We start from the raw sequence: 576,716 nt of genomic DNA on the forward strand, positions 1-576,716 counted from the left end.
GCAAAGTCCTTTGGCCTTTCCACCACGTTTCCTGCATGGTCTGCCTTTCGCCCCTTTCGTGGCCAGGGAAGGGGTGCCCCAACACATTCCTTTCAGAGCCACAGGCCAGTGAAAGCTGTTCAACCTCAGCGCTTCCGGGGACGTGGGAACCACTGACGTGTATCTGGGGGCCAGCAGGTGGGCCAGTCCACCACTGCCCCCTCTGCAGCAGCCTCCAAACCTTCCTGGTCTGACCTTTCAGGCCCATCAAACGCCAGTGGGCATCAGGATTTGCCATCACCTCCCCCACTGGCGCACCATCACGTCAGACAGGCGGGGTTTGCAGATGGTCTGAAGGGGCTACTCCCTCCCCTTCAAGCCTATTCCTCCAGCCATGCCACCCCAGTACCATCGCATGTCGGGGATCATCTGGTCCTTTTCCAACAGGAAGTTAGGGCTCTCTTGGCCAAGGGAGCCATCATATGCGTTCCTGCCCCAGAAGTAGGGCGTGGTTTCTATCCCCACTACTTTCTAGTGCCCAAGAAGAACAAGGGCCTGCGTCCTATTTTGGACCTCAGGGATGTCAACCGCTTCCTCCAGTAGGAGAAGTTCAAAATGTTGACCCTGGCTCAGGTCGTCTGCCCTCGACCCTGGATGGTAGCGTTGGACTTGCAGCACACTTATTTTCACATCCCCGTCCTGCCGGCTCACCGGCGTTATCTGCAGTTCACGGTAGGCCACGAGCAATTTCAGTTTACCGTGCTCCCCTTTGGCCTTACCAGCGCCCCTCTGGTGTTGGCAGTGGTCGCAGCTCATCTGCGCAGATCAGGGGTTCCAGTCTTCCCTTATCTCGACGACTGGCTGATGAAGGCAGGCTCGCCCCAGGCACTCGTCTCCCACCTCCAGACTACGGCCGATCTCCTGCATTCGCTGGGGTTCTCCATCAACGTGCCGAAGTCTCACCTGACCCCCTCTCAGAAGCTCCTCTTCATCGAAGCGGTTCTGGACACAACGCAGTTTCGGGTTTATCCTCCCAAACAGCGAGTCCAGGAAATTCAGGCTATGATTCCGATCTTTCAGCCTCTATCCCGGGTTTCGGTAAGGATGACTCGGAGGCTGCTGGGCCTCATGACCTCCTGTATCCTGCTGGTCGATCATGCCAGGTGGCATATGCGGGCTCTGCAGTGGGACCTGAAGTTCCAGTGGGCACAGCATCAGGGGAATCTGTCAGATTGAGTCCAGATCTCGGAGGGCACTGCACGACAATTGCAGTGGTGGCTCACGAGCCAGGATTGGGTCAACAGCAGATCCCTCTCCCTTCCCCAATTAGAACACACAGTGGTGACGGACTCATCTCTTCTGGGATGGGGCGGCCACATGGGAGAGGCGGAGATCAGAGGCCTCTGGTCTCCGGCGGAGTCCGAGCTCCACATCAACCTTCTGGAGCATCGGGCGATCCATCTTGCACTAAAAGCATTCCTTCCCTATGTCGGGGGAAGAGTAGTGCAGGTGTTCACGAACAACACCACCGCTATGTGGTACTGGAACAAACAAGGCAGGGTGGGGTCGTGGACCCTATGTCGAGAGGCCCTCCGTCTCCGGACATGGCTGGAACATCAGGGCATATCCCTGGTGGTTCAACACCTGGCAGGTTCACTGAACGCCAGGCTGTCTAACTCAGCCACAGGTTCATGATGCATCACGAATTGAGTCTTCACTTGGAGGTGGTGCAAGATCTCTTTCAAGAGTGGGGAGAGTTTTGGTTAGATCTATTCGCCACCGAATAGAACGCACAATGTCAGCAATTCTGCACGTTGGAATTTCCAAGGCAGCACTCGCTAGGCGACGCTTTTAGTCACGAGTGGAGTTGCGGTCTTCTATACGCCTTTCCACCTATACCACTTCTGCCCAGAGTGCTGAAAAAGATCAAGCGTGACCGGGCCCAAGTTATTTTTGTGGCTCCGTATTGGGCACGAAGAGTCTGGTATCCCGAGCTGCTCAACATGGCCATCGATCCCCTGACTCGACTGACTCTTCGGGAGGATCTTCTGTCACAGCTGCACAGGAGGGTCCTCCACCCGAATCTGTCCAGCCTCCACCTCCTTTGGTGGAGATTGAGCGACGGCAGTTGATGTCATTTGACGTGCCTTCCAAAGTCTGTGAAGTAATCTTGGCAGCCAGGCATCCCTCACCTAAGACGGTATACGCCTGCAGATGAACTAAATTTGTGGCATGGTGCACAGCAAAGGCTGTGGATCCCCTTTCTGCCCCTCTTTTTGAGGTTCTGTTGTTCCTCCTGTCTTTGGCCCAGCAGGGCTCTGCTCTGGGCACTCTTAAGGGCTACCTCACGGCCATTTCAGGCTTCCTGATCAGCCTTCTCTTTTCAAGTCCCCTGCTTTCTCAAAGGCATTACTCCTCTTTTTCCTCCTGTTCCCTTGTTATGCCCCAGTGGGACTTGAACTTGTTTCTTATTTTTCTGATGTGCGCTCCATTTGAGTTGCTACATAACGGTCCTCTCAGACTCCTCACTCTGAAAACTCCTTTTCTGGTGACAAGCTCTGTCTTCCAAGCCTCCTTTACTGGCTGTTCATCTGGACAACGTCATCCTCAGAACTCGACCTTCCTTTCTTCCAAAGGTAGTAACTTCTTTTCATATTGGCCAAACGATCACTTTGCCCATCTTCTTTCCTCCTCTGCATCCTTCCAAAGAGGAAGAGAGGCTCCACCGTCAGGAACCAAAACGTGCGCTCTCCTTTAATTTGGATCGCACCAAACAATTCCGGGTGGACGACCAGCTCTTTGTGGGTTACGCGGGCGCTAAGAAAAGTCTGTCCGTGCACAAATGGACCATCTCCAGGTGGGTCGTTCTATGCATCAAGGCCTACTATTTTTTGGCAAAGAAGGAGCCTCCAGTGGGGCTGCGCGCCCATCCCACCAGGGCGACGGCAGCTACTACTGCTTTGGGACGGGGAGTCCTCCTAAATGATCTGTCAGGCAGCTACGTGGGCATCAGTGCATACATTCAACAAGCACTGCTGCCTGGACAGCCAAGTCCGGAGAGACGGCTTCTTTGGGTATTCTGTTCTCCAGGACTTTCTGGTGAGAACTTAGTTTGCAGACCCACCTCCGGGGTTGGTATTGCTGGGGTATCTATTCTAAGGTAAGGAATCTATAACTAACTGTTTCTTTCAGATGAACAAGTTACTTACCGTCGGTAACGATATATCTGTAAGAAACATAGGTTACTTATAGATTCCTTATCCCCCCCACCCATCCTCCCCGTTCGGCGAACTGATTTCTAGGGTTGTCATCCTTTCAGGGCCCTAGTTTTGCGGGTCAGTGTCTTCCATGGTTCTGCGTTCCTGGCGCGAAAAGTCATGTACAGAACTGATGTCAGCACTCGAGGGCAGCGTCTAAGTAACTTCCACGACGTCATCCCGGCGACCACGACGACGGACGCGGAGTCGACCGACGCCACCTACCAATGCGCAGGGGTACTGCTGACTAAAAACTTTCCGGATCCAGTCTGATGCCTGGGGGTAATTCTATGGTAAGGAGTCTATAACTAACCTATGTTTCTTACAGATATATCGTTACCTAAGGAAAGTAACTTGTTCATTGTGAATCTCCTATCATCTTTGTGGTTCACTATCAATGTGCTGAAGTCACACCTGACTCCTTCTCGGATGCTCCCCTTTATTGAAGCCATTCTGGCCACGGTTCGGTTTCAAAAGGAGTCCAGGTCTTTCAGCCTCTGTCCTGGGTTTCGCTGAGGTTGCTGGGACTGATGGCCTCCTGCTGGTGACTCACACCGGTGGCTTTGCAGTGGAATCTGAGGTGTCAGTGGGCCCAACATCAAGGAGACCTCTTTGACTGCGCCCAGCTTTCAAAGGAGACTGCGAAAGTCCTGCAGTGGAGGCTTCCAGACCAAGATTTGTTAGCGGCAGATCCCTCTTCCTACCCCATCTGGAGTGGACAGTGGTGACTGATTTATTTCTTCTGGGAAAGTCGCCACCTGGGAGAGGTGGAGATCAGAGGTCTCTGGTCTCCAGCGGAGGACCAACTGAACCTTCTGAGCTTCAGGCTCTGTATTAACCTGGTATACACAACTTTTTTCCTAGACAAACTGGTTCTATGAATGGGAGCATCACTCTTACTGAAAGTTGTGACGCGATTCCACATCAGTCAAACCATCACCCTGCCAGTGTTCTGTGCTTCACCTCATACCTCATCAGAGACTCCATGGCTTGGACCCCTAAATGAGCATTGAGCCTTTACATCAATCGTACCAAAGAACACTGGGTGGAGTTCACCAGTATGAAAAAAGGCATGGCTGTGCAGAAAAGAACCGTCTCTCGCTGGATCTTCCGCTTCATTAACATCTGCTACCCATTGGCCTAGCAGCCCCCGGTAGAACTGCATGCTCATTCCACTAGGGCCAAAGCTGCTATCACTGCGTTGGCACGTAGAGTTCCTCTGCTAGACATTGGTCAGGTGGCTACATGAGCATCACTCAATACTCTCACAAAGCATTACTGCTTGGACAGCTAGGTTCGCCGAGGGAGGCATTTTGCCTGCTCGATCCTACAAGACTTTTTTGTTTGAGCCAATTTACAGACCCACCTCTTAATAGGTACTGCTTTGGTATCTATTCAGAAGGTGAGGAATTATTAAAGTCTCCATCAGAAGAACAAGTTACTTAACGTCTTGTTGTGATGTATATAGGAAATCCAGACGCCGAGGTGAGGTTATAGATGAAGGATTTATTGATCTTAGTTGTTAAGATGGTCTTCCGTTCTGTGTAATGCTCTTTCTGGTAGAGACTGTCTAACTGCAGGTTCCTCACCGACCCTCCCTTTCTCACTGTTCTGTGAATTGGGCTCTGTCCATTATTAAGATCCCAGGTCTAGGAATCTGCACACTGGTCAACGCCAATTTGCCTTAAAAGCAACTGACGTCAGCACATGGTGTTTATATAGGACCTGCACATCACGTCCGGAGGAGTACGACATTGGCGTGGAGCCACACGGCACCACCTACTGACATGTAGCAGGACTACTGGAAAACAAATCCAGATCCAGTCTGACGCCTGGGGAGTATTCAAAGGTGAAGAATCTGCAGTTAAGTAGAGTATCCGCCAGAAAGTACATTACCGAAGGGACGTAATATATTCACCAACACCCATGTTGTCACTTGGCAGATGTCAAAACTAGGTCCTTTCCATGCCAGTGCCATTGTAGCAGCATTGGCTTGGGTGGAATGATCCCCTCTGGGGATTGCATATTGGCCAGGGCATAGAACATTTTGATACATAGAACTATCCAGCTTGACAAGGTCCTCTTCTGCACCGCTTACCCTTCTTTGCCCTGGAAAACCCAATAAAGAACTTATTGCTCAACCAATGGTCCTTTGTGCGGTGCAAGTACAAACTAAACTCTGTCTTCAGGTCAAGATGATATGCCATCTCTTCCCTCGAAAGAAAGCCAGCAATGTGATCAATTGATCAACATGAAAGGGTGTCATGACTTTCAGAACAAACATTGCCCCGCTTCTTGGCACCAATTTATCTTTAAAACGTTGACATAAGGAAGATGGGCTGGTAGTGCCTACAATTCACTCATGTAGCACGGACATAAAATGGCGATGAGGAACACATTTTTGAGAATCACGGGTTTTAAAGAGCAAGTGTGTATAGGCTCAAATAGCGTGCACATCCAAAATGTAAATACCAGGTTGAGGTCCAACTGAGGCATCACAAATGGCTTGAGGGGGAAAGTTATGCATCAAACCTGTTATAAAAGGCATCCCTATTGATTTGAATAAAGACTGTAGGTCTGGCAAACACAGAAGAGCTGACAAGTACACTTTAACCATCACAACTGAACTGCTGGCAAACAAATGTGCAAACAAAAGGACTTCAGGAAGCCTAATCCGCAAGGGATCTGTATTCCGGACACCATTCCAGACAATTTTTTCCTAGCATAAATGAGCTTAATTGAAGGGTGTCTGACAGTGAGGATGACATCTTTCTCTTCAGCAGGCAGAGTGAACGCATTTAAGTGCGGCTGCTCAATCTGCACATGCAGGTGTAGGTGTAGATTCTTGAGGCTTGGATGAATGATCCTGCCCTGTTGGTGAAACAGGAGTTTCTCCCAAGGTGGAAGACAGATCAGAGGGCAGATGCTCAGAAGCTTCGGATACCACACTTTCATGGCCGACTCCTGGACAATCAAGATGACCTGGGCCCAATCTTTCCTTATTTTCAACACCCAAGGCAGTAGAGGGAGCAGTGGGAACTCGTACTGAAGACTTGTGCTTCTTTCCAGCCAGAATGCACCGCTTAACAAAAGTCTTGGGGGAAATTCCATTGTGTTGACCGCGCACGTTCTCAACGGTGGGAAATGGATCCAACAATGGCACTCCCATTGATGGAAGACAGCCTGCGCCACCTCAGGGTGGAGATGCCACTCGCGTCTGCCAGACAATGCCTACTCTGTATGGTCTGGGATTTAAGGACCCTACTACATAGTTGGCAGCCAGGTAGACGTTCAGTTGTTCCAGCCACTTCCAGAGACATATAGGGGCACATTTACAAGCCCCTATCGCCACGGGAACATCACTTTTGGGACGTTCCTGTGGCGATAGAGGCCTTGCCTTATTTACAAGGCAGCGTTAAGCCACTTAATGTTGCTTAACGCTGCCCTTTAAATAAGGCCCCCTTTCATGCAATGCTTAGCGTGAAAGGGGTGGGCGTTCCACCGCAACACCCATTGATTTTGTCGCTGCCCCCTATTTACAAGGGTGGCATAAATAGGAGGCAGCACCAAAATTAAGACCAGGGAAAACCAGTTGGCGAAACAAGGAGAAATGCTTTATTTCTCCTCGTTTTTGCATTTTCCATGTGTGCTGCACAAGGCAGCACACATGGAAAAACCAAAAAGCCTTGGGTTGTTTAACAATCTTTTGTTTTTAAAAATGCCATTTTGTGACTTCCATGTGTGCTGCATTAAGCAGCACACAGACGTGCCATAATGGCATTTAAAGATTGTTTATGTGCAGGAAGGGGGACCTACCTGTATATAAACAATCTTTCCCCTGCACGCAGACACCATTGCACTATGGTGCAAGGGTGCCTGTGGTGGCGCTACACTGCTATGTGTAGTGCCAGTGCAAGGGGAAATGCAATTCTGCACCATACTCTTGTTAATATGGTGCAGCCGTGCATTTCTGAAGTGGCGGAGTGAGGCGTTAAGGCATGACAGCTAACGCCTCCCTCCACCACTTCCTTGTACATATGCCCCATAGTCTCCTGGCATAAGGCCCATGACTACGCTCCACCCTGCATGTTGCAGTACCACATGGGGTGGTGTTGTCCATGAGGACCTGTATCAGCCTCACCTTGATTTATATTAGGATAGCTTTCAGTGATATGCGCATTTCCAGTAGCTCCAGGAAATTGATATGGAGCTGGCTTTCTGCAGGAGACCAGAAGCCTCCTACCCCAAAGTCTCCTAGGTAACGCCCTCAATCCATTAGGAATGCGTTTGTCGTGACCATGCGCTCTGTGTAGGGAGGGGATACTGGTCTGCCGCAGGTCAGGCGGCTGTCTGTTAGCTACTACTCTAGATAACTGAGCCGTCACCTTAAGACCAGTATGGTGTTGGAGAGTCAGCCCAGAGGCCAGGTCCACCGAGACCGTCCTGTATCATCTGGTGTATGTGAGAAGGAAATTTTACAAGGTCAGAGGCATCCTCACTGAGACCCATGACTGGTACTCAAACATCAGGATCATATCCTGAATATTGTGGACTCTCTGCAGTGAGGAGAAAGGCTTTGAATGCCACTGTATCCAGTACTGCCCCAATGAATAAGATACTCTGTGAGAGGACCAGGTGTGACTTCAGTTCGTTGCTGGAAAACCCCAGCGATGTCAAGAGGCTGACTATCATCTGGGGATGGCCTATGTCTTACTGCGACAATCCTGCCTTGAGCAGCCAGTTGGCAAGGTACTGGAATACTTGCACTCCCAAGATGGGCAGCAACCATCACCATCTCTCTCGTGAACGCCGAGGTAAGGTCGAAGGTTAACACTGTGAATTGAATGTGCTCTTGGACCATTTTGAGACCCAGGTAATGCCTGCAGGATTGAAATGGGAAACTATGCACCCAGCAGGTCCAAGGACACGTTTCAATCTACTAGATTCAGAGCAAACAAAATCTGAGCCAACATTGAGTATTTTGAATTATTCCTTCCACAAGAAGGCATTCAGCGACAAAGGTCCAAAATGGGCCCTTGCCCCTCATCCCTTCTTGGGACGAGGAAACTGCGGGAATAACCTCCCTTGCCAGTCTCAGAGTCTGGCTCTATGGCATCTTTCGGGAGTAAAAGCAGTACCTTCTGCATCAGAATTTGCAAGTGTTCCTCCAATGTTTGTTCTCATAAGGGAGATATATGGGGTTGGGAAGAAATGAACAGTAGAGTGTAGGGTTTAAATAATAATAATTTTAAGACCCATTTCATCAGAGAAATGGATCTGCTGGGAGTAAATTTCGGATCTTGCCCCCCACCGGCCTAGCATAGGCCATCGAGGATAAACTAAAGCGGTTTGGAAGCCGTTTCAGCAGGGGGACAGGAGTTTAAGAACCGATGTCCACGTTGCCCTGAAATGACTGAACTAGCTGCTACACTTCCAGTTTTGATGGCATCTGCTCTCTATTTCGCTGCAGCCAACAGTCCTAAGGAGTGTGTGGTGGCTCGACTGTCTTTGCACCTCTTTGGAGCAGAATCTGCCTTTTCCCCCAAAATGTTTGAGCCAGTCAAAGGGCATGTCCTTTAGGACACCTGTACATCACCAAAAATCCAGTAGACCTCACCCATGCCTGCCTCATCCAGACTACATTGGTACAAACAGCCCTGACAGTGTAATCTGTAGTATCCAGTCCAGCACAAATCACAAACATTGATGCATCCTATCCATCATGTATGTGTGCCAAATATGCTATGAGATCCTCTGGGACTGCTGGAAAGATATATCTGACCATGTCCCAGAGAGTATGTTAGTATCTGCCCATCAAGCATACAGCTCTTAAGGGCCAAACTTGCATATGAAAACATAAATGCGTTTATTCATTTGCATTCTATGTCCACAGGTCTGGTCTGCTAAATTGTGGGCAAGAACAGGGTTTTGACTATGTATCCGTTAAAGCAGTGTTTCCCAAACTGTGGTCCGTGGATCCCCAGGGGTCCATGACACATTCCCAGGGGGTCCTCGGGCAGCAGTTTTAAAAGCACTGCAAAGTTCCATGTATAATTAGCAGTTTGAGCAACAATAAAAGTGTCAATATAACTGTGGTGATTAATGTACCTGCTGGAGAGAAATGAGAGTTTTGTCCAATGGCAGCTTTGACATATCTAATATAGCACAGAGGGTTAATAGGCCTACTGCAAAGAACGTGTACCATGCATTTCAAAAACTAGTATTTTATATACATAGGTCAGTGCTCTTGTCACAGAGATTCTTTTGTTACTGTGCAGTTCAGAAGTGACAATCGTAATCTAGCACAGTGACCTATAAACTGTCAAAGAGTTGCTTGCAAACTGCATGGTACAAGTTAGTAACTTCTGTTGTTTCCCTAGTCTTTCATGATACTGATGCTGCTAAAAAGGTTTATTTGGGTTGAAATACATTTTTATTGTTAACCTCTTCTGTGCCCATGACGAGATAGTCTCGTCATGGAGCACGGTCGCGCTGTGAACCCCACCCACTAATAAAACGCCAGGCACAGGAGGGGGAAAGGGCGTGGCACAGAAGGGGTTAAAGTCAATGCTAACCACTGTGTTATGTTCTGAAACCGGAGTTTGTGCTTCACAAGACCAAGCACTCTTCCAATTCCTACCAGTATGAATGACATGTGAATCCTACACCTCATAGTCCCATTTGCCTTATGTAACATTTTCTATACACTGATTTACACGTATATTTCATTGTCTCTATATGTGTGTGTTGTAAAGTGCTCTGACATCCTACAATAGTATGAGAGATGCTATAAAACAAATGAAATACATGTGACGGATGGGCTATGGAGAGACACCGTTGGAGGGTGATAAGGGAATCATTGAAGAACCTCAACAAATATTGTTGTATCCTGGTGCATAGTAAGGTCATCATTTACTTTTTTTTAAAAAAGCTAATACAATTAAATATATGATGATAAATGTGTTGTAGAATGCACCATTATTTCCTCAATTTTCTTGGTGGGAGAGCCTCCCAAAGCCCCCTTTGTAGTGGTCAGACTCACTCACTGCACTTGGTATGCACCTTATGTGGCCTGGTCGGAAAACATTTGCAAGGGCTGCTTTGGGCTTCCAGTCTGGCCCTGGCTGGAGCAGGAGCCTCGTACTGCGAAATAAAACCAACCATTTGAAAGTTAGTCACAGAGATGCAGCACCTACCTTCCCATTAAAAGTTTTTGTTTTTTGCAAATTCTTTCAATATAAAATACTAATCTTTAGTAAATTGAATATTTGTTTTGTGTGCACAAGTGTTTTTTTTTCTTCAAATAACAGTTTAAGTGTTTGAAATTTAAATCATACAAATTGCTTGAGGGTCCCCGGCTTCCAGTGGTGACTCAATGGGGGTCCTTAGGAGTCAAATGTTTGGGAACCCGTTTGTAAGAGCCTCATTAAAAAGCAACAACGGCACATTCGTCCTGTCTGAAGACTTCATTTCTATGGAGCTTGCATTCCGGATCATTTGTGCAAATAATGTGGTGAATCAAACTTGGTTTTAGGGGATTTGTCCCACTCACTGTCCTTTTGTAGGTGTAATGCATCACCAGCATAACGAGGAGGGAGCAGAACATCTCCCTCCTGTTTATCATCCAGACCCTACCTGGATTTTACAGAGGGTCAGTCGCAGCCCAAAATAGACTATTGCCCCTGCTGGTAGCTGCAGTTCTGCAGGTGTCAGTTTAGAATCAGGCTGAATGGTAACCGATAGTGCTTTTATAACCTGGTAACTAGATGTCATTCGGGTTTGACATTTATGTCAGCACTGGGTCATCTATTGGTTAAGTGGGAACCAGCATGGATCTCAACTAGTACAGGTGACAGGACAGATCCCAAGGGAGCAGATGGGGTTGTGAGGCCCCACTGCCATTAATCCAACTGAAGTGCCCAAAAGGTGCTTCACGGGGGCACCAGTATCACACTGACATTTTTCAATATGGTCTCTTTGATGGCCAAAGTCTACTGCAGGGTTGGCAATGGCCTAGCAAACATGAAGTGCGCTGGGGGTCTACTGAGGAACTGCTTCCGAAGCTGGGGAGGCCAAATGCATGCAAAGTTTTTATTGACGCCTTCTAATTAGAACTAGAGTGGCAGGATGGGTTCAAGTCTTACTTTGTCTTTTTATGTTTGGACTTAGAATTGCTCATTTCAAGGAACTTCTAGCAGAAATTGGGACTGTTCATGGGAGCAACCTCATGACCAGAGTCAAAACTGGTTTTGCGACTGGGACATGTGCTTCGACCACAACCTCTTCTTGTGGTTGGCAAGGTAGAGGTTCGCCTTCCAGTCCTTGCTGTCTTTCATGTGCATAAAGGTGCCCTTTTCGCATAATTTCGAGTCGGGGATAGAGCACGGCATCAGAGACACACCTCGTGCAGGTTCGTTATTAACACCTGCTTCCTGCAGTCATGGCTTGATTTGAAGCCTCTAGTTTTTTGAAGGGGACATGGTTCCTTAGCACACTGTAGAAATGTATTGGGGTTGTTGGAAGACTGACAAAAGTTGGGAGCAGACTTTCAGGTCGGCACTTGAAAGCACAGAAAGAAAAAAACGGATGTTAGCACACAGGCGTGGCGCTTACATGCAGCTCAGCACTATCATTTCTGGGGTGATGCAGAGGCTAACAGTGTTGTGCGGGAACACTGCTGTGAAGTTTTCCAGAGCCAGTCTGGCTCCTGAGGTCTATTGTAAAGATGAGCAATCAGCACTTACAAGTATCAATCAGAAATAAACTTTTGTAAAGTAATAGTAAACAATGCCTAAATTCCTATTGACATTAGCTACTTTGAATCACCCACTGGCTTGCATCATCAAAAACGTTAACCCTGTGGCTGGCACTTACACCCACCCATCCACCCCAGCTGATAACTGCCCAGTCATATTAGGAGGGAAAAACACCCTCAAAATTAAAAAGAACCAGTTGCAACTCTTCTTAAAATACCTTTTCTGGATCTCTGTCAAGCTGCTACTACCCAATGTCCAAACTCATGTATGTAAGGAAAAAAATACTTGAATGAGTGATCCAAATGTTTGTTGAGTGCAACCAGAAGTCAAGCTCTCTTCTGGCTGAATTCTTCCCCATAGGATTCCTGACTGAATGACCGCAGATTGCCTGGGGCGAGGGTGAGGTCTCCACCATGCCTTTTTCTGCACCTCGTAGCAGCATTCAATACCATTGACCACAGCATCCAACTCCAAAGGCTTCATTAAGTAACCTTGAGTGAACTGTCCAACGATGGGTTTGATTCTCCACCCCTGACTAGGAATAGTCCTAGGTACCAAAAACTATGCTCTCACCTACAAAGCTCCCAATCCACATACAGCCCCCACCCACCCGACTCAAGCTGTACACCTGACATTGTGTCTCTAAAACTTTAGCCAGTGCCCCACCCTTAGCAAGCAAGTCAAGAACCTCAGATTCTTCTTAAATGACAATCTTTCTCAACTTGCTCAGCTCATGCTCTTAATCTGCATCAGGTAAACCATTTAGGACCACACCTATATCAACTGTCCTGCAACATATCCAAATTTCACACCTGACAACCTTTTAGTTTAGGAGACCAGGCGAGCACCTCAGACACAGTCACATTGTTTATGGACTGTATCACTAGTATTGAAGTAGATACCTAGAAGAAGTACTGAAACCTCTACTGAACATCATTGGCATGTACCTTCTTTAAGACACTGTCCCATAGACAGATCTTGCCTCTTCACGAAGCATCCGATCACAGATCCTGGTAACCTTCCAGAGTACCAACCAAATATTTTCTGAAAAAGATCATGGAGTTGAACACTGCAATTCATCTTCATGGCAAAATAAAAAACAAGGCTCTTCTACAGGACTACCAGTCTGGCTTAAGTCTATGCTGACATTTTCATGTTCTGTTTAAATGGCAGCAGCTCTAATGCCAGTTTTAGGTTGAAGTCTACCAGACATAGAAGCTTTCTGGTTGATAAAGATATATTGGGGACGTTTGGAAGGCTGACCTAGGAATGCATTTTTCCCATTGATTACCATTGGCGTGAAGGTTTGTTACTAACATTTGCTTGCTTTCTAATTGCTGGCTGTGTTATAGGTTGTCCAGCTTGAGTTTGTCCCTCCCATGGAGGATAGACTTTTTACTCTGTTCTTCCACAAACTCGCTTTCTGTAATTAGGCCACTAAATCTTATACTTATGTCACATTTGCTGTGCATTCAGATACAGAGGTCAAAAGGAGGGAGCTTGGTGTTTACTTTTCTTTCTCGGCCTTCAAAGAGAGAGAATTTATGTGGCAATCTTGCTGTGAAAGTAATAGCTTTACTTTTACCACACAAAAAAATTTAAATATGTGTAAATTAACTGTGCTGATAGTTCAGAATAAGGAAAGTACAAATGAAAGCACTTTTTTTTGTAATTCTGAAGTGTGCTAGAAACAAATATTTGGATACGATCAAAAAACATCAGTACACATGGTAATGACATTTCCACATATTATTGTTTGTGCGCAGTAAATCTGTGGCTGTGCAGATGAAATGGTCACGTCAATTGAAAATGTGTTGTCTGTAATGGAAGTGCACTACCACACCATGCATACTCCACACTACACCTCCGGGCACTGTGTGCCCGTGAAGATTGTTTGAAATCCTGTAAGGTATTCAGTAACCTGATTTATTAGCAGACTTCTCAGGGTTCTGAACTAATGTACAATTTGTGACCTGCATCATGTAGGCTTGACAAGTATCTATCTTGCTAGAAGAGAAATAAAATGTTTAGCAAAGAAATGTGTTTTTGTATTTTATGAGAGAAGTACTTTATTATTATTCCGCTGCGTCCCAAAAGAGGAAGAGAACTTTATGTAAGCATTTTTTTTTATAATCTTGTCAATATGATGCATTGAATATACCTATTGATGTAAAACTGGTAAAAGTTGTTTTAGTGCCCTGAAGCGAGGTATTTGACGTGTGTCAGACACATGTGAACACTGCATTAAGAAAATGGCCTTGTACATGTTTCATTTTCTTTCCAAGCAGAACCTGGTATACTCAGAGTTATGTTTATTAGATTTATCATCTTTCTGCATCTCTTCCAAATTAAGCATTGCAGCTCTCTGCCAATGTTCTGAGATAGAAAGGCTAAAAGAATATTACACCAATTGGCGTTAGAATGTTCTACATTAAAGATGTTAGAGCAGGTCGTGCGTACAAGCCGTACCTCACTCCTGACGTGGAACAAATACACTAGGAAAAAAACATTAGGCATTCTGCCTCCAAGTTGCACAATCTGGAAAATTGACCCTGTGAGGGTCTAACCCAGTATTCTGTAGAGTAGAGTGTTTTTTTCACCTTGGCAACCACCACGCCAGACCTACTAAAACCAGCTAACACACTGTGGCACAAATATGAAAAACAATTCTTCAAAAGACCCCCTAATCTTCTGTTGGTGGCGGACAAAGGCCACATCTTTTACATTTTATCATAACAAAAATGTATTTTCAAGAAAAAAGTACCCAGTAATGAAAGGGATCTGTCAATACAGTTACTGACACCATGCGCTTAAACTAATCTTATACAGAAAGATCAAAAGTCACACAAAGGTTATCTGGTTTCCTGTTTTTAGGCTTATTTTTGGGGTAACAATTAAAGTAATGAGTCTATCAAATGCTAATGGAAGAATATGGTGGCAGGATTGCCTTCGGGGAGGCTGTGAAGTGTTAGCTTGTGATTGGACTTTATCTTTGAATATGGCACTGGATCTCGGTGCATATTTGTTCTCCGAGCTCATTGGGGTCTGGTCTAAATAAGCTGGGATCAAGGAATGGATGTGTTTTACAAGGCTCTTTATAGAACCTTGTTTCTTCATAATCGCATCCTTGCATGGTATCTGGCTGAAATAGCTGCTCCGTAAACTTTGGAAATGTACCGGAGACCTCTGAATTCTGTGTCACTCAAAGATCTGATCAATAAATGTATTGACGCAAAGGCTGGTGCCATCTTCTACCTTTGACTTTGCCTCATCTAAAGTCCTTGTGAGAAGCTTGGAGTTGCATAAGCCCCAAATGTAGTGGGGCACTGCAGAATTTCAAGGGCACAAATGAGTGAATGGGTGCACCTTTAATTCTGCAAAGAACTGGATCCACTGGAGAGGAATCTTCAGCAGATAGAGGAGGTACCTAGCCGCATGCCTGCCAGGAGTAAATGAACCTTCTCGCACAGAGGAAGTTCTATTAAAACAAAAACTGGCCTATACACATCCTTCTGTTTCTGCGACAGGATATTTCAGAGGGATCTGTATAAAACTACAGCATCTGCTGGCACGTACGGACTATAACCGCTAACTTCCACTTCTGCCGAAAGCTGTTCAAACCGCAGTGTGTCTTAATGCGGGACACGATCTCCAGTCGCTGTGGCAGTAATTGCCTGTCACGGTTTGGCAGGACTTCACATGCAGCGACAGCCTAGAAGGACTGTGTGGACACCCTGATCCCATGGCTCGGCTAGTGAGGCAGGGAGTTCGAAGCATGCAGTAATGGCATAGGATGACAGGGGGGATATGAAGTGATGGGTGCAGCAGGTCAAGTGAGACATGCATTGTTGGTGTGACATGACTGGTGTGTGCAGTAACAATCAGCAAAACAGATGCCAATTGACTAGTGAGACGGGCAGTATCGTGAAATGAGGACTGGTGAGGCATGCACTGATGGAGCTGGTTGGTGAGTCCTGCTGTGATGTCATAATAGGGCAGGTGGGGTAGGCAACGATGGTGTGGCAGATCATGCAGGGCAGGAAGCTCGCACTCAGTGTGGCAGAAGTGTTGAGGCCACAGTGGGGGTGGGGAGTTAAGATCTGAAGGGATCGAGCAGGTAGAACCGTTGAGGCACGCAACGATACCTGGACAGATCAGTGAGACATGCAATGATGGCGTGACGTGGCTGGTGGGGCAGGCAATGATGATTTGACGTATCATGTGGGGCAGGTAATGATGGCCGGGCTAGTGAGGCATGCAGTGATGTGAGGCATGCAGTAATGGATTGGTTGAACCATGCAGTGATGTCACTGCAGAACGGATGCAGTGTGGTGTAAATATTAGTTTTGGTGTAGTGTACAGTAATATGGGCAAGGACACGGCTATAACCTCTGAAGGTAGGGGCGGAGTATTGCTACATTACCAACTATTACATCTGCGGACAGGTGCAATTTTATTGTGAAATTAAAAAATCTTCATCACATCATGATATTCTGTATTCCTACGGCCCAGCTCTCCTCCTTTAATCTTTAATATTACAGACAAAAATAAGCAAGGTTTAATCTATAATCAATACTCTTTATTGGAAAACTTAAAACTTTGCACGTCTATGACACTGAAATATGCTACCAACGAAAGTGCCTCCGAGTGTAAAAAAAAAAAAACAAGTGCCGTGAGAAATAGATGGATCTTAAAAAATTTAAGAGGATCCCCATGAGAAGGAAGAAGTGTCTGAGCGGCAAAGGAGCAACTTTGGAGAGGGACCAGGCTCAAGGAAGTGGTCCTCAGAATCGCAGTAGTAACGGGCTCCGGTGACGCTGCCAGGTTTCCAGGCTGACACTCCGTTTCAGTCACAAATGGCACAAGGGTATTGGGGGGAGGGTTGCAGACCCTGACATGATACCGGAAGAAGAGAAGATGCAGCTGGATAGGACGTTGCACTGCAGGGGTGGAAGGGGGCTTTGGGAGGGGAAGCGGGAGAGTAGGAGGCACTACAAGAAAAAGGACACTGGGAAAAGGAGTGACAGTGCAAGGGCAAAAAGGTGAGAGATGCAGCTGGAGGTGCCTTGAGGCAAAATGGAATGACTTGGAGGAGGTGAAGAAGCCTTGGAGAAGATTGCAGAGCCAAGTGGGGGAAGAAGAGAAACCAAGAGGTGGAGGCAATTGTGGGTGGGTGGTCTATGCTGTGATGTGCATCAGTACATCAACATGGCCAGTTTTATACTTAACGGTGCCCTTCGTTTTCTTGGTGGGAGCCTCGAGATGAGGAAGCATGCACCAGTGTCCCTCTATTAGTCAAGCCTTCCATGGCGGGCGTGTGGCACAGCAAAGCTGTACCACTGACCACAAACAGAGAAGGCAATTGATTTCTTTGGGTGGAGGGCAAGGCCATTAAAGTCTCCTCCATGCAGTAAATAGACAGGGGCACCTGAGAGTATGGCGCAAATTCAACCCCCCTCCTTTTGACAATAGACTAGGGCACAGCTGTAAGACAGAAGTTTCAGGCCGCCTCCAACGTGCAGGCCTTCTGGCATCAGAGACCACATAACACAACACATGGGCTCTTGGCATCGAGCCAGGCCCCTCCGTTTCACAACAAGGACTCTTGGCATCAGAGCAGGAATACTGTCATCAAGAGCCACCTACATGGTGCCCAGAGATTTTGGCATTATGGTATGCAGCTAGAATATTCTTTCATGAGGCACTCCAGTCTTCACGTCTCAGGCTCTTGTATCAAGAGAGGCTGCCTTGCAATACATTACTTCAAGAAATTCAGGCATCTCCCAATGGGCGGTCTTAGCTTTGAAGCAGGCCACCCTGTACATTAACGGGCCCACGCTATCTTTGAATTTAAATGGGCTCCAGGAATCGGGCCAGACTCTCCAGGTATCACCAAAAATGGGGCTCATGAAATTGCAGTGGAGGACACAGGTTGCTGACCTGAAAACAAAGCTTCCGGCATCAGAGCAGGGTCCACTGGCAGAAGAAAAAGGGCTGTTTGCATTAGGACAGTCTAGCATCATGACCATGGCCTAGTCACTGGCTCCCTGGTTTATAGGCGGGTTAGTGCATCTTCCGCAGTTGCTGCGTTGTATCATGCAGCCGCTTCTCTTCCAGAAAAGTGATCAGTGCATTTCGTTTGTCCACAACCTCCAGCATCATCTTCAGAATTTGGGCCTCCTCTGCTCGGTCCTTGGCAGTCTTAAACTTATCTGTAAACAAAGGAAAATTTGAATTAGGCTCATTGACAGGACTTCTTCACATACAGAAACCAATGTCTCACCCCAGAACATAAGGGAAGGTGATACAACCAGCTTGGAATCTATGCTAGAGTGAGGGCACGTCTGCTGCGAACCAGCTGAAAGTTTTTCCTCCTATCAGCCCAAACTTGGGAGTATATTCACAAGGAGCTAATGCTGCCGCAGCATACTGTTTTTTTGGCACAGTGGTGGTGCAATCAGTGCTCCACACTTCTCCACATGTACAATCTGATGCATTGGGCTCAATGCGTCAGATTGTAGAGGCCTGAGTCACATTATAACTATGCCAGGTATAATGTATGCAGGGTAGGCGTTCCCACGTTGAAAGTCACGTAGAACTGACGCAGTGAAATTTACAACTTTTCACTGTGCCACTACGACTTGACTATATCAAAAACCCTATGCCTTCGCTAAACAGGCGTAGAAATTGACGGAGGGCTTTTAAAATGGGACTCACCTCTGTGTTCTGATGCATTGCTGGAGTTGCATCAGTCTTACAACCAACACCAGTGGTGTATCACTTTAGCACCAAAAGATGCATCAGAATTTCTGACATCCATGAATCCTTGTGCCACGGAGCACTGTATTGTAAATACAGCACATCCATGGCGTTATTACAGCATTTGCATCAGGTCCAAGAAATCAGACGCATCGATGTGTCCGTTCTTGTAAATATGTCCCCTATTTTATTTCCTGTTTCTCACAATAACTTAACAGACAAGGCACACCTTTCATGTCACCATGATTTTGCCAGGAAGGACTAAAGCTCATTTCCTACCCATAAAAGTTCAGTTAGAATGAGGCCTCCTTGCAACAGTGCGATACCTTATTTTATGTAACGCACCCGCACCCCTGTGCATGCACCTCCAGTAGGCACTGAAGGGACGACAACATTATGGGCATATTCAACTCCATCATGCCTTTCGTGCCCAAAGCTGCAGGTGTGGTGACCTTCAAAGGACAGGTTTAGCTACTTAACCCCGAGTTTAGCTCATCGACCTATTGACCTCCTGTAGCATAACTCCCCCCTGTCTTTGATTACCCACTTTTTTTCCAAGGCTTATATTGTTTTTTTCTAGGCATGAAGGTATGAAATAAGGGAATGAGGTTAGTAATTTGACAGCCTCATGCTGATGAACAGAAAATGTCCCTTCCTGCACTAAAACAATCCTGGCTTTAACACAGGCACCCTTGCATCATGGCACAAGGGTGCCTGCAATTGCACTAGGCTGCCCTCTGTGTCAGTGCAGGGAGAGGGTAGGAATGCACCATCTCAGTAGATATGGCGCATTCCTTCTGTCTCCCAGTCAGGCAGCAAGTTGTCGAGCTGCGTTGAGTGACCTGTTAATAAATGAGCCCCTCAGTTTGAATGCTTTTGGTTGTCCCTGAGAGGGTTACATTAGACGACTACTTTTATTTCAATATGGGTAAAGTTCGCTATTTTTACACTTTTGGCAAGCTTAAATTATGTCAAAGTGCTTGCTCAAAATTCATGCACATAGCTACATATGGTGTGGTGACACTTTGAGGTATTTTTCAATAAATGAGAGCGCTAACCATGAAACCCATGGTGTCCAGATTTTTCAGGTCTGTATGACTTATCACCCCGAATATCCTATCTGGATGTTGGTACTACTTGCAGGCAGCCATTTTTACATCGCCCCAATACATGAAATGCTTTATTCTAGGGCTTTTGACAACCAAAGGCGTCTCTCCCGAAGTGTGGTTAGTCCCAAGCATTTTCGCTGTGTGCTAAATTCTTGTCTATGAGGAGGGAGGTGTTCGGGCCTCTTTTGCCCGACAGGCGAGCGAGCACCTCAGATCTTTGACCCAGGCAGGTATGAACAGTGCCCTAATTAAACTGGTCTATTTAACTGGGGGATCAGGCCTGTAGAACTGAGCCAGGTACTGCACAGATATTAAACTGTACTTGGACTGCCACCATGCCACACGCATGACTGCCTCATTTGGAGGACTAATGTTCCCTTAACTTCTGTGGGCGACTTCAAGCAACAGACTAATTAAGCCTCATTGCCAGCTTAGAGTACCCCTACAACCTGACCAGCTCTTCAGACTAAGAGTGGCCTGTTTAGTACATGCTTGCTTATTAGTGTTCTTTCATGACACATGCATGCATTGGAAGCTAGCCATGCTCCAGCTTCCCGTTAAGCTGTGATGGAAGACCAACACTTCCACAGAATACTTGCATGCTGTATGTTTCTTCTGCCTCAGGCTTATGTAATGGTTTTGGAAGTGCCAGGGGAAGGAGACAGAGAGAGGGCAGTGAGAGCCGACTTCATGGGCGTCCTCAGGCATTTTTTTATGGGGGGTCGGATAATGAAAAAAAATTCCAAATTGCACCGACGGTATAATACTGGCTGCACTATCTTTAAATTTGTAGGTCTCGCCTAGCGACGCAGCGCAAAGCGCTGTCGCTAGCGAGATCTATTGTTGTCGACTTGCCTCGGAAGGGGGACAGGACATGTGCACGCGCAGAAAGGACTGCAGTAATGCACGTGTACGGTGGCGTTAGCACAACTCCAAGGACAGGAGATGTGCACGCGGCAGCTTGCGCAGCGTTTACACACCTCCTGCTTCCTTGCTGAACAACGCCTCGTGTGCTGCTGCGGGGGCCCAGTGTCGGTGCAGTGACTCTCCTGTTCTGTGCAAGACGGGACAGAAAAATGCAGGTTAGTAAAGCGCCGCGGAGCATTACAACATGGGCCTTAGAAGTTTCCTGTCTCACCGAGCTCCTGGGAGGGGTTCACGATGCAGACAGCAGGAGGACTGCAGATGTGCACGCGCCAACTTGCGACGCGTTACTACACCTCGGGCTTTCTCACAGCATCTCATTGAGCTTGTTCGTTTTTGAGAGGGTGGAGGTCCCATTAGATTCTTGCAAGGTTGCTGCACGGAGTTATAGTATTCACCCACTTCACGCATCTCCTTACCTGGACAGATGCTTCAGGATCTGCTTTTTTCTTTTAAACATTTTTTATTTAAACAAAGACAGCAATGGGCAAATACATAATCAATGTAGCTACGTTAGTTCCTACCATTTTCACACTCCCTCAATGCACCTGCAATACACAGTAATTCTGGATACATAAATTTACCTGTCGCCAGCCACCCCCGCCAACAATCCCCTGCGTGTCCCTGAGTCAGAAGTCGCCGCGTCACCCGCGCCACCCCGGTCACTTCTTACCGCTACCAAATGCTTCTGCGCTCCTCCCACCTGTGCATTCTGTCTCTCCCTTCTCAGCTCTATCGTCGGTGAGACACATATGTCTCCTCTATATTTATTCCATTTTCCCCACTTACGGTCCCATTTATGTGGGCATCCCCTACCTTTGAATACCGATTTCTCCGCGAGCATGGCATGATCCATGTCCTTGGCCCAATCCCTTAGTTGCGGTATGTTGCCTATTCCCCACCTTTGGGCGATATTCCTCTTAGCCAGGCACCACCCCAATGTGACCCATTCATGCTCAATTTGCGTAAGGTCCGTATCTACCCAGACATTAAGAAGGCACCTCGCGGGTGTCGGGAGTATAGTTTTACCACATGCCCTAACCATTTGTCTAGTGACATTGGTCCAATAACTCTGTATGTGGGGGCACTCCCACAAAATATGCAGGAATGAACCTGTCTGAGTGCAGTGCCGAAGGCAGAGTGAGTCGGGTCGCCTATTAAGTTTAAACAGTAGTGTAGCATCATAGTATACTCGGTGTAGGATTCTTAACTGCACCAGGCAAAGACGCAATGGGATAGACACCTCCCTGGGCGATGATAATGCATCCTGCCAGTCCTCCTCGGCCAAGTCCTCTAGGTCCCCTTCCCAGGCCCTCCTAAGTTTCGGCATCGGGTCCACCCTATTGTTGATTAGTTTACGGTATGTGAGTGAAATGGCCCATCGGTTCATAGGGTCTAACAGGAGTCTGTCCTCTAAAGGGGAAGAGTCCGGGATGGGCGCATTTTTAGTCAGAGCCGATTCTATGGCATGGCTTATTTGCAGGTATCGAAACCCCTCCGAGGAAGCTAAGTTGTATCTGGCCTGAAGCTCCTGGAATGTTACCATTTTGCCTTTTGCCCATAGGTCGCTGACCCTGGAGATTCCTATCAGTTCCCATTTGTCGAATCCCGCCGATGTACTCAGTCTCCCCAAAATGTCTGGCTCCCAGAGAGGGGTGGCCCTCGTCAAGCGGCCCCTCCAACTCATCCGCTTCTGTACCTCATGCCACACCTCCACCGTGCGCGCCGTTGGGCCAGTAAGTCTCAGTTTCTTGTGATTGGTATAAAGAGCTCTATTATAGCCACCTGCCCCCATCAACCAGTGATCCGTGCGGAAACTCAGATCATCGTGCCTCCCAAACGCCCAGCAGTTAATGGCCGTCAATTGCGTGGCCTGGTAGTACAGGCGCAGGGCCGGCAACCCAATGCCCCCATCATACCACCCCATTGTTAACGTTGTCATTGCTATGCGGGGCGATTTATTGTCCCACAGTAAGTCTCTCAATACCATCTCAATCTGAGAAAAATAGGAATTTGGGATCGGGTTGGGCGTATTCTGTTGCGCATAAAGAAAGCGCAGCAGGGCCAGCATTTTGTATAAGGAGGCTCGACCCAACAATGTTAGTGGAAGAGATTTCCAATGTGCAACATCTGCTCGAAATAGCCTTAATACCCCCTGCAGATTCTTTTTGGTAAAGAGTGTGGTATTGGTAGTAATAAATATCCCCAGGTAAAGAAAACCTTGGGATGCTACCGGGATATCGTAGCCTCGGGGGCTACATGGGGGGTCTCCCCACAGAGAGTACATCTGGGATTTAGTCCAGTTGATTTGACACCCGGAATGCGCCCCAAAAATATGGAATATATGGAGAACGCGCCGCAATGAGCGGGCCGGAGAAGCTAGATATAGCAAGATATCGTCGGCATACAACAATATCCGGTCCTCATGGTTTTCTTTCCATCGCATACCCCTAATCTCTGGGTCACCCCTTATCCACCCCGCCAGTGGCTCGAGGACCATGGCGAACAACAGGGACGACAGAGGGCAGCCCTGCCTCGGCCGAGGGGGAAGGAGGCAGATCGATAATTATCAGGATCTGCTTTTTGATGATCCCTGCCATGGCGAGCCGACGAGGAGGATCGCGGCTCCGGGCCCCTCAAAGAGCGCTGCACCCAGCAACTCTGACTGTTCCTTCGCCACCACAAACCACACACCCGGAGATACAGGAAACGGAGCAAGCCACAGCAAAGACCTCCAGAATCCCGGCATGCCCAGTGGTGCCAGACAATCAGTGAGATGAATATCGACACAAAGTCAGAAATGTGAAGCAACGTGCTGTACTGTTATCTCTCTCAGACCCTGGCCTGAGCAGGTGGACGCAGGGTGCATTGGGTTATTGCAATACGAGAGTATTTCTACCAAGCAAATACATCTACGTGAATGCTACTTATTTTAGAACCACTCCTTACCCTTTTTATTTGCTACTGAGCATCCATCTTTGTAAGAGGCCAGTTCTGCCAGTGCAACGGAATGAGATGATGCTCACTGAACCGCCAGTGGGTGACATTTCCGGCTTGAAGTAGCTAACACTAAATTTCTTACTAAATTTACGCCACTGTTTATCAGGTTACGGGTGAACCTTTTGTAAGACTACACGACAAGCTTCCCCAACACTCACACACACAACACACCCCGGACCCCACAAACACACATGGGCCATTCAGGCGCAAGGACAAGAGACTGCAACACAGTCTATTGTGTGCGAAATAGATAAAGTACGTGCTTGCACTGAGCAACAGCAAGATATGACTGGCTACCTATGTTACCTTGTTTATTGAAGTTCCTTATTCATGAAAAACCTAATTAGAAAAATATAGATATATTATCAAACAACTTCATACTAAGATATGCTTACAGTTCTACACTTGGTTCTGATTACGTGTACACAGCACATATTTTTAATTGAGCATTAGGAGATAGATTGGAGGTAATTGTAGCCCAACCGGGGGAGCGGGTTGATCCCTTCTGCGTTTCGATCTTATATCACAACAGCAATTTTGTCAATTGTATAGCAATGATGAACATAAGTACCAATCATTTATTCCCTGGATATAGTACGAATATTCAATGGCACGATTATTTATTGGATCTATTAAATGGAATTGAGCAACCTGTGCTACTCCAAGATGGACTGCCTTTCCTAAGTATGGCTTTTGTATTGACAGGCATCGTTTATAATCATGATTTCACTGTTTATATGTACGACGTACTTCAATGCCGTCCAATGTGTGATCAGGGCTGAGTTTCAGCCAAAACGCATAGTTTTTAGGTCTCGGCTAGCATGGCTACTGGGGTGGGGGGGGGGGGGGGGGGGGGGGGCGGGCTGGGCTCTCATAGGCATGTGGCCAATACCATTAAGGGCATGGCTTAAAACAGGTAAGCTAAAAATCCGTGCTTAGGACAGTGTGCTGCCCAACTTGTATTTTGCCGTTTCTGTCATTGCATCCAGATATAACATCATACCTTCAACAAGTCAGGACTATTGGCTTTGTCAATGGTTGTTAGTTGCATAAGATAAATAAGCAGCAACTATGGCTTGTATATGATACTGACAAAGCTTACACTTAAAGCCCTGGTGACACCACGACAATGTTTCTGTTCCTGAGTTTCAAACAGAGAAGAGAAATTCAGAGAGAAAACTACTTTCTTTAAAGGGATTTCCTTCCCCTACAACGCTCACCTGGCATGGCATCATGCTGTAACTTCTCCACTAGTAAGAAGTGAGCAGTGTGAGCACGTGCACATCGAAGGGCCTGCTGTCACTGAAGTCGGGAAAAAAAACTGACCACCTGTGCCAGGGCACAAAACAGAGCCCGATAGAGACCAGTTTCGATGCCCCTTTAATAAACTACCGGTGCTCCGCACTGGTGAGACCCGGCCCACTTAAAGCCCTGCTTCATGATATATTTGTAATGCTGCGGTACTAACCTGCGCAAGACTTACAACGGGTGTGCATACAATATTTGTCAACGCAGCTCTGCCAGATTCCCTAGGCCCGTTCTCCATGTGCTGCCCCAGGCCAGGCTTATTCTTTGAATTCTGGGACTTGTAATGTTGTTTAGTCCGTTATAAAACCAGGACTGTAAGACCAAGACATCAAATAAAACAAGCTTTAAAAATTCAATAGCAAAGCAAATGGCTTTAACTTAATCAAAGGCGAGACCTATTGCATTTTCAATGCTTGTTTTAAAGGGCAAGTGAAAAATCTAGGGGGAGAAGGAGCGGGGGAAGCAGACACACTCCCCCCCCCCCCCCCCCCCCCCCCCCCCCCGTAGACGCTCATGGCTGACTTGATAAAGTGTGTCTCCAAAACCTCCTTTGACAAATCTGTGCCTCATCCTGACGCTGAATGATGGAGTAAAAGGAGCTCATTTGTGTGAGTGTTTATAAAGTGCAACTAAACTGCATGGCAGTGAAGAGTTGTGACCTAGGAAGACAACTGTTGCAATTGAACAGCTGTCTCAAAAGACAGGCTTTCAGTTGATTTCTAAAGGTGCTGAGAGAGGACAGAGGAAGAGAATCCCACAATTCAGCTGCAGTCACTGAAAAGGATCTCCCTCCAGCTGTGGGTCTGCTGTGCAGGCAACCTGAGGACTGTCCAGTGAGGCAGCATGCAGGAGTGGAGGGGAGGACAGAATATAGAGTGGATAAGGCGAGTGAACAGCTTTACGCAAAGCATGAGAGATGTAAACTAGGAGTGGACAGAATGTTTCATTCCTCTCACGGAATTGGTGTCATTTGGCGACTGAGTTACTCTTATAATGTGGAGTTACGGCTAAATTCCACCAATCCCCGAGTAGTGAAATTATTTCCTGTGAGGCTCCAGAAATGCCAACGCCAGCAAGATTTAGCGTCGCCTAGCTGCATTTATTTTATTTAAGCAATTTGTAGAGCGCGCAAATACCCTTGGGTGTCTCGGCGCTATGGACGGCTGGGTAGAGGACTGACTGGGAGCGGGTGATTTATTGGTTAAAAAGCCAGGTTTGTAATTGTTTACGGAAGGCAAACAGAGTGGAAATGATCTTGATGTGAAGGGGGAGTGTGTTCCATTGTCTGGCAGTGGCGACAGTGAATCTTCTGTCGCCCCAAGAAGCTTTCTTGGTTCTGGGGACAGTCAGCAAGTTTGCTGCTGATTAGCGTAAGGGTCTACTTGGCATGTAGAAACAGAGAGTTTTCTTAAGGAACTCAGGTCCTGTATTGTGGATTGCCTTGTAGGAAATGCTCAGGGCCTTGAACTTGGTTCTGCTTCTGATAGGTAGCCAGTGAAACTGTCGTACCACCTTGGATATTGGTTTGGACTTGGGGGTACCTGACAGAATCATTGCCAATGCGTTTTGTACCATTTGCAACTTGTTTAGGACTCTTTCCTGGGCATTGATGAGTAGATCATTGCAATAGTCTACCTTTGACATACCCAGCGTGCTGATGAGAGTCCTGCTGGTGCTAGTTTGTAGAAAAGGTAGAAGTTTTTTTATCATCCTGATGTTATAGAAGGATGAGGAGACAACTGCGTTTGCATGGTGTATGAATGAGAACTTGTCATCGAACACAACACCTAGGATTCTGACCTTTGTGACAGGAGACGGAGGTGAGCCTAGCTCTGCTGGCCACCAGGTGCATGTTCCAACGCAGGCGGTCCGGGTGAGAGGGCGGCTTCTCAAGTATATTTGCTGCAGCTCATGTCGATTTTCTACTTGAGTGGCGGCAAAATCAGCTCGAATGGCCGCACACACTTGCCCAGTGTGTGCTGATTTTTCAGCGCTACTTGCGCTACTGGCGCTAAAGTGAAGAGCAAGCAGCGCAAAATGTTTATTTGCGCTTGTTGGTGGAACTCTGGAATATCGTTTTTACGTAACTCCGCAAGTTCCCCATCCGTAATTTAAACATGATCCACTTTTCCACCAAGAGAGGAATTGCAAAATTGGGTAGATATGCTCCCAGATCCTGGTGTCTGTAAGGAGTCTAGCAGCAGTACTTTGTTACCAGCTTGTTTACATAACTTTGGCTGGAGCACCTAAACAAATGCTGTTCTCATAATCTAGACATGACTGAACTAGTGCCAGGACAACTAAAGTGTGGTAGGTGGAATGAAACAGGAGAACCCTACAGAGCAGTTAACACTGAAAGAAGCAGAAGGGTAAACTTCATTCAAGCGAGAAATGTTCATCTAAGATGATACCTTCTAAGAAGGAGTGGGCAATAACTCATCGAGGAAGAGTCACTGTGACAATGGAATTCATGGCTTTGGCTCTAATGTAAAGGTCATGTCCTTCTCAGGACCACAAGGGCCCCTGTTATCACTGACTGCACTCCTGATCTCCATGCAATATTGCTAACTATATGCCTTTGGTGTCGGCTTTTAACATACCTAGAGTTTTTTTTAAATGTTTGCCTTCCATGCTTATACACCTCTCTTAAACCCTCAATGCTCTTTTCAAACATCTCAAGCTACACTGAACTGGAGAGAGCTTCTACAGTTTGCTTACAATTTCTCTGATCCCAACATTGACTCTACATCTTCTTGAAACTGATAAGGCCCAAAACTATACCTCAAACTGGCAGAGAAAGAATCGTTCATGGTGACTAAGAAGCCGCTCTGCATGCCAAGCTTCCAAGCGGACCCCTGTCGATGCATGAAGCTTGTGTTCTGAATGCAGGTCTCACTGGAACCGTAGTAGCAAGCAGTAGGTTTTATCAGCTAGCTTCCACCCTTCTCAAGGTCTTACCATCCATATACTGATAGTGCTGCAGCTGCTGGACTAACAGGCTCTGCTGTTCCTCTAGATCCAGCTCTTGGGCTCTGCAAAGACAAAAAAGCGTAACTGAGTCAAGCATGTACTTTCACAGTGATCTCAAACTCCCAGGAGAAGATTCATGATGCCGCCGGGATCCACATCTTGGATCACATCCTCTCCACAGAAATCTGCAAAGCACAGGGCTTCCAGCAGCCAATTATTGTATATAGATCTGTCGGTTTATAAAACGTGTATGTAATACGATCTTTAACGTATAACAGAAATTTGCTTGGGGCTTGCTCACAAGTGACCAAGGCAAGTGGAACCCAGTTCTCAAGCATTCTCTGAACGCTTCGTAAACTGGACCAGCAGAGGCTCCTCCATGTAGACGTCCAGAGGCTACTCATTAAGTAGACACCTTGGCATGGAACAGCCCTGAACACCTTCATTTTACTACATGTAATCACACATGTTCCCTAGGACCCCTCAAACAATACCTGCAAACAGAACTCTTTATGCAGCAACTGAGAAAGGTACACCCAGCAGATCCACAGGGTTGGGACTATGCAACACCACATTCACATCCAGTAAAGACCCCCACACAGTGACATGCCCCTTTATGCATACAACCTCTTAGACCCCTGGGCACCCAAACATATACACATACATGTCAGGGGACGTACACTATCCACCTGCACGTCACGGCATGCGCCTCTTTTGGAATGTTTTTGAAAACACCTTTCTTTGCACATAGAAGCACACATTGCAACATGCATATTTAATTTAAACCCTTATTCAACGTGCAAGACACAATTACTCACGCTATCATGAGATCCGACTCCTCCGAAACGAGCACATTTTTGTCTTGGACCAGCAACAACCACTTGTAAATGAGCTCAGCCTGCTCATCTGACTCACAACCTATGAGCGGGGTAGGATGGTGGGTGCAAAAGAGAAACAAGGTCATTATACTCCTCCTGATGTGCAGCCAGTTCCCCTCCCCCTCCACTTCACTTGTCACCTGCCTATGCTGCCACTCCAGTAGTCCATCTTGAGATTACTGCCTCTTCACTCAACCCGTTCCATCTCACGGGCACGCTCACTCTCACCCGTCTCCACGACCTCTGTGACGCACCTTAGTGTACATCAAACTTCTCCATCTCACAACCTAAATGTCACTTCCTGACCTCCATTTCCCAAACCCCCCCTTACTGTCTTACTGCCTTGCACCCTTTTTCATGACCCCTTTAAATATCTTTTACTGACCTTAATCTTTAACGCCACTTCACGCTAGTATCATTTTGGCCTAACAACTGCTTCCCCCGGGTCCCAGCATACAATCCCAGTGGGCATCTGTTAGAAATGGGATTTCTGGTTGGCTAGGGCTTGCGCCAAAGCCAGGCAGAAACCACCACTCTAAGTCAGGGCTGGGGAGTTACACGCCAAAGATAACCCCTGCTCACCCCCTTGGTAGCTTGGCACGAGCAGTCAGGCTTATCCCGGAGGCAATGTGTAAAGCGTTTGCGCGCGCACACAGCAACAACACCCAAGGCCCACCACAAAAGAAACTCCACACAAGGTTATATATAAAAATAGCCTTTGTATTATACCAAAACACATTAGATAATATTCACACAATTTACACTGTGCCAACTGGCACTGGGCAGAATTTACAGGGGACTATTTACACAAGACAGGGCCACATGGACCACTGTCAGAATCATCACAAATCACCAATTGTAAATGTGGAAATGTAGAGCAAATAGGAAATGTAGCGCACAACCAGTAACTACTGGTCAAAGGTAAGTACACCATACGCAATCCTAAACACCTTAGGTATACATCACGCAGGGGACCATGAACTCACTAGCATAATTTCTACTAGCAAAACAATCTCCTATGCATAAACACAGTTAGGAACAGAAATAAGCATAAAGACACTGCGCAGGCGCAAAAGTACACATGTAAAAATCACCATGTACCCTAGGTGAGGGCACAACACCGGAACACTGTCCCCAGGCCAACTTGGCCTTTCAGGGGCTCAAACGCCCTTTCTCCAAATGTCAGGGCTGGACTGCGCAGGCAGCCAAGGTAGAAGGCACAAACGACCAGGCCTTCACGTTGCAGCTGCCCACTACTAGCTGTGCAGGCTGGCATGACAAAAGGGAGGCCTGGGCTCTCAATGGCCCTTTCAATAAATATGCCCGGCGTTGGAGCCACATGGCTCTGAAATAAATCTGCAGTACTGGAGCCACCTAGGCTCTGGAAGTAACTCTGCCTCCAAGAAGAAATTAGCGCGGGGAGAGCCCCACTCGGGGGACTCCTAAACACACTGCCCCAATGTTGGAGCCGTGTAGGCTCGGAGAACCAACTAGGGCCCCAAGTCAATTGAGCCCCGGCACCAAGGAGGGGGGCACCGCTCTGAGGCTCTTAAAATAAAATCAACCCCAGACGTTGGAGCCTCACAGGCTCTGTAAGAATACTGCCCCAAAGGTTGGAGTCCCACTCGGGGACTCTGACTGAAGAAATGCCCCCAGACGTTGGAGCGCCCCCCCCCCCCCTATCAGGCGGGGGCCGCTCAGGAAATAGACCGGTCTGGGACCGGCACCCACAACACCCGCACGGAGTCCCCCAGCCCTTTCTGACTCACCGGGCTGTTCTCTGGATCTTCTCCTCTGGGGCGGTGGAGCTTCCCTTCCGTTGGGGAGGCTCCGGCGGCAGGACGGCCTTCTCGGCGGCGGGGGCAGGCACCGACAATGTGCCTCGTGCCCCCTCCGTCTCAGCAGTCTCCTCTCTTCCGTAGAAGTGTGGGGTAGGCTCCCGTCGGCTTCCGGTTTCCTTCTTCCAGTACAGGAGCGCGGGGTAGGCTCCCGTCGCTTCCTGCTTGAAGTCCCGCCCACGTCCTCACACAGGTTGCCTGGCTTCCTGTTTCGGACCGGGCTGCGGCGGTAATCCTCTTCTCTCCTCACCAAAGCACGGGGTAGGCACCCGCAAGAGCACCGCAATGCGGGGTGGGCACCCGCTTTATGATAGGTAAATCTTCCAGGCGGCAATAGTGCGGGGTGGGCTCCCGCTCAAAAGGGCACAAATCGGGGGAATCCCTACGTCGGGATTACCTTGATTATTACCGCAGCTCAGCACTGCAAATTAATAACTGGAGCGCTTTCCACGTGCCAGGGCAGAATCCCCAGCCCTCTCTAGATTCAGGGAAAGCGCGCTTCAGGGCAAAGTTCCAAGCCCAGGAAAAAGTCTTTCAGAAGGCAGGGGGGCAAGAGCTGGGCCCAGGGGCCAGCTCACAGGGCCCTCCAGGCAGGGAGGCAGTCCCCAGTGGCGGTCCACCTGGCGCCCAGCAGCAGCAGCAGCAGGCCCCCCTCAAATTAGGATCAGCATCGAACATTTTACATGGGGTCACAGCCCCTTTTTATACACAGGTTTCCTTTGTCTCAAGGTGCAGGGAAGGGGCGAACCAGATGCAACTGGTTCCTGAGCACTTTGTTTTGCTCAGCCCCTCTCCCTATTCACAGAATAGGCCAGGGACATCAGTCGCACCACAGGGGGCGGAGCTAGCATTGTGTGGGGAAAGCCCAGCCCTATTCAGGTCCCAGGTGTACTCCTCCCACTCATCAACATGCAGAGCTCTCCACTCACCACTGGGGCAGACCCATCCTGACTCCTGTAGCCAGGCACACCAGCCAATCACACGCCAGACAGTCACTGCACCTTTATGCCAGCGTCTAGAAGTGGCACTTCTACACTAGCCACAGTACCGCCACACACATCATCGCGCAGCATTCACTCTCACGAGTTCGCACATATCAAACTCGTCCCTGCACTCCCCACGCATCAGGAACTACCAGGGACACACACATTCCCCATGCATTTCTATGGGAGGGCAGGCCGTTCTCACTAAACCATACACAGAGCGCACACGCTTTCCACTGGGACACAGTGTGAAAGCGCCTAGAGGCCTAAAACCACTAGTACTCCATAGGGAAAAGCTAATATACTCGCAAAAAGTTTAGGGGTGAACCTGCCAGAAGGGCCAAGTCCAACACAACCCCCTTCCAGCCAAAACGCAGGGTAGACCAATCACCAGGTCTTCCCTGCTTGGGGCGATAAAACACGGACGCAGGCCCGCAACGGCAGGGACACTCTCCAGTTTTACGCCACTCTGAACCCACGTGGTTCCCTCTGAAAAAACTCGGCGGACTAACTGGGCTACCCCACTGGTACTCCTCAGCTGTCCGCGGCCAGGACCAGGCCCTAGGCCATCCAGATACCACTGGTCCTTGCCTAACCACAGAGTGGGGGGTAGTAACCCCTGGCACATAGTAACCATTCTCCACTCTACCCCTCATCAGGGCAGTTCTAAGCTGCCACTGATCTTCCAGCCTAGGGTCTGTACCCTCAAGCTGGCCAACAGTCACGGGCGAGGCTCTCCTCCCCCTACCTCTTCTTCTAGGGTTCCGTCCTCTCTTCCTCTGAGAGGCGACCTCGTAACACAAATCACCCACCAGCTCAGGACCTCTTCCTGAGAACTGGTCTCCCAACCTAGGGTTTAACCCCTCAGGTTGCACCGGGGTCAGAGGCAAGGACTCCCTCCCTCTGCACCCCCTTCCAGAGTCTGGCACCCTCCCAACTGGAGTGGTGCCCCTAGCAGCTACATTGGTCAGGACACTGCTTACAGCCGTCCTTCCCTCCAGGTCAGGCTGATCCTGAACCTGGCCTCCCAACCATGGGTCTAAACCCTTTGGCAGAGTACTTGCCTGGCACTCCAGGACTTCTGGGGACATACACACCATCCCCCCCCCGAGGGTAACATATGCCTCATATGTTGCGTGACAGTCTGCCTGGCGCAAATCTCCCGTCCCCTGTCCACCTGACAGTGCGTGAAGATCCCCCAGGACAGACGTGTGGTCACCATGGTCACCTCTAGGAGACTCAGCCCTCCCGGCTGGTCCCTGACCCACTGGCTCCTCCACTGGGGAACACAGCCCCATGCCACCCCTCTCGCTGGACTTCTGTACCCTCCCTACTGGAGCGGCACTGCCAGACACCAGAACCACTGGAGCTCTACTTACAGATGCTCCTGATTCTCCATACACTAGGTGATCCTCCTCAAATGGACTAACCGGACAGCCTAGGCCCCAACCTGGTGTTCCCTGAAGAAACCATCCAGGCTCAGTCTGGGTTTCGGGCCTCCGGGGACTCGAAGTCACACACTCACTCCCACTCCACTGAGATAGGACGTGAGCCCCTACACCCCTCTCACTACTCTGGGACCTAGCTGGGCTACTCTGAGCCTCTTCCCCAATACTGGACGGGAAGATACCTGAGCCACTACTGTTGGAAGTACTCTCCCATACCTCATCAGAACCTTGGGCCCTTTCCCAGCAGTCTGCTTCCTCTGCCAGGGTCCAAGGACAAAGGGAGTCATACCTCAACAGGTGGTGGCGCAACCCGGGATACCAACTACTGAGCATCTGCTCTTTGATAACCAGATCATACAGGTCCGGAATAACCACGTTCCGGGTTAAGCATCACCCAATCGTTCAGTGCATCATCACATTCATCCACAAACTCCTCCCAAGACTGGTGAGACAACTTCCTACTGTCCCTGAACTTCAACCTGTACTCCTCCTCTGGGAACAAGGTACCATACTCGGGGAACTGGGAATGGGACGTCCTGCACTGGACTCTATATCGCTGCCACCACTGGACTCTACCCTCCCTGGGGAATCGAAAACCACAACTGCACTTAGGGGCTATTCTACCCTCTTGAGCTAATTTCTCCCTGGCGAAGGCCCTCTCAGCCTCCGCCATCCTCTCCTGCGCTAAGACCCTCTCGGTCTCAAACTTTTTCTCCTCCACATTCAGCTGCGCTATTTCCTTGGCATGCTCTAACCTGAGCTTCTCCAAAGCCAGCTGATGCTCCCTTTCTTCCCTCCTATCAACCCACTCCTCTGGGGACAGGAAAAGGGATGGGGCGCTGCTCCCGACACTGGACCCAGCAAGGGACTCCCTATCTATGGGGTCTTCACTATCTACTGGCGTCCCTGTCCTGTCACTTTCTTCCTCCTCTTCAGACTCCTCAGGGCTCCCCTCAGACCCACCACCCTCCTGGCGTGCGGCCCGGGCCCTCTCCTCCTCACTGAGCTCACGTTCCCATTCATCTTTCTGCCAATTGATCAGGTTCTCCCTAAGTTTTGACTGGGAATCTGACACACTCACTGCTATGTGTCTCTCCTCACAAAACTCAACCAACTCATACATACTGTATCTAAACAGACCACAGAAATTAAAAGCAGACTCCATTTTGGCAGGACGCTCAGGGACACGTGCAACACAAGGGACCTAAGTGTCTGAGCTGAAGCAAGAGTACACAATTAAAAAAATGACACTTTTAGGAGATAAATTAAAAAATAAACCTCAGAACAATAATCCCCTAACACGTGATTATCTAAAATGCAGTTTTGTAGTGCAGCCAGTCGTCGCTGTGGTACTGCGCAAACGCAAGTCCTAATCCCACCGCTGATCACCAAGGTTAGAAATGGGATTTCTGGTTGGCTAGGGCTTGCGCCAAAGCCAGGCAGAAACCACCACTCAGTCAGGGCTGGGGAGTTACACGCCAAAGATAACCCCTGCTCACCCCCTTGGTAGCTTGGCACGAGCAGTCAGGCTTATCCCGGAGGCAATGTGTAAAGCGTTTGCGCGCGCACACAGCAACAACACCCAAGGCCCACCACAAAAGAAACTCCACACAAGGTTATATATAAAAATAGCCTTTGTATTATACCAAAACACACTAGATAATATTCACACAATTTACACTGTGCCAACTGGCACTGGGCAGAATTTACAGGGGACTATAAACACAAGACAGGGCCACATGGACCACTGTCAGAATCCTCACAAATCACCAATTATAAATGTGGAAATGTAGAGCAAATAGGAAATGTAGCGCACAACCAGTAACTACTGGTCAAAGGTAAGTACACCATACGCAATCCTAAACACCTTAGGTATACATCACGCAGGGGACCATGAACTCACTAGCATAATTTCTACTAGCAAAACAATCTCCTATGCATAAACACAGTTAGGAATAGAAATAAGCATAAAGACACCGCGCAGGCGCAAAAGTACACATCTAAAAATCACCATGTACCCTAGGTGAGGGCACAACACCGGAACACTGTCCCCAGGCCAACTTGACCTTTCAGGGGCTCAAACGCCCTCTGTCCAAATGTCAGGGCTGGACTGCGCAGGCAGCCAAGGTAGAAGGCGCAAAGGACCAGGCCTACACGTTGCAGCTGCCCACTACTTGCTGGGCAGCTGTGCAGGCTGGCATGACAAAAGGGAGGCCTGGGCTCTCAATGGCCCTTTCAATAAATATGCCCGGCGTTGGAGCCACACGGTTCTGAAACAAATCTGCAGTACTGGAGCCAACTAGGCTCTGGAAGTAACTCTGCCTCCAAGAAGAAATTAGCGCGGGGAGAGCCCCACTCGGGGGACTCCTAAACACACTGCCCCAATGTTGGAGCCGTGTAGGCTCAGAGAACCAACTAGGGCCCCAAGTCAATTGAGCCCCGGCACCAAGGGGGGGGGGGGGGGGCACCGCTCTGAGGCTCTTAAAATAAAATCAACCCCAGACGTTGGAGCCTCACAGGCTCTGTAAGAATACTGCCCCACTCGGGGACTCTGACTGAAGAAATGCCCCCAGACGTTGGAGCGCCCCCCCCACCCCTATCAGGCGGGGGCCGCTCAGGAAATAGACCGGTCTGGGACCGGCACCCACAACACCCGCACGGAGTCCCCCAGCCCTTTCTGACTCACCGGGCTGTTCTCTGGATCTTCTCCTCTGGGGCGGTGGAGCTTCCCTTCTGTTGGGGAGGCTCCGGCGGCAGGACGGCCTTCTCGGCGGCAGGGGCAGGCACCGACAATGTGCCTCGGGCCCCCTCCGTCTCAGCAGTCTCCTCTCTGCCGTAGAAGTGTGGGGTAGGCTCCCGTCGGCTTCCGGTTTCCTTCTTCCAGTACAGGAGCGCGGGGTAGGCTCCCGTCGCTTCCTGCTTGAAGTCCCGCCCACGTCCTCACACAGGTTGCCTGGCTTCCTGTTTCGGACCGGGCTGCGGCGGTGATCCTCTTCTCTCCTCACCGAAGCACGGGGTAGGCACCCGCAAGAGCACCGCAATGCGGGGTGGGCACCCGCTTTATGATAGGTAAATCTTCCAGGGGCAATAGTGCGGGGTGGGCTCCCGCTCAAAAGGGCACAAATCGGGGGAATCCCTACGTCGGGATTACCTTGATTATTACCGCAGCTCAGCACTGCAAATTAATAACTGGAGCGCTTTCCACGTGCCAGGGCAGAATCCCCAGCCCTCTCTAGATTCAGGGAAAGCGCGCTTCAGGGCAAAGTTCCAAGCCCAGGAAAAAGTCTTTCAGAAGGCAGGGGGGCAAGGGCTGGGCCCAGGGGCCAGCTCACAGGGCCCTCCAGGCAGGGAGGCAGTCCCCAGTGGCGGTCCACCTGGCGCCCAGCAGCAGCAGCAGCAGGTCCCCCTCAAATTAGGATCAGCATCGAACATTTTACATGGGGTCACAGCCCCTTTTTATACACAGGTTTCCTTTGTCTCAAGGTGCAGGGAAGGGGCGAACCAGATGCAACTGGTTCCTGAGCACTTTGTTTTGCTCAGCCCCTCTCTCTATTCACAGAATAGGCCAGGGACATCAGTCGCACCACAGGGGGCGGAGCTAGCATTGTGTGGGGAAAGCCCAGCCCTATTCAGGTCCCAGGTGTACTCCTCCCACTCATCAACATGCAGAGCTCTCCACTCACCACTGGGGCAGACCCATCCTGACTCCTGGAGCCAGGCACACCAGCCAATCACACGCCAGACAGTCACTGCACCTTTATGCCAGCGTCTAGAAGTGGCACTTCTACACTAGCCACAGTACCGCCACACACATCATCGCACAGCATTCACTCTCACCAGTTCGCACATATCAAACTCGACCCTGCACTCCCCACGCATCAGGAACTACCAGGGACACACACATTCCCCATGCATTTCTATGGGAGGGCAGGCCGTTCTCACTAAACCATACACAGAGCGCACACGCTTTCCACTGGGACACAGTGTGAAAGCGCCTAGAGGCCTAAAACCACTAGTACTCCATAGGGAAAAAGCTAATATACTCGCAAAAAGTTTAGGGGTGAACCTGCCAGAAGGGCCAAGTCCAACAGCATCTTTGCAAACCCTGTGATTTAACTAGTCTGCTTTGCCAGTTTTAGGAGCAGGTCACTTGTGCCTAGTATCAAGCACTGTTACTAAATCTGCAACCTCAACATTTTATGAAACAGAGGTCAAAAGGTGCCCAATGGGCAGTCAAGGTTGGTACGAGGTGTCTTCCTGTATTGTCACTGCAGTGAAGGGGAGTCAAAGGGCGTGTAATGTTACCTCCTGTGAAGTCGCAATGCGCATGTGCCAGTTATGCAGACCTTGGGACTGTTTCCTGTGGCATTCAGTGGTTAAAGTACAATATCCTGACACCACCTGTGTCCTCACCTTGCAAAGGTGCTTCGTCCCTAAAAGTATAGGTTTGTGATGTTATTTCTGCTACTCTTATGATATTTAAGGTATTGTGCGAACCTTACAATTCCGGTGTCCATCTATACTGCCAACTCCATCTTTCTTCACTTTCTCTACAATTTTTCCCTCAACCCCATGGCTCGAGTTACTAACTAGTCCGTTCTCCTCCTCATTCATGTCCCGTCTCTGTTACAACCTTCCATGGATGCACCACCTTACGGCCATACCTCCTCCAGCGGTCATTCCGGTTTTCCACCCCTGCGCACTAAGCCTGCCAATGCCTTTCCCGCCCCTTCCAGTCCTTCCTGATTCTTCATGCCCACCTTACTGTGAATCCTCCTCCATGCCCTTCATTGGCCATCCGTCCTTTTTGCTGCTCGGCCCTCCATGCTCCCAGAGCCATTCCTCCTTCTGCACACCTCCAAGGCCTACTTGTCAATGTTGGCACATTTGTCTCCTCTTTTGCTTCCTTCACCTCCTGTCATTCCCCCATCCCATCCCACAACAACTTAACCATCACTCACATGTCCTCAGGGACTGCTCCAGCTCTATGCCCCTCTGCTCGAGAACTCTGAACTGCTCCTCGATCTCCTCCAGGCGCCTCTGTATGGACTGAAAGAAAAAGACAGGTCAGCAGTGCTTCTAGCACAGCCCTCCATCGCCTGCGCGGATACCCAACCTGTACCATTCTCTTCAGCTAACATGCTTACATGGATTCCTCTGTCCTCCCGATTACCATTAATCCAGGGACTAATAATTAGTCGCCTGGACTATGGCAATGCACTTTTTGCCTCTATTAATGAGAACCTCCTGAACAAATTACAGGTTCTTCAAAATACAGTAGCCAGAATGGCCCTTGATCTACCCGCCCGTACTTCCTCTGCCCCCTGTCTGAAGGCGCTTCACTGGCTCCCCATTAAAAAACGTATTAAGTTTAAAATGTGCTGCCTAGTCCATAAATCACTGAATGGCAAAGGTCCAGTCTACCTAGCAAACAAATTGACGAACTACCGCCCTGCTAGAACACTTAGATCTTCCAGTCTTCACCTCCTAGCGGTCCCCAAAGTACGAACCGTCAGAAATGGAGATAGATCCTTCTCCAAAATTGCCCCAGAAAGCTGGAATACTCTGCCTCTACACATAAGACTTGAACCCAGCCATCAGAGATTCCGCAAACTTCTAAATACATGGCTATTTTAATTCTGCATATCTCCTACCTCACCATCTGAACATCTGTCGGCGCTATGAGACCTTCGGGTGATATACGCGCCTTACAAAAACCAATACATAGACACATAGACATCAATCCGTATAACTCCCAACCAATACCCCCTACACCATCGCCTACAGCTCCCGCACAGAGGGCACTCATACTATAACCTACAGCCAGTGCTCCTGCCCCTTACCCTACAGCTCCACCAAAGCCGGCGCTCCTGCAGCTCTTCCTGCCGCCTTCCACTAAGGTTCTGTCACAGCCAGCGCTTACAGACCGTCAGCCACCTCTCTTACCAGTTTTCATTACAGCTCTTCTACAGATTGTGCATTCTATCGTTATGAGAGGCTTTGTGAAGGGATAACTATAAAAGCAGTTTTTTACATGAAATGAAGGGTTGAGTTACCTGTGCTGTGCAAAACCTCTTCATCTCTTCCTCCTTTGCTCTCCGTTGCAAGGTCCGCACTTTACTGCTTTCAATTCTGCTGATGGGTCTCACCTGATGAGATTGAAGTCACAGTCCCAAATGTTAATCTTCTTCCAAGCTAGTCTTCCCCACCAGATCACAGCTGCAGAACCCCTAGATCACAACCTTAGATACCCCTTTCCTAAGAGACCACAACTTTAGCCCTATCCCACTTCTGACCAGGCCCTCTATCGCCAGGACTCCGCAGACTGGAGCCCAGTGCTTCCAGACTGCAGACCGGCGCCCAGTGCTTCCAGGCTGCAGACTGGAGCTCCTCCAGTGCTTCCAGACCGCAGACCGGAGCACAGCGCTTCCAGGCCGCAGACTGGAGCTCCTCCAGTGCTTCTAGACTGGGGTCCAGCGCTAGCTCAGCAGCTTCCATACCCGCAGACTGAAGGCCAGCACTTCCAGACCGCAGACTGAAGCCCAGCGCTTCCAGACACGCAGACTGAAGCCCAGCGCTAGCTCAGCAGCTTCCATACCCGCAGACTGAAGGCCAGCACTTCCAGACCGCAGACTGAAGCCCAGCGCTTCCAGACACGCAGACTGAAGCCCAGCGCTTCCAGACACGCAGACTGAAGCCCAGCGCTTCCAGACACGCAGACTGAAGCCCAGCGCTTCCAGACACGCAGACTGAAGCCCAGCGCTTCCAGACACGCAGACTGAAGCCCAGCGCTTCCAGACGGCATACTGAAGCCCAGCGCTTCCAGACCGCAAACCAAAGCGCGGCGCTTCCAGACCGCAAACCGGGAGCCCAGCGCTTCCAGACCGCAAACCGGGAGCCCAGCGCTTCCAGGCCGCAAACCGGGAGCCCAGCGCTTCCAGGCCGCAAACCAGAGCCCAGTGCTTCCAGAACAGAGTTCCTCTAGTGCTTCCAGATCGCAGACTGTAGCCCAGTGCTTCCAGACCACAGACCAGAGCGCAGTGCTTCCAGACCAGAGCGCAGTGCTTCCAGACCAGAGCGCAGTGCTTCCAGACCAGAGCTCCTCTAGTACTTCCAGACCGCAGACCAGAGCCCAGTGCTTCCAGACCGCAGACCAGAGCCCAGTGCTTCCAGACCAGAGCTCCTCTAGTACTTCCAGCCCGGAGCCCATTGCTTCCAGAACACAGACCAGAGCCCATTGCTTCCAGAACACAGACCAGAGCCCATTGCTTCCAGAACACAGACCAGAGCGCAGTGCTTCCAGACCAGAGCTCCTCTAGTACTTCCAGACCGCAGACCGGAGGCCATTGCTTCCAGAACACAGACCAGAGCCCATTGCTTCCAGAACACAGACCAGAGCCCATTGCTTCCAGAACACAGACCAGAGCCCAGTGCTTCCAGAACAAAGACCAGAGCCCAGTGCTTCCAGAACAAAGACCAGAGCCCAGTGCTTCCAGAACAAAGACCAGAGCCCAGTGCTTCCAGAACGCAGACCAGAGCCCAGTGCTTCCAGACCGCAGACCAGAGCCCAGTGCTTCCAGACCAGAGCTCCTCTAGTACTTCTAGCCCGGAGCCCATTGCTTCCAGAACACAAACCATAGCCCATTGCTTCCAGAACACAGACCAGAGCCCATTGCTTCCAGAACACAGACCAGAGCCCATTGCTTCCAGAACACAGACCAGAGCCCAGTCCTTTCAGAACACAGACCAGAGCTTTCAGAACACAGACTAGAGCCCAGTGCTTTCAGAACACAGACCAGAGGCCAGTGCTTCCAGACCGGAGCTCCTCCAGTGCTTCCAGACCACAGACCGGAGCCCAGTGCTTCCAGGCCACAGAATGGAGCCCACTTCTTCCAGACCGCAGACTGATGCCCAGTGCTTCCAAGCCACAGACCGGGGAACAGTGCTTCCAGGCCGCAGACTGGAGCTCCTCCAGTGCTTCCAGGCCGCAGACTGGAGCCCAGTGCTCAGACTGCAGACCACAGATCAAAGCCCAGCGCTTCCAGACCGCATACCAGAGCCCAGCGCTTCCAGACCGCAGACCAGAGCCCAGCGCTTCCAGACCGCAGACCAGAGCCCAGCGCTTCCAGACCGCAGACCAGAGCCCAGCGCTTCCAGACCGCAGACCAGAGCCCAGCGCTTCCAGACCGCAGACCAGAGCCCAGCGCTTCCAGACCGCAGACCAGAGCCCAGCGCTTCCAGACCGCAGACCAGAGCCCAGCGCTTCCAGACCGCAGACCAGAGCCCAGCGCTTCCAGACCGCAGACCAGAGCCCAGCGCTTCCAGACCGCAGACCAGAGCCCAGCGCTTCCAGACCGCAGACCAGAGCCCAGCACTTCCAGACCGCAGACCAGAGCCCAGCGCTTCCAGACCGCAGACCAGAGCCCAGTGCTTCCAGACCGCAGACCGGAGCCCAGCGCTTCCAGACCGCAGACCAGAGCCCAGCGCTTCCAGACCGCAGACCAGAGCCCAGCGCTTCCAGACTGCAGACCGGAGCCCAGTGCTTCCACACTGGAGCCCATCGCTTCCAGACCGCAGCCCGGAGCCCAGTGCTTCCACACTGGAGCCCAGTGTTTCCAGACCGCAGACCAGAGCCCAGCGCTTCCACACTGGAGCCCAGCACTTCCAGACCGCAGCCTAGTGCTTCCAGACCGCAGCCTAGTGCTTCCAGACCGCAAACCATAGCCCAGCGCTTCCAGACCGCAAACCAGAGCCCAGTGCTTCCAGAACGGAGTTCCTCTAGTGCTTCCAGACCGCAGACTGGAGCCCAGTGCTTCCAGACCACAGCTCCTCTAGTGCTTCCAGACCAGAGCCCAGCCCTTCAAGGCCGCAGACCAGAGCCCAGCGCTTCCAGACCGCAGACCAGAGCCCAGTGCTTCCAGGCCGCAGACCAGCGCTTCCAGACCGCAGACCAGAGCCCAGTGCTTCCAGGCCGCAGACAGGAGCCCAGTGCTTCCAGACTGGGGCCAGTGCTTCTCACCCCTCACACTTCATCACAGTTGTGTGTCAATACACATCAGTGCCATATCTCATACTCACTTCCGGCACAAGTGTTATTGTTTTCTTTAACTCCTCTTCCTCATCAGTGGATTCCTCCTCTGAGTCACACGAGTCTGTGGTATTAATTCCTTATGGGAGAGAAACATAGTTATAAACTGTGAAGTATGTTGCAATCAGTCCTTTCTCACACCCAAACCTTTGAACCTCTTGTATAACCTGCTGAGATATCCTGCTCCACTGGATGGAAAGCTGTCCCAAGTCATTTGCTTGCTGCTTTGAACTCCTTTTGGGGCAGCTTGCGATGATAGATAGATAGATAGATAGATAGATAGATAGATAGATAGATAGATAGATAGATAGATAGATAGATAGATAGATAGATAGATAGATAGATAGATAGATAGATAGATAGATAGATAGATAGATAGATAGATAGATAGATAGATAGATAGATAGATAGATAGATAGATAGATAGATAGATAGATAGATAGATAGATAGATAGATAGATAGATAGATAGATAGATAGATAGATAGATAGATAGATAGATAGATAGATAGATAGATAGATAGATAGATAGATAGATAGATAGATAGATAGATAGATAGATAGATAGATAGATAGATAGATAGATAGATAGATAGATAGATAGATAGATAGATAGATAGATAGATAGATAGATAGATAGATAGATAGATAGATAGATAGATAGATAGATAGATAGATAGATAGATAGATAGATAGATAGATAGATAGATAGATAGATAGATAGATAGATAGATAGATAGATAGATAGATAGATAGATAGATAGATAGATAGATAGATAGATAGATAGATAGATAGATAGATAGATAGATAGATAGATAGATAGATAGATAGATAGATAGATAGATAGATAGATAGATAGATAGATAGATAGATAGATAGATAGATAGATAGATAGATAGATAGATAGATAGATAGATAGATAGATAGATAGATAGATAGATAGATAGATAGATAGATAGATAGATAGATATCAGTAGCAACAATTGCAGCTCCTTTCCTATATCTACATAAGTACTCCAGGTAAAAGAAAGGCTTAAAACAGGAAGGGATGGATAGAATCAGAACAATCCTTAGTAATATTATCTATCATCCTCATATAATAATTGAATGAGCTCTGCCTGCCAGGGCCCATCCGCTCACTAGGCCATCTGAAGCTTCCCTGTCCTGGCCCCTGCCCAGTTGAGAAGCGGTGCCTGGGGCCCTCTCTCTCTTTTCTTTTTGTCCTCTTGTACCCGTCCGCCTTTTGCATCTTCCGCTCTCCACTTTTAAGAACACTATGCAACACTGTGATTCACAGCAGTGAGTCTCCCTTACATCCAATGTCGTTCAAGGACTTATCGCAAACTCAATAAGATGATGGACGAAGAGCTGAAACATTTCAGATGCTCACCCCCAGTCTCAGATCTGTGTTGGATCCATCATCGTTCTTTGCTCACCACGCAACCCCAGTTTGGACCCAGCCATATGCAAATCAGTCTTGACCCTGTGCCACATGGGAACAATCCAGCTCGAACTGCCAGGCCACGTCCTCCCTGGACCAGAAATAGGCATCCTAGGACCGGTTTCTGGAGTTCACCTCTCATCAGCCCGGCTAGCTTGAATCCAGTGGTGTAGTGAGCACGGGACTCACATCTGGGCATACCCTGGCCACTTAGGGAGAACACAGCAAACTCAAATTATGTTGTTCAAGGACTTATGTCATCCATGGGTACGTGTACAACTACAAACGGAATTGAGTCTGTTTTTTTAGATGTGTCTTGAGTTGTCTTGCCTCATCCAAGCTACTCAGAGAGATCGCATGGTTTTCATGAGTGGACCTCTGCTGGAGGTGGGTAGTTGCAGCTATTGAGTCGATGGCTAACTATTGTTTACTTCCAAACGGAAATGTTTTGCGAATGCAGTAACTTCCAATAAGGAAATAAAAATACAATGGAGCTGCCAAGGTAAACGCAAAGTGTGTTTCTGAATGTTATTAAATTGGGTTAGATTTCAGTCACTCTAAAAGAGAAACATGATGGGGAAAGACGAAAGTGTTTAAGAAATAAATATAGGAATGAATATGGGAATGATGTTGGCTGTTGGCACGTATCCACATTGGGTCAAAATGAGAGATTCCATACTGACGTTAGTTGGGAGCAATGTCAGGAGTGGGTACGTGGTGACTAACCTAACTCGCTCCATGCCACCACGTCTACATCACAAAGCCCTATAGTAGAGGAAAGGACGGGAATCCTAGTAACGAATGATCAAACATACATTGTCCAGGCTTACAGAACAGGCTGCTGCTTTAACAAGCAGGAGTCGTTGGCATCATAGGGCACCAAGGTGATAAACTCATTGACCTGCTTGCAGCTCCCGCTAACAGCCAAAGAATTGTTGAGAAAAGATACAAGCTACTTTTTTGTGTACTCTTGAATTGGTATATTGGAAGATCTTCCACTCACTTTTATATAGTTTGTACCTGTAGGCCATGTCATTCCACTTCTCACATTTAAACAGCTCGTTCGTATCGTACCTAATATGGGCAAGAGTTAACGAGGGCGAGATCCTGTGTTGTGCCAATGTCACTGTATGCACTCTGAATATCTTCCTTTGGGAAGCATTATTTTGGAAACTTCACAAGAAAACCCTGCCGCACTTACTTCCCCTTTCATTCCAAGGTGGTGATAAATAGAAAGAAATACCCCCAAAAGACTCCTAACCAATCTCTTCAACAGCAACCTAACCAATCTCTTCAACAGCAAATGAAAAGCAGAGTCACAAGCACACTTTAGAAACTGAAAAACTATGTGGGGTTATCCCTTAGCTGGGGCATAAAATCAAAATATCAGAAATGTATGGAATCTTTCTTTTTAGACGACTAATGATTTTACACACGGCTGGAGAAGTGCCCTGGGATGATTGCGTTCAGGAAGCTCGCTTTTAAGATTCTTACCTTGATTCAGAACTCCGGACTCGAGCCATTTTAGATCTGGTTCATTTCCTGAGCCCAAACTCAATCTTGATAACTGTTCCTTTTCCAGTGTGGAGAGGTTAATACGTCTCTTTGATATTTTACGTTCTGCAGTTTGCTCATCCAGCTGAGGGCCACAGGCCTCTGGAGCTGCAGACTTGGCCAGCCGCATCAACTCTGAATGACGTGGCGGTGGGCTCTTTTCTACCACGATTTGGCCTCTGTTGCTCAAGGATTCGCTATTAGGGCAACTTCCATTTTGCGCCTCCCCATCGACTTCCTGGGCCTTGGCTTTGAAAGGGACACTCACGGTGGAGTCTGGCAGCTGGGGGTGCGCGGGAGGAAAAACGACATTTTGTGCCCCAGGTGGCACACTGGATGGCTGGAATACATCGTCTGAAACAAGAGAGGTCAATGGAGGAGGTTCTGTGGAGGCCGAAGGCTGCTGGGTTAGGCTAGGAGCTCTATGGTCCAGGTCTGTAGCTGAATAGTGCAAGTCTCTATGCTCGTCATCCTGCGTGGAGATGCCACTTTGAGTGGTCTCAAAACTCTCACCAGCATGGATCATGCAGTAGAAATATCCTGGAGAAATGAAACAGGATTGTAAATTATCACAAAAAGACCATTTGAAACAAGTTACAGAGCACAGGAAAGTTAATAAGGGAAAACTGTCAATGGGACATAAGTATGTTGCCCTTATGGCTAAACGAGTCTTGGGCATCTTGTTCAGGCAAACCAGTTTTTGAACACTAGGTTGGATTTTAATAAGAATTGTATGTATTGATCATGTTCCAAATTGGGGCCAAATCTAGATTTGTAGTGCATTAGCCTGAAACGAGCCAATATTGCACATGCTCTCATATTAAGAGAATGAAACAGTTTTAACAAAGCACAATATAACACCTAAACCCAGCAGACACAGAATGAGAACAAGACCAAACGTCTATGAATGAACCCAGTAGACCTATGCTGCAAAATGCAACTTTAATGTCCTAAGCAAGCTCTAACAGACAAGTTGTTTCGAATATGAATTTCAAGCTCATACATTTTGCTACCTCTAATTCTTTAGTAAATTCGGAAGCAACCAATCCAAGGGCTCCCATGGATTGCAATGGCAGCAGTGGTATGCATGTTTGAGTAAAATGTTTTTACCCATAACACTGCTAATCCCGGCTCTGAACAAGGAGACACAGGGCTTTAGCCAAACTGTCTGCAGATAGGACGACATATCAGGGATCTATTATCTCGCTTTTATCCACAGCATCTGTCCGGTCGCTCTTTTTCAGATACTGCGGTCCCTTCCTCCAGTTCACGAGAGAGATTTGATTATTTTTCCACAATCTGAATAAGCAAATGTATCTGAGCTTCCAAAAGGAGGTGCAGCAAGTTTGGTAGACTGTTCAGATGGGACTAAGCAGGTTTACAACCACGTGGACTTTAAAAGGATGCTTAGGGTAAAGATTATCCCTAGGCTGCAAACCTCTGGACTTGAATCCGTGCTACACCTGTACAGCAGGAACACAAGACTGCCAACAAACGGGAGCCAATATGACAGACGCTGTGAAGGAAAAGCCGGTTCCGCTGCATCCATCCTTGAGCCAGCACCAGACAGTGAGCTTCCTTAACTTTGGAATGCTTTAATATAGGGGTTTCCAACCTTTCCTACAGTGAGAGCTACTCGGATCAGTGAAATCCCTCGTGAGCTACTGCCTAATGAGGAATTCGATAAATGTACAGCGGCCAAATAACTTGAACGCTGCCCTAGATTACCCCAGTCCAGCTATAGGGATCATACAGCACCAACGGCTCAGGATCTGTATTGGAAAAGGTTTACATTTGGGTTCTCCATGGACCAGTTTTATCCCTTTGCCCTTGAGACCGCAAAAGGGAGACTGACTGGAGTTCCCGTCATGTGCAATCAGTGCACCATCCCTACTTCCTTGCAGCTTCTCTGGGGAAGTGCTGCAGTCCTTCTCAAGCACCCTTGCGGATGTGCTGCTCCCTCTATCCCTCAGCTTAAGGGACTCGCTTTAGCTGTGCATGCATTCACTGCGCGACTGCCTTTCTAAATTTGACGAGATGACTTTTCCCAACTGCCATGAGCACTAAGCTTCGTACAGGACTGTAATTGCCAACTCACGGAATTCCAGCTTGCCATCACTGCTACTCAACTCTATATCACAGAGTTCCCTTCCCGGCTCATTACTTCGGATCAGTACCTAAATAAAAGAAACTGAGGCATAATCCAAGTCCTGCTGATGATCCATATATTGGGTAATGGGATCGAAACATCGTCGACACACAGTCTCATGACTATTGCATATTATTGATTCCTAAATCCAATAGCGTCGGTACCAAAAAATTGTCACATGGTCTTTCGAACATTGTTAATTGTCACTCCTCTTTAATGTTTGAGTTTTTACTTTTATTTCTCTTGTACATTTTCCCTTGCATCGTCTCCTGTTTCCCACTCTGATTACGTTCCTTTCTATTTTGTGATTACATAAATGATTAGATACTATTTTTTTCAAGTTTTTGACATAGAACTTATTCATTTTCTATGTGCATTGTTTGATGCATTCTTAAACCTAGGGACCGACTGTTCCTTGATAAACAATCCTTACCCATGGTCCCATGTATACCTTTGGGTTCCCTTGCCATTGAAAATGTAGAAGAAAAGAGCAGACAAAGAAAAAAAAGCAAGAAAAACTGAACGATAAAAGGTTGGAAAATAAGGAAAAAGAAAGAAAGGCATAGAAAGAGCCAAAGAAAAAGAAAAACAGCAATGTGGAGGATGAAAGTAGGAAAAAAAGAAAACATGGAATAGGTAATTGTATTATGAGAAAGAAAAATAAAAGGACGAAGACGGAAAGAAAATAAGACTGAAACAAAGGAAGGAAAGAAGAGAAAAAAATGCAGAGAAAGAACCAAATACAGAAAGAAAGAAAGAAAGAAAGAAAGGAAGAAACAAACAAACAGGATAAAAGAAAGGAAGTAGAGAAGAAGAGATATCAAGAAAGTGGGGAGGAAAGAAAAAGAGAAAGAAGAGACAAAAGGGAGGTAAAAAGAAAGAATGAAAGAACAAAGTAAATAATTACTGAGTAAGAAAAGCGAAGAAGAAATCATTGGAGAGAAGAAAGAAGCTGAGAAATAAAGAGGTGAAAAAAAAGCCAATGAGAAAGGAGAAGAAACCAAAAAGTATGAATGAAACAAACTGGGGGGAAATAGAGGAAAAGAGAAACAGAGGTAGCAATGAGAAAAGAAGGTAAACATTGGGAAAATAGCCAGAGTAACATTAAGACAAAGAAAAAGAAAAACTGAAAAAAAAAATATTAAAGAAAGTGGGAAAGAAAAGTAATGTCAAAGGGTAAGAAGGCAAAAGGAGAAAGAAAGAGGGGAAAGAAGTGATATAAACGGATAGGTGAATGGAGATAAAGAGGGGACGCAAGAAAGAAGTAATAAAATAAATTTAGAAAGGAAAAGGACATGAGAACAAGGACAAAAGAACGATGAGTAAAAGCAAGAAAGAAATCGGAAAAATAAGCAAAAACACTTTTTCAGAAGAAGGTAGGCTGAATCATCCTGCACTGCCCATTTTTTTTTTTTACTCCCTCACAGAATCAGGCAGAGTGTTGTAAATAACTGCCTTATCAGGGGGGCAGCTGTATATCCTTAAGCCTGCTGACAGGCAATTATGTGTGACCTACTCATTAGCAGTCTGCAAGCGACTAGTAGCTGCGATCAACCTGTTGGAGACCTCTGTCTAGACATTATTTAAGCCCTCCAACATGGTGCCCAAAAGTAATAAATTGGTCAAATGTGCAGATCTCCAACTTGAGACCTTTAAAGATGGAAAAGGATCCATTCCACAGAACAGGGAGGGGTAAGAGCATAGAGGAATATGCGATTAGACTATTCACCTGAAAGAGCATTGCCGAAGGTAAGTAACTTGTTTTTCTGATGCATACCTTTAACCACAGGTTCCTCACTTTTAGATTAGGTACCAAAGTAGTACCTCCCTAAATGGTGGGACTGTAGAATATCGTAGTCCAAAAAGTCTTACAGGACCGAAAGGCCAAAATGCCATTCCCATTAGAGCTAGTGCTTGATTTGTAAATAAAAATAAAAGAAGCGCCAGGGCCCTCGTCAGTTAGCCACTGCAGCTTGCACCACCCGTTGCCCCTGCCAGGACCGCCAATAACAGAACCAACACAACTACTAACCATCACACCCTACCAGTGTGACGATTCAGACTATTCCAGTTCCCCAAAATTATAAGAATGACTTGAACGTCAAGTGCTAGTCATTTTTATGTAAATTGAATAAACAAATGTTGGTGTGTTCATCTCTAATTTAGAACAACAATGCCACCATATGGCAGATGGTCAGAAATGCCAGTGTCGGAAACCAACCGCTACAATTAAGCACTGCATCATACCTGGTTGTCAAGGCAGTAGGGCTTTGTGAACTTATGCACCGAAGCCCATGTTGTCGCCTAACAGATATTCAGAACAGGAACTCAGCGAACCAACGCATAGGTGGCAACCTTGGCCCTGGTAGATCGGGCACTCAACACATCTAGAGGCTGCTTTTTCGCCATTGTGAAGCAGGGCTTGATGCAGAGGACCTGTATAAGGTCCTCTTCTGTACTGCCTTGCCTTTCTTCACCTCAGAAAAACTCACAAAAAGCTGAGTTCTCTTTTGAGTTCCACTATATGGAGCCTCTCCTCCTCTTTCAAGGGGCAAGGAGGAGCAAAGAACATCAGAAGAATGATGGATTGTCTGACATGAAAAGGAGTTGCAACCTTCCGGTAAAAAGCCACTCTGGTCCTCGGCATCAGCTTGCCCAAAAAGAAGGCGGTATAAGGAGGCTGGACTGATGGGGCTTGAAGGTCCCCCTCATGTGACGTGCTGATGTAATCACAATGAGGAAAAACGTTTTCAGGGTCAGCAAATGTAGGGGACGGGTGTGTAAAGGCTCAAAGGAAGTACGTATTAGAAAGGTAAGGACAAAGCTAAGGCATTATAAAAGGTTTTGTGGGAACATGAAGAGCAAACCTTTGAGAAAGTGATTTAAACAAGAATAGTTGGTCTGATAAATGCAAAAAGGCTAAAAGGGATGACAAGTAACCTTTTTGAGTGCCCAATGCATGTCCTAGTGGTCAGTGTTACCGGTGCCACACAAAGCCACAAAGTTGTCACAGTGTGCGGTATAAATAGATTTTATAGAAAGACATCCACTACTTTGGTAGAGAGATAGAATTCAGTCAACTGCCTCTCAATCTCCATGCATGAAGGTGTAGATTGGGCAAGGCTGAGTGTACAACCTTGCCCTGTTGCTCGTACAGGATCTCAAAGCAGCATCCAGATCGGGAGGACCGATAAATGCCCAGATGCTCTGGGTACCACAATCTCCTGGCTCCATCTTGGGCCACTAGGACGACTTTGGCCCAGTTGCTCTTGATATTCAGAACTTGGGACATAACAAGTAAACCCAGGAATGCATGCAGGAATCCCGAACTCCCCTCTGAGTGGAATGCATCTCGAAGAGAGACCCTTCCTGGGAACTCCATTGTGCAAGTGTTGACACTGTGCATTCTGAGCGGTAGCCAAGAAATCGACCCAACGCTGTCCCTATTGTAGTAAGATGTTCTGTGTCACCTCCGGGAGCAGTTGCCATTTGTGATCTACTCGGTATTGTCAGCGGAGTTAACCCGCCCTAGCATTTAAAGATCCTGGCAGGTAGTGTGCAATCAGGGAGATGCCCCGACCTTTCAGCCACGTTTAGATGTGCAGGACCTCTTGGCTCAGACTCCAGAACACCACGCTGCCCTGATAGTTGCACATCGTGGTGTTGTCCGTGAGGCCTGAGCCAGCCACCGTTTGGTGGATGGCAGGAAGCCTTCTAACACCAAGGAAATTTCTCACAACTCCATCAGGTTGATGCCTTCCTCCACCTCTCCCAGATGGTTTCCCCAATCCACTAGTGATGCGTCTTCCACCACTGTCAACTCTGTGTGAGCTAGAGAGAGAGAGTTCTACCACTGGCCAAACTGTGGTCAAGCAGCCACAACTGCAGATCCTTTGCAGTCTCCTTTAATACCTGGATGGAATCTGATAAGTTCCCCTGGTGCTTGGCCCACAGAGACTTCAGATCCCACTGCAGGGGTCGCATGAGCCATCTGGCATGGTCTTTAAGCAGGCTGCAGATGGCTAGCAGGACAAGAAACCTCAGAGCCATCCTCACTGAGACCTAGGACAGAAGCTGCAACATCTGGATCATAGCCCGAATGTCTTGGACTCATTAGCCTGGAGAAAAGGCCAGACAGATCACCGTATCTAGAATGGCTCAGATAAGAGAACGCATTTGCGAAGAAGCCAGGTGTGTCTTCTCCACGTTGATTCAGAACCCCAGTGATGTGGGGAGGTTCACCATCATTAAGCTGGTTGTCAACTAGCTGTGGTGAACACACCTTTTACAGGCAGTTGTCGAGGTCAGGGAAAACCAATACCCCATACATTTGGAGATGGGAAGCGAAAACCATGATCACTTTTGTGAACACCCAAGTGGCATTTGTGACTTCGGGAGCACAGCAAACTGAAAGTGCCACTGGCCCACGCTAAACTGCAGGTAGCCCCTATGGACCTCCAGAAGACGGATGTGAAAAAAAGCGTCCTGCTGGTCCAACACCACCATCCATTCTCCGGTATCCAGGGAAGATAGAACCTATGCCAGCGTGAGCATCATGGACTTGTCCTTTCACAGGAAGGCATTGAGAGGGCAAAGATCCAACATAGAATGAAGCTTCCAACCTTTTTTGACATAAGGAAGTAGTGGGAATAACATTCAGTCCACACTTCAGACGATGGTACCTTCTTTATGCCACCTATGTCCAATAGAGGCTGCACCTCCTGGCACAAAACTAACAGACGGTCCTCCGAGAAATGCTCTAGTGTAGGTGGCAGTGGGTATAAAAGGAATGGCAGGGTGTAGCCCCATTGAGCAACTTGAAGAACCCACCTGTTGGATGTGATGCTCTGCCACCCCTGTAGGAAGTGGCAGACCATGCCTTCTACCAGATGGCTGTATGCCACTACGGATGTACTAAAGAGGTTTTGAAGTGGTTGTCGGAGCAGCGAGGGACTGGGATGTAGGCTGCCTCTGATGGCCTGTTATGCAGGTGGCGAGCCTGATGTAGTCAATAAGGCGAGTCCTTTGCATAGCCCCTACAAACATTTGCAATCAACCGGTCTCGCATTTACGAGAGCTTGAGCCAGTGGCATTGTAAATGACAATGCCTTTTATTAATGTGTGGTTTTTAAAACAGATAAATGAAAGGCATTGCCATTTACAATGCCAATAGCTTAAACTCTCGCAAATGTGAGACCTATTGCATTGCAAATGTTTTTTTTTTAAAGCGTTAGGAGAGAGTGTGTCCTACAGCTATTTGAGAAAATAGTGCTCGGAGGCTGTAATTAAAGCCTACCAAGTAACAACACTTGTAAAGGTGTCACCATGGGAGGTTACAAAATGAGACAAGGCAGTACGAAGGAAGGACTACTAAGCCTATTAATCAATGAACAGCCACAGTTTACTGTGGACAATGAAACAAGCCAATGAAAAATATGGGCGGAGAGTGGGCAGAGCTTCAAGTCCCTACCTGAATGCAGCATGCCTCACAGAGCAGCGCATGCGCTGCCCAGGCTCGACCTAAAAAGGGCAAGCCGTTGGTGGAAACTGCCAGACTGGTGCAGAAAGGCCAAAAGAGAGTGCTGCAGCTCGGCTCTCTTTAAAATATTTCTGGGCCGAGTCCCCCTTTGTGCCAAACAGGTGTGAACCATTGAAGGTCATATTCATTAGGAATGTCTGGACGTTCCCGGAGAAGTCTGTGGAGCTTGTTCATACATGGCTCCGGAGCACCAAACTTGTCCCAGTAGCCCTTCCTGGATAATCAACGGTGCTTGTAAGTAGCTTGTAAGTTTTCTGGGACTGCCAGTAAGATGTTACCAACCATGTTCCAAAGTGGGGGGCGCTGTTGAGCCCGGCAGCTATATGGCCACCACTTAGTGAGGCTCTGCTGGTGGGACAAAGGAATCCGGCATTTATCCGGTGTCTCTGGCTAACATCGTCGTCTGGATTGCAGGGGGAAGGCACCCAGACACTGCGGCGATCTGTTTGCTGCCACTGGAGCCCCGACCTGCACCATAACGCTGGAGGGGAGACTGGGATTGCTCTGGGAGGGGTGTGGAGGTGACGCAGCCTGACCGAGTATGGGGCCGCATCGACATGAATGAGATGGCCTGGTAGGGCAAAGGTGAGCGCTGCTTAAGAAGGGGGCTGCGGTACATCCCCTGTGCAAGACCTGAAGGGTGTTGCAGATGGAGGCAGCCGGGACGAGCTGACTGGCGAGTAGAGGAGGCTGTGGCAGGCCGAGCAGAGCTGCGGGCTTGGGCATGTAGAGTTCCCTGAGTCGCCGGGGGGACGCTGCGGACCTCAGCGAGAGGCAAGTGATAGCGTGGGAGCACTATAGGAAGCACGGTGCAACCCCTGGGCGGCTAGCACAGACCAAAAGCTACGATCGTTGCAGAGGAGGGGTGCCGTGAGGATACCCGAAGCTGGTACATGTGACTGGGAAGTGGGCTCGTGGTGCCTAGCGAGCTTGAGACCCTGCCGGACTGTGGATACCAATATGACATTCATCCCTTTGGTGCGGGCACCTGGACAGCCGGATTGGCACCGCCGTGCTCCGGCTGCAGCGGACTGTACAAAAGGTGCGAGATCTGCCGCAGTGGGCTGTGCGGATGCGGACACAGACACTTGGAAGCCTACACTGACATAGAGAGCTGCGCTGCCCTTATAGGAGGTGGGTAATGCAGAGTCAGGGACTGTGGGCCATATGACCGGGCCCCTGGCATTGTCAGTAGCAGTTGGGATTGATGAAAAGAGATAGCCGGAGTCCAGGCGAATTGTGACACTGCTAGACTGTGGCAGGGTTGTTGGCCCACTGCAGCTGAGAGGCATTGTGAGGAGATTGACCTGCCCCCTGTGAGGCACCATACAGGAATAGGGGCTCTGCAATACAATGTGAGTTGGGCAGGTGGCACCTGCCAGACGTACAGTGCATTCACTAAAGGCTGCCCTGATCTCCACGAGGGAACGCCGGAGAACTCCTCTACGTTTTGGATGGTGGTGGGCGGCCATCCTCCTCAGGGATATGAGAAAGCACTGCAGGGCACCAGTTACAAGACACCAAGCTGCTCCATACCCCGACAATTGAGAAGTCTCCTGGGCGGAAGAGGTGGGTTGTAAAGTCCCCTTGAGACTTTGGAATTGCTGGCCGCAAGCAGCCCGGCGGTGTACTGGCACATATTGGCAGTACGGGGAAGAGCGACGCCAGGCAAAACTGATGTCTGAACAACGCAAACCCCCTAGGGGTCCCACCTCTAAGGAAAATGATCAGCAGGACGAAGAGGCTGCAGGGACCGCCCCACCAGAGCAGGAGATCTGAGAAATGTTCAAGGAGCTGAAACAGCCTCTCACCGCCATCGAATACAAGATTGACTCCCTTGTTAACAGATTCGATCGCTTGAAAGAGAAGGTCACTAACCATTAGGAACGCATTGAGCAAGTTGAACATCGCAGATCCGCGCTGGAGCACGAGCGCAGAGATACCCAGGAGAAACTTCAGTATGGAGAAGGTGCTTGAGGTAATTAGAAAAAAGAATGAAGACCTGGAGGCGAGATCGCACCGCAACAACCTGTGGATCATGGGAATTCCAGAATCCACTGCAATGGCCAGAGTTGAAGACTATGTGGATGAATGCTCAGGGCTCTGTTTGGTTCCTCACTGTAGCCTGTATGCATCGTAGAGAGGACACACAGATCGCTCTGCCCTAGACCGCCTCCGGGCACCCCTCCTGAACATGAGAAATTATTTGACTCCATACAGTTGCTGGAGGGTAGACACAGGGCTTATCTGGATGAGCCATTCTCAGTGGAAGAGGTGGTGTGGATCATCCAGGCATTGCCAGGCAACACAACCCCAGGTCTGAACGGCTTGGAAGCTGCCTTTTATAAGGAATATGCAACGATCTTAGCCCCACACTTGATGAATATGTACAAGGAATCCCTGGAGTGAGGGGTGCTTCTCCCTCACTCAGCGAGGCCCTCATCATCACAATCCTGAAGCCGGACAAGGACCATCAGAGATGCGACTCATGCCGGCCACTCTCCATGATCAATCTTGACAATGAGATACTTGCAAAGCTTATGGGGTTTTAGCTCCTTCCTCTCCTGCCTCAAGTGCTAAGACCAGATCAATGCAGCTTTATTCCAGGTAGATCCACTGTGCACAATTTGCATACACTTTGCTACCATGCAAGAGGTGGGGCTAATGCTGCGAGTTTTTGTCAATGCCACCAAGGCATACGACCTGCTTGAATGGCCTTACATGTTTGCGCTTCTCGCCCGCATAGGACTAAACACTAATATCACCAAACTTATTACCTTGCTGTACTCACTCCCCTCGGATTTGGGTGCATGGTGTAATCTCCGCCCCGTTCCAAGTTTCGCAGGGAACACGCCAGGGGTGCCCACTGTCGTCCATAGTATTTGCCATAGGTATGGAGCCCCTGGGGGCGTGCCTGCGACAACATCATGCTCAACGAGGATTGGCATTCACTCCGCAAGTGATTTTGTCTCTCTGTACACGAATGATGTCACACTGTATATCAAACAGAACTTAGCCCACCTGCTCAGGAAGTTTCTCAGATTTGGTGAACTCTCTGGTATTTGTGAAAATTAGGCCAAGTCGCTGATCATTCCGCTAACGGGGGTGACTAAGCAATTCCAAGCTGAGTTCCCATTGCAGTGGGCAGATGGCCAGAGTGTTATTTGGGTATCTTGGTTAGCTGCAACATTGATGAACTGTGGAGATCCAAATACAGTAGATTAATGGATCGTGTCGATCAGGCACAGTTCAGTTTCCACAGGGTGTTCCAGACGCAGTTTATGCCACACGCAGCTCCCGAACAGGATCAGGCAATACAGGACCCGCTACACATGGTTCTCTACAGGGCACAATCCCAGCCAGAATCCGGAATGGACACTGTGGGATGCACGGTGTGGGCATGGCACGTGTTGCATCAGAGCTGGTCTGGACATACTGTATGCCCTGCTCAACCCCTCTGCCCAAACATCCTGCATTGCTCTCTCTCTCTCAGAGGCGGGCCCGTGCACATGACTACGGAGACTTTAACTCTCCACAACGGGCGACGCATTCCCTGATGGGACCTTTATAGAGCTCCTCCAGGGGCGGGAAGGCGAGAAACTGACGGTCCTAGAGAAAATTACTTATTTCCAATTGAGTGCAGCATTGCGCGAGTATACTACCTCTTTTCCTGCTGCGCCACTAACCTTCCATGTGCTTGACCGCTTTCTAAAAAATTCTTCTCCACGAAAACTGATCACACGACTGTACTCTGACATGCAGCACACAGCACCCATATGTACCCCTAGAGCCCACAGGGAGTGGGAAACCTCGCTTGGCAATCACGCCGGAGCAAAGTACCTTTTGCTGTACTCTGGCAAGAGCCCTGTCACCCAATTACCGGCTACTTCTCATCCACTTCAAATTCCTGCATAGATTGTATATAACACCTGAATGGCTCTGTAGAATTGGCCTGGCTGAAGATGCATGCTGTAGGTCCCCCGATGCCACCTTCCTTCACCTTGCCTGGAGCTGTTCAAACATCTACCGATATTGGAAAACTATTTTTGAGGCTTTTGGAGAGATGCTTAGTATTCACATATATTGCTCCGCCTTGATAGCTTTACAGGCTATGTGAAAGATCTGCCATCGGACTGCAGGAAATTGGCGGCCATGCTCCTGTTTGCAAAGCGGCGCGTTGCCATGGACTTGGGCAGAGGCCGAGCTCCACATAGGGAGGAGTGGCTCAAGGATTCTGCGTTCTGCCATAACAGCTGACAGCGTATTGGGAGCTCATGCCTACCCCTTCCTGCCTAGAAACATATTGGGACTACTGCGAACGTACCTGCATTCAAACACTGCTGAGTTAGACCCCCCACAATAGCATCCTTCAGGAGCAGCATCGTAAGACAGTGTCATAAGCCTGAATAGCGTGCATGAGGATGCTTGTCCTCCTTAGGTCACACACGTAGGCTGGTCTCCCCCCCCCCTTTCTCCTCTCCACCTTCCGCTTCCCGTGGCACTGGTCTCCCCTCCTACCGGTTGGTCTTTGTTGAATATGGTCGTTGAGGATACTGGAACCTTGCACGTTAACTCTGAAATGTATTGTGTGTTCCGTTGACTCTGGAAACTGCTAGTCACAAACTGTTATCCACAATGCTCGTCTTTCACCACAATTTCTAGCAGCCCTCATCTGGGGATTGGTGACATTTCCTGTGTGCATAATAAGCCTGCCTTACCAGATGTATTCCTGCAAATGTCAATAAAAAGAATTTAAAAAAAAACATGCCCCAAAGTGTATGGGTGTAACATCCTAGATGGCAGCTGCTGTTGACAGACCACAAGCTAAGTAGGCTAGTTGATGAAAACATTATTTTGCCAAAGGTTTTCATGCATTTGGACTCTGTCAGGAGAAGTATCTGGTGGGTGTCTGCACCACCAAACTTTGAAGAGTTGGATGCTAGGTTAAAAATTCAGGGTAACCTGGTGCTGGCCTATGGTGCTGTGTGACTTGCCAATCGATAAGGGATCCAGACCATGGCTTCACTCATGTGCCCAAAAATCATTCAGTTTGAGCCTCATTGAAGGGTAGGAGATGTTTGGTAGGTGCCTGGCTGAAACACCTTCATAAGAACATTTCGGTCGAGACTAGTTTTAATCTGAGTCAAATACCTCAATAGGTTGTGCTGGAGTTGAAGTCCAAGGAACAGGTGCAGATTTTGCCACCAGACCCCATGTCGACTTTGACAGATTGAAACCTGAAGCAGGTTCAAGGGCACAGATCGCGCAGAGGACTGATCCATCAGCGGTATTCCGACGGAAGGCCCCTGCTGATCCTTGGGGCCCAAAGGCATGCCAGAGGGAGCCAGAAGTGTGCCAAAGATGCACAGCATGTCCTCTCAAAAGGCTTTGACCTGCTGTGACGTCACCAACGGACTTGGAAACTGTGTGCACCAGGACTAAAGTTGGAATCGGCTCCTCGTTGGAACAGGAGCGAGAGCTGGAGGCTCGGTGACACCTATGTGCCCTCTTTGGAGAGCAAGAAAGAGTGACAGTAAGGGTCAGAGACCAGCTTCGTCTGGACTCGACCATGAAGATCTGCCATGATAATGACTTTGAGAGTAGGTCCACACTCTGTGTTTTGCCATGTAGAGTTCTCGGGTGGCTTTCAGATTAATCTGGGTGCAGTTGTTGCAGGCCTTGTAGTCGTGCGCCGAAACTACACACCAGAGGCAGATCTCAGGAGATCTGTTGGCAACATTCCCTACAAGGCTTATACCCTGCAGGGTGTGACATGTCCCTTGCAAGTAAGTAACTGTTGTCAGCGAGTATGAGTGGCACTTGCTTATTTGCGCCTCCCCTTCTCACTTGTAGAGAAGAATGGAGTTGACATGCAAAAAGCAGGGCCACAGTTACAGTTTGGTGCCTGAGGATATTTACGAGGTTAGGAATATGTGGTAAGAAGTATCCATCAGAATACAGGGCTCCCTCAGCAGGAAAATGAGATATACACAAATAAAAACACGCCTAACTCGATACTTAAAAGTAGGAACACGTTATGTTGGGCAACATAATCCACAACAACACTAAATAAATTTACCAGCCTTCATTTGACATGTTCTTAGATAAGTGTACATTTCCTGAATGTCTGCAGGTTTTGCATTTTTTTTTTCCAAAAAGTTGTTTGCCAGTTTCTACATTTAAAATTATGGCAGTGCAATTACAAAGACAAGCCATCCACAAATTATTTGTGAAAAGAACTTCCCAGGAGCGAACTAGGCTGCTCACATGAATGTTCAATGAGAGGCTGTTATATGACGATAGAATTCAATGGACTCTCACTGGCGATTTAAGTGGGAAACTATTACGGCTCACCACATATAACAGGATTACCCGTTACCCGATGGATTTGTGAATCTATTTCAGGCAAGTGAATGGATTTCATGGATGACGAGCCATTGGCAGGATTAACTTTCCGGTCTGCAGGTCACTGAAAGGCGCGGGAAGTGGTGGAGATTTCCGCATATACTGTTGTAAATACACTTGCTCCAAGCTGTGGAGTTAATCAAATCAACCTGGGTATTTTCCCTGCGGTGACTTTTCTCCTCCACTTGTTGCACTTTGGTGCTGCTCCGAACCCACTGGCCCTTCCGCATGGTATCCTGCTGAGCCCACTGTCGTCGTGACCGCCATGCCCTACCATTTCCAGAATGTGGGGAATATTTACAATGTCCCTGTGCCACCGGAAGTCACTTTTTTTTTTTTTTTTTTTTAACACTCCGCTGGCGCACTGTGCTGGCCCATATTTACAGGGCTACCTAAAGTCCCCCTGCGTAGCTTTTCATGGCCTTGTAAATTTGCCCCAACTTTCGTGAATTACTCTGTGTGAAAGGGGCATTCCATGGGTGTTTCTGTGGGCATTCCCACACAACACCCATGGATTCGGATGCATTCCCAGATTTACAAGGTTTTGTAAACATGGGAAGGACTCAGATTCTAATGCCTCCCCAGGGGAAGCGTTTAAGTGGCACAAACTGGAGAAACACCTATATTTCTCCTCATTTTTTGCTCTGAGCACAATGCCATCAATGATTGTTTCTGTGCAGGAAGGGACACCTTCCTGCACAAAACAATCATCCCTGCAGCGCAGGCCCCCTTGCACTATGGTGCAAGGGGGCCTGCGTTGGTTCTAGGTGTAGGAAGCTGGCTCTGTATATACTAGAACAAAGTATGGTACAGTGTGCACAGAGTCCAGTGAAACCCCAAAAGTAGGCAGAGGTAAAAGTAGATAATACCTTGCTCTCTATTTGTGGAGGAAATGAAGTTATCGGTTTACAGGTAAGTACTTGGTTGTGGTAGTTGGGTTTCTGGGGTTAGAAACAAGGTACCCCCAGGGTCAAGGATGCACTCACAAAGCACCTCAGCGGCACTAGGGCGGCCGGGGGGAAGAGTGCTGAGGCCCAGTGTTATCCAATGAGGGATAGGGGCCTCCGGTTGGGGGCTGCTCACAAGCAGGCCACAAGGTTGTGGGAGCAAAGCTCCTGGACTTAAGCTCAGGGCGAAGGGGGGATCCATTTAGCACACAAGGTGCAGCGGAATAGGGGCGGACGGGTGCAAGGTGCTGTTTTGGTGTCGGGTGCCCTGTCGCTTTCAATGGGAGTTGCCAGTTTGGGATTTTTGCTGCAGGCTCGGTCCAGGAAGACTTACGGGAGGAGCCAACAGCTGGGCAGGTAAGTTGAAGGGCTCGGGGACATAGGTGCACCTCAGGTTGTCTTCTCCAGGGCACAGGGTGGCTGGATGCAGGGATGTCTTTTGAGGTTGGATTTCACCTTACCGGGCCACTCGCGGTTGGGGGAGGGTCTCCGCAGGCGATGTCGGGAATCCTGGAGAGGTCACCCCACTGTGGACTCGGACTCTGGGGCGCTGGGGGACCTCGCTGGGACTGGCGGGCCACTTGGACTCGGACTATAGGCGCCGGGTGCAGTGGCGGTTCCAGGCATTGGGGGTTCTTTGTCCTCAGCAGGCTTGGAGTATTTCTTAGATGTTTATTTTGAACAGAGCTGCAGTTCACAGGAGATCCGGTCTTTGTGGAAGGCAGTCAGTCCTCCCTGGGGTTCTGGAGGTCGCTGGCTGCAGGACAAGGCGACTTTTGGCACAGGATCTCTGGAAACTGCAGACGGGTCAGTAGGGCTTGGGCCAGGTCAGTTGTTCTCTGCAGTCTCCTCTGCTGGGCGTCCTTCTTTGTAGGTTGCGTTACACGTTACACAGGCAGCAAGGCCTTTGAAGCTCCCCAGTCACAGATGGCTCTTCCTGGCCTGGGGGAGGTGTGACCCCCTCCACTCAGGAAAGGCTTTGTTTCTGGGCTCAGGGAGCGAAGGCTCTCACCCCAGGAGTCCAGAAACATGTGTCGTGGTGGGAGGCTGGTGTGTACCAGTCCGGGAACCAACCAGAGGCTGGTCGTTTGTGAGCGGACATCTCTAAGATGCCCTCCAAGTGCATTGCAGAATAAATCCCACACTGGCATCAGTGTGGATTTATTATGCTGAGAAGTTTGCTACCAAACTTACCAGAATGCAGTAAAGCCCTTGGTACCCATGGTACCTTTTACAAGGGACTTGCATGTGGGCAGAGAAATGCCAATTGTGGGTAAAAAGGTACAGTTTTAGAAAAGAACACAGGCCCTGGGAACCTGATTGGCAGGGACCCAGGGCACATCACGTCAAAGTGCATCATAAATCTGGCAAAAAGTGGGGGAGTTACTGCAACAGAAATCCAGCTTCCTACACTAGGCAGCCAATTATGCGCCAGCGCAGATGAACGTACAGGGATGTGTCATATTGCTGTAAATACAACACATTCCTGCACTTTCCTAATGACGAACCTCCACACAGCAAGATGGCATTTTATATTAAATACACCCCAGCATGCTTCTCGTCTCCGTGGCTTGAATTCTGTGAACTGCCCAACAGCCTTTTACATATCACTACTGCAACGGTGGCTCCTCCGCTACGGTGGAGTGTCACCCCCCCACCAGCACCCTCAAAAACGTGAAAAATAAAAATATATTAAACCGGGTTTTAAACCTATTTTATTATAGTTTTATTTTTCTTGTGCCGAGTCTTGGGGGCAGGGCCAGGGGGGTGACTGTACTGGAGGGGGAGTGGTGGGTACTGCTGTCAGTGTGCATGACAGTTTGGACGGCCACTTTAGGACGGCCAAACCGTCATGCGCACTGAAGCGCTCTCCAACTCCAGCTGCGTTGCTGGGTTGGAGAGAGCAAGTGCAGGTTCCCAGCTTCAGGATTGGCCTCAGTGCTGTGAATTTGCGCTCCCAGACAGACTGGGAACCTGCACTTGCTCTCTCCAACCCAGCAACGCAGCTGGAGTTGGAGAGAGCAAGTGCAGGTTCCCAGTCTGTCTGGGAGCGCAAATTCACAGCACTCAGGCCAATCCTGAAGCTGCTCTCATGCATGAGAGCAGCTTCACGATTGGCCAGAGAGCAGTCTGGGAGCATATGCCTGCCTGCAGTGGAGAAGAGCAGAAGAGCACGATGCTGGAGGGTGGCAGATAAGTTATTTTTTATTTGTCTCCGTCTTCTCCATCCACCCCCCGGTCTGCCTCTTTTACCCGATACAAGCCACTCCTGCACTACTGATGCTCTCTTGATAATTAGCAGGGCGGAACAGAAAGGCTGGAAGCCAGCTCATTTCAGGAGATGGTAACAGGTGGAACAGTGTGTTGGACCCACTGAAAGAGCAAGAAATGCTACCGAACAGCACAGAAAACAAGCACAAACCCCGAGTTTACGGTTTCTGTGGTAGTGAAATACCAGTCCTTTGTTATCCAGACTATGATCCCATGATGTACCTGTGCTCTTCTCTTCTTGAGCCCCTGTCGTCGTCCAGCACCCTCCAAAGCCCGGCAACCTTGGCCTGCAGGCAGGCTACTAGGCGATGATGGTTACAACGCCCCTCCCCTGTGCCACCCATTGCGATGCCCGGATGAAGGGTCTCTGTTTGTCTTGGAGACCTGTGCCTCAGCCCCTCCCTCCCACGTCAGACTTACTTTGCTGGGCAGAGCTCCCACCCGACACACAGCCATACAGATTGGGGATTTATCTAAAGTAAAGGCTCTGGGCCCAGAAACAAGTACTCCCTTTGGTTTAGGAAGCTTCTCCCCAGAACGAGGCCTAACACGCACACTTAGGTGCAGCTTTCTGATATAAAGCATCTAAGTTCCTACAGATATTGAACAACTGCTCTCCCCCATGACACCTAGTTAAAGGTGTATTTGTGATGATTTTCCTTAAGGTGCTTTCCACAGTGCTTTAAAAAAAAGAAATAATAATAATCAATACGGACGCTTTTAACTTTGGTCCTGCACTGAGTGTGTTTGTTCATCTTTTAATGATGAATTTTTCGCGGCCATTTTGATAGTGCCATGCGTTTTTCCTGCTCGGCGCACTAGTTGTTGCACGCCGCACTGACTCATCCTCTATTTAAATGAGCAGTAAGCGGACGCGCAGCGCCTGATAGGTTTTCTTTTGTGTTTCTCTGCCTAAATTGCCGAATTTGCACATTATTTGTACTGTACATGCTGTATGATCCCTGATTTGCTGCTGAAACCTCTGCTGTTTTTTTTTTTAGAGAATTGAATACTGACACTTTTAACTGCTTCTTTTAACTTTGGTCCTGCACTGAGTGTGTTTGTTCGTCTTTAATGATGAATTTTTCGCAGCGGCCATTTTGATAGTGCCACGCGTTTTTCCTGTTCGGTGCACTAGTTGTTGCACGCCGCACTGCCTCATCCTCTATTTCATGGGTACTCACAAACTTTTTCTCTGGGGCCAAAAGTACAGTCTGGTTAGTGGCTGAGGCCCGCATCGATGAGCCTGCGGATGGGGACAAGAGGGGCGTGGCGTGGGCGTGGCTACTAAAGTAAAAACAAATCTTCAGTGGACAGGGCAGGAATGCAAGGGCCCTGACTGTACGGTGCATGATGCGGGTATGGTCGCAGAGCTGTGGTGTATGGGGCAGGGATGTCAATGCCCTGTGCTGCAAGGTTCATGAGGCACCGATGGTCGCGGAGATGCAGTGTATGGGGCAGGGGTGCAGGAGCAGTGTGCTGTATGAGGCACTGATGCATCACAGAGCTGTAGTGTACAAGCAGGGGTGAGAGGGCACTATACCGGGCATGCGATACGGCACAGATAAGTCCAGGGGCTGCACATTTAACTAGTCATAGATCGAAAGCAGCCCTGCATGTGGCAGGGATATTAAAGCCCTGGATCTGCACCTTTGAGAAAAACAATGAAAACTAATTTTTTCAAGCAAGATTAGTCTAGGTCGGTTAATATTACATGTAAGAGTCCACTCTTTCTAGTTTGGGGATGCCCTTTGAGTTGCTGGTTGAGTTGTGTAAATATAGGTACATTCATTTCATTAATTAATTCATGGTTGCCCCCAATCTACAGCTGGGACGGCAATCAATTATTAAACTTCGCCCTCACTAGAGCACAAGTCACTGGGTCACACTGGGACGCATTCCTACTCATTGTGTAAAGCGGGAACTCAGTGACGCTACAGACACATTGCATATAATCACACTGAATGTCACTGAGCATCTGGGGTCCCTCCATGAACACCATGCTATGCACCCGCACCACATCTCTGAGAGACTTGTTTGAAGAACAAGGCAGAATCACAGCGTGCTTCATACAGTAACTAGGAATGTTTACAGAGGCCAGTCAGCTCGAAGGAGGGGAACCGGTTTGGTACCAGGGAGGCTCGTAGCTTAAACTTCAGGTGTCTTGTTCAGAAGGCATTATCTTTACATGGGCCCATTGGGAGGTGAAGGAGGGAGAACTCTTGGACAGGCATAGCGTGGTAACATGGATAAAAAGCACGCCTTTACCTTGGGAGTCTTCAAAACTTACACAGATTGATGCTGCTGAAAAGGCACTAATATGACTGACTGATGTTGCTGACAGACCGCCTTCGTTGGCTGTGACTACAGCTGTTTGGTTACTGAGGTTGAAGATCTGCACCACAGCAGTAGTACCCCCTCCCCCCCCAGTGGCTGGTGCTGATGTCCAAACTGGACTTTAAAGGACAGCCAGCAACCTGCATGCCAGACACGCAACGCCCGTATGGCTCAAAGGGCTCACTCCCCCCCCCCCCAACCCCTCTCCCCCCCTGTGTGTGTCAGCCCGGGCTGAGACAGCTTCCCGGGCAAACACACAGACAGTTTTTGAGCTGCCAGCCGCACCTGAGTACTTCACAGGTCGTCAAAAGACCATTCACTTTTTAACGAGTCTTTCATGTATTTTCACCCCATTCTTAGAGCCCCTGCGTCTCACGTCACTGAGCAAGAAGGGGAGGGGGCACATGTGAGGAGGTGAATCACTAATTTCTTGATCATGCGCCTTTGATTGCCTTTTTTTTTTCCTTTTTTTTTTTACTATGAATGCCATCACGAGGAATGAAGAAAAGGGAGGACAATGGCTGCTAACTGCGTCTGCTGCTGTTTTCCACACGGGGGCCACATCTAAAGGTCTGCCGGGCCGCAAGTGGCCCGCGAACCGTACTTGGGAGTACCTAGGCTCTATTTAAATGAGCAGTAAGCGGACGCGCAGCGCCTGACAGGTTTTCTTTTGTGTTTCTCTGCCTAAATTGCCGAATTTGCACATTATTTGTACTGTACATGCTGTATGATCCCTGATTTGCTGCTGAAACCTCTGCTGTTTTAAATAAAAAATTGAATACTGATGCTTTTAACTGCTTCTTTTAACTTTGGTCCTGCACTGAGTGTGTTTGTTCGTCTTTTAATGATGAATTTTTCATGGCGGCCATTTTGATAGTGCCACGCGTTTTTCCTGCTTGGTGCACTAGTTGTTGCACGCCGCACTGCCTCTATTTAAATGAGCAGTAAGCAGACGCGCGCAGCGGGCGCGCCGGTGGCGCGCCAAAGGCAAGCCCCTCTGCGCACTTATGGGATCAGGGGCCACGAACCCTGGCCAATAATCTGCCATTTTGACACATCAACAAAATACCCATCTGAACAACTAATGAAATATCGCCCCTACACAGACCCTGATTGTAAGGTCAATTTTGCATTTAATAACGTTTTTTGCTCTCCTTGTTGTAATTTTACGTTTTGCACAGTACTTCCTAAAGAGAAGACCAATTAAATTTTGATTAGTTCCTCCCCCCTCCTTTAAAAAATAACGTCTCGCTGCCGTCAATTGTCGTTCCCTTCCCAAACATAAAATGGATATATTTGATCTTTTGAACAGTGAGACGCTATCTTTCTAACTGAAACATGGCTACATACCAGTTCTGGTCCTGATGTAGCTTTAGCCTTACCACCTAATTACGCTATAGTTAGAAGGGACAGAGTCAGTGGAAAGGGTGGAGGAATTGCCATAATTTATGACAAATCCTACCAATGTAAATTGGAAGACTTATCTTTTCTAAACTGTGAAGCAGCTTTATTTAAAATCACAATGACCCCGCAAATTACTTTTTCAGGCATTCTTGTCTATCATCCCCCTGGACCTTAAAGTTCCTGGGCTTCTTCACTGCCAGATCTGGGCACGCCACATCTTCTTAAAGCGTCGAACTTCACTATATTGGGTGATTTTAACTTTCATCTTGATAATTCTGAATGTACAGTCAGTAGCACCCTGATCACTGATTTTGCAGCATTAAATCTTTTACTTTGTAATACTGGCCCTACACACATTGCTGGGCATTTGTTGGATCCCATTTTTTCCAATTTACCTCGTCTTCGGTGTGATCCTGCTCTTCCTTTTTGTTGGTCAGATCATTTTGCAGTTAAATTTCAGTTTATTCTGTGTTTCATCAGGTTGGAGCGGATGCCACCACCCTTGAGAGGAAGCCAGCCCATGATCTGAGCCCAGGAGATTGGGTAAGGATAAAAGTCCACAGACGAAGAAACTGTTTGGTTCCCAGGTGGGGAAAACCAAGACAAGTAATTCTGACTATGACAACAGCTGTGAAGTGTGCTGGACTAAAGCACTGGATCCATGCCAGCCATACTCTGAGAATAACGAATCCAGTCGACAGCAAAGGAAAAGAGTATTATGACGGATTAGAGTCAAATACTGAATCAGACAACGAAGAGCCAGAGACACAAGAAAATCCTGTAAGGGGGGATAAGGAACCAAACCAGATATTGGTCCCCAGAAGTATCTCTCTAAGGAAAAGATTGCAGATCTCTGATGATAGCTCAGATTTTGATAACGAGCAAGAAAAACGAAGTCCCCGAAGAGAAAGCAGGAGAAGGAAATAAAAGGAGCTCGAGGGAAAAGCCATAGAAGAGAATCAAGAACCATAAGTCTCAAATGAAAAACCAAGAGAAATTCAACCTGACGTAACAAATCAGAGTGAACAAGGGACAGGTACAGAGAGAGAGGGACAGATTGCGGAAGACCCCCGAGGAGGTGTAGGGAACTGCAACATCCAGTTAGGTGAAGGGACAACTAGTCAAGATTGCGTGTCGGAGAGCCGAGGAGGGACAGAAGTAGGGAAATCAAAACAAGTGGTGGACAAATAGACTGGTGAAGAGGAAAAGCAGGTTGAGACTGAATCAGAAGAAAGTGAAAACGAGATACCAGAAGGCCGAGTTCTGAGAAAGAGAGCTTGGAGAGATGAAAAGAATGACAAGAATGATAAAGGGAGTAAACTAAAGAGAACTACTAGAGACGAAGTCTGGCCAAATAAGATAAAGAGACTGAGATATCGATTGACTCCAGTAAAACCATTGAAGTCTGAGCAGGTGAATGAAGTCACAAGTCAAGACAAACCTAAAGAAGGAGAACCAGCTGTAACAAGAGGCTGGAAGAATAAGAAAACCTAACCAGAAGTATAAGTCACCAGAATGGACGTACGTGGCACTGCCTGAAGAGGAGCAAGAGGCAGATAGTCAAGGAAATCCAGAGGAGACTTTACTGAAAGTGGTTGAAGAAGAAGAAGAATCAGAAATCCTGAGAGTTATCTTGTCCGATACTGGAGAAGAAGAAACGGAAGTTCAGGAAATTCTGTATCCAGATTACGAGGACAAAGCAAAAGATGATGAAATGCCAAATTGAATAAACAAAGAAGTTGCTGATGTGGAGAATAACAACTTGAGTAAAAGTAGAAATTAATAGAACCTTGTAGGGGCTTAGAAGCCTTGGGTTAGAAACCGGTCATAAAGTAGAAGAGGCTAAGTCAAAAGACACGGTCCATTTAGTAAAGATGGCTAACATAGATGGTAGTAAAAGTAGATGTACCTTCATGAGAAGATGGTGCAAGACATGTTGTTGTTGTACAGGATTTTTTATGCTTTTGTGGAGCATACTTGCTCTAGTAATTTCTTTCAAAGTCACAATAGATACAGTAGAAGGACATGGTGAAAACAAAACTAACATAGGTAAATTTGCAAAGGTAGTACCGACTACAGAAGTCAACGTTCATGTACATAAAGACAGGTCTATTAACGATTTCTCTAATAATGTGTTTTCAAAATGATTGTATGAATATGTAAAAACAATGGATGTAAGGGACTGCTAGGTCTGTATGCAGTTACCTGCTTCTGTGGCAGAGGGAGTGACTTATCATCACCTTCCAGTTACTTATGGAATAACATGTAGTGTCTTAGTTAATTTGTTTTATCAGATCGGGAAATTAGAATATAATTTTTCAGACGTAGATAACATTCTTTGACAATTGCCTATGAATAACAAATTAAACCCAGCTAAAACTGCTAAAGTATTAGGTGAGATTTTTATAGAAACTAAGGAATTAACATTAGAATATATTTTTAGAAACAATTTAATTTGCAGTTTGAAGAAAGAAGAAAAGACATGGTTGAAGAAAGGAGATTAAAGATGCACAGAAAAGCAGAAGGAAGTAAAATGGATAAAATGGTTTGGGATATAGATAGAGAAAAGGAGTTGAAAAATGGAGCCAGTCCAACTATGGCTATAGATACACCACAGAAAGGCAAATTATGTATTACGAGGGAAAGATCCCAATATGATTATTATTTTATAGGGACTAGTGAGTGCCATGATACATATTGTATTGCAACCGGATGGGGATTTAGAGGTGGAGAAGATCCAGTCTTTCCTGAATTATATTTTATCTGTGGGAACAGGGCATATTATTGTTTGCCAGACCATTGGGATGGCACATGTTATGTTGGCCTGGTTTTTCCAAAGATCTTTCACATGGACAGAGAAGAAGGTGTAAATAGCTTAGATAATCATAAAATGCGTAGTAGGAGAGAAACTTGGGCAGAAATTGTGGGAGACATCTTTGGTGCATTGATACCAGCAGTGGGAATATCTCTGAATGCGAACAAAATTAGAAAATTGTCAACAGTGGTGGATCGCTTGTCAACAAGCACCGCTGGAGGATTCTTATTGGTTAATACTGAAATGGTTGCCATGCGTGCTATGGTGATACAAAATCGACTTGCCCTTGATATACTATTGGCAAAAGAGGGTGGAGTCTGTGGAATGCTGAAAGTTCAACATTGTTGCACTTACATTCCAGACGAAAGAAAATCTAAAAGGTTATATCAAAAATATTACTAAATTGCATGAGGAAATTGTACCACTGGAGGTTGAAAATGTATGGACAAGAATGGGAAAGAAAATAGCTGCTACTAAGAATTTCGTAGTTAACTTAGGTAGTACAATTGTAGGTAAAATATTATTTCCATTAACATGTGTGATCTTAGCATTATTAATTCTAAAATTAGGGTGTATGTGTTGTAGAAATAAGAAAACAAAGAATAAAACAAAAAGAGAAAAACTAAAAAGAAAAGAGTCAATATATAGAAATGGAAGAGATAACATTAGATGAGTGGAAAGAGAATATGTACAAAAGAGCAAAAAGAGAAGAAGCTGAAACTGAATTATGAATAAGAAGTCATTTCTAATCTCCCTAAAAAAGGGTACCAAATTTTGGGTGTTATGTGGTGATAAAATCACCAAAGGGGGGATTGCTGGAGTGGGTTTTCTTTAAAAAAAAAAAAAAAATTGTGTACCCCCTCCATTTTATGGTTTTATATTAAAATGATTAATAATAATTGTACTAATTGTTTGCAGTATTGAAGTAATCAACTATACTAATATAAAATACACGTGGGATTTGCTTTGGCATGGCCTAATTAATACGTAAACTAATTTCCGTACGCATACTAAGGATAGATATTTAGAAATTGCATGTTATATGTTGCTTTCGTAATGTAATTGTGAATTGTGCTTTAAATTGTGAGTATAAACCGCAATGAGTGTTGCTTACAGCTAGATAAATACATACACATAAAGGGTTTAGTGAGGGAATAACATTGTAATAGCCATTTCCATGTATTAATTACGTTTTTGTGTTTCTTTGCTTAAGTTGACCTTTCTGGAGTGGCCACAAAATGGCTGCTATCCCTATTGACCGACCAATGACGAATCAAAATATAACTGAGTGATGTGCGCATGCGGTTGCTGCCAGCAACAGTGGCCTCCATATGAACCCGACCAGATGGTGACACCCAAGGACGGTCTGGGCTGCCATCCAGCTGCCATCCAGATGTCTGAAAAGAAGAGTTAAAAAGATACAACGGCCCGGAGAAAATAAAGATACAACTAAAGAAACAATTTGTACATGTGAACTCGGACGGACAAGTCTAGCCAAGTTTCAAACAAAGAACTGACTGACATTATGAACTGTCATATTTGATGACATTATGGACACAAAAACCTTATGGGAACTAAGATGGACTAAACGGACGTGAAACTGTTTCAAATTATTAATAAATTTGAGTTGCATCAAAAAAGAAACATTTGCGTTCATGAACTATGTGAATAAGTCTAGCCAACCTTCAAACAATGGCCAATCCATGAACTAAATTGTAAGAATTGATGACATCACGGACACCAACTCGAGTGGGAACTAAAATGACCCAAATAGACATGCAAATTGTTGCTAGTTATTAATAAAAATGTATTACATTTAAGAGAAACATTTAGCGCTGAGAACCAAGCAGAATGATCCTAGTTGTCCAATCAGGAGAGTTTAAGACATATATTGTTTCTTTTGCTTCCGTTAATTTCATTATAAAAGATGTAGACTAGAGAGGGTAAAACAGTCTTCACAATTTCTTCTTTCCTGATTTCCTGACGCTACGCTGACAGAAAGGACGGTGACTCTACTGGACAATGGTCTGCCCGAGACTCTGATGGACTGATCAGATGCCCAATTCCTTTGCGAACTAGTTAAATGATTTACGGGCATAGAGACCAAAGATCTGACTTAACTTAGAGGACGACATTTAGCCAGAATAGGTAAATATGCTAACAAATTTACTGAATGTTTTATGACTTTCCATGCTTTATTCTAGATAAATATCTTATGTTATTACAAGAACTGTGTTGGGTTATTATTTGAGTAATGAATTGATTTATATTGTTTAGAGAGTTAAGTGTTGCTTCACCCAGCAACTCAGCTGATCCATGGCCTATCCATGGGAGGATTTACTAGGTTGATGTCTAGATTCCTGTGAGGTAGGGAAGCTTATGGCTCACTAGGGATTGGACGTATTTCCTCTCATTACAGCGTACGGAGTGATCATCACCTCTTGTGACTATAGATCTATGGTGAATGAATGTTGGTGTTATGGGCCCCACCAGTGAATGAGTGAATGAATGTAGTGAAGATCTATGGTTCTGTTGTTGTAAAGAGGGATTTAGCATTCCGCGCTGCATCACAAACACACATACCCCAATGCAGGACCCACAGACACTCATTATATACACATACATACACAAACAGACACACCCAGTCACCACTGCAGGCCACACACACACAAAGACACACATATACAGGGGCAGACACTGTTGCAGGAGCACACACTCATCACACACACAGGAGCCCACACCACTGCACAGGCCTCGGAAGGGCAGCAAGCGCCAAGAAGAGGGGGCCGTTACTGAGGCGCCAGCCCGGCAGCAGCGCTTCAGAAGATCATCCAGGAAGGAAGACGGTGCTCGTGCATCGAGGGTCATGCAGGGCGGCGCTTCCTCTGCTGCACAATGTCCGGTGAAGAGGCAGGAAGGACCGGGAGGCGGCGACCTCTGCCCTTTGACAGTATTTTTGTAGCGGAGGATGTTGACGGGGAGATGACTAAGGACTTATTTTCAAGACGTCCATGGAGGTTGGAGCACCCCCCGACCCATCTCTGCGGGAGCCTGCCTGTCCCATCCATGCACGATACATGAAGAACACAAGCAGAGAACAAAACGCTATTCCCTTCAAAGACAACAAGCGCGGTACCGCAAAGTCAGCCGTGCGTTTACTTTCACATGGCGCTTTCACTTTAAGTGAAAGCGCAATGCGAAAGTAAACACGCGGCTGACTTTGCCAAAGCAGAGGGAGTAAAAAAAAAGTGCGTGGGGACAAATAAAGGGGAGAGTGTCATGCTGCTGGTAAAAGATCAAATCCCGGTGGGCGTGGCCAAAAGGAGACAAGGCGGCAACAAGGAGGGACTAAGAAGCCTCCTTTACAATCACAAGCCAGCATTTTCCATTAAAGATGACGCTGGCCAATCAAAAAGATGGGCGGGGCTTCAACTCCATCTCCGAGAGCTTCGGAATCTGAATTGATTTCAAGAAGCTCTCGGATGCCAAGAGCAGCGCATGCGCGCTGCTTTTGACGGCTGAGACCTAAAAATGAACACTGAAATCAGGAAACCCTTACACAGCCTCAACGCAATGTCTGCAAGAGGATGATCCTAATACCGCTGGTTTAAGGGAGTTGACCCAGACCCCAACTCATTATGAACAGCACAGTCAGCTGAAATAGCTACAGTAACTCCTGCTACGACACACATCGCAATTATTAGTTTTGTGGCAAATAGTGGGCGGTCAAACATGAAGACATATTCGAGTAAATGCTTTTTATTTACAACAACATGAAGCTTTGCTGCAGTACCACCAACATCAGCATGTAATTCCCCCAAACCTAGTAATTGTATGATATTTATTGCACCTGGTAAATTCCGACTCAGCAGCGTCGGATTTGATCAGGTGTGATAAATATCACAACATTTACCGACCACTCATAATGAGGGCCTAAGTATATTGCAAACAGCAGGTCATATTACCTAAAAAGCACTGGGTCTTTCCATAGTGCTGATTTTCACAGTGGAACCATTGTTCTATGTGAAGTAGGCAGCTGGACTGAGGGGGGACCTATTCCATCAAAGAGAGTTTGTCCTACGCCACTTACACATGTTCTTATTGCTCACCCTTACCTCAGACTTTAGTTTAATCCTAAGGTATTCTGAGTGAACTCACCATTATCCTCAATGAAGACGTAGTTCCCGAGCCGCAGGGTAGCATCACAATCATGACAGCGGAAGCAGCTGCGGTGGAAGAACCACCCCTCAGCACTGACTCTTTCCAGTATATACACTCGCTGGCCACAGAAGTAACAAGCATCACTGCTCCCTGTTAGCGTCTGTCCTTTCAGAGTCTGTAAGGGAACCACACAAGGTTACTTACACATGCCCTAAAACATCAAAACGTCGAAGACACCAGAAGCAGACAACAAAACCCACTAAAAGACCGGAGGACTCCTTCCTAAGGAGGAGTGAATACCAGGCCTGGGGAGCATGACATTTATGTTCACCTCATTAAGGGAAAAGTGGTCACAAGCTCAACAGGTGACACAAGGAGGACACTTTCCTACGGTATGGGACGTCTCAAGGGAGCCAAAAGCCAGTGAGGGGAGAAAACAGCAAATCAACAATACACAATTGGTAGCTCTCTCTGTGGGCCCAACCAAAGATGGAGGTGTTCCAGCTGAACTAAAAGGCCAAGTAAGGTAGACAAATAAAAATGGATGACATGAGAAGGGCTTCTACCCATCATAAAAGAGGTGAAATTCTTACACGGCTCAGAAGCCAAGGATTGGAGAAGATGCAATACCCAGAGAACAGGATATACTCACTGTCCGCACCACCTGTATAGCGGTGGAATTCCAATATGAATTCTTGCACAGAAGATACTATAAAACTTGGGAATACTCAAATGTTTCTTGGAGTATAGGCAAAAAGGAATCCCCACAGAACAGGATAGGGCATGCACTACACTAAACCTGGGACTCAGAGGTAGGCACCATCGCCCCTTTTACTATCACTCCAGTGGACGATCAGGCCAAGGAGAAGACATTATACCCAAGATACTACTTCAAAGCCTAGTGCCTGTGGTAATTATATGGTCAGGCTGTCTCCTTTTACGTCTTCCTTGAAACACAATTTCAAAGCACTGATTGTACAGCTCTGCAAGTGCATTACTATTTGTTAGCCACGCAGAATGCCTGGTAGATCCAGGCTACTTCTGACATCAAGGGAAAGGTCTGCAATCAAGTACCTCATCTTATTTATCTACAGATATGGTCTTTTTTGGAGTTGTGGGGGTCGATTGAAAAACAATTCTGCAGGAGGCATACATGGGGTGTTTGTTATTTTCTAGAGTATCTTTAATCAAGAAGAGCATTTCATTTGGAAAACTGAGAACATAAAATGTAGTTTGCTCAAAATTGATAACCCAGGTAGAATGGTGATTTAGACGTAAAAATGAGAACAAACAAATGCATCTTCAGGAGTGGAGCTCGAGTACTACATATTCGGAGATTACATAAATACATACGGATGAGTTTAAATGGACTAGTTAAAATAACTAATTATGCTATCGTCAAGAGTTAGAGGTAGCCTCAATTTCCCATACCCATTTACAAATATTGGGGAGTTGTCATACCTCTGTCTTGCTACATATTTGCTCTGCAAGTTTAACCTGTTTTGCCACCTGGTGGGCATAGAAGAAATCTGTGTGTGTTTGGCTATTGAATGTCCATCAAGAAAGGTAGTGGGTTAAAGTGTTTGGCCTGTGTGTTGACTGAACTAGACATGACATTTGTGTATGTAAAGTTTCCTGAATGCCCAACTACAGAACTTAATGTACCGCTAATACCGCCAGTTTGGAGGATTAATTTTATGCACATCTAGTATAATCTGCTCTTGTCATCTGTGATCTTCACCATCAGAGTGGAGCTGAATGTAAAGGTCTTTGGATTCCTTATGTCAGAGAACATAAGAACTAAAGTCTTAGACCAGAAGGGCCTGTCTCTACTCAAGTGTAAGCCACTCCACCAAAAACTCAGCAGATGTACATTCTGGAGGAAAGCTGCAAAAAAGTACCTCACACTTTCATCAGATCTGAAGTTACAAATTTAAGGGCCTTATTAAAAGTTTGGCAGTCAGACCGCCTGAACGCCGCTTCCGCCAGTAAATCTGTTAGAAATGGGGGGTTCTAGTTGGCAGTGGTAGGTACCTTCATCCAAACAGGGGCCCTTGCTTCTAGTCAGGGTGAGGGGGTACACTCCTAAAATAACCCCTGCTCACCCCCTTGATAGCTTGGCACGAGCAGACAGGCTTATCTCAGAGGCAGTGTATAAAGCATTTATGAACGCATACAGTAATACAGTGAAAACACTACAAATGGACACCGCACCAGTTTAGAAAAATAAGAAATCTTTATCTAAACTTAAAACAAGACCAAACGACAAAAATCCACAGTACAGTATCAAAACTATCCTCAAAAATAGGTTGTGCACTTAAATCAAGCTTGGAGCAACAAATTACTATACTTATATGACATCATGACAGATGAAAATCCCAAAGTACGGCGCCGACTGCGAGGTGTGCAGCGTTGGGCCCACACAAAGAACAGTACCTTGAAATATGGTGAAAGCAAAGACAGTTTACGGCGTCAGGGAGGTGCGGCTTTGTTGGCGCTGTGCGGCGTTCGACTCCTTACGACCCCAGTGGAGGTGTAGACTCTGTTCCTTACTGCAGCGCAGGGGGAGGCAAGACGACTGTTACTTACTGCGTCGGGGAGATGTCACGATGGCGCCGAAACCACTGTTCCTTATGATGGCGCGATGTCAATGGATTCGGGGAGTCACCCACGTCAAGGATCGGCTCCACGATGATGAAGTTGGCGGCACAGCAGGTTACGGCGTCACTTGCTGGCGTCGATGTGGCACAGCGGCCGGCGTCGGGTCTACTTCGCAAGTCGGAGCAGCGCTCATGGCTTTGGTGCAGATTACGGCGTCACTCACCGGCGTCGGTGTTGCAATTTCCTTCTGTAGCAGCTAAAACAGCAGTTCTAGATGCAGGCAGACAGAAGGGGTGAAGTCTGTGTTCCTGAGACTTCAGAACAGGAGGCAAGCTCAGTTGTTTTAAGCCCTTGGAGATCTTTTCTTCAAGCAGGTGACAAAGCAAAACAGCAAAGTCCTTTTTCTCCTTTCCTTGGCAGCAAGCAGCCACTGCAGGCCAACCCCAGTCAGCAAACAGCACAGGGGCAGTATTCCTCCTCAGCTTCTCATGCTCTTCTTCTTGGCAAAGGTTTCCTCTTAATTTCCCAGAAGTGATCTAAAAGTCTAGGGTCTGGGCCCCTCTTTTTATACACCAAAATCCTTTGTTCTCTAAAGGCAGAGTGTGTCTGTACTCAGCCAAAACCAGTTCTGTCTTCACTGGTGCAGCTTCCTGGCAGGAGGTGGAGACAGCATTGTTGAACGCAGACCAGGCCCATTCAGGTGAAAAGGAAATCTCCCCCCTACTCTCCAAATGCAAACCATGTCGGACTCATCAGACTTCTGGAACCACAGCCCTCTCCAGCCCCCTGTCATCCAAAAGCCAGACATGCAATACACAAACCTAGCATAATAATAATAATACATTTTTTTATTCGGCTTTGCACATTGGAAAACCATAAAAGCAACAATTAATAATACATATTCACACAAAAAAATCAACTTATAAAATAGAGTTTCAAAACACACAAGAATTAATATTCTAAAATCATAGAATCAAATTATTTCATTCTAGAATCGGTATAATTTCTTTTACAGATTTTTCCTGTGCTTCATAATAGATTTAAAAAAATTAAGAACATAATAGCAAACCGATTCAGATTCCAACAGTTGAAGGCGTAACATTGCAGGGCGACATTGTCTGAGACCCCAACGCCTTAATAGTGGTAGTAGCCATATTTTTCGGTGTGGATGATGGAATTTACAAATCAATATTGTGTGTAAATTGGACTGTATTGATTCCTCATCACAAGGACAAACAGTGAGACTTAAGTCCCACCTATTTCTCTCGGGAAATGCTACTAATCTGAAAAAGAAGTCTAATCTGAATCTTGTTAGTAGCATTCTATCATATGTACTGATTTGAAGTGTTAAGTAAGGGTGAATGGAGGAGGTGGTCTGGATACTATTAGCATGGAGGACCGAGGGTTTTGTTGAATCAGAGATCGGCCTCAAGGACTCTAGATGACTCAGAGCCAGTCGTTTCAACTCTCTCTTTGGCAGATCGATAATGTCTTCAGGTACGAGATAATATTTCTCCATACCAAGATCTTTAAAAAAAATTCTGACATACCTGACCCAGGTTATCTTTTTTGATTGGTCAAGAGCCATTGAATCCGCCACGATTGCCTGTGTCAACGCATTCTTATCAGAGGTCCAAATGCGGCGCCAAAGCAACAGTGGTTGGATCATTATTAGGTCCTTTAAATATGGAATTCCCAATTCCAGGTGGGATGCGTAAATTGATGTGTGTCTTGGTGTTGCTAGAAGGAATCTGAGGAAAGTATTTTCTGCCACCTGAAGGGCGCTAACATCTACATGTCCCCAGACACCTGCCCCATATAGCGCTATAGCCTGACACTTTGCGCTGTAAATTTTTAAGAGCTCCATCAGTGCCCTCCTCCCCAGTCTCTGAGAAAAGCCCATCAGGGCCACTGTGGCTCTTTTGAAATGATGACACCTAGCTTCTACAGCTGGCCGCCAATTCAGCCTTTCATCGATCATGATACCCAAATACGGGTACTGGGCAGTTACCTCTAGTTTTTGGTTTTTGAGATAAATATCCTTTGCTCGTTTTTTCCCACTGCCTCCTACCATGACAAACGTTTTTTCACATTCACAAGTAGGTCCAGACCACCCATAAAATCCACATACTTATTCAGGGAGGTCTGTAATTCGCGTGGGGTGCGCGCCAAAATGACCGCGTCATCTGCATAAAGCAGAGCGGGAATCAGGCGCTGTTTTACCTGTGGGAGATCCAAAGCCCCCCTCAACATCGCTTCTTCCAAACCGTTGGTATACAAAGAAAAAAGAAAGGGGGCCAGGACACACCCTTGCCTGACTCCACGCTCCACTCCAAAAGACGCTGTCAACTCCCCCTTCACACCATAGTGCACCCTCGCTGAAGCTTTGGAATAAAGCTCTCTTAGAAAGTCTAAGACGGGGGGCTCCACGCCCATTTGTCTCAAGACCATCCAGAGTTTAGCATGTGACACGCAGTCAAAGGCAGCGGACAGGTCTACATACACCATGTAGACCGTGTCCTTCTTTGCTTGGATATATTTACCCATTATTAAACCAAGATTAAGGGCCTGCTCCACTGTTCCATAACCCTCCCGAAATCCAAATTGGAGATCAGAAATAATGCCTCCCTTTTCAGCCCACTGCAGTAGTCGCTCTAGCACAACCCTGCCAACGACTTTGCCCAGAGAATCCAGTAATGAAATGGGGCGATAGCATTTGGGGTCTTGACGGTCCCCCTTTTTAAAAATTGGGACCATAATAGACTTAGTCCAGGATTTTATCAGACCCACTTTTGCGGCTGCGGTACACACTCTGGTAAGAATGGGGGCCCAGAGATCCTGATTAAATTTAAAAAGATCCACTGGGAACCCATCTGGGCCTGGGGCTTTACCGTTTTTACTTAATTCCAGTGCCACTAATACCTCAGAGATATCAAAGTACAATGATATTGGATATTCAACTGTTGGATAAGTAATATCTGGTCCAACTGGATCTGCTGTGTTTTTTAAACTTTTAGCAAAATGGGAGACCCACATGTCTTCCTCTATGGCCACTTCTATCTTAGGACTGTTATTGTCTAATAGATAGGGGGATTTAACTGTTCGCCAGAAGGCCTCACTATTTTTAGAGACAGCACTAGTGTGCAGATCATCCCATAAATTCTGTTTTAATTCTTGTGTTCTTTTTTTACGTGCCTGTCCGTATTGTTGTCTAAGGAGATGGATCTGTTCCGAATCTCTGTCTGGTTTATTTAGTGCCACCTTTAATTTAGTTAGGGCCACTGTACAGCTATGATTGAACCACCCTCTGGTAGTCGAATTCGAATTCGTTGATTTTGCTGTTAGAAGTCCCTTAATTTTCTCTAATATTTGTGAGAAATTTTTTAGGACATCTTCATCCGTTACTGATAAATCCAGGCATTTAGTTATGTTTAAATATGCCTCCTTTACCAATTTGTCGGTAATTACAACAGGATTAATCTTCTCCCACTTTAAGGTATATCCATTTTGCTTGCCTAGCTCCAGTTTATTCTGGGCAAGAGTTTTAGCTACGACAGCTGTTAGGGGTTGAGAATTAATTAAATGAAGATCCATCCTCAAGGCGGAGTGATCGCTTAATGTGTTAGTCAGGACCTCAAAGGAGCTGGCTCTGCACAACAAACCAGGCGACGGGAGGATAAAGTAGACTGTAGTTTTGCAACCCCTTCCCACATAGGTTGGTTGCAAAAAATGTGAGCATACACTTGGCTCATTTGCTATTGAAAGTTCTAAAACTGATAGCACATTATTCATAGCATTCCCAACCTTAGTGTGGGCAAAAACATGAGGGGAGCATCAAATTCGTCGACTATCCCACAACAATTTTTTCCATTTTGTGGGCATGGATTCAGATTAAAATCTCCTCCCCATAAAAGATGAACCACCCCTTTTCTTGCCTTAGTTTGAAGATGATAGATTAATTTCGCCTGAATGTTAAGGAGAAAAGTCAAAAATTGGTCCTCCTCTAGGTTATTGTAGAGATTGAGCACAAGGATAGACTTTTTTTTTTTTAAAAGAGAGAGAAAGTAATTGAAAATTCGAATCATAATCAACGATAAAAGCTTTTAGATGGTTCAAGGTATTTGTGATATACGTAGTCAGCCCTCCCTTGGGTCTACCTACACCGCTGCCCACTGCAGGGACAAAATAAGTTTTATGACCCAAAAGATGGAGCTCCGTGGTAGACCACGTCTCCTGTAGACAGATGATATTACCCAGCTCCAAGAAGTTCAAAGCAGTCACGTCCTCGATTTTGTGGCGAGGGCCCGCAACGTTCCAAGATAGGATAGTTAAGGGCTGTAGTTCTGTATTAATCGCCAAAGAATCGTCTGCCGCGGCAATGATTTTTACTTTGGGCGCTAAATGGGGTGGCTTAGGATTAATAGGTTCAGTCGCCGTTGATGGTCGATCGACCATTTCAAGGCCGCTAAACCTGTTCATCGTCGGGATAGTGAACCAAGGATCCCTACGAGGCGGCTCTCTATAGGCCCTCCTCTGTGTGTTCTGACCCCATTCATCCCAACCTCCTCCCTGATGAGATGTCCCCACTGTATTCCAAGAACTGTCATGGTCGTGGTGACGAGGGCCCGCTATTTGTCTTGGGTTGCCATATTCACTATAACGAGAAGCTACTACTTCCCGGGGGCTATCATAGTCATTAAAAGGATTATTACGATGTTGAGAAGGATAAAAAAAGGAGAGTCGCTTAATTCCTATACCTCCTTTTGAGCTCGAGTACTCCCAAGAGCAGATATGATCTACCACTCGAGGGTCATCCAATGTAATCATAATACAATCTCCTGATATTAATTTTCTGCCATTTCCTACCCAGGGGATCCTACGTGCCATCAAGATCTTACATGACCGTGTTGGTGGAATAGGACGATTAATGTTTAGCCAGTGTCGTACTTTATTTATCAAAGACCACGTAGGTTCTACGTTATGATCCACCAGCTCGGGCATGCCTGTCATTACAACTACAAAAGGGCATGCTTCCGGTGGCATATCGACAATAAGTCTAGCTTCAGAAGGTCCCCCGGGGCCCCCCCCGTTAGATACTGGGGCCGAAGTTTTTGGAACAGGTGTTTTTGAAGCCCGAGTCTTGGGCACAGATTTTTTAGGTTCCAGGGTTGTGGGCACCGGTGTTGTTGCTAACGGAGGATTACCCTGGGATAAGGTTATGGCAACACTAGAGGAAAATTTTGCTGTCCTGTTAGTATTTAATGTTTCACTGGGTATTGATTTAGGTGTTACATCTAGGGGTGTAGGTGCATTCATTTGTAAAGCTGCGGGCTTAAAAAAAGTCTGTTTCTTACCCCCCGTTTTTTGGGCCCCCGACACTTGCTTCAATTTTGTGAGGTTTATACACTTAGTTAGCTGGATCTCTATCTGTAATAATCTAGCTTCTACTGGAGCGAGAGAAGTTTTCAGTAGATCTGCGATATTGTTTAACAATTGCGAGTTATTGCTATTGGTTATTTCCTTAGTAGGATGTGATTGAAAGGGAGATTCCAGGCAAATGGGGTCTGAGGTGTGATGTACAGAATGATTAATGAACGTAGAATCTACAGCCTGTTCATCTCCAGAAGGTGCATTCTCTTTCCTACTATGCGTGTCGCTACTCTCATTGGGGATGGAATTTTTCGCCTTTTTCTTTCTTTTCTTTATTGCGCCCTCCCTCCTCCCCATTGCTTGCCTTTTTTCATCCGGTGTGACTTGGGGAACCAGTTCTGGCGACCTTTCTAAGTCTGAACTTATCTGGAAGTCGGAAAGCTGGGAGGCCGACAGGTCCACGTTGTTTGGTAAACTACGCCTACCCTCACAAAGCGCCCTTCGCCCAAAATTATTTTCTTTTACGGGGGATCTTGCGTCTGCTAGTTTACCCATGGAGGATCTTTTAGCAAGTGCTAAATCCAGGGACACCCTACCGTCCATCAGACTAATGGTTTGGTCAATGAATGTGTTAGCCTTGGTAATAAAGTCGTCCATGGGACCTAGAAGCTTGCCCCCACCCCCCAATGCTTTAGTTTTAGAAATGTTTCCTCTAGTTAGCACCATACTTCCTATTAAATCAATACAGAAATTTAAGATCTTATCACGCAAATAATCAGTAGGGCTATGTATTTAAAATCACATAGGTCTAAAAACAATGAAGAAACAATACGTGGAAATTTACTATGAGTCCCGTAACAAATTGAAAATGGGGGGATGGCCCGGTCCGGTCTCTCCGGTCCTCAGACGGCCTCAAACGGCCCCCCCTTTGCCCGGGCTTAGCCCCGGGCACACCCGCGCGCTCCCGTGCTGCGGGGAACTATGTTCCTAAAATAGTGGGATTATTGGGCGGTGGGGGCGTGGCGATCAGGGAGAGCAGCCCAGGTGTAACTGGTTGGGCTCGCTGGGACTCCTGGGCAATGGAGTCCCCTGCTCACAGCCCTGAACAAAATACACTCGCCCCTGTTGACAAGCAGGCCCCTCTGACAACTGCTGCGGTGTTCTGTCGCGCTGCGGGTCCAGCGAGTTGCTGGGTTAGAGGACGGGAGAAGTGAGAAATGGCAATCCAGCGTCGATCCAGGTAAATCAAAATACAGTTAGTAACTGCACTGAATTATGTCCACAACACTAATAATAACTCAAAGTCTTGCACAACACAAATAGCAAGTTGATTCAGAGTCTTTTTGGCTTTTCCTGGTTCAATCCAGACTCAGAAACGTACAAAAATCACAGTGTCCTCCTGGATTACTTCTCCAGAATGAGCGTTTGAAACTGGTCTTCAAGAATCTGTTGTTTTGTAGTCATTTGTCAGTTTAAATAAATAAATAAATAAAGAACTCACCGATAGACCTAGCATAAGCACACTGGATGGTTTGGCAAGAAAATACCCACTTTTTAAAAGTGGTATTTTCAAACACAGAATATAAAAATCACCCTCACTAAAAGATGCATCTTAACATTCTGAGTTCAGGCATACTAAACCTTATTTTCCTATCTCGTTCCTGAGGTCAGTTATGTTTATAAGATGTTATAAACTAACTCCCCATTCTGGCCTATGGGAACAGAAAGTCTTGCAATAGTGAAAAACAAAAATGGCAGTATATCACTATTAGGACATGCCACACACATCAGGGCATGTCCTACCTTTCACATACAATGCACCCTGCCCACAGGGGTACCTTGGTCCTACCTTAGGGGTCAATCAGTGCTGCAAGCATTTGGTGGGCTTGCAGCACTGATTGTGCCGCCCACAGAAGCAGCTTGTAAAATGTGTCTCAGGCCTGCCATTACAGAGCCTGTGTGCAGTCTGGGACTGCCATGTCGACTTAGCAAGTGCACACTTGCCAGTCCCCAAACCTTCCTTTTTCTGCATGTTAGCCACCCCTAAGGTACACATGGTGCACTGTACTAGGGTCTGACAAGTAAATCAAATTACCAATCATGGAATCACTAATCCATCACATCAATTTACAAAGGGAGCACTTGCACTGTGGCACTGAACAGCAGTGGCAAAGTGCCCAAAGCATCTAGACCAGCAAAAACACAGGAGGCAACAGCAGAAAAAATGGAAGGGAGACCCACACCAATGGTGCCAGGTCTAACAAAACTACAGCGCTTGCAGTCTTTAGACCGCCTTATTATGAGTTTACCATAGTGCCAGCGGTGTGCCTGTGGAGATCCTGTGGCGGTGGTGAATATTTTTCCATATGTATCAAGGCATGTGTCATCATTTCGACTGCATATTTGTCAAACACATATACATGATGCAAGTGGAAAAATACCATCTACCCATTCCCAGACTCTGGCCCATACGTGGGCAGGGCAGGCAATGGGTATATAGCACAAAATGACTCACCTGTATATCGCCACAAACAGGGTAGTAATCCTCTGGATGAAGTGTTGCTGTGAAGGGGAGACCTGGAGAAAGGGATCCACGTCAAACACTGATGGGAAAAACAGGAAAGGTATGCACCCCAAATCCTTTGTTACTGTCAATTTGAAGCTGGTGGTCTCACCACCACCACAGTCGGTTTGTTGGAAATTCAACTTGTAATACAGACGGTGGTTAAACCCCTCTGTACCGCCCTATGGTAGCTGCTTTTCCCAGACCATGGCAGTCTGCAGTGTATTAGCAGTGAACGGCGGTTCAGCCGCAATCTTTGCAATAGCAATTCGCCTAACTCATAATACGGCGGTCGGACTACGGATACGGCAGTTCATGGACCGCCAAACTTCTAATAAGGCTCTAAGTCTTCAAATGTATAGCAACCCCTGGCAAGGTTTGTTTCTTCTGTATGGCTTTCCCCTTCTTGACCGTTTCAAGATACATTATACTGCCACATGGAAAGAAGGCCATCTTGGGCCTTGCTCTGCAATTTAATATGTAAAAACATCTGTTCCTAGTCCATGGAGGCTAGGAATCTCCTTTCTGAAGTTACCCTCTTGCCCACAGCCAAAAAACACCTGCTTTGGTTGCACAAGATAGACAATACACATTTTTTTCCACACTTAGGATACCACTTATAAGAAACACCAGCCAAAAGTTTGGTGTTGACCTTTGAGGGTTTCTGGATGCTCATGCATGAATAGATCTTGTTGAAAGCCTCTGTGTATTTATGTTTACCATTGCACGTCTTGTTGTAACTGCACAAGCACACTTAAGAGTACTTGAGAATGCCACAGCGTCTGAACTCAGATTGTTAAAAAGATCCGTATGCCCTTCATGCTGCAGATATCTCTAAATAAGCATAACATGGGGGTCTTCTGCTTGGGCAGAGTGTGATAGTCTGGTAATACCCCCCGTTCTGCCTACAGGTGCATCGTTCTGCCCTCAATTACCTGCTGTAAACCATAGAAAAGGAGACAGTGGTCGTTTGCCGCTATCAAGGCTAGATATTTGCATGGCGGATACCAAATCTAGGAAACAGACCATAAATGGTCATCCTTGGGATTTTCCAAAACCACAGATTGACTTGGGAGCTTCGGCCCAGCATTAAAAAAATAGCACCAAAATGTCTTGGCCCTCCGCCCACTTTCTTAATAAACCGTGAATCTGTGCCATGTTCTGACCGGATATCTGGGCTCCACAGAAGGAAGGATCTTTGGGCATTCAGTGCTGGAAGGGTGGCGGCTCTGCTCTCGGTCAGTGGCCATCTCAGGGTGTACAGTGAGTCTGACAGCATCCCCATTGGACCGCTCAGAGTTGATCCAGAGAGATGAGAGAAAGAACATCAAAGCTAAGATTGTGCAGAGGAATTTAAATAAAATTAGAGAAGCATCAAACCACATGCAAATGGAGTCCAATGTCCAGTAAATAGAGAATCCGCTGCATAGGAGACGAGAGATCCTGGTGCATGCACTGCATGCAAAAACACAGGAAATCTTCAGAGACAGAAAACCAAGTGCAGGGGCTGATCACAGCAAAGCTCGACTCTAGCTAGATCACTGGCCCCTATGAACATCAGTTACAGATCCACACTCCTCAGCCAGCAGCCAATCCCTGGGTGCTAAAGGATGTACCACAAAGGATAGATCAGAGATGCATATTCTGTGGGTCGGTGGAATCCAGCGTTTCAGTTACTCATTCAAAAGTGGATAAGGCAAAATGGCTTAACGTTTTAAACCTGTTCACTTTGTTGGAAGTCTTGCTAAAAGAGGTAGCTTTTATATCTTCCATGAAAAATGGTACAAAGTTTCTCACTTTGACTCCTTTAGTCCCCTTCTCTTCATCAAGAGTGACAGGATGCCATTTCAAACAGAGAGTACTTTTGCTCACAACAAAATAGATAAAAGATAGCAGAGTCCATGCACGGCTAAACTGCACCCTGGACACAACTTGGACACAGGTGGGTCGTCTGGCGGTTAGTGGACGTAGGACCACAAGTACATGTAACAGTCTGCTTGAGGCTTGTTGGGTTGCACATTCACCTGTTGTTCACTCTCTTGCCATCTAGTGCTAGCTTTGGAATATTCAAACTTATTTTTCTTCAAAGATTTTGTTCTTGTGTGGGCTTGCATTGAATGCCGTATTATCACGTTACCCTGGAAACCCCAATGCATAGGGGCCCAGATGCCACCTTAGATTATGCATGACTTTTCCTCCATTGCAAAAGGTGTCTGCGTACGTGAGCAAAAAGAATCTGTATATTTGCTTCCTGTATGCAAGCAGGGAGGTGCAAGTGTCACATGTGAATCTACAACACAACATGCTGCAGACCAGTGGCTACAGGTAAATTAAGTTTTCCATTTGCAGCATGTGTGATCTAGATAAATCTGCCCAAAAACTAACTAACCCACACACAATACCTACACTGTCACAAATCACCATTCAATGCTGGACCCAAAGGATCCATGTGACCAATCACAATCCCATAACATGCAAGTCAAGCCGCAGTGCCCACACTGCCACAATTCAAAGGCAGAATAGCAGTGCCCAGCATATTACAGCTCACCACTGATGCAGTGTGTGTACACTACCACAACTCAACGACTGGTCCACACGAACTGCACTATTTCAAGCTCATACTGATTACCGGGAGACACCGCTCCACCACAGCTGCAGCTCAGTGACTGACCCACCACGCGCAGTCCCTCACTGACAGACCCACAGTGACTGGACTGTTAAAACTCAGTGGCCGATCTAAAGTGCGCGCACTCCTTTAACTTACTGACCCACCAATAGTGTCGAACATATCTGAGCTCAGACTGATGAGTACAGGTTAAAATCCAACCTCTGGCAAAACTCACTGTCTAACCACCAGACCTCATAGGCTCATCATTACCTTATACACCTCACTGAGCACCAACACTCAGAGGGCTGACATTGTATCGGTACAATCACTGCCACCACTCACAGGGCTATCGCTCAGCTCAGCGATAACCAGCATTCACACACTACATCATCTGATCCATTGCGAGAACTCACAGTGCGGTTGCTGCCAGGGCTTCCTTGTGGATTGCCGCTGCTCCTTGCATCCTCCTGATCCAGACTCAATGGCCAATTCACATAACGTCCCTGGGGTGATGGGGTCTCCATGGGACTCTCAACGCTCCCACTCTTCTTCCTTTTAGTCTCGAAATCCAGATCCTCTGGTCCCTATAAACAATGGAAAGGTCTCATGCTGAGAGAGAATGGGAGGTGGACAGCAGAGAGAGAGTATCGACCAGCAGCACCCAAGCACAACCGATGTTCCTACACACAATACTGGCATTGGATTACCAGTGGGATAATATATCAATCGGCTTAGGCATGCTGTGATTGGACATTTTATCAACAGCTGGATGCAGAAGTTTCTCACACTGCATTGACTTTGGGATGGTGCAGTTGGTTCCACTACAATAGCTAAGGAATGTTCACATCACATGGGGTAGGCAGAGGAATGGTGCAGCGGTGTTAATTTGGTGAGGCAGAGGGATGGTGCAGCGATGTTACATTGGCTAGAGAGGGGGATGGTGCAGCTGTGTTACATTGGCTAGAGAGGGGGATGGTGCAGCTGTGTTACATTGGCTAGAGAGGGAGATGGTGCAGTGGTGTTACTTTGGTTAAGCAGAGGGATGCAAAATTCAAAAGAGAGAAAAACCACCTCCCAAAAATTACAAGGGCCTCAGAAATAGGTCCCTACATGCAACAAACACTCAACTGGAGCTGATCGAACAGAAAAATGTAAGCATCATACAGAAAAGATGAAAATAGGAATATATTTTTAGTCAATTTTTATTTTTCTATACATGAAATGTTTTCAAAATCTTTTAACCCCTACAGAGCCCATGACGAGATAGTCTCGTCATGGAGCGCGGTTGCGCTGTGCCCATGACGAGACTATCTCGTCATGAACCCCGCCCGCTAATGCAACGCCCGGCACAGGGCGGGGAAAGGGCGGGGCACTGAAGAGGTTAAGTTGATATTTATATATACAAAGATTCAGTGTTCAATAATGCACATTTATATATCTAAAACATATATTAAATGTCCCACACAGGACTCAACTCATATAGCACACATTCATTCAGCAAGCACACTGCAAACCAATTCCGGTCAGGGTAGAAAAAACGTCCAGATAGGATTGTATGGGTGATAAGCTCATGTGTCCTCGAGATGTAAAGAGGAGATAACGTTTATGAGCAAGAGGCCGAAAATTCAAGCTCCAACGCGTGTTTCGGTATTGGACCCAGTGGTGGGTCCCACCTTCATCAGGGCGAGGACCGATCAACAGTGAGGGACAGTAATAGTACCTAGAATTAATAAAACATACGTAAATAACCAACAAACGATTCAGCAAAGGAATTAACATGATGATATATGACATCTCATACATCAAATCTAGACCAAATGTTTTATAATCCATTCAATAAAGCTCCATTTGGTGTAGGAAACAAGGATATAAATGCTAGATAAACATATTTATATAAGGTCCAAATAGGTACCTAGAAGAGACTTTGTGACAGCAGGCCTCCAGTAACACACGAAGTTTCAACTTACAGACACTATTCATAGTGTGTAATATAGGTGAAGATAGAGGAAATTATATACCAGAGAATAGGCTACATGGGTGCTTAGGTATATAATTTCCTCTATCTTCACCTATATTACACACTATGACTAGTGTCTGTAAGTTGAAACTTCCTATTTGGACCTTATATAAATATGTTTATTCCTTTGCTGAATTGTTTGTTGGTTATTTACGTATGTTTTATTAATCGAATAGGCAGAGGGATGGTGCAGCGGTGCTACAATGGATAGGCAGAGGGATGGTGCAGCGGAGTCACACTGGATAGGCAGACGGATGGTGCAGCAGTGTTACAGTGAATTGGCAGTCGGGTAGTGCAGGTTTGGCTCAATGAGTTAGAAATGGTGTGGTGTAGTTTGGGACACAGTGTTGGTTGTGGGGTGGAGGAAATGTGCATTAGTCCTATAAGTCAACAAGGCATCCTCTTGGGGCAACTATTCATCCACCTACCTAAGGAAGGAGCCTGTGCTCTATATAGGTCTGTGCTGACTGCCTTTAAGTACTGGCTGTTCTCTTTTTGCCAAGTACAAGCTCACGGCAGAGGAGAACATGCAAAATGGCAACTCATGGTAGATGAGTGCCCTTCTGCCTGGCGCAGCAGGCCGTACAGAACAGGTTGTGCGGCAGCGGTGTTCCAGTCCACAGTTCAGCAGCTTTCCACATAGCTAGCTGTGTCTCCCTGTTCAGTATGTTTATCCACAGCATCATCAAAAGCCTGTTGGAGCCCCTCCGTGACCGCAGAGTGGCAGCAGGATTCCTGACACCTAGCGCTAGTTAGGTCGATCCTCCAGGCCTGTGCTAGGAGGGCAAGCCGACTGGGCCTGCATACACCCTATTCAGCGGTGGGCCTTCTCTACTTGGCGGGTAGCCTCATATCACCACCTGAGGTTTGCCAAAATGCTATCAGAAAACCCGGCTATCGAAGACGCTGTACAGGGGAGCACTGAGGTAGGGCGCCCGACTCCTGGACACCCTGGGCTTCGAGCGGGCGGTCTGGTGGCTGCGACAGTCCCCAGAAGAGACATACGGTCTAGCTGTTTGTGAGGGTCAGTGTAGAACTAAATGCAGGGAAGGGTCACGGGCTGTGCGCCTGAAGGTTTCTCCTGGCTGGGGGCCCGAGGCCTGACCCCACCACTGACTAACCCATGGGCACCGCCGAGTCGGTTACGACTTGCCAACATGGCTAGAAGATTGTCCTGGGCAATGCCTGACAACTATGGGAAAAGACAAGAGAGCGAAAATGTCCCATGTCCAATCTAACAAAATGTATCAAAACACGCTGCAAACACATGAGACTATTACCAGGTCATGATAAAGAACGGCCTGCTAACGGGCCAGGCCAGGGGCCCACCGCGGCAGAACTTCTAGCAGAAATACAGGGCTCTGGATTGGAAGATGCACACAATGGCCTTCGAGGTCAACCACTGGTGTCTAGACTTCTGCAAAGTCACAGTTTGAAACATGATGGTAAAGGACAATGTAGACGCCTTGAAGCAAGAGAATTAATTGCTGAAATGCAGCGCTACACATGCAGAAGACTGAATGAAAGCCACAGAGGGGCACTCCCGGCCCAATAACATAAGGGTGGGGGGCTTCCCGGAACGGACAGAGGGGCCCCTCAGTGGAGCTGTTCTTTGAAGACTGGATCACAAAAGCCCTGAAGCCCCCAAGACTGTCCAATTTCTTCACAATTGAGCGAGCACACAGGGTGTTGGCAGCAATGCCATGCCCAGGGGCACCCCCTTGGGCTATGATAGCCCACCTGTACAGTCAACATGAACGGGATGCTATCCTTCAGAATATCCACACCCATAGTGCCCCCAGATATGAGGACAAACAGATATTTATCCACCCCGATTAACTCGCAAAGTACAAAACCTACATAATATGGACGCTGAATGACCACACTTTGTGCACGAGGGACCCCTTGTGCAATCTGGACAGGTTGGAGGGTACTTGTTTTGCCCTCGCGATGTGGTGGTCTCAACTCTGGAGGTCCTGCTCTGGTGTGTGGGGCATGCAGTGACTGCTAATGCAGGCCAGCATTGAACTGCAAAAAGCCACATGACCCCGGAGTGACTGCAGTGACCTACCTGTAATAAGGTGCCACTGAATTAATGTATATATGTATATACTTTGCTCTATGGCGGGGATGGTGGGGGGCCAGACCACTTAAGGCCTGCTGAGCTCCTGCGTTGTAGTCGCGTGGTTCAGCGGTGACATGGTTTCACTGCCCGTTTTACACTTAGAATTTGTGTTCATTGACGGGGGCCGGGAGGAGGGAAGGTTTTGGGGCGGTGACCAATTCCGCTCTAGCCACTGGTTATGCTGGAAGGCATTCTGCACATTCTGCCTAGGGGTGGGATGTGTTCCAAAGCTATGGTTTTTACTGGTTTCTTACTTGTTCTATGGTTAAAGAGACATGCTAAGTATGCTTACATCTCACACACCTCACAGCCTGGTGGAAGGGCCTTGTCATGTCACAGATGCAGTCATGATGGGTCTCGGGCAGTCACATAAGTTCCTTAAGTGGAACGTTTGGGGCTTAAACAAACCTGAGAAATGTCACAGAGTGTGAACCTTCTATAAACAGTACTACGTCTTAATCGCATTCCTCTAGGAGACGCATCTCAGGGGAAACTGTATACCCGCCCTGTGACATAAGTGAAGCGGCCATATTTATGCCACCTCGTATTACGGTTTGGCATGTGGGGCTGGGTAGAGGGTTTGGCATGTGAGAGGGTAGATTTTATATCATAGGGTGCCCCAGGCCCATTCTGTCTACACCTGAAGTACGAGTCCCTTGTCCTTGCCCTGCCAGCCTAATTTGTAGGCCGTGTTAAATTGACCAGCGGGTCCTGTGTTACTATATGACAAATACCCTGAGACATCCTTACCACTCAGCCAGCATAAAACCCCTGTGTAGGCCCTTCTGTTCCATATGTAGGACTCTTTGTTAAATTGACCATAGTTCTGCCATTTTACTGTATAGCAGGCTGAAGGCAGGTCTGACCCAAATCATATCCAGCTCCTCTTTCTGCGAGGCCCATCCTACCTGTGTGCTAAGTTCCCTATCTCAAAGTTCAACATCACCCTGGTCTTTCGACATACAATGGGCTGCATCCTGGGCTGGTACATATTTTAAGGAAGTGGCCACCACAAATGTGTCAAGCTAAAGAACAGAGGAGATTTATACATGTATATATAGAATACGCATTTTTCTGCTTGCACATGCAATTTACGGCAGGCGCCTTGCCTGAGATATGAGCTTTCACCTAGCTCACGTACCAGTTACTGGAAAGGGCGTCACCATGTAAAATATTAGAACCATACTGTAAATGACGAGGTAGAAGTGGCGTGAGTTGACGTTCTCGTAGGCGCCTTTCATAGCCTAAAAACCATACAAAGGGGAGCTTACACAGTCCTCAGCGGACTACCTCGATGTCTGTATGGAGGTAACAGGCGGTGTAGGTTTTTCGCTAAGAGCTCTTGTCTTGTCTTGCTTAAAGTGTCTTGCTCTGCTTAAAGTACCTTGTTCTATTTTACTTATATGAAATGTCATGTTATGTTAACTATTGTTCTCTTCACTTTTGCATTTAAAATGTTTTGTATTGTAATTGCAGGATTGCTCACTCTTGGGTAAACGTGAGTGTTCCTAGGTATTTTACATTCTGAGAACATTATCCTTGATGTAACTTATGTTTCTCATAATGCCTTTATAAATGTGTTCCTTAGATCTCTCTCTCTGACAGTACAATAGTTTAGATACAGAGAATACCAACCAATCCATGTGACTATCTGGATTCTGTATTTTTATGCCTTAGTCTTGCAGTTTCTTTGAAGTTGTAACTTCTCATTAAACTGCCATTGTATTAAGTCTCAAATTCCATGGCTCACATGTCTGTTTCCTTCATTTTTAGAGCAAGCATTCCTAGGCACCCCGGCTCAAATGAAGGTGCCCCTTTTGTCCCTAACTCACTCCCTCCCTCGCTCACTCCGTGAAGGCTCCTGGGGCTCTGTGCACAGCCCCCTGCCCTCTTGACCCTTAATAAATCTTCCCTCCAACATGGGGCTCTCATATTGGTGGCCCCGGGGGCCCCATTTCAGAAACTACAAGTGCGCATTGAGGGGATTCAAATACAACGTGCCCCCTGCTGGGATCCCCCATGTCCCCTTTGCTCTTCGCCCTAGAGATGGAGTCAGTGGCACGCAGACTCCGGCAGATGCTGCAGGGATGGGGAATACAGGTTGGACGGACAACCCAAATAGTTTCACTTTATGCGTATGATGCTATGGTATAATAACACCGACCTGCTATCTCTGCTCCGATCCTATTAAATGTAATGAGAACATTTAGAGAGCTCTCTGGGTTGTACGTCAATTAATCTAAAAATGCGCTGTTCCTTCTGGGACTGTTGAAAGACGTGGATCCCACACGACTTTTCAATATGGGAATGCCATGCGCAAGTGACAATGTTCAATATCTAGGCATGTTCATAGCATATGACGCACAATGATGCCACACTCTTAATTTAGGTCGCAAACTCCCGAACCTCTGTTCGTATGTACAATTTTGGAACACTAACATTTTCTCTGAATGGAAATATTGCCCTAATCAAAATTGTGGTACTTCCTCACTGCCTATATGTACTACAAGGGATCATGCACGAAATCCCCCGCAGTGTCTTTCGAAACATAGACTCCTGATAGACCTCTTATGGGCTGGGAAGAGGCGCAGGGTGGGCTTCACCACAGTTAAGCTGGAACGGGATAAAGGAGGAATGGAAGTACTGAATCTTGAGCTTTATTATCTGGTGTCACACCTACAGCATGCCATCCATTGGTTTGACGAGGATCCAAATTGGGAGATGTCCCTATTGTCAGGCACACATGGTGATATGGACTTGGGGTCCCTACTATTACAGGGAATGGGAACAGCTGCAAATATGCCACATGTGTACGACACATGCAAACTCGGAGAGGGCAGTGAGCAGGGGAACTCCGTTGAGCGCTGTATGCACCAACTCCAGAATTCTGGAAGATTAAGCCATTCGCACACCTGATGGCCTTCAAGCGTTGATGCGCACAGGGGGCTGCACTGTTTTAGATGGTCCATATCCAGCGGGCCTCTTTATCTGTTGCAAGATGCAATTGAGACCTCCCAACTGGGTGAGGGCAATTTCTAAAATATGCTAAAATATCATCGACCTCACTGCAGATATGGCTGGAGGTATTCTACCTTTACTACGCGGTCATTACTTCGTATTACCATTACTACGCATATTTTAGTTCGCAGATGCCATTACATAGCATGCCATTACATAGCATGCATTTACTAGGCATGTTCCATTACTTCGCATGCACTTACTACACATAATGGAGTTACTGTGAAAATTAAAGTTTTGGGGTACAGGGGTATTTTTAGGGGTCAGGGTGGGTTAGGGTTTTGGGGTGTAGGGGGTATTTTTGGGGTTCAGGGTGCATTTAAGGTTTTGGGGTGCTGGGGTTTTTTTGGGGTTCAGGGTGTGTTTAGGTGTTGGGGTACTGGGGTAATTTTAGGGGTCAGGGTTGGTTAGGGTTTTGAGGTGTAGAGGTAATTTTAGGGTTCAGGGTGTTTAGGTACTGGGGTACTTTTAGGGATCAGGGTGGGTTAGGGTTTTAGGGTGCTGGGGTATTTTTGGGGTTCAGGGTGCATTTAGGTTTTGGGGTACAGTGGTATTTTTAGGGGTCACTGGGGCTAGGGTTTTGGGGTATAGGGGGTATTTTTAGGGTTCAGGGTGCATTTAAGGTTTTGGGGTATTTTTGGGGTTAGGGTTAGTTAAGGTTTTGGGGTGTAGGGGTAATTTTAGGGTGAATTTAGGTTTTGGGGCATTGGGTAATTTTAAGGTTTGGGGTGCGTGGTGTATTTTGAGGGTTCAGGGTGCATTTAGGTTTTGGGGTACAGGGGTATTTTTAGGGGTCATTGTGGGTTTAGGGTTTTGGGGTGTAGGGGGTATTTTTTGGGCTCAGGGTGCATTTAAGGTTTTGGGGTGGTGGGGTATTTTTGGGGTCAGGGTTGGTCAAGGTTTTGGGGTGTAGGGGTAATTTTAGGGTTCAGGGTGCATTTAGGTTTTCGGGTACTGGGATATTTTTAGGGGTCAGGGTGAGATAGGGTTTTGGGGTGTAGGGGGTGTTTTGGCGTGTAGGGGGTATTTCTAGGGCTCAGGATGCGTGCCAGGGGATAGGTTACTATAACAATTATTTTTTTGTTATAACCCCTTCTGTGCCCATGACGAGCTGGACTCGTCATGGAGCACAGTCGCGCTGTGCCCATGACGAGTCCAGCTCGTCATGAGGCATCCCCTGGGGAATCCCTCTGGTGCGGGCACCAGAGGGATTCCCTTTCACTAAAAATAGCCTCGGGAGCTGGGGAAGAGCTTCCCCAGCTCCCAAGGCCACCCCCCCATGCCTTCAGTGTAAAGACGATCGGCGCACACGTCGCGCCGACGTCATTACAGTGAAAGTGAAACTGAAATGAGCCAAGAGGCTCATTTCAGTTTCACTTTCAACGTGCTCAGGGGGCTAGCTCAGCCCCCTGAGCACGTGGAAAGGTATCGTTGGAAAGGGGAGAATCTCCCCTTTCCAATGATACCCGTCCCCCAGTGGATCTATGCTTGGGATTCGCCACAGGAGGGCAATCCCCAAGCAGGGATCCACCCACTAGACACCAGGGAGGGGGGAGCAGCCCTTTGGGCAAGGGACTTTGCTCCCCCCTGATTACTTTGGCACAATTTAGTCTTTTTTCCCCACCTGGGGGGCAGATGGGGTCAGTAGCCCCCAATCTGCCACCCCGGGGGGCAAAAGCCCACTAGACACCATGGGATTTCAAGAAAAATAAAAATAGGGGTGGGGGCTGACCAAAACGGGCAGGCCCATGCCCCCACCCCACCCCCCAATTATCACAGTCTTTCTGCCCCCCCAGGGGGCAGATTGGGCATTGGCCCCTTATCTGCCCCTTCGGGGGGGCAGAAAGCCCACTATACACCAGGGATTTGTTTTCAGTTTTTTTTAGGGTGGGGCTGCCCGAAATGGGCACGCCAATTCCCCCACCCACCTGCCACCATTACAGCCTTTCTGCCCCCCCTGGGGGGCAGATGGGGCATTGGCCCCCAATCTGCCCCCCCCGGGGGGGGCAAAAAGACCACTAGACACCAGGGAATTAAAAAAAAAAAATAGGGGTGGGGGCATGGGCCTGCCATCCAGCGTTCCCCCGGGTTTCCTGATAAAAACGGTGCCACACTCATGTGGGAGGCCCAAGTACCCGCGACAGGCAAGGGTCCAAAACTTAGTGCGCCTCAACAGGCAAGGGTCCTAAACGTAGTGCGCCTCACTACGTTTTGTGCCCTTGCCCGTGGCGGGTCCTTAGGCCTCCCACACGAGTGAGGCACCGTTCAGAAATGTGTGGGTTTGGTAGGTTCCCCTAGGTGGCCGCCGAGCCCCGGGCCAAAAACCCAAGTGACCCCCCTTGCAAAACCAGGTTGTTTTGAGGTAGGCAATTTTCATGTCGCCTCAATACGTTTTGGGCCCTTGCCTGTCGCGGGTACTTGGGCCTCCCACACGAGTGAGGCACCGTTTTTATCGGGAGACCCGGGGGAACGCTGGGTGGTAGGAAATTTGTGTCAGCCCGGTGATGCCACAACTTTCCCACACAAAAATGTGTGAAAAAGGTGATTTTTTCAGCTGAATTTGAGGTTTGCAGGGCATTCTGGGTAAGGAAACGTTGGGGGATCCACGCAGGCCATACCTCCCTGGAATCCCCAGGGTGTCTAGTTTTCAGTGAATTCAAGATTTATATTGCTCCAATACAACTTTGCACACATTACATACCTTTCGTCCAAACTCTTGCATGCTATTTACCGGACTAGGGATTACAGGTGTAAGCATTGCGGAAAGGCCCTGGCAGACTTTTTTCCACGTCACGTGGTTCTGCCCTCAGATCCACGTGACGTGCCCTACTGGGATGAGATATTGCTTCATTTGCATAGAGTCACGGACTGGACCATCCCCAGAGAACTCAAGCAATGGCTGTTGGGCCTAGCTCCCATCAAAAAGAAGAAAAAAAATGGTAGACTGTTCGTAATCTTCAGTCTAACGTTAACTAAACAACACATTACCATCCACTGGCTGGGTTCCAGACCTTCCTTGGCAACTGAATGGCTGAGTGAATTTGTACCTGTATTGTATTATGATTTTAATCGGGCACCACACAATGTATGACTCCCAGACGTATTATGCTTGGCCTGGGCCATCCTAACCGGTTTGGGGACTTTCTGTTCTACAAGGGGAAGGCAGCGACACCAATGGCTGAGGGATCCTCTAAGACCTTCTCGTCCTACAGGCCATGTCAGCTTTAATTGCATCCATTCCTATAAACCACTTTGAATTCTTGCACTAGTAGTTTATTTTCTGCAGATCTGGAAGTATCAGAATACAATGAAAGGTGAGCTACTAATGCCTGCCACGGGGCCACATAGGAGGATGGTGGTTCTGCACTGAGGAGGGGTGGCTGTTCTGCACTGAGGAGGGTTGGCAAGCAGAACACTGTGGGAATGCTGTGCAGTGAGGAGGGGGGAGGGTCAGGGCGCCAACAGGAATCCTGGAAGTGGGAGCGTCTTTGTTGAGGAGGGGAACTTAAAACATTGTTAAATTAGTCTTCTCTCATACGCAGGACCAAAAAAACAGATACGTTCACGTGCATAGGTTAAATGAACCCCATGTAAAGCCCTGGAAATAGAAATGTCAAGGTACAGGGAGGCTGGTGCGCTCACATCAACACTCAGTCCAGCAGGCCAAGGAGTGAGCGCCCGCTACAGGACTGCTGCTCTATCTCACTGCACCCCAGATGTCGTCCTCACTCTCTACTTTCAGACCAACATTTCCTAAGTGAACGTCTAAACCAGTTACTTCCTACAGAAGAATTAAGAGAAGTTAATTTTGATAATGGACTGGGCGGAGGATCAACAGATTATCACTGACACCCAGTATGGCTTTAGGCCGGGAAAGTCAACCACTGATCAATGTCTTAACCTTTATTTATTGGTAGTCCAGTACACCATTGCCAGCCAAGAAACTGTGTACTTGGCTTTCATGGACTTGACGGCGGCTTTTGACAGAGTCAACCGTAGGAAATTATGGGAGGTCTTGGTGTGGACCCTGGACTTATTAACATTCTAAAGGTATTGCACCAGAATACCACTGCCAGTGTCAGATACAATCAAGAGGGAAGTACCTTTCCCATGTTCAAGTGAGGTGAGACAGGGATGTATTATGGCCCCATTTCTGTTCACCCTGTACATAAATGGCTTGGATCAGGCACTTAGCACTTTAATGGTTGATACACCATGGATTGGCTCAAGAGGGATCCCCATCCTGCTTTACGCGGACGACGCGGTTCTCCTCGCGCGGGGGACATCCAAAGGGCTCCAGGGTTTGATAGACAGCTTTCTTTCCTTTATGGAGAACCTAGATCTGTCCCCTAATTTAACTAAGTCATACATCATGGAAGTGGGGAAAAAAACGAGCAAAAACTAGGTTTACTCGATTGGTTCCCATCACCTGGGAAAGGTGCACTCCTTTTCTTAATTGGGGATATTATTTGACAGTCGTCTTAGTTTCAAGGCCTTTGTAGAAGAGAAATGCCGCACACTAGTGAGCTGCTCTGGGTCGATCATGAACTTTGCACGAAGGTTGGGCCGTTAGTCTCCGGAGCAAATACTGAGATTATACAGCTCTAAATGTTGTGCCAAAATTCTTTATGGAAGCGAGGTATGGGGTTTTATTGACACGCATCATCTGCAGACCGAGGAAAACAAGTACCTCCGGCGCCTACTGAAAGTGCCTCAGAGCACACTGTCCCACATCATTCACGAAGAACTGGGTGTCAGTTATGTCAGAGATAGGCTGGAAGCCAAACCCCTAACCTGCTGGGCCAAAATATGGGCAAATACAGAGGCCTCATTTAGTAAGCAGATTATAACGGACTGCCTTGTCTGTGACCGGGGGCTGAACATCCCATGGCTTAAGTATGTAAAGGAGACTCTAGAAGCCATAGAATGCGCAGATCTTTTTAATAACCCCACAAAAATGTCAATGCATGACAAGGCTTTGGTGCAGGCCCGGTTCCAGAAGCATGTTATATCACTCAGGGAAGATGGGGAACTGGTTAAACAGTCAGTTAGAGAACACCTCCTGACTAAATCATGTTTGGGCATTGAGCCCTTTTTATCTTATTTCCATAATGCCCATGATAGATTTATAATGACACGGTTTAGGCTCAATCTATTGCACCACACACTAGCTGATCCGGCAGGATACACCCCGTCCATAGAGTTGAAGGGTCCGTGTGGCTGCGACCATCGGTCTCCTCAGGATACCCTTCACTTTGTTTTATTAGGCCCTTTTTATTCACTACCTAGGAGTTTGTTTTTAAAAAGCATTTTAAAGACTTCTAGATTTAAACATGCAAAGATGGCCCTGTTATATTTAAAATGGTCTACAGACACATTAACCCTGTTCTGCCCTGTAAACTTTTTAAGGGCAGCCACCAGACTCAGAAATACAAGAGGAACCATATGAACAAATGTGGCTCGTAATACCCGTTTTTAAACCCCCCCCCCCCCCAAAAAACAAAAATAATGAATTAATTTGAAGAGGGGAAGGTTCTTTTAATTGTGATGGGAGCGAATATGTATCAATTCTAAGCTGTCAAACTATTATGTTCCTCTCTTAGTTTTGATGTTTTTTATATGTACTTTTGTGGCCCGCGATGTTAGCCTCTCATTGGTCTTTAATATGAATTTCATGCGATAAGGGGTTTCCACTCATGGAAGGATCGAACATGTATCATTCTAATCCGTTGATTGTTTTGTTTTTATATTATGATGTATTTGATCTGCACTTTTATGGTTTTTTTTATACCGAATAAAGTATTATTACTATTAATAATTTTGATATCACTCCCTGCTCCTTGGTACTTGGAGAGAAGCGAGGGAGCTACCCAGTGAGGTATTTAAAAGGCGCCCCTGATCCGGTCTGCAGTCAGTCTGCAGGGTTCACCCCTCAATGCATACCCACACCTCATCAGCAGTGATACAGCATTAACCAGCAGACAGCACACAGGGACAAGGTGCCATTTCCGACTGTGAAAACTGGCGCTCAGAATGAAACACACGCTGACCTTGAAGACCGGTTTTAAAACCTAACTGGTGCACCTTTTAGTGCAAGAAACCAATGCAATTACAAAGGGCGATTTGCCAACAAGTGTTAAGGCATGGAGCTCTGTGAGTACATTCAAGATAAACTAGAAATTGGTTGTGAATACTATTTTGTGTAGTAACAGATAAAAGTAGCGACCTTACTTAACCTTACCCATCGGGGTCTGTGTGTATCAATTTCTAAGATTGTTAAAACGAAACAGTAGTTAAAAACAACGTCACAAAGCGTGTCGCATGAATTGCCTATACTCACAATATGGCACTTAGGAGGCCGTTTCCAAGCCGCCACATCATTTGGTCCACCGACACCCCATTAATGTAGAAGTCACCAAGTATACTGCTGGACTATCAGACCATTAATGTCTTGTTTGTTCAATTCTTACCTTACAGTTGCGCTTTAGTGACATCGTTTTCTGAAGTTTGTTGAGGAAGAGAAGGGCAGATTTTGCACCAGAAAGTGTGGCCCTGTTCTTGACTTCACCAGCACCATGCTCTAAGGAACAGGAAAGTAAGAAATCACAAAAGATCTGCAAACTCAATAGATAATTCCCCCCAAATACTAAACTTGCTAACAATATTAAACACCCTACTCATAAAATCAATATTTTACCCCAATTGCGGCAATAACCACCTACCATCAAAATACCAGACATACCGGAATCAAGAACAATAACCCAACAACACAATTGTGACCACCCATAGAACAGACAATAAGCAATCCACTTACATCCAGTGTCAATCTAGATGAAGAAATGCAGGTTCCAACTGTACACATATACTAAACAAACCGCCATAGACCACAAAAAGAAGCTGAACACCTGCTAACCAGGGCCCATCATAGGTAAGCGATTACCCACACCACAGGTCATGCTGGACAGCCACTCCACACCTGGAGCAAAAGGAGAAATCAGCGGCTCATCCTTGAAGGCCTCATATACCGGACTCAGGTAGGTGACCAGACTGAGTCGGTCGGTCTCTGGCAAGCACGCCATCTCCGTGCTTGTCAAGATGGGCAAGATGCCAAGCTCCTGCTCTGCCACATCAATGGCCATCTGGTTATTGTAGACTGCTGCGTTCTGATCCAGGGAGTCAAAATTACTGCAGAGAGCAGAACAAGAAAAAAAGACACAAGTCAGTTTAAAAGAGTAGGGGGCAGGCAGCAATTCTGAAAAAGAAGGGTTAGACATCAAAGAGAAATGAAGCTCGAAAACTGGAGAAGGCGAAAATGAAGGATAAAAATTTAAGGGGGCAAATCAAGGTGGGACAAGCGAAGGAAGGGACGAGGGAAGAAAATTAGAGTGAAACATGGAGGATCCTTAAAGAGAAGCATGCGAGGGGAAAATGAGTGGAATGCAGGGACAAATTTGTGGGAGATAGCAGGGAGAACACAAACAGTAAAACAGACAGAAAATCAAGTAAGACACGATGTGAAAAGTAAGAGGGCTCGAAACAAACCAAAGGGAAGATGGAGAGGGAGAAAATGAGCATCCATAAAATCCTTTACAACAGGTAGGCATGTCAATTCCCTTTTGTAGCAGAGCAGACAGCATATTTACAAATGTAATCAATGGTTTCATAGAGCCCTGCACATCTCCTTTGGTCACTTCAGAATCCTGTAGTAACAAGGTGACGAAGTGAGGGTCCAATCCGAGACGGGAGAGTACCTATCCAGTAATCTTCCGTCACTATCCATTTGCATGGACCAAGGGGGTGGAAGCCCAGTGTTACTAAAGTCTACGCGTGCCATCCTATGTGCTCTTCTCAGCTCCACCGTGGGTGTGGATAAGAAAAAGAATTTTGTTGATTGACGAGTTGCATGTTGATGCCAAATTAGGAACGGGTGACAACCGCCAACACTCCCACATTTTCCTTTCTCACGTTCTATTTGGGTCAAACAAGGTCTAAACGTCCACATTTTAATGCAGTGCACATCACAGGATTCTTTCGGATTCTAAGCCCTTAAATTTAGAACAGATGCAGGATCAACTTTGTCATTTCCCTTACAAAGCAAATGCATGAAAGCTCTGTCCCAGTCTAGGGCACCGCAAGTCAACATACCACAACTCACTGCTGAGTTCACTTGCACCCACAGAAATGAGGCGAAGGATGGTAAGAGTGGGTCGCATGGTGAAACAGCATTGGAAGTCAAGTTTCCATAATCAGCAGCTTGTCCCTTAACCTACACCTTCTCACCGAATAACGGGTACCAGGAGCTCTGGCTTGGGTTTAAAAAAAATCATACACTTGGAGTACAGGGCGTTCGTTCTCTGCATTCTCCTGAAGTTTTCTTTCTCGGGGTGGTGGGATTCACTTCATAAGTAAAGACTGGGATGAGGATAAAGGAAATTAATACATATGTGTAGTTTGATCAAGCTCAGTAATACATTCTGGTGAGGCCCGCTAGTGTAAGGTGGCTAGCTCCACCGCTTCAAAGTAGTTCCTTTTGTTTTCTATGGTAGCTCGCTTCAGACTGGACATCTAGCCAAGGAAGTAAACCCATAGAGTTTACCTTTGGAAAAAAAACAGTGAACAAAAAACTACAAGAGGTACTTACGAAGAAATTAACTTAGTCCTACTAGTGGGTGGCACAACATGATGGGCCCCTCCTACAGAATATGATGAGGGGCCCCTGTGTCTCCCACATCTCAAAGATATGCATTGACCTTGGACTCCCTTTGATATTAAAAAATTTCTTTAAAAAAAGGAAACGGTCCATTCCGCCCCATTCGCCAACACCTCAATGTGCATGAACACATTTCTCATGCTGTCCTTTAAGCACTGCAGAGGGATGGTAGACTGGATACAATATCTCCAAGCCGCACTGCTATTCCCAAAGCTTCATCTTGGATAGTTGGGCTGAGCAGCTTTCCACACCTTTCTTAATATCTTCTTTTTAAGCACGATAGAAGGCTTTCTTTTCTATCACTTCTGTATGCGGAGACCCTCAGCTTATTACTCAGCTTCACCTTTATCGAACTGAACATATTGTGTCTTTGTATTATTTGTTATCGCTAAACCCTAAATAAAACACTTTTAAATTAAAGAGATATCCATGCTGATTGGTTTAAAGCTCCCCCGGCAGTCCTCTTAGTTTGACTCACATGAGATGTGGTCTGAAGCGATGGATCAGTGCACAGAGGGCCAGGCCACTCCGCCAGGACTGCGCAAAGTCGGTCACGGCCACGCCTCGGTACCCGGCCGTCTGATTCTGGCACCACTTGAGGAGCTCGTCATAGGCACTGAGTGAATCTAAAAGGGAGGAAAGAAACAAGAGGGAATCACGGACACTGTCAGACACAGGTCGACAGAAATATTTCACCCTGTTGGGGCAGCGCAAGACCAACAAGTGAAGATAGCTAAACACATGCATGCGCACGCAAATAATGTAAAACATGGGTAGATTTGCTAATTCCCCAGTTGGATACCCAAACCAAAACACTAAGATACCTGTGCACACATATACAGACACAAACACCAGCATATACATCACAAATTGAAGAAACATTCTAAAGCCGCAACACTGAAATGCCTGTACACAGCTCGGTAATGACAGACACCTAATCGAGTGTACATATTTAAATTTCCCCATTTTTGGTAATTTATTGCATGTGATTGATTCTGTAAACACCATGGCTAAATCTATGTCAATTATGTATCCTTTTACTGATTCGGTACCAATTTTAATATGGGAAAAGTCTCCCTTTTACAACGCACAACAATAAAAATAAAGCAAGTCACAGCACCACGTTTTTAGAAAAATAGCAGCATGTATATTTTTAGGTCTCGCCTGATTCAGCGCTTGCGCTGCTCTGGCCGAGACATTTTGTAAACAGGCTTTTTGAAAGTGCTGCCGTGGCCTAAAGCTACAGTGCACGTGAACGTGCACGCGCGCCCTCCGTTGCACGCGATCGTAATCGCGATTGCGATCACTTTCACTTTCGCGATTGCGATCACTTTCACTTTCGCGGACGCGTCACTTTCGCGGCCGCGTTGCCAAAGCTTGTTTTAAACGTTGCTTTCTGTCCCGGACCCTTGCTATTTCCGCCTTCTGTCCACCCTCTGACAGAAGCACAGCATTTCCAATGTAAATGCTATGGTGCTGGACACCAGTTTGTTGTAATTTACCTGTCCGGCTTCTTTTCATTTGAATTTTTTTATTTACATTGTCTCCTTCCTTCCGCCCCTCGCAGTTTGTTTTCCTTGCACCGCCCCTTCTTACAGTGCCTTTAACCATTTTGGTACGGCAGTGATGGTGTTGCTCAGCCCCAACTAGCATGTTAATTCCAAGGACTATTAACTTGCTTACCCGTTTATTCTCTGGGTTTACATTTGAACTTTGGTGCATTCCCTCTCTGATGTCCCTTCATTGCTTTCACCGGGCATTCAACCCCAGTGTGCGAGTGCCTGCTGCCTGCATTTCTGTTATAAGTGATTTATTGCTTTCTCCAAGCTCTCAGCTCTGTTGTGTGCGTGCCTGCCTGTCCCTCCTTCTCACTGCTCTCCCCAGGCTCCCAGTCCCGTTGTGTGCGTGCTTGCTGCCTGCCTTTTGTTATAAATGATTCACTTCTTGTACCAGATTCTCCGCCCTGTTGTCTGTATGTGTGCTGCCTGCCTGACCCTCCTTCTCACACTCTCACTGCTTTCTCCAGTCTTACCGCTGCATTGTGTGTGCGCCTGCTGCCTCTTCTTCTTATGGCTTTCCTCGGGCTCTCAGCCCCGTTTCAGGAGTGCCTGCTGCCTCCCTGTCACTCCTTCTCACTGCTTTCCATGGCCTCTCATCCCCGTCGTGTGCATGCCTGCTTGTACCTCCTTCCCACTGCTTTCCCTGTCCTCTCTATCCCTTTGCGTGCGTGAATGCTGCCTGCCTTTCTGTTATGAATAAATCACTGCTTTCCCCAGGCACTCGGCCTCATCGTGTGCATGCCTGATGCCTGCCTTTCTGTTCAAATGATTCACTGCTTTCTCCGGTCTCTCAGCCCCTTTGTGTGTGTGCCTGTTGCTTACCTGTCCCTCCTTCTCACGGCTTTCCCCAGGCTCTAAGCCCCGTTGTGTGCGTGCATGCTGCCTACCTGTCTATCCTACCCTCTGCTTTACCCGGGCTCTCAGCCCTGTTGGGTGCTTGCCTGCTGCCTGCCTGTCCCTACTCACTGCTTTCCCCAGGTCTCAGCCCCATTGTGTACGTGCCTACTTGTACCTCCTTCTCACTGCTGTCCCTGTGCTCTCAATCCATTTGCGTGTGTGAATGCTGCCTGCCTTTGTGTTATGAAGGATTCACTGCTGTCCCCGGGTGCTAAGCCAAGTTGTGTGCGTGCCTGCTGAATGCCTGTCCCTCCTTCCCACTGCTTTCGCTGGGCTCTCAGCCCCATCGTATGCGTGCCTGCCTTTCTGTTATGAATGATTCACTGCTTTCCCCAGTCACTGAGCCCCGTTGTGTTTGTGTCTGATGCCTGCCTGTCCCACCTTCTCACTGCTCCCCCCGGGATCTCAGCCCCGTCATGTGTATGCATGCTGCCTGCTTGTCCCTCCTTCTTGCCACTTTCCCCAGGCTCAAAGCCCCGTCGTGTGTGCGTACCTGCTTCCGTACCTGCTTCCTGCCTGTCCCTCCTTCCTGCCTGTCCCTCCTTCTCTCTGCTTTCCCCGGGCACTAAGCCCCGTAGTGTGGGTGCCTGCTGCTTTCCTGTATTTCCTTTTCTTGCTTTCCCTGGGTTCTCAGCCCTGTGGTGTGTGGGTATGTCTGCTGCTTGCCTGAAGCAGAGTTCAACAAGCATTTGCAATGCAATAGGTCTTGCATTTACGCGAGTTTGAGCTATTGACATTGCAAATAACAATGCCTTTTATTTTTGTTTTCTAAACATAAAAGGCAGTGCCATTTACAATGCCAATAGCTTAAACTTGCGTAAATGCGAGACCTATTGCATTGCAAATGCTTGTTTATTTTGATAATGTTTCTCAGCATATTCAACAAGACGTATTTGTTAATTCCTGTCGCCCATTTTTTGGACTACAGCAATTTAAAAAAAAAACTTTCATCTTCTTTTTTTGATTCGTATCGCTACAGTCCTCTCACACAACCACTCCACCAATAATCACATGGAACTGCATTGAAGACAAAGACCATTAAAAACAATTGCAACATAAATAGCAACACGGTTTTAGCTATACTGTAAAACACAGGCGACCTTCAGGAAAATGTACTCTTATTAAAATGTTTGCAAAGTCATTATTGTGTTTCTGGGAAATCCGAATTCGAAGGTGCGCTCTCTTTTTTGAAACCCCACAAAAAGAGATCAAAGGTATCAACCGAACATGATGGCGGACCATTCTCTTACTATTGGTCACTTCGTGGTCACCCTTCTGCTTACTAATTTGAATACGGGTTGTTCCCAATTATAGGAGAGATAGTGGACTGAAAAATCATTATGGTCATCAGCCCACTTTTGTCGCTGTTCAAACTTTGGGTTTGATTGCTCTGTCCCGAGACAAATCCCCTTTGTAGGTCTCGCCTGACCCAGCGCATGCGCTGGTCTGGCGAGACTTATTGAGAGGGCTCCAAAAAGTGCTACCAGGCCAGCCTAGAGCTACAGTGCATGTGCGCAGGCGCGCGCGCTGCGTTTTACCGCGATTACTTTCACTTTCGCGTAGCCAATAGGTCTCGCTTTTGGGACCTTATAAGTATTTAGTTATGCAACTGTTGCATAGCTAAACACTTATAAGGTCCCAAAGGCGAGACCTATTGGCTATGCCAATGCTTGTTGAGTCTTTATCATGCCGCCAAACAAAGCAACACATACAAACGGACTCTATTTCTCGAAGTATTCCCACTGTTCTTTATTTATCGAGGACTCAGCTGTTTATTAATTGACCAGCTGTATTCTGCTTCATGCCATCATCTGCACTCATCCATGACTGCATTACAAGGAAGACTTCTACCAGCAAGATACTGAAATAAAAAATAAAAAACACCAGCACAAACGATCAATGGCCTGCATCAAACCACTCTCAACAGCACCAGTTAGCATTCACTAATAAACATACACGTAACCTGTAAAATACTCACCAGCAGAAACATCAATACATCTGTATCAGGAGTCATCGGCATAATCATAAATATGCCAATACAAACACCCATCAAAATGACCAAGCAGCAGAACACATCAAATCAGATGCACAAAGACTACCAGACACAAATTAAAACACCTGCCCACGACTCGCCAGCAGAAATTAACAAGCTACTTACTTTTGGTAATGCTCTTTTTGGTAGAGACAATCTAGCTATAGATACCCCATCTTTTGAATATTCTCCAGGCGTCACTTTTCAGCAGTACCTCTGTGTGCCGGAAGGCGGTGCCTTGTGGCTCCGCACCAACGCCGTTTAGCTCTGCAAATGATCTGCACCACTCCTGCGCGTGGGCATCAATTGCTTTAGAGAATGTCCATTCCTCCAGACTCAGAGCCCTAAATTGGTAGACTGTGTGCAGATTCTTAGACTGGGGATCTTATTAATTAATAGAATCCTATTACAGAAAGGGAAGGATGGGAGGGCCGGAGAGGAATCTGCGGCTATATAGAGTCTCCATCGGAAAGAGCATTACCAAAAGGTAAGTAATTTGTTCTTCTGATCGAGGCTGCTAGCTGCAGGTTCTAGATACTAGAACAATAACAATTCGGAGGAGGGTCTGTGAATGGACTCAAACCAGAAAGTCCTGCAGGGTCAAGCAGCAAAAAGGCCCTCCCGGCAAACCGGATTGTCCAGGCAATAATGCTTAGTGAACGTATGGAGGGATGCCCATACAGCCGCCTGTCAAATGTTTAGGACAGGAACTCCTTGTGCCAATGCAGTGGAAGTAGCTTTGGCCCTGCTACAACGAGGACACAGTCGCTCCAGAGGCTGGTTCTTGGCCAAAGCACAGCATATCTTAATGCACAGCACGATCCAACAGAAGACTGTTCTCTTCTGCACTGCCTGGCCCTTTTTCGTTCAAGAACCCCCCACAAATAGCTGATTGTTTACCTGGATTTCTATGTATGTTAAAGTTAAGCGCTTTGTTGGGGTCCAAGGGATGAAGGGTCTCCTCTTCCTTAGAGGGGTGAGGCAGAGCATAGACCGCCGACAGGGTGATGGTTTGACCGACATAGAACGACGTCACAACTCTAAGTAGGAAATATGCCCACATCCACAACACCAGTTTGCTGGGAAGAAGGAAGTGTATGGTGGGCTGACACACAGAGCATGAAGGTCACTCACACACTGTGCTGGCAATGAGGAGCACAGCCTTGATAGCAAGGAGACCTACAGGACAGCTGTGAAATGGCTTGAACTGAGTGCACATCCGTTAAGTAAGGACTAAATTAAGGTCCTAATGGGCAGTGGCGGCTGGTGATACTTGAAAGTGGTAAGGTGTACTACCGCCCAGGAGCTAACCTTATTATTTTCAAAATGTGCCTCACTTATACTCATATTCACTCCCACTCACTGTTACTCACACACAAACATACTCCCTCTCACTGGTTCTCACTTACTAACATACTTACACACACTCACTGAAGGCACTGGTGCACCTGCACATGCTGCACCATTGATAGCTACACCACTGGCTCACTTTCACTCCCTTTCACAACCTTCAAACAAACACTCGTTCTAACACACTCATTCACTCTCACACTCATACTCACTTTCACTTATTCATACACACTGAAATTCTGATTCTCACTTACTTTCACTCTCAAACACACTCATACAGACATTCATAGAGTAATAACATTTTTTATATACCTTGCTAACTTAGCTGGCAACTCAGAGGCTCCTTTGCAGCAGCACAGCAGGAATCTGGTGATTTGCAATGGAACCAACAATCCATAATTCCCAATAAGGAGCCAGAAGGAGCAGCAAGGGCAGGGTTGAAAAGGGAAACACCCACCTCAATTCCCTTCCCAGCTTCTTGATAGCATTGGAAGCAAGGGTCTAAAAGAAGCTGGAAGAGTGCTGGGGATCCTGCCCCTGCAGCTCTGTGTGGCCTTTCATTGACTTCAGGGATGCACTGATGTGTGTCTCGACAGACATTTTAGCAGATGTACTGTGCAGCCTGAGGCATGCACAGCCTGTCTGCTAAGTAAAATGGATGTGTTCCTGTGTGAGGGAACCTTAGTTGAACTGTGCACATCCTGACATCCAGCTACAGAGTGTTTTAATTTGAAACAACAATGCAGCTGGATCATGCTTCAACCCCCTCAGTCCCTTGCTCCTCCTGTCATCAGGAGCCTGGTGGAGACAGAGAAGGCTGACCTGCTCATCGGCAGTGCCCATGAGAACAAAACTTGTGCTTTCATGAACACTGCCAAATTGAAAAAATGCACAGGGGACAGGAGGGGGATGGCGCTGCACCCTAAAGCCAGTGATAAGGAGCCACTGCTGCCATTGGGGCAAAAGGAGAAGGGCAAGGGCAGCCCTTAATAAAAATCATATCACAACTGCTAACTTAAACAACTAGGACTGATCTGGAAACCATGAAAAGCCAAAGGGGTCGAAAGATAACTCTTAACTGTGTCCAAAGCAAAGCCATGCTGGGCTAGAGGCAGAGCAAATAACAGAACATCCATAACTTGGCCTGGAGAAGGTATATCTGGCGTGTGCCGCACCAAGCCACAAAGTTAGCTCAACAACAGGCATATACAGTTTTCATTGAGGAACGCCTGGCTGCTAAGATTACGTCAACTACCTCCAGAGGCAGATTGAAGGTGTAGAACTGTCACTACTCAATCTCCAAGCATGAAGGTCGAGCCTACGAAGGACGGTGTGCGGACCTCTGCCCGTTTGATGTTCCAGCAGGTCTCCCCAGAGGGGCAGCCTAGTCGGAGGACATATGCTAAAGCCCAAGAGTTCTGGATACCATACTCTCATTGCCCAATCTAGAGCCACATGGATGACTTAGACCTGGTCTGTCTTCTTCTGAATTCAGGGCAGGAGTAGTATTGGCAGAAAAGTCCACAGGAGTCCCAAGTTCCACTTGTGGCAGAACGAGTCTCTAAGCGAGAGAGGACTTGGAAATTCCACGTGCAGAAGAGTTGACATTGCACGTTCTTGACGGCATCAAAAAGATCAAGCCAATGTTCTCCACGTTCAAGGAAAAGACCTTACGCCACCTCTGGGTGTAGCTACCATTCGTGATCTTCTAGGCATCGAAAGATGAGTTTGCCCGCCCTGGTATCCGAAGATCCTGCTAGGAGGATCACCAGCAGGAAAATCTCTTGGGGGATCCAGCCATTTCTAAAGCAGAAAGGCTTCCTAGCCCAAGATCTGTGATCCCCACCCCGCCGTGTTTGTTGCAGTACCAGATGGTGCTGGTGTTGTCCATGAGCACCTTTCGCAGCCTCCCCTTGATGTACAGAAGAAAGACTTCAATTTCAAACGGATGGCCGTCAGCTCTAGAATTTTGATGTGGAGGAGGGACTCCACCGGAGACTAGAGGCCTCTGATCTCCACCTCTCCCAGGTGTCCACCTCAACCCAGAAGTGATGAATCAGTCACCACTGTCCGCTGTGGCTAGGGAAGGGAGAGCGGTTTGCCACAGACCCAATCGTGGTCCAGCAACCACCACTGCAGATCTCATGTAGTCTCGTCTGAAATCTGAATGTGGTCGGAGAGGTCCCTTTGATGTTAGGCCCACTAGGACATCAGAGCTCACGGCAGAGCTTGCATATGCCACCTGGTGTGCTCGACCAGCGGGATGCAGGACACCAACTGTCCCAGCAGCCTCAGATTCAACCTCACTGAAATCCAGGACCAAGGCTGAACGATTGGGATCATAGCCTGAATGTCCTGGACACTCTTTGCCAGGGGAAATGCGCAAAACCGAACCATGTTCTGAATGGCTCCGATGAAGGGGAGTGTCTGAGAAGGATTAAGGTGTGATTTCTGCACGGTTGATCGTGAACCCCAAAGATGACAGGAGGATCGCCATAGTCTGGAGGTGGTTGACGACTACACGGGGCAAGCCCACCTTTAACAGCCAGTGGTCGAGGTAGGGGAAGATTGGCACTCTTGACCTCCTAAGGTGTACTGCCACCCCTTTCATGAATACCAGAGGGGTGCAGGAGAGACCAAAGGGGAGCACAACGAAATGAAAATACTGCTCTCCCACCATGAACCGTAGGTAGGGACAATGGGCCGTCAGGATAAGAATATGGAAATATGCATCCTGCATGTCCAACACTACCATCCAGTCTCCAGTGTTGAGGGCAGACAAAACCTGGGTCAGAGTTAGTATTTCGAATTTCCCCTTCTGGAGAGTGCAGATCTAGAATAGGCCTAAGACCTATGTCCTTTTCGGCACAAGAAAATAGCGGGAATAACAACCATGTCCTACTTCTGGCACCAGCACCCTCTTGACAGCCCTTTGGGCAAAAGGGCTTACACTTCCTGGCACAAAACGGAGAGATGGTCTTCCATCAGTCCCTGAGCGCAGGGTGGAAGGTGCAGTGAAAAAGAGAAAAGGGTAAGGTGTATCCCTTGCAAACAATCTGTAGGACCCCCCTGTCCGACATTACTGCTTGTTAACCCACAAAGAATCAGTGGATTCTTTGGCCAGGTCCGTGCAAGAGCATGCTAAAGAGATTTGAGAGGTAAGGACGCAGGGGGTAGTAGAATGGGTCTCTAGTGGGAAACTGCTGGGTTCCCTGTGGGGGTTGGAGGTAAGGGACACCTCGGCCCAAGCCGTGAAAGGAACAGTGGGATTGTTGCAGCTGGCGGGGCAGAAAGACCGAGAAAGCTAGAGATAGCACTGCTCTTCTAAAAGTGCTTGGAGCGGAATCAACTTTTGTTTTCTTCATAACAGGCGAGTGCCATTAAAGGGCAAGTCCAGCAAGGAGGACTTGCCATCATCCAAGAACCCAGTCAATTGCAGTCAACACATGGCAGCAAATGGCAACGCTAGGGTCTATGAACCGTGTGATGGAATCAATGGACTCCAAGCAACAACAAATGAAAAATACATAGGACCAAAACCCCTGTCTGCCCAAACAGCAGAACCTGGGTATACTGAAATATCAAACAAATGGTTTAGTGGGACTCAATTTTGATATCCAATGAAGTTAAATTACATGTCAAACTTAGAGTTGCAAGTATAGAAGTGCACCCAAAATGGAAAAAATTGCAATGTAAATAGTTCAAAGATTCTTATATCTTCTTTATTTTTCTTCCACAATCCTTTTTTCCGATCAAATTAGAATTTACAGCTTCAGTCAACGTGTTTCGGTACAAACATCGGAATTGTTCAGGGTGTTTTATCACCAAGCAATATATTTTCTTCACATATTTAATAGAGGAAAAGTGCAAGTCTGATATGGTCACATTTCATAATGTCAACACAAGGAGGAAGGGGGGCACTGTTCCAGGGAGAGTAATGCTAAAGGTCAAGCACTCGCTGAAAGAGAAGGAAAAAAGGAGGGGAAGAAAGGAAGGAAACGAGGGACGTCCTAGGTCTGGGACTAAGTGGAGACACAACTCTTGTCTCTTGTTGCCCTCACACACCCCGAAGGATGTCATGCTTCATCATTGGGCAGTTGCTCCTCGTCGGGCAGGCGGTGCAATGCCCTATGGGTCCCCCCGAAGGGTCACTTTGGCGGAGATCTTTTTAGAGAACTGCCGTTGGGTGCATGTGGGTGTGAGGATAGAGTCCTAAGTGAAGGGTGATAACGTGCATGAAATGAGGTTAAAACTGCCTAAGTGTTACCACAAGAAATTTTAATGAAGAGGTACCCTTGGCAGAATAAAAGACCCATAGGTTGGGGGTTACCGGTGAAAGTGTAATGTGCCCAGGTAACTACATGTTTCACGCCTCTTTGGTTAAAACGATCCCTGGCGTTTCATCAGGACCGGAAAAGACTTAGAAAGTGGAGCACGTAAATATAAAAGTAGAGGGGTAACACTAGCCCTCAACAACGATCCGAGGGGGCCATGCCCTAAAGTGCTATAGGTGGCCGCTGCAGCTGAAAGGTCCACATGTTCCCTCTTGATCGTGACCTAGAGTGGATGTAAGGGAGAGACAACCACAAACGAAAAGAGAAAGAACACGCAAGTCTCAATATTTTATATCAAGCTTCCATGGATGTCTTCAGACAATGTGTGCCCTGTGGACATGCTCTGCGTGTGAAAGTGCTGTGCGAGACATGACTAATTCGGTGGAGCGCCCTGATTCCATGTCAAGCACTGGGTGAAGGCCTCAAAAGAGAGGGAGGGGGAGAGCCATAGGCCAAAGGCATGGAGCACGCAATTGGACCAAGTGGCTCCCTGTCGCAGCCCCCCTCAATAGAAGCCACCCAGGTGCCTTCCTGGAACGGGTTGGCTCTACGTGATTAAAAACAGGATTAAAAACAGGTATACTCAGAGGAGCTCGCTCGCACACTCATACTTGACCCCACTCTTGCCACTGTATCATTGTACGGTAGGTGGTCTAGTTGAAGTGCCAACCAATGCTCCTCACATATGCCCCGTGTAGTAATTGTCAATTTCGGTAAACATTTGGTGCGCGCCTAAAGTGCTCAACGTTGTGCTTACCCAAAAGGGATCTAGCAGTGCTCCATGGGCTGGAGGCGTAGGGTGCCCACACCTTAGTTGGCTGTGGAGACAGGTAATTGAAAGGCATGGGAAGACGCCAGTAAGACTCGTGGCACATGCGGACGATAGGTTACAGTCACTTACTTCAAAGGGAATGTCTCCATCACCATCGTGGTTGTACTCACGTCTATGCTCGGGTTTCATAATCACATTCCAATCAGTTCAATCTTCTTATCCTAACCCAGTCCCAAGTTATTCTGGCAATTCACCATTCCAATCTGTGTATTCCAGATTGTACCCTATGATGACACCAGGATCCCTGTTCCCTGTTGTGACAAGCACTCAACGTTCCAAATAGCAAAACGACAACAGTTGCTGGGGAGATTTAGCACAGCGTGGCACACTTTACTATGGGAGTGCAATTTGATCATTTTAAGGATTGGGTACCTTGGACACACAGCAGAGGCTGGCCCAACGGGAGATAAGATTTAGCATAGTGTTGTTACCACTACTAAGAGAGGGAAGTGTGATTGAGTTGGCGATTGAGTACCTCGGTTTCTTGATTGAATCGGACCAGTGGCATGTGTGCCCCCTAATATCTGTTGTTGGGGGGGATATATGTATTTCACCCAATTTTGATGCAATCATTATGTACATATTATGCACTTAAGGCATGTGGATTGGGATTTCCCAATACTATGTGTGCATAGCTTGCCATATGGATTTTATTGATAAGTCAGCAGTCTTATCCACTTGTAAGAAGTATTGGATCTGAGTAACACTAATTGAGATATACATGTTCAATTAAAAAGGGCCATACGATGAGCTGACGTAGAGAGCTCTACAGACACAGGATATACGCAGCTGAGAGGTACATGTTTAACTTTGTAAATGGGGAATTTTGATACTGCAATATACCCATGAGGTCAACAGACATTTGTATGATTCATTCTCGTAGATGCTTTTTCAACTGACTTTTTGTCCTGAGGAGACCCACACAAACTATCCTGTGGGTCGAAACCATGACCTTAGAATGGGGATTTTCTAATATTGAACAATTAACTATTCTTGAATCAGTAAGAATACTGGACTTCATACTGAAGTCGTGGACACCCATTTTGTATATATGCATCCTATTTGAATGATTTCATCATTACACTCAAGAGCACTGCGCCATCTGCACTCTTTGACCTATTTAGCACTTTTTTGAATGAATAATACATTATTAATAATGTAAATGATCACGTTTAACATCTATTTAACTTCCTGAGTTATCAAAAGTGAGATCCAAGGAACCATTTGTTTTATATTTAAGCCACACCTAATGGCAACATTACAAGCATTGTTGATTGCCTGAGAGAGTACATGGCGAAGGTCTTCAGGCACACAAGACAGGACTTGTGCCACCGAATTCCAAAGGGCTTGTGAGTAGCGTCCCAACAAAAAACTGGTGTTAACAGATCAGAGAATCAAGCTGATAGAAGAAAAGAGACGTTTGTGAATGTTTCCACTTGCTTAGATTCTCGATCAAGGGGAGTGGTGGGAAATATTGAGGGATTAGAGTGACTGTTGGAAGCCTGCACCACTAGGCATTCTGGCAAGGGGTGCTACGAAAGCAAGGCCGTGTCACCAACAGCAGGGTGATGGTGCCTGGTAATTTGTTTACTGACTGGGTGGCTAGAGAAAGTTTTGGGCCAAGCCCCCAATATAGTCAGTACCTCGTTAAAGGCAAGAAGAGGTTCAGAAGATGTTTGCCCCACTTGGAGGACTTCTTTCAAGACAGTTTTAACCTCCAAGGTGGGGAGTTGAAGGTAAAGTACTTTGGCTGCCCTACACATGACCTTACTGTAGGAAGTGGATTCCTCTGTGGCCAGTTCAGGGGGAGAAAAAAGGCCTGTCTCCTTGGAGGTATGGAGGTCACTAGCCTTTTTTAAGTCCTTGCACCTATTGTCATCTTGGTAGGACTGAGCAAACTCATCACCCAGGTCACAGTCATTATCCAAATCAGTCCAAAAAGAGAAGAGTGTTCTTGTGGCCACGGCAACGAGAGTCGGAGGCAAGGTAAGTGCATATGGCCAGCTGTGGCCGAGGGCAAATTCACTGGAAGTATCCCAGGTAGAAGACCTCTTGGCTCCTTGGGGCCCGAAGGCTCACCAGAGTGAGTTGGCAGGGATCCAAAGAGCTGGTGCATGGCTCCGCAGAACTCTTCGATCTTAAGTGGCTTGATAGAAAAACTCGGGTTGAGCCAGCTGCGGGATTGGCTCTGAAGTCAGCGGCCTACAGAAGAGAGATCGAGCCCTGCACTTGCTCAGGCAAATGACAGTGGAGCGAAGGCGGTGAATCCTGCTTTGATGACTTACGTTTCTTACACTTACCCGAGGACTTGGAGTGTGACAAAGACCTCCCTCTGGTGTGGCTGCGTCGAGTCCGGGAATGGGACTGAAAGTGGACCTTGCGTATAGAGCAGAACTTGGAACCGTCCCGTCGGGGAGTTTGCTTATCCGTGGTGATGTAAAGTTTCACCTCTTGTTGTCTGATGGCCTTCAGGTTCATTGACTCACTCACCACAAGTCTTTGAGTTGTGGCTTGACTCCATGAACCACAGGCACACCCGATAGGGATCAGACACCGACATTTGTTTGCAACAGTCCCTACAAGGCTGCAAACCTGTCATTTGGGGGGGTAGTGGGGGGGGGGGGGGGGGGGGGACACTTCCTGGCTAACACTATTAGAAATTTTGTGAAAATATTGAGGTAGATATCTGAGAGGGACTAGAGGGAGCTCCAAGTCTGCGTCTAATGGCATGGAAAGAAAGGAATGGACGTTAGTGCAAGGTAGAGGCACCTGTATAGGCCCTGCCTGTCATTTCCAGAACAGAACAGTGTCAGGGCAGAGCCGCAAGGCACCACCTTTTGGCCCGAAGAGATACTGCTGAAAAGAGTCCTGATCCAGTGATATTCAAAAGGTGAGTAATTTGTGGCTACAAGTCTCTATCAGAATTTTTTTTTAAAACCACACAACACGTGTGCATTCTATTACACATTTTGGGGCAGCTGCACAAACACACGTTAGCACAGGTATCAAACCTGCACAAAACACATTCCTGTGAACTGTTAATTTGTAATGCATTAATTTTAGTTTTGTGTAACAAATGCACAAGAATAACATGGGCATATAACCATGCATAGCATGTCAAGTTCTCTAGTGGAGTACTCACAGTCACAAATCACAGCTTTACAGGCAAACACATTGTAGGCATGAATGCTCCCCCAGTCTGTGGGATATTTACCCTACCTTGGGCCTCCCAGTACACCCATCCATACCCCTCCACTCACCACCCCACAGTGGGAGGGGACATCATGAGCCAAGAACCTCAAAGGCTTCAATGACAGCATTGAGTGGAATCCCTGCTAGTTGGTGATCAAGGCTGGCGAGGCATCCGTGACAGACCGGTTATGCGTCCGTGCAGTTCACTGAGCCAACTGTGTCCAAGGGGCTGCCATTTCCTGTAACATTCCAGGCCAGTCAAGAACGTTCTTCTCATGCTAAACATCTATCCTGATCCCTCGCATACGCCATTCTTCTGCAAGAACCCAATCCTCCATGTCATTAGTTCACTTCTGATATGTGGGGCCTGTGGGAGATAGATACCCTCCTCTTCTCCAGTACGAGAAGTGTGAACCAGTATTGCATCTTACCATTAGTTGGGCATAGGAATGTGTGTAGGAGGCAGTGTCTAACAGTCACTTCTATTTTATTGCCAGTCACCTCCCCGATATGATACGATCTGTGTACAGCTCCAGTGTGTGTGCAAAAAAACAGCTCCACCCCATCTCCGCATCTAGGACAGTCGCTCCACCTGTTCGGGTAGATGTTACTCAGTCTCGCTGATAACAGATAAGTGAGGAGCAGTACATAAAAATTAGCACGTTTTAAGCGAGCGTTGCTAGACATGCCCTGAACTAGGATACAAGTTCTATTACATTCCCAACCCTCCAATGGCATGGAGCGGTCAGCATCCCACTGTGCTCTCGTAGGTAACTCTACCTTGAGTCCGTCTTGCTTGCTTTAGGGTCACACACAGGCAGGACACTGTCTGGAGGATCCCATATCTAGTAGTGCCTCTAGTGTTTGTGTGTAAGATTCCTGTGGCATCTGGGAAACCCGTCCAAAGTTTGCTTGCTATCTTAGTCAGCTTGGCGAAAAACTGACCTGGATCTACCGCAAAACTGTTTTGAGACTGTGGAAACATCATGTAGTGTTCTGGGGGAAAAAGTCTGAGTGTGTTGCACCCATCCTCCAGGTAGTCACAGACATGTACTTTCCAGTATTTAGGAAAGACTGCAACCACCACAATGGCAATTGTCTGGAAAAGGGGGGGTTGCGCACGGCAGTCATTGCCATAATCTCCCATACCCACCCCACATGTTGAAGCACGTATAGGCAATGTTTGTCCTGACAAAGATCTGCCATCAGGCACTTGGATAAGTCGGTCACGCCCAAGATTCCCGCTAGATGTCCTTTCTCCCAGTTGGTACCCTCAGCGCACCACCTGGCTGCATGCTGGAGTTCTTCCGCTAGATAGTATGATTCCCAGTCAGGGAGACCGAGTCCCCCTTCCACCGCATCAAGTTTTAGGATGCTAAGACCAACACTGCTTCATTTTTCAGTCCATATTAGGGATAGCGATAGGCTGTCCAACTTTTTTAATGTACTTCTAGCAATCAGGTGCTGTGGGTTTTGTAAAATATGCACGCATTGGTGTAGGAACACAATCTTTGCGATTGCAACCCTGCCTGCAACCAACAAAGGCAGTTTGTTCCAAAAAGTGACTGATGCATGCAATCCTGTCAGCACCCTGTCCATGTTGTATTCGTACTGTTTGTCAGCCATGCGCGCGACCCGTATTCCTAGATATCGGAACTTGTCTAATTCCCACCTCAGTCCTACATTGGGGAGGAGCTCCATTGGCCCTCGTCAATCTAGTCAAGGGAAAATCCAACAATTCCCCTAAGTTGACCTTTAAGAGCGAGAGTCTACCAAACTTCTGCAATTCAGTCAACAGTCGCAGTACGGCAGTCACCGACTGCTGCAAAAACACCAGTGCATTATCCGCGTGCAAAGAGATTATATGTTCTAAATCACCAACCCTGACATGGCCCATACTCGCCAGCAACACAGTGTGCAGAAAAACACCCAGGGGCTCCAACAGCCTGGGCAAACAAAAGAAGTGAGCGGGCACAGCCCTGTCGGCTACCACTCTGAAGGTCTTAGTGAGCTAACATAATAACAAACAGAAGCACAAGTATAAAGCTGAATACATAAACACAGCAGAAAAATCAACCCATTCACACAATAGGATTTGAACATTTTACCAAATACACATCAGTACACCTAAAGAAGCACATTTAAGCATGGGCAGGAACACATATCAAGAAACAAAAAACACACACATTAAAATTAATGCACAAGTGGCTAGACGCCAATAGAAGCCACATGTACTGTAGGATACCAGCAGCTGCATACATCCCCCACAATCGGGCCTACAAACACACATGGATTGCTCACCATTTCGAGAGAACTTAGTCCTCCTGGCTTTAGCCTCGGCATTGCGAGGTTCGCTCTCTGTGTAATCTGTATCGTACAGGAGGCGCACCTGGAAGAGGGAAGAGAAGTGTGCAAGAGAAGCGGTCAATGCAGACCTTTATTTTCCCAACCAACCCTCTACCCACCGGCTGCGTCGCGCCCACTGTACTCATCTTCTGCTCAATGTCTCATAGTACGCTTTCAAACACTGCACAACGATCGCCCATCCACACACTGCCTTGCGCACTCCCATCACCTCATCAGTACTCAAAGCAGAGAAAGTTCTGGAAAGAGATTTTGCTTCGATAGTGCAAGATCCAAACATTCGCCCCATGTACATTATCTGCACAGGACACAGAATTAATCAATATTCATGTGGCACAATGGATGATGAAGCTAACAAAGATGGGAGACTGGAGAATCTTGTACGTCCGCCCCACTCCGAGTGTCAGAGATTCTCCAAAAGTGGAGGTGGCTTGTACCTAGAGATGCCATGTAGCTTGGGAGGAAGAGATCTACAGGGGAGGAAGTGCTAGCTAGCAAGCTTTTGTAAGGCCCGGTTTCATGAACTGCTGGAAGGCACCACTTCTTAAAAACTTCCGGTGGAGATACTGATCTGCGAACCATATACTCCAGTTCACAAAAGCAATTTATATTAGGGGTACAAAAGGAGGTGGTGATGGACGGAACATCAGAACCAATCAAACATTCACACCCAGTCAACAGATCTGGGCTTGATCCATCACCGTTCTTTAGCCCACTCTGCCACCCCAGTTCAGACATGGCCATATGCAAATCAGTCTGACCCTGTGCCTCATGGGAACAGTCCAGCCCGAACTGCCAGCCAGGGTATGCTCAGACGTGAGTCCCTTGCTCACTTTGCCACTGGAGTCAAGCAAGCCTGGCTGAAGACGGCTGAAATGCCAGAAACCGGTCCTAGGAAGCTTGTTTCCTGTCCAGGGAAGGCATGGCTTGGCATTTCGGGCTGGACTGTTCCCATGAGGCACAGGGTCAGACTGATTTGCATATGGCCATGTCTGAACTGGGGTGGCAGAGTGGGCTAAAGAACGGTGATGGATCAAACCCAGATCTCTTGACTGGGTGTGAGTGTTTGATTGGTTCTGATGCTCCGTCCATCACCACCCCCTTTCGTACCGATTTATAGTAGGGGAGCAGCAACTATCACAATAAAGGATGTGAGGACAGTAGGCCATAACAGCAAACCATGGAACAGATGAAGCTTCCACAGCCATAAAAGACTGAGCAATGAGACTCAAGGGACCATACCTTAACCATTTCATAACTCAACAGAACAAGTGCGGATATATAGTTTCCATACCTGAATATGTGCTACTACACAGCAGTATGTGGACTTTGCACGCAAATCATGCATCCCCACCTCTGCCTTAGGTAGGAAGGAAGAGCGAGATCAGAGCGGCATCAAAACATGACCACATTACCTGGCTGGGCTTTATGGCTTTGAGGTTGATGTTGGGGTAGCGCGAAGCCGGATCAATATTATATTGAGAGATATTCTTGTTGGTGTTGTCAGGTGTTGTCTGAGAAAGATGCTGATAGATACTCTCCCTGCAAAGCCAGAATAAACGCACGTAGTTAACAGATTTATTGAAATTGAATTGATTCAATTGTTTCACTTTATTCGATCTAAAAACATTAGACCATAAAAGTACATAGAAAATATTACACGTGGTTGTGAGCACTCAAAAAAATTACATCCTTTTACAGTGAAAACCAGTTAAAAATAAAGTGTGTAAGAATTACAAAATTTAAGAACACATCGAGAAGTGTGCCAGATGTTCATACTTTGGATGAGAAAGGAGATACAAATTAAAAGTCAAGTTTCAATGTGTGGTAGAATATTGTTGGCGGAAGCTGAATTTGAAGCAAATAAAGGGGAGCTAGAGGACAAAAACCTCAAAATAGTGTCCGCCATGCACTCCCAATATCACCCATTGATACATTGATAAGCAGTATTTTTTGCCAGATTTATATAAAAAAAACCACTATTCATAGCAATTCTAACAAACTAGCTAAGCATAGTGTGTCTCGCTCTAAGTGCTGCTTTAAAAAAAGCACAGATGATCATTTCGGGAGAGCACAGAGATTGTAAATGGAGGAGGGCCGGTCCACAGCAGCAGAGGCTAAGCCTCCTTACTAAGGGTCTCAAAAAGGGCCTTCATGCTACGCGGTGCAAATTACAAAAAAAAAAACAAAGTGTATTAATGATTATGCTGAATGACATCACACGGTCAGGAGGAAACTAAGTTTCCCTCGGAATCAGAAAACTTTTGAAAGACAAGAGACCAATAAATCGTCCCTGCTCTAAAGCAGAAAAGAAGAGACCGCTCCCATATTGACAATTTCATCGACAAGTACAGTGGGGAAGCGTCTGTGTATAATAAGCTATAAAAGTGCAACAACGAGGGTTTAGATAATTTGTGTTTCAGCCTATTGTTTGCACTGTGGTCCTCAAACAATTTTCTCACCTCTGTCCTAGCGTGTTTGGGGATACGACTGGGTAAACCACCAACCTATACAGAGGGCGCCAAAAATATACCGTCTGTAGCTCAACTAGGGTATAGAGTGGGCCCTATCCAGCGTCATACAGTCAAATGTGATATCCCTGCAGAGTTTAGCGGCGGGGTTCAACCATACGCTGACCCAAAATAAAAGAGGAGCCAGTTGGATCTTGTCCTCGATAAAACCCCGTTTTAATTCAAGATGAGTAATAAGACTGGGAGTGGACGGCAGGGTATCTAATAGCCGTCGTAAGAAATGATTTTCCTCTGTAGGGGGGTTACAACAAACAAATGATGGACGGAATGCTGACAATGCAGACATTCTCCCCCAGTCAAGAGATCTGGGTTAAATCCATCGTTCTTTTGCCCACTACGCCACCCCAGTTCAGACATGGCCATATGCAAATCAGTCTTGACCCTGTGCCTCATGGGAACAGTCCAGCCCGAACTGCCAAGCCATGTCTTCCATGGACCGGAATCAAGCATCCTAGGACCGGTTTCAGGCTATCAGCCGTCATCAGCCAGGATAGCTTGACTCCAGTGGCGTAGTGTTTGTTGTAACGCTTTCCTCTGTAGGGAGCAGCAATTCAATCCTTTTGCTGCTATATGATTAAGATCACACATGCTAAAAGAGCATCATTTCCTCTGTCATTCAATTAATGAAAGAGGAAAGCAACCCTGATAGAGCAAATAATTAATGGACAGAGATGAAACTAATGGAACTTTACGTTATTTCTCAAATATCATTGTAATGAGATATTCTGTGATATTGTTTGGGTGCTTTAGTGCACAAAAAGCAGTGGTTTGCAAACCCATAAAAAGCAGTGGTTCGCAAACCCATATTTTATAGACAGAGGATGTTGTGTCGTGGTTGCCTCATTCCTGTGAAGTATGGGTTTAATTAAACGGGAGGCCTTCATTTAGACTGATTTCCTTCCCTCTTGCTAATTAGTCTCTAAGCAGAACTGATTTCGATATTAACAGCCCTAAAACACTTTAATCGGAAATTCTTCATGACAGTTAATAACAGTGGCGGCTGGTGACATTTGAAAGTGGTGAGGAGTAAAACAATTGTCGTACCGTGCTATAGCGAGGGAGCGTAGTGAGCGAGCCCGAACCACATATGGGGGGAATGGGCAAATGGTGCATTTGTCAAGCAAATTTGAGAAAGCAGGAAGGTTAATAAAGCAATAGTGAATCTGTTCTAACAAAGACAGTGATTTCCTACATGTGACTCAGTCTGCCACAGCCATTACAGACCTGCGGGTGGCAGGTTCATGCGGATAAATTGGAGAGTTCTACCTGAGGGCAGGGTTTGCCCCTGGTCGACCTTCTTAATATCTGATGATTTAAATAGGACTGGCTATCTCGGTTTGCTTTCGGACGGCTTGGCAGACGAGGGACCCGGTGCTTGAGCAGAGTCTGTTTGCCTAGCAGCAGCTGCCCGGAGCCTTGTCTCTCAGTGCCTGGCACGGACAGACACAGTGCCCTCCTCTAATCTCTTCATCATCCAAGAAGGAATGTGGAGGGTGAAACAATCGCAATGTTATCTGGATGACTTCAAGCAGTCAATCTGTACTGCAACATGTTTTATTCCCGTCTAAATATAGCCAGCCTCTTAATCAACCTCAGGCATCCATACTGGTGGAAGGAGCACGTGTAACATGCTGATTCATGGCAGAAATGCCCACGAAACCTGTTGGGCATTATAAATGGCACTTGAGGTCGCTGTTAGGTTCTTGGCTTTGGACATCCCTCGACGCAGCCACATCTCCGGCCACCTGAGGAACCTGCACTGCCTCCCCGTCAACAAGAGGATCACGTTCAGGCTCCTCACCCACGCACACAAGTCTCTCCACAACCTGGGCCCCAAGTACCTCAACGACCGCCTGACCTTCCACACGCCCACCCGCCAGCTACGATCCGCTAGCCTCGCCCTCGCCGCCGTACCACGCATCCGAAGAGTCACCGCCGGAGGCAGATCCTTCTCCTACCTGGCGGCCAAGACATGGAACTCCCTCCCCATCCACCTTCGGCTGACCCAGGACCACCTCGCCTTCAGGAGACAACTCAAGACCTGGCTGTTCGAGCAGTAGCGGCCCCCTCCCCCCAAGCGCCTTGAGACACTTCCGGGTGAGTAGCGCGCTATTCAAGTGGTATGATTGATTGATTGTATTTTTTTTTATTTTTATGAAACGATGGATCGGACTAAGGTGTACGAATATGCGGTAATTCCTCGCAGGACATACTATAACAGCTGCTGTTCCTATGCTGCAACAAATGGCTTCCACACAGCAGTCGAGCAATATAGGTAGAGCTGGACACTTCCAAAAACTCTAAAGCATTTTAGTGAAATTTAACCTAAGAAAAAGACTGAATTGCAAAAATGCGACCAACTTTACGATTTTGGCTGAAGGTCTTTTAGCCCGAGAAATACACTTAAAATTTTGTTGGAAATAATTTAGCTGGGTGACTAGTATTTCTTTGACATTTTTACTTGGCAGAATCTTTAGTGGTGATTCACAGTTTGTTTCCTATAACTTATTACATTTATTAATGTTTTTCCTAAGTCTAAAATTAAATTGTTTGTCCTGAAAAGGAGAACAGAGCGGCAGTGGCGCTGAAAGATGTAAAGGAAGAGAACTATCTTGTTTCAAGAAGTACTTTTATTCCAATTGAATAAATGATGTGTGTGTTCTTAAACCCCAACCATTAAGATATGTGTACCTAAGATTTTGCCTCCACTCTCGGGCTAAGGAAAACTCCCCCTCTGGTGTCTAATAACTTTGGCCGCCAATAACCAGTTCACACCAGCGTTTCTGAAAAATAAAAGTGTAGCAGAATGTATATTTCATCAGATGCTGTTCAAATTGAACATAAATCAGTCATAGGTAGTGAAAAAAGGTAGCGGCTAAGCAGCGAGCTCAGTTCAGAGTAGATTAAACATTTAGCTTACACGTGGGAGCCAGAATTGGTATTCAACAGAAGGCAATACATCAGTGCTGTATCCCAGATTAGTTCAACCGCCTTTAGAGTTCTAGTACATTCCTGAGGATGTTCTGCATTTTACATTTTCCGTGAAACCTTTACAGTGCAAAAAATCTGAAGTGTAGCCCATGTTCTAATTCCTTGTCTAGATTGTGTATCACAGACCAACCCTTCACTTTTAACTCGCTGGCTTGTCATGTAGCACAAAGTATGTCACGTTTTGTATGCGGTTTACTTCTTTAGTGTGGTGGTGGGTGTATTTTGAAGATAAGCAAAGCAAATAAGTAGCAGAGGGATAAGAAGAGGGCAGAGGCATCTTTGGTGTAGTGTGCCACACCCTAGAAAAAGCTTACCGAGTTGGTCTACCATCCAAGTCCTCCTCCACTCGTGTGCGATGTATCATTGCTTATCTCTTGCAATATTTAGATTGAATAGCAGTACTTTCTGCTTCTAAACAATGTAAAAAAATGATGTGGCTATGACAGAGGATTTTAATCACCTAGGACATAGCTTGTTCAACAGCTCTCAGAAGTAAAGAATTTCCTAATCTACACGCTGCCATAAAATCCATGAATGTCTGATATGGCTTATTCATCCTTGTTTTTTAAACTATTAGGAGAGATCTCATACTTTTGAAAACCCGTAAGACTTGAAAAAATTCATTAATCTTCATAAAGGACAGGCAATGGACCTTGGCAAAACTTGAACTATTTTATAATTTGTTTCAATGAATCTGTATACCTTTTTTGGGTGTTACCTAGTTTTCTTGATCTAGTTCTTCTCTTCTCCTTTTTTTCACAGATCTGATGCATTCCTCAGAGTTTGGATTGACATGTCCTGTAACCCCTTGTCTTGTCAACACCATGTGTCTAATCAAGATTGTGTATGTATTCAATGGTTGCTTTGGTGGTGGGGACCCCTCAGCATGTCCCTTGGTTTATTGTTTGCTTTTATGTCTTTTCGTCTCCATGTCCTCTACACTCCATCTCTCTCTGTTACTCTTTATATTATAAAAAAATGTTTGTCCCACCATTCAATTCTTCCTATCTTTATCATTAATTTTCTATTTCAGGAGGCCGGGCACCTGGTTGGTCTCAGTCACTGTGCTCGGTCACTTTCCCAGTTCTCGGTTTTCTACTTTAATATATGGTTAAAGTACTTGTACATTTTACCATCCACTATTTACTTAAAGAGCAAGATTCTTACCTATGGTAACACCTTATCCGGTAGAGACTATCTAGCCATAGTTTCCTTAACTTTAAATTCCCCCCTGGTGTCAGACCGGAACCAGAAATGTTTTGTGAGCAGTACCCCTGCACACCAGTAGGAGGTGTCGTCCGACTCTGCATGGTATCATTGGAATTGTCCACACCAGAAATGGACTTTACTTGACTTTCCACACCAGAAGTGTGTAATCACTTAGTACTCTGACCACTGGTGTGGAAAACTGGGCCCCGAAAGGGGAAAATCCTGTCCCAAGAAATCAGTTCGCAGAGCGGGAGGATGGGTGGGTTGATATGAATCTGCAGCTAGACAGCGTCTCTACCAGATAAGGCTTTACCGAAGGTAAGTAACTTGTTCATCTGATAAGGACTTCTAGCTGCAGATCATTTACCTTAGAATAGATTCCCAAGCAATACTTCCCCCGGAGGTGGGTCTGCAGACCAATTTCACACGAGGAAGTCCTGCATGACCAAGCAGGCAACATGCCCATACCTACAGATCGGACTGTCCAGGCAGTAGTGTTTGGTAAACATGTGCAAGGAAGCCCACGTTTGCTGCCTGGCAGAAGTCCAGGTCCAGAATTCTGCGTGCTAAAGCAGTGGTGGCAGCTTTAGCTCTGGTGGAATGAGCACATAAACCCTCTGAGGCTTGCTGTTTAGCCAATGCGTAACAGATCTATATACAGAGCACGATCCATCGGGAGAGTGTGCACTTCTGCACTGCCCTTCCTTTCTTCGCTCGGACATACTCATACCCCGCTGGTCGTCCCGGAAATTGTGTGCTGTCAAGGTAAAACAAAGTTCTTTTTGTGTTCAGATGGTGAAATAGCTCCTCTTCCTTGGAGGGATGAGGTGGAGGCTTTGATGACATGGCCTGAAGCTCACTGACCCTCCAGCAGATGTTATGGCCACTAGGACAGTGGTCTTGATCGTAAGGCGCCTGAGATGACAGTTATGTAAGGGCTCAAATGGAGCGTACATCAAGATTGAGGTCCCACTGAGGCATAATGAAGGAAGAAGGAGGAAACATATGTTGCAAACCTTTCTAAAACCTATGTACAAAAGGGGGTTGTAAAACAGAAGGATGGTCAGGCAGAAGTAGAAAAGCAGATATTGCAGAACGATATCCCTTAACAGTGCCTAGAGCAGAGCCCTGCTGGGCAAGAACAAACAGAAGAACCTGAGATCGGGGAGCAGAAAGAGGGTCAACTGGTTTCTCTGTACACCATGCCACAAATTTGCCCCAACGGCAGGCATACACCGTCTTGGTGGAGGGACGCCTGGGTGCAAAAATAACATTGCAGACTTTGGGCTGAAGGTCAAATGCTGTCAGCTGTTGTTATTCAATGTTCGCACAGGAAGGTAGAGGGTTGACAGGTTTGGGTGGAGAACCCTCCCTTGCTGCTGCAACAAAAGATCTTCCCAAAGGACCACCCTGATCGGAGGACCGATGGCCATGCTCAACAGCTTGGTATACCAGACTCTCTGTGATCAATCCAGAGCCATAAGAATGACTTGGGCCCAGTTGTTCCAGATCTTCGAGAACTTTGGGCAAGAGTGGTATGGGTGGAAAGACATACAGGAGGTCTGAGCTCCACTCAAGATGTAGAGCATCTCCAAGCGAGAGCCGCCTTAGAAACTCCAGAATGCAGAATTTCTGACATTGCGCATTCTTGCCAGTGGCAAAAAGATCTAACCAAGGCCATCTCTACTGCTGAAAGTGACCTCGCACCACCACCAGATGGAGACACCATTCGTAATCCGCAAGGCGTCTGCAACTGAGTTTGTCCATTCTGGAGTTTAGAGAACCCTCAGATTTTGAACCAGCAAGGAAATACCCTGCTGTACTAGCCATGTCCTGAGACACAGGGCCTCTTGACAAAAGGTCCACAACCACACACCGCCCTGCTTGTTGCAGTACAACATGGCAGTGGTGGTGTCCATGAACACCTGTACTAGCCTTACCTGTATGGAGGCTAGAAAGGTTTTTAATGCTAAACGGATCCCTCCAAGCACCAACAGGTTAATGTGGAGTCCAAATTCGTCCAGAGACCAGAGTTCCCTGATCTCCACCTCTCCTAGATGGCTGCCCCATCCCAGGAGTGATGCATCTGTCAGTGAGATCTGGTTGGGGAAGGGAGAGAGGTCTGCTACAGACCCAGATCTTTCGCAGTTCCCTCCTAGATCTGGACAATGTAGAAAATGTTCCCTTGATTCAGCGCCCACTGGAACTTCTTGTCCCACTGCAGAGTCTGCATATGTCAGCAGGCACATGTCACAAGCAGGATGCAGGAGGCCATGAGGATAAGCAGCCTCAGAGTCAGTCGTAACAAAATCAAAGACAGAGGCTGAAACATCGATATCCTAGCCTGAATATCCTGAACTTGCCATTCGAAAGGATAGGTCCAAAACTGCACCATGTCCAGAACAGCTCAGATGAAAGGGAGAGTCTGAGAGGGAGTCAGGTGTGACTTTAGCACATTGATAGTGAACCCCAGCGACTGCAGGCGGTCCACTGTAGCCTGTAGGTGGGAGATGACATCCTGGGGCGAGCCCACCTTCAACAGCCAGTCATCGAGAAAAGGGGAAGATCGGCATACCTGATCTCTGCAGATGAGCTGCATCCACCGCCATCACTTTGGTGAACACCCGAGGGGCACATGTAAGGCCAATAGGGAGCACGTCGAACTGAAAGTGCTCATGGTTCACTATGAACTGCAGGCAATGGCTGTGGGCATGCAGGGTGGGAATGTGAAAGCATGCATCCTGCAAGTCCAACACTACCATCCAGTCTCCTGGGTCTAGGGCAGACAGGACTTGAGCGAGCGTAAACATTTTGAATTTCTTCTTTTTCAGGAAGAAATTGAGAGGGCGCAGGTCTACAATAGGACAATGGTCTACATCCCTTTTGGCACCAGAAAATAACGGGAATAACAACCAAAACCTACTTCTGGCGTCGGCACCTCTCTATGGCTCCCTTGGCCAAGAGAGCAGCTACTTCCTGGATGATCAAGGAGAGATGTTCCTTCGTCAGTCTGTCGCAAAAAGGTGGCCTCTGGTGGAGGAGATGTCACAAAGGGGAGGAAGTAGCCACTTTGAACACTGAAGAACCCAACAGTCTGATGATATTGACCTCCAGTGAGGCAGGTCATGGTGCATCATGCCTCCCATTGGGTGCCCATGATGGTAGGGGAGCAAACTAAAATGGGGGGGTGGACTGGCCCGATCTCTGGCTGCCCTATCCACTGGTCTGTGGGTACCGCATCCTTGGCCATGCAGAGGCTGAGAAGCTTTGGCCCCCTGGTGGGTGGGTGGTTAACGTCGCAGCTGGAAGCCCCTTCCAAGGTCACAAAAGAAATGAAGGGCAGACTGGGGTTGGTGAGAAGCCAGGGAAAGGCCCAAGGACCTGCCGTAGCTCTGCCTTCCTTGAAGCTCTCCAGTGCAGAGTCCGCGTCTCTAAAGAGATGGGAGTCATCGAAGGGCATCACCATAAGTAATACTTGGTCATCCAGAGAAAAGGCACTTCTGGTGCCGCAAGGCCACTGACAAAGAAACCGCTCTGCCTAGAGAGTCGGTCGTGCCCAACCCTTATCGGATCATGAACTTGGCTGCATCTCTCCAGTCTGTCATAGTTTGGATGGGTATGGTCTGGGCCTCCTCCAGGACCATGGACAGCACCTGCGCATCTGAATCCTACAGTGCATGGGAATAACAGCCCAAAAGGCTCGCAGTGTTAAAGTACCGCAGTGCTAGGCCGGTTAAAAAAAATCTTTTCCTAAGGTTTCCAGCCTCTTGGATTCCGTATCTGGTCGAGTGGTAGGGAATGCACCAGGATTTACATAGGAGGTGGAAGCTTGGACCAACAAGCTCTCTGGCGTAGGGTGCTGCATGAGGAAATTGGGGTCTCCTGGAGCGGGGCTTGGCAGCAGGCAATCATCCTGTCCAGAAGAGCCCCTGTGCACGGCTTGGACCAGGTCCTAAGCAGGACATCCGAGAGGGGCTTCATTAAATGGGAGAAGCAGTTCTGAGGGGAAGTTACTTGTTGACTGCCACTGAGGGTAGGTTAAGGTCCAGGACCTCCGCTGCCCTTCTCACCACCATAGCAAAAGCGTCTCCCTCCTCCATAGCCACGGTAGGAGGAGAGACATGCCAGTATCTGGAGAGGAGTCCAGTCCGCTGGCGTCCACCAATTTTCAAACCAGTCCATGTTAGGGTCTAGGGTAGGGTGACCAGGCGTCCCAGATTTGCCCGGACAGTCCCAGTTTTCAGCTAGCTGTCCAGGCAGATTTCAGGGTATTAAGCTTATGTCCCAGTTTTTAGAGATGGTAGGCTAAAAACGGTGGGAGGTATATTTTTATATTTTGCAAAGCAGGGATAGTTAGCAGCCGTTATAAGAATACAATTCAATTAACAGGCATACTACTGGTTTTAAAAATGGCATTTTGTGTATGTTCTTACTGCCTCTTATGTAATTCTCTGCTAAGAAGCGCGGTCATTCTGTGTGCTAGGTTGAACGGAAATGGTAGTCCTATTTTTGGGAAATGTCCCGGTTTTTGGCTTTAAAATTCTGGTCACCCTAGTCTAGGGGTATTCTTCAGGGTCAAGCGACACCACCCATCCTCCCCGAGTCCCTGGCCATAGGAATAGGGCTCAGGCTCTAGTCTGGAAGGAATGGCTCTAGTCAGCACCAGAGCCGATGTGGGACGATGCCCCTCCAGCTCCGTGTCAGAGTCGGGATCGGAACGGCCATGGTGCCGCCACCGCCGCAGAGAGCATTGACAGGCACTGGGGAAAGTCAATGTGGTACGAATGGCACTGGTCTGAATCCAGTCATGGATTCAAGGGACCAGACTGGAGCCGGGGACGGAACCGCCGGCGAACCAGTGGGGGCCCCTACCGAAGCCGCAGGGCCTGAAGGTGAACCAGCGGGAATGGGCCACCCAAATATGAAGTGCTTAGCCTAATAGAACTCATAAAGTTGGATGGGGGTTGCTCTGGCTCCTGGAAAATCAGGGAAGAGCGGAAACGGCCCAGGCGCAGGCTCAACCGTGGAGCTAGACCTCGAATGACGACGCTCACTCATCCCGCTGGATGACTTTAATTGATGAAGTTGACTACCTCTTTGACTTCTTAGTTTTCTTTCACTTGTGGGACTTACCTGAAGAAGACTTTGAATGCGACAAGTATCTTGAGCTCCACGACTGATCCCAGGACCTGCCACTCACCCGAGATCGAGACTGTTGCGGCATTGCACATTGAGGCGCAAGGAACTTGAGGGAGTGCTCCCTCAAGGCCTTGGGGTGCATGGCATGGCAGTCAACACAGGTCTTCGCATCGTGGTCACGCTCGAGTCACCGAAGGCAAACAGGGTGTGGGCCCATCACTGACATTTGTCGGTTATACGCGCCGCAGGGCTTGAAGCTAACCTTCCAAGTTGACATGCTGCCACACCAGAAGATCTCAAAAAACAGACTTCAGCAACAAGGCAGAAGAGGTCAGTCAAAAAATGACTGTGGGGTAGCTTTCTCCAGATCTGCGATGACTAGTGTGAAACGAAAAGAACTGATGTCAGAACGCTGGGGTGGCGTCTATATAGGCAACGCGAGTGTTACTTTCAGCTCGGACAACACAGACAATGCCAAGCAGAGCCTAACAATGAAACCTACCGGTGTACAGGAGTAATACTCATGAAAAATTTCTGGATCTATTCTGACACCTGGGGATAATGAGAAGGTAAGGAATCTGCAGCTAGAAGTCTCTATCAGATAATTGTTTAATCAGATGCCTCCTCATAACAGCCCTGTAAACCCAAATCTCTGCACCAAAATTAACTTGTAATAGAAAGGGTTCTCATTGCATTTACAAACTACTCAGCGTTTGCGGTTATGTCACATGATCTGCTCAATAGTAATATTTGGAAATATCGCACTCTTACCCAATATGTATTTTTGTACACACCCATTATCACTCTACGTTTGATAGCTACAGTATTTCTCAGCCTTTAATATTCTAGAATTCCAGTTATGGGGCAATGGGATGTCCCGTTCCCTCCTCCAGAGGGCTGGCTGCTCTCAGGAGGCGCACTGACAGTGCTGCACCGGTGGCCCACTAGCAGTGCGCCTCCTGAGAGTGGCTTTGCCTCTGCTCCCGTATCTGTAATACGGCGCGGGCGCAGAGGTAAAGCGATTCCCTCATTTGCATGGGGCACACCACCATGCAAAAGAGGGAACGCCCTCTGATGGTATTGCTGGCACTTTAAGCACGCCACCACTATCAGTATTACTGAAGGGGCCACACAAGCGTTTGCGGACCCTTCTGTAATACCAGAGTGCCCTGTGGATGAGCAACGCGGGCGGAAACACACGTTGCGCCCCCCGGGGCACTTTAATAATACAGTCCTAGGTCGTTATGTATTCATACTGCTTAACTGTCCTCTATCTTTTATTTTCATGCCACGGAACTCAATCACTCTTCACTGCCAGTCAATAGTCCAGAATATGCCAGGAACATACTGCTAGGCCTCGCAAATTGTTGCTTGCGTCCTTCTGGACCACCCACAGAGGGTACTGGTTTCAAGGCTCTTGCATGCCTAACTTTGGCTCCAGGTTTTTCACAATTTGACTCACTGCCCTAGTATTTACACAAACCGAAAGCCTTTGCTATCAATTTACTAGACGTAATTTGTTAATTTGGTGCATAACCCATCATTTAGAAGGGTCTAAAACCTAGAGAGAAGGAGCCATCCTACACTTACTGAAAATACTTTCTTAGAGATTGAACAGTGGGGGCTCGTTACGAGTTCCTCTGCAATTCTGATGTGGTTGGTAAGGAAAATCACTGGCCCCATTAGAAGTACGACCTCCATGGGACACACCCCCAGATACATTCAGTTTCATCTACCAATTTCAGGTGCGTTAGTCTTCGGGTGAAATCCAGAGGAAAACAAGAATTACCAGGGGAACCATTCCCAGAATTACTGATTCTCCTCTGCCATTCCTCGTTATTAGGGAGACATCGGGTCTCACTTGCAATCCTCTGTAACTCCGCCCTACTCTGGCCCCATAGAATGACTGACGTTTTTGGTACAGAAGTTACCAAGCAGAACAACCGGGACCTCCTAACGACGCCCTAAAAGCTAAGGTCTCCCCAGACAGTTTTATATATACATGCGGTGGGCTAACATCCTGAACTCTCCTTAGGCATGCAGGTGGCTTCACTTTCCATGAGTGACCTTCATGTCTTTACGTGAAACAGCGATAAAACAAAAATATGTTGGGTGTAAGGTCAAGCCACAAGGAGAGTTGTAAGACCCCGATCAGTCACTTCCGGTGGGCTGGGATAGGCGGGATAGGCAGGATCTCGGGATTCAGCTGAACTTTTATTTGAACTTTTCTTCTCTTACCCACTTCTGGCTCGGGAGATCTTCCTGGTGGGGAACAGATTGTTTCCGACCTTTCAAGAACCTCCTTGAGAACGACTGTATTGAGAGGACCTTTCCACCAAGCCCTCTGAAGGGGCCGCAAAGGAAAATGAATTGCAAAGAATAAAACCTCTTAAATAAATAGATCAAGAACATTTTGGGACATTTTGTGTACAGAACTACAAAGCACTTAATGTAAATGTATATAAATAAAAAAAGTTGAATGTATACAAAATACACTTCCAAGAATAAACTGTAAATCACTCCTGGTATGAAACAGTCACATGGAAACACATACCCTGTACCCTCCTGCAAACCACCAGGAACAAGACGACGAACAGATGAATAGTCGTCCAGTGTAAATCTTCTAATGCTTCTGCTACTGGACCCACAAGCAAGATAAAACAAGCATTGCCAAAGCCAATAGGTCTAACCTATGCAAGAGCTATTGGCTTTGCCAATATGTTCTAGCAATGTTGTACACCAGCGTGGCGGCTGTTCAGCATGGCTAAAAGTTAGTAGTGGGGTGAAGGAGAGTGGCGTGGAGTGTCATAATGTGAAGTGTTCTAGAGTGTCTTAGTGAAGAGTGGAGGGAAGTGGGGTCTCATGGAGTGACGTGGAGGGAGTAGAATGTCGCAGATTGGAGTTGAGGGGCGTAGAGTGAAGTACAGTGTCAGAGTGTTGTGGAGTGGCATACAGTGCTGTGAAGTGGTGTAGAGCACAGTGGAGTGGCGTAGAGAGTATTGTAGAGGCCTAGAGCAGAGTAAATTGTCATACAGTGGAGTGGCATAGGGTGGTGTAGTGTAGGACAGTGGAATAGCATACAGTGGAGTAGAGTGTAGTAGGGACGAGTGGTATGGAGTGACAGAGTGGAATGGCAGAGTGTCAGAGTGGAGTGGCATAGAGTGGAATAATGTGTTTTAGAATTGAGAGCAATAAAGAAAGTGGCATGGAGTGGCATAGAGGGATCTGAGTAGTATGTCGTAAAGGGGAGTAGTGTTGTGGTCTGGCATAGAGTGGAGTAGAGTTTAATGATGTAGAGTTTCAGAGTGGAGTACCATAGATTGGAGTGTCAGGGTAGCGTAGCCTAGAGTGAAGTGGCGTAAAGAACAGTGGTGCAGAGTAGATTGGAGTAGAGCGCATCGGTTTTGAGTAAAGTGGAGTAGAGTGCATTGGTGTAGATTGCAGTGATGTAGAGTGGTGTAAGGAGAATGCTGTGGAGTGCAGTGAAGAGCAGTGGCGTAGAGTAGATTGTTTCCGAGCAGAGTGAAGTGGAGTGGTGCAGGGTAGAGTGGAGTGGTGCAGGGTAGAGTGGAGTGGTGCAGTGTGGAATGGTGTGGAGTAGAGTAGAGTGGCGTAGAGTGCAATGGCGTGAAGTGCAGTGGTGCAGATTAGTGGTGTGGACTGACAGTGTAGTGGCGTAGAGTGCAGAAGAGTAGAGTGGCACAGAGTAGAGAGGTGCAGAGTGGCATAGCATGGAGTGGCGTAGCGTGCACTGATGAGTGCAGTGACACAGAGTAGAGTGGCGCAGAGGCTACGGACATGGAATGCAGTGGCTTAGAGTGGTGCAGAGTAGAATGGTGTAGATAGTAGTGGTGTAGAGTACACTGGTGCCGAGTAGAATAGAGTGGTATGGAGTACAGTGGTGTAGAGTGCAGTGGCGCAGAGTAGTGTGAAATGGAGCAGAGTGGTGCTGAATGCAGTGGCATAGAGTAGATTGTTTCAGACTACCGTGGAGTGGTACACGAAGAAGTACACTGGCGTAGAGAGCAGAGTAGATTAGTGTGCCAAGTGGACTGGTCTAGAGTGCACTTTGGTAAAGTGGAGGGATGCAGAGTAGTGTGGAGTGGTGCAGCAGTGCATAGTAGAGTATTTTGGAGTCGAGTTCATAGTTTAGAGCAGTGTAGAGTAGAGAGGCGTAGGTTGCAGTGTTGTAAAGTGCAGTGGCACAGTGTGGAGTGGCAGAGTGGAGTCGTGCGATGTAGGGTGGGGTAAAGTGGAGTATGCATGGTGTGCTAGCGCACTGCCGTTGTAGACAACACATCTTCAATTGAAATGAACATTACATTTGCACAGACATACAATTTTACTGATAAACATATACAGCATACAAATGTGTGGAAATGTCATTACCTAGTGTATTGATTTGTTTTGATCATATTAAATTTAAAATTTCAAAGCCTGTTCATGCGGAGGTCAATTAATCTTTATAGAGTGAAGCAAAGGACAGCAGGTGCGAGTACAGGTAACTAATGAGTCCCGTTTCCTAGTAAATATCGTAAAGGATATGAATCTGCCTAGAGATTAGGTCATATTGTAGCGGTGTAAGGGCTCTGATAGGTCCCTCTAATAAGATAGCGTGGTCAAATGTTCAGGCTCCGATCCGTAAAGGCATGAACAGGCTTTGAAATCTCTAATGGGGCGTATTTCAACACCCCACTGTCTCAGATGCACTAAGAGGACCTCTCTGTTTGAAATAAGCTTCCAAAATCTAATCAACTACGAGGAACTAAGGGGGCGCTAGGTGGCGCGCGCACGGAATGGCCGCACTGTAGTCAGGCTCCCGCATCCTGGAGCAATTCTCCTCTAATTATCCTACTCATCGTGGCATAAGAAGACCACCATAACGGGTAACTGCTGACATGACCTGAACACAGACTCGTTGCAAGATTGGGCAGAATCGCGCCGACAGATCCGAAGATATTCGACCGGAAAGTGTGGCCGAGACGCGACGCTGGAACCCGGAGGTGTGCTGAAGCGGCTGCAGGAGTTACTTTAGACCGCGGCTTCGCACGTGGGAGTTAGGCCGGGGAAATCGGCTGAAACTCGGACGGCAGAAGGATCAGCCTGGCGGAGCGGGAACAAGCCGGGAACATCCGGCGGACAGCGCAGCAAGACACAAGTGACCATTGATCGGGAGTGCCTGCGGGCCTGGAGGCGGAACAGTAAGTGCCGGCGTGTGAGGGGATCACAGCGGGACTACCACCGCATAGCTGTCGAACAGGGGAGGCTGGGGGCATAGCGGAGGGAAACGACAGATGTTGTTGCCCCCCCCCCCCCCCCCCCCCAGCGAGATCGCATAATCGGCGGACTGCTTTGGACACCAGCGGAGGCCGTTTTATATGGTCTGTGAGGGCTGCGCTGTGCCCTAAAGTGCATGCTGGACTGTGGAGCGCTAGATACTTGGGCAGATGGGCCGGGGTGCAGCCTGGACCATAACCTCTTATAAAAGGAGAAGGTGTCTGATGGTATAGCGGGCGTAGTGCCGATTTGAGTGTGCTGGATGGGACCGTCGCCCCTCCCCCCATATACCCGCCGAGGAGATTAAGTGAATGCCCTGGCTGCATCGCCGAGGAGTGTCGATTGTGTGGGGGCTGGTGGTCCATCCTGGTTGCCAAACTACAGTGATTGTGATTAACCGAGTGGCAGTGACACATTGAGACTGGTGGAGTGCCCACGTGAACCCCAAGGAAGGAGGAGTGCGCTGCGTGCTGGTAACGGACGCAGCAACCAGAATCAGGAGCATCGAGCGCTACATAGAGAAGCTGTGTTTTTGGGAGGGAAAAACAAAAAGAAAAAGCAAAAAAAAAAAAAAAACCACAAAAAAATAAATAAACATAAGGCGAAATAAAGGGGCATATCAAAACGTGACAAGGAGGGCTGCGTCTCCTACTTGACTTACGAGATCAGGCCAGTGTCAACATGGGCAAGCCTGACACTAAGCAGCCGAAATTAAATTTCGAGGGGCCTAAACGTGGTGGCCAACCGATGCTGGCATGTCAGCCACAGGTGGGACAGAAAGAGGGAAACGAGGGTGCCAAGATGCTGGCTGCGGACACTCAGAACATTTTCCAGGAAATTCGGCAGGGGTTTGCCACAGTGGTAGAGAAGGTGGATCGCATGTCGACCAGAATGGATGATATAGTACGCAAGCTCGAGGGGCACCAGGAACGGCTCCAAGACGCCGAAAAGCGTATATCTGAAACAGAAGATACAGCCGCAAAACACAACACCTAGCTAGCTCGAATGGATAATCTCTTGCGTGTCATTGCTGCAAAGAACGAAGATTTGGAAGCGCGCAGCCGACGCAATAATGTGCGCATAGTGGGTATTCCGGAATCCACCAATGTTGGGAAGATGGAGGTCTATGTGGAGAAGCTATTGATGTCAGTGGTAGGGGAAGAGGCGTTCTCTAGCCAGTTCATAGTGGAGCGCGCCCACCGCTCACTGGGGCCCAGGCCAAAGCCGGGTGCGAGTCCGCGGCCCATAATTGCGAGACTTCTGAACTATAGGGACCGAAACGTGGCTCTGCAAGCCGCCAGAAAGAAACAGACCATGACATATGAAGGTAATACCTTTACAATATACCCTGACTTCACGCCCATAGTGCAAGAGGAGCGGCGTAAGTTTATGGACTTCAAAGCTAAACTACGTAAGGCGCAAATAGATTATGCACTGTTATACCCAGCTCGACTAATTATTATTATTAGGAAAGTTTATAAAGCGCCTGGTTACGCAAAAGCGTGTCCCCGCGCTACACTTGCAAAAACTCAGAACAGAGGAGAGGAGGGGTTCAGTTACTTTGAAAAGAGGTGAGTTTTTAGGTTCTTGCGGAAACTGGATTCCGAGGGGTCTAGGCGGAGATTAAGAGGCAGAGCATTCCAGCATTTAGCTGCCAGGTGGCGGAAAGAGCGTCCACCCATACGGGCCTTTCTGATTCTAGGGACCACCAATAGACCTCTGTGAGAGGAACGCAAAGCACGCGAGGGTACGTGCTTGATGGCTAGGTTCTGGAGCGGTACCGGCGCTTTCCGCGCAAGAATGCGATGACATGTACAGAGGGCCTTGAATTCCACTCTGCGTCTTACAGGTAGCCAGTGAAGGCTATGAAGAGCAGCTTTGGAGTCTGATCTTTTGGGGAGTTTTAAGATGAGACGGGCTGCCGCATTCTGTAATACCTGGAGGCGTTTAACTGCCTTACAGGTGGCACCTAGATAAAGTAGGTTGCCATAGTCCAGGCGTGATGTCACAAGGGCATGTACCAGCGTTTTCCGGGCGGACATGGGGAGGAAGGCAAGGACCTTGTGTAAGATTTTTAAGACGCTGAAACAGACACCCGCTACCTGGTTTATTTGGGGACCAAAAGACATATCAGCATCAAACCATACACCAAGGTTCTTGACCTCCTGACGAGGTACCGGAGCCTCCCCCAGGCAAGGGGGCCACCACGCAGACGACCAAGCGGAGGGGCTCCCCCCCACCACGAGCACCTCTGTCTTGCTTCCGTTTAGTTTAAGGCAGTTGGTAGACATCCATGTGGCAAGATCTTGCATGCAGGCCTTAAAACTACTTGAAGCAAGTCCGGGTTCTCGCGATAGGGAGATGACCAGTTGCGTGTCGTCTGCGTATGACACGATTTCCAGACCATGACTCGCGGCAATCGAAGCCACTGGGGAGATGTAAAGATTGAATAGGGTTGGGCTCAGGGACGATCCTTGGGGAACGCCCTGTCCCAGACCCATGGCTCTCGAGTAATGGTCGCCCAGGCGGACTTGGAAGCTTCTTCCAGTCAGGAAGGATTGGATCCATAGGAGTGCAGCTTCAGATATTCCCCCATCATTTAAACACTGTAGCAAGTTGGCGTGAGCTACAGTGTCGAATGCTGCGCTCAAGTCCAATAAGATGAGGGCCATAGTGTGACCCTCATCCGCCCCCTGACGAAGAGCCTCCGCTGCAGTTAAGAGAGCAGATTCTGTGGAATGACGGGGACGGAAACCGAATTGTGTCTTGTGCTATAATGCCGCTTTTTCGACGAAGTCCATCAGTTGTGAGTTGACCAATTTTTCGGCTACTTTGGCCAAGTAGGGGAGAAGAGAGATAGGGCGAAGATTCTCAAGCTTCTCGAAACTGATGGTCGGTTTTTTCCTAAGGGGTAGGACCACCGCCTTTTTCCAATCTTTAGGTACAGTGGAGCTACTAAAAGATGTATTAAGTAGGTGCCTGATATAGGGTTCTAATACCACTAGGCTGTCTGCCAGGCGCTTAGGTGTAGTGGGGTCTCGAGGAGAACCCGACTTCACTGATTTGCAGATTTTTACGAGGTCTTCAGGTGGAGGGATAGCAAAGTGGGTCAGTCTTATTCTGTTGCTCCATTCCCTGGGGCTTTCGATGAATTCTGCACCCGCTCTGGGTTGTGTTGGGAACGCTGCGTATATTGTTGCTATTTTCTCGGAGAAAAAAATTGGCGATTCTATTGCAAGCGTCGGGGGAACAGTCATCTGGGACACTGGATGATTTCCCGCTCGAAAGGGTTTTGTAAAGCGAGAACAGCTCTTTAGTAGAATTACTGGCTTCACTAACTCTAAGCGTGTAGTATGCAGTTTTGCTCTTTCTAATTTGACCGTGGTAGAGTCGCCTCTCGGTTAGGTAGGTGGCTCTAGATTCTTTAGAGAAGGTCTTGCGCCATTCTCTTTCGAGTTTCTTCAGTGCAGATTTCAAGGATCTAAGTTCATCGTTGAACCATGGAGCTGTTTTTTGTACACGGCCCCCGGAATTCGTTTTTTTGATTTTTTGAAGAGGAGCCGTGCAATCAAGTGCCTCAGTGATACGTGTGCACAGATTAGTGTTGGCTGAATCTGCGTCAGCCCCCCCCGGGCTTCCCCCTTTAACCAGTGCCTCGCAGAATTTACTCTGGGAAAAGGTGGCCCAGTTACGCCTAAGATGATATAGCAAAGCCGGCTGCGGAGGTCTATATCCAGGGATCCGAATGGTAAAGGGAACTAAATAATGATCCGACCAGGGGATAGGAATAGGGGGTTTAGATTCTACTTCCTCCCAATTTGCAAAAATAGGGTCCAAAAGATGACCCAACTGATGTGTAGGGCCGTTCACTATTTGTGTCAGCTGGAGAGCACCTAATGCCTGGCTGAAGTTCGTGCTTGTACTGTTTGATGGGTTGTTGAGATGCAAGTTGAGATCACCAAGTACCAGAAATTTATTGTTGCATAAAGCAGTCTCCATGATACCTTCTATTAGGCTTTCCTCAAACTTGGCAATGGGACCAGGGGGTCTGTAAACTAGCATGCCCTTTAGCGTGTAGCTGTTGTTCACTTTAATGGTGAATTTCCCAGCCTCGCTATCCAGGATAGGGGCACTTTCAAATTGGCATTGCAGACTTTCACGGGCAATAATTGCGATGCCTCCTCCTCTACCAGTGGTTCTGTCTTGTCTATATATAGTGTATCCCTCTGCTAAGAGTAACGCATCAAGGTAAACAGCATATCTTCACCACTACGAATCAGGTGGAAGACTTCCTTAAACAAGCGAAAAAAACTGCGCAAAATGGTGGAGGTTGCACGTCGAAACAACACGAAGAGTCCGGAGTAATGGATGATGAAGCTCCATGAACCGCCGACATGGGGCCCAGCTGGGTTTGTTTGAATTTCAGACTGTACCACTCTTGGCCACGTCAGCCCGGGTGGCTGAGGACTTGAATCATTGTGAGTTGAGAGCACACTGTTGAGTAATTCATGGGACCCTCCGGGTGCCCTCTGACCCCCCTAGGCCTTGACTGCATACCGGGGAAGCCTAGTGGGGAAAAGGTGTTTGTGTAGCCACCTAAACAAAGCCCCCTACGGGTATTACCCCCAGGGCAACGATCACGCACCCCAAGAGGAGCTGTGATAAATTTAGTTATTTGTTGGAATTGGGCGGGATGGGGAGGGAACACATCGCTGGCAAGTTGGGGGCGCTTCAGTGGGAGGGGGTGGGGGCTGACGAGGGGAATGTTGAGTTGTATTTGAGTTATCCCCAACTGCATAGGGAGGGGAATGGAATGTGTTTAAGAAGAGTTCACTCAGACAGAAAACATCTTAAATGCTTTGTGATATTAAGCAGTATAGTAGCGTATAAACTAGTCTACGAAGATTGGATGCTGCATATGGCTAGAGGAGGTATTCTGAAGTATGGCTGAGGGAGAGGCGAGTAACTTGAACATACTCACATGGAATGTTAGAGGGCTAGGGGACGCGCAAAAAAGTTGTCAAGTGTTAGCCTATTTGGATAGACACCACATACACATTGCAATGTTGCAGGAAACGCACTTCTCTCCCCAGGGAAACAGTAAGTTTGCAAGTCATTGGATGGATCACAGGGTGTTCTCCACCTATTCCTCCTATGCGCGTGGCACGGCAATACTTATAAAGAAACAGGTGCCTTTTCATTTTGGAGGGAAGCTGGAGGACCTACAAGGCCGTTTTTGTCTGGTGTGGGGGCGGTTGGGCACCCTGTCAGTTACGCTAGCATGCTGCTATGGGCCTAATGTGGATGATCCTGATTTCTTCTCCTCTCTTTGGGCCAAGATTCTTGAGGTGGGATCCCAACATATCATTTGGGGGGGATTTTAACGTTACTTATAACCCACACCGAGATAGATCTAACCCGGCCCCACACCACTACACTAAGACGGCTGGAATAATTGGGGACATCATCGAGACACATCAGTTTATAGATGCCTGGAGATTCACGAGAAGGTACACATTACATGGCGCGGGCACACTCTTGGGCGAGACTGGATTATTGGCTGGTTTCGAGAGGTTTGGGGCCTGCGATAACCAGGGTGCAACATCTAGCAAGGACGTACTCTGATCATGCTCCGGTGAAGCTGACGTTGTCAGCACCGGACCTTACAATACCGCGAAGTAGCTGGCACATGCGGGCTACCATGTTGTTGGATGTGGTGTTTCAGGAGCAGTTGGGGGAGGAGATGAAAGACTTCTTCAACCGTAATAAAGGCTCTGTAGACAATGTGGAGACCATATGGGAGGCCTTTAAAGTAACGATTTGAGGCTTTTGCATGGTTAAGGGGTTTGGAGTGCTAAGAGACATAGTAAAATCACTGCAAAAACTAGAAGGAGAACTGAAATTAATAGAAGCGGAAATGGCACTCACCGCATCTGCTGAAGCACAGGCGCGGTTTCGGGACACGCTTACAGAGTATACGGCCACAGCGGAAAGGGAAACACGCTTCCCGGGGACACACTGGAAAGCCCGTAGTTATGGCGAGGGTGAGAGACCTGGGAGGGTACTGGCGACTAATTAGAAAGCCTCGGTATACCAACTATATTTTAGTAGTGGAGGATCAGGAGGGAGTGCTTTGTCGGGACACAGCTAATATACTTCGAGTGTTTACAAAACACTACGGGCAGTTTTACACCACTCATGGAAGAGATGAGCTAGACTTAGAGAGCTTTCTGGGGGATGTAGCGCTGGGATGGCTCAGTGACACGCAACAAGAATTTTTATGCGCCCCCTTTGAGTTAGATGAAGTGAGAGAAGCAATCATGGGCATGCAATCAGGTAAAGCCACAGGGTTGGACGGCATTCCAATAGAATTCTATAAAACCTACATAGACATTATGGCTCCTATTCTGCGGGAAGTATTCGAGGAATCACTGGAGAACGGCTGCCTCCCTGCATCAATGAGGGAGGCACTTATGATCTCACTACTGAAGCCAGGTAAACCGCCGCGATCATGCGACTCCTATAGGCCACTCTCCCTACTGAATTGTGATGCCAAAATATTAGCCAAATTAATAGCTAACCGCCTCAGCCTGCTGCTAGACAAATTGATACTCCCGCACCAATCGGGTTTTGTGCCCGGCAGGGCCACATCCCACAACTTACGGATGGTATTTGCGATCCTTAACAATGTTTCGCCCGATCTACCGCTGGCAGCGGTTTTCTTGGACGCCACCAAGGCGTTCGACTCGGTGGAGTGGGATTACATCTTCGGAGTAATGAGACGTATGGGATTCCCGCCCCTTTTTTTATCTTGGATTCGGCTGTTATATAACCTGCCTGTGGCCAAGATATTAATAAATGGACACACATCAGCACCGCTGTCCATTACGAGAGGAACCCGGCAGGGATGCCCACTCTCTCCGTTGCTCTTTGCCATAGCAATGGAACCACTGGCGGCGAAGTTAAGGAAACATCATCAAGATAAGGCGCTGCGGTGCAATCTGCGACAGATACTAATCTCGATGTACGCAGATGATATCACGCTGTATATCCGGAATCCGCAGGAAAATATAAACCCAATCCTTAGGGAATTTATTGTGTTTGGGAAGCTGTCTGGAATTAGCGTCAATTGGGGTAAATCATGTATATTCCCGCTGACGCTGGCAACTCACAGATTTTTGCTCGATAACCCTCTGGAGTGGTGTGAAGAGGATCTGCGCTATCTGGGGATCAGAGTGACAAGAGACAGAGATCAATTAATGCGGCTCAACTATGGCACAGCGATAACGAAAATAATGGATAGCGTGACCCGATGGATCGCCCTACCTCTGTCAGTGGCGGGACGTGTGTCTTTGATTAAAATGGTGGTCCTACCCCGATTACTTTACCTATTCCTTAATATTCCTTTCTACCCCGGGAAACACTTTTTCAAGACGCTGAGGGCAGAGCTAACACGATTAACTTGGGGGGGTCGACAGCCCCGGTTGCATTGGAATGTGCTCACTAGACCGTACTCTCAGGGGGGGTTCGGTATACCTGACTTTGAGATATATTACTTAAGCGCACAGGCCCACTATACTTGGTATTGGGTGATGCAGCCCTGGTATATGCCGCAGGTGGCGGCGGAGCATTGGCTGGCGCACCCGATACCCTTAGATGGCGCTCTCTTTGCATCAGTGACACCTAGGGATAGGAATCCAACAACAGTTACTTGTACGATCAGTGCTTGGCGTAGGATTGAGCACCTCATGGGAGCTACTATGCTATATTCTACCACTTTGCCTGTAGCGTATCATCCGAACATGCCTCTGCTGCAGGAGAAGCTGTTTCATCACTTCAGGGATCGAGCACATATAGCGACATGGGGGGGACTTATACCATGAGGGGAAGTTCCGCTCAGCAGAACAAATGTTGCAAGGGCTACAGCAGACCCCTATGGATAGGTTTATATATGTCAGATTGAGGCAAGGAATACGCGCGCTCACTCCAAATTTCCCAGATGAGCCTCAGGCGCTGGCCCCACTGCAAGTAATGCTTAAATGCAAAACGGCTGCACGACTCGTCTCCCTTATATATAGAACAGTACACACACAAAGGGAGTACGCAGACTCACTCTCCAGGACGCGATGGGACCAAGAATTGGGCATGACACTAGCGGATGAACAATGGGAATATTGCTGCCTGCAAACAGAAAGAATAGCAGCCAGCAGCAGACTCCGTATGAAACATTATAAATACTTACATAGATTATACTATACACCGGCCAAGCTATTTCGTTTCCGCTTACAAGATAAGGACTGTTGTGACAGATGTAGAGCACCTGAAGCAGATTTTTTACATCTGGCGTGGGGGTGCCCGAGGGTGAAGGAATATTGGTGCCAAGTCTTTGAAGCTTTGTCCCATATGACACATACACAGATCGACCCCACGCCGCTGACGGCGTTACTGGGTTACACTAAACCGATACAAACGGCGCATCGGAAATTTGTGGCAATGGTGCTCCTTATGGCAAAAAGGAGGGTGGCCTGTCGGTGGGGAAGAGGGAGAGCCCCGAAATTCAAGGAGTGGATTGCCGATCTGGTGATATGCCAAGAGCAATCTCTGCTGTATTCGGAACTCTTGCCTAGGGCCTCTAGACCTCGGAATATCTGGGCCCCCTTAACATGCTACCTACCTACTTGAACATCCGTTAGAAGACATAGAGCCGGAGCGTGTGAGAGGTGCACACTAGGGGAGAGGGAATGGGAGAGCTGGGATAGGAGGTTGTTTATACTGTGGAATGAGGAGGCACATGAGTGATGTATTACTGCGGCATCACCAGATATCGCTTATTGCAGGGGGTTGAGTGAGTGTAGTCTGAAAAGCGATGAGACCATACTAGCCGAAGTTAACCGCGTTGGGTGGGGGGGGTGGGGGTGGAGATGACCATGACCTGACCTAGGAGGAGTGCCACTATGTTACGACAAGAACTGGGTGCAGGGAGATGTATTGGTGGGTGGATATATAACCTGTATGCATAGCTATACTATGAACACTGTCTGGATAATATGTACAACTGTTGTTAATGTTGTTTATATAAAATTAATAAAAAGATGTTAAAAAAAAAAAACTATGAGGAACTAAGGACTGATTAAGTAACTCTAGATAGTGCTTTGGCAACTGAACCAAACTTGCGCTTTCAAGTGTTTATATATCGTCGTATACAGAAAATAAACCTTGATAAAGTTTCGCATAGTAATGAAACGTGTCGGTGGAATGGCAACAGTCTTCTTCTAATCTCAATTTACACAGCAAAATTCAACATCAAATGGCCCCCTCCTCAGTAATTTTGGGGCAGAATGGTTTTATTTGAGTGTAAATCCAGGTTTTATTATCAGTAATTCCAACTCCTGAATAACAAAACCCTCTCCTTGAATTTTATTTCCCCAGGGGACAGGCGAGCACTTGACATGCAATGTTTTAATATTGTGCTTGAAAGAGCAGATACATTTATTGGTTTTAAGTTTGCAACTGAAAAGAAAATAATACTGAGGCTGAGATCAGGCACAGTTCTGGAGATCCGAAGTCAGTCACTGTTAACACTGAAATTTGTTGTGCAAAAGAGACAGCGATGTCTATATGGAGAGGTCAGTGGTGAAACGCGCAGTGGAGAGAAAAATGTGTGGTTTCAAATACGCATGCCCTTTCGTTAGGGATATGACTGAACAGAGACGTCGCCCTACAATACTAAGATCAGATGGCGGGGTCCCACAACAGCTGTTGATTCCACTGTTCCAAGCTGAAGTCCATCTTTAATAAAGCACATTCCAAAGCATAGCTAGGGGGGTGAAAATGGGGGTGCTGTCAACAGTGACGGAGCAGCTTTTCTGACAGTCTACAAGCGTAAAGGAAAATGAAACCGCCTTTTCTCCAGCCCACAAGCAGGGGGAGGGGGGGGGGGGGAACAGGCTCAGCACGGAGGGGGGAAAGCAGGCTCAGCAGGGGGGGAAGCAGGCTCAGCAGGGGGGGAAGCAGGCTCAGCGGGGGAGGAAGCAGGCTCAGCGGGGGGGGGAAGCAGGCTCAGCGGGGGGGAAGCAGGCTCAGCAGGGGGGAAGCAGGCTCAGCAGGGGGGAAGCAGGCTCAGCAGGGGGGAAGCAGGCTCAGCGGGGGGGGGGAACAGGTTCAGCGGGGGGGGGGAACAGGTTCAGCGGGGGGGGGGGGGAACAGGTTCAGCGGGGGGAACAGGTTCAGCGGGGGGGAGAACAGGCTCAGCACGGGGGGGAGAACAGGCTCAGCACGGGGGGAGAACAGGCTCAGCACGGGGGGAGAACAGGCTCAGCACGGGGGGGAGAACAGGCTCAGCACGGGGGGGAGAACAGGCTCAGCACGGGGGGGAGAACAGGCTCAGCACGGGGGGGAGAACAGGCTCAGCACGGGGGGGAGAACAGGCTCAGCACGGGGGGGAGAACAGGCTCAGCACGGGGGGGAGAACAGGCTCAGCACGGGGGGGAGAACAGGCTCAGCACGGGGGGGAGAACAGGCTCAGCACGGGGGGGAGAACAGGCTCAGCACGGGGGGGAGAACAGGCTCAGCACGGGGGGGAGAACAGGCTCAGCACGGGGGGGAGAACAGGCTCAGCACGGGGGGGAGAACAGGCTCAGCACGGGGGGGAGAACAGGCTCAGCACGGGGGGGAGAACAGGCTCAGCACGGGGGGGAGAACAGGCTCAGCACGGGGGGGAGAACAGGCTCAGCACGGGGGGGAGAACAGGCTCAGCACGGGGGGGAGAACAGGCTCAGCACGGGGGGGGGGGGGAGAACAGTCTCAGCACGGGGGGGGGGGAGAACAGTCTCAGCACGGGGGGGGGAGAACAGGCTCAGCACGGGGGGGGAGAACAGGCTCAGCACGGGGGGGGGAGAACAGGCTCAGCACGGGGGGGAGAACAGGCTCAGCACTGGGGGGAGAACAGGCTCAGCACGGGGGGGGAGAACAGGCTCAGCACGGGGGGGAGAACAGGCTCAGCACGGGGGGGAGAACAGGCTCAGCACGGGGGGGAGAACAGGCTCAGCACGGGGGGGAGAACTGGCTCAGCACGGGGCGGAGCTGGCTCAGCACGGGGCGGAGCTGGCTCAGCACGGGGCGGAGCTGGCTCAGCACGGGGCGGAGCTGGCTCAGCACGGGGCGGAGCAGGCTCAGCACGGGGCGGAGCAGGCTCAGCACGGAGCGGAGCAGGCTCAGCACGGGGCGGAGCAGGCTCAGCACGGGGCGGAGCAGGCTCAGCACGGGGCGGAGCAAGCTCAGCACGGGGCGGAGCAAGCTCAGCACGGGGCGGAGCAAGCTCAGCACGGGGCGGAGCAAGCTCAGCACGGGGCGGAGCAAGCTCAGCACGGGGCGGAGCAAGCTCAGCACGGGGCGGAGCAAGCTCAGCACGGGGCGGAGCAGGCTCAGCACGGGGCGGAGCAGGCTCAGCACGGGGGGGCAGGCTCAGCACGGGGGGGGGCAGGCTCAGCACGGGGGGAGCAGGCTCAGCACGGGGGGGGAGCAGGCTCAGCACGGGGGGGAGCAGGCTCAGCACGGGGGGGAGCGGGGGGGGAGCAGGCTCAGCACGGGGGAGCAGGCTCAGCACGGGGGGGAGCAGGCTCAGCACGGGGGGGAGCAGGCTCAGCACGGGGGGGAGCAGGCTCAGCACGGGGGGGAGCAGGCTCAGCACGGGGGGAGCAGGCTCAGCACGGGGGGAGCAGGCTCAGCACGGGGGGGAGCAGGCTCAGCACGGGGGGGAGCAGGCTCAGCACGGGGGGGAGCAGGCTCAGCGGGGGGAGAGCAGGCTCAGCGGGGGGAGGGCAGGCTCAGCAGGCTCAGGGGGGAAGCAGGCTCAGGAGGGAAGCAGGCTCAGGGGGGAAGCAGGCTCAGCACGGGGGGGAGCGGGGGGGAGCAGGCTCAGCACGGGGGGGGAGCAGGCTCAGCACGGGGGGGAGCAGGCTCAGCACGGGGGGGAGCAGGCTCAGCACGGGGGGGAGCAGGCTCAGCACGGGGGGGAGCAGGCTCAGCACGGGGGGGAGCAGGCTCAGCACGGGGGGGAGCAGGCTCAGCACGGGGGGGAGCAGGCTCAGCACGGGGGGGAGCAGGCTCAGCACGGGGAGAGCAGGCTCAGCGGGGGGAGAGCAGGCTCAGCAGGCTCAGGGGGGAAGCAGGCTCAGGGGGGAAGCAGGCTCAGGGGGGGGGAAACAGGCTCAGGGGGGGGAAACAGGCTCAGGGGGGGAAACAGGCTCAGGGGGGGGAAACAGGCTCAGGGGGGGGAAACAGGCTCAGGGGGGGGAAACAGGCTCAGGGGGGGGAAACAGGCTCAGGGGGGGGAAACAGGCTCAGGGGGGGGAAACAGGCTCAGGGGGGGGGAAGCAGGCTCAGGGGGGGGAAGCAGGCTCAGGGTGGGGAAGCAGGCTCAGGGGGGGGAAGCAGGCTCAGGGGGGGGAAGCAGGCTCAGGGGGGGGAAGCAGGCTCAGGGGGGGGAAGCAGGCTCAGGGGGGGGAAGCAGGCTCAGGGGGGGGAAGCAGGCTCAGGGGGGAAGCAGGCTCAGGGGGGGAAGCAGGCTCAGGGGGGGAAGCAGGCTCAGGGGGGAAGCAGGCTCAGGGGGGGAAGCAGGCTCAGGGGGGGAAGCAGGCTCAGGGGGGGAAGCAGGCTCAGGGGGGGAAGCAGGCTCAGCGGGGGAAGCAGGCTCAGCGGGGGAAGCAGGCTCAGCGGGGGGGGAGGGCAGGCTCAGCAGGCTCAGGGGGGAAGCAGGCTCAGGGGGGAAGCAGGCTCAGGGGGGAAGCAGGCTCAGGGGGGAAGCAGGCTCAGGGGGGGGGGAAGCAGGCTCAGGGGGGGGGGAAGCAGGCTCAGGGGGGGGAAGCAGGCTCAGGGGGGGAAGCAGGCTCAGGGGGGGAAGCAGGCTCAGGGGGGGGAAGCAGGCTCAGGGGGGGGAAGCAGGCTCAGGGGGGGAAGCAGGCTCAGGGGGGGAAGCAGGCTCAGGGGGGGAAGCAGGCTCAGGGGGGGAAGCAGGCTCAGGGGGGGAAGCAGGCTCAGGGGGGGAAGCAGGCTCAGGGGGGGAAGCAGGCTCAGGGGGGGAAGCAGGCTCAGGGGGGGAAGCAGGCTCAGGGGGGAAGCAGGCTCAGGGGGGAAGCAGGCTCAGGGGGGGAGAACAGGCTCAGGGGGGGGGAGAACAGGCTCAGGGGGGGGAGAACAGGCTCAGCACGGGGGGAGAACAGGCTCAGCACGGGGGGGAGAACAGGCTCAGGGGGGAAGCAGGCTCAGGGGGGGGGAAGCAGGCTCAGGGGGGGGAAGCAGGCTCAGGGGGGGGAAGCAGGCTCAGGGGGGGAAGCAGGCTCAGGGGGGGGAAGCAGGCTCAGGGGGGGGAAGCAGGCTAAAAGGGGAAGCAGGCTAAGGGGGGAAGCAGGCTAAGGGGGGAAGCAGGCTAAGGGGGGAAGCAGGCTAAGGGGGGAAGCAGGCTCAGGGGGGGAAGCAGGCTCAGGGGGGGAAGCAGGCTCAGGGGGGGAAGCAGGCTCAGGGGGGGAAGCAGGCTCAGGGGGGGAAGCAGGCTCAGGGGGGGAAGCAGGCTCAGGGGGGGAAGCAGGCTCAGGGGGGAAGCAGGCTCAGGGGGGGAAGCAGGCTCAGGGGGGAAGCAGGCTCAGGGGGGAAGCAGGCTCAGGGGGGGAGAACAGGCTCAGGGGGGGGGGAGAACAGGCTCAGCACGGGGGGGAGAACAGGCTCAGCACGGGGGGAGAACAGGCTCAGCACGGGGGGAGAACAGGCTCAGCACGGGGGGAGAACAGGCTCAGCACGGGGGGAGAACAGGCTCAGCACGGGGGGAGAACAGGCTCAGCACGGGGGGAGAACAGGCTCAGCACGGGGGGAGAACAGGCTCAGCACGGGGGGAGAACAGGCTCAGCACGGGGGGAGAACAGGCTCAGCACGGGGGGAGAACAGGCTCAGCACGGGGGGAGAACAGGCTCAGCACGGGGGGAGAACAGGCTCAGCACGGGGGGAGAACAGGCTCAGCACGGGGGGAGAACAGGCTCAGCACGGGGGGAGAACAGGCTCAGCACGGGGGGAGAACAGGCTCAGCACGGGGGGAGAACAGGCTCAGCACGGGGGGAGAACAGGCTCAGCACGGGGGGAGAACAGGCTCAGCACGGGGGGAGAACAGGCTCAGCACAGGGGGAGAACAGGCTCAGCACGGGGGGAGAACAGGCTCAGCACGGGGGAGAACAGGCTCAGCACGGGGGGAGAACAGGCTCAGCACGGGGGGGGAGAACAGGCTCAGCACGGGGGGGGAGAACAGGCTCAGCACGGGGGGAGAACAGGCTCAGCACGGGGGGAGAACAGGCTCAGCACGGGGGGGAGAACAGGCTCAGCACGGGGGGGGAGAACAGGCTCAGCACGGGGGGGGAGAACAGGCTCAGCACGGGGGGAAGAACAGGCTCAGCAAGGGGGGGGGGAGAACAGGCTCAGCACGGGGGGGGAGAACAGGCTCAGCAAGGGGGGGGAGAACAGGCTCAGCACGGGGGGGGAGAACAGGCTCTGCACGGGGGGAGAACAGGCTCTGCACGGGGGGAGAACAGGCTCTGCACGGGGGGAGAACAGGCTCTGCACGGGGGGGGGAGAACAGGCTCTGCACGGGGCGGAGCTGGCTCAGCACGGGGCGGAGCTGGCTCAGCACGGGGCGGAGCTGGCTCAGCACGGGGCGGAGCTGGCTCAGCACGGGGCGGAGCTGGCTCAGCACGGGGCGGAGCTGGCTCAGCACGGGGCGGAGCTGGCTCAGCACGGGGCGGAGCTGGCTCAGCACGGGGCGGAGCTGGCTCAGCACGGGCGGAGCAGGCTCAGCACGGGGCGGAGCAAGCTCAGCACGGGGCGGAGCAAGCTCAGCACGGGGCGGAGCAAGCTCAGCACGGGGCGGAGCAAGCTCAGCACGGGGCGGAGCAAGCTCAGCACGGGGCGGAGCAAGCTCAGCACGGGGCGGAGCAAGCTCAGCACGGGGCGGAGCAAGCTCAGCACGGGGCGGAGCAAGCTCAGCACGGGGCGGAGCAGGGTCAGCACGGGGCGGAGCAGGGTCAGCACGGGGCAGAGCAGGCTCAGCACGGGGCGGAGCAGGCTCAGCACGGGGGGGGGCAGGCTCAGCACGGGGGGGGAGCAGGCTCAGCACGGGGGGGGAGCAGGCTCAGCACGGGGGGAGCAGGCTCAGCACGGGGGGGAGCAGGCTCAGCACGGGGGGGAGCGGGGGGAGCAGGCTCAGCACGGGGGGGAGCAGGCTCAGCACGGGGGGGAGCAGGCTCAGCACGGGGGGGAGCAGGCTCAGCACGGGGGGGAGCAGGCTCAGCACAGGGGGGAGCAGGCTCAGCACAGGGGGGAGCAGGCTCAGCACGGGGGGGAGCAGGCTCAGCACGGGGGGGAGCAGGCTCAGCACGGGGGGGAGCAGGCTCAGCGGGGGGAGAGCAGGCTCAGCGGGGGGAGGGCAGGCTCAGCAGGCTCAGGGGGGAAGCAGGCTCAGCACGGGGGGGAGCGGGGGGGAGCAGGCTCAGCACGGGGGGGAGCAGGCTCAGCACGGGGGGGAGCAGGCTCAGCACGGGGGGGAGCAGGCTCAGCACGGGGGGGAGCAGGCTCAGCACGGGGGGGAGCAGGCTCAGCACGGGGGGGAGCAGGCTCAGCACGGGGGGGAGCAGGCTCAGCACGGGGGGGAGCAGGCTCAGCACGGGGGGGAGCAGGCTCAGCACGGGGGGGAGCAGGCTCAGCGGGGGGAGAGCAGGCTCAGCGGGGGGAGGGCAGGCTCAGCAGGCTCAGGGGGGAAGCAGGCTCAGGAGGGAAGCAGGCTCAGGGGGGAAGCAGGCTCAGGGGGGGGAAACAGGCTCAGGGGGGGGAACAGGCTCAGGGGGGGGAACAGGCTCAGGGGGGGGGAAGCAGGCTCAGGGGGGGGGAAGCAGGCTCAGGGGGGGGGAAGCAGGCTCAGGGGGGGGGAAGCAGGCTCAGGGGGGGGAAGCAGGCTCAGGGGGGGAAGCAGGCTCAGGGGGGGGAAGCAGGCTCAGGGGGGGGAAGCAGGCTCAGGGGGGAAGCAGGCTCAGGGGGGAAGCAGGCTCAGGGGGGAAGCAGGCTCAGGGGGGAAGCAGGCTCAGGGGGGGAAGCAGGCTCAGGGGGGGAAGCAGGCTCAGGGGGGGAAGCAGGCTCAGGGGGGGAAGCAGGCTCAGGGGGGGAAGCAGGCTCAGGGGGGAAGCAGGCTCAGGGGGGAAGCAGGCTCAGGGGGGGAAGCAGGCTCAGGGGGGGAAGCAGGCTCAGGGGGGAAGCAGGCTCAGGGGGGAAGCAGGCTCAGGGGGGAAGCAGGCTCAGGGGGGGAAGCAGGCTCAGGGGGGGAAGCAGGCTCAGGGGGGGGAAGCAGGCTCAGGGGGGGGAAGCAGGCTCAGGGGGGGGAAGCAGGCTCAGGGGGGGGAAGCAGGCTCAGGGGGGGGAAGCAGGCTAAGGGGGGAAGCAGGCTCAGGGGGGGAAGCAGGCTCAGGGGGGGAAGCAGGCTCAGGGGGGGAAGCAGGCTCAGGGGGGGAAGCAGGCTCAGGGGGGGAAGCAGGCTCAGGGGGGGAAGCAGGCTCAGGGGGGGAAGCAGGCTCAGGGGGGAAGCAGGCTCAGGGGGGGGAGAACAGGCTCAGGGGGGGGGAGAACAGGCTCAGGGGGGGGGGAGAACAGGCTCAGCACGGGGGGGAGAACAGGCTCAGCACGGGGGGAGAACAGGCTCAGCACGGGGGGAGAACAGGCTCAGCACGGGGGGAGAACAGGCTCAGCACGGGGGGAGAACAGGCTCAGCACGGGGGGAGAACAGGCTCAGCACGGGGGGAGAACAGGCTCAGCACGGGGGGAGAGCAGGCTCAGCACGGGACGGAGCAGGCTCAGCACGGGACGGAGCAGGCTCAGCACGGGACGGAGCAGGCTCAGCACGGGACGGAGCAGGCTCAGCACGGGACGGAGCAGGCTCAGCACGGGACGGAGCAGGCTGAGCACGGGACGGAGCAGGCTCAGCACGGGACGGAGCAGGCTGAGCACGGGACAGAGCAGGCTGAGCACGGGGCAGAGCAGGCTGAGCACGGGGCAGAGCAGGCTCAGCACGGGGCGGAGCAGGCTCAGCACGGGGCGGAGCAGGCTCAGCACGGGGCGGAGCAGGCTCAGCACGGGGCGGAGCAGGCTCAGCACGGGGCGGAGAACAGGCTCAGCACGGGGGGAGAACAGGCTCAGCACGGGGGGAGAACAGGCTCAGCACGGGGGGAGAACAGGCTCAGCACGGGGGGGGAGCAGGCTCAGCACGGGGCGGAGCAGGCTCAGCACGGGGCGGAGCAGGCTCAGCACGGGGCGGAGCAGGCTCAGCACGGGGCGGAGCAGGCTCAGCACGGGGCGGAGCAGGCTCAGCACGGGGCGGAGCAGGCTCAGCACGGGGCGGAGCAGGCTCAGCACGGGGCAGAGCAGGCTGAGCACGGGGCAGAGCAGGCTGAGCACGGGGCGGAGCAGGCTCAGCACGGGGGGAGCAGGCTCAGCACGGGGGGAGCAGGCTCAGCACGGGGGGAGCAGGCTCAGCACGGGGGGAGCAGGCTCAGCACGGGGGGAGCAGGCTCAGCACGGGGGGAGCAGGCTCAGCACGGGGAGGAGCAGGCTCAGCACGGGGAGGAGCAGGCTCAGCACGGGGGGAAGCAGGCTCAGCACGGGGGGGAGCAGGCTCAGCGGGGGGGGAGCAGGCTCAGCGCGGGGGGAGCAGGCTCAGCGCGGGGGGAGCAGGCTCAGCACAGGGGGGGAGCAGGCTCAGCACAGGGGGGGAGCAGGCTCAGCACAGGCCGGGGAGCAGGCTCAGCACAGGCCGGGGAGCAGGCTCAGCACAGGCCGGGGAGCAGGCTCAGCACAGGCCGGGGAGCAGGCTCAGCACAGGCCGGGGAGCAGGCTCAGCACAGGCCGGGGAGCAGGCTCAGCACAGGCCGGGGAGCAGGCTCAGCACAGGCCGGGGAGCAGGCTCAGCACAGGCCGGGGAGCAGGCTCAGCACAGGCCGGGGAGCAGGCTCAGCACAGGCCGGGGAGCAGGCTCAGCACAGGCCGGGGAGCAGGCTCAGCACAGGCCGGGGAGCAGGCTCAGCACAGGCCGGGGAGCAGGCTCAGCACAGGCCGGGGAGCAGGCTCAGCACAGGCCGGGGAGCAGACTCAGCACAGGCCGGGGAGCAGGCTCAGCACAGGCCGGGGAGCAGGCTCAGCACAGGCCGGGGAGCAGGCTCAGCACAGGCCGGGGAGCAGGCTCAGCACAGGCCGGGGAGCAGGCTCAGCACAGGCCGGGGAGCAGGCTCAGCACAGGCCGGGGAGCAGGCTCAGCACGGGGGGGGGGGGGGGAACAGGTTCAACATGGGGGAGGGAAAGAGGTTCAACACAGGGGAGCAGGCTCAGCACGGAGGGCCATGTAGAAGGGGAGGCTACTTCTGCCAACCAAGCTGTGGCTCCTTCGTTTCCAAATGGGTATCTGTGAGTTCTGCATATACACAGATGCCAGTATCTTACCCTTTTCCTCTAGCAGTGCCAAGGGGCTTCATGAACACTAATCCCGGTAAGTGTGGATAATCTGGGTAAGCTGAGACACTAATCCTGCTGCTAGTAGATAATGAGCTTAGTACTTCTGTTTTACATAATTTATGTGCGGCAGCTTAGACTGTTGAAACAAGAGCTGTTCAGATTTAGAGATGGAAGCCGAACGCAGAGTGGTTTGTAAATGTCACCACTTGAAGCTGATGCAGCGTGGAATTCAAAATCCTCCCTTTGTCACAGACCAAAGATCACACTACCACATTCACTCAATACATTCACTGGTGGGGCCCATAACACCAACATTCATACCTCCTTAGTCTGTTCTTCTTGGGAGATGATTATTCCAAACGCTGGCATGAAAGGAATACCTCAAACTTAAGGAAATCTGGATGGTGTCCCAGAGTGTCCTTGATGGGCACAGTCTGTTTAGGGTCGGTGCCATTTGACAGTTTTGAGCAAAACTTTGAAACAAGCATTGGCATAGCTAATAGGTCTCACCTTTGGGATCTTATAAGTGTTTAGCCATGCAACAGTTGATGTTGTTGTACCAAGGATATTGTGCTGCATAAGTAAATACTTATAACGTCCCAAAAGCGAGACCTATTGGCTATGCCAATGCTTACTTTTAGTCCTCACAGTCTGTTTCTTTTGAGACTTCCATGAATGGGCCCCTTTTTAATTAGGGTTTCATTCTGTCAGAGACTGACCACCGACAGGGTGATTCTTTATCTATAGTGGGGCTGTCTCACTTGGACTTCACACTTGGATCATTGAGATGATCACTCCTAGGGTTGACTTGCGATACTGATGACTTTGGAATAGTTAAAATTACTATTCCAACTCCTGTCGGTGTATCAGTAGGGAAGGCATTGGACTTACAATCCAACACAAGTCCAATACCGCATTCCATAAAGCAACTCATTGTAATGACGTGCATTGTAATGGAACTCGTGGTAACGTTGCAGTCGTGGTACCAACTGCGTTGTAAAGGCACTGCGATGTAATGCCTACGTTGTAATAGAGGTTTCCCATTTTACTAAATATAAGAGGCCATTTAAGGTATGTTTGCTTCGATAAGTACTTTATCAGGAGTCCAAAGTCTGCCTGAGAGATAGCACTCTAGATAGTTTACTCATCATCGTCTTCTGTCTTGACCACTGAGAGAGGAATAATGAAGTTGTTTACGTGGTTTAAATCACCTGCATATAGGCTTCTTGCTGCAGGATAATAAGAGCAAGACAGCAACATAGCACCGCAAAATGAAAATAATACATCACAAGCCGGATTCCTTACACCAAAACAACTTTTGTTACAGTAAATAAAGCTCTAACTGTGTCTTGTGGTAAACAACAATTCATATCAATACTCCTATGGAGGCCCCTTCTCCCTTTCAACAGAGGGAAATATAATAGGACGCATTTCCTGGCCTAATGATAGCTAAATGTCAGGAAGTCAACATCAGATACCATACACATTGCGTCACACACTGAGTCTCATGAGAAGCCACAAGTTTCCTTCATGGCACTTGTGGAAAACGAGGTTAGTGCACTAGTGTTTGGTACTGGTCCACAGAGAGCGTGTGCTATTCAATTCCAATTGAGGGGGGAGACTTCCTGGTAGGGAAGAGCAGAGAAGGGTTACGACGTCATACAGTCACAGGTTTAGCACCTGGTCACAGTGGTTGGTGGGTTTACATGCATCCTTGCAGGCTTGTTTTGTTTTTCCACAGAGTGGTTTTCGTATTTAAGGGTTTTGTGCCTCACACCTTCCTTTCTAGGCCTTAAGATACCTCCTCTGAGTCCTATTTAATAGTCTCCGCCGTGGTTGCACCACTGGTCTATCTGCATCTCAATTCGTCGGGCGGACCTTATCTTGGTCGTAATGATACTCTGTCTCCATTGGGACGGAGTGTCCTAAATCTCAGTTGTATGAGGACATAAATTCCTCTTACTTCTAGCATCTATTACCCAACGTCTAATGACCAACGTCATTTCACTTTTTACTTTTAATGTCTGTTACAAGAATAGACGAACATATTTGCTGGCTTGACAAGGCCAGGCCTATCGGCTTTGCCAGCGCCTGTTCAGTCTTGACCCTTGTGAGTAGACCGAGACTCTGCATATTGTGCTGCGTCTTGAGTTAAATTAAATTGCTGTAAGGATGCCTGATGCAGTGTCTTCATGAGTGGGAGTTAATCGTTTTCACGCTATATCCAAGTTATAACGTCCAGTTTAAGACGATCATAAATGAGATTATTGTATAGCGACGACAGTAAATCAGATTATTATAGAGAAATAATTCCATATACTGTTCATGAGCTAAGAGGAGGGCATGCTGGACTCGCAGCGCTTAATTTGAGTCAATGTTTTCCGGTGGGTGTTCGGCACGTCACTTAATTGGTTGACGGTGTTCGGCCCCAGCATTTAATTGTCACCACTGCACTTACGACAGTCTGCCACATGGTGTAGCGCTGCTAATCTCATTTAGAGCTGAACAGAACAACGTTGTTTATTAATACAATATACGTTAAAAATGACTAATCCCTGCCTCCCCAGCCTTTCCTTTAGCTTTGGGGGCCTGGAGTAATCTGAACTGTCGTACTTGCAGGCGAGAGAGATGGCTAGGAGTTGTTTTGACAGCGATGACAGGGGCGATGGGCGGTGCACGCTGCAGTGGCTTCCTGTTTAGGGTTATGGCACTCATTATTTTACAAATTAAGCGCCTATGGTGCATGTATGGTAATGCCAATGTGGGGGGGGGGGGGGAGGCCATTCAGTGGTCTATTCATAAAAGCGCAGGGACTTGAGTAAGTGTGGCAATATATGCACGAGCCTAGGAACCACTCAGGTCCTAGAAGTCATAAGTATATTGCTGCTTCTCAATAATCGTATGAGCATAGGATGGCATCGTGTGGGGGCCTCTGCAGTAATGGAGAGTTGTGCATGCCATAAGGTCCACCATGAAAGTGAACTTTGTTCACACCTATCAGACCTCTACATGACGACAGCAAAGGCATCTGGATACGTCATTTATATCTGTAAAAAAAAGTTGATAAGTCTTATATTAAACATCTTTAAATTCCAATATGTGCCCAGAAGAAACCTGACACAAGTACACATTTAGGACGGGGGCACCACCGCGTCAGATAAATGCCCTAGGTGTAGTCAAGAAGTGCTGATGTGTATTGCAAAATCTCGGGGAATATACATGATAATGAGCGAATATCCATGCGGACTAAGGTAAGAGGGCCTACTGGAGTATGGGGGAAGGGGCAATGAAGAGGAGGAGGGGTGGCCCTACCCTGTGACTGAGAAGCCTCAAACCGCTCCAGGTAGGGACAGATGCCTGTCTAGGTCGCCTGTCTTGGTCATGCACCGCTTATGTAACTTCTGTATCTGGATACTTGCAAAAGGAACACATGATTTATATTAGAAGCAATTCTAGATGAGAAGGTGCATGTGCATGCTTACAGCAATATTATGCATCATGCTACAGATCCCTGTAACTACTCAATAGCGTGAAGTCTACAACCCCGTAACTTTGTAAACCCCAGAATTGATTTTGAAGTAGTGCGAAGATTCCATCATTTCTACTCCTCGTTCTAATGCGTGGAGTTGTACTTGCAGCCTTGTACTGTGGCTGCAGACTGTGCTGTACAACAGCAGTCAAGATCTTAGCAGATATGCGCCACCGCCTTAAAAAAGAACATAGGCCACGGCAGTTCAGCAAGAGATAAATTACCCCAAATACTTCTACTACTAATGAAGTAAAAACATAACCAAGTGACGCGTTAGCCTTGTTCCAGTAAGTATTAGTTTGCAGAATTAAGAAGTCATAAGAAGTTTCGCCGTGACACGCATGATTAACAGTTTTCGGTCACAATGCCTTTTACCATAAATGAATTCTTTGATAAAATAAACACGCATGTGGGAAAGTAGACAACCATTGTGACTCCCCAAAGGTCCACTGATGAAACCAGAAACGTAATGCACTTTGGAAAATGCTGGGCTGCAGAAAAACATTAACCTGTGCCAGCCCTTTGCTGAATGCAGACTGAGGAATGCCACAGCCATGATACCAGGCAGTATACCCCAGCGGCAGAGAAGTGCAGTACTATCAGAAATAATAACAAGCATTGGCTGTACGACGCGTGAAGCTTGTACTAATGTAAAAAAAAAAAAAAAACACGCTAGTGATGCGCGTGTAAGAGTGAGCGCTTGAAGGGAGGCAGATGGCGGCTGCGCACGTTTACGCAAGCGCTAAACCACCAAAAGCCTGTGGCAGCACTTCAAAAACCCCAATACTAAATGTCTCACAGAGCAACGCATGCGCTGGCTCAGCGAGACCTAAAAAGATTATCCTCCTTGGCTTCTTCATGGAAAGTTGAGGGCCGATCCATCAACCGAGGCTGCAAAACAGAAGGAGGGAGGGGATAGGAGGCCCAATTGTGATGTTCCATGTTCATACACCAAATTTGGCAGAGAATTAGAACTTGTTTCAGAAAGTGTGTATTTTGTGAGTTAGTGAAAATTAGTCCAGCTGTTTTTTGAGAATTTTGCATTTAGAGAAGTCCTCAAGTTGGGCTTGAGGGGGATAAAAAGTTTGGTATATTTGGAAGGCTGGTCTTGCGGAGTTCCTCAGTACCCAACATTTAATAAAAGCAGGCCTCCTGATTGGCCAAGGGAGCTTTTTCTCCTGTCACTCATTTTGGTCCTGTATCCCAGCTGCTCGTGGCTCTTGGTCGTGTGCTTCAGCGTGACTGTTGGCTGCAGGTTGCCTGACGGGGCAGGGCAAATGGTCAACTTTGAGTATGATAAAACAAAAACAAATTCACTGAAATGAATCCCCGAATTTCATTCAATAAAAAAGAAACAGTTGTGATGTGATCAGTGATGGCATCAATGATGTTATTCAGCATGTCATCTGTGATGTAATATGTGAAGTCATAAGCAGTGCATGGCGGAGGAACAAATTCTACTTAGCTCAGTCAGCTAGAACTGGTGAATATCACTGGCTTTTAAATTTTTAGTTTTTATCTAATTTCAAAACCTAACTATAACATCACTTTAACCTTTGTTTCTTTCAGTGAATATACATAATAAATACATACATATATATATGTATAAACTATATACAGATAAAACTATATATAGTGCGCACACACAAATATATACACATACTGTCAGAAGTTCCTGTCTAATACCGAGATTTTTGAAAAATAGTTATGATCCGATATAGGTTCGCCTCCATGTGTATGAGTTATTATAATCGACTGAACGCATGCTACTCTATGAATGCACGGGAACCTTATGCGATTGTGAGAAGATGTAGGTGTTAAAATTCATGGTCTTTAAATGGTGCACATTTAACAACAATAAAACGGGCTTCGATTGATAAAAGCTTGTGAAAATGTGATTGATAAATTGTGATGACCGTTCCGATCCATCAGATCTACTGATGGAAACTAAAAGAGGACTGGGAGCCGAGGGTTTTAGGGTCCAACAAACATCCCACAATCAAAACATCACTGTTGCAGTAGCTGCCTCACACCAGACTGCACGAGAGTACCCCAATAATACACAGTCACATGACCACACTGTGACTGGAGATGAGCAAGCTTCACACAATACAATGATAATGCAAGCATCACTCACAGAGGAAGCCTTCAGACTACAAAAAGGAATGAATGTGTCAACCAGGATTGTACTCACACGGTGCAGCGCTGGTCTCGTGGTGCAGCGCTGGTCTCGTGGTGCAGCGCTGGTCTCGTGGTGCAGGGCTGGTCTCGTGGTGCAGGGCTGGTCTCGTGGTGCAGGGCTGGTCTCCAAGTGTCGTGCATTCCTGACCCTAGTAATGCTACCTACCTGCACAGAACCGGCCTATTAGATCAGTGTCGTTTGCTGGATGGCACTTACAACAGCTCTACTTCCCCCTCCTACTGAAGGGGCGTGTTTGATCTCCATCCAGCCCCTACACCTCAGCCTGCATATACCACTGATTGACATTGTTGTGTCGATCTACGGTATACTACAGCCTTAGACCGGCTCGTCCGGGTTCAGGGTAGTCTAGTTCTTCCATGCAGGGTGGCATGCTCAACCCAGCTATTGTCCACGTAGGTCAGCCTGGCTGGGGTAGTAGTAAAGTCACAGTAGAACACATGATCTCTCCCTAGCTACGTTATATTCCAGACCAGCACAGCAGGTACTCGGGTTATCTGGTGCAGCTGCTGCCAAGTCCTCACCTTTCCGCCAGGACCTCCAGAGGTGGGGCACCCGATGCCCATTTCTTCACCATCCAGGCGGCATCGTACGCTGCCAGGAATCCTCGGGCCACTCCAGTGCCAAGAGGCCAGAAGGGCTAGAAGAAAAACGGACACAAGTTAATAGGTCTACCTGCTTACAATCTGTATCTGAAATACATGCATGGTGGATGCATTATATCAATACCAATAGCACGTCTGAAGATCAGCGATTTTCTGTCAATTGGACGGATTACTGAGGACATTCTGTAACTCATCCGCACTCTGCTCATGCGGGGAGACAAATCCCTTCATTGTGAGAAGCCTCAGCACACCTGGACTGTGCATTCTGTTAGGAGAACTGGATGCAGGTCGTGGTCTACCCTGGGTTCCCTCAATGTAGTAGAAAGTATACAGGTAACCATTACTGCACCATCCTTACCACCCTGAGGGAATGGTAGAGAGCCTCTGGATGTGCTTCCGGAAGAACCCTGGGGTACCAAACGTATGCTTCAGGGTCACCGAGCAGTATCGGGGCCAACGGTCTCCATGTGGAGGCCTGGAGCTTTGAGCAGTGCAGGTCTTGCCATCAAGCCCAGTGGGGAGAGGGCATTAGGCGGGATCCCCAGAATGAAAGGAGGTGACAAGATGGGTCCAGAGGTTTGTACATTCCAACCACTAGTCTGTCACACATTGGTCACTGGCAGCGGAGTCCGATTAGCAGTGTCAAGAGACTGGGCTATTGGACTCCAGATAGACCCCTACACAACCACGTGTCAGTGTGTGAGCTCATCGAGTTCTGACCAGAGGAGGCTGAAATGCACCACAACAAGGAAAAACATTAGAAGACCTTCTTCTGCGATACCTTGTAATGAAAAACAGCTGCACATTTCGTGAGAACGTGTCCGCTAGCACTGGCAAAGCCAATAGGTCTCACCTATGCAAGAGCTGTTGGCTTTGCCAATGTTTTTTAGCCATGTTATACATCATCATGGCTGCTGTTCAGCACGGCTAAAAGTTAGTGGAACCGAGGAGAGTGGTGTGGGAGGCGTAGAGTGGAATGTCGAAGAGTTGAGTAGAGTGGAGTGCAGTGGCATAGAGTGTTGTGTATTGGAGTGGCATAGTTTGGAGTCATGTAGTGTGGCATACAGTCATTGGCGTACAGTGGACCGGCTTTAACTGCATTAGCATTAAGTGTTTCAGAGTAAAGTGTCGTCGAGTGCAGTGTTGTCGAGTGCAGTGGCACAGAATTTCAAGGGGTACAATGCAGCACTGCAGAATGCAGTGGCGTAGATTAGAGTGTTGCATAGAGGGGAGTAGAGTGCAGTGGCGTAGAGTAGAATGGGGGAGTGTACAGTGGCTTAGAGTGGCATAGAGTGGTGCCAAGTAGAGTGGTTCAGAGTGGTGTAGAGTATAGAGCTGTAGAGTGCAGTGGCGTGGAGTGCTGCAGGGTGAAGTGGCATAGAGTGGAGTGCTGCAGGGTGAAGTGGCATAGAGTGGAGTGATGCAGAGTAGAGCGGCAGAGTGCAGTGGCTTAGAGTGCATTTGCAAAGAATGCAGTAGTGCAGAGTAGAGTGGTGTAGAGTGCAGGGGTATAGAGTGCAGGGGCATAGAGTTCAGTAGAGTAGTGCAGAGTAGAGTGGCATACAGTGGGTTACTGTGGTGTGAAGTTGGCACACAGTAGAGTGGATTGGGGTAGAGTGCAGTAGTGCAGTGGCACAGAGTTGTATAGGGAGCAGTGGCATGATTAGAGTGGAGCACAGTAGAGTGCAGTGGCATAGAGTGGAGTGGTGCAGAGGGGAAAGGCATACCGTGTAGTGGCATAGAATACAGTGGCCTAGAGTTCAGTGGCGCAGATAAGAGTGGTGTACAGGAGTGGCATAGACTGCAGTGGCGTTGAGTGGTGCAAAGTAGAGTTGCAGAGTGCCGTGGGTAGAGTAGTGCAGAAAATAGTGGTGTAGAGTAGTGCAGAATACAGTGGTGTAAAGTGGAGTGCTTAGTGCAGAGTAGTGTTGCAAAGAGAGCTGTGGCATATACTACAGTGGTGCAGAGTAGTGTGCAGTGGTGTAGAGTGCCATGGATTGGAGTGGCGCAGAGTAACGTGGCATGGAGTAGATTGTTTCAGAGGTGAAGGCAGTGACTTAGACTGGAGTGGTGCAGGATAGAGTGAGGTAGAGTGGAATGGTGCAAGGTAGAGTGCAGTGGCATAGAGTAGAGTGAGGAAGAGTAATGATGTAAAGTGGTGTTGAGTGCAGTAGCATATATTGCAGTTGTGCAGAGTAGATTAGAGTGGCAAACAGTGAATTGACAGAGTGCAGGGGCAAAACGTGGAGTGGTACAGAGTAGAGTGCATTGGCATACAGTGTATTGGCATTGAGTGCAGTGGGTTAGAGTGAAGTGTTGCAGAGTGGCATAGAGTGGAGTGACGTAGAGTGTAGTTGTGCAGACTGGAGCGGCCTAGACTATAGTGGGGAAGAGTGCAGTGACGAAGACTAGAGTGGCGTGGAGTGCATTGGCATAGAGTAGAATAGTGTAGAGTGGAATAGAGTGCAGTGGTGTGGTGTAAAGTGGAGTGGAGTGGAGTAGAGTAGAGTGCAGTGACATGGAGTGGTGTAGAGTGAGAGAGAAGTGTGCATGGTGTGGTAGCACACTTCCATTACCGACAACACATCTTCTAACGAAATCACTATTATATTTACACAGACATACCGCTTCACTGATAACAGTAGAGAGCACACAAACAATGCGTGGAAATGATATCACAGTGTAGTGATTTGTTTTTATCGTATTAAAATACTTTTTTCCACCACACTTCAGAATTACAAAAAAATGTGCTTCATCTGGGCTTTTCTAAGTCTGAAACATCTGTACAGTTCATTTTGTGACATTTAAATGCGTTCTAGAAAAAAAAAAAACATCCTAGAGCCTTCCTCAAGCACTCCAGAGAGCCAGCATGATTGCCACATAAATCCTCTGACTTTGAAGTCAGAGAAAGAAAATTAAACAGCAAGCTCCCTGGAAGAGAAAACCTGACATTTGACCTCTGTCTTTGAATGGAAAGCAAATGTGACAAGATAAGAACAAGATGTCTAGGCCTGTTTACAGAAATCGAGCACTGGTGGACAAAAACTGTAAATAGGGTTTGGGCTACTGGAGGGGCGAATCCAAGCTGGACAGCCTACAACAAATAGAGCCAGCAAACACAAAGCAAGCAAATGTGAGCTACAAACTACAAAGCCAATGGTAAACAACGGGCAGAATACACTCTCAGGGAAACTTTCTGAATGTCCCCAAGATGCTTTTAGCAAATAAGACAGCTGTCCTCTCTGATAGGCTTCGATCCAAAAAGGGGCGGTGCTTGGAAATTCAAGCAGACTTCAAAGTGGAAAGAGTTGGAAACGGGTCCCTATTGTAGCTCTAGCAGAGCAGGAAGGACAAACTAACAACTGCAGCAACTTTAGGACTCACGAGGGAAGTCCAGAAAGAATGAACGGGCTACGGGACCCCAGAATCCTGTTGGGAACATAACATGTCTAGGTCAGCAGGCTACCCTCTTGCTCTTACAGTTGCATCTCTGTTGGGGAGAGCAAGCAGATGAAGCCTGTGCCTCAGCTTTATTTGTCCCGGTATCACTTCCAAAACTGCCAAATGTACCAGGTGGAAAACAGACACAGCATGTCGCCACACCAATTAATTTTTACAACCACCTTTCACTGCAAAGTAGTTTTGTTTGCTTATGATATTTAAATCGGACTTTGTAAGTTAGTGTGTAAATATCTATAGTGAAATATATATATATAGGCACAAATACATACAAAGAGAGATTTAAACACACACACCCACCCACCACCCTGCTTCAATACATTTGCAATAGACACCATACTCAAGTGCCGCTCTTCTGTTATTTTGGGAGCTTTTGTTGAAATGTTGGCGTCGGAGCGGAGACGCCATTGCACGGCACCACCAGCGATCGGATTGCTTACAGCAACCACTGAGAGAGAGGATATATTTTATATATATATGTAAACATAAATGTTACGTTGGTCAGCATATCAAAGACAGCTGGCTCAAATACAGAAAGGTGCTTTTATTACAAAAAAGTAAGTTGACGCAGGACCACCAACCTTCAGGTAGGGCTTCCTGACTTCAACTGCCTGTTTCTGGAATCAGTGCTTAATTTGAGACCGTTGTTTCCGGAGCTCGGCACTGGCACTTACTTGTCAACACTGGCGCTTGTGACAGTCTGCCACAAGGTGGTGCTGTCTGACTAATTTAGAGATGAACACACCAACAGTCAATTATTAATTCAATATACATTAAAAATTACTATTACCTGCCGCCCAAACCATTCTTATAGCTTTTGGGGCACGGAGTAGTCTGAATTGCCACACTTTTAGGAGTGTGATGGTTAGTAGTTGTGTTGTTGCCATCATTGGCAGCATGGTATGGGCAATGTGTGGTGCAAGTTGCAGTGGCCTTCTGATGAGAGCCCTGGCACTTATTTTTTATTTATTTATTTATTTCTTACAAATTAAGCACTGCCTGGAACCTTTCTGGCCCATCACCATAGATGCAAGGAATTCCCTGTTCCAGAATGCAGTCACAAGTTGGCACCATAAAACCCTCCCCTCCCCCATAACTATAAAAAGAAAACATATTGCAGTAACAAAAAAACTACAAACCACACTGAAGAATAATATAAAACATATGTACAACTAAAAGAATAAATAAGATCAGTTTAATTATAACCTTGAAATAATATGACAACTGTGAGTTTTACAATACTAGCAATGTGAATGTTCACAAAGAAAAGAAGATATTCAGATATTTCATCTGCTACCATGAAAACCATAATCCTTCCACCACCCTGGTCTAACGTACTCCCTTCTTCTCCAGCCACCACCTACTGAAGCAGTAGACCCTGCACCAGAAGAAGATGACTTGAAAGATGATCTTGGATCTTCCACATCCGAATCACCTCTTTCAACATCATTTGCCCTGACAGCAGAGGCATACTCCACAACTCACCAGAGTCCAACGCCATTACATTCTTCCTCATGTCCATTATTTTAAAAGGAACCAACAACTTGGACATGCCTTTCTTAACAAAAAACACGTTTCTTCACCAAACCCATATCTCCAATCTTCCATTTACACTCCTTAACACAATTCTTCTTATCATATGTAGATTTATAACTGTTCTGATAATTCTCCCTTCTAGCCTCAATATCAGTAAACTTTCTCCCTCTGGGTTCATCTATCCTGGAGTTTCCCAACCAAGCTGGATTAAGTTCAAATGCGTAGCCCTACCCTTTAACATCTGGAAAGGTGTTTTACTTGTAACCAAGGAGTGCACCCACCAAGTTTCCAGCAACATCTCCCTAAGAGACATACTGGTGTGAAACGCTCTCTGAATGCATGAGTTAACCATTCTGTTCATACATTCCACAAGACCATTCGGCTGTGGAGACAATAAAGCCATTCTAGGATGTTGGATCGACAAAGTACCCAGGAATTCCTTCATCCCAGTGGAAACAAACTGTACCTCATTGTCTGCAACAATCTCACCTGGAATTCCTTCACATGAAAACTGATCCTTCACAAAAATCAATCACTAATTTCCTGCAAGGTTCCAATGGAATGTGAACAGTCAATAAGTGTAAAGAATGAGTCACTTTGCTTTCTTCATTGTTAACAAAAGGCCTTCAATCCTTTGCCATCCGTTCCACCCACTGATCTAGATTTGGCTACAAATATAGCTCACTTTCCTAGTCTTGGTTAGATTTCTACCCAGTTGATCCTCATGTCAAGTCATGATTCTCTCTCTCAATCCTGATGGTGAAACTAGTTGCAAACCTCTAATCAGATCACCATCAATGAATCTCAACTCTTCACTTACATTAAAAAATCATCTGACACAGCTAGGAATGCCACCACCGTCTGGCCACCCAATCCACCATGTAATCTAACAATGTTCCAGATACCGCATCTTCCATCCTGGCCTCCTCCGTGATTGCTTTCTCCTTAACCCAAGCTACAGCAGTCATTGAAGTCGTCAAATCATTCATTCCAGGACCCACAATTGTGCCATGACGATCAATAGCAAACTCTAAACGGCAGTCCACTGCTATATTTCTCTCACCAGGCAAATACTCAACTTGAAAATTATATAGTCAATCCCTCCATCAATCCATCTATCCATCTTCTTATCCTAGGTGTCAGATTCTCCCAATATCTGCAGGTAAAAATCTGCACCAAAGGACGATGATCGATCGTACAACAAATGGGATGCCCCACCAAAAAAAATCAGAAATGTTTACCGCCCACGCTATTCCCTATGTTCAATCACAGTATCGTTATTCGGCTCCTCTCAAGGACTGCAAAGCAAACGCAACTAATCTCTCTTCCCTTTCAACAATCTATGATAACGTTGCTCCCAGACCAAGCTGTTAACAAAAGGGAACTTTGAGACACTGGAAAGTCCTTTCACTCTCGATGGACCAAAAAAATGTTGCGCCCTTCTTGAGCAAACTTCATAATGGATGGACAGCACTAGCATAATTTGCTGTGAACTTCGAGCAGAACTCTGCTAACCAAAGGAAAGATCTTTACTTGATCTCGATCCTTAGGGGTAGGCGCCACCATGATGCTTTTAGCTAGTTCTAACTTTGTCTTATTCCTTCACCTGAGACTGTGTGCCCCAATTATGTGACAGTTGTAACTTCAAATCTCATTTGTTTTTCTTTATGGTTAAACCCACATGCTGCAGTTTTTGGAGTACCAGCCTCAGAATTCTGTCATGGTAACTCATCTTTTCCATACACCAGGATATAATCTTGAAAAAAAGAGAACTTGTGGGACACCAAACAGTTTCTTCATATCTCTCGGGAAACAAACATCTGATGATGATAACCCAAAAGGCATGTGCAGGAACACGTATGCTCCTAGGTGTCACCAATGATGGAAGGTGTCTGGATTCAGCATGTAATGGCACTTGAGGGTATGCTGAGGCTTTATAAATCCATGGTACTGAACAACCTGGCTCCTTTAGAAATTCCTAAAGTCTCTGAAATGTTTAGGAGAGGCTGGTGATCTACCCAGATATGCTTATTGACACCTCTAATGTCTACACACATCTGCACACTATTACCACCATCTTTGGGTGCAAGAACCACTGGGGCCAACCGCTTTGAGGATTCAATTTCCTCAATAAAACCCAAATCCAGTAACTTTTGGAGTTCAGCTTTGTGGAGATCCATCATCAAAGACATTAGGCTAAGATACAGAAAGGTGCTTTTATTCCAAAACGTTAAGCTGACACAGGACCACCACCCTTCAGGTAAGGCTTTCAGGAGTCAACTGCCTACTCCTGGAACCCTTCTGGCCCATCACCACAGATGCAAGGAATTGCATTTTCCAGCATGCAGCCCCAAACTGTCATCATAACAATAACCTCTACAGGTGCCCCCACCAGATTCTTCTGTGGCACAATATATGCCTCCCCTAAAATTCACTTCCAGAGAAGCACCTGCTCTGCAACCCTCCCAAAGAAGTTTGTATTCAGTCGGAGCCTATGTATATCACATTGTTACCGCCATACAGCTACGACCAGTTCCATCAATCCAAACAACCCCTCCCCCACAGGAAACCTTTCTAGACCCATGGTTTTTACATCACATGATGGTACTGCATGAATGGACAGGATTCACCCACATGTTTCTAGCCATAGGGTCACATTCTGCAGCCCAGACCAATACCAGCACGCTCACTTGCACAACATAAGCAGCAAGAACTAAGACCCAGATGCATTTTCTAGAACAGCAGCTTACTGAAAAACTGCATTTCTAGTAGAAAGGCTTCCTGAGAAGAAACATTTCGGGTGAGCACAGCTTCTTGACAATCAGTTTGCTGCAAGAGCAAGTTTGTTGAGAAAGGCCACTTAATCTCTAAGAAGTTTCCAAAAAATCCTCCTCACGTAAGGTCTCTGTTTTTAGTTAATGTTATACTTTCATAACTTGTAGTTATCATTGTATTGAGCCTAGATGAAAGGCTGAACAGGCCCAACCTTGATTAAAGTAAGTGATCTGCGCTCTGAATATCGCTTGAACTAAGAAGCAGAATGAATTGAGAAAAGGCGTATACTAAGCAAATTGACTTGGCTCCACTGTTCTTTTCTCTACGTTCAGTTGATGAATAGACAATTGAATGAGTGGAAGGTGATAAATATGGCTACTCCAGCCCAGATTACAAGATGTGCAGAATAAGGTGTGGTATTTACCACACACAGAAAATACCATTATTTAATGGGGAAATACTCCTATTCCATACGTTCAATTTAGAAATAATGCAGAATTCAGCATATTTTGCCTTTTTCTTAGATAAATTCCACCACACTTGACCTGACGGATTCCATCAGAGGAACACAAGTGTGCGGATGATCTCAGAACCTGCAATTCTTTTCATGCAAGGCAGATCGGCATTTCGCTCTGAACTTCTATTCAGGGGGTAAGTGTACCATGGGGGGGTCTAGAGGTATTGGAAGATGGCTACTAAGGCACAGATTTGGAGTAGATCAGACAAGAGTGAGCTGTCTGCCACAACCAGTACATGTCCTTAGAGCATAGGTCTGCAAACGGTGGGGTGCGCAGGGGGGGGCACAGCACCCCTTCAGGGGAGGCACACACTTCACCCCACCACTTCACCTTCTATTGTTGCTTCCAGGCGTGAGTCGTGTCTCTCATCCCGAGCTGCTGCAGCTCCAGCTGCTAGGGGCTCGGCTGTGAGTGTCTGGAGTCACAGGTCTTTAAAGGCCAGAGGCGCAACAATTTCGGGGCGGGGGGAGGGGGACTAATTCTTCCAGCAATGGGAAGAGTGGAGATGCAGGGGCTCTAAGAAGGGGTGAAAAAAACAAAGCCTCGTTAACCCGTAAATGGTCTTTTAAAGACCTGTGAAGTTCTGGGGTGCGGCTGGCAGCTCCAAAACTGTGTGTGCGCCCAGGAAGCTGTCTTACCCCGGGCTGACACACGAGTGGGGGGGGGGGGGGCAATGTGTGGCTGAAGCCCTTTGAGCACTGTGGGCATTGCACACCTGATGTGCAGGCATTTGTATCCCCCAGGTCTAAGTCAGAAGCCCCTTTTTAGGCGGCACCCTTATCTGGTCAAAATACACCACTGGGCCCAGCAGCTACCTTATCCCTCTGGTCTTCGCAACTGCAACTTGTCGAAAGAGTATGCCTTTGTTCCGCATTTCTCTTATCTCTGATCCACACTTTGGGGACCCTCCTGCACCCACAGGTTGTGTCTTAACTGCGACCGTTTGCAAGTCGAAACTGGTCAGACAGGAGGTCCTGTATGTTTTTTTAAGGCCTTTGACATGGCTCCCGCCACCGATTCAGATACTGTCAATTCTCACACAATGATAAAATCCGTGTCCATACCATATCTCACTGTTGTGTCCTGCCTCGTGTACCCATGCTCTTCAGCCATGTCTGCGTGGAGGTGAGTGACAAAGGGGGACTAGGGATTATCAGTGTTCAGCAATGTATTCAGACCCCACGGCCCTAGATGCTGTTGAAACTTGCAGAGAGGGCAGAGATTGAAATGGGACAGCTCACAGGGGAGACTGCCCACTGGAGCTCTCCTCAATCCATGTGACGTCTAAAACCGGAAGTGTGGCCTTCTGCTGCAACATGTGCTGAGGCGGTGGCACCTGGCACCTGTCGCAGCATCACTGTAGCAAACCACAGTCACACCCACACTGGCTCCACGTCAAAGCGGGTGTTGCACACTACCCAGAATGAGATGCCAACAGATTTTATTCCAGAATCAAAGATACTTCTTTTTCTGATTCTTGCTTAGGGGCAAGGATGTGGCACAACAGCCAGAGCTGATGACTGTAGAGCTGCGAAACGAGGGTCAATTCTTGAGAAATCACTTAATCTCCCTGTGCTTACAAAAAATGAATGTGTGCTTGTGTAATGTAAAAGATGCTCCTGTAAAGCGCTCCAATACCTGTGGGTTATGTTCGCGCTATATAAAACTGCAAAAAATATATTACAAAATGTTGTGAGCACTCCCATTTACAGGTGCTGCTCAAGACTGGAAGTGGAGCACAACCTAAGGATAGCAGAAGCAAGAATCCATCCACACATTGTCTCTGTGGAGAAGAACATGCACTCCCACACCTGTGTTTTGGGAGTGTGTTTGCTAATCTATCCCAAATTTTGTGCTTTATGTGAAAAATAAAGCACCAATGTAATTTTTTGTGCTAATTTTTTTCTTTTCAGAATAAGCACATGTACTACAAAAACATCAGTTATATAAACACTCTTACTTAATTTAATAGTGTTTGCCCTATACGACCTGGGCTCTGCAGGAGGGAATGGCCATCAATGATGCAGAATACCCGCTGCCACAAATTTTTTGCCAGGTGGTGGTGGCGGTGGCAGGGGCTCGACGTGTAAAAAGGTTTAGATGGTGGTGGGCGGGGGGGGGGGGGGGGGGGTGGGGGGGGGGCGGGGGGCACGACCGACAAAAGTTAGACCGCAGAGGTGTTTTGTGGGTATGGTAAACACATCCTATTTATGTTTTTCACTTGGATATGAGACATTACACGCACAAACATTTTCTAACTTCCAAAATACAGCTTGTTTTGCCTTTTACCAAGCCTTTACCACCGGATAGATTTCAGCAAGTTAAATGTGCCACAATTTGTCTTGAGGGAGCAAGCCATAACGAGATAATGATGGCAAAACTCAGAATTCCAATCTCTGTACAAACACTTGTTTGCGCATGAATGGCGATTACAACCCACACCCTGATTTAGCATTAATGTCTACCACCGAAGGGGACTTCTGCAGGCGATGTAACCTTGCCTCTGGAAGCCATGTAGGGCTGAGAGGAGGTAAGTGAAATGTCAGGCTCTACATAGCATGATAAGCATACAGCCCGCAAGTCACATCCGAAGGCGTAAAGCTATACGGGTTAGGACGCGATTTATGGGCTGTAACTTTAGGGGGCAATTCGTCGACCCAATCAATTTGTTTATCGCAGCATTATTGAAGGACTTCCTTGAATACTGAAGGAGCGTGGCCTTGGGAAAGCAATTTTTACTATTGAGAAGCACATGTTCATTTAAGCTACGTTTGTTTTGCTAGGAAAACTACACAATATATGAAGAAATGTCTAAAACCTAAAAAACAAAAACTGAGGTCAAGAGCAGTTATCTTCCGATTACGGAAATAATATACAAAGTGGTGCCATGTCACTTCTGATTTTGAGAAAAAGCTACTTATTTTGGATCATGATGTGTCTGGTGGGTACATAATCTCCTGCGGTTCCCTCACCGCCTAGGCTGCTCCCCTAATAAGAGTGCGGTGGAGAATGGCAGAGATCGGATTTGCTTCTGTTGGTGGTGATGGCGTCCACTAGACACCTCTGCTGCCAGAGGAGTGCTATGGCTACTGAGGTGTCTGGACAGGCTTAGGAGCCGGTCTCTTACCGGCCCGTACTGCCTGGATTAGTCTTTAAACTCTCTGCACTGGTGGTAGAATTGTCTTGCTAAGGCGTGGAGGTTAGGCCCAAAACATGAGCTGGGGCTTTGTGTTTTTTGAAGCACTCCAAGGTTAGATCAGACGTCGTTCCAGATCGCCAATGAAGTGCATATTCAGGACTGTGGCGTGGGCATCTCCAGAGAAGCCGGTGAAACACATCCAAGTGTGTCTACATAGAATGAAAGCTGTGCATACAGACAGAGCAATGGTGACCACAGACTCCAGGCTGCACTTCAAGATCTATTTAGATGCATCTAAAGCGTCATTACCCAGATCCATACATGTTTTTTCCCTGTGGTGTGGCAAGCTGATAACTGTAGGTTTTACCCAGCCCAAATAAGGCATGAACAGATCAGCCCAGAAGACAGGTGGCATTAGCAGAGCGGAGGGCAAGGCTATTAGAAGCTAAGGCTCAACTAAAGTGACGTTGACTCCCTCTCTGAAGGTATTCTATGGAAGATATTTGTTTTTCATTGAAATGTGTTTGAACAACATACTTACCATGGGCATGTGTACAGACAATAAGTGAGTGGGAGGTTTACAAAGTGCAAGCCTTTAGCGTTTTGCGGTCTGTCTGTAGACCACTAGATCGCAAAGGTTTGGGGTTTTTGCCATACAGTCATGACCGGATCCAATTGAATGGGAGTAAGTGCACCTACTCTGAGCATGGGGGTTGAAAGATCTCAGACAAAACATTCTACTTCACCTTCGTAGAGGACAAAGTCCTTTTTAAAGATTCAGCTACTTTTCATACCAGTTGTAAATGAGGAAACGTTCTAAAGAAGGGCTTGAGGAGTACAAGACATCACCCTTTGGTGAAGTGTCCAGTCTACGTGCATCGTCTAAGTCCAGATATTAGCCAGCTTCATTATTCTAGTGGTGAAGGTGTAATCAGCCTCCACATCAGTCTCTGTGTAGCCGCAGTACTCATCAGGTATTGCGAAGACATCCAAGTCACAGCCAAACCGCTCCTTTATCTGAGCGATTCTGAGCCATTGGAAGGGTGCTCTATCAAAAGAACATAGGTGAAGGTCCCCTCAACGTTTTCTTTTAGCATAGAAAAAGTTTCTTCCAACATCAACAGCTTCGAGAGAGGTGTCGTAGTTGGCTCTGTGGGCTGCCTATACATCAGTCATGAAGGCGGCTCCGACTGAATGGTGGATGATGCTGTGGTAGGCTTCAACTTTCTTTTGGGCACCGGAGCCCTGGGAGGCACAGAGTCTAGACTGCCAGAGTCACCAAGCCTGAAGGAATGAGCTCTACCCTGGGTACAGGGATTGTCCTAGACGGATCCAACATAGGATGTCGGATGCCCTCGACATGTGCAGGGGGCCGCTGATGGATGTGGGACCTCTGGTCTTTTTTTCAGTGACATAGAAGAATCAAGGCTCCACTAGGTACAGGGGCACAAGACGGTTCTTCACTGAACAAGAGTGCTTATCCTAAGAGATCATCTGCAGGGGCGTAACACAGGCCACCACAGACCCCGCGGAGCGGTGGGGGTGCCCGAGCTGCAGGGTGCCCCCTCAGCACAGTACTCAGGCCTTCGAGCTCTGGATTAAATCCAGAGCGGGCGCCCCTCCGTGTACTTTGCAGGGGGGCCCCCTCAGCTTTCGTTACGCCTCTGATCATCTCTCATATACAAACTAAAAGCACCATGTGCAAGAGATCATTCCCTGACAGGTGATTTATCTGGGGGTAAGGGAGATCGTTTTGGCAACCCCGTGTGGGCCTTCATGGAAAACACAGCCTCTAGCTCCATGAAGGCCTTTGTGTGGACGAAGGCACAGGATTCCCAGACACCACATGCTGATGTCATATGGATCTGTCAAGGACATCTTCTTGTGGCACTGAAGCAGTGCAATCATTGCAGGCGTTATTTGACCTAGTTGCTGTTGAAATGATGAGGAAGTGTTGGTGAGGCACCCAGAAAGCTCTCCAGGCCTGCGCTGATGAGGCATGAAAAAACAGGAACTGGGACCAGCAGGACAGCTGGAGACTAAAGTACTCTGATGCTGTCAGGTCACATGAGGTCAGGAGTCACAGCTGAAGTTGCATTGCACCACCTGGTGGTGCAAGAGAGATATTGATGAGGAGAGGTTTTAATGACCAGTATGAAGTCTGTTAGATGATTCATATGGTTTAGGAAGATGAAGCCATGAGAAAGAAAAACTATGCCAATTCTGGAACAGTAATGTGCTAAGTAGCTTATGCATTTACATGTGCCTTAGATGTTTTTTTGAAAAACACAGATCATTTCAATACTATTGTATTTATCCTCTAACATCAGACAATTGTAAAGAAAATTAAAGCGCGTCGAGTACACGGCCCAGGCAGGATTCTGGTCCACCTCTTTCTCTTCAAGCAAGTTCTCTGCACATCTTTGGCAGCAGGTCCTCAGATTTGGTCCTCTTCCTCCCAGCCATCCACCAGTCTTCTTTCCTCCATCGCACACCAGTGAGGGGAGCTTTCAGGTCATAGGTCTAGTTATACCCTGAGAAACACAGCAAACTAATCCCCCTTTTACTCAATGCAAGTGCACAGATATTTCCAAGCAGTCAAAGGTGATCTGACCTACGAGCCCAGAAGTTCCAATATATATTTCAAACTAGTGGCCAATCACAGGATTTGCAACCTCTGAAATTCAGACAGCTGTTTAGTGGCCTTAGAGGGCTTCTTCCTTGGCTTTCAACACAGGAAACAGTGAGGTGGAAGACAGAGGAAAAGCAGCAAATGGTCTGGGATATGTATTGGGTCCACACATCTGAGACATTTAATGTTTCAAGGCATAAGTTGCCAGGCAATTCTTACTAGCTCCATGGTTGGCCTAAAAGGAGGGGGAGGAAGCCAAACCTGCTCACATATCTGGTTAAACAGGTGTTCAATGCCTTTTATATCACAGTTGCGCCTAGAAACTCCTCACAGGGTGATTTGTGCGTATTACAAATTAAAATGACATAACAGAGAAAAATAACCCAGGGATCAAAAATAGGGTCTCTTGAAAATGAAGGATGAAGCAACACTATGGCAGAAACCGTGCATGAACTTTACTCACCTCTGAGATACCTACCTCCATATCGATTCACAATCCTTGTGTCATTATTAAATGACACTAGCAAATGTCACATCACAAAACCCACTTACCCATCATCACTCAGATGAAAGGAAGGGAGCAGCTATGGGAGGCTCACTGGACTTTATCATGAGAGCCAGTGGGCTCCCCCGCAGTGATGTAGGGAGAAGGACACATCCATGAAGTCTTTTTATTTACAGGCTCTCACCATCAGTCTTACCAACTGTGGGATGGTTGAGTAGCAACACCCCAATGTGTATGGGGAATTTCAATTTGGGTGTATGACCAGCACAGAACCTAGATCTCTGCTGGTGGTGCAACAACTGAAAATCATGTAAGCTACTACCTGTAGGCTTGGAATTCCGGTACAATGCGTAGGAAAAACTCCAGCTCAGACCCAATAGCAAACTAGAGGCATGTCGCAAAGGTAATTATGACTAGAGCTGCAGACCTTGAAGAAGGTAATTACACGTCATATTAGTTTAGGTCATTACAGCCGTGATGATTTTTCTGGTGACACAAACACAGTTCTTTGCCTGGTTCACAAACTGGTGAATGTGCAGTAATGTTTCACATAAAGTGCAGCTTACAGATGACCAAGTACGTGAACCTCTGACTTCTCTAGTCTTCTTACAACATAGCAGTTCTTTGTTTGACACCACAGCTCCAAAAAAGGCCTCATTCAAGATACCGCCAGTTGGGGCCCACATAACAAACTTCAATTTCATTACAAGACCGGAGGCTACAATTATGCAAATACTTTTATTTCCTGCCCTACATCACAATACATAGAACATTAACGATATCATAAGAAGACAGTGCACACTCCCATCTTCCTCATTTGTTCGCTGCTCCTGACACAGCTAAGAACACTTTTTCATTCATGACATTATTGCCTTTTAATGGTTTCTATTAATATTGATTATGTGTATGTATTCTTATTACTATGATGAGCTTTTATTTAGGTTTACATAATTAGTGGCCTTTTTGCCTACCTTGCCTCGTTAATATCTGTACTAACCTTCTTCCCTTTCAGTTCGCCATCCTCCCCTGTCCAATTTATGGCGGGGGATGGCTTGTACTTTGTTTATTCTTCCGATCGATTTCTCGATCGTCGGAAGCTTCAGGTAAGCGTTTTCTTATCTTTTCACCCATATACCACTCAGCGGCCTACCACCACCACGTGCGATCCCACCGTCTGTTTTTTTAAACTTTAAGCCTGTTTCCTGGGCTTTGTGACTGCTTAACTGTTTTTTTTGTCCGAAACCCTCATGGTAAATAAAAATTTAAAAAATGAGACAAGGGAGCCACGCTTGCGTCTTTTGACTCCCCTGCGTCTCCTAGCAACCTGCTGGGGGAAGCAAAAGAGAGTTACAGTTTCCGTTTATATGCACTTTGACTCTTAACAGCTGCAAAGCAAAATGTGTCCAGATACACTGAATTAATGTGTTGCTCTCATCATAAAACAAAACAAATCCCACCGCAGCCTTTCCTCTAGGACTGTGCGTGGATATTTCTGATCCTTCCACACCCTCTAGGTTTGGACCCTACATAGTGATGGTTCCTAGCGATGAGCTGACGGGAGTTGTGGTGGTTCTCCGTTGTTCCGGCTCAGTTGGGGGCCCTTGCCTAACTCTCTGAGGGATGATGTGCGCTACTTCTAATACACTGCCCTCCCCGCCGCCTACCAACAGTCGGTCTTTTACTACAGGGTTTTACCTGACTCTGTATGTGTTTGTAACTAATTGGAGATTCATTCAACCATTCTGTCCCCATAGGACACTACATGAAAGGTGTCCTAAGACTCGCCGGCAACTGCTGAGGCATGATTTTTGCAATAGTAGGTGAGTCCATTCGCCACTATCTCTATGACCATCGTTAGACTTTTTACCATGAGCTTATTGTAAGCCTTTCACTAAACATTAGCACTTGAGTTGTGCAACAATGTGAAGCACGATTGCTCATATCAAGGGTCATTATTATTAAATCATTTTAGTGTTGAGAGATCCGCTACTGTTACAAAGTCTACACAGATATAGACAAATTTGTGTTGGAGTATGAATTATCTCTCTTCCACAGGTCGTCCTCCAGCTCTGTGGGCACTTTTCCCACGGTGTGTAGATGCATTTTATTTGGTCCTGAAGAATTGCCATTCAATCCTCCCGACGAGCGAGGCAAGAAACATGTTGACCTGTATAATTACGAGTAGAGCGTAAATATCCTGATTTATCACAATCACATATTCGCCACTCTTTATTTTAATCAGGCAGGGAACCTACCGGAATAAAGGTCTCTTATTGGATTCCCTTACCTGTTTTAATCACTGCACGCACTTATTCACCACATCTACTCCCATCAGGCCTCTCACCCCCACGACACCATACGGCATGGAACAAAAGATCTCCACCAAAGAGCCCCACATTGGGTGCCCGTCGGGTATTGCAGTGCCGACACGACGAGGAGCAGGCCCAATGATGAAGCATGACACCTAGCTGGCTGGGTGTGTGAGGGCCCTAGTTCCAAAGGGAGGAATTCCCCTCCCTCCTGTTACATTGGTTGGACTAACCCCCATAGTAATAGTTTTGCTGGCTTCCTCACCTTGCTCAAGACCCTCAAAAGGAACTTCGTACCCTCTATTTTTATGGACGCAAGAGAGCTATTGTTCCCTCACACGCGCCCTTGGTGACGCCAGGCTCCCCTTCAGCTCGGCGGCACGTTACCTTGGTTACGGCTCCTTTGCACGAGCGTGTAACGGTGCCCTGATCGAGCCGGAGTCTCTCTTTTTGTCTGATTTCATCAATTTTAAGTGGCACTGCGGCTTGGCCCATAAACTATCATTGCTACAAGTAAGGAGTCTGTTCATTCAAGGCGGTGTGCTGATTTAAAGGTGTGAAACCTGCACAAACTGTAAGTAGGCCTTATATAACGGCTATATATATATATATATATATATATATATATATATATATATATAAGACATCCTATTGAAAAAGAGATGGATGCTAACGCTAATAACCCTCAACAGCCCCCTAAGGAACCTTTGGGTGATAGCTTGAAGAGGTTTATTGGGGGAAGAACTAAAATCTTCCGTTAAGGAAGCAGTTGACACCGCTTTAACTAAAAGGAAGAGGATGTCCCCTGTTGAGGAAATTTACTATTCTCTCTGACGGAGACTCTCCTTCTACCTCAGGATGTATTTGATAATATGACAAGTTTACAAGGCCACGTAGAATACCTTTACTATGTCCATTGATTTGTGTGAACCAATCACAGAGCATGTAATCACTTTAAAAATGCTTCTGCCGCTAAGTAACGTTACCATGTGAACAAGACTCGCAGGAGTTGAAACGCGTTATGGCGGCATCTGAATAAAGACGATTATTGGCACAATTCTGTGGTCCGTGTCCCTGTGTGGCTGCGAAAAGGCTGAGACGCTGTGGAAATCGTGAGATATATATATATATATATATATATATATATTTAAAGACATCCTATTGAAAAAGAGATGGATGCTAACGCTAATAACCCTCAACAGCCCCCTAAGGAACCTTTGGGTGATAGCTTGAAGAGGTTTATTGGGGGAAGAACTAAAATCTTCCGTTAAGGAAGCAGTTGACACCGCTTTAACTAAAAGGAAGAGGATGTCCCCTGTTGAGGAAATTTACTATTCTCTCTGACGGAGACTCTCCTTCTACCTCAGGACCTCAAATAAGGGGAAAGGTTTCCCAAAAAAGGAAACACTTGAAGGAGGCATTTACCCATGTGAATGATTTTGGTAGCCCAAAAGAGACATCCCAATACCTTGGATCAGAGAGAAGAGTTACCCGTAGCGACATGATAGAAGGAGGTAACCTTTACGGTACAAATTATTTTGATGATTCCTTACATACCCATTGTGAATCCTTGGATTATGAGGATTTGTAGATGGATGAGTTTATTTTTGATCCTCAGGATACATTGGAGGATCTTGATGAAGATCTGGATAAGCCTTCCATCTCTTCTTCTATTGCTAAGGACCTCCCTCGGTGGGGAGATGTTTAACTCTATTCGTCACCCCCACAGTTCCGAATGGTGGGCAATGGACCACGTTGGAAAATATCTATCACAGTGGGTGAAAAAGCCTTTAGACAGAGAAATTCGCAACCTTATACGCAATGAGGGTCCTCGTCCCTCCTCTGAGGACAAGGTTTGCAACACCCCCAATCTTGACCCCGAATTGATCACCTTCCTCTTCAAATCTGGGAAGGACCCCAGAAAGGGAATCGAGAAGTGTTTGAAGCAGTGCCAAGACAAACTGCTTGATGTACTTGGACCCTTGTCCAAGATCCTGGATATGACTGAAGAGGCAAAGATTAATCATATCCTGGTCAACATCGACCTTTTAAGGGGCTGGCACCAAATAGCAATTTGCTTTGTTGGTAACGCTAATGCCAATCTCATTACAGTGCGCAGGAAAGCGGTTTTGCTAAGAATGAACCCAAAGCTTGCCAACCTGTCAGCTAAGGAGGACATGTGTGACACCAAGGGACTCCTATTTGGAGACAAATTCGTTAAATCCAATGGGCAAATATGTGTCCACCTTTAACGCGTTCAGCAAGGCTCAGTCAAGCCTGCGCAGAGTCTTTGGGGGTTGCCCACTTTTTGGAAGGGCTGACAGGAGGGGACAGCCTGTCAGTCGCAACACCTACAGGTCCCAATTTAACCCCCAAGATGAAGGAGGCACCTCTCACTTCAATAGAGGCTACCGATCCAACTCCAATTTCTAATCCCAAAGAGGGAGGAGCTCAAGATCCCGTGACAGCAGACCTAGATCCTCCAATCAATCTTACCAAGGTAAGCCCGAAGTCTTCTTTCCCTTCAAGGGTGGCAGGAAGACTGAAACACTTTGCACACAATTGGTTAAAGATTACACAAGACCCCTGGGTTCGAGAAACTATAATGGGATTCAAGATAGATTTTTGGGAACAACCATTCCAAAGAAAGATTTCAAGGGAGATGATTCTAGACGTGGAATATTCAAAGCTAATAGAATTGGAGATTTCCCAAATGTTGGAAAAGGGAGCCATTATTATAAAGATCCCCTTATCAGAGATTTCAAAGAGTTTTATAAGTACTATCTTTCTAAAAGGACAAGGGTTGGCATCCCGTCATAAACCTAAAATATCTGAACAAGTTTCTAACTTAGACATTTCAAGATGGAGGGTATCCATCTTATCCAAGATGGTGCTCGTGTAACTTTCAGCCGCTCTGCCATCCATGCCGTAAGAGAGCTCGGTCCTCGATTATGCTGCCTGGAAGACGTGTGCAGCATTACACGGCCACGAAGGTGACCGGAGGATGCTGCTATTGCTGCCGTGGGGTCGGTGCTACCTGCAGTTTTACGGGCTGGCTCCAGATTACCTCACTGATCCGAGGATCCTCTGACCCAGGGGAGCTGCTGATCGCGGCCATTTTTGTTGGGAACCTTTCATCGCCAGCCAAAGCGAAAAGTGTTCCGGATTGTGCGGGGGCTCGTCTCTCTCGTAAACTGAATATGACCTTCCGCGGAGCCAGAGGAACCAACCAAAATCCGGAGTCGGCAGTACCAGTGCTTCCCTTAACGCTGGACATGGAGACTCGGAAGGGCCACTACATTAGCCGGCTCAAAAAGGTAAAAGGGAGACTGGCACAGCGAGAAAGAAAATTGGGAAGACTGTAGAAACTGTGTCTCCAAGGAGGGACTGATTTCACAGCCATCTATTGCTAAAATGTTTGCTGCCACCAGACACCCGTCCCCTAATATAGAAACCTCTATTGTGGAAACATGCTGCACCAAAAGCGCTGACAGTCTGGCCCAAATATTACTCAAGGAACTGCACCCAATGAGCTGACACCCAGACCTTAAACAAACCACCACGGGGGTCAATAACATGGATTCAATGCTTATTATGTCCATGTCCACAACAATGGGAAACCTAGCCTTCGAGAAGTTGGAGGCGGGGGGGCTACCGGTCCGACAACCTTGGCCCCGGATCTCAGGGGCATTCCAGTGACTCTACCCCCCCTCTCCCCAGAGTCGACTGGGGATCCCTTCTTTTCGGTTGGGTCTGAATCAGCAGAGGAAGAATGCTCCTCCTGCTCTACTGACTGCGCTCTTTCAGACACTAGCGGTAAAAGCCTGTTCAGTGGGCACAGCAAAGCTAAACAGCGCAATCAACTTAAATGGGATTATTCGGACTCCCAAATTGCATTTCCGTTTGGTGAAGGGTCCACTTTAAACTCAGACCAACCAGGAACTTCCATGACTCCACTGCTGGAATCACGAAGAACCCTCTTTGCTGGCTATTCTAGCCTCAATCAACTTCAGGAGGTTAGATCTGACAGCCGTATTGCTAAGGGGGCCGCCAAAAAGCTACAGGCGGGTTTTAGGTAATTGAACAAATTTTGCGCTGATATAGGGGACCGGGTTACCCAGATCGAAAGTCGTACAGAAAACTTGGAAACTGAGGTCACTAGCCTAAAAGAACTTGGGTTATCTCAAAGTACACTTATGACGGATGTGATGTGGGAGCTGGAGGTTCAGGAGAATTAACCGTGCCGGAACAATCTCCGCCTCCTAGGAATTCCCGAAGGAGTGGAAGGGGACAACCCTCGGCATTATATTGTGAAACTCCTTCGGGGGGCTTTTCCAGATCACCCTGAATGGAACTAGGATCATGAAATACAGCGGGCCCATCGCTTTCCTCTCAATATGAACAAGCATTTGCAATGCAATAGGGCTCGCATTTGTTAAGTTAGAGCTGTTGGTGTTGAAAATGACAATGTTTTTTTACTTTAGCTTTTTTATACCATTGGCAATAGTGCTATGCAAATATAAGAACTCCCCTGTAAATAAAAAAACAAAAAGGTAAAAAACATTTTCAACAGCAACCGCTCTAACTTTGCCAAATGCGAGACCTATTGCATTTAGCATGTATAACTTTCACTTTCGTAATCTATTTGGAAACATTTTCCAGGAGGGAGCCCTATTTACTTACACTCCCTTGAAATGTATATATCTTGAAACATAGTTTCTCCTACTCTTTATAGGATTACACATAAGGTCATTCCAAGGGTGACAGTTTCCTTTCTACATGTTTGTGAATATCACACATTTCAGAGGATTTAATAAAGTACTAAACGCAATTTGCACTCTGAAATATCAGCACATCCAGATTTTGCGAAGCAGGATTCAGAAAATCTGAATACAAATATTAGTGGACTGTAGTTGACACGCAGCTGCACAGAATGTTCAGTGACTTGGGCAGTAAGGGTCTGTCAAATTTAAAGATAATCTTAGCTTTGTCTGGACATGAGATTGCCTCTTCCACGTATTGTCTCTCCCACGATAAAATCCTAGCTACAAATACAAAGAGACAAGGCCTTAAAGATACACAGGCTTCATCTTGACAGGTTCTGCGAAGGTATTCCCATTGTATCTATGTTTTAGTACTTCCCTCTTTTTCCCACTCTCATATACTGACGTTTTCTAAATCTACTGTATAGTAAAATGAAGTTAAGTCACATTTCCCCCCACCCAGAGAGACCTGAAGTGAGGATCTCTACAAGCATGCACTCAATTCAACAAGTATTGAATCATTTACATGGCAATGACCTCAAGAAAGTAGTCCTACGCTACAGACTATCTAATGCGGCTCACCAAGCAGCACTCAGAGCCAGCCTGTGCCAAGACTCAAACATTCCAAATTCCTTTGCAACAATGTGGAGAAATTGTTGAATTATTTCCACATAGAGGCATGAAGGAAAGCATCATATAAAAAATCCCTAGTAGAACAAAGTAATGGAAAATGTTGCCCCATAGAAGTGACTACATGGTGGGAAAAAACTTTTCAAAAACCTTCCACCCTGTAATCACTACAAGAGGGCCGAATTTACATTATTTTCGGACTAATATGGCTTTTTGTGTGACATATTCGTGGGATACGGGTGCCTTGGATTCAGTCCCTCGTACTCCCTTTTTAAGCATGAAGGTAGCAAACTGCATGAATGTAAAGAGGACAATACTGAAATATTTGACATACGGCGTCTTTTAGACAATGGCAAACCTATGTGCTGATGTAGCGGTTTCCTGTATGTTCCCCAATAATGCTGTTACCGGGATTTTATTCAGTCTCTGGTATCCCCTCCCATATCTTACTGGTGTAGCCTTAATCTCAATCCAAGCAACTAACTCTAGCTCACACTACTGAATATGATAGATTAGCAAATGCTGCAATGTCCTTATAGGGACACAACCAACCAACCTCCTGCAAGCGCGGTCTCTTGCACCACATTCAGCCCAGGCCTATGTGCAAACACTCCAACTTGCCGCACTAGCTGTGGCACCACTTGGAGTGCTTTCAGGAACATCACACCACCCAATTTTGTACAAACAGGAAACGTGGTCAGCATGCACATGAACACACATATATATTACAAGCTAGTGCAGCGACATGATCCTTACGCATTCATCAAGAGCTGTTTTTCATCAAGTTTCTTAAAATTGTTTTTAAGCTTCTATTGTATTTTGCTGCCTCGTGCGACTAGGTTTGGAATATGTAAATAGCCAAAACAAATAAGCAGGAGCATGTGATGCCTTACAGCATGGTTTCTCAATCATGTGGGTCGGAAGCATAATACGGTTAACAGAAAGCTGTGACGAGTTCACGTGGTCACGTCCTGTCAATAAATAACAAGTCATATTTTACATAGCACTGTGGAAATAGGGGTAAGTCACAACACGGTAGAACTTTGTTTAATAATAGTAAATAAGGCCCTTTTTATGAACAGTTTGGAAACTCTGCAGCAACTGTAAACTATGAATACCAGTTTATTTTCTCAGGAATCCAAATACAAAATCCATGTAGTAAGTACTCCACATAGAACATGCTTTAATGCCACATCCGCTGAAACACAAATACAACCTCTCTGCACACCTCCCAAAATTCAGTGAATGACTCACTACAATACCTAAGAGTTACTGCTATTGTCCTATTGGTATTGGATATAGCGATAGAAATGAACAGCGAATAATTACGCCTAAGGTGAAAAGAAACAATCGTCTGTTTGTTCAGGCGCGTAACAGGTTGAAATGCAACACCAAAGTATTTTTCTCCACAAGCTATTACAAACCTGAGTCAGACACAAACTTTACAAAAAATAGGAATCACTGGAGCAGCTGGAATTGTGATTGTAACGCTAACTAAACCATATGGGCTAAATACATGAAGTCGGTGTTTACGCAAACTAGCATCTTACAACGCTGCCACACAGGGCTAACATTGTCGCATTGGGCACCACCAGCGTTAAAGCCGGCCTCGCAGCCACATTCATATTTGGGGTTAACATGAAAGCTGCCAGCACACACAACAATTCAATCAACTGAAACAATGCTGGATTTAGCTCCACTGAAGGTAAGAAGGAGAAGGGCAAACAAATAAAATAGATACGCTCTTACACGATAGGGACCAAAGCCCTAGAAAAGAGGGGGCTAAAGAGCACCTTTTAAGCTAGAAACGATGATCTAGCCATTGGAAATGGGGCTCACCTGTTGAGCTGTAATAGCGGTTCTGGCATCGTCGGGAGCTGGTAGAACATTATGTCCGGGCACCGCTGCAAGCTTTGCCACAGGAGTTGCCGTGTGCCCTGGTCCAGCATGAGAGGGAAAGAGGGAACACGGGACTGAAGCCTAAACCGCAGATTGGACAATGAGAGGCTCTGTCAGTATCTGGTCTGCCTGTGATGGGCCAAGGTGCAACACGCCTGTGATTGGTCTATGTGCGTCTCAAAGCACCATAGGCCTCTGGTTAGTCTGTGGGGGCGTGTGGCTTGGCTATAGAGACCCTGGCCTGTGTAAGCCCTGAGAGTTCGTATGGGGTGCCCAGAGGCTCCGTGGGCCCTGTGTTAATCTGTCGGAGCCCTTGGGGCTTCATAGTGGCTCACCTGTAGCTGGTATTTGGGGGCCATGAAGTACCCGAGGCCTCTGGTTTGTCTGCGAGTGTCTCGAGGCTCTGTCCCCCTCTGGGTGAGCGTGAGGTGGGCCCTGGCAATTGTGCTAGCTGGGGGTTATGTCACACTCGGTTTGCTGGTTCCTGTTGGTTTTATCACACCTACTTGCATGCTTGGGTGCGTGAGGAACGCCCCAGCTCTGGGAAGTGATGACAGATGAGAGCCCGCTCCGGTTTCACTGTCACGAGTCCAGCCGAGCTCAGAGGCAAGGAGCCAAGGCCCTGCGAGAGCGACGGTGCCAGTCACGGAAGTCGCGCGGCATAGGCCCATACTGTGTGCCAGGGACACTTCGATCCTCACGGCTTCCGACGACCTGGCAGTAAAGCACCCTTATTGCAGCTGAGTGCCAGGAAAAAAGAAAAGACTTAAAGTGCCGCAACCATTGGTGCGATTTGCGCTCTGAGGATAGGAGTAGAGTAGACTCTGATTGGCGGAAAGCCTGCTGTCACCCATCACGTGCTGCTGTAAATATTACATAGGGACCGCACTGGAAATAACACCCAATTAAAGTAAAATAATAAAAATTATCCAACCTCGTGTAATAAAGCTTCACCCACCCCCAATAAATAAATGATGCGCGGGCGCTAAAGTCAGCGGCTCGTGCTCTAAATTAATTACATACATAACAATCCCACGAGCGCTCCCCAGCGAGCGAGCGGTTTTCAATTATCTCGCCTGTGTCTGGGCACAATAATTGAAAACAGATGTCGGCGTGCGGGTAACAGACACCAATAGGCCATGGGCGGAGCAACGCAACCGCCTTTGGCCTATTGCGTGCTGTCTTTCTGAAAAAGACGACCGCAAACGCCAATACCGTGGACCAAAAGGAATCGCACACGCACTAGTGTGTGCGATTCCAGGGTCTCTTTTGGAACCCTCCTTAAAAGGACTCTCGCCTGCGCGAGCAGTGCTGTGCACTGCATCGCTAGGCACGAGACCTAAAAAGCACTATGAGGGCAGCAATAACAGCAGAGAGAAACCCAGTGCTTTCCTGGTTTTTTTTGGAAAATTTCTACTATGACAATTAGTGTATGATCAGGCCCGACGTAATTCTCTTAAGTGCTTTAATGGGGTGTCCTTTTTTGCGAAACCTGATTCTTGCCACTCCACAGTGGAGCGGAGGTGGCATCTTCGTCAACTTTCTGTACCCTTTCAGCAGCTGGGGGCCCAAGTGTTTTTGATGAACCCGGCTAGACTTAAGATCATTTTAAAAAAGTTCACCCACACTTTCACCTCTGAAATCAAAGCCAAGGAGTATCTTGAAGAAATAAATCTAGAAAAGGCCAATAAACAATCTAAAATCAACACTGAGGGGTGTGTAAATCCCTGGGGATATGCCAGAGTCCTTGTCAGAAATGCTGCTTCTTTAGACAAATTCCTACTCCGGGGTTGAGGACAACGACCATTAGGCGCTGAATTATGCTGTGCTGCGCTGCCGTTGCTCTCTTTGGGCTATAGGTAGGCCATTTTAGGCCTAAAGATCTGCTTTGGTTTTGAATATGGCGTTGTGGGAGGCTAGAATCCATCATGGGCAGCCCTCATTCAGGTCTTTCCTGATTGCTCTAAGACAGGGGGGGGGGGGGTTGTTGTGGGGGTGGGTGGGCACTGGTATCTGTCGAGCCACTTATATATATTTTTTTCAACTAGGTTTTGAAGGGAGAGAGAAAAAAATAATGAGCAAGGAAATGATAAAAGAAAAAAGTATACCTATATTTTGTTTGAAGGCAGTCTATGCAGATGAAGATATGATCAGTCTTGACCCGTGGCATACCTTTCATAGAAATTCGGGCAGTTGGAGGAACCTACTTTTTCTTGTCCCCCTCTTCTGCGTAAAATTCTCTTCAGATTATGGCAACTAATTTTAAACTCATTAGTATCAACATCTGTGGCTTAAACGATCTCCGGAAAAGAAAAGGTGGCCCAGGGATTGAGTCTACTGGGGGCTGACGTTGTCTGCCTCCAGGAGACGCACATAGAGAGCTCCCAGCTACACCTCCTAGATACACTTGGTTATAAGTTAATTGGGGGGCATCTCAAGGGGTACGAACGAGAGGAGTGGGGATTTTAGCTCAGAATCGATTTTCACTACAGCCCATACGAGTCAAGGGGGATCCTCATGGACAATGGGTCTTGGCTGAATGCTGGTTATCATCTGGCTCTTCATTTACACTATGCTTGATTTATGGGAGCACAGCCAATGATCCTGATGCAATCAATTGGGTTAATGGTGGATTAGCACATTGGCCCTAAGTGGAGATCTTAACATCAACCTGCCTAGCGACGGGCGGGGGGCCTTTAGTAATCCGTGGAAATACACTGACCGAAAACCTAAGGTATTTCAAGCGATTAGGAACTTAATGGATACACATGGTCTCATTGATGTATGGGCCTATTTGAAGCCGAGTCAGCCAGGATTTACTTAGTATTCTGCCCCCATTGTTCTTTAGCAAGGCTTGACTATTTTTTTGTTTCATCCTCTCCAATAGGGGAATGGGATATAGATATTGCTCCTCATTTTTGATCAGATCATAACCCACTCATTTTAAACATAACAGGGCTAGCTTCCTGTAAGGAGGCCTCATCTTGGAGTTTTGAGCGAGCGCTTCTTTATGACAATGGGTATTAAATTCACATGAGGGAATGGATTGAGGAGTTTTTAGCTGTAAATATTGGGTCTGCCTCCGCAATGATTGTTTGGGACACTATGAAAGCATGTGTCAGAGGGGAAACTCTGCAATACTCCTTAAGGAAAAACAAACAGGAAAAAACACAAATCTTGGAGCTTCAAGGTAAGCTCACAAAGGCTGAAGAAAAATTAACTGAAGCAGTTCAAAAGGGTACGGACGTTGGAGGAACAGCTAGGAGCTCTTGCCATAAAAGCAAAAATCGGCACGATTTTGGCTGAGAAAGCCATGGCTAAACGGGCTGCCTGAAGTGAAAAAAATCTACGAATTTAGCGAGCTTATCGACCACCAACTTGCCGTCAGAACAAGACAAAAAGGTAACTCTTAATGAAATTCGGTTAATACAGACTTCCTCAGGGGAAACTACAAGTGATCCCGATAAAATACGATCTGCCTTTCACAAATTTTACCAGAAATTATATACCGAAGAAGCTGGACCTGCGGCGTTGAGTCTTGAGGAGATGGATAATTTCTTAGATACGGTCTTTTTAGAACAGCTTACTCCCGAGGATCGTGACACAGTGGAAGATCCTCCTTCTCCGGAAGAAATCACCACGACTTTGTTTAATTTGCCTGATGGCAAAGTGACTGGCCCCGACTGTATTCCGGTGGAATTTTATAAAATCTTTTTTCCACAAGTAAAAGATCTTTGTGAACCTAATCAAGTTAATTTCTAATGGCGCTTCTCCACCTGCGTCTTGGGCAAGGCAATAGCGAAGATTGTTATCTTTCCTAAGAAAGATAAATCACCCCTACATATGGGTTTATATCGCCCTATTACCTTCATAAATGGGGTCTCTAAAATCTATGCTAAGATTTTATCGACCAGACTCTCTTCAATTATCGAGCATTTGGTCTCAAAATGGCAACACGGGTTTATCCCGGGAAAAGGCACTATAGACCATACCCGTCGAACCATTACTTTGTTTGATGCGACTCAAACTACAGGGGACCCGATCGCGTTAATACTGCTCGACGCTGTAAAAGCATTCAATCGGGTCTCCTGGCAGTTTCTGTGGAAGGTTATGGAGAAGATGTGCTTTGGGCCCAAGGCTATTCAAGCAATAAAAGCTCTATATCGCAGCCCTATAGCGAGTGTGTCGATAAATGGGCAGCCAACAGAGCCGGTTGTGATCTCCCGCGGGACGCGGCAGGGTTGTCCCTGCTCCCCGCTGCTTTGCGCTTTATATATAGATCCCTTAATAAAAAGGCTTTAAGACAATCCTGACATCAAGGGTATCAATCGATTTGGCTTAGAAACAAAGATTAAGGGCATATGCCGATGACTTAGCCCTGGTGACGTCTGACCAGGGAAAAGCCATTGTTGCTATTGAACTAGAAACACAAGCTTTTGGAAAGATCTCTGGATATGCTCTAAATAGAGACAAAACTCAGATTATCATCAATGAGAAAGTCAAATGGACTGATAGTCGTACCTAGGGCAAAATATCTGGGTGTAAACAGTTGCTGACACTGAATCAATTGTCTCAGAAAATTTGGTACCTCTGGCAGCTGAGACAAAAAGAGCATTAACTAGATTGAACAATTTACACCCAACTATAGTTGGACGATGTAATTTGCTAAAAATTCTATTCTTTCCTAAGTTACTTAATTTTTTTAGAGCCATTTCTTTGGAGTTCCCAAACATATTACTGCAGGAGTTTGAACACCTATATTTTCAATTTGTCTGGGCATACTCCCAACCTAGGAGAGCATTTACGTTTTTATCCCTTCCTCGAGAAAGAGGGGGCTGGGCACTCCCTAACATAAGATTATATTATTGAGCTACAGTCTTGCAGAATTGTTCAATATTGCTACAAGAACAATCTCTGACCATAACAACTTCACTCCCATCCCCGTTCGAACTATTACTTGGACCAGAGACCTGGGGCTGCCTGTGGCGTCAGGTGGAATATGGCTATTATAAAAAAGGTTAGATTTAAGTCTCTGATGGGTGCTTTTAAAGTCTTTACTTCTGTTCGGAAACTCTTAGGACTAGGCAGGTTGAATTATTATACCCTTATTAATCATAACCCTAATCTGCCCACTATATTCGGGAGATCTTATCTTCAAAGCTGGTTGAACTCGGGTATTCGTAAGCTAGGGACTTTATTTTCAAACAAAGGTATCTAGACTTTTGAAGCTCTTACAACCAGTTATAATTTGAGCCATAATGAGGCTTATAAATATCTAGCAGTTAGGGATTTTCTGGCTCGCAAGGCCGGTGGGCCCTCCGGGTTTGCCCCAAACGATTTAATTAACAAACTGATTGGATTCCCTATGCCTCGCATCAGACATATTTATTCAACTTTGAATGATTTTATGCCAGACGACTTGGACAGAGTCTACTGTAAATTGCAACAGAAACTAGACACTACGGATAATGTTTTTAGCATTGCACTACGTTTTGCTCAGAGCGACTTACTCTCAGCCAAACTTCAGGCACAGTTTTTCAAAACTGGATTTTTTTCTTTATATTACACCTAGTGGAATTGCGAAATGTGGGACAGGCAGGGGAACGCTATGTCCCAGATGTGAGGAATCAGGAGTAGACTCTATCCATATGTTTGCTTCCTGTGCTGTACTGGGACACCTGCTTAATCAAATCCAGGATTTTTTTTTAAAGGTTCTAAAACAAGACCTTCAGGTCTCTGCTGCAACTATTCTGCTGGGCATTCAAGATACTGTGGCTAGGAAGAATGGTGGGGCTTCGATATTTGTTGCCATGACAATCTACCGACTATGTATTACATCAGCTTGGATAGACCCTAACCCTCCTTCCTTTTCTCAATGGCTAGCTAGACTTATTGCCACTTATCTTGAGAAAGCCATTTATTCCAAAAAAGGCAGACAGACCCAAAAGAAAGGTCTCATAATATGGGAGCCCTCATCCAGGTGGCTCAGTCAGTGTAATGATTAATGAACCTTTGGCCTGAATAGGAACAATATATGAATGCTAACCCAAGATCTTTCCAAGCTCCTCGTAGTATGTTGTACTGTGTCCCCTTTCGATCTGAATCAAAGATTAATCTCTTAAAGCTGAACTAATGATTTATTAATTGAATTGTATGAATTATAATGTGTGTAGACCAGCTGTAATTGTTTAAAATCTCTTGCCAATATGGTCACTCTACTGCTATGCCATACTGTCAGTAGCAAAGAATGATGTACTCCAGTTGTTATGAAAATCTTACTGTTCGACTGAAGCTTGGTCATGCTTGTCCTGATGACACTCCAGCAAACTACTCAATATATCTCTGCTTCTTTTTATCACACTTGACACTTTTGAACATGACACTTTAATATGGATATGAACTCTGAGATGAGGACTGCTCTAACTCCTCTAAGGTCTTGGCATTTCATGGTTAACTTGGGTCAGCCGGGATAAATTGCTTACTTTGCACATTTTCTTTTTGTTTGTTTCTTTTAGATAGTAGCACAAGCCACTTAACTGCCGTACTCTACCCGTACTCTACCCCTTGTGATGGTGTGCACTATGATTCTGGTTTTACAATAGCTGTACTGGTACTTTATGGATCTATTTGCCTCAGGTCCAGATTATGTTTCCATGCTGTAGGCCTTTAATTGAGTGGTAGGCTAAACGTAACTGTGCTCATAATATGTAATATGTATTTATTTATGGATTATTCTTTCCATGTTTTATCCTTCTTGTTTTTTTTCTCTTCCTTTTTCTCTGGTTTTCTTTATCATAAGTGGCAAATGTATTCATTGTCTGATTGAAGTGGGGGGATGGGGAGGGACGTAGAGCTATTTGGAATTCTGCAAAATTAAAAAGAAAAGTAAAAGGAGGGTATCTATCTTTTGAGAGACATTTTGCAGGCCAAGGATTGGCTGAGGTAATTGAATCTCAAAGATGCCTATTTTACGATACCCATGGACGAGGACTGTCAAAAGTACCTTCGTTTTACTTGGAAAGGAACTCTTTATCAGTTCCAATGTCTCCCGTTCGGCCTTTCCTCAGCACTTTGGTGTTTCACCAAAGTCCTTCGCCCAGTAGTGAGCTACCTCAGGGAGAGAGGGGTTTGTCTAATTATTTATCTAGACGATATTCTCATTATGTCTCAAAGACAAACTGGAAATTCAGAAACACTTACAAATGATTATAGACCTTCTTCAAAATCTGGGATTCATCATAAATGTAGAGATATCTATCATGGTCCCAATACAGGAGTTGGAATTCCTCGTTGTTCTCTCCAATATAATTCTGCCTCACAAGAAGGTTACCAAGATAAAGAAACATGTCTCTCTTATCTTATCGAAAGAATTAATTTGTCTAAAAGACCTAGCCAGGGTTCTGGGTCTCCTGTCATCCTCTATCCAGGCTATTTCTCCCGGCCTTTTTCGTTACAGGGGTCTTCAAAGACTAAAAGCTCTAGGCCTGAGAAAAGGTTTGTGGTACGAAGACTCAGTTCTCCTGTCGGAAGACGCTCAAGAGGATCTTAACAGGTGGTTGAAAAACTTTCAAGCATGGAAGGGGAAAGCTACTTTTGCAAATGTTCCAGATTTTACTCTAGAATCAGATGCGAGCAACAGCGGCTGGGGAGCCCGCCTAAACAATCTAGAAACCGGGGGGAGGTGGTCTTTGGAGAAAGAATCCCTACACAAACTTGCTGGAGATGGTAGCAGCTCTAAACGCCCTTATGAGCTTCAAGGAGTATCTAAAGAACTCCAATACCTTAATCCGCTTGGGCAATTGCTCTGCTGTCTCATATATAAATTGCATCGGGCGCGAGATCCAAGAATCTTTCAGATATTGCCAAACGGATCTGGTATTTTTGTTGGGATCAAAAGATTACTCTCCGAGCGGAATTCATTCCGGGAATTCAAAATCTAAATGCAGACAGTAATTCATGTTTCCTGCACGATTCCAGCGATTGGAAGTTGAATCCAGATGCCTTTTCCCTAATCCAGGAGTTATGGGGCCCAGTTCAAATAGACCTGTTTGCCAGCAGACTAACTCACCAAGTTCAGAAATATTTCAGCTGGAAACCGGTCCCCAATGCGTCTGGGGTAGATGCCTTTCTCCAATCTTGGGAGGGGATCAAGACCTTTCCTGCCTTCTCAATGATTCAGAGATGGTTCTGGAAAGCGAGACTGGAGTCATGCGCCATCATTCTTGTAACTCCCTTTTGGAAATCCCAGGTTTGGGTTCCCGGGGTAATGGAACTAGCAGTGGACTTCCCACGACTAGTCCCATCATCCTTAGGTCTACTCCAGGGTCTGGACGGAGAAGAACATCCTTTCGTTTTAGAAGGGAGGATGAACCTTCTTGTCTAGAGGATTTCAGGGGTTCTGGCAGATATTCTGACCTTTCGGGCGAGGCTAAGAGCCTTTAGGAAGATTCATGGCCACCAGGAAAAGGTACAGGGACGTTTGGAGAAAGTGGTCTTGTTGGTGCATGGAAAGGGATCTGGATCCCGTTCAGAGCTCTCTACAACACCTGGCCAATTATCTAGCCCATCTCTTTGAGTCAGGTCTTTCCTATAGAACTATCAATTGTTACAGAACGGCAATTTCCTCAGGTCATGCCTTGATTAATAATCTTGCTATTGGTACCAACCCTTTAATCAAGAGGGTTCTGAAAGGTGTTAGACTAAGGAGACCCCCTAAGGCTCATTACAAATCCCTTTGGGATGTTAACCTAATTTGTAATCTCTTCCTTTAAAATTGGCGACTCTCTTGTGTCTGAATTCTTTCAGAAGAGTCTCCGACATTAAAGCCCTAGAACTTAGATTCTACTCCTCTGAAGGTGTTCACTTCGATATTTGGAAAAGAAAATAACTAAAACAATGTCAGAATCTATTTCTTTCCCCTTTTTCATAAGTGAAAAATTGTGTGTTGTAAATTGTATGAAGTGTTATGAAAATAAAATTTCAACATTTAGACCTGTTGGGGCTGTTCAGCTTCTCCTGTCATATGTTAGTCCTTTTAGACCGGTTTCTTCATCCACCCTAGCCAGATGGGTCGGCTTGATTATGCATGAAGCTGGCGTAGATCTCTCTAGATTTGGAGCTCACTCTTCTAGGGGAGCAATCAATCAATCAATCAATCAATCAATCAATTTATAAAGCGCGCTACTCACCCGCTAGGGTCTCATGGCGCTGGGGGGGGAGGGGTCCGTTACTGCTCGAAAAGCCAGGTCTTGAGTTGCTTCCTGAAGGAGAGATGGTTCTGGGTCAGCCGTAGGTGGATGGGAGGGAGTTCCATGTCTTGGCCGCCAGGTAGGAGAAGGATCTTCCTCCGGCGGTGGCTCTGCGAATGCGTGGAACGGTGGCGAAAGCGAGGGCGAGGCCGGTCGATCGCAGCTGGCGGGTGGGCTTGTAGAAAGTGAGGCGGTTGTTGAAGTACTTGGGGCCCAGGTCGTGGAGAGCCTTGTGTGCGTGGGTGAGGAGTCTGAACGTGATCCTCTTGCTGACGGGGAGCCAGTGCAGGTCTCAGGTGGGCGGAGATGTGGTTGTGGCAGGGGATGTCCAGGACGAGTCGTGTGGAGGCGTTCTGTATGTGCTGGAGTCTTTTCTGGAGTGTGGCTGTGATTCCCGCGTAGAGGGTGTTCCCGTAGTCCAGTCGGCTGGTGTCGAGTGCCTGGGTGACCGTCTTCCTGGTTTCGGTGGGGATCCATCGAAAGATCTTTCGGAGCATGCGCAGGGTGTTGAAACTGGATGACGAGACGGCGTTGACTTGTTTGGTCATCGAGAGGGAGGAGTCCAGGATGAAGCCCAGGTTTCGTGCGAGGTCCGTTGGCTTGGTGGTGGTGCCCAGGGCAGGGGCCACCAGGAGTCGTCCCAGGCGGAGGGGGATGATCCCAGGATGAGGACTTCCGTCTTGTCTGAGTTCAATTTCAGACGGCTGTTCTCCATCCACTCAGCGACGTCTTTCATTCCTTCGTGTAGGCTGGCTCCGGCGGTGGTGGGGTCGTTGGTGAGGGAGAGGATCAGCTGGGTTTCATCGGCGTAGGAAATGATGTTAAGGTTGTGTCGGCGTGCGATGGCCGCGAGGGGGCTCATGTAGACGTTGAAGAGGGTGGGGCTGAGCGAGGATCCCTGAGGTACACCGCAGATGACTTCGGTGGCAGCGGAACGGAACGGGGGGAGGCGGACTCTCTGGGTTCTTCCGGCGAGGAACGAGATGATCCACTCCAGTGCCTTCTCTTGGATTCCGGTGTTGCTGAGGCGCTGTGTTAGTGTGCGGTGGCAAACTGTGTCGAACGCTGCAGAGAGGTCCAGGAGGATGAGGGCAGCTGTTTCCCAGTTGTCGAGCAGGGATCTGATGTCGTCGGTGGCTGCGATGAGGGCGGTCTCGGTGCTGTGGTTGGCTTGGAAACCGGACTGTGAGGGGTCGAGGGATCCGTTCGTCGACGGTCTTCTCGATGACTTTGGCAGGAAAAGGGAGGAGCGAAATGGGGCTGAAGTTCTTGAGGTCGGTGGGGTCCGATGTCGGTTTCTTTAGGAGGGCACTGAGCTCGGCATGCTTCCAGCTCTCCGGGAAGGTGGCGGTGGTGAAGGAGATGTTGATGATGTCCCGGAGTTGGGGTGCGATGATGGAGTCGGCCTTGTTGAAGACGTGGTGGAGGCAGGGGTCGGCAGGGGATCCGGAGTGGATGGTGTTCATCATGCGGGTGGTGTCTTCGGTGCTGACCGGGGTCCAGTTGCAGAGGGTGGTGGTGGGGGGGCGTTGGTTCGGTGGTTGGGTGCGTGGTCTGTGCGCTGAAGCTGTTGTGTATGTTAGCGATCTTGCGGTGGAAGAATGAGGTGAGTGAGTCACAGAGGTCTAGCAAAGTATTTTGGGCAGGAGGATCCCTGCCCGAAATACTTAAACAGCTGATTGGTCTAATGCAAGTACCTTCTCAAAGTTCTATTGAGACCAATAGAGAATGTTAGCAGTGTAGCTTTATATGGCTTTAAACATGCATAATGGTAGCCTCTGGTCTTGTAATGAAATGACGATTCTCCAATTATTATGCAGAGAGAACCTTGAATTAATTAAAGACAAACGGAGGCTAACAATAACCCACCCTCCTCTCCGAGAGGTTTGGGTACGGTTTAATTTTGATATGTTTATATTGTATTTCTATTGTGCATTGTTATTATCTTTTCGGTATCGACCCTCCTTATACCTCTTCACTATACAGTGATTTTTACTTTTTCTTACGATAACAATGTTTAGGAGCAACCGGAATGCCACGTTATCCGCCTGTGTCATTGCAGCCTTAGAGAAAGATGGGAGTGTCCACTGTCTTTTTATGATATTGTTAATGTTCTATGTATTGTGATATAGGGCAGCAAATAAAAGTATTTGCATAATGTTAGCCTCCGTTTGTCTTTAATGAAATCATGATTCTCTCTGCATAATAACTGGAGAATCGTCATTTCCATCCTTCTCTGCTTAATTTAAATGACCTGTGTTCTTGCCATGCCTAGTCCTAATAAACTGGTTATGTTACATGAGATTATTAAATGTAATAGGCAACCAGTTGTTTCATTAAATGACAGGAGGTAGGATGGGAATTACACACTCAGATCAAGCATTCTAGGTGCCCTATCGTGAAAAAGTAGCTTAATTGCAGGAGCCTTCTGAAACGTCATTCATTGCACAGGACGAATTGAAGGGTTTCAGTGGGTCTGGAGGGCCTGTACCCTAACGTATCGGATTCCATCCTCTAGACATAGGAATAGCTACTAGTTTGTAGTCATTAGAAGTTACAGCCCTGGCTGGTCGCAGAGGATTACATTAGTAAGGAAAATGGTATCCACTGGAGAGGCATCCAAGTGAACAAAGCAGAGCGTCTTTAAAAACTTGTTTCTGAACTGGAAGCCAATTCAAGGACTTAAGGCCAGTGAAATAAGATTGCGTTTACAATGCCTTTGTGGTAGCTGTACAACATTGTTCTATGATAACTGCAAGCATTAAAAGGCACAGGGAACTAGACTAGGTAAATATTACGGCTATAGAGCGATCTGAAAGACACAAAAGCACTGCCCACACTCAAAGTGTGTGGTAAGGAAGTAATTGTATGTGGCAGCAGATAAATTTAAAAAAGGAATAGCAACAAACTGCAGTAATCTGAGGCGACAAAGTTGGACTAAAGCTGATTGAGTATCCAAGTTTACCTGGGTTTGAGGGAGACCACCATAAAGGGATTTCAGTTCATAATAAGATTTCAGGTTTGCCAGAATTTTAAAATACATAACATCCACCAGCACATTTCAGCTTTGAACCTCGCCATGATCTGCGTGTTATCAGCAGACATTAAAATTGTATCCTCCACCGCTGCAGTAAACTTGCATGTGTGGAAGAGCAGAGCCTTCTGAAGCGCTCCATCTGACAGGTCTAGGGGAGGGATTGAAAGGCTGAGGAATGCAATAAGGTCTGCATTCTGCTCAGAATGATCTGATCCATGTGAGTGCTAGACTCTGAATGACCAGACCAGACTGGCACTGGAGGACGAGTGGGTGGTGATCCGCCAGAAGAAAGGCACCGGAATCACCTCCATCCATTTAATCAGATCATCAAGACCACTGCCATCACCAACGTGGCACCCAAATAAACTTGTTTTTAGGAGGGATCGCAGACAGTAAGTCTTGTGGCGGCCTAGAGTTGGGCCGTCACTGCACGGCCCAAGAGTATGGCAGGAAATAGAAATTGTGAAACTGGCTTAAAGCTGGCCATACTCAGGGGAGAGGATGTGGTCCGTCGGCTTAAACTGCTGACTTTGGTGCAGGAAACCAAGGTTCGAGCCTTGAGGTCACGTTCACATCCTGTGATTCTGGGCAAATCACCTAATCTCCCCGTGCCTGAATATGTAATGTAAATACGGTGCTCATGTAAAGTGCTCCAATACCTTCGGGTCGAGTTCGCGCTATATAAAAGATGCAAAAAAGAAAATCCAGCTAAGGCAGTTTTTCATTTTTCCAAGCAGTTTTCAGACAACTGCAGATTTCAGCCCAGGGGAAACAGTTCTGGTGAACAGAGAGTAGTGGATACATTTTAGATTCTCGGAAGCAGGTTTTAGAGACACATCCTTGGCAAATCTTGGGTGACCAGGGTCACTGGGACAGCCTCAAACAATGGGACCCAGAAAATATCTTATCAAGGAGAGACGCCTGAAATCTTCTTTTTATATATCCGACTCCATTTTCTCTTCCTTAGAAATAAATAAATTATGGATGGTTTTGCTGTGTACTATGGATGGGTGAAAGAAGGCCTAGAAGCACTAAAAGGAGAGTTCAGCGTTAATAGAAATGCTCTGTGGAAATCATGGATTTAGAGAAGCTTTAATCAGTTTTTTACTTTTCTTCAAACTCTTCCATTTGTTTGTATAAAGAGTAAGAAGAGTAGAGGGACAGATATGAAAAAAATGACAGCCTGAAAATAGGAACATTGTGTTTAAAGAAGGAACTCGTAAGTCAACCTAGAACAAACACTTCATCGTTGTTAAAGTTAAAGCCACCTGTCGTGTCGTCATGCCTGGCGTGACGCCGGGACAAGGTCAGGCCGGGTTGTGGGCGGAAGGGGAGGAGCCGCGGGGAGAAGCGGCAGTTACGAGATGTTAGAAAAGGAATAAAGAAGTGTCCTCAATGCGCCCGTGTCTGTGTCTCCTTCCTGGGCGCAGGACACAAAAAGTGGCAACGAGGGTGGGATGACCCCCCCTCGTTCATCTCACAACTCGGGAGAGGCGCGCGGCTGCTGCAGCCACAAGCGCTGAATAAATTGAATAACGCGCGACGCAGGGGGCCACACGTGCATGCAGCCTGAAGTGCCGGGGCCCAACGATCAGGACACCGCCACTGCCCCATGGAGAGACAACTCACGAGCAGGGGTAAGCTCTGCCACAGACTCCTTTGAGAGAAGTGAAGCATGCCTGCATGAGTCCCTTTCGGTGGCCATCTTGAAGTCAGGCAACCCACCGAAAAGACCCCTGAAACCTGCAAAAAGTGAAAGTAAGCGGCTGCGGACGCCACCGAAGCCTCATAAAACTACATTTGCGCCCCCACCATGTCAGACCCTGACTCCTCGCAGCAAGCGGCGCCCGGCCCGGCTCACAATGCCCCACCGCCTGGACTGATGCCCATGGGAGTATCGTACCTGCGCCCCCCTGAGCCACTACCATTGACGTCTGGTAGCAGCATGGGCCCCGCGTGGAAGAGCTGGCTCGAGGACTTCATGAAGGGGTCACAAGTCCGTGACCCCGACCAACAGCTCATAGCCCTACGCAATCTCGTAGGTAAAGACATCGGACAAATCATCAAAGACCTGCCGTCGACCAGCGCTGCGTCATATGACAATGTAAGAGACGTGCGGAATAAGAAGTTCCTCCCCAAACGGAATCTAGACTATGAGTGCTACACTTTCAATCTCGCGTCTCAGGAGCGAGACGAACCCATGGGCGACTTCATCTCCCGCCTCAAGCGTCTAGCCCGCTATTGTGAGTTCGACAACTTCAACACAGATGACGCACTACGTCTACGCATTGACGGATGTCAATCCGACTCCCTACATCGCCGACTCCTGAAGAAACACTACACTCTAGATGAAATAGAGGAACTCACGCGCATCAATGATCAAGCCGAAGAACACGCAAAGAAAATGGAGGCCAGTAAATCCGGAAAAAAAAGAACAAGCACTTCGTTTCACGCAGAACCAAGACGACACTCATCGGGGAGATTTGCAAGACAGCCTCGCGTGAAGTCACCCCGCCGAGGGACACAGAACAGTCACTCCCGCAGACAACCTCCACAATGCTACCGGTGCGGCCAAGATTACCCTCACACGGATCAATGCCCAGCCATTGGACAACAATGCCATCGATGCGGGAAAGAGAACCATTTTGAAGCCGCCTGTCAAGCTCGTCGCATGGAACCGAGACAGACCAGGCAGACTCCAGGATCCCGTCACCATGCAAGGGCTGTACAAGGCCGAAGAGACCACTCAACGAGCTCATCCACATCCAGTACCCAGTCACATAGCTCCTACCGATCTCGGCGCTCAACATCCAGAGAGTCGTCCTCCATCACTCCGATATCACAAGACAGCGACGAATATGTATGTATGGTGGCAGACCCAGATAGACTGAAGAAATACCCGCGACTCCACATTCTAATAGGAAATCACTCGGCCAAGTTCGTTTTGGACACAGGTGCATCGCTCAATTACATCTGTGCCACTGAATACCAGAGCACGAGTCCCAAGCCGAAAACTGGAACCAGCCGCAGTGCGTGTTTACACGTGGATGTCCAGAGAACCACTGCCGTGTTTAGGGCGGTTCCCTACCACGTTGACCTACAAGGACAGGAAAATCCAAGCGTACATTCACGTGATCGAAGGTCCTGAAGCAGCAGCCTGCCTCCTCAGTTTACCAACGGCGGAACGCATGCAGCTGGTCGAGATCCTATACAAAGTAGACGACTCACCAGACATCGTCAACAAGTTCCCGAAATTATTCCACGGTCTAGGGAAGCTTGCCCATTTCAAAGTCAAACTACACATAAATGAGCAAGTAACACCAGTGGCACAGCATCACCGTAAAGTGCCCTTTCACCTACAGCAAGCGGTGGATGAAGAACTACAAGACCTCTTAAAAGCAGACATCATTGAGAGATCAACCGGACCCACTCCGTGGGTGTCTCCGGTTGTGGTCGTACCCAAGAGGGGCCAGGGCAACAAAGTACGCCTGTGCGTTGACATGCGAGCCCCAAACACAGCCATTGAACGGGAGCGACACCCAGGACCTCACATCAGTGACATGATCACACGCCTGAACGGAGCGACAGTTTTCTCGAAATTAGACCTCAACAAAGGCTACCATCAACTTGAACTACACGAGCGGTCACATTACATCACGACTTTCACCACACACCAAGGACTCTTCCGGTATAAACGTCTCAATTTTGGAATCTCCTCTGCTGCGGAGATCTTCCAGGAGGCTGTCAGACGAGTAATACAAGACATTCCAAACGCCTTCAACTACAGCGACGACATCCTAGTGTTCGGAGAGACACAGAAAGATCATGACAAAGCGCTGGACCGGGTCTGTCATGCCCTACTCACCGCCAACCTCACACTTAACCAAGAAAAATGTGAATTTCACAAGTCATCTCTCAAGTTCTACGGCCATATTTTCTCGAAGGAGGGCATGAGACCGGACCCTGACAAGGTGTCAGCGCTCTCGGACACTTCACAACCTCACGATGTCAGTGACGTTCGTTCATGGGAATGGCCAGCTACTGCGCCCGATACAACAGGGACTATGCCACAATTAGTTATCCCCTCAGAGAACTCGCTCGACAAGGACAAAGCTTCCAATGGTCAGCTGCGTGTGACCGAGCGTTCCGCAAATTCAAGGCAGCTGTGAGTTCAGCCATCAACCTTGACTATTTCAGTCCCAAACGAAAGACTGAAATCACGGTAGATGCCAGCCCCGTAGGGCTAGGGGCAATTCTAGCACAATATGATGACGACGCAGACCAACGGCACATCATCGCGTATGCCAGCCGCAGCCTCACTGACACCGAAAGAGCCTACTCCCAACCGGAAAAAGAAAGTCTGGCAGTTGTGTGGGCGTGTGAGCATTTCCACCTTTTTGTGTATGGTAAACACTTCACACTCATTACCGACCACCAAGCACTGATCACCATCTTTGGGAACCCCAAGGCGAAGATGCCTCCGCGAATCGAACGGTGGGGCCTCCGTCTGCAAGATTATACATACACCATCATTCACAAACCGGGGAAAGCGGAGAATCCGGCGGACTACATATCACGGCACCCCCAGACTCTGACGCAGGTGCGCCACTCTGTGGCTGAAGAATATCTCCATTTAGCCACTGACCGAGCCTGCCCACCAGCTGTCCCACTTGAAGCCATCATCGAGGCATCGGCAAATGACGCCACAATACAAAACATCATGCATCGGGTTCGCACTGACTCGTGGCGACATCTAGAGGACCCGAAGATGAGTGACACCATCCATATGCAGGAACTTGCGGCATTCAAGCACGTCAAAGATGAACTTTCCATCAGTGACACGGGCCTGCTATTAAGAGGTCAGAGAATTGTCATCCCTACCCAGCTGCGACAGGGAACTGTAAACCTGGCACACGAAGGACATCGAGGGGTAGTAGCCACGAAGAAAGCGCTGTGAGAGCGTGTCTGGTTCCCCTCCCTCGATCAGATGGTAGAGTCCACGCTCCGAGATTGCCCACACTGTCAACTAGTAGGGCGTGAAGAACCACATGCCCCCCTGCAAATGTCGGACCTCCCAGATAATGTCTGGCACCATGTAGTCGTCGATTTCTTTGGCCCATTGAAGTCCGGAAAATACATCATTGTTATCATGGACGAATATTTCCGCTTCCCCATTGTTCACCTGATTTCCTCTACCAAAGCGACCACGGTCATACCTGCAATTGATGAAGCCTTTGCCGCATGGGGCATCCCCATGGTGGTGAAAACTGATAATGGTCCACCGTTCAATGGACAAGAAGTTGCAGATTTCGCAAGACATCTCAATTTCAAACACCAGAAAATCACTCCCCTGTGGCCTCAGGCCAATGGAATGGTGGAGCGATTCATGGCCACCATTAAAAAGACAATACAACAAGCTGAGCTAACTCACCGGGATATCCAGCCAGCACTGAACGAAGTACTCCGAGCATACAGGACCACTCCACACAGCACCACAAACCAATGCTCGGGCGGACCCCTCATACCCAGATACCAACCGCAGATGCTATCACACGATCCAGAATCACGACTTCAGACCACGAAACCCTGGTCGAACTGGATTGAAACAAGAAGGCAAAGATGAAAGAATACACTGATCACTGCAGACACGCCAAAACATCTGACATCCAAGAAGGAGACTGGGAACTAGTGAGACAAGAAAGAAAGTCCAAATCAGACAGCCGTTACCACCATCACCCACTACAAATAACGCGAAGGAAAGGGACTATGGTCACGGCTGTGTCAGGAAACAAGAGAATGACCAGAAACGTGTCACATTTCAAAAGATGCAACCCAACAGCCTACACCTGGGCTCGGAGACCTGACTGGGACACGGACGTGTCGAGTCAAGAAGAAAGCAGTCATGAAGGACCCCTACGAACCTTGGAGACACGTGACCAGAGAAGTGAACATCCTCACAGTCAATCACGACCCAGCCGACCACGACTGGACATTCGGAAACCTACCCGACTCATTGAATAACTATAACAGACGCTGAATTTCTAAAATACAAAAGGGGGAGATGTCGTGTCGTCATGCCTGGCGCGACGTCGGGACAAGGTCAGGCCAGGTTGTGGGCGGAAGGGGAGGAGCCGTGGGGAGAAGCGGCAGTTATGAGAGGTTAGAAAAGGAATAAAGAAGTGTCTTCAATGCGCCCGTGTCTGTGTCTCCTTCCTGGGCGCGGGACACAAAACCACCTTCTTTACAAAATCCAACTGCAGACAGTGCTCTGGATACTCATCCAGCAGCACGAGTACTTGATGGCAAGGAGGGGAAAGGGAAGGCAGATGTGGCATTTTAGCTCCCAAACAAGAGAAGGATCTCGTAGTATGCCCCCCCCTCTTCACTTCAGCCTTACCTCTAGCTAACACGCTCCTCGTCCATTCTGCACCGTCCCGGCACCCCATTCTCATCTCCTCCCCCCTATCCCTTCCGGCCACCCCCCTCCTTAGACCACCTCTCCTCCAGCCCTCTCCCCTTGTCAATTTTCCCTACGTTCCCCTTATTCCCTCCTCCTCTCTGCTTTTCCTCCCACTCCTCCCCTCACTATGTACCCTGATTTCCCCACAAATACATTCCATCTCTCTCCTTCCCCACTCTCCTCCAGCAAGGCTGTGCTACCCCCTTTCCCCCCCTGGTAACCCTTTCCCTCCCTCCGACCGAGCAGAATCACTTCCTTTCTTCAACTTCCCTATCTCCCAATCCCCCCCTCTCTGCCTGATACCCGCTCCCTCACAACCACCTCACCTAGCTACCAGGACCTATCCAACCCCCTCCCCTCTCTTCCTTCCAAACCTCCTTCATCCCTATGACTCCTCACACTCCTCCCCTCTCCTACCGCCCCACCGCCCCACTCTTCTCCTATCGCCCCCTAATTCTGCCCTTAATTCCTATCCTTCTTGCAACGACAACAACGACAACTCTCCTCTCACCCCTGGTACACCAACTCCTGCTCTCATCCAAAACCTTTCCCCACCTCTGAACCCTATACCCCTACTCCCCTACTCCCCTACTCCCCTCCCGTTCCCCCACCTCTCCCTGCCGTACACTGCCTAGTGCACCCCCTCCTGTTTCCATCGAGCCACCCAACATGCCGTGCTCTTCCTTACTCTCTCTGGAAAATAAGCTAGGCTCTCTAATCACCGCCATCTCCCAACTTGAAGCTACCATTTTAGTTTTAAGCTCCAAGATCTCGACTTTTCCATACACCTCAATTCCTTTGGCAAACACTCACCCTTCCACGAGATGCACCTCACCCCCACACCCCATTATAGCTAATCATAGCCTGTCGTCTGCAAATTCACACAAGCACTCAAACGCCATCCTTCCTTCACTTTCACTTCCCAGTAACCCTGTTATCTACACTATTCCGACCATCTCCTCGGTCAGAACCACTCGCCCACCTAAACCCTCCCGAGCGCCCTCATATAAGTACAATATCCCTATCACCCCTCATAGCCCAAGTGCCCCCGTCACCAAAACAGTTGCATCAGAGCTGCGCTGTTTGCTCCACAACTGCAGATCTGCAATAAAACACAAACTTGAAATCTCCGATACCATCAACTTGCACAATATTGACATGCTCTTCCTCACAGAGACCTGGTTCACGATACCTCTCACTCTATGTTTGATCTCCTTGTACCCACAGGCTATTCTATACTTAGCAATGACAGAATTGACAAAGTTGGGGGAGGTGTTGCAGTCATCTTTAGAAACTCCCTTCAACTTAAGGCTCTTCCTAACAGCTCCTTCCACACTTTTGAATGCCTATCTCTTGAGCTTCAATTGCACCACCGCTCACCTCTCAGATACCATGCTATTTACCACCCTCCTGGTAGCAGCCCTTCGTTTATGGAGGAACTCACGGACTGCATCAGCGACCAATACTCGCAAAGTGACAATCAGATCTTCGTGGGTGACTTCAATGTCCACTGGGGCTCGCCTCAAGACACCTATGCGAATTTGCTGGCCACCTTCCTCTCTGCAAACGATCTTATCCAACACTGCACAGAAACAACACACTCTAAAGGCTCAATCCTGGACCTTGTTATTTCTAAAGCAGGCTTGCTGACTATCGCTACCCCCATTCATGTAGACTGGTCTGACCACCTCATCATCCCATTCTCTCTTCACCTATCACACTCTATAACTCTTGGCCAGCCTAAGAGGGCTACTTCCTGGTTCTGTGACACTAAAAATATTGACCTCAGTACCCTCTGTGATTCTGCTTTGCTATCACTTCCAAGACTAGACCCGGACCTAGATGTTAACGAACTCACCTCCCAATGCCTCACAGTCCTTGCAGTCGAAATCAATAATGTCGCTCCTCTCCAAAGCAAAAAGAACAGGCCCACTCCCTCAGCACCTTGGTTCAACAAATCCCTCTATGAAGAAAGGAAGTTCCTAAGAGCCCTTGAGAAACAATGGAGACAAGCGCCCTCCACCGAAAATTTGGCCACGCTTCGTTGAGCAAGATCCAAGTACCACAAGCTCATCTTCCTTGGAAAAGCGTCGCACTTCAAATCCCTCCTTGACTCAGCCAAAAATAGACCCAAAAAACTATTCGACCTCATCAAGAACCCAAACAGCTCTCCCCAACCTCCAAATTGGAGGATTCCACAAAGAAAGCAGCGGAATTCGCTGTATTCTTTGACGAAAAGGTGAAATCACTTGTAGATCAGGTCATTCATCCTACCCCTACAGAGGAGCGCAAATCCTTAACCATTTGGCAAAACTTTGACCCCATCTCTGACGATGCCCTCCTTAAATGCATCCTCGATACAAAGCCCTCTAACCATTCTCTTGACCCCATCCCTAGTGCCATTGCCATGGACTTCTATACCCATTCTCTTTCCTATTGGACCACTCTGGTCAACCTCTCCCTCAGTCAAGGCTCCCTTCCGGTTTCCTTCAAAACTGGGCAGGTCACCCCTCTGCTTAAAAAACCCCCCGCTGATGCGAACGACCTCAACAACTACCGTCCCATCACTAACCTACCCTTTCTTGCGAAAATCACAGAAAAATGTGTAGCGAAACAACGCTCTCGCCATATCAAGGAAAATGATCTTCTTGACAATTTCCAGTCCGGCTTCATTCAAAACTGCAGCACTGAAACAGCCCTGCTGCTAGTGATTGATGATGCGCTGCGGATACTCTATTCAGGGGAGTCTTGTCTTCTAATTCTTCTTGACCTTTCTGCAGCCTTCGACACTGTCAATCACAACACTCTCCTTAACACTCTTCAACAGAGAATGGGCATGGAGGGCACTGTGCTCAAATGGTTTGCCTCCTTCCTCTCTGATAGATCCCAAATGATCAAAATAGCGAACAGTCTTTCAGCTCCTTTAGCGGTCATTCAAGGTGATCCTCAAGGCTCCATACTTGCACCCACACTGTTCAATCTCTATTTAGAACCGTTGGGAAATCTCCTGAGTAAATCCGGGATCCACTATCATCTATATGCGGACGACACTCAAATCTACCTTAAGGTGGCCTCCACTCACGATCTCTCCTTCCTTAGCTCTACTCTCGACTCCATTCAAAACTGGATGTTAACTCATCAACTGATCCGGAATCCCTCCAAAACAGAATTCCTCCTCCTCTCCTCCTCACTTTCTCATCCCCCAGTGCAATCATGGATGGATCAGATCAATCTACTGAACAATAAGCCCATCATTGTCGAGTGCGCAAAATCCCTTGGTATCATACTCAACAAAAAACTCAATCTACTCTCCCACATCGATTCCATTGCAAAGTCTGCTCGATACCAACTGCGCCTTCTTTGGGGGATTCGTCGCTTCTTCCCGGAGCACGACCTTAAAACCCTGATCCAATCGCTGGTTCTCTCCAGATTGGACTACTGCAACTCTCTTCTTACTGGCCTTCCCAAATCCCACCTTTCCCCCCTGAAGTCTATTCTCCATTCAGCAGCTCTTTTCATATATGGGGCCAAAAGAAGCGACCACATCACACCCATTTTATCCACCCTCCGTTGGCTTCCCATAGAGGCAAGATCTATCTACAAGACTGCCTGTATCACCCACAAAGCCTTGCACTCCTCCTCCCCTCGCTACCTGGCGAATAAACAAACTCTCTGGGGGCTCCAGACCATCACGTAATGCAGAAAATGTATTGCTTGAACCTCCCACTTTCAAGAAGGAAAAATCGATGGCCCAATCCTTTTCAGGTAACGGGGTGAGAATCTGGAACTCCCTTCCGCCTCAGCTCCGGACCACCACCTCTTCCCAGGCCTTCAAAACTGACCTCAAAGCTCTCCTCCTTCAAAGACACTTCCAAATTTAATTCAAGCCCTCTGTTTTCTGAAGGAAGTCCTTCCATTATAGGAAATTCTGTTCTCCATGCCTATAGAAGTGCCTTCCCAGGGTGTTTTTGTGTTTTGAGTGTCTGCCATTTAGTGCAGTATTATACCTCTACCTGTATTTTGTACTCTTTTGTAACATGCACACGTCACCTTTCCTTTTACAACGTATCGTTTGCTACCTCTTGTATTTTGTTTGCTTTTGATACATGCACAACGGCCACCACTGCCTCATGTAACGTAACTATTGTTTTAGTGTTTTGAGTGTCTGCCATTTATTGCAATTTTTTTTACCTCTACGTGTACTTTATTTGCTCTTGTAACCTGCACACGTCACTTTTTCCTTTTGTAACGTATCGTTTGCTACCTCTTGTATTTTATTTGCTCTTGATACTTGCACAATTGTCACTATTGCCTCATGTAACGTAACGTTTGTTTTTGTAACAGGCTCGCTTGTAATTCTTCTCCTCTTGTATCTTTACTTTGCCTATTGTGAAGCGCTCTGACACCTTCGGGTAAAGTCCGCGCTATATAAAAACGTATTAAATAAATAAATAAATAAAGCTCGTATTGCATGTGCTCTATGGTGGGCGCACGCGGCTGCAACTCCCAGAAGCGCATCCGTCCACACCCCGACAGAGCACGAGCATTTCAAGCAAACCAAAGGGCACGAGGCCCGGAACCCGCTGGGTCTCTGCCACCTCCGATAATGCTGCGTCTTATCTATATAAAGTCCGCCTTCCTCTCCTGCTATAACTTCTGTGCAGACTCTGTCAACAACGACACTCAGGGGGTGAAGTAATAATCAGCCGTTTCTGTAAACAAAACCCTTAAGTATTACAACGCAACCCACAACCCCCGCCCCAATGATAGAGATACGGGAACCAACCAGATCATCTGAGAGGAGGGGCCCGGGGGTGAAGCCGCCTCAGGTCACCACAGACGAGGAACACACAAGTCCCAGTCAGTTCCTGCCAGATGGAGCCGGGCACAGCTAGCAGCTGCGTGGCGCACACCCTGGGCGCAACAAACCAGCGAGCGAATAAAAACACCGATGGGAGAGAGACAACACACGTGTGTATTCTCAATGCAAGACAAGCACGAATTGTGGGGCCACGCCCAAGCCTCACCAATAGCGTAAACACGGAGGACACGCAGTAGAACACCATGCTGTTCCTCCACAACACCAAGACGAAGAGAAACAACAATGTAAGGTCCTTAACGGGAAAGACTGAACTCGGGTTCGAATTCACTACCCAAATCTCTCATCCAATCAGCCTCAGTTAGTGGGCCACAAAGACGGAACCATGTTCGCCGAGATGTACCACTGCTCTCCGATGCAAAGGCCAAGGGCAGAGCGAACAATTACAAACATGCGGTCAAGCAGGTCCTTTTGATGCACTAAAGTCAGGTTATCTATCGAGCACACGCGGTAACAGAAGAGACTTCACGTGGTCTTTGACCCTCACATCTCTCCCAGGGCCGGACTGGGTCAGAAAACACAGACCATTAAAAAACACAACAAACCTTAAACAAGCATTTTTTTAATTTTTTTTTTTTTAGAGTTAGAGAGATTGGCGTAATGGAAAAGTTTTTTACTTATGTGTTTTGGAGTGGAGTGAATGTATACAGTGGTAATTATATGTTTTGCAATGAATACAGAAGGAAGCACGTTGATGGTTAGATCTGGTGTATGTGGCTTGCCAGCCGCTCGCTATATGTGCCCGGGCAGTCATCAGATAGTCAAAACTGAGATTGATAAATGAGTTATAGAATTGAGTGGGAATAGCACAATGTATTAATCTGAAAGAAAGCGCATCAAGAAAAAAGAGAAGAAAGAAGAAAAAGAGAAGAAAGAAGAAAAAGAGCCTGCAGCAGAAAATCACTTAAAATTGTAAAACGAACCCTCACTCACCAACCTAGTTGGTGACATGCTTCATCATTGGATTCCCACCAGAGAGGCTGAATGCCTCTCTGGTGTTCTTCAATGCCTGTTTTACAGTGGAGCGGATAAATTTGTGTGGAGTGATCGTGCAAAGGTAGTGAGTGCAACAATGGGGAATGGTGCTATTAAAAATGTCTTGATTTTGTCCAAAAAAGCTTTATTGGCGGAAAAACAGGCACAATTAAAAGAGGAATATGACAGCTGGTTGGATTATACCAGTTGTGTCCTCTAAGTGTGATTTAAAATTTAGTGGTCAACATGTTTCTGCCTCTTCTCAATTATTACTGAGGCATTCGTCAGGACCATGCCACCCCGGCGGTGTGCACACGCTAAAGTACACCCTAACCGTTGGTGGAGAAAGAAAGAAAAACCGGTATAACTCACGGTTTCTTCAATCAGTCTTCAATATTTCTGAAGAACCTTGTGTTCCTAAAAATGCAAAAAACGCATATGAATATATTTGAGACAATAAGTATAGTGCTACTTATACTGGCATATGCTTGGCAGTTATTAATACCGTGCAGATACAATTATCGGGTACGCCATATTTTGGGCTTAATAATAGCCGATAAAAACAAAGCATAGAATAGCTAAATACCTGTTTTAAATAGAGCACCTAGCAGCAGTATTAAATAGATCACTACAAGGTAAAATGTAGCACTATACTTGTTGTTTGTATGGTCTCAAATATATTCAGAGTTCAATCTGCAAATCTAGGAAACTTGCTTATTCTGCATTTTTAGAGTTTTTGTTCAGTAATTTGCCCTGGATTCATGTTCCGCAGTTCTGTGCACAGCATCAGGATACTCTCTGACAGATAGCGCATTCAATAAACAAAACTCACACAACCTAAACAAAAGGTGTAAAAAACACGAGAAGAAAAGATATGTAAGGAAAAAAGCAAGGGGAAATAAAATTGGATTATTAAAGTGTGTCAATCAGGGACACCTACTTTCCTGTGATCAAAGCCCTTGGATAAATTCGAGGGTGAAAGCATATATTCGCTCACTTTGAATAGACCAACATTGGGGTGAACGCTTTCCGCAAGGCTTAGAAAAGCTGTGCTGCCCTACCCCGTACTTTTTTCTGGCCTGTCCTATGTTTTCCCTCCAGCAAACTCGACAGCCTGTGAGTCCAGGTGGTGCTCCGTGCTGTGTGAAATCCCAAGGGAACTGCCCCCTTAGCGAGTGTGCTGCTGCCCCTCATCCTGCACTATGCAGCAGAGAGTGCCGCAGGCGGCAGGCAGCAGGACTCTCAAAGACTTCCTGGTTTATTTAGACAGAAAGCTCATGTACATGCATTAAATACAAGGTTCACGACGAAAAGTTGCTGAGTTAGTGGTCCTAATGATCGTTTGCCACACCCTCTTAAACAGGCACAATTACAAGAAATCAACCTCAATTTCCAAAATATCCAACCTAAAACTGACAACGAGTGGTAAAATCCTAGTCACTCCCTCTGGCAGTGAAACCGGACAGAGAAAGGTTGCCGAAGCGAAACTTGAGAAGTAAAACGTTGGTAGTTTGAGAAAGGCTCATCCAGATAACCCTTGAATCCTCCACTCAATCCCAGCTGGACACAGGTCATTATCAAGTTTCAAAGGTTGACACCAAGTAAAAGGATCAATCTTCATCTGGGCTGCAACAGAACTGGTGATCAATGCCACTAGGGGCCTGAAATGCTCATATTCCAGGGCCTCAAGGTATCAAGCATAGGTTTAACGCATAGGTTTAACGCATGGGACACAAGCTGGACCAGGTTGCTCTCCCACATCCATCTGCCATGGGAGCATGCGAGCCAAGGTCCAAAGATGTCCATATTTTATGCCTGAATTTGATCAGGCATACATTTGACATGGCTACATTATAGTCCCTGCCTTATGCAGTTATATCTAGCAAGAGACTAAGAGAATACTGTGGGAAAGTCGAGCTGACCAAATACAAATATGTTTTGCCTTATCCATAAGCATATGTTAACATTTCACCAGGTCTTCAACCCATATAAGGTACCCAGCACTGAAGTGGCCTGAGAGATTATCAGAGCAAATTAAATCACTACCACCTAAGTGGAATCAATTCTGTCCTTTGCACCAGTTCTGCAGGTCACTGTGAGAGCACTTTCCAGGACTTGCATTTCCCATTTGCATTTGTCAACAAACCCCAAGGTAAAGAAAAGAAGAAACTTCCCATAACCCTTCTCCATCTGAATAACAATGTTATGTAATGATTAGTGTGATTGATAGACCATGCATTTAATTTTAGATGTATTTATATTAAGGACACAGTTACATCAAGCATGAAAAGTCAGATTTCAAGCAAATTTGACAATTCCATGAGAGATTTAAAGAGGAGTTCCATATCACCTACAACGTGGTATAGCTGTTTTAGCCAACTTAGAAACACCTGCAAAAGTACTAGAAAGAGAGAACTAGGCATGCATAAATGTTTCCATGTAAAACCACATTAACGTCAGTGCTTGGGGGTGTTGCTGGTGTGGAATTGGTAGTGGTGATATTGGAGGCAGTACAACATTCATGATGGTAGCGGTATTGTTTTTACGGGGTTACTGGTAGTGGAGTATATATTATTAGTGGTAGTGGTAGTGTTGGTATTGAGGATATTGGTATTGCTGGTAGCAGTAGTGGTGGAGGTGATGTAGTATCGATAGTGACTTTGAGAAGGGTATTGGTGTTGTCTGGTGCTGGTGATATTGATCGAGTTGGTGGTAGTTCTAATGATGTGTGGCATTGGAAGAGGTGGTATTTGACATGGTATGGTACTTGGGTGGTATTGTGGAGATAGTGGTGTTATTGTTGGTGATATTGAGGGTGGTACTGGTGGGGATAGTGGTGTTGGTAGTATAGGTAGTGGTACTGCTGGTAGTGTTGGTGGTTCTATTGCTAGTGCAGTATTGTTGGTGGCAATGGTTTGGTGGTATTATGCTGATGGTGTCTTATTGGCAGTGGTGTTCACTTATATTCAACTCCTGACGTCCTAATTGCTTTGATCAGGTTATCATTGTATGCGTATACTGGGAAGGGTTCCTAATTTGTTTTGTTTATCATACAGTAATGGCCGGTGTTATGCTGGTGGTGTTGTATTGGCGGCAATGTAAAAGGCTTGCTGCCCTGTTTGTAGGAATCGCCTGGACAGCGCTTGCGAAATCTCTGTTATAGAAGAAAAAAAAATCTTAGACGGGGTTTAGAGCCCACCCATTACTTACCTTTACTTATCATTGGTTGGCTCCCACGTCACTCTTGTTACCTTGCTTCCTATTGGGCAGCAGCTCGTCATTGCCTCAAGCTTCCTCCTGGGCTTTGAGTCTTCGCCCATGCTGTGGAGCACAGACCAAGTACTGCTTCCTGTGGCCAGTATCCTGCCACTGGCCAGCAAGTACTCTTGTAGTATTATTATTACTTTTCCACATACGAGTGCAAGTGTCTACATCGTGCGTCCAGTACTTTAATAAAAGGGTGGATTATCAAACTGGTATTGTATGTCTGCCTGTTGACTTGGGAAAGCAAAGCCCATGAGACTAGCTGTCCACAGGACATGGAGTTGAGAGGGACGCACTGTACTCTTCTCCCCTTTTCACTACTGGTACTTTCCCAGTCTCAGTCGCCCTAACCAACTCCATCAGTGCCGAGTTGGCATCCAACTCCTGCTCTCCATGCCGGGCATCTGCCAGAAATGACCTGCCCAAAGCCATAGTGCGGCTCGGTTTCTGCTGCCCTAAATAGTAATTTAATTAATGGGATTCTGTAATCCCTGCATAAACAGCAGTCTGTAATTTCTTTATAAATCGGCAATTTGTGACACACCCAGTTGCCGATTATAAAGAAGAGACACCAGAACTAGACTATTATAATATATTACAGTCGAGTTCTTACGTCACAATGCATACTGCCAGAGCCAGCTGCTGAGGAGAAAAGCAGGTCAGGTCATGGAGCATAATTGAAGCAGCTGTTTAAAGCAATGAAAATGGAACGCTGCTTTTCTTTCTTCTGCTCTATTGTAATAGCTTACAATGACAAGCAGAGGGAATATGTTTATTTTTTGCACTCCTTAGATAGAGAAAAGCTAGAATTGTTTTGCATTTTTCTACATATTCCGATCTATTGCAATTTTTTTAAGTTGCTTGTATTGAAATGCTTCTAATATCAGTTTGCAACAAATATCTAAATGGTTATTGATGTGTTCAGTTTTGCACTACAGGGTTTCTTTTTATTCTTCATGTTTGCAAACATGCTCGCTCTTTCATATGAAAGAGCTACGCACCGAGGTTTTAAGTGATTTGAGGTAATAATAATAATAATAATAATCTGGCATTTGTACCTACCAACAGAGGTGTCCCGGCGCTGTACTTATACCGCAGAGGAACCCATCCTGGCTTTCCCTGTGAGGTGTCCACTCCTGGGCACCCTCAAGGTGCCGGCAGGCATCCCCTGCGCTGTTGGGGCCGTTGTGGAGATTAAGCTAGCTATTGCCCAGAGTTGCAGAGTGGGACCCATGATTAGACTAGGCACCGAGGCGAGAAATATCAGGTCCGAGGAAATTAAGCCCAAGACCCGCCGAGGAGGGAATTGAACCCTGGTCCCTGGGCCGGACCTCTGCATCAGGGTCTGCCGCTCTAACCATTGAGCCACACTTCTCCACTAAAGGTAAAGGTGATGTGACCATGTATTATATGGAATAAGGTACCCCCTGGCATTCACAGCCTCCTACCTCTCTCACGTGCCTCCTGACCCTTTCTGCCTCCTCCTTTTCCTTTCCCCTTTTTTATCTAAAGAGCAGTCTCAGCGTGGGGACACACCAGTTGGTGTAACCAGGCACTTCATAAACGATATTAGTATTATACGATTATGGAATTCCTAAGTGACTTGCAAGGTCCTTATAATGAACTGCATGGGTTACTTTATCCCTTATAAAAACACACTGGGCCTGGAACACTCTGCTTTGAAACAGAAAGCATTTTGCCTGCAGTAGAAACAAGACTGCATTTGCTGTTCTGTATTTTTTTTAGGTCTATGTTAGTAAATCCTCGTGCACGGGTACGTTTTTGGCTAAAAGAAAAAACAACGCGCATGAATACTGTTTGGTGACCATAATAAAGTCAAGCAAAGCGCAGAACTTTGAAATCACAGTTTTCTATGAAAGTCAATGAATCTGCTTTAAGATATTTATTAGGAGTGTTGATCCAGTCAGGTTTTGTGATGTCAGTTAAGCGGCCAGTTTGTTACTCTTAGAAAGTACTTCCTGGGAATCTTAGCGACTAAAGTAGATGACGCCTTTTATCTGCCGCAAGCAAAACAATCACAGGTGAAAGCAGCTTCAAGCACCCACCGCAAACAATGCTTTTCCGCTCAGCGCCTCTAAGAGAGAGAGGGAGAAACAAGGGGATCGGGGAGGTCATATGTCTGATCTCGGTCATAGGGAAAGAATCTGGATATCGCTGGCCTGGTTGACACAAGGATTCAGCATCACACTACATGGAAAGCATGGGTAGGTTCATATGTACCTTTTCCTGTGTTATTGTGTATATTATACATTGCACAGGCGGTCATCCCACGTTCCATGCCCTCCAGTCACCCACTATATATGTCCATGCAGCTTATATGACTGGGTGTCCGGTCACCCTGTTAGCAGCTTGCTCATAACTGTCCGAGGAAATCTGGGACCTCTGGTCCCCTATTTCAAGGCCACTCAAGGATGCGCAGCGAAAGGACTGGTTGGCAAAAGGTACGTGGCTAAATTTTTCCCTGTTCGTCGTCCCTTTCCCGTAACAGGCTTGCAGATGATCTTGGTTTGTGCTCGGTGCTATTTACAATATTGTGTTGTGCATTATTCATTGCATATTGCTAAAAAGCTAAATATCTGCAGTGGTGTTCCTGGCATCTGTAAACAAGCAATATCCATTTGTTTAGAGTCAGCGATTCTGTGTTCTCATTCATTTCATTTTCAAGTAGTTTCGCCCTTTTTCCCCATTGTGCCCAATTCCTTGCTGTATCGGACTTCACTTCATTGTGCACGGCTGTGTGAGCCCTGCAAGGTTATTACAAGTACGCAAGCAGAGCCATGGCCCTTTCATTTCAGCAGAATACTGGCTTCCTATGGGTCACCAGTGCATGCTGTAGCTCAAGCCATGTTTGACTATTCCGTGCATAAATCTTTTGTTTCTTCAGTGCACAATCGGAGTCCCCATCTCCCAGAGTACCCCTCTATCTATGTGCAATCGACTATCATTACAAATCACTGCCCAAACACATAAGAACCATTTAAAGATCGCTCTTACAACTAAGTGTCAGGGTTGCACATTACTTTACTGCAACTCTGTGGGATGTCCTTGTCCAAGTTTAAGATGCCTGTTGCACAAGTTACTACTTGTGTAATGATATATCTGTAAGAGACATTAGTTAGTGATAGATTCCTTACCTTAGAATAATCCCCAGGTGTCAGACTGGATCCGGAAAGTGTTGCTAGACATACCCCTGCAAGTCAGTAGGTGGCGTTGTGCGGCTCCGCGTCCGTCACTGGCATCGTAAGCGCCGAGATGACGTCACGGAGACTACTTAGGCGCCACCCATGCGCGCTGACGTCAGTTCTGTACACGACTTTCCGCGCCAGGAACCCGGAGCCATGCAGGAAACTGACCACTGGTGCCAAGAAACTAGGGCCCTGAAACCCCTGACCTGCGCAGATGAGCTGCGACCACCGCCATCACTTTCGTGAACACCCGAGGGGTGCTGGTAAGGCCAAAGGGGAGCACGGCAAACTGAAAATGCTCCTGGCCTACCGTGAACCGCAGGTAACGCCGGTGGGCCGGCAGGACGAGGATGTGAAAATATGCGTCCTGCAAGTCCAACACTACCATCCAGTCTCCAGGGTCAAGGGCAGCTAGGACCTGAGCCAGAGTCAGCATTTTGAACTTCTCCTTCCGGAGGAAGCGATTGACGTTCCGGAGGTCCAAGATGGGTCACAGGCCCCCTTTGTCCTTCTTGGGGACCAGAAAGTAGTGGGAACAACCACTTCCTACTTCCGGCTCAGGAACGCACTCGATGGCCCCCTTGGACAAGAGGGCCGTGACTTCCTGCTGGAGAAGTACCAAGTGATCCACCGACATGCGGTGGCTCCGAGGTGGCATGGCTGGAGGGGAGGACTGAAAGGGATGGGAGTAACCCCTGTGGGTGATCTGCAACACCCACTTGTCCGAGGTGATATCGTGGCAGTGGGGTAGGTGGTGGCAGATCCTGCCACCCACCGGCATGTGGTGCACCACAAAGCTCGGATAAGGAAGGTTTGGAGGTAGAAGCAGCGGGGGCGGAGGTGGACTGACCCCCACGCGGATTCCCAGACCCGCCCCTGTGGAAGACGCATCCGCGGCCGCGCTGAGGCTGGTTCTGCACAGGCTTGTTGAAGGAACGTGCCTCGGCGCGGCTGCCATGGCCATGAAAGGAACGAAAACCAGGAGTGGCCGGGCTCTTCGCAGAAAGAACCAAGGACTTGGCTGTGGCTCGCGAGTCCTTAAAATGCTACAGTGTACTGTCGGCTTTATCGCCTAACAGGAGAGTGCCATCAAAGGGCATGTCCATGAGCGAGCTCTGGACATCGGGAGAGAACCCGGTAGATCGCAACCAGGCGTGGCGACGCAGCGCCACAGTCGTAGAAATCGCCCTACCCAGGGAGTCCGCGGTGTCCAAACCACACCAAATGGAGAACGTAGCCGCATCTTTACCCTCAGCAACAGCTTGGGACAGCACACCGTGGATCTCCTCAGGACACTGAGGCAACACCTGTGCAACTGTATCCCACACCACATGGGAATAGCGGCCTAATAAGCAGGCGGTGTTCACTGACCTCAGCCCCAAGCTGGCCGAAGAGAACAACCTCTTACCGAACTGCTCCAGCTTCTTAGAGTCCTTATCCGGCGGGCCGTAGGAATAGCACTCTGTGACGTCGAGGCTTGGATGACCTGGCTCTCAGGCGTAGGATGAGTGGTCAGAAAAGCAGGGTCACCAGGCGCCGGGCAGTGACGCCTGGCGACATTCTTATCCACAGGGGCCCGAGGCCTAAAAAGGCGGTCCAAGGTAGCAAGAAATTCTTGCACCTGTTTGGGAGTCGCCGACGGATGCGGGTAAGGCGGGTAGGCCGCGGGACCCCCAGGCTCCAAAGGAGCCGCAAGCGCAGAACCCCTGTCCCCCTCGTCCGCATCCGAAGACCGACGGGGGACGTCGGAGAGCGAACTTGCTTCTTCAACTACTTTTTATGTCGTCGCTTACCCGAATCCGAGGGCGAAGATTTGGAGCCAGAGGAGCAACGACTGCGGCACGCGAGCGTTCTCGGGAACGGTCCCGGGACCTGGAACGGCGCTGGGACGAGTGCCGGGCCTCCAGCAACTTCCAGCGCAGCTCGCTCAAGGCCTTCGGGGCCATGGCCTGACAGACCCAGCAGGACCGGAAGTCGTGGTCAGTCTCCAGGCAGTAGAGGCAAACATCGTGGTGGTCTGCCACTGACATATTGCGACGGCAGGCCCCACAAGACTTAAACCCAGGCATCCCTACGTGCACCAAGGAGAAAAAGGAGACAACAAGTCTCAAAAAAGGGTAGTCAAAAAGTGAATAAGGTACGTGCTCTATCCGGATCGGTGCTCGCATGGGTGGCACCCAAGTAGTCTCCACAATGTCATCTCGGTGCTTACGACGCCAGCGACAGACGCACACCCGCACGATGCCACCTGACGCGCAGGGGTACTGCTAGCAAAACTTTCCGGATCCAGTCTGACGCCTGGTGATTATTCTAAGGTAAGGAATCTATTACTAACGGGTCTCTTTCAGATTAAGATAATGCATGTAAATGCTGCGGTGCCCAAGGTCGAAGTAGTAGGTGCAACATGTCTAAATAAATATTGACAAAGTCAATAGATCTCGCATAGGTGAAACCTATAGGCCAATGCTGGTTTCGTTTTTACACTTCTTAGCCTCCTGATGGATGGTGCACTGGCTGTGGGTGTTCCACCAGAGATGGTGAGCTTGTCTGCAAGATAAGCAAGGTGCTGGACATGGTGGCTTTATAAATAATGCAGATGGTTTTGAAGATGCTGTGCACTGGCAAGGGAAGCCAATGGAGTTCTATGAGGGTGGGGGTGATGTGATGATATTTCTTCGGTACCTGGGTGAGATGTGCTGTGGACCACATGATGCCCCAAAGGGGAGCCACTGTCAAACCTTGGAGGCCAGGGAATTACTACCATCCAGATGCAAGAGTATGAGGGCTTGAACAGCAGTTCTGACATGGTTTTCAGAGGTAAAGGGTTTAACTTTCTCTAGAAGAGAGAGCTGGTACCAGACTGTCTGTTTTTTTTGTCTATGTGTTTCTTGAAGGTGAGGTTGGTGTCCAGGATGAATCCAAGTGACTTGGCATTCGGTCCAAGTTGGAGTCCCAATCAATCAAGGTTCATAACATTGAGCCAGGTTTGTGCTATTTCTGGCTAGTAATTATGGGCAAATACAAGTAATTCTATCTTGGTAGTGTTGAGCTTCAGGTAGGACCTGGACATTCAGCTCTAGATAATGTGTAGGCATTGTTTGAGGCACCTAAACTCTAGAACAGATGAGACTTTCAAATCGAGTTGTGTATCGTAGCAGGATATTTGTGAATTTTGATTCAGCTGTTGCAAGGAGAGCGCCAAAGGGCTCCATGTACAGGTTAAAGATGACAGGTGACGGTGTGCCACCCAGGGGAACTCCGAAGGTGCCCAGTATCATTTAGGATCTGGAGGTACCCACATGAATGAACTGGTGTTTGATGAAAAGGTAGGAGAACTACTTTAGGAGATTAACCAGCAATACCATTCGAAACTCCATAGTGCGTATGAGTGTGGAATGGTCAATCGTGTCGAAGGCAGCTGAGGTCCAGCAGCATCAAGACCCAGAGGGTATCATAATCTGTGGCCAGGAGGGTGTATATGATGTGCAAGGTAGCAGTCTCCACGCTGCAGTGTGATCTGAAGTCATATTTTTAGTCGTGTTGGAGATGGTTAGTATGCATGTGATCTTGGAGTTGAAAGTTGACAACTTTTTCAGATGAAGGGTAAGTGAGCAATGGACCACAAGCTAGCAAGGTCATAAAGGCTTAGTGTTGGTTTCTTTAGGAGAGGGGTTTCTGGCCTATCTTGAGAACCGCTGGAAGATGCCTTGGGTGAAGAAGGCATTGTCAATGGTGAGTTCAGATGATAGAGCTTCCCCAGAGACCGTGTTGATGAAGGATGAGTGTAAGACATGAACTCATAAGAAGCGGCTGTCGGGGAGTGGAGTATGTTGGTGAGAACGGAGAGAGATAGGTCTTAGAAGGATGACCATTGTGGGTTTATATGAGAAGGAGTGAGTGTAAAAAGAGAAGCAGGCTTGGTGTGGTCAGTGTGCTTCCAGATCATGTTTACATTTTCATTGTAGAAGTTCATGCAATTGCGCTTCTCTGGCTAGGAGGGTCAGGCAGGTGGTTGATGCAGCGCTTGTCTTGAAGAGAGTTCTGTTTCGGTTGAAGACAATTTATAGTGCGGATATAAAACTTTGCTTAAGCTGATGTGATGAGATGTGTCCATAATGTGTTTTTTTCATTTTCGGTACAGTCTGTGGATAGAGATTTGATTATCAGTAAGTTCTTCACTATACCAGTGTGCTGAAAGTTTTGGCTTGCACTTGCGTGGTTTATTTGGCTTGAGGATGTTCACACAGTTTTCCAAAAAAGTGTTGAAGTTATTTAGAAAGGTGCTGGTGTTCATGGTGGTGTTGCCAGGGCGAGATATGAGTTAAAGCATTTGCTTGTCAATGGAGATGTCTTTGAAGGATCTGAAAGTTTGGTGTTCTACTTTGGTTTGACCTCAATTTGTTGATTGGAAGGGGTGGAGTAACACAGGGATGGCAAGATGGTAGGCCCAATGAAGGGGGATGCGTGGTTTCCACTGGATTGTTGGAGATAAGACGATGGGGTTGAGGATGTTACCTTTGGAGTGTGTAGGATGGGTAACATGCTGCACCATATTGAATGTGTTGATAAGGTTGCTTTTTAAAAAAAAAACAATTGTGTTGATAGGGAAGTTGAAGCCGCTCAAAAGGAGGGTGCGAGTATGTCGGAAGGATAAGGTGGCAAGGAGATCAAAGAATTCATAAATTAAGTCCTTAGTCTTCCCGATAAGCCTGTAGATGAGATGGAAGGTGGCAATCTGAGTTACAAGAGTAGGAAGTGGCATGTCCGGAGTCCAATGGAGTTCAGTGTCGTTTACTTGCCCAGGGTGCTCGACCAGCAAGACTTCTGGATGAAAGCAAGACCTCCTCCCTTCTTATATGCGCGGTCCACATGATGGCTGCTGTAGCATGTGGGAAAGCGGGCATCTAGGATGTATGAGGATATGGGGGGTGACAAGGTTTCTGTAATAAAAAGGGGGTCAAGATAGTGATAGGTTATGATGTCTGCAATGTCTGGTGCCTGGAGTACTACAGAGTGAGCGTTAATAAGCATGAGTTGGAATGTGTGTTCTGTAGTTTGAGGGAGTGTGGTAGTTAGAAGGATGTGTACGAGGTTGGGTCTCTGTTTTGAGGATGCTATGTGAGTGTTTGTATAATTTAGATCTCGGTATGATTGAGGGGTTTGGCAGTATGAGGGTTATGGGTGAGCCACATAAGTATATCGGTGTCAGTGGAATAAGTGTTCTGGCCTAAGGCCCTTCCTGGCTCTAACCGTCTCAAATAAGATAATGCCCTTTACTGTTCATGCCCTTTGGTGGGACACCCTGAAGAACTGACTGAAGTACAGAGAAAGCAATGTGATGTAACTTCTTGTACTGATGGATCGTGGGAAATGCAGTGATGTTAATTCCTGTGGAGATGGATTATGGGCCTGATGTCCGCTTGTCTGGCTTTTCTTTGAAAGGTTGTTTTGGCAGGAAACCCATAATGGCACTTAATGTAAAGATGGATGCTCGGAAATACAGTGATTTCACTCCCTGTGGAGATGGATAATGGGGAATGAAATCTGGTTCCCCAACTCCTTCTGTTAAAGATAGTTTGAGTGGAAAACCAAAGATGTCCCTTTCTGTACAGATGGATGATGGGGGAATCCAAGTTAATTAACTCCCCATGCATTGCAATGCAAGGAAGCAGTTTAATAAGTCCGTCATTAGCATAATTGTGAAAGTTAAATACTCCGACATAATCTAAATAATTTAATGGATGAAGGGGCAGCTACAAAGCCCGTTCTAAACACATTTCAAGCAACAGTTAATGCAGGCAGCTGTTCTGTCAATACAGAAAAGAACTTGTGTCAGTATGCACCTCTTTAGCGCCTCACTGATGACAGGAAATTGATCATGGTCGACAGTGCTACTATGCACTCTTGGACTGATTACACACAATTCCGTCTACCTTGTCCTGCCTTCAGAAAATTCAGAATGCTTTAACTAGTCGTGTGTTTAACAAAATAGCTCGGTCTCTGATCATGTGCACCAACTGCACTGGGTATCAGTGCATAAGTGATTCATTTTTAAAGCAGCCTGCATAATGTACAAACTCTTTCATGACATTGGCCAACGATTTCTGGTCAAGAAATTTCATAAATATGTTCCATCCCATAACTTGAAATCTAGGCACAAAGCTGACTTCAAATAATTTCCCTCTCACAATTACCCAAATGGGGTCATAGGGCACTAAGTGATCAGGGTGTTTTTCTCCAGAACAAATCACCTTTGGAAATTTCCTCAGGAGTTTTAGTTGCTAAATTTAATTAAATCCTTGCTTTTGTCCACCCTAATCCAATTCATTCAATCAATCAATGTCTCACAGTCTGCTAGTGCTGGAGCGGGTAATACAAACATTTTTGTATACCCTCCCCATTTGCATGATATACTAATTAGAATAATTAGGTAATTATAATCATATTAATTGTGTGATATGAAAAGGATTAATCAACCTTATTAATGAATTATACGTGTGATTTGCATTGGCATGGCTTAATTAATAAGTGAATTAATTTAAGTACGCATAATAATATTAGAGAAATTAGAATATTGCATGTTATATGTTGCTTTTGTGATGTTTTTGTAATTTGTGCTTTATTAAGGGAGTATAAACCGCTTTGAGTGTTGCTTTCGCTAGATAAATATACACACATATGGGTATTAGCCAGGGGATAACATTTTATTAGTCATTTCTATGTATTAATTAAGTTTTTGTGTTTCTTTGCTTAAGTTGACCATTTGGGCCTGCCACAAGATGGCTGCCTCCTGTATCTGACATGACTGACAACGCTCCACGAGGTTCTGGGCGAAGTGCGCCTGCGCTAACACAAGCTACATTGGCCTCATCTTGACCTAACCAGACTGTACGCACCAAGGTCGCTCTGGGAAACAAGCCAAATTTTCTGAAGAACAATAAGACGCCTCTTAAAACCGGAACCCACAAGATTGATGACGAAAGGGACAATAATCCATGTGAACTCTGTCAGACGATCTCTGATTATCCAATCAGAGAAGCTCAAACCCAATATTTGATACTTTTTTAAGTGATTTTTACTATAAATTATGGTAGAATAGAGAGGTTTTGTCGTCGCTCTTGATCGCCTTCTTGATTTCCTGACGTTATGCTGACGGAGAGGACGGTGACACTGCAGGACAGCTGTTTTCCTGAATCTTTGACGGACTGAATTGCTGCCCAATTTCCTGATGAACTGAACTAATTAAATGGGCATAGATTGACGGGTACGGTCCTATGGTCCCTATCCCTTCGTTGGGACTGTAGCGTACTGCGAGACAACCTGATTGACTAAGAGAACGACTTTTAGCCAGAATAGGTAAATATGGTCAATTGTGATTTGCATAATATTTCTTTCCAGGTCGTATTAATCTAGATAAAAATTGATTATTAATTGTTCAAATGAATGGTGCTGTTTATTTATGAGAAATGTTCAATTAAGAAGGTATAAGGGAGAATTAGAAGTCCACTACAACCCGCAACTAACAGATCCGTCCCATCACATGGAAGGGATATTTAGAAGGATTAGTTTAGGATAAGTTAAAATATAGTAATGTAAATTTGTGATTTGCTTTAGGCCAAAGATATTCCTTTCATGTCAGCGTTTGGAATAATCATCTCCCAGAGAAAACAGACCGATGAAGTATGAATGTTCGTGTTATGGGCCCCACCAGTGAATGTATTGATTGAATGTGGTAATGAGATCTTTGGTCTGTGACGAAGGGAGGATTTTGGATTCCACGCTGCATCACTAGCTGATCTTACCTACAGAGCCAATAAACTCCTTTGGAGTGCACCTGTGCTTTACAAATAACATTAACAAATGAATAAGTCACCGGATTCATCTCAAGCAAAGGTGCCATTATAGATCCCTTTGATGGCTGATTTTTAAGTTGACAAACAATACACATAAAGGAACCGGTCTTGCTTCTGAATACCTAGTAGATCATGGTTACCCCTTGCTGGTAACCAGCCTGAAAAGGTGAAATCAGAGCATAGATCAGTAATCCTGTCTTTTGTGGCCTAAGGAGCACTTTTCTGTTTTCAGGATGAGCCCATTAACTTCATCGCACGGCGATCTCCTTAGCAGCTGCGAGATCCTCTCTTATAGACCAGAGCTGGTTCGGTGCCCAGCCACAATAGCCCGAACATTTTCTTGAGATAAGACAACATTAATTTGTCAAGAAAGTAAGAACCCAAGCTCTCAGCATAGGAACAATAAAGAGAACTTTCTCAATGCCCGTTTCCCTACCTGCTTATGACGATTTCAACACAGAATATACCTACTCTGATGTAAATAAGCCCGTCATCAGACACGACAGGGAGCGAGACAAGTGGCAAGTATTAGAGTAAGCATCCGTCTCCATCACATTCCGTAAATACAAGTAAAAAGCGGGCACTGCGAGAATGAAGCGTTGCTCGGGAGAGCAGGCGTAACTCAAATCCCATGGGCCACCATTTACCATATGCTCAAGTCATCTGAGCATTTGACTGACCCCATCAAAACTTCCAGATTACACATCTCCCAATCTTTTTTCTTTTCACTAACCAAGTTTTCAAAATACCCCTTTGCTGCCTGAACAGTTGCAGTAGAAACAGTCTCTGAATTTCAATCCAAAAAAGGTGCATTTCCAGAGAGAGAGCCTCTGGTGGGCTGCTGTCTTTCTACTCTGGCCATCCAACCCTGGATTCCTGGAGACACTTTTGCTGTGAATAGTGGAACAAGAGGAGCTGGTCTGGTCTGCAGGAAGGGGAAAAGGGGCAGTGTTCACTGCTGGAATTTCTGTACATGCCCAGTTATCTCAGGGACCTGTACAGAGGGAGCATAAACGGGCTGGCATCACTCAGGAGTCTTAAAACCCGTACGGTGCAGCTGTCGTGGAAACAAGACAAAGATAAAAAGCACAGGCATGCATTGCAGGGCTAAAGCGCTGCAGAAAACCCTTTCCTGCATCATCACTGGTGAGCTTGTCGTGTACACTTAGAATTCCAGTTTGTAGGCCCAGATGTTATGAGCATTCTCATCATGCCCCCGGCACTCTTTAATCTGGGAAAGCGTTGGCGTCTATTGGATGCCCCAGGGCCATGAGTGCACCGTCACCCAAGATCTTGGCTATGGTCATTTCAGATAAAGGGCTCTACAGTTTGGTACCTCCATAAGACATCATAGTGACTGCTAACCTATTAACACTCATTATCCTCAGTGAAATACATTCAAACCAGTTAGGATGCAACAGTTATCCAAAAACGTCACATGTCCCCCCTGGTCTGAGAATACAGGACCCTGAGGACCACTTTATTTATTTATTTTATTTGACAAGTTTTATATAGCGCTGGCTAGACCCGGAGGTATCAGAGCGCTTTACATGAGGATCTGTGCGCTACAAGTTACAAATTTCATCCATTACAAGAGCATAGTAAAACAATAAGAAAAAGAAGCAAAGTTACACTAATTCGTCGGGGGGGAGGTGGAGAGGGGACACAGCGTGGAGACGGGGAGAACAGTGCCCAGTGGCCGGCTGGGTAGGTGACGGCCAAGGGGGTGAACCAGGGCTGATCTCCTCTATGGCTGTGTAAGCAGCTCCACAGGGCATCGGGCATATTGCTCGGTGTCAGATGTCAGGATGATGAACGCGGATTAATCTGAAGAAGTAAAACTTAAAATGTGGGAGTTGGTGCAATGAGAACAGTGAAATCTAAGCCCAGGTGCGAGAGGGGGGTCCAAGAAGGGGGGTAGCTTCCAGGGGATTGAAGCCAAAAGGCCAGGGAGCTCCCAATCAGAACTTCTCACCAGGCGGCCATTTTCAAGCTACTTGAAAAGGTTCGTACCTGCTGCATTTCCAGTAGCTAGGTGATAGGAGTCCTGGCCCCCGAAGTCGCGACAGGGGTCTCGCAAGGTGGAGCAGGTGTGCGCCATCCATGAAGTCCTGGTTCCGGCTACGGGAATTCAATACTGCAGGATGTTCAAGAATGCATTTATGTGCTGTTATTTATTGCATAAAAATGCTCTGTGTTTTCAGAAAAAAACAATCCCCAGTATGTTCGGAGGGAGATTACTAGGTAAATGTGGTTCCGCAGGGTGTATAGCCAGCTCCATGGTCAACTGAGTCTCTCGTTGAAGTCCCAAACTCCCAGGAGTTCTCGGCAGCGGTGAGGCCGCAAACCAGTGCGCTGGCCCCTTCCTCACCGGCTGCGTCTGCCGCATACCAATGTTGCAGACACCGGTCTGAACTGGACACCAAGACTTTTGGCCCCCTGAAACTCCAGCATTTACTTTATTTGGGTGGAGCCTTCTTGGTGGGGTTGGGATTTTTTGGAGCAAGTGGATGTTTGTTGTTTTTCTCTGGATACTCAGCAGCAAAGGCTTACAGCCACTGGTCTGTCCAGTGCAGAACTTATACTTAAAGTCCATTGAAAAGAGGGAGAGGTCAGGCTATATTGTCTTGTGGAAAAGATTTTACAAATTTATTTAGTCTGGCACACTTGTCCCACTGGCTGACACTTTGTAGATATTGTAGTACAACGAAGGAGTCCTGAAGCTTCCCAGTTGAATCCAAGGCTCCCCAATTAGTTGGCATGGGCCAATAATATTGAAAATTGATCTTCTACTGAGAAAAGCTATAGACCATTTGGAGTCATATATAAGCCCCAGAAGATGCTAGCACCTTACGGTTTTTGAGTGGTGTCATATTTTTAACTGCTGCTCTATCTTAGCCGGAAATGGGTTTTAATCGGGGCCTTCAGGGGAGGGTCAGGTGACGTGGCAGGGATGACTAAATTAAGCAACAAGAAACTCCAAATTATGCAGCGAAATGCAGCACATTTTGTGATAGTATTACTCCACTATTTTCTCATTTTTACACTTGTTAACAGTGTCTGGGTATATGATGCCCCTCATTAGTACCAGTTTAACACCCAAATATAGAAATAAGCAACAAAAAGGTGACCAATCAACGCTTGCAAAGGCCTTTCACTGCACAGGAATATGCGTCACTGCACTTTTAGTAACATTTGAACCGTTTGAGCTAGAAACTACTTTTTTTGGTGAAATCTGCAGATTATGCAGCAGATGATGGGTTAATTAATTGATCCATAATTATGCTAAAAACTCTGCGCCCGGACAATTCCATTGGCCCTGGTTTTAACCTTCATTGAAGACACGCAGTGGCTGCAGATTGAATTTGTGTTTTTTAGCGTGTGATCTACTTCAGAGTTTGTAATCCCTACCGTACTCTAGGGTAAACATAAACGGAATGTCTACGCCTGGAGAGCCAAGAACATCTAGGGTACTTGGCACCGGCCTGGTTATTTCATTGGAGTTGCCCACGATGAAAAAGATAGGCCTCACATCCACCCTGACTTTCACTACTATACATTTAAAACAAAATGACCGAGATGAGATTCAACCTCAAATCTGGTTTTATATGTGCCCGTCCATCTTTCCAAGTCTCCTGCCTGAACAGCCTATTATAAGTTTATTTTCAAATAGCTGGGTTTCTACAACACATTCAGCAGCCCACCCTCTTTCCCCAGAATTCAAATAAGAAGCATCTGCAACTCCAGATAGAAATGGAGGGTTTATGCCAGGTGGGTCCAGCTGGACACCTTGCAGACAGGATCAGTATACATGCTTACAACCTTGATAGAGATGCAAGTGGAGGAAAGGGGCATACGCATCTTTTGGATTACCGTCACCAAACTAACGCTTTAAGCGCATGCACGCACACATACATGTATCAAGGCATGGTATTAGAGATAAAAGAAAGACTCAGCCCAGGACTAAAGCCTGAATTACCCCCGTCACTTCCAACAACATTCACCTAGGATGAATACTTCATCTGAGGCCATCGCACACCCTGAAAGGTGCTAGGCCCTCAAACGGCAGGGAATAATTCATATCACCTTTCAGAAGAATTGCCAAAATATATACAATGACAAATACCAATTTGACACAAAAACTTTTGTTTATAAAGTAAGACATGCTCGCTTTGACATACAGACAAACTGTCCTGCAATCAAATGGGAAAGGCCATACAGAAATTCTGTAGGGCTAAAGCAAAGTTGAACTCTGCCCAGCTATGCTGGCCTTACAGAGGTTTGGACTAGCTGAAACATTTCTCGTTTTCCCCATTACTCAGTCGGTCTTGTGTTATGCATCAGTAATAACCCGCCTTACTGATCTGTAATGGAACTAAATAACCCCGTCATCATCTGGGGATAGGGGCTTTCAGAACCTGCCTATTCAAAATGTACATTTACTCTGTCCTTTCTAAGCAGCATTAATTAGTCTCCAGACGACACGTACCTCCACCAGGCAGTCGCCAACCAGCCCAATCAGTAGCCGGGCTCCACGCCGCTCCCGTACCAGGGCAGCGTTTTCCGCTCGGTACATGCAGGTAAAGTCGAACATGTCCACATCCGGCCGCTGCTGGTGGTTCAATGCAAACTCCATCTGCGGCAGCTGGTTACCCGTAGAGAAGTTAGCGGCATCCCGCGCATACTTGAACAGGGCCTCAGAGTCCACATTGGCTGAAGACAGAAGGCTGTCTGTGTCCGGCAGGTCCTAGGGAGAGAGGTTAAGCAAGAAAAGGAGATTCAGCCATAGTAATGAATGGCAAGTTATAATACGTCATTAGATGCACAAGAAAACCCTTGCACATGGAAGCCCTTGGATAGGCAGTTGAAACAGAGTGTACCTGGAGATCAGCACGTGATGCAGAGCCAGAGACCCAAAGCCGGCTCTTCATTTATGGAACCTGAATGGATTATTCGGAGCCGCCCTTTCAAAGGAGGCTAGGCTTTGCTGTGGGAACCCTTAAAGGGATGATGCTCTTAAAAAATGCCATTTTACAACTGGGACTACTGGCTAGCGGGCAGTGAAAGACCAAATGGTTCCAGTGGTTCAAAGCCTGTGAATTCCCTCGCATGGGACAGGGTGTTGCATCACGTGGGCTCCTTTGGATCAAAGCAAGATGTTTAAACAGTGGGGCACAGGGTCAGAAGGCGAACTGTACTTGAGCCCATGCACACTGCGTTTCTGCAAACATGCAAAGTACACACACGAAGTGTGCACAGGGGTATACTTTGGACTGAGTAACAGCGTTTGCGGCAGCTGCAGGACTAGCAGAATGCAATCATTACTTGCCCTAATTAAAAAGGTTAATGCTAAGAAAGAACAGATAAGCAGCCTGGTGTTTATGTGCAGGTTAAGTGGACATTGTACGTCTGTTGACGATTAGTGTGATGCGAGACCAGCTATGGGTTGTTCCTGTTGCTGCTCCTATGCTATGTTGTATTTGAATATTCAGTCACCATCACTTCTTTGGGAGATCAGTTCGCTCTATCTAGAGAGTCACGTACTCCAAGGTTAAATGACAGATTCTACAATGGACACTCCCAGAAACACCTGGCTGGCCCAGGACTCTAAGGGAAGGGCTCCAAGGGAAGGGCTCCAAGGGAAGGGCTCCAAGGGAAGGGGGACTCCAAGGGAAGGACCCCAAGGGAAGGACCCCAAGGGAAGGGCTCCAAGGGAAGGACTCCACGGGAAGGACTCCACGGGAAGGACTCCAAGGGAAGGACTCCAAGGGAAGGACTCCACGGGAAGGACTCCACGGGAAGGACTCCAAGGGAAGGGCTCCAAGGGAAGGACCCCAAGGGAAGGACCCCAAGGGAAGGACCCCAAGGGAAGGACCCCAAGGGAAGGGCTCCCCCCGTATCTAAGAACGACAAACTCGGAGTAAGCGGTTAGTTTCAGAAACTATGGCCCAAAGGTAATGCACTACACGAAGGAGTTAAAAACCAAGCGGTCTTCACAATGAGCGTCCGTTCCTGTGGTCCCTGAGTGAGCGAGGAGTCTCAGCCATAAAGGACCTTTTGGCAGTATATTGGTGACTTGGCTAACTTCCATCAATCATGAAGTCATGTGGAGACTGGTGAATCCCATCGCCTAGTCCTCACCTGCAGGATGACCCCCATCTTCAGCAGGCTCTGCTTCTTGGCTGTCATTACAAAGTAGTGAGTGTCATCCTTGTAGTATACAATGTTCTCCAGGTCGATTCCTGAGTGAGGGAGACAGGTGGTCAGTTCAAAGAAGAGAAGCACACCAGAAACACACCAGTGCTGATCCCAAAATCCCATCGACAGCCTTTTGCTCACCCCAGAAGCAGTGGCAAATATCAACAGCAAAAACAACAGTTGATGGCTAGAAAGCAGAACAGTGTCATACATTCATCCCAGTACAGAGATCTGGGCCTAAATCCATAGTTTTTTTGCTCACCATGCCATTCCAGTTTGAACCCAGCCATATGCAAATCACTCTTGACCCTGTGCCTCATGGGAACAGTCCAGCCCGAACTGCCAAGCCAGGTCCTCCCTTGACTGGAAACAGGCCTCCTAGGACCGGTTTCGGGGTTTCACCCCTCTTCAGCCAGGATAGCTTGATTCCAGTGGCATGGCGAGCACAGGACTCACGTCTAAGCATACCCGTCCCACTCGGGGTGACAAATGCAAAAACAACAGTTGATGGACAGAATGCAGAACAATGTCATACATTCACCCAAGTACAGAGATCTGGGCCTAAATCCATCGTTTCAACAGCAGCCAGAAACCACCCCAAAGGACTCCCCAAAAACAAAAAGCATTGTAAAACTGTGGACTGCCCTGACAAGATTAACGCAGCGGTCGCCGTTAGGAATAGTAGGCAGGCTGGCCCCTATTCCCATAGGCCATGCTTACTATGTGCATATGTAGTGCACTTATCCAGCATTTCATGCGCTAGTCCTGCATGGAAGGCAATGCTGCTATTCTGTTGCTGACGCAACGTATCTCCACGTATATGAGGAAACCTGAACCGATGCTATGGGGTTGTACATGCTGTATGTATTTGAGGGACACTTGAACTGCTGCTGACCCTCGAGAGGTAAGTGGGGTCCGTCTGTCTGTCATGCACTACCCCTCCGAGTGATGTCTGGTGCATGTATGAAAGGGAAGTGTGCCCCAGCAGAGTCCATCTTGTGCCAGTGATGTGTCAGTGGACTTAACACCCATCAAGCATTCTAAACCCTTTGTTGTGTAGGCTGGGGAGCAGTGCACACTCTGCAACATGTATAATGTATGGGGCCTCTTTCAGGACTGAGTGATGTCCAGAACTGGAAAGGGTTGATGGTACAAAAAAAAAAAAAAAAGAAGTTAATCAGACTCTGACCTGTATCTTTGAGAAGATTCTTAAAGAACTTCTGGTTGTAAATACGGGCGACTCCGCTGATCTCTGCCACCTTCACCTCTGTTGCCGTGTGTCTGTTTATGAAGTTGGCAGTGATGCCAATTGCCAACTTTCCACGAAGCTCCTTCCGTCGAAACCCTGCAAATGCAAGAGAAACTATAAGCTGGGAGAAGGGAAAGAGGTAGGGATGAGAGTAAATACAGGGGAGAAGAGGGGAAACTGACAAAAGCAAGCTGGAGACTATAGAAATTCGCGGAGGTGCTGTGGCACTCTAGGCACACTTGCCCTGGATTCTCTGGTACTTGTAAATTCAGTGTACAAAGACAGTCAGTCATTAAGCCCGGGACCTGTGCTTGACCAATCTCACACCTGATCCTGAAGGTGATATGGGATAGGCCTGTCTCCCTCTCCACTAGCAACAAGAAGCACCATAACAGAAGAGGCTAGCGCCAGAGATTCTGGGTCTAAGAACAAGAGGGGCAAAGGGTTTGAAAGACACCAGAATAAAAAGAAAACCAACAGTGATAGATCAGAGACATGGTGACACAACACTTGTGTCTAAAGAAGCATTTCTTTATTTTGTACTTGGCACCATGTACCAGGTTCACGAACAAATATGGCTTGAGATGAATTGTTAATATTATGGCCCTCAACCATGATTGGACACTGAGGGGCCGATTCCGATCTCGCTCGGAAGGGCACCGAATGCGATCCGGCCAGAAAAAGTACAAGCCGTACACGTGTTTTCCGCCCGACTCTTACAGCTGTACGAGCGAGCAAGTACAATGCGAGCAACGTGAAATTAACCGACCGAGTCATTTCCGGGTCCGAACCGCTCCGTATGTCTTGTCCGTAAGTAAACAGCACCGTGCAATGGATGCGATTTACGACGGAGCCAGTACTATGCACGCGTCGGACAGCCGGTGCGAGCCGAAGTTTCCGGCTCGCAAAACGTCGGGTAGTTGCCTTTGGGGTCCGCGTCGGACCCCTTATCACCCGCAGCCTTACAACTGGGACACAGGGGGAGAGCCACGGGTCTCCCCAACACAGGCATGAACGATGCAGATGGCATCGACGCGTACCCACTGTAGGGGGCACCCTTGTGCGAGACGTACCAATTCAGTCAATGGGTGCCCATGTACGCGTCGTACGACCGGCTTCCATTGACTTCTATGGGAGTCTGACTGAACAGAGTTCGGCAGCATGCGGCCACATCATACTCGCTCGGTCGGACTGCAAGACTCTGGGTCAGTCGGGAAACACTCCGGATCCGGCTCGGTCAGAGAGCTTTCCGACCCAGATCGGAATCGGCCCCTGAATTGTGATGAAGCCAATAACAGACGTTACCAGCCCATTGGAATTATGAAATTAGCTAGAACATCACAGAGCTATTTCTTTTCACCTACAAATAACTGGGTGAAATTCTGTGGTAAAATGAAGATTAATTGGGATAAAAAGACTCAGAATTAATGATGGCCTGGTAATTACCCATTGCTTTGAGGACCACACGGTCCACCTCATAGGGGGGTAGATTGTCTTTTCCCCTGGAGTTACCTGCAACCACTGTATCCTTAACTCCTTGGATGGCTAGACACTGGCCCACTTCCAGGGTCAATGATCAGGACTGTCCTAGTAACTGACTTTGACAGACTGCAGAATTTTTAAGAGTGGGGTGGAAAAAAGGAGGAAAACTGGAATGGGTGCTGCAGGTCGATGACATTCTTCCAGCACCTGGCAGAGGCAAAACATGGCTGGGCGGATCACGAGTGGCATAGAAACTAGCTGCTAGGAAACGAGGCAGAGGAAGTGAAAATAGATGCCAGCTGACTGGCACAGGGAGAGAGGAGTAAGATTCAGCGCTGGAAGAATGATCAGATAACCAGAAAAAACAGGAGTGAGGAGCACGCGATACCAGACAGGTACATGGAAATTACCTCACTGAGGAGCCTGAGAGGATGTTAGAGTTCTCCAAGTGGTGGATAATTAGTGATACAACCATGGTGAGGACAAACTACAAGATAGAGGCGAGTGAGCTGAGAGAGAGCAGTTGGGAGGACAGGCTAACAAAAAGAAGAGAGTAAAAGTAGTCCTGGATAAGTCTTACTTTCAACATGGCTGCTGTATTGCGTTGCCTTGTCTCATGGCAACCATCTTGAAAGTATGAAACATTTTCTATGATTTAAAGATGGCCACCACATTGCATCCCGCAATCTGGTGGCCATCTTAAATGTAAGAAATAGCCTTTCAAGACGGTTGGCCACCAGTATTGACTTTGCTGGTGCATTTTTAAATTCATCTGGCATTGGCAAAGCAAATAGTGGCGTCCAGCTTGGAACAGGAGTGGAGTGGTTGTAGAGGGGCAGTGGTAGGAGTGCGAGGGTGAGAAAGTGTGGGGCTCCAAGAGGAACAGGAAAATGCTGTAGGACAACGGCCAATAGCATCACCAAGTCCACTGCCCGTATACCGCAGAGGAGTCAAGAGCATCTCCATCCTCATCTACGGAGAGACACGAGGGGTGCTCAAAGTCTTCCTCACACCGGGGTGAGCATAGAGGGGAAAGTGAAAGAGCACAGAGACAGCACTGTACTCGGAGGGAGGAGACAGATGGGGTCAGAGAGATTGGAGGAGCAAGGAAAGTGGACAAATGTGCTCTAGATCCAAAGGAGCCGGAGGAAGGAGCAGGACATGCACTCCCATTGAGAGATCAATGAGAAATCAACCCCCAACAATAGTTCCATGACTTCAGTAGTGGAAGGATAAAACTGAGCCTATTCAAGAGGGTAAAGAGGAAATACTTGGAGCCAGGACAAACAGAAGACTAGGGAGGAGAACCATCCAATAAAGAACAGGAACCAAGACAGTCTAGAGCAATCACGAGCGAGGGGCTGACCCACAGATACTATGTTGCACAGTATGCAATGCTGTCCGAGACAACCAGCTAAAGTTGTCTGAAGCAAGACTGCAAAATTAATGTGAAACTGGAGTAAAAAAGAAAAGAAGAAAGGTCAGTTTTGGAAAGCAGCAAGGTAGGAGAATGATGTGAGAATTGGAGTAAGATTGCTGTAAGGGCCGGGGGAATGAAAAGGGAAAGATGGAGGGAGACGTTAGTCACAGGACATGATACAGAAGTAAAGAAGAGAGGACCGAGTGAAGAAGTATTGGAAGAGAGGAGGTGACAAAAAGGCGAGAGGGTGAAGGAGAAATACGGTGGAGAGAGGGGAGAGAAGGGAGGATACAGGAAGTGAAGGCAAAGAGAAAACCGAGTGAGCCAATCACAGAAGCCTGCACGTTTGAGGACGTAGAATCCGCCCACGTAGTCTCCCAGCAGAAAGGAACATCAGACAGACGCCCGTGTGTAGGATGCTAGGCTATACAGCGTGGAGCCCTTCTACTGACATCTACACCAACATATAAAACACACATGCCCATTCATATTCAGTGAGAGCCACTCTGGGACATTAACATTCATGGCCTACCTAGCAAGGTATGTCAGCGCCACGTCCAAAGGCTTGCTCCGACAGCCAAAAAGGCTGCCTCTCTGACAACCTACTGACAAGAACTAGCAACTTCCCACAGCACCCTCCGAAGATGATGTCCCGTGTGGGCTAACTGTAAACCCTGTCACTTACTCTATGAAATGTAAACCTACATCCATTCCCAACAGCTTTCGTTTTCGAAATGAGCAGCGATCCTTTGCCTTTCCGGGTGTGTCGTGTGCTAGAAAGCAAGAACACTTCAATGAAGGGAGAGAACACACAGACGAGAGAGCATGCCGCCTAAGAGAGAGCATGTGCACCCAAGGAGAGAACACAGGCCTAGCGGGTAGTGTGCCGCTAACGAGTGTGTGTGCCACTGAGGCAGGCGCGCAACACCCATTGGGCTCAACAGGCTTCAGCCGCCCCCCCCCCCTTCCCCCTTGTGTATGTCAGCCCGGGCTGAGACAGCTACGCGGGCTGGTGACCGTCTAATTGCAGCTGCACCCGAGTACTTCACTGGTCTTTAAAAGACCATTTACTTGTTAATGAGGCTTTTGTTGTGTTTTCACCACTTCTTAGAGCCACTCTGCCTATGGCTGGAAGAATTAGCCAAAATATATTTTTCAGCCCCCCCCATACCCGAAATTTGGCTCTAGTTGCCCGCCTGCACTGAGGAGTATGTACAGGTGAGTGCAGTCGAGGAGGGAGAAGAGAGTGCAGCTAAAGAGAGAGAGAGAGTGAAGCCAATGAGTGAATGTGTCATAGACAGGGCACAAGTCCTAAACAAGCATTGAAAATGCAATAGGTCTCGCCTTTGATTAAGTTAAAGCCATTTGCTTTGCTAATGGTATTCTATAGCAAAGCAAATGGCTTTACCTTAATGAAAGGAGAGACCTATTGCATTTTTAATGCTTGTTTTGAATAATATTTTCCCCGCGCACGCGGCCCCCTCCTCCCATTGGAGCTGCCACTGCTACAGAGTCATGATGACCCTTCTACGATGCTGCAATGGTCAGATAATGTACCCTTCTGTCTCCTAAGAGACATTAAAAAGGGTGTCATATAGTGCCAAAAGCCTTTCACCAGGCTAGTGTGTGCTTTATAGCTGCAGTCAAGCAGTTGGTGTCAAAGCATTTTACACTGGGCTCCGTATGGAAGGAACAGTTAAAAGGGCAGGAGTATGCCACTTTATGTAATCTAGGAGTATATAGGTCTTTTAATTGTTATCTTGGTATTGGGGGGGTGGGAGTAGCTCAGCAGTAGACACTATCCCCACCTTTAATGGATCGCACAGCCCCTGTTTTTTGTCATCTGATATAAGTATATTTTTCAGAATCCCTGCCTTGTGCATGCTCCCAACTAAATTAGTTGATTGACCCCTATTTTTGGTCTAGAAACTTGCACACAGGACAATTCGACATCCAGCGAAAATCAACACACCTCTAGCTACTCCATCTAACAAGAAACATTAGCCAGAATAGTTCTAATGCAACTAACATAGAGCACCAACAAGACGTCCCCTTTAAGCAACCACTCCCCAAATATTCAACACAACACGTAACCAGCACTCTGAACTGCCACCCAAGACAGCACAGATATTCCACATGGGCTTGGATTATTAATGAGCTCACAACAGAATTCTTGGTAATAAACAAAGCAGGTTGAATGGGGTTGCACACAAGTACTGCGGAGGGGAGAAAGAGCTGGTGTTCGCTTTGCACACATCTTCCGTCAGCACAAAAGCAACCCTTACATATACACTCACAACTTGTCAGAGGTGCCATCGAGTTGGTTTTTACCAAGCTCACAACACCCATGAGCTTCACAAGCAACATGCCACTCCATAACACAACATTAATCCAAAACCCTGGTTAAAGAGTTACTATGGGCAAGAAACCAAACTCCCAATTGCCGGAGATACATATTTCAAGCTGGATAATGCACAATCCAATTTTCCTAAATGTATTCAAATTAGTAAAGCCGTGAGAAAACATACACCAGACACTACTAACAGTAGCACAATACCAAATACACACATGAAATCTCACATGTTGACAACACCCACACTACGGATATCTTACTCCATTAGAAATCTGACCATAGCCTGTGACTGAATCCTTAAGACCAAGGCATGAAGATATCTCTAAAACATAACGTGCACTGTCACTCCCAACAATCCTCCAAGTCATTGGTGAAGAAGGCATCTTTGAAAACAGAAAGCATAGCTCAGTGATGGGCTCATCCAATAAAAGTACCATACTGCCACTATCTGCTATTAAAGGCTATTTTCCAAGTGTGCTCTAGCAAGAGTCGCCCAAGAATAGGTCTATGAAAGAAGTCAAGGAACTATTCACCTGGTAAACATTCCAGTGAAGGACGCAGGGATGAGGGTGGGAGAAGGGCAACCAAGGAGTCTCAGGAGCCTCCGAGGACCAAAAACACACAATCTGAAGGGCCTTACACTTAATGTAATTTCTTTAAAACAGCTTCTTTCTCAATGCCATCAACTAACAGCTCTACACACAGCTAACACTATTGACATTTAACTATATATCAGGTGGGAGAGCATCACTTTGTCACGTTATACACAGGTTCTAAGGTGCTTACCAAGAGTTTTTTTGTGCATCTCTAAACTCGGAACTGTGCAGGATTTATTTTTAAAAAACAACAAAAAACAAAACTTTCCATTCTCAAGTGCCATTTTTTTTATTTTAGAAGGGCGTTCTTTCATGAGGCATGGAAAATCTCTCCTACCTGATGGTAGTTTTCCAACACCATAGCTACTCGGCCAAGGGTGTCTCCTGTATACTGCAGGTGCTGTCAGTGCACATGGGTCGAGCTGTTTGTAATCACAAAAAGAGGCCAGGAAAAACCACACCTACAAGGCAGCAGTAAGTCTAACACCCCTTCATTCAACTACTATGCAAAAAGCCAGTCACCAAGAGAATGATCAAAGCTCATCCTTGAAACTAGAACATGTGAAGCTAGGGTCACCAGTGATTCCGCGGACTAACAAGGGTGACCTGGGCCCTAGTGCAAGTTAAAAAAAGAGCCAGCCCCCATTCCCATGGTGGATGGTGCGGTAGTTAAAAATAAATACAAATCAGCCGTGGAAGGGATGCAGTCGGCTCCTGGTGCCACTGCACCTGTTGCACTTTGGATTACTGCGCCCCAGCGCTGGTTCGGTACTATTTTGAAACGAGATGTGGGATTCGGAGTATTTCGACCAAAGTAGCAGACAAGGCGTTTTTTTTTAAAGGAGCTGGGGCCATCTTAGTATGCTACAGAACACAATGCCCATTCATTCAGAAGTGCCTGGAGACACTAGCATCCTTCTTTGAGGCACGTTTGTAGAGCTAGGCGATTTATTTCTCAGCTTGGAAGCTGGTGAAAGAGCTAAGTGAGCTAATGATTCCACTGTAGAGTAAAAACGTGATCATATAACGTGTAAAGCGCTATAATACCTTTGGGTCTAGCTAGCGTTATACAAATCTCAAAATAATAATAATAATAATAATAATAATAATAACAACAATAACAGGCTACAAATACGGTCTTTCATCCTTCAGAGGTAGAAAAAAAATGAGTAACACGGAGTTGGGTAGTAATATACATATCAGTGCCTAGATACCAAACAAACAAACGGTGGACAGCGCTATGTGCAGTTAATTGTGTTATTTTTGTCTGTCACCGCCGTACATAAGTTCGCTCAACAATACATTTTCCAGGCTAACTAAACATAATTCTACATTAAAAGTTATACCTGTGGTGTACACATTCCTTGCACTGGCTGCGTTTTCAAAAACTTAAAGCGGCGCAAAATATTTCACGAGTCTCAGGCCACACATAGTGAACTCACCCCCGCAGCTGGTGAAATGGGGTGCAACTGGCACAGAGTGATGAAAAACGGAGGTGAAATGGGCAACACTGAACAAAAGGCGCGCCCTCTGAAATGTTGTGGTAGATTTAACACCTTATCTGTGACGTGGCTGTAGTATTTTGCGGTCTAGTTGTTACCAGACCGCTCCACTGCATCCGCGGGCCAGGCGTGGCCTGCGGGGATCAAATAAAAGGAGCCGCCCACTCGGGGGCGTAGTTCTCCAACCACACTACACGCGTGGCATAAGTTATTCCCGGCGCTGCAATATATAACGCGCCAACACCCCGATCGGTGCGCGTGCGTGCACACGTGCGCCAGGCCCAGCGGAGTGCACCCGGCCGGGCCGCATCACAACAGGCAGCAAGGGGGAACACGGTGAGTGCGATCTCACGTGCTCACCCCTCGTGGGCAGCCAGCACAACAAACAAGAGAGCTGCATATAAGGCCAGCAAAAAGGGAAATAGACACTCTAATAGCGAGTACAGGGCCAAAACCAGCCCCTGCATAAGGCCCTACATAGTGATTTGGTTACCAGGGGAGCTGCTGACAAGCACATATGCCCACAGAACACACCCTGAAGAGCCACTGCCGCCTCTACTCCAACAGGCCCACAGCAACACATATTTACACAGCAAGAGGCCTGGCCATTCACTCTGTGCTATCACCTCTAATACAGCCATCAGGCAAGTGAGGAGCAAATCACCTGCCCCAGTGGGACAAGTTAGCTGCTGACACTAAGCGCCATGGGAGACAACTACCAGGCGGCAGCACCAGGCCAAGCGGCGGACCGGCCCATGCGCCATTCCAACATGCGGCATCAGGAGTCCCCATTCAGTGAACTGGAGGACCCCGCGACAGCCTCTCCCCGATGGAAAATCTGGATAGAACGGCTCAATAACTACTTTATCGCAACCCGGGAGACAGATGAACCAGTAAAAAGATCCCTGCTCGTGCATTACGCGGGAGACGAAATCTTCAAACTATTCAAGCACCTGCCCAACACAGAAGCAGCGGCTGACCATAACGCAGCGGTGGCCGCGCTCGACGCCCATTTTGACCCACAGTTGAACCCAGATTTCGAACGGTTCAAATTGCGCCAAGCCCGGCAGAGAGCGGGAGAGTCAATGGACATATTCTATGCCCGGCTTCATGAGCTCGCCAGCACGTGCACGGAAGATGACCAGCCAAAGGAGATCCGTGCACAACTGATCCAGGGGTGTCGGGACAAGACGTTGAGAGGGCTCATCCTGCGCCAACCGAATAGCCAGCAGCCAGAGCAAACGAGATGGACCAAGCGCTAATCAAACCCCAGGGACGGTCCGACAATATTAAAACAGAACGTGCAGACGCCCTCCGAACCAAGCTAAAAGGGGACTCGTTCAGGAGTCCAAAGCCGGAAATGGCCAGGCCAAGGTGCCGATACTGTGGACATGAACCACATGCCGCGAAAGACTGCCCCGCGCAAGGGAAAACGTGCACCAACTGCGGGATACCCAACCACTTCGCCTCCGTATGCCGAAGGCGCACCAGGGGTCGCGAGTTCTGGAACCGAAGATCCCTGACAAGGGCAGTACGACAACTGTCGGTGACAGAGTTGACGCCACCGGAAGACACGAAAAGGAAAGGCAGGAGTTACCAAGAACCGAGTGAAGACTCTTCAGACGATGATGATGGAGAGGCGTACCTGATCTCATTCGCGCGGGAATTCAAACAACGCCGCAGGCCTCAGCCAACGTGCATGATTCACGTGGCAGGGACGGAAATAAAAGCAGTCATCGACACTGGTGCAACAGTTAATGTTATGGGCCTTCAGCAGTATCGCCGTCTATGGCAATGCCCTCCAGTTTAGCCATCCAAAACCAGAATCTACGCCTATGGAGCGGACACCCCCCTCCCGTTAAAAGGAAAGATTATAGTTCCCATCAAGGCAGACGACCTTGAAGTAACAACGACAATTCACGTCATCGACAGGGAGGCGGACACCCTACTGAGCAGCCACACTGCAGAGGACCTTGGACTAATTTCTTTTGCAAGAAGAATCCAGACTCACCAAGTAGAGGAGCTACTCAGTCAATTTCCTGAACTGTTCCAAGGGCTCGGACGCTTCAGGTGCGACCCTGTCAAACATCAACAAAACAGTCCCAGTGCTTTGCGACACAGGAGAGTCCCATTCCACCTGCGGCCACTGGTGTTAAAAGAGCTAGAGAATCTGGAAAAGCAAGGAGTCATTGAAAAACTGTCGGGACCAACGCCCTGGGTGTCCCCAATGGTTATCGCGGAAAAGCCAAAGCAGCCAGGAGCCATACGCCTCTGTGTCGATATGAGGCTGCCGTATAAAGCCATACGAAGGGAACGTCACATCACGCCAACGATGGATGATATCATCGCCGATGTGAACGGGTCCAAATGGTTCTCAAAGATCGACATGAATGCAGGATACAACCAGCTCCCATTATCAAAGGAAAGCTGTTACATCACCACATTCAGCTCGGGTTATGAAGATACAAAAGACACAACTTCGGAATATCTTCCGCGGCTGAAGTGTTCCAAAATACGATACGGGAAATGCTATCAGGTTTACCCGGTGTGCTAAACATCAGCGACGATATTTTAATCCACTCAGCGACGGCCGCGGCTCACTACAAACATCTCCGCAACACGCTAACATGCCTGAGAGAACACGGGGAGACCCTACACAAGGACAAGTGCCAGTTCTTCCAGCCGTCCCTTGAATTTTTTGGGTACGTGTTCAACCAAGAAGGCATCCAAGTAGACCCAAGGAAATCACAGGCCATCAAGGACGCGCCCGCGCCGACAACACCGACGGAAGTGCGTAGCTTTCTAGGCATGGCAACGTACTGCGGGAGATTCATCTCAGGACTAGCCACCCGAGCGGATCCCCTGCGGGCCCTCACAAGAGCAGAAGCAAAGTGGCAATGGGGACAGAAAGAAGAAGAAGAGGCGTTCCAAGGAATAAAGGATGCCCTTCTGGGAGAAGCCACACTGGCATACTTTGATCCAACAAAACGAACGGAAGTACTCGTGGACGCAAGCCCAGTAGGGCTCGGCGCTGTGCTGGCCCAAGAACACGAACCGGGTCACTGGGCAGCGCTATCATTCGCCAGTAAGTCCCTGACACCCACAGAAACAAGATACGCTCAAATCGAGCGAGAAGCGTTGGCCATCAAGTGGGCTTGCAACCACTTCCATCTATACCTAAAAGGGCAACCGTTCACAATGGTCACTGACCATCAACCCCTCGTTCCACTCTTCAAAGGGACGGCGCCTCACCCCCCTCCGCGCATCGAGGATGGGCAGTCCAGCTGCAACCGTACGAAATGGAGGTGTTATACCGGCCAGGAGTCAAAAACCCCGCAGACTTCCTGTCCAGAAACCCCGTTCCGATCGAGGCACAGGAGGACACCGAAGACGTAGAGCACTACGTTCACCTAGTATCCACGGCGGCCTGTCCCCTGAACATGACCCTGGAGGATGTCAAAGAAGCGGCCACCACAGATGCGGTATATAACAAGACTCTGAAAGCAGTCCAGGAAGGGTCGTGGACAAACTACCTACGGCAAGCTAACTCCTGGAGTCCGGAAGAGCGTAAACACCTGACAAAGATGTAGCAGATACGAAACGAACTCAGCGCCACAAGCGATGGGGTCCTGCTCAGAGGGCCCAGGCTGGTGATACCGCGAGCTCTGAGACACAGAGCGACACAGTTTGCCCATGGAGGGCATCAAGGAATAGCCAAAATGAAAGCAAGAATGAGGGAGAAAGCTTGGTTCCCGGAACTAGAAAAGATGGTGGAGGAATATGTCCGGCGTTGCCCGTCGTGCCAGATGACCAGCGGCCTAGAAAGACCGGCTCTGGGGATCACCGAAGTCGCTTGCACCGTCCCTTGGTCCAGGGTAAGCATAGACTTCAGGAGTTTCCCCAGAGGTAAACACTCGCTGGTGCTCGTGGATGCATTCTCGAAATACCCCATTGTAGAGCCAGTGGCATCCACAGCGTTCAACCACGTGGGCCCATCCTAGAAAAAGTATTTGCCATGTTCGGGTTCCCCCACGAGATTCGCAGCGACAATGGACCACCATTTCAGGGAGCCGAGTTTGCCACTCACAAAGAGGAATATATCACCGACTAATAACCCCCTCAGTAGCCACAAGCCAATGGCGATGTTGAACGCTTTATGCGCACGCTAAACAATATATTTCGCATAGCGGGAGTGGAACAAGTGGACCCGGAGAAGCGGCTCCATGAATTCTTGCGGGAATACCGGAGCTCACCACACTGCACCACCCAGAGGAGTCCATGGGCACTGATGCTTCATGGCCCAAGGAGAGATCTGCTTCCCACCTGCCCGGGGTGGTCACCACCCCCGTTTGAGGCAGAGGATGCGCAAGACCTGAGAGTCTGCCGAAACCAACAAGTAAGCCTCCGTCGCCGGGCCACACTGAGGACACTCCACATGGGGGCCACCGTCCTCCTGCGGGACCGTCGCCCTGGAGGAAAATTCAAAACGAACTACGAACCAGGGACCTGGACAGTCACCGCAAACCGCAGGACCATGATAACCGCCCAAAGAGGAGGAGAGGAGGTGTACCGAAATGTGTCATGTAAATGTAAATGTACAGATATTTATATAGCGCAAATCACCAACCGGTCTCTAAGCGCTTGCTTAGGGAACCCGTCCTGGTATTCCCCTGTGAGATAACCAAGCAGGGCATCCACAAGGTGAAAGCCAGGCATCCCGCCGCGAGGGGCGATTGTGGAGATTAAGCAAGCTATTGCCCAGAGTCGCAGAGTGTGAACCCATGAATCGAGTATGCACTGGAGCGAGAATTATCGAGTCCATGGACAATTTATGGACCCAAGACCCAGCCGAGCCGGGAATTGAACCCTGGTCCCGGGCTGACCTCTGCTTCCAGGTCTGCCTCCTCTAACCAGTGAGCCACACTTCTCCACTTCAAGGAAGTACCCACAGAACACCCCGGGAGGCACACCGAGGGGCCACCAGACGGTACATCCATTCAAACACCAGAGACCACGGAGACCATCACCGTGCCACTGTCCAGCCCGGCCCCAGAGAGCAGACCTCCCACCAGTCCGCGGCTGCGGGGTTCTCCGCAACAGTATAGTCTTAGACCGAACCCTCGCCCAAGTCAGCGTCTGAAGGACTTTGCCTGCTGAGAACATCCGGATGCTGCATGTAGAAGACACGCAAGTACCACCACCTGTGTGGTTGAACTGTTTGAGTTGTGTTGTTTTGTTTCATTGACCAAGTTGGATAGGGATGTAGTGTTTCACGGTCTAGTGGTTACCAGACCACTCCACTGCATCCGCGGGCCAGGCGTGGTCTGCGGGGATCAAATAAAAGGGAGCCGCCCACTCGGGGGCGTAGTTCTCCAACCACACTACATGCGTGGCATAAGTTATTCCCAGCGCGTCAATATATAATGCGCCAACACCCCGAGAGGCCCCGGTAGCACCACACCACAGTGGCCAAGGTGCAAATGGCGGTGGTACAAACTACAGTAAGGTCCCTGCGATAGGACTGCAGAAACATGCGGCAAATGAGGAGCGCGAATGAAAAAAGAGAAGTGGGAAGGTAAGAAGCCAAACAAGGAAGGGGCAGAAAGGATCGGTTTGCAGATGAAAAGATAGCAACACATGGGGAGCCTTGGAGTGATGACAGGCGCTAATTGTCTGTCCTGCAGATGGTCACGGGGAGGAAGGAACCGGAAGGAACGACAGGCTGCAGTAATGAGCGTTATTCAATATGTGTGGGAGGATGGGGGAGGGGCACTCACTGCAGGCGCTCTGCCGCCGTACTTGGAGTGAATAAACAAACACGGGCCCGCAGTGTGATTGCTCGTTTCCGGCTTTTATAGGAAAGTTATCAGAATACATCACACAGGAGGAGGTCGCCAAAAGTTAGGTAAACTTGCACACACATAACGGCATGGCCACGCCCAATCGAGACGTGGTGTACTCCCTCGAGACAATTACTTTCTCAACAAGCATAATTTTTTTTTTTTTTTTTTTTTTAAAGTGCTTCAAGCTATGATAAACCTACTGTGTCACAACGCAGGTAAAAGATCCAATCCTGCTGGGCGTGGTTAAAAGGAGACAGAGTGGCAACAAGCAGCGATTGGCATGCCTTAGGTGCAATCATTGCACTGCCTTTGGCATAATTTGTGACGCCAAACATCGCGCACGAATGAGCGCTCAAATACCTTCGGGTCGAGTTTGCGCTATATAAATATGCCCAAAAAAATAAAAAATAAACTAAAGGCAGAGCTGGGACACGGCTTTTAGAATCGTATCGATTCCAAGAAGCCTCGTATGACGAGGTAGCGCATATGCTGCCTACGTCAGGCCGAGACCTAAAAAAGAAGTGGGAGGACGCTGATGTCACAACAGGAAGTGAGGTCACGAAAGATGGCTTGCACCATCAGACTTATTGCCTCCCCTCGCTCACCGCTTAGATGCGATTGCATCAGAGTAGCCAGCGCGTGAGCAGCCTTCTGAATGAGCTCCGATCTAGCCCCAGAGAGGCCAAAGAGTGTGGCTCCATTTGCTCCAGTTTTCGAGCTCCCGGTAAAATATGTGGGGCGACGCCGTCCACCCAGGTGGTACCCCAACTCGAGCCCTGGACTCAGAGGAGAGACAGAGAGAGAGTGCATGTTGATGAGAAAGAGAGCAACATACAATTAAGTGATCGAATTATTGCTTGAATCAATATCAGACTCTAGAGCGTTCAGGGCTGCATTCCAAACCATCATTTTTCACCCGCTATGCTACTCTAGATACTGGCCAGCCATATGCAAATCAGTCTCGGTCCTGCTCCAATAAGAACAATTCCGCCCAAACTGCCCGACCAGGTCCCCTCCAGACCCCACACCAGTTTCGGCGTCCTTAAGCCTCATCAGTGAGGTGTAGCTTGAGTCTGTGTCACGGTGAGCACGTGACCCACGTCTGGGCCTACTCGGTGCACTGAACAGCGCAAGATGCAACAAAAAAAAACAAGCATTGGAAATGCAATAGGTCTCGCATTTGTTGGAGCTGGAGCTATTGGTATTGTAAATGGCAATGTATTGTACTTTGAAAAAGGTCTTGTGTTTGTTGGAACTATTCACATTGTAAATGGCAATGTTTTTTATTTATCCTTAGGGTTCTATATAGCACGAACTTAACAGCCTCTGTTGTGAATTTCGATTCATCAAAGTTTTGTGAGCCCTGAAATTTGCACAAGTAAAGTGCTAACAGTATAAATATGGGCACTGTTTAATAAACGAAGCCACTGCAATACAAGAGCAAAGGTGACCGAGTGACTGCTTCTGGGTTTACGGAGTTGCTTACACTCACTGCCGGTTAAAGCTAGCTAGCCCGCTACTATGAGTTTATCAAATTTAATGCTATGTTTTCTTATGTTATGTTATGCTATGTTTTGTTATGCTATGCTATGTTTTGTGTATGCTATGCTATGTTTTGTTATGCTATGCTTTGTTTTGTTATGCTATGCTATGTTATGCTATGTTTTGTTTTGTTATGCTATGTTTTGTTGTGTTTTGCTATGCTATGTGTTGTTTTGTTAGGCTATGCTATGTTTTGTTAGGCTATGCTATGTTTTGTTATGCTAGGCTATGTTTTGTTGTGTTTTGTTATGCTATGCTTTGTTTTTTTGTTTAAATCTGTTTTTATTGTTTTAAACGAAAACATTCTTTGGCAGCGTACATGACAGACAGACAGGGATTCGTAATTATGCTATGCTTTGTTATGCTATGTTTTGTTTTGCTATGCTATGCTATGCTATGTTTTGTTATGTTCTGCTATGCTATGTTTTGTTGTGTTTTGTTATGCTATGTTTTGTTTTGCTATGCTATGCTTTGCTATGTTTTGTTATGTTCTGCTATGCTATGTTTTGTTGTGTTTTGTTTTGCTATGTTTTATTTAGCTATGCTTTGTTATGCTATGCTATGTTTTGTTGTGTTTTGTTATGCTATGTTTTGTTATGCTATGTTTTGTTATGCTATGCGTCGTTATGCTATGCTATGTTTTGTTTTGCTATGCTATGTTTTGTTTACTTATGCTATGCTACGTTTTGTTGTGTTTTGTTATGCTATGCTTTGTTATGCTATGTTTTGTTTTATGTTATTTTTTGTTATGCTATGTTGTGTTTTGTTATGCTATGCTATGTTTTGTGATGCTATGCTATGTTTTGTTGTGCTTTGTTATGCTATGCTTTGTTTTGTTATACTATGTTTTGTTTTGCTATGCTATGTTTTGTTGTGTTTTGTTATGCTATGCTTTGTTATGCTATGCTGTGATTTGTTGTGTTGTGTTAAGCTATGCTATGTTGTGGTGTGTTTTGCTATGCTATGTTTTGTTATGCTATGCTATGTTTTGTTATGCTATGCTATGCTTTTTTATGCTATGCTATGCTTTTTTATGCTAAGTTTTGTTTTGATATGCTATTCCATGTTTTTTATGCCATGCTATGTTTTGTCTAGTTATGCTATGCTGTTTTGTTGTGTTTTATTATGCTATGCTATGTTTTGCGATGCTATGCTTTGTTGTTTTTTTGTTATGCTATGCTTTTTTTTGTTATGCTATGCTTTGTTATGCTATGCTGTGATTTGTTGTGTTGTCTTATGCTATGCTATGTTTTGTTGTGTTTTGCTATGCTATGTTTCGTTATGCTATGCTATGCTTTTTTATGCTAGGTTTTGTTTTGATATGCTATGCTATTCTATGTTTTTATGCTAAGCTCTGTTGTTTAGCTATGCTATGCTATGTTTTGTTGTGTTTTGTTATGCTATGCTTTGTTGTGTTTTGTTATGCTATGCTATGTTTTGCTATGCTATGTTTTGTTATGCTATGCTATGTTTTGTTATGCTATGCTATGTTTTGTTGTGTATTGCTATGCTATGCTTTGTTATGCTATGCTATGTTTTGCGATGCTATGCTTTGTTGTGTTTTGTTATACTATGCTTTGTTTTGTTATGCTATGTTTTGTTTTGCTATGCTATGTTTTGTTATGCTATGCTGTGATTTGTTGTGTTGTGTTAAGCTTTGTTGTGTTGTGTTTTGCTATGCTTTGTTATGCTATGCTGTTTTGTTATGCTATGCTATGGTTTGTTATGTTTTGATATGCTATTGTATGTTTTTTATGCTATGCTGTGTTTTGTTCAGTTATGCTATGCTATGTTTTGTTGTGTTTTGTTGTTTTTTGTTATGCTATGCTATGTTTTGTTATGCTACGTTATGTTATGTTTTGTTATGCTATGCTTTGTTATGCTATGCTATGTATTGTTTTGTTATGCCATTTTTTGTTATGCTATGCTGTTTTGTTGTGTTTTGTTACGCTATGCTATTTTGTGTTTAGTTATGCTACGTTTTGTTTGGTTATGTTATACTATATTTTGTTATGCTATGCTATGTTGTGTTTTGTTATGCTATGCTATGTTGTGTTTTGTTATGCTATGCTATGTTTTGTTATGCTATGCTGTTTTGTTGTGTTTTGTTATGCTATGCTTTGTTTTGTTATGCTATGTTTTGGTATGCTATGCTATGTTTTGTGATGCTATGCTATGTTTTGTTGTGTTTTTTATGCTAAGTTTTGTTTTGCTATGCTATGCTATGTTTTGTTATGCTATGCGTTGTTATGCTATGTTTTGTATTGTTATGCTGTTTTATGCTATGCTATGTTTTGTTTAGTTATGCTATGCTATGCTATGTTTTGTTGTATTTTGTTATGCTATGTTTTGTTATGCTATGTTATGTTATGTTTTGTTTTGTTATGCTATGCTTTGTTATGCTATGTTTTGTTTTGTTATGCCATTTTTTGTTATGCAATGCTGTTTTGTTCTGTTTTGTTATGCTATGCCATTTTGTGTTTAGTTATGCTACGTTTTGTTGTGTTTTGTTGTGTTATGCTATGTTTTGTTACGCTATATTTTGTTATGCTATGTTATGTTGTGTTTTGTTATGCAATGCTTTGCTTTGTTTTGCTATGTTTTGTTATGCTATGTGTTGAGTTTTGTTATGCTATGCTATTTTTTCTTATGCTATGTTGTGTTATGCTATGTTTTATGCTATGCTGTTTTGTTGTGTTTTGTTATGCTATGCTTTGTTTTGTTATGCTATGTTTTGTTATGCTATGTTTTGTGATGCTATGCTATGTTTTGTTGTGTTTTGTTATGCTATGGTTTGTTTTGCTATGCTATGTTTTGTTATGCTATGCTATGTTTTGTTATGCTACGCTACGTTTTGTTGTGTTTTGTTATGCAATACTTTGCTTTGTTTTGCTATGTTTTGTTATGCTATATGTTGTTGAGTTTTGTTATGCTATGCTATTTTTTCTTATGCTATGCTATGTTTTGTTATGCTATGCTATGTTTTGTTATGCTATGTTTTGTTATGCTTTGTTTTGTTATGCTATGCTGTGTTATGCTATGTTTTGTTGTGTTTTGCTATGCTAGGCTTTGTTTTGTTATGCTATGTTTTGTGATGCTATGCTATGTTATGTTATGCTATGTTTTGTTATGCTATACTATGTTATGTTATGCTATACTATGTTATGTTTTGTTATGCTATGTTATGATTTGTTATGTTATGTTAGGCGAGGCTATGTTTTTTATGTTATGTTATGTTTTGTTAAGTTATGGTATGCTATGCAATGGTTGTGTTTTGCTATGCTAGCCTTTGTTTTGTTATGCTATGCTATGTTTTGTGATGCTATGCTATGTTTTGTTATGCTATGCTTTGTTTTGTTATGCTATACTATGTTATGTAATGCTATACTATGTTATGTTTTGTTATGCTATGTTATGATTTGTTATGCTATGTTAGGCGAGGCTATGTTTTGTTATGTTATGTTATGTTTTGTTAAGTTATGGTATGCTATGCAATGGTATGCAACGCTAGGCTATGTTTTATTATGTTATGTAATGGTATGTTTTGTTAGGCTATGTTCTGTTATGTTATGCTGTTATTTTATGTTAGGCTAGGCTATGTTTTGTTATGTTATGCTATGTTATGGTGTATTAAACTACTGTGGATTTTATAACATCCAAAAGCTGATGAATGGAGCGGGCTTGCACGTCTTTGGGCTTGTGCGCGCTCCCCTCCCTCCCCCACCACAGTACTTTGCATTTTGCCCTGTGTCTGTGTTTAGTTATGCTACGTTTTGTTGTGTCTTGTTATGTTATGCTATGTTTTGTTGTGCTATATTTTGTTATACTATGCTATGTTGTGTTATGCTAAGCTATGTTTTATGCTATGCGGTTTTGTTGTGTTTTGTTATGCTATGTTTTGTTATGCTATGTTTTGTGATGCTATGCTATGTTTTGTTTTGTTTTTTGTAATGCTATGTTTTGTTTTGCTATGCTATGTTTTGTTATGCTATGCTATGTTTTGTTATGCTACGTTTTGTTGTGTTTTGGTATGCAATGCTTTGCTTTGTTTTGCTATGTTTTGTTATGCTATGTGTTGTTGAGTTTTGTAATGCTGTGCTATTTTTTCTTATGCTATGCTATGTTTTGTTATGCTATGCTATGCTTTGTTATGCTATGCTATGTTATGCTATGTTTTGTTTTGATATTTTTTGTTATGCTATGCTATTTTTTGTGTATTTTTTTATGCTATACTATTTTTTGTTATGCTATGCTATGTTTTGTTGTGTTTTGCTATGCTATGCTTTGTTTTGTTATGCTATACTATGTTATGTTATGCTATCAGTGGAAGCAAAGCGTGAAGGTGATACACTGAGGACCAATGAGTGTGTGGCAAAGGAGCAGAGAGTGATGTAAAGTTAACTAAGGACAACATAGGAGGAAGGGAGAGATGGAGAAACATGATGCAAGCGTCGATGTATAGTCATGAGCGAGGAAACATGAAAATCTGCTGCGCGCTGACAAACACACGTGCTGAAGACAAAGTTGAATGGAAGAACAAGCGATTATCCTTACCATTTGTCTGATCGTGCCTTTACATTTATTTACATGCATTAGAGGACACGCGCTGTAGATGATATGAAATAAATACAAGCGATAATCCTTCACGCTTGGCTGCATGCTGTTAGTTGAAGATGGGTAAGACTTCCCTTGAAATCGGAACAAGCGCGTATGAATCAAGGCTCAGCAAAATAAAAGAAAATCAAAGGCGGTAAAAGGCTTGAAAAGTTTGTAGCGGCGAAAGTGAAAGTAATCGAGCAGAGCATCAAAGGGCTGGGTGAGAAGGGAGGGGGGAATGCAAGGGTCAAAGCGGCTAAAGTGAAAGAAAGCTATAGAGAAGGGAGGGGGGAGTGGGAGCAGCTGTGCACGTGCATGCCAAAACTGTGGGTAGCACTTTGAAAATCCCACATACAAAATGTCTCTTCGAGCCTTTGGCTCGCGAGACCTAACGAGGCGTGGAACAAATGCTCAAATTGTTTTTTTCTGTATCCATTTGATAGATTGTTCGGGTTTTGTGAAATACGGATATATAGGTATTTACACAATAGTGTGCGCCTGCCCTGTATTACTCAAAGGCCAGTAATGGACACAGAGTGCCTTGTGGAAGACAGTGCAGCTGAAAAGAGAATGTGCAAGAGAGAAAAGAATGTGCAACCGTGGAGAGAGAGAGAGTCCATTGCCAAGGAGAGAGTGCAGCTCAAGAGACCGTGTAGCCCAGGAGTGCGCGCAGCTGAGGCAGTGCTTGAAATGGAAAAATAGAAGTGCAGGTACTCTGAACCAGAGTCCCTGCTTGTGTATTTCTGAAAAGTGCGGGTACTTTCCTTTTAAAAGTATTACATCTCTCTTGAGAAGAGCCGGTACTTCTCAAAATAAATAGTGTCAGTACTCCTTACCGGCCAGTACCGGCCCACTTAAAGCACTGAATTTAAGTGTGCCACTGACGACAGAGTGCCGACGAGGGATAAAAAGAAAGCTCTGAAGGTGAGGTACAGGGTGCCTGGACAGAATCTTGCGCATAGCTCCTTCCGGCCCTGTTCATTTGGTTTTTCCAGGCATGCCGCTCTTTCCTACCAGTGTTCTTCATTTGTAATTCCACTACAGGTGCAAATCCTTTTACCAGGAGTGATTTCCAGCGAGCCTGGCTCTTTTCAAATGAGGTATACCAAATGCCAAGCCCAGCTGTAGGGAGGGTGGCTACTGGACTCGCACCAGGCTATGAGGCCAACGGCGGAGGCAGGGGGGATTCTAGCCCGAAGCAAAGGCCGCTACAACGGTGCGGGCAGACCGGCCGCCCACTCTCCCCAGTAAAGGTCGGACAGCAAAATAATGATAATACTGAAACCAATAATAATTTGTTCTTTTACATAGCACTTCGCACCACACTTATGCAGCTTTTACGCACTGTAACAGATGGGAATATTAGTCGGTTTACTCCAATTAATTTAGACTTCAAAAGGATGGAAGGTTCAGTTTGCCCTGCTGGGGTCTGAATTCAGGACCTTCAGAACACAGGCTTTGGTGAAGAGGGAGTGTTCACCTCACTGAGCCATCCAGTTGTGAGTGTGTTCATGTGTGAATTTGTATGTCACATAGATGGGTGTCCATATGTGATAGTGTTTGTCAAGCCGAAGTCATGGTGGTCATTTGCAATGTGATATGACCGTGCTTCAGGGAATCCTTTCAGAACGAGGTACCACTTAGTGGGTGGGGTAGGTTTCCCCCCTCCCAGTCCCACTGTGCAGTATATACCCCCTGGTCAGTGAAATTGCCCCAGTGGTGCTGTTGGCTGTTACCCAGATTCCAGACGTCTCTGGACAGACATACATGTCCTGCAGCTGTTGGGCGTGACTGGCATGTGAATCGCTCAGTGAGGAGGTGGGTGAACTAGCAGTGTTCAGTGCCCTGCAGGATTCATCGATGGAAAACATACTCCAACAGGCCAGACCAAGAGGAGGCTCTCAGAGTAAGGGCGTTCGACTACCCATCCTAGTTAAAGAGGACAGAGATATCCTTTTTTAGGTCGAGCCTAGCAGAAGTGCGCATGCACTGCTCGCTTTGCGAGGCATGCTGTAGTACAGTATGCAGTGGAAGCTTCGCCCACTCCCCGCCAATATTTTTAATTGGCTGGTGTCTTTGTCCTTCGTAACTGCTGGCTTCTGATTTATTATGAGGCTTGTTAGTCCCTCCTGGGTACCACCTTTTCTCCATTTGTTATCTCCCATAACGACTGGATCTTTTACTGGTGGCGTTACAGTCTGCTTTATCTTGGCTGTGAGCACTATTTTGTTTAATTTTTTTTTATTTGTAGCGTGGTCCGCTTTAACATTAGCGGACGCTCATCTTTACTTAATTAATTTGCATGCAGCGTGATTCACTTTCACTTTAGCAGCCGCGCTTGTTCATTTAATTAATTTGCAGCGCGGTCCGCTCACTTTAGCGACCACGCTTGTTTAAAGGAGTCTTCGAACCGGGGCACCCAGCAAAGGTAGAGTGCTGAATTGCAAGAGTTTTGCAAGCATCCACCGTCACTGTGGTTTCAGGGTTACTTATTGGATATCTCCTAACTACCCTTAGCAATAGACATAGCCAACGCCCACATGAACATGTGCTGTTGCGGCCATGTTTAAGAAGGGCTGTGAGCTCCAGTAGTATCCCAACACTGAACCATTCTCCCGCTGGGCATGATTTGTTTACATACAACTGAGAAACACAGCAAGACTATCAAACCTGACTTACGAGAAACGACGTACAGGGTATATGGTGCAGGTTACTGACATTCTCTTCCAACACCAAACTATAGGGACGGCCGTGGTGATCGCCGGACAGATGCAGATTCAATGCAGCAGCGTCCAGTTTTAACCCCTTCGCCGCAGGGGTAATTTCCCCGCGGCGCAGGGGTGGCGGGGGGAGCGGCGGCGCTGTGCTCGTGACGAGCCCAGCTCGCCAGGAGGCACAGTGGAGCTGTGCTCATGACTAGCAGAGCTCATCACGACCCCGCCCACTGATTGATTCCCCGCCTGTGCGGGAGAATTAATCGCGCGTGGGCGGGCCGCGACCGTTATGATGAGCCCAGCTCGTCATGAGCACAGCTCCACTGAGCCTCATGACGAGCTGGGCTCGTCATGAGCACCGAAGCGGTTAAACTATCGTTTCCATTCAATCTAATAGGGTGAGATTTGCACACAGATTTAACCCAGATCTAAGAGTGTCAGCTTTTCTTTTTTTGTGTGCAAATAACTACATTATGGTGTTGCAATGCAATGGGTCTCGCATTTACGTGAGTTTAAGCTATTGGCATTCTAAATGACAATACCTTTTATTTATATTTTAAAAACAAAAATAAAAGGCATTGTCATTTACAATGTCAATAGCTCAAACTCACATAAATGCGGGACCTATAACAATGCTTGTTCTGTCCATATTACTGGACTGTTATGAACCGTTATGAACGGAGAGAAAAAAATGATGACCGACCTCCCCCCTCCGACCCTGGGATGAAATGCCCAGGGTACGAGGACCACAGTTTGTCTTTCAGAAACAAAATCCCAATTTGGATGTTTGTTTCTAAAAAACAAAATAGTTTGGTGAGGGGCCGTTAGAAACTTGGTGAATGCACAGAAAGCGTTGTGTTTCTTCACAGACGCTGCTATGGCACTGTCTCTGAACTGCCTACAGGGTCGGATTGGTAAGTCAGGCACTCGGGCGATGGCCCGGTATTGGAGTGGCAGCAGTGGGGCGCTTTTATGGGCAGCGTTGTGGCCAATTTGGGCTGTGTCTGTGCTGTTTAGATGCAGTGCCGGCTCCTCCGATAAGGCAAAGGAGCGCCAACCCAGTCCCTAAAGGGAAAAATAAAATGATAACGTATTGTTACTATCATTTTATTTTCCCTATTGCAGTCACTGTTCGGTCATGGCTGGGTCTGGCCAGAGCAGGGGAGGAGCGGTTTGCACTCCCTAAGGGTGCATGAACTGTTTGGCCGGCTCTATTGGGTCGACCAAACAGATCATGCGCACTTTGCATCCAATCAGACCACAGCCCCAGCTGAGCTATTCAGCAGGCTCATTTGCATAATGTCCGGGTGCTCACCATCACGCTGTGTTTGAGCTGTGCTGGCAATCACATTAACACTATCCTGTGAGAGAATTGAGACACTCTCAGGAGGTATTTTAAAGAAAATGTGCGGGACTTTGCGTGTGCAGGTCTGCTCGGCGACAAAGGTTCATAAATAACGTAAAAGGGAGGATTGGTGAGTGAGTGAAAGGACGGATGGGTGTGCAAGTGAAAGACTGGATGGATGGGTGAGTGAGTGAAAGGGAGGCTCTATAGATGGATGGATGGGTGAAAGAATGGATGGAGGAGTGAAAGAGGGTAAATGAATACAAGGGTGGCTGGATGGATAACTGAAAGAATGGATGGATGAATGAAAGGGAGGGAGGATGGAGGGAGGGAGGATGGAGAGAGGGTGGATGGAATAAAGGAGTGAAAAGGTTGATGAATGGATGAGCAAAAGGATTGATAGGTGTGTGATAGGGTAGATAAAGAGATGGATGAGTGAAATAATGGATGGCTAGGTTTGGAGATGGATGGATAGATTTGGATATAGAAGGGTGGAGAGGGAATGGTGAAAAACTGAATGATGGATGAAAGACTGAATAGATGACAAAAGGTAAAGGTTAAATGGTGGACATCAGCAGGTAAATGGTAGGATGAAAGGATGAATGGATAGCTCAATGGAAGAGAAAAGATTTCTTCAGGGGAGGGTCTTGATTAGTTGCTTCATTTGCTCGGTGCAATAAGAGCTTTGGTTCGAAGTGGGGGCATTTTCTGACTACACAGTATGTAGGGCATTAAGAAGGGGCAACTATTACAAACAGGGAAATGTTAACATATCGTGTCTGGCTTTAATTTTGTGTAATTAGTTAACCTATTTTGTTTATATAAACATATTTGTCATATGTTTTGGCATGTCCTGCAACTATTATAGAAATCATTAAGTATTATTATGTCTTGCCCTCAGCCCTGCTCACTCGCCACACCTCTAGCTCATTTAAATGAGTACCTACACTTATTTTTTCTCATGGGTTACATTCGCCCTATTTACCTTATTTACCTTAGTGCCCTGTCAGCTTCATTTACTCGCTTCTCTGACGCTCATAGCTGCCGCCCTGCCCCCACCGCATGAACCTACAATCGTACAATGTGACACAGGCAGCTGGACTCGCCCTACCTCCGCGCTGCGCACCGCTTGCACTCTTTCACTACACGAAATGTCTACCTTTCACCCTTGCTCTGCATGCACCAGAGGCGCAACTAGAGCCAAATTTCGGGGGGGGGGGGGGGGGGGGCTAAGAAAAAATTTCGGGGGGGGGGGTGCTGAATCTTTTCGGCCGTAGGCAGAGTGGAGCTGCAGGGGCTCTTAGAAGGGGTGAAACAACAGCGAGGCCTCATTAACATGCAAATGGTCTTTTAAAGACCTGTGAAGTGCTCGGGTGCGGCTGTGCGTGCGTCGGGAAGCTGTCTCCTCCCGGGCTGCAACACGCGACGGGGGGCTGAAGCCCTGTGAGTCCAATGGGTGTTGCGCGCCTGGCATGCACAACATACTACCCTGACTTTACCTCGCCTCCCGCGGTCTTTAAGTAGAAGCCTGGTTTGTGCTGCGACGTAGTTCACATGTAGGCATAGAAGGCACTTCTAGATCACCCGGCGCCTCACACTAACTATGCACGCACCAGGGTGCGCAGACAGTGCAGTGCGCAATAGCACATGGAGTGTGCAGTGCCAGTCAGATTCTGTGCCCGGCACTGCTTGCACATACTGCTGGTGCAGTACAGCGGTTGCCAGTGCAGCCAGAGCGGTCTTAACAGCATTATAGCACTGGTGGCGCCCTGTGCGACAATGTTTGTTGGCGCCCCCTAATGACCACCTGTGCTGTAGATTCCCTCACTACTACCATTTAACAGTGATTCTCAAGTCTCCATACCCGCTCTCTGTCAGATTCATTAAGTTTTATAGCACCACTCAAACCAGTGTAAGGTGTCAGAGCACATTACTTCACACACATTTTGTGCAGAGACAATCATAGGTGTGTAATTCAATGTATAGGAAATATTACATAAGACAGAGGACTACAAGGTGGTGGAGTCGCATGTCAATTAGAACAGTAGGCAGAATAGTCTAAGAACCCTTGGTCTGAAAAAGCACAAATTCAGAATTTAAAAAACGTAACACCATTGTTAGGGGTTCTCTTTAATAATAATAATAGATTTCTACCCAAATGAACCCTTTTTGCAAGATTAGGATAATGAAAGATAATGAAAGACTGTGCAAAAAAACATACAGCTTGCAGTTTGCAGCAGCTCTTTGATGACAGTCAATAGCTCACAGTTCTTCATTAGGATGGATTTTTAACTTAGAAACTGCAAGTAACAGAAGGATATCTCCGGCAAAAGCTGTAACCCATTGACCGGTTTACATGAGATGCACTTTGCGATCTGCATGGTACATGCTCTTTGCAGCTGGCACGTTAACCCTCTGCACTACGATGAGTCTAGACTTCCACTAGACAAAACTCTGGTCTCTCTCCAAGAAGAACATTAATCACCAGAGTTATCTTGACATTTTTATTGATTGCTGAAAACTGCTGCAGGCAAAGAATGCAGCAGCAAGTGCTTTAAAAATGATAATATACTTGCAAACATTGCCCCTCCCCCCCCCAAGTCAGCACCTAGTGCAGGGCACCGGTCACACCGCCCCTGAGCCGGCCGCGTCAGTGTACAGTATAGCGCCATATCGCTTTAGCATTGCCTTGCAGTGCAGCTCGAGTTCAGGTTCCTCCACATCCTAATCCCAGGGTTTCAGTGGAAATGTGGAGTCTGCTCCGATTGCTTTCAGTTGAATCATCCCGATGTGCTTCCATGTGTAGGGGAGAGTGTGTGCGCGCGCGCGCGCGTTGTAGTGCTTATTGTTTCGCATGTGCGGCTGGAGGTCTTGCCAGTCTGATACCTGCCATCTGAAGGATGGGTGTGTGCCTTGAAGTAGGTATGCACCGTAATTGGCGTATGGCGACTTCTTAAGGTCCACAGTATCCCTTTAAAGCAGAGTGGCTGTGGGTGTTGGCCGGGTGCAGGTTTATTGGATTATGAAGTGCTATATAATATTTCAGGACACATGAAAGGCTTGGGCTAGGTCAGGTTCCGCAATATGCTGCCCGAGCGCTGTCCTGACTAATGCGTCAGAGAGGAGTTGGCCTAACGGCTAGGGCGCTCGACCTCGGACCTGGGTTCGAGTCTCGGTAATGACACTGAACATCCTGTGATTCTGGGCAAATCACTTAATCTCCCCAAATAATGAATGCGTGTCCTGATGTAACGTAACTGGTGCTATGTTAAGCGCTCTGATACCTGATTGGATTCGGGTCAAGTTTGCGCTATATAAAACTCTGCAATAATTTTTTTTTTTTTTTTTTAATGCAACGGTTTATTTGAACTATGGTTTGTACTATAGAGCTCAATGACACCCACATCTCAGGACGGTTGGGTGTGCGACCAATGGGACATGGGGGGAGGGGGCTAACTGCTAGGAAAGCTTGCGCCCCTGCGATTGTTTGGGCCGATAGTATGGCCCGAGCCAAATTCCCTATCCTCCCACCCTGAAGAAGGGTTTTTGTATATTACAGACAGAGTCAGGTTATAGATTATTCTGTTGAGCACAGTGCACTGGGGGAGAAGTACTATGCATTTGGTTGTGGCTTGAAGCAGGTGCAAGGCGTCTGGTAGCTATTATTTTTGCATGTTAACAGTTTAACTTATGGTTGAACAAGTTACTCCAGGAGCAGGCGATAAGGTTAAGGTAGGAGATACTTAGTAGATGTTTAGAGAAGTGGTTAGAGGGGATAAGGGTTCAACAGTTAATCAAGGAGTAGTTTTTTAAAATAGTTGCAAATAAACCAAAGGGTGGGGAAAGCTTAGGGGTGGGGGAGGAGGATATGTAGGTGAATCAATGTATAGCGAGTTGTAGTTTTGTAAGGCCAAGGGTAATGTTTGGTTAGGTGCACCTATCTTCAATAAAGAGGCCTTTTTAACACATATTAAAAGAGTCATTGGTGGTCTGTGCTGCACAATTTCAGCCCAATATCTGGTTTAATGCAACATACAAGTTTTAAATCTCTGAATTGAATTGTGTACCCTTGTACAGTGTGTACTCCTGTGATTTTTGCATGGCACCTGAACTGTGTGGGATGGGTATGCACTCTGCAGGTGATCGTCCAAAGTGCTCTGCTGGGTATTTTTATATTACGGTTGGTGAAGTGCTATTGTGAGCGTGGTGATTCCCAGCTATATGGTGCATGTGCACAGCTTCCCATGTGGGCGTGGTGTTCTGTTTAATGTTTCCTACTGAATGTCAATGTCTAGAGGTGATCTGTGTGTGTGTGTGTGAGACTTATTCATAATTGTTAGGAAAATGGGGCGTGACTGCCAATGGAACCAATCAGAGGTTTTCAACGTCGGCTGTGGTCACAAACCGCTGTACGGATACATGCACACAATGAGGGTTTATGTATTAGTGGAAGCGGTCTGTGAATGTTGCCTGTTGGCACTGGAGGCAGTATACAACGGTCCCACTGCATGCTCACCCCAGCTCCCTAACATTATGCCAATTCTGCGTTTTTATTGCAGCCCCCATCCTTATAACAGAAAAGCTAGTTTTCTGTGAAAGTGCATGCACGCATGGACCTTGTGTTGTAATTTGCTTAGGCTTGTTATTTTGTTCCATGTGGAATCTCACTGCTGTGAGATTTCTTTGGATGTGTTTTGTACAACCAAGGTTCTGTACTGGTCAGTTGACTACTAGCTGGAGGGAACGGGTCCGTTGCCAGATGGCACTTAAATAAAGCTTCTTACCTGCTCTTATCCTACTGTTTGGGGAGTGATTTTACAACATTTTTTGTGACGATTTGGCCAGCTGTCACCATCTGAGCAGCGGACCCAGAACGGACCTGCGCATAGATCCTGTTTGGTCGGATCCAAGCCGAGTGTTGAAGCTCCACAGGAATCCCGGTCGTTGTACAGGAAGCTTGCCCTCAAAAGATCAGTGGCATGTAGGGTGACCAACTGGCATTGGTGCAAATTCAGGACGGTGAGTGTAAAAATTCAGGACAAAGGGTCAAAATTCAGGACACAAATTCAGGACAGGAGGTCAAAATTCAGGACAAAACGTCAGGACAATAGGTAAGTTTTAGAGACACATCAGAGGAGGTGGTGCAATAGTATATAAGTAAGCCCAGCCATGTCCAAACATATTCAACCATTTGCAAACCTATCCAGCATGTATCCTTCCATCTATCATTACACTCATCCATCCCTTCATCCATCTTTTCACTCATCTATCCATTATCCATCCATCCACCCTTTCACCCTAACCATCTGTACACTCATCCATCCACTCTTCTACCCATCCATCCATTCACTCACTCATCCATCCAGCCATTTACCCTTTCACCCATCCAGCCATCCTTCCACTTACTCATCCATCCACCCAGTCACTCATCCTTCCACCCATCCACCCTTTCAGTCATCCATCCATCCTCCCTTTCTCTCTCCATCGACCCTTTCACTTAGCCATCCTTCCTTCCATCCATCCATCCATCTACTCGTTCACTCATGAATCCATCCATTGACCCTATCACTCATCCATCCTTTCTCTCATCCATCTATCCTTTCACTCCTTCACTCATCTATTCATCATTTTGTCCATCTACCCTCCCTTTCACTCACTCATCCATCCTTACATCCGCCTTTCACCCATCCCTCCATCCATTCACCCTTGCACTTATCAATTCATCAATCCATCCACCTTTTCACTCATCCATCCTTTCACTCATCCATCCACCCTTTTGCCCATCCAGCTACCCTTCCACCCATACATCCAGCTATTTACCTTTTCTCTCATCCATCCTTCCACTCACTCATCAATCCATCCATCCTCTCTCAGCCATCTATTCAATCTTTCATTCGTCCATTCACCCTTTCACTAATTCATCCAGCCATCCACCCATACCTTTACTTACTCACTTGCTCACCTTTTCATATTAATTTTGAGCTGAGCCTTTTTGAGAAGAGGCCCATCAAGAACTTCACCCTCGCTGCAGGAGCCATTCCAGGACTGGGACAGAAGCCACCCAGGGCGGAGACGGGATCCACCACAGGGGGGGACAGGAGCCATCACAGGCGGAGGGGGGGACAGGAGCCACCACATGGGGGGGGGGGGGGACAGGAGCCATCACTGGGGGGGGGGGGGGGGGGTAGGAGCCATCACAGGAGGGGGAACAGGATCCAAAAGGGTGGGCATGCAGTATTCTAGTATCATCTTGGTCTCTTCCAGGGTGGGGTAGGGCTCCTCACCCCCTCCTGGACAAGACAAGGAGAGGGCAGGCTCTCTTTCTAAAATGTTAGTTTTGCCACCCCCACTGTGATGTACAGTACTTAAAGGAGATACTCCAAGAGAACTGATTTAACTGATTGTCCTCCATACTTTGTTAATCAGTGTTGGTGGGATTGTGCCATTTCTTTATTTTATTACATTATAAACTGCATGTTTGAAGAACCGAGGTTTGCTTACAATTTAGTAACAGTAATTAAGCTCTGTGAAGAGAACCACGTGCTGCCTCGGGGTAATCAGGGCCAGTTCTACGATTTTTGGGTCCCTGGGCAGAAAGGGAATGTGTGAGGCCCCTCTAAATTGCAGAGACGTGACGCATTCAGGGCTGTTTGCATCTGAATAGATGCCCCTGCTCCTGAAGCTGCAGCCCCTCCCTCTCAGTCACCTTCAAGCACCTCTTAACAGCTCATCAAGGGCAGAAGGTGTGAGGGTCACCATCCCGCTGTGCCTCTCCAATGCTGCTGGGTATCTGAGCTTTGGTACTGCATCAGAGCATCGGAGTCAAGCAGGGTGGTGGGTGGAAGCTGTTCCGGCTTTAGAGTGGTGCGACCGGTGCCGGGTTAAAATTACGGACAAATGGCGTCCGTTAAAGAATCCTTCACGGACAACGGACAGACGGTGGAAATTACGGACTGTCCGTGAAATTTACGGACGGTTGGTCACTGATGTATGTCAATTGTATGAACAATACAGGAGCCTCTTCTGTGTTAAGCAGGATATTTATTACGGAGCATGGATAAAGCGTACACCACAACCGCTGACCGGACACCAACTGCCCCAGCTAGAATCCCCTCTGCAGTAACACGCTAGCACTAAGAACCCCACAAGCGTTCCAAGGTCAGAACAGGGAAAGGGCACAAAGGAAGGGCTTATACATCACTCGAAGTAGGGTAAGTACAATAAAAGATAATATATATTTACAACACATCTTCTTCCCTAAAAACTACAACAAATAAACAACCTATACTAAGATACAGTTAATCACATTTAACATAAGTAGTCATTCAGATAAGCCGGAGGTCTGCGAGACCTCACAACCCTGGTCTCTTCAGAATGATAAGAACCATTATTACCATAAGCTTGACTCTGCACATCATATGAACTACAAGCATCCCCACCACCATCCTGCCTACAACGACTTGCATTCTGAACCGGAGTATAACCCTCCGGAGTAGATAACAAGTAGCCACTACTAGTTTGAACAGATTCTGCAGACCTTGTGATATCCTCAGCTAATGCAACTACAAAAAAGGGACTGGGGGTCTAAGAGGAAGCACAATAAGTGATGTGTATGCTGGTAGAAGGATAACTGTTCTTTTGTCCCTGGCAAACCGAGCTGAGCAAGATTTCCATCAAATTATATCGTTGTGATAGAGCTAAAGTGTCAAGCTCTGTAGGTCAGTATTATCACGTGGTAATCTGCCACTTCCATGAGGGTAACCTCTAGATCATAAGGATTCCCTCTGTGGCGAGCTCATACGCTCTTCGTGAATGCCATTCCCAACCAAGGCAAACAATTGATGCCACAGCGTGTTGAAGAAACATAGAAAAAACTGTGAAAAAAAACTATGTGATGCAGTGCAGTGAGATTTAAAAAGGTTATGTGAAAAGACGTAAAGTGTTTTGGCAATATCTCTTTCCTCACACCTAGTAAAAACAAAAGGAGTTAACCAGGGTCTCCGCTACTGACTCATAGCAGAAAACACCATGACTCCTACTTCATGGTCAACAGGTTTCAGCCCAAATGGAAATGATCCAGGCTTTCTTCAGGACCAAATCGCAGCTACTGCACATTAACCAAAAAACTTCTTATATCAAAACACTGTAATAAGAAGAACCATACAACCTCGCTTGATGCGAAACCTTCATTTACAGGATGCAATCATCACCCTGCATGGTCAAGGCCCAAACCTCACCTCCCTGGAACCTTCCTCGGGTAAAGATGAGGCCCCGCTCTGTCCGTCCGTACCTCTGGACTCCCACCGAGTTCTGGGAAGGAGGCCTTTACGTCTTTTCACATAACCTTTTTAAATCTCACTGCACTGCATCACATAGTTTTTTTCACAGATTTTTCTATGTTTCTTCAACACGCTGTGGCATCAATTGTTTGCCTTGGTTGGGAATGGCATTCACGAAGAGCGTATGAGCTCGCCACAGAGGGAATCCTTATGATCTAGAGGTTACCCTCATGGAAGTGGCAGATTACCACGTGATAATACTGACCTACAGAGCTTGACACTTTAGCTCTATTACAACGATATAATTTGATGGAAATCTTGCTCAGCTCGGTTTGCCAGGGACAAAAGAACAGTTATCCTTCTACCAGCATACACATCACTTATTGTGCTTCCTCTTAGACCCCCAGTCCCTTTTTTGTAGTTGCATTAGTTTAGAATAGGGGATTTGGACTTGGGTAGGTCTTTAAATTATTTTTCCCTTAGACCCTTCTCTCACCTGTTGTTTTGATATCCTCAGCTAAAACAGGCTTACTATACAATGCTACCCTTCGAAGATTCCATTTCTCACCATTGTCAAGTACAACATAATGTTGAAAAATCTTCTTGACCACATGTGGACCCCTAAATTTCGAAAGTCCCTTGGTCACTCTCCCTGGTTTGACTTTAACCAAGTCACCTACAGAAATCGTTTTCCCTGTATTAACACTTGACTCCTGCTGAGTGCAACCAAGGAGAGAGTTTTTAATCCAAGAGGGTGCAAGTTTGGTGCCAGGACGTCTCCCTCGCATGAGTTCAAAAGGAGATTTACAGTCATCTTTATGAACAGTGGTCCTATAAGCCCACACCATATTTCTGACCATTTCATCAGCAAACCCTCCTGAAGCACACGACATCTGAATGATCCCTTTAACCACTCTGTTTGCTCTCTCACACACACCATTTGCTTGCGGATTATATAGGGAAGTGCGGTGATGAGTCACACCACACCCAGTTAAAAACACACGCATCTTCTGAGAAGTTAGTTGAGTACTATTATCCGTGATTAATACTGAAGGATAACCCTCATTCGGAAAAATGCCTTTAAGAAACTGTAGGGTGCAGTCAGTGGTTATGTCTTTAACAAATTCCACCGCAAGCCACTTTGAATAAACATCAATTATCACAATGGCAAACAGTTGACTGGATGGCAACTCGTCCATCAGACCTATGAAATCCAAACTTACACTATGCCATGGTAAATCTGGAGTGATAATGTGGCTCAGCGTTGAATTAGACCCAACCTTGAGTCTCTTTTCGCTGTCTCTACACACCGAGCAATTCTCCACCCACGATGCCACCTGTGTATCCATGGCCGGCCACCAGAAATCCACTTTTAATCTACGCTGTGTGAGTGTTTGCCCTAAATGACCTTCATGAGCCAATTTTACAATTTTCTGTCTTAAACCGCATGGTGGAATGTATCTATCACCTCTCATTAGAATGCCATCACCACACGTCGATAACTCATCCAACACCTTAATGAAGGGTCGCACTGGTGGTTGAACACAACTCTCCCGTCAGGAACCTAATTTTACCAAGTCAATCACCCTCTGCAGAACTATGTCCTTCTCCATAGCATACAACCACTCCTCCTTTGTAAAACTACCGTCACTCAAAGCCACAACATCCTGAATAACGGCAACAGCCCCATCATTATGTACATCAGAAAACTCCTTCAACGTATCGTCCCCCTTAATAGGAAGCCTTGATAAGCAATCAGCCTGTACATTGCGCCAACCTTGAATATAGAAAATGTCATACTGATACTCTTGAAGCTTTGAAGCCAATCTTGCCAACCTTGGTGAACCTTTTCCAGCTCCCCCTGGCGACAAAACCTTTAACAAAGGTTTGTGATCAGTTTTGAGTTGGAATTTTGTTCCCCACAAATATGTCCTGAAATATTGGACACCCCAAGCAGCAGCCAATGCCTCTTTCTCTATCACAGAATAATTCTGTTCAGAAGACGAAAGGGTGCGAGACGCAAAGGCAATGGTCTTCTCCCCTTCCTGCCATTTCTGCAACAAAATCGCTCCTACTCCAGTGGTACTAGCATCCACCATCAATATAGATGTACGACTGATATCAAAGGGGGTTAACACTTTTGCCTGACACAACTCTTTCTTTATCAAATTAAAACATTCCTCATGGCAAGCATTCCAACAACATTTCACCCCCTTTTTGAGTAACAATCTCAGCGTCATAGTTTTATCTGAAAAATTCTTCACAAACTTGGAATAAAACTCTATGAGTCCCATAAAAGACCGAAGTTGTTCTTTATCTGTAGGACGGGGAGCCAGATTTATGGCTTCAAGCAGATCTTTCTTTGGCTTAACCCCCTGAGCTGAAATCTCATAGCCCAAATACTCTATGTTTTGGACAAGGATCCAACATTTCTCCTTACGTAGAGTCAAACCAGCATCTTGAATTCTTTCCAGCGCATTTTTTAGCACAACATTGTGTTCCGTAATAGTATCTCCAAACACAAGTATGTCATCCTGAAAGAACACCGCTTTTTTAATTCCTTTAAAAATCTCAGTGACCATGCGTTGAAAAACACTAGCAGCAGAGCTTAAACCAAAAGGAAGTCTTGTAAACTGAAACGTGCCCTCAGTGGTGATGAATGCTGTCAGATGCTTAGACTCATCATGAAGACGGATTTGGTGATATGCACTCTTCAAATCTAATTCCGTGAAGAACTTAGCCCCTTGCAAAGTTGAGACCAGCTCACCTATATTTGGAAGGGGAAAGGTATCCGCCACCACATACTTATTCAGCGATCTCAAGTCCACACAGAACCTAATTATGCCATCAGCCTTCCGCATGATGACGACCGGAGATACCCATGAAGATGCCTCAACCGGTTCAATGACACCACCCTGTAACATCTCATCAATCACTTTCTTAACCTCATCCTTCACTGAAAGTGGGACTCTCCTCACTTTATGTTGTACAGGAACCGTGCCATGCTTTATGATTTTTTTGTGAACATACCCCCTTCAATTCTCCCAATTCATCCCTAAATACATTTCCCGCTTCATTGAGTATGTCACTGAGAGTATGATCATCCACTACCATTACTTGATTGGGTGCTCTCGGGTTCACTATTATATGCAAGTCATATTGATGAATCCAACCCAGGATTGGTGGGCCATCCACTGCAACATATACTTTCCCTTTAATTGACCTTCCTTCAAAATGAATATCCGCATCAAAGTACCCCAACAAATCTATCCTCTCTCCTTGGTAACCCGTTGGAGAGATATCACTCTCCTTCAAGGACATGTCACCCCACTCACCCCTAAATAAAGGCTCAGGAATGATTGTGTGTCTTGAACCCGTATCAACCATCAGGGTTACCTTGCGATCATTGATCACGAACTCTGTTTTTGGTCTTATTTCTCTTTTTTCATTACAGCTATTTACGCCATCATCCTCCACACTCAAAATGTTGTCTTTTTCACGCTTCAACTCTTTGGGTTCATCTTCAACAACAGCTACACTGGTATTCCCCTTTGTCCTACACATCCTTGAAAAATGCCCCAACCTCCCACACTTGAGACACTCTTTATTATTCGCAAAACAGAATTTTGCATCTGAATTATGGCTACTACTACCGCATCCAGAACAGCCTCTGTTACTTGGATATTTTCCAAAATTATCGCTTCACCGTTTTGCTCAACATTGATCTTATCCTGTTCCAAGATGGCCGCTTGTTTGCGTGAGATTACGCCGTTGCGCAACCACGCAGGATCGGGATGCCGCTGACAAACAAACGCCAAGTCCTGCTGCTAGGCAACGCTCGATGCAAGCGCTCGCGCCTCCACGTCCAATTACGCTGCTTTCTAGACTCGCGTCCTGGACCAATACACGCTTTAGCTTGCTGCCTAGCAACGCTCGATGCAATGGCGTGCTCGCGCTGTGACGTTGAACTACGCTGCTGCGTGTTTACGCTTCCGCTCGTGACCAATATTGAGATTTAACCAACTCACAGTTCGTCGAGTGACGTCACGACTCTTCGTAAATGTCGCCAATCACCCTCTTTCTCTGTCCAATATTCAGTTTCAGCGCTTCACTCCCTCACGCTACTATCGCCGCACTGCACGTCGTGAATTCTTTTGGTTGTTGTCGCTCGTTATCCATCCGCTCCCGTAAACTCCAATGAGCTCGCTCTCTCGTCCAGTCTGCTTCTCAGATCGTCGCCAAATTGATGTATGTCAATTGTATGAACAATACAGGAGCCTCTTCTGTGTTAAGCAGCAGGATATTTATTACGGAGCATGGATAAAGCGTACACCACAACCGCTGACCGGACACCAACTGCCCCAGCTAGAATCCCCTCTGCAGTAACACGCTAGCACTAAGAACCCCACAAGCGTTCCAAGGTCAGAACAGGGAAAGGACACAAAGGAAGGGCTTATACATCACTCGAAGTAGGGTAAGTACAATAAAAGATAATATATATTTACAACAGTCACCCTAGTGGCATGTGTATACGTTTTGATGTATAGCTTACTAAGCGGTCGGAACGGTTGGAGGTTAGCGCTCCAGCTGGTTGGTGACGTCACACACAAATGTGCCTCCATCTTGGATGTAGCTGCACGCATGAGCAAAACGATTTCCCCTAATGAAGGACGTGGAGCAAGCGTAAGCAGTCGGACACAGGTGCCCTAATGAAAGATGCTGAGCGGCAGAAGCAGTCAGTCACAGGTGACTTATTGTTCAGTAGCACGCACACCCCAGAGCGGGTTGTTCAGTAGCAAGCCCACCTCAGAGCGGGTCATCCTTATTTGGATGATATGCGCACCTTGCAGTCTTTTAAGCAGGTGATCTATTGTTTGGTGGCATGTACACCTTATTGCGTGTCATTTTCATTTCGGTGATACACACACCTCCGTTTTTCATGTACTGGTGCTCAATCCTCACTACAGCGAGACACACTTCATCTGCAACTATCCATGAAAAGTGGTGATTATTGACGCTTCCACAGCAAAGCAAGCAAATATTTCACAATTCATCAAATTCGTTTAAATGTGTAGGTGATGAGCACACCTTGTAATGATCAGTGCACACTCAAGTTTTATAGCCAGTGTTACCCACATCTCCTTCTTTAAGCGCTAGTTACAAGGGTTTACTTAACTTTAGTGGGTTTGCCTCAATTATTTCATTGTCTTTCCCGTAGCATCTCATTCATTGGGGTTATGGGTGAAGCCTCTGAAAGCCCTCTCAGTGCAAATTTGTCTGGTGTAACGATGTCACATATATCTGTTACACCACCGCCTTGTCTTCTGTCTCAACCAGTTCCAGAGGATGTTTGCGTTATTATTGAGCGTATTAGGTAATGAAGTACAAAGTTTTCCGGTATTTACCCCAAGCTACTGAGCAGAGTAGTCAACTAATGGTAGATGCATTTGAAGAAGCTAAATGCAGATTACGATTAGGTTTGCCAAGGAGGAAAACATTGTTATGACACACTTTACATTTTATACTCAACCACAAAGAGTAGATGAATCGATTGATGAATTTGTTTCAAGGTTGCGTGAACTGTCTACAAAGTGTAAGTTTGGGGACATGACTGACAAGTTAATAAGGGATCAGTTAATATACTTCTCTCAAATAGTAAAGTCTTTAACAAAAGTTTGGGTTTATTGAGTGGTATGCCCATAAGATTCGTTTGAAGAAGGGGCCATTCCTGTCCAGCATAAACTAAGGAGAGTCCCATTGGTGGTATGTGAGGAGGTAAAATAATTAATTCAAGAAATGTTGCAACAAGGTGCATTAGAACAATGTGGAAGCATCACACTGGGTATCTCCTGTGGTCATTAAGCAAAAGTCTGATGGGCGGCTCGAGATTTTGTGTGGAATGGAGGTTGCTCAACTAAAACAGTGTGGCAGATACATACTCCCTACCAAACATTAATGAGATGATTCTGTTGTTGAAGTGGGGAGGGGGGGAATATTTTTTTTTTTTAAATTGGATTTAAAGGGCGCCTACCACCAAATAAAGCTCCATTGAGACTCCAAATCACTCACAGCATTCATCACTATGGAGGGTACTTATCAATTTACTAGGATGCCCTTCGGACTATCATTGGCTGCAAGTGTGTTTCAAAGGATGATCTCCGAAGTTTTTAAAGGGTTGGGAAATGTCACTTACTTTTGGCAAGACTGTTCAAGAACACAATGCAGTGGTAAAACTTGCTTTGGAAAGGATTGCGGATGTAGGTCTCACATTGAGGTAAGAGAAATTTAGTTTTCTGAAGGAACAAATTGAATATTTGGGCTATACTTTGTCAGCCGAAGCCATACGTCTGGCCCCTTCTACTCAAGACAAAGATCAGCTGAGGCCCTTTATGGGCCTTATTGAATATTATTCAAAATATGTCCAAAGTTTTTCACACAAGGTAGAGGCTTTGAGAGTCCTCTTGAAGAAGGAGAACATTTTTGAATAGTCACATGTTCAGGAAGAGTGTTTTGTGATGAGAAAAAGAAGAAATTTGTGAGGCTGGCATATTAGTACCTTTTGACATTGATCTTAAGTCCATTGTGATGGTGGATGCAGGCGCTACAGGGGTGGGTGCCATACTCTCCCAAAGGCATAAGGATGGAGAAAAAACTGTAGCCTTTGCATTGCGCAAATGAATCTATACTGAAATTTATTGAAAGAGAAGGTTTGGCCACTGCATGGGATGTTGAGTACTTTCGTAAATATTTCTGGGGTTACTCATTTTACCTTAAGGTCTGATCGTAAGCCTCTAATTAAAATTCTTCTCCCTGGTGGTGCGGGCAAGGGTTCTGCGAGACTGGCAAGGTTAGAAGGTTAGCAGCAAGGCTCCAGGAATATCAGTATGCGATAGAGCATATTCAAGATTGGAGGAATGTACAGGCAGATTGCCTTTCACAATTATCCATGGATTGGCAGATGTTAAAAGGTCCTGTGGTGGATGATCAGGAAGGCGAAGGTTCAGTTTAATCTATACAAGATGTTGTGTTGAGGGGGTGCTGGTGCATTCACAAAAGACGATTGGTGCCAAGCTATGGATGTGGATCTTTCTCTTAGTGAGGACATACGCATGGTTATTTCTGGTTAACCGAGGGAAAGTTGTGTTCCCAGTCCTGTGCAACCATTTGTCAAGTTGATTGAGGAGTTGTCCATATGTGGCAGTCGTATTTTAATGAGGGGTCTGAAATTTGTGCCGCCAGTTAACTTAAAACAGAAACTGATAGCAATGGCTCATGGAGGCCATTTGGGACAAAGTCTAACCCAGAAATGCCTTAAGGCACAGTTTTAATAGTGGGAATGGATGCTCAGGTGGTGGATTGGGTGGTGAAATACATTGTGTGTAAAGAAAGTGAAAAGCTTTTTCGTGTTAGTAATCAAATTACCATGGGACACATTGGAAATTCGGGGTTTCCCTGGCACACAGTTTGCATACATTTTATAGATGTGAGGTATAGAACTCACACAAGAGAGGGTCCAAGGAAGAACTAAGCTACCTAATAGAAACTTATATCCTATATGTCTTCCAAACTTAATATTTTTCACATGTAATATAGGGTAGCGCAACTAAAAAAACTAAAATCTAAGAGTGCTGGGTGATAGGATGATTCCTAACTTTGCAAGCCGACTTGATTTAAAATGTCAATGTCATGACTCGAACAATAATGTCACCTGGGCAGAAACATGTTGATCAATAGGTAGATAGTTTTTAATCACACTGTTTCATTTTTTGTTTTATCACATTGCACTCTGCCCCTCCTTACCATTTCGAGTTGGTAGAACAAACACGTGCTTTGCACTCCTGCTCCTTCCCCCTTGGGTTAAGTCGTAGCCCACACGGGGCACCTTGCGGTCCCCATGTGTTGGAGGAACCCAATGATGAAGCATGTCATCCTCGGGTGAGTGAGGGTTTTCGTCCATAACTGGGTTATGCCCAATAACATGGTTAGATTATAGTTTTTTTATAGGTGTGAGGTACACAGTGGCTTGAGGTTTGCCATTGTATGTATGGATATTTACTCAAAGTGGTTGCGTGTGAAATTCATGGGTGATATTACCACAAGTGTCACTAACCGGGCCTTGAGAAATGTGTTCCTTGAGGAAGGAGTTGCCTCCGTTCTGGTGTCTGACAATGGTATGCAACTTACTTCCCAGGTCATGGAAGAATTTATATGTAAAAATTGTATCAAAACACCAGTGCACCTCGCTGCGCAATCCCCAAGGGAATGGCATATTGGAAAGGGCAAATAGGTTGGTTAAGGGAGTCGTTCAGGTGGGGGGCATGGCCAACTGCCGAGCATAGAGGACGTGAGCTGAAAGAGCTCCGTTCCATACCCTGACACATGGCACAATATCCTATACTTGCCGGGACCTACGGGAGTGAGTCACACATTCCCAGGTGGCGGAACGCTTCTGGAGCCACCGGCTGCAATTGGGGCTTCATAGCTTCGGAGAATTCTGCACTTTTCCATGATGATCCTGAACGGCGCGGGAGCTGTGAAGTGACGGAGGGCGGAGCCGCTTCTGGTGCAAGGGGTTCCTGCTGGAGCTCGCGGCTCCCGCTGTGCCTGCAGCGGACGCGAACGGTCTCGGTGGGTGAAGAGAAGGCGCCGTTACTGGCCGGTATTAACGAGGTGAGCGCCTGTGACGGGGGGGCTCACTGCCCGATTTACTGCGCCATAGAGTCTGCCATGAAGAAAAGATGGCGGACGCAGGTGGCTGCAGGCTCTGCCTGCACATGTAATAGAGGACACACGATGTACTGCAGTGAGTGCCCGTGCGCTTGATGTGATCACTAGCGCTGTGTAGCGTGGATGCTATGCATGACCCTCCCTATCAGGGACACACCCTGGATGAAAGTATCACAAGACTGTAAAGAGGAGGCTTGACGGGGAATTTTATACCGGGACACCAATGCTCCTGGGCCAAACGGTGCTGCAATTCCTACTGTGTGCAGGGCGAGACTGACTGCATAGGAACCCATCGGGGTGAACTGTGCTCGCTGCCCCAGTATAGGTGCATGAGTTAGAAGGCTACCGCTGGGACCGGGGACCTGCATTGATACCGTGGCCACCGCTGCACATTGATAACCCCGGCCTCCATACTCCGTGGACGAACGCGCTGGCGGTCCCTACCTGCTTACTATCCTGGCTGTGGAGCGTACCCAGGAGCAGGCTGGGGGTGCGCTTGCATTGCCACCGATGTGTCCGGCCTATTGACCCCCATCTTCGGGGGGGCCGGCGCTGCTGACAGCGTGTGCTATAAGAACATGCCCGGTGCATTGCTGGGAGTTGTGGCCTGTGGCGTGCCACTGCGGTCATAGCTTGGTTGAGGCTTTGAACTGAACGTATCAGTCGGACTATAGCTGTTAGGTGCAGTGCCCTGGTGGCACCATAAGTGAATATCCTGGAGCGGAGACATACATGCGGACGCCATGGCACAATGGGACGTACTAAAAACAAACAAGCAGACGCGGCCGCCAATGAAGATGCGCAGTTTGCATTCGGCAGTGACCCCTCCAATGCTTCGGATAGCGATGTGATACCTCCCACGGGAACAAACTCCCACGCTGCTAAGCTGGATTTAATTTTGAAAGAGATACGCGACTCACAAACAGCGCTTGAGATGCAAATGGGGACAATGTCCACCAATCTGGGTTTACTGCAGGCGGACCACAAAATGTTTGCCGACAAAGTCAAATCAAATAAACTAGCTCTGGGTGATCTTATACCTCAGCAGACTATGCATACCTCCCAGCTAGAACAATTCCAGCGCCAACTGAAGGGCTTGCAGGATAGAGTGGACGACGCGGAAGGGAGGTCCCGCCGCAACAATGTCCGCATTTTCGAAATACTGGAGCGCTGCGAGGGATCCAACCCCACCCAATTTGTAGAGGACTGGTTGAGAGATCATGTGGCGAAGGAGGGCCTGACGGCCCTATTTAGTGTGGAACGAGCGCACCAGGTGCCGCCTAGACCACCTCAGCCAGACGCACCTACCCGCCCACTAATAGCACGCATACTGCACTACAAAGACCGTGACACGATCCTGCCAGAGAGAATGCTCCAATACGTTTTGAGAATAGAACAATTTCCCTCTATCCGGATTTTACCCCGGTGGTTCAGAAAGCTAGAACCACTTTTCAAGAAGTAAAGAGGAACCTGCTAGCGCGCAATTTGAAATATTCACTGCTTTTCCCAGCTTGACTAAAAGTTGTTTACGGTAAAAAATCCATCTTCTTTAACAGTTCGGAGGAAGTGGCGGACTGGCTCGAGATAACTTTCACACCGGAGACCTCACTTCCGTCGGGACAACTACATCGAACCTCTCAGATGCAGACTACTGGAATTCACCGGCCGGGAAATGGCAGTGGTGTGAAAAGTACAGACGCTGGCCCAACACCGGAACAGATCTCGTCCAGCCAGAAGGATGCACTTCTAACAGCAGCGGCACTGGCCGCTCACAATGCTCAAACTGCAGCGGCTTCAGTGCACTCGTCGGATGCGGCCACGGTGCGCTCCTACTCCGAAACTAGTCTAACACTGTTCCCCTCGATCACTGCGCAAATTTCAAGGGACTGCTAGTGTTATGTTCCGGGATGATCGGGAGTGGTAACGTATAAGCTGCTATGCAATGTACTTTACTGATGGTGACTGCTTTAGTAGGTCTAGTGTAACTAAGCTGTATAGGGGAATGTATCAATGTAACAAGTTCATTTTTTTAATGGGCAATGTGATGGTTGTATGGACTATAGCAGTTAATGCCTTCACCCCCAGGAGATTGCGTTATGGCATTTATTGTTTGGAGTCCATGTTGGACTTTCGATTCAAGTTTGGTCCTCTGCTGTTTTATGGGGAACCTAGTATTGGGGAGTTTATACGTTAACACATGCTCGGCCCGTATGCAGCTAATATTTGCAGGGCTTAGATTTCCACATGTCACATGGCAACCACGTTACCTGCATCAAGATGGCATCACATATTAAATACACCTACTGCACATGGAACGTGAGGGGCATGGGTTCGATCCATAAGAGGCACCGTGTCCTAGCACAACTAAATAGAAGGAAGGTTGCTATAGCTTTCCTGCAGGAAACTCACCTTAATGCTGATGAGGTAGCTAAGTCACAGAAAAAATGGAGGGGACAACTGTTCGCTACGACATACTCAGCATTTGCCAGGAGGGCGGCGATATGGGTGCGAAATAATGTCCCTTTCAAGTTACTAGAGCAAAAGATAGACCTTAACAGCAGGTATGTGCTGCTCCATGGTTTATTGGATGAGGCTCATGTGGTTATGGGATGCATATATGCTCCAAACACTGATCAAGATAGGTATCTAGCTGCACTAGGTGTAGCCTTGGTGGACTGGGCTGACTATCCCTGGGTGTTAGGGGGTGACTTTAGCTCAATGTCCAGTACAGCGTTAGACAGGTCTCACCCCCCTTACAAGCAACAGAAAGCAAAAGACAAGCTGAGGGACTCGGAAGGTGGGCAGAGGGTTGGGAACTGCGCGACGCCTGTCGAGCAAAAAATCCAGAGCATAGGGAATATTTGTTTTATTCACCACCACACAGACTGCACACTCGGATAGATAGGTTGCTGTGTTCTGGGACCCTGTTGGGTTCCATTACCGCCGTGCTCCACATGGGCAAGACCTTGTCGGATTATACCCCATTGAAGGGTTAATTTCATCGGGTTAAGATCCCTACTCCGATACCGACCTGGAAACTGCAACCCATGATGCTGGAAAATCCGGTCTTCCGTCATACCCTCTCGGAGGCGACTGCCCATTATTTCTCAGAGAACGCGGGGTCTGCTAGTACTCGCCAGCTGGAATGGGACACCTTTAAAACGGTTATAAAGGGAGTGGCCATTAGCACGAAGACGGGAGTTTGGCTTGCTCTAATAGAGCGGCTCACTGAACTTGAGGGTAAGTTGGCTACATTGGAAGGGGAAGCGTATGGAACAAATGAGCAATTGACGTAGCTAAGTGAGGCCAACATACAACACGCTGAGCTCCTTGAGGAGCTGCGCGTTGTGGATCACCGACTATATACACAGAAACAGCATACACAGGCGGACAGGTCAGGACCACTACTGGCACGACTGGTTAGGAATGCTCCCTTGCCCTCACCTATATTGGAAATTCAAAATAGTGAGGTTGATGAAGTTAACACGCAACTAGATATCAACACCGCATTTAGGGACTACTACGAGCACCTATATGGACCACCAACTGGACATACTAACAGATTTTGAACCCTTCTTTGACGGGTTATGCTTACCAAAGCTCACGCAACAGCAGAGTGACGAACACACACGACCTATAACAGGGGTGGAAATCAGACAGGCGATCAAAGTTCTACCATGTAATAAGACCCCCCGGGAATGATGGACTGCCGGTTGAATTTTATGCGGTATACGCCGACTTGCTGATACCTCATTTACAGTGCATTTATCACGAGTCGTTGGGAGCAGATGGGCTCCCTGCTACTACACTGCAAGCATTAGTGGTTTCCTTACTGAAGCCTAGGAGGGACGGATTGAACCTTTCGAGTTATAGACCTTTATCACTCCTTAACTCGGACTATAAAATCTTGAGTAAATTGCTGACTAACTGTCTCGTTCAGTTTATCCCCAAACTAATACACACTGACCAATGTGGGTTTGTGCCATGTAGGAACACAGCACTTAACATCATACACCTACACCAAATTATGTTGGGCATGCTTGACACGGGAACTAAGGAGGGTCGCGTATCGCTTGATTTACGGCAGGCGTTTGACACGTTGCACTGGGACTATATGTTCTATGCCCTCTCACGATTTGGTATACCAGACAAATAAATTGCGTGGGTGCGATTATTATACACGAACCCCACTGCACGGGCGCGCACGGGACAGCATATCTCGCTGCAATATGCTGTGGCTCGGGGTACCCGACAGGGATGCCCATTGTCACCGTTGTTTATCCTGGCGCTAGAACCCCTTCTGCATAGACTCTGTTCTTTCTCAAGCTGTAAGGCGATAACACGAGGTCATACATCACACGTTGTCTCCGCTTACACGGATGACCTCATTCTCTATATCAAAGACATGGATATGGACCTTCGTCCAATGCCCTCCACCTTTGTGTCATTCCAGGAACTTTCTGGCCTGGCTATCAATGCTTCCAAGTCTGATGCCCATTTCTTTGATGGTCCTGCACGGAGCGGTCAGTTTACGTTTGGCCCCTGGACCTTTCATATAACGCCCGATACCTTTCGATATCTCGGAATACAGGTCTATCGCAACGTCACGGATCTCCTGGATGGCAATTTGACGCGCGCAATTACTGCTCTTAAATCTCGCTTCCCCTCTCAGTGGCGGGCCGGGTAGCCATAACTAAAATGGTGCTGTTGCAGAGGCTGCTTTATTATTTCATCAACTTGCCTATACTTGTACCCACGAGGATTTTTAAATCATTGAACTCTATACTGGTAGAGCTAGTCTGGGGAACAGGACGCAGACATATCAGCCTGGCGAAGCTACAATTGAGCACGAAACGGGGGGGCTGGGAGTACCGGACTTGCACGCGTATTGCTACGCTAGCCAGCTGCAATGGCTGGCATACTGACTTGCAGGACGTAATTTGCAGGAATTGGACATGTCACAGCGAGATAGGGATAGGGGGGTCATCCACTGGCTCTTGCTACCTCAGGCCTTGCTACCGGCATCGACACCTCACTTACTACGGATAGCCGTTACATACTGGAAGAACGCAGTGAGGTACACTGGACGGACACCACCATATGCTCCCACCATCCCACTGCTGGGTGTTCCCACACGAACAGGACTGGTCACTAGCCGTGCTTTATAGGAGTGGACTGACGCGGGCATTACCACGATGGGAGAGTTCTTTTCTGAGGGTTTATTAATGACGCATGAAACATTTGTACGCGAGCATAGTACCCCTGATACACTGTTCCTACTGCATGTACATATATCCAGATATATACGCACTACATGGTCACCAGGGGGTACCGATCCTGCCACAAACACGCTACTTACCATGCAATACCTAATGGGACATGGGGCACGCCTGACGAAATGGTTGACTTACGGGATTCGTACTGAACCAGCGATCTCACTGCGATCACTATGTGACAAATGGGAAGGGGACGTAGCCGCGAATTTACGGACAAGGAATGGGACACCATACTGGGCTACCCTAAGAAGTTGTCTCGTAACCCTAAATTTAAATTTATCCAATTGATGTTACTCCACAGAGCCTATCTGACCCCGCGTAGACTATGCACTATGTTTCCAGGCGCAAGTGATATATGCCCGCGCTGTTACGCACCTAACGCGGGGCTGATACACATGGTGTGGGACTGTCCATGACTTGGACACTACTAGACGAATGTATGCAAGATAATGATGGATATTGCTCCAGTGCGTAATAACGACACATTGGAATATTGTATACTGGGACTAGGGCCCCGTGGGAAGAAGGGTAATCCGGTTTATAGGTTTGCTAATCTTGCGCTCCTACTAGCCAAAAGGACCATTACCACACGGTGGAAGGCCGCTAGGGCTCCATCTCTACAGGATTGGCATATGGAAATGGTCAGGTGGGGAAAGGCGGAAGGGGCTGAATTAAAATGAGAAGATTATGGAGGCCTACGAAAAACACCGATATCAATGAGTTGCAATGCAATGATGGAGGAATATGCAGTGATAGATATATTCAATTCAATTCATAAAGCTTTATTTCGGTTAAAAACCATAAAAGCACATATATACAGTACTTATTGCACATTAAAAGAGATTCATAAATCATGCTATACCACAATACATGATTAAAACAGATAAAATGTACTAAAAAGATAAAAGAATAAGACAATCAAGGGCCAATTTGGGTACAATAAATCTCAGTGTGAAGCAACATAGGGCTGGACGTCTTAACTTAATTATTGCATTTCTTGCGTACCACATAGCAAGGAGGAATCTCGAAGTGGCGAATACAAACACAGGGGTCGTGTCATATTTTAATAATCTGTAGACCTCCCTATAGTCCCTGAGACCTCTTGATTTACAAAGGGAAACAATCCATTTGGATCGTGCCCTGATGTAAAAGGGATAAAAAAGCAAAACATGCATATCGGTCTCTTCTGCAAAATCACAACCAGGGCAAGAGCTCCACCTGGAGGCAGAGGTCAACCATTTATTTGACAGGGCCCGCAATGGTAGAGATCCGTGTCTGAATTGAAGGTATAGTTTTTTTGCTAGCGAGGGCTGGATGTCATCCCAAAAATTTTCAAACAAATAATGATCTTTCACCTCCAGGAATCGGAAGGACAACCTGCCCAAGCTAGATTTCAGATCCCGGAGATTCAGGTGGAACTGTTTAAGAATGACCCCCAACACCCTCTTACTAATCTGGGGACAGGATGTTTCAGGAAAAGTCCACAGATCTTCCCTATGCAAATCATAACAGAGCTGTCTTACATGTGTGAGTCACAAGATGTTACCCAAACCCCATCTAGACAGTAGATCGATTAACTCCTCCTTATAGCTGAGCAGCTCTGGAGTAGACCAAAGTCTCCTCCAATATAGCAAAGGTCGGTATAGGATGGTCTCCTGGATAGGGGCCAATCTCAAGTCCAGTCTTAGGGGGGGGTCAAAGGGGTACTCTTGGGGAGGTTTACGAGACGCCAAATGAAGTTGTTCTCAGTAATGGACATAGAGCTGGCGTTAGAATGGCCCAAAAGCTCTACGCCATAAAGTGCCGTTCCCCTAGCCTGAGCCCTGTATATTTCAACTGGGGGGCCTAGATGTTTGTAGGAGCACTCATTAAAAACCTTTAGGATTCCACCTGTTGATTGGATCAGCTTAAGGTTAGCCTTAACGATGTAGGAGTCCCACTCCATCCTATCATTCAGGGTGACTCCCAGGTAATCAAAAGTGGAGACTCTCTCCAAAATACGTCCCTCTAGGTGTGGGTGGGGGTAAGTTGATGGTTTGGAGTTGAAGACCATGAATTTGGTTTTTGAGAGATTTATCTCCAGATTTCTAGAGCGGCAGAAAGAACAAAAGGCCTCCAAGGTTCGCTGGGCACCCATTGGAGATTTTGAGAGTAGAAGGGTGTAGTCAGCGAACATTAGGGCAGGTATTCTGCGCGCTGCGAGAATCGGAGAGTCTAGGTTCTTAGCCCCCAGAAGATGTGAAATTAAATCATTAATAAATAGGGAAAATAAGGTGGGAGCCAACACACACCCTTGCCTTACACCCCTGTCTACCGGGAAGAGAGCAGAAAGCTCTCCATTCTTACCATAACGCACCCTCGCAAACGTTCCAGAATGGAGACGCTTGAAGAGGTCACAAAGGTATGGGGGTGCACCCATCTCAAACAAGATTAGCCAGAGCTTGTCCCTCTGAACCAGATCGAAAGCGGATCTAAGATCCACAAAGATCAGGTAGAGGGAACCCTTCCCCAAAAGCTCCGTCTTCCAGTATACCAGCTGTAACCTAAACAGTTGGTCAGTTGTTGAAACCCTAGAGCGAAAGCTCGCTTGAAGGGGCGATAGGATATGATGTTCTTCCATCCAACTCTCAAGCCTGGTTAATAAAATCCGGGCAAACACTTTCTGTAAGACGTCAATGAGGCTGATTGGCCGATAATTTGCTGGGTCTAGTGGAGAGGCCTTCTTGTGGATGGGGATAATTTCTGCGCTCTTCCAAGTATAAGGGATGTCCATTCCCAGGAAGATTGCATTAAAATATAACAATAGGTATGGTACCCAAACCAGAGGTTCACTAGTGAATAAGTCCCCAGGGATCCTATCTAATCCGGGGTTTTACCAGGGGAAAGATTCTTTAAGGCAGCCTGAATTTCGCAAGAAGTGCAGAGTGGTGTATCAGACACCCATGCTTCATTGGGCACTTGGGGAGATATACCAATCAAAAATGGTGGTAAGTCAACTGGAGTATCACTTGTCGAAAGACAAAAAAGAGGCTTGAAATGCCTCAACCAAACCTCTTCACTTAAGCCAGGAGTTATAGCAGAAGATCCCTCTTGTCTACCACACCTAACTAAATTCCAGAAGGTCCTGGAATCATGGCTATCCAGGGCATCCTTTATACTAGCCCACCTTGCAGCCTCCCAGTCTTTTTTGGATTCCGATGTTATGGATTTATACAAGAATCTGGCTCCTCTAATACTGTGCGGGGTACCACTTTTCACCTCCCGCAGGAGTACCCGTTTAGCATCCCTACAGCTGGAGTTGAACCAGTTAACTTGTTTCCTCACCCCATTTGTATTGGGGTTGGCCGCAACATAAAAAAAACTGGCTGCCATAGTAATCAATTTAGTGTGGGTAAACTCTAGCTCTTGGAAATATAATAGATCCTGTCTACCCTCCATAAGAACAAACGCTTCAGCTAGATGGTTGGCCACATGGGAGTACAGAGCAGCAATTTTATCTGGGGTTGTCAAAAACTTTGACCACCTAATGCGGCGACCACCTGCCACCACTGTTAGATTGGATGCTATAGATTGGTCCGGGATCCCTGAAGCTCGTTTAGGGTCCAAGTGGTGCAAAAATTCCAATCAAAGGAGATTGTGATCGCTATCTGCCCTGTCCACTATGGTAAAAGACTTGAGATGGGGCCAAAGCTCGACATTTACCAAGATGTAATCAATAGTTGAGCTTTTGCCCAATCTGTTATAAGTATGCTTCCCCGGGGAATCACGAGCTAGTCTGCCATTACAAGCTCGAAGAGAGTGAATAACTAAGAGCTTGTTGATCTCAATAGCCAATTGTGTTAAACGTATAGCAGAATACATAAGGCAGTCCTGGATATCCCAGGTTGAATCCTCCTCAGAAGTAATAAAGGGGATGCCTGCCAGAGGTTCTAAGTGGCAATTAAAATCACCCCCAATTACTTTGTATGCAAGTGCAGAAAACAAGGTCAAAAGGTCATCGAGGGCATTGAGAGTAGTAAGTCCCAATCGTAATGGAGTGGGGCGTAGATAGATATTAATTACCAGTACCGAGGTACCGTCCCCAAACTTCAAAATAATACAAAGTATATCTAGTGAGTGGGAGTCGATCACTCTAACTGTACACCCCAAGTGGGTAGCCACCCAAATACATAGACCCCCCGAGGGTCGCCCCCTGGGGCCCTGCACTGCCGGGATACTATAGGAGGCAAAGCCTGCCCTATCCGGAGAAGTCGTCATCCAAGTCTCCTGAAAGAGACATAGGTCATAATCATCAACCAATGCCTTCCAGTCAGGATTAGAGAGTTTGGTGCCCAGCCCTGCTACATTCCATGACCCAATTAGAGAACCAGAATTGGCATCCCCGAAGGAACTACGGGGTATGATTTCAGGGCCTAAGGGAAGGCCTTGGTAGGGCACAAAGGTCAGACCTGCGTCATCAATAGGATTCCCAATACTTGAGCCAGAGGAAATCATAGATGTGTTAGAGTAACAAACAGTGGGAACACCAGCCTCTACACTCTTCCCCCACCATCTTGGTGGCATTAGCCCTGCCATGAGATAAACCTGTAACCCCCACACAAGAGACTAGTCAAGCCTCACTACCTAGAATGTCAAAAGAGTTGGCAACTGGGACATTGTAGACAGCCGTTTGCAGGCCAGAATAGGGATTCCTTAGGGTGGACCTGGCCAAACCGACCGGCCGTTGATAAAAATGACCCAAAGGTAGAGCTAAAATTGAGCTCTGGGAAGGCGAGCCTTGCCATTCAAGAATAAAATTAACCACTCTAGGATCCCTAAAGTTAATAATGACACAATCCCCTCCCTTATCTTTTTCATTCACCCCCAACCAACTTACCCTACGCGCAAACAAAATTTCCCCGTGGCCCCTCTTGGTAAAGATCTAAAGGTATTCAGCCAGTGGGTAACCTTGTTCTTCAGCTCAGGAAAAGATTCCTGGTGAGCACCAGACAATGGGGGGGGGACGGGGGGGGGGGGGGGACACCTGAAAGAACCACCACATATGGGGAGGCCTCCGGAGGCAGCTGTGGAAGAAGTGATGGTGATAGTTGCCCAGTACTATGGTCATACCCATCTATAGAATGGGTTATCAAATCACAGTCCACTCTCCTCTTGCCAGGTACTAAAATAGGAAGAGAAGAGGGGGGTGGGGGCAAGCTAGATACGGACACAGATGGCCTGGGGAGTGAGGGAGGATTGGGTACATTAACGTCTAGTGGGAGGAAATATGTTCGTAGCAGCTAATAACCGCGCCCCAGTATCATTAGGACTAGGTACAGGTACTATAGGACAAGTCCCTTGATAACTAGACATAGAAGTCACAGGCACCGTATGAGTAATCCCACTCCCGGAGGGGGCAAGTAATTGTCCAGCTGTTTTGCTATTAATTAAGGATACAACTCTATCTATTTTACTCATCAAGTTTTTAAATTGAGAAGTGATGAGTTGTTCCAATTGAGTTTGGAGATCTATTAATAGATGAGTAGCCCATACCGGAGGTGCTGGAGAAACAGACGATTGTGTTAGTCCTGAATTTGAAGATACTCTGAGTGCAGAGCTATTTACAGTAGGTTTAATAGGTGGCTTTGCCTTCTTATTTTTGCCCCGAGACTTTTGAATCCTAGGAGTTGCTTTGGGGGCCTGGGGTGATATGTTATTAGATAAAGTGGCCACTGGGCTGGCCACCAAGTTCGCTTGAGCACAAGGAAGCTCGGCAAATGAGGGCATAAGCAGCGAAACCTGACGGTTATCTGTGAGGATGGAAACATTCCCAAGTAAAGGGGGAGAGAGTAAGCTTGGAGTGAGAGAGAGACGTCTCAGTGTTCTCTATTGCAGTTGCCACCACCCCTATAGTTTTTTGCAACATTTTATCGATAGCAGTAAGACTTGGAAGAGGGGTGTTAGATACATTTTGTCTAGTACAGGGGCAACTAATCACTGATTTGGTTTTGCCCATTGGCTTGAGCCTAATAAAGCTAATAATAAAAAAAAAAAATCAAAAACAGTCACGCACCATAACATCCCTCGATTGTAGTACCAGTTTAACCAACATGATTGCCCACAGGAGGATGAGACAAATTGTAAAGTCACCCTACTTAAAGCACAAAACAATCCACTGTCGTTACATAACCTGAGCTGGTGCCCACTCGGGCGGCCAAGAAAAGTTGCCTGGCCTCCTTTGGCACGCCCTTGTCCCGGGCTTCTCCCGGCGCGTCCCGCGGGACGAGGTTCCACACAAGCCTTTATGCGCCTCCTGGCGCCTGGAAGTAGCGTCAGCGGCGTCCTCGTCAGAAGCAGGATTGCTGGGGGATGTAGTCCCGACCACACCTACAGCAGAGCCAAGCCCGGCTGGGGGAAAAGTCACAGGGAAATAGCGGAGCCAAGCCCGGCCAGGGATAGTTGCTCAGAATAAGAATTCACATATAACCTTAAAAGGTGTCAGTCAGATGTTCTTTGGTGTGTTTGATACACAGTTCCTAGTGGGGACTGACTTTTAGCTAGCAATCATCCGGGCAAGACAATTCCTCAAACCTCAGGTGGTGGTATGCCCAGTTCAAAGCGCTGGGGATGCCAGATAAGAGTGTTATGAAGGCGTGTCACTTCCACACTGGTGAACCATGCCTCGGCCAGGAATGCGCGTCACCTTCACACTGTGAAAGTTGCTCCCTCGGCGGTCCCCAAACTCTTCCCAAGGCCAACCACAAAGAAAGAATGCTCCTATGAGCACTTTATGGCAGGAGCCAGCAACGCGCTTTAAAATGTGGGACGGCAAGGTGTTTAGGTTTTCAACAAAATGCATGCCAAGATTCAGCCTTTGAATTGCCCCAGATTTGCGCTATCGGGAATGTCCCCAGCACTCGTTCATACCTAGGGCAGTCCCTGGCAGTCCCGTAATCCACTTGCAGAGTCCCCGGCAGGCTCGTAAAGTACTGCAGTCCCTGAACTTCACACGGCCTCCGGCCCGCAGCCCGCAATGCTATCAACACAGACACTCCGCCCCAGATCACAGGCGGTGTGCGGCAATAACTCCCAGGCAGGCCCGCTCCTGCTCGCAGACAGTCTTAGCTACCCGCATATGCGCGCCCAGCCGCGGGCATTACCTGGGGGGATTCAAGATGATTAAATGAAGCTGGCGTCAGCACAAGGCTTCTCCGGTCTCTGGGCCACCATATGTATATAATGTGACTAATCACCACTAATCCTTGTAAACGGTGTCATGCTTATCACCAAATAACTCATTATCACACGTGAGCGCCCTGCCACCCACGCGTGTCTGGGTCCAAAGGTAGGTAAAACACGAACCTATATCGGCTTCTATCAGTACTTATTATCGTGCGGTGTTAAATCCGACGCACACGGTCCTCTGGCGTGGGTGATTTCTCTCTGTAGGTTTTAACTGTGGATGCGTATATTTTCTTGTGAATTCCGTCAGTAACACTTCTCACGCCAGCATCCTCGAGTGATAGATATATTATCCTACTGAGGGGCAATGCCATCACCTGCTGGGGGCGGGGACCACAGCCGAAGATCGCGCAGGCTCCTTGCAGTGCCAGGGGGATCTATTCTACACTATAGCAGGCATACAGGATACACATAGGACTGACTGTGGAATCGGGACACACACAGGATCGGGAATTGGGCATGTGATTGGGCTACTATTGGAAATTGTTGGCCGAGCGTGCGGGAAGGGGGAGGGGTGGGTAAGTATTGTTGGGGTGATATAGTTGTAAGAGGAAATGACAGATTTGAGCAACCAAGATATGATATACTGGACCTTTCTGATGTAGGCGAGTGCGTTGTAAATCAGCGAAATGCTTTGCTATCAGGGACTCATTCCACAAATTCAAGACTTCTTCGCAATGTCGTCTCAGGTCTCTCCTAGACCCTCTGCAATACAACTGTGTACTCTTCTGACTTTGTTGTAATCATATGTAGCTATGCCTTGCATAAGTACGTTCATATCTAACATTACAATGTTAGGATAATTGCTGAGTAAAGTCAATCAAATTTTTTTTTTTAAAAGCGAGTCGTTCAGTCATGTGTGTCTAATCAAGATGTCGAGGAAGCAGTTGATATAGTGTGGGCATACTGCACCACAGAACAAGACACTTTGGGTAAATCTCCGTTTGAAGTGATGAGAGGAAGGTTTCCTGGCGATAGATTGGTACCAGCCTGAGTGAAAGATTGTGTATTGGGAAAAGATGTAGTTGTTGAGGAGGTTGTCAGCAAGGGAAGGATTGAAGTGGGTGATAATTAAGGCAGTTGAAGTAATCAGAGGGCTGACCAGATCTAGGGGTCCTTTCAAGGTTAAGCAGGCCTTTGATTTTCACGTGGTCTTGGAGAATGGAGGGCACTGGAACAAACGCAGAGTTGCCTTATAACAGCAGGGTTAGCTTTGCTCAAGAAAAAATGATGAAGCTGTAGATGGTTTATGTTCATGAGGGATGAAGACTTCGGATGTAGTGATGGTCCTTCGTTCAGTCACGACCAGGGGGGAGAAGTGGTTTCTCAGGGAGTTACTACAGACTCTGTGGTTCTCGAGAGGAAAAGGATAGAAGGCATTGGGTGTGGTGAAAGAAAAACTAGAGAGTGTAAAACTCTCAAGAACTTGAAAGATTATGTTTGTTGATACATTGTGTTTGGTCTTGAATTGTTCACACATTCTTTTGTTTTTTTCTCTTCTTATCTCCTTTGTAGCCTTATGTGAGACCTTATTTGTTCAGTGTTTTCCTATTTTTTTCCCCATGTCCTATAAGTGCACTTGTTTCATTAATGATAGTTTTCTAACATATTGGAAGAAAAGCAGATGGGTTATAATTTGCTTAGGCTTGTTGTTTTGTTCCATGTGGAATCTCACCGCTCTGCGATTCCACTGGATGTGTTTTGTACAATGAAGGTTCTGTACTGGTCAGTTGACTACTGGCCAGGAGGGAACCGGTCTGTTGCCAGATGGCGCTTGAATAAAGCTTCTTACCTCCTCTTATCCTGCTGTCTGCTGAGTGATTTTACAACACCCTGCAGCCCCTCACAGCACCAGCACAGCCCTATCCCCGCAGACCCTTGCAGCACCGTCCCCGCAGACCCTCGCAACACCATGCCCGCACACCCTTGCAGCACCATCCCCGCAAACCCTCGCAGCCCCACCCCTGCTGACCCTTGCAGCTCCATCCCCGCAGACTCTCGCAGCCCCATCCCCGCAGACCCTCGCAGCCCCATCCCCGCAGACCCTCGCAGCCCCATCCCCGCAGACCCTCGCAGCCCCATCCCCGCAGACCCTCGCAGCCCCATCCCCGCAGACCCTCGCAGCCCCATCCCCGCAGACCCTTGCAGCCCCATCCCCGCAGACCCTCGCAGCCCCATCCCTGCGTCTGCAGCCCTTTCTGTTATGATTTACCAACAGAATATAGACTCACTAATATTAATAGGACAGGATTCTCTGAATGCTAGCCAATTAGCATTTATGGCTATGAAGAATAGTACATCAGTCCCAATACAAAGATATTGGCGGGTCAAACACCAGTTAGCTTGAAAAAACAACAGCTGATGTGCGGCAAGAGATTGGTACCTCAAAGCCCTAGCTACAAAGCACAGGAGGGCTGTAAGCACTCATACTATTACTAAGCATCGTTACATCTAGATGTGTGGGTAGGTCTGTGTATATGTATTTTAGTTATAGTGAAAAGGGGGAAATATATAAAAATAAATGCATATATTTTGCATTATATGTCTGTATGTATTTGTCATAGTACATAATACAATGTCTTATTTACATTTCATAAGTGGAAGAGTGGTATTTGCTGCTTTTTGCCTCTTTGTATAAAAAACATCTCAAGCTATCTAATTATAAAAAGTGTGTGTGTATATTTTATATATATTAAGTGTTGTGTATATAAGTTAATTTCAGTTATTGCTTTAAAAAAAAATCTTTGCATACTTCACCACAATATACATGTGCATATCAGATCATGCAAATATTGCTGCTTCTATGTACATATGGGTCTACTTGACCAAGTGTCACATGTATATATGCATGTGTAAGTTAATTCCAATTTCCGATTACAAATACTCTCTTCAACCTTTGTGCCATCCCTCTTACTCATCCCAAACCTTTTATGAACTCCCAAATATGCTTTTTAAATATCCCCCTCCTGTCTGGGGAATTCGCCCCACTAACATGCATACATGTCCACTGCTCCTAATAACAGCTTACTAATACCCCTTTCTGAGCCGTTCCCATCATCCTGTCCCTACTTCAAAACACTACTAAACACAAAGGAACTCAAGACCACGAACTCAACACAATTTTTTATTTTGCAGAGTTTTATATAGCGCGAACTTGACCCGAATCGGGTCTCAGAGCGCTTTACATAGCACCAGCTGCGTTACATGAGGACACGTTCATTTTTGTTAGGCACGGGGAGATTAAGTGATTTGCTCAGAATCACAGGATGTTCAGCGTCATCGCAGAGACTCGAACCCAGTTACCCAGATTCGAGGTCGAGCGCCCTAGCCATTAGGCCAACTCCTCTCCTCTAACACAACTAATCCACAAGGAAAAAAAAAACATATTACTAATCACTGAACTTGAATCCTGGGTTTCGGAATAGTGTGCTGCTAGCAGCAAAGCACTTCAACGCCTTGTCTGGAGTAGGGGTGGGCGGAATTTGCGAACTTAACTTTCGCAAATTATCGCGAAAATGTTTAAAATTATCGCAGACAAGCGGAAATATCGCGAAGATGCAGAAGTTTTTTTCCCGCATGTTCGCGAGATTTTCTGCATGGTTGCGGGTCGCCAACTGACCCATGTGGTTGCTTGCAGGCGCGGCCATCTTGTTTTGAGTTGTCTCGCGGTGCATGATCGCGAGAAGAAAGACGTGATCGCGCGACGCATGACGTCACTGCGGGCGCGAACTGTCGCGAGACAGCGCAAATGGCTAAAAACAATACAACATCTCATGGAGAACGCGACCGAATCAAGAAAACTTGTCGGCGAACGCAGGGATTCAGGTAAGGCGATCGCGCACGCGCGAGAATGTATTATTTTACAGCACGAGCAAGAAACAAATTATCGCCAAGCTGCGGAAACCAGAAATTTTGACATTTTCGCGCTCTCCGCGGAACGCGAAAATGTCAAATTATCGCAATTTCCGCGAACGGAACGAAATTTTCGCCCAGGCCTAGTCTGGGGTAGTAAGCGATATACATGTACAGATTACAATTACACTTTGGGTACAATGTAAAGGAGAGTAGGTAAGAGGAGAGCTGACACTACAGACTGTGCTGCTAACAGGGTTTGATTGGGATCAAAAATAGGCCTGGGAACACCAAAAAAAACAGTAGCCAGGTAATTTTAGAGGGTCATTGAAGTCCAACACCACACTGCTCACAGTCCAGCTCAGAATAACATACTGCAAAGGGTACCGAACGTTCACTTTAAATAAAATGGGACGCGTTGTTTGGGGGCTGGGAGGGCGTCTCATAATATCATCACTTGGCCGAGCCCCCCTTTACAAATGAAGCGGAGTTTGCCAAGGACTGGCTACTGTGATCCCCGACATAGTGCCATGGTGGACTTGAAGGGTCTGCGGCAGCCCGGAAGGCCACAGTGTAGGCCACTGTGTCCGGAAGTAGAGGAACGGCATACTTTCACCTTCTGCACTAGCATCAGGGCTTGAGGCTTCCTCTTTGACGATGCATTATTTGATTATTTCTTTAAGTAGGAAAGAAGCATTTTAAGAGAATCATCTACAAAGAACGCCCATTGGACGTCAAACCCTGCAAAACGTCTCTCCTACAAGCAGGGTGTGAAATATGAACACTGTAAAATGTCATCTGGAGCCCCGATTAAAAGCAGACAGTCAAGATTTATCGCGCAGAGTTCAACCACACAGCAAGCTTGCAAACTCTGGCCGGATCCACTAAACCTTTCCGAAAGGATTAGCTACAAATCGTAGTATTCCATTTTTAAGTTTTCCAGTGAAACTCTTGAGCATTTTCTCCTTTTTTTATCGTGTATCTGCATAGTAAAAATATAGATTTCTTTGCATCAAACGTAATTTTACATATTTCAGAGCATACAATGGTCTAAAAGAATTTTTAATCTCCAATAAGACTTTGCAGGACTGCATTGGACAAGCTCAAGAAACATTGGCTCATTGAAAACCCAGACTTTGCTGGCCCCCGCTTCCCCCAAATCTCCTTTTGCCCCATCAACAAACTTCACACTGTGTGAGATAGTCTAGTCTCTGTATCAATGCCAGAATCTTCTGAACAGTTTAAAACCCTTTACCGTCAGGGATAAACCTGCTTCCTCCGGCTGAGATCAGGACATCGAATTGGAACTTGGCGAGATAGGAGCTGGTGGGCTGGAAGGAGGCGGTCCAGCCTTTTCCTGTACAAAGGGAACAATAAAGTATTAGCAGCAGGTCAGGCCCAACCTCATCCAACATCACTGAATTACAACCGCAGTATACTTTACAACAGGCCACGTCTCGTCCAACAGGGGTGAACACAATTGTGGGGACGCAGATGTCTCTTGACAGAGTCTCACTTGTCAGACTTCAGACCACACTGTGTAAATATTGTGGAAGTGGCCGCCTAAATGAGATAGGTCTGCAAACTGCAGCAAGAACTGGGCATCTGGATCCTTCACGTCTGATTGAACATAATCAAAATATAAATAAAACAACTCTTATATCCACTCCTCTCTTAGGTGGCTCATCTACCTCGGTCTACCATCACCCCCTTCAGTGTCTCCGTCTTCAGCCTTCTGGGCCTCTACCATTCTTAATGCCAACCTAATTGTCATTGGCAACTTCCTCAAGCTATCTACGGTACGTTCAATCTCCTTTGCACCCATGCTCACTCCTTCGTGTAGCCTCTTTTGGACATAATAGTTCTACAGCCATACCTGCGGATTGTGTCGCTTACACCCTCTATCCTCAAGTTAACCTGTACCCATAGCAATGAGGTCAACAACCCCATACCTTCTTTTACCCAATAACTATGCCTGAAAACCTTCACTTGCCCAACCCTATCTCGTGAATCTAAAAAATCTGTACTACCCATTAACAAATGGCTAAAGTCCTGCCCCTGTGATGTCAACAGCGGTTAGTGATTGGTGTAGATGGCTTCCTTCCACTAGTCATCTTCGAAAGAGGTACTGAACATTGAAAGTCCAATCCAAGGCACTCTAGAGCTGGCAGTGCTAGCACCCTCCCTCCGTCAAGGCCCTTTCCTGTCCTCCAACCCACTTATCCATCTCGTTCCTTCTAGCCATTGCCAGCGAGATCCCAAAGACTGGCTACCCACAACATGCTATAGCGCCATCCTAGAGTAACCATCCAGCTTCTGGTCATTAGGACACCATTCAGGCTTGTGCTTTTCTGGTACAAATCATTGTTATCGGGTGAGTCAGCCATCTTGGCTTCAAGGAGCCAAACCACAACAACAACTCCAAAAACCCATTAGAGGGACGACTGAGAGCCTGGGACTTGACACAAGGGGCATATTTACTAGAAACTGGGGGAGCACGGTGTGCCAAAATTTGTAAAGTCGCACTCTGTCCGTTTCATAACCCAGGGATGCGCAGCATTCACAAGTATGCGGCGTACCCTTGCATTTCCCTAAGTACTGGCGCTAAAAAAGCTGCAAAGCCCCACGCAAGATACCCTTGCGCCATGTTGCATGGGTGCCTGCGCTGCAGGGGCAATTGTTTATCTGCAGGAAGGGACACCTTTCTGAACATGATCTATAAAGGCGATTTGCTGTTACATGGAAAGAACAAAATACAATGAGAAATGAAACATTTCTCCCCATTTCACCTGCTTAAGACCAAGTATTCCCTGGCGGTATTTTTGGCGCTGCCCCATACGTTACAAATATGGTGCAGCATCAAAAAGCAATGGTGTTGCAGCGGAACGCCCTCTGCAACACCCACTGCACGACCCTTTCATGCTAAGTGCTGAGTGAATAGGGGCATTATTTACAAGGCAGCGTTAAGCCACATTAAGTGGCTTAATGCCGCCTTGTTAATAAGGCGAAGGACTTCACGCCGCTAGAACGTCTGAAAAAGTGACATTCCGGTGGCATTATCACCTTGTAAATTTGCCCCAAGCTGTCCCAGTGACATGAAGCGAGGCAACAACTCCTCTCGATCTGGTAAAACACATCATTTTGAAAAAGACAACTTCATCAACAAAGCTCCTTCTAGATCCTCGCTTACTATCCCCAATCTTTTCTCCTTCTTTTCTCCTTCTTTCCTCTTCTCAGAACGTTTTGGCATTCGGTGCTAAGCAAATAATCAACATAACATACATTCCTGCAGCAGTGAATTGCATGGTCACATGTGCAACCTTTAAATGCTTACCTTCTCGGGCTACTTCTTAAGGTCTTGCATCACACTCGTGCTCAGAAACTCAAATACTCCCAGGAGGTAGGTGAAACTAGAACATGCAGTATTTCTCAAACTCAATGCCTCAAACAAGTGCCATCAGGTGTAGAGAAGCGTCTGAGGGCATACTTGATTAAGTCCTGGTTTCCAGAGAAACCGAAGAGGGAGAACTACCATACTGTTGTCCCTTGCTGGGACAGAACGATGACCATGTCTGGCGATGTTCTTCATCCCATGCAGTGGGACAGAAGGGACAGGATTGCCGGGGGCGCTCTCAATTCAATATCTTGGGGCACATATAAGTATAAAGTATAAGTATAAAAGAAGCTTATAGAGCGCTCGAATACCAAACAGTGTCTTGGCGCTAGAGTGTGTATGATCAGCAGAAAAACGAATTATTGTTGGATCTGGAATAGGCGATACTTCAGCGTCTTCCTGAAAAGGGCATAACTCGGTTGAAGTCGCATCTCCACTGGTAGCTGATTCCATAACTTAGCTGCACAATTGGCAAAAGAACGACCGTCCCATCTAGCTAGTCTAAATCTGGAAGTGCAGATAAGACCAAGATTAGCCGACCGCAAAGCACGGGGCGGAATATAATGTCTAAACCTGTCTATTCCATCATTGGCACCCCCACCAAAGCGGGCCCGGTGAACCAAACAGAGTGCCTTAAACTCGATTCTCTGTTGAACCGGAAGCCAAAGAAGAGATTTTCTGCCCATAGAGGTGGGACAACCCCTGGGCAGGTTCAGAATCACACGAACCGCGGCATTCTGCAGAGACTGGATTTTACCGACCTGGAATTTATCAATACCCAAAAACATGGCATTGCAATAATCCAGTCTGGACATGAATAAGGCGTCCATCACCGTTTTCTGTAGCGCCGAAGGGATGTATGGGAAGATTTTCCGCAGAGTTTTTAACAAGAGAAAACATGAGGAAGTTAGGCTATTGACCTGGGCTGACATACTCAGCTTTTCGTCAAAGATCACCCCCAGGTTCCTCACCTTAGTGACCGGGAGGGGACATTGCCCGGCCTCCGGTGGCCACCATAGGGTGTTCCAAACTGAGGGTCCTCTTCCAAACTCCATCACTTCAGTCTTTTCAGTATTAATTTTTAAAAAACTCAAGCGCATCCATTACATCACATCAGTGAGAAAGGCATGGAATTTGGCCGCTATTTGATCAGGGTTATCCACAACTGATATCACTAATTGTGAATCATCCGCATAGGACACCAACATAAAACCATGTTTCCTGACCAGACTAGCCAGAGGTCTAACTTAGATGTTGAAAAGAGTCGGGAAAGAGCAGAACCTTGTGGAACACCAAAAGACAGAGCGAAATTGGCCGAGTGTAAGCCAGCCCAATTTAAGCTTTGCCTTCGATTGTCCAGAAAAGAAGAAAGTAGGGGCAAGGCCCGATCCACAATCCCTACATTCCTCAGGCGCTGCAACAGCACCGCATGATTCACGGTATCGAACGCAGCGGACAGATCCAGGAGTACAAGAATAGCCCTCCCCCTCCATCCACTGCAGCTCGGATACCCTCTGCTGCCGTAATAAGGGCAGATTCTGTGGAATGTTTAGGTCGAAAGCCATGCTGGGACCTGTCCAGCAGGGCATGCTTATCCAGATACTCCGTCAAACTCCGATTTATAGCCTTCTCGGTGACCTTAGCCATCAGAGGAAGGCCAGAGATTGGACGATAGTTTTTAAACTCAGAGGGATCCAGAGAGGCTTTTTTAAGAAGGGGTTTGACGCTCGCCGTTTTCCAGGTAGCTGGATAGGGTCCTGCAGCTAGTGCCTGGTTAATCAGGTCCGTGAGACTAGGTGTGATCCTATCAGCCATCAGGTGCATAATATGTGGAGGGCAAGGGTCTGAAGCAGCACCTGACTTTATAGAGCTTAACAGCGTCAGGACCTCACCTGTAGATAAGGGATCAATAGCTATCAGGCTGTTTATAGGTATCTCCTGCTTACAGTGCAGAGTTTTTGGTCCCACTGAATTTAGCAGTTCATCATAGATAGTGGACACCTTGTTCTGGAAAAAGACAGCCAACTGATCACAGAATGATTGATCAGGGCTGAACCGGTTAGTCTGCTGAGGCTTCGCCAGAAAGGACACAGCTTTAAAAAGTTCTTTAGTGGAGTTCCCTGCCTCCGAAATTTTCTGGGAAAAATAGTCCTTCTTGGATTGCCGGATGACCTGCTTATAGTTATGCAGGACCTCATTATAGGCTAGCTTACAGACCAGATTATTGTCCACTCTCCAGAGCCGTTCACGCAGTCTACACTCAACCTTCAATAGTTTGAGTTCAGGGCCATACCAGGGGGCACCAGGTGGACGTCTGTTGCAAGTGGCCGCCTGGAGGGGAGCAACCTGATTAACTGCTTCTGTGATCCAATCGGTGAGCTGGGAGACCGCCATCTCATTATTAATGTCGAGGTTAGGGGGGGGGGGGGGGGGGGAAGTTGCCCAACGCCTCAGTAAAAGAGGAGTATGTGACCTTGTTCCATCTCCTAAACATAATCTTGGTGGGTTTATGAGGAGCGCCTATTGCCCCTATCTTTACCCCTACCCTAAAGAACACAGCGCTGTGGTCGGTCCACGGGATGGGTTCTGCCCTAAGGTATAGTAAATCTGGGAATATAGATGGAATGGGCATTTATGTTATGTTAAATGGATTTCTGGAGTGCACATGCACCCTGTAAATCCGGTTGGTACTGCATGAAGGTTTGAGAAGAGAGAAAGAGGTGGGCCCACCACTATAAAGGTAGAAATGCAGCATAGGAGAAAGAAACAAGGTCTTCAGCTGTATTGGATACCCCAATAAGGGGTTTATTTACAAGTCTATCTGGATTGGGCGTTCTGGAGCTTCGCTGCAAATTTTGCAAAGCAAAATGGTGGAAATGCGAACAGAGGTTTGAAGGTTGACTGTAACATGCATTTTGGATTATTTTTTGTAACATTTGTAGAAGAAAGCGGGCTTAGAATCTGTTAGACCTGGCACCTTGGCGTGAGTCTCCCTTCCTCTTTTTGTCGCTGTGCCTCATGTGTTTTTATGGTGTTGGCCGCTCAGCGCGCTGTGCCACTGCCAACCAGTGTCACGGTGCGAGTGCTCCCTATGTAAATTGTATATGTTGGTTGGATTCCATGATTGGATTGGATGGTTTACTATCAGACCCCAGTACAGTGCGCCAGGGGCGCCAGGGCATGTAAATACGAACACCGCTGGTGGACTTGCAGCACGGGTTGTGCCACCCACAGAAGCGGCCGGTAAAATATATCTGAGGTCTGCCATCGCAGAACCTGCGTGCAGTCTGGTACTGACATGCTGACCGGCAAGTGCCCACACTTTCCAGTCCCTAAACCCTTCCCTTAGCTGCATGTTAGTCACCCCTCTGGTAGGCCCACGGGCAGGGTGCATTGTACGCCTAAGGTAGGACAAGCCTGGATGCGTGGCATGTCCTAGTAGTGAATTACCGCCATCTTGTTGTTCACTACTGCAAGGCTACCCTGTTCTCATAGGCCAGTATGGGCGGCCTGGATTATTACACCCTATGATCCTAACCGACCCAGGGAACATGGTAGGAGATCGAGTTTAGTATGCCTGAACTCGGAATAATAAGGTACATCTTTTCGCAAGGTTTATTTTAATATTCCGGGTTTGCAAATGCCGCTTTTAGAAAGTTGGCCTTTGCTTGCCTAAACCTTTCAGCCGCCTCTGCGTGTTGTGTATCTGATGTCTGGCTGGTGTGAGTGACAGGGCTGGGGGAACCCAGAGGGGCAGGGCTAGGTAGCCTGGTATGAATAGGACGATCGACAGGTAGATGGGTGGGAGGAGTGCTCCTAGGTTCTGAATAGGACAGTGCTCCGCTACCTCGATGCCGGCTCCACCCCCCGTGGAGCGTCTGATGACTCTGCCCTGCACTCTGAAAGGAGAAGCCTGCATCACGTAAACAAAGTGCTCAGAAACCGGACTGAACTAGGCAAGGGCCCCCCTGGCCTGGGAGAACAAAAGATTTGTGGTATAAATGGAGGAGCCCTGCTCCTAAGAAACTAGATCCGCTTTTGACCAAGAAGAATCTCTGCCTGAGGAGGAGGCACCGGGAAAGCTGTAGGAGGAAGACTGTCCCTATCCTGGGGGATTGGCCTGCAGTGGTGACCTTGCTGCCAAAGGAGAGAAGAGAAACTGTTGCTGAAAACTTTTACTTTACCTTCACTTTCAAGACTTGTGCTTTTCCAAAACGATCTCCAAGGGCTTGGAACTGAGCTCGCCCCCTGAACTGAGCCCCAGGACCATTGGGCTCTACCTGATCTTCACTCGCCTGCTGCTGGACTGTGGTGTCCTTTCCCTCGCCGGAGCTGTGACCCTCGTGCCCAGTCCCTCCCTGAGCCGTGACCCGGACTGCTTAGCCGCCCCCGCCTTGGGAAGAGCCTCGCTCGATCGGAGCCGCTCCCCCCTACGCTGTGCTGGGCTGCCCCGTCACCTCGCTCGCTGGAGGCTCGCTGTGCACCTTCACCCTCCCGCCGGAATCGGCGTTTGTGAGCATCTCCAAGCCTCGGACGGCCCGGACGTATCTGCGTGCCCGGCTGCCCCGCTTTGTTCACCCGCCACCTGCAACACCCCGCTCTTGTCGTGAGCCTGAAGATCAGACACCCTCGTGAAGTGTGGGAGCCCCGGACGCCGCCTCGCTCTTCTGTCGAAGAGCCGCTGAAATCCCGCACCCGCCTTTGCGTCAAGAAACAAGGTACTGTACTTAGGACCTCGACCGCGAGCTCGCATCGGATCCAGGGTCCGTTTTGCCAAGAATCTCCGTTGTTAGAGCCATGCCTGGTTCACTCTCAGCCGGAAGGGCGGCTTCCATAATCTCTGGATTTGAAGACGTAGATTGGGAGGAATACGCACTTCAGAATCGTACCAATGAAGACTTGAAAGGTCTTTGCTCCAAGTTCAGGATTGCCCAAACTGGATTGAAAAAGAAGGAACAATTTGTGAAGGCGCTGAGGGCCTGGTATGAGTCAAAGGCACCAGAGAATCAGGTGGAAGTGGTTCCACCAGAAAGTGTCCATGAGTTTGGCAGATGCCTGTCGCCAGAAGAGTTGGCGGACAGGGCTGCAACCCGGGCACACGAGGTGGAAATGGCAAAACTTCATGGGCAGATGGATATGGAAAAACAAAGATTAGCCATGGAAGAAAAGAAACTACAATTAGAGCATGACATGAAGCTGAGGGAGCTGGAGCTGAAAGCAAAAAGTTTGGAGCTTAATCCCTCTGGTGGCAGCACACCGCCAGTACCGGCGGAACCAAGAGTTTATATTCCCAAGGATGTAGTGAAGGAGTTCTTCAGGAATGACGACATCGGGCAGTGGTTCAGAGCCTACGAGGTAGCCATGTCTTCCCACCGGGTCCCTGAGAAAGATTGGGGAGCGGGGTTGTGGGGAAGGTTCCTGAGTGAAGGGCGGGACACCCTGTTAGATTTACCTGTTGATGTTCGTAATTCTTATGCCCATATGAAGGAAGCATTGATGGCTAGGTATGGGTTGACCCCTGAGTTATATAGACAGAGGTTCAGGGGTTGCACTAAGATTCCCAATAGTACGTATGTGGAGTATGTGACTTTCTTTTGCAGAGCGCTGGATGGTTGGGTAAAGGGTAGTAAGGTAAATGATTATCAAGGGCTTCTTGATTTAATGGCATGGGAGCACTTGTCCAGTAATTGTTTTCCTGAGCTACGCCAGCACCTGATCGATAGTAAGCTGACTAACCCGAGGAAGCTTGCTGAGGAGGCGGACCGCTGGGTCAGTACCAGGGTCCACAAGGGTACCGTGGGAGATTCCGCCAAAGGTGGGCAGGGTCCCCAGCAGAAGAGTGGGGGGGACAGGGGTAAACAGAAGCAGTTCCAAAAAGGGCCCCAAAATAGTCCCCAAGGGAACCAAGGGAAGGGTTCTCAGCCTCCCCCACCCCAGAAACCGACCGGGGCCCCGACAGGTCCTCCTGTTCCAAAGGGGCCCGTAAGATGTTACAGGTGTAACAATTTGGGGCATTTTGCCTCTGATGTAAAGTGTCCATTGTTTGGTAAACCAGCACCCACTGGTGCTCCACCCCGGCAGGTGACTAGTGTAGCCTTGGGGAGGAGAGGGATGTCCAAGGTGGGTGGGGTCCCGCAGAGATGTCCCTGGTCTCGCTAGGAGACCGTGAAGTGGTCCCTCCAACCCAGCTGCCTGAGGACACTAAGAAGTACAGGCAGTGGGTGACCATAAATGGCCATAGGGTGGAGGCTCTTAGAGATACAGGAGCCAGTGTGACGGCTGTCCGGTGTCACCTGGTGTCTCAGGAGCAGGTGGTCCCCAATGCATTCTATCCCGTTGTTGCCGCTGACAACACAGAGAGACACTGCAAGGTGGCTCAGGTTCCCTTTGAGTGGGGGGGGGGGGGGTCTCTGGTACTCTTCAGGTAGCTGTGAGGCCCGCCATGCCTGTAGACTGTTTGTTAGGGAACGATTTGGAGAGCTCACCTTGGGCTAAGGTGGAGCGGAGTGCTCACCTGGAGATGTTGGGTATGCCGGATTGGGCGTGTGTCACCACACGGTCCATGGCAGCCAGTAGAGGTACTCAAGAGGTCCTGGAGCCTGAGAGGGAGGCCCAGGAACCGGCCTCAGAGAGAAGGAGCAAGGGGCGCGGGAAGCCGGCCCCTGAAGTTCCCACGGTCCAGGAGGAAGCAGACCTTGAGGGGGATGCCCTGGAGCCTACAGGGGAGCAGATAGCTGAACTGAGAGACCTGCCGGAGCTGACCCATTGGCAGCAGGAAGGGGGTCCCACCAGGGAGGACTTTTGCAAGGCACAGAAGGAGTGCCCTTCTCTCGTGGGTATGCGGCAGCAGGCTGCAGACCAGGCCGCAGGTGATCAGTCAGGATCGCATTTCGTTTACTGGGAGAACGACCTCCTATATACAGAGCCTAAGGTTGCTGAGCCTGGGTCAGCCCGTGCGCTGGTGGTACCCCAGGGCTTCAGAGCCTTCCTACTGGGGCTGGCTCACGATGTGCCATTGGCAGGGCATTTGGGGCAGGACAAGACCTTTGAAAGGCTTGTCACCCACTTTTATTGGCCTCAAATGCGCAGGAGTTCGGATACTCACTGCAGGACATGCCAGACTTGCCAGGCAAGTGGAAAGAGTGGGAGGAAGCAGAAGGCTCCACTCCAGCCATTCCCTGTGGTCGGTACCCCATTCCAGCGAGTGGGGATTGACATTGTAGGGCCACTGGACCCCAGGACAGCGATGGGCAATAGGTTCATCCTGGTCCTGGTGGACCATGCCACCCGGTACCCGGAAGCCATTCCTCTAAGGACAGTGACGGCCCCCGTGGTGGGACGGGCACTGATGGGAATTTTCTCCCGAGTGGGATTCCCTCTGGAGGTGGTGTCTGACCGAGGTACCAATTTCATGTCCAAGTACATGAAATCTCTTTGGCAAGAGTGTGGTGTAACCTACCAGTTCACCACCCCTTACCACCCCCAAGGAAACGGGTTGGTTGAGAGATTCAACCGAACCCTCAAAGGCAGGATAATGGGCCTAGAAGGAGCCATGAGGCGTAAGTGGGACGTCCTCTTACCATGCCTTCTCTTCGCTTACCGTGAGGTGCCACAGAAGTCTCTGGGGTTCAGTCCCTTTGAGCTCCTGTATGGTCACCCAGTCAGAGGACCTCTAAGTCTGGTCAAAGAAGGCTGGGAGCAATCTCCCAGGAAGCCTCCCCAGAATGTATATAGTTACATGCTGGCCTTCAGGAATCAGACTAGGCGATTCAGGCAACTTGCTGAGGCAAATCTGGAAGCCAGCCAGGAGGAGATGAAGCGGTGGTACGACCAGAATGCCACTCTGGTAGAGCTTCAGCCTGGGCAGAAAGTATGGGTCTTGGCCCCCGTGGAGCCGTGTGCGCTCCAGGATAAGTGGACCGGTCCCTTTGAGGTGGTGGAGCGCAAGAGTCCTGTTACCTACGTGGTGGACCTGAAGTCTCCTAGGAACCCCTTAAGGGTCCTACATGTCAACCGCCTCAAGCCCCACTTGGAGAGGTCCCAAGTGGGCATGCTCTTGGCAACAGATGCTGGAATGGAAGAGGAGACAGAACCTCTTCCTGACCTCCTGTCAGCCAAGGAGCAAGATGGGTCAGTGGATGGTGTCATCCTCTCTTCCACCCTGACCCCTGAGCAACAGAATGATTGTCGCCAGTTGCTGGGACAGTTTTCTGACCTGTTTTCCCTGGTCCCTGGTGTCACTGATTGGTGCGTCCATGATGTGGACACTGGGGATAGTCCACCTGTGCGGCACAAGGCCTACAGGGTGACTGACAGGGTGAGGACATGCATCAAGGAGGAGGTCTCCAAGATGTTTGCCCTCGGGGTAATTGAGTCTTCTAGCAGTCCTTGGGCCAGCCCCGTGGTCTTGGTCCCAAAGGCTGCAGCGCCGGGAGCCACACCCGAACTCCGGTTCTGTGTGGACTACAGAGGACTCAATTCGGTCACTAGGACCGACGCACACCCCATCCCCAGAGCTGATGAGCTCATCGATCGGCTAGGGGCTGCCAACTACCTCAGCACGTTTGATTTAACGTCTGGGTATTGGCAGATCGCCTTGACCGAGGGGGCCAAAGAGAGGTCAGCGTTTTCCACCCCAGATGGGCACTACCAGTTCCGGGTTATGCCATTTGGGATGAAGAATGCCCCTGCCACCTTCCAGAGATTGGTCAACCAGGTGTTGGCTGGGCTGGATTCGTTCAGTGCAGCCTACCTGGATGACATCGCCGTGTTCAGCTCCACTTGGGAGGAACACTTGCGTCACCTCTGGGAAGTGTTGATGGCGCTGCGCAAGGCAGGCCTCACGATCAAGGCGAGTAAGTGCCAGATCGGGCAGGGTTCCGTGGTGTACTTGGGACACCAAGTTGGGAGTGGCCAGGTGGCACCCCTTCAGCCCAAGATAGAAACCATCCTGAATTGGGAGGCGCCCAAAACCCAGACGGAGGTGAGAGCCTTCCTAGGTCTCACCGGGTACTACAGGAGGTTTGTCAAGGGGTATGGCAACATGGTTGCCCCCTTGACAGCGCTGACTTCGAAGAAGCAGCCCAGGAAAGTGGTCTGGACTGACACCTGTCAGAAAGCTTTTGAGGCCTTGAAAACTGCTATGTGCACGGCGCCCGTGCTCTTGGCTCCCAACTTCTCCAAAGAGTTTATCGTTCAGACAGACGCTTCAGAGCATGGTGTGGGGGCTGTTCTCTCACAGATTAATGAGGAGGGCCTAGATCAACCCGTAGCCTTTCTTAGCAGGAGGTTACTTCCACGGGAACAAAGGTGGAGTGCTATTGAGCGTGAGGCATTTGCTGTGGTCTGGGCGCTGAAGAAGCTAAGACCCTACTTGTTTGGGTCTCACTTCCGGGTTCAGACGGACCACAGGCCCCTCAGATGGTTGATGCATATGAGGGGTGAGAATCCAAAGCTGTTGAGGTGGTCCATTTCCCTACAGGGTATGGATTTCACGGTGGAACATCGCCCTGGTACAGATCACGCCAATGCTGACGGTCTGTCTAGATTTTTCCGCCTTAGTGATGAGGAACTCCCTGGGGTAGGGTAGTTCTCCCCACTTTTCAGCTGGAGGGGACACGTGTTAGACCTGGCACCTTGGCGTGAGTCTCCCTTCCTCTTTTTGTCGCTGTGCCTCATGTGTTTTTATGGTGTTGGCCGCTCAGCGCGCTGTGCCACTGCCAACCAGTGTCACGGTGCGAGTGCTCCCTATGTAAATTGTATATGTTGGTTGGATTCCATGATTGGATTGGATGATTGGATTGGATGGTTTACTATCAGACCCCAGTACAGTGCGCCAGGGGCGCCAGGGCATGTAAATACGAACACCGCTGGTGGACTTGCAGCACGGGTTGTGCCACCCACAGAAGCGGCCGGTAAAATATATCTGAGGTCTGCCATCGCAGAACCTGCGTGCAGTCTGGTACTGACATGCTGACCGGCAAGTGCCCACACTTGCCAGTCCCTAAACCCTTCCCTTAGCTGCATGTTAGTCACCCCTCTGGTAGGCCCACGGGCAGGGTGCATTGTACGCCTAAGGTAGGACAAGCCTGGATGCGTGGCATGTCCTAGTAGTGAATTACCGCCATCTTGTTGTTCACTACTGCAAGGCTACCCTGTTCTCATAGGCCAGTATGGGCGGCCTGGATTATTACACCCTATGATCCTAACCGACCCAGGGAACATGGTAGGAGATAGAGTTTAGTATGCCTGAACTCGGAATAATAAGGTACATCTTTTCGCAAGGTTTATTTTAATATTCCGGGTTTGCAAATGCCGCTTTTAGAAAGTTGGCCTTTGCTTGCCTAAACCTTTCAGCCGCCTCTGCGTGTTGTGTATCTGATGTCTGGCTGGTGTGAGTGACAGGGCTGGGGGAACCCAGAGGGGCAGGGCTAGGTAGCCTGGTATGAATAGGACGATCGACAGGTAGATGGGTGGGAGGAGTGCTCCTAGGTTCTGAATAGGACAGTGCTCCGCTACCTCGATGCCGGCTCCACCCCCTGTGGAGCGTCTGATGACTCTGCCCTGCACTCTGAAAGGAGAAGCCTGCATCACGTAAACAAAGTGCTCAGAAACCGGACTGAACTAGGCAAGGGCCCCCCTGGCCTGGGAGAACAAAAGATTTGTGGTATAAATGGAGGAGCCCTGCTCCTAAGAAACTAGATCCGCTTTTGACCAAGAAGAATCTCTGCCTGAGGAGGAGGCACCGGGAAAGCTGTAGGAGGAAGACTGTCCCTATCCTGGGGGATTGGCCTGCAGTGGTGACCTTGCTGCCAAAGGAGAGAAGAGAAACTGTTGCTGAAAACTTTTACTTTACCTTCACTTTCAAGACTTGTGCTTTTCCAAAACGATCTCCAAGGGCTTGGAACTGAGCTCGCCCCCTGAACTGAGCCCCAGGACCATTGGGCTCTACCTGATCTTCACTCGCCTGCTGCTGGACTGTGGTGTCCTTTCCCTCGCCGGAGCTGTGACCCTCGTGCCCAGTCCCTCCCTGAGCCGTGACCCGGACTGCTTAGCCGCCCCCGCCTTGGGAAGAGCCTCGCTCGATCGGAGCCGCTCCCCCCTACGCTGTGCTGGGCTGCCCCGTCACCTCGCTCGCTGGAGGCTCGCTGTGCACCTTCACCCTCCCGCCGGAATCGGCGTTTGTGAGCATCTCCAAGCCTCGGACGGCCCGGACGTATCTGCGTGCCCGGCTGCCCCGCTTTGTTCACCCGCCACCTGCAACACCCCGCTCTTGTCGTGAGCCTGAAGATCAGACACCCTCGTGAAGTGTGGGAGCCCCGGACGCCGCCTCGCTCTTCTGTCGAAGAGCCGCTGAAATCCCGCACCCGCCTTTGCGTCAAGAAACAAGGTACTGTACTTACGACCTCGACCGCGAGCTCGCATCGGATCCAGGGTCCGCAACGTTTTTACTTCCCTGTCATCTGCTGTGTGCTCCCTGGGCGCTGCCTCAGCACGAAGTGCGCTGAGGCCCACAGTTACCTTGTGCCCGCCTAAAGAACTTTCCATAAAAAGAACCTTACCGTATTTCCAAGAATTGTGGCCCCATCAGTTCAACGTTACTGGGCCTTGTATTTGAGCCTGCTGAATCTACATAAACGCTTATTTTTATATACTTCCTGATTGGTGTCCGTTTGTGGTGCATGCAAGGGGTTTGCTGTATGTGTAATTACATTTGCTTAACCGTGTACGCCTGAGACTTAGCCTAGACTGCTCGCGCCACGCACCTAGAGGGTGAGCAGGGGTTATTCTGGGGAGTCATCCTTCGCCCTGACAAGAAGTAAAGGGTCCCTGCTTGTTGTGGGTTCACACCTGCGTCAACTAGAGCCCCCTCATTTCTAACAGAATCATAAAAAGTTTTATGCACCAAACAGAGGGACTTGATCTGGCATGTTTCCAAAACAAATACGTTTCTAGAAACCAATCGTAAGCGGTGGAATAGGAGGAAATGGAGTCAAAATAAACAGCGCACATATATACATCATAAAATCCTCCTCGATCACTAATTACTGACTCACCCAGACTTTTCACTTCAGCAGGAGGCGGCACTGGATCTTTAAATGTAATGCCTACAAAGACCTCAACTCCAAGGAGCAACGTCGTCTTCAAGAGAATGAGCTGCAGCTGACGAATACCTGCGATTAAGAAAAGAGGGCATGAAAAAAGTAAACTAACAAAGGGAATGGCTGGCAAAAGAAGAACATAAGGCAACAAATACGAGGTTGAGAGATAAAGCATTAAGAAAATAAAGGTGTGAGGAAGTGAGATGGGGTATGGGAAGGAGCAATGGCGATATAAGGAGAACACCAAACAAAGTAATACTCATTTTCAGAATTCACCTAGTATAGGTTTAGACTTTGCTGATTAATTATTTCAGATCCTATCAACAAGCAACTACTCCATTCACCTCACAATTATAAGCGTCACTCACTGTACTAGGCAAGCAAGAGGCAATGTGGATGAATGGTTCATTTGTTGGAGGACCCTTGAGATATAAAGTTCCAATCCCCAAATCACAATGTGACCTAACTAGGTACAAATCACCATCTCCATAAGCACCCCATGCCAAAAACTGGGAGCACTTGAGCAGAGACACCTATCACGCAGTAAATAAAAAGTGGGCTTTCATTTTACATCACTTAAATAATCCCACTACTTAACACATCGCTGTTGGCTTCTGATCAACCTATCCCTTCACAATTACACTTCCTAGCCTACCAGCAGTTGCTCTGGTCTTCCCAGACATCTTTCCTTGAAAACTTTTATGCATTGTAGATCCGACTCTCCTCTACCCATCACATCACCCAACATGCACTTGTGCGCACCAATTCCCCCATCCAAACATCTATGGTGCCTTCTGCCACCATGACTCACTGACGTGGTCCAGAGTCCCAGTGCAGAAGCGCCCATGATACTTCTTGGCGCCAAGGCCCCGCAGATCCAGGATACTGAAGGGCCACAAGTGCAGGACGTTATTCCGAGAGAAAGACTTGCGCTTCTCCACCACGATGACCTTCGCCCCTAGGAAGGCCAGTTCGATGGCGGTGCGTAGGCCGCAGGGCCCTGCCCCCACCACAAGACACTGGAAAGAAAGAAGAGAGGCAATAAGCTGCTGAACGGGGGTATTTCTGTTAAGACAAGCACATCAGAGAGGACAATCATCTTGACTACCTTAATAGCCTGGATTTTTAACAGATTGCTTTTGGACCTGCACTGGAATGGAGTTAGTTTTGCTGGATGTCAGGGATGAAATCCATCGTCGAAAAAGCAAACCCCTTGGAGAACTGATCAAATGAATCACACAATAATTTCACATGCACTCTTAAATAATAACAAAATCGAACCAACCAAACAGAGGTGCAAAATAAAAGAGCTTAATAATCAAATCAAAAAATGTATTTCAATATAAATTTATTAAAATGGTATATATACACAAACAATTGATAATAACATGAAATCCAGTATTTTATAGCAAAGTTACATACATTAATATTTCATTATATTCCAAACAACAATCATGAGTAAAAACCTGGATAAAAAACAGCTAAAAAACACACAGCAGCGAGTGAGAAAAAAACAGCAGGAAAAAATATAATTTCCAATCAAGAAAACATCACAGTGATCAGACACAAGATAAATCAATAAGTAAGAGTACACACTGTTGGATCAGAACATGTTTTAGACAAATTTGATAGCCATACAGTGTTGCACTTGTCGCTCATCTGTGATGAGATCAAACAATCAAAGCATCGACGCGTTTCGGTGGGTCCGAGGAATTTATGACCCCCACCTTCTTCAGGAAAGAAGAATATCTTCCACACTCGTATTAAAATGGTTTCTAAATCTCCAAATGGGGCCACTGCCCTGATCAGGAACAGTTGCCAACAGAATTTGTCGCTTTTCAGTGCGGACACAACTTGGTCCGGTCAGGAAAACCGTAGCACTTTAGATATCAAGTCAGCGGGTCACTTGTTGGTAGGTCACTTTCATATCAACCCAAGATATACCAAAAAGAATGTGAACATACCAATTTTATAGAGAGTTTAAGGCTGGTAACCCTATTCAGATTTTATCAGCAGGAGGGAATGCTAGTTCTCACTCTACTCACTTCTTTCAGATACAGGCAAATATGTCCGGCCAGTATATCCGATCCTAAAATGGGGTTCCAACACGGGGTAGTCTACCTCCGTACACGTTGAAGTCCATCACCAAAAAATGAACTGTGGTCTTATTTAAACGTCTTGACGGCATTTCATTCAGCAGAGCATTGGTTGTAGATCGACTCAATTGTGTCTCTAACCTTGAAATGTATTTGGTAAGAGCCTCAAACATTAGCTGTGGTGGCCCATGGAGGTCCCTCCTGTCACTGTCTTTATTCACTGTCCAAAATACACATCTACGGATACCCACCAGCAGAAGACGCCCGCTTTTGCAGTCATAGCCATAATACACGCCAGTGGATATGTGGGTTGATGGGATCCCTATCAGTAAGAGAGTCTCTGCCAGACATAAAGAGGCCTTGGTGAAACATGGGGGCATAAAACATGGAGACTAGGGTACAAATGGCTACATCGCCCTCAACCTTCACCTTTGATCACAATCAAACGATTCCACCATCGCTTCTGATTTTAAGGTGGTTCTGATTAACTCAGCACGTGAATGTGTACAGCATTCGGACAGACTAACTTTATTGTAACTTTATTTCTCACCTACATTTACTGTTCCTTAGTACTGCCTCAATCACTACTGTAGGATGACTATCGAGTTATCTTTGGGTAACAGACTACAAGCTTCCCTCTTTACCTTCCTCACTTTTTCCATTACCCAATGCCCTCTAGTCATCGTGTTGCATAAATACTTCCCTGTTTATTCAATACTTTATGTTCACACCGTGCTTCCAAGAACTCTAAGCGCTATAGAAAATCACTACATGAAAGAATAACATGGGTCACCCTTTATACACAGTTCTGGGGCTTACCTCTCCTTTAGAGTAGTAGATTAGGAGACTGTACTTTTTTCTATTCCATAACTTTACTTCGGTCCCATGGGCCATAAAAGTACACAAAACAGACAAATGTTTGCCTCCCAAAGGAGTATACACAAGTGAACCATAGATAATACATAAACATAAAACTAGTTCATATAAAAAGTATAGGCTAAAAAGTGTCCCAGTGATTAACTGTACAGTATTGTAGAGAGCCACCAGGACTCTCTTAAACAATGTTGCGCTACAACACGCATCCATACACCCCTTGGGCGGGCTCGTCCCGAGGGGATAAATAAACGTGGGCGGGACCGCACGTGGTCTTTCAGCCCAGAGCGCTATACTGTGGTGTGCGTGTCCTTTACTCTGTACCCGTGAAGTAACTGAGACCCAGGCATCACCTCGCTACACTGGCGACGAGGCCGGTCGCACCCTCGTGTGCACGTCGGACGGCCCGGCTCGTGCGGAGCCCACCCACAACGCTGCCGCCTCTGCCGCTCACCTGGGTGCAGTCCATTTGCTGCTTTCAGCGCTGCGCGCTGTATGAGAGGTGAGTGGCTGCCCGGACGCCTCCCCCGTGTCCTGCTCCGTTTGCTGCCCCCGGCGCTGGGTTCCACGTGGGTGCATCTACTCGCGCTGGCTCCCGGCTGACTCGGCCGATCTCTAAGAGGGGGCCTTGGCAGGGCTGTCCTTCTCCTGCCTGCCTGGATGCTCACTCGCACCGAGTGTAGCAGGATTTGGGCCACATAACGAAGGCGTCAGGTCCACAAGAAGGGGGAAGAGTGAACAATAAAGCTAAAAAAAAAAAAACAAGCATTGGCAAAACCACCCAACCAGGGAGGGAAAAGGCTATCCTGAGTTGACCACGCGGTGATAAAGCCACAGCAACGCCCAGTACAGCCGCACGATGACCACGTTGTCTGCGGCAGGTGCAGGCGCACCGCAAGCGGGTGGGTCCAATCAAGGCGCCGGCAACAATCCACCACCACCACCAATGGTCACCCACACCGCAGTGGCACCGCTACCACCGTTTAGTGAGACCTCGGATCCAGCTACTGCTGCGCCAAGATGGAAAGCGTGGGTAGGGCGATTAAACCACTATTTCAAAGGGACTCGGGAAACCGATGGGACAGTTAAGCGGTCACTACTCCTTTATTATGGAGGGGCTGAAATCTATGACTTGTTCGACACGCTTCCCAACACAGGGAACGACGATGATTACGACGCAGCGGTTACTGCGCTGAATGCACATTTTGACCCACAGCTCAACCCTGATTTCGAGAAGTTTAAGTTCCGGAGGGCGTGGCAGACTGACACGGAATCCGTTGACATGTTCTATGCGTGGCTGCGCCGGCTGGCCAGCACGTGCCCATTCGTGGACCAAATAGTGGAAATAAGGGATCAGATCTTCCTAGGCTGTCGTTCCAAGCTCCTACGTAAGTTGATTCTCCGGCAGCCAGGAATCTCACTGGATGAGATCCTAGTACTTGCCCGTTCTCATGAGTTATCCGATGCCCGGGCGGAAGAAATGGAGGCGGGCCTACACGCACCCGTGGCTACGGGGTCGGGGTTCAAGAGCACACCCATTAAGGAAGAAAAGGTGGAGGCAATCCAGCGACGTCCCGTTACACCTCACCAAATGCTGAAACCCGCACCAGGAGGGTCATGTGGGTACTGTGGAGACGACCTCCCGGCAACGGCCGTCTGCTGGGCGAAAGGGAAGGCGTGCTCCAGCTGCGCAAGGATGAATCACTATGCTCGAGTGTGCAGGGGTGGGCGATTCCGACAGCTGTCGTCAAGACCCAGGTTTGGGCCACAACAAGTGCGCCAAATTTCGCATGAAGATCCGCTGCTGAACCAGGACCGCAAGCCACAGCCGCGGCCCCCAATATATGAAGACGAAGATGACCAAGTATTTGTGGTCTCGTACGTCAGCCGGACAGGCTCCCGGCGAAGGCCGCCACCCATGTGTTCAGTCTCCGTGGGAGACACAAAGATACAAGCCCTCATTGACACCAGGGCATCGGTCAATGTGATGGACTCTGATCAATATGACCGACTGTCACCGCGACCCCCCTGACGCCATCCAGGGCGCGCATATACACGTATGGAGGGACGGACCCTCTTCCCCTCCGTGGCATCATCAGCGCCACCATCGCCAGTACGGGATACTCAACGCAGACACAGTTTCATGTCACGGAAGGCAAGAAAGGGACTCTGCTTAGCTGTCACATGGCAGAGGACCTAGGTCTCGTGTTATTTGCAAACCAGATTCATGACTCCCACGCCGAAGACATACTCAAGGAGTTCCCTACACTCTTCACTGGCCTGGGGAAACTCAAGGGCAAGAGGTTCAAGCTGCACATAGACCAGTCCGTACGGCCGGTAGCCCTCCGGCATCGGAGGGTGCTGTTCAACCTACGCCCTCAAGTGGAAGAGGAGCTGCGAAAGCTCGAAGAGCTTGATGTTATTGAGAAAGTGTCCGGCCCCACCCCCTGGGTGTCCCCGCTGGTCGTGGCACCCAAGCCCAAGCAACCAGGGGCCATCAGACTGTGTGGACATGCGGCTGCCCAACACAGCGGTGAAGAGGGAGCGGCATATCACCCCTATGATGGACGACATCGTGGAGGACCTCAATGGGGCGAAATGGTTCTTAAAGCTAGATCTGAACGCCGGCTATCACCAGCTGGAGCTAGACCCGGGTAGCCGGTACATCACCACCTTCTCGACTCATGTCGGCCTCCGGAGGTATAAAAGGCTAAGCTTCGGAGTCTCTTCAGCGGCGGCGGTCTTCCAAAATGCGATCCGTGAGACCCTGTCCGGACTGCAAGGGGTGATTAACCTTAGAGACGATATCCTGGTCTTCTCCAACATGCTAGAGGAACATCACACTCACCTCAGGGCCACGCTCAAGAGACTGTCAGAATGTGGGCTGACACTACATAAAGCAAAGTGCTCTTTCTACGAAGACAGCGTAGACTTCTTTGGATACACATTCACTCGTGAAGCTTCTGGTAGATCTGAAGAAGGCTGAGGCCATCAGAGCTGCCCACATGCCTCGCAGTCCTACCGAAGTGAGAAGTTTCCTTGGGATGGCTACATACTGTGGGCGTTTCATCCCCAATTTGGCCGCCATGTCAGAGCCTATACGCGCTCTCACGCGCCACGATCACCCTTGGGAATGGACACCAGAGGCCAACAAGGCTTCGAGATATCAAAGAGAGGCTCCTCGACAAGACGATCATGGCGTATTTTCACCCTCGAAGGAGAACGGAGTTGGTTGTGGTGGGCCTCGGGGCTGTCCTCCTGCAGGAGCAGAGTCACAAAGTGTGGAAGCCAGTCGCATATGCCAGCAAAGCCCTCACCGACACCGAAACGAGGTATGCCCAGATCAAAAGGGAAGCGCTGGCTATCAAATGGGCATGCCAACACTTCCATCTATATCTGTGCGGACAAGACTTCACTGTTGTAACGGATCACAAGCCACTGCTCCCGCTGTTCGCCGGACTGTCGAGGCTAGCACCGCCGAGGATTGAACGGTGGGCTGTACAGCTTCAGGCATACAATTTCAAGGTGATTTATCCGCCAGGGGCTCACAACCCAGCGGACAATCTGTCCCTTCACCCGGGCCCAACCCCACCATCCGCCACACCGGAAGACACGTGTGGCACTGAGGCATTTGTCAGCATGATCACGCAGGGGGCATGTCCCAAGGCCATGACGCTGGAGGAGATCGGTCAAGCCACTCGGGAAGACCCCACCCTCGCTCGCGTCCGCAGGGCACTGGACAGCGATGGATGGGTCCGCTTCATGGACGGGGCCCGGGCCCTGCGACCAGAGGTCAGCCATGCTCGCCAACAACTGTGGCATGTCCGGAGTGAGCTTAGCGTGGGAGAAGGAGTCATTCTTAGGGGACGCCTCATCGTGGTCCCTGAAAGCCTCCAGAAAAGACTTCTTGCGATGGTACATGTGGGTCACCAGGGAATGGCCAAGACTAAGGCCCGGCTACGCGACAAGGTCTGGTTCCCGGCGATGGACTCGACAGCAGATGAGATGGTTCGGCAATGCCACGCCTGCACTATCACCGGAGGGGACCCGGCACCTGCTCCCGTGATCACCGAAGAAGCGTGTGATACACCGTGGACTCATCTCAGCATGGACTTTGGAAGTTTCCCCGAAGGCCGACACATGATGGTCGTCGTCGATTCATTCTCGAAGTTCCCGGTCGTCGAGGTAATAGCGTCAACTGCGTTTCCTCATGTCAAAAGGGTCCTAGACCGAGTGTTTGCGACAATGGGGCTGCCTGAAGAAGTCAAGTCGGACAATGGGCCCCCCTTCCAGAGGCGGGAGTTCTCCTGTTCTTCCATTCATGCCTGGAGGCAGTCAAGGAGGACCCGATCAGGTTGATCGGCCTATAATTAGTTGGAAGAAGAGGTGATCCCTTTTAAAGGACAGGGACGATTTCTGCCCCTAGCCAGGTGTCAGGGAATGCCATGCCATTTATGATCGCATTAAATAAAGCTCATAAGTAGGGTCCCCATATTTTTGGTTCCCCCGAAAGAGATCATCTTGTAATTTATCTAGATCCGGCACTTCATCAAAAGGAAGCTCGTTAATTGCATTTAACACTTCAAAACATGGTAATCCTGGGGACCTCCTCCTGTGTGAGCCCCAGGGGAATTATGGAGACTTCTTCGGTTTGGCCCATGGCTTCCTTGGTGGTATATAGAGCCTAGAAATGTGTCTCCCATACTTCAGATGCTATATTCGGCTCAATGGCTGTCTTCCCTTCACTGGCACCTGTACTAACTTTAGTCCAAAAAACCTTCATATGTTTGCTGGATAAGGCAGATTTAAGAGGCTCCCATCTGTCCAATTCCTAGTTCTTTTTTGCTTGCTGGATGCGGTCTTTATACAGCACCCAATTCAATTTAGTTTGATGCTTATCCTTCGCTTTAATGGCATTTAGGAGAGCCCGTTTAGCCTTTCGGCATTTAGCATTAAACCAAGATTGTTTGGGACATCTTTTCGCCCTGTGAGGTACCTCTGGCTAGAAGACATCTGCCAGATTAGCTGTTAATTCTGCATGCAGTTTTGCAACTCTCTCTGTGGTTAGTTAAATACCATCTCTAAGTGTGGCCTCCCACATTTCAAGTAAAGTCGGAATTACTGATTGGTATGCTGTGGCCATCTTATCAGGCGACGGTTGTATTTGCCCCCACCTTATTTTCCTTCTGTTATCTGAGAGTATTAATTCGCTGCCTTGGGGTGTGCGGGTGGCCTTCGAATTAGAGTAACCCCGATTTGGCAGCTCCAATTCCATGGTCAAGGCATTATGGATGTGGTCATGCCGCATCAGAACAATAAAATCACAAACTCTTTGCCATAACCTGGTCTCCACTAAGATGTAATCCAACAGGGACGATTGAACTAATCTGTTGAACGTTAACTTCCCAGGGATGTCCGATTTTGTGCGGCCATTGCACGCTCTTAGGGAGTGAGTTAATGTAAATGAATTAATCTGAAGTGCCAGCGGGGACCAGGCTTTAAAGGGTTAAATTTGTGGGTCTGGGATTAGCCACTTCAGGTCCTCCTCGCTCGGAATGGTATTACTTGGATCAACGAGGGGTTCAAACTGGCAGTTGAAATCACCCCCTACAATCAACAATGTGCTTGAATCAACTGTGGAAACAAAGAGGCTCAATTGGTCTAATGGTGCTGATTCCGGACTAAAGCTAACAGGCCGGGAGTAAACATCAACAAAGGCAATTTTTATCTTTGAGGAAAAGGAGAGTGCTACACACTGAATGTCATTGGACGGGGTAGTCAACTGTTCTGCTCTGTACTTTTTTAGTTATCACAGTGCGTTTTACACTTGTTTGTCCTGATGAGTTCCCTCTTGCATACATGCCTTCTGGGTCAAAATAACTAGATATCTTTTTTTGGCACGGACATAGATTGGTCTACTCTGCCATTAGCACTTTCTACATTGTGGGAAGTCATATTTTGTTACCCAAATAGTCTTTATGCTGTTTGGGTCCTCGTTGTAAGTTGACAATTTTGTATATTCAACATATTATTGCACCATTTGCTTCAACAATGTATCTGTATTAAATCAAATTGTCGTGAATGAAGAAGAAAGAACTCTGGGTGGTCCAGTCGGACTGTACACCACGGGTACAAGCAACACCATTCTCCGCTCCCTCCAAGCTCTTTGCCATATCTCTGGGGGTGGTAGGTCTCTTCAAGCAGAGTGACCATGCTTGATCACGGATGTCTGGGCCGAAGCAAATAATGCGTCAGTCTTTGAAGACCCTCCTTTCCTGGCATCTGTGGACCAAAGTACTCATGCCCTATCCGCTGCCTTAGTGCTACCTCCAAGAGGAGTGTGTTCTGTGGGCAAGTGAGGTGAGCAGAAGCTAGCATTGTGGTGTGGCTTGTGTATAAAGTAACAAGGGCTTTGATCTGAGGAGTTGTGGAGCAGGAGTATTTTGGTGCCAGTGGTGCACCGGGTACAGGGTCGTTTAGGTGTGTTGATGTGAAGGCAGTCATTTGCCCTTCAGTGCCCTGGTCCACCCCCAGCAAGGGCCGATGGTTACATTACGTGAATAGACAAAAGACTAAAGAGGGGGCAGCCCTGCTGCGCTCCATTATAATCCCAAATCCATATTTTCAACAAGTACTTTTGTGGCCTTCCCTCCTATGTGTCATAGCATGTCTTATGCCACTCCCACAACGGAGCCAGACAGGGAAGAAGGGGGATAGCGCAGCACCACATAGTGCGATATATTGGCCTAAATCTGACCACAACCTCAGTGTATAGGGAATGGTTGATGCAATCCTGCTGGTAAACAAAGGACATAAATTCACCCCCCCCCCGCCCCCCAACTGCTAACTTGGAGCAGCAGCTCCTTAAGCCCCTTTCGTACTTTCTATTTCAATGGCTACTCATTCCCAGGTTCTGTCTTCAGCCCATATCCTGCCTCTTTCGGGAGGTGTGGAAACCAGATGCATGATCTAGACATGCAAGAAACAAATGCCAAAACTGACATTAGAGGTGGAAAAAACAATGATTAGACACCAGAAGGTGATTGGGGTGTGGGGTTATTATATGGGACAGGCAAATGGGGAAACAAAAGACACATAATTGATGGCCGGAATGCAGAACAAATCAAAACATTCACTCCCAGTCAAGAGATCTGGGTTAAATCCATCATTCTTTTGTTCACCGTGCCACCCCAGTTTAGACCTGGCCATATTGTAAATCAGTCTTGACCCTGTGCCTCATGGGAACAGTCCAGCCCGAACTGCCAAGACAGGTCCTCCCTGGATCGGAAACAAGCATCCTAGGACCGGTTTCGAGGTTTCACCCCTCAACTGCCAGGATAGCTTGAATCCAGTGGCACAGTGAGCCCGGGACCCACGTTTGGGCATACCCGGCGCACTTCGGGCGAGAAAGCAAAAGACACACAAATGATGGATGGAATGCAGTAAAAAAGAACAAAACATTCACCCTCAGTCAATAGATCTGGGTTAATCCCATCATTCTTTTGCTCACCATGGCACCCCAGTTTAGACTAACCCTGGGCATAGTTGGCGTAGCGGGGCTACGCGGAGGTCCACGGAGTTGGGAACAAACTCTGTGGAATTCCGCCTCGCCACCTGTCTCCTCCCCCCCCTATTAACAAATAATTCTACATTAATCAAAAGTAAAATAAAACAAGCATTGGCATAGCCAATAGGTCTCGTGTTTGGGACCTTGCAAGTAAAATAAAAAAACGGAAGTGTAAGACTTCATGTTTACATTTACTGCATCCTAAATACGAAGTAAATGTAAACGTGAAGTCTTTTACTTCAGTTTTCTTGTTTCTTTTTTTTTTTTACTTACAAGGTCTCAAAGGCGAGACCTATTAGCTATGCCAATGCTTGTTTATTGAGTAGTTTTACAAAGTGTTAAACTTGACCTCAGAGTGATGGAAGAGAAACGAAAGGAAAGGAGTCATGAAAGTTGTTAACACAATGAGAGTCCAGCCTGATGTTTAGGAGGGGCCCAGATCTGACATGCTTCTGTCGCTTCAATAGTTTTAGTTAGTGTTAGACTTAATTAAAAGCTTGTGTAAAAAGCTGAAAAGAAATGCGGAGATGTGGGCAGAGCTGCCATCTTGCGACTTAGGGAACCAGGTTCGAGACCTAGCGTCAAATCAACATCCTGTGATTCTGGGAACATTCTTTAACCTCCCGATGCCTAACAAAACAAAACAAAAAAAACCACAAAAAAAACGACCTTGTAATATAGTGCTCGCGTAAAGCGCTCCAGTTTTCTTGGGCCGAGTTCGCGCTATATAAAACTGAAAAGAAAAGTTTGGTCTTTATGACTGTTCTGAACCGATGGAAAATTAATTGACTTCCATGTCCCTAAAATTGTACGTTTTTGGTGCCATGTGAATAACAGCTGAGTGCTAGCTTGTACTGTCCCAGAAACCTGCCTGGCCCTTCCCTCCTACTGTCTGGTTTTCGTATACAGAACTCTATTGTACTGCCCTGTGTTTGAAATGCTTCTGCTGCAATAAAAATGTTATAAAGTGAATGCTGATTCTCCAAGCTAGTTCCAAGTAGCAAGAAATATATTCGACAAAAAAGTAAAACTGTAAATATATATCAATTGAAATGTAAAATGATCCCCGATTAGGCCGAGACGCCACAGATACATAGGGCAGGAGGGGCGTCCCAAAACATTCTTATAAAGAGTTTTGCAAAACACTCCTTTCTGGATGTGCCCCTTTTAGACACGTGTGATCTGGTAACAGGAGCCGCCAACTCAATAATAAATTAACCTCAAAATGATACGTATTTTTTCTGGCATCGAATAGAGCTACTGTCGCCCCAGGCACGTTAAAATGTTGCCATGTGCACTCCCTTGGAGGGAAATGTGATGGCATTGTATTATTAACATTTACAAATTGATATTCTAGCACCTGGAAACATCTAGAGGCATGTGGTGCATTCCATTTCATCACTGCAGCCAGTAGCACAGGCCCGGCGCACTGCAATGCTCTGGGTCCCGGCGGCCTCATTAGGGGTACCTGTGGCCCTGCGTCGGCAGCACTGTGGAGGATGAGGAGGGTGGGGGGCACCGACAGATGCAGGGGGGCTTTCTTTCACACATACGGGGGGGGCACCTTCAGGGCTGGTGTTATCAGCGCTCCATCGCAAATGCTAACAGGGTGGGGAGGGGTCAAATGGGAGTATATATTATTCTATCTATTCTGTATAAGGGGCAGGAGGGGGGATTCGAAAACCTTCCTGCGCGGAGTTGATTCATACCGCTGACCGCAGTAGCGCTTAGATATCTTTATATAATCTCAGCGCTCTATAAATGGCCACGATTTATTGACCCAGTGGACTTCAAGGACATGCGTATTCCATACGTGACCACTGATCTAAGAACACGAACGGAAGGAAACATCCCCGCAGCTGGCAAGAGATGGTTCCCCTGTTCGAATTATGGGTTTACCATATCCAAAGGACGCATGCGCTCTGAGGCCCTAACAATGGTGGCTGCGCTATACAAATAACACCAGAACATTACATATAACGAGAAAGGCAGAATGACGACACCACAGTCAAGCACAGGGGAGGCCCTCTCCAGCACCGTAAAGAAATGTTTGTCGAAACTTCTGTGTCTTCAATAAATTAGGCCTGTCAATTCCTCTCCTGTAGAAGGTAAAATACAACTGTTCAGATTTACATCCTAAACCCCCCTCCATTAGTCCACGCATGGCACGGGGTAAACATGTAAAGCATTCCGAGGTACAGGTCAAAAGCCTATTATAGGTTTCTGACATCTGCATTTTATCACTTTTTGAGCGTTAAGGTTTGGGCCAGGGCTTTAAGTAGATATACGCTATAATTAATGCTACCCTCACAGTTGTACTGCCACACGAGCAAATTCAATTAAATGCACGGCGGCGAAAGCGAAAGCTCCGCGTTTGGAGCAAAAGTGCACCAGGGCCAGCGCGACCGCCATCTGTTTCCAATTAACGCGACCGCGAGACGTGGGCTCGATAATTGGAAACAGATTGTGCTGCTGCTCGCTCCAAAGCTCTCTAGGCCAGGGGAGAGAGAAGGTGGGACATGTACCCCCCTTTGGCCAATTGGGAGCTGTCTTTCTTAGAAAGACACAAGCAAAGGCCAATAGCAGTGAGCAAAAAAGAAAAGCACACGCACGAGCATGTGGTCTTGAGTTGCAAGTCCTTACTAAAGCCTCGCAGAGCAGCGCATGCGCTCTAGCTCAGGCGAGACCTAGAAACACTTACCTGTACTGTGGCGTCCCCGGGCTACCCTTTTCCTCGCCGTCTGGGTAATCCTTGCGAAAACTTCGAATGCGGGCACACGCCCACGAGTACAGATACGTTTTCTTTATTTACTTTTAATTAATGTAGAATTAATTGTTAATAGGGGGGTTGGAGGCGGGGGCTGGCCAACTCCGTTCCGGAGTGTGTGGAGATTTGCTTACTCTGTGGAATGCAGGCGAGGCAAAGCTTCGCACACTCTGTGGGCGGAGCGGAGTTCTCCGCCCGCCCTTAGTTTAGACCTGGCCATATGCAAATCAGTCTTGACGCTGTGCCTCATGGGAACAGTCCAGCCCGAACTGCCAAGCCAAGGAAGGGCAGGTTAGTGGAAGGTGGGGGTGATCGCAGGGGAGAAATCAAATGAATATTGATGCTGAAATGCTTTACGATCACCAGAAATTTGAATACTGACGAAAGACCATGTATACTCAGAACGTTCGTAATTTCTCTAACAAATTGTTTTAAAATGATCAGCCCTAATGTAGTGACTTTAATAACCGCCACAATAATTTCGTATTGAATGGGTTAAAGCTCAGCATCTGTCAGTTATTTTCGTGCTACAAAGCAAAGATTGTACATTTCAAAAACGTCTGTAAAGGCAAATTGTAAAAACCGTCAATGTGGGAAAGAGAACATAGATTATTGTTCATTTTAGCGTTACCAAGTAATCCTCATCCTAACGAGGGAGGGGAGCCTGTGGGTAAGTCTCTTGCACGAACTGCCTGGGGTATTTGATCCGGATTCTGAGCAGAACACATCAAATCCATCACTTATATACAATATTTTATGATCATTCCAGTAAACTCTGGGACATTTATTTAACGTCATAGGTATCACAAATGAAAACGTTTTAAAAATAATTAGAGATTAGGAGTTTCGGATACATCTGCGCAACTCTTAGACACTGAGTTAACTAACTAAAGCTTTAGGCTTTTTCCCAGTTGAAAAATGAACCGGACATGACGCTTCTGTAATGTTGTATGCTGGTGCCTGAATAAATACCATCGAAGACAGGTGTGTAATTATCAATTATCTACTTTATTGGCTACAGCGGGAGAGCGCCGGGCAAATCCCAACTCGCGCATGTGCAGCAACTCCGTTAGCGATGTCCTCGTGCGCTACGTAACCACTTAGCATGCGAGGACTAGAGCGCAACACTACATATCTCCCTTCTTTTTCGTTACACAAAGAATATGTAGTCCGTACAGTCTTACGGGTTGCTTAGCTTCGCTCTAGTTCAATGTCTCGGAAGTGGCTAGGTCTTACCACCACTCTGCCTGCTCTAGTACGCCTTACCGGAGTGGAGGGAGCATCTGGGGTACCATCCTCAGCGGGGCTCCCCACCTTGTCTCTTGGAGTACCCCGTTCTTCTATCCTCGGGGTACCGCTCTCCTCTCCCAGCGGTTCCTCCATCTCTGTTGTCACTTGATCTTCCTGCTCCTCGCGGCTCACTTCTGCCTTCGTGTCCCTTTCTTCGGCTGAGTTACTTCCATCATTTTCTCTTGGCTTTGGTTCTTGTTGAGTCTTTTCATTCTCTTCTAGGGGCCATCTTAGGATCTTATTGCATTTGGACATGCGGTCTTGGGACCACACATTCCCATCACTGAGCAATGCTGCCCTATCGTACACTTCTTTCACTTGTAGGGGTGAACTGTACTTGCGGTCTCCTTTCCTTTTCCGTATAGCAAATCGGACTCTCACCCATTCTCCTCTCTCCAGGGTTGTTCCCTTCACTTTTCTCCTCCGATTGTAGTACTCCGTATATATCCTTTGGGCCTTCTCTAGATTGTGCTGTACCACCGCAGGAGACCATTTGCTAGTGATCGTCTTCTCTCTCCATGTTACATTGTCCTTGGTGAAGGGGTGTCTTCCTCTTAAGATTTGGAAAGGGCTATACCCCGTGCCAGTAGGGGTGATGCGGTATGCCCAAATCATGTTCTGTATCTCTTTCTCCCAATCCTTGCTCATCATGATGGCTGCTTGAAAGGACCCCATAATGACTATTGAATCGTTCCACCTGTCCATTACTCGACGGATGATACACTGAGCTGTGTTGTAGTTTGATTCAGTTTCTCTCTGAGTACTTGTACCACTTTTCCGATGTGAATTGAGGTCCATTGTCGCTCAGGATGGTTCTCGGAATACCTTTCCTGAGGAAAACTGAAGTTAGAAACGTAATCACTGTCTCCATATCCATTACTTCTTGGATGTGTATGTCCGGACATTTCGAATATTTGTCGACCAGAACGCATAGATATTTGGGCGTTCCTTGGGTGTCCAGCACTGGTCCCAGAATGTTCACTGCCACTTCTTCCCACGGGCCACTCGGTAGTGTGAGCTTCCCCAATGCCGGTCGTAAGGGATTCAGTGTTTTGTCCGCTCTTTGGCACTGATCGCGTGATCTCACGTCTCTCCACCTGGGTGTCCATTCCTGGCCACCAGTACATGTGCTTCGCTCTCATCTTGGTTTTCACTATTCCTAGATGTCCTTCGTGTAATAGCGCGACCAGTCGAGAAACTAACGCTGCGGGGGGAATGACTTTATCACCTCTGTACAGGAATATGCCTTTGTCCCCCACTGACAGTTCCTCTCTGACTTCATAGAATTTCCTGATCGCATCCCGCAACCGTTTTTTCTCGGGCCATCCATGTATCATGTTCTCTTTGACTTCACTAATCTCCCTGTCTTCTTCGTACGCTTGGGTCCACTCTTGATTACTTATCACTCTTTCTGGATCTTCCATCACCGCTACCATTTCTTCCTCTTCTGTTGCTGGGTTCGGGGCTTCTTCCATGGCTGCCGCTCTATTGAGGTAATCTGCTACTTTGTTTCGTATCCCCGGTATGTACTCCACATCATACCTGTACTCTAGTAGTTTTAGTGTCATCTTGGCGATGCGTGGCGTGGCACTGGCATGCCCACTCGAGGTGAGCACTTTGACTAATGGCTTGTGATCAGTTTTGAGTTTGAACCTTGTGCCCCATAGGAATTGGCGGAACTTCCCCATGGCCCACACCACCGCTAGCATCTCCTTCTCGATTACGCTATATTTCTGTTCTGTGGGTGATAACGCTCTTGATGCGAAACTGAGGGTCTCCGTCGTTCCTTCTCTCCTCTCCTGCATGAGGACTGCCCCCAGTCCTTTCTCGCTGGCATCCGTCGTCAGTACCAACTGACCGACCGACCGACCGACCGAGCGGGTCATATCCCTGCAGTGGCACGGCTTGGCTGATGTCCTTCTTCAGGGCTTAAAATTCCTTTTGTGTTTCTTCTGTCCACTTGAAAGCTGTTTCGTCCCTTGTTAATTGTCGTAGGTGGTGTGTCTTGGTGGCAAGGTGTTGCACAAACTTGCTATAATATTCTGCCATCCCTAGGAAGGATCTCACCTCTTCTTTGTTGGAAGGAGCCATAGCATTGCATATCGCTTTCACATTTGCGCGTTTAGGCGTGATGCCCTGTCCTCCTATTTCTTGTCCCAAGTAGGTGACGGACGTCATTCCCAGTCGGCACTTCTCCCATTCCGCGATCAGGCCGTTGTTTTCTAGCACACGGAGTACCTTATCTAACTTCTCATCATGGTCTTTCCTATCTGTCCCCATCACCAATATGTCATCTTGGAAGTACTGAATATCCTCGATGTCCTGGAATAGGCGATGCATCAATTTCTGGAACACCGCCGCTGCTGAGGCGAGGCCGAACGGCATTCTGCGGAATTGGTAGCATCGGAAGGGTGTTATAAAGGATGTCAGTTTCCGGCTTGTAGGATGTAGATCTATCTGGTGATAGGCAGAAGTAAGGTCAATAGTGGAGAACCACTTTACCCCCTTAGTCTTGGACAACATTTCTTCAATGCGCGGCAATGGGAATTTTTCCACTATTAGGCATTTGTTCAGTTCTCGAAGGTCTACACACAGTCGGACTTTGCCATTGGGTTTCATTGCCACTACCAAGGGGGCGAGTCATTCCGAGCTGTCTATAGGCTCTATTATTCCATTTTGCTCCAGTCTGCGAAGTTCCAGTTGCACTGCTTCTTTTATGGCTAGAGGCACATTGCGGACCTTGTGGGATACCGGTCTGGAGTTCTCCTTGAGTACAATCTTGTGTGTGAATTTCTCCAGTTTTCCAACCTTCCCGCCAAATACCTTCGAGAATTTGCTCTTCATCTCTTCCAGTTCCGGCCAGCTCCCGGGCGCTGTCATAAGCACTTGCGTGTCCCCTCCTGGGTCTAACTTGATCCATAGGTCACCTTGATCCATCCACCCTAGGACAGACAGGCCCTTCTCTGCTACATTTAATTTGCACTCCGCACTTCTTCCTCTAAATTCGAAGATCAACTTCCTGTATCCCACCATGGAATGGGTTCACCTGTGTACAATACTGGTCGTATATCCGGTGGTTCTAGCCTTGATCCCAAACTGGGCTCGAATTCTTCCTTCCACACTGCTCTTTGGATGATGGTGTATGGGGATCCAGAGTCTACTACTATCTTGATTCTCACTCCTCCTATCATCATGTCACATTGCGGTTTGCGGGAGCGCCCGCTTCAATTCCAAGCACTTGTTCCTCCACGCATAGTACACCATCGTCCTCCTCTTGTTCTTCTTCTTCCTCCTGTTGATCTTGCATAATGTACTTCACCATTGGTCTCTTCGTTTTTCGGCGACAAACCTTTTCGTAGTGCCCCATTATGCCGCAGAACATACATTTCGCTCGAAACGCTGGGCAACGTTTGTCCTGGGCTGCATGTGCTTGACTTCCGCACCTGTAGCACGTCACATTGTTGTCTCTAATCTGCTTCCATGTTTGCCCCCGTTTCCCTTTCCATTTAGTTGGTCCTTTACCTTCAGGCGGCATGGTTTTGCTCCTTCCCTGTGGTTCAGCGTCGTCCACTTTGTTCACCATGGTCTTCTGGAGGGTCTCCCTTTTCGCTGCATCAGCACACCTTTTTGACTATTCCGCCTTTTTTACCATGGCAATTACTTCTTTAAGCGATGCCTCACTGTTTGCCCACAACTTGTCTTGCACTGTTTTGTTGGTGGTGTGCATGACTATTTGATCTTTTATGAATTCGTCATGCAGGACTCCATACTTACATGTCACCGCCAACTTTCTCAACGCTGCTACATAATCGTCTATGGATTCACCGGTTTCTTGTTTCCTTTGTTGGAAGTTGTATCGGTCAATGGAAACACTCGCCGTGGGGCAGTAGTGGTTGTCGAGATCCTCAATGGCGTGCCTGAATACGTCGTCGTCGGCGTTCTGTCTGGGTGTGGGGACCAGGTTCGGAAAGACCCTTATGCCTTCCGGGCGTAAGTTATGCAGGAGAATCCTTTTCTTCCTCGCGCTGGGGAAGGCTTCTCCATTTTCGTCTTCTAGAGCTGCAATATAGTTCTTTAAGTACTCTCTCCAATCCTCCCACTTCATTTGGGGTTCTCCCGGTCTCGGCAGAAACGGGATTGGCGTCGTTAGTGAAGATGGTTGCGTGCTCATCGTGGCGAGTCTTTCTGTTTCCGCCCCTGGGCCTCTTGGACTGCCTGGCGCATCCGCGCTTTCACTTTGCGCCTGATCCTGTCTGGTTTCTTCTGCTCCCCTGTCTCTGCGTGCTGCTGCGTCCGCCAGGGTCTCTTTGGGTTGGAGTCTTCTCCGTCCTTATCTTGCCTTCTACCCCACACTACTGGTCCCTCACCCTGTGGCTGGCTTCTGTCCCTTCTTGCTGCCTCTGCCGGGCTCTCCCGCCGTGTTGTGCACCTCGGTGGTCTTCCTTCCTGTGGTGGCTTCCAGGCTGGCCTGTGCTTACAGGGGTGGTGGCTATGTTCTCTCAATCTTCTTCACCACCTATTTCTCCCAAAACCCCTCACTCGACGCCACTGTAATGTTGTATGCTGGTGCCTGAATAAATACCATTGAAGACAGGTGTGTAATTATCAATTATCTACTTTATTGGCTACAGCGGGAGAGCGCTGGGCAAGACGCGACCGCGCGGTCTAAATCCCGACTCGCGCATGCGCAGTAGCTCCGTTAGCGCTGTCCTCGCGCGCTACGTAACCACGTAGCGTGCGAGGACTAGAGCGCAACACTACAGCTTCCTGTCAGAATAGGCCAACGCATTTACAGACGAGGCTTCTCGAGAATAACTGCACAATTTCATAGCATCTTCCTTGGTGGATAGATGGGGCACTTGTTTCAAACTCGAGCTCTAGATTGTTGCTTTAAATCCTCTAATCTGCGAGGTTCTATAGATCTATTACTGATTTCCGATTACAAGATCCGAACAAATGACATTTTCTTGCATTACAATACTTTAGATTGTGTTAATCACAGTGGGCTCGTCCTGGAGTCTAGTCGGCGCTCACTCGACGTAGGAAGTTCAGGTCTCCCTAGGTGCTCTGGTCGTTTGTCTTTTTAGCTGCTGCGCTCCTTTCGATGTCACCAGCTGACCCTTTCATGAAGGGCACTGCATCATATGGAGTTTCTAGCCATGCTCATGAGCGTGACGGCCAAACTAGACCAGACTTCTCCAACGAGTTGCTCGCGAGCTGCTGGCAGCTCTCCAGCTCCTGGAAGTAGCTCTTCTGTGTGCAGTCCAGTCTACTAAATTGAAAGCTTTTGTTTTGTGAAATTAACATATGCATAACAAAATTAAGATTATATATTCGAGATGCAAATCTGTATATTTCATAAGTCATTAGTTGTTTCGAGAAAAATGGCTGAATTTCTAAAATATATCTAAAGCGCTATCTGATAAATCAAGTGGCACGGGGAAAAAGTATTCCAGATTATTAGCAGGGTGCCGGAGCATTGCAGCTAAAGTGGTTTTACGTGTGAAGATGCATTCCAAATTGACAAACTCTTTCAAGATGCACTGAGACCATCACTGGTAGGAATCTTGCACATCTTGGCCACTAACGTCATCTTGTCTGATGTAGTTACTATTACAACACCGATAACATTGGTATCACTCGGCGACTTTCAGTGCGCACAAGTAGCTCTTATTTCACAAAAGGTTGGAGAACCCTTCGGTCTAGATTATCTCCAAAGTGCACATACTATAATCTTAAGGAAATGGACAATTCTGGGGTAGGTAGGGCACTCAAAAAGACATCCCCGTGTCATCCATATAGTTTGCTTTTTTGTGACACTTATTCATAGTTCCAACCAGCTTGATTTGTCAGGAAAGAAGTCTGAACCTATAAGCCATTAGAAGAAAACAGTAAATTAAAGGATCAAACACTCCCCAAATCATGTGCAACTTATCACCAACCTTAACGAGCTGCGGGACGCAGGTGACTCTGCAGAGAAAGACCCATAGACTGTGCTTGGTTTGTTTCACAATGGGAGTGACTCTGGGCAGTTCAACCAGAAGGAGGCACACAAACCTGATCATTGTGTCCTTCATTTCCCTTAGTAAGGGACAAGTTTCCACCTCAGTTTCACAACACCCAGTTCAACTGTTTCGACAACTTCAATACTATGAAGCAGAGGTAGGTTTTAAATTGAACTCTAGTAAATTTTACCTTTCAAATCTTACCCTGCCACACAGTGATGCAACTTGCTTTTCACCCAAACCCGGTTTTTGATGGGCCAGAAAATAAATCAAATAACTGGGCATCTACATCTACATCTATGCTGCCCCCAAACTAAGCCATCACTACACAGCTAATTTTCCACAGCGCCCATTATCTATTTGCGAGGAATACCAGAGATGGGCTCCAACGTTTCTTTCCTGGCTATGTAGAATTAATGCAATCAAGTTGACTGTCCTTCTGAGCGGTCTATACCTATTTAAGGCATCTGATCTCAGTGAGCAGGTCACTTTTCCAGGAGCACAAATTACTGACACCGTGCTTTATCTGGTAGAGATGGAGACTAAGATTTAAGACACTGATAACTCCCAAACCAGAAAGTTTATCCCTTCTAGACTTCCTGCCTTACTGTAGTGCTAGCTTAGAATCATAGCAGATATCACCGCTGCTAGGTCAATATGGGACCTGATCTGGAAGTGAAAGGGAGCTAAACCATTGCAATGTGTACCAGAGTACCCCGACAAAGATCACAATGCAGGCATGAGATAACCTATTTAAAGCATTCAGGCATTTTATTTTCTACCTATCGCCCCACACTCCTATTCAACACAATTACACCTTTGCTCTTACCCTAAATCCAGGTCGTGTGTAATCGTTCGAAAGCAGGGGATTGTCTAACTGTCGATGATATGTTCAAGAACCAAGAGAGAATATTATTTGAGGCCTATACACAAAATGTCACTTAGGCGAGGATGGGTGTTGTGAAATTTGCAGGATAGACTAGGGTTGAAGCACTACTTTCACAACATTCTGTGGCATTCATCTATTACACACTCTCATCCACTCAGGTCAGGCCAGACTACACTTCTGGGGACTAATGTAATGGATTTTCAAAAGTATATCATAACCAGTAAAGAAGCACACTGTAAAATAGTATTTGAATGGTCTTGACAGGTCACTCAACTCATGAAATGTTATTACGGTACAAGTACACTATGCCAGGGGTCTCCAACCATTTCTTTCATGAGAGCTACTTACATTCAACGAAAATCACATGGAGCTATTATTATTAGTGTTGTAAAAGCGACCACAGCAGACCAATTAAATTAGTGGGCACCATATGCAAGAGTATCAGCAGTGATCACCGCAGCTCATAAGGCATAGTTGCCAGCAGTAATGTTTAAAAGGTGTTGTCGGGGGCGTGGCCAACAGCCGAGGGAAATGGCAGCACGGTAGCCTCGCTCAGTCGCGCCACTCCCGATAAATTTTGATAAAAACAATTTGCCCCGGATGGAATCGCTTATGGTGGAGCTCTCCTGACTCTGGTATCGTGCCTGGCGGCTGCGCTGAAGACTGCCTCGATCGGGGGTGTTTGAGGGGCCGAAAGTGACCGGAGCTGTGCGACAGTGCCGGAGGACCCTGCGTTGCACGGTGCTCCCCGGCCGCGCGTGCTAAATCTACACCGTGGTGAAGTATCAAGGCCCACGCCTGTGACGGAGAGGCCCTGTGGGGATCCTCACACCAGCGATATCACCGGTGAGTGCGCTGCCCCCACAACACTCAAATTGCCAGTGTGCCCCGTGGGCCGACGGCGGCCCGCACATTTCATTAGCGTAAGGACACGGGCTCAATCGAAGCTGGCCGCAAAGACCTACAGTGCACCATCCGGCCCTACGTGCCGGTCCTGACCTACCCCCACTCCTGGACATCACTGGAGGGCCTACAGGCCCTGCGCTAACGCCTTGCACTTTGCCTCATCACCCACCCTGGGCCCCAATAACATGGGCTGCGGTGTACTACACGGCGCCACTGCAGACAGATCAAGCGCCACTGCAGAGGATTGGGCCCAGAGTGTGGGCCTCAAAGCCATTTTGGACAGAGCTGGTGCTGGGAGAAGTGCCCCAACAACGTAGGGTGGACTAGAGTCTCCATCAATTTGACAGCCTCAGTGTGGGGGCAAAGCCGAAGGGGTCCTAAAACTCAGCATTTCAGGCGGAGGGGCGAAAGCTATGCCTGGATTTAGCCAGTCACCAGTGTATTAGCCGTGTGGGCAGCGGCCGCATAGACTCTCTGCAAGGGAGGGGGAGTTGGATTTCAGCACTCATTTCATCTCAGGCCGATTGTTCCTGCACATTTAAGACTTTCTGTAGTGCTGCACGTTGAACAGCTGGTGTTGCTCCCTGCAAGTTATCTGTTCTCTCTCCCCCCCACCAGTGTGGGACTCCTCTGACATAGTGGTACGTCCAGGTCTGGGCCTTGCTGGTGGAAACCGGCAGGCCGGTGTGAGCCTGGTCTCACGGCAGGCGTCGGCGGTGAGTAGCTGGTACGGCCGGTCCCTTCTCTACTATATCCTACCCACTGGCTACATCATGGCAAGCGGTCGCAGTGGTCGAGGCACGCTACAAGCAAAGTTAGACAAATTCGCATGGCAGAAAGGCCAGGATGGGACGCAACCTAACCCCAAACCTAGAGGGGATCAACCGGACCCCACATTGCAGGACATTTTAACTGCCGCAACGACGGTGCGTACCTCTCTAGAAGCCCGCATTGATACCGTCGCCACAGAGGTTTCTTTGATCAGAGCGGACATGAGGAACATTTCTTAATGCATCAATTGAGTTGGAATCACTACCAAGGATCTGTCAACCGATACGGACCTTCTCAAACTCCATGTGACTGAACTCCAAACCACTCAGGATGCAATGGCGCTACAGCTCGATTACTACGAAGGCCGCATGCGGCTTAATAACATTCACATTTTAGGGGTGCCGAACGGGCCGAAGTGCAGGCAGCGGACCTCTTTGTCTAAGAGTTAATACTCCAGCAGCTCCAGCCAAGGGGCCTAGCCAAATGTTTTTCGATTGAACGTGCACACCGGATACCTGGGGGTAGGCCCAAGCCTGGTGCGCATGCCCGACCTCTTCTGGCAAGAGTATTTAACTTTTGTGACAGGGATGCCATACTCCAGACGACGAGAGCGGCCCCGCTGCTGGCCATAAACAACAGCAAAGTCACCTTCTTTCCAGACTTCACCCTACGGGTCCAGAAACAACATCGTAGCTTCCAGGACATGAAGCGTGCGAGGCGGGACCAAGAAATCAAGTACGCCATGCTGCTCCCCGCTAAGCTGCAGTTGGAATCTGAAGGGAAAGTATGGTTCTTCACTAGACCCGAGGACGCATGGGACTGGCTCGACGGCTGGCGAACTGTTGGCAAACGTCCTGGCGAAAATGGTAATAACTGCAGGTCAAGCTAGCGGCCGGGGTCTCAGCCAGGCTGTGAATCAGCGACGCAGGGTTCAGTCGGATAGAGATCGGTGGTTTGAAAGTGCAAGAGACTGGTCTTTGGTCAAACATGACTTATTGGGCAGAGCCTCGATAGGCGCAGGTTGTTCTGGCGTCAACCGCCTTCCATTTGAACTCTAACACAATATGGATCCTACATGTCCAGCTCTACAATCTTATTTGTACAGAATGTCCGCTTGGGCAAAGCTATGGGACCCAACAGACATCCAATCGAATTTTTTAAGCCCATGGCATCCAAAATATCCCCCCACTTATTACAAATGTATACGGAATGTCTCCAAAAAGGGTTACTGCCTCCAGATGTCCGACTGGCCTCCATAGTGGTGATCCATAAGCATGGCCAACCGCCGGATGAGTGCAAGTCTTACCGTCCCATCACACTCCTAACAGTTGAAGCCAAAATACTAGCCAAATTGCTGGCTAACAGGCTTATCTCCCTTGTCTCAGATCTGATACATCCCGACCAATCAGGCTTTATGCCTGGGCAGAATACAGCCCTGAATTTAAGACGACTGCACGGGGTCCTAGGTAGACGTCAGACGATTAGAGAGGACGCCGCTTTGTTAGCATTAGATGCCACAATGGCTCTCAACCCCATCAAATGGGACTTCCTCTTGGCTGTACGAGAGGATGGGCTTTGAGCCCAAATTCATTAACTGGATCAAATTATTGTATGCTTGCCCAACCGCTCAGCTGGTGGTGAACAACCACACCTCCAGGTCGTTTCAATTGGGAAGAGGAACCACACAGGGGTGCCCCCTCTCGCCGCTGCTTTTCGCCTTGGTACTGGAGCCACTCGCGGTATGGATCAGGGGAGACCCACTTATCCGCAGCCTGAAGTGGACGGAGAGCCATGAGGACCATATTTCACTTTACGCAGATAATATTCTTTGATATATAGCCTCACCGTCGCAGTCACTCCGACAGGTCCTGCACATATTTCATATATTTGGCACCCATTCAGGCTACACTATCAACTGGGCTAAGTCCCAGCTCTATGTACTGTGGGGGCACCACCATTCAACCCTCAAGGGTATGACATTCCTGTGGCACCGAGGGGCTTCTGTTACCTTGGCTTATATATCACAACCGACCATGTCCTGTTTCACGAGTCGAATCTGCTCTAGCCCCCGACGCGTCTCTGAGCTGACGTCAGGCACTGGCGCTCACTCCCCCTCACCCTCCAGGGACGCGTAGCTCTCTTAAATATGCTAGCGCTCCCGCGCTTTTTACACGCTTTGCAAAATGCTCCAGACAAGATCCCAAACACATACTTTAATAATATTGAACGCACCGTGCGTACGCTACTATGGGATGGCTAAGCCCCATGAATAGCAACCAAAAAACTAACGGCGGGATAGTATGATGGGGGCATCGCCCTACCGGATTTTAAACTTTATTACCAAGCATCCCAATTGGTCGCAGTTAACAAATGGGCTCACGGGGCCCACGATGATCCAAACTTCCGCACTGATCGGGGGTTGATGGGGTAGGGGGGATACCAGAAGGCACTCAATGCAATCAATGAAGAAACCGTCGCACTCCGATGATTAGATTAATGGTAGAATCTTCGTTTTCTCCATACAGCGTTAACAAACACATGGGCTGGCACAATACCATCATGCGAGCCACACCACTCTGGGAATCAGAACGCCTGGGTCACCTCAGCACTTGTTCAGGGTTCGACAAGTGGGACCTTATCGGCATCTCAACTGTGGGAGACATGTTGGTCTCAGGGAGGTTGACTACATTCACAGAACTCCAGCAAAAACATCATCTTGCACCGACCGAAACCTTCCGCTACTTACAAATAAGTCATGCCCTTAGAACGACTCTTTCCAAGGATGATCCCATATCTGAGGCTTCGCCGTTGGAAGATAGATTAATACTTGACCCCATGCACAAGCCACATCACTCACATACAAAAAACTTTTGAACAACCGCCCTGACCCCTTGATACGCCCTAGGCACAACTGGGAAGCTGACCTAGGCGACCTAGAAGATGATGACTGGCGAGACGCTCTGGCTTCTCCCAGGGAGGTCGCGACTCCTATGAGACTACACCTGGTCCAATTGAAAGTACTTCACCGTGTGTACCTAGACGCTGTGATTCTGGCCAAAATAGGTGGGAGAGATGACCCGATGTGCCTTAGAGACTGTCAAACATAGGGACCTCATTCCATGTCATATGGGATTGTCCCGTGATACGGAAATATTGGGATGATGTTACCATGCAAATGCAAAGGGTGGGAGGTAAGACTTTGGAGGCCACCCCATAGCTCTGTCTTCTTAATATTTGGGATGCCACTGACCTCACCCAAAAGGAGAAAATGTGGGCCTCACTGGGTTGGATCATAGCTAAACGAAACGTTGCGCAACACTGGAGGGTGGGAGCTGCCCCTACTGTGCGCGACTGGGCAGCAGATATGGAACTAGCAATGATAGCTGAAAAAGACGTCTTTAAAAGCAGGGGTTGCCCGAAGAAATGGTATCGTAAATGGGGTGGGTGGAATAAGTACAGAGGTGACATTTGCCTATCCCGAACACTTGAACTGCAGCGGGACAGGCTCCAAATGGCGAACCTCTCCAACAATGAGAATGTCAGTATACATGGGGATGAGTAATGTTAATGTAAATTTTAATATTCGGTTGCTGGAAGCTGCATACTTGTGGCATAGGACTATAGTACAAAGCCAAACTCTTATCGATGATTGTGTTCGACGCTGACAATGGGATTCCATGTGACTGTATATGATGCAATCTTGTAGTGCTTCTTTTCCAGAATGAGACTCAGATCCATGTGCTAAACTTCTGATTTACGTTTGTTTTGGATTAATAAAAGGTTTAATTAAAAAAAAAAGGCGTTGTCAATGTGGAAAGCCTCTCCGTGCATTATACATAACAGCCACAGCTGCAATGCCCCGGCACCAAGGTAAAACGATAAGTAATAAGTCTCTCCCTCGGAGCAGGATTTCTTACTCCAATATATTTTGGAAATTCACAATTTTTCTAAAATCATCAGCTCATGAGTTCTGAAAATGCATACATTCTCTTCATGCTTTTCAATTTTTGTTTACTTATATTAATTCATCCAAGCAACAGCTTCTAATTCAGTAGGTTGGTTTGCACACTGGAGAGCTATTTATAGGTAGCAGGGGAGGGGCTGGCAGCAGCTCACGAGCTACTCGTAGGGGACACCTGCACTGTGCTGAAGGGGATGTGGAATGCAGAGACACAAACTATACCTGGTAGGACTACCTGCAAATTAAGATCTTTTGGGTTGAAATCTTGGCAGCTATGAAAGAAATATTGGAATATCAGCTACACGCAAACTTATTTTCTATAATACTGGGCCTTTGACCCCTCCCCCCCACCTTGCTACACCAATCAAAAAGTAACAGAGTGATAATGTGATCTGAGTGACAGCTGCCACGAATGGTTTTCTAGAAAAGAACCCTCACCAGCAGGAATAACTATGGAATATCTTGGCAACGGAATAACTGACTGCAGCCCTACTAGACTCAAGGAATACATCTGAATCAGTTTGGGAGACACTTTATTATTTTTTATCCCAGGGGCATTGTTAGACCGCTATCCCAACATGTTGGCGAGCCCTGAATCGGTTCTATTATAAGTGAGCACTGGAGCTCCTGCAGGAAGGGTTGGTTGCAGGACGGGGAGTGTGTGTGTCGGTTTCTATACCCAGACTTCAATTTTACCAGTATCTTAACTCAAAAGTTCAAATTAAATGGTCTTCTTTCAAGCCAACACTCACTCCCTCTACCCCAGGTTCATCCACTCCATTGAGTTGTTCCAAAGAGCCCTGGCTGTGACACCCCCTTCATTAGTCTAACATTACACCCCAATGCGAGCCCAGCCTTTTTATGCTCCTTTATTCAAACCACACTGTTTACTAAATACACAATCCTTATTCAGTCCACTATTTCCCCTTTACCCTGGCTCTCCAACTGTCCAAAGACTGGGTTGCTTTGACCCTCTTTAAGCAAATATTGACACAGACCAGCTCTGGTTACAACACTTACGAGATAGGTTCTGTACTCTGATATTGTCTCATATCCAATTTCCCATGGTTTATACCACTCCCTGCATGTGCTTTGCCCTTATATCATCTTTGGCATTTTCACAGTCGCTTCTTGCCAGTCCTACGCCATCCCACCCTGGTTTTGACTGCGGTTGTCTCCCAAACTCCTGTCTTCCTTACCCTCGTCTTTGCACAGGGCGTGGCCTGGTTGTAGACGATGTGACTAGCTTTTTTGTCTAACTTGGTCCACAAGGCTTTTGCCTTCCAGTAGTTTAGCCGGGATTTGAGCTTTTGGTAGAACTGGAGTTGTCCATCTGCTTCTGGTTGCAGGCCCAGACATTGGCAGAGCTCCTGGAAAGTCCCAAGTGTCTCCTCACAGCTTCTGGCCGAAATAAATTTGTCAAATACGGAATTGGCGGTGTTCTGGGAACTGGGTGCCTCCGGTGGGGCCATCTTTTTGTCGCAGGAACACTGCCAGGTGAGTGCCTGTAAGAAATAACACAAATATGTTTACTTTTCAATAAGGACACAGAAAAAAAATCTAAATCAGAAATACAAGGCTTTTAAGTGCAGGCATACAGGTAGGTGGATGTTTCCCACAAGGGTGGCCATACTGTGGCGAAATCTTCTTCCTGTAAATAAATAATGCACTTGCCACTGTAATAGATCAGGTAGTAAAAGTGTGACCTTAGGCCCCTTCTTCCCCATGGTTCCACTCCCTCCCCCCACCCCCAACAGTTCTGCAGGAGGCCAGATTCACTAGCTGTGTGTGGTTAGTGCAACATGAGAAGGACATTGCAGGTCTATTTTGGTTACTAGTCTTTTTCTGATGGCAACTGTTGCGAAGTGAGGCAAAATGTATTTTACCAAGTATGCCAAAGAAGACTGCTGCGACAAAGAATTTCAATATATACCTTTCCACAATATGGCCTCATAAGGGAGTACACCTTTCCCGGCTGCACCAGAACCTCACACCTCTCCCCAAACATCAAAGATCCAAGACCCAGCCTATTTCAGAACTCCATTTTCTCCTGTTGACATAGCACATATAAAAGTATTGGAAGCGAGCGGGGTAAGTGCTTTGTCAATGCCAGACAACTATAGCATTTTCTCTAGAAAGGAGGGTCTTTGTTGCATATATGGCAGGGCCCTGGATGCAAGGGATGTTGTGTGCCCACCAGCGTGAAAATGTAGGTTTGTATGTATATGGAATTTCTATAACACAAACCTAACCAGAAGGTATCAGAGCACTGTACGTGGACAAATTTGAGCAATCAAGTCAACAAGTGATAGGAGAGGTAGGTGTACTGTGCGTTGTTAATGAGCTGGGATACAGTGTTCATTAAAGAGGTCTTCAACTCCTTCGTGAATTGGAACAGCGTTTTGGTAGTCTAGATGGATATGGGATGAAATTCCCTATCTCGGATGCTGCATGGAAAAGGCCTGCTGTTTTGCTTTTTCTTTTTTACACTTTGTCTGTAGTTAGATGGTGTCCTGGCTGTGCTGCCAATCGCTAGAGATTGAGAGTTTGTCTGCAAGATAAGCAGGGATGCTGGTCGCGATAACTTCATAAATGATGCACCTAGTTTTGAAAATGATGCTGGCTGGCAAGGGGAGTCAGTGGAATTCCATCAGGATGGAGGTGAGGTGGCCATATTCCATCAGGCCATGGAGGAGACATGCAGGATGCCCTTAAGCAGGGCCAGCGTGAAGTCTGGGAGGCCATCGAGCAAAGCTTTATCACCATCAAGATGCAGGAGTCTGAAGGCTTGAACAGCAGTTGTGAAACCGCATTTTGGAACAAATGGTTTCACTTTCTTTAGAAGAGAGAGAGCTGGTACAAGGCTGGCTTTGTGTTTTTGGGAAATTTACTCCTTGAGGGTGCAGTTGGTGCCTAGGTTGCAGCCAAGCGTCTTGGCATTTGGAGAAAGTTGGGGTCCAGAGCCATCAGGTTCATGTAATTGGGCCAGGTTTATACTATTTTTTTGTTCTTTGCAAATAATAGGAATTCTGTCTTGGTTGGGTTGAGCTTCAGGTAGGCGCTGGACATCCAGGTCTGGATAACAGGCACCAGTTAGAGGCACTAGGTGTCAGAGGAGACTTTCAAGTACTGTTGCTTATCAACTGTGTAATGGCAGAGCACAATGCGACTTCTTGTAGAGGCTGAAGATTGCAGGAGACCGTAGAGAACCCTGGGGGACCCAACAGGTGATAGGGATCATTTGGGACCTGAAGGCATTTTTTTCTGAAAACAGAAGCCCTATTTGGAGATTTGTAGTGTGAGGAATTGAATTATGATATAAATATAGGTCCTATAGGAATGTTGGTTTCGCCCAACATCCAGGAGATATTGTTTGGATTCAAGGACAATGTACATGTTTGTGTCCACTGGACATGTAGGCCCAAGCCCCTACTGCACAAATCCTTTGGCTGCTAGGTTACAGTACCAGAGTATGGAGCTTCTATAACAAGACTGCCAGGCACTAAAGACAAAATTAGAGTACAAATGTATAATCTGTTCAAACTTCTTAAATTCTCTACTATTATGATAGAGAGCGCCCTAAAGAAATGCTGTGAGCTCAGTTAACATCACTCACAATGGTTCAATACTAGGGTGATCTGGTTTTCCTCAGAGTCTGGGCTTCTAATATAATTATATAGAACTATATTTTCTTTCGGATATGTCTAGTAGATCATTATACCTTAGCAGGGAGGCATAAAAACGTTCTCTCCATGTCTATTTAATGAAAGCAAAGTACATACTGATTTTCAGTTTTTCACTCTTGATGAAGCATGTATTGTTTAAGATATCACATAAGATAATTATATTTACAAGACAGGTTTACCAAAATTGGAAAAGGTGAAGCGGTGCAGTGCTTGTGGAACATGAAAACACATTTACCTAAAATGTGCTCTTCATAGTCGAGTCGATTAGCACTTTCAATCTTGTGACTCCCCACAAAATCAGGTGGGCTGTTTCAGCATATCCTTGTAGGGTTTGAAAAATGAACATCAGTGGCAGGTATTGGTAATGGAGTTAAAGGTTTCCACCAACGAAAACCAGTATACAGCGGCAGCGAATTCTACTCAAAGAATTACACAAGTGTCAGGCTCAGGGCTATAAGTGGGCTGGGTCCATCCGTGTTTGAGACGCGGTAGTAATTAAAAGCAGAAATTGAAACGGGTCCCCTATATTGATCACTTTTATTTACTGATAAAGACAATGATCGATTTCTGAACAATGAAACATTAAGGTAATGCAGGTCAGTAATTTAGATCGTATTTACATTTGAAGTTTAACTTAATCTTGCAGTCCCTAATAACGTTAGCCATTTCCAGGCTGTTGCGTTTATGTATTTTTTTTTCTGTAGAATATTACTCTTCCATAGTGCAATACTTTGAACTCAGCCTCCTCCAGGTGTGTATTGAAGGCCACAATTGTGTGCTATGGAGTTGAGGCTGAATGCAGTGCGAGGTTCTCACAGTGGCCGTCAGTGGGTCAAAACGATGTTCAAAATCCATGTTTCTCCAGTCCTTGGCCTCTACGCAGACGGCACAGAGCAATGGCCAAGTATTCCAGTTGCAATTGGGATGCTATGTCAGGACCGGAGGTGAGGATTATACTATTCTTTCCACACTTTATTAATAGCAGCCATTCAAAGAAACTTAACTACATTCCCATGAACCATAGTGAATTAGGGAATAACAAAGTTTGAACAATAGAGTGTGTCCCAGTATAGAGGGTCTGCGTGAGTCCACCAATCACAGGGCTACACGGCAATCATGGTCCTCTCTCATCTTTCATTCCTCCTCTTTCTTCGCTGCTTGCAGCCAAGTTAAGTCGTGGTTTTTTGTCTCTTCATGTTTCACTGTTGACTGTCTGGTGCTTATGTTATCAGGTGTATTGAATTCCAATGTATTGTAATTGCGTGTTTTGCTGTCTGCTTGTTATCTGCTTTATTGAGCGCTTTCAGATATTGTGACGCGATTGATATTTCGGTCAGGCAGCACGGCTGTCGGCCGCTGACCATCTGGTGTGAAGAGTTTCTTGTTCTTTTATTACTTAAAGCAGAGTTTGTTCCTTTCACCGCACATCAGCCGCGCCTTGGCAGACTCGCGTTCGGCCGTGGGAGCGCCCTCCCTAGCGGCTTGGTTTCAGGCTTGTGGCAATCCTCCGGCCGCTAGAGGGCGCATCGTGCCTGTGATGCGGCAAGCATTCCAGAGATTCCGCACATTTTGTGCTGATATCTTGGAGTCTGCTCGCCGTGTCGGAGCCTGCCGCCTGCTTTCAACTTGTGAGAGTTCAATGAATGGCTGGTTTACCGCCATTTCAAGATGGGAAGGAATCCATCTTCTTTTCAACTTGCTCCGGCCAAACTACTGGATGGCCTGTCTCGATCTCAAAGATGCTTACTTGGCCATCCCTATTTTTGCCCCTTACCGGCGGTTCCTTCAGTTTTCCTGGTAGGACAGGCTGTACGAGTTTACAACGCTCCCTTTCAGCCTGTCTTCAGCCCCTTGGTGCTTCACCAAGGTCCTGCGCCCGGTGATCGAGCATCTGATGACGTCGGGTTTGAGGCTTATTGTTTACCTGGACAATCTCCTCTTGATGGCTCAGTGTCCCCAAGCCCTAGCGGGCCAGCTCCAAAGGGCGGTCGATCTCCTCCAGAGTTTGGGATTTGTGATAAAAGAGGCGAAATCAACTCTCATTCCGGCTCAGTCTGTGGTCTTCCTGGGGTTTTCCATAGATTCAGTGGATTGTACCCTCAGCGTTCCGGAAAATAGCGAAGATACGCCACAAGCTCCGGAGGGCGCTCGTTCAGCCCCAAATCTCCCTAAGTCTGCTAGCCCGGATTGTGGGTCTCCTCTCGACCTCGATCCAGGCAATCTTCCCGGGCCCGCTCCATTACAGAGTGCTCCAACATCTCAAAGCCCATCATTTGCGCAAAGGGTTAACCTACTCCCAGAAGGTAACACTCTCAGCAGAACCAGAGAGGAACTACAGTGGTGGCTCGCCAATATGGAGGCCTGGAATGAGCGGGCGATTTTCGAGTCAGACGCCAGCAGGTCCGGCTGGGGCGCCATGTGTGACGAGTTTACCACAGGCGGTGTGTGGTCTCAACAAGAACAACAGTTGCATATCAACTGTCTCGGGCTGTTGGCCGGGTCGTTCGCGATCCAGTCTTGGACCAGGGACTCTATTCAGTCCTGTGTCCTCCTTAAGATGGACAACGTGTCGGCCGTCCGCTACATCAACCATCTGGGTGGTACGCAGTCCAGAGCGCTCTCGAACCTGGCGGCGAATCTCTGGCAGTACTGCCTGGACCGTCACATTTCCGTGACTGCGGAATACCATCCGGGTCAGGACAACGAGGTGGCAGACTTCCACTCTCGCAATTTTCACGATGAGAGAGTCTCTGGAAGCTACATTCGGGAGTCTCTGCGGACCTCCAGAGCATCTGGGGTCCATTCTCAGTGGATCTGTTTGCCTCCTGTTTGAACCACCAGCTTCCCCGGTACTACAGCTGGAGGCCGGATCCCCTGGCGGCGCAGACGGACACGTTTCTTCAGGACTGGCGGTCCGAAACAGGATATGCGTTTCCCCCGTTCGCTATTCTGACCAGAGTCTCGGCTCAGGTCCGGCGTCAGAAGGCAGACACAGTCCTCGTTTCGCCGATTTGGAGGTCTGAAGTTTGGTTTCCGGTTCTTCTGGAACTTTGAGATTCTCCAATCCCACTCCCCTGTTTTCCAACCCTCCTTTTCAGTCCAGACAATGTTCCTCATCCGTTGATCGTCCAGGGCTCCTTAGCCTTGATGGCGTGGAGGATTACAGGGGATGATGGGCGGTCCCAGGACTTTTGGGAGCGGCTCAGAACTTCATGTCCAAGGCCTGGGCGGACAGTACCCTCAAACGATATCAGTCCACCTGGAGGAGGTGGTGGTGTTGGTGTGTGCGACGGAGTCTCAATCCCGTGGCAACAAATGGGACCTCTATTTTGAATTTTTTGGCTTCTCTAGCGGAGAATGGCCTGGCTTACAGAACGGTTAACACTTTCCGTTCCGCCATTTCAGCGGGGCACATCCCTGTGGATGGTTCTCCAGTGGGCGAACACCCTTTGGTGTGTCGCTTTCTTCTGGGCATTCGCCTCTCGCTTCCCTCTGAGTCTCGTTACTCACAGCTCTGGGATGTTAATCTGATTTTGAACCTGTTTTTATCCTGGCAACCGAACAGGTTTCTTTATCGGAAGGAGCTCTCGGCCAAACTGGCCATGCTTCTCTGTCTTATTTCTTGTAGAAGGGTTTCCGATGTTAGAGCCCTGGATATCACCAGCACGATTTTTACCTTTACAGTTCGACGTCGCACTAAATGTGGAACGACGTCCATCTCCTATCCCGCTTTCCTGGACTCCCCGAAGCTTTGCGTGGTTTCATGCCTCAAGGCCTACAAGGAAATGTCAGAGGAGTTTCGACCTCCTGATGAAAGGCAGCTGCTTATTGCACTTCGCAAACCTCACAAAGCGGTGTCCTCCCCCACCATCGCCCGCTGGGTGAGGTGGGTGATGCAGAAAACAGGTATTGACCTTAGGGCCTTTGGGTCTCACTCTACTAGAGGGGCTATGGCCTCTAAAGCATTTGCCCTGGGAGCTCGTCTGGAAGACATTCTGAACGCTGCAGACTGGTCTTCAGACTCCACTTTCAAGTGGTTTTACTTTAAACCGGTGATTGATGTGGCTCATTTGGTGGTCAGTAAGCTTTAAACGAGCATAATCCTCGCCTCCGGCCCCGACATAGAATGAAAAATTTCCTAGCTAGCGTAACGGAAAGTTTCAATTCGATTAAGGACTCTGAGGCGAGGATTATCCCACCCAGGGTACAATGCTTGTGTCTTCCCGCCCTCGTATCTGAGTAAGTAAGGTTTTTTATCTCCTTCATTCTGTTTGCTGTTGCATGATGTTCTGTGATGGCAGTTTTGCTTTCCCCCTGCAGGGTAACCCGCAGCCCATGCTGTCGCCTGATTCTGTTCTTTGTTTCCGACAGGGGATTCCAATAAACAAGATTCTTGAGATGGTCCATTTGGCTGACTTCGAGCGACGAAAGAGGGGGAATGAAAGATGATAGAGGACTATGATTGCCGTGGAGCCCTGTGATTGGTGGACTCACACAGACACTCTATACTGGGACACTCTCTATTGTTCAAACTTTGTTATTCCCTAATTTTCTATGGTTCATGGGAATGGTAGTAGTTAAGTTTCTTTGAATGGCTGCTATTAATAACGCGTAGAAAGAATAGCATAATCCTCGCCTCCGAGTCCTTAAATAGAATTGAAAATTTCCGTTACGATAGCTAGGAAATTTTTCAGTCTATGCAAATGTGTGTGAAGGAGGCACACAATTGTCAAAGTATAGATAAAGCAAAAGTAAAAGAAAATGCAGCACTTACAGGCGAGTGGGTTCAATGTGTGTTTAGGGGTGTTGAAGTGAGGGAGATACGAAGTAGTGCATTCAGGAGAGAGCAAAAGCAGAACGTTTAAGAAAGAAATGTGGTAAGTAGGGCCACGGGAATTATGCAACAGGATAGGGCCAAATTATCCAGCAGGATTGACTAAATTATGCACCACATTGTGCGTTACTGCTACCCCATCATTTTGGCTGTTACACATTAACACTTTCGATGCAAGAAATAAGCAACAGAAAGGTGACCAGTTTGCAAGGGCCTTCCACTGCATGACAACCCGCGTTACTGCAAATTTAGCACCTTTTGATCTGTGTGAACCGGAAACTAAATTTTGTTTTTTGCTGGAAACGACAGATTATGCAGCAGATGAAGAATTATGTGGCAAACACAGCCATTATTCTGAAAACGCTGCAGCCGCACACTCTCATAATTCCAGTGGTCCTAAGTGTAAGATATATAGTTGCAGGCGATGTGCTGCTAGAAAGGACAAAACTGTCTAACGGATTGCACCGAACAGGAGGAGTGACTGAGACACACTTAAACCACTACCCCTTCCACAGGCCTCAAGTAATGGTAAACTCACAATCTCAATTTCAGAATTTAAACATTTTCATTATTATTTACTACAAAATCATTGTTGTTACTCCTCTATCATAAACAGTTGACAACCACTGGCAAAGCCAATAGTCCTGCCTCGTTTTAGGTGTATGTCAGTTGTATTACATATTTACCTGCAATAACACGGAAGCTCAGAGGCACCAAAATACTGGTCGAGTGGCAAACTATGGGAATCAAAGAAGTTTCATTTATGTATTCAAGCCACACCCTTAATTACAAGGACCACGCCCCTTTAGAGACCGCCCACTTTTTTCATCCCACTTAAAGCCCTCACCAAGTTAAAAAGCTCCTTCGTAGTCTTGAAAAGGAAAACGTAGTCACTCGCTAAAATGGAAACTAGACCAGTATCAAGCGGACTGTCTGAGGCAGCGCCGGCGCAGACTCGAAAGAGCTCATGTTTACACGCGTCGACGAGCGAATAAGTAAAGTTCACATGGAAAAGCTTGGCTTTTGTTGTAGCTGTTAATGTTCTTAATGCACAATGCAAAAAAGCTTAGAGCTGTTTGAATGTGCAGAATTGACGAATTACTGCGAGATGCATAGAGTACACGTACAATGTGCTCTCTTTTTGTCGGTGCAAGAGTCCAGCGCGCTGGATGCACGCACACTCACTAACAATAGCGCGGCAATGTCAAGGTCTGCCTGTGACTCACGGCCTGTTGTGTTTGCGGAAAACCCACACTGGAGTCACTACTGGCACGAGGGTGCTAGAACGCAAACTATTGTTGGCACAACAGTGTGCCTAAAAAAGCAATACAGCTTGACGTCAGAATGCCAGCAGCACGCTGGGCCAGCGATCCCTGCAATGGAGACAGGGGAAAGACATGGGGAAATTACATTGTATTCCAAATGGCGGCCTAAAGATCCCACAGCACAACAGATTGTGGGGCTGGCTATCAGGGCCCAAGTCCTAAATAAAGAAGTGGGGGGACTCACCTAGTTACGCAGTTTGCAAGTGACATCATGGCGCGTGACATCACAGGAATTGACATCACCAAAAGTGACATCACAAGCCACGACTTCACAGGAAGTGGCATCACAATTAGTTGCATCAGATCCTTAGCCCTCACATGTATGTTTAGCAGGTCTATCATGTGTACGTTTGAGCGCATTGCGAGGATAATACCACAGTGAGGTATGGAAGATGATATGCGACTTCTACACCTTACAATTCCCCAGTTTTATGTAACACATCCTGTACATTCATTTACAAACTTATATAATTTATTGTAAATGGAATATGCACGTCTGATGTAAGCACTCAGATACCCTGTAGGCTATACAAGAAAAAATAGTGGTACTTTAGTTATTTAAATACCTCCTCTGGGTAAGCAAGCTCTAAATAAATGCAATGTGTTTGGTGTAAATACTGGGAAAGACGAACACATCCGATAGTCTTACAGTGCATACATATATCCTAAACAGGGACTGAACAAAGTGAAAAGCTGCCTTTCTTAAGTATGTGTTCAATGCTAACAAGTTGTGAGCCTTTGTTTCCCCTCGGCTTCATTTACATCAGGTGTGAGGCTCCTGACTGCTCCCAGCCGAGAGATTCCAACAAAAGGAGGCCTGATGACCCCTCAAATTTGACCTTTGTTATGGGCCCAGCAGGAGTCTAAAATAAGAGACCCGTCCCCACCTGCATCTTGTTGCAGATGGAAGGCAGACAACGTGCAGACGCTGCTGAAAGTGTACTTGCATTTGGAAATGACACCTGGACTAGTTCAGCACATTATTCAATGGGGCCCAACTTCTTGGCAGGGTGGACAGCGTTCACCATGTGAAAATCGTGGGTGGACGCCGTCCACCCGCGTGTGCCCCCGACTTGTGCCCTGCTTTCTATCCGACATCTGTTCAATTCGCAAGGGTAGCAGGCAGGCTACCCATTATCCCCTCTTTTATATCTACTGGCCCTAGAATCCCAGACTGTAGAAATTAGACAAAATGAAGCAACCCAAGGGCATAGATATGGGATTAAGCTACCCCCCCTCTAGTGTCTCGGGCCGCTAGGCCCTTGTGGTGTAGCAATGACCACATGGAGACAATTTTAGGGTACTGGAACTGGCCCATGGCCCCTTTCATTAGCAGGGTCACCTGACCGGTGACGCCTGTGAGGGGCGGGTGTACAGTGTGGGTGGAACACTAGAACGTGTCCAGCAGGACACTACATCCCTCCCAAACTTTAACGAAAAGAAACAAACAAAACTTCAAACTATTAGGAAAAGAAATAAACAATACACAGGACCAATGAGTCTCTTCAGGCCATCTGCCGGGCATTGCTGGAGCTCTAGACCGCATGGTCAGGATGCTTTAGTCCACATCGCCAATGTAGTTCAGACTGTCCTGGTCTCGCGTTGTCGAAGTCTATTTACACAGTTCCAATAACTGTGCATCTGGAGCGGTGGGGGAGGGGGGGGGGGGTGGAGTCCAGTTTGGGGATCTTTCAGGCACTCAGCCAACCTGCAAAATACAGAGGATGACCTTGGTGGATGAGGGCTTTCCTTTGAGGCGATGAAGCTTTCCAGTTCCCGATAGCCGAGCAGCTTCAGACTTGCCTCTCCTGTGTGGACTCCCCTCTCACAGGAGTCTCCAGGAGGGCCTTCCTGCCAGGCTGCCATGGGACTGTGTGGATTGTGCAGGTCTTGTGTAGGCTGCGAGAAGGCATCGCTGAGGAACTGCCAACAGGACCACAGCCAAGTTGCTCATGCAGCTGCAAGGGGTGGTGTCTCAGAGTCTGTGTGCTCTCGCCGTTAGGACTCTGGTTTTCTGCCATCCTCAGATGGTCTTTGGGTGACCAGTCTCCATCAGCGACCTCCATGCTTCCCGGTGCTTGTCGTGGAGCTGCTGCCAACGCATCTCTCCGATCCGGATTCCCCTCTCACAGGAACTCCGTTGAGGCCTTGCCCCTGGATGGCCACGTGGGCTGTGTGGAACTTTCGTAGGACGAACTGAGGGGTCGCTGCAGAACTCCCAACAGGGTCACGGCCAAGCCTCGTGTAACCCCAAGGGTGGATAGTCCAATGGCCGGGTATGCTCTTCTTCGGCAGGCTTCAGGTTTACGGGGGCACACAGAAGGTTACTGGGTGGCTAGCCTCCCACGGCGCCAGGAGTGCCTCGTTGAACTCCGGATGTCGTGATGTCTTCAGGCAGGTACACTTGCTATATGTGGTGCCATCGATGTCAAGCAGTCGGTGACAGGCAAGTAGACGATTGCACTGTGAAGTGTGGGGCCCGGATGCAGATTGCTGGCGGCTGACAGTTGGTCCTCCCTCGAAGTGGTCTCCAGTGATGTCCCTCCACCCTGGTGGCTGGCTTGTGGTGATGAACACCTTCTCCAGTGCTGGCACGAGTCCTCTGTCCTGTCTATCTTCTCCTTATCCCTCTTGCGCACCTGTGGTGGTTGTTTGCCCTGTGGCGTCGTGCCACTCTCCTTTGCGGAGTGGCGTCATGGCACGCTTTTCTCCTTCTTCCGACAAGATTCATAACTCGGATGTGGCGTCCTGCCATAGGTCTGATGTTCGCACCACATGGAAATCTCGCTGTTTGTGTACGTTTCTTAGGACTGTCTTTACTTGCAGCGGACTTGTAGCAGGCCTGCCCTGTCGCTAGGACATGCTTCTCCTCCTTGTGGACCTTTCGCAGGCCCCATCCCCCCCTCAGGGATTTTATTTTCCCGGTGCTAATCTACCAGGTTACCTCTCCGCTCGAGGGAGTCGTGCTTGCGCCTCAAGCCTGCGCCATTGTGACACCTGCTCGTGCCTCCATGCAGGCATGGTTGGCGGGGTCGGTCACTTTGCGCAACGCGCTCCTTGCTTGTGGAGCGATGTGGCGTCCGGCCACGTGTCGCAGGTCTCCAGTGCACATGTTGCGGTGCCTGACTTGGGTCACTCTCCGCCGTGACCGAGGCAGAGGGTGCGTGTTGTGTGCCTTTTGTTGGCTTCCTTTTCTTTGCCGCAGGGAAGATGTCAGCAGGCGGAGGCGGCCTGCTGGAGCGCTGCTGGTCGGGTCGTGCTGGGAGGTTGTGGGAGCACTGGGACACGCAAATGTTTGTTCATTTCGGACGCACCTTGTGGTGCTTTTCAAACCCAGTGGGGTGCAGGGCTCTGGCTTTCTCGCTGCTCTCTGGGGGCATTGAGACACTCCTTACTTGTGACAGAGTCCTCCTGGATCGAACAGTGGCAGCAGACTCTTCCGGCCGAAGTTGGGGCCCGGTCAGGGCAGGTGCAGCCTCTGTTCCCGCTTTGCCTTGTAGGCAGTACTTCCTGCTTGGTGCTGGATTGCAGTGTGATGCAGACAGTGCCTGTCCAGACTTGCAGGGCTGGTGCGGACTCAGCCCTCCCGCCGGCAGTGTTTTGCCCACAAAGTGCGTGGTCTGGGGAGCGCCACTCACTAGGCCACCACGTCTCTTTCCGGCACTGCGCCCTTCACAGCTTTCCGTAAGGCAGGTGATCAGTGGTGCATGCCTTACCTTGGGGGCCAGCATTCAATATTTGGCAGCTTCCACCGATAGCGCTGCTTGCCGTCTTCTTCCAGGGCAAACAACAGTGGGCGTGCTTTTGCAGAGTTCTCCTCCTCTTTTCACACGACTTATGGCTATCGATAGCACAGTGTGTGGGGTAGGGTAGAAACGGGCTATTCCTTCTCGTTGAGGAACATTTACATCTCATTCCTCAGGCACGCGGGGAAGACCCGTCTCATCGCCATTGTAGTGTCTCGGGCCCTCATGCTGTAGCAAGGACCACACAGACAGTAGTAGGGTACTGGAACTGGCCCAGGGCACATGCGTCCGGCCCCTTTTATTAGCAGGGTCTCCTGACCGGTGTGCCTGCGATGGGTGAGTGTACAGTGTGGGTGGAACACTAGAACGTGTCCAGCAGGACAATAAACCCCCACATCCCCAAGCACTCCTGTACATTTAATAACATTCTGCAGACACCAAAACATTTGAATACCTCCTCACCTAGTCTTGAGAAGCAAGCGAAGTCCTATCAATGTTTATGCTTCTGGTATGCATGTCTATGAAGCGCTTGGGTTCGGTGGAAACTGTCTAGACAACTGCCAAAGGGCCAAACACACTCTGACTAGGAGTAGATCTGTACTGCAGCTCGCTCTCCTAGGACATGCACCAGAGACAACATTGGTAGCAGCACTACAATACACTTACGTATTAGGTATGCTCCTCCTACAGATCCCAATTGGCATTCTTAAAAATACCACGTCTAAAATAAAGCACTTTGTGTGGGCTGGGAGGCAACACGCCGCCACCCTTCAAAATTTCATGTCTTATGACTGCGGAGGGTTTATGACTCCCAGACTAAAAGGTAGTACCATGGTCATGTGTCCGGTCTTAACTTTTTGTACAATAAAAGGCCTTCCGCTTCACCCCTAACTCCCATAACACGAGCAATGGTGAATGCAAGGCACACATCTCATTCCCAACTCAAAACATACAAATATCTACACAGTGAGGCACCATTGAGGAATAGTGCAGGGCTAATGATCAGAGGTAAACTGGTACTTGGCATTTATGGGCTGTGAAAGGAATATACACATTTGACTATGTACTGAGGGAGGGGTAAATCAAATCCTTTTAGGATTGGTTCCTTGTTAGAAATGGGGTTTCTGGTTGGCTAGTGTATGCACCTAAGCCAGGCAGAAACCACCACTCTAGTCAGGACAAGTAAGTTACACACCAAAGATAAACGCTGTGCTCACCCTCTGGTAGCTTGGAACACAGCATGCAGGCTTATCAGAGGCAACACGTAAAGATTATGAGCAACACACTCACATAGGAACACAATGAACACACCACAAGAGAGACTCCAAACAGGATTATATAAAAAAAAAAATGGTATATTATACCTAACAAGATCAAAACAACATGAGTCAAATACTGTGCATATTATGCAAATAATGATAGTAATTGTTATCCAGACAATGCGAGAATCCTACATTATAACATCAGTGCATGACGTGCAGCAGTTAGGTTAGAGGAAAAACAAATAAATGACCATGCATTACCATAAGTGCATCTGCTAAATCACACCATAAGTATCGGGTGCAGCGCACCTGCTCGCCTATTATACCTTATAAAGGCATCCCCCGTAGTGCGCACCTACTAGACGTATTCGGGTGAGTTCCAGTTTCCAAAGGCAACAAGTCCCGGATCAGGGGCCTCAGTCGAGGGCTCACCCTGTCATGCACAATCCACTAACCAGTACCCCCAGCCCCCACTAGAGGAGGAGGGAGCACCCACACACCAGAGATGGTAGAAGGGAGACCTCACTGGGTCCCACGCGGTCAGAAAAGGTAAAAGCAGCTACCCACAAGCGTGCAGTGCAGCTGCTAAAGCCACAGTGCAGCTTCCTTAGTGACCACAGAGCCGCCCAATCTTAAGGATAGCTCGGGTCTGGTTAGTGATCATGCCAAACTTGTGCAAGCACAACCCGGTCTCCAAGACCCCGCGGGCCGGCTCTCAAATAAAACAAAAGTGGAGGCGTCCAGCTGTGAGGAGAGCAGGATAGGCTCTAAAATCCCATGTGCAGATCCTCAGTAAGCAATGCCTGCGGGGAGGCAGAAACGAGGTGTCCACATGGTGGATAGAGGAGTCTCTTCAACAGAAGGCAAATGGCAGCAGGTCTTGGGATCAGGACCCATGTTTCCAAGCTCCATGCAGCTTGCATCCTAAACCAAGTGGGCAGGGCACATGAGATCGCCGTAATCCCCGTTAGCCAGGCAACGTGTACAAACAATGTGGAGCAAGCTAACTCATGCCCACACTGCCTGTGTGGCATGTTTTGAAAAAGGAACACGCCGGTCTCACTCCCAGGATGTATGGAGCACAAACATAGCGAATCACTAGACACGCACTCCTCTTAAAAAGGGCAGAAGCACTACCTTGTCGATATGGGGCAGCGCTCACCACATGCGGAGGTTAAAGATTCCTATGTACGGACCCACGAGTCCCACGGACAGTTTCAGGTTGCCCACTGGAATCCACACCATTTGTTGTAGGCTTTATCCGGATGGAATCCTCAGAGATCCCAATTGAACAGGGAAGGACAAGCCCACCTGTCCCTGGAGAGCACTGGGGGCACATGCGAAGCAGCAGACAGGATAGCCAGCACAAAAAGTTACTTGTAGCAGAGTGGAAGGCCCTCTAGCAGCTTCAACAGGCAGCTGGTAAGCACAACAAAGTAGTCCAAGAGGCAGTTTCCCCAGGCAGCACAGCAGTCCTCTGGCAATGTGCAGTTTTTAGAGCCAGCAGTGTCTGGTTACAAGTCCATGCACTAAAATCATGGGGTCAGCACCCCTGAACTTGTTCTAAAAAATGTCTTTGTTCAAGGGGTGACTTCAAAAGGAACCCTTTGAAGAGCACAACAATCCCATTCACCACAGTTTTGGTTCCAGACGTCAGTATGGGGGTAAATCAGCCCTTTGTGTGGATTGTGGGCAGGCCACAACCTATACAAATGTGAAGTGTGAAAGACCTCTCCCAGCCCAGGAAGACCTATAGTATACAGATAAATGCAGATGTAACCCCCTGTCACACCCTGCCCTTCCTGTTCTGTGGCTGTCAGGAAAGTATGCACCAAGTGTAGCTGTCACCCAGGCCTAGATGTGAATTGGAGTCAGGCTGCAAAGCACAGAAGTCACAAGCACTGAGAAACGCCTACTTTCTAAAAGTGTAATTTCTAAAATAGTAATGTGAAATTCAACTACTCCAATAAGCAATATTTATCACTATCATTCTAAACATACCAAACATGGCAATGCCACTCCTTTCAGATCAGGAATTACCACTGAAGTATATCTAAAGGGAATTACCAATGCTAGCCTATGAGAGGAGTAGGCCTCACAGCAGTGAGAAAAAAATAGGCTATTTGTCACTACCACGACATGCGATCCATAAAGGCACATCTCCTACCTTTTACTTACACAGCACCCTGCCCATAGGACTACGTAGGGCCTACTTTAGGGGTGACCTATGTGTACTAAAAAGGAAGTTTAAAGCTCTTTAAGTAGGTTTAAATGCAGAGTTGAAGTGGCAGTAAACTGAGCAAGCAGGCCCTGCAGTGGCCTGAGACAGCTTTGCAAGGCTACGTCTGAGGGTGGCACATTCAGTGCTGCAGGCCCACTAGTAGCATTTAATTCACAGGCTATGGGTCTATGGGATACCACTTTACAAGGGACTTACAAGTAAATCAAATATGACAAACAGGTGCAAACCAATCATGCCTTGTTTAGAGGAGAGAGCACATGCACTTTAGCATGGATTAGCAGTGGTAAAGTGATCAAAGTCCTAAAGCCATCAAAAAGAAGGTCAGAAAAATAGGCGGAGGAAGGCAAACAATTTGGGGATAACCCTTGAAAAAGGTCCAGGTACAGACAATTCTAGAGTAGGATATCCCATGGTCACGACATGGAGACATAGACAAATGACAGACACTTTTGCCAAATGAATATACTACTGATGATTGGTACCCCCTGATGCGATGGGGAGCTACGAGAGGCAGGTCTTAAAATGTATGTTTTAAAGTAGTAGACAACTTTGTATTGGACCCCATTTAAAATTAATTGAGCAGGCTTTAGTCCAGCAATAAATATAGAGGGGGGGGGTGAACTCACGGAAGTGACCTTGTACACATTTACGGTCCTTCCCTGAATGAATCACTGGACTGAAGCCACACAAGTACTGAAGAACACAAGTAATCGATCCTTTCCCACCTAATGGAAGTTGCCCTCTTTTACACAATACAATTGATGTTGAACATACAACCTCACAATGGTGCTTCTGGATGGCAATTGCACTATTCATAGAAATAAAATTGGCACTAGAAGTCTGAAAATATACCTATGGTGACTGAATGGACTACTGAACTATTTTGCTTGGCAACAAACTATATACAAAGAGCCCAGATGAGGTCTGTTGGACTTGGCCATTTTTGGCTAAAGTTCCTTAAACTTTTTGCCTTCCTCCAATACCTTTTTCTGACATTATGTTGCAGACTTAGATACTTTGGGCACTTTGCCGGCACTTTGCCACTGCTGATCAGTGTCAAAGTGCAAGTACTCCCAGTATAAAGTATTATGGTAATTGGCTGTCCATAATTAGTATGTTTGTCTTGCTAGTAAAGTCCCTAGTAAAGTGCACTTTGTGTGCCAGGGCTGGTAATGCAAATGCTACTAGTGGGCCTGCAGCACTAATTGTGCCACCCACACAAATAGCCCTAAAAAGAAATCTCAGGCCTGCCACTGCAGTGCCTGTGCGCAGTTTGTTAACTGCCTTGTTGTCCTGACCAGTGCACCCACTTGTCAGGCCTTACCGTCCTTTTTATGCACATCAGACACCCATATAGTAGGCCTAAGGTAACCCCCTGGGCAGGGTGCAGTGTATGTGAAAGGTCGGACATGTACTGAGGTGTGGACCATGTCCTGACAGTGAAATACTGCCAAATTTGTATTTCACTGTTGCAAGGCCATCTTGCCCATAGGACAGCAAGGGGAATGCTGTGTCCCATGTTTCCAGCATATCTTCCCATAGGCATAAGATGGAGGGATGGAGTTTAGTGTGCCTGAACTCAGATTTTAATAACACATCTTTTTGTGAAGATGGTTTTTAAATTGTGTGCTTAGAAACCACGGTTTTAAAAGTGGCTGGTTTCTTGTCTTAAACCATCCTGTGTGCCCCTGCCTGTTTGTGTATTGACCATCTGGGTTTGGATGTGACAGGGTCTGAGAGGTGGGGGGGGGGGGGAGGAGGAATAGCCCACTGGATGTGAAGAGGACTGTGTTGCTGCCACAAAAGGATGGCTCCACCGCCTGCTGAGCGTCTGGGCCCCAGACCCTGACTATCGAAGGGAGAGGGTGTGCACTGGCAGGAAGACACCCAAGTGTAGTTTGGACTGGGGTCAGAGCCCCCTGAACACAAAGACTTGAAAGGCATTTAGGGGTATAATAAGAGCTGAAACCCCTGAACTCAAGACTGAAATCCAGATTGAAAAAGGATTGAACCTACTTTGTGATCAAGAGGAACCTCTGCCAAAGAAGAGCAACTGAAGAGACCTAAGAGAAGGACTGCCCTTGCTGTGTGTTCTGGGGCTGGCCTGCAATTTGCTGATTTGACTAAGGAAAGGCCAAGGGACTTTGCTGTGTGCTGTGTCCCCCTGCTTGTTAGGACTTTGCTGTGTGCTGTGTCCTGAAGTAGCGTGTCTCCATGGGCCCAAGGAGAGCTGGTCCCCTGTTGTGGAAACTCAGGAACATAAAAGTTTCCAACCATGTCTCAACGACGCTTGGAGCGTGGTGCTTTTGCACGCCTGCGACTGCCATGTGGTCCGTGGTACTGTTTTTATGAGGTGTCCCCGCAGCATAAAACCTAGTCCACGCTGCTGTATTGCGGTTTGTGGCCCGAGCTGTCATCGTAGCCGAGACTGTGAGTAAGGATCACCGCCGCCGGCCCGAGCCGCAACGTGCTAATGGATTTCTTGAAGCTAAGAAAGCTGCAAGGTGAAAGGGATCGTAATCGTTGTTCATAGAGAGGAATCTGCCCAAGATCTTCAACGAAAGAGAAGGCAGCGCCCTACCGATCCGGCTACAGCATCGCCTAACAACGGAGCTGCACCGTCATCAGTGCCGCCCAGTAGGACGTCCGTCGAGCGTAGAGAGAGCTAGGCAGCGCACACCCCCAGGAAAGGCTTGGACTCCGTTCGGAAGCCACAAGCGTGTGTGGCCTATGAAGGCGTGCAGGAGGAGTATAGGAGTGCTGCAAGCTCTCTCCCGCTGCACCACGTTCAATGCGCCGAGTACCCGAGCGGCCCGTATTTGCCCAGCAGTACCGGGGCCGCCCCTTTAAGCTTATGACCGCTGTCTCTGGTGTTGGGGCCTTGTGGGGGCCCGAGTTGACTGCGCAGATTGGTGTACTGCATTATTTCTTGCATTACGAACTGCCTGATTGTTTCATTGTGAATCACATTATTTCTTGCGTTACGAACTGCCTGATTCTTGCATTACGAACTGCCTGATTCTTGCAGCATTATCCCTGCGTTACACACTGCATTAGTACGTGCATTAAGGACTGTGTTTTACTACATTACGAACTGAATAGCATTGCATTAGATCATTGTGAACTGCTCATTAATACCGCGTAAGTGATTGCTGGCCTAATAACCGGCAAGGTGAAAGATTACGAATACGCATATGTTGGGTTTCTATCGTTTGGTCTCATCGTATTCCTTTCGATAAAGATACCTCTATTTTTATTAAAAAAACAGTGTGGTGTCCATTTGTGGTGTTATCACTGTGCTACTGGGAGTGTGGTTGCAAATTCTTTACACATTGCCTTGGAGATAAGCCTGGCTGCTCGTGCCAAGCCACCAGGGGGTGAGTAGGGGTTATCTAAGAGTGTGTCCCGCCTTACCCCCGACTAGAAGCAAGGGTCCCTATTTGGACTAAGGTACCTACCTCAGCCAACTAGAGACCCCCAGTTCTAACAAGGTCTATATTTGCGATATTATGAAGATGTTTCTCAGTGAATTTGGAATACAATTATGACTAATATGTACCCAATGAATGCCTTCTAGATGGTTAAAACTGGGAAAGTAAGACCTGAACACACAATTATACTAGCACACCATCATTGTACCAGCCTGTATACCCTATACTTGATATAGGAACATATACTTCAAAAGAGAATCCCAAAGGCATTATTATTTAGTATAATCTACCTTTTACTTCTATACACACACTGTATAGTTCATGTTCATATAGTGTTATGTCATTCCTTTTTTCACACGTCAGATTGAATGTTTGGTACAATGAGAATGAAGAGGAGTATCTGGCAAGAAGTATTTTCCATAAATGGTACGGGAAGTAAAAGGTAACATGTACAATACATGGTATCATTTTCTATTTACATTTGGCAAAATGAATTAGCTGTCAATCTCACACTTTACTATAAGATACTGGAAAAGTCATAGTTGTAAGTGATGAAATGCACAGTCACATCCCATTGAAACCACAAGAAAAATTAGAATAATTGTTTTTAAAACTCCTTAGAGTATCCTGACAGCTTGATAATGCTATACACCTCTGCAGAGCTCAGCTCTAGTTTAGAGGACGGAAGAGTTATGCACAGTAATTTCAGGGAGACTAGGAATGCAGGTGCTCCACGCAGAAAATCCCTACCCATTCGTGAGTAGCACCAAAGGTGCCAAAGCAATAAAGCACGTCCTCTTCCAATGCTAAAAGTTCTAGGTCAAGTGAATTTCCCCTTGCCAGACCCACGGCCAACCCAAACAGCACACTCTGATCATTAATGGCCAAAATTGCAACGAGACAGGATATCTTCCAGGAGACGACCATCCAATGAACACTAACTCCTTTTCCTATACTAACCCCTATTGCAGTCTAACTAGAGAATGTAATTTGAAGCATTAAAATCCAAACACGACTCAAAATCCAAACTTTAGCATCCTCAATTTAAGAAGCAACTAACAAGAAAACAATCGCATTCATGACAACCAAACCTATCCATATTCAGCTCAAACACAGGGAGGCATTTCAGCAACATAAAGATCATCCATCAATCCCTCCAAGAACATTAGGTGGGCTACTATAAAAACAATTACAGCAAAAGGGCTGCCAGTAAAGAACAGACCATCTCAAATATTTACATTACTATTACAAGCCAACTAGAACCTATACCGGTATCAAAATACAATTCAGAAAATTTCCTAGTCACAACAAATTATGATCATCTAAATGGGAGCATTCACAGAAACAAAAAAACAGTACTGAACCAACGAAGGGAATTCCCCAACATGTTTCCAACCACAGCAAGCATATTCAACGAACAAACATTTCTACCCAATGGAGAGCACAGCACCCCACTGAGAATCCCCACCCAGCAGGCAATTCTTCCATCAGAGATGATCTCTGCTCAGAGGGTAAGTATCCTCTCTCAACAGAAAGCATCCCTACCCAACACACGGTTTTGCCATACAAAAATAATCATCCAATTCTCCACAACAAGCATCTGCACACCCACCTAGCAGAGGGGTTTCCATCAAACGGAAAGCATTCTCACCCAAAGAGCATATGATCACCCAAAAGAAAGGACCTGAATCAATAGAGCACAACTCAGCCAAGAGTATCCCCGGCCACAAAAAATCTCCCCAACCAAAATAAACCACCACAACCAATAAATCATTCTTCAAACCAATAGAAAGTACTCCCACCTATCAGAAAGGTCTACATCCAGTAGAGAGCATAGCCATAAGAAAGAACATAGCACCCACCAGAAAGACGGACTTTCATTCTAATAGAAAGTATTCCCCAGTTGAATAGAAAGCAACCACACCTAACAGCAAGCACCCCCACCCAACAAAAAAGACACTCACTGTCCAACAGAAGAAAAAAAAATTGCTGTTGAGCTCCAGAATACAATCAAGAGTACAGAGTTTTTTCTATCATACATCTGCACATAAAGTGACATCCGGGGTTTAAAGAAGAAGCCAAGCAGGAGAAGTCTCCATCCGCACAGGAAGTGACATCATTGGATTTCCAATCAGCTATCACCCATCTGTACAAGAAGTGGCATCACTCCTCCCTCCCTTTCCAGGACCTACTTAATGGCAGATACAGCATGGACGCATCGCTGGCACACCATGGGCAACTCAGTCCACGCCTTGACCATGCCCACCACCAGAAATCCCGGCTCGCACCCTCCAGTCACTACCATGCTGCGATCCTTTGCGCCATTAACCACTGCTGCTTTTCCACATCCTACTGTCTTGTCGCACCACACAACACAGAGGGAACACTGTCCTGTGCTTCCTGCAAGTTATCATGCTCTTAACCCCACTCTCTAACACTAACATAGTCCTGCAACCACCCACACAACATTACGCATTTGCATGTATGCTCCTCAACACATGTCCACTTACCAAACATGCTACAGAGATCCGGGACCTGCTACACGTCAATGCCTCCGGCCTGCTTTTCTTACCAGAAACCTCGCCTGACCCTGCATGAGCACTCGAAATTGCCACAGCCATTGCACCTGGGTACAAGATTGCCACAAAACAGACTTCACATGGCCCGGAGTCGAAATTGCCATCATCCACAAGATCATCAGTTGCAGCACATCCGCAAACACATCATCCTCTAGCATGAGACACCTGTCGTTCAAGCTCCACGTCACAATCGCCTTCAGTGGCACTATTTCTAGACACTCATGATTTGGTGCATACAATGAACATGATGGTTCTGGACAAAGACGGGATGCTCCCTCCTACTTTTAAGGGTCGAGGTTGCTCGTCTTTTATTGACTATATTGTATCATCGAGTTTCCTAAAACATAGGATTAGATCCGTAGGGATTGAATGGAGTCCCTTCAGCGACCATAATCCCGTGGTAATGGAGCTTTCCTGTTTGACCCAGCATAAGAGGGAACAGATGGGTAGTACCTCCCAGAGACTAACAGATCAGGGGAGGCAGCTCAGGTGGTCGAAAATAGATGGGGAACATTTTTGTAAATCTCTTATGGATAAGGGGAAAATTTTCATTAATGAGTGCCTTGACCCTACAGTGGAGGGGCTGCCGTTACTTGATGCATTCGGACAAATAACTAACCTGGTAGACGGGCTTCTAAAATCAAGTGCCCCAGTAAGGAAAGTTGATTGCCCGAGATGGTTCGACAAGGACTGTTCACGTGCCTTAAGGGAACTTAAATGCAGTCTTAAGAAAAGGCCAAGGGACAAACAAGAAGTAGCCCAGTGTAGATTAATGTACAAGAAAGAGATCAAGAGAAGGAAAGTAACTCTCCAGGGTGAAGTCTGGTCTGATCTAAGGGAGGCTGCAGAAAGGAGAGACATTACCGAGTTCTGGAGAATAATTAACAAACCTTGTTTCCAGGACAGTAATGTACCAGTGATTGGGACAAATATTCTCCCGGATCAGTGGCTCACCCACTTTAAGGGTCTATATAATTATAAAACAATACTTGTTCCAGAGGAGGGGGGGGATAGTAAAACAGGGGCAGGAAATAGATTTTACTTTAAAAGAATCACTGTGGGAATTGAGGGTCTGACAAAAAACAAGGCCCCTGGCCCTGATGGGACACCACCGGACCCGTTCCCGAGTAATGTTGAGCTATGGGCCCCAATACTCACTAGAGTGATAAATGCCGCCTGTAGGTTTGGCCTCCCTCGTACCTGGTCCACGGCTATATTTGTCCCGATTTTTAAAAAGGGGAACAGGGACAACCCACAATGTTACCGACCAATTTCACTGATCGATGTGTCAGCTAAGATCTTGGGTCGGGTAATTCTGAATCGCCTCACTGAGTGGACTGAGGAGAATAATATAATATCGGACACCCAGTACGGCTTTAGAATAGGAAGATCTACAAGTGACCAATGCCTGAACCTGTACATGCTGGTAGCGAAATACACTAAAGCCAGCAATGAAGCCATCTACCTGGGGTTCATGGACTTGGCAGCCACTTTCGATCATGTGAACAGAGACAAACTCTGGGCTATGATGATACATTTGGGGATAGATTTGGGCTTGATTAACATCCTGAGGGAATTACATAGGGACACCTCTGCAATGGTACGTTATAATACGGAGGGGGGTCTGACTGAATCCTTTCCATGTACCAGTGGGGTGAGGCAGGGTTGTATCCTGGCCCCCTTTTTATTCTCACTCTATATTAATAATCTGGAGAAGTTCTTGATCAATTTAAAAACCGATTGCCCAAGCGTAGGATCGCGTCCTATCCCGGTACTTTTATACGCGGATGACGCGGTCCTACTTGCACGCACCCCCAAGAGCATACAGATCTTACTAGATGGATTTGTAGAGTTTATGAAAACCTTAGACCTGTCGGTTAATCTGGGTAAATCATACGTGATGTTAGCTGGCAATAAACCCTGTACCAACTTCTCATATAAAATAGGAAGCCATACACTAGAAAAGGTACAGTCTTTCTCGTATCTGGGTCTACTATTCGATGGCTCTTTACAATTTAAGCCCTTGGTGGAGGAACGTTGTTGTAAATTGGTATCCTCCAAGGGTGCTATCGCAGGCTATGGGCGGAGAGTGGGTCGTTGGTCCCCTGAACAAATAATGAATCTTTATGGTTACATTTGCTGCTCTAAGGCCACTTATGGTGCAGAAGTGTGGGGCTTTGTAAACATCCAGCAATTACAGCGGGAGGAAAACAAAATTTTACGCTCAATTTTGAAGATTCCGCAGAGTACCCCAGCTGCAATAGCCCATAGCGAACTAGGGAGGCCATATTTAGAAGGTCTGGTTAAACTTATACCCATTTTGGCATGGCTGAAAATTTGGTTAAACCCCGAGGCGACTTTAGGAAGACAAATTATTAGTGATTGCATGGGAAGGGATAAAAGCATGAGTATACCATGGCTGAAATATGTATTGATCAGCTTGGAAAACCTTGGCCGTAAGGATCTATTCTTAAAACCAACAACGATTGTAGCTCAAGACAAGTTGTTGATCAAGAGATCATTTTTGGCCCAGAGAGTTACAGGTAGAGCAGAGGCTGAGGGGATTAAAAGTACCGTGAGAGCCTATAGTTTGGTAAAAAAACTCGGAGGGAATGGAGCCGTATCTTTATCTCATGCACAACGCCCAGGATAGATTTTTAATGTCCCGTTTTAGGCTCAATCTTTTACCATATTTACTGGCTGATCCACCAGGTTTTATATTTCCGATTGAGCAGAAGGGTGCCTGCGGCTGCGACAATAGGTCTCCGCAGGACACCCTTCATTTTGTACTCCTGTGCCCTTTTTATTCAATGCCTAGGCGCAGATTTCTGGTAGAAATTTTAAAGCCACTTCCTGCTGGATTTCACACATCTCTGCACCTAGCCACCCGTAAGGAAACTTTCCCTATCACAGACAAAAGGCCACATAGTTTTGCATCTAGTATGAGCACATTTCTTTTTTTCTTCCATTTCTTTAATGATTTGCTTTAGCAAAACAACAAGTACAGAGCATGCTTTCCACAGATCCCCTTCTAGGTATCAACAGCAGATTGTTTTGTAAACAGTGAAATATTAGTCTCAATTCAGCCCATTTTCATACTCCATTTAATATATTTGCAAGTACATTTATCAGCATTCTCGGTCCAAGCGTACATATTTATAGACTGTGTTAAATCACAGATATCCAAAGCCTCCCCTGTATTCCGTTGCTTTTTACCCTGTAGGATGTAGACCATGGTGCAGGCTCCTTGACTGTGTCCACATCTTCATCTCAAACATCAGGCCTGTAGCTACTCGCTCACCATTGTCCTAACATCTCTGCAGCCCATTCCTCCAAGTATCCGTCAGCCACTGCATCTGTACAAGTAGACTCTCTTTACCTTCTAATTCATGGCCATTTTACTCTTATTAAACCCAAAACTTAAAGTGAAGCCTCCTCTACACCTTTTTCTAATGCAGTGCATTTCTCACCAAACACAACTTCAGCTGAAAGTACAGCTCCCCATCCAAGAAATTGTTAGTTTCTTAGGCACCTCTTCATAAAATTGGCTATTTCTCAACATTGAAGCAACGCGTGCCAGAATTGGGCTGGTTCTACTGCATCTCAAACACACCCACATTTTTTAGGGGTCAAGTTTCGTAACAGTAGTAGTTTCATGTAAGCATGCATTGAATCATTTTACAGGATAGGCGCCGTTTGTGCTCACACTCTCTAGTAGACATGGTTGGTCTCCCACGTCAGCTTCTTCCTCATCTCTTGTTGGCCCAACCTTGTTAGTCCCGATTTACATAATGCCAAGAGATTCCTCCAGCATTAGGTCTCCAAATCAGTGGAGGAGCTGCCGGTAGCTCCCAGGCACCTTCAGAGTAGCTCCAAAGCCTGGAGTTAATTTTTAAATAAGCACAAGGTCATATTTTCCTTTTAAAGTTAAGGGAAGGGTATGTTTATTTTACATTATAATCATGCTGCAGATATCAAGGTCCGATAATGAGCTGCGGCCAGTAGGATTTATGGGCTGGGACACACAGGTGAACAACTGAAGCACTGAGGTATTTAACTTTCAAATAAAAGTCCTTGTCAAAGCAATACTGGAGCTGTGAAAAAAATTATGTTTCTGAATGCTTTTAAATGGGAGAAAATAACGACTAAGTTAACTCTTCATTGTAATTTACTCCCATTTCAGTGTCACTTTTACAAACTGCAGGCTTTTTGCTGCCAGTAAATACTGTGCCATAAGTATAACTTAAAAATACCGACTTTTGGGGGGGAGGAGCCTAGCGCGCATCCAAGATGGTCGCGTGAGCACAGGGCTCCCCGGACCCTTGCTGCTCCTCAGAATTTATCCTGAGAATATCCTGATGTGGTTTGTAGAATCTGGCAGATGAAGACCGGCTGAGCACGTATCTCTTTTCAGAACTCGAATCGGACCTGGGAATCCTGAGTTGTCGTTGTTCGATCTTTTGGGACCCACCCGACGGAGGTGCCCGGGGCGAAGGTGAACCGTGGAGCCGTGTCGTAATTGAACAACAGCGGCTGCAGTGCGGTGCCAGTGGCCGCTCTACCACTTTCGGTTTCACTTTCGGACTTCAGGGGGCTGGCCTGCGAATGCAATTGATGTGGCGGGGTGTTTCCTTGGCCTCTGCGCGAGGCCTTGTCTCCACCTGCTACTAGAGTGCCCATCGCCTTGGGTCCCCCCGCACCGTTACATTGTGGTCTCTGTGAGGAGCTGGTCTGCGGTGCCGGTGCCCCTACGACTCTTGATCGGAGGTCCCCTTCGGTGTCCGTGACCACATGGGGGGCAAGGGGGGCCCCGAGGGGCGTAAGACTAAGGCCTCCCTCCGCGGGGGACCGGTCCAGGCCAACAACATGGACCGCTACACTCAGGGCAGAGGGTCCCCTGGAGCGACCGCCCCCCCCCCGGATGCCGTCGGTGGTGGCACGATCGTCTCTCCGGAGCTCTCCCTGCAGGACATCATGGGCGCCATTGATGGCATCAGGGAAACCATCGCCACGCAATACGAGGCCCTGGCCCGTAAAATCGACACGGTGGCAATCGATGTCACCTTAATTCGGGCAGATCTCTCCAAAACTAATGAGAGGGTTCAGGCTCTCGATGTGCGGACCTCCACCCTTGGTACGGATGTGTCGGACCTGCAGGCCGCGCTTGGTGACATTAAGGCGGTCAACGACCAGATGGCCCGGCGGCTGGAGGACTTCGAGGGACGGGCCCGACGCAACAACATCCGTGTCATAGGCGTACCGGAGTCCTCCGACAGCCGCCCGGTTGACCTCCTGGTTGAGGAACTCATCCTCCAACAGTTGGCCCCTGCAGGCCTAAGTAAGTTCTTTGCCGTGGAGCGGGCCCATCGAGTTCCGGGCGGTCGGCCACGGCCGGGGGCCCCCCCGAGGCCTATCGTGGCCAAACTGTTCCACTATAGAGACAGAGATGCGATTCTGCAGGCCTCACGGGTCCACGGCCCGGTGCGTCATGAGAACTCATCCATTAACTTTTATCCGGACTTTACCCAACTTGTCCAGAAACAGCGGATGGGATTCCAGGGGGTGAAGCGCCATCTCCGTGAACTGGGCCTAAAGTACTCTATGCTCTACCCTGCAAAACTCCGAGTGGAACATGAGGATCGGACTGCCTTTTTTGACTCTCCTGTGGCCGTGAGTGACTGGCTGGACTCGCTGCCGGACAGAGGTGACCGTCCCGGGCCCTCTGCAGGCGCCGAAGGTGACGGGCCCCCTTTGGAGTGACTTTTGGTCCTTGATTTTGCCATTTTGCATTGTTCAGCTGAGTTTTACTTCTTTTGTTCATTTTGTCTCACTAGGACCTGTGTGGGGGGCGGGCGGGGACGGGTCCCTTTCCTCCTCCGGGGTCTTTTCGTAGAATGGGGTTAGTAGGGCGACAGGCACACTGCAAGTTGGGGGGGTTTTCAGGCCCGCAGGGGTGCAGGGTGGGGAGAGTTGGACTTGGGGGGGGGGGGGTTGGGGGGAGGGAGGGGTTGTTTTGCTGTGTGTTTTTTGTTCACAGGGCGAGGTATTGATTATTGTCCAGATACGGGAACTGTGCTACTGACTGGGGGGCCTTTGATCTATTGGAGGGGATGGGGGGGGACGGGTTGAGACTGATGTCATGGAACGTCAATGGGTTGGGGGATCGTATCAAACGGGGTATAGTACTGCAGTATTTGCGTCGTCTTACTCCTGATGTGGTGTTTATCCAGGAGACGCATCTGGTGGGCAATGTCTGTCATGCAATGAACAGGGGGGGATACCGCCTCGTGGCCCATTCTGGTTTCACAACTGGTTCCAGGGGGGCGGGCATTCTCCTGCGATCCTCACTTCCGTTGGATATCACTAGGGTAATCTTGGATGACAGAGGGCGCTATGTGTGTCTGACTGGGAGGTGGGAGGGGCAGCCCCTTTCCCTGGTCTCAGTTTACGTCCCCCCGGGCCTCCAGAACTCCACCTTCGCGGACTTGGGTCGAATGCTGCTTGAACTTCCGGATGGTCTTTTGCTTATGGGCGGGGATTTTAATTCGGTGGTTTCGGGTGACCTGGATCGTCACCCACCCAGGGCCCTCCCCGCTGCCCAGACATGGCTTGGTGGCCTGCTGGAGACCTTCGGCCTGGTAGATAGCTGGAGATTAATGCATCCGACCCAATGTCAGTACACCTTTCACTCTGGGGCGCATGGGAGTCTTTCTAGGTTAGACTATTTCCTTATGCCCGCGGCACAGACTGGTCGGATTCGGGAGGTTAGGCACCTGGCGCGGGGTATTTCCGATCATTCCCCGCTGTGGCTGCTCTTTGACGCCGAGACGCGGTCTGCAGGGCGGATTGCTCCCATCAACCCGTGGTACCTGCGAGACCCTATGACTCGCGACAGCCTGGTTAAGGCTATGGACCAATACTTCCTTGAAAACGAGGGGCCGGTGTCGTCCGCAATGTCCCTGTGGGAAGCCTTTAAAACCGTAATCCGCGGACACGCCCTCTCCCAGATAGTGGTGGCTAAGAAGCTCAAGAGTGAGGCAGTGGTGAAGCTGGAGACTGACATTTCGGGGCTGGAGTCGGCCTTGGAGACGGGTGTCACTCCGGACGGGCTCCATGCCCTCAGCCTGAAACAGTTTGAATACAGGTCTCTTGTCACTGACGCCGCCAAAACGTTGTATAGGGAGCAGCAGGGTCGATTGTATGATGCCGGGGACAAGGCGGGAAAGTTGATTGCGTGGCTGGATAGGAAGGAGAGAGTGAACCGTGTGGTCCCGGAGCTGTGTGTCTCGGATGGAGTGTGTGTGACTGAGCCTGGTGAGATTGTGGAATGTTTCGCTGACCACCTCCGGGCCGTGTACTCCCCGGTGACTGATAGGGACGAAGAAGACTCTTGCCTTCTGCTGAGGGATATTGCTTTGCCCGGCCTGTCTGTCGAAGACCGTGAGCAGCTGGACGCCCCCTTGTCTGTAGATGAAATTGCAACGGCGATTCGGTCCCTTCGTTCGGGCAAGGCGATGGGTCCCAACGGGCTGCCTATTGAATTATATAAGTTGCGCCCGGATAAACTCGCGCCCTTCCTCCGTCGTATGTTTCAGGAGTCCCTTGAGGCAGGCTCCCTTCCTGACGACCAACGTCTGGCAACGATAGTCGTGATCCCTAAGGACGGTAAGCCACGAGATCGCTGTGCCTCCTACAGGCCCATTTCGCTGCTAAATGCAGAGCCTAAAATCCTGGCGAAAGTCCTTGCCAATCGTTTGTTGAGCGTCATCTGCGATTTGATTCATCCTGATCAATGCGGCTTCATCCCTCACCGTAACACCGCTCTTAACTTGCGGCGTCTTCACGGCGCCCTCGCCAGGGCGGAGTGCCTCTCCGAACCAGCCGTGCTGGTTTCTTTAGACGCCACGATGGCCTTTGACACCATCGAGTGGCCATTTCTCTGGGCTGTCTTGACCAAATTCGGCTTTGGGGAGGGATTTCTTGGCTGGGTGAAGCTTCTTTACACGGGACCCATGGCTCAGGTGGTAGTTAATGGGCGGGTCTCTCGGCCCTTCGCTCTTGGTAGGGGTACGAGGCAGGGGTGCCCGTTGTCCCCTCTGCTCTTTGCTCTTGCCTTGGAGCCGCTCGCTGCTTGGCTCCGCTGGGAGCCCTCGCTCAGAGGGATCCGGTGGGCCCCGGGCTTCGAGGATCGGGTCTCGTTGTATGCGGACGATATTCTCCTGTATCTCACCTCGCCGCGGCAGTCGCTTAATGTTCTCTTTGATGTTCTGACTTCCTTTGGGAGAAATTCGGGTCTAACGATCAACTGGTCTAAATCCTGTGTCTATCCTATCTCCGGTGACCCTCCTCTCTTGCCGCCTCGGCTTCCGATCCAATTATCTCTGTCCGGCTTTAAATACCTGGGAATATATGTCTCGATGGACCCGGTGGCTCGCTATGAGCAGAATCTCCTGCTTCCACTTCGTCGTTTGAGGGAGGACACGGCTCGGTGGTGTAAGCTGCCCTTGTCCCCGCTGGGTCGGGCAGCACTGTTTAAAATGATGTCCCTTCCCAGATTTCTCTATGCACTTCAGAACTCCTTCGATGTTATTCCGGTGTCCTACTTTCGGGAGGTGGAGAGCCTGCAGAGGAGACTGGTGTGGGACGGACGGGCACGTATCGCTCTGGCAAAGCTTACTCTCCCCTGGTACGACGGGGGCATCGCGCTTCCCGACATTCGCAGGTATTATTGGGCCTCACAGCTGTCGGCCATTAACCATGCCACGTATGCGCCTGGCTTGAATCCGGCGTATGAGATGGATAAATTCCTGCTTCCCGGCGGAAACTATAACAGGGCACTTTACTCCAGCTCGGCTGGACGGACCCTTACGGGCCCTACTAAGATTGCGGTACGGATCTGGAAGGCGGCCAATGTAGCCTTGGGCTGGAGTGAGCGATTAACATGTGCTACTCCTCTGTTTGCCTCCGACCGCCTGGGAAGCCTCTGGACAACGAAGGGGTTTGAACGTTGGGACACGATTGGTATTAGTAGAGTGGGAGACTTATGGATTAAGGGTGCTGTTAAAACATTCGCGGCGCTCCAGAGCGAATACGAACTTACGGAAAGGGAGTTCTTCCGCTACGCCCAGATCCGGCATGCCCTGCTCTCTGTTTTTGGGGAGGGGACCAATATCCCGGCTTCTTCGCCCCTCGAGGACCGCATACTCGATGGTCATGTCCCCGACAGTACTATTTCATTAATTTATAAAAAAACTTATCAATAATCGGGCTGACCTCTTGGTGCGCCTCCGGGAGGCGTGGACGGGGGATGGGGTGGAACTGGACGACGAGGACTGGCAGTCCGCACTGTCGTCCCCCAAGGAAGTGGCCATTCCAGCCCGTCTCCGCCTGGTCCAACTTAAGATTCTCCACCGGGTGTATGTGACGGGTCCCCGTTTGGTCTCGATGGGATTTTCTGAAGACGGGCTCTGTAAGTGGGGATGTGGACTCAGTGCCACCTTTCTCCATATCCTTTGGGAGTGTCGCGAGGTGGCGGAATACTGGCGCCGGGTTCATGTGGTCATGGGACAAGTCACCGGGGTTGTGCTGCTGCCGGAGGTGCGTCGCTGTGTCCTGAATGTGTGGGAGCCCAATGATTATAACGCGGCTCAGACTCGGTGGGCGGCCCTGGGTAACATGATTGCCAAGAGAGATATAGCGCAGCTTTGGGGTTCCCAGCGGCCTCCCACCGTGTCCGTATGGAAGGAGAACATGGACTGGTGCATGTTCAGGGAGAAGACTGTGTATGTGGCTCCTGGTAAACCGGGGGCATGGGGTAGAATCTGGGGGCAATGGAACGCGTATCGTGGGGGTATCTGTGACCCCCCCCTAGTGGACACCGATATTGCCTTGTCCCCCTGACCCTTGATGGTTCCTTGCGGCTTTTGGAAGAATCGAATATAGACGTTCCTCTCCCGTGACCCCCCCCCCCGACCTATCATTACTCCTTCCTTTTAATAGCTATTTGAAGGTCAGAAGTAGAGTCCCCCGGATGTAGCCTAACCCACATGTTTTGCCCTTACGCCTCGCCTTTTGTTTTTATTTGTTATTTATGTTAAATTTATGTATCCTGCTTCCCTAGGACTATCCGGAGTCATGTACGGGGCTGGACCCCGGGAGTCGACTACTGCCTTAACATCTGTATGATCCTTTCTGAATATAGCGGCCGGCCCTGGTGGTTGTAGGCCCATGCTTGTAATTGATTTATTGTTCAATAAAATTTTCAAAAAAAACCCGACTTTTTTAAAATTAGCTAAATTTAAAGTGCCCAATTTTTTTTCCATATTATGAATATTTCAGCAGAATTTTTTTCTACACTTTAAATTTCTCCCATTTAAAACAAATTATTGCAGGTTTGTGTTATACATGTAACGGTGCCACATATGAAGAAAGGTATGTCCTGTCCTGCAAGTACATATGACACAGGCTCTCAGTCACCTATACATATATATTCCATTCATACGCACACATGTTCATACATCCTCAAAGACCACACTCTAACTGACACACATAGCAGCCTTGTCATAGTGCCCCAAGTCAAAGTATTTTGTTCAAACCATAGTATCTGGCTCTGTGGACACTAGGCTTAAAGTCAATGAAGCTGGCCGTGGGGGTGTCTGCACAGGTTGTTTAGCCTTCAGTAGCTCACGATAATTTTCACTGATCAAAAGTAGCTCTCACTACAAAAAATGTAGGAGACCCCTGGGTTAGAGATTGTAAACTTTTGTTGATATTATGCTCCTTGCCAATGGACAGCGCCTGGATACCCTCACAGTTGATAAGCTGCACTATACAAATCCGAGTTTCATTTCATTAAAGTTTGGGAGCCCCATCTAGGCTGCCAGTAATGCAAAGTACAAAACAAACTTTACATTTCCTGACTTTAGGTCGAAATCAGCAAATTATATAAAATTGTTTTCAACACGTCACTTCGGTAGCAACTGAAGGCTACATTTGACACCTGCTATCCCTGGTCGTGCCCTAAAAAAGGTCTAGTCAATCGAAACTGAAAAACTGAAACAAGCATTACCTTTTGGCCTGCGAGTTTAATTGCTCTGATCCAGGTCAAATGGAGGGTGTGTGTAGAAGCAGCAGCAGCTTCACCTCCTTACATATCCATTATCCAACTCTGTCCATCTCACAGACAACCTGCCCACTTTTTTAACTGGATCTGAGCAGCCCTCACCATTTTCACAAGGCTGTTGCAGTTTGCAGAGCAGAACCTGTATCCTCCACAAAAGCTTAAGTACCAACATACCAAACTTTTAAAAACATTAACTGGGGGAATCCTCACTGGCATTCTTTTCAATATGTATACATGAAATAATTCCGATCATAACTTTAAGCAATGCCAGGCTCTTCCTTTGAGATGCAACAAACTCTGGCTATTTCATTAATGTACCCCGGGCTCCATTTCGAGTATTTGTATTAGAATGGGTCACCCATCTTAATTTCCATGCTGCCCAATTCTCAACCATCCTGGTAGGGAGTACCTTGCGGATTTGGTCCAATTTGAACTTCGGGTGATTCTAGACCAAATTATTTTACTAGCTACAGCTTAGGTGGAATTGGTTCTGTGTCGAGCAATAACAATCACATTTTGACATATCACGATTGCCACCAAAACTCATAAATACAAGCTTAAGGACATGACAGTGAAATAACCATGTAAAGGATCAATTGCTAACGTGAACATCTCGAGGCAACAAGTAGAGATTTCAAGTGCCAATTGTCATCTTTATTGTTTCAAAAATTGGATACTTAGTGTGAGTGCTCAACTATAACTATGTGACTCGCCGTGTGGTACAGGAGACACCGTACTACACAGGAGACGTGGCTTGTACTCAAGTTTTTTGAAGTTGTGGATTAAGATTATGTCTACACAGGAGGAGTGACTCCGCTGTTGACTATCCCGTACTTAGTACCATGTGATAAATTAGGTTTATGCAGATGAAACCTGTATTTTTTATTTAAGCCCCGAGGAAGTCAAGGGTTATTGTACCCAGAGACGAAACACATGTTGGCTGGCGTTTGAAGATTCACCAATTAAAGAAAAGATTGAATACGATGACAACTGTCGGATTGATTTTGTGGACTTACTGTATTGCATGTGCTCAGAGTCAATGTTCTTGTTATGCTCAAATAAGGGATGTGGGCTGACATCCCTTCTATTGGGGCACTGCAGTGATTTAGTGCTTATAAATCCAATTTTACACAGTGTTTTCTGTGCACCCCAATTCCCTTATTCACCCTCATTCGATTCAGTGTTTCAAAGAAACACCTTTCCCACATCACACAATGTGTCAATATTTTCTCATTCAATGATATTCCTGAAGTAAAGTTAGTTTATAAAATAGGTAAAAAAATAAAAAATAAATAAGGTTCTAAATCGAATCCAAAACAATTATAAAATAGTGTCACCTCCCATTCTTACCTATCTAAATATCCACCTATTACTTGTAATTTAATCACATACATATATTGACAATAAAAAAAACGGAGAAACTTACGGAAAAGAAAAAGTTCCATTATGATAACATATTTAAATGTTCTAAACATAACATCACACTAAGCTGTCTAATTGTCCTGTCGAGTAACCAATAAAAAAATATCATATTTACCTATTTTGAACCAATAATGAAACAGTACTTTAAAAAGCCACCTCTTCCTCATCCAACATTATATTTGCCCGTAAATGATTAGTGAACAACCCATCCAACTATCAACTACAGTCTGTGGACATATACAGTTACCACAAAGTACCTGTATATTGCTTCGACCATAGAAAAACTCCAGTATACCTTTGATCAAAGAAAGTAGTGATGCAGTATATCATGTCTGCGTGCCACTCTGCAACTGTCGGGGCTCTACCCCTCATCCAGCACATAGCTACTCGCCTTTTGGCCAGCAGTAGGCCTATTGCCACTTGTTTATGATTCTGCTTAGGAATTGCTGTGTCTAGTCCCAGGAGGGCTTGCACTGGAGATTCTGGTATTGTTGTTCCTATTATTCCTTGGAGTTCTGCTATCCCTTCCAACCAATATGGGTGTATTTTCGGACAATACCAAGCTAGATGTGGGAACCCGGCCTTCTCTGTGCCACAACGTACACACCTGTCATTTTATCGCAATCCGTATCTGTGTAATCTTGCCGGGGTATAGTATACTCGGTTAGGATATTTAAAGTGCACTAGTGTCGTTTTGCAATATCGTCTAAGTGAGGGAGCAGCAATATTCCCATTGTTTGTTTGTGGTTGTTCTATCCAGATCTGTCTGCCATTTTAGCTGCGCTTTTTTACTGTGTGCATCGTCTGTGTGTCACATTAGCTTATAAAGTATGGAGTTCCCATGTGTTGGTGAAGTTGCTTGCAACAGGTAGGTTAATGGGCTTTTTTGGTGGCTCCGCTCTGTTCACCTCTAGCTGTGTCCGGGGCGATAGGTTTGCTCTACGGCAATTATACGTGTTACTAAGTGTATGTACAGTCATAGATGCTTGGACCTTCCTCCAGGGCTTTAGAGAACAGTTTTGGAAAAAGTCGCCCAGGTTGCTAATTTTGGCTTGTTTTAAAGTGTGCACTACTGCTCCATCTGCACTCCACAGGGGCCAGGTACACCACTCTATAGGTAGTATAGGCGAGTATAGCAACGGGGCATGCCATTCTTTGGCTGTTCTTTGTAATAGGTGGTTCGAAGTGCTTACTGGGAGTGAGTATTCTAATTTTGCGTTTGGCTACAGCGAGGGGTGAGCTTGGGAGCGACATCGGGGTAGCGATTATTCATTCCAGGTGTAGGTGCCAGATATCCTGGCCCATGGACCCAGTGGTAGGTGTGCATAATTTACGCTGCTCTGTAATTTGTTTCCAAGTCAGGAGCGCCCAGCCCGCCTAAAGCGTAGGGAAGAGTAAGTGTGTTCCATCCCATCCAGGGTTGTTACCTAGCCCATGCAAGGCGAATTAAGAGTGTGCGTAGCGTGCTAAAGACTGATTTTGGTAACAACGTTGGAATATTGGCGAACAATAAGGAACAGTGGAAGCGCCATCCTTTTCATTAATGCTATGCAGCCCAGCAAGGAGAGGGGCAGTCTTATCCAGTGTTGTATTACTTCCGTTAAGCGGTGTATTGTTTTTTACGTAATTTTCTCTAATCACAACATCAGGGTCAGAATGCACTTGTATCCCTAAATACCTCAGGGGTTCACTGGTCCACATAGAGGGTATTCCATAGAAATGAGGGAAGTAACTGATGTTAACGGGAATATCAGCGATTTTGCCAAGTTGAATTTTGTAAGACCTGGGGTCACCAAGCCCTAAGGGGGTAACGTGACACGAGCGGCTGGGCACCCAAAGGCCTATGTGTTAAGCGACCATACAACACACACATCCTCTGAAGCAGTAAACGCACACAATAAGGGACGCCACACAGTAAAGTGAATGCAAATTAATCAGATTTATCTAATCAAAGGAGCACACACGGTATTCTTGTAGGGCAATGTATCTTAACTTGTACACATTAACATTTGCATTACAGCATCTCATTACGGTTACCTCAGCAATCCCTGCAGTATGAACTTCCCTAGTGCTGCGGGCCGGGCCTGCATACGTGGCGCTACTGGTGTCTACGAAGAAACAAAGGCACATGAGCATAGCGTGGCATTACAGCTCTTCTTGTATACCTGGAACCTTAGGCACCCCTGAGCATAACTTGAGGTTGAAGCGCTGATCGTTTACCTTAAGGACTAGGCACTCCTAGGCATATCGTACGGAGAACGCGTTACCCGCCTGCCTAATACCATGAGCACTTCCAAGCCTACCCGGAGGATAAAGCGTTATCGGTACACGGAGCGTACTGCACTGCTGGACACCCTTTAGAGATGAGGCGCCGCTCATACACGGAAAGCCTTGCACTTGGGACCTCAACTGGAGAATGGAGCGCTTGAGACCACAAACTGAGGTTACACGCTATTTGGACTTAGCACGCACTGAGCACTTGTGAATACAACATGTGGGGTCAGCGCTCCTTAGACATAGAACGCATGGAGTATGGATGCATACAAATGACGGATCAGCGCTACTGCAACATAGAACGCATTGAGCACTTGTAAATACAAATGAATGATCAGCGCTACTTAGACATAGAACGCATTGAGCACTGGTGAATACAATTGAATGATCAGCGCTACTTAGACATAGAACGCATTGAGCACTGGTGAATACAATTGAATGATCAGCGCTACTCCAACATAGAACGCATTGAGCTCTGGTAAATACAATTGAATGAGCAGCGCTTCTTAGACATAGAACGCATTGAGCACTGGTGTATACAATTGAATGAGCAGCGCTTCTTAGACATAGAACGCATGGAGCACTGGTGAGTCCTGCGAACGGCAGACCCCAGGAGAGGGTAATCCCACAGAGGGGAGACTCAGCAGTACGGAGGGAAATCCCACGGAGGGGGAAAGTCACAGTCTCTGCATGCGGTGTCGCTCCCACTCGGCAGGGGGCGCACCGGGCCTTCCCACGACTCCCGGGGAGGAGGGGGGGGCGCGAGTCTCAGGCCGCCACTCGGCCGCGCTACCTCCCAGCCCCCGGGGGTTACCTTTTGTCTCGTCGCTCAGTTCCGCTCCGGGCCCTTCGTCAGATGCGCGCAACGGCGCGGGACGCTCCTCCTCCTCATGCTGCGACGGCAGCGGCGGGGCCCCGGGCTTCTCCGCAGGCCCTGACTTGGCGCGGACACGTCCCTGAGGCCTACGGGCCACGGCGGCGATTGCGTTGCGGGTCCTCGCACCAGGGGGGGGGGGGTCACAAATTAAGCGGGAGCTCGGCCAGCTCCGCGCTCGACGGCAGATCCGTGCAGGGGGTCCCAGGCCAGGTCTGGCAGCGCAGGAAACACAGCGCCAGTACCTGGTCGATCCCCAGCAGTCAGGCAATCAGTCGTTTCATGAAGTTGCAATAATCAGCTTTGGCAGGAAGTTTCAGGATTCCGCTTTTGCAGTTTCCGTATTCAGTCTTTGCGGCGCAGATGATACTGGCGCCCTTGGGGTTCTGTTCCTTGGGGGGTAGGGGATGAGTTGGCGACTAGGTCCTTCCTAGTCAGGCTGGGCAGAGGTTCCCTGGGTCCTCCTACTGCTGGGCAAGATCAGTGGGTTTCACAGGATCCTTCACTCACTTAAGAGGCAGCACCTAAGCCCTGTCACTCTCAGAGGCATAAGTCCCTGGCTAGGCCCTACTGACTAAAACTCCTGCATGGATTCTCCAGCTCCGCTTTACCCCACTGGCCAACTGACTAGAAAAAGTTCCCTCCCTCTGTTAAGTATCCCTAGGTCAGGTGACCTCTATCCAAGGCGGCAAAAGTAAAACCACACCTCCCTTCTAGAAGGTTCCAGCACATTCCAGGAGCTTCCCCATTCTACCTATGGGACAAAAAAGGCGGGCTGGTGTCGCAACATTGTTGTGGGGTCCCAGCCAGCTCCTGGCAGCTAGGGTGCTACTAGAAAGGCCACTCTGCAGTAGCAGGGGCCTGTGGCAGCCATCTTGGGAGAAGTAAAAAAACGAAGAAAAAAAATCAGGGAAAAGTGCCAAGTCCAACAAATTTTTATCCGAGTAATCACCGAACCGCATCACCTCCCATAGTACTGGGGACAGGTTGCACTCTGGGTCTCGTACGTATGATAGGGTGTCATCGGTGTACGCGGATATAATTAAATTGTAGCTCGGGAATCTTATGCCTCGGTGCGAGTGGTATTCGAGTAAGGTGCACACCAGGGGTTCCGCTACCAGGGCATATAGAGGGGGGGGGAGCGGACAGCCCTGTCGAGTGCCTCGTGTGACTTGTATAGGGGCAGAGAGTATCTCATTCATGTAGATACACACCGTGAGGTTAGAATAAAGTGCTTGTATTAGTTGAATATAAATCTCCCCTACACCCACCCGCTGCAGGGTCGCCAGCATAAAGAGCCATTCTACCGAGTCAAACGCCGTTTTGGCACCAAGGAACACTGCTGCTGCCCGAATCTCTGGGTTCACTAAGGTGATAGTTTCAAACAGTGTTCCAAGATTACTGGTAAGGGTTCATCCAGGGACAAATCTGGTTTGGTCTGGGCCAACTATGCGTGGAAGTAGGGGGGCCAGTCTATTCACCAGTATTTTGCCGTACAGCTTCGTGTCCGTGTGAAGGAGCGACAGGGGTCGATAAGAGGAGCAATGCTCCTCCAGTTTCCCAGGTTTCCTTATTGCTATCAGTTGCGCTATGCACATGGTGGCAGTCATAACGCCATCTCTGGACATCTCTTCGTGCAGGTTAATTTTTATGAGGAATCAGTTTATCTTGGTATGCCTTATAGAAGGCCACCGGAAGACCATCGGTTTGAGGAGCCTTCTCATTGGGCATCTCTTTTAGAGCAGAAGTTATTTCTGTAGGGCGAGGGTTGACCATCAATCTATCTCGATCCTCATTTGTAAGCCATTCCATTTTGATATGGGACAAGTAGTCAAGCATGTCTTTCTCTGACGCAGAGGGGCGCGATGTATAGAGGTCTGAATTATACTCGCAAAATCCGTCTACAACAGGAGCTGCTCCAGCTATAGATACGTCATCTTTATCGCTCACGCTATGCATGTTGTTTGCAGTTCTGTTAGGCTGAGTTAAGGGTGCCAGTGTGGCGCTAGGGCATTAACCCTCTTCGTACACTCTGGCCATTGCATACTTTCCCAGGTGTATAAGTTCAGATTGGGCTAGCTCATTATACTCTTCCAAAGTGGTTTTAATCTGCGCTTGCAGAGCAGGGTTAGTTTGTTTCAGCTGTTTTGATTCCATGTTTCCTCTTCTAGTCTGCTTAGTCGGTCTCTAATAGATCGCAACACCCCCACATGTTTAGAGATGGTGATACCGCGTATATATACCTTAAAGGCTTCCCAGAGCGTTGACATTTTGGGGACACTACCTGTGTTAGCACTAAAGTTTTCATGGATTGCTTGTGCCATTTCCTCGTGGAACTCTGAATCCAAAATCGAATATTGTGGGAACCTCCACACAGTTGCTTTTGGGTGCATATCTGGAACTTTTATGGTAAGCTGTACTAGGGAGTGGGCGGAATAAGTCCTGGGAAGAGGCACACAGGAAGCCATGTGTGTAATGTAATGTAATTTATATTTATAGAGCGCGTTATCACCAACAGGTCTCTAAGTGCTTTCAGAGGGCGTACCTATCAATGTTAGTGGAGGAATGGCAGAAGTAACATGATGCCCCAAGCTTCTGAGAAGAGAACTGTCTTCAGCTTCTTCCTAAAAGGGAGGAGGTTTTCTTCCTTACGTAGTGTTTACTGGCAGACTATTCCACACCTGAGGGATAGATGTAGAGAAAGCTCTTCCTCCAACGGAGGACAGGTTGAAACGGGGACAGACTAAGAGGCTGGCCTCTGCTGACCGGCGCACCCTGCTAGGGACATAATTGGCTAGGCGGTCTTTGATATAACTTGGTGCTTGGCCATACATAGATTTATGTACAATGCAGAGACCTTTAAACTTGATTTTCTGTCTGACCGGGAGCCAATGTAGCTCGCGTAGCAAGGGGGTGGTGTGGGCTCATCTCGGCATTCTGTAGATTAGTCTGGCTGCGACATTCATGACAACCTGCAGTCTGGCCAACAGTTGCTGTGGGAGGCCAGTATAAAGGGCGTTGTCATAGTCCAGACGCAACAGTATCATTGCCGAGACCGCCAGCCTAAGGGTTGGAGGGGTGAGGAGGGGGGCCAGTTTACGCAATTGTCTCAACCGGCCCACACAGTTACCCACTACAGTTGACACCTGTTGTATCATGGATAGCTTGGCATCAATTTTGATGCCCAGACTTTTCACGGCCCCGGCTGGTTCCGGAAAAGGGCCAAGTTCTTGTGGCCAAAAAAGATCATTCCAAGGATTGGACTCTGTGGTGACGGCCAGTACCTCAGTCTTGTCTGAATTAATTTTAAGAGAGTTGGCAGACATCCAATTAACAGTAAATTTTAAGATGTTTTGCATCCTTAAGTGGGCCATCGGTGAACTGTCAATCTGGATGATGATCTGGGTATCATCAGCATAATTGCAGATCCGGCACTCCATCTGGTTTAAAGCAGATATTAAGGCCTGAAGGTAGGCGTTAAAAAGGAGGGGGTGATCATGCCGAGCCCTGGGGTACCCCACATAAGAGAGAACCTGGCTCGGACACCAGATCCGCTAACTGGATTCTTTGTGAGCAATCTTTAAGGAAGGAAGTAATCCGGGCCATGCCCTGGATTCCTAGATCCGAAATCCGGTCATGATTGACAGTGTCAAATGCCGCGGACAGGTCCAGCAAAACCAGGGCACATGGCTTTTTCTTGTCTGCCCACAGTCTTAGTTCATCCAGCACGGATAGCATGACCAGTTCCGTGCTGTGGTGAGCCCTAAACCCTGCCGTATTAGATTCTAAAAGGTGATTGTTTTCAAGATGGCGTGAGAGGGAAAGCAGTACATGCTGTTCTAGTACTTTAGCGAGGAAAGGCAGTTGTGATATTGGCCTAAATTTTTTTAGATTCTTGACATCTGCCCCCGGGTTTTTTTTTTAGAAGCGGGATGACGCGGGCCTTCTTAAAGTTAGCTGGGACAAGCCCAGCTTCCAGGGACCGATTGAGAAGTGAAAGCACCTCGCCAACTATTCCAGGGAAGGCCATCTTAAAGATCTTTGGCGGACATGGGTCAGCCGGTGATCCAGATTTCACCCGGACGATTAAGAGTGACAGGGACTCCTTTGTAAGTAGTGGCAGAGTACTAAGAGGGTTGACGAACGAGGGGGATGTAAAGGTCAGTCCTGTGAAGTAGGGGAGAGTCGGGGTACCATGGATTTCCGTCAGGAGGTCCTCTATTTTCTTAGTAAAAAAGGCATGGAATTTGTGACTGTCTTGACAGGAGGAGGGCTTCTGACCCTTATTCTTTCTAAACTCGTTCAAGATCCGAAAGGTCTCCTTCTGAGGATTCGTTGCCTCAGCAATCTTAACTTCATAAAATTGTGCCTTCCTTGACAGAATTGCCTTTTTGTAGGACGTGAACAAAAGAGACGTAATCTGCCCGGGCACCGGGTTCATACTCTTTCCGCCAGGCTCTCTCGCACTGGCGAAGAGTCTAAGAGTCGGTTTCATTTTTCTAAGCGCATCATTGAACCAGGGGGCCCCTTTGCCTTTGTCTTTGTCCTTAGTTCTTTTCCTGTGTGCAGGAGCAACCCTGTCAATGGCGTTCCTGAACCTTGTTGATAGGGTGTAACTACCGGCATCAAGGTCTCCCTGAGGGGTTGTTGATGAGGCAGAGTGTAGAAGGGTAGATACCAGATTGTCAGCTTTGATCGAGTTCCAACTCCGCAGTACTTTCCATTCCGGAGAAGGAGTTGCTATTAGGTTGGTAAGGGAGAGCAGGAAGAGGCACACAGGAAGCCATATGTGATAGTAGGGAGCGGGACATAGGCAGAAGTCTATGCGTGTGTGGGTGTCATGGACCGCGGAGTAGTGAGGATACGCTCGCCCGTTGGGATTGATGTAGTTCGATATCCACCAGTCCACCTGTAACGGAGAAGGTCTTTGGATCGGTCTATCACTGGGGATAATACAGAATTGAAATCGCCTCCCCACAATTGCGGTATGTGAGGGTATGCAATCGTTTAATGGTGTAGGGATTGATAGAAATGGGGATTGTCATATTTCGGCCCATATACTCCCACCAGTAAGATTTCAAAGTGCCCGAATGGGCAATTACAGATCTGCCACCTGAATCTGCATGTATTAATTTGAGCGTAATCCCAGAACTCCAGCTTGCCAATAGTAACACGCCATGCGCGTGCGAGGTAAATCCAGCCGCTAGATATTCTCCTCTCATTCTACGCAGCGATATGAGGCTTGTTTGGGGGGTGGGGGGGCTAAGTGTGTTTCTTGCAGTATATTGCCACGTCTATATTGTGTCTATACAGCTATGCTACTACTTTGAATATCTTGCGGTGGTCATTAAGTCCACATACGGAATCTTAAAACAATACCCCCTTTTTGTACTGAGCCGGCTGCGTCAGTCGTGTCACTCATTAGCGGTACCTGTATCCTGCCTTGTCAAGTGTTTCTCTTTGTAAGTGTTGTTTTCGCCAGCCACTATAACGCAACAACATTAAACCCATACTTGGGTCCTCCTTCCCACCCACGCCTCTTCCCCCAAGATGAGGCTCAGTGGTCTAAATCCCACCCATTCCTATCCTGCAGAAAATATAACCAAAGGAATATAAAATCAAACAGCAAAACAAAAGATAAAACATAAATCATTTCAACCATACAGGTAGAGGTAAACACATGAGGGCGTCGAGTGCCTTGCCATCACTATTGCATTAATACTACTTATAAAGTTTTCATGCTTTTATCTTGCCTCTGCTGCATCTTATATCATATATGTCCTGATACCCTCGCATTAATGGAAGTTCAGTTCAAACCATTTTCGGTACTACTAAGGATATTATTCCAGCTCCTGCAATACTACGCTGCCTTGGAGACTTAGTTTATTTTTTGCCAATTTAAGGCATTCCAGGGCACCCCCCCCCCATTGAAGTGCCCGCCTTACCAGTCTATTTGATTGTCAATGCTCCAGCAGTGTGCAATGCAGGAGTTCTATGATACCTACTGAGAGCGAGTCGTCAAAATGTTGCTATTGATAATAGAGTCCATTAGCTGTCTTCATTCATCCTGTGTGTCCAGGCCTTTAGCATCTGCAGTTCGTTTCTTCATGGCACCCACCTTTTTAATCAGTTGCTGGAGAGTTTTCAGATCCATGTAGATTCTGGGCTTGCCTTCCACCAGGACACGCATTTGCGCAGGATAGAACATAGCATATTCTATAATAAGCTCACAGAGCTTATGCTTGGCAGGAGCAAACTGGCACCTCGCTTCTTGTAACCGAGGAGTGAAATCAGAATATAGTGAAATTTCAGACCCTTCATATTTTAGTGTCTTAAGTTCCCTTGCGCGTAATTTGAGCAGCGTCTACATCTCGATAGTTAAGTATTCTAGCTATGATTGGGTGCGGAGGGGCTCCAGGTATCAGGCGCGGGGCAAGCGACTGGTGTGAGCGCGCTATACAATGAACACAGTAGAGAAAGTTTCTCGTCCCAGTGGCTCAACCAAGAGGTTTTCAGTAAAAGTCTCCATGTTGCCAGGCCAACTATGCATAGGTCATTGCGCCGTGAACGTGCTTCAATGTACTCAGTCTTGCTCTGTAGCATTGCCAGGGTTTGTTCAGCTTTTTTGCAGCTTTCCGTAGTTAGGGCTTGTGAGCCTTCAAAATCCGAGACGCGCTTCTCAATTCATCAAGAAGCTTCGTATGTTTATCGATTCTTTCAGACATCCGGTCCATGCAATAGGAGGGAGTCAATTTTCCTGTTGATGGTGGCTAGGCTTTGTTGCATTGTTATTAGCTGTTGCTTTACATCTGCATTTTGTTCTCCTCCTGGAGCACCTTCTGTCTGTTCCCGCGCGGGGAGTCCTCGTTTCGCACGCATCCTCTGATTTGCAAAGGTCAAAATTTAACTTCGGCTGGGTCTTATCTGGTTTCCCCATGGCGCTACGGTCGCAGGATTAGCCGCAATTCTGTATCCTTTCTTGATTTGCCCAGCCTGTTATTCACAGCTTCGTCTCCAAAATAGTTAAGCAAAATCTCTGTGCCTCTCCTACGTAATGGTATTTGCAGTGTTGCCGACTGCCTGATTTGCAGTAGGGTGTATCTGCATAGCAGCGCCGGCTCCCGCTGGCCCAAGTTCCACTCTGTCAACAAAAGGCTAGTAGGCTTAGGTAGTGCTCTGTATGGTCTTCACGTGCGCCGTAGGGGGGCTGGGGTGGGAGGAGCACAGGGCGGGGTGGAGGCCGTGGCCACACACAGAGCCAAGGACCGGCACAGCCATCAGCACCCCCGCAGGCTTTCTGCTGGTGTCCAGGGAGGTCTAGCGCCGCTCAGAGAGCTCCACAGTCGTAGCAGCCGCTCACTGGGACTGCTGCAGAGTAGGCCTCAAAGTGAGTTCTTTGCCTCTGACTGTTCGCTACATCACACAGGGCCCAGAAAAGACAACCTGGGATTCTTTGGGGGTATCTCCACTCAATGAACAGGTCACTGCATGTGCAGCAGAGGGAGTTGCAGGATTATTCAGGATTTTATTACGGCAGGCACCCGGAGGTCGCTCACTGTGCGGCCATCTTGTAGTCCGGCAGACTCTGCCCCCGTGAAACTCATTTTCAATGTTCAATCCTAACTGCACTGTTCTCAAACGACTAATCCATTTTGTCTCCTCTTGTCGGAGTTTCAAGATCCTGTCTCCTCCTCTTTCATCATTATCTACTCTTTGAATACCATGGAATTTGAAACTGTGACTATTTGGATGACTCTCCTTCATATATTGGACTAAAGGTGTTCGTTGCAAATTGATCTGCGATGTTCATGGATTCTCAGTTTCAACTGTCTGCTTGTACTTCCTAAATAAATCTTTGAACAGTTACACACAATCACATAAACCACAAAAGCTGTGTTACAATTAATGAACTGTTTAATGTGGTAAGTGATGCTTGTATTATACGAAAATTCTTTTATTTTGCTCAAACCAAAATTACTAGCTATGCAATTCCCACATATGAAAAATCCCATTGGCTGGGATGGTAACCAATTTTGATTGGGGTAATCTACAGGTCTCAAATAATTTCTCATGATTTTGTCCCTAACGGTCGGTCCTTTTCTGTATGTGATGTGTGGTCTCTCATGTATGCTGTCTAACAGTCCTGGAACACCCCTTAATAGAGACCAGTTCTTGCACAAAATTTGGTAGATGAATGAATGACTTTCACTAAAGGTAGAAACACAGCTAAGTCTGTCTGACTGGCTTTTTCTTACATTCATATCCAATTTATTAGAGCGTTGAGTGTTTCGAACTCTTTTTCTCTGCTTGATTTAGAACCTGTTCCCCATAACCTCATTTTTAATCTACTTTTCAAACTATACATACAAGTATCAAAATCTCTCTCTTCACTGCAATTTCTTCTGACCCTGATCATCTCACTAAAAGGTATCCCATTAGTTACGTTATGAGGATGTGCACTGTCTGCTCTCAAAATATTATTAGCGGCCATTTCTTTTCGATATAGTCTACTTTGAATGTTGCCAAAAATATATAGCTCCACATTCAAAAAAGGTATTCTCTATACGATGGCACATAGTGAAAGTAACTTTATGACCATTGTTGTTGACATGCTCAGAATAGTTCTTGTGTGCTACCTGCCCAAATAATCAAGATATCGTCGATAAAACAACCCCAGAACAAAATGCAGTCCATCCATTTACCTGCCCAGGCATGCTCCCTCTCAAACATGCCACAAATAGTTTGGCATAGGAGGGATCAAACCTGGACCCCATCGCTGTGCCCTGTATTTCCTGGTGCCACTGTCCATCAAACAAAAAGTAGTTGTTGGTAAGAATCAAATAGCTCATCTCAATGAGCATCATAGAGTGTTCCATCAAACTAGCACTACGGCCAAACAAAAAGAGTTTCAAAGCTTGTTGCCCCAAATTATTACGAATACAGGTGTATAGACCTACTACATCAAGTTACAAAACTCATATCAGAATGCCATGTCACATCATGTATTTTATTGAGTATCAGTAGTATTACGAATAAAGGAAGGCAAATTCCTAACCAAAGGTTTTAAAAAGGAGTCCACATATTTGGAAAGGTGTTCAGTAGGACCACCTATACTAGATATGATGGGTCTACCCGGGGGTTTTCCCTCGATTTATGTATCTTTGGCAATATGTATATGAAGGAAAACCTTGGATAAGTGATATTGAGATATCTGAATTCACTATCATCCAAGAGGCAAATTTGACTCCAAGAACGTAATTTACTAGAGATCAAGCAAGTTACTGCCCCAATGGGATTGTGTACAATATGCTTGTAGCATTGAGTGTCATTCAATTGTCTCATAATTTCTCCATCATATTCAGATTGGTGCAGTGTTAGATGTACGACTGCACGCCAGAGTTGCAGCTAAACTCTTGTGAATCGATCTGTACCTTTCAGTATCACTGATCATTGCATTCTATTTTCTCTGACAGTATCAAATGGCCTTAACATCTACTGTGTTTCAATAATTCCATTTCTTTTCGTTGGGTCTTTCACAGGCTGTGTTTCTTTGCAGTTTTGTTTTTTTGATCTGCCCATTTGCATGTGGAATGCCACAGAATTCTTCTTTAAGCCCTGTCCTGTTTACCATCAATGTGCCTGCTGACGTCCTTGATTCAATATTCGACTTCAGTTTCCACTCTTAAGATACACGTCAGCCTTTTAGAAGGCAATCTAAAGTCTACAATATACCACTTTCGCACTGAAATTACCGGCTCTGGCAGTTTGGATGTAGGACGGTACTCTAAATTAAAATTAAACCAAGCATTTGCAGAGCCAATAGGTCCTGACTATGCAAGAGCTATTGGCTTTGCCAATGTGTTTTAGTCTTGTTGTACACAAGCATGGCTAAAAGTTAGTGGCATGAAGGAGAGGGTCGTTGAGTTGCGTAGACTATAGTGGTGTAGATTGTTGAGTGTCGTTGACGGAGGAGAAACTCGTAGAGTGGAAAGGTGTAGAATGGAGTAGAGTGTTGTACAGTTGAGTAGAGTGTCAGAGTGGAGCAGAGTGCCATGTAGTGGCATCGTGTCGCGAACTGACGTAGAACAGAGTGGAGTAAAGTTATGTGGAGTGGCATAGAAGGGGTTGCGTAGAGTAGAAGAGCATAGAGTAGAGTGTTGTATAGTGTCAAAGAGTGGAGTGGCATAGAGGGCCATGGAGTGGTGTAGAATGCTCCAACCAAATGCACCTCCCTTTCTACTGAAGAGTCTGCAGCATTTATCTGCCCATGTTGCCCTGGCATGCTCCCTCTCAAACCATCCCATAAGTAGATTGGCATAGGAGGGAGCAAACATGGACCCCATTGCTGTGCCCTGTATTTGCTGGTACCACTGTCCGTCAATGGAAGGGATGGTTTGAGAGGGAGCATGTCTGGGCGACATCGGCAGGTAAATGGATGGAACAGTGGCTTAAAACCTTCTACGATGTTCACTCTACAGGGAAGTCAATACGCAGCTATTGATTTGTTTATGAAGAGAACTACAGCAAGCCTTTGCCACCGGCAGGCTGCAACAAAATTAGTTTTGCGAGTCTGTTGTGGTTTGAAGAAGACTCATGAAGCCATGAAGACGAGGTAAGTACAGCCTTTATTTCCTGTCATCCGCTCTCCTGACACTGGAGAGTTCTCCTGTCAACATTCTACTGTCACCTCTCAAGGGCCACACCAACATGGCAATGGCAGAGGGGTGTGCGGAGCATACCAACTATGATCAGAAACTGAGATTACAACACATCTCCCTATATATATATGAAAACACGAGATTCATAAATTCACATTGTTCGCATTGCACAATACACCATAACTTAAGGTTGAGATGATGCAGCGATTCTGTCCTTACTCCACGTCTGACCATTCTCTAGGCGAACCACATTCTTGCCATCTTTTTGCACCCTTTGGTGTGCCTGATACTTGCTCAACCCTGGTTGTACATGTGTGGGCTTCTTAACAACCAACCACTGTGGTACCCCTCGTGTACTCTTGTGTTTTGACTCCATGACTCTGATCATACCACCCCATGTACTTCCATTGGTGTTGGGCTCTCAGCTGCTTACTCACCCCATGGTCTAGGATCACCTTGTTTCCACCCCTCAACCAGTGCGGGACCAGTTTGGTACACGGTTCCCTTCCTCTTAAGTTAACAAAGGGAGACACTCCCGTGACCAGATTAGGGGTAGTGTGGTATGCCCAAATGCACTCTCTCAGGGAATCTTCCACGTTGAACCCACTAGAGATGGCCAACTGAATGTGCTCTTTTATGAATCTGTTTGTTCTCTCCACCAACCCATTGGCTCTCGGACAATAGAGTGCAGTTCTCTCGTGTTTTATGTTTAACTCTTCAAGAAATGTGGTCATAGCTTCTGAGGTAAACTGCACTCCATTGTCTGTAACCAATGTTGCCGGAATGCCTTCATACACTAATACATTCTTCAAGAATGTGATTAGGTTACTCGTGGTAGTCTGCGGTGTGAACTTAACATTTACCCAATGAGACGTGTAGTCCACCAACACAAACATAAACCTCTTCTGGGTACCTAGAACTTCCATGGGACCAATTATGTCGACTGCCAATTTGGTCCAAGGAACTTCTGGCACTTCTACAGGGGATAAAGGAGTTTTGCGTGTAATTTTGCTCTTATCACTACTTGCACAGCTATTGCATTCCTTCACTTTAAGTTCGATCATGGAGTCCATCTTTGGAAACCAGAAATCGTTCCTGACTTTGTTTTTGGTTAGGCTCCTCCCCAAATGACCCTAATGGGCCAGTTCAATTATCTTGTCTCTCAAGTTGCAGGGAGGAACAACTCTTTTTCCCCGATGTATCATATCTGATATTAATGACAATTCATATCTCACTTCCCAAAAATCCTTTACTTCTTCTGGAACTTGAGAACGGTGCTCAGGCCAACCATTGAGAATTAACTGTCTGAGGATGCTCATTTCCTTGTCACCCTTCACACTTTCATCCCACTCTTCCTTCGACAAAGAAGAGAGATGCAAGGAAAAAATAGGAGCATCCAAATGTTCCTCTTTGGCATACTCCAGGAGTGGTGACCTTGACAAATAATCGGCGATTACATACTTCGGACCTGGCAAATACTCTACTTTGAAGCAATAGTTTTGTAATCCCAGGACCCATTTCGCAATGCGTGGGGAATTATTGTGTGCATTTTTTGGCGAAAACATGAAGGTCAAAGGCTTGTGGTCAGTGTGTATAACAAATTGTATCCCCCACAGGAAAAATTTCAAGTGGTTCACTGCCCAGAAACACGCCAAAGCCTCCCTCTCAATGACGGAATAGTTCTTCTCCGCAGAGTTGAGTGACCGTGATGCAAACGCTATAATGGTAACTTGCCCCTGGTCATGTTGAGATAGCATTGCTCCCAACCCTTTGTTGGAAGCATCTGTGGTCAGGACAGTTTTCTTGCATGGGTCGAATGCGCCCAGCGCAGGTGACTCTAGGATGCTCACCTTTATTGCCTTTACCGCTCTGCTGTGTTTTTCTTCCCACAGAAATTCCTTTTCCTTTTTCAACATTTCACGCAACTCATCACACGTCTGCAAAATTCCGTACATACTTAGACATGTATTCAGCTAGACCTAGGAATGATTTAAGTTCTTCCTTGTTAGTAGGGTCGTGGGCGTCCATAACTGCTTGAACCAAACTGTATTTAGGTTTGAAACCATCTTTAGATATAGTATGACCCAAATAGTCAACTGAGTCCACCTTGATTTTACACTTTTCCAGTTTCACGGTCAATCCTGCCCTGGTTAACCTTTGACACACCGTGTTAAAAATGGCATCATGTTCTTCTTCCGTAGCCCCATACATCAAAATATCGTCTCGGAAACATAATGTGTTCTTGATACCATCCAACACCTGTTGCATCACTTTCTGGAAAATAGATGCCGCCAAGGCTAAACCAAACGGCATCCTTACAAACATGTAAGCACCAAACGGCGAGGAAAACGCCGTAAGCAGTCTCGACTCAGGGTGTTACTCGACCTGGTGGTAGGCCATGGACAAATCGATGACTGAGAAAAAACACCCTTTACCCATCGTGCTCATCATTTCATTTATATTGGGCAGAGGAAACCTCTCCACCCAGATGTTGTCGTTTAGGCTGCGTAAGTCAACACAAACGCGGATACCCTTATCGTTGGCCTTAGACGCTAGAACCAGGGGGGCCAACCATTCGGATGCATCTATGGGTTGTATAACCCCCATGTCACATAGTTTGTCCAGTTCGTTTTTCAGAACTTCTCTCAGGCGCAACGGCACAGGGCGCGCCCTATGAACCACTGGTATTGCACCTTTCTTAACTCTGATTTTGTGCTGGAAATCTTTCAATTTCCCTAACTTTTCAGTAAATAAGTCATGAAAGGCGTTGTGTAGACGACAGCATTCGTTGTTTTCGGGAGTGTCTACCAAGATGACTTGTTCCTTGTTATTAGGATCAAAGATAATGCCCAGTACTTTTTGGTGCTGCCATCCTAACAGGTTCGTGCCCTTTTCAACCACATACACCTTACCCACCACAGATCTGCCTTTAAACTCTATGTGGCTACTCAACATCCCCACCAGGGGAATGGGGTCTCTAGTGTACCCCTCAGGAGAAATGTCAGGAGAATGTAGCATGCTTTTACTGCAACCTAGAATTTCCTCGAAGTCCTTTTCGTTTATAAGCGCATACGGGGAACACGAATCAGCGAACACTTCAATGGCTTTGTTGTCTATGTGTATAACACATTTAGGCTAGTTGGGCTTGGTTGTTTCGTCGCTATCCTTGACCTGGAAAATGAATCTTGCCTGTGTTTCTCCAACGGGATTGCTGACCCTAAAAGTGTTACTCGACCCCTCCCTGCATACTCTGGCCAAATGTCCTCTTCTATTGCATTTTTTACACATAACACTGCGTGCTGAGCAAAACGGACTGTTAGCTAAGTGGTTGCTGCTTCCACACCTGTAACATTTCAAATTTTGACTTTCCTTGTGAGTGGATAGATTCTTCACACCTTCCCTATTATGCACTTTTAACACTTCCCCTTCAAACTCTCCACACTGAATAGGAGCGACCACTTCTTCTTTTGCTTTCATTTCTCTCACACACTTGGCTGTGTGCTCAATAGATTGGGCAATGGCAATGGCACCCTTTAGGGACGGATTTTTTGCAAGTAATTTTTCCTGCACCTTCACACTGTTAGTACACCTTACCAGTTGGTCTCTTATTAATGAATCATTAAGCTCACCAAAATCGCACAATTGCGTCAAACCTCTAAGAGCCGCTATATAATTATTAATGGATTCGCTCTTCCCTTGCACCCTGCTAAAGAATTTGTGGCGTTCAAGCACCACGTTGACTTTGTCACCAAAATGAATTTCCAATTTCATCAGTGTTATGTCGTACACATCTGCATTATCCTCTTCCTCCAATTCAGGCTCGGGTAGAGTTTCGTAAACTTTATGACCATGCACCCCCAAATTATGCAATAATATGTGTTTACGCAACGGAGAAAACCTTTCTCCACCCATCGCAATCAAATAGGATTTGAACAACTTTGTCCAGTCCTTCCAATGAATATCTGGATCGCCACAGTCATTTAAAAATGATGGCGGTTGGCTCATTCCAGGCGTACCAATCTTGTGTAAGATGGAGGGTACTTGGCTGACGTAGCTGGCCTGAATGGTATGAGGATACACCCTAAGGACCTCCACAAGCTAGCTGAAACCCACTCCACCAGAGGCTTGCATAAAAGATAATCAAGGTCTTTATCAACTTCCAAGTCTCCTTGTGACGGTAAAACAAGGAGAGACACCCTTGAGGTAATTGATCAAGGGCCAGACGTCACTTTCCTGACTGAAATGGCTTGCCCGACTCTGGGGGATCCCTGCTGAGGTAACCAGTAGGGAACCTTAGTGGCGTAGCCCACAGTGTGTGCGCATCACAGAAAAGAAACGCACTGCAGTAGAAGAGACATAAGGATTCTGTCACCCTCTATGTGCGCGCATCACAGGAGCATTCATAAGGCACGTAGAATGAGTGCCTATCACAGTGGTAACCAACGAAAGGAAATGGAAGAGTCTTACTTGGGAAGACGACCTTTTGCCCTTGCTGACAGATCGCTGCGCAGGAACAGCAATGATCGGTGACCTTTTGACCCAAAACGGAGGCAGGAACACTTACGCCGAACCTGGCGTTGAACCGGCTCTTGTTGGCTGGTGCGCTGATGAACTGACAGGAGGCGTGTCGAACTCTCAGCTTCGTGGGACCTGGCGTTGTACCGGCTCTCGATGGCTGGTGCGCCGGTGAAACTGACAGGAGGCGTGTCGAGCTCACAGCCGCTGACAAGAATTTGGCAAGGGCGTGTACTTTCCCCAGCTGTCGAGACGGAGCCTGCCTGCTGACTGAGGCAAACGCGAAGGTACGCACACTCCTCCCGTCCTGTCAGACTTGCAGATGGGGATCACAGAAGTTCCACGGAGACTATCAGACACCACAGCACGTACGGAGGGCACTTCCTTCGAACGATGACAGGGCGGTCATCTGACCGCTTTTGCTCGGCTTCACGTTTCGCAGGTTCACCGCTCCACAAAACATCAACTCCTCCTTAATAAATCTCCACGAGGACAATGTGTAGGCTGTTAATGAACCCGTGGCCACGGTTCTTCATTTTGTTTACATCGTAGATGAATGGAAAATGATCCAAAACTGCTCGAACTCGTACTCGACAGCAAAACCAGGAGAGAATGTAACGAAAGGGGAGATGACAGGCTGCCCCTTGCGCAGAGACGTCGCCAGTGTTGTGGTTTGAAGAAGACTCATGAAGCCATGAAGACGAGGTAAGTACAGCCTTTATTTCCTGTCATCCGCTCTCCTGACACTGGAGAGTTCTCCTGTCAACATTCTACTGTCACCTCTCAAGGGCCATACCAACATGGCAATGGCAGAGGGGTGTGCGGAGCATACCAACTATGATCAGAAACTGAGATTACAACAGAGTCCTTCCTCTGTTTTTCCCAAAATGTTATGCCTGTCACTTCCGATGGCTCTGTGCCCTAGGGGGGAAGTGAGGTATTCAAGGAGAGGCTCACCATGTAAAAGAGCTGGATAAGTCAGGGGAGGAGTTGTGTCCGTCTCCTGCTTCGAAGAAAAAAAACAGCTCCGCCGTCAGCCACAATTCCGTCTCTCTCCGTGAAGGGGAGAGACCTCGTTAAAGCTAGCGGTGCCTTCCACGCAGGAGAGAGGCCTGTAAGAGCACCATTTGCGCCATCTGCGGTGTCCTTGTCAACTATTCCCCATGTCGGTGAAATTGGATTTGTGACGCCTCGGGCGCGGTGGAGGTGCTCTCTCCTAGAGTGCCGTGCAACTGGCTAGTTAGGAGTAGGACGGGCTAGGGTGTCTAATGGATGGGGGAGGGTATTAGAAACGTGAGACGGGTTAGTCAGCACAAGCCGTAATAATATCCATTTTTTTTTGCAGTTTTATATAGCGCGAACTTGGCCCAGGACATTAGTGTACTTTACATGAATGAGCACCGGGTTACATTACATGAGGTCGGATACATTTTTAGTTCTGGGTTACAGAAAAAATTGTGAGTTTAAAGTGGCAGTCACTCTGATTTCCTTGTCAACTATTCCCCATGTCGGGGAAATTGGATTTGTGACTCCTCGGGCGCAGTGCCACAACGGATCCCCACTGGAAACTTCTCTCCCTACGCTTATTTGCTAGCATTTACCTCATTAAAATAATGTCGGAGCCCACATGCAGACGTGGTTTATGTAAGTCGTTAAGGATGTCATTGTTAAGGATGCTGTGGTTAACTGATTGGTCGTTGTTCGGGATTCGTGGTTCCGGTCATTCGTTTGTCAAACTTCATTGTTAAGGATGTTTCCCATTACAGACTGTTGAGTGCAGTGCTGTTGCATGTTGGGATACTAGGTTAAATACACTTAAAACAGGCTAGTATTGCAGCATGCAGTGTCACCACATGAGGTAATACTCCTTGCAGAAACCACAAACATGGCACACTGCTGGGTAAAAGGAATCAGATGGGAAATTTATACCAAAGTGCTCCTCCACCCACTTTTGGCAGGTAGAACGCCAACAAACACTACACTACAAACAACTCTGACATCAATCATGAGTGGGGAAAAAAACATTAAACTATTTTTGCACGCCCACATGACCGAAAATAGGACAACAGTAAGCACCTGAACTCGCATCTGACTCACGTGAAGCACAGAGGTATATAAATGCAGTTTACACCTATACTCACAAACAACTCCATAAAGCAAACTCACACTGATAGGCATCTTAGAATACATGAAATACATACAGCAAGTTTATACAAATACAAGAGGAGGAAGCACCTGGCGCAAAGAGCTAGGTTTGGGAAAGGGCCCAGGCTTACTAAAAAATACCAATTCCCCTCAACATGTCCTAAGCCAACATCCTGACTACATATTAGCTGGACACGGATATCTCACACAACCTCCTCGCTTCTACTTGGGATGATGCACCGCAGATTAATGTGAGCATACAGACTCTCGCCCCCCCATGACACAGTCTGCTGTGCTGCATGTTTTACCGCTGGCAGACTCCAGAGCCCAGTGAGCCATCTCGAAGGGACGCCTCAGCCCACTTTCTATATCGTGTGGAGACAGGTCAGGAGTGTCCTTCTTAGGTCAGTCCCCAGGATGTTTCCCCAGACCTTGAATGTGATTAGAGCAATGTTATGTGCTATAGGGAGCTTCACTATCACTATTGGGAAAATATAGTGAACATGTGACACTTGTTGCTCCCAGTGATGCTGAGAAAATCTACCCCAACAGGGAGATGCAATACTGCATAACCATGCAGATAGACTGCAAGGTAGTCATGTGTTCACACATTTGTGTATATAATTCCATGGATCCACCCTTCACTCCATGATCACGAAGAACAGCAAAATACCATATACCGGGGTGACACACCACTCGCTCATGGCATGGCTACTAGTAGGTGCATCAGAACCCTGTCACCCCACAGGCTGTTTAAAAGCGTCACAATACAGTAATAGTGTGTCATAAAGGAATATGGCACACACAGTGATTGTGACACTTGTCTATTATAAGAAAACTGAAACATTCACAATGCACCCTGGGACCTACATTAGTCAACCAAGGCTCTCATCTGGTAATAACGTCCAAGCAGAAAGCTTTGAAATAACTTGGGGGAGGTGGCCAGGAAGCAAAGAAGACAATCAACAAGCCATTATTTCACTATGTAACCCAGAATGAAACAGGGGCCCGTTCAAAATAAAGAAAAAGCCTGCCCAAAATCCAAACACCATCAACAAGGCAGCCAGTGAGGCCAGTGCAACCGCAATGTCACACAACCCTCTCAAAACCCAACAGAACCCCTAGGTCAAAAGAGTACTCCTGTTAGAAATGGGTTTTATGGTTGGCTAGGATTTGCACCTGAGCCAGGCAGAATCCACCACTAGTCAGGATAAGGGAATTACATTTCTAAAATAACCCCTACTCAGCCCTCGGTAGCTTGGCACTACCAGTCAAGCTGATCTCAGAGACAGTGTGTAAAGCATCTGCACATAACCAGCAGTAGTACAATGAAAACATTACAAAAGGACACCACATCAGTTTTAGAAAAAACTAGTCAAGAGTTCCAGCCGGTCGCAGCATTGCGGCCCAGCAATGATGTCGGGGAGACTCGGAAGTCAGGAGCACTGGTGTTGGCAGGTGTATGGGCTGCGGTGGGAAGTGGAGTGGTGCTACGTGCGGTGTACTCAGATCCCGATCCAGGTAGCGGCTTGGTGACGGTTGTCCATCGGTGTAGGTGAGACCAGAGCTGCGGTGCAAACCAAGGCGGTGTATGTTGCAGTGCGGACAGGTCACGGTGCAGACACCGTTGTCATCTTCATTGCTGAAGCACTGTCGCCGGTAAACCCAAGGCTGTGGTGCCAGACGGTGCAATGCATCGTGCAGGGTCCACAGGTTGCGGTGCAGGCAGCGGCGTCAGTTAACGTTCTGGAGTCAATGGTGCTGGCGTGGGTGGGCCAAGGCTGCGGTGTGGAACAAGGTGATGCGCGGAGTAACCTACAAGCGGTGTCCCCAAACCATGGTGCAGGCAGTGTCATTGAAGTCAGCTTGGAGCGTTGTCTGTGAGACCAGGGGTGCGGTGTGAAGAGAGGAGGTGCGGAGTGCGGTGCCCACAGGTCACGGTGCAAGCAGCGGCATCGCAGGGCGTTGTCTTAGAGGCCAGGTTTGCGGTGTGAAGTGCTGTGGTGCCTTCAGGTCACAGGCCGGCAGCGGCATCAATGCAAGCATGGAGTTACATTTTTTCCTCTATGGCAGGTGAAATATCCAGTTCCAGAAGCCTGTACCCAGAAGATGTTGAAGTCTTAGATTTCCCTGAGACTTCCAACGAGGGCACGTTCTACATCAAGCCCTTGGAGATACTTAGATAGCAGAAAGAACAGTCTAGTCCTTTCTCTGCCCAAGACAGAAGCAGCAATTGCAGGCCAACCCAGCAAAGCACACAAAAAGGGGTAGTCTCTCCTCACAGCTCTTCCAGCACTTCTTCCTGGCAGGTTCCTTAGTCCAGCAGTAATCTAAAGTCCTGAGGTCACGGTCCAAATATTTATACTATATTTTCCCTTTGTGGCGAGGGTCTCGGAGCCCAGTCCAAACCAGTTTTGCCCTCTCTGGCCTAGTTTTACTACAGGTGGTGGAGACAGCCTTGTGCAGAGAAGACACTGCCTATTCAGGTGCTGGTGAAAATTCTTTCCACCACTTTAAATGCAGACCAGGCCTATTCAGCACAACTACGAGTCACCCAGGAAAGGCAGGACACACTTCACCCCCCACCCCCTTGTGGCCGTCTACAGTAAATGCACATCCCCATCCTCTGTCACTCCAAAAACAGACAGTCAATACACAAACCAGCAGTGGCACACAGAATGGTTAAACAAGAAAATGCCTAGTTTCTAAAAGTTACATTTTCAAACACACAACTTAATACGCATTTGCAATGCACTAGGTCTAGCAATAATAAAAGTTTGAGCTATTGGAGTTGCAAATAATAATGCAACGCCAATAGCTCAAACCTTAAGTAACGCGAGTCATATTACATTGCAAATGCTTGGGGTTTTTTTCTTACAACTTTTTGGTGATGTCTAGCCTTCATAGACTTATTAGCTTCAGGGGCACTGTATATCTTTCCTCCTAAAAATTATGTTTCAGCAAAACAAATATGACTTTACAATGTAACAAACTATCTGCTTCCCAAAGGCCTTGGTAAGTGTCATTCCTTATTTTTATGGTCTGCTGAACATCCGAGGAGTTTGCTTTTTGCTCCTTCAAGGAGAGTGGCCATGAGAAAGTGCCCAGACGCAATCTGCAACGAAAATGCTAACTTAGAATACCATTATCTAAAGTAGGACGAGTGAGACCTTCTAAAAATGTCACTCGGGTGCAAGGAAACATTTCTGGATATAAATGTTGGGCTCGACTCAGGGACCATCTGTGAGCAGGGCACGCTTCCGTAACCACTTTCAGATGTGCTTACAAGGGGACAGCAGGTCATATTTTTCGTCAGGAACTCATTCGTCTTTGCACAAATCCATATTTATCAGAGGGTAAACGCTGCTTGCGAAGAGTGCATTATTTCACAATTGTTTTCGTATTGCAGTATTGGACATAAGGATATAAATTCCATTAGGAAAACCCAGCGAAACCCTTAGGATGCCATTTTTAGCAACTCTGTGAACCAGACCAGCCCAGACAGGGTGGAAAATACATTAGTAAGATCTCTATCACGGGGGCAGGCATTTTGCTACACAGTAATGGAGAACGCATATTGGTGCCATCTGAACTCCATGATGGGTACAGTATTAAATCAATAAATGGCAGAAACCAAACATGTGTACCCACTTGTGCCAGGAGGATAGACATACACTTTTCGTACTCACTCGCCAAGTATGCATTTTCTCCGGACTCCAGCCTGGTTACAGGCCCTATCTTTACCCACACAGCAGGTTTTCAAAAATAATATTTTCCAAAGACATTCAGACAGAGCCAATTGTATGTGCATCAAATGTAATTTTCTGAAATACGTGTGCCAGTTAAAAAAAAAAAAAAACGTTACTCACCAAAACCATGCTAAATCAAGAGACACATAGCAATAGCACTCGTGAACAAGCAAAGATAGAGGCAACGTAGACGGTCTCATGGAGGCGGCGGGGCTTTAGGTATGGTTGGTGGGGGGCAGAAACAGACACGAGGGCGACAGAGCTAGATTAAGCAGACAGGGTGGGTGGGGGATTGAGAATGCTGGGCACCCGTGTTAAAGTGAAAGCGGGCGCTTGTGTTGGTATTGAAAGTGGGCGCCCATGTGCGGCTTACAGACCAAATAACATGTACCGTTTAACAACCGAAGGGCCAGTCGCCCTGGGAGGTTACAAATGAAGACAAGGCGGTACTAAGGAGGGACTAAAAAGTCTATTGACGAATCAGAAGACAGCATTTATGAAAGACAATGACACAAACCAATTACAAATATGGGCGGAGAGTGGGCAGGGTTTCAAGTGCATCCTCCAATAGTGCATGCTTCGCAGAGCAGCGCATGCGCGCTGCCTCTAGACTCGACCTAAAAACATCTCCCTAAAAAGATGTGTTACTAAATTCTGAGTTCAGAGAGCCTAAACTCCATTTCTCTATCTTGTTCCAATGGAAAATGATACTTGTAAGATGTTACAAAGCAACAATAGTGAAAAACGAAATACAGTCTTTCACTATCAGGACAAGTAAAACACACCAGTACATTTCTTACCTATCACATACACTGCACCCTGTCCATGGGGGTACCTTGAGCCTACCTGAGTGGTGCCTTACATGTAAGAAAAGGGAAGGTTAGGGCCTGGCAAGTGGGTTCACTTGTCAGATCGACAGGGCAGTTAAACACTGCGCCAAGACACTGCAGTGCCAGGTTTGAGTCACCTTTGAAAGGCTACTTGTGTGGGTGGCACAACCAATGCTGCAATCCCACTGGTAGCAGTTGACTTACTACTAAGTCCCTAGTACAGAGCACAGTGCCTGTAAGTCAAATAAGACAACCATGGAAACACCAATCCATAAACACTATTTACTTGGAAAGCGTTTGCACTTTAGCACTGAATTGCAGTGGCAAAGTGCCCAGAGTCCTAATACCAATGAAAGATCAGGTCAAAAACAGGAGGCCAAAAAGCAAAAAGTCTGAGGGTGAACCCGCTGAAAGAGCCAAGTCTAAAAGCTTCTAAAACCCAACTCAACAAACAACCTTAAAGCGCCAGAGTGTGACCAAACCCCAAGGGTGTCCGAAACCCAATAGGCACCATCCGCAATACATTAGTCTTCTCTAAATCCAATGCGGCATTGTTGGGATGGAAAAGCCCTCTGCATGGTAATGGATGTGTACACCTGACCTGAACGCCCAACTGTACTAATGTCTGGATCTTGAATGCCGATTAGTGTGCGCCATGACATAGGCCTGCTGCACGGATTACAGTCTTGTTGGACCAGGAGGGGTACCCAAAGTGCTACCCTCATAGTGGTGGAAGGCAACTGCCTTTACCAGAAGTTAAGCAGCACGAGCGCTGTGGCTGCAGTATACGTGCAATAATCAGTCCGAGTGAACACGTCCTGTTTAACCTAGGTCACTGGAGTGAGGCCCACAGGCTCACTTTTTAAAGGTCCACTATTGTCCACTGTTGTGTGCTTAGCTCACCCTTGGTCTACATCAGTTAGATGTGAAGTCAGTGCAGGAGTGGTGACTCTACACTGGTTGTATGTGTGCCTGGGAAGGGTACAATACTGGACTAGAGCAGTGGTTTGCATTGCGTGCATGGTGAATGCATGTACTGGGTGTATGTGTAGCTATGAGGAGTACAGTACAGGGAGCACCTGTGCCAGCCTGTTTGCCAAGACCTTGTGAGGAAGAGGAGAGCGTTCGAGAGAGCGAGGTCCAGTGGGAAGCCCGATCGAGTCAGTGACCCCCTGTATGCCAGGAGAGGGCTGTTGACAAGATAGCCATGTAAAAACTGCAATGCAGTAACGGCTGAGGACCGTGTGGCACCGTTGTGGCAACCCAATGTGTCAGGAGGGGTTGCCATGGAAAGACTGCCTTGTAGAGAAGGGACGGAGCTTAGGTGACACCATATGGGTAACCCTATATGCCAGGAGGAGCCACTGTGGAAAGGACTGCTGTGTGGAAAAGGGCAACAACATGTGGGGCAGTCGATCAGCAACCCTGTATGCCACGTGGGGCTGCCGGGAGTTATTGTGCCACCTGGATCAGGCAGGTGGCCATGAACTGTAAGTATCTGAGACAAGACGGTCACCAGGAGCAACATGTTACTGTGGGTGCTGCGATTGCTTCAAAAGTAAAGAAATTAAAAAAAAAAAAAAAAAAAAAAAAAAGAGAGCACAATTTTTTTCTATTTCTCTACTTTTGAAGCAAGTGCCACACCTGTGCTTAAGCTTAAGATGTATAATGCTAAAACGTGGGTGCTGCCATTGTAACAAAAGTAAATGGGCAGGAAAAAAAAAGGCATGCAGCTTCGTTCAGCGCTGCAACTAACAAAAGAAAGGCGAAGCCGCCATTATTCCAGCCGAAGCGTGCCGGGCTTGGGAACATAAACAAAAATACGCGTTGCAGGAGTGTGTGTCCTGCTTACGACAGCAGCAGGCAAGAGAAAGCCATTTAAGCAAATAGTGTTCAGAGGCTGTAATTAAAACGTACCAAGTAATAACACATGTAACATGGAGTGTCCTCATGGGAGGTTACAAGAAGAGAAAAGGCGGTACTAAGGAGGGACTATTAAGCCCAACGAAGAGCCACCATTAACAAAGGACAGTGACAGGAGCCAATTAAAATGTGGGGGGAGTACAGCACGACTCAAAGATACGGAGCACGCACTGCCTAGGTGAGACCTAAAAACACAGACAAAACATATAAATAAAAAAAATATAAAATAGTACTTACCTGCAGCTGCTACCTTGCTCCTCGACTTCCATGGGCTGATGCACACTGCATAGGCTCCTCGATTCCAAACTAGATGCTACTCTCATGCTGGGAATACTATTACCCAGCAAGAGAGAAGGGATTGGTTTGAGCGGCCTGGTCTGCTCCTCAGACAGGGCCTGGGAACCGGCTTGTTCTCCACCCTTCTTTACAACACAGCTCGGGTTGGAGAAATGCTAAGTGCGCATCAGGTTTAGCCATCCTAAAACAGCTGGCAAGACCAACATGCACACTTACAGCACACTTACAGTACACTTACAGTGCCTACCACTCCCCCTCTCTACAGCTGCTGTCAAAGGGTGACCCCGCCCCAAGATCCTGGCAGCCTGCGAGTCAGATGAAAAAGAAAATTGTAATAAAAATAAATTATTATCATTGTATTTTTCATGTGTTTAAATCTGCTGGCGGCAGTGGGGTGACCTTCCTCTGCCAGAAGGGAGAAGCAGCCCCTGGGAACGTTCCAAGCGTGCACTTGAAAACAACCCTCAGGTCAGTCCTTTCCAATTTACTTACCAGCTAACCCCTTCTCATCCCTCCGGACTGGTAAGCTCCAGTTTGACAACTCATATGTCACCCATTTACTGGGAACCCAAAGGCTCACAGTTTCTTTGACTCCAGAGCATCTGCAACCATGGCCAATTAACTGCAGAAACGACTGTGGGACTCACATAGGCCAGTTGAACCGGTCTGCTTTTGGCTCAAAGTTCACCCAGTCCCTTTGAAGGACAAATGCCACCAGAGCGCTCTTACCCCTTACAGCCAGAGTGCTGAACCACAGGCAGGCGTGCAGTGCACATAATGCGAAAAGGGCTTTAGACCTCTCGCCACCCACCACCGTCAGGTGTGTCAGCCCGGGCTGAGGCACCTTCCCCCCCCCACAAAGACAGTTCTTGAGCTGCTGTGGTCTGGCTGGTCTGGCGTCTTTTTGCAGCCGCACCAGAGTATTTCACAGGTCTTTAAAAGACCATTTACTTGCTAACGAGGCTTCGTTGTATTTTCACCCCTTCCTAGAGTCCCTGCATCTCCACTCTGCCTATTAAGCTTTGTTCTTTTGCAGTTATACAGCTCGAACTCCACCCAAAGTTACTGAGGCACTTTGCATGAGCACCAGTTCAATTATACAAGGACACATTGCTGCGGACAGCAGACCGGTCTGCGGAGGCATGTTGCCCTCCAGGCTTAGCACTGGGCTTGGCTACCAATTGCACCGTGCACGAAACCCAATAACCTATTTGTATCCATTTGTGAACTGACAGCGAGTATCTTCCCACCGGTGTCAGAATGGAGGATGTGGTTGAAGAAGGATGTGGTTGAAGACACCCATTACACACATGACTCGTTTCTCAAAACACCGCTCAGCATCTCTTTACTTCAACGCATACTGTCCACTGGCCTATAGTTCTACCTCTACTACGCCTGTTCTCCCCTTTCTGACACGCTCTCTACTACCCGCAAAATACAAACTCGCACTTTTACCCTGCTCCTCTAGTAACAATTGTGCCCTTCACATTCACTTTAGATGCTCAACTCCGACTATACTCAGTTGTATTAGAGTTTACGAATAAACCATGTTAACAACAATAGAAAATAAGCTTCACATATATAAAATTATAGTTTTGCAAAACTGGACATAAAAAGCCATTTAAAATTACGGTAAGCATCTGAATGATAATCTCTTTAGAAGTAATCAAACCTAAAACCTTCAGATACTTAAAACAGAGAATCGTATATTTTATATTATTATACATTAAAACGGTGCTTAACTTTGAACGCTATGAAACACACAAAAACCAAGTACACAACCCAAAAATTAGAAAAATATTCAAATAATAATTCGATAAAAATTGTACATTTTAATTTGAATGCAAAGGTTCAAGCATTTCAAAAAGTAGTTCTATTTGTAAAATATGACGTAATATGCCAGATACTAGTATAACATTTTGTCTTTTCTACTTCTAATGCACAATTTCCTATTGTCGGCATATAGCAATGATAAACTGTAGTTCAATATATGTCCATACTTGACTTAGTTTCCAGTACTTGCACTGCTCCAGGTGGGTCACAATGACCGCCTTCGGCCTGGTCATGAAAGCCATCGGCTTTTTCTCACCATCCCTTCTCTGGCAGTGGAGAGCTTTGGCAGGATGAGTGTCCGAAGTTCCAGTGGCGGCTCCTCCACTATGGCGAAGGGGAGTCGCCCCACTGCTTTTAAGCAGTGCCAAGCAGAAACATAAAATGATAATAACTTGGAGTTATTTTAATTGTATACTATTGCACTTACTGGTGCTTTGCGGGTGGGCGGGTCTGAAAAATATGTTTTTAAAAAGCGCAATGACACACCCAGTGACACTGTGCTTTCTATTAAAGCGCATTTACGCAGGCTGCCTCAAAGAACATCTTTTTATTTTTTTTATTATTTTATCTGTGTGCTCTCTCTCTTTCCACCTGTCCTCTCACCCACCCCTGTTCTTCTGTACCATCCTCCCTCTGTGTTGTCTCATCCCCAAACCCACTCCCCAAACAAACAGGAGACTGGTTTGGGGAGGACTAGGCAACACAGAGGAAGTGCAATAGAGAAGGATGTGGGAGGGGAGAGAAGACAAGTGAGAGGGGATTGGGAAGCACACAGATAACGGAGGGTGGGCAGGAGGGGCTGGGACAAGCACATGGACAACAAAGTTGAAAGGAGCTGGAGAAGGAACCCGAGCGAACAAGGTAAAAACAGTTATAGCTTAGCACACAAAAGCTACCAGTATGCGGTGCGTAGAGCTAAAGCTAAATATTTCCAGACACGCATTGAGGCGGCCGAGAGCTCCTCACGCGAACTGTTTAAAATATACAAAGAAATATCTTTAGTCTCCAGCTCTAACACCCCCCTAAGGGCCACCGTGGAGGGATGCAATAGAGTCGCTAACTTTTTTTCCAACAAAGTTAAAGCTATTTATGCCTCCTTCACCCAACAACCAGATAAGGGCATAGATTTTATAGCAGGCAGCTCGCCTGTGGCCCCTGACTCCTCGTTGCAAACTTTCGAGGTACCCGCCGCTGACAGGCTAATAAAGATCTGTCGCAGTGTGAAGTCCGGTTCCCCTAACGACCCGGCACCGGCCTGGGTCATCTCAGAGGGCCTGGTAGCCCTGGAACCATACATCAGACACGTCTTACAGACCTCCTTTTCCACGCAAAGAGTCCCTGAGGAGTGGAAGGCGGCCATAGTACTGCCAATAAGGAAAAAACCGAATGTAAGCATGGAAGTGCTGGAAAACCTCAGACCTATCTCCTTATTGCCGTAGGTGGCGAAAGTGGCTGAGAAGGTGGTCAATGCTCAGCTTACTGAGCACCTGGAGAGAGGAAACTTACTACATCCCTCACAATCAGGATTTAGGGCGGGCTACTCTACGGAGACAGCTCTCCTACGGGCCACTGAGACTTTAAGAGCAGGGGCGGATGCAGGACATACAATGGCCCTGATCATGCTCGACCTCAGCGCGGCTTTTGACACCGTAGCGCATTCCATCCTGCTACGGTGTCTGAGCGAAGCTGGGGTCGTGGGTCCTGCGCTGTACTGGTTACAGTCGTTTCTCACTGAAAGATGTTTCCAGGTACAGCAAGGGACATGTCGTTCGGTCGAGATGCCACTAGATCAGGGAGTGCCTCAGGGCTCAGCATTGAGCCCTACTCTTTTTAATCTCTACATGGCCTCCCTGGCGAAGGTTGTACAATCATTTGGGGTGGAATTGGTGTCTTACGCCGACGACACCCAGCTGCTGATTTCCCTATCGCAGAACACCGCCAACACCCCCACCAACTTTAAGTCCTGTATGCAGGCACTAGCTGAGTGGATGGACTCCCACTGCCTAAAACTCAATGGCTCTAAGACAGAGGTGTTGGTGGTGGGGGGAAAAAGCAAAAACTGGTCAGCCGAGTGGTGGCCTCCATGCCTTGGCCCTACCCCCATACCTTGTGAGGAGGCTAAGAATCTAGGAGTCTGGATGAATTCCTCTCTCTCCTATGATGGCCACATAAGGCGTCTTGTGGGCAAATGTTTTGGAGTACTAAAGACCCTAAACAAAACCTTAGACCTCCTACCCATAGCGGCCAGAAGGACACTGACGCAGGCACTGGTGACCTCTCGGATGGACTATGGAAACATCTTGTTCCTAGGGGCCACCGAGGGCTGCCTGGGCCGCCTGCAAGTTATCCAGAATTCCGCCGCTAGATTGGTGCTAAGAAGACCTAGGAGGGCTAATTCTCAAAAGGCGCTGGATGCCCTTCACTGGCTGCCTGTGAAGAAACGTGTGCTGTTTAAGTGCCTCCTCGTCTGTCACCGAATTGTCTGGGGCAGGTCGCCCGCCTACCTTAGGGATCTAGTCAGCCGCTACGAACCAACAAGGACCCTCCGGTCGGAGGGTGCCGGGCTGCTGACAGTCCCCAGGATAAGGAAGGCTAGAATGGGTGGACGATCTTTTGCGTTCCAAGCAGCTCAACAATGGAACAAACTTCCTCCTGCTCTGAGACTGGAGAGCAGTGAAGCGCTGTTCAGGGCCAAGCTTAAAACACATCTATACACTGTGGTAAATAATTTAATTACCGGGACTTTAATTTGATACAGAAACATAATAAAATAGCTCAGTAAATAAGAGGCAGAATCCGTGGTATTAGAGGTTCGGAATGGGCTTTATTCCAATGGTCGATTATAATCGGTTGCTCCAAGTTCCATCACCACGAAGGTTCAGGAAGTGAAGTACATACATTATTGACAATCAATTACTTTTATACAATAGGCATTTACAGTGAAGCAAATACAAGAGGCGTAACAATTGATAGCATGGATAATATATTCGTGCGTAGCGAGAAATGGGCGTAACTGGGAGTGATTTAAAGAACGTCATCAGATGTGATGTCATAAGAGGGTGGTTCTATGAAAGAATTTCGCAATGTCAGCAGAAATACTTGGCAGAAATGCGCGCGCAGCAGCATGACGTGTAATTGACGTGCAACTAGGGGGTGAAGGGGACTCAACATTTAGCTCTACATGTGGCGACAGAAGTCTGGAGGGTCAAGTCAACCTAATCCCAAATCATATCTAACATCCCATGTTTAGAGAACTACGTTATCCAAAAGAGAGGTCTCTTCGAGTAGAATCTTATTCTATACTGACTATACTGACTGTTAGTGCGTGTACAAGCGTCTAAGTGTCTACACTGGATGCGAGGGCGGAAACCTTCCATAGCAATAGGGCTATGAATTACTTTCATAAAGACAGAGAAGCCGGGCCTTTGCTCGGTAGCTGGAAGAATGTTTACTTAAACTACTAGACAGGAATGCATCGGGCAGGGAGCGGAGTAGATAATTTTGAAGGTGAAATACAGTTTTTTGGCAGGCAGCGGGCTGATGTCAGACTTCGTGAGCCGCGCAGGGAAATGAGACAAAGTTCATGGTTACAGATGCAGGCTCAGACTGGAGCTTTCAGAGGCAGAAGGCAAGAAGAGTTCGATGACAGAATCAGGGCCTACTTGCCTGGACTGTAAAATGGCATAAGTGAACCATATAAAGCCGGTGGTCTTTCATACTTAAAAATGGAATATCCGGCCTATTCATGGCGGATCTGACAGAGGACATGTTGACGGTGGACGCACATGTATTTGCGTCTTCATAACTGGAACTGGAGGGAACATACATGTACTTGTGATTCATACATGGAACCGTTGGGGTCCAAGATAGGGGACATAACTGATCAGAAAAATCCATATTTCCACAACACTGTGTAGGTCACAGGCTCTCATGGTGATCGCTGGTAGCTTTAGCGCGGGGACACGCCGAGATGGCGTTACTGAGCGCTCTATAAGCTCTCTATAAATAAATAAATAAAGTGTGGGCACTAAGGGCTGGCACAATCACGTGGACAATGGAGAGTAGACAAAGCAAACCGAGAAGCACAAGGACAACAGAGGGTGAGCAAAGAGTTGGGGGAACCACACACAAAAGAGTGTGGGCAGGAGGGGCTGGGCAAGCACACAGTCAATGTAGAGTGGGCAAGAGGAGAAGTAGACAAAAGGAAAAAGCTGGAAAACACATGCACTCTCATAGATTTGTTAAACAAAAAGAAAAATGTAGCACCTGCAAAAGCGAGCAGCGGAAGGACACAGTAATGTGTTTGCCCCTCCCCTGGAGCATGGTCACAAGAGGAAGATAAGCCAATGGAAGTGAAGTAGAAGCATGCAAATGAGAGTGGCAAAGAAGCCAAGCAATGGTAAGCTAAGTCCACTGAAAGGTTACAAAATGTCTCAACAGACTGTGCATGTGCTGTCTGAGGCAAGACCTAAAAAGACAGCCTTTCAAATCTGTTTGTCTTCTGGAAATGTATAACTTGATACAATTTGTCTTTGTTCCCCAAATGGACTGCTGGCCTGGACAAGGTGTGAGATTGCAGCTGTCTTCAAAGTTCCACCTTTTACACTTTCTGCTAGCCCAGCAAAATACTAGACCAAGAGAATTGTGATTGTCCATGAACTTGGGCATTGGAGGAGGCACATACGAGGGGAGTAAATAGAACCATCTACCCCTGCAGGCTGTTCCAACACGCAATACACACATTGAATTCATGGGCACTGGGACATAGGTGGGCTGATTTACTGGGGACACCCTGGATGCAACATAAGAACAGTTGTCACAACCAAAGTTATGGAAGTAATACTTGAATTCATCTCAGTCACTAGCAGGACTAAGACTAATGTGCCTATGGTAGGTCTTTGTCAAGGATGGCATAGTTGGTGAAAAACAGAAGGCTAAAATGTGGTCCATGCGACAGCCAGTGGCTGAGATTAATTCCAGTACTCGGTCACCTTGTTGTGGTAGATGCACTAATTGTGATAGGATGTTCCCTGACGTGGGTCCTATGCTCACTGTGGCACAGTTCTCTTAAATGTGGATAAACTGGTCTGGGTTGCTTGTGTTCATGTCTGAAGGAGACTTGGCCTGGCAGTTTGGAATGGACTGTCCCTGATGGAGCATAACCAAAACTGTTTTGCATATGGGAGGTCCCTGCATACAGCAGCATAGTGACCAACAATGACGGGTTGGAATTTAGCCCTGAGAGATCACTAGTAGCTGAGATTTATTCAAGTGCTCTTTCCATCTTTCTGTTTCTTGCCAGTTCTCCCACTTTTCTAGCACTGCTACCTGTTGCATGCCAGCCTTCCTTCCTACAGTGTTGGATATGCCATGATGCTTGTGGAGAAATTTCAGACTCACACATCCCCTAATAATATTCACTAAAATACACCCATGCAGAATATGTTACTTATCTAGAGACTATCTAATCATTCCCTAAATATACTCCATTGGACACTCCAGACCATAAAGATGGTACTAGAATTTAGTTATATAATGAGACTTGCAAATGTGTGTTTAAGGGGATCTTTGCGGACTAACATATCGGTCCAGTGGGCTTACTCAGTGCCCTTCACCAACATGCGCTATACACCACTCCTCAATCTACATTCTTCTTACTACACACACACACTCTCTGCTCCCTTCTTACTATACACATGCACTATCAAATGCCTATAGTGCGCTCTTAATACAAACCTCTCACATGCCTACTAACCTCATACTACACACGCAAATCTGCCCTCTAAATGGAAACATACCAGCCCACAGGCCTCTGCTCAATTCATACCACACACAAGCACACCATCATCACATGCAGATTCTGCCCTCGTAATACAAACACATCTTCCTGCATGGCTCTGCCCACACCTACACACATCCAAATATCTCATATTATACATTCATCTCTTATCCATACCCTTGGGCGTTATTCTGGGTAGGAGCTTCTACACATGACTTGCCCATGGCTAGCACTGGCACTGCCCTTGCTACTCTTGATTTTCAGTGGTCAAGGAGGAAGTGGCTTCAACAGCCTTCTTTACCTTCTGTACTATATACACCTTGCCCTTCACATAACTTCCAAGCAGCAAATGGGAGATTGTAGAGGGGCTGAGAGTACAAGAGATCACCCTGGTGATGGCAAGAGTGTGTGATGTCATGCCTGCAATCTCCTGGTAATTTGTTGACTACATGTATATCACCGCATATTGCCCCTCTGGTTCATCTAAATGGCCCTCATCTCTGCTCCCTATTTACTACCCAAACACTATGTTCATGTGCTTCTGTTCCTCCAACTATACACACACAAAAAAGGTCACATGAGATGCAAGCTATTGTAAGGCCAGAGGCTAGGGACAGGCCAGTGGGATTGGAGGGGTGAACGCTCTGTAGATAGTTGTATACTTGTTGATTCACAACATCACAGCCATCTTTTCCCTTGCACACAGATGTGCACTCTGAGGTGGTCTCTTCTCTCACACTCTGCTGCTTTTGGAGATACTGCCACATACAGAGTCTCAGAGGGCCAGCAATGAAAAGAATCCAACCAGTTGTCATTACACAAGTCTGTAGTACTCTCTCTCTCTCTCACACGTCAGTAGGTGCGCCCCTAAAGGTTCCCTAAAGTTTGTTATCTTTGAGGATGTCATAGTGGGTGCTGACCCACTACTACATCTGCCACTCAAAGAAAATGTAAAGAACACTTGTGTGATTATCTGGTCTTCTGAGACGCACAATGTTCCAACTGGACACAGAATAACAAATCTCCAGCTGGAGCTGAACACAGGCACTGTCTGCATCATAAAAACATCCTGCATTAGCCTAACTAGGACTCTTTGCAGGGACATTTCAGAAGTCTCAGGGCAATCAGGAAATACTGGAGTTAAATTGTGACAGTGAGAGACTTCTGCCTCCACAGCCCCTTGCTGTTGGACTCAAAACTGAGCACCAAGTACACCCCTTTACCACTTAAATCTCTGGGGAGCTGGGGCAGAGTATTCCAATTCTTACTCAGAGAGGAGGTGTGAGCTAGAAACTCAAACTCAATTTAGCAGGTACCAATTAATAAATCATTGCGCGACCATTGCTTATACTTGAGAAAGCAAAAGTACTTTATTCACAGAGCACAGACAACTAATACACACAAAATGAACACAATAATACAAACACTTATCACTGGGGTGTCAGAACAATACTGAAGTTAGTCTCAAGTTATTACAAGTGTGTAGGAAGGTGGAATCTGACTACATGGTTGCCCCCACTTTTTTTCTGGTGTTTTGAGGGTTTTGACTAGTCTGGCTGGGATCCTGCTATCCAGGACCCCAGCCTATCTGCTTACTCCCTTAAACAACATGGAGTGCATATTAGATGCACTAGTGATTGGATACTGTGGTACCTTATGAGCCCCTAGTATATGGTACCTTAGTTACCAAGGGCATAGGTACTTCACAGGTCTACCAGGGGCTGAAGCATGTATTATGCAACCCCTGGGAAGCAGACTAAATCTGACACCACAGGCCTGCTACTGCAGCCAGGGCGAGGTAGTGTTAGCACTCCTCACTGAGCTATAGGATCACTATATCTCTCCCTGCACACACATTTAAACCTATCAGTTACCCCTAAGGCAGGCCCTGTCAATCCTGAGGGCAGGGTACTTGGTTTCCATGTGAGGGGGTGCCTCGGCCTGAGCAGGGCCCCTCTGCAGCTCTCAGGGTCTATTCTCTGGGGCTGTTTGTGAATGCGGTCAAACCATATACTCTTAAGTGCATTATAACCTTGTGGTAAATGCTGACTCTGGGATGGCTGCATCAAAACAGGTCGTGTTTGGTGTCAAACGCTTTGGAATCATACCCCCACACCAGTAACTGGTGTGGGAGTATGATCCCAACCTTCTAGAGGGATAGACATGTACCTACTGTGGAAACACGATAGAATCCTGAAGAGCCCTGGCATCACAAAATGGATGCCACCAGTCAGACACTGGGCTGCCCTCCTGCTGATGACCGAAACTCGCAATGGAGGAGGCCCAACAATAGGCATCCTGTCACAGGGAGGTGTGGTCACCTCCCAGACAGGGTTTAGTGTATTGGGCTCGGTGGGTGCACTCCTAAAGTGCTTTGAAGTCCTGCACTGGTGGAGCAGTAGGCTCCTCTGTGCATATGCCAGCTCAAACCGGTGAAGGGGCTACCTGCCCCTGATCTGGTGCAAAACTGGACAAAGGGAAGTGGGTGTAGCCACCCACTCCCCTGACCCTCCCATAGGCGGGGTCATAAAGCTAGTCCCTCCCTTCCTTCTAGTATAAGGTAGGGAACCCTTGCCATTGCAAACTAGATATCCCTGGACGACGCTCTGAAGAAGAATCCTGGACCTTCGACGTTCGACTACCTCTGGAAGACTGAAGAATCTCCCTTGGAGTCAAGGAGTGACTCCCCTGCTTGGCAGGCACCAAACTTTGCAATCAACGGTCGCAAACTTTCCCGCTCCCGCTGGAATTCAAAGACCCTGCATCCTAGGAAGTGGATTTCCTGACTTTTCCAGGACCATCGTGAGTCCCCAGCGACGCGGAGGCAAGTGGACCCCACGAGTTACGAGGAACCGCAATCCCTGGGTACTGTGCACTATTTTGGAGTGTAACCCCTTCACGATGTTCTACGAACATGTGCATTGGACCACATGTGGTCCAAGCCTCCAGCAGGATTTCCACTGAAGATCAGAGGCCTACCCCATCCCGAGTGACCATCGGCCCCTGTTGAGTGAATCCTCCCAAGGCGTCTTCACGATCCCTTGCCGGTTGGCTTTTGGGTCCCCAGAAGACTTTTCTACAAAACCAAAGGGCTCCCTGGTTGCTCCAGGCCTGCCCTGACTTACCCTCACAGGGTGAGTCCCTCAGACCTTGCTGGTCTGCGCCGCTGACTTTTTACACTTTCCACGAGACATGCTGTTGCCAAGGCTTGTTGGCTCCAATCTGGTCACAGACAGTAAGCTGCAGACTTCGTAGGACACGCCGAATCCAGCTCCTGGTCTTTGTCGACGCCTCCTGAACCTCGTGGCTGAAGAGTCAAGACACCCGTGGATCACCTGAAATCACCCGACAACTGTGGGCATCCATCTTCCTTGCCACGGGTCACTGCCAAGTGACTTTGAACACTGTCCCCTCTGCTTTCAGGTCTTCCTTCCACTTAATCCAGGCTTGGATTCCACCGGACACTTCTCCTGTCTTCACAAGCAGCAAGTCTTCTTTGGCTCCCATGGAAAACGACGCCGCGACCCGACACCAAAAGACACCTATGCACCCGGCTTCCCTGGGTGAGGTAACTCCAGCACTACGGTGCTCCTGTGGGTGTTGGCTCTAGAACTACTTACTCTGTAAGTGACTTGCTTGTAGACTCTCCCGAAGTACACTAAAACTCTAAATTTCCAATCGCGACTTGCTCCATGAAGTCAATTGGGATCCGCGGCTGTGTTCTCACACTGCATGCGTCTCCCGTGGGTCCTTTACTGACCTGCCTTGGGTGGATTAGTGAGGCCCCAGCACTTCTGAAGGCCCTAGGCCTTGTCCCCTTGCAAGTCGTTATCCCGAAGTCTCTTTTTTAGGTCTCGCCTGAGCCAGCGCTTTAGCGCTGCTCTCTCGAGAGCTTTTGTAAATGGGGGATCTGGAAGTGCAAACGAGTGCTTTCAGGCCTCCAAATACAGTGCATGTGCGCCGGGCGCGCGCACCATTTGGCAGCCTGCACACCATTTGTTTTCACTTTCGCGGCCGCACAGCCACTTTGATGTTTGATCGCGATCGCGATCACTTTCACTTTTGCGGCCGCACGGCCGCCTGTTTTGTCTTCCTTACTTATTTTCCTTCCTCCAAGCCTTTACCCATGTCTTGCTTACTTTCCACCCTCATTCCCTCTATCTCACCTGCATTTCATTTACTTCCTCTATGTCTCTGACCCCCCCTTGCTTTCCTTCCTCACTCATGAATGTCTCTCTTCTTTACTATATCTCCTTCTCCATGGCTCTTTCTCTCTTTTGCTTCCTTTCCTCCCTCATGACTCTATCCCTCCCTTGCTTCCCTTCCTCCCTCCATGAATGCCTCTCCTTTACTTTCTTTCCTTCCTCCATGCCTCTATCCTGTCCTATCATGTCCTAATCTGCTGCCCAGTAACGTCCTGCCTACGCTTCCCTTACCCCCACCCTTTCCAGCAGCCCGGGTTCTGCTCCCGGGGGGTGGCCTCCACTAAGGCCCCCGGTCCAGCCACAATCCCCTCCCTTAGGGGTGAGGGGGCCAAACCAAGGGGCAAAGCACTTGTAATCATTCTGCCTGTCTTCGCCATCCCGGCGTCACCTCCTGCCAGAGTGGGTCAGGCTGTTGCCTGTCCCCTGCCCTTATTTGCAGTGATATTGCAAGCACCCATTACTCTACTCCTCTGCATCTTCTCTAAAATAGATGCACTGAGTATTATTATTATTTCAGGGGAACTTATATTACACATTGCTTTCCTTGATGCAGCTACAGACGTTAGGTCAGGATGGGCTTTAGAGTCAGAAGCGCCTGGTGCGACAATTTTTTTTCTCGCTTTCTTTAAGGATGTTGTGGTTATTGTCATATCCCAAATCACATGTGCCGATAACTCCTTCAGTGCTATTTGTAGATATTTCTAAAATTGTGAACTTTGATTCAGCTGTATTTCTATATATTGACACATCCTCTGCAAACCAGTGAGCTTTAGAACTAGCGATTAGAGCGGGGAATTTGATGCAGGGTCGTTCATAGAACTCAAAGATAACACTTAGAAATATAGTGCATATATTATTTAACGAAAAGTTAAGCAAGTGAAGGCATACAGTAACCACCCCCTAGGCTCACAGAAGTGCTGATCACAAAAACAGGAAAGACTGCACTGTACGCAGCACAAGGCACACAGGCTGCACCCTTTGCTTGTCCTGTAATGTTGCCCCGTCTCTGCGTGGGCGCTGCGTCCAATGGGTACACGGGTCTGGAGAATTCATTCAAATGAGAAGGAGCCATTTATGTAGTTGGTGGTTCTAAAAATGTGGCATCGATCGAGTCTTCTTAGGCAAATGCGGCACACCCCTGCTCTAGGTCACACCTCAGACCTCTGTGTTCTTGTCCAGCTGAATCGGGTCTTTAAACAAACACGCTGCGTGATAAACTCACCACACGGCTGCTTTGATGCACTCGAGGGAGATGAATCAAATTCAACCACTCATCTAACCAATCAGAACACCCAGTCACTAATCCACCCGCTCATCTATCTACACATCCACCTACCAATCTCTCATTCATCCACCCATCTGCCCACTCGACCATTCCTCCACCCGCTCTTCCAGCCACCCACTCATCTATCAAAGTAGGCGCCCGCTGACCTAGTCATCCATCTGCTCCCTTGTCCCTCCCTCTAGCCGCCCACCTACTCATCCACCCACTCATCCATCCACTTATCCTTCCTGCCACTCATCTATCAAAGCATGCACCCGCCATCCATCCATCCATTCATTCATCAGCTCACGTGTCCATCACTCCGCCCACCCATGTTGCGTGCCTATGGGAAGAGTCCAAGAACGCGCATGTTCCCCGTTCCTCGTGCGCAGCTCCCCCTCTGTTTTTGCTCTTTACGCGCGGTGGGTGGCTCCAGGCCCTCTCACTAATTTGCTGTTTGGGCTGAGAGCGCCAGGAGTAGTGAGGGGGCGTGAGAGGCAGCAGTCGCATGGCCCCTTCATTACTGGGAGTCCCTTGTGTACTACAGCAGTGCCCTGGGGGCACGCACGTAGACCCCCACCCAGCACTGTGTGCAAGACGGCCCCTGGTGTGAGCAGCATCTAGGCACAGTCCTAAAACTCCGAGCCTCAGAATGGAAAGTGTTGGGGCATGACATTCAGAACTGCTCGAAGTTCACACATGTGATAGATATGGCGAGTGGATAGGTATGTGGGAAGCATGGGGGAAGTAATCACAGACATGTCAAACTGTGGGAGATCATGTGCTTTATCTGCCTATAAATACAGTTCTCATATTTCCATGGAATTAGCCATTTATTAGAGTTTTTTTGCTCAACAACATATCTGAGACATTTCGCACAGACCATCAGTATGTCTTTAAGGTTGTGTGAATGCACGTTCTGTAACTTTTGAAAGTTTACTGTGCATACGGAAACATCCCTGAGCTCCCTGACCTCGGCAGGGTGGTGGATTTCCCCTCATGGACAGTGGCGTTACTGTGTGGCCTTCTGGCACGCATCTGTAGAATGGCTGGACCCCCAATGTACAGGGTTTGAAGATGACCACTGTGTGTGTAGATATCGACTGTATTAAATACCCCTCTCAATAGCCCCCCGTGTAACTCTAGATTGGGTCTGGCTGTTGGGGGCCATTGGTGAACCCCTCTCACCAACAGCTTCAGAAGCATAAACCAGCATTTGCAATGCAATAGGTTTCGCATTTGCGAGTGTTTAAGCTACTAGCATTGCAAATAACAATGCCTTTTGTTTTAATAACCAAAACATAAATTAAAGACATTGTAATTTACAATGCGAATAGCTCAAACTCCTGTAAATGCGAGACCTATTGCATTGCAAATGCTTGTTAGTATATGGTCTGGTACGCCCCTAGGGCCCCAGCCATATTTGTGCTTAACTTGTTAAGAAATGTTGATTTGTGCATATGTCCTTGACTTCTAATCTCATAAAGAGATTAGTAGAGTGTGTCTAGTAATAAATACATATATATTTTATATCGCATCTTGCTACACCGCCTGCAGGACATTGGCATTTGTGGTTCAGCTCTGCAGTGGTTCCGCTCCTTCCTCAGTGATCGCTCCTTCTGCGTTGCCACCCCTCCTTTTCAGTCCAAGTACCATCCTTTGGACCTGGGGGTCCCTCAGGGCTCCTCGCTGAGTCCCACGCTTTTTAATCTGTACGTGCAGCCGCTGGCTGAGGTCGTCAGGCAATGGGGCCTTACCATGGTCTCCTATGCTGACGACACTCAGTTGGCGGTTACGATCAGCGGGGATGCCAAGCAGGATGCCCTCAGGTTCCGAAGTGGACTGAAAGAGGTGGCCAGCTGGATGAATAACAACTGTCTCCAGCTGAACGCGTCAAAAACAGAGGTGATGATCGTTGGAAGGGAAGCGGACCACTGGGGGGACGAATGGTGGCCTCCAGAGCTGGGATCAGCGCCGGCCCCTGTCCTGGAACTCAGGAATCTCGGAGTATGGCTTGACCACACGCTAAGCTTTGTGACTCATACAAAGAGAGTGGCGGCCTGCTGTTTTGGAGTACTACGCGGGCTAAGACCCCTGCTGCGATTCTTCGATGCTCCTACAAGACAGCTGGTCATTCAAGCAATGATCATCTCGCGGTTGGATTACGCCAGTTCTCTCCTATTAGGAGCGAACCAAGCCGAGATTCTTCGTTTACAACGAGTCCAGAATGCGGCGGCTAGGGCGGTGGTTGGTCTGCCTCGAACCTGCCCTACCTCTAACACCCTGCGGTCCTTGCACTGGCTCCCGATATGCAAGCGTATCCAATTCAAGGCTCTCTGCCTGGTTTTTAAAATTCTGAGAGAGTTGGCACCCGGAATACTCAATACACTGATCTCTCCCTATGTTCCTACCCGCTCACTACGATCCCTTGGACAGTCCTTGGTGGTCGTCCCCCGTTTCAGACTTAGTCGGATGGGGGGTCGCTCCTTCCGCGTGAAAGCCGCAACCCTCTGGAATGCGCTCCCCTTGGAAATCCGCCTTTCGAATGACCTAATGTCTTTCCGCAGGGCCCTGAAAACCTTCCTGTTTTAATTGTTTCTAGCTCCTATTGTTTGCTTTTTGTTACCGGACCTAGTGTTGTGTTGTGTTTACCTTTCCCTGCGCCAGGACGCTCCTTCGCTGGAGCAGCTGTGCGCATTAAAATGCAACTAACATAACATAACATAACATATACCTGTGTGGTGTCCTTTCATTTAGTAATTCAAGAGATTATAAGGTAAAACAAGCTGCTTTACATTCCTCTAAAGACTTAGCCTGAAGGCTGCTCTCCACAGCTACCACTAGGATAGCTTTCTTTAAAAGGTTGTCTTAAACCTACTACCATAAGAGTCTAATTGTACTGGTGCAAGGTGTCCACTTTAACTAGTGAACAGCATATACCAGGCAACTTCTCACAAAGTGACACAACAAATTCAGGGTTAAACCACATTCAGGTGCCCCAGGGTGTGTGGGCTACAATGTGTTTCCTTTCACTCTCCCCAGGTATAAGCTGTAGGTACAATGATAGCAAGGCTGGTAGAGGATAGTCGTCTATAGGATATTCGTATAGCTGCCCTGGTGCGCGTCAGAGTTGCTGTCCCGCAAACTACAAGCTGATCCTTTAATTTCCAGTAAGCGAATGCATCCCACAGTGTGTTGTGGGCTGAGCCTGGGGCACCGTTCTGGCTTGTGTGCACATTATACAAAACTTCTGGGAGTGCACTCCCGGTTGCAGCAGGGATCTTGTTGAGGTAAAACCGCTGAATGAGAATAGGGCTTTATCTAGCACCACACCACCACAAATGTTTCTGGGTCTGGGGTGAAACTTCTGAGTACAGTTACAATTTTCTTCAGCTACAAGCAGTCGCTGGCACTGCCTAATTAGGTCAGTTTGTTGTAGTCACTGTTCTGCCATTTCCTGCAAACCTCTGGTGTCCTCTGTGGACCAATCAGAGGGAGCATGAAAGGCCTGCCTGTGGCAAGCACAGATTCGGAGGAGCAGTGTAATTTTGCACTCATTTGAGTAATTACAGGGCGGTGTCATAATAATGAGTAGTCAACACTCTAATATATTTTGTTTGATTAATGCTACTAAGGAGAGTGGAGTAGTGCATATTTAAATTACTCCACCTGGAGAATTGCGTCTAGAAGGTGATTAATAAAGGTCTATGTAACATTTATATTAATGTCACAGGGGAAGTTAACATAAAATATGTCCCATTGTGAGGTTAATCAAATATAATGTGTATGTGAAAACTAATGTTTAAACATTTATTTATACGTGTAACAAGAACTTTTCTATGCAGTTGCATTTAGAGTGACATCTTTGTAATTCTTTACACTTATACATATCTTAAGAAGCTGCATGTGTTGTGCACACATTTTGAAACCCTGTGCACTGCTAAAGTTGACCAGAGTTGGCCTCAAGAAACAGTTTGGTTCTTGCTCATGTTTAAATCTAACATGTAATTTGTATTTTACTTCCAAAGTAGTATGCATTAGTTTGTTTCCACTGCAGTTATGGACAAGGCCTTATTAGTTAGCATAGGAGTTTTTTTCCATTAGATAGCAAGGCATGAGAAGACTAATTAGCACGGAGAAGAGCAGCAAGTAGCAAGAAAGTGAGTTCTCATTGAAGAGGAGAGGAATGATCGAAGGCAAACGAAGTTGCAACTTATCGGTGTGTGAAAGACGGTGCAAGTACCCAGTTGTGCCAGAGCCATGGAAATTTACTCGCAAGAGTCACAGGGGATTATCTACCCTGAATTCAATTTATATTTTATGCTGAAACATAGTGAGGGACAGGGGAGACTGAGTCTGCTTGTGTGGCTTTATGCTACTTGACCCATGGTTGGAGTGGCTTCTACTGTGACTTCGACGACAGCTGACATTTCTGATTCCACCTTTAATAAATGCTTCTTAGTTCAGGGTTACCCTTTTAAGTTAGTATAGAGAGAGATAGCTTGCTCATGCTTACTTTGGAGAACCATTTGATGCAATTCAATATTTAATTATTTTGCTGATTATTTGCTTTGTCATCATAGAGTCAGTTGTCTGCTTTGTATATAGGGTAAATCTGTGCAGGAGATTTTGACTCATTTTGTTCGTTCTATACGATTATGTTCAGATTAGTCTAAATCTACTTGTTTCTAAATGTATAATTAAACTCTACTAAACACAGATTAAGTCATCCAGTGGATCATTGTGTGATCACATTGGTTACACTGCATTGAGATGTTAACAAGCTATTGTTTTCTCCTTTTATCTCACATGCTGCTATTATGACCATCGATCTGGAGATAAATGTTGAGTGGGCCCAAGCTCCATCACATCCTCTGGGGACATTGATGGAGGCCAACATCAAATTCCTCCTGCACATCTCTTCAAGGAGTTCCTCTTTTAGGATACCTTTAGTACCGCTCTCAAGCCGTCAGTGCAGAACTTCCCTGTTTCGGTCTCTGAACGAGTTGGCAGTTAAGGGACCCAAACCTAGAGTTCAGAACTTGTTAATGTGAACTCCTGGGACAACGATTGGAGGGGTTCTGTCCCATACTAGGTTTTCAGCTCGAGGCTGATGATTCTACAGGCTCAGCTAGACCACCAAACTTTAGATGGTTCCTGTTTGCGCGTTTCCCTCACAGGCTGGTCAAGATGCAGGTTTTGGCTTCTAATTTCAGCAGGAAGGCAGGGTGAGGTGGGGAATTTCTTGGCACAGAGACCCAAAACAAAAGGCACAAAAGATGGGGAGGTATCCTCGCTCAGCTTACATTACAACCCGTTTGGGGTAACACCTGGGGAACGAGGAAGCAAAAGTAACGAACGACAGTTCCTATACTCCACAGGGCTCTCCGTCTCCTTTCAAGACCGCAGTCTAGTTCACGTCAGCGGATCTCAGGAATGCTTCGGAAGAGTCCTACAGTCATACTGCTCCCTGGCAAGCTCCCACCAACATTCAGCTTGTATACCATCCACAAAAGAACCAAAATGAAGCAGTGCAAGATAGCGCACAAATTCCATACAGCTACACATGCACGGTGTTAACATACATGTGACAACCATGTCCTACACAGATGGAATGAAAGACCGGTTACCAGAGACTGGCAGAAAATGTGAAGCAGGGTAGACAAGATGGCAACGCAGAGTACAAAAATAAAAAATACCCAGGGATTCACTACATGAGGAACACATGGGGGGGGGGGGGGCTTGCTCTGCAGAGGAGATCTTTGGGTGAAGGGACTATAATATTGTTTTACTTGAAAGCCAGCAGCTGAGGCGTCAGCCTAGTGAAGCCCCTAGAGTCTGCGACCATTGAGAGCAAGAAGCAGCATAGCAACCTTGCCATAGTGCAATTCATATGAATGGTACCCCATCCCACTGACTGTGGACACACAGTGTGGTCAAGGCCCGCCCTTACTGTTCAATGTGGGATCCACGCTCCAGCCTCCACCATGAGGCAAACCTTGACTGTTCGGCTTTGCTTCCATAAGCGCGTGAAGGCGAGTAGCTCAACTATCCAACCGGAATCCAAAAAACAGAATTAGTGCCCTGAGGTTAACAAAAATTCACGCAGCGGTATCTGCCCAAAGACCACAAGAACTGGCCCGCAACGCTTGAAATTCACTATTTGTCCGCATGGTCTAAAGCACAACGCTGGCATGATAATGTATTTTATGAAAATGCTTCAAACGTGTTTACAACACATTACACGGGACGTATTTATTTTTAGAATACAGGTTCACTGTACCTACAACCAAAGAACACTCTCCTGAGAAGGTGCAAGAGACCAAATATTTAATAATTAGTTGGAGGGGTTGAGTGGGTGATGACATAATGGTGCAACCATGGATTATAAGGAATAAAATACCCCATATGGTAAATTATAAGGAGGACGCAATTCAACTCGGAGTACCACTAAAATATTTTACACTGTTGAGCCACACACTGCCGCTAACTGCAACCTCTTTTGATTCCACAACATGGCGGGGTACTCTAATATATATAATACATCATGATGTCATGTGTAAACAGCTATGGTTTGGTCACCAGCCCTTCTCATGTCAGAACCTGTAATTTTGTTTTTCTCGTTTTAGGTTTGCATCCTATACCTTATTATATTACGTTTACGTGCAGATTTACAAGTCCCAGTTTACAAAGTGCAGAACTTATCCCACCTGCCACTGTCAGAAGATGTAGTTGACCAGATATTAAGGATATGAGGTCATGTGAATGGCACATGCTGCGGTGGCATAGCAAGGGCACCGGGAGCCCTAATGCAAGGAAAGAAATTGACCCTGCAAAAACAACAGTTGATGGCTAGAAAGCAGAACAGTGTCATACATTCACCCCAGTAGAGAGATATGGGACTAAATCCATCCTTTTTTTGCTCGCCATGCCATTCCAGTTTGAACCCAGCCATATGCAAATCAGTCTGGACCCTGTGCCTCATGGGAACAGTCCAGCCCGAACTGCCAAGCCAGGTCCTCCCTGGACTGGAAACAAGCATCCTAGGACCGGTTTCGGGGTTTCACCCCTCTTCAGCCAGGATAGCTTGATTCCAGTGACATGGAGAGCATGGGCAAAAAAACGATGAATTCAACCCAGATCTTTTGACTGGGGGAGAATATTTGCATTGTCAGCATTCCGTCCATCATTTGTTTGCTGTAACATGAAATTGACCTGCCCTCCCTCCTCAGCTGGCTCGATCGTACAATATATATACACATCAATGACAACCTATACTAAGGGATACAGTTGCATGCTGTAACTGGTCTGCTCAAATTTACACCGAGGATGGGTGTGGACAGTTACATATATACATCCACTCAAAAATACGTGCTTTGCATAAAGAACTGGTGTACTTTTTTGGCTTTGTTTTTATTATTGCAGTTTTATGTATCGCGAAATCGACCCTAAGGTACTGGAGCGCTTCACATGAGCACCTGTTACATAACACAAGTTGTTTAAACACAACTATAAACAAGGTAGCGCAGAATCACACAATATAAACTCACATTTGATATATGCGTCTCTCCACTGCGCTTAGATCACACATCCTGTTGGCTCACTGTCAAATGCCCTCAGTGAGTCGGGTCGTATGGTTTGGCCCAAATATGAGAGGTCCCGGTCCTCCAAACTGTGGTGCATTGTACGGAAGTCATCCGTGGTATCCCCACGTACACAAAACGGTCTGTATATCAGCGCACGCGCCCAAAGATAAAAGCCCTTACCGCAGCTGTGGGGTAGACGGGGGCAAGGGGAGCGGTTCCTGTCAGACGTCTTCAGCCAGACTGCGAGGGTCCCGGTGCTCCGAGCGCCCCTGACCCCAGGAGTGCCCCGAGTCAGCAAGCTCAGCTCTCGGAGATCCTGCAGCAGAGTAGAAGCACGGCAGCAGCACGGCGCCTCTAGAGAAAAGGCGGGCCCGCAGCCTGCACCAATTACAGCTCCCAGAGGAAGCAGGAAATGAAATTACACGCAATTTGTGGTGCGGCCAGCAGGCTGCCGGGGTCTGCGCTCCATGCATTCTGCGCTTCAGAAGTTCAACAGTAAAAATAACGTGGTAATTATAAATACACTCGCGTATGTACAGTTATAATATAATAATGTGCGTTACATAGCGTTTGTGTCCCCGGCATTACATAATCCGGATTTGTCCATTCATGTAAGGCATCATCTAGCGGAGACGCCACTTTTACAGACCAGGTTCTGCTTTTTTTCCTTGTACTCAGATACTATAATCAGATCAATACATTGAAGGCATCCATGACCACATATCCCAAAATGCATTAGTTAAGTGAAAGCGTGGGCACGCGTATATCTTCAGGGAAAGGATTCATCTGGTGGTAAGTAACCCTACAACTACTATTAGACTATTAGAGGGTAAAAGTGAACAATAAAACACAAGTCAAAATTAAAAATGCACCCAGACAGACCAATAAAGATAAACATAACGGAGCTGCCCACTTTCCAAGGTCCACAGGTGACTAGTTAGCCACGCTGTTTCCCCCCCCTAGAATTCAGGACTTCTATTCCTGATTTTTTGTTGGATTAAATTCGACTGTAGGACTACAAGTCCCAGAATTCTAAGAAAAAAAACCCGGACTCACCTCAGCAGTCACACGTGTAACGGAAATTTGGTAGCTGTGCCTACGGTTTTGTAGGCGGTGTCCTTGCCAGGGACAAGCCAAACCAAGGCCCATTTTGTGTGTGAAAAAGGCCGCTTTATTGAAACAGGTGCATATTACAAAATAAACAACTGCCTTACAAAACTAAAGCCTCGCTCTACATCAAATAGCTGACCCCTGCCCGCCCCTACGATCCCCTCAAAAGTTCCCCCACCCTGGCATTAACATAACAACATTGCAGTATTGCAGTTAAAACTTTTTGCCCCAATGACACCCCGTTCCCTACCAGCTTTCCTGCAACTGTAACTAACAAACGTCTATCCTGAAACTTAGACTACCTGCCTACCCTTTTCCTGCCCCTGCTCACAAACTTCCAATACTTAACGAAAAACCTGTGCCAACCCTAGCCAACTTTTTTAAACCCCGCAAGCACCTGTTTCAAGCGACAACCTCCATAAGATCCCTTATGCACCTGTTGTGAGAAAGTGCCATCTTTCTTGCATGGTATGCCCCCACTTTTTGCTGAATTGCTGAATGTACTTTGACTGAGTGTGCCCTGGACTCCTGCCAATCAGGTGCCCAGGGCCTATGTTCCTTCCCTAAAACCTAAAATCCCAAATTGGTAAACCCTGGCCACATGTCAGCCCCTGGTAAATGGTATCCTAGGTACATAGGGCCTTGTGATCAGGGAAGGCCTCGTAGGGCTGCAGCACTTATTGTGCCACCCTTAGAGGCCCTGTACCCTAACACAACCACACTGCCCTCGCGGGCTGGGTGTCTGGGTACAAGGCAAAACCAAGAGACGACATGGCACACATCCCTGTGTGAAATGCCCACAACCTACACTGCCCTGGCATACATCAGCCACCCCTCTAGCTGGGTGCCCTATGCCAGTGGTGTGGGCACAGGAGCATTAGCCCTGTGCCCCTACAGTACCCAGGTCCATTCCTGGGCAATGTAAGTGCAGTGCTGCCATTCAAGAGTATATGGTACTGAGAGCTCGTCAAACACGAACTCCACAGCACCATAATGGCAACACTGAAGACTGTATTACGAGAAAGAGCACTCCTCTTGCGCTCCCACTGTCGCACAGCGTAAGAAGGGAATTGACCCCATCAATGTAGTATTATTCCAGGTACTCCAATGTAATCTCGTTATAATCATGACTATTATATTGTCCAGAATTGAATCCAAGTACTCTTGTTTTTTCATCACAACGGAGACAGTATGACCGAATATGTAATATTTATTGACATCTTCAAATACCAATTGTACGCCAATCCAGGCTTTATACAGAGGTACGTCCACATCAATCACATTATGAAGTTAACACGCTTTATGAATACCCAATGCATTTCAAGCCTTCTTGGCTCTTCGTCAGGGGTTACTAAAACAAATATAATAAACAGTTTAAGTACACTTGTAATAGATGTTTAGATGTTTAAAACACCAGCTATATACAGCAAGTTCATTAACCAATTTATATTCAAATTGAAAACAGGTATTTTTAATTATTACCCAATGTGTCTCCCAACACCACCCGCAACTATAATTACCCTCAGTATTCTACAAGCATGCAAAACTTCGTGCCATCCTTTTCACCGAAAAACATTGTCTTGCTCGTGAGTCCTCTTTGTTATACTCACTACCTTAACTATCCACCTCATCCATATCCCACATTTCTAACTTGCAAGGAAAACGCTCACCCTTTCCTGTTCTCGAGTCCTCCCCTCTTTTGCTCCCCTTTCACTCTGACACCTCAACTACCCTCCTTCTCCGTGTCCCAGATTTTTACCTTTCACATAATGTTCACGATCAGGACTGTGATACTTCTTTCTGAGCTCCGTTAACACACTGCTCCTCCCTTCTTACAATCGAGAATGCAAACTATCAGCTGTATTCCCTCTCCCTTTTTACTAGCTAACATCATGTGACTCAATTGCCCAACTCCTCCTCCCAATCACCTCCATAACTCTGCCGGAAAACTCACACTCCCAGAATCCACCTCTCTGATCAACTCCAAAAACTTTTGCATGCGTGTATGTCAAACTAATATGTGCTCATTGAAATACCCAAACTTCCTCTTTCCAACTGGTTTATTTGCAATCATAATTCAATTAATATTCTGAATGTGTACAAAAAATTCCAAATAGTGCAAACAGATTCGTGCGAATTTTCTGCATTGTGAATATCCTGTTACAAATACCAAATAAACTCATCTAAAAAAATGAGAAGAAATCCCCATATGTGGCTGCCATATAAGTAGCTTAAATAGTTCGTATTAAGCGTCCAAGAGTTTTCTAATTCATGACTTGATATCTTCTGTCTCCGTAATGACAAGTTCATTATTCATTGCGTTTCTCGTTTTTCAACCATCCATTGTAGCAGTAGGGTGCAAAACTCATGAAGTCGATGAATTGCGAAGCAAAAAACAATTTAAGAGATTGCACACCTTCCCTTTAAATTCCTCCAAATTTCAAAACTTATTTGTGAATGCGTGCGTTCAGTGTCCGTGGATCGCCCTACCACAGTCAATACACTTGTATAACGAGAAAGAGCACTCCTCTTGCGCTCCCACTGTCGCACAGCGTAAGAAGGGAATTGACCCCATCAATGTAGTATTATTCCAGGAACTCCAATGTAATCTCGTTATAATCATGACTATTATATTGTCCAGAATTGAATCCAAGTACTCCTTGTTTTTTCATCACAACGGAGACAGTATGACCGAATATGTAATATTTATTGACATCTTCAAATACCAATTGTATGCCAATCCAGGCTTTATACAGAGGTACGTCCACATCAATCACATTATGAAGTTAACACGCTTTATGAATACCCAATGCATTTCAAGCCTTCTTGGCTCTTCGTCAGGGGTTACTAAAACAAATATAATAAACAGTTTAAGTACACTTGTAATAGATGTTTAGATGTTTAAAACACCAGCTATATACAGCAAGTTCATTAACCAATTTATATTCAAATTGAAAACGGATATTTTTAATTATTACCCAATGTGTCTCCCAACACCACCCGCAACTATAATTACCCTCAGTATTCTACAAGCATGCAAAACTTCGTGCCATCCTTTTCACCGAAAAACATTGTCTTGCTTGTGAGTCCTCTTTGTTATACTCACTACCTTAACTATCCACCTCATCCATATCCCAAATTTCTAACTTGCAAGGAAATGCTCACCCTTTGCTGTTCATGAGTCCTCCCCTCTTTTGCTCCCCTTTTACTCTGACACCTCAACTACCCTCCTTCTCCGTGTCCCAGATTTTTACCTTTCACATAATGTTCACGATCAGGACTGTGACACTTCTTTCTGAGCTCCGTTAACGAGATACCCTACTGCTACAATGGATGGTAGAAAAACGAGAAACGCAATGAATAACGAACTTGTCATTACGGAGCAAAAGAGGGGAGGACTCGTGAACAGGAAAGGGTGAGCGTTTTCCTTGCAAGTTAGAAATTTGGGATATGGATGAGGTGGATAGTTACGGTAGTGAGTATAACATAGAGGACTCACGAGCAAGACAATGTTTTTCGGTGAAAAGGATGGCACGAAGTTTTGCATGTTTGTAGAATACTTAGGGTAATTATAGTTGCGGGTGGTGTTGGGAGACACATTGGGTAATAATTAAAAATATCTGTTTTCAATTTGAATATAAATTGGTTAATGAACTTGCTGTATATAGCTGGTGTTTTAAACATCTAAACATCTATAACAAGCGTACTTAAACTGTTTATTATATCTGTTTTAGTAACCCCTGACGAAGAGCCAAGAAGGCTTGAAATGCATTGGGTATTCATAAAGCGTGTTAACTTCATAATGTGATTGATGTGGACGTACCTCTGTATAAAGCCTGGATTGGCGTACAATTGGTATTTGAAGATGTCAATAAATATTACATATTCGGTCATACTGTCTCCGTTGTGATGAAAAAACAAGAGTACTTGGATTAAATTCTGGACAATATAATAGTCATGATTATAACGAGATTACATTGGAGTACCTGGAATAATACTACATTGATGGGGTCAGTTCCCTTCTTACGCGGTGCGACAGTGGGAGCGCTAGAGGAGTGCTCTTTCTCGTAATACAAGTGTATTGACTGTGGTGGGGCGATCCACGGACACTGAACGCACGCATTCACAAATAAGTTTTGAAGTTTGGAGGAATTTAAAGGGAAGGTGTGCAATCTCTTAGATTGTTTTTTGCTTCGCAACACTGAAGACTGTGCAGTTTGGTATCAAACTTCTCAGCACATTAAACCCACACTGATGCCAGTGTGGGATTTAATGTACAGAGCACTACAGAGGGCATCTTAGAGATGCCCTCTGAAACCTAACCTACATTCCACTTCTGGTCTGGGAGGCTGCCTAGGCTGCCGCACAGCAGACCTGTTGCTGGACCCCTGGGTGGAGAGTCCCCGCTCTCCTGGGCCTGCAACAATGCACATCCTGGGTGAGGTGCTACGTCTCCTCCCCCAGAATGGGCGGGGGAAGCTTCAAAGGCAAGCCGCCTCTGTGAGCTTCTCCAGGTCACTCGCTGTACCCAGCAAACTGGCCCCCACCGGTTCTGACCCCCACTCTGGCGGGAAGACTGGCCGGAAACACAGAGTAAGGACAGGGGATGTGCCAGCCTGCCAAGCCCACCCTTCAGGTGGGGGAGGCGAGGTGAAGCACATCTCCGGGCACTCGCCATCTTGAAAATGGGAGGCCCTGCCCAATCAGGACTAGGCTACTGCCCCCCTCCCCCAGGAAAGTGGCAGGATAGGGGGTGTACCCACCCCAGGGCAGCGACCCATTGGTCCCTGCCCTTTACCTACCTGTAACGCCCCTAAATCTAGTATTTAGAGGCACCCTGAACCTTCCTTCTCCAGATTCCGAAAAGGCAACTAAGAGTAAGAAGAAAGAAGACCCGCCGTGCAGCTGCTAAGAAGAGGAAGACACCAACTGCTTTGGTCCCAGCCCTGCCGGCCTGTCGACCCTCGAACCTGCTCCTGTTAAATCCCGGCACTTCTTGTGGCCAGCAACCTCACAAACCCCGGAGGACCTGGCTAACTTGTGACTCTGCGCATCTGGGACTCCCATGAGCAGTGGCTCTGCTCAAAACAAGTTTCTAACCCCTGGTAGTCAGCCCGGAACCGCGAACCCTGCACACTCTGCACCCGCCAAGCCTTGCCTGTGCCAGAGTGGACAAAGACCCCGAAGACGTCCCCCAGGTGACTGTGACCCTGAATCCAGCACCCAAGGACTCACCGCGACACTCCTGACAACGCCTGCAGCCTCAGAACCAGGGACCCCCCCAACCGCGATCAACAGAGGGTAAGATTTCCCGATACCAAAAGGCACCCCTGCATCCAGCGCCCTGCGGCCCCCTGTGCCCGACTCCTGGGTACCTACCTATCCTCCAACTACCCAATTTACCTCTCAAAGTGGCGGTGGCACCTGAAGCATCTTCGTCCCCGAGCTTGCAGCCTTTGTTCATCCTGGAGCTTTCCCATTGAAATCCATTGAGCGCCCGAAGGCTCAAAAGCACCCTGCACCCAGCCGCCCGAGTGGCCCTGGCAGTGTAACTTCTACTGCTACCTACTTTCCCATTTGCCCTGAGCAAGTGACCAGGAGCCCAGCTCCCACAGCCGCGTGGCCTGCTAGTCAGCAGCCACCAACCAAGGCCCACCTACCTTCCATAGGATAACATTGGGCCTAACTCACTCTGCCCCCAGACGCCCCAGTGCCGCTGAGGGTGTAACAACTCTACCAACCTGACCCTGGGAGACCCCTGAGTCTGTGCCCAGAACCTTAACTCTGCCAGTCGAGTACTTACCCAAAAGCTGATAACCCAATTTTCTTCCATAGGGTAACATTGACTGGTTTCTTCTAAGTGTGGAGTTTCTAAAACTTAAAATATTCACCTAAAATCACCCGAGTAACGAAAACGGAAATACTCACCTGCTATTAGGAGAGATCCCAGTGCTGGATCTTGGTGCCCAGCACTGACCCTGAAAAGTACTCACAACCGTACTTACCAGTAACCCACTTTTCTTCCATAGGAAACCATTGACTATTTTTCTGTGAAATTTCTTGGGTCGATTTTTGCAAATTACAAATATTCTTTAAAAATCATACCAACTGTGAAAAATCATACCAACTGTGAAAACGTAATTACTTACCTGTTTTAGATAGAGGTCCCAGTACTGAGCCTAGGAGCCGAGCCCTGGATTACAAAAGTAACAAGAACATACTTTACCTGTAACTTGAATTCTCTCCCATAGGGAATCATTGACTGTTTTCTATGAAATTTCTTTTAAGTGTCAACTTTTAAAAATAGCAAAATATTGCCTAAAAATCATAACAGTAACTGAAAAGAATTTACTCACTTGTTTCCAAGACCTGTCCCAGGACTGAATCTAGGATCCAGTCCTGGAATTAGAAAAGTAATCCTGAAAGTAATCTATTGCAAATAACTTAAAAACTCACATTGAGCTCAATGTACTATTGTGTTTGAAACTGTGTTGCCTATTGCAACAACCTGTAACTATTGTTTACAAAAGTCAATTACATATTGCAAAAGTGTTTAACTCAAGCTCTCATTCTGAGAAAGTATATTTTAATACCTATTGTTGGTTCTAAAATAAAACAAGCATATATTTTTTATAAAAACAATTGGCCTAGAGTTCAGTTCTTGAGTGTGTGAGACCATTTGCTGACTGAGTGTGTACAACAAATGCTTTACACTGTCCTCTGATACTGCCTTACTGCTCGACCAAGCTACCACTTTAGAGAGTAAGGTTATATCCAACTTTAACCTCTGCCAAACCTCTGGGGACTGTGGACTCTGTACACACTGTACCTATTTGGGAACAGTATATACAGAGCCACTTTCTAACACCTGTCTCCACTAACCTGGCCTAAACCAAAGAATAAACCCCAAAGACTTCACCCAGCCAAAATTCGTAAAAAGAGGGATGGGAAGGTGGGTCCAAGAAAACTATTACTAGCTACACTGCTGCCAGCCACCAGGTCACCAAAACGTAAAATGGTGGCTGGCAAATCGCCTCATAGGATTATATAAGCATAGGGCTACTGGGATTATAATTGGGCTACACCCTGAAAAAGCTCAATTCCACAAAATGGCCAATCTGGCCAGCCCCAGACCCCTCCCAAACTGCCCGTGGGCAGACCTCACTATGTTCGGCTGCCCCCAAACCCCCCTTGTTGTGTTATTGGTATTTGAGTAGTGCACAGTGTGCCTTGTGTGACCAGATGGCTTAATATCAGCTGGGTACCATTTTATCTGTTCCTAGATTTTGCTTTTACACACCAGTGTATTCTGGGAGCCGTAGTCTTACTGTGTTTTAATTGATTTCGTTGGGCCAACACAACAAACAATGAAATGTAAAAGCAAAGTACAGGCACGGAAAAGTTGTGTCCCTCTAACATGGATCCACCTCGTTACCCTAACTGCCATTAGCGTGGCTTCCCAGCGGTGTCAGCCGTTTGAGGCGTTGTCGATTGTATTGTAATATTTATGTAGCGTTTACTACCTCTTTGTGGGCGATGAAGCGCTTGTCTACGTGGGCAGCATTCTACACTATGTGGTTGGAAGGTGTTGCTTTGTTTTTCAGCTCATGTGATAAGAGTTTCCGTGTAGAGCGTGAGGACCACTGAGGTGTGGTTATTGCGTCATGGGGCGCAACACTTATCAGTGTGATGGCAGAAAGGGTATGAAAGGGAGGCGCCCCAGCATGGCTTTCAGTAAGCTGGCAGCTGTGATCGGCGTTGCAGGATCCTTTGTGGTATGACCAATGATCACAGGACACTGAGCTGGTTTCCGCACTGGGTTGTCCATTCTGAGATTTGTGCTTCCGTTTATGGTCCTGAGTAGGCATAGGGTGGGGGGAGAGATGGCCAGCAGATGTGCCGGGTGGACTTCATTACAACCACCCCTTAGGCTGTTCCAATGTTTCCACCCCAGGCCTGAGGCTGGACAGTGATTTGCTCCCTCTGAGGTGCCTATCCATGTGTAGGAGCAATTATAAGGCTCTTTTGTAGATGCCGCTTGTGAGAAGTTGGCCTGGCATATGCTGGTCACTAGTTATAGTGGCCACCTTGCACCAGTCCAATTCGACTCTTATGGTAGATAGGTTTAAGACAACCTTTTGAAGAAAGCTATCCTAGTGGTAGCTGTGGAGAGCAGCCTTCAGGCTAAGTCTCAGAGGAATGTAAAGCAGTTTGTTTTACCTTATAATCTCTTGAATTACCAAATGAAAGGACACCACACAGGTGTATATATATCAAATAATATATGTATTTATTACTAGACACACTCTACTAATTTCTTTATGAGATTAGAAGCCAGGTACACGTTCAAATGTCAACGTTTCACAATAAATTAAGCACAAATATGGCTGGAGCCCCAGGGGCGTACCAGGCCATATACTAAAAAAATGGTATAACAATGTCGACTTGCAAAATGACAAGGCCTAGGGCCTGGGGAATCGCTGGGGCTTCACTACTGCAGTATTAGCAGGTAAGTAACAAGCCCACGGGAGAGGCGTGCAGTGTGTGAACACAGCCGCGGGTTCCCAATTGATTACAATGGAGCAAGTCGCTGTTTGATTTTTAAAGTTCTAGGGTACTTCGAGGAAGTCTACAAGCAAGCCACTTACAAGGCAAGTACTTCGAGGGCCAACACACACTAGGGCACCGGAGTGCATGAGTTACCTCACCCAGGGAAACCGGGTGCATAGGTGTCTTTTGGTGTCAAGTCGCGTCGCTGTTTTCTATGAAGACCAAAGAAGACTTGCTGCTTGCGTCGACTGAAGAAGTGTTCGGTGGATTCAAGATGCAGAAGACCTGAAAATTGAAGGGACAGTGTTCAAGGTCACTTGTCAGTGACCGGTGGCCAGGAAGATGGATGACCACAGATGTCGCGTGATTTCAGGTCATCGATGGTGTTTTGACTCTTCGCTCACGAGGTCCAAGAAGAATCGATGATGACCAGCAGCTGGATTCGGAGTGTCCCACGACGTCTGCAGCTGATGGCGGTGTCGGCAACCGGATTGGAGTCAACAGGCCTTGGCAACTGCAAGTCTCATGTAGACTAAAGAAAATTGATGGTGCAGACCAGCAAGGTCTGAGGGACTCACCCAGCAAGGGTGAGTGAGGGCAGGCCTGGAGCAACCAGGGGAGCCCTTGTAGAAGATAAGAAAGTCTTTGGGGGACTCACTAGCCAACGGGCAAGTGATCGCGAAGACGCCTCTTCAGGAAATGCTTCACAGGAGCCCACGGTCACTCGGGACGGGGTAGGCCTCTGATTTTCGCTGCAAGACCTGCTGGAGGCTTGGGCCACAAATAGTCCAAAGCACAAGTTCGTTGAATGTTGCGAAGGGATTGCACTCGACAATAGTGCACGGTCCCCGGGTATTGCTGTTCCTCGTCACTTGTGGGGTCCACTCGCCACAGCTTTGCTGGGGACTCACAATGGCCGTCAAGAAGTCAGGAAATCTACTTCCGGGGCAGCAGGGACTTCGAACTCCGGCGGGAGCGGGAATGTTTGCAACCATTCATTAAGGTTTTTGGTGCCTGCCAAGCAGGAGAGTCACTCCTTGACTCCAAGGGAGATTCTTCTGTCTTCCAAAGGTAGTGGAACGTCGAAGGGCCAGGATTCTTCTTTGTAGAGCGTTGTCCAGGGTTATCTGCTTTGCAATGGCAATGCCTGCTATCTTATAGTGAAGATAGGAGAGGGACTAGCTCTATGACCACTCCTCTAGGAGGGTCAGGGTAGGGGGTGGTTACACCCACTTCCCTTTGTCCAGTTTCACGCCAGAGCAGGGACAGGTAGCCCCTTCACCGGTTTGAGCTGGCATATGCACAGAGGAGCCTACTGCTCCCCCAGTGCAGGACTTCAAAGCACTCTAGGAGTGCACCCACCTGCTCCAATACACTAAATCCTGTCTGGAAGGTGGTGACACCTCCCTGTGACAGGATGCCTATTATTGAGCTTCCTCCACTGTGAGTTTCAGTCAGCAGCAGGAGGGCAGCCCAGTGTCTGTGCTGGTAGCATCCATTTTGTGATGCCAGGGCTCTTTCAGATTTCTGTCGTTTAAGTACAGTGGGTACATGTCGTCCCCTCTAGAAGGGTGGGATCATACTCCCACACCAGTTACTGGTGTGGGAGTATGATTCCAAGTTGTTTGACACCAAACACGACATGTTTTGATGCAGTCATTCCAAAGTTAGCATTTACCGCTAGGTTATAATGTACTTAAGAGTATATGGTTTAACTGCATCCACAAACAGCCACAGAGAATAGACTCTGTCATCTGCAGTGGGGTCCTGCTCATGCAGAGGCACCCCCTCACATAGTAAACCAAGCACCCTGACCTCAGGATTGATAGGGCCTGCTATAGGGGTGGCTGATAGGTTTATATGTGTGTGTATGGTGAGATATAGGAACCTATACCTCAGTGAGGAGTGCTATCACTACCTCACACAGGCTGCAGTAGCAGGCCTGTGGTGTCAGATTGAGAATGCTTCCCAGGGGTGGCATAATACATGCTGCAGCCCTTGGTAGGCCTGTGAAGTACCTATGCCCTAGGTACCTAGGGAACCATATACTAGGGGCTCATAAGACACCACAGTATCCAATCACTAGTGCATCTAATATGCACACCAGTCTTTTAAGGGAGGAAGCAGATAGGCTGGGGTCCTGGATAGCAGGATCCCAGCCAGACTTGTCAAAAAACATTCAAACACCAGGAAAAAAGTGGGGGCAACCATATAGTCAGATTCCACCTTCCTACACCGCTTTACATCCGTCAAGACTTCTAATTTTTGACCTATTTCCCTTCTTCCCTATTTCAAGCCTTTGGTTTGGAAGGAGCTGTTTGCCGCCAGGGTGCAGGAGTCTGTGGAGAATGGCCAGTCTCTTGAGTCCCATCCCTCTGTGCTCTGCCCTGGCTGGTAGCGGTTGGTTCTAGATGAGCTGAGATTTGCTGTGTTGTCTCTGTGGCTCCAATTGGAGGGATGTTGCAAAAATGGATCACTTTTTTTCTTTCAGACAGGACACGGTGATTTCACCTCGAGCCCTTTCCCTCTTGTCCCAAGCCAGTGCCGTGGGGGGGCGGGGGGGGGGGGGGGGGTCCTAAGGCTCGTCACTCTTAAACATGCTGTTGAGTTTGCATCTGCCTACCTTGCTTATCCTCTGTATAGGATGGGCACGAATTCTTTATGTATGCTGCTGATACACAGATGCTCTTATACATTGGGGGTGATGTGGTTCTGGGGTGCTTCCTACACTGGTAGATGAGTTTAGAGCATGAATAAACACCAACTGAATAATGTTACCCCTTCCTATCAGGAAGAAGTTCTGATCACACCAATTTCCCCAATAAGTTGACTCCGGGGTGAGGGTGCGTGGCCAACCGCCGAGCAAGGCGGCCACAACCTGACGGAGCTCCGCTACAGGACCCTTTAATCCTGTTGAAAAAGTTGGAGCAGGGGTCCAATACTCATGTTACTCCCTTCTACTGATCCCTGAATGGGGCGACAAGATACCGTCCCGCTGCGAAACCGATCCGCGAGACACAAGTAGAGGAAAATTGTCAGAAGCAGGTGTCGGGGCCTAGCTGAACAGGAGACGAAGGCCCTGGATGGCAAGCGGAGGTACACTGCTGCTGCTGAATTCTACGGAGAAGCGATGGAAAATCAAATGACCTGAACGGGCACCCGCCGCAGGGAGACACAGCCTGAAGCCCGCGGTCGGGCTGCGAAGTCTGATTGAGCCCGGATGCTGTGGGGGGGCCCTGCGGATCTGCACGCTACGGAGCACACCAGCCTGAACAAAGGCATCACCGCCAGCTGTGTTGGAGACTGCGCCCTTTCAATATCAGGCGGCGGACCGAAGAAACGCTGGAAGTGCTATGGTACACGTGTGCTCCCCCATCGGTATGTGCTCCCCCTATGTCATAGGGGCGCTTACAAATGCAGCATAAACCTAACTTAATGTGCTCCCCCGTCGGTTTGTGATCCCCCCCTACGGGGCTTACAAATAGAGCTAATACCTTGCTTGTTGGTGCCTGGCCATATGTCTATGCCACCCCTAAAGCGCTGCAGCTATTTTACCTACCTGACCGAAAACTGTTATGGCATGGGTAAAGTTGTCAAACAAATTACTTTTTTAAGCAATACTTTTGAATATATTTTCATATGTAGCATATACATAAGGCATTGGAAATTGTTTCTTTTCTCAAAATCTTTGGTATTTAAAGTATTTTTCGATTTTGAAAAGAGAAGTTTATTTTTGTTTGAATAATGTCATAATTTTTTACAAATATGTATATATTTATACCTAAATATAATAGGGCCTTTCCCCACCCCCCTGTGCTCCTCCTTATTTTTTTTAATTTTGTGTTATTTCGCTCTTAGGCCCTTGTAACTTTTTGTCCACATAAGGTATCAATGTTAAATTTGTCCCCTATTTCCCAACAACCTGAGTATTCGAAAGGTACCCAGGGTTTTTTAATTCCCCTGGAAGGGACCCATACATTTTTTAAATATTTCAATGTTTTGCCTTTTTAAATAAAAAACTTCTGCATTAGAAAGCGTCTAGTGTGTTTCCTGTAAATGGCATCAACAATGTGTTTGTGGTGATAAAATCACCATCATCTCTGATTTCAGGGGCAAGTAAACTTTTGACAGTAATCAACATTTTCTTTGAAGTTTTTAAATTTTACTGTGTTAGGAATGGATTTCAAGACAAAAATGGAGCCCTGAAAACTAGACATTTCTGAAAACTAGCCAAAATTATGAATTAAGTAATGGGGACATTTGTCTAAATCCTTTAATGATTTCCTATACAAATTTACATTTGATAATAGAAAATATTGCACTAATGTAGAAAAAAAAATAGCCAATTGTATCAACGTTTTCACCTGTAATTTCTTCTAAGTATGCCAAATAATATAACATTTTAATCTGCATAACCCTTCGTTTTTTTGGGATATGTAGGACTTATAGGTTTACCACAGAACCCACGGAACCCAGATCCAAAAACTGAGCTGCATCTTGTACTTGTTTTTTATTGTGTACTGTGTTTATCGCAATTCATTTGGTAAATATAAACAGATAAATATAGGTACAAAAGAAAGCCAAATATTTCTTAAACAAAATATAGATTTTAGAAGCAGTGTGTTTTGCACATCTCCTGTAAGCAGCACCCGCCGCAAAGCCAAAGTGGCATGTCTTGCATTGCCATGCACAACGTAGCAGGCACCTCTTGGTGCCTGCCACCTTGTAGATGACAATGAGGGTGGAACCATAGGTAACCCCCAAGTGCAGCCCCTCACCCCTCAAACCCCCAGGCCCCCAAAGCAAATCCCGCCAGCCTTTCCATGGCGGTCTTCTACTTACACCATCCTAATATGGATGGTGGTGCCTGCTAGGCACCTCCACCATATTAGGGGCCAATTCTGCCCAGTTGGCGTTTGGAATGATTGCCGGACGGCAGAAAAGCGGCAGACGCACTTTGCATCCTCTGGGAACGTCCCGCCATTGTAATATGATGGGTGGTTTCAGTTGTTACGATGTGGTGGCGGTCGCCACTGCAGGCTCGGCGGTGTCGAACGTTACGACATACTAATGAGCCCCCAAGTGAAATCCAGTATGGGGTCACTTCTGTGGCTCTCTTCAGGTTCTGTGTCCCAGAATCCCTTGCAAACCTCAAACTTCTAAAAAATTAAACACATTTTCCTCTTATTTCTGGGATGGAAAGTTCTTGAATCTGCCTTGACCCACAAAATTCTACCCACCCTGTATTCCACAAGTCTCCTGATAAAAACGGTAGCTGACTTGTGTGTGTCGGCCTAGTGCCTGCAGCAGGAAATGTCCTAAAATGCAACGTAGACACACCACATTTTTAAAGTGAAAACTGACCCTTGTTTTTCCAAGTGCCAAGCTTTGGATTTTGAATCCTAGCTCTGCCTGCACCTAGCGAAACCTAGCAAATGTATACATTTTTTAAAACAAAACTTTTCTAAAAACTAGACATCTGCACGTGAATTCCGTGCAAACCTCAATTTTAGTTTTAAAAATCAAATTTTCCACATATTTTGTGTGTGATCACCATGCTGGCACAAATGTCCTACCACACAGCGTCTTCCTCAGTCTTCCGAGTAAAATGATACCTCACTTGGCCGGGTGTCCAATACAGAATTGTCATAATTTTTTTTTACCGCCTCTAAGTTAGCCTGAATGACCATTTGAATTCCATTACGACCGCTATCATGAAAATGATGCACTCGTGAAGTAATCTTACAGGCATATTACGATGCAGCTTCAAAGGCTCCAATGAAGGGTCGGAGGCTTTTACAGCTGCATGCTAATCATCCCTTAAATAATCTTATATTTTTAAATGATATTATTTAATTTATAACTTGAACCGGAAATACAGCTTTATACATAATCATCTTTCTTTTCATACATTATATTTATATATTTACACATTTTTTTCATTACTTTTTTTGTTACAAATAATCAACAACAAATTAACCAAACCTTTTTGTATATATTTTTTAAAATGTATGTATATGATAATATTAATTACTATATATTTCTTCATTTTGTCAAACATTTGTATAAAATTTTTTGGAAGTGAATACATTTTTTACATATATTTTTAGAATCATATTGTGTTACATTGACTTCAAAGCTACATAATATTTTTTCCAATTTTTATTTGGTGTCCAAGTAGATTTTTTCATCTATCCCTGTTTTTGTTTGCACGCATTTGGGGAGAGAAGCTTGCATTTGGTAGCTACGGTTATCGGTTAAGGTTAGTTTAAAAAAAAAGAATTTTTAATTTTAGTTAATTTAATATTAGAGGGGAGGTAGTTAGGTTTTCTATATTGTTTGTATGGTCTTTTTGTGCATTTTAATATGTTGTGTAATACATAGTTACAGTTATATGTTTACTACCATGATAACCTTTAAGGCTTTGCGATATGTAGTATATTATGAGCTCATTATGATAGCCATCACATTAAGATTTACCCACCGCCATATTAGGATGGCGGTGGGTATTGTGGCGGACGCAAAGGGCCCCATTAGTATGGCGGGTGGACTTTGTCCGCCCGCCATATCCTCGGGAAACGGGACCGCTCGCTGAGGGTGCGGCAGTCGCGCACTCCCGATTAGCATGCGCCCGCCACACTGTGGGGCGCATGGCACATCTGCAACATTGCGGCAGGCGGTGCAGAGAGCACCGCCCGCCGCAATGCCACAAAGGCAGCCTTCAATGCGCGGTGCCTACCACGTTTTACATAGAAATGCAGGGGGGGTACCATAGGTATCCCCCATGTGCACCCCCCACCCCCCAAAATCCCCGGGGGCCCTCTACTGGACCCCAATATCAAACACTGCCTGTCTTTCCGTGGCGGCGTTGTCGCCACGGAAAGGCAGGTCCCCACCTGCATAGTAATATGAATGGCGGTGTCTACCAGACACCGCCACCATATAAACTGCTTTTCTGCCCGGTAGCCAATCGGACGGATTGCCTACTGGCGGAAAACCGGCGGATGGTCTTCCTGTCTGCCGGGCTCCCCCTGCCATGGTAATGTGGCCGGGGGGAAATTTGCAGCGGGCAGATGTTTTTAGCAGGTGGATCGCCAACGCCATACAGGCGGTGGTGATCCGCCCGCTATACTAATGACCCCCAAGTCTGTCTGCCGCTTTTCCACCAGTGGCAATCACACCGATTGCCTGGTGTATGGAAAAGGGCCACTAATATGGTGGCGGTGTCTAGCAGGCACCGCCACCATATTTGGTTGTGTCCTGTAAGCGGTCTTTCCATGGCGGCGGTGGAAAGGCTGTCGGGGTTTGGGTTTGTGGGCTTGTTGTCAACCCCTATTGTGGGGGGGGTGGTCGCTGTACTGCATGGTACCCCCCTGCATTTCCATGCACCAACTGTCAGGCATTTCCTGGTGCCTGCCATGTGGTGCATTCAAATGTGGTGCAAGCACCTTTAACATTATGGACGGTGCTGTAGCCCCCAGCACCGCCTGCAATGTTAAAGGCCCAGGATTCGCCTGCCATTTTGGCGGGCGCCTCCTGATCGCAGTAGTGGGCCCGCTGCATGTCTGACGGGCGGTCCCAATTACCGCTACAGTGGTGGGCAGACAAAGTCTGTTAGTTATGTTTTGATTAGTATGTGTAGAGTTATTTCAGTAGTTTTAAGTGTGATAGATAGGCCTTCATTATGATCTTACATTGAAAGTCTCTGACCTTAGGTTGGAGGCTTTCTGACAGAAACAGTTGGTTTCACTTTTGACCGGCTGATATAATACTGCCGGTCTGGAGTGAATCCGGCCGGTTATTCACGCTGGCCTTTGACGGGCTCCATAAACTTGTTGCCCAATCGGAACTTGCATGTAATTTTATATGTATGGCGTTTTACGCCATTTGGATTACGATGCACTCTTTCTGTCAGGGTTTTTTAATATCCGGCTTTCACATATGGAAAGCCTGTTGGAAACTGGCTTCACCCTGCGGCCTACGTTTTGTGTTTAAGTGGATACCTAGGATGCCCACTTGTTGATCCCTGCACTGTGTAGCAAGCACCCTGTGTTTCCTGGCACACGGTGCAGGGATGAACTCCACCTCCTATTTCCCTATGGGAGCTTGTCCTACGGCCAATGTAATGCCGTAGCACATGCTCCTATATTGCAATGTGATAATGCAAATGCACCGCACCATGTCTGGTTTTATCTTGTTTGGTCATGTTTCGCGATGGTGTTGTACACCATAATAAGTCCTTTAATTTTATTAATATATTTATGTGGAGGAGGTTTTTTTTTTTTAACTGGTGGAATTTTTCCTGATCTTCTGTTCCAGGGACGATGAGGTTACCATTTTTTAAAGGAAATGTGGACTTTTCTTTTATAAATATTTTACATTTTCTTTTCATTTTTGCTTTCCTGAAGCATTTCTTTCTTTTGATCTATTTTTCATGTATTTTTATCTTTAGATGCTATCGATGATTATATCTTTAGCTTTCATTTTTTCTCATTTGTATTTCCCAATTTTTTTTTTGTGTGCAAATTACAAAATAGAAGAAGAGCGGAAAGAGTGTCCACCCCTGCCTTGTGCTACAAAGGAGAGCAAAAAAGGTGGATGAGAAGCACCCACAGGTCACTTAGACCATAAAGCACTTTAGATTCACGTTATCAAAGTACAACTCCCTTAGGCCCATGACCTCCATAATCCATAACGGTAAGTCCGCTTTATAAGTTTCAATGCCTTCTTGCTTTCAAGCGGACAACCACCTTCTCATCCTCATTGTTCTTTGTCTCCAACAGTCAATGGGAGTTTGTCCTAATATGATTCACTGAAGTGTGATCATGCATTAACATTACCTGTGGTGGTGAAATATTAATGGAATATAGACCTTGAGTCTATTGGGAAAAACCTTCACCACAATCTTCATATCTGTGTTTATGAGTGATATCCGTTTGTATTTTGCTAATTGAAGTGGGTCACAACCATGTTCTGTAAATTAAGGCGGGTTCAGACTGAATTTAGAGGTCCATTAGGATGTAGGGCGGAAAAACACCCCGAGCGCCATGGAAGCGGAAAACAACCGCCCGCCGGCCCCATGGGAAAACCAGCAGACAAATTAGCATTAACCGCCCAAAAAACACGCCCGCGGCGGTACTTGTTCCAGAATACCCACCAGTAGCGGGCAGGGATGGCCAAAATCCGTCTACGGCGGTCGAAATCGCAGCAGAAAAACAACAACCCGCCGCAAGTATAGTGGAGACACCGCCCCAGAAATTAGTATATCCCGACGGTGCTTGCCATACTGAATCCAGAGAGTCTCACAGGAGTAGCCGGGGGAGTGGAGGCTGGTAAGTACAAACAAATGACTACCGCCACTCTGCTATGTACTGTCTTGCACAACTACAAAGCTCCACCATCTAGGACAACCACCATCCATCTGCACCCCACACTCACAAAAACATGGTTCACAGATCCAACATACACCCACTCCCATTCACCACAAACATAGCTAACAACATAACCATGGGGGCATGTGTACAGGCAGACAGCACTACAACAACCACCAGGCCCCCTTGCCCAGACCTGAACAGGATGGATCCCTCCCCCACCCCACCCTTGAGCAGTTGGAGGCCATTGCAGTACAACAAACAAACTTACATCTTTACAATGAGGGTGTCTGGGGGTGGAGGGCCTGCACTACTACTCCCACCATGCCCCCTGTCCCACACCTCAGCAGGATGGAGCACTCCTCCACCCCACCCACAAGCATGTGTCAGCCATTACACAACCCTCATCAAACTTACAGGTAGCTAGCCATCGTCCCTGGGAGGGTGTTTGTGGCTGGGAGTGCTACACTACTACTCCCAACATTCCCTGTGCCCCACACCTCAGCAGGATGGATCCCTCCCCACCCCACCCAGGAGCAGTTGGAAGCCATTGCAGTACAACAAACAAACTCACAGGTAGGTAGCCAGTACGTCCACCCACACATTTCCCTCAAATTAAATGGTGCCATATAACAACACCAGCCCTCACATTGCACAAAGAGCCATACCTACCCATTGCCAAGCACAGTGTGCACACAGGTAAGCCAAGGAAACTGTCACAACCACCAAAGTGTGACACACCAATGTACAAGGAGAAGAAAGCCTGGGCACATTCATGCACAGCAACTAGTTACATGTGCATCACCATGGGGCAGGTGCAACGAGGACCATTCTCAAAATATGAAAGCATGTATGGTGGCACAAATCAAGATATGCACATGACAGGACAAAGGGATGCAGGAGATGTCAATGGCCAATCCATGGCCAGATGTGACGTCTGCTAGGTCAGACTACTAAACCATGAGTCCATAATTAAACACATGTTGTGCCAGGCCCTAGATGGCAACAAGCCCCAGTAAACCTCAATTGGACACGGTTCGCATGGTATGCCCTGACACCTCGCACCATGGACTAGTAATGCTTGTACCGCTGTATCATGTCAGGAAGCACAGTACTGCACACAGTCAATAATGTGATGTTATGTCAATGGTGCATTGTACAAAATGTGAATGACACACAGCTAACCCAAAGCTTGACGGTTGCACTGCAATGACCATTTCCCATATGACCCACAGGTGACCAAGAATTCACTGCAGAGGACAACACCAGCAACCTGCAGAGCCAGTCTCTACCCCCGGTACAAGGACTCTCGGATGTTGACTCCCAGGATTCCGTGGACAATGAGCTCGAGGCCGGCCCATCTGGTGTGCCAGGGAGCAACAGGTCCCAGGACCCCAGCGTCCCCCCCATCACATCTGCGGCAACAACAACTACACAGCAGACCCCTGCTGTCACGGCCTGTGCAGCCACAGCCACCACCACCACCAGTGCTGCCGGCAACTCCCTCCCTTTCCCAGAGGATGCCCCGCACACACCACCAATGGAGGAGGGCAGGGAGAGGATGCAGGTGCCCACAGTGGTGAGGCAACAGGTCCGTGGCAGCAGGGCAGGTGGGAGGGGCAGAGTCAGCCAGGGACACCAGGAGGCTGGGACCCACTCCCTGGAAACATATCACCAAAGTCCTGGGCGCGTACGAACAGGCCCAGGTACGAACGGGCCGGTCGGACAATCTGTTGCACAAGCTCATCCTACCGAAGAGGTCCATCGACAGACGCATGGGAGAAATTGTGGACCTCTTGGCCCAGCAAGTGGTGGTACTGAGGGACAGGCATGTGTCCCAGACAACATCTCCGCCTCCCTCTGGTGGGCTGCACACTGACAGTTCACCATCCTCCCCTGCACCCACAGAGAGGAGTGAGTCCTCAGACCCCATTGGCCCTGCAGCAGGGCCCCCCCTGCCAAACGACAAAGGGGCCGTCCCAAGAAGACCCTGGGAGTATCTGGAGGCAAAGCACCTGCCAGACGCAAGTCACGGAGCCAGCCATGATGGCAACCCTCTCCACCACTGCATTGTCTCTTTGAACTGTCTTACCCCACACCGCCTTGTGAATGGAATCTGCCTGTTGGGACTGGGTCACCACAGCAATGTGGTGACTACTCGACCATCTCATCTACCACGACTGTAACTCACTCCCCCCCCCCATGGAAATATACACCCCCCTTGCATCTCACCATAGTAAATAAAATATCCTCACACACATGTTGTTGTGTCTGCTCTGTCTTTATTGCAGGGTGTACAGTCTTCAACATGATCACAATGTACCCGGAGCATGGGCTGTATATAGGCAAGGAGAACTCGAAGCCACCTAGGGAAACATAACAGAAAAACTGTCACTGGTCTGGGTGTGGCATCACAGACATCACACAAGCCCTATCACCAGGATAACCCAACATGCACATGTCACAATGGCCCCCAAGTGTCAACATACACGTCCCGTTGATGTTCCCAAATTACATGTCCTAGAAACATTTCCAACCACCACTGAGTCTACAACTGGCTGATGCTTCAATTCTCACATGCCCCTTCACGACAACAGCAATCACATCAGACAATGGGTATGTTGCATATTGCCACCCACCGTCAAGCGAAGGAGCGGGTGATGAGCTGTTCACGCAGGTCAACACCTTCCTCCTCTCCACTGTCCTCATCACTGGACACGGCTTGGTTTGCAGGCTGGGGCCTTAGCTCCTCACCATCATCCAGGAGCAGGGGAATCTCCCTGCGAATTGCTAGGTTGTGCAGCATGCAGCATGCAACAACAATCTGACACACCTTCCCGGGCGAGTATGCCAGTGCACCTCCGGTCTTGTCCAGGCACCGGAAACATGACTTGAGCAGGCCAAAAGTGCGCTCCACCACAGCTGGCAATTCAGAACCCTGGGCAAATGGATGTATCTGTCCTTGTATAGCATCATGGTGGACAGTACATCACGCAGCACCATGCTGAACATTGGTTGTAACATCCCACCAGCACTGGCCACAGTCTCCTGGAACGATCCTGTTGCAAAAAAATGCAGGGCTGCCATCACCTTATAAGCAGGGGTCAAAGCTGTTGGATATCTCCTGCGTGGCTGCAGGTGGGGCTCCAACAGATCACAAAGGGTCTTCAGGGTGGCTCTGTCCAGGCGGCATTTGCATATGATCGCAACATCCTCCATGTCCTCCAGCACCGTCAAGTGACAAATCAGATTTGGCCTCCTCCTATTGGAGTTGATAGTGGACACATGTCAATACAATACACCAAGAGATGTGCACAGCATATCACGTTCTGGATGACACAACGACAACAATGACTGACATCTAGAGTGACTAACAGACCACCTCACATGGAGGGACACCTTCAGCTACACAAAGGGCACACGTGTCAACTTACACAGGACAAGTTCCTCAAACACAACCTTTAGCTATGTGAATGCACATATGGATATGGCCACAGTACACATGTGCATGCCTGGGAGTCTAGCATCCAGCATATGTGTAACTAATCAAACCCACTGTCTCCTACCTAGCTGCTCTACCGGTCACACCTTGATGCATCATTACAACCTGGCACACATCCACCACACAATGACCACAGTCGGCGCTGTAATGATGAATGTGTTCATGAGCAGACATGAGAGGCAATGCTAATTAGATCAACATTCATCGAAACGAGCATTGTTGTGATTGTCACTGGACCACAACACATTTACATGTGTACACATTGTACAGTCCAGCACTACACTGTCTTGCCTACACCAACATCAAATCCTCAAGTGACATGTGAGTGGGTACAGACAAATGTACGTTACACACACACAAACATGGCATGTGTAGCCATCAGTGGAGTAAATTGAACATTGGCACTGTGTGCACAATGATGTGCCATTGAACATGTTGGCACTATGCACTGTTGATGTGTGACAGATGGCCATCACCATTGCATGGCACCCATATCGTGGTAGCTACCGCCTGGCACTGGCGGTGTGTCACCAGCACCCCCATTCACACCAGTGTAGTAGTCATAGGCATGGAGACATGTGGAAATGGCGGTTGGCATGCTCCGCCGCCAAAATGGAGGTGCCTCGTGTCAATGCATGGCACCCATATCACGGTAGCTACCGCCTGGCACCTGTGGTGTGTCACCAGCACCCCCATTCACACCAGTGTAATAGTCATAGGCATGGAGACATGTGGAAATGGCGGTTGGCATGCTCCGCCGCCAGAATGGCGGTGCCTCGTGTCAATGCATGGCACCCATATCGCGGTAGCTACCGCCTGGCACCTGTGGTGTGTCACCAGAACCCCCATTCACACCGGTGCAGTAGTCCTAGGCATGCAGACATGTGGAAATGGCGGTTGGCATGCTCCGCCACTAAAATCGCGGTAGCGCACGCCGGGCCCCAGCTGTGTTAAACCGCCATGGAGCTCACCCTAGAGCCAATGGGAAGCTCGATAGCGGTGGCATGATGCAATTTTGAAGATCGCAGTAGGCATGCTCCGCCACCGCGGAGGCGGTCATTGTTTGCATTTGAAAGATGGTAGACATGGACCACCAATTGCTGCAGCTTGGCACCTTTGAAACGACCCCAGGGGGCTATATATGTGGGAGTGAGCCTCACATTGCCACTGCTCACTGAGTATGCTGCCTGAGACCCATCACCTGCTGCTGCCTCCAGGGACTGGTGCCTGACACCCCTCACCTGCTGCTGCCTCCAGGGACTGCTGCCTGATACCCCTCACCTGCTGCTGCCTCCAGGGACTGCTGCCCGACACCCCTCACCTGCTGCTGTCTCCAGGGACTGCTGCCTGAGACCCCTCACCTGCTTCTGCCTCCAGGAACTGCTGCCTGACACCCCTCACCTGCTGCTGCCTCCAGGGACTGCTGCCTGACACCCCTCACCTGCTGCTGCTTCCAGGGACTGGTGCCTGGCGACCCTCGCCACCAAAATCCCCTGCTGTTGTCGCACGTCAACACCGATGGCAAGGACAGAGAAGATCCGTGCCAGTCCTTTCACGAGCGAGGAGCTGGAGGTCCTGGTGGACGAGGTGCTCACACAGTACCCAAGGCTATATGGTGCCCCAAATGTCGTGGTGAGTCTTAAAAAGTGTTGTGGTAGGGCAGGGAGGCCACACATGTAGTGGATTGAAGCAGTATGTGCCTGGGAGTGTGGGGTAGTGCCATGCACTGCCTGACAAGCTGTCTCCAGTGGGAGGGTGCGTGTACCCTATGCCACAATTTCCCTCCCTGCACATGTAAGTATGAGTGACCTGTGTTGTGTTGTCAGCCATACAGTGACACAGAAGGTTGTTCATGCTGTAGTCAGGGCAGTGATTGCTTGGCTGGATGGCTGTGTGTGCCCCTGTAGTCCATCTCAGTGTGAGCCCAGCTGGACACCACAGTCCCCGTCTACAAAGACAAGGACACATCACTTCACTTACAGATTATGACATCAGTCTTTTCACATTGCACTCCAGCTGTGGCCCATCTCAGCACTGTAGATTGCACACAACCGCCCTTGTGAAGGGCATTTTGTATTTGTGAGATCATGTCCCTCAATGTGACATCCATGACATAGTTATCTATTCACAGGCCAGGGACATTGAGGGCTGAGCAGTCTTGGACACAGTAGGTCACCCCCCCAACACAGGTTGATATCTGATGTATTTGTAGCTCAACCCATCAATTGACTGGAGATGTGGGCATGCAGGTTTCAGTGCTGGCATCCTGCATGTGTGTGAGATGTGCAGGGACTGTTTTCCCCCTCACACCTGCATGCTTTAACATCAGCTTTTCCCATGCAAGGGTCACATGTGGGCTGGACTATGGTCTCTTATTAATCTATCGTTGGATATGTGATTTTGTTTTATCTTGCTGCTATACTGATAGATGTTGGTACATGACACTGTGTCCCTGATCATTTCTCCCTCTTGTCTCCCATGCCTGCAGCTCAAGGTGCACCAGCGTAAGGCCGTGTGGAGGGCCATTGCAGCAAAGGTGTGAGCCCTGGGGGTCTCAAACCGACAGCGCACCCACTGCCACAAGTGATGGGATGACATCAGCCGGCTGGCAAAGAATGTGGCGGAGATGACCCTGGGGCTGATTCCTCGCACTGGGCATCGGGCATGGCACAGCATGACACCACTAATGGAGCACATCTTGGCAGTGACACAGCCTGATCGGGATGCATGTTTGAAGGAGCAGCAGCAGCAAGTCAGGGCTGAGCATTTGGAGAGTCTGACTTTGGATGGGAGTGGCTGTATGTGTACAGAGCCTGTGCCAGCGCTGGCCTCTGTGATGTTGGTAGTGTGATGCTGTGGCATGTAAGTGGCTGCTGGTCTGGGTGCCTGTGGCATGCATTTGCCCTACCTGTACTTACAAAGTTGATTTGGAAGCTGTGCCTTCACATTACATTCTGAGTTGTGCTCTTCAGGTTTCTTCTGCATTGGTGTAGTCTTGGGAATCATCCCATGGGAGGGAACGGCAGTGTGCCCAATCTGACTGTGCGTACATCAATGCGTCCATTGCATGCACCCATATTGGGGAGGGCTAGATATCTTACAGCAATGTGCAACATTCTATTGTCCCCAAAGTACGACATGGTGGGTGGCATTGGATAATGTCCATTGTGGACTGTCATTTTGTAGTCTGGGTCTGTGTTGTCCCCTCCCGTTACATCCAGTTCTGTAATTGGCAACAAGTTGTGTGCCCCCATCATTTTCCTCGTTGTGCTCAGAACTAGTTGTGTGTCTGTTTGAACAGAGCCACAAGCAGGGTATTGTGCTGTGTGGTCATCACATGGCTCACTCATGCCTGAGTTTCCAGTTTCCATGCACTGCTTGAGTCTATGTAGTGAGTTGGCACAATGTGATTGCACAGGGTGGTGTGCAACATGTAGATTTGCTCATCTTTTGTCATGCATTGCTTGCATATGTTTGTTCTGTTTTTGCCACTGACCTGACCCTACATCTCTCTCTCCCATGCAGCATCACCTGTGGTTACGGAGGGACAGGAGACGGACACCAGTGGGGGTGAAACAAGCACCACAGCTGCCCAGGAGCCCAGTGACATAGATGTCACAAGTGCATCAGAGGGGGACAGGAGTCTGCTGGAGGATTCCCAGCCTGAGACGCAAATCACCACATCATCTGATGCCAGCGTGGATGCATCTATGTTGGAGGGCACAGGGAACGGGAACTCTGCATCGACACACACAGCGGTCATTGCCCACCCTCCTAGCCACTTCCTCTGCTGCTGCTCGTGTCTGCCTCAGTAAGAGGGGAAGAGTGTCCTTCACTCTTGGCACCGCTGCCCCTGTCCCCCCTGCTGCAGTCATTGCTGAGTCTGTGGACCTTTTGCGCCAGCTGTGTGTAGGCCACACAGCTCTCCTAAATGCCTTCATTGACCACGACAAGAAATTGGCCCAGGTGGTTGCTTTCATGGACGGCATACATTCCGACGTGGGTGGGCTGCACCGGACAGTCCAGGCTTTGTCATCAACAGTGACGTCTGCCCTGCAACAGGCACATTCTCACAGTCCAGCTCCAGTCCCTTTGTCCACCACCCAGTTAGTGGCCACGTCTGACAATAGTGACCAATGTCTACATACATCAAAGTCACGATACAGCACACGGAGAACACAGCCCAAGCGGTCCCGTGCACAGACACCATCCCCACTGAAGACCAAAGGCACCCCAGAGCGCAGGGAGAAAAGCCCGTCAGGTGACACCAGGGGACAATTAGCAAAGCAGCAGACCTCAGGCACACATGCCTCAGTGGCATCCCCATCCAAGGACTCTCCTGCCCCTAAGGCATCGCGCAAAGATAATCGTACAGTGTCTGTGCCCACCAAGGAGGTGGTGCATGCCAAGGGTACACCTGGGAAGGGTTCAAAGGCAGTATCACCAACCACCTCAACTCCCATTCCAAGCCCAGTGAAGCAGGGGCCGGAGGGGATTGTAGGGGTGACACCTAGTAAACAGGGAACAGGGGGGGAAGAGGCGAAGCAATGCAAAGCGTTCAGCTGGGTCCAGCACATCACCAGAGGGGCTGCCAGCGCCTGTACCTGCTGCAGCAGTGATGGTGTGTGTGCCTGTTGTGCCCACACCAATTCCCATTGATCCGAAGTCAGGCAAGCCATTTAGGATCCCGAAGAAGTGGAAGGGCACCCCTCCACAATCTCCCAGCCACACTGTGACTCCCGTCTGCATGACTCCACCTCCACGTGCCACTGCACCACCTGCTCCAAGCAGCCCTCCAGCCTGTCAAGACACTGATTGCTCTACCTCAGCTGTTCCGCTCTCTCCCCCTTTAAGTGCCCCAACAGTCCCTGAGGCACAGCCAGCTCCCAGTCTGCCTGACAGCCAAGTCTGAGTGGTAGTCACCCTCACACACCTGTGTCTCACACAGGAGGGCCTGTACTGCACATTGGTGCCCCCGAAGGTGTTGCTGGCCATGGAAAGGTACAGTCGCACACATTCCCTGTGCACCTTCTAATGGACATGCTCTGCACTCTGCCCTGGCCACTGGCCTTGTTGTTCACTGCTGTGTTGGACCCTTGCCTGTGCAGCTTCTCGTGGACATACTCTGCACTCTGCCCTGGCCATTGGACTTGCTGTTTTGCCCTTGCCTGTGCAGCTTCTCATGGACCTGCTCTGCACTCTGCCCTGTCCACTGGCCTTGTTGTTCACTGCTGTTTTGCCCTTGCCTGTGCAGCTTCTCATGCACATACTCTGCACTCTGACCTGGCCACTGGCTTTGCTGTTTTGCCCTTGCCTGTGCAGCTTTTCATGGACATGCTCTGCACTCTGCCCTGGCCACTGGCCTTGCTGTTTTGCCCTTGCCTGTGCAGCTGCTCATGGACATGCTCTGCATTTTGTGCCTTGCTCTTCTCTTCTCATGGTGCCTATCTGTGCAATATGTGAATAAATACAGTTGCTCCAGTTGTCTATTTTGTCAGTGTCCTTACTGAATAAAGTTATTTTGCTTTGTGTAAATGGTTTACTGTGCCACATGGTCTGTGTGGCACTTCAACATGTTCAATGTTTGGGCTCACTTGCTCTCTGTTTTTTCAGTGGTGACAGGGTCTTCAGTTCTTCTTGGCCCTGATACTTGTGGTGGCAATGGTGTCAATTTCGAATGTTTAGCAGTAGTCATTTACTTGATTAGTTCATGTTGGCTGTATTGTACACATGTCAGGTTGGGGGGCACTGCCAGCACAGGGTGGGTTTCTGCACAACGTATTGCAGGCAGGCTGTCCAGGGTCATAATGTGTGTGTTTTTCCTATATGTGTGCCCAGAGGTGTATGTGTGTGGTCATCTTGAGATGGCCAGTCATCCTAGTCCCATGCCTTACTTTCCATGTGTGCTCTTGGATGGCCAGGTAGTGTGCAGTGTGAGGGGGTGAGTTTGTGGGGAGTGTTGATGTGTGCATGCCTCTGCAATGTCAACTACACACATGTGTCACCCAGGAGTTGTGTGCCTGTTGTTTTGATTGTTCATCCCTGTGGATGTGGTTGTATGCCCACGTGTGAGTTGTATGTTGTGCACTGTGCAGTGTGTTGGTGTGTCCTTGCAGTTCTTTCTGAATCCTACTTGTTGTTTTTGTCACTTGTGAGTATGCAGAGGGTGTTACTGGCAATTCAGTGTTGTGTTTTGTTTCACATCCCTGTGTCTGGTGTCTGTTTGTGAGGTCTGTGCAGACCTGCTGCTCCACACTGCCATTGTAAATGTGTTTTCCCATGCCTTGCTGTCCCATGGTGCCTTCTTGCCTCCAGTGTGGCATGTTGTGTGTGTTGTCATGTCATCCCCTATCTGTGCTTCAGCTGCGTACCCATTGTGGGTCTGCACTCCCTCTCTTTGTGTATAGTACACTACTGCCATGTCTCCTACTGACATGCAGTACACTTCACTTTGGTGTGAACTGTCCCCTTTGTTTGTATGTGTGTGTGCCTCCCCATGACTTCATTTGTGCCACTGTGCTTTGTGGTGCTGTTCTTTGTCCAGGGTCAATGTGTCACTCAGTGCATTTCCCCAATGGGTCATGTGTGATGTTCTGGTGCTGTTTGTCAGTCATTGTTGCTGCTATGCAGTTCAACTGTGTGTGCTGCCCAGTCCTGTGGTCAAGTTGTTTCCACCTTTGTGTCCCAGACTTGTGCATCTATTGGGTGTTGTGTTGTATGTATGTGTGTTGTTTGTGTTATTGCTTCTCTTCTTGGGTGTGCTGCGCTGTATGGTGTTGTGTGGGTTGCTGTTCTGTCACTGATGCCTGTGTGTTTCTGGTATGCTTGGTGTGCACACACAGCTTGTTGTGTTTGCTGTGCTGTGTGTATGTTGCCTTGGTATTGTCTGTTGTGCATCCCCTGATGTCGTACTACGTTTGCTATGTGATTGTTCTGCCTGTGCAGCTGTTGTTTGTTTGCTGTGGCTGTGTTATTGGCACTGGTGTTGTGTGCTGCTGGTGTGAGGGGGGTATGTGTGTAGATTCTTACTGGTGTTTGTCAGTCCTGAGGTGTGTAGATGGTCCCTGTGTGTAGTGCTGCTTGTGTACTCCTGTGAAGTAGTTGTATGTATGTGTGGCTGTTCCCAGTTTGACTTCAGGGCCTTCCTTTCATCCTTGGGCCTATACATGGTTTGCCTTGCTGTCTCCCTGTGTGGTTGCACTGAGCTGTCTGTGGTTTGATTTCACTGACTGTGCCAGCCATGTGTGCTTTGATGGTGTGAAGGTGTTGTGCTCTGTTCCTTGTGTTGATGTGATGTGCACATGCTTGTGTCTCCATGGCCTTCCATTTGTGTGCAGCCCACTTTGATTTCCCTATTTGTTGTGCTCCATTTCTGTTGGCATGTGGGAGTGTGTATGTGTGTGTGTGTGTGTGTCAGTCTGTGATATGTATGTGTGACTGTGCAGGCTGTGTGTCCATTTGGATGTTGGTTCCTTGTATGTGTTCATTTGTTGCTTGTCCTCATTGATATTTCCCTGAGTGTGGTGTTGTGTGTGTTTCCCTGGCCATGTGCTACTGTGCTGTGTGTTGTGTGTTCCTGTGCAGCCACTCCAGCATTGTGTGTCTCCATGATTGTTTGTTGTGTGGTGCAGGGTGTGTATTGCCCTGGCTTGTTGTTGTGCATGGGGTGCACAGTAGGGGCACATGGCATGTGCCTTCATAGGGTGTGCTAGTGTGTGGAGGGAGGGGATGTGGCCCTGTGGTCTTTGTGCGTTACCCATGCCTGGCACTGGCCCTGCCTTATGCGTTGCGCATGTATTTGCTTGTGTACGCCGCTGCGGTAACGTGAGAGGGACATTGCTGCATGGTGGCGCTAGCTGTGTGTCCAGGATGCAGCGGGGTGTATTTGTGGCAGGTGGCTGATGTGTGGGTGCCCTTGTGGATGTGTCCCTATCCCCCCTAGGGTGTCTGATGTGGATTTGGACCCTGTGTCAGGCCGTGGGTTGTGAGTTGTGTTATTGCGTACCTGCGGCGTCGACCGTGGTGGTCCATGAGTTCCTGGTGATGTAGCAGGTACTGCACCGGAAAGACATTTAGGGCTGGGTCCATGGCGGTCATGACGGGGACTCTGGTTTTGCGCTCCGCTGTCGAGTTTCCGCCGTCTCAGGTTGGGCGGTGTCTCTGCTGCGGTGCGTCTGCTTGCTTAAGTCATCCTAATTTGTGGAGCGGGGCGGACTTCATTCTGCAAGGCGGAGGGTCTCCATTGGCTCCCACTTTGATGGCGGTGCTCGTCGCACTGCGGCGGTCGGGAATTGGCCTATGTTTGACCATACTAATATGGTGGGCGTGATGTCCACTGCTAGTGGGCGGAGAAAGGCATTTTTCCGCACTGCCACCGCAGCGGTAGTCCCACCGCCCTACATTCTAATGGACCCCTGAGCGCCGTCAATTGAAATACGGAAGTTGGAGTTCAAACCAAGGATGTCGGTCAGTAAACCTCCGATGAGCGGTCAAAGGCTTACTGACCAACATCCAAATCATGATCCATGTGTCCATTTTTTTGATGTTTGATATTGTTTATTTCTTAAAATATTTTTCACATTATTTTTAATCTATGTTAAATAAATATATATTGTATATATTATCTGATATATATTTTGCAAACATAGTGCATTAATTAGTTTGTATTTATTTTATTTATACCAATTGCTTTGACATTATATAATATTATATTTTTCAATACTATTATTTAATATATAACTAGAATCAAAAATACAGTTTTATAAAGAATAATTTAGAAAGTCATTTTTCTATACATAATTATATTTTTGTGATATTTTCCATTATTTTGAAATAGTTGTGTATTTTTTTACAACAAATTACCCAAACTAATTTGAATATATAGTAAAAAATATTTTGTATATTATAATATTAATTACTATATATTGTACAATTGTTTCAAACATTTGTATAACATTTTTAACAGTTTTTACAATCAAACACATTTTGGACACATACATTTTTAGAATATTATTGTTTTATATTAACTTCAATGGTACACATTCTATTTTCTAATTTAATTATGTTTTAATATTTTTATAAGTTGATTTTTTCATCTATACCTATTATTGTTTGGGTGCTTCTGGAAAGAGAAGCGTGCATTTGGGAGCTCCGTCTCAATGGTTAAGGTAAGTTTATTTTAAATAATTTTTAAGGAAATTTAAGAGTAGAGGCAAGGTAGTTCGGTTTTGAATATGGTTTGTATTGTCCCCTTCTGGATCTTGATATGTGGTGTAGTGCGTTGGTAATTATATGTGTAGTACCATGAAAACGTTGTAGGTTTAGTGATATGTAGTATACTAGGGGTTTACTATGATGTCGAGCAGATCGCCACCGCCCGGGCGGCGGTGGCAATCCGCACGCCATAACATCACGATTTATCCCCCCACCATATTACTATGACGGGGGTACTGCAACGGACGGAAAGTCCGTCCACTGCATTCCACCAGTCGGATTGCCAGCATGGCGAAAAATGCCCAGGCACCGCCATCCATATTAGGATGCCTGCGGTGGGTATGCCTTTCCATGGCGGAGACTCCTCCACGAAAAGGCATATGTGAATGATGGTGGGGGCCCGTTGCAGGCCCCCGGTGTGGTGGGTGGCTGCACTTGGCATAAACAAGGTGCCTTCATTGGCATAAACTAGGTGGCAGGCACCGCGTGGTGCCTGTCACGTTGTGCATGCCAATGCACAACATGCATCTTTTACATTGGAGCCGGTGCTGCTTATAGTGCTGCCCACCACAATGTAAAAGATGCGGGATGCGACCGCCAGGGTGGCGGTTGCATCCTAATTGGCCTAGCGGGACGGCAGCACCTCTGGCAGTCAGTCCTGTTTACTGTCAGGTGGCGAGCGGACAAAGTCCGCCCGCCATTGTAATGGGGCCCTTAGTTATGTGTAGATAAGCATGTATAGAGTTATTGTAGTTGTTTTTAAGTGTAATATATAGGGCCTGATTACTGTCTCAGTCGGAAAGTCTTCAACCTTAGGTCGGAGGCTTTCCGACTGAGACCCCCAGTTTCACTTCCGACCAGCTGATTACAATACAGCCGGTTGGAAGTGAAACCAGCTACACATTCCGTCCGACTTCCGAAGGGCTCAAGGAGCCCGTCGACCAGTCGCAACGGCACATAATCCATATGGATGGCGTGTTAGCAGGGCCTCCATCACCCAGGGGCCCATGGTTGATGGCTGAGGGGGTACCGAAGATGCCCCCTTGTTGATTCCCTGCACCGTGTGGCAGGCACCCTGAGGTGCCTGCCATGCGGTGCAGAGATGAACACCACCTCCCATTTCCCTATGGGAGCTTGTGCTTCAAACAGTTTACGGCTGTACCACATGCTCCCATAGGGAAATGTTAGAATACACCGCACCGCACCATGTTTGGCCGCATCGAAATTAGGCAGTAGGGACTACCATTCGGAGGTCGGTCGGTCCCGTTTCTGCGATGGTGTTGAACATTTTAATAAGGCATCTACTGTTATTAACATGTGTATGTGCAGGAGGGATTTGTGTTGTTTTTCATTTTTAACAGGTGGAATTGTTCCTGATTTGGAGTTCCATGGATGATGCAGTTACCATTTTTAATGAAATGTGTATTAGTTTATTAATAACTAATAAATATATTAGATTTCCATATTTTCAGCTTTCCTGAAGCGTTTATTTTAAAAAAGAAAAAAATTCATGTTTTTTATGGTTAGACGCTATGGAGGATTACATCTGTGGATTTAATTTGTGAACAGTTTTAATTCTCAATTTTATTTTTTGGGCAAAATAAATAGTAAAAATAACAGCGTGGAGAGTGGGCACCCTTGCCTTGTGCTACGAAGGAGAGCAAAAAAGGTGGATGAACCACAGGTTACTCAGGCAATGGGAGCACTATAGAGTCATGTCTTTTTAGCAAAGTACGCATCCCCTAGGCCCATGACCTCCATCATCCGGAACAGGTATGGCCACTTCATACGGTCAAACACCTTCTCATCCTGCTGCATCTGCAACATAGATGTATTGCGTCTTCAGAAGAACTGCTGAAGTTTGATCATACACAAACCCAATCTGTGGGGAGAAAATCAGTATTGGAATACAGACCTTGATTTTATTGTCCAAAACCTTCGCCATGATCTTCATATCTACGTTTACGAGGAATATCTGTTCTAAGTTGGCTCAATGAAGTGGTTCTCTGCCAGGTTTGATAAAATAATGAAATAAGCACCCTACTGAATTCGGCAAGAGGATCTGTGCCTGTGGATATATCCCTTAATAGTCTGCCCAAAAAAGGCACTATGATGTGTTAACTGATTTTGTACAAATAAAATGGAACACTATTGTCTACTGGGGCCTTCACAGTTGTCATCTTGTCAATGGCCTGTGCAATTTCTTTGTGCTAATGCCAACACCAAGTGGCTCATTATGATGGTGGGAGGATCGCCACCGCAGGGCACACGCTGGCGATCCTCCCTCCATCATAATTTGATTCACCCACTGCCAAATTAGGATGGCGGTGGGAATCACATTGGTTCCGCTGTGGACGGAAAGTCTGTCCTTCATGGTCCCGCAAGGCGGTCCTTTTCCGCCCGCCTTGCGGAATCGGGAACCAGGGCGTCATTGCGGCGGTGCCGTGCAGGCACTGCCGTAGTGATTAGGATAAGCTCGTCTGTCTGTTTTTTTTGCGGCAGATATCGAGCTGCAAAAAGACAGGCGGAGACTGGTTTTGGGGGACAGTTGTGGGCTCCATCTGTGGGGGGGTGCACTGGGGGGGGTACATTGCCATGCACAAGGTGGCAGGCACCATGTGGTGCCTGCCACCATGTGCATGGAAATGCACATCGTAGCATTTTCACATTGCGTACACTGCTGCAGCCAGCAGCACCGTCCACTATGGTGCCAATTATGATCCTGTAAAAACCGGGTACGAACCGTCGGACGGAGCATATTCTCCATCCGATGCGTACCCGGACTTAAAAATATACAAACATGGAAGTACGATTCGCACGGAAAGACCATTTCCGTACGAATCGTACAAAACCCCGACCGACGAAAATAAACACACAAATGTGATCCGGGAAAGCGCCGACGTGACGTCGGGACGCACGCAGCCTGCCATTCACGAACCAGGCATTACGATTCGCACCGACGTCATCCCGCACGGACAATATTTTCCGGCAGCCAAAAACTGCCAGGAAATCAGGACGACGCGAACAAGGAGTACCTGCACGCGACGGACAGACATGGACCCGAACCTACGTGTCATCCTGGCCCTCATAGCAGTCGACCTCCTCTACAGGTTACGACACAGACGCCGCAGAAGGTCAGAACAACAAAGGGAGGGGGGAAAGGGGGGGGGCAGGACCAGGGGCAGGCCACAAAACCCCCACCAAAGTCACACAGCACACATGCCCTGGACATACCTGAACCCCAGGCCCTGGTCACTACGAGGGGGTGGGGGCGTGTCCAGCAAAGCCAGCGTCCGCCACAACAGAAGTGCTTGACGACACGAACCGGCAACACAACAATACAGGTACGTCCCGTACCCACGCCTTAAGAGCGTGGGTACGAGTCGTACCCCGCCCACACCTATGTCACCCCAACAATGGCGGGACGGCTGTACCCACGTGGCAAAGGCCTGGGTACGGCCCGCACAGGCATTCCATAGCGTGGGTACGGATATGTACGGACCGTACCCCCACCCCCGTATGCATGGAGCGTACCACCCACCCCAACAGTGTAAGTACGACCCGTACCCCCACCCGCGTACGTATGGAGCGTACCCCCCACCCCAACAGTGTAAGTACGACCCGTACCCTCACCCGCGTACGTATGGAGCGTACCCCCCACCCCAACAGTGTAAGTACGACCCGTACACTCACCCGCGTACGTATGGAGCGTACCCCCCACCCCAACAGTGTAAGTATGACCCGTACCCTCACCCGCGTACGTATGGAGTGTACCCCCCACCCCAACAGTGTAAGTACGACCCGTACCCTCACCCGCGTATGCATGAAGCGTACCCCCACCCCAACCGTGTATGTACGGACCGTACCCCCACCCCAACAGTGTAAGTACGACCCGTACCCTCACCCGCGTACGTATGGAGCGTACCCCCCACCCCAACAGTGTAAGTACGACCCGTACCCTCACCCACGTACGTATGGAGCGTACCCCCCACCCCAACAGTGTAAGTAGGACCCGTACCCTCACCCGCGTATGCATGGAGCGTACCCCCACCCCAACCGTGTATGTACTACCCGTACCCTCACCCACGTACGTATGGAGCGTACCCCCCACCCCAACAGTGTAAGTATGACCCGTACCCTCACCCGCGTACGTATGGAGCGTACCCCCCACCCCAACAGTGTAAGTACGACCCGTACCCTCACCCGCGTACGTATGGAGCGTACACCCCACCCCAACAGTGTAAGTACGACCCGTACCCTCACCCGCGTATGCATGGAGCGAACCCACACCCGTGTATGTTCTAAGCGTACATATCGTGAAATAGGAGGGTTGGGTGCAGAGTCCTCCCAGCAGTGCCCAGTCACAGGAGGGGTGTGTGCAGAGTCCTCCCAGCAGTGCCCAGTCACAGGAGGGGTGGGTGCAGAGTCCTCCCAGCAGTGCCCAGACACAGGAGGGGTGTGTGCAGAGTCCTCCCAGCAGTGCCCAGACACAGGAGGGGTGGGTGCCTAACACTCCCAGCAGTGCCCAGTCACAGGAGGGGTGGGTGCAGAGTCCTCGCAGCAGTGCCCAGACACAGGAGGGGTGGGTGCAGAGTCCTCCCAGCAGTGCCCAGTCACAGGAGGGGTGGGTGCAGAGTCCTCCCAGCAGTGCCCAGACACAGGAGGGGTGGGTGCCCAACACTCCCAGCAGTGCCCCTGCAAAGAAAAGGGTGGAGTACCCACAGATTCAATGCCCACAAATGTCAGTCAGGTGCACAAAGATCCTGCAGTACATGTACCACATGTGTGAGAGGCTGGGAGTATACACATGCATAGCGCCAAAAAGAAAACATGTACACATGAAGTCATGACAACAGTCTACATACACAAGTACAGTGACCACCAAGGACGCCACGAATGATGCAGGTGGAGACATCGCTCAGCATGCATGGCCCAAGTGTAATGAGTCCGTCACACACCCAGCCAATGTAGACACAGCTCAGCACCACATATTGGAAAGACCCTGCAGGGAAGATGTCAGGTTACACAGAGGAAGGGACACACCTTGGGACGATGTCACCATGCAGTAACTGCTTACATGAACAAAGTTATGTAGCCAACAGCTTGTGATGGCACACAGATACCAGGATTCACCCTATGACCAGCACAAGACTACAATTCCCACACACCCAACACATTATCACCACCAAAAATAATGGGGCAGGTCGACCAACAGCAGTACCAGACAGACAGTAGTGTACTAAGGAAAAATAAATAGCTTTATTCAGCATCCAAAAATAAGTTTGTCCCTTCAAAGTTCAAAATGTACAATGCCCATAGGGCAATCCAAAGTTCGAATCCAGGTGGGGGACACAGTGGGACGCGTGTCCCCTAGCTTGCCTGCACAGTCAGACTCCTTCGTCTTCCAGAGCGGGGAGGGCATCATGTGGGGGGGAAGGACCAGGCACCGCAGGGACATGAGGGCGAAGGGTAGGTGTCGTGGGTGCAGGGATGGAGGACTCCACCACAGGGGGTGTAGCAGGGCCAAAGGCGGAGGCCAGGATGTCGCTGCACACCTTAGCAAGGTCCTCCAGAGACTCCCCTGCACCCGAAGGAACCACAGGCCCCAAGGAGGGGGGGGGGCGGAGGGATGGGTCGCAGCGCCACTGGTGGAGGGTGTGGACAGGGGGGGGGACTCAACCACCCTGACCGGGGACTCCCTTGACCGCTTGCGGGGTGGTGTCACAGTGGGGTTCAGGGACAGAGCGGCCATGAAGGAGTCTTTGCCGGATATGTGGCCAGGAGAGCTGAGGGGATTTGGAGGGAGTGGATTGGGTGGAATGCAGACTCCCACTCTGGCTGCGTGGCTTATGTTTGCCCCCCAACCCAGTGGGTGTGCCTACTTCACCCTGTGTGTGCGTGCCAGGAGGTGTTCGTATGACCTTCCCTGCTGGTGTGGTGCCTGTGTCTGTTGTGGTGGGTGCATGCTGACGTCTGGTTGTACGTGGGACAGGCATGGGAGTGGGAAGTGTGGATGGGTCAGGGGTAGGGGGTTGGACGTAGCGCTGCAGGAGACCCACTGCTGCAGTCAGTGTCGAGTCAATGGACCTCAGCAAGTTGCGTTGGTCAGCCTGCGATGAGAAAATGCCCTCCAAGTATGCCTCCATGTTGTTCAGCACTTGGCTGTGGCCATGGAGGACATTAAGCATCGCAGCCTGACCAACCTGCAACTGCCGCTGGATGTCCACAGACTCGGCATTGGCGGCAGCAGTGGAGACAGGGGCAGGGGGTGCGGTGTTGTGCCGCTGTCAGCTGCTGGTGCAGCCTCCGCCCACACGGAGAGATCATCCTCGGACCCGTCAGCTTCATATTCTGTCGTGCCAGTGGACAGGTCCTCGGCCTCACTCTCCTCCGCCTCAGTTCCACTCAATGTGCCAGCCACGATGTCAACGCTGGCACTGGTGCTCGGTCCCTCCGCTCCGTCTGTGCTCATGTCTCCCTCCGTGTCCCCCGACGATGCTGTGGGCAAGGTGAAGAGACAGCAATAAATCATACACCTGTATACATATGTCACATGAGTCCAATCTACATAGGTTACAGTGCATAGCCTGAAAAGAAAGATCAGTAACATCTACAAAACAAGGTACAGATGTAGGGCATGCAACACACAGTTGGTTGACCCACCACGCCACTGAAAAACCATGGAGAGCATGACACAATAGCAAATGACATGGAATGGAGTTTGACAGAGGAGCCAGGCCCTGGGGACAATCCAGCACTGCATCTGCACCGCACAGCGTTGCCGAAAATAGGGATGAGCAGGGACTATATCCATGAACTTGAGGCACATGCTGCATAGGTAATACTGAAAACATGCCCACCATGACTGGCTCACTGCACCTTGAGTGTATGTCCAGACAAACATCACAAACTGGCCAGACCTAGCAAGGAGACATCAGGTTTTGACATGTAGGCTTTGCCCGCACCAACCACCCCCTACATGAAACAATTTGTTGAGACACAGGAAGCACTTACATCTCTTAGTCTGGGTGAAATACACAGGGGCTGCATAAATGCAAGATTGGACACCAAATACCCAAGGTGCGCCTGTCCAAATAATCATGTACAAATGGTCATCATCAGATGATTGTAACAAGACACACAGGCTCTGGCCACCGTGAGTATGAACAAGGAAAATCAGGTCAGGCTGTACAGTGGACACTTGTACTACATATTACGTCAATATACATGGTGCCAGGGGACAATGGCACAGAGCACAACCTATGCTGTAGACACTGAGAGTGTCCACATTTTGTGATGACACACATGACACCTAGGAAAATATGCCCCAGGGGACAGTAGTGGCCACACAACTCCATGGTCCTGAATGGGAATGACTGCAACACACGCCACCATCCCTGCACTATGCGTATCGCACACTCATGCACATCATGTCACAGGCCACAACATAGGACATGCGTGCTGTAAGGCATGACACTTGAGAGACTAACTCCCATGTCTGGACTCAGCATCAGTGCCAACTGACATGGAACCCACAAGTACTGAACTGGACAGGGCACAGGCAAGGTCCCAAAACCTGTTACACACCACCCCCACACATGATGCTACAGGCATAGTTCACGTGGAGAAAGTGCCAGCCTACATAACCTTGTGAAGGAGTGACTACACACAGACCAGGGAACACATTGCAAGGAGGGGAAGGGAGGCAGGAGAGCACCGCTATACTGTGGGTAACAGGATCTGCACAGCACCTTTAAACCCTGGCAGTGTATCCATGCAACTGTGCACTTACAAATGCTGGTGTCACACAACAAACACACAGGTACCTACCCCCTTCCTGCTGCTGCTTCTCCTGTAAGCGCCTGTCCAAGTCTGGAAATACCACCGCCAGCACACGCTTGTGGATGTGGGTCAGACGGCGGCGCCCGCGGTTCTTATGGGTCTCAGGTGAGTCCCCCAGCAGGACCCGTGCGATCCTTTGCGTCCAGCACCGGATGTCCAGCGTTTCCTCACCTGGGCCAGGCGCCGCTTGCGACCGTCCGTCCTCCTCACTGCACTGACGGCGTTCATCCATATCTGCTTCTTGGCAGAGGCGCCTACCTGTGAGGAAGAACAAGTGACACTACATCAATACACCTGGCACATGTCACAGAGACACATATTAGAACCAATTTGCTGTTTACAACAAGGCATAGTATGCATCCAACGCATTGCACCTTTGTCATAGGGACATGATCCTCTGGGGAAGGGCAAAAGCAGTACGTGCCATTGAAAGTACACAGGTGGAATGAGGGCAACGACACAATCAATGATCCAGGCTCACACTGTGCATCTCAAGCTACACCAGGATTATGTGCAGCACCTCTAAGCAGTCACATGCCACAGGCCACTGACGCTACCTCAGCAGAGTACACAGACACACACAGGCACAGGACATTCACCTGCCATTGCCAAATGCAGCGACAAACCTCACTCTGCACATGTGCCACTAGACGGGGGGGCTCACAGGTATGGGGCTGGCTCTGCACGTCAGACACACAGCACTGCTCCCTGCTCACATCACATGGGCAGGGTATATCCATCCCTCATGCAGCCCGGGTGCCACACTCCACATATGCACCCACCCACATGACAGGGGACTTACACACACACCGATGTCCAGGGTACGAACACATCATGTGGACACTCTCAGCACAGGTACACAGAACTAACACACATCTGTGGGTACAGTCACCTGTCACACTGGGCTGACCACATAATCACATGAGGACTGTAGAGGCTACATTCCCAGGAGGACAAGACAGGCAGAATGTGGCATGCACCATGCAGTGATTGTCACAGTAAACACAATGCAAGTGAGGACGGCAGACATGCACCACAGCATGCTCTGGCTGGGAGACATCAGGCATTCCCCCCCCTGGGACCCCCCTACAGTACATAGCATGTGTGTCACACCTGGACACAATGCCAGAAGTCACAGTCACAAACAAGGGACACAGTCTGTGCTAGTAGACTCTGCACTCACCTGATACCCTGGTCGCCCATACAGCAGGGGGTACTGTGGGAGGATCACATCCAGCAATGCCAGGTTCTCCTCCAGGGTGAAAGGCTGTGACCTCTCCACAGACCTTGACATGGTTCCAGGGAATCAGTAGCAGCAGCTGGGTCGTAGAATCCAAAGATGTGCAGGCAAGTGCTCCCTCATGGGACCTGGCTGCCTTATATCTGCCTTGCTGGCCTGTTTCATGCACAGGAGTACAGAGTGATTGGTCACTCACATTTGCATCCTATGTTTCCTCCAATCCATTCAAACCTAGCACAGTAAGTGGGTTCTGATAGTGTTTTTTTCTTGAGCATGATGTCAACTCCAGAACCACATTGCAACAAAGTAGATTAATTCAAACTGACTTCTGCTGTGCACCTGCTGAAAAAAACTTCAAACTTTAAACTTGGTCTCCATGACAACCAGCATGCATGTAGGCCTTTATACTTGTCCCTCATGTGTCCCCTATGTAATTTGGAGTTTCACACACAGGTACGGTGCGTACCGGGCCCCTAGGGCACCCCAAAAGCATAGCAACGGCCCGTACAGGCTTGTGTATGGTCCGTATCACTATGGGTGTGCTCGCGTATGTGTACCCATAGTGATAGTGAGCGTACAGGCGTGTGTACGGTCCGTATCACTATGGGTACGCATACGCGAGAACACCCATAGTGATACGGACCGTACACACGCCTGTACGCTCACTATCACTATGGGTACGCATACGCGAGCACACCCATAGTGATACGGACCGTACACATGCCTGTACGCTCACTATCACTATGGGTACGCATACGCGAGCACACGCATAGTGATGTGGACCGTACACACGCCTGTACGCTCACTATCACTATGGGTGTTCTCGCGTATGCGTACCCATAGTGATACGGACCGTACACACGCCTGTACGCTCACTATCACTATGGGTACGCATACGCGAGCACACCCATAGTGGTACGGACCATACACGCGTGCGTACGCTCACTATCACTATGGGTACACATACGGCAGCACTCCCATAGTGATAGGGAACGTACACAGGCCCTCTGAGCGAATGTACGGTGCCTTTCACACATCACGGTGGTGACAGGCAGCACACAGGAAGGAATAGGGCTGACATACTTGTCCATGGATGGACATCAAGGCATTATCTGGGCAGTACTACATGTGTGGGGCACAGGTGTGAAAGGCTGTGATGTGGCACATTACTCCTGAGTCGAGAAGGCACCAGATGTATGATGAGATGTGTACAGATGTCATGTGTGACGGTGCAATGTGTGCCAGGCATGCCCTTAACTCCTTTGACATGTGTGCATGTCGTACTGCACACTTGGGATGAGCGTCACTGGCATGGAGCAGTCAACAACACACGCAAGTGTCCCCTGATGCCCGCTACAGGGGTTACCACACCAGACATGTGACTACGCACGGTGCACGATGTGTCTATGTCATGTATGTGTGGGGTGTTCCCATTAGCTTGATGTTGGTGCTCCCTCAAAAGCATCAGCTGTTGCAGCAACCAACATGTGTCTGTGTGTAGATGGACATGGCACACTGTTACGCACACCAGGCCACATGTGGTATCGGATGTGAGGTGCGTATGTATGCATGGGACACGGAGTAGCGTCACAAGGACATGTCTGCATCCTCTCAATGAATGTGTGGTGAGTCATTACATGTACACCTTATTGGCAAGGTGTGTGGGCTGTCGTAGTGTCATGTCATGTGACCTGTGGCTCTAGTGTTCCGCTACCAGTCTCTGAAATCGACATCCTACTTCTGCTGATGTGTTGATGTATGTCACTCCTGTGTTGCGTCTGGCTGTTCACCTACACTGGGACACAGCTAATCCCATGCCATGGCATGTGGAGGTTCACAATCTCCGTGTGTAGCTGGGTCTTGGTAGGAGTGTCACCTGGCAGCCATACGTGTCCAGGGCATGTGGCACATACCTGACTCCGTATGTCGCATATGTGTATTGACAGATTAACATGTGCTCAGTACAAATCAATTGTTGTTGTAGTGCACTCACTCTTCCTTGTCACTTCCAAATTACTGCAGAGCGCCGCCTCTTCTCCGACCAATTCCGGACTTGGCTGACATGCGGGAGAATGACTGTATCAGGTGCTACCGCTTCCCCCAACCGTTGATTGAGGAGTTGACGGCGAGGCTGGCACCACACCTGCAACCGCTGCACAGGTATCCTACGGCACTGACACCCAAGCTGAAGGTAATGGCAGCCCTACATTTTCTTGCCACGGGTACCTTTCAATATACCATAGCTCATGTTGGTGGCATGCCCCAGAGCATGTTCAGCCGTGTGCTGCATGATTTCTTAGAGGCCATGTTGCTTCACCTGGATGAGTTCATCCATTTCCCAACTCCTGAAGTGTTGACTGGGGTCAAGCGTGGATTCTATGCCCTGGGAGGGATGCCCCATGTCATTGGGTCCATAGATGGGACACATGTGGCTTTGGTACCACCACAGGCACAGGAGGTAGCGTACAGGAATCGCAAGCACTACCACTCCATCAATGCCCTTGTGGTGTGTCTGTCCAACATGGTGATTTCACATGTCTGTGCTCGTTTTCCAGGATCAGCACACGATGCCTACATCATGAGGCGTAGCAGGGTGCCTGAAATGATGACGCAGCTGCGCAACGAACGGGCATGTGTTGTTGGTGGGTACACTCTGTCTGTCCTGTATTTTGCGTAGACTTACAGCACGACCGCTTCTCCTGTCCTACTCATGTCCATGTGGTTTCCATGTAGGGGACGCTGGCTATCCCAACATGCCATGGCTGATCACACCTCTCCGCAACCCCATCACGCCGGCCCAGCTCCGCTACAACACCGCCCATGGCCGGACAAGGCGAGTGATAGAGAGTACATTTGGCCTCTTGAAGAGCCGATTCAGATGCCTCCACAAGACCGGCGGCGCCCTCCCATATGCCCCGGCTAAGGTCTGCAAAATCTTCATGGTCTGCTGCATGCTGCACAACATGGCAGTTGAGAAAGCTGTGCCACTCATCCTGGATCAAGATGATCAGGACCATCCACCCGTGGAGGACGAAGGGCTTGGCAATGGGGCTAGTGATGTGGAGGATGTGGTTATGCAAGAGGACATCCGGAGTCGGCTCATACGCGACTTCTTTGCTTAGTGGTGAGTACCAGTGTCTGTGTGTGCATGCATTGGTCCCCGTGTGGCATGTGTTGCGATGTGTGTGTCCATCTGCATGTATGGCACGTGAGTCGGAGGTGTGTGTGGATGTGTCACTGGAGTGATGGTGCCAGTGATGAGTGTATTTCCCCTGTCATGATTGTGACCTAGCATGTTGTCATCCTTACATGTGTCGAGTACATGCACATGCAAGTGGCTGTGCTTTTTGTGGCTGACTTCTTGTGTGTCTCTCATCCCCAGGTACTTGCGCATGCCGTTTGCTGGTTGCATTGTTGTGGCACTGCTGTTCCTCATGGACACGTCATCGTGTGCTGACTCAGCGTTACACGCAAGGACAAGTTTGGAAGTCTCCTTAGGGTAAGGGATGCATCAGGGGTGTATTGGGTGTGACAGTTGTTTACGATGTGTGCACACTGCCCCGTCGATGTTTGGTTCCTCTGCAGACATGTCGCATCACCATGGGACACATGACATGCAGCTGGGTACACCTGAATAGATGGTCAGACTTGTTGACAGTCATCTGTGATGGGATTGTGGATTGTGATGATGGCATCAATGTGTGTTACACTGCCCTCGGACACATACGGTTTGCATTAGCTTGACATGGTGTGGGACTTCCACATCAGAGGATCAATGGTGTATGGCAGCCTCTCCGTGAGCAGCAGGGGGTGTTTAGCTGTTAGCCGACACTTGTGTGCCAGTTCCATGGCTATCACGCATTAGTGCTGCAGAAGGGGGGTTCCAGTGTTGGACCCACATGTTACTCCACAGACCTGTTCATGTGTACTCCGAGTTGCCTCTGCATTCCCGAATACATGAATAATAAAGGTGTCCCTATGCCTCCAAGGTGCCTCTTCTCTGTCAATGCTGGTGTGTTGCCACGGTGCATCCGGCATGTCTGGCATGGTTTTCCGTGATAGTGGCTATGTGTCTATGTGTAGAGTAGCAAGATGATAGCTGTTTGTGTGGGATTAGACTGTGTATTGTGCATGATGTCCATGACTGTGTGGGTATTGTGACATGTGCCATCCCCATGCATCCAACGTTGGCCAGGCCACCATTCTCTGCATCCACCTGACTCAAGCTTGCAGGACATGGTTCTGCCACCTGTCAACACATACCTGGGTGCCCCCCAGGACACTCCACATGATCCCTGACCTCTGCGCATGGCTGTCGCTGTACTCAATATGTCTGTCGGCACGGTTGTGCGGCCACCCCCTCAGCTGGTTGGGCCCATCACGGGTGTGTATGGTGCTCCATGTCTGTCTTGCCTAATACAATGTGACCCATGTGTGTCCTGTGCCAGACTCAGGCCCCAGGGTGTGGATGGTTGAAGTCAAATGAGAACTCAGGCATGGTTAGACTTTACAAGACACATGTAAGGTAATAATGCAAAATGTAGGCATCTTCTCTTCATGGTGTAACTTTTTATTTTGGTTGGGTACGTGGGGGGGGTATGACATGAGGGGCTTTCCGGGTGTGTGGAATCCAAAGTTCACTAGGGGAGTTGGTGTCCTTGCCATTGGAAATCCTCAGAGTCCATGCCACAGTCTTTGTCAACATTGGTCAGACAGTGACCAGCAAGTCCATGTGGCAGAGAATGTCTTTTGCTGCTGTGCTGCTGTTGGTCCAGTGGGCCAGGTGCCAGGCCAGGTGTCCTGGGAGATGGTGCTGTTGCGCTGACCCTCACGGTCTTTTCCGTGGACGACCCGCCCTCCTGCGGGGACCCTCAGAAGCAGGCTGTGACGATGTTTGGGATGCTCCGTCGGATGTCTCCTCCTCCTCCTCATCCCTCCCTGTGGGTGGTGATGTTCTACGCCTGCTGGCACAGGGAGAGTTGCCCATGTTGTCGGCTATCCGACGGAGTGTACTGTGAATTCCCGTGAACACCGTCATGAGCTCAGCCTGTCTGTCCTCCATCCGCCCTTGGTGTCGCAGTAGACAGGCATGTTGCTCCGCATGTTGCTGGGCCTGCTGGGTCTTGATCTCCTCGAGGATGGACACAACCTGGGCCATGCCCGCGGTGTCCTGCCGGTATGTGTCCAGGATGTTTCTGACATGGGAATATACCGGTTCCGCAGCGAACTGGTCAGGCTCGCGCCTCCGCCGTCCTCCACTCCCACCACCCCTGCCCACTTGCACCTGGCCTGCCCTTGTGGGCACATCGGGTCTCCGGGACCCCTGAGGGGTGGCATTGGCGTTGTCGCCTGCCTCCTCCTGGGTGCCTGGTACACCGTGTCCCTCCTGGCCAGCCTGGCTGCATTGTGGTGGTGGGGCAGGGATGCTGGGTGTCTCCTGGGATGTGGCAGGAGTGGGGGTGGTGGTTGGCCCAGTTGTACCTGACACAGGTGCTGCAGGTGGTTGGACACCAGAGGGGCCAGGTTGGTCGGGGTCGGGTTCGTCCACAGAGTGGTGAGAGTCGTCGCTGCCGGTGGGTCCGTCATCCTGCCGAGCCGGGTCCTGTGAGTCTTCCCCCCAGTGTTGGGGGGTGATCCACGACGTTGACCTGTGTGTGAGAGAGACAATGTTATTTTTGTTCCATGCAACATCCATGTTTCATTCGTTTCTAAGTTGGCACATTTCCTCTGGGAATTTGGATATGTCTTGCATTCCACTCACAGTGCACTTGTGCATGGGTATGTCCCTTGGCCACAGCTCTTGCGACTTTACCTATGTGTGGCACAGTCTTACTTGCTGCGTCAATTGTGACTGCAGTCAGCAGTGGAGTGTGCAGGTGTGGCGAGCCATGCATTGGCGCCTTCCGTGTTGCACTGTACGTGGGCACATGGAGTTGTTCCACACACTTAGATAATGCAGGTAGCTGGCGTTGTGCTTGTGCACAGGTTGACACATGGCCCAGTGTTTTGCCATGGAGAAGAGAGGGGGATTCAGGCACTGGCCACCCTTGTCTACATGCACGCAGTCCACCTGCTGACGAGCAGACATTCCCACACCCCCCAAGGCTGAATTGGGCTCCCTGTGTGTCCCTTTCTCACTCCCTCTCTGTCCCCCTCTCCCTCCCTCTGTGTGTCAGCCTCCTCCCTCTGTCCGTCTCCCTTTGTCTCCCTCCCTCTCTCTCCCCCTCTCCCTCCCTCTGTGTGTCACCCTCTGTCACCTCAGCCCAGCCTCCTAGGCACACACTTTTAGCAGATCTTTGAATGGCCCTTGGCTTGTTGATGTGAGTTTGTTTCTGATCTCCAGGCACCCATTGGGTGTAGTGTGTGTGTCTGCGCTGCTGCTGTGGTGGTGTGTGCTGCCACTCTTTCACAGTGTTGGCTGTTCATTAGCTGCTGTCATGTGCAAAAAGTGCCTTCACCCCCATGTCTTGATGCAAGGCGTCCGCCATTTGCTGGCAAGTCTTTCCTGTGTGGGGACACAGTGTTTGTCTGGCTGTGACCTAGGCCATATGGGCAGAGGGCATTGTTGTCTGCTTCTGAGTTGCACTATGTGATTTTTGGGGCCCACACTCCCGCCATCCGGGTTACCGTGTCTTGTGTTGGTGTTTTCTGTGGCCTGTGACTTGGCATTGTCCAGCTGGGTGCATGGGGCATGGTGGCGCTAGTGGCATGTGCGTGTTCATGGAGTGTGGTTGAGTCATGCGATAGCTTGGGGTGGTTGCGTGTCTGATTGTGAGTTTGGTTGTGGATGACGTTCCCTCCATGTGAGGTGAGTTGTTTGTGTACTCACCCGGGTCTCGGAGTCCTTCTAATCCATCCACTGCCACCACCGGCAGTATGGCCATCACCCTCTCCTCCCAGGGATGGTATTGTACGGGTCTGCGGGCGGCCCTCCTCCTGTGATGTTGGCCTGGTTGTGGTCGTCGGTCATTTTGGCTCGGACCCTCCTCCGCAGATCGTACCACCTGGTTTGGCATTCATGCCTGGTCCTTCTGGGGGACGCAACAGCATTGACAGCATCGACAATCCTCTGCCACATGGCTGTTTTTTCGGAAATGCTGGTCTGTCTGACCAAGGTTCCAAAGAGATGTGGCTCGACTCTGAGGATTTCGTCGACAAGGACCTCCAACTCTTGGCTAGTGAACTTTGGATTCTTGTTAGTGGGCATGGTGAGGGGTGTGGGTGTAGATGGTTGTGGGGGGTGTGGGTGTGGATGGTTGTGGGTGTGTGGGTGTGGTTGTGCTGGTGTGTGTGAATGTGATGAGGGGGTGTTTGTGAAGGTGTGTGTGTGAAGGTGTGCAAGTGTAAGGTGTAGTAAAGGTTCAAGTATGGTGCTGTAGGTTGTCTGTGGGGTCCTGCAGCAGTGAGTCTGTTGCAAAGGCTCATGGTTTGTGTGTGTGGGCCCTTTTTATTGGTCCATTGGTGGGTGTGGCTGTGTTTGAACTTTGGGTGGGTGTGTTATAAGGAGTGGTTGTGTTTTGGGCCTCTGTTTGGGATTTTGACAGTTGCAGGTCAGTGAATGTGTTGTATTTGTGCTTGTTGGACATGTTTTGTGGCTTTGTGCCATTCGAATAGTGTATTCTTGTGTTGTTGTGCTTTGTCCTGGTTGTGTATGTGCGTTTTTAGCGTGTGTGCGGTGTGTACTTCGCCAATTTTGTTGTACAGTGCTGTCCTTGTGTCTGGCTTGGTACGACTCGTACATGCGCGATGTTGGGTGAAGGTGCTGGTGTTGGGGCCTGGGGTGCGCTCCGTACTTAGAATGTTGGGGTGGGGGTACACTCCATACATACGCGGGTGAGGGTACGGGTCGTACATCCACGGTTGGGGTGGGGGTACGGTCCGTACATACACGGTTGGGGTGGGGGTACGCTCCATACATACGCAGGTGAGGGTTCGGGTCGTACATACACTGTTGGGGTGGGGGTACGGTCCGTACATACACGGTTGGGGTGGGGGTACGGTCCGTACATACACGGATGGTGTGGGGGTACGGTCCGTACATACGCGGTTGGGGTGGGGGTACGCTCCATACATACGCGGGTGAGGGTTCGGGTCGTACATACACGGTTGGGGTGGGGGTACGCTCCATACATACGCGGGTGAGGGTACGGGTCGTACATCCACGGTTGGGGTGGGGGTTCGGTCCGTACATACACGGTTGGGGTGGGGGTACGCTCCATACATATGCGGGTGAGGGTTCGGGTCGTACATACACGGTTGGGGTGGGGGTACGCTCCATACATACGCGGGTGAGGGTACGGGTCGTACATCCACGGTTGGGGTGGGGGTACGGTCCGTACATACACGGTTGGGGTGGGGGTACGCTCCATACATACGCGGGTGAGGGTACGGGTCATACATCCACGGTTGGGGTGGGGGTACGCTCCATACATACGCGGGTGAGGGTTCGGGTCGTACATACACTGTTGGGGTGGGGGTACGGTCCGTACATACACGGTTGAGGTGGGGGTACGGTCCGTACATACACGGTTGGGGTGGAGGTACGGTCCGTACATACGCGGGTGAGGGTTCGGGTCGTACATACACGGTTGGGGTGGGGTTACGCTCCATACATATGTGGGTGAGGGTATGGGCCATACATCTACGGTTGGGGTGGGGGTACGGTCCGTACATACACGGTTGGGGTGGGGGTACGGTCCGTACATCCACGGTTGGGGTGGGGGTACGGTCCGTACATCCACGGTTGGGGTGGGGGGTACGCTCCATGCATACAGGGGTGGGGGTACGGGCCGTACATACACTGTTGGGATGGGGGGTATACTCCATGCATACGGGGGTGGGGGTACGGGCCGTACATACACGGTTGGGGTGGGGGTACGCTCCGTACATACACGGGTGGGATACGGGTCATCCATCCACGGTTGGGGTGGGGGTACGCTCCATACATGCACGGGTGAGGGTACGGTCCGTACGTACGGGGGTGTACATGCACGGCTGGGGGTTCGGCGCGTACATACGGGGGCTGGGGGGGTGGTTCGGTGCGTACATACGGGGGCTGGGGGGGTGGTTCGGCGCGTACATACGGGGGCTGGGGGGGTGTTGGGCGCGTACATACGGGGGCTGGGGAGGGTGTTGGGCACGTATGCGGGCACATGTCTCCATGGTTGCTATGGGAGTTCGGTGCGGACGGTGTTTTTTCCATCCGGTTGTAACATCGGACGCACGGGATGGATCGTACTTGAGCGGTCGGACTTCACTTTTCACATTTGTACGGTAAATCGTCCGAGGATGTGTCGGACACATTTTCCGACCCGAGGACGTGTGGGGAATAATTCCCAGTGCGATTCGTATGGTCTTTTTCCCATGCGAATCGTACTTGGCAGTTTGTACGGCACTTGTACGATTCGTACGGTAAAAAGACCGGATACGAGTCGTACGGGGAATTTTTTTGCAGGATCGTAATCGGCACCTTAGTGTAAAGGCCAAGATGCGCCCGCCAGTGTGGCTGGCGCATCCTAATTTGGCTGGTGGGACCGCCACACATCTGGCGGGCGGTCCCTTCCCCGTTATGATGGCAGCAGACTGATGTAGTGGGGGTACGGTTGGGGTGGGGGTACGCTCCATACATACGCGGGTGAGGGTACGGGTCGTACATCCACGGTTGGGGTGGGGGTACGGTCCGTACATACACGGTTGGGGTGGGGGTACGCTCCATACATACGCGGGTGAGGGTTCGGGTCGTACATACACGGTTGGGGTGGGGGTACGCTCCATACATACGCGGGTGAGGGTACGGGTCGTACATCCACGGTTGGGGTGGGGGTACGGTCCGTGCATACACGGTTGGGGTGGGGGTACGCTCCATACATACGCGGGTGAGGGTACGGGTCGTACATCCACGGTTGGGGTGGGGGTACGCTCCATACATACGCGGGTGAGGGGTCGGGTCGTACATACACTGTTGGGGTGGGGGTACAGTCCGTACATACACGGTTGAGGTGGGGGTACGGTCCGTACATACACGGTTGGGGTGGGGGTACGGTCCGTACATACGGGGTGAGGGTTCGGGTCGTACATACAGGGTTAGGGTGGGGGTACGCTCCATACATACGTGGGTGAGGGTATGGGCCATACATCCACGGTTGGGGTGGGGGTACAGTCCGTACATACACGGTTTGGGTGGGGGTACGGTCCGTACATCCATGGTTGGGGTGGGGGTACGGTCCGTACATCCACGGTTGGGGTGGGGGGTACGCTCCATGCATACAGGGGTGGGGGCACGGGCCGTACATACACTGTTGGGATGGGGGGTACACTCCATGCATACGGGGGTGGGGGTACGGGCCGTACATACACGGTTGGGGTGGGGGTACGCTCCGTACATACACGGGTGGGATACGGGTCATACATCCACGGTTGGGGTGGGGGTACGCTCCATACATGCACGGGTGAGGGTACGGTCCGTATGTACGGGGGTGTACATGCACGGCTGGGGGTTCGGCGTATACATACGGGGGCTGGGGGGTGGTTCGGCGCGTACATACGGGGGCTGGGGGGGTGGTTCGGCGCGTACATACGGGGGCTGGGGGGGTTGTTGGGCACGTATGCGGGCACATGTCTCCATGGTTGCTATGGGAGTTCGGTGCGGACGGTGTTTTTTCCATCCGGTTGTAACATCGGACGCACGGGATGGATCGTACTTGAGCGGTTGGACTTCACTTTTCACATTTGTACGGTAAATCGTCCGAGGATGTGTCGGACACATTTTCCGACCCGAGGACGTGTGGGGAATAATTCCCAGTGCGATTCGTATGGTCTTTTTCCCATGCGAATCGTACTTGGCAGTTTGTACGGCACTTGTACGATTCGTATGGTAAAAAGACCGGATACGAGTCGTACAGGGAATTTTTTTGCAGGATCGTAATCGGCACCTTAGTGTAAAGGCCAAGATGCGCCCGCCAGTGTGGCTGGCGCATCCTAATTTGGCTGGTGGGACCGCCACACATCTGGCGGGCGGTCCCTTCCCCGTTATGATGGTAGCAGACTGATGTATGCACGCCATCATAATGAGCCCCTAGTGACTGTGCCTGATCTTGTGACACGGCATGTAGGGTAACGCCGGCTAGAAGCGCCTATTCTGTAGAAAAATGTTCCGGCCTGGTTAAGGAGTCATGGGCCTTGTAAAAATTGGCATATTCCTGCAATATATTGTGCAGGCCAGTAATGGATACAACACATGCGAATCTGATGGTCTGTATTGTTGCGTGTGACTGCGTCTGACGCAACTGCGCAGCAAAACACCATCCAGCCTTTTTCCCTATCTTAATGCCGTTGCCGCAAGTAAAAACCATTGTCTCTGCTTCTGCAGTGTAATGAGGGTTATTATCGATCTTGGTGGAGAGCAGTTCTATATGAATGGTGAGGGTTGGTGAAGCGTTTTATGCCGGAGTCAGGCCAAGGGTGGTTTCCGTCACCTGCTTGCGTTGTGCCTCACAACAGCGCTTAGCGGTTGCTGAGTCGCACATCAAATGTCCTCTAAGGGAGGCCTTTCTGGCTGCCCAGAGAACCTGTGCTGAGGAAATGGATACAGCATTCTTATATCAAATTGCATCTCAGTTAGTTGCACAACCGATGGTTGTCCTCAGGGACTTTGTACCATATTGTGTTCATGCGCCTGGTGGGGTTGCAAGAGACAGAGGTCAAGGTGAAGCGACACACGGGCATGGTCAGATGTATATTTCATTATGACCAAGGCAGCCAGTAGATCACGATTATCAGACAAACTATGATAAATAAAATACCGCCATATTTAATATTGTCAAACCGAAATATTGTGTTCACGAATGCCCCAGTCAAGAGTATAGATTTTAAGGTAATATAGTTGATAGTAATATCGAAATCATTAATATAGTTTACATAAATATTATTCTTAAGAATATCGTATTTGAATTCTTTTTAGCTATTTTAGTATGTTTTTTTTTATTTATAAAAATTTTGTTTTGATAATGTTGCTTAATATTGTTTTTTAAAATGTTAGTATTTTTGGAATTACATTTTTATCTTTAAGTACTATAGCAGGTTGTGTGATTCATAGGAGTTTAGGGTGGGAAGTAAATAAATTATAATTAATCAATAAATAAATTAAATTGAAATTTTTCTAAAATTCAAAATAATTGTTAATTGTATAGTTAATTAAAAAAATATTTAAGTTTAAGTAGCAGCGTGTTTGTTTTACAGGGGTATAGGGAAGGAAGTTAATTAATTATAACTAATAAATAGTTTGAAGTTAATATAAATACTTTAACTGAGAAATATGTATGTTAATTGTATAATACATTTTGTTTTATTACGTTTCAGGTGCAGGTTTTGTTTTTTGTAGTGGTGTATGGTGTGAAGTAAATTATTTCTAATAAATAAATAATTGTTTGATTAGTAATATTAATTTAACAATTAATTTAGTATATTGTCTAATACAATATTTGATTTGTGGTGTTTATTATTTCTGTATGTGTAAACTGTTTGAAGGAATTAAATTTTAATAATTAAATATAAAGTTAATTTACACTAATTAATTAAATGATAAATAAATATGCATAATATGTACTTGAGATGTTTATTTTACATATTAGTTGAGAGATGTGGCATTTGTAGTAATAAAGGAAGTGAAGTTATTGCAATATAATACATTGTATATAGTTAACAACTAATAATAATTATTTAACAGACAATTTTGAAAAAATGCAAAAAATGTTTTCTTAATTTATTTATTAGGTTTGGGCTGGTTTTTTATTGTACCTTTAAAGGGTGGGTAGATTAAATAAATAATTATAAATATTGTGTTAATAGTTAATTTTAATTGATAATGTCATATATTTGTATTTAAATAACATGTACATAATATCATTTAAATTCTTTATTTTAGATGTGTGTTGTGTACTTTGTATAGATATAGGGTATTCATTTATTTAATTAATAATAACATTAAAAATAGTTATGTAATTGTGTTTTGCCTTTTGAATGTAAATAACAATGGTTTCGATTATGATGTCAGTCGGAAGAGCGTCCATCCACCATCATTGCGAGAACGGGACCAACCGGCAGGTGGTCAGTGGTCCGGCCCGCCAAATTAGGATCCGACCAAACATGCCTATATGTATTGAGGCTTGTGCTGTGGCCCAGAAAAGGCCACATCATAAGCCCCAATGCAAAGAGGCATTCTTTAAAACATCCCTCCAATGTGGTGAATGAGCCCCTCTGAAGATGTTGGTCGCTCCCTGGGCCAATGCAGTCAGACCGGCATCCTAATGCAGCGGTCTGACTGCGGTTAGAGATCTTTATAGGACTGACACCTATGGTACATCGGTGTCAGTCCCACTGATATCATAATTGGCCGCATTGCATTTATAGGTAAAAAAATTAAAAAATGTATAGTTTTATATTCTAATTATAGTAATATTTATAGTTATGTTTATGTATTTTTAATTGCAATAAATATTTTTTGTATATTTATTTTGATTTTTTTTCTATTTACAAAATACATTTTTTAGATTATTTAGTATTATTTTGAAACTATTTTATTTTGTTTAAGTTAATTAGTCTGTTTTTAATTTTCCACTTACTGGAGTGGGAATTAATACATTTTACAACTATGCAATACAACTCCTTCCCTATTGTTGTGCTAAATGGAGTTTAAATAGTACATTTTACCCGTCCATCTTCTAACAATTTCCATACTGGTGCGCTGACTGGAATGGGAATACTTAATTTTACCACTACGCAATCCAACACTTTCACTAATGTTGCATTGAGTGGGTATAGTACATTTAACCCATCATGAGTATAACATTTTGCCTACTATTTTATACATTGCAGTGGGAATAGCATATATTTCAATTGAAACACCTTATAGTCTAATTTACATTGTTTAAAATTATATTATTTATTTATGATTAATTAGAATTATATTTGAAATTATTATATTTAATATGTAATACATGTTTGCTAAAGTGTAATTTTGTATTTAGTGTAGTATATATTACTAATTTAAATGGTTTGTTTTTTTAAATGTTTTTTGCTATTGTATGTATATATATATAGTAACAACTAGCAGTTCCTTGATAACTTAGATATTGACAAAATCTTCAAGGAAAGATCAAGGGAATAGGATACTGTTCCTAATATCACCTAGCAGTCCCTTGATAACACAAGTATTAACAGAATCAATTCACAACATATAATCATTACATACACAGATCAGTTAAAAAGTAGTTTACATTTATTTTATAAAAACATGTAATACATTGTATTTAAAAACCACAAATCATGATGGTCCCTATTCTACTCTTATCAACACACTTCTGAATCCACAGTACAAATGATAACTTTAAAATATATACCACACAATTTAAACGGAAAACATTTCTCACATTTTTGAAAAGCAGTCAGAAGATCAAATATAATGCATTACCCTATTATGAACCCGCATAACAGAGAGAATACAAAAGAAAAGACACTGCAATTTGTCATAAAACTCACATCCAATTCAGACAGCTCAAGGGATTATACACTTGTGGGATCTGACTCTATTTATCGCTACAAGTGGATACCTGGTTCTTTGGATTATGTTACTCCTATGCGTCGACGCGTTTCGATGGGCTGTATTTAAGCCGCTATCTTTATCAAGACCAGTAATATATGTTTCTCTCTCAATCCTAGTTTTATTCAAGATTCCAACTTAATATGTTTTTCTTTCCTATATCCTTATTATTGTGGCCCACTGTCAATGAATGGACGATTCTTGTAGTATATTGGGGATAGATACTTGTCCTTCAATAGTCCCTGTGCCCTGATCTTTTCGTTGGTTCTACTCGTATTCTACTCGTAGTCAAAGGCTCGTCTACTCGAGTAACAGGCTCGTCTTGGATCGTAACCGCACCACGGAACTATCCCTGCATGGACGCAACAGCCTGTATATTTTAAGAACGGGGGAACTGATATGTAACAAGGACGCTTTATCTATTGCCGGTCCGTATACAGATCCAAGACGAGCCTGTGACTTCTAATTTAAAAGGATACACTCTACATGCAGGTTACCCGATGATACCCATTACCAGGTATGAATAACAGACAATAGTAGCCGGGCCAATTCTATAGACAAGAATTAGTGTCCGCAATTTGAAGTTAAGACGTACGAGTAGAATACGAGTAGAACCAACGAAAAGATCAGGGCACAGGGACTATTGAAGGACAAGTATCTATCCCCAATATACTACAAGAATCGTCCATTCATTGACAGTGGGCCACAATAATAAGGATATAGGAAAGAAAAACATATTAAGTTGGAATCTTGAATAAAACGTGGATTGAGAGAGAAACTGGTCTTGATAAAGATAGCGGCATAAATACAGCCCATCGAAACGCGTCGACGCATAGGAGTAACATAATCCAAAGAACCGGGTATCCACTTGTAGCAATAAATAGAGTCAGATCCCACAAGTGTATAATCCCTTGAGCTCAATAAATCAAGAGGAGGGAGAAAGAAGGGGTATGACCCACTCAGCTTCTTTGTCTTAAGCGTTTAAATATCAATAGAGAGTGGATCACAGGTCCTGAAAGAACCAGGGTTATTAGCAGTAGTACTAGGTACTCTTAAGAAACCCTCAATCACGTGTTCATTCACAGGTGGAATTCTAGCGGTATGTTCGATTATCCGCTATTTGTTTGACAACGTGACAGCATCATCATCGGGTTAATGAGTGCTTCCTCCACCCGGAGGTTAATTCCTCTGGTTTTTTCAGTTGTGATCAGAGAACCGTGTTAGGTGTATTGTGAAGTGCTATATGGTGAGTGAAAAAAAAAGATTTAAAAGACTCGAAGGGTCCAGTTATGTTAAATTTTAATGAAACTGGATTCGAGTTAGGTTAAAAAAAATTTGACGTGCACAAAATAGACTAATTAGGGTCTATTGCACTAAAGTAGTTATGTGTCCAACGAATAGGTCGACATGTTTCAGCCTTATGTCATGCCCCAAAGGGTCATATAGGCTTTCATCAGGACCCTAGTGTATGTGTAGGAGACTCCTTAATTTGAAGGGATCCCCCTCGTGAAATAGGTGAGTCCCGTTATCTCACCAGTCAGTTTGAGTTCAATTAGAACCTAGTTTAAAAAAAAGGGGGTGTGAGGAAAGAAGAATAAATGAATATTAGTCAAACAGTCCGTGTGTATGCTGTCAGGATGTTCAAAATTCGAGACATCAACTGTCGTAGCAATTTATAAAAAGGCAATGCTTTTTACATGTAACTTTAGCCAAAGTGGCCACTCATATTCATTCATATGCAGTAAAAGGCAAAATCGGCCCTCCCTTCAAAATGGTGATATATTTACAAAAACAAGGACTTTACAAGTAAACAACAGGTAGTGATAATATTACGAGCTGAAGAAGTGTCCATAAGGGGCACTAAATTTCAGGCGTTGAATGGATCATGGCATGAATAAAATTGTATAGTATCAGACTGTACGTTAACCAATTCATCTTATTCATAAACATGGCCAGTCTGTTTCTTGCGCAAATGAAAAGACATGAAAAAGCACGGAAAAAAACATGTGTACACCAGGTAGTGCATTTGATAGAGACAGTCAATCATTTCTAATTCCCAAACTTCATTAGATCGTTGGGAATGTTGTTAGCCAAAATGACGTGGAAAAACTGCCAACATATTAAGCAATGTAATTCCTGGGAGATCGTTTAGAATAGTGCAAGTTTCGTAAGCATTTCTTAATGAGAAACAGTGGCGAAAAAAGAGAGCCGCCGCGTGAGTGGTATTTTCAGGTGTCACGCTGCCAAAATATCTAATAATGTAAATCAGGGAGGCATTGTTTAACAAATGATCCGTATTTCATAAGGAAAATAGTGACACTCTATCTCCAGCGACGAGTTAGCCATCGCGTGAGTGGTATTTAGTGGTGTCAGACTATGCATCAAACAATTGGTCTCAGTATAATTTAATTAGGGCAAGTCCCTCTATTAAGGAAGCAGAGAATAAAAAAGTACATGTACATCGGTCACTCGACCCAAAAACAGAGGTTAATTAACATGCTTGACATCCCAGAAGTGGCAGTCGGTGTGAGTAAAAATGCACATTGTAAACATCCTAATCAGCATGTATCAGGCTACGGAGCTGAACCTAAGATTAATTCACATCGACATTTGATCAAAAAACAAAAGAATACCTTAATTGTTCTGTTTGAGGGTTACATCCGATGGTGTAAGCTTTACCCGCTCTTAAATGGAAAAGAAAGGTATTAAGAAATCGAATACATTACGTTCTTTCCTCGGCGTCCTCGTGTATCGGGAGCAGTACCTTTTCGGCGGTTAGTGACTTGTTCTGTCTCTGCTTATCTCCACCCGGTGTATTGAGCTTGGTAACCGGGTCAAGATAAAGGACGAATTCATAGAAAACAGGATAGGACTCGTGTTACTCACAACTCCTCCATCTTGTAGTAGGTTTCGTGCGTGTAGTTAATACTCCAATCTGTGGAACACTTAAAGATATCATGATGTTCTGTTGTCATATATTCTGATTCTTGTATTTTCGCTGTGAAATAACGTTTTTACTTGTTTCGACAAAATAAATCTTGCGCGTGTATTGGGTTTCTCCCCTAGCTTGTTGCCTCACAGGGCTGTACTTCACAGGACAGCTGTTCGATGTCATTCTCTGTAAATTAGAGCTCCGTTCTGACAATTCGGCAAGAAAAAGGGAAGGTATCCCTTTTCTTCATCACTACAATTGTGTCAAGGCTGGTTACATTAAAAATGAAGAAGAAGGACTGCTGGGCTCCTACAAAATTTCGTTTCTTATGAACGTGTGTTTCCTTGTACATAGCATGCTGAGTGTTCACTGTCATCATCAGATGCTTATAGCGCCAGTTCACAGTGCTGGTTGCGTCAAAAAAAGGGGAGGAGGACTGTTAGGCTCTTACGCTCGTTTCTTATGAGAGGGTGGTTCCTTGTACATAGCATGTTGTATACTCGCTGTGTCATCAGATAATATGTACACCAGTTCACAACAGTAAACGATCAGAGTTCAAACCACTGTGCTACACATTCCACGATGAATAGACATAGGTGATTAACTGTATGTCCTTTCTCGAGGTAGTGACTACTCATCTTGGTTATGATTTTCTTACATTTGACGTTACTCTTGTGTTCGCAAAGTCGTAACTTGACTGCCGGGAAATCAGGACGACGCGAACAAGGACCACCAGTACGCGACGGACAGACGACGACGCGAACAAGGAGGACCAGTACGTGACGGACACACAGGACGACGCCACCAAGGAGGACCCGTACGCGACAGGACGACGCGATCAAGGAGGACCCGTACGCGACAGGACGACGCGAGCAAGGAGTACCAGTACGCGACGGACAGACATGGACCCGAACCTACGAGTCATCCCTGCCCTCATAGCAGTACACCTCCTCTACAGGTTACGACGCAGACGCCGCAGAAGGTCAGAATAACTAAGGGAGGGGGGAAAGTGGGGTGGGGTGGGGGTGGCACGACCAGGGCAGGCCACAAAACAACCACATAAGTCACACACCACACATGGCCTGGACATACCTGACTCCCATGCCCTGGTCACCACGAGGGGGTGGGGGCGTGTCCTGATAAGCCAGCGACCGCCACAACGGAAGTCCGTCACCACGCGAACCGGCAACACAACCAGACAGGTACATCCCGTACCCACGCCTGAAGAGCGTGGGTACGAGTCGGACCACGCCCACACACATCACCCCAACAATGGCGGGACGGATCGCACCCACGTGGCAAAGGCCTGGGTACGGGCCGCACAAACATCACATAGCGTGGGGACGGATATGTACGGACCCTACCCCCACCCCGTATGCAAGGAGCGTACCCCCCAGCCCAACAGCGTAAGTACGACCCGTACCCCCACCCGCGAATGCAAGGAGCGTACCCCCCAGCCCAACAGCGTAAGTACGACCCGTACCCCCACCCGCGAATGCAAGGAGCGTACCCCCCAGCCCAACAGTGTAAGTACGACCCGTACCCCCACCCGCGAATGCAAGGAGCGTACCCCCCAGCCCAACAGTGTAAGTACGACCCGTACCCCCACCCGCGTATGCAAAGAGCGTACCCCCCATGCCAACAGTGTAAGTACGACTCGAACCCCCACCCGCGGACTCACGGACCGTACCCCCACCCCAACAGTGTAAGTTCGACCCGTACCCTCACCCGCGTATGCATGGAGCGTACCCCCCATGCCAACAGTGTAAGTACGACTCGAACCCCCACCCGCGGACTCACGGACCGTACCCCCACCCCAACAGTGTAAGTACGACCCGTACCCCCACCCGCGAATGCAAGGAGCGTACCCCCCAGCCCAACAGCGTAAGTTCGACCCGTACCCTCACCCGCGAATGCAAGGAGCGTACCCCCCAGCCCAACAGTGTAAGTACGACCCGTACCCCCACCCGCGAATGCAAGGAGCGTACCCCCCAGCCCAACAGCATAAGTACGACCCGTACCCCCACCCGCGAATGCAAGGAGCGTATCCCCCAGCCCAACAGTGTAAGTACGACCCGTACCCCCACCCGCGAATGCAAGGAGCGTACCCCCCAGCCCAACAGCGTAAGTACGACCCGTACCCCCACCCGCGAATGCAAGGAGCGTACCCCCCAGCCCAACAGCGTAATTACGACCCGTACCCCCACCCGCGAATGCAAGGAGCGTACCCCCCAGCCCAACAGTGTAAGTACGACCCGTACCCCCACCCGCGAATGCAAGGAGCGTACCCCCCAGCCCAACAGTGTAAGTACGACCCGTACCCCCACCCGCGTATGCAAGGAGCGTACCCCCCATGCCAACAGTGTAAGTACGACCCGTACCCCCACCCGCGGACGTACGGAGCGTACCCCCACCCCAACAGTGTAAATTCGACCCGTACCCTCACCCGCGTATGCATGGAGCGTACCCCCACCACACCAGTGTAAGTAGACTCGTACCCTCACCTCGAATGCATTGAGCGTACCCCCACCGTGTATGTGCCAAGCGTACATATCCTGAAATCGGAGGTGTGTGTGCAGAGTCCACCCAGCAGTGCCCTGAGACAGGAGGGGTGGTTGCCTATCACTCCCAGCAGTGCCCTGAGACAGGAGGGGTGGGTGCCTATCACTCCCAGCAGTGCCCTGAGACAGGAGGGGTGGGTGTGGAGTCCTCCCAGCTGTGCCCAGAGACAGGAGGGGTGGGTGTGGAGTCCTCCCAGCAGTGCCCTGAGACAGGAGGGGTGTGTGCAGAGTCCTCCCAGCAGTGCCCTGAGACAGGAGGGGTGGGTGCCTATCACTCCCAGCAGTGCCCTGAGACAGGAGGGGTGTGTGCAGAGTCCTCCCAGCAGTGCCCTGAGACAGGAGGGGTGGGTGCCTATCACTCCCAGCAGTGCCCTGAGACAGGAGGGGTGTGTGCAGAGTCCTCCCAGCAGTGCCCTGAGACAGGAGGGGTGGGTGCCTATCACTCCCAGCAGTGCACTGAGACAGGAGGGGTGGGTGTGGAGTCCTCCCACCAGTGCCCTGAGACAGGAGGGGTGTAACACATGTGTGTGAGGCCAGAATTATCCACATGCATACTGGCTACAAGGGAACATGTCCCCATGAACTCATGTCAACAGACTCCACACACAAGTACAGTGATCATCAAGGATGCCACGATTGTTGCAGGTGGAGACATGGCCCTGCATGCATGGCCAAAGTAGAAGGGCTCCGTCACACACACAGCTCATTTAGACACAGCTCTGCGCTAAACATTGGGAACACCCTGCAGGGAAGAAAGCTGGGTACACAGAGGAAGGAATACACCCTGGGACAAGTGCACCATGCAGTAATTGCTTACATGAACAAAGAAAGTTAGCCAACACCTTGTGATGGCACACAGATCCCAGGGTCCCACCAATGAGCAGTACACTACTACATATCCCACACACCCAAACCCTTACACACCACCAAAAACCATGTAGCAGCCCCACCAACACCAATACCAGCATAGCAGTAGTGTGATAATGAAAACAAAATTAAGCTTTATTCAGCATGAGCACAATGTCCGTGGATCGCAGGCAGTTCAATCTTCACAAAGCCCATAGGGCAGTCAATGATTCTCAGCTGGATGGGGGACACAGTGGGATGCGTGTCCCCTACCTTGCCTGCACAGTCAAATGGCATCGTCTTCCACACTGGTGAGGGCATCAGGGGGGGGGAAGCAACAGGCACCGCAGGGACATCAGGGCAAAGGGGCGGCGTTGTGGGTGCAGGGATGGAGGACTCCACCACAGGGGGTGGGTCAGTGCCAAAGGCGGAGGCCAGGATGGCACTACACACCTTTGCAAGGTCCTCCAGGGAGTCCCCTGCACCCGAAGGGACCTCAGGCCCCAAGGAGGGGGGGGGTCAGAGGGATGGGTCGCAGCGCCACTGGGGGAGGGTGGAGACAGGGGGGGAGACTCAACCACCCTGACCGGGGACCTCCTTGACCGCTTGCGTGGTGGTGTAACTGTGGGGCTCAGGGACAGAGCGGCCATGAAGGAGTCCTTGGGGGAGATGTGGCCAGGAGAGCTGAGGGGAGGGGATTTGGAGGGAGTGGACTGGGTGGAATGCAGACTCCCACTATGGCTGCGTGTCACACGTTTGCCCCCCGACCCAGTGGGTGTGCCTACCTCACCCTGTGTGTGCGTGTCAGGAGGAGTGCGGTGGACCTTCCCTGCTGGTGTGGTGCCCGTGTCCGTTGATGTGGGTGCATGCCGACGTCTGGGTGTACGTGGGACAGGCATGGGAGTGGGAAGTGTGGATGGGGCAGGGGTAGGTGGGGGGAGGTCGCGCTGCAGGAGACCCACTGCTGCAGTCAGTGTGGAGTCGATGGACCTCAGCAAGTTGCGTTGGTCAGCCTGCGATGAATGAATGCCCTCCAAGAAAGCCTCGATGTTGGTGAGGGTTTTGCCGTGGGCATGGAGGACATTAAGGATCGCAGCCTGACCAACCTGCAGTTGCCGCTGGATGTCCACAGACTCTGCATTGGCGGCAGCAGTGGAGACAGGGGCAGGGGGTGCGGTGCCTGGCAGGAAGGAGACATGCTTTGACCGGGCACGCTGGGAAGGGACACGAGCAAGTGGGAGGCGGCTGGTGGGAACTGAGGAGGCGGTGCGAGGTGTTGTTCCGCTGTCAGCTGCTGGTGCAGCCACCGCCCACTCGGAGACATCCTCCTCGGACCTGTCAGCTTCGTATTCTGACGTGCCAGTCGACAGGTCCTCGGCCGCACTATCCTCCACCTCTGTCCCACTCGATGTGCCAGCCCCGATGTCACGGCTGGCACTGGTGCTCGGTCCCTCCGCCTTGCCTGTGTCCATGTCTCCCTCTGTGTCCCCCGACGATGCTGTGGGCAGGGTGGAGAGACAGAAATTAATCAGACAGCTGTACACATCAGTCACATGAGTACAATCGACATAGGTAACACTGCATAGCCTGAAAAGGAAGATCCCTAACATCTACTAAACAAGGTACCGATGTAGGGCATGAAACACACAGTTGGTTGAGCCACCATGCCACTGAAATACCATGGAGAGCATGAGACAATAGCTAAACACAGGAAACGGAGTCTGACATAGCACCCAGGCCCTGGGGACAATCCAGCACTGCATCTGCACCACACAGCGTTGGCGAAAATACCGATGACCAGGGACCATATCCATGAACTTGAGACACATGCTGCATAGGTAATGCTGAAAACATGCCCAACATGACTCGGTCACTGCACATTGCGTGTGTGTCCAGACACATCACACACTGCCCAGACCCAGCAAGTAGAAATCAGGATTTGACACATAGGCATTGCCCGCACCAACAAGACCCTACACGAGGCAAATTGTTGAGACACAGGTGGCACCAACATCTCATAGTCTGGCTGATACACACAGGGGCAGGCAAAAAGCAAGAGTGTACGCCAAACAGCCAAGGTGCGCCTGTACAAATAATGAGGTACCAGTGCCCATCCTCAGATGAGTATAACAAGACACACAGGCACTGGCAACTGTGAGTATGTAGAAGGACAATCAGGTCAGGCTGCACAGTGGACACCTGTACAAAATAGCACGTCTATATACATGGTGACAGGGGACAATGGCACAGAGCACAACCTACGCTGTAGACACTGAGATTGTCCACGTTTATGATGACACATACACCACTGAGGAAAAGGTGCCCCAGGGGACAGTAGTGGGCACGCAACTACATGCTACTGAATGGTAATGACTGCAACACACGTCACCATCCCTGCACTATGTGTATCGCACACTCATGCACATCATGTCACAGGCCACTACATAGGACATGCGCGCTGTAAGGCATGACACATGAGAGACCAACTCCCATGTCTGGAGTCAGCATCAGTGCCAACTGACATGGAACCCACATGCAGTGAACTTGACAGTGCACAGGCAAGGTCCCACAACCTGTTACACACCACACCACACATGATGCTACAGTCATTGTTCTCATGGACAAAGCGCCAGCCTACATCACCTTGTGAAGGAGTGACTACACACAGACCAGGGAACACATTGCAAGGAGGGGAAGGGTGGCAGGGGCACAGCGCTATACTGGGGCAAACAGGATCTGCACAGCACCTTTAAACCCTGCCAGTTAATTCATGCTACTGTGCCCTTACAAATGCCGGTGACACACAACAAACACACATGTACCTACCCCCTTCCGGCTGCTGCATCGCCTGTAAGCGCCTCTCCAGGTCTGGAAAGACCACCGGCAGCACACGCCTGTGGAGGTGGCTCAGACGGCGGCGGCCGCGGTTCTTGTGGCTCTCAGGTGAGTCCCCCAGCAGGAGCCGTGCAATCCTCCGCGTCCAGCACCGGATATCCTGCCAGCGTTTTCTCACCTGGGGCAGGCTCCGCCTCCGACCATCCACACCCCTCACGGCACTGACGGCGGTCAGCCAGATCTGCTCCTTGGTAGTGGCGCCTACCTGTGAGGAGGAACAAGTGACACCACATCAATACACCAGCCACATGTCACAGAGAGACATATGGGTACAAATTAGCTGGTTACAACAAGGCATGTCATGCAGCCAACGCATTGCACCTTTGTCATAGGGACATCATCCCCTGGTGAGGGAAAAAGCAGTACGTGCCACAGTGGGTACACAGGTGGAATGATGGCAATGTCACAATCAATGATCAAGGCTCACACTGTGCATCCCACCCACCCCTCCTGTCTCAGGGCACTGCTGTGAGTGATAGGCCCCCACCCCTCCTGTCTCAGGGCACTGCTGTGAGTGATAGGCCCCCACCCCTCCTGTCTCAGGGCACTGCTGTGAGTGATAGGCCCCCACCCCTCCTGTCTCAGGGCACTGCTGTGAGTGATAGGCCCCCACCCCTCCTGTCTCAGGGCACTGCTGTGAGTGATAGGCCCCCACCCCTCCTGTCTCAGGGCACTGCTGGGAGTGATAGGCCCCCACCCCTCCTGTCTCAGGGCACTGCTGGGAGACATCAGGCACCCCCCCCCTGGGACCCCCCCGACAGTACATGGCATGTGTGTTACACCTGGACGCAATGGCAGAAGTCACAGTCACAACATAGGGATAGTCTGTGGCAGTGGCCTATGCACTCACCTGATACCCTGGTCGCCCATACAGCATGGAGTACTGTGGGAGGATCACATCCAGCAGAGCCATGTTCTCCTCCAGGGTGAATGGCTGTGTCCTCTCCACAGCCCTTGACATGGTTCCAGGGAATCAGTAGCAGCAGCTGGGTCGACGAATGCAAAGATGTGCAGGCAAGTGCTCCCTCATGGGACCTGGCTGCCTTATATGTGCCCTTCTGCCCAGTCTCATGCACAGGAGTACAGAGTGATTGGTCACTCACATTTGCATCCTATGTTTCCACCAATCCCTTCAAACCTAGCAGTCTGTGGGTTCTCTATCGGTTTCATTCTCCTGCATGATGTCAGCCCCACAAACACATTGCAACAAAGTAGAAGAATTCCAACTGACTTCTGCTGTGCACCTTCCAGAACAATTTCGAATTTTGAACTTGGTCTCCATGACAACCAGCATGCATGTAGGCCTTAATACTTGTCCCCTATGTAATTTGGAGCATCACACACAGGTACGGTGCGTTTCGGGGCCCTAGGGCACCCCAAATGCATGGCAACGGCCCGTACATGCATGCCTACGCTCTCCATCACTATGGGTCTGCACGCGTATGCGTACCCGTAGTGTTACGGACCGTACACACGCATGTACGCTCTCTATCACTATGGGTCTGCACGCGTATGCGTACCCGTAGTGTTACGGACCGTACACACGCATGTACGCTCTCTATCACTATGGGTCTGCACGCGTATGCGTACCCGTAGTGGTACGGACCGTACACACGCATGTACGCTCTCTATCACTATGGGTCTGCACGCGTATGCGTACCCGTAGTGTTACGGACCGTACACACGCATGTACGCTCTATATCACTATGGGTCTGCACGCGTATGCGTACTCGTAGTGATAGTGAGCGTACATGCGAGTGTACGGTCCGTACCACTACGGGTACGCATACGCGTGCAGACCCATAGTGATAGTGAGCGTACATGCGTGTGTACGGTCCGTACCACTACGGGTACGCATACGCGTGCAGACCCATAGTGATAGTGAGCGTAGATGCGAGTGTACGGTCCGTACCACTACGGGTACGCATACGCGTGCAGACCCATAGTGATAGGGCCGTACACACGCATCTACGCTCACTATCACTATGGGTCTGCACGCGTATGCGTACCCGTAGTGGTACGGAACGTACACACGCATCTACGCTCACTATCACTATGGGTCTGCACGCGTATGCGTACCCGTAGTGCTACGGACCGTACAAATGCCTGTACGCTCGCCATCACGATGGGTACACATACGGCAGCACTCCCACAGTGATTTGGGAACATGCACAGGCCCTCTCAGCAGCAGTACGGCGGTTTTTACACATCACTGTGGTGATAGGCGACACACATGTAGGAATAGGGCGGACATACTTGTCCATGGATGGACATACTTGTCCAGGAATGGACATCAAGGCATTGTCTGTGCATTACTACATGTGTGGGGCACAGGTGTCACAGGCTGTGATGTGGAACATGCCTCCTGAGTGGAGAAGGCACCAGATGTATGATGAGATGTGTACATGTGTACTGTGTGAGGGTGCAATGTGTGCCAGGCATGCCCTTGACTCCTTTGACATGTGTGCATGTGGGACTGCGCACTTGGGGTGAGCGTCACTGGCATGGCACGGACACCAACACACGGAAGTGTCCCATGATGCCCGGTACAGGGGTCATGACACATGACTTGTCACTACCCACAGTGCACAATGTGACTATGTCATATATGTGTCCGGGATTTACATCAGGTTGATGTTGTAGCACCCTCAAAAGCTGCAGCCGTTGCAGCAACCAACATGTGGCTGTGTGTAGATTGTCATTGCACACTGTTCCCAACACCATGCCACATGTGTTATCGGATGTGAGGTGCACATGTATGCATGGGACACGGAGTAGCGTGACAAGGCCATGTCAGCAAACTCACAAGGAATGTGTGGTGAGTCATGACATGTGCACCTTCATGGCAAGGTGTGTGGGCTGGACTAGTGTAATGTCATGTGACCTGTGGCTCCAGTGTTCCGCTACCAGTCTCTGCAATCGGCATCCCACTTCTGCTGATGTGTGGGTGTATGTCACTCCTGTCTTGCGTCGGGCAGTGCACTTGCACTGGGACACAGCTATTTCCATGGCGTGGCATGGGGAGGTTCTCAATCACCGTGTGTAGCTGGGTCTTGGAAGGAGTGTCACCTTGCATCCATACGTGTCCTGGGCATGTAGCACATGCCTGACTCCCTATGTGGCATGTGTGTATTGCCAGATTTACATGTGCTCAGTAGACATGAGTTGTTCTCGTAGTGCACTCACTCTTCCTTGTCACTTCCAAATTACTGCAGAGCGCCTCCTGTTGCCCGAAGAATTCCAGACTTGGCTACCATGCAGGAGAATGACAGGATCCGGCTCTACCGCTTCACCCAACCGTTGATTCTGGAGCTGACGGCGAGACTGGCACCACACCTGCAACCGCAGCACAGGTATCCTACGGCACTGACACCCCAGCTGAAGGTAATGGCTGCCCTACATTTTCTTGCCACGGGTACCTTCCAAAATACCATAGCTCATGTTGGTGGCATGTCCCAGAGCATGTTCAGCGGTGTGCTGCATGATTTCTTGGAGGCCATGTTGATTCACCTGGATGACTTCATCAAGTTCCCAACCCCTGAACAGATGACTGAGGTCAAGCGTGGATTCTATGCCCTGGGAGGGATGCCCCATGTCATTGGGTCCATAGATGGGACACATGTAGGTTTGGTACCACCACACGCACGGGAGGTGGCGTACTGCAGTCGGAAGCACTACCACTCCATCAATGCCCTTGTGGTGTGTCTGTCCAATATGGTGATTTCACATGTCTGTGCTCGTTTCCCAGGATCAGCACACGATGCCTACATCATGAGGCGTAGCGGGATGCCTGATATGATGATGCAGCTGCGCAACGAACGGGCATGTGTTGTTGGTGGGTACAGTCTGTCTGTCCTGTATTCTGTATAGCCGACCAGCACGACCGCTACACCAGTTCTAACGATGTCCATGTGCTTCCCATGTAGGGGACGCTGGCTATCCCAACATGCCTTGGCTGCTGACACCTCTCCGCAACCCCATCACGCCGGCCCAGCTCCGCTATAACACCGCCCATGGCCGGACAAGGCGAGTGATAGAGAGGACGTTTGGCATGCTGAAGAGCCGATTCCGGTGCCTCCACAAGACCGGCGGTGCACTCCCTTATGCCCCGGCGAAGGTCTGCAAGATCTTCATGGTCTGCTGCATGCTGCACAACATGGCAGTTGAAAGAGCTGTGCCACTCATCCTGAATCAACATGACGAGGACCATCCACCCGTGGAGGACGAAGGGCTTGGCAATGGGGCTAGTGATGTGGAGGATGTGGAGCCGCAAGAGGACATCCGGACTCGGCTCATACGCGACTTCTTTGCTTAGTGGTGAGTACCAGGGTCTGAGTGTGCACGCATTGGTCCCCGTGTGGCATGCGTTGTGATGTGTGTCTCCACCTGCATGTATGGCACGTGGGTCAGAGGTGTGTGTGGGTGTGTCACTGGAGTGATGGTGGCAGTGATGGTAGTATTTCCCCAGTCATAATTGTGACCTAGCATGTTGTCATCCATACATGTGTCGAGTAACTGCACATGCAAGTGGCTGTGCTTTTTGTGGCTGACTTCTTGTGTGTCTCTCTTCCCCAGGTACCTGCGCATGCCGTTTGCTGGTTGCATTGTTGTGGCACTGCTATTCCTCATGGACATGACATCGTGGGCTGACTCAGCGTTACAGGCACGGACATGTTTGGAAGTCTCCATGGGGTAAGGGATGCATCTGGGGTGTATTGGGTGTGGCAGTTGTTCACGATGTGTGCACACTGCCCCGGTCGGGGTTTGGTTCCTCTGCAGACATGTGGCATCCCCATGGGACACGACATGCAGCTGGGTACACCTGAATAGATGGGCTGCCTGGTTGTCAGTCATCAGTGATGGGATAGTGGATTGTGATGATGGCATCAATGTGTGTGACACTGCCCTCGGACACACACGGTTAACATTGTCTTGACATGGCGTGGGACTTCCACATCAGCGGATCTATGGTGTATGGCAGGCTCTCCGTGAGCAGCTGTGGGTGTTTAGCTGTTAGCCGACGCTTGTGTGCCAGTTCCATGGCTATCACGCATTTGTGCTGCAGAAGGGGGGTGCCAGTGTTGGAGCCACATGTTACTCCACATGATGTGTTCATGTGTACTTCAAGTTGCCTCTGCAATCCCAAAAACATGACTAATAAAGGTGTCCCTATGCCTCCAAGGTGCCTCTTCTCAGTCAATGCTGGTGTGTTGGCACGGTGCATCCTGCATGTCTGGCATGGTATTCCCTGATTGTGGCTATGTGTCAATGTGTCGAGTGGCAAGATGCAAGCTGTGTGTGTGTGCTGAGACTGTGTATTGGGCATGATGTCCATGACTGTGTGGGTATTGTGACATGTGCCATCCCCATGCATCCAACGTTGTCCATGACCCCATTCTCTGCATCCACCGGACTCAAGCTTGCAGGACATGGTTCTGCCACCTGTCTACACATACCTGGGTGCCCCCCAGGACACGGGCCAGGATCCCTGACCTCTGCGCATGACTGTTGCTGTACTCAATGTGTCTGTCAGCACGGTTGTTCGGCCACCCCCTCAGCTGGTTCTGACCATCACGGGTGTGTATGGTGCTCCATGTCTGTCTTGCCTAATAAACTGTGACCCATGTGTCCTGTGCCAGACTCAGGCCCCAGGGTGTGGATGGTTGAAGTGAACAGATGACTCAGGCATGTTTAGACTGTACAAGACACATGTTAGGTAATAATGCTACCAGCAGGCATCTACTCTTAATAGTGTGATTTATTATTGGGGGGGGGGGACAAAGTGAGGGACTTTCCGGGATTAGGGAATCCAAAGTTCAGTAGGGGAGTTGGTGTCCTTGCCATTGGAAATCCTCAGAGTCCATGCCACAGTCTTTGTCAACATTGGTCAGCCAGTGACCAGCAGGGCCATGTGGCAGAGAATGTCTCTTGATGCTGTGATGCTGTTGCTCCAGTGGGCCAGGTGCCAGGCCAGGTGTCCTGGGAGATGGTGATGTAGCAGCCACCCTCACGGTCCTTTCCGTGGACGACCCGGCTTCCTGCGGGGAACCTCAGCAGCAGGCCGTGACGGCGTCTGGGATGCTCCGTCGGATGTTTCCTCCTCCTCCTCATGATCCCTCCCTGTGGGTGGTGATGTTCTCCGCCTTCTGGCACAGGGAGGGTCGGCCATGGTGTCGGCCATCCGACGGAGTGCAGCGTGAATCCCCTGGGACGCCGTCACTTGCTCAGCCTGTCTGTCCTCCATCCTCCGTTGGTGTACCTGTAGACAGGCTATTAGCTCCGCATGTTGCTGGGCCTGCTGGACCTTGATCCCAAGGACGGACACAACCTGGGCCATGCCCGTGGTGTCCTGCCGGTATGAGTCCAGGATGTTACGGACATGGGAAAATACCGGATCCCCAGCCAACTGGTCAGGCTCGCGCCTCCGCCGTCCTCCACTCCCACCACCCCTGCCCACTTGCGTCTGGCCTGCACTTGTGGGAACATCGGGTCTCCGGGACCCCTGAGGGGTGGCATTGGCGTTGTCGCCTGCCTCCTCCTGGGTGCCCGGGACACCGTGTCCCTCCTGGCGAGCCTGGCTGCATTGTGGTGTTGGGGCAGGGATCCTGGGTGTCTCCTGGGATGTGGCAGGAGTGGGGGTGGTGGTTGGCACGGTTGTACCTGACGCAGGTGCTGCAGGTGGTTGGACACCAGAGGGGCCAGGTCGGTCGGGGTCGTCCGCAGAGTGGTGAGAGTGGTCGCTGCCGGTGGGATCGGTTTCCTGCAGATCCGGGTCCTGTGAGTGTTCCCCCCCAGTGTTGGGGGGTGCAGCACGACGTTGACCTGTGTGTGAGAGAGAAAATGTTAATTTTGATCCATGCAACATCCATGTTTCATCCGTTACAAAGTTGGCACATTTCCTCTTGGAATTAGGATCTGTCTTGCATTCCACTCACAGTGCACTTGTGCATGGGTGTGTCCCTTGGGCACCAATTTGGCCCCTTTAACTATGTGTGGCACAGTCTTACTTGCTGCGTCAAGTGTGACTGCAGTCAGCAGTGGAGTGTGGCGAGCCATGCATTTGCGCCTTCCTTGTAGCACTGTACATGTGCACATGGAGTGGATCCACACACTTATATGATGCAGGTGGCTGTCCTTGTGCTCGTGTACAGGTTGTGACATGGCCCTGCGTTTTTCCATGATGAAGAGGGGGGGTTCTGGCACTGGCCACCCTTGTCTACATGCACGCAGTCCACCTGCTGACGAGCAGACATTCCCACACACCAAAGGACTGGTTTGCTCTCCCTGTGTCTCCCTCCTTCTCTGTCCCCCTCTCCCTCCCTCTCTGTCCCCCTCTCCCTCCCTCTCTGTCCCCCTCTCCCTCCCTCTGTGTGTCAGCCTCCTCCCTCTGTCCATCTTCCTGTGTCTCCCTCCCTCTCTGTCCCCCTCCCCCTCCCTCTCTGTCCCCCTCTCCCTCCCTCTGTGTGTCAGCCTCCTCCCTCCCTCCGTGTGTCAGCCTCCTCCCTCTGTCCGTCTCCCTCCCTCTCAGTCCCCCTCTCCCTCCCTCTGTGTCCCCCTCTCCCTCCCTCCGTGTGTCACCCTCTGTCACCTTGGCCCAGCTTCCTGGGCACACACTGTTAGCAGATCTTTGAGTGGCCCTTGGCCTGTTGATGTGAGTTTGTTTCTGATCTCCAGGCACCCATTTTGTCTGCTGTGTGTCTGTGCGCTGCTGCTGTGGTGGTGTGTGCTGCCACTCTTTCACAATGTTGGCTGTTCATTAGCTGCTGTCATGTGCAAAACAGAGCCTTCACCCCCATGTGTTGATGCAAGGCGTCCGCCATTTGCTGGCAAGTCATTCCTGTGTTGGGACACAGTGTTTGTCTGGCTGTGACCTAGGCCATATGGGCAGAGGGCATTGTTGTCTGCTTTGGAGTCGCACTATGTGATTTTTGGTGCCCAGCCTCCCGCCATCCGGGTTACCGTGTCATGTGTTGTTGTCTTCTGTGGCCTGTGACTTGACATTGTCCAGCTGGGTGCATGGGGCATGGTGGCAGCAGTGGCATGTGCCTGCTCATGGAGTGTGGTTGAGTCATGCGATGGCTTGTGGTGGTTGCGTGCCTGTTATTAATTTTGGTTGTGGTTGCAGTTCCCCCCATGTGAGGTGCGTTGTTTGTGTACTCACCCGGGTCTCGGAGTCCTTCTACTCCTTCAACTGCCTCCACCGGCAGTATGGCCATCACCCTCTCCTCCCAGGGATGGTACTGTACGGCTCTGCGGGAGGGCCCTCCTCCGGTGGCGTTGGCCTGGTCGTGTTCCTCCTGCCTCTTGGCTCTGACCCTCCTCCGCAGATCGTACCACCTGTTCTGGCAATCCTGCTTGGTCCTCCTGGTGTCCGCAACAGCATTCATAGCATCGACGATGGTCTGCCACATGGCTGTTTTGGCTGCCTGGCTGGTGCTTCTGACCAATGTTCCAAAGATCTGTGGCTCGACTCTGAGGATTTGATCAACAAGGACCTCCAACTCTCGGTGACTGAACTTTGGATTCTTGGTAGTGGGCATGGTGAGGGGTGTGGGTGGGGATGGTGTGGGTGTGGGGGGTGTGTGGATGTTGGGGGGGGTGTGGATGGTTGTGTGTGTGTGTGAATGTGATGAGAGGGTGTTTGTGAGGGTGGTCGTGTGAAGGTGTGCAAGTGTAAGATGTGGTGTAGCTTGTAGTCTGGTTCTGTGGTGTCTGGCAGCAGTGAGTCTGTTGCAAAGGCTCATGGTTTGTGTGTGTGGGCCCTTTTCATTGGTCCATGGGTGGGTGTGGCAGTGTTTGAATTTTGGGTGGGTGTGTTATAAGGAGTGGTGGTGTATTGGGCCTCTGTTTGTTTTTGACAGTTGCAGGTCAGTGATTGTGTTATTTTAGTGGTTGTTGGCCATGTTTAGTGGCTGTGTGCCTTTCGAATGGTGTATTCTTGTGTTGTTTTGTTTTGTCCTTGTTGTGTACGTGCGTTTTGAGCGTGTGTACGGTGTGTACATGGGCCATTTGGTTGTACGATTATGTCCTTGTGTGTGGCTTTGTACGACTCGTACATGCGGTTGTGATGTTGGGGCATGGGGTGCGCTCCGTACTTAGGAGGTTGTGTTGGGGGTGCGCCAGGAACTACTGGGGTGTACATGGACGGTGGTACGACACGTACAGGGGTGGGGGGGTGTACATTGACGTTGGAACGACACGTACAGGGGTGGGGGGGTGTACATTGACGGTGGTACGACACGTACTGGGGTGGGGGTGGGGCTCGAACGTACTGGGGTGTAGGTTCACGGTGGTACGACACGTACTGGGGTGGGGGTACGACTGGAACGTACTGGGGTGTACATGGACGGTGGTACGACACGTACAGGGGTGGGGGGGTGTACATTGACGTTGGTACGACACGTACAGGGGTGGGGGGGTGTACATTGACGGTGGTACGACACGTACTGGGGTGGGGGTGGGGCTCGAACGTACTGGGGTGTAGGTTCACGGTGGTATGACACGTACTGGGGTGGGGGTACGACTGGAACGTACTGGGGTGTACATGGACGGTGGTACGACACGTACAGGGGTGGGGGGGTGTACATTGACGTTGGTACGACAAGTACAGGGGTGGGGGGGTGTACATTGACGGTGGTACGACACGTACTGGGGTGGGGGTGGGGCTCGAACGTACTGGGGTGTAGGTTCACGGTGGTACGACACGTACTGGGCTGGGGGTACGACTGGAACGTACTGGGGTGTACATGGACGGTGGTACGACACGTACAGGGGTGGGGGGGTGTACATTGACGGTGGTACGACACGTACAGGGGTGGGGGGGTGTACATTGACGTTGGTACGACAAGTACAGGGGTGGGGGGGTGTACATTGACGGTGGTACGACACGTACTGGGGTGGGGGTGGGGCTCGAACGTACTGGGGTGTAGGTTCACGGTGGTACGACACGTACTGGGGTGGGGGTACAACTGGAACGTACTGGGGTGTACATGGACGGTGGTACGACACGTACAGGGGTGGGGGGGTGTACATTGACGGTGGTACGACATGTACAGGGGTGGGGGGGTGTACATTGACGTTGGTACGACAAGTACAGGGGTGGGGGGGTGTACATTGACGGTGGTACGACACGTACTGGGGTGGGGGTGGGGCTCGAACGTACTGGGGTGTAGGTTCACGGTGGTACGACACGTTCTGGGGTGGGGGTACGACTGGAACGTACTGGGGTGTACATGGACGGTGGTACGACACGTACAGGGGTGGGGGGGTGTACATTGACGGTGGTACGACACGTACTGGGGTGGGGGTACGACTGGAACGTACTGGGGTGTACATGGACGGTGGTACGACACGTACAGGGGTGGGGGGGTGTACATTGACGGTGGTACGACACGTACTGGGGTGGGGGTACGACTGGAACGTACTGGGGTGTACATGGACGGTGGTACGACACGTACAGGGGTGGGGGGGTGTACATTGACGGTGGTACGACACGTACAGGGGTGGGGGGGTGTACATTGACGGTGGTATGACACATACTGGGGTGGGGGTACGACTGGAACGTACTGGGGTGTAGGTACACGGTGGTACGACACGTACTGGGGTGGGGGTACGACTGGAACGTACTGGGGTGTGGGTAGACGGGGCTATGACACGTACTGGGGTGGGGGTGTGGCTCGAACGTACTGGGGTGTAGGTACACAGGGGGTACGACACGTACTGGGGTGGGGGTACGACTGGAACGTACTGGGGTGTGGGTAGATGGGGCTATGACACGTACTGGGGTGGGGGTGTGGCTCGAACGTACTGGGGTGTAGGTACACGGGGGGTACGACACGTACTGGGGTGGGGGTACGACTGGAACGTACTGGGGTGTGGGTAGACGGGGCTATGACACGTACTGGGGTGGGGGTGTGGCTCGAACGTACTGGGGTGTAGGTACACGGGGGGTACGACACGTACTGGGGTGGGGGTAGAACTGGAACGTACTGGGGTGTAGGTAGACGGGGCTATGACACGTACTGGGGTGGGGGTTCGACTGGAACGTACTGGGGTGTACCTAGACGGGTGGGGGTATACATATACGGGGGGTACGTGTCGGACGTATGGGGGCTGGGGGGAGTGTTGGGCGCGTATGCGGGCACATGTCTCCATGGTTGCTGTAGGAGTTCGGTGCGGACGGTGTTTTTTCCATACGGTTGTAACCTCGGACGCACGGGATGGATCGTGATTCCTCGGTCGGACTTGGATTTTCACGTTTGTAAGGTAAATCGTCCGAGGACGTGTCGGACACATTTTCCGACCTGAGGACGTGTGGGGAATGATTCCCAGTGCGGTTCGTATGGACTTTTTACCATGCGAATCGTGATTGCCAGTTCGTACGGCACTTGTACGATTCGTACGGTAAAAAGACCCGATACGAGTCGCACGGGGGAATTTTTTACCGGATCGTGATCGGCACCCAATTGTTTGATGCATAGTCTGACACCACTAAATACCACTCACGCGATGGCTAACTCGTCGCTGGAGATAGAGTGTCACTATTTTCCTTATGAAATACGGATCATTTGTTAAACAATGCCTCCCTGATTTACATTATTAGATATTTTGGCAGCGTGACACCTGAAAATACCACTCACGCGGCGGCTCTCTTTTTTCGCCACTGTTTCTCATTAAGAAATGCTTACGAAACTTGCACTATTCTAAACGATCTCCCAGGAATTACATTGCTTAATATGTTGGCAGTTTTTCCACGTCATTTTGGCTAACAACATTCCCAACGATCTAATGAAGTTTGGGAATTAGAAATGATTGACTGTCTCTATCAAATGCACTACCTGGTGTACACATGTTTTTTCCGTGCTTTTTCATGTCTTTTCATTTGCGCAAGAAACAGACTGGCCATGTTTATGAATAAGATGAATTGGTTGACGTACAGTCTGATACTATACAATTTTATTCATGCTATGATCCATTCAACGCCTGAAATTTAGTGCCCCTTATGGACACTTCTTCAGCTCGTAATATTATCACTACCTGTTGTTTACTTGTAAAGTCCTTGTTTTTGTAAATATATCACCATTTTGAAGGGAGGGCCGATTTTGCCTTTTACTGCATATGAATGAATATGAGTGGCCACTTTGGCTAAAGTTACATGTAAAAAGCATTGCCTTTTTATAAATTGCTACGACAGTTGATGTCTCGAATTTTGAACATCCTGACAGCATACACACGGACTGTTTGACTAATATTCATTTCTTCTTCTTTCCTCACACCCCCTTTTTTTTAAACTAGGTTCTAATTGAACTCAAACTGACTGGTGAGATAACGGGACTCACCTATTTCACGAGGGGGATCCCTTCAAATTAAGGAGTCTCCTACACATACACTAGGGTCCTGATGAAAGCCTATATGACCCTTTGGGGCATGACATAAGGCTGAAACATGTCGACCTATTCTTTGGACACATAACTACTTTAGTGCAATAGACCCTAATTAGTCTATTTTGTGCACGTCAATTTTTTTTTAACCTAACTCGAATCCAGTTTCATTAAAATTTAACATAACTGGACCCTTCGAGTCTTTTAAATCTTTTTTTTTCACTCACCATATAGCACTTCACAATACACCTAACACGGTTCTCTGATCACAACTGAAAAAACCAGAGGAATTAACCTCCGGGTGGAGGAAGCACTCATTAACCCGATGATGATGCTGTCACGTTGTCAAACAAATAGCGGATAATCGAACATACCGCTAGAATTCCACCTGTGAATGAACACGTGATTGAGGGTTTCTTAAGAGTACCTAGTACTACTGCTAATAACCCTGGTTCTTTCAGGACCTGTGATCCACTCTCTATTGATATTTAATCCCTTGAGCTGTCTGAATTGGATGTGTGTTTTATGACAAATTGCAGTGTCTTTTCTTTTGTATTCTCTCTGTTATGCGGGTTCATAATAGGGCAATGCATTATATTTGATCTTCTGACTGCTTTCCAAAAATGTGAGAAATGTTTTCCGTTTAAATTGTGTGGTATATATTTTAAAGTTATCATTTGTACTGTGGATTCAGACCAAGTGTGTTGATAAGAGTAGAATAGGGACCATCATGAATTGTGGTTTTTTAATACAATGTATTACATGTTTTTATAAAATAAATGTAAACTACTTTTTAACTGATCTGTGTATGTAATGATTATATGTTGTGAATTGATTCTGTTAATACTTGTGTTATCAAGGGACTGCTAGGTGATATTAGGAACAGTATCCTATTCCCTTGATCTTTCCTTGAAGATTTTGTCAATATCTAAGTTATCAAGGGACTGCTAGTGGTTACTTGGAAGAGTACCCTATTCCCTTGATTTTCACAAGGGGTCCCTCTCTATTTCTCCCAAATCTGTATATATATATATAAATATAATATATATATAGTTTATATGATTTAAGCAAACTATACCATTATAATAGTAACTAAAATTAGTTTCAGAATATTTTAAATTAGATATACTAATAAATATATTAATTTATCTGTGTTTGACTTTCTGACAATAATTGTTAGCTTTTAAAAAAAAAGCATTATATAAGTTTTATTATTACATTAGTGTTGTCATTTGACTTATTTAATGCTTACTATTGAGATTTTTATATTTAAAAAAAAATTGTATTCAATGCTGTTAATTTATTAATTAATAATACTTTTGAAACTATAGCATAACGATATTTTTGGTAAAGATATTTGTCATGATATTTTTGGATGGGGATATTTTAGGGGTCGATATTTTTTCCTTAAACTCTAGATTACCAACCAGTCTGAGAGAGAGCAGCAACTAGTCGATATGGGAACGTGTGCCATGGATGCATGAGCTGAAAGTGAAATCCCTAACGCTCGGATGTGTCAATTACCAGTGATCTGTAATGGCATAACAGGTATATTGACAGATAGCAGTAATCTAATCCGAGGGTGTTGGTCCGCACGATTTCCAGAGTTGTCAAAGGTCAAGGTTACTAACCCCCCTAGGACCCCCACCCATGTGCACCTAGCCATTGCAAATAGCGTGTTGCAAAAGAAAGCCGGAGATTGTTCAATGTGGGAAGGAAGTCCGCCTTGTCACCTACTAAAGCATATAAGGAACCTATGTTCAAGACCTTATTGCGTCCCCGGATTTTGCATAACACATACCTACCCATTCGGTCTACCCATCTCCAAAATGTGTGGAGCGCCAGGGATTTACAAAGCGTATGGACACCCTCTGTACCATAGGGGTAGTCGGGTGGGGGGGGGAGTCAGTATCTTACTTGCATGTATCACAACACCCATCCAATCCCGTCTAAGTGCCCAATACCGACCTCGTCAGGAAAGCCCTCCGGACGACTCCAATCCGGAGAGCTTTCCGAACGACTCGCTCTCCGGGAGTCCGTTTGAACAATTCTGATGTATCCGTATAGTGACAGACGGGTTCGGTTGGACTCCCAGCCACTGGCTTCCTCATCCAAGACAAAAGAGTAAAGGTCCATAAATCGGCTTGGAAGCCTAGCATTGAAATTAACACTTATGAAAAAGTAGAACCCATGTATAGTTTGATATCAGAGCGCTCATTAAGCAGTTTGTCTATAGCCATATATTACAAAGATGATGGTGCCTGCACCATGTCTTCTTCCTCCGAAGCGTTGAGCAGAGTCACCCTAGAGGCAGCCTCACAGAATGGGAGTTGGTGCATGGACTTCGAATTGGGCTTGGAATCGACGACAGTCAAGTCATCCATGTCGAGGTAAGAAGTTGCTGCCCTGGTGAATCAACGGTTCAGAACGGGAACCTCCACATACCAGCCCCTGGAAGTAGGAAGAGGGGTGCACTGCTGGCGTGGAACACCATGACCGGGCTTTAGGGGCGCTGTGGCAGCAGGGCACAGAAAGCACTAGGCCTGCGCATAGTGCTAGGAAGGACGGAAGTGGGCCAACCTGGTATCAAGAGAAGGGTGATTGACGTTGACGCTTGGCTCCGCTTTGATTCCAGCAAGGCTGGGGGCTGTAATACATAAGCTGTACATCCCCGTTCGTGGAGCATAAACAGTGGTTCATTGAAATTCTCATAGCATTGTGGCAGCACTGCTCTCGCTGTCCGCAGAAGAGTCCCTGGGGTGACTCTCACTGTGGGGGCACACTCAGACCAGGCCTCACTGCCAATCCAATCTTAGGGGCTCATTACAATGGCGTGCGGACATCGTTGTGGTGCTGGGACCGCCTGCCAGATGTGCAGCGGTCCCACCACACATACTAGGATGCGCCCGCCATTCTGGTGGGTTCATTCCGGGGTCTTAACATTGCGGACGGTGTTGCTGTATGCAGCACCGTTCGCTATGTCAAATTGGCATGCACGCATTTCCCTGCACTGCGTGGCAGGCACCATGCGGTGCCTGCGGTACTCATGGTGACCCCCCTGCAAACAAGGGGGGTCCACAACGGGCCTCCAAACCCAATCCTAGCCAGCCTTTCCATGGCGGCATCACCTCCATGGAAAGGCCTTTTTCTACTCCATCCTAATTTGGTGGACGGTGCCTTCTAGGCACCACCACCATTTTAGGAGCCCTGCACCGTCCGCCAGGCAATCGGGACAATTGCCTTTGGCGGTAAAGCAGTGGACAGGCTTTGCGTCTGCCGTGGTACCCACTGCTATCCTAATTGGGCAGTGGGTAAAATACTTATTGATGGCGGAAGGACCGCCTCCGCCAGCCCCACTGTGGTTGTACTTCTGCCATCATAATGAGCCCCTTAGTTTGCAAAACAGACCTAAGGTGTCAGGGTCCTGGGCCATGCCCCTACTGCTCTCAGCAAAACTGGACTTTGCAGGCTGTGGCCTCAGTCTTGGCCCAGCATTCGGGGTCACCTAGCGCCTTCCTCTAGGAAGCTGGCTCCTTATATACTATATCATAAAGATATATACTTTGCAAAGAGTCCAGGTATTCCTTTGAGTGGAAAGGGGCTTGATCTAGCAATCTCTAGGTGCTCTTCTAGGGGCTAGTGTGTTTGGGCACCTGCAAACACACGATAGTCAATAAATGATGCAGACGTCTCAAGGAGATCCACACTAATGTATAGAAAGAATATGTATCTTTAAATATATATATATATATATATATTCACTGAAAAAACCATAGGTTTCAGGCACGTTATAGTTAGGAATTAGCATTTAAAAACCTTAGAAATTCACTCAAAAAACCATAGGTTTCAGGGACGTTATGGTTAGCTGGACTTTTCACTCGTACAAAACCATTGAAATTCCCCCGTTATAGTTAGTTCAGCTAACTATAACTTGCACGCCCGCAATGCATTGCTGATGACGTCACATATTACATCACTCATGACATGGTCAGTGACATCACTCATGACATCTCAAATGACATCACTGATGACATCACTGATGTCATCATCCAGTGAATGTGTGTTTTTCTGAAAATTAAATATGTTTTATATATGTATATCTCAAGGTCGATGGAAGACTAAATGGGTATATAAGTGTCTAAATGGATGATTTGTTTTTGAAAAATTGATTGTATAACTGTTAGACCTGGCACCTTGGCGTGAGTTTCCCTTCCACTTTTTGCTGATGTGCCTCATTGTGTTTTGTTGGTGTTAGCTGCTCAGGGCACTGTGCCACTGCTAATCAGTGCCACAGTGCAAGTGCTCCCTTTTGAAAAGTGTATACATTGATTGGTTTCCATGTTTGGCTTATTCGGTTTACTATCAGCCCCTAGTAAAGTGCACCAGGAGTGCCAGGGCTTGTAAATACGAATGCCGCTGGTGGGCTTGCAGCACTGGTTGTGCCACCCACAGAAGCGGCCTAGTAAAATGTGTCTAGGGTCTGCCACTGCCGACCCTGCGTGCAGGCTGGTACTGTCGCGCTGACTGCGCAAGTGCCCCCACTTGCCAGTCCCTAAACCTTCCCATAACTACATATTAGTCACCCCTCTGGTAGGCCCAAGGGCAGGGTGCATTGTAGGCATAAGGTAGGACATGCCCTGATGTGTGTGGCATGTCTTAATAGTGAATTACAGCCATTTTCGTTTTTCACTATTGAAGGCTACCTGCTCTCCATAGGCCAGAATGGGCTGCTGGATTTACTACACGCTGTAATCCCAGTGGACTCATAGAGCATGGTAGAATGTCAAGTTTAGTATGCCTGAACTCAGAATAATAAAATACTTCTTTTAGTAAAGTTTATTTTAATATCCTGTGTTTGTAAATACTACTTTTAGAAAGTTAGTATTTACTGACCTCGCCATTTCAGTCCGCCTCTGCTGTGTGTGTGTGTTCTGCCTAGCAACAGTGAGGAGCAGGGCTGGGGAATTCCAAGAGACAGGCTGGCTGCCAGGTGGTGGGTAGAGAGATTACACCAGTATGGGTGGGAGGAGTACACCTTGACTCTGAATAGACCTGTGCCCTGCCACCACAATGCCAGCTCCGCCCCCTGTGGAGCGGCTGATGTCTCTGCCCTGCTGCTGAAAGGAAAGAGCAGAGTCACCACAACAAAGTGCTCCAAAACTGGACTGAGCCAGGCCCAGGCCCCCTGGCGCTAAAGAACAAAAGAATTGTGCTATAAAAGTAGGAGCCTGGCTCCTAAGAAATCAGATCCTGTTTACGCAACGACGAACCTCTGCCTGAAGGAGAAGGACCTGGAGAAGCTGAAGGAGGAATACTGTCTCTCTGCCTGAGAGACTGGGCCTGCAGTGGGTGCCTGTCTGCTGGAAGGAGAGGAAAAGACTACAGAAAAAGACTTTGAATCAACTTGTGCTGAACAATCTCCAAGGGCTTGCTTGTGAAATTGCCCCCTGATCTGTGCCCCAGGAACAGTGGGCGCAACCTATCCCCCAGAAGAGGAGAAGTAGCTGGACGCAATCCCGTGACGCTGATCCCCAGAGAACCTGTGTGCCTCTCCCCCTCTCTCTACACCGCAACATCTGCCACCTGGGACTACCACGAGCACCGCAAGGACCTGCCTACCTGGTCCAAGCACCGCAAGTACCAGCCTCTCCGAGCCATAGCTCGCAACGCGGAGAAAGGCACCTGAAGGCCTGCGCACCGAGCCTTGGCGACCCTGTGCCGTTGAGATCACCGCGAGGCCCTGTGCACACTTGTGATCACCTGAGAAGCCGATCGCGCTGCAACGCGCTGAGAATTGCCCCGGAGCTGCTCTCCCCTCCTCTGACCTTGGTCGTGTGGCTGAGACCTTCTTCGGGTGCCCCACGAAGCACCGCCGCCCTCTGACTGCGAGGGACGACACCGCGACGTGGGACACCTCCCCGTGGAAACCCGAGGCTGCCGCGACCACCCCCCTTCAAGAACAAAGTTATTTGTGACTTTGCACGCTAAAGTACGGCCCGACCTTGCTTTCGTACGGACCGCACTTGCCTCTGAAGTATTTGGGATTTTGGTGCGCGTTGTACGGCCCGTACTTGCTTCGTACGAGCCGTACCTGCTTTGAAAGTGCCGTAGTTTGAACCGTTCTTGCCTCGGAAACATCGTGGTTTGAACCGTACTTGTCTCGGAAGTATCCTGCTTTGAGCCGTACCTGCCTTTGAAATACTTGTGTCTGGCACCGTAGTTTGACCCGTACTGCCCTGGTACGCACCGTGCCGGTGCTGCCGTCCGTGTACGGCGCGTCCCGGCCACTGTAAGGACCGTACAGCATTGAAATCTATTGCCGGCGCTCACGCGGGAAGCGTGAGCCTTGGCAAGCGAAGCCTGTAGCGAGTTCGACGCGTACCTACGTAGGTACGGCCCGTCTGGTTCAAAGCCTGTAGAGGCGCACCTCACGTGTGAAGCGTGAGAAACAGCACGACGTACGAGAAAAGCGGTACGAAGTGTACCTGAGGCGCTACGAAGCGCACAACACCCCAAAGAAGCTTATTTGTAAAAGAACTGTGCCCTTTTAACATCTGTGGACTGCCTTTAAGCCTTTAAAAGTAACTGGATCAGCATTTAACCAAGAGAACTGTATTTTAGCAACCTGCCTTCAAGAAATATTTTATATAAAGACCTATATTTTTACAGAAATACAGCCTTGTGTCCTTGTGTGGTGGGGAGGTGATTATTGTGTGGGACAACTTGCAACGCTTAACCTAATGCCCTATGGAAATCTAGCCTGACTGCTCGCGCCACGTTACCTAGAGGGTGAGCAGGGGTTATTTTTAAAGAGGTGATCCTACGCCCTGACTTAGAGGAAAGGGTCCCTGCTTGTCGCAAGTGCATACCTGCGCCAACCAGAGACCCCGGATTCTAACAATAACTGACTGATTAAGTGTATCTTAGTGAATACATGGCTTAGTGAGTAATGTTTAAATATGTAAATATCTGTATCAGTCTCTCACTTTGTGTATAAGTGGCTGCATGGGTTGGTGAGTAGCTACATGAGTGTCTATATAGGTTATTAGTTGGTTTTTTGAGTATCAGTATGAGTGTCTGAGTGTCTGTATGGTTCGGTGGGGAGTATTACTTAGTGCATAGGTGCATGAATGAGTGACTCATTGTTTGTATGTGTTGAAGACAGCATGTGTGCAGGACTGTATGGGTGGATGAGTGTGTGCATGGGTGTGTTAGCGAGTGAATGATTGTCTCAATAGTGTCTTTATGAGTAACTACATATGTTTTAAACGAGTATATGTGACTATTGGTGTATATAAGTGAGTATATGTGAGAGTGAGAGATTGGAAGTGTTCCTGTATGGATAAGTATGTGTTTCTATAAGTGATTGTTTAAAAGACTAAGTATGTTTAAGTTTCTGTAGAAGTAAGTGTGGTGATGTGTGTATAACTGTATATGCAAGTAAATGGATGTTTAATTCTTTATTAGCATGAGTGACTATGTGTGTGAGTAACTCTATGGATGAGTTGCGTTGTGTAACAGGATGTATAGGTGTATGAGTACATATGATGAGTGAGTACATGTATGAGTGACTGTATAGGACTGTTGGTGAATGAGTGGATGTGTATGTGGATCTTAGAATTACTGAATAGGTTGTTGTAAGTGGTATTGGTATGTCCATTGTTTTGAAAATTTTAGTTTCTATTTTTGAAAGTGTGTATCAAAGGTTATATTAGGGTGAGAGGAAGTCTGCCACTCTATCACAAGGATGATTTCATCAGTGATGTCATGAGTGTTGTAATATGTGACGTCATCAGCAGTGCATTGCGGTCGCGCGAGTTATAGTTAGCTGAACTAACTATAACGGCGGAATTTCAATGGTTTTGTACGAGTGAAAAGTCCAGCTAACTATAAAGCCCCTGAAACATATGGTTTTTTCAGTGAATTTCAAAGGTTTTTTAAATGCTAATTTCTAACTATGCCTACAGAGATAGGACATGTGAAGAAAGAGGAAAACACACAGAAAGAAAAAAAAGAAATGCAGAAAGAAGCAACAGAAGTCCTCAAAGACGAAGAAAAGTGCAGGAAGAAGGATAACGTGCAGAAAGAACAAACAGAAGAGCAGAAAGAAGCCTTGTTGCAAAATCATCCTGTACCCTCAACATTTTCAGACGAATACTGGTGGTAACTGAGTCTGACTAAGCAGTCCTAGAGCCAGTGCTATGTTAAAAGACACTCAGAATACAGTGAAAACACCTACATACACTAGGGAACACTATGTGTTGGGGTTCCCCTGTGATTAGCATGACCTCCTCTGTAAGCCCCTAGTATATAATAGGGCAGGGGGATTAAAACTACCTCTTAAAATGCGCCACAGGGCGTGTTTGCACACGTCACTTCAGGCCCGATCCCCTCCCTTCCCCACTGTGTAAACACGCCCTGTAACCATTTTAAGTTGGGAGATTAAGTCCCCTTGAATCCTGAGGGTCCCTAGGGTCCAACTAGACCACTAGGTACCTCCAGTAAGCGCCACAGAGCTGCGTTGCAGAGAGATGTAAAAAGGGGCACGGCCTAGACCCCCTCTCTGCAATGCAGCACAGTGGCACTTTCTGGAAGCACCTGGTGGGCTAGTTGGCCCCCAGGGTCCCTCAGGATTGAAGGTGAATTATTTCCCCAACTTAAAACGCGCCACAGGGCGTGTTTGCACACGTTAACTCCAGCCCCGTCCCCTCCCTTCACCACTGTGTAAACACGCCCTGTGGCCGTTTTTAGTTGGGAGATTAAGTTCATTTGAATCCTGAAGGTCCCTAGGGTCCAACTAGCCCACTAGGTACCTCCAGTAAGCGCCACAGAGCTGCGTTGCAGAGAGGTGTAAAAAGTGGCATGGCCTGGACCACCTTTCTGCAACGCAGCTCAGTGGCGCTTACTGGAAGCACCTGGTGGGCTAGTTAGCCCCCAGGGGCCCTCAGGATTGAAGGGGAATTATTTCCCCAACTTAAAATACGCCATAGGGCGTGTTTGCAGACGTCACCTCAGGCCCCGTCCCCTCCCTTCCCCATTGTGTAAACACGCCCTGTGGCCGTTTTAAGTTGGGAGATTAAGTCCCCTTGAATCCTGAGGGTCCCTAGGGGCAAAATAGCCCACTAGGTACCTCCAGTAAGCGCCATTGCAGAAGGTGTAAAAAGGGGCACGGCCTGCACCACCTCTCTGCAACGCAGAGCAGTGGCGCTTACTGGAAGCACCTGGTGGGCTAGTTGGCCCCCTAGGTCCCTCAGGATTGAAAGGGAATTATTTCCCCAACTTAAAACACGCCACAGGGCGTGTTTGCACACGTCACCTCAGGCCACGTCCCCTCCCTTCACCACTGTGTAAATGCGCCCTGTGGCCGTTCTTAGTTGAGAGATTAAATCCCCTTGAATCCTAAGGGTCCCTAGGATCAAACTAGCCCACTAGGTACCTCCAGTACAGAGCTGCGTTGCAGAGAGGTGTAAAAAGGGGCGTGGCCTCAGAACACCTGTCTGCAATGCAGCTCCCTGGCGTATACTGGAGATACCTGTTGGGCTAGGTGGCCCACAGGGACCCTCAGTATTGAAGGGGAATTAATTCCCCAACTTACAACTGGCCAGGGGGCATGTTTGCAGAGTGCTACAAGGAGGGGGCATGGCCTCCGACGCGATGCCGGTCTTTTATTTATTTTTATTTTTTTAAGAAGGAGGGCTGTGTGGCCTCCCTTCTTTTTCTAATTTATTGGCCCTGTGGACCCCATCCCCCAGGGCCTGCCCCCTAATTTTTTTTTATTTGTTTTATTTTGAAGGGGGCCACGTTGCCCCCCTCCCAAGGCCTTAATCGGCCCCGGGGACCCCAACCCCCGGGGCATGGCCTTTTTTTTTTTTATTCTTTAGGAGGGGGGCTGCGTTGCCCCCCTCCTTAGGCCACTTATGGCCCCGGGGACCCCATCCCCCGGGGCAGGCCTTTGTTTTTTATTATTATTTTTTTTAATATATTTATAGAAACACCTAGGACATGCTGGACAAACCGTATGTACCTATCACCATGACGATTTGCGTGATATTCATTAAAAGGCGACTATGCATACAATGAATCCACGTGGAATGTATTTACACCGCTAGTGAAGCTCTGAAGTGTCTGATGCCCTACCTTGCTTAATCCCGGCGCCCCCGCCGGTTGGTACTCTCCAAGTAGACACCCTTGTCATTTATTTATACAAACATGGGTAGCTATTAATGGGCACATTTAATACACACGCACACCATGCCATTCAAAGGGGATTCGACAAAAATTCGTCCAAAACTATGCAAGAAACCCCCCTCACGGTCAATAAAACACACATCCACCGCCGGATGTGTGATACTTTTTATTTTACTCTCTGGAAAGGAGACGAACCTCACTTGAGAGTCACAGCGCCCTCCTGGCTGAGCCCAATGCTGTGTTACACCCACCAGTGCCCGTCGAGTGCCACACACCTCTGTGTTGTATTCCACCAGCTAGTGCGTATGCTATGACACTCTCTAGCCCATGTGCACTGTAACACCACCCCGTGAATATGTCATGCCACATTTGCCTTCGCACGGCTTATATTGCCCCATCTAACGTGCCTTCCTCGATGCCTATGTTATAACGCACGGTGCTATGCCATACATATTACATTCTGGGATCCATATCTTTGTCACAGTGCATATGCAACTTTACACTCCCCAGCACATATTTTATATTACAACTTTAGAGACTAGTTAGGTTACACAACACTGCCCTGTGCATATTACACTGCAAGGCACATATCGCATAGCACGCGCTAGTGCCTGTGCTATGTTGCGCTCTCCAATGAATCTGTCATTGCGCACAATGTATTGCATATTATATTTCATGCCCCGGTTCATCTTATATCACACTTTTTGGTGCATAGTTTATACCATACACTATATCTAGTTTTCATTTTCAATCGTGCTCTCAGGACTATGTTCTATATAACACTGCGTTCACCTACCTTTTTCACGGGCATTACATTTAGCGATGGGGGGTGGAGAGTCGGGGGTGTTTCTGCCAAGTGAGCCCGGAGTCACAGTCACAAACGTCCGCTTCTTCCTGAATAAAAGTGAGATTATGCTGCATACTTATTCATATTTTAAGTAGTTCGCACAGACACACATTTTAAAAACAATAAAGTTCCTAATACCCACCTTCTCTGAACAGTTAGCTTGCTTCCCCATCCACCTCCTCCCTATCCTCTGTTGTCTGAATCCATGGACTAGCCTCCTCCCTCCTGCCATGCATGGTCTGATGTGCTGCCACTGCCCTCCATTTAGCATGATGTACAAGTCCACTCCTCCTGCCCTCCATTGCCCAATTCTATGCCCCATCACAGACCTCCTGCTTAGCCTCTGTGCTTAGCTTGCTGCCCCTATTCTCCTTCCCCCTTCAAAATTATGGTTAGTGCTCTAAAAAACTAAAATGAGGACATATTTCCCGAGTTTTCAAAGAACAACAAAGCACTTTTAAGTTATTTATCTTTATGTTTTTTTATCCAGTTGGCCACTTGATTAAATGTTGCACTTAGAGGAGAGGATGTGGTGTTACTTCCAGAGCTTCAGACTTTGCAACTGGGGAACCAGGTTGGAGTTTCTGCTTCAGCTCAACATTCTGTGATTCTGGTCAAATCACGTAATCTCCCCATGTCTACAAACAAAATGAATTTGATCTTGTGTGATGTAACCAATGCTCATGTAAGCACTCCAATACCTGACAAATCTGCACTATATAAAACTGCAAAAACACAAAAAATAAGTGTTTTGCACACTTCTGTCATTGGGCTACATCTGGGTGATATTTGTGCTGCGTTTGGGCTCTTTTGTCTCTGGTGGCCATCTTGGGAGATTTATTTGTTATGAAGTATCCTAATTTCCTCATTTAGCGCAGTCTCCTCAGTAGGAAATGTTTTCAGTTTTTTAATTTGATTCCATCAAGGAGGCATTCCGATGTGTCACGCATTTGCCATAAATTCTGAATGTTAGCACTCTAGTTGCTCATTAGATCACTCTAGTAAAGCTACTGCTCACCACGGAATTCTGCTGCTGGTATTAAAAGTGCATGTTTCAGTCTGCATGTCAGAATATTTTAATGAAATAGAAGAGGAATTGAGAAGTCACTTAAAATGTGCCCTAATTTTTCTTTCTTCAGCACTAATCATAATTTCTATGGTAAAATGAGCCCCCTCATTGTGTTCCTTTTTAAATTAAATGTTTGAGGTGTTACCAGTTTATTCCAATCAAGATGGCTTCAGGTGTGCCATACTTTTGTCATAAGTAAGACAGTAAGCGCCCTAGTTGTTCTTAAGAACACTCTGGGACATTCTGTCAATGGGCTATACTTGGGCTACATCTGGGTGATATTTGGGCTACATTTGGGCTCTTTTGTCTCTGGTGGCCATCTTGGGAGACCTATTTGTGATGAAGTTTTATAATTTCTTCATTTACTGCAATCTCTTCAGTAGGAAATACTTTCAGTTTTTTACTTTGGTTCCATCAAGAAGGCATTCAGATGTGTCACACATTTGCCATAAATTCAGAATGTTAGCACTCTAGTTGCTCATTAGATCACTGTAGTAAAGCTACTGCTCACCAGGGAAGTCTGCTGCTGGTATTGAAAGTGCATGTTTCAGTTTGCATGTCAGAATTTTTTAATAAAATAGAAGAGGATTTGAGAAGTCACTCAAAATGTGCCCTAATTTTTCTTTCTGCAGCACTAATCATACTTTCTATGGCAAAATGAACTCCCTCATTTTGTTCCTTTTTAAATTAAATGTTTTACGAGTTACCACTTTATTCCAATCAAGCTGTGTTCAGGTGTGCAATACGTTTGTCATAAATAGGACTGTTAGCGCTCTAGTTGTTCTTTAGAACACTCTGGGAAGCTGCAGTAGAACACAAAGGAATCAACTGACAGTCTCTGCCCTTGTTGGATGTACATGTTTTACTGAGAATGTCAGACTTCATTCTCACATGACTGAGAAAGATAATGTGAATTTACAGAAAATATGCTCTCAGTTTAGCTTATAGATCACCTTCCAAACCTCTGTGGGAAAAGCATGAGAAAATAGTTTTCTCTCAAACATGATTCATGATATCACAGCAGAAGGCTTTTTCACATGGTAAAATCACCTTAGAACACACCACAATTCCTAAAATGAGTATGGTACCATCAACAAATGATTTATAATGTAACTAAAGTCTTAAAACCTTCTATTAACTGCAATGCTTTTTAATGAGGTGCTATCATGTATATTGGTCCCAAGATGGCTCCCAACACTTCTTGGATGAAGTACTGACAGTCAGTCAGATCTCACGATGAGATGTGTGGTTAGGCTCCGCCCAGATATATATGTGATATTTATTTTTATTTTTCTCAGGAACTACTGAACAGATTTACACCATTTATGCAAAAGGCACGACTCTGAACCAAGGTCTACCTTTCTGCCAAATTTGGTGTAATTCCGTTCAGCAGTTTGGGCTGTAGCTGCGGCTAAAGGTCCTATGGGAAATTGCATGGGGAAAACATGTTTTGGGAACCCCCTTTTTTCTCAGACCCCGCTGCACGAATCATCCCGAGATTTTCAGGATAGGAGCGGACCGGAGCTGGCCAAAAGGTTTGAAAATTTCATGAAGATTCGTCAACTGGCGCCAAAGTTATTCCAAATAGAATGTTGCGGATTTCCTATGGAAAATAGGTCCTAACTATAACTACCTACTGGCGACCGCCAGTAGGTAATATATATATATATATATATATATATATATATATATATATATATATATATATATATATATATATATATATATTCACTGAAAAAACAAAAGGTTTCAGAGACGTTATAGTTAGCTGGACATTTCCCTTGTACAAAACCCTAGAAATTCCCCCGTTATAGTTATTTCAGCTAACTATAACTCGCGCCCCCGCAATGCACTGCTGATGACGTCACATATTACATCACTCATGACATGGTCAGTGACATCACTGATGACATCACTGATGACATCTCAAATGACATCACTGATGACATCACTGATGACGTTATCCAGTGACTGTGTGTTTTTGTAAAGTTTAAATATGTTTAATATATATAGGGAAAGGCCTATGGAAGAATGAGTGGGTGTATAAGTGTGTGAATGGATGATTTAGTAGGTGCGTGACTGACTATAAGTGAGTCATTAAACGTATGTTACTGCAGACTAGTGACTAAACTGTGTGAATGTCTGTATCTGTCTGTCTGTTGCTGTGTAAGCGGCTGTATGGATTTCTGAATAGTTACATGAGTTTCCATATGGGTTATTGATTGGTTGTCTAAGTATCTGTATGGGTGTCTGAGTGTTTGTGTGGGTGGTCTGTTCGTGACTCTGTGCATTGATGTGTGAGTGGGTGATTCTATGGGTGCATGGTTTTAAGAGTGCATCTGTGATAGACTGTATGGTTAGGTGAGTGTATGTATGGGTGTGTTAGTGATTGAATGTATATCTCAGTGGTACATGTGTGAGTAACTACATCTGTGACAGCCAGTATATATGTGTGTAAGAGTATATAAGCGCTTATATGTGAGAGTGTGTGATTGTGACAGTGGCTGTATGGATGAGTGTGTGCTTGTATCAGTGATTGTATAAGAACGTAAGAATGTGGAACTATTTTTATGAGTAAGTGAACTTGTGTGAGTATAACTGGATATATGAGTAAATGGGAGTGTGATTAATTATTTGCATGACTGACTAGGTGTGTGAGTACCTCTATGGATGATTGGTGGTGTGTGAGTCTCTATATAGGTGTATAAATGCATATGATAGTCCTGTACTGAGTGACTGTAAGTATGAGTGACTGTACAGGTGAGTGCCTGGATGTGTGTGTAGACCTAAGAGTCAATGAGTGGGTATGTAGTTATTGGTATTGGAGTATCTATGGTTTTGAGAATGTACGTCTGAAATTTTCATTGGGTATATCAAAGGGTGTGAGAAGATGCACTAATTTATCACATGGATGACGTCATCAGTGATGTCATCAGTGATGTCATTCAAGATGTCATCAGTGATGTCATCAGTGATGTCACTGACCATGTCATGAGTGATGTAATATGTGACGTCATCAGCAGTGCATTGCGGGGGCGCGAGTTATAGTTAGTTGAACTAACTATAATGGGGGAATCTCTAGGGTTTTGTACGAGGGAAATGTCCAGCTAACTATAACGTCCCTGAAACCTATGGTTTTTTCAGTGAATTTCTAAGGTTTTTTAAATGCCAATTCCTAACTATAACGCCCCTGAAACCTATGGTTTTTTCAGTGAATTTCAAAGGTTTTTTAAATGCCAATTCTTAACTATAACGTGCATGAAACCTATATTTTTTTCAGTGAATTTAAAAGGTTTTGTAAATGCTAATTCCTATCTATAACTTATCTCTAAAGATATCACGTTTAATGATTTTCATTGGATTTCTATATTTTTCAATTTCAGTGTGTCAATTTCAAATACTTTTTTATCACAATTTTTTTAACTTATTTATTCAATTAATTCTTTTAAAAATCAAAAAATGGTATTTGTTTTTATTGGGTTTTTTAAAATAGTTTTTTATATTTGTAAAAATATTTTTGAAACTATATTTTCAAAACGTTTCCCCCCCCCCCCCATTTTTTTGGGATCCGCGCACCCTATGCGCACCGTTCTCGATCCCTGCGCGAAAGCATCCGCGCACGGTGTGCGTTGGGTACGTGTTTGATGCGCGATTCCACAATGTGACCGGTAAGCGACTCCAAGCCTATACGCGACACGTACGATTACGTTACGCGACGCTTCCGCGCTTCCGCGATGCGTCACATGCGTGTATGACGCAGTGGGTGCACGGATCCCGCGAAATATTGAACATTTAAAAAAACATATAAATATTTTTCATGTGAATATTAATTGAAGAGAAACTCTAAACTACTCTTAACAGTAATATATTTATACATCTAATCCTATATTCCTTTTAAATTCAATTTCGACGGATGCGCGCAGGGTGCATGCTGCGTAAGCGCAGGGTGCGCGGATCCCATGTGACCTTCAAAAAAAGAGATTTGATTGGTTCATTACACTTCCTGTTCTAACTATTGAAAGACCCCACCCATTTCAATCATTCTTCGTTGACCTTCTTTGGAAGAGCATCTCTTTGCAGAGAAGAAGCTTTTTTGACTAAGTTTTTACTTAGCTCAAACTTTTTTTCAGAACAAACAATGGCTTCAGGGCAGCAGGCATCTCCTGCATCTCCTCATACATCCGAGGATGATTTTGTGGAAGAGCCACCACGCACAGCACGTTTTTCATCTGTGGTGTGGAATTTTTTTACCTATCCTGAGGGGCAAACTAAGACCAATGCCACCTTGGTGACGTGCAAGATCTGCCAGAGAGTGCTGTCTCGAGGGGATACCAACAAAAAATATTCATGCGGAACAGCTAGCATGATGAAGCACCTGAGGACCCTTCATCCCATAAATCTTGCTCGGGAGGAATGCCGAAGGATGAGAGTCGCTTCTGCTCCTTCCGACTCATCGCAACCGAGCACTTCAAGAGTGCATCCTTCAGCACAAAATTTGGACATCCGTCCACAATTCCAATTTTTGAAAGTGCTCTGCACTAAATGCAATGTGACTTTATGCTACGAGAGCAGTCTATCGATCTGATCTGCCGTAGGCAAGAAAGTGACCATTGCTAGGTTTTTTTTTTTCCTAAAATTCATTGTTTTTTTCCTCCTGTTCTGTTTTTTCCTTTTTTTTGTGCAGAAAAACCAAAAAAAATAAGAAATTGTTCAGAAAACCCCCCCAAACAATATAAAAGAAGAAAGAAGAAAAAAAAAGTTCTTGTAAGAACTAACTCTCCTAGTTTAAAAAAAGAGCTATATTTGTTTGTTTGTGTGGGAAAGTTTAGTTGAATGTATGTGTAGTACGTAATTGACTGAATGAATGAATGCATTAGTAGCGTATGGTGAATGTATAAGTGAAGAACTATGAGGAAGTGCTGCAGCATCACACAGTAACCTCTTTAACTGCAGTGTGCTGTAGTACTTCCGAAGCACAGGGATGCAACATATGTACATAAATATGTTGCAAATCTATGCTTCTCTCTGCACGGCTGCTTAAACTGCAGCCATGTGGTGACACAGGCACCCTTGCACCATAGTGCAAGGATATCTGTGTCATTTGCTGTTTGTTTTTATGCAGGAAGCCACACCTTCCTGCACAAAAACAATCAGTAAAGGCATTTTTCTCCTTCAATGTATGCTGAGCATTGTAGCATGCATTGAAGATATAAAAATGTGGAGAAATGAAAACAATTCTCCTTGTTGTGCTTTCCTACACCAATTTTAGAATGGTGCAGCATTCACACACATATCGAGCTTTATGATTTCTGATAAATCTAGAGATGTGTCTTAATCAGTGCAATCATGCACAACAACACTTATAGAACACCTTTTCAACGCAAAGTGGTGTGTATGATGAGGTTGTATTTACATGGAGTAGAAAAAGTGCACAGAGTGCCTTTTCCTCTCTTTGTAAATATGAAAGAGTGTCTTGCGCAATAACTATGTTACAAAAAGTGACATATTTCTGTTTTTAATTGCTTGCGAATGATAGAAGGTAAGCACAGAGTTTTGTCTGCAAAAATGTTGAAAGAAGAATGATTGAAATGATTGCGGTCCTTCAATAGGTACAATGGGAAATATTATGAACCCCTCAAATCTCTTTTTTTGCAGGTCACATGATATCCAATTACGGTCAGATTTCAAAACTACATAGGTATAAACAGAGTGTTTTTAAAAACGTGTTTAAACTTTGTAGCTTCTTGCAGATCTCTCCAGTCTGCATTTTGATACTTAGTTAAACTTACCTTCACAGTAATAGAAATAAAAAAAGGTATACATTTTTTTCAGATTTTCTTTGCAATCTAAATTGATGTAAATAGCTTATTTTAAAATTAGGATCTGTGGAAGAAAAGAAAAAAATTGTTATAACATGTAGTAATACATTTTTTACAACACGGCATAATTTCCGCAAAGTAATTTGTTTGCCTTTTTTGCTGTTCTCAGAATATATTGAATTTCACTAGAAATAGTGATTTCAATCGTACTCATCACTTAACAGCGGGCAAAAAAAAAACAATCAGAAAGATTGTTAAAAAAAAACAACATGCTATTCTCAGTAAAATACCAGAAAATACAAATCACACATATCTGAAATGCTTACGGCTAACAAAATTATATAAGTTTAACTTATACAAACTGTAAATGTTGCCGCTTTAAAATATTCACCGAATCAATGACCACCAAAAAGTCCATAATTCAAACATATACCTTTCCTTGAGGCCAAATGTATTTTTGCACTCCTTTTTTGTGTAAATTGTCCAATGGTAGTCCTATTAAATTATAATAATACATTTTTCAGAGAGTGAATTATCTTCCCAAAACTTTGGCTTTAAAAATATTAGGTAGGAATTTGGTAATTCACTAGGCAAACGTTGTTTGAAAACCAACTGGGCATCATTACAAAGTGTCCAGCCTTTGTCACATTTTAGATAGGCAGTGTAATGTCCAGATGTGGTGGAAGGACCATCATGGAAAATTATAGCAATTGCTACAAAAGTCCTTCCTGATATTGATAGTTGTGCTGCTACAAATTGCTTTATTAAGGTATCCAATTTTCTTCCGTCAGCTCTACAACGTTGCATCATTAAAATTATGTATTTGCCATATTTTGTTAAAAATAATGTGGATAACATTTCTGATTTACATTGGCTACACTCCATGTTTTGATTTGCACCTTTAACTAATTTATTGAAAGACACTGATTTACAGTCTGGTAATGTTAAATACAGAAATCTCTCAGTGTCTACATTGGAGCTACATGTATACATGCAATTTTCACAATAATGTTCCCATTTGTAAGAAAGGCCAAAAATATTTTCTATTTCTACACCTTCATTTTCAAAAATGGTAAGCATATACATTAAAAATTCCTGAGCATCTTGTTGGATATTTTGCGAAAATTGTGTAGAACCAGAACACACATCCAAAAGATTACGAACATCTGAAACAGATTGTATTTTACTTGTGACTGTTGTCAATTTTTCAAAAACAGAATGCAACAGAGAACAAAGTCTTTGTTGCCGATTCTGCATAATTTGTTCTTGCAAACCTTCAAGATAAAAAACAACATTGACCACTTCATTAGCATAGCAGTTGACACCTGAACTATTTTCAAACTGATAACCAACAACCTCTTCAATAGTGTCCAATTTCTTTTTACTTGCAATCACAACATTATCTTGTGCTATTCCCTTCTCAACACCTTCAGAACAGATACTGTCAAAACTTCTTTTTCGACCAACCACACGCTTTTCAAATACAGGATATTGACCTAAATTTGGAGCATACACCCTTCTTAACCTATTATACTCTTTTACACAGTTTGCATCTGCAGTAACCTTTGTCTCATCAAAATCAATCAAAAATAAACCAGCTAATGTTCTGACTCGCGACAAAGCAACATATGCCATACCCTCTTTAAATACAGTAGATCCAATGTTCACCAATGCACTGTCTACACTCCTTGAGATTTATGAATAGTCACTGCATATTTCTTCAAAAAAGAGGAGGAACCAAGAGTTTTTTAATGAGGTCCTGCACCGTGCTCCGAGGAATAGAGAACAAAACCAAGGGATGCAGTTCCTCTAGGGTAGCAGGGGAGTGGGAGGGGGGAGAGCGATTAGTCTCTATAGAATGCCCTCACACACCTAGCAAGGTGTCATGCTTCATCATAGGGCTGTGCTCCTCGTCGGGCCGGCGCTGCAATGCCCGACGGGCTCCCGCGAAGGGGCTCTTTTTCGGAGATCTTTTATAGAGACAGCCGTATGGGTGCGTGGGGGTCAGTGCAACAGGTGTAGTGAGTGGTGGTGTAGTGAGTTAAAATAGGTATGGTATTGCCAGACAATGAACCATTTTATTCTGATGGTATACCAGCCTAAGTAAAAATAGGTGATCCCAAGGGATTGTAATGATCCCTAGGGAGATCAAACGGTCGACATGTTTCTTGCTCTATGCCCAAGCGGGTCGGTGGCAATTCATCAGGACCATGTGAGAAAAGTGCTCAAAAAGGTGTGTATCAACTCTACTACATAATTGGTGATGCAGAAATTATGAATACATCACCATGCAATCCATTGGGTCCCTAAGGGTAGTGGACCCGTTGTTGCGGTACCCCCTTTGGGACAGAACTTGTTGTACGGGTTCGCCTGGCGGCCAGGGAGCGCCTATCAGGTTGTGGGCGCATACACGGCCGGAGTCCTACTGCGGCTCAGGCTTCCGAAGCCTGAGCCGCAGTAGGACTCCGGCCGTGTATGCGCCCACAACCTGATAGGCGCTCCCTGGCCGCCAGGCGAACCCGTACAACAAGTTCTGTCCCAAAGGGGGTACCGCAACAACGGGTCCACTACCCTTAGGGACCCAATGGATTGCATGGTGATGTATTCATAATTTCTGCATCACCAATTATGTAGTAGAGTTGATACACACCTTTTTGAGCACTTTTCTCACATGGTCCTGATGAATTGCCACCGACCCGCTTGGGCATAGAGCAAGAAACATGTCGACCGTTTGATCTCCCTAGGGATCATTACAATCCCTTGGGATCACCTATTTTTACTTAGGCTGGTATACCATCAGAATAAAATGGTTCATTGTCTGGCAATACCATACCTATTTTAACTCACTACACCACCACTCACTACACCTGTTGCACTGACCCCCACGCACCCATACGGCTGTCTCTATAAAAGATCTCCGAAAAAGAGCCCCTTCGCGGGAGCCCGTCGGGCATTGCAGCGCCGGCCCGACGAGGAGCACAGCCCTATGATGAAGCATGACACCTTGCTAGGTGTGTGAGGGCATTCTATAGAGACTAATCGCTCTCCCCCCTCCCACTCCCCTGCTACCCTAGAGGAACTGCATCCCTTGGTTTTGTTCTCTAGTCACTGCATATGCCAGAGAAAATGGAAATTGTTTCCTACGGACATATAAATCTTTAACAAGCAAAAAACGAACTGAACAACGACCAATTTCTTTAACTTCTTCAATCTGACCGAATTTAATTTTTTTAAAATTCAATTCCTTCTTTTTTCTGATAATTAACAAAATCTTCCACTTTACCCATTGCGCCATTAACTAACCCTTTTTCTACATCCAAATTTCGCCTTAAAATTACCCGACAGTTTACACACGCATACAGTCTCTTTTCTAAACCAGCTGTTTTAGATATTTTTTTTTCTAAAGAATCCAGTTTTGTTTTCAACTTTCCCATCAAAATAATAGTAATTCCTTATTGCTCTATTTTATCAATGGCTTCCATTTTTATAATTTTTTCATTTTCCAGTTTCAATAGTTCTTCGTTGAAAATGGAACACTCTCGCAGTGTTGGCATTAAACAGATCACTGATTTATTTTCAACAATTTTCATGTACACTTTTGCAGGAAGTACATTTTCATTTGGAAAGACATTGCAAAGTAATCGACTTTCCAAAGCTTGTTTGCCATGTTTTGTAAGAATTCCAATTCTTATATCTTGAAGAATACTTCCATATTCAGCATCATTTGCCTGTCGCATATTTGTTGTCAGTTCTTTGTATTCAAAATTAGTCCAAATGTTCACATTACCAACACTACCAAGAGACTTTCTGGCATCTTCATGTGCAAGTGTTTTAAATACCGGTTCTCCTTTTACCGGAGTAAGTTGCAATAGATCTCCAAAAACAATGACGTGTTTTCCTCCAAATAACACGTCATACTCTGTTTTAAGAATGTGTTGCATTCTTAAATGCACAAAGGCAAGCATCAAGTTAGAGACCATGCTCACCTCATCAATAATGAGAAGTTTAATTTTCAACTTCACAACAAGATTCTCCAGATAGCTTGTGGTATTCCAATTTGTTCTCATGCTCTACTGGTAGCATTAGTAAACGATGTAAAGTAATTCCTTTAATGTTATGTGCTGCCAACCCAGTTGGAGCAGTGACAACACAAGACAAATGCGACTCAGTTGTTTTTTGCAGATAACTTGTAATTACTTTAATTAAGAAACTTTTTCCTGTTCCAGCTTGACCACTCACATCCATTCGGATAGGTTGAAATGATGTACATGAGCACCCTTTCTTTTCATGAAGTAATCCATGGTCAATCTGCTCTTTCACTTGATTCTGTTCAACATTTAGTTGTTCTTCCAAGTTTCCTAACTGTACTACATCTTCTTGAGCTTGATACATTGCTGTTTCCACCTCATTCATGGCAGTTGCTGCTTCATTTTAAACAATTGGTTGTCCTAGTGGATCTTGACACAGTGCAGCAGAACTTTGACTGTCGTGAGAACTGTCTCTAGCAATCTCAGCTGCAATTGTAGCTTCTTGATCAATTTCATCATTCAACATTTTCACATAATTTGCAAAAGCACTGCATTGTATGCTATCTTTACAAGCATTAAATTAATCTTCATAGCTCTGAAAATCTCCAAGTAATTCCAGTTCTGAACGCCATGGTTTGAACATTTGCAAAAGGGCTAAATAGTAAAATTCCCTTTTATCAGCAGTGTTGCAACTCAGTTTCCTGTGATTAATTAAATTTCCTTTCCTCTGTTTCACCAGACATCCTTCAGAACCAATAACTGCATATTTTCCATCATTGATGTTCTCTGTAGTATTCCGTTTAAAAGTGTAGTTTTGCAGCACTTCATAGAGACACATGCTCTCAAGATGATGACTTCTGTTCGGGTAATATGTGTCCAACATATTCGTTTTCAAAATATCTGTACTTTCTGGTTCTTTTTCTGCTAAATATTAAATTTCTTGAACAGATTTCAGTACCCGATTTCGTATTCCTGCAAGACCTAGACTCACCCAAATGATTCTTCTACTTTTTGAATATAGACTTGCAGATGATAACTGATCTGAACATTCATATGCTCCAATTTCACGATGCGATAACATCTTCAAACTGAAACTGTATAATTTCTTACTTAGAGTCTTCTCGTGAGAAATCTTTTCCCACATTTCTTTCAATTCCGTCTTTTCTGATTTAGTAATGTAGGACGTTACATACCGAGCTACAGCAATGGAATTGTCCGCAACATACTGAATATCCATGTTAGCATTCCACATGGATAAATAACGGAATTGTAGTCATTTATGTATTTTGATTCTTGACTTCTTTTTAAGTTGTAGGTATTTTTCTGAGAATTTCTTGTGATGGTATGTCGCACAGCTGACATAAAACTGTTCACTCTTCCTTTGGATAATACAGGACGTGGAAATCCAAAATGACATTTGGTATAGAACTTATCCTTTGACTTGTACTTTCGTCGACAGTATTTTCCACATCGATGACTTTGGAATCGTAAGACTTGTTGTTTTAAGTTTTTATGTTCTTTGCTATTGGGTACAGCACATGTGGCATAATCTTCAATGAAAGACAAAACAGTTTCATTTGAATATGTTCCAAATTTGGGGGCGTCCTTGATCCATAACAACATATGTATATGAGGAGCACCTCTTGCTTGATACTCCTTTCTCCAAAAGAAATCCACAACTTCTCCAAGAGGAGGATTCTTTATATTGAAGATGAAAGACATCATAGCTTCAAATCTAAGATTGAAATATCTGCATACATTAACAGGATCCAATGAGCACAATTCTCCAGGTGTCTTGTATTCAATATTTTTTATATGGAAATTTGCCTCTCGAAGAAATTCAAGTAAATCATCCCAAGCGTACTCAGCACAGCTTAGTGTAACAAACCATGGAGGAGTTCCCAAGTTACGTAGCATACATTTCAGTTCTCCATGACGACGGTACCAATATTCATTAGTCCCTCGCTGACATGCCATCAGATTAATCAGCTGACATTCTAAATGATCATCTCTCTGATGCACTTTATCCATAAAATCCTTAGCAGTTACATTTTGCAGATGCATTCCAATTTTTAAAATGTGATTTACTGCATATGAAAGTCCAGACAAGTCACTTTCAAACAGAAGATGAAACATATAAGGGATACATTGTCGAAATCTTGGATCTTCTGCATATATTCTTGTCCGATATTGAGATGCAGGAATCTGCAAAGGACGTTCATCATATCATCCACCTTTTCCTGTTGGAAACAACTGCGGGAAACAACGAGCTTCCAAACTCTCCTACCATACACTCATGAGACTCCTGTTGCTTTTTTCATTTGGAACAACTCAATCGTATTCCCCATCACCTCTTTAGAATGAAGTGGATGTACACTGTAATGTTCATAGATTTCTTCACATCTGGACATGTCCACTTTTTCAATTTGTCCACTTAATGTTTCACTATCTTCTGCTAAATCTATTTCTTCTCCAACAAACACATTTCTATAGTACTCATTATTTTTAACAGATACAATGATGCCTTTTGCACTTTTTTAACATCCACTAACTCTTGCCAGATTTTCTTATTCTTAGTAGGAACACCATTAACAAGAATGACTAGTGGCTCATTTTCTGCATGGTTTACACCAATAGTTTCAATATTTTTCCTTAAGTCTAACGGTAAATACACAACTCTTCCTTTCAATCCTCTTTGCAACTCTGATGGAGGTAATTTACTTGTTTTGGGCTCCATACGAACAATAACCTGAAACGGGTGAACACATTGAATGGGCATAGACTCATAAGTATTTAAATCTATGAGCTCTGGAGGAATAGCAACCAACTCTAGATTATTATGGATAGCTCTAGCAGGCATTTTATTCTCATCTAATTTGTTATAACAATATTTGCAAATATGCTGCTCACATCCCAAATCAAAACTATCCTCTACCAACAAATAAGTTGCAAATTCCATCCACTTATCATTATCTTCTATTTCACGTTTTAAATACAGATTGACACCCCTAGTCTGATTTTTATAGTGACTTCGCCGACAACAAATACAAGAAACATTTGGTCTTTCACCTGAAATTACCTTAAACTTTGTGATTTCATCCTCAAATTTTCTGTAATTACGGGTTCTACATTGTCTTTAACATTTTGTACTACTAATGTCTCAGTTTCTTCACTCTCTTGCTGAGGCCCAAAGTAAGAAAACTCAGTATCCTCACAGACCTGCTTCACATCTGAAACTGACCCACGTAAAAGAGCACTGTTCAACTCACTTAACTTTAGTGCTGGACTTTTTGCATAATACAACCTTCTCACTAACTTCCGCATTTTAGTATGATGTACTGCCAGCATTCTGAAATGGTGAAAAACACTTTCACAAACTTTCCTAGAAAGACAAGCCAGAGAATGACCTTGCAAACCAGTATGTTTTCTCACTCTGCATGGGTCTAGTCCTTGCAACAGCTTAATCTTTTGTTTTACACTTTTTTTACTATAGGCTCGTAAAAAACTACATAATTAGGTCTCGCTTGAGACAGCGCATTAGCGCTGCTCTGGCGAGACTTATAGTAAGCGAGTTTTGGAAGTGCAAACAGTGGCTTTTCAGGCCTCCAAGTACAGTGCATGTGCCCCGGGCGCGCGCACCATTTGGCGGCCTGAAAAGCCACTGTTTGCACTTCCAAAACTACTTTCACTTTCGCCTGCCACACGACCGCGCTTTGAAGTGAGATCGCGATTGCGATCACTTACATTTCGCGGGCGCTTTGATGTTTTCAGTGAGCCGCGCGGCCACTGAGGACATCAAAGCGCCCGTGAACACCATTTTTTTTTTTGTAGCCTCTCATTCGCTCCCCCTCAGTCTCTTCTGCTTTCTAATTTGCCTTCTGTTTTCTTTCTCTGCCAACCTCTGCCTGCCCATCTCTCTCTCTCTCTCTGCGGCTCCTTCCTTACTCTTTCCTTCTTTTTCTTCGTCTTTCTCACTTCGAGCATGCCCGCTCTTTCTATCCTGTAGCTCTGTCTCGCTTTGTCTCATACTCCGTCTGTTGTTAGTCCTCTATCCCCACTCCCCCGCTGCACACTTGTGTGGCACCCTCCACCCCCCGCTCCATTGTTTGTCCCCCCCCCATCCTCGCCCTCCTCCCAATGTCCGCTGTATGATTTCCACCCACCTCCACCATCTTTCCTTGTTTGGGATTGGAAGTGCATAGTGATTTTCTTTGTGGTAGTGTGATGTTCATTCGTCTGTTCATTCTGGTGCAGCCTCAGTTTTGCATACGTCCCATTTGACATGACTGCATGATGCAGATGTGCAACAGTCATGTGCCTGGAAGCCACCATCACACTTTCGCTGTGCGTAGGCGAAACATCAATCACCCGCAGTCTCATGCAAACACCTCTTGTGTTCCAGGGGACGCTGCCTGAACTGTCTGCTACAAAAAACCTATACTACAGACAGAGCCATCCAAACCGAACATATTGCACCAAGACCCGCCTATGTCCCGAATCGTGGCCCCCACACGTTTAGTTACAATGTCTGTAATCTGGCTTTCACAATTCCCAACACCGTCTCCTGTACCTAACGTAACCTAACAAAAATTAAAATAAATTTAGGAGATCGTCAAACGTTAATAATTACAAAAATGCAGGCTGCGCGACAACGGCCTAAAATTAAAACACAAGGGAGCAAGTTCGGTTATTACTCCGTAAAAAGTAAAACCAGATCCTGTCAAAATGTGCACTCTTAAAATATTGTAGAAGCTACAATGCGTTTTATTTAAGTTGCAATAGCAAAAAAAACTATCATTAAAAAGGAGTCTTCCCTAATACTATATAGTAAGGCGCTGCGAAGGTGCTGTTGGCACTATGACAGGCACAGTCTGGTGGCAAGCTGACTTCGGCTAAATCGGCACGACCTAGAAGTTAAGCAAGGGAATGTGCAGCTTATTAACAGCAGCGGCCTGGGTGCAAGCTCTCTGACTGACAGCGGCAGGACTTGTGCGGATCAGCCAAATTAGCTCTCTTCTCGCCCCGTAACCATAATTACCAACAGAGCTGTGATTAAAATGCAAATTAATGCAGCCCAAGAGCCAAACTCCATGCATGACGCAGGGATAACGTCGAAGGCAGACTCCTCCCGAGGCGCACCTTTGCTGAAACTACTTCCACGCTGCAGGTTTCTATCCTCTCTAGTGGAAGTGAAAAGGGAATGCTAAGAGGAGGGCTGGCAGGCAGTAGATGGGGCCTGGGACAGGTTTTTAACGTGCGGCATCCCTGGGACTTGGATTTTAAAACCGCACTGAAGATTTTTTAAGTTAATTTAGTCTGAGTGAAATAATATTATAAAAGGAAAACTTTGGAGTAGAACATAGGTGCACAAAGGAAATAGTCAAATGACTGAAAATAAAAAAAAAATTAAAAGTATCAGTTGATTAATATACTAATGTTCCACTTATCTTTTGCTCAAAAATAGTGTAAACCAATTATAGAAAAGGAAAAATGCGCTTTTAAATTAATCTACGCTAGGGGCAAAATCCACCAGAAGCGCAACAAAGGTAGAACGGGATGCTTGCCCAGTTGTCGCTACTGTATGTATTGGCTGCATGCCAGGGAGGGCTGCCCTGCTACTATTCACCATGCAGGTACAATGCTTGGGAACAGCCTAAGCGAACAGAGATACACGTCTCCCATGCAGGCCCGGCTCCAGGATTTGGGATCTTGGAGGGCCGTGGAGAAGCAAGGGTGGGCCATAAAGATGAGTGGGGTTGTGCATAGTCTGCCAGCTATCTCAGAGCTCGGTCTGGGCATGCTGGATGGTCTTGTGCGCGTGTGAGCGCCATACCACACATGCTGCAGGGTTCTGGCTACTAGTTTTAAGTGTGTATTTCTCAAATGTTTAAATCGATGGGCTTGATCGCTTATGCTCTCTCCAACTCACCCTCCTCTCTCTTTGTCTCACCCTCCTCTTTCCTGACTTAACCCCGTTTCTTTTCACTTCATCCTGCTGCCTTGCTCACCTCACCCTGTATTTCCACCACCTCATTTTCTTTTCCCCTCACCTCATCCTACTCTCTCTCCATCTTATCCCCTTGTTTGCCTGCTGTGCCCTTCTTTTTCTCCACTTCACCCTTCAATTCATCTCACCTCAACCTCATCTCTTTCTGCCTTATCCTACTTTACCCTTGCCTGACCTCGCCATCCTCTCACTGTGCATCAACTTTCTCTCACTCCACTTCACCTTTCTATATTCACCCACCCTTCTCTGTCCCCTCACTCGTTTCTCTCCACCTCACCATTCTCTCTTTTCCTTACCCTCCCCTGTGTTCTTTAGCCTCCTCTCATTCTTGCTGTCCTTCTTACTCGCCCTCACCATCCTCCTTTTTACATTTTACTCCCACCTGCATCAGTCTTCTCCCTATTACCCTCCCATCTCTCTGCTTCACCTTCTCGTCTCTTCACCCACCCTACTCTTTCTCCACCTCACCTGGACCCTCCGCCTCATCCTCTTCAGTCAGCTTCACCTTCGCTGCTGCTGCCTATGAGTAATTCTTTTGTACATGTAAAGGAGTGAGGGGAGTGCATTTGCATGGATGGGTGAATGAGTGTGTGTAATCGGTCCTGGCATTTCCATCTCTGGATCTGTTCTTCTCTGGTAGCTCTCCACACTCTAAACAGGTGGCAGCTCTAAGCCCTGAATATATAGCACGTATTCCTGAGCACACAAGTTCTACATGGACCTGGGGTTATGGGCATTTTCACTAAATAAGCGAAGTAATAATTCGAAGTACAATCAAAGGTGGCAACCTGAGCAACAAAACCAAACCAGACACCAAAATGTGGATCTATTTCTTCCCTTATCTGTCCACAGCACCAAGAGTACATCTTCCAAGGTTGATGACTGGACTTGTAATTTGATGGCTAGTTTCTCAAGCACTATTATGTTGTCAGCCTTTTGAGCAGAAGTTATCATAAGGAGTACGAAAAGGACACGTACCGCTCATGTCAATTCCTCGAAATTGAACTGCCTCTCCTAAGTAGTGACTAGCACGCTTCCTCTGCTTTTCCATTCTCCTTTCTCCCACTAGTCTCTCCCATCCCCATCACCCTCTCTTTACTCATCACCCTCCCAATTCATCTATCTCTCCTCCCTCTTGTTCTATTACTATCCTTCAAGCCCTTCACACTCCTTCTCTGATCCCTCTCCCTCGAAGTATCATTTGATCATAACTCTCTTATGTGACCACATTCCTTTCTCATCCTCCCCATTCTTCACAAGCGTCATCCTCCACTTTCACCTTTCTGTATTTCTCTGTCTCTGCTCACCTCTTATCGCTCCCAACTCATACATGCTTACCCATCCCCCATGCACATCACTCATTTTGCTCGTCAGTACCCTGCTCCATCCATCCTACTTCCTAAGATGTTTTTAATCCCCCTTCCTCCACCTCTCACACTATCTCCTTCATCTACTCTACTCATGGCGTTCATCATCTCCTACTCCACACTAATCAACCCTCTGTCATATATGTCTTCACTTCCCTAATAATCACTTCTTTACTTTTGTTTTATTCACCTGTTTCCTCAACCTTCTTTTCTCTTATCCCTCCTTTTTTTCGTACTAATCTTTTCTATTGTTACGCTCCCCTCTAATCAGCCTCCATCTCTCATTGCTTACTGCAAACAAGTCCATAGTAGTGTCAGGGCGATTCCAAAATGGCAAAAGTCTTCAGCCACATTACACTTGGGCTCTGATAGCTGAGGATGATTCGGGCAGTGTGCTATGGAAATGACTAGTGTCCTCCCACATCTAACACTAAAATTCAGTTTGAAACCTGCCCTGGACTCACAATAAACAAGCATTTGCAATGCAATAGGTCTCGCATTTACACAAGTTGAAGCTATTGGCATTGTAAATGACAATGCCTTTTATTTATGTTTTAAAAACTTAAACAAAAATAAGAGGCATTGTTATTTGCAATGTCAATAGCTCAAACTTGCACAAATGCGAGACCTATTGCATTGCAAATGCTTGTTTTTCAATAGATTCCTGTCGTACACAGCAAACACTACTGCAATCTCAAGTGTACACAGGGTTTTTAGCACGTCTCCCTAAAACTTCATCAGCTACCACTTCTTCTGCATTTCTTTCAACAATTTTCTCTTTCTCCATTGGAAAACCATCACTAACCTCATAACCTCTACCACTGGTGTCAACTGCATACAATAATTTTTCGCTCAGTGAAAAACTCTCTTCATTAAAAAAAGGCTCTGAACTAGAACTTTGTTTCCATTCTCCCAAAAAAACATCACAAATGTTTTTTTTATTAATAACTCTTTTCCTCCTACTTTTGGCCTTCATTACATATATTGATTTATCTAGTGATCGAATTCTGTTTAACACTAAAATAAACAGTTTCCTTTTTACTTCAAAAGCCTTTTCCACAATGCTTTCAATATGCTTCTTCTTTTTATAAAATAAAGCTCTCTTTTTATATTTCTTCACATCTTTCAGCAAATTATTGTAAAATATTTTTTTGCGTAATTCCTTTTACTGATTTTGTCTTCTTTTACCATAATTTATCTCCTTTGACTGCACATTTGCTTTTTTACTTTTCCTCTTATTTTGAATTTTTTTCTTAATTGAAACATTCTCAGAAGTTGCAGCATTAACTACATTCTGTTTGCTCCTACAAACATTTTTAATAAATTGCTTCGTGATCTTACCAGAAGATTTGTTCCTTTTAGCCACGTTATCTTGTTCATTCAATACTTGTGGTTGATGTTTCTTCAAATGATCCTCCTGTCTCTGTTCTTTTCTTTTTATTTTTTTTCTGGCATAATTTCTCTATTTTAACGTTGAAAAGCAGTATCTGTAAAAAAGAATCACAAATAAATGTATAATAATAACTTTCAAATTTACACTATTACATTACTGTACAAACACATTTTATATAAAAACTGACTAAGAAACTATAGCCCTGAACCACAAGTGTGACGATGGTTAAAACACTACATGCATAGTGCATACTACTATGAAGCAGTTCATGCCCTAAAGCCTACCTCACTAAAAGACTACATGCTAACTAACTGAATGATTACAGTACTATAAGGAAACACACTGGGTGAGTAACAGGGTGTTTGCTAGAAGTGTATGAATCCTGACTGGGGAATTGAAGGTGTGAAAGACAACTGTGTAGGTGATTACAGGACTGAATGGATACTGGATAGGCATTTAAAGCAGTCCATGTGCTAAGGCCTTGCTCACTGCATGAGTCCTTGTGTACTGACTGAATGATTAGAGTACAGCAAGGAGAGTGCCTGGGTGAATTTATAAGTGGTAGGCTTTTGGCGTAGGGAATGGATTAGTACTTAGTACTGAAAGGGTCACTAGAGGAATGAAAAGTGAGTGACAGGATGTTTGCTGGACGGTATGAATACTGACTAGGGAATTGAAAGTGTGAAAGACAAGTGTCTAGGTGGTTAGAAGAGTGCATGCATACTGGATAGAGGTTTGAAGCAGTCCATGTGCTAAGGCCTGGCTCAGTGCATAAATACTTAGACACTGACTGAATGATTAGAGTACTGGAAAGAGAGTGTCTTGGTGAATTTATAAGTGTTTGGGTTTTGGCACTGTGAATGGATTAGTACATGGTGCTGAATGGGTCACTAGAGGACTGCAAAGGGAGTGACAGGATGATTCCTGGAAGTGTATGGATACTGACTAGGGAATTGAAGGTGTAAAAAATAACTGTGTAGGTGGTTAGAGGACTACATGCATAGTGAATAGGCGTTTGAAGCAGTCTATGTGATAAGGCCTGGCTCACTGCATAAGTACTTGGGTACTGACTGAATGATTAGAGTACAGCAAGAAGACTGCCTGGGTGAATTTATAAGTGGTAGGCTTTTGGCACAGGGAATGGATTAGTACTTGGTACTGAATGGGTCACTAGAAGAGTGCAAAGGGAATGACAGGATGTTTGCTGGACTGTATGGATACTGACTAGGGAATTGAAAGTGTGAAAGACAAGTGTCTAGGTGGTTAGAAGACTGCATGCATAGTGGATAGGGGTTTCAAGAAGTCCATGTGCTAAGGCCTGGCTCAGTGCATGAATACTTAGGCAGTGACTGAATCATTAGACTACTGGAAAAAGTGTGTCTTGGTGAATTTATAAGTGTTTGGGTTTTGGCACAGTGAAAAGGGATTAGTACATGGTATTGAATGGGTCACTAGAGGACTGCAAAGGGAGTTACAGGGTGTTTCCTGGAAGTGTATGGATACTGACTAGTGAATTGAAAATGTGAAAGACAAGTGTATAGTATGTTAGAAGACTGCATGCATACTGCATAGACATTTGAAACAATCTATGTAGTAATGTGTAGTTCACAACATGAGGACTTGGAAACTGACTAAATCATCAGACTACTACTAGGTTAGTGCCTGGGTAAAACTTTTAAATGTTCAGTTCTGGCACAGTGAATAGAATAGTACATGGTTCTGCACTTTAGTGTCAAACCCTGACTCATTTTATCAATGCATAAGCAAAAAATAGCTTCTAAAACTTCTAAAACGTGACAACATGACCGATTTTAAAACAGTTATCTGTCAGCAAATATCCCTAGCAGTTTACCAAAATGCATTCACTAGTCTAGAAGAGGTAATGGTACTGCACACAATCTACATATTTAAGTACAGCACATTAATAGCATGACTCATTTAATCAACGCATAAGCAAAGACTGGCTTCTAATGCTACTAAAACTTGACAACATGACCAGTTTTAAAAGACTTATCTGTCAGAAAATACATGACGTTACCCAATCCTTCTCTCACAGTGATTCCCAAATGCACACACACTCACAGTGTGATTCTAGACAAGCACCACTATTCCTAGGAGTTTCCAAAACTCATTCACTACAGTGGAAGTGGTAGGGGAACTGCACACAATCTACATATTTCACGACTGTACTTTAGTGTCAATGCCTGACTCATTTAATCACAGCATAAGCCATAACTGTCTTCTAATGCTACTAAAACTTGACAACATGACATGTTTTAAAACAGTTATCTGTCAGAAAATACACGATGTTACCAAATGCTTCTCTCACAGTGATCCCAAATGCACACCAACTCACAGTGTGATTCTAGACAAGCACCACTATCCCTAGGAATTTACCAAAACTCATTCACTACAGTGCAAGTGGTAAGGGAACTGCACACAATCCACATATTTCAGGACTGCACTTTTCTGTCAAAGCCTCACTCATTTAATCAATGCGTAAGCAACAACTGGATTCTAATGCTACTAAAACTTCACAACATGACAGGTTATAAAACAGTTATCTGTCAGCAAATACATGATGTTACCAAATGCTTCTCTCACAGTGGATCCCAAATGCACACAGACTCACTGTGTAATTCTCGACAAACAACACTATCCCTTGCACTATACCAAACATATTTCTTCATCTACTCGGAGTACTACATTTTACTGCAGAAACATAACTAATTTTGCAAATTCATAGACAATGACTGGTTTCTAATTCTACCAAATTATAAAAAATGCACAGTTATCTGTCTACAAACACATGAAAAAAACAAATGCTTATCACAGAATGGTTTCTACATGCACACACACTGTCAATAAGATTGTAGAGAAAAAAAAGTACACTGTACACTTTACCAGAAGTCTGATTAAAATCAAAATAGTCTACATACATCCCCTCACAATTAAATAACTCACCTTTCAAGATGTTTTGTATACTAAGAAGTATATTAGTCACACACCAGATATCAGTCACACACCAGATTTTCTTATACAGAATCTCTGCACTGTGCACCTGTCAGCAGAACCAAAGAATGGCAAAGTTTCCCTCTCATTTTCCACACATATACATGTAAACATCAAATCACATTCCTTCCCACATAAATTCAAAACCAAACACACATTTCTATTGGTTAAACATTTCAACCCTTTCCAAATGACATAAATTTGAACCCTTCCCCCAATCTGCCTTCTGCCCGTTACCATAGAAACAGGTCATGGAACACTGTACTGAGCACACAGGTCACAAGTTCAGCGCACACAATTTTGCTAATCAAGACAGCAAGTGTGCTTGACTTTTCAACATATCAGCTTATCATATATAATGTTCCTTACAATCAGTTTTTGTTAACCAATAAGAATAATGCGTTCAAAAAACAGAAATATACACCCTACCTTTCAGTGTAGAAGGTTGTCAAACAACCAATGATTTCTTGTCTTTTTTCAAAATTGCATCTTAGCCACCATTTTGGAAACATCTTACTTTCCAAACTGCCATTTCATTTACAGAGACCATCTGAGTGCATCCAGACCTCCTTACAAGATGCTTACAGTGTGGATTGTGGGACACAGCTACATTTTCTGGAGCCAAAGGAATGCAGAAAACAAAGGCCTTCACAAAGACCTAGGTTTGCCAAATCTAGACATTAAATGGATTGAACAGAGAGGGTTAAAGTGGCACGAATTGATGCCATTGGTGAAATCCTTCATGCAAATCCAACACCCTGACCTCATAATAGTACACTGTGGTGGCAATGACCTAGGCACTTTGACTGGGGTAGGTCTGGAAATGCTTATGAAGGACACCTTTGCAGAACTGATTTCACTTTTCCCTAAAGCTGCCTTTGTGTATTCTAACATATGCCAAAGGCAGAAATGGAACTGGTCCGATCATTTTTGTCCACAGATTGAGAAAGCTAGGAAACATGTGAATAAATCTGTTTCTGCTTTTCTCCGAGACTACAGAATGGGGTCCATTTACTATAACAATCTGCGCTTTCATATTCAAGAGATGTATAGGAGAGATGGAGTACACTTTACTGATGAAGGAAACAGAGTCTTCCTCAACAACTTTAGACTCTGTATAGGTACTTACTTATAAGTACCAAAAACTCTGAATGAACACAACGGCTCTTTTTAGAGCCACTCAAGAACAAAACACTTAACCTTAATCTTTATCTCCCAACAATTTCCTTTTTTTTCCCCTTGGATCCGCGAACCCACCGCGAGAGAATCTGTGCATCCAACACAATAGGATGCGCGCACCGTGCGCGCATTTCACAGTTTTTTTTAAAAAAGGGGGCCCCAGGGGGTCCTTCTGGGACCCCCTAAGCACCTCTAGAGGGTCAGAGTATTTCCACTCTGCCCCCTTTATATGTTTTACACACTTATTCCCCTTCCTTCTTTAGCCTCGCTTCTACCGAGGCAGAAAATGGCCGCCAATAGTTCCCGGTTTCGAACGTAGACAGACACTCGACAGCCAATTAGCATTCAGTGCGCGATCGGGAGGGTGCACGCTCAGTTTGGGGTGGGTGCGCTTACGAGGCGGGTAGGGTCCGTGGATCCTCCCCGGCCATAGATATTTATGTACTTATAACAATCACCTTTGGGGGTAAAGGCGTGAAGCCGACCAGAGCACCGCTGAGGCACTTGAGCACTTTCACTCCAGGCTCCAGTGCCGGCCGTGCTTTGCTTCTTCCCCTGACCGGGACTACAAGTACCAGCAGCCCCGCAGCCTCCAGACAGGCGACGCAGCCGCCAGCGACATCGGAGCGCGCCAGGAGGTGCTACAAAGCAGTGACTGGGGCTGAGTCCCTGGGGAACAATCACCTTTGGGGGTAAAAGCGTGAAGCCGACCAGAGCACCGCTGAGGCACTCGAGCACTTTAACTCCAGGCTCAAGTGCCGGCCGTGCTTTGCTTCTCCCCCTGACCGGGACCACAAGTACCAGCAGCCTCGCAGCCTCCAGACAGGTGACGCAGCTGCCAGCGACATCGGAGCGCGCCAGGAGGCACTACAAAGCAGTGACTGGTTCCTCCTCCCGCGAGGACGCGCGCGGGACGTGCCGGGAGAAGCCCGGGACAAGTGCGGGACCGTCTAAGGCCGTCTTAGGCTGATTGAGGCTGGGCTGAGCCAGGTCTCTTACTTTTGCTGTTACCCCTTGTGGTCATCCATGCAGGTAGAAACTTTTAGTACACTGCATGCATTTTAATGCAGGCAGCAACTTTGTGAGTATTTCTTTGCCTATGTGCAGTCCGCTATAATTGTCTCCGTTAAACTTCTGTACTTTTAATACAACATTATTTGTCCAATAATTATGGAGACGCGCAATAGCTCTGCGGGGACATTGGACGCTTATCTTCTCCGGGCCGACTCTATACTAAGTAAAGAGATTCATCTTATAGAGCGCAGACTCTCCATCGACCCTTTACAACAGTCCCCGCTTAGACATTCAGTCCAAGGCACACTCTTTTCTCCCAACAAAACTCCCTCTCCCATCTCTCCCTCTATGCCCGTTATTCCTACTACACAAATTCAATCTGGTTTTAGCGATCTTCTCCCTCATCCCGCTGTATCAAGTAAGAAGGGCCCACAAACCCGGGGGAAAGCTAAACATCTACAAGATACAGCTTCAGGGACTAACCAGAAAAAGAATAGGGCAATTAAACAATGCAACAATCCCAAAAAAACGAAATTGCAAACCATAGGTACACAAACAGATCAAGGGCAACTTTTTTTTGCTGCCCAGCCCACTCTTAATGAAACTTCACCTGACACCAATTTTCAACCTAACGTCATTCACCTAACAGACGAAATAAAAAGGATTCTTGACCAGAAACTTGAGGCTATGGCCTCTAGCCTTCTCACTAAGCTGAATGACACACTTATGTCTTTTGAGCTCAAGCTGAATCAAATAGTACAAGCCAATGATCAATCCAGAACACGAGCACTAAGACCCGCTGATCTCCGGACATCCGCCACTAACACTACTCACTTGATTGATCCTTCTTGTCAACATGAGGAACGTACTTATTCTCCTCATATTGAATCTCTACAACAATCCAACAAACCTCTTTCTGACAGGAGTACGACAGACAAGAACTTACCTATGACACATGTTCACCAAAACAAAGTTGATTTGAACAATCATCCCAATGTTTTCAACATAAGTTCCCATCCAATTTTAGATCGTCCAAACCTGCCGCCTGCCACTTGTTCTTACATAGTAGTCCTAACAGGCGTTCCCCGTCTAGACCAAGGAGTGACAGAATCCTGGTCCTCCTTGCGAAATAAAGTGATGGATTGGTTAGTTAAACATAGACTCTTCAACGTGCTTAACATCAATCAAATAATTATGGTACGGAGAGTCGCCTGGATTGGCCCTTCATCAAAAACCATCCAGGGCGACTGTATCATTGTCAACTTCAGTACTCCTAGAGCTGCCCGTTCCATCCTAGCACAAAAGGAAGACTCTTCGTTTCACGTAACTGCAATTTCTTCCGTTCCACTTGGCTTTTTTTATCGTCCGCTTAGTTATTTACTTAAGAAATCGAATGGTTCTATTCTAACGCAAAATAGATTCGATTCATTGTCACCAATAGAGGAGGTAGATTGACTATCCACGACCTCAAAGCTTTCTAGTATTTCAAAACCTGTGTTAGTCAACAACCAAAAATCACGTCATCAATCCCCTATTCTAGTAATAGAGCCCTCCTCACTGAGCAATCCTTCACCTTCACTACTTCCCGAACCTCTCCTACCTCCCACACTCCCATTAGTTACCTCTCATTTCTTCACAAATCTTACAGACACTCAATCGAACCAACTACCCACAATTCATTTGGATCCAAAACCAACCTCTATTCCTGAGGATTCCTTTCCTCCTCAAAAAACTCACCAACCCATCTTATCAAAGAAACCAGATAAACTCTCCGATTACTCCCCAGTTAGCGTAACTTATTGGAACATCGCAGGCCTTCACTCAAAAATTCATCATGAGGGTTGGTTAGCATTTGTTAGGTGCTACGACATCCTCTGCCTGCAGGAAACTTGGGCACTTTCTTCTATTCACCTAAATGGTTATAGGACCTTTTTTTCTCCTGCGCTCCCTTCACCTTCAGGACGGGCTAAGGGAGGTTTAGTGACTTACATTTCCAACTTAATTCCAGGTCAATTCATCAGCGTTCAAAAAACTCACCCTAATTACCAGATCATATCCATAATACTTAACAAATCTACCCACGTGCTGATTGTAAACTTTTACAACAACTTGCAAGACCTCCAATTGATTGGTTTACTGAAAGAAATCCGTTCTTCTCTCCTAGAGTATTATAACCAGCCCCAAGTGAAAAATTCCATCTTAATCTGGGGAGGAGATTTCAACCTATCATTATGTGAGAAAAATAATTTCACCTGTGGCTTTCTGGAACATAAAGAAACCCCTTCTATTCATTTTTCTCACTCCCCCAAAGGCTCGCTGATGAACGAAACTATGTCCCTGCTTCAACTAACTTTTTCGAACGAATTACTTATTCCCAGTGTCAAGATAAGTCCTACTTACCATGGCAGAGGTGCTTCGACCTGTACAGATTTTGTATTAATGTCACTTAGTGCAGTCAACTTAATCACCAACTTTACTACCCATGACTGCGCTTATAGTGATCATTTTCCTATTTCCATCACATTGGAACTACCCGGTTGTCCCCCCCTGTAAAAAAAATTCTACTTCAAGAAAATTTGATTATGATCCGACCAAATGGCTATGCCCTAAAATGGTCTCGTATTGATCCTGAAAAAATCTTGAAAGAGATTGTAACTGGGAACAGGGCAGCCTTTTCAACTTGTCTGTCGGACTCCTCCTCATCGCATGAGGTAATAGTACATTTGAAAATAATTACCTTAGAGATAAATAAGGCTTTGACTATTTTTCCAAAAATCAAAAAGAAACCGAAAGTCAACTGGTTTAATTCTACTTGTTCTAAAGCATATCAAGCACTTAAACTGGCCCTAAAGAGAGTCCCGAGAGACAAAATAGAGGTTTCCCAACGGAGGAAACTCTATAATGAGTCCCTTAAGAAACACAAGAAAGAATTAAAAGAAGACCATTGGACTGCTTTGTTAAAGAGCTCTAAATTAAAAGACACCTCAGCTTTCTGGGAGGTTGTTAATTCTTCATTCCTCTCAAGCCCAAAAGTTCAAGGCACTGTAGAGGTGACTATAACTGAGCATGAATGGATTGATCATTTCTCGCACATGTTTAGCCTAATCGATTCACCTTTGCCATTTCCATGCCCCCCGTCCAGATCATTCCAGCTCCCAGCTACGTCTTTAACTCCCCCCCTCTAGAGTTCACTTTGTCAGAAATCACTTCAGCACTTAAAGCTAGCCGGGGAGAGAAGGCTCCAGGTCCCGATGGGGTTCCCGTGGATTTATATAAATCCAACATTCATCTATGGGCCCCCCATGGTCAGAGTCCATTTTGGTTCCAATCTTTAAAAAGGGGGATCATGACAGCCCGTCTTGTTATCGACCCATCTCGTTACTTGATTCTTTGGGTAAAGTGGTGGGTCGTATTGTACTCGACTGGCTGCAAAGCTGGACGGAACACAACAACATTATTTCTGATCTTCAATACGGCTTTAGGGAGGGCTTGGGTACCATTGACCAGGTCCTTAACCTGGTCCTACTAAGAGGGAAATATGTAAACGCGAAGGGAGGTTGCCTTTATATGGCTTATGTTGACCTCTCTGCAGCGTTTGACTGCGTTTCCCACGCAAAATTATGGTCTATCTTGTTGGACATAGGGGTGGACAAGACCCTAGTTAATTATATCAGAGAACTCTACTCCAACGCTACTGCTAGAGTGAGGTTCGGCATGAGGGGGCAGTTATCTACACCGTTCAGGGTAGAGCGGGGAGTTAGACAGGGCTGTGTCCTGGCTCCCTTCCTTTTTACCATCCACACAAATGGCCTGGAGGCAGCCATGCTGGAAGGGAGCCAGGACCTGCCTCAGATCGACACCCGCCCAATTCCTGCCTTACTATACGCGGATGACGCGGTTATCCTCGCCCGTTCCCCACTAGAATTACAACGCTGCCTAAACCGCTACCATAACTTCATGTAAAACTTAGACCTAAAACTTAATCCAAATAAAACTTTCATCATGACCTCTGGCAAAAAAACACCAAAGGTACCTGGCGTTTACATCACTAACACTAAGATCGACCACACAACAACTTATCCCTATTTAGGAGTGGTCATAGATGAAAGGGGGACCTGGAAGAGGGCAATCGAGGCCTGAAATCTCCAGTTTTTGAAGGCTACAAGGGCCCTAGTCTCTTTCACCCAGAGACTTGGAAAGAGATCCCCCAGAGAAATTTTGAAAATCTTTTGCCCAAAGTGTATCACCACTGCCACGTATGGAGCGGGCATATGGGGATATGCCCAAGTGGACTCCATTCAAAAAACCAAAAACAGCTTCCTGAGACATTTATTATCAGTCCCTCAATCTTCATTCACCTATTCCTGCCACCAAGAACTCGGTTTGCCATTTATTACTGACTTCATTCGAATGCAACCGATCTTGTTGTGGCACCGCATCTGGACCTCAGAAAAGCTGCTTTTTACTCAAGACTGTCAAAAACCGGATCATTTCCCAAAAATTCCTTGGCTACATTACGTTCAGAAATTTTTAATCGATTTGGGCCGTTCTAACTACTATTCCGCTCCCCAAGACATGTCAACAATCTCCCGTAAATTATTAAAGGCCGAATGCCTAAAACATCTTGACGATCTCCGTCTGGCTGTCGAAGCCAACAAACCCTCTGTTCAGTATTCTTTACTAATCCAAACTTCTGCTAACATTGAGCCCTACCTAACATTAAACTTGCCAATTTATTATGTTTTTTTACTCACTAGATTTAGATTTAATAACTTTCACCGCCTCATCACTTTTCCTCATATCAATGATTGGTCAAGGGAACTTTCCACCTGTCCCTGTGACGACACCTCCTCACAGTCCCTTTTACACGTCATTTTCTTTTGTAAGTATTTTTCCGAACCTAGAAAACGGTGGCTGAAACCTCTCTTGCTACAAATGCCCCTATGTGTATGCCGTCCTGCCTTGTTGGCATTACAAATGTTGGACTCTCCTGTAATATGTTTTAATATTGTTAAGTTCTTAAAATTCTGCATTAGGCATCGAACAAATCTACAATAATAATACTGTGATCTTACGATTGCCAGATGTATTTTTAACAAATTCTTAAAATCTGTGAGTCATAACTATACTCTTAAATCAACACTTAAATGAATCTATGTTTACAAACAAGATAATTTGTACTTGACACTTTTTGCCATCTCTGTGTCTAATTATCTCCATACTGAAAGACCAGTTTTTCCTATGAATTTATCGGTTTGTTAAAAACCAGAGTGTAATATTTACAAATGACTCTTTTTTAATCATGTTGTTTTTGTATTTCGCATTTATGGACGTGCTCTGCACTTCGAATTAAGCTTTTATTGAATTGAACTCTAATTTTCTCAGAAACTACTGAACGGATTCACACCATTTATGCAAAAGGCATGAGTCTGAACTAAGGACTGCCTCTTTGCCAAATTTGGTGTCATTCCGTTCAGCGGTTCGGGCTGTAGCTGCGACAACAGATCCTATGGGAAATTGCATGGGGAAAACGTGTTTTGGGACACCCTTTTATTCTCGGCCCCCGCTTTACGAATCACCACAAACAGGGTAGGAGCAGAGCGGAGCTGGGCAAAAGTTTGGAAAATTTCGCGAGGATTCATTAACCGGCGCCAGACTTATTGGGAATAGAATGTTGCAGATTTCCTATGGAAAATAGGTCCTAACTATAACTACCTACTGGCGTGTGAAATTGGGCATTTCCTTACGTGTAAGTCAGAATTTGTAGTGTATGTGCTCACCTGCAGTTGTAATTTAAGATATGTTGGGTGCACAAAGCTACCTGTGCATAAAAGAATCCTTCAACATATACGAGCAATATGCAACAACGATGAGAATTATCCAGTTGCAAGACATTTTAAGACTAACCACAACAGTGACGCAAAATACCTGAAATATTATGTTATAGACACTGTAACCCCACAAAGAAGAGGAGGGGATAGGGAATCTAAACTGAGAAGGCTGGAAACAACGTATATTTTGCAGTTTGATTCCAAACACCCCAGGGGTTTGAATAACAGTGAAGATTTCTATACATTCTTATAACAGTGGAGCAAAGGATAAATATCATTCTGTGGGGAACCGTAACATAACATAGTATATGGGACCCAACAAGGAGAACAATGTTCTTTATTATTGGTTCTTCCCATTAAGGCGCATATCATGGAGCTTCACTATAGAAAAAAAGAAAGAAAGAAAAAAGATATTTTAAGGCAAATTTTAGGATGATATTTATATATTTATATATTTATAATGTTTTAGGATGGATTTTAGAAATTGGCAAAGGAAAGAATATTACATGCTTCCATTGTTTTTTGAATAATTTCTGGCAGGATCTACCTAACATATTTGTATATTTATTTATTGTCATGCCAAACTCATTTGCACTTTAAATATACTCTTGCTGTTTGCACATCCTTTCAACCCACAATAGAACTAATATGTGGGGTTGGTAAGGCATTTAGGCTAGGATTGGTCACCTTTTGATGATATAAAATAATAAAAATGATAAATTGAAATTTTGTAATGTTTATTATTAGGTATAAGGGCCATTAGCACTTTATTTTATTTCAATTTTATTCTGGCAAGCCCTTTTGTAAAATGTCAATTTTGGTCATAATGATACATGGAATGAATTCAGCATTTATGCTAATATTAATGCCTCGGGAATTTTAGGAAATTAGTTTCCTTGGGGCAATGTTGGGGTACATATATATGTTTATTTGTATGAACAAATGAAAAGATGGACAATAGAAATGTTTACATTCATGTAATTATTTTACCGTCTTAAGTACCTCCTCGTCACGTTGCAATGTCTTTCCTCTATGACCATTAATTGAATCATCTGCATTTGCACTTTAAATAACGTGGTTACAATTCAAAGAGTTGTCATGTGATCAAGGGCGGGATCGCCCGAAACGCGTAATGGCGGATATGGCTTAATAAAATACAGCAGAAGATTTGTTGGGTCTGCGCTCGTTTGTTTCGTGAGGTAAAGAAAGTGAAGGCGAGTTGGTGCATATATATATATATATATATACATACATTACTTACTGGCGGACGCTAGTAGGTAGTTATAACTAGGACCTAGTTTCCAAAGGAAGAGCGTTTTTTGTTATGCCAAATGACTTTCTCGTTGATTCCTTGCAAAAGTTTCAACAAGTATAACCCTCACTTCAGGTGCTGTCTTCAAAGTTTTGGGGTGATTCATTGAGTGAGTGATGAGAAAAAGGGGTGGTCCCAAAACACATTTTCTAATGCAATTTTCCATATGCATTTTAGACAAACTACAGCATGTACTGCTGAATGGAAAATTTGGCAGAAAGGTGGCTGTTAGTTCAGAAAGCGAACTTCTTGTGAATTGGTGTAAATCCATTCAGTAGTTTTGGAGATATCAAAGGAAATTCAAATTTGTATATATAGGGACAAGAAGTCTCTGCAAACCCTCCTGATCTTGTGCTGAGATCTGATTGGATGGCAACATTTCAACCAGGAAGTGTTGGCAGCTATCTTGGGACTCGGATTCAGCTGAGTCCTACGAAAAGAAAAAAAAAAGAGAAGGGAGTGGGTAGGAATACTCTGATCCCCTAGGTCTGTTGGGGGTTCCTAGAGGGATCCCACCAGGGTAAAACAATGTTTGTTTTTAAAAAAATGTCCATGAATATGCAATGGCGTCATGAATCTGCAGTAAAAGTCTCCCATACTTTATTATTATAGCACCTGAGTGGGCCAGGTCCATGGGAATACTATAGGAATCGGAGGGGGCACACTGTGAAAGCCTCACAGACTGCCACATCCCTTGGACAAAAATGAACTGTGTGGCCCCCTGCAGCCCGGGGATCGCCACCTCCCTGTGGCAAATAATACTAAAGGAATTTGGGGGGCTGCATGGCCCCCCAGAGCCCCAGGGACCACCAACTCCCTAGGGCAGAGATACATTAATGTAGGGGGTCTGTTGCAGCCCCTAGGCCCTGTGGAACACCATCTCCCCAGAGCTAAATACGGCAATTGAGGGGGATAGTGTGGCCCCCCTCATGGAGCCATTAATGTCCTGGGGACTATCTCCCCCCGAGCTGGCTCCTGCTAACTCCCGAAGTGTCCACCCTTGGGATGTAGCTGTTTCATTTTGCTTGGTGGGAGCTGACAGCTCCCATCAAGCAGAAGCAAACATAACCCCGCTTTCTGCAAGTGGATTATGTCAAACAGCCCTGGGGGCTCCTGGGAGACATGGCCAGGCTCCAGGGAATGGGGTAACCCAGGGCAGAAATCGGCACAGGAGGGGGGCTGTGGCCCCCTTTCCCATATTCAATAAAGGCCCTGCCCTTTGGATGAAGCTCCCTCTCCCATTTGTTTATGGCCAGGGGATGGGGTCCCCTAGGCTGAAATTAGCCTGGGGAGAATGGCCGCAAAGCCCCTTCATTCATTTAAAATATACATTTTTAAAGTCAGGCCCAGGGAATTTGGATCCTAGGGACCAAAATCGGCCCGGGAAGTTGGCCACAGGGCTCCCCTTCCCTCCCTGTTGAGTTATTGCTAGGCCCCAGGTGATATGTCACTGGGGCTGTATGTGGCCGGGGAGGAGGGCTGACCCTCAACTTTAATAAATGCTCTTGGCTCTAGGGAAATGGTGGTCCCCGGGAGTCCGTGCAGCCCCCCTAAAAATGTTTAAAATAAAAGCCACAGGGAAGTGGTGGTCCCTGGGGCCTGGGGGGGTCCATGTGACCCTTCACTTTCAACTCCCATGGAGGAGGGCCCTGTGTGCCCCCTTCTTTAATTCTAAAATAAATGGACATGTTCCCAGAGCATGGCCCACCTAAGGTCTTTTTCCGAAACATGTTTGAGAGCCCATGCTTGTTTTTTTTAATTTTTACCATGACACTTATGCACCCACTCACAGACCCACTCAGAGACTCATGCAGCCACTCACACACCCACTCAGAGACTCAAGCACTCACTCACAGACACAGAGATTTATGTGCTCACTCACAGACAACTTGAGATACTCACGCACCCACTCACAGAGCCAATGAGACACTCATACACCCACTTAAAAACCCCACTCATACACTCACACGCTCACTCACACACCCACTGACAGACCCACCGAGACACTTATGCACTCACTTACAGACTCACTTAGACACTTATGCACCCACTCACAGACCAACTCAGAGAGTCATGCATCCACTCACAGACACTCACATACCCACTCACACATGCACACAGTGAGCCACTAATGCAGCCACTCCCAGGCCCACTCAGACATTCACACATCCACGGACACATTTACTCACACACCCAATCTCAAACATTACAGGTCACACTTAGGAAATAAAAATAAAAACACATGGAAATTCATTTAAAAAGCCAAATGTTAATGAGATGTTATAGTAAGGAAATAGTATTTAAAAAGCCATAGAAATTAACTGAGAAAAACAAATGTTACAGGTTTGGTATAGTTAGGAAATTCAAATAAAAAAACTTTAACCTTTGTTTTTTTTCAGTGAATATATATATATATATGCCCCCCGCATACTTTGCTGGCCACGGACCCGTTGAAATTTGGGGTTTACATGGAGTTGGAGGTTTCAGCTGTTGTAGGCGTGGATACTATGCGGAATGCTGCGGTTTTTCCTCCATGCCAGCCCACTATGGGGAATGCAGTTTTATGACACAGAACCGGCTGCTACCACTACGGAGAAGAATCCCACTATGGTAATGAACTCCCTTGCCCAGAATGCACTGTCTTTAGAGGGCGGAGTCAATGACTTTAAATGTAAGCAGCTGTGAGTGTCTGTGTTGTTGCCAGTGATCAAGGGCAGTTGGCCCGAAACATGTTTGGCGCTTTTTTGACATTGAGGAGGAACGCGCGGTTTTCTGCTTACCTGCAATAAAGAAAGGATATACCTCTCACTGTGGAGACATTCTCAAGCAGGGAAACCTTTTTGTGATGAATTAAATGCGGCGCTCCTCATCGCGAGAATGCCCCCCGCATACTTTGCTGGCCACGGACCCGTTGAAATTTGGGGTTTACATGGAGTTGGAGGTTTCAGCTGTTGTAGGCGTGGATACTATGCGGAATGCTGCGGTTTTTCCTCCATGCCATCCCACTATGGGGAATGCAGTTTTATGACACAGAACCGGCTGCTACCACTACGGAGAAGAATCCCACTATGGTAATGAACTCCCTTGCCCAGAATGCACTGTCTATAGAGGGCGGAGTCAATGACTTTAAATGTAAGCAGCTGTGAGTGTCTGTGTTGTTGCCAGTGATCAAGGGCAGTTGGCCCGAAACATGTTTGGCGCTTTTTTGACATTGAGGAGGAACGCGCTGTTTTCTGCTTACCTGCAATAAAGAAAGGATATACCTCTCACTGTGGAGACATTCTCAAGCAGGGAAACCTTTTTGTGATGAATTAAATGCGGCGCTCCTCGTCGCGAGAATGCCCCCCGCATACTTTGCTGGCCACGGACCCGTTGAAATTTGGGGTTTACATGGAGTTGGAGGTTTCAGCTGTTGTAGGCGTGGATACTATGCGGAATGCTGCGGTTTTTCCTCCATGCCATCCCACTATGGGGAATGCAGTTTTATGACACAGAACCGGCTGCTACCACTACGGAGAAGAATCCCACTATGGTAATGAACTCCCTTGCCCAGAATGCGCTGTCTATAGAGGGCGGAGTCAATGACTTTAAATGTAAGCAGCTGTGAGTGTCTGTGTTGTTGCCAGTGATCAAGGGCAGTTGGCCCGAAACATGTTTGGCGCTTTTTTGACATTGAGGAGGAACGCGCTGTTTTCTGCTTACCTGCAATAAAGAAAGGATATACCTCTCACTGTGGAGCGACATTCTCAAGCAGGGAAACCTTTTTCTGATATATATATATATATATATATATATATATATATATATATATATTCACTTAAAAAACCATAGGTTTCACACATGTTATAGTTAGGTGGATATTTCACTCGTAAAAAACCAATGAAATTCCCCCGTTATAGTTAGTTCAGATAACTATAACTCGCACGCCTGCAATCCACTGCTCATGACGTCACATATTACATCACTCATGACATGGTCAGTGGCATCACTCATGACATCACTGATGACATCATCCTTGTGATAGAGTGGCGGTCGCGCGAGTTATAGTTATCTGAACTAACTATAACGGGGGAATTTCATTGGTTTTTTACGAGTGAAATATCCACCTAACTATAACATGTGTGAAACCTATAGGTTTTTAAGTGAATTTGCAACGTTTTTTAAATGCTAATTCCTAACTATAACGTGTGTGAAACTTATGGTTTTTTCAGTGAATTTGTACGGTTTTTTAAATGCTAATTTATTTATGTATTTTTATTTTTTTATATATTTATTTGGTTTTTCACCGTGCGCGCACGGTGTGCGCACCCCCGAGATTTAAAAAAAAAAAAGAATTCTGCCTTCGGGGTCCTTCAGGTACCCCCTGACAAAGGCTAGGGGGTCAGTAACTCTCTACCCTGCCCCCTTTTCATGTTCGCCACCTTCCTTTTTCACTCTCGCACTGAAAAGAAACAAAATGGCGGCCGACACTTCCTGATTTCGACCGATTCGAACGTTGACTAACATGTAACCACCAATCAGAATTACGCTCGCGCACGTTAGGGTGCTCGCACGGTGCTCGCACTGTGCACGCACCCTGCGCGCGTATAGATATTGATATACTTTTAAATGCTATTTTCTCAGGAAATACTGAACATATTTACACCAGACCTGCGAAAGGCACTTCCTTGACCTTATGGCTACCTCTCTGCCAAATTTCAAGTAATTCTGTTCAGCCGTTCGGGCTGTAGCTGTGTCTAAATGTCCTTTGGGAAAATGCATGGGGAAAACGCATTTTGGGACCCCCCTTTTTTCTCAGCCCCTACTTGACGAATCACGCCGAGACTTTCAGGGTAGGAGCTGAACGGAGCGCCCCATTAGTTTTGAAAATTTCACGAGGATTCGTCAACCGGCGCAAAAGTTATTCAAAATAGAATTTTCAGATTTCCTATGGAAACACGATCCTAACTATAACTTCACCAGTAGATAATATATATATATATATATATATTCACTGAAAAAACCATAGGTTTCACACATGTTATAGTTAGCGGAAATTTTACTGATAAAAAACCAATGAAATTCCCCCGTTATAGTTAGTGCAGGCAACTATAACTCACGCGACCGCAATCCTCTGCTGATGCTAATACTGTATTTAGACACTTATTTACCCATGTCTTCTTCCATACATTTTTAGCTATACATATATTACAAATATTTTTTTTTCATAAAGACACATATGTCATCAGCAGAAGATTGCGGTCGCGTGAGTTATAGTTGCCTGCACTAACTATAACGGGGGAATTTCATTGGTTTTTTATCAGTAAAATTTCCGCTAACTATAACATGTGTGAAACCTATGGTTTTTTCAGTGAATTTGCAAGGTTTTTTAAATGCTAATTCCTAACTATAACGTGTGTGAAACCTATGGTTTTTTCAGTGAATTTGTACGGTTTTTTAAATGCTAAGTTACTTTACGCCATTCGTGGCGTGCGCGCCCACTTAACGCAGTTCGTTCCGTGCGCGCACGGTGCGCTTCGCGCACCGTGCGCGCACAGTGAGCACGCGGTGCGCTTTGCGCACCGCGCGCCCACTTTACGCAGTTAGTGCCGTGCACGCACGGTGGGCACGCGGTGCGCTACGCGCACCGCGTGCCCACGTTACGCTAGATGGGCCATGTACGCACGATGCGCTTCGCGCACCGTGCGCACATGGAGGACATATGATGCACTTCGTTTTTAAAGGTAATATTTTAATTTTTCGCAGTAGTTATAAGCCATGCACAAATGGTAGCGCCCCACCTATTTTGAAAAATTCGCGAGGATTCGTCGACCGGCGCCAAAGTTATTCAAAATAGAATGTTGCGGATTTCCTATGGAAACGTGGTCCTAACTATAACTACCTACTGGCGACCGCCAGTAGGTAATATATATATATATATATATATATGCGAGTGATTATATATATGTGTGTGTGTACATATATATATATATATCCAAACACACACATATATATGTATATATATATACACACACATATGTGTGTGTGTGTGTATATATATATATATATTACCTACTGGCGGTCGCCAGTAGGTAGTTATAGTTAGGACCCTGTTTCCATAGGAAAACCGCAACATTCTATTTGGAATAACTTTTGCGCCGGTTGACGAATCCTCGCGAAATTTTCAAAATAGGTGGGGCGCTCCGCTCCGCTCCTACCCTGAAAGTCTCGGGGGGATTCGTCAAGCGGGGGCTGAGAAAAAAGGGGGGTCCCAAAACACGTTTTTCCCATGCATTTTTCCATAGGACCTTTAGACACAGCTACAGCCCGAACGGCTGAACAGAGTTACTTGAAATTTGGCAGAGAGGTAGTCCTCAGGTCAAGGAAGTGCCTTTTGTAGGTCTGGTGTAAATCTGTTCAGTAGTTCCTGAGAAAATAGCATTTAAATCAATATATATATCTGTGGCAGCTTACGGTGCGCTTACGGTGCGCTTACGGTAAGCTTACCGTACGCGTACGGTGCCGTGCGCGAGCGCGAATCTGATTGGCTGTTAGATCTTAGTGAACATTCGAATCGGTCGAAACCAGGAAGTGGCGGCCGCCATTTTCTCTCTCGCACTCTGAGAGGGGGTTGAAAAACAAAGGCCAAAAACATGTAAAGGGGCTGTTTAGACAGCTCCTAAGCACCTAGCCATTTAGAGGGAGTCCCCAAAGATCCCCCAAGGCCAAAAACGGAATTTTAATTTTTTCAAAAATTTCGCCGATTACGCTTACCGTACGCGTACGGTAAAAATTAAAAAAAAAAAAAAATTATCCATACTCTCACCACCCCATGTACAAATGGTGCCCGAAGTGCAACATTTGTGCATGGCATATCAAACCAGTTAAAAATTAAAATATTACCTTACACAACGAAGCGCATCATATGTCCTCCATGTGCGCATCGTGCGTACATGGCCCATCTAGCGTAACGTGGGCACGCGGTGCGCGTAGCGCACCGCGTGCTCACTGTGCGCGCACGGTGCGCGAAGCGCACCGCGCGCGCACGGAACGAACTGCTTTAAGTGGGCGCGCACGCCACGAATGGCGTAAAGTAACTTAGCATTTAAAAAACCGTACAAATTCACTGAAAAAACCATAGGTTTCACACACGTTATAGTTAGGAATTAGCATATAAAAAACCTTGCAAATTCAGTGAAAAAACCATAGGTTTCACACATGTTATAGTTAGCTGGACATTTTACTGATAAAAAACCATTGAAATTCCCCCGTTATAGTTAGTGCAGGCAACTATAACTCACGCGACCGCAATCCTCTGCTGATGACATATGTGTCTTTATGAAAAAAAAATATTTGTAATATATGTATAGCTAAAATTTAATGGAAGAAGACATGGGCAAATAAGTGTCTAAATACAGTATTAGCATCAGCAGAGGATTGCGGTTGCGTGAGTTATAGTTGCCTGCACTAACTATAACGGGGGAATTTCAATGGTTTTTTATCAGTAAAATGTCCAGCTAACTATAACATGTGTGAAACCTATGGTTTTTCCACTGAATATATATATATATATATATTCACTTAAAAAACCATAGGTTTCACACATGTTATAGTTAGCTGGACATTTCACTCGTAAAAAAACATTGAAATTCCCCCGTTATAGTTAGTTCAGATAACTATAACTCGCGCGCCCGCAATCCACTGTTCATGACGTCACATATTACATCACTCATGACATGGTCAGTGGCATCACTCATAACATCACTGATGACATCATCCTTGTGATAGAGTGGCGGTCGCGCAAGTTATAGTTATCTGAACTAACTATAACGGGGGAATTTCAATGGTTTTTTACGAGTGAAATGTCCAGCTAACTATAACATGTGTGAAACCTATGGTTTTTTAAGTGAATTTGCAAGGTTTTTTAAATGCTAATTCCTAATTATAACGTGTGTGAAACCTATGGTTTTTTAAGTGAATTTGTACGTTTTTTTAAATGCTAATTTATTTATGTATTTTTATTTTTTTATATATTTATTTGGTTTTTCACCGTGCGCGCACGGTGCGCGCACCCCCGAGATTTAAAAAAAAAAAGAATTCTGCCTTCGGGGTCCTTCAGGTACCCCCTGACAAAGGCTAGGGGGTCAGGAACTCTCTACCCTGCCCCCTTTTCAGTTATGTATGTTTTATTATATTTTTTATATATATATATTTTTTTAAAGGTTTTTCACTGTGCGCCCACGGTGCTCGCATGGTGCGCCCACGGTGCTCGCATGGTGCGCGCACGGTGCGCACACCCCGCGATTTTTTGAAAAAAAATAAAATGTTTTTTTCACCCTTCAGGGTCCTTCAGGGACCCCCTGACAAAGGCTAGGGGGTCAGGAACTCTCTACCCTGCCCCCTTTTCACGTTCTCCACCTTTCTTTTTCCCTGTCACACACACAACACACAAAATGGCGGCCGACACTTACTGATTTCGACCGATTCGAACGTTGACTGACATGAAACCACCAATCAGAATTACGCTCGCGCACGTTAGGGTGCTCGCACGGTGCACGCACGGTGCACGCCTATAGATATTTATGTGCTTTTAACTGCAATTTTCTCAGGAACTACTGAACAGATTGACTCCACATATGCAAAAGGCACATCCCTGACCTGAGGACTACCTCTTTGCCAAATTTCAAGTAATTCTGTTCAGCCGTTCGGGCTGTACCTTCGACTAAAGGTCCCTATGGAAAATTGCATGGGGAAAACGCGTTTTGGGACCCCCCTTTTTTCTCAGCCCCCGCTTGACGAATCCCCCCGAGACTTTCAGGGTAGGAGCGGAGCGGAGCGCCCCACCTATTTTGAAAATTTTTGTGAGGATTCGTCAACCGGCGCCAAAGTTATTCCAAATAGAATGTTGCGGATTTCCTATGGAAACACGGTCCTAACTAAAACTATCTACTGGCGACCGCCAGTAGATAATATATTCCAGGTAACCTTTTTTCATTTGATTCGTTTGCGACATGAATCTGAAAGCATGAACGGACACATCTTCTTTTGTGCAGGGTTTTTTATTTTATATTTTTGCGCTATGCCGCCATGACGCGTTTCGGTCCACAGGGACCTTGATCACATGACACGCTGACAACACTTCCCCATATTTAAAGTGCCAGTGCAACCTATTAACATAAACAACAGACTGTCATGTCATGAACCACCGTTCGTATGACCAGTCAGCAGCTAAAAATGTAAACCTAGTGCAATAGTGGACAAGATCGTTGTGCAAAGGACAAATGTGGAACTATGCATTAATAAATTACTTAAAATACATAGAGTAAAATCAAATTTGTATTTACATAGTTTGCCAGCAATACTCATATTGCTGACAGACCAAATTGATATGTTATCAATAAAACACCAATTGATGTTGATATATATATATTTAAAAAAATCAATTAAATATATATAATAGCTCTTAAAAAACATCTCATTTGGTGAATAGGTGTATATAAATATAGTGTACACCTACCCTGCTGTCTGTTTAAATACATATTACCTACTGGCGGTTGCCAGTAGGTAGTTATAGTTAGGACCAAGTTTCCATAGGAAGAGCATTTTTTGTTTTGCTTATAACTATGGTGTTGTTTGATGAATCTCCATGAGATTTTCCAAACTAGTTCTTTGTTCATATCAGCTCCTATGTGGGAAGTTTGGGGGTGATTCGTCAAGAGGGGGGCTGAGAAAAAAGGGGGGTCCCGAAATGTGTTTTCTCCACGTTAATTTCCATAGGAAACTTTAGACAAGGCTACAGGTCGAACGGGTGAACGGAATTACCCCAAATTTGGCAGGGAGAAGGGTCTTGGTCCAGAAAGCACGCTTTTGTTTATTTGGTGTAAATCCATTCAGTAGTTGTTGAGAAATATCTAAATTTACAGATATCGATATTTGGGAATTCTGCCATCTGATTGGCTGAGGCGTTACGAGCACGAGCTTGCTGCTTATTGGTTGTCAGCGCTGCGAGAGGCTGCAACTAGGAAGTGTTGGCCACCATTTTGTGATTCCGTCAAAGCGAGTAAGGGAAAAAAGTGCGAAAAGAGTAGGAGCGCTGTGAGGTCTGTGGGGTGGTTAGGGTGTGCTATACAGGGAGTGTGAAGCTATGTATTCACCCCTACCGGTGTGAAAGTGCTGTTTTGCCCAAAGTGAGATGGTGCGGAGGTGAGGTGCTGGTACACTCGGGGATGAAACAGTGAGCTGATTGCTGTAAACTGATGTGCTCTTGGTGCTGTAGGATACTGGCCTCTGTAGCATAGCTGTGCAAGTGGTGTTAGTATGGGTTTAGAGTATAGCGGTGTGAGCTCTGTGGGGTGGTTAGGGTGTGCTATACAGGGAGTGTGAAGTGAAGTATTCACCCCTAGCGGTGTGAAAATGCTGTTTTGACCAGAGTGAGATGGTGCTGAGGTGAGGTGCCAGTACACTCGGGATGAAACCGTGAGCTGATTGCTGTAAACTCATGTGCTCCTGGCCCTGTAGCATACTGGCCACTGTAACATAGCTGTGCAAGTGGTGTTAGTATGGGTTTAGATTAGTGGGAAGCAAACTACTCACCCCTACCGGTCTAAAGACTCGAATGGAGTGTTTCAGCAAGCAGGAATTAAGAAATAATCATGAAGAATATAATGCAGAATGCTGCAATGCCACAGAAGACAAATGGTGAAATCAGGTGTGTTTAAGAAAGTGGCTCTGTGGGGTAAAGTGATGGAGTTTGCAAGTTATCTAAAAAGTGTCTTTATATAAGTGCCATAAATTGAACCACTGGTGCAGGAGCTAAGGAATCCAGCTGAGGCAAACTCCAACCGCTTCTGCTGTATTCAAACCTAAGCTCCCGTATCAGTCAATTCCACATTACATGTTACAGTTCCATGTGACATAAACAATGCCTATTAGAAAAGAATGACTGTAAATTGTAGAATGAAAATAAAGGTAGGATACGATTACCACACTGTGCCAACCAGATTCTAAACAATGCCTTGTTTTTTTATCTTGATTGCCAGTTCGTGAGCAGAGGCTGAGAATGAGCTAATTTGTGTGAAAGGACTTTGTGGATAAGAGGCAGGCAGAGAGACGTGTGTACAAAGAATAGATAAGGTTTCAAAATGGATGTCAGGTTTAGGCTAATTTAGCAAGTAAATAGCATATTTGCGTAGGCCATACATCATCCATCCCTGGTTAGTGTGGAGAGGTTAGGGCCAATAATGAAAACAGAGTTCAAATACTTAAGCATACTTAGAAAGTTATTTTATGAAAATAGTTAAATTGAAGTGTATTAAAAAATGTAATAGGAAAAAGTAAAAAAAGTTAGAAAAAATCAATCCAAGAATAAAGTGATTTTCTTACAAGTCTTGGAGATTGCAGTCCGGAAGTTCTTCAGCAGCTTGAGATGCGTAATGTTCCAAGAGGCAATTGTTGCCATCGTGTGAGAAAAGCCAAGCGATCCAATTCATATCCTCGAAGGGACAGTAATGTTCCTCGAATGTTGGAGCGGCATTTTGAATTGGCAGGCAATCTGCGATGTTGTCAAAGGTCGCACTTTGCAGGAGATCTTTCGCGGCTGCGCAGAAATCCCATTCCGCCAGGATACCTTTTTGCGTTGCATCCGCCATTGCTCCACTGCCCGAACAATCAAGATCATGGTTTTCAAGATACTCCATCACCTGCTGGATATCAGGAGCGTTTGCTGGGATGTTGGCAATGCATAGATCCATTCACTAGTCGATTGGGCAAGTTTTGCAATAAAAAGATGGTTGCACACAGATTGTATATGTGAATAAATGTCATGTTGTAGCTGGCTCCGATAATAGATAGAGGCAGGCAGACGAAAAGTTGTTCCATTTTTTCACGGTATTGATGTAGCTTCGCGTAGAGGCGTATTCTGTCGGACATGTTTGTTACCACATGGAGCGTAGTCATTTTTAACAAGCTAAAATAGAAGTAGGATGGCCGCAAACAGCGTGAGAATTATGGGCACTGTTGCTGCTATTCCAGAGATGATCGAATTAATGACGTCTGGTATTAGACTAAAAACAGTTTGAAAGCCTGTGAGAAGGCCGAAGGAGACAATGTTAAAAAAGTGTGCCAGACCTTAAATGTCAGATGTGTTGAAAATTGTGTAACAATTCACAAAGTGTAATGGGAGGTTTGTATTTAAAAGGGAGTGTATTTTAATTGAAGTTCGTGCTATCTGCAGTCGATAAATTACTTTTGGAGAAGTGAGGGACACTTCTGTTTGAAACAAAAGTGCTTTCAGTTTGCTCCGTTTAATAAAATCTGTTTTCAAAGTAGGTATTGAAGGCCAAGTTGAACTTTGGGAGTTACTTTGTGTGGGTGGGAGTAGAGATTGCCAGAGGAAGTTATCCGGTTTGAAACAGTAAGGACATTCGGTATGCCAGCTCACATTGCGTAGCAGTCCATGTTATTAAGAAGCAGATAACTGCCGTTAGAAAGCTTTGTGAATGTTGGTCTGATTGTGGGAGTTGACGTGCTTTTAAGAAAGCACACAAGATTGGGAGATGTAAGCTTAGAAGCGTCGTGCATTTGGACATTCTTGCATAGAAATGAATGACTGCCATTGTGGTCGCACTTTTCACCTGTGAGAAAAACTTCTGTATCCTCTTTAAGACAGCGAAATGTAAATGGGAGAAACCACTGCTCGTAAATAAAGGTGCTACCTTATGTAATCACATAAAACAGGACAAACAACATGTACACCTAGCAGACACAATGACACTACATACTGTGGGAACCATGGCTAGCCATGTACACAAACCAAACATGGCATGGCACCTCTGCCACACAATGCAGATGCGAGGAGAGATGGGAGCAAAGTATGTGCGAAGGTGGCAAGTGATTCTCGATTATAAAAGTATACAATGCAAAGTGTTGAGGGGATGTGCCGGAGAGACTTGAGTTTGCAGAGCACAGACATTTACATGCCAACATACACTGATGGTCTATTGAGTGAAGTCGACAGTGGACGCAACCATGATAGTACAGTCAGTAGGGAAGATTACGAAAACATAGCGCGGACGTGCCCCCTCCCCCCCAAATCTTTAGCGTAGTGGGCTGGCACGGCGTACGCAAGGCTAGTGTAGGGGTATGAATAAAAGGCACATTTCTCTGGGTGTGGTTCTATTCCGAAATGGCGAACCTGTCTGTCAGGTCTGCCCAGCTTACACCACCACGAGGCTGATGCCGTGAGCAAGGGTGGCTGTAGGAATAATTCTCTCAGCCTGCTGCTACTCAGAAACCGCCATGGACGCTGCGACGCACATATGCCCCACAGTTCATCTTTCGACACTGTCGTATATGAAAGAGGGCCCACCACGTGCTGTCGGAAGCTTTTGGGCCGAGGTTTACGAGCTGGGAAGGCTCCTGAGATCAACCCTGGCTACCGCGACACAGGCACACTGCGCCCAGCCTGAGGCCCAGCACCATGAAGTGCTCTGTATACTACTAACACAGTAGTCGAAGAGGTACCGACAGTGGAACAGTGTCTTGATCCTACAAAGGACGATTTTAGAACTGCATCTGAGAGTGGAGATGAAGGTACTCCCTTCGACCAGGTGCAAGCAACTCTAGGTCCCAACAGTGGAACGGTGTCTTGATCCCACAATGGACGAGGTCTGATATTATCTGCTGCTTGTGAATTTTCACAGAAGTCCCTGCATTGACGTGCATCAGACTCTGTGCTTCTGTAGCTAAGTGCTGCACATGAATATTGTGCTTGGTTGACACCAGTCGGTGGAGTACACCGCGTTACAATAGGACCGAACAGTGGAACGGGGTCTTGATCCGAAAATGGACGATGTTAGAACTGCATCTGAGAGTGCAGATGAAGGTACTCCCTTCAACAAGGTGTAACCAACTCTAGGTCCCAACAGTGGAACGGTGTCTTGATCCCAGAATGGACAATGTCCACTACTACGTGCTGCCTGGTTTTCACAGAACTCCCTCCGTTGAGGTGCATCAGGTTCTGTGCTTCCGTAGCTAATTGCTGCACATGATTATTGGGGTTGGGTGACTGCAGTCAGTGGAGTACACCGCGGTACAGCAGGACCGAACAGTGAAACGGGGTCTTGATCCCACAATGGACAATGTTAGAGCTGTATCTGAGAGTGGAGATGAAGGTACTCCCTGCAAAAAAGTGCCAGCAACTCTAGGTCCCAACAGTGGAACGGTGTCTTGATCCCACAATGGACGATGTTAGAACTGTATCTGAGAGTGGAGATGAAGGTAGTCCCTTCGACCAGGTGCAAGCAACTCTAGGTCCCAACAGTGGAACGGTGTCTTGATCCCAAAATGGACGATGTCCGATATTACTTGCTGCTTGGTTTTGACAGAACTCCCTCCGTTGAGGTGCATCAGACTCTCTGCTTCTGTAGCTAACTGCTGCACATGATTATTGGACTTGGTTGACTGCAGTCGGTGGAGTACACCGTGGTATAGCAGGTGGGAATGGTGAAACGGGTTCTTGATTCTGTGATTGAGGATGTCAGAAGTTAAAGTTTGTGATGATTTCTGTGCACCCACTCCGATCAGGTGCAACCAACTGCGAGCTTCCGAATCCAATAGCACGTGACTGTGAGGCGTTAATGACAACTGCCTCTGGCCTACAGTGCAGTCAGCAGGGCTCACAATTCAGATGGAGTGGTGATTGTTTAATTACAGAATCCAGTAGGCAACTAACTACAATGTCTATTGAAATATACACAATAGTCTTTTAGTCTACTTGCTTGCAGAAGTTTTTTAAGATGAGTTATAGGTCTAGCACAATGACCAAATTCTTCTTGGTAGTGGTAAAGAACACTGAATAACAGTGGACAGCAGAGATCGCAATTTGAATTGTTTTGATTTATTTATTGCAGAGTTTTGTGTTATTTATGTTGTTGTATTTTGTGAAGAGGACGTGAGAAAAAGTATTCATGGAAGACTGTGCTCATTACTGCCTTCAATTTACCCTGCAGACAGCAATGTTCACAATTCAGATCAAGTTGCTATTGTAGATGACGCAGTCCTGTAGGTAAAAGACATTGCTCTAGTGCGCTCTGTCTGCACCACGCATACGCATCATCAGAGGGTCCGCACACGGTTTTTGTTGCTTCGCGTACGGCAAACTGGGCAGCTCAAGTCAACGCAACGTGGCTGTGGGCCCTTGATGACCGCTCTCTGGCCTACACTGCAGACAGCAGTGTTTACAATTCAGATCAAGTCGCTATTGCAGATGATGTAGTGTTGTAGGCAACAGACATTGCTCCTAGTACGGCCCGCCCGCAACACGCATCATCGCTGGCTGTGCATATGCAGAATGCTTTTGATGTGGCTATCTAAGTGCACTAGATCTGATGGACCCTTTATGATACAATCTTTTTGTGTATTATTTCAGAACTACTGTCTGTATCTTAGTATACCACAAGTTATGGTTGTTTTACGATAGAATCTTTTCTGTATTATTTCACATCTAGTGTCCATACCTTACTGCAGCACAAACTATTGACCCTTTTATTATTGAATCTCTGTGTGTGATCCAATGATTACTGTTGTAGTTAATGCTAGCAGCAACCATTCCCTGAGTGCTGGTTTACACTCACCCCACACTCATACAGCACAGACATCACTGGATATATAACTCTGGTAATAAAAAGGAATCGAGCGCACGTGCCCGTACCCACTTCCATTATCTATCTGTGTCCGTGTGTTCATTATGTATGCATGATACTGCCCCTGGGCCGCACCACATTACATTGTGCTGTGGACAGTGTATGCAACCGTGTTACCTCTGGCAGTGGGGAAAAGTTCTGTTATGTAGCTTTTAGCTGCATGGCTATCACAGGTGGAAGGCTGCTTTACAGAGCATGAATATTGATGAAGATGATGGTTGCATGTTGTGTGTACTGTCAGATATGTGTATATAGCAAAACGTTTTCAAAAAAGCTCTGTAAGCAGAAGAGGAGGCTCTCATCAAACGCTGTGACATCTATCATCTTCTCTCAGTCCATATTTATGTAGCTGTGCTTGTGTATAATTCACTTGGTGTAGAAACTTAAAATGTATAATCTTCAGGCTACAGTTGGACGTGAGTAGTTGCAACTGACATAATGCACATATTTAATAATCAATTCAATAATTAATAACTGTTTGTTAATTCATTATTACTTAACTTCCCACCATATACCCCTACAAACCCAGCAGCCCACACCTAAAATATAATTAAAATATATGATTATTACACAATTTACATACTTAATATTGATTTAAATATTAAAAAATAATTTAGAACAATGTGTTAAATATTTATTTCCTAATTAACTTCCTAATCTATACCTCTACAAACTTAGCAAACCATACCTTTTAATAAGTAAAATAAGGCATTATTACGTAATATACATAAATAATATTAATCACATGCTTACTTGAAAATTACAAACCTAATAATCAGCTACAACACTATGAATTAATATTAGCAATTAAATACAAATTTCTAAATCACATTAAATTACAAACTATGTTTTTTATAAATAACAATTACACAAACAATAGTAACTAATAAAATTAATATATGAACTAAAACACATTAACATAATTGAAAAACAATTGTTTTGCAAATATACTATTCAAAACGATATTAACAACAACAATATTCTTAAAAATGATATTACTTACCTGCAAAACAATATTTTAGTCAACGATACTTTTGCATCACAATATTTTTTCTGATATTTCTGTCTCCCGAAATTTACAACTCAATATTCTGTCCAAATACCGTTGCTTCCATCCACCACAACATACAAAATGCAGCATGTGGCAATGTGTGATCACAATTCATTGTTAGCTCATTAGCTCTGAGAGTGGCAGCAATTTGACTGTTTACATGTGGCCACTATTTTACTTTGCCCCATTTTTTCGGCTTTTTTTTTGTACCATTCTTTAGGCTTTTTTTTAAGTGATCCGTGTGTGTTTAAACTTTGCTTTCATATTACAGTAATGTAAAGCAACCTATAACTTTTCAATTTGAAATTAAAAATGATAATTTTCTTTGTTGTTTCGATTCCTGTTCTTACTACACTTGCCTGCAAGAAAGCACCCATAATGTTTTATTACTATAATATGCAATTTGATTTTCAATTTAAAAGTATTTATCATAAGTATATGGGCACAGGGTAAGCAACAAAAAAAATTCTATTCCTTCTTTGTTATTTATTTTTATGACATATGCTTTCAATTTTAAAAAAATACCAAAAGCATTGCTTCATCTGACCAAGGCCAGTTGGCTTTGCCAATTCTTGCTTGTTGTGTAGTCACAGTCAGCAGTTTCCTCACATTCTCATTAGGATCAAGGGAGATGCTGGATGTACAGTCTGGATCACATGGCAAAATGCAGTATTATTTATGCCAGTCGTTTTTGGTTCTTATATTATTAATCAAAACATAGGATATTTTAATTTTAATTGATATCGATTGAAAAAGCTGATGAATGAACTCAATTCATGTCTCAAATATCCATGAGAATGACACAATTACCTAAAGCATCTCTCTTCAAAGTGTCCCTTCACTCACTCAGGCTTTGAGATGGCTCCCTTGCTTCCATCGCCCTTTTGATCCTTAAGAGGGTAATTCAAAGGTTGGTGGACAGTGTTAACACAGTAGGCATGGTGGACTACTTCACTCCTGGCAAGGTGAGGGTACTCCACCCACCACATATAGCGATAGCTCAGTGGACATCTCTTGCATTTAAAGGTCCCAGCATCATGTTGGTTCCTGTAAATGCAATAAAAGGGGAAACAGCCTTTACAATGAGTTTCTACCTCGTTGTGCCTTTACCATGCATTTTTAGCACAAATATTTTTACAGCGCATATGTATTTACAGCGCATGCCAATACCACGTATTTAAGGTAAGTTGGAGGGTGTGGGGGTTTCCCCCCACAAATACTTTGGTATTAAATTAAAAAACTTTTTGTGGTATTGGCATGCATTGTAAATGCATATTTGTGGTAAAATCATGTGCGCTAAAAAATGTGGGGCAAAGGCATGCAAAGTAATTACCTCCGTTGTATCGTCGTACAACCCAATAAAAGTGTGCCCTACTGCTCCGTCAATATGACAGCGCCACACGGCACACTTTCAGTTACTTTTGTATTTTCCAAAACAAAATCCCAAAGTGGAATTTTGTTTTTGTAAATGAAAAAAATCAATGACCCCCTTGCCATGGAAGTGCACTCCCATCGCGTGGGGGTCATTGAAATGTTTTTACTTTTGCAGACTACCACGTTTTGGGGTTTTGTTTATAAAAGTAAAACCTGGCTACGTGTCCCCCACTCTTAATCAGGTGCGAGGACACATGCCAAACGTCTGTCAGCCCTTACTCTGTTGGGCCACTGGAGGGGTATGTAGGGAGCACAGAAGGAGTAGTCTCCACCATCTACATACTCAGGGTCCATCTGTACATAAATCAGATGGGGGATCTTCAGGTTGGCTCCGTTGCCAGTGCGATGGAGTACCCTTTCCGCCAACATCTATATCAGGCCCTAAATCTTAGTGATCTCTGCCACTGTCACATGACCTCATGCAATGGAGCCATTGAAGTCTCTTGGACTGCTTACAGCGCTCTGCAAAGGATGCTGATGCTCAGCTTAGAAGACATTGTGGTGTCCATGAGCCAGGGAGGGGCAAATATTGGTACGACGTTTGCCACGACAAGCAAAGGTGAAAAAAAACACCTAATTTATGAAAAGCAAAGCATCAACATCTGGAGCACGTTTATAAAGTACATTTTATGTCCGTATGGAAAAGGTAATTTTATCTCCAAGGAGACATAGCCTGAAGTAACATTGGAGATGCAGGTAAGGTCTGCTTTAATGATAGAAAATGATGGTGTCTTTAATGATCTCCCTTGCTGATTCTGGTTAAAAGGCTATAAAGTGCAGGCACCTGGCTTCTCTTCATAAGTGCCTCTTCAGGAGCCAGAAGGAGCTGCATGAGAGGTTAAGTGGACACAAGAGTCAGCTCCAGATCTTTATCTCATTGGGCACATTGGAGAATTTTTTTCTGGCATGTATGAAGGTGACTCCAGTCTGCCGGATCCATTCTGGAACAGACTGAGTGTGCTGGAACTAGAGTCCTTTGCAGAGTGCAGTCTCCCACAGTGAATGTTTGTGAATCTTATCCTGCAGAGCAGGGTGCGAGGGGAGCTCAGACTTTCTGTTCCTACAGGTCAGCCCTGCTGCCACTTGTAGTGATGCTAAGACAGAAATAGGACCACAGACCAGAAGGTGTTGCTGAGCCAGAGTTTGTTACTATGAAATAAGTATCTTCTGACTCAAGTTCCTGACCCACCTCAGCAGAGGCTCAACAGACCCCAACCCAGAGATCAAACCATCGTGACCTCCTGCTCACCACCCAAGGCAGTCTTTATTCTGGCAGCCAGCGGTGTTTCTTTGCCAAGATCTGTTACACCTCTTCACATGTGCCACTTGGCTCGCTACTTCCTGTTGGCTTGCTTGATGCCACAATGCATTGGGCAGTGGGCGGCACCTGGGTGCCAGCTTGACAGCGCTGAGGTGACCGGTGTGTCCAGGCCTGGAGATATCCTGATTGGAGGGATCTTCCCACTCCACGTCGACACAGTCAGCTCTCAAGCCAGCTTCGAAGCAGAGCCAGCGGCGATCACCTGTCAGACGTAAGACACCCAGTTGAAAGGTGCCTGGTTGTGGGTTAGTGTTTCTTTCAGGTTTCCGAATGGGAAGCCGTGTAGGCTTCATCTATGCAAATCTTAAAAATCATTAGGAAAGGTAGTGTGGCTGGCTTTGATGTGCTAACGCATGTTACACAAAACAGTATTTGTACATGTTTGCAGTTGTGAGCTCGGCCAAGCCAGACCTGCTGGCTTTGGCAAAGCACTTTAGATGACAACACAGAAAAAGAAACATAATGGACAGAAAACCGAGAAAACAACGGGAAAATTAATAAAGGAAACCAGTGTTAGATAAATATACATGCAAAGTCAATCTGAAAGACAGAGTAAGAAAAAACAAAGAGAAGCATGGTTGCAAAAAACATGCACAAGCCCTGCCTAAAATATATAAAAAAGCATAGCAGGGGGAAGAAAATTAAAAATAAAATGATTGCTTTCTGTTTACAGTGCATTAATAATTACAGAATCGAATGTGTGATGATTTAGTGTACTTTTGTAACTTTAAAGAACTGGTAACAATAGGCCACAATGTCAACATGCGTTGTCAAGCCAGATTTAATTTCAATACAGCATAAGTACGGACAACAGACCCAAGGATGATGAAAAACACAAACTGTACATTGAAATTGCTTTGAGCGCGATGTATATGCATTAAAATGTGCGGTAACTGAAAACATACATTAAAATGCAGTCTCAAAAACAAAATTTCTACCATGTATTAATATCTCTCTTAATAATGTTCACATACACATGTACCCATCACAATCACTTGCCCCCAAGCATACAAAGACTTGAGGTAGAAAAATAGGAAAAAACTATAAGTGGGAAGTGAGGGAGTTCTAGATTGAAGAATTTACATATGCTGATTTTTATTTGTATGAACATTTTCCATTTTGACATTTATTTGGCAGTATACATTTATAAATCAAGGTTTTTAATGCTGTGTTCACACCTCAAAGTCACCTTTAAATCTGTGGCGCGAACTTTATACATTTTCACCAATTAATAATCAAAATCTGCTTGAAATTAAACATTTCTGCAGCTCTGCCTCCCCTATGATTGATCCATCGATCAGTGCAACCAGAAATCAGATTTCGATTATTGATCGGATTAAGCGTTCCACATGTCAATGACAGTTCTGGATGTAGAGAGTTGAGTAAAAGTGAATAACTGGGCCTGAGTATGGAACTGGGACGGAAAGCCACCAGGCTTTTGTGCAAGGTGGTACAGTGCCCTAAATAAACCTGTGCTCGGAAGCAGTGGGCCCCCAGAATACAGCACCAGAAACAATAGATGCCTTTATTGTGCTGTATCCAGTGCCTGGTGAGATTCCTTAGGCAGAGAATACAAGATTGACATAAAGAACCAGTGAGAGCAAAGAGAATAATTGCACCTTCTGATTGTGCAAGGATGAGAGGAAGGAATAGCGGTGAATTTCCCTGTATGAATTTTATGGGTCGAGGAAGAATGAAGGGGCATATTAACAAGCGGCAGCGATAATTATCACTGGCCGCTCTTAGCGAGAAAAATGTTATCGCTGGCTATCGCAGGAAGTTATCGCCATGCTAGCGTTGTATTAACGACGCATAGCGCAATGGCGATAATTTCCCAGCGATGGCGATGTTTCCATGGAACATCGCTGGTTTTCCAGCGATGTTCCATGGAAGACGGCGAGAACCTTGCTGATACGACCCTGTGGTCGTATCAGCATAATCCACCCCCAATGGTAAGTATAGCTAAGTCTGCATTTTAGCAGACGTTAGTTTTTGGAGAAAACAGCTGTTTTCTCCAAAAACAAACGTCTGCTAAAATGCGTGGGCAGCCTTGTAAATATCACGATGTGTACATCAGCGAAATTTACAAGGTTGTACTGCCCAGTGACGCCCACGTTGCATCTCATCAGAGATGCAAAGGGAGGCGTCGGGTAAAAGGGTGCTAATATGCGCTAATCCATGTTATCACCCTCTTGTAAGGGAGTTGTAGATTGAGGAATCTACCTAGGCGATTTTTATTTGTATGCAAATATTCCCGATTTACATTTATTTGGCAGTAGACATTTTTAAATCAAGGTTTTTCATTCTGTGTTTACACCTCAAAGTCACCTTTAAATCGGTGGCGAGAACGTGATACATTTTCACCAATTAATAATCAAAATCTGCTTGAAATTCATAATTTCTGCAGAATGGGATGCACCAGCTCTGCCTCCCCTATGATTGATCCATTGATCAGTGTAACGAGAAATCAGACTTCGATTATTGATCGGATTAAGCGATCCACATGTCAATGACAGCTCTGGATGTCGAGAGTTGAGTAAAAGTGAACAACTGGCCATGAATATAGAACTGGGACAGAGAGCCCCCCAGGCTTTTGTGCAAGGTGGTGCAGTGCCCTTAATAAACCTGTGCTCGGAAGCAGTGTGCCCCCAAAACACAGCACCAGAAAAAAAACAGGTGCCTTTATTGTGCTGTACCCAGTGCCTGGTGAGATCCATGAAGCAGAAAATATAAGACTGAAAGAAAGGACCAGTGAGACCAAAGAGAAATAAAGCACCTTCTAATTGTACAAGAAGGAGGGGAGTAGCTGTGAATTTCCCCATATACATTTTCTGGGTCAAGGAAGAATTGAACTGCTAGAATAAAGTCCACTTCTTCCACAATCCCGCGCTCGCAGGAAAACCCACAGAATGTCGTTTGGGAGGAAAATGTCTGATAAACCTGTACTGGAGGAGTGGTGGCCATGTAATACAACATCCGGTGGAAATATCCCAGAATGCTGTGCCATAGCGGAGCACAAACTCCGAAGATAATATGCCAATGTCAACAAAAGCGGGTGCAGGAGCACAATGCAGCAGAAATGCTGTGCATGTTAGCTCTCCAGGGTGATCATCCATGCAAACGTACCTGCGCTAAATTGTGCAAATTGTAAGTGAATTATTAAAGATAATGTATGAGATTTTGTTAATTTGTTTTCCACCAAATATTGGAGATACGTTTATTGTAGAAGCTGTAAGAGATATGAAAAAGTTCCACTTTAAATTCATAGCACAAAGGTTCAAAACAAAGAAATTTCAAAGAGCGCCCTAGCGTTTTGGTTATGATCCTGTATTTCTCTCAGAATGGCTCCTAGCACTCACATTTAGGTGACCTTTTCTGCAGTATTGTCCCACTTTTGCGATGGATGACCCCAGTCCTACCGAGTATCACGGATCAGGTGTTAGACTAACACATTTCATTGTGGTGCTCCGCATCACCGCACTGAAATGCATTGTCACGCTTGACTGGCATAGCGTCCCAGCTTTCAAGTCGTTAGCGCTGTCTACTATGCTAAGCTAAGGCTGGCACCACGCTGGGGCATGCGCGTGCTGCTTCCTCAGGCTTGGAGGTCAGCTGGCTCAGCTAGTAACAGCTGCGTGCTACAATGTATCAATTTAGAAGGAGATTCCCACAATGGCACAGACTGACGTCACATCGAGGTAGTGCCCAATGGCTCCTACATAGACATCAGCCAACTCAGGTTGTGTGATAGAGGAAGATTCTTTAGGTGCCGGTGGCACGACACGTCCTGCTAGTCCTGCCGCTGGCAGCTGCAGTTTGTGGGAAGCTGGCTAGGTGGTTGTGTGTAAATCATGGCAGTTCTGCTTGCACAGCCCTGTGGCCTGTAGTAAATTTTAATTTATGACCGTCACCCCACTGCAAATTGCTGAGGGAGTGACGTTGTAGCGGCCAGGACTGGTCAGGTAAACCCGTTGCCGTGGCTCCTGGCCTCGCAAGTAAGTGCAGCCAATTGTGTTAATAACTCTACTCTGCTTTTTACCTACAGCGTGCGATCAGCTGCCTGCAATGCCGGTCTTGTTTGTAGCTGAAGCTCTTCTGCCCTGGGATGTTTTTATACTCTTTTGGACTGAGGAAAAACACAGGTCAGAATGAGGTAGCTCACGGAAAACACATCTTGACACCTGGAGAGATAGCCACTCTTAGAAACATATGTTTCATCGGTATCACCTTCAATGATTTCATGCATAAAGCACACCAGAAGCGCTCTAGAAAGATGAGTGTTTTAGAAAAAATAATCACTAAGTGAGGGCGGGTGTTTTTTTTAGGTGGCATCTAATTAAGGCAGGCACTCTGTTTCCAAGCAGTCCTATTCTGTAGGTAACAGAGCTGAGTCCATGAATATTGGGCGATCTGACAAGGATCACACAATACTGACAAGTGGAGAGACCACGATTAGAACGCCGTGGATTCCAGATTCTATTTTGGAGAATTTATTCTTGGTGAAAGATCTTCTCAGAGTTTCTTGTTGCTCAAATGGGTGTAATTTCTGATATCTATATGTTTGTCTCATCTTCGTTGCATGATTTTGCGCATGAGAAAGTGTCACTCATAGTCGTTGAAATGTCACTGATAATTACACTGAAATTATGAACATGTCACACATCGCAATCTGATACCTTGGCAGCTATGTGACCCGAGTTCTGCACATGGTTGGTGTGGAACGCTAAATGTCCAGCTTTTGGTATCTGACAGTGGACAATGCTGAAGAACGCCCACTGAGGTGAAATGAAACAAACTGTCAGTATGGTGTGGGGACTACAGCAGCCCTGTGGGATCCCCTCGCACAGAAACAGAGCTGTGGGAGGTGCTTGCCAGGGGGCAGCCATTGTTACCTATGACTGGGACTGGCTGCAGCACAAATGCATTCTGAACAACGAAGGTTTAGAAGCCCCTTCACCTTTGCAAATGCTAAATCAGGAATATGGACACCTGCTGTGGAAGGCCCTAGAGGAGCCGGAGACAGCTCTCTGAATAGTTAAGGCATCCCACTGTCATTTATGAGCCAGGCAAAATCGATGACCAGATTGTTTCTACAGCCCCTTGTACTGTATTGTATTGCAGCATTTATATAGCACTAGTTACTACCACTATGTGCAGCACTGAAGCCCTGGCCTGCATGGGTATCATGCTACACTGTGTAGGATGTGTGGTTGATATGAGGTTGTCTTTGCTTTCATCCTATGCAGGAAGTGTTTCCATATCTTGCATGATTACCACCGAGGGGCGATTATTGTGTTACGGGATGCAGCGTGTATCAGTGGGTGGATGATGAAGTGTGAGAGACAGACGCACAGATTTACAGGGTTCAGTATGATGGTATCTGAAGAGGTCAGTCTGTCCCTCCAAGATTTCCTATCCCATAGTCTGCTCAGCTGGTTACTGCACAAGGATGTCCAATCTGAGATTTGTGCCATATTTGCTACCATTTTCTGTCAGGTTGCATCACTAATTTAACAAAGATCTGATGCAAATGTATTTCTATAGTAAGTAATGCAAAGCCCGATTTGAGTGGCTTATTTTTAAAAAGTAGCACAAGGCAGAGCGCAGCGCTGCCTGATGGTTCTTTTCATTGGGACTCCTTCCATTGGCTGAGGATGGGCATTCCCATGCACCCACCCATGGATTATGATGCAAACCACAATTTCTTGAAGGCAGTAAACCTGGTTTGCACCAATATAAAAATGTGAATGTAAACCATGCTGGGGGCCCTGGTCTTGAAACATGATGCTGATTTGTGGTATTAGGCATGATTCAAGGGTCTTACGTAATGGTACACAAGGGGTAAGAAGAACAGAGGGAGTATCATTTGCCCAAGATCAAAACGTTTGCTAAACCATCAGAGCTGAGACTGCAGCGCAGAACTGCTTGCCCCAAGGCCTATACCAATTCAATAGTACTTTATTTCGGCATATTTCAGCCATAAAAGCAACAGATAAAACCAGAGTTACATGAAAGCACACAATATTAAAACAATACTACAGTACAAAATTAATGAAAACCAGTGTATTTAGGCACTGTTACGAATTATAAAACTCCTTTTTATCCAGAATGCATGGAGAAACTTGGAGAGTGCAAACACAATGTGACCTGCTGTGTCTGATTTAAAAATTCTGAGTGCATCTGCATATTTACGGAAGCCCAGATTTCTGCAGATCGGTATAATCCAGTACTTCCGGGCTCTACTGTACATAGGACAGAAGAATAAAATATGACAATCGTTATCTAAGTCCGTGCCACAGCCTGGACAATTGGAATCCCCAGAACTAGACCACTTAATTGTAAGGCTCGCTAGTGGGAGGCAACCAAACCTCCATTGGATGTAGAGCTTTCTGGCCAATACAGGGTAAATTACATTCATATAGTCTTCAAAAGAATATACAGTTTTTATCTCTAGGAATGAGTTTACCAAGGAACCATTACATGAGTCTTGCAACCATGCACTGGTACGTCGAGTTCTATAGCACTGAGTAAGCAGTTTCCCTGAAATCACACTACAGGCAGTTGCTGGATGATGCCACAAGTCTGCAAGGCCCATTGTCACTAGTTCTTGTTTGACATAGGAGAGCCAAGGAATATGCACTGCTTTACTCAGGCTCAATATTTCCTGAAGTTCAGTTCTATATTGTAAAAGTTCAGGGGTTGACCATAGCCTCCTCCAAAATCTAAGGGGTTTTATAGATAGTTCCTCCTGAATTGGGAATAGACCCAGATCGAGCCTTAGTGGAATAAGAGGTGTACTTTGTGGAAGCAGTAGCAGCTGCCTCAGGAATCTATTCTCCGCTTTAGTCAATTCGGGTCTGACAGCATGGCCCCATAATTCCCCACCATACAAGGCCGCTGATCTTGCCCTGGATTTATAAATTTCAAGCCCTGGGCTTATGGGCCTATATGTTGAGGCATTATTCATTTTCAGTATTCCACCCGCTATTTGGATCAGTTTGAGTTGTGATTTTAAGAGATGGGGAGCCCAGGAGAGGTTTTCGCACAGTGTAACGCCTAGGTATTGAAAAGTCTGCACTCTTTCTAGAGAAACTGAGTCCAGAATGGGAGGAGGTCTGGTGCGTGAATTTAGTTTTGTCTACGTTGATCTGTAAACCAAAAGCAAAATTTATGGAAACCGTCCAATATGCGCTGGATCCCCATGGGGGACTTGGATAGTAAAAGAGTGTCGTCGGCAAACATTATGGCCGCGACTTTCTTACCTGCCAGCCTAGGTGCATCGTTGTTTAGCACTGCGTCCAGGTAAGATATCAACCCATTCACATATAGACAAAACAGGGTAGGGGCAAGGACGCACCCTTGCCTAACTCCCTTTGTTTACCGGGAACCTCGCAGACAATACTCCTCCTCTCGCACACCTGACCTGTGCAAAGTTCTGTGTATGCAACCTCACTAATATTTCCAATAGTGCATTGGGGACTCCCAAGTCCCGGAGAACAGCCCAAAGTTTCCCCCTTGGCACGGTGTCAAATGCTGATCGGAGATCTACAAACACCATATAGAGGCTGCCACCCTCTATTGTGACAGTCTTCCAATACAACATGACTAGACGGAAAATCTGGTCCGAAGTAGATGTTTTGCTCCTGAAGCCGGCCTGATAGGGTGAAAGGATTTCATTCTCATTGATCCACTCTTGCAGACGATCTAAAATGAGTCTTGCAAATATTTTTTGGGGGACATCAATGAGACTAATGGGCCTATAATTTGCAGGGAGCAGGGGAGAGCCCTTTTTGAAAATGGGTATAATCTCTGCTCCCAGCCACTAGCCCGGAACTTCTGCACCTCGCAGTATTGTATTGAATAGAGCACACAAGTACGGGGCCCAAATCGTGGTTGTTCCTTAAACATATCGCCGGGGAGTTTATCTATTCCTGGTGCTTTACCCCACATCAATTTTCCCAAGGCAGTGATGATATCCTCATGAGAGAATTCCAGAACCTCATCCTCAGCGTCTCCAGGTGTAAATGAATATAAAGGCAAAAGATCTAAAACAGAGGTTACTGCATAAAGAGATTTAAAGTGGGATTCCCAAACCCCTGCATCTAGATTTGCTTCAATTGCGTTACGGGGTTCGGCAGACCCCGTATTCACAATGGCCCAAAATCTCCGCGGTTCCTTGTTGGTAAGTGCAGAGGCTAGATTATGCCATCTCTCCCAATCCCAGGCTATTTTTGCCTGTTCCATTACTTCCTTATAGGAACATCTAAGAGCGCGTATAGTTGTACTATCAGTGCCATCCTTGATTGCATTTATCAGGTTAGTTTTTGACTTCCTGCAGGCAGCATTGTACCAGGAGGAAGGGCGGGACACCCTAGGTTTGTTAGATAGAACGATTGGGTTAAAAGTATCAGCTAGCGTGTCCACCAAATCCTGGTGAAGAGTAGGCAGGTTCACAGATGGATCATGATGCGTTCCTAGAGTTCAGATATCGCTTGCCATAGTAAGGAAGGGAAGAATGATTGTATATAGACTGGAAAGTGCATCCCTACTCTCTCGCAAGTTCTCCCATTTAACCCGCCGCCTATTGTTGGAAATAACAAGGCCAGGGTCGTTGGGCACTTCAGTTAATCTCCTTGAAACATGGGGGGATTCCATCTTTAACGTCAGGGCGTTATGATCGCTATCCGTCCTGAACAGTACCTCCAGATCCACAATCTTTGGCCATAGCCTGGTCTCGACCATGACATAATCTAAGTGGGATTCATGGTCTTTTTTATTGTACGTGCACCTAGAGGGGGTATCCGAGGGCTTCCTACCATTAACCGCCCTAACCGAATTGTGGAGCGTTAGGGACATAATCTGCATGGCCAGTGGAGACCAAGCCTTTGCAGGAGCAGAATTGCAAGGAGGGATTCCCCAAAAGTCATCCTCTTCCATCAGTGCCCTCTCGTTCATACCTTTTAAGGGCTCAAAATGGCAGTTGAAGTCGCCTGCAATTACATACTGAATATCCCGATTTAAGGAGTCGAGGAAAGCTGATAGTTCCCTGATAGTGCTGGATTCCTTTGCCAATGCAGTATGACGAGAGTAAACATTAATTAATGCTAGTTTAAAGGAAGAAGGCCAAGTCAATAAGACACATAAAATGTCATCCGAGTTGGTCTGAATTAGTTCCACATTGCAGCCCAGGTGGATACCAACCCACGTGGTCAGACCGCCAGAAGGGCGGCCAATGCCTCCCCAACGTGCCAAGATATTGAAGGCCACAAACCCCAATCTGTGGGCTTCCTCCCTAGCCCAAGTCTCCTGGAGTAGAATCACATCAAAAGTGTCAACAAAAGTGCCCCATTCTGGGCACTCTAGCTTGGTACTTAATCCCGCCACATTCCAAGATGTTATAGTCATGTGCTGAACATGACTCAGGGATGGAAGTAAGAAATCTGGCGGGTGAGATTGACTGTCCTGGTGGTTGGATTCAGTGGAGTGCGAGGGAACAATGCTAGCATTAACTAGTTTTACTGGAAGATGTTGCTCGCTAATACTACAGCTAATTCTCTCTGAGGGGGAGCCAGTACTAACCCCTACAGGATGGAAAGGGAGCTCCCAATTACAGGAGAGCGTATTACCTTCACGTATTACCTCTTTCGCATCAGAGTCCTGGGTTCCATCAGTTGCCCTAACCAGTCAGTCAACCTGATCTAAATGGCTAAACCTATTATAATGGGGGGTAGGAGGCCGTGGCAGAGTATAGGCATCTCGCCTTGTCTTCCCACCTCCTCCCCAACGGGAATAAGGTACATGAGTCCAGTCAATTTCCTGCCGGGACAGGGATTCACTAGGATAGAAGGATGTAAGTGGACATACTACGATTTTGGTTTCTAAGCGGGGAAATCCCCACTTGCAGATGTAGTCTACTGTTCTAGGATCCCTGAAGTTGACTATAACGCAGTCACCTTGAAGGGATTTAGGGGTGTGTCCTATCCAGCCCACCCTTCTGACCATAATAATCTCACTACTAACGTGGGGGGCAGGGGCCTATGGTTGCTCAACCATTGTATGGTCTTATTCTTCAGAGAATTAAAATCCTCCGTAGTAACTTCGCTATTCTCAGGTACCCCTGTGAGTATGACCACATAGGGGCATGCTTCCGGGAGTAAGTCAATTGTCATAGTAAGCCTAGGTACCTCTCCCTTACCTCCCCTCCTCATCGGTCTTCCATTATCGCTATTTTTTGTCGCAGGGGCCATTTCTGGATTGTTGGATGCTGAGTGTTGAGTATCAGAGGACCTGGCTACGTGTTGTAGTGGGGGGGGATTGGGGATGTTAGCAGGAGCTGCATGTACTACTACGGGAGGGTTAAACAGAGGCTGGGTGTTTAAACAATTAGGAGAAACAACATGTGTTAACCCATCCATCCTACTATTAGGGATGCAATTGCAGCGACAGTGCGATTGTACTTTATTAGTAGCATTACCAGAAATGCCCTTGATATGTGTCTCAAGCAATGCCAGGTGAGTTGCTATACTGTCTAACCTTTTTTCCAGGGGGACTAGTAAAGTATGCAACAGTGAGTTTAGTTGCAAGTTTAATGAGGCCCCGTCAGCTTGAGGCGAGATGGTAGGAGGAGCACATACCTCATCCGAGGGTACCCCGGAAAGCTTTGGAGGAATAGGTTCTGGGTGCAAAATGCAGGTCCCATTGTCTTCAGTGATCATAGTGGGGGCCTCAGAGATTATATTTTTCCGGCTTTTTACTGGTTTAGTTCCCCCAGGATTGGTTCTTTTCCCACTAGGAGCTTTGGACTTAATTTTGGGGAGCGTCCCCAAGGTTTTACCCTTCTTGTTTCGCAGGGTCGGTCCAGAACTCAACAGTGCAGGGGATCTAGCTTTTGGTGATGTTGGCAGGTCATCACAGCTCATAGGATCACTTTGTAGTGTGTCATCAATGAATTGGGTCAATGGGAGTGTAGTTGGTTTGGGACCTATGCAGTTGGGAATACCCTCCATAGCTCGAAGGGTACGAGCAGATGCGAAAAGACCCAGAGATGATCGTCTAGCCAGGGCAAGATCCTGCGAAACTCTACATTCCATAAGGACGATGCCCTGGTCGATCACTGAATTTGCTCTGATTATGAAATTATCTAAAGTACCCGTGAGATTAGCATTTTGAGCATGTTTCCTGCCTTCTTTACTAGCCATTGCGCTTAGAGCAAAGTGTATAAAAGAATAATGTTAAAACACCCTCAGCTATGGCAATCAATAGCCTCACAACCGCTATACCCAGTCGGCCAGCAAAGTACATGCGATGTGTATATAGAAGCCCAATGAATACAAACACGTGGGACCGTAGTTGGAAGGGGGGTGGCCCGGTCCGGTCTCTCTCGGGCTCAAACGGGCTACAACGGGCCCGCCCTTGGCCCGGGCTTCGTGCCGTGCTTCGTTCCACGCGCGTTCCGCTAGCGCGATGTAGGTGGGCCGTATTTGTCCAAAGGGGTACAATAGGGGGAGGGCCAGGGAAGAGGACCCAGCTGCGCCGGTGTTGCTCCAGGCGCTGAGGAAGCTGGTCCTCGCAGTCCCGCCCTCCCTAGAAGCGGTGATTAGATGAGGCGTAAGAGCAGCAGCGGTGGGCAGGCCAGCGTCTCAGGGCACACAAAGTTCTCCCAGCAGCGTCCCAGGGCACACAAGGATCTCCCACACCACGGGTTTTTATCGCCGAGCGGCTCCCGCGAAGCGGGGGCCGCGAGTTGCTGCGTTTAACAAGGGGGAGGGCCAGGGAGGAGGACCCAGCTGCGCCGATGTTGCTCCAGGCGCTGAGGAAGCTGGTCCTCGCAGTCCCGCCCTCCCTAGAAGCGGTGATTAGATGAGGCGTAAGAGCAGCAGCGGTGGGCAGGCCAGTGTCTCAGGGCACACAAAGTTCCCCCAGCAGCGTCCCAGGGCACACAAGGATCTCCCACACCACGAGTTTTTATCGCCGAGCGGCTCCCGCGAAGCGGGGGCCGCGAGTTGCTGCGTTTAACAAGGGGGAGGGCCAGGGAAGAGGACCCAGCTGCGCCGATGTTGCTCCAGGCGCTGAGGAAGCTGGTCCTCGCAGTCCCGCCCTCCCTAGAAGCGGTGATTAGATGAGGCGTAAGAGCAGCAGCGGTGGGCAGGCCAGCGTCTCAGGGCACACAAAGTTCTCCCAGCAGCGTCCCAGGGCACACAAGAATCTCCCACACCACGAGTCTTTATCGCTGAGCGGCCCCCGCGAAGCGGGGGCCGCGAGTTGCTGCGTTTAACAAGGGGGAGGGCCAGGGAAGAGGACCCAGCTGCGCCGATGTTGCTCCAGGCACTGAGGAAGCTGGTCCTCGCAGTCCCGCCCTCCCTAGAAGCGGTGATTAGATGAGGCGTAAGAGCAGCAGCGGTGGGCAGGCCAGCGTCTCAGGGCACACAAAGTTCTCCCAGCAGCGTCCCAGGGCACACCAGGCCTATACATTTAGCACAATGGCACATTTTGGTGATGAGAGAATGAGACTGGGTGCTGTCCCAGCCAATGGAATATATATCATCAGTTCAGTTTCATTAATGTTTTGGTATCACAGAGCTAACTTCCCAAAAAGAGGAGTAGAGAAATAAGTTCAAAAAGTGATTGCCCAAGAGAACACATGGGAAGGGTGGGATTGAAATCCATGTCAGCTGTTTCCAGTTTCCAACCTCACCTCTAGACCATACATGGGGTGGGGGTTCTTACAGCAAGGCCCAGTCCTCTCTCCCTCAGGGAAATGTCATTGTGTGGTGGACCTTGTATAGGTAAATGATGCAGCAATCATTACACAAATAATTTTGTGAGGTGTAAAGTCAGCAATAGATGACAGATTTCAAGATCTCATGGTAACAATGTAGTCACTCTGCCACATCTAGTGTTGGGGGATTCTACACACCATAGTGAATTGTCAGCCTCCTTGAGAACCCTATAAACCTCCTTGCCAGAAATAAACCTGTTTCTAAGCTCTTGAAATATTCAGGAGTGAGGGCATAAGATCATAGGCATTCAAGCATCCTTTGTTTCTCAGGCGACCAAGGTATCAGATGCCTTTGCCGGCCCTGCAGAAGGCACTGTACATGTTTTCTCTGATTTTCAGTTGATTGTCCCTGATGAATGTCAAAAAATCTTAAAGGCCTTAAAATCTGGATCCCCATCCGATCCATGCCCGGCTAGAACACTAGCATTAGTCTCGGAAACCATCTACAAAGAGGTCACCTCCATCATTAACCTCTCCCTAAAAGAAGCGGTCGTTCCCCGTTCCTGGAAAGAAGCCATAATTCGACCTCTCCTTAAAAAACAAACGCTGGATCCCCTTTGCCCTGGGAATTACCGGCCCATCTCTTTGCTTCCTGCTTTAGCAAAAATTTGCGAAAAGGTGGTTAATAAACAATTGACCGACTTTGTGGAAAGTGAGTCAATTCTTCACCCAGCTCAGTCGGGCTTCAGATCAGGACACAGCACGGAAACTGTCCTGGTCGAGGTGGCCAAGGCCATTCGTGACTGTCTGGATGCGGGCGGGAGGGCTGCACTTATCCTGCTTGACCTCTCGGCCGCATTTGACACGGTCCCCCATCCACTGCTCCTTGCTCGCCTGGCAAGGGTCGGGATTGTTGGGGCAGTGTGGGAATGGCTTCGCTCATTTCTGGAAGCCCGGACTGAGCAGATTTCCATACCACCGTTTTCATCTACTCAACAGCGGGTCACTACGGGAGTCCCGCAGGGGTCTGCCCTTAGCCCCCTCCTGTTTAATATCTATATGACCCCATTAATTTATCTAGCGGAAGGGTTGGGAGCTAAGGTAATGGCTTACGCTGACGATACCCAGCTACTTTTCACTTGGAAGACAGATACTGTCCCGGTATCCCAAGCCCAAACCTGCTTGGCCACAGTATTTCACTGGATGGCGGAGGCAAAGCTCAAATGTAATGAAGGAAAATCGGAGGTTCTTCTCTTTGGCAAGTTTCCCTCTAATTTCAAAGAGCAACTCTGGCCTCCAGAATATCCTTGTCCAACCTCATCTGAGAAATCAGCTAAGAATCTAGGGGTTTGGTTTGATGAGCGCCTATCGTTTGAGTCACACATCATGAAGGTGGCAGGTGGCTGTTTTGGTCTACTTAAATCTTTCAGATGTTTCTTTCCCCTACTCCCTATTTCTGCCAGACAAACACTTATATGTGCACTGATTTTCTCTTGCCTGGACTATGCTAATGCCCTCTTTTCAGGTATTCCGGCATATTTGCTAAAAAAACTTCAGATAGTCCAAAACACTGCTGCCAGATTGTTATCTGGACTATCTTCCAGGGACAGTGTACAGAGCCAGCTTCGATCACTTCACTGGCTACCTGTAGCAGTTAGAGTGAAATTTAAGCTACTGACCCTTGCCTTCCGCGCTCTGCATGGTAATGGGCCTCTGTATCTGCAAAAGCGGATTAAATTCTATGTACCGGGGCGGGCTTTGCGCTCCGCGTCTCTTTATTTGGCCCTTGTCCCTCGCTTTCAGCGACAGAGGATTGGCGGTAGCTCCTTTACTGTGAAGGCAACCACGGTTTGGAATTCTCTTCCACTCAGTCTTCGCTCCATCCAGGATTTGGGTACGTTTAAAAAAAAGCTGAAAACCTTTCTGTTTGTTTAAGGATGCTCCTTCTGTTCTTGCCTATGTAATTAATACAGATTCCTTGGCACTTGCTTGAGTTCAATCTCCTACCCCCATAGATTCGCGCCGGGACACTCCAGAGTATCTGTGCGCGCTATAAATGCATATATAACATAACATAACATAACATAAGCAGATTGAGGGGCCTTTTTCTGTAGTCAGGAGGCAGAGTACATGGTTGATATTGATGTGTACCATTCATCTCTCAAGGCCCAAGATGCTCTTTCAATCGACTTGACTAACTCAGTTATCGCCTTGGTGTATTCTTGTTGTGTAGTGACGTGGAGCTGACAAGCTGTACTCAAATTGGTGGTAGAGGGATTTTGTAAATCATGCACAATATGTCCAATCTTTGTCCTAGGTAAACTCAATGTCCAATGAAAATTATATTTATTAAACAGAGTAGGAGCTTGCTTTGGCAGAGGTGGTATGGAATCATACCTCAAAAATATATGTAGTGTCTTATTGTCCTCCCAATAAATGTTTTCAGACAGCTGTGACTAGTGTCTTGCAGTGCGCAAAGTGTCTCAAACATGTACTGCAAAGTGATAAAGGGAAATTTGCCTCTGACTCATAATGTGTGCACTCCTCCATCGTACACTCCTAATTTAGGGGGATAACTTATAGTTTTTCAGCAAAAAATTGCATTATTTTACCTTACTTCTCAGTACCTAATTTGTAATTCAAAGAGTGCCAGTGACTGAATCTGTGCTCAGAGGTTTGTTGCCTGTGCAGTAACATGTTGGTGTGCTGAATACCAAGGCTGATAGTCTTAATCCACCTAATGCCTCTTTAATCCAATTCTAGACACTTCCTGCCCCTTGCATGTTCCTGCTTTCTCCCTTTGTGGTGGTTTTGCTGTCTTTCTCTTCCTCCGAGTGCATGATGTTTTTTTTCACAAACCCTGGCAATTTGATGAACTAACATTTGTGTGTTAGTGGGTAACAAAAAGCATTGACAAGACAAACCTACTTGACCATCCTTTAATTTGCATTTATCCGACTACAATGTACCACCTGAAAACCTTTTAAATGTCGTCTAGCTATGACGTGTATGATGTACCTGTACACCTTTGTCCTGTCTTTTCATTTATTTTGTGTCTGAAAAGAAAATCAATTAAGGTCTTTGAAATCTAAAAGTGTGCAGCTAATAGCTAGCCCTCTCGCCATCAGGTAATCTCTGACTTTCAGTCGTCTCCAGTTTCTCAACCTTTATGTCTAATCTAGGTCTCAATGTAAACATCACTAAAACATACATTATGAAATGTGGAAGCAATAGTGTAAAATGTTGAGATATTTTTATTAACAACAAGAATGTTGAATTCATCAATTACTTCTCATATTTGGGGATACTCTTTGAAAAAAAGGGCTCCTGGTCACATGCTATTTTATCCTGAAAATTGTTATTTGCAAAAGCAATGGCAGCACTGGCGAACTTTGCTAGAAAAATTGCGGAACTAATAAAGATCTATAAAGCAAAATGTGTCTCAACTGCCATGTATGGAGCCGGCATTTGGGGCTATGCCGACCCAGAACCTTTACAGTTAAACAAGCATCTTTTCTTGAGATATTGATTAGCGGTCCCAAGCAGTACTGCTACTTACATCTGTCATGCGGAACTTGGGTTGCCGTACATAACAGATCTAATTAAGATCCAACCGGTTCTGTTATGGAACAAAATTTGGTCTACTACTGCTACTGGCTTTAATCGGGATGTGTTAAATGACTGTCTTAAGTTACAAAGGGTGTTTCATATTCCCTGGATCAAATACGATAAGAATTTTATGGCTGAACTTGGGCCCCCGGAATATTTTTATGATCCGGCTAGCATGATCACAATCACAAGGAAATCATTAAAGATAGATTGCTTAGAGCTTGTGGAGACCAATAGATTTTCCATTGAAAACCACAGTTAGAGAAAATCAATGGTTATTATTACAATCAGGAGTACAACCGTATCTTGTAACCGTCAAAGGGGACTATGATAGGCTGCTGCTGACCAGTCTTCGTTTAGGCAATTTACACAGACTAATATCTTTTCCAAACATGAATGATTGGTCGAGATCTTTATGTCTATGCCCATGCGATGATATATCTACTTTATCCATAATCCATATGATGTTTATCTGTAAATCTTACATTTTGTTAAGAAAAAGACGGATAGTACCAATATTAAAGGTGCTAGGACTGAGACAAAGTCGCCCAGCCTTCCTCACATTACAACTTTTAGAACACGATGGGCCAGCTGTACAACCATTTAATTTAGTGCCTCGCAATTTGCGACACATTGTGAGTCCCAAATTGCACGGTGCTAAATGAAATGTACAACAGTGTGTTTAACACTGTCTGGGATTTCCAAAGGCGTCACAAATTGCGAGGCTCATTAATATTAATGAGCTTCTCACAGTTTGCGAGTCCATTGGGTAAGCCAGCCCTCCCAGGAATGGTGGCATGCTGGGCTCAGCAGACCACCATGTCTGGCGCTGCTTTTAAATGAAGCAGTTTTTTTTATATTTCGTTAAAGGAAAACGGGATGCATTAAAAAGAAACGTTTTCGTTTAATTTTTTAAGGGCAAGCAGTGTTCCCTGCAAAGGAGAAGGGGTCCGCTGGAGACCCCTTCTCATTTGCGAATGCATTACTACCACCTACTTGAAATAGGTGTTAATTGCGAGTGTTTTGCGACCGCAATTGCTGTCACAATACATTTGTACATGGTTTTGAGTCTCGCTATTTGGAAGGGAACGCCCCTTCCAAATAGCGAGTGGCAAAACCTATTTAGCGAGTCGCAAAAACATTGCGAGTCACTAAATAAGCTATGTACATGACCCAATAGGGTTTTGCATTCGCAAACGGGTTCGCAAACCCTTTTGCGCATGCAAACACGGGTCGTACATTTGGCCCGATGTGTTTACTAGCCACCTAATTAAATACCTGAAGGGTGTTAATAGAAGTAGGAAAATAATGTGATTGATGGAATTGACTTTTAATTAAGGGGTCTCCAACGAGTAGCTCTGGAGCTACTGGTAGCTCGCCGGTACCTTCAAAGTAGCTCTCTGAGGTGAAGTAAAGCCAGTATCAAATTCAGAGAGTAGGTTCCTATTAAAGAAGGCAGCACTGCTCATCTCAAGACCCTTGGAGTGACAGCCAGCCACTGTTATGGCAGTAACTAATGCTAACACTCTAACACACACTGTGTCGGCTTATAGGGCCTGCTACATGACCGTCTTTATTCAATCTCAATATAATTAAACCACAAGGAGATTGACCATTGTTGTAGTCCCTCCTTTATCAGTCGCAACAGTGCACCTTCAAAGAAATATAGCAGCAGTAGCCTGAGCAGTAATCAGTGATGACCCACCAAAGTGTGGCAATGCAGGAGTCAGAGTGAAAATGTGTCAGTTGAAATGCATGATCAGCCCATGACCTGAGGAGAACAGGGTATGATCCAGACCAGAGAAAATTAAGAGATTCATCAACATTTATGTGTGTGTCCATAATAAACACTATTGCTTCCTGAAACTATGCCTGGTACTAAGAACCGCCAAATGTACATGCTAGCCCCTATCATAAGAGTGTCATCTCTGGCATAATTGTGACCATACCTGGCATAATAGTGCCAATGGCATAATAACGGTCATCCTTGACTATTTTAGTATTGTTGGTCTAGTTGTGGTATGCTGGCAGCCATCATAGACCTACTCTGAGCTTGACTTGCCTATATGTACCTATTTCTGGCATATTAATGGTCATGACTCATATGTGGTCTTATCCCTGATCCTTATGGTTAACAGCCCTGGCACAACTGTGGCCCTAGTTTAATGGTGGGTATTACTGGCATAATACAGGCATCCGTGGTGCTATGGTGAGTATCCATGGCATATGAATGTAATATCTGGGAATTCAAAGTAGTCTGTCCTTATGAGGCATTTGTACATGGGAGGAGTACATGATGAAAAGGACAAGCTGATGTTTTGGGATTGCACATTTCCTAAAAACTGAAAACTGATATTTTAAAGGCAGCTTTAGTTTTCAAAAATGGGTTTTCTTCTGGAAATTTGAGTTTGTTTGCCCACAGTGCAAAATGGTATTAAATAGAAAATGTGCATTTTCAGAAACTGGGGAATGAGACGTACTGCTGTGCTTACATCCTTTGTGCCAAAGGGCACGTCAAGATTTGAATGTTATTTCATAAGTCACGGGGCGGCATTTACTATTGATTAACTTTTTCCCAGCATTTCTGCTGGTAACCGCACTTGATATACTTGGGTGGTAACTACTGAAAATCCTGCTTTGGGTGGTCATAGTGTAGTCACTATTTAACAGTTATACAATTTGCAAGTAGCTCAGGAAGACTTTCCTTGAGCAGAACTAGCTCTCACTACAGAAAAGGTTGGAGACCTCTGTTGTACGCAGACGACGCGGTCTTGTTTGCCAGACCCGCCGAGGCTCTTCAAAAACGATTACATGATTTTATAGATTTTATGGACTCACTTGATCTAGCCACTAATGTTTCAAAATCCCACACCATGTCGATAGGCTCTCAGAAGGTTGCAAGGATTAAGTTCTTTTGTAAGGGGGTAGAACTAACAAAAGTGTCAACCATTCCATATCTGGGAGTGCTGTGTGATGACCGAGGGACTTGTTAAAAAAGAACATCCTGGCTAGAGCAGCATGGGATACTCTGGAGTTTGCAAAAAGGATGGGGTCTAAGCCCGTTCCCGCCTTACTCAAGGTGTACAGAGAAAAATGCACTCTTATGGCCATGTATGGGTCTGACTTTTGGGCTAAATAGACGTGAGAGACATCCAGGGGGTAGAAAATAAATTTATGTGCAAACTTCCCGCCGCCCCCCCACTATTCCGGTGTACATTCCACACGACGAACTGGGAGTGGGGTACATCTCAGACCTGATTGCGGTTGCCCCATTGCTGAGCTGGCTGAGAATCTGGGCTTGTCCCACCCCTACAATAAATCAACTTGTCATTACGGACTGCATTGCACACGAGGGGGCTTAACATATTCCCTGGCTAAATTGTATTATGGAGCAAATGAAATGGCAGGACTGCCCCGACTTGTATGTGAACCCTAGGTCCCTAGGCCCAGAAGCCATTAGAGACATTAAACAACAGTTTCTGGCCAAAAGGCAGGGGCTTGGGGAAGGAAACTAGTTAGTTAAGCCCACTGTGAAAGGGTTTGTTACACTGGGTCTGAGCTCACTGGTTCAGCCATACTTGCTGTTTGTCTCTAAAGTATACCATCGCTTTGTGCTAACCAGATTACAATTGAATCTGGTACCCTGGCTATTATCTGTCCGTAAAGGCTATATGAACCCTGGAGCACTAAAGCCCTGCCCTTGTGACAACTTTCCTGTGCAGGATACCCTACACTTTATCTTTTTCTGTGATTTTTATGACTTCCAACCCAAAAGGTTTATACTTCCGCTGCTCAGAAATTGCCATTTTGCCCAAGTAAGGCCGGCTTTACTATACCATCAAATGTTTTCGTCTCCCATGGTATGTTCTGGGGATGCAAGCTTTTTAATAGGGGTCAAAAGACACAGGAAGAGGTTGTCTTTGCAGAAGCCAGGATGTATCTTTTATCAGTGTACTGGAAATTGTATATGTCACCTTGTGTATGTCATGTCATGTCAACTCCTTTGTCCATTGAACCAACATTTTATTACTTGTACATTTTACCCACTGTATTTATGTTTATTACAACGCTTAGTAACAGCTTTTAAAAATATGTTTTTAATTCTACCTGTTTGTATTGTTGGTTTTAGCCTATTGACCTGCGAGTTTTGGAATTTTAATCCTATAAGTGGGATAATTTATTTACTTTATTTTTTATTAAATGTCACCTTTTATGGATTTTAATGGCCGAATAAAGTATATTTTGACTTGACTTGACTTGTTTCCTTCTCAGCACGGGGTACAATATTCCCCCAAACTGTTTTTGGGTGACTTCTTTTTCCCAATGCTTCTTGTTTCTTTGCCTGTAAAAATTTTTGTACTCCCACCTATATTACTGACATATTTCTTCTCTCTCTATGATGGCGTGGTGCTGAATTAATACTTGTGAAACTTTACGCTTCATGTTGTAACACTCAGCGTAATACCAACTCCAAGAATTATGGGAACTTAACTTAGCTTTTGGAGTTAGTGATAGTGGCCTCGATCACAGCAGTTGCAATTCATATAACATTACATAAAATAATACCCCGATTTTGCTAATGTTGCCATCAGGGGCTTTGACAGTTGTACACTAAATCTTGCCAAAATAACACTGAATAATGGAATTTCAATTTTGGAATTTGCCAGAGTCCCATATTAAATTTCTCATGTTGTTTGTTTGAACAATCTCATGATAGAATTCACTAGGCTCAAATGTGGTTGTGCATCATCCACCTTCACCCTCCTCATATGCTTATCAGTCAGTCAGTCAGTCAGAAAACTTTATTTCGGTAAAAATACCATAAAAGTGCAGACATCACATTTAAAAAGATTCTACATATACACTCAATAATCTTTAAAACCTCTCATAAAACAATAATTTAATTTGTTATGTGTTCATAAAAAATATAAGATGTTTAGCACAGAGATGGAGTAAAAATGGACACAGCTTGCGATATAAAAAGAAGAAGGCGTTACAGTACTAAATGTTTTCTTGTTACCCACATGGAAAAGAGGTATTTCGCAGTAACTGTGACGAATAGGGGGGAGGTATCAGATTTCATTACCCTATGTAGGTCTCTGTAGTTGCTTACCCCAATGTTTTTCGCTAATTGAATGATCCATTTTTTACGTGGGTTTGTGTAGGCCTTGCAAAAGAATAACACGTGGGCCTCTGATTCCTCGTTCAAACTACACCCTGGGCAAGCACGGTTTATTGAGCCTACCCATTTATTCGTCCTAGAAAATAAGGGTAGGGATCCATGCCTGAATTGTATATAAAGTTTCTTGGCAAGCAAAGGTTGGATCAAATCAAGTGCGGGCTCAAAGCTGTAGCTTAGTTTCATTTCAAGGAATGCAGAGGTCATGTTAGTACCCGGGTCTAGACGTAGCATTTGGGTCAATTTATGATCCTCTATCGCTTTTGCCAACTGTTTTTTTGGTAGGGAAACACAAGTCACCTCTGGGTTATGCCATAGGTCCTCCCTACCAATTTCACCTAAAAACTTTTTAATGTATGCAAGCCATGAGATGGAACCAGCCCCTGGGAGTATCATAATTGATTTTAATTCCTCCCTGAAGATATTGAGTTCTGGTGTGCTCCACAAACGGCACCAATACATAACCGGTCGGGAAGCAACCAGATCAACTATTGGCTGGATTCCCAGGTCCATCCTAAGAGGTTGGAGGGGGGTGCTCTTAGGTAAAGCTAAAAGTTGTCTCATAAAATGATTTTCTGACCTAGCTAAGGACTGGACTGCACTATGGCCCCAAAGCTCAGCGCCATAGGTCGCCGCTCCTCTTGCCTGTACCCTATAGACCTCTACAAGCGGGCCAATTAATTTTATCGGGCTATCCCGGTACATCTTCAAGATTCCCCCAGAAATTTGGGCCAATTTCAAATTGGCCTTCAGGATCTGGGGTCCCCAGTCCATATTATTACTTAGTGTGAGCCCCAAATAGTCAAAGACCGATACTCGCTCCAACGGTAAATCGTCCAGCTTTGGGATGGGACAGTTTGTGGTATCCGCATGCAGAACCATATATTTGGTCTTGTTGACATTAATAACCAGGTTCCTATTTCTACAGAATGTTGCAAAACCCTCCAAAACTCTTTCCATACCCATTGGGAGAAGAGGGTCGGTGCCAACACGCAGCCCTGCCTCACACCTCTTTCAACGGGGAAGGGAGATGCTAATTCACCGTTTTGGCCAAACCTTACCCTGGCATAGGTGTTTTTATGTAGGATTTCCATGAGATGGCATAGGTGTGGAGGGACACCCATTCCCTTCAAAAGGTCCCAAAGCTGACGTCGATCTACCATGTCAAAGGCGGACTTTAGGTCAACAAAAGAAAGGTAGAGACTACCTCCTTCCAGTTTGATCGTTTTCCAGTAT

The 576,716-nt window shown here is 47.3% G+C and overlaps 1 protein-coding gene and 1 long non-coding RNA gene across 4 annotated transcripts; one reads left to right on the forward strand and one right to left on the reverse strand.

Moving 5' to 3' along the window:
- Positions 1 to 16,544: 16,544 nt before the first annotated feature.
- MICAL1 (microtubule associated monooxygenase, calponin and LIM domain containing 1) lies at positions 16,545 to 414,742 on the reverse strand. Of its 3 annotated transcripts, none has more exons than XM_085639238.1 (23): positions 414,565 to 414,742; positions 332,003 to 332,308; positions 304,490 to 304,697; positions 303,634 to 303,750; positions 289,439 to 289,540; positions 231,376 to 231,531; positions 230,130 to 230,230; positions 228,478 to 228,735; positions 160,821 to 160,936; positions 120,308 to 120,434; positions 118,830 to 118,917; positions 102,811 to 102,958; positions 100,599 to 100,807; positions 100,093 to 100,202; positions 86,876 to 87,046; positions 73,318 to 73,495; positions 45,233 to 45,832; positions 42,288 to 42,376; positions 39,266 to 39,358; positions 38,171 to 38,258; positions 28,881 to 28,980; positions 28,051 to 28,124; positions 16,545 to 18,204 (listed from the first exon to the last, which is right to left on the reverse strand). In XM_085639238.1, exons 2-23 carry the CDS (start codon positions 332,273 to 332,275, stop codon positions 18,056 to 18,058), a joined length of 3,555 nt encoding a protein of 1,184 aa, XP_085495364.1. In that variant the 5' UTR covers positions 332,276 to 332,308; positions 414,565 to 414,742; the 3' UTR covers positions 16,545 to 18,055. The 3 variants fall into 3 exon arrangements, with proteins under 3 accessions (XP_085495364.1, XP_085495365.1, XP_085495366.1); XM_085639239.1 differs by lacking the exon at positions 414,565 to 414,742 and adding an exon at positions 414,349 to 414,486; XM_085639240.1 differs by lacking the exon at positions 45,233 to 45,832 and having other exon boundaries at positions 414,565 to 414,712.
- LOC146782723 (uncharacterized) lies at positions 123,132 to 125,407 on the forward strand. Its single transcript, XR_014972394.1, has 2 exons — positions 123,132 to 123,520; positions 125,177 to 125,407. It is a non-coding gene; the product is annotated as an uncharacterized LOC146782723 (long non-coding RNA).
- Positions 414,743 to 576,716: the final 161,974 nt, after the last annotated feature.

Source organism: Triturus cristatus, chromosome 12 (genome assembly GCF_964204655.1).
Source record: "Triturus cristatus chromosome 12, aTriCri1.1, whole genome shotgun sequence".
NCBI lineage: Eukaryota > Metazoa > Chordata > Amphibia > Caudata > Salamandridae > Triturus > Triturus cristatus.

Coding starts and splice junctions, on each gene's coding strand:
- MICAL1 (XM_085639238.1), bottom strand. CDS start 332,275: ATGGCCCCACCGGAGGCACCCAGTTCCCAGAACACCGCCAATTCCGTA. Junction 231,532..289,438: donor AAGCAGGTTTATCCCTGACG/GTAAAGGGTTTT, acceptor TTGCATTTGCAG/GGTTTCGACGGAAGGAGCTT. Junction 87,047..100,092: donor CACTAAAGCGCAACTGTAAG/GTAAGAATTGAA, acceptor CATTGTTTATAG/GGACCAGAGGATCTGGATTT.